Source organism: Cyrtonyx montezumae, unplaced genomic scaffold (genome assembly GCF_038088225.1).
Source record: "Cyrtonyx montezumae isolate F1298 unplaced genomic scaffold, pur_monq_1.0 scaffold_0, whole genome shotgun sequence".
In the NCBI taxonomy this organism is placed as follows: domain Eukaryota; kingdom Metazoa; phylum Chordata; class Aves; order Galliformes; family Odontophoridae; genus Cyrtonyx; species Cyrtonyx montezumae.
In genome coordinates this window covers 1,068,099-1,644,814 of record NW_027071824.1, presented here as the reverse complement: position 1 = coordinate 1,644,814, position 576,716 = coordinate 1,068,099, and the positions used below count along the sequence as shown (strand labels likewise).

At 39.6% G+C, this 576,716-nt stretch overlaps 3 protein-coding genes across 6 annotated transcripts; 1 reads left to right on the top strand and 2 right to left on the bottom strand.

Annotated features, from left to right (window-relative positions):
• Positions 1 to 71,784: 71,784 nt before the first annotated feature.
• Positions 71,785 to 97,507, bottom strand: HAO1 (hydroxyacid oxidase 1). Its single transcript, XM_065741722.1, has 8 exons — positions 97,349 to 97,507; positions 91,179 to 91,330; positions 81,281 to 81,536; positions 78,661 to 78,836; positions 77,017 to 77,108; positions 74,365 to 74,523; positions 74,036 to 74,105; positions 71,785 to 73,444 (listed from the first exon to the last, which is right to left on the bottom strand). The coding sequence occupies exons 1-8, from the start codon at positions 97,483 to 97,485 to the stop codon at positions 73,374 to 73,376; spliced, it is 1,113 nt and encodes a 370-aa protein (XP_065597794.1). The 5' UTR covers positions 97,486 to 97,507; the 3' UTR covers positions 71,785 to 73,373.
• Positions 97,508 to 104,860: 7,353 nt separating this feature from the next.
• TMX4 (thioredoxin related transmembrane protein 4) lies at positions 104,861 to 127,239 on the bottom strand. Its single transcript, XM_065743004.1, has 8 exons — positions 127,061 to 127,239; positions 118,331 to 118,446; positions 114,012 to 114,057; positions 112,924 to 113,052; positions 111,959 to 112,004; positions 110,603 to 110,704; positions 108,278 to 108,341; positions 104,861 to 106,726 (listed from the first exon to the last, which is right to left on the bottom strand). The coding sequence occupies exons 1-8, from the start codon at positions 127,231 to 127,233 to the stop codon at positions 106,431 to 106,433; spliced, it is 972 nt and encodes a 323-aa protein (XP_065599076.1). The 5' UTR covers positions 127,234 to 127,239; the 3' UTR covers positions 104,861 to 106,430.
• Positions 127,240 to 173,938: 46,699 nt separating this feature from the next.
• Positions 173,939 to 541,182, top strand: PLCB1 (phospholipase C beta 1). 4 transcript variants are annotated; one of them, XM_065740515.1, is made up of 33 exons: positions 173,943 to 174,255; positions 183,570 to 183,647; positions 272,314 to 272,382; positions 383,893 to 384,033; positions 390,536 to 390,615; positions 394,506 to 394,559; positions 395,138 to 395,213; positions 401,291 to 401,391; positions 402,849 to 403,015; positions 423,714 to 423,860; positions 432,248 to 432,405; positions 436,078 to 436,160; positions 442,773 to 442,857; positions 443,339 to 443,516; positions 449,143 to 449,213; positions 449,831 to 449,927; positions 453,994 to 454,078; positions 455,170 to 455,294; positions 456,289 to 456,443; positions 458,153 to 458,317; positions 459,841 to 459,940; positions 461,416 to 461,520; positions 461,870 to 461,979; positions 466,709 to 466,841; positions 467,398 to 467,451; positions 468,751 to 468,970; positions 472,608 to 472,788; positions 474,308 to 474,384; positions 474,476 to 474,565; positions 477,723 to 477,780; positions 478,672 to 478,758; positions 520,054 to 520,118; positions 540,905 to 540,994. In XM_065740515.1, exons 1-32 carry the CDS (start codon positions 174,157 to 174,159, stop codon positions 520,090 to 520,092), a joined length of 3,468 nt encoding a protein of 1,155 aa, XP_065596587.1. In that variant the 5' UTR covers positions 173,943 to 174,156; the 3' UTR covers positions 520,093 to 520,118; positions 540,905 to 540,994. The 4 variants fall into 4 exon arrangements, with proteins under 4 accessions (XP_065594923.1, XP_065594130.1, XP_065596587.1 ...); XM_065739696.1 differs by having other exon boundaries at positions 540,899 to 540,987; XM_065738851.1 differs by lacking the exon at positions 520,054 to 520,118 and having other exon boundaries at positions 173,939 to 174,255; positions 540,905 to 541,182.
• Positions 541,183 to 576,716: the final 35,534 nt, after the last annotated feature.

Below are 576,716 nucleotides of genomic sequence, written 5' to 3'. Positions count from 1 at the left end.
TAATCACAGAGGTCTGGCCAGAAAGTAGCCTGTGTTAACACCTAATTAAAGGGGCATCTTCCTTTCCTTACAATGTGAATTATTAGTACAGCATATACAGAAAAGACAGACTGACAGAAGTGACGTATTCCCTATTTCTGGCCTCAACGCTTCATGGTAAACTGCATCAGAGGTGGTTAATCTTTGTGTACTCACCCAGCCCACTTCTTTTCTGTGGTGTCATATCCTGAGGGCTCCCTAGACATCACCAGTGAGGAAATGTTCAAGCTATTTTTGTCTCTTTTTAGGACTTTCAGTTACAACTACCTGCCATGGTCACATTGCAGATAGATGAAAGCTATCTAACCATAGGTACAAGCACATGCTTTTGGTCCACGACCAAGCACATTCCTGATAACAAGAAGAGAATCTTCTCATATACTCTTCATTCAGATCACACAAAGAATATTACTGCACACTATGAAAATAAGGGTTCACAGATGCAGAGGGCAGGGTCTCTTAAGGGACTTCTCTTAAGTCTGAGGTCATCAAGTATTTTAGCATAGTCAAACGTCAAACCTTCTCATGTCACTTGACACAAACAGAAACAGTAGTAAAAGGAACACTTGCAACATTAAAGGAATATTTTCTAGAACAGAAACTAGAACGCAGAACCAAACATACATTTAATTATGACAGACTAAAACAAGCCTAGCTGAATTTGGTGGAAGTCTTTTCATTGCTTTGTTGGCAGGAAAATTTGGCTTGTCCTTAGAAGAACCATTTGTTTTCTCTCCAGATCCCTCATCAGCCTTGCAGTATTAGAACTGTGTGATGGAAAACTTGTGATATTATCTTTATCCTAACATCATCAATACATGCTACCATTAAGGAAATGGAGAATGATGAAAGGTGACAGAAAAAGTAAGACTTGTATTCTCAATGACACAGATCCCCTCTATAGAGTTCTGCCATCTTTATGGGTGAAAAGAGACCTTCTCCTACTCAGTCTGTGACTCCTTCCTAAGGAACAGATCAAAATAGTGACCAAAGTGGGACAGCATCATTGATTGTTTGAATTACTTTTGAAACCAAGTACTTTCAAATGCCAGAGCAATGTAAATGCTACCAGTTCACATCATCATCCCAAACCAACAAAAAAAAAATATTTAAGGTTTCTGGTTTACCCAAACAATCTCCTGTTATCCTGGCAACTTGTTTCCATCTGGAACAACTTACCTTCATATATAGAAAACACAGAATAAAGAAAGACAAGAATACGTCAAGCCATTAAGAGTTAGTGAACTAACTTTTGAAAGTTATTTGCTTCACAGTGGAAATAACTTTCATTTCCACACCTGATTACCCTTGCTATCACCATATGCTAGACTATTTCGCCTCTAATTACATTTTCTATTTGATCTCCTGGTGAGAGCCAGAAAACACCATTCAACTAATTGTGAGCACCTGCATTTCTGCAGGAAGGAGGGTAAACACCTAAACCAGTAGGTCAAGAAACTGTACTGATATACAGTGTGAAGAGCTGTTATGTCCAGACAAGTCTACATTAATTGTAACTGCAGAAGTAGGACACGTCAGAAATGCTGCTTGTGGTAGCAAAAGCAACAATAAATGCTTCATTAGTTGAAAAGGAGGTAAATTCTCATTTCATATCTCTATGGTCTGCACTTTCAACAGACTCGGTTTTCTGTTGAAAACTTCAGCTTTTCTGCTTTGATCAAGCCCAGGGCAAGTGTTTGTGTGTATGTATATATATATGCACCCTGAATACACAAATATGTTGTACTGCCTACTACACTACTGATGATGCACACAGTAGGTTTGGTATGGCACATTTTCTATGCTTTGTGTTTAATTTTTAAACTGATCTTAAGTGATGCTTGCTCTAGCAAAACTCCTCCTTAAAGCTGAAAGATTTACAATCTCCAGTTTACAGTGTCTGTACCATGGGTGGCCTTAAACTACTTATGAAACCTTGCTTTCTGCCATTTTCCAATTGTAGGCTAGGAAGAAGGATCCCTCTTGCCTCCCATATGCTGTCTTGCTGCCAAGAGTAAAGCATTAATATTTCAGAGGGGACCTGACTATTACAAAGTGATGCTCTATTTGTAATAACAATGGAACCCCAACCACAGCAGGAGCTTCAAATAAAAGTGAATTAGCACTGCTGTTGTAAAAACAAATAACACTAATAACTCCAGGATAATTCAATCAACACAGATAATAGACAGGGCTGTCATAGTACCTTATTTGCTTGGTCTCTAGAATTTTGCTTTTCCCTGTTACCTTCTAGAAAGTCATGTTACAGAAACCTCCCTGAAGGACACACTTTGTCTGAGCAAACAGCTGAGAATCCTCCAGAGAGCTGAAAGTGAGATATATGCACTGTCTGTTAGTGGTGAAGGAGTCGATGCAAACCTATGATTCAAACAACAGTACTTTAAGAGCTTATAATGTTTACATTGGCTTTGTGTCCACAATGCTATTTTGAGAATGGTTGGCCTAAGGCATTTTTCCCATTTCCAAACTGAAAGGTACTTTAATGGAGCCCTGCATGCAACAGATCCTGCACTGAACTCCTTGCTGAGGTTTCCACCAGTCTGTCTCAAGGCAGAGCTTTGCAATTGCTCTGCATGGAGCATTATCCAGACCTTAAAGAGTTCTGCAGTGATGGCAAACTGTGTGGTATTGAACACCACACCCACCTTCCATCCCAGGGCTGAGAAAAATCAGAGCTAGACAGAGCAGGAGAGGAGTAAGAAAAAGCAATATTTAGATAGCAAACTTTCCAAGCATTCATGATAGAATGGCTTGCAGATGTACACGTTTAAATGACATTTACACTCCTATTGCTTCTTTTAACTTGGTACTCATCTTATTCTCTGTTTCTGATGAATAAAACAATACGGCTGAGAGCTGTGTTATTTTAGGTGAGAAAGAACTCCCATCCATCTCAGTGAGACTTTTTTTGGTAGTATTTTGGAATCGCATGTATATAGAGTAGGTCTCTGCTACATACACAAGCTCAGCCTCATGGAACCTTTTCAGATCCAAGAGTAAGCAAAGGACTTCATACATCCTGTACAAGGGCCCAGAGCAGATGCAGTGCAACATTTATTACGTTATACACATATATATATGTCATATACTCCAAGCATCCAGATAGAAGGATAAAAAATCCATTCTTCCAGCTGGCAAAGACAGATAATTATAAAATAAATACCTGGAGGTGTGGTTCAAAGTGGGAGTCAGGCAAACATCTTTCCTTACTCAGAAATCGTGGGATACTTTGGTCAATTCACAGATGTATCTGATGCTTCTCTGGTAACTCTGCATCTCTGAACTCTTAAACCATCAAAATCATACTTCAGTATTCAAGCAATCTCAAGTACCTCTGCACTGAAAATGAGTGCAAATGGAGCAGGAGGTTTGGAATACATACACTCGTGATCTTTGGAGAAGCTCTGTGTTTGACACTCACTTCATGCAGGTGATTTTTTCCACTAGTGAAGCTGTCAATGAAACAGTGTCAATTTATACCAGAGGACCTCCTTCCTACTAAAAACCAGTGCTAAATGAAACATCCTGTTTTTGTGTTAGCACAGAAAAAAAAGTAATGAATCTTCCTCTTGAATTGTTCACTATTTTGCTTGTAAATAGTTCTCTGGATACTGCAGTAAATATATGTTACATTATCCTGTCAATAGGCCAAGCTTCAAGAACTGACAGTACAGACAGCAATAATTAACTTCTGGCAGCTAACAGTGCAGTTTAATACTTTTTTTTCCCCCCCAGTCTGCACAGCATGGAGGGTAGGGGGGAAAACATATCCACTACTTACAGCTTCCTGTGTTTTAGTGATTTCATTCTACACTACTAGGTCATATTTGAGTAACAATTATGACAAGTTAAAAACAACAGCTGAGCTAAGGGAAATAATGTTACCCTCTCTACATTCAATCAAGACACTCAAAATCCAGCCCAACAGCCATCCAAATCACAGACATTTCTGCAGTTGTGCAGCACAGTTGCCTTTGTTCCATCTCCACGGTATATTTCTCTTAAATTTGCCTTACAGTCTCATCCCAGAAGGCAAGGACATTTTGGTATCCCATTCTACAGTATCTCCATTTTTTATTTTTTCTCTTGGAAATCAGTTTTGAGGTTCAACCACACTTTCTTAACCTATGTTTTACATCTTATCTGAGCTTGCGTAGAGCAAAGTGCATTGCTGCATGACACATAATCAAGAGAAAACCTAACAAGCAAGGGGTTTATGTAGATGAGGTTTGAATGTTAAATAAGGAAATATGTCAAAATATTTAGACATAGAGGAACATCCCTATGAGATTAATGCTGAGAGACACTGAGAGACATCACATACCTAATCTAATGGGACATGCATATAATGTATTTTGTATTGTCTTAGGACTTTGCTGAACTGAGAACCTACATACCAACCGCAGCTAAAAGAGCTTGTCATTGGAATAGTTACTACCACTGACCATAGAACATAAGCAGGACTGTCTGCTTCAGCTTAAGCTTAAAGCCATGAAATACAAAGTTAAACTATCTTATCCCATTTGGCCAATGGCATCCTGGCTTGTATCAGAAACACCTTAGGCACTAGGAATTGAAAGGTTTAGTGGGCAGGGTACTGAGTTGATCGTTGGACTATATGAACTTAGTGGTCTTTTCAGACTTTAACAATTCTATGATACCCAGAACTTTGTTACACATAGTGTAATGTTGTACATTCATGCCACAGGTAAAAAAAATATACACATATATATGAAAACAACCTGTAAAGTCAGTTATGGCTGGGACACCTGATCTACCTTATCTTAATTCAAAAATCAGTATCACAGCGTGTGGACCTGACTTTTATGCAGCATCAGTGAAGGAAGAATAGTTCACTCTGAACTCAGCAAACTAACTGGAACTCCTTAGGCTTCCTTTCTTTGTGTGGTTTTGTTCTGATACCATTGCATTTACTTTCCTAAGAAAAAAATATACCTGATAACATTCAGAGAAAGCAATAATTTGCTAGGAATCAAGTATGTTAAGCCATTCTTGTAATGGATTTTAATAGTTACAGAAATAACGAGCATCTGGAGCTAAAGATCAAACTGAATTCAGCGCAGATTAAAATTTCTGAATGGAAGTGAACAGGTAAACAACAAAATTAAAGTTTATCTGGTGTCTATCTATTTTTACAAATATTGTAAAATGCTGTTCTTCACCAAATCTTTCCTCTTCTCTTTACTCTTTTTCTTTTAATAAAAAAAAAAAACTGTCATTCACTACTGGCCTGAATGGAATTGAAACTAAAGTCACTAGAAAGAGTCCTGTACATATGGGGCTGGATTCTACTGGAATAATTTGAAGCAAATGTTTATATATACTTCCATTAAGTTTATTTTCTGAGAGTGAATGAAAATAGTAATGTCTCAGAGCAAGGCATGCAGAAAAATCAGCTTCCATAGAAACCACAACTTTGAAGAATTTGATAATATAGAAAAAAGATTATTATGGTATTAGAAAGTTTGGTGAAATACTTATCTTCAGAAATTGCCCACACCTTTAGTATTTAAACCTGGTTGTCTTCATTCAAGTGTTTTAAAAATACTGATTTCAACAGAGGTATTTTGATGCTTTATCAGTATACATGGAAATCATGTCTACACTAATTTAGGAAGAAGTCTAAGTAATCTCATTTCCAATGTCTCAAGATAAAACAGAGCAGGCAATTTTTTTCCCCACTTTCCCTTTTTTGGAAGAATCACCCCATGAGTTTTCTAAAGTACATAACCACTATCTAAATATGTTAAATATGGAGCCAAGACTGCAGAAATACCAGAATAAAGGAAGTTGAAGAGAAGGATGCCACTTAGCTCAAGCATCTTGCCCAGAGCTACTTATTTCATCACCTCCATAAAGAGAATAGGCATGTATGACATGATGTTGAGTAATGAGGAGTAAAGGGTAAGTTTTGTAAGGTTTCAAGGTTTAAAAAAAATGTAGTTAAACATGTAAAAGTTTTAATGCTCTTTCCTAAACCTGGAAAAAAAAAACAGATCACTTTTCTTTTTAGGTGCATTACAGTATCATTTCTCAGTTCTCAACGTCAATCCATTCCTGACACATGTATTTCAGATCAGAAGCCAGTTGATAATTCTGAAAAGGTCCTGGTGTTTTCTTCCACAGAAGAATTTCTAGCATTTTGGGATTCCCTCACTGTGACGGAGGTGAAGAGACTGTTCTATTTAGCTACCAACTTGGGATATCTGAAGAGAGAGACATCAGGAGGACAAAGAATAGTTGGGATGATATGGATTGGTCGAAGACCAAAGATCAGCTTCAGAGAGAGGATTTGAGAAAAGAAAATGTCTTAGAAATCAGTTTATTTTCTTCCAAAGAAATTGAATTTGAGCTAAGACTGTTGGACAACTACGCAAATTCCTTTATTTCTTTCAACTCCAAAAAAAACTCTGAAGTCTGAACGTTCAAATTCCCTTCAAGAACAAAATGTAAAAGGCCTTTGTCACTCTTGAACTTGGATTTTTCATTCAGTTCTTACTGAGCGGATGTAGTATCCAGAGAAACAAATCCAAGATACAGATAGTGTGACTGCAATCCAAATAATAACAAATTAGAAGAAAACACCAATGAATTATTAGTCCCATTGAAAAATAAGCAGTAAGCCATCTCATAGTGCAGGAAAGGGGTGATTTCCATACAATTGGAAGAAAAAGAAAATCACACCCAAATATTTGTTCTGAAGTCAGCACCCATTTTGGTGAAAAACTGAATACCTAGTATAGCTGAAGGTAACAAGTTCTGGGTATCTTATGGAATCTACGTCTCTAAAATGACTGGTTTTGCTCAACTTCATTCACAAAGCGGTGCAGCGTTAGAGCAAATTCTGCAGTGTAACTCAGATGTCATTCAGGTCCTGGGGGAGATAATAAAACGACAGTCTTGGAACTAAGGGTCCCATGGGACACAACCACAAAATAGATGGAGAATTATTTCTCTTTCATCTAAATCCCTCTTTCTGATAGGAACATATTCAGTCTAAACTGAACTTGCTGACCTCATTTATTGTTCAAGTAAAAAGCTACAGGAGGAATAGCATTAATCAGTTTTACAACATCAGAAGGAAAAGCCAAAGCACTCACAGTGTGGTTTTACTCCATGTGTTCAACAATACTTTTCATATTGTTAAAAAAGTCACAAGCCTTGATTTGTGCAGAGTTCATGATAATAAAACTGCAGACTAATAACATTTTTGTCCAGTGATAAGGTGAAAGATGAAAATGACTGATGTGAAAAGACTCATCAACCAAGTCGAGACTTGAAAAGTAATGTAAGAAATCAAAAGCTCTGAAACCACAACTCTTTAGGACTTCTTTGGAGCACATGGAAGGACAGATTAGCTTTGACTAAACTGCTTCTTTTTGCTAAATAGGTATTTCTCATGAAAACTCTTCAGAGCTTTTCAACCCAAGGAAAATCTTCCACTACACTGAAACTGAAAGAAATATCAACATGACTAAGATGAAAATTCTGAGGCCAAAAAATGCTCAGCATTTTTGGCCAGTTGCCATGAAAAATAAGTCATTGTATGCCAAGGCTTCCTATGTTAGAAACATGAAAACAACCATAGGCGCCTTGGCTGAGATCAGCTTGAGGATTGTTCTCCTGGACATCAAGTACCTGTTAGACTTATGCTAGACAGCTCCAGATGGCCAAGAACAGAGATAGGCATGCTCACTGCATACCTACATATAGCCTTCTTCCTGAAGTATCCAGTTCCATTATTGCTAGTTATGACAACACAGAAGCACCTCTGGTTACAGTAGTTCACATATCAGCTATTCAGCTTCTGTTGTGTCAAACTCAATTCTGCAAACAGACTTCAAAAATTCTAAGTTACACCTATGCAAGCAGGTCAGAGCTTTTGTATTTTCTGCATTTGTTTTTTAGCTAACAATATACTTTTTTGGTAATTTGCCAATAGTCCTTCTATACAGAGTGTAGCAAAAAGGTCTAGGAAAGCACATGCATGTCTGTGGGAATACAAGAAAGACTATTCAGAGCAAAAGCTGTGGAGCAAGAAAAACAGCATGAGAAAGCAAGGCTGAGAACCAAGGACATCTCCAGAAAACAAGAAAAAAAGTCAAGTAAGCTGTGTGATGGCCATGTGACAACAACTCTGACTGGAGGAAGAGCATGAGGCTGGGAACAACTCATTACTCCAATTGGATAAGTGTCTGCTTATCCACTTTTGTTAAGGACTGTTTGTGAAATGTTTTGATGACATGTAAAGGTGGGTAGGAAAGATACAAGAGAACACATGCAAATGTATATAAAAATATTAGAGCCTGCAATGAACTATTTGGATCTTTCATATCTGAATCTATGCCTCAGACACTGCACATGTCCCAGATAGTAGGCAGAGAAAAGGATTTCTTTACTTTGCTTTAAATTGAAGCTATCCACCTTTCTTAGTAAGCTGACTGCCTTCTTCTCCTTGAGGGCCTTACTTAGACCCTTCTTTCCTCTTCCAAATGATTCTTCTTTGATGGCTGATACAAGATTGTTTTTCAGTTCTATAGCAAGCAATTCAACTTGTTTAACAGCACCCAACAAATACACACAAAAAATCCTATTTGAACAACCCATGTTCTTTCCTTCTTTGAATACTCCTTCAAAGAAACCCAAATAGAACCTTACCACTGTGTTTTTCTAGACCACAAAGGGAACAATGTGTGTGTGAGGGAAAGCTAAAAGTTCCACTTGCAAATTAGGATCTATGTATGGGAGGAACAAAGCATGGCACTACTTGGAATACTCTGGATAAAACAACCATTAGCATGATTCTTCTCCTTAGTACCACCCTCCACATTCACACATTACACAACTCTCTCAAGGGGCAGACCTTCAACATAGCTGCTGTATCTGTCCTTAGACCAAGAGTCCTACATCTAGCAGAGCAAATTTAGATGCATCTGATTTGGGTATTCCCAAAATAATGTCATTTCATCTTTGCCTCTGCTCCTGCAGATGGCCACCACCCAGGTACAAAGATGACTGTTCTGTTTGATTCACAGGAAATCCTAGCATTATTCTATCATGTGGTCATCGCTAACAGCCTTGAATTCAGGTCATTCCAGTATACAGCGTGGAATCTGAGATGCCACTAGTGACAGACCCAACTTTAGAAACAATTTCGAGTTCTTAGTATAAGTTTCAGGACTATTTTCAGAGGAATATTTCCCTTCTACTTCCATTTGCATGCTGAGAACCTAACTTCCCTACTCATCAAAAACAGGTCTGGGCTATAGCCACCCAAATAAACCATTTCAAAGCACTCATTAATCACTTATTTTTCATCTCCACTATGGAGATTATCTCTCCTTGGTAATTTGAACCTGGATGACAGAAATTTTGAGTAGACTTAATCTCATTTTCACTCAGTGAGTGTCCTGCCTATGACTGGTGAGAAGATGGGTAAGTTTTTCCAAGCTGAAGTTTTTACATATTTCAAGTGTGCATATACTTTAATTAAAAACAGTCACTTTCCTAGGCAGAAAGCTACTGAGCATTTGTGTTTCAATTACATATGTCCAACCATTTCCAGAGAGCACACATCACAGCTGGCATAACTAGTGACACTGATCACATTTCACAATTTTGTTTTTTTTCCTAAATCTTCTTGGTGACCTAAATAGCTCTAAGCCAGAGATTTCACATAAAAAAAAATGCAGAATATACCTCACATAACCCTTGGAAAACATTATATCATCCCACAGAAGAACAATGTTTCACAAGATGCCTCACCAGATTTTACCCAACCTTGGAGCAGACACTGCCAACCCATGAAAGGTCCAAATTTTTACCCCTTCTCTCCTATTCCCTTCCATTCCCTTCCTTCCTTCTCCTCTCCTTTGAAGCCTTTACTGCTCCATATTTCATGCACTGTATTTTCCCATTAGTTGTTGATGCCATCAGTTATATGTTTACAAGATTGGCATCACATATTCTGTCCTATAGGCTTGCTTGAGTAAGACAGAAGTCCAGCTCTGCAACCAGGAAAATGCCAGGACTGGCAAGGGGCTCAGGGCTGCCAGTCCTCCTGTGCTGAGGAGTGACACATTTGCTGTGAATCTCTAGAAAACATCCATAACTCCTACATCAACTTCCCAAACTCCAAGAATGATTGTTAAATTTTCTTATAGATATTCAGGTTTCAGGGTTTTATCCGGCTTTCACTAGCCAGAATATTCAGTGATACTTTGTTTTCATAATTCTGTATTGTTTTCACGAAGAAATACTCCTCAGAACTATCATGCTCTTCCATCAAGCCCTACACTATGACTCTTGATGTGTGTGCTGCACTAAGGGGTAGTGATTGCACTCAGCACAAAACTAGGAATCCTTTTGCTGGTGCTCACATTGCAGTTGGAAATGCTAATATATTGGGAAGCATCTGGTTCTGCCAACAATTGTCCCTGAATTTTTACATTATTTATGCTGTAAACTGAAGTGTCCCACTGCCTATCCCTCTAGGATATTTCTAAAAGAAAAATACTCAGCTAATCCTTATTTTAACTCCACCACTGTCATAGGCACTCAGCCAAATATCCAGAGCAGAATTCACTGTGGAGGCAACTTGCAATAGATGTCCTCCCTACACCGACATATAAAACCAGATCCCAGACTCCTGGCAGATATATTCTTCATAACCATGACATTCTTAGATCCAGATCTAGGCTGCATCTGCTCCTTACAAGTCTTCCATTCTCCACTCCAATAAGGGGCTGGCAGGGGGCAGCTGATCAAGGCTACTGCTTCTGTACTAGTGCAGAAGGCATAAGCCTGCCAGGCTCCATAGAGCCTGACAGAATCAAGCACAGTGACACTGTCTGGAAGTGAAAAATCTTCTCACTCCCTTCCCAACTTCCTCTGGCTTCTTTCAGGGCAATCCAGATGCTGTCACAGCCATTGTATAGCTCCCCATGAGCTAGTTATCATCTCAATATGGTGCTTTCATGCTAAAATCCAAACCCATGCCAAGACTGTATGAGCAGATTGTTCCACAAGCATGAGCTCTGAAACCCATACCCCACTAGGACATTTCAGCTTCAACCACAGCCAGAGGTCACAAGCCATTATACACAACCAGCTTCCCCAGGGAATTCTGTTTCCAGGAATAATTGTCAGTGCATCTCTTCCGTTAGGTCATGCCAGTTCAGTATGGCCAGCCTGAACAGGAGGGCATAATTTCTTGTAGATCAGAGTAAAGAAGAAATATATCAGGGCCTGGTTGGTCCTTCTCATGGCTACTTGCAATTGTTCCATGCAGCTACATGATCATCGCTTTGTCTGCTCCTGGCTGGGTCCCACATAAGTATCAGAAAGCTAAAGTCACCAGCTCATCAGAGGCCATTTAACTACTGTCACCATTAAATACTCCTAATAATCCTTATCTTTAAAAGACTGCTAGTACAGTTGATAACACTTGTGCTAGGCAGTTCACCATCTGTTATATCAAGGCAACGATATATAAAATAATCAGTGTTCTAAGAGCTGTGACTAACCAAATACACTCCTCTCTGAGCAGTTTTTGCAGAACTGCTTCTAATATTGTCAGAATGCAACACATAATATAAACCTATCTGGAGTACCACATCCAGATGTGGAGCCCTCAGTACAGGAGAGATGTGGACGTATTGGTACACACCCAAAGGAGGGGCACAAAAATTAACCAAGGGATGGAACACTCTCCCTGCAAGGACAGGCTGAGAGAAATAGCCCCAGATATTCAGCCTGGGGAAAAGAAGGCTCTGGGGAGACCTGATAGTGGCTTTTCAGCATCTAAAAGGTCCTATAAGAAAGAAGGGGACAGGTTCTTTAGCAGGGTCTATTGTTATAGGACAAGGTGGAATTGTTTCAGAATAAAAGAAGAGAGATATAGATTGGATATGAAGAAGTGTTTTACACTGAGGTTAGCGAAACACTGGCACAGGTTGCCCAGAGAGGCAGTGGATGCCCCACCCCTGGAGACATCCAAAATTAGACTAGACTTTGGACAACTGGACAATCTGATCTAGCTGTAGGTGTACCTATTCATTGCAGGAGAGCTGGACAGGATGACCTTTAAAGGTCTATTTAAACAAACAATTCTATGATTCTTTTGACATACCTTTTAATTCCTACCTCCTTTAGATGCTATGAATAAAAATAAGAATTTCCTCTCTTGGCCTAAATCATCCCATCTGTAGAAGTGGAACAATTATAACAATACAGTTTTTGATATTGATAGGCGATTTCAATTTAATTTTGTGTAGACTAATGAATAAAGAGGTTCTCCTTAATTTTAATTCAAAATATTCATTTTGGATACATGATATTTAAGGCTGCCTTTTGTATCTATTGTTTTAACTGGAGTCATTTAGCACTAGAAAAAAATATATTATCATAAACAATGCCCATAGCATAACATATTGTTGGTTTCATTCCAAATTGAGTGTGGAAATCAAAAACTGTCTAAAAACTGACTTCTATCTTAGAATTGGCTCTGGCTTGGAAAAAAAAAAATCACCATTTCCAAAGATAATATTTTTTCCCCTACAAAATCTGCCTGGTTCTCTTAAGAATGGAGTAGGTTTCTTTGTTCTTTTTCTTTTTGAGATTCTGTGAAGAAAAGATTAAGATTGAAAGGGATCTCTGGAGGCCCACCTGGCTTAATCCCCCTGTACAAACAGGGATATGTGGAGCAGGTTGCACAGGACCACATCTAGGGCAATTTTTCTAATTTTCCATTAGCACTAGTATTATAAAGAAAACAAACTTCAGTACTCTCCTTTATGTCAGCCTAAAGCATGCTGAACATAATGCCATTAGAAGGCAATCTGCCTGAAAGGTAATCAGCTTCACCTGAAGCAATAGGTTTTACATGCTGACAATACTTGGGATAAGAAGTCTGAATGTTAAGAGATCTTCAAAGATATTTGAACCTTATGTGATGCACAGGTTAGATGTTAAAGAACTCCATTTGAAACAATAGATACAGATCATGATCTATGCTAATGTAGATGAAAAAGGAAGTTTTTGTTGTTACTGTGCCTATTTACAATAAGTTTACTCCAAAAATCTGTGGTAAGCCCATAGAGAATACCACTTGGTATTTTCCTTAATTATGTTGCTGCCACTTGATACCATTTCAGCAGAACGTAAATATCAAAGTAATTTCCCTGACAGTGGGGCAAAAAGCCATATTCAAAAGAACCAGTATGTGATCCTCTGTGTTCTTATTTCAGCAAACATCTGAGTGAAACTTTAATGGTATTTCCACTCGAATAAACTAAAGCCTAACATTTTGTGTGGAATTTTCCTCATTTTCTGTTTGCTTTAAAACAGTTGTTACACGTGTAAAACATCTGATTGATTAAAATTTACATCCCAACAGCAAATAGTTTTTAAAATCTTGTTCTCATAACCCTGTTTAGTAGCTGAAAAGTAAAAATGAAAAAATCTTGTGAGGGCCAAGACACAAATGGAATGGGATATAAAAGTCCACTAACGCATTAAAGATGTACCAAAGAATGTGATAGAACATATCTGTGGTCACTTGAAGATTCTTTGAGGGGAGATAATTTTCATGAATTATTATGTGATAACTTTCCTGATCACAGTACACAAAATTCAAAGTTAGGACTGAGAATATTTTTTACTACACAGGCAGAGCATTACCCTGGCTTTTAACAGTTATCAGCTTGGGTTTTCAAAGGCTGAAAGTAACAACCAGTTCAACTGGCACAAGATGACTAACATTACAACCAGAAAAGAGATTCAGGCAATTAACTTGTATTTAACCTTGTCAAAGCATATCAGAATGAGTGCATAACAACACAAGAATTTGTATTTAGGACAGGTCAGACAATCTTTTTAGCTATGAACCTAGCATGACAATTCTCAGGCAGCATTCTTTCCATCTGATCCCCTGTATGCTCTACCCAGTTGCAGAGACCTGACTTGTACAGTGCTTCAAAGAAATGAAAGAGGTAAGGAAAATCATTCTATTGTTAACAATCTCAGAAGAGCATTCTTGGGAAGAAGCAATTCCAGATAATATATGTTGGTGAAGCCCAACAGTTACTGGTTGGGATATACTGCTTAAGCATCTTATATTACCTGCCACAGATGATGCTATGCCAGGAACTGTAGGAGCAGCTCACTGAGTATTATCTTAGCTCAGGGGTAGGAGATAGAAACATTGAGCCTGCTAACTTTCGGTAGAAAGGAAAGTTTTCTCTTCTAGGATAAAATTCTTAATAATACCTCTCCAATCTTAAATATTCAAACATCACAATTCCAAATTTGTGTCTTTAAAAATTCTTGCTCAGACATCATCTACTTCTGCAGTTCTGTTACCAGGTTCTCTACATGCCTAAATGTAGGTCACAAACGGTGAACGGCCACGACTGTCTCACAAATCATCTTGTTCCCAACTGCCACTGAGACATGCAGTGAGCTGTGTTATTTCATCTTGTAAAATGCAGAGGCCTCTAATAGCTACAGCTCAAACAGGATTATCAAAAAAAGGAAGTACAACTAGCAGAAGACTGGAAAGGCCAAACATATTCTCCTAACTTAGGAAAAGCTTATTATTCATATCATCAGAGCTTCCTCCCTCAATAAGACTATGAAATATTGCCCAACATCAAGCAGTTACTGCTTTAAAGTTTCTATATTGTCCTGTCCTCTAATTTCCCTTTCCCAACACAAGAATCCTCTTCCATGTCAACAAATGTACATGAATAAAGCTGGAAGGAGAAAAAACTTGCAGTTTATTCCCTTCAGCTCACTAGTTTGTGCAGCAAACTTACACCTGCAAATTACTGTCTCACAGCAGCTATAATCTGATTCACACTACTTCTCCCATTTCTATTAGCAACTGACTTGCAAGTGACAGAACAGGTATCACAAGCATTAACCAATGAATCTGTACTCATCAGAAACAGTCATGGGAGAATTTCTGCTCTAGAACAATTTTTGTCATGCTGTGGCCATACCATCACTAATGAAAAGTCGCAAGGTCAGATACTTGCTCAGATGAAATCAATGGATTAGCACGGTTGTTGCAAGAGGAAAACGTGACTCAGGATCTCCCAAAGAGATAGCTACATCTCAATGAGAATGAACATCTGCTAGCTTGGCCTTTGGTCTCAACTTTATTGCCAAGCATATAAAAAGAAATGTTCCAATATTTTATTCATTCTTTCCCACAGCAGCTGACTCAAGTAACTTCCTTCCACCACCATCTCTTTTCTGCTAGGTAGCCTATAAAGCTCTACATTATTAATAGTCCAATCTACAGAGTGGCAGAATTGCCCATTAGTTACACAAACATCTTAAGAACAGGGTATCTAATACAGTAAACCCAGATTTATTATATTACATTTTCATAGGAAGAGCTAGGTATGAAGTAGGCAATGCAAGACAACAGCTGTACTAATGAAACCTTTAGCTACAACAGATGTAGCCAATGAAATGTAAAGGAGAAACAGGCATGCATCTTATTTCTGTTCTTTTTTTCTTTGTTATCTGTACCCTGCTTTTTATTGTTTAAATGAAATTTCTGAATCATCAGGAGATTTTTGTGGTCATATAATGACTGCAGCCCATTCCTACCACCCTTGAATTTCACTGCAGGCATCTGGCACAAACAGTAGAATTCTGTAAGGAGTCTTGTGGGTTTAAGACCACCAAAGAGAAACAATTAAAGTTTGAAGAGAGTGAAAAGGAAAAATTCTTAGTGGGTATTCACCAATTGTAGGATTAATAACCCAAAAGAACAGCATTCACAGAAAATAACGAGGTGAACAATATATTTTGCTAATCTGAGTGGTAAACAGACAACCAGTAAATAAAGAAAGGCTCACCTTTTGCAGATGGTCAAGGCTCAACTGTAACTCCACAGGGGAGGGATTTCCAACAAAAGATGCTTACCCAGTGGTGGTCAGCCCTTAAATGGGGTCTGGGAGAGGTGGAGCTGGACTCCACCCCTTCCAGTCACACAGGTACATTGCCTTCACCTGTGCTCTTGCAGCTGACTCAGTGCTCACCTCAGGTGATCAATCAGTGGTTCAGGCCACGATTCAACAGTTCCCATATACCAACTTTTTTTTCTTACTCCCTATATATAAACCAATTTCAAAGCAACTTAAGTAAATAAGGTTTCAAAATTTAGTTTCATTAAAACATTTTTTTCCCTGTTTCTGTTTAGGAAAGACAGCAACACTGAGAAAAGTCCCAAGTACAGCCTGGTCAGTGTGTTGTTCAAGTGATAACAGTCTTTCCCCACAGTCAGAAAGGATAACTCTCATTAACTCTTTACAAAAATTGCACTGAGACTAGCATAAACAGCTGATAAGGCTGAAGAAGTACTGGAGTATTTTTTCTGCTAGTCTTCATAAACCTTGTCATAATTTTAACTTTTTAGGCCACAGCTTTACAGCTGATACTGTGAGACCTGGGCATCTCTGCAGCTCATCTGCGCTAACACTGATGTAATTCAGAAAGTGGACTAGACCATGGGGCTTCTTTCACTGAAGTTTTTCACCACGTGCAGTAATTTATACTTCTGTGGTTTTTAGCTGGTTTCCAAAGGAAATGAGGCGTACGTGAGCAAGTTGTGTTTGTGGGTGTTTCATCCTGACTAGGAACTTCTGAACTCACTGGCCAATTTTAATTGAATTGGACTCATGAGTACACATCTGATAGAAAGTAAGTAGCCACAGATAGAGACAATCAGGTTTCATAGTACAGACTTCTTGCTGACAACGAAGAAAGGCATAAGTGGAAGGATAGAATACGACCAATATGTCAACACAGGAATGGTTACAGTAGGATTATTTCAGAGAAATAATCAGGTAGAAGAAATTGCAAATCAGAATAAGATGGCTAGAAAATGTTTGTGAAACATTTATAGGAGTGATCAGAATATTTTTGATAATACTTCTATATAAAAGTATACAGTTCTGTTAAAATGTTCCACGGAAAGAGACTTTTACAGTCATTTTTTTAACATGCAAGAAGGCTTTCTAGTCATTTTGGGGAAAAAAAAGAGTTCTCAGAACCCTTAATTTTTCCATTTGAAATAATAGTTGTTCCTTCTTGTGAAAGTATGCCAAAAAGCCATTGATTTGGGTGGACTTCATTCCAAGGCAGAATAAGGACATTTCAGATGCCTGGAAGTTTTCATGAGATGAAAATGATGCTGCGGGGACAAAGCTCTTGAGAGCACATTTATTAAAGTACCCAGCTGTAGCCCCACACAGACGAATCCTATGGAAGCAGACTACTTCTCATTCTGCTTTACAGAACAGTGGCCACTGGGAAAGCAGTGCTTCTCACTTCATGTTTATGATGTTTATTTAAGTATTCTTAAGGTTGCTTTATGGGCTATTTGAATTCTCTTTGTATTGCATGTATGTGGCTCAGTGCATCATCAAAGTTTCTTTAATTTCTTCAGGTTTTTACAGATCTCCCACGTGATCAAAACACTCATGAAGTTACTAAGAAAATTGTGACTTTAGGAGATACCAAGAAGTTTACCAACTTCTGTCAGAAACTTATTGGGGTCAACTTGCATTTTAGCAAAATGCATAGTCATACTCACTCAGGTGAGGGAGAAGGAAGAACAGAGAAGAAGAAATGCACTTTTCGTTATGTAGTCATTTCTAAATGTAGAAGCTGAATTCCAAATGCCCTGATAAAGTACAGAAACTCCCGAAACCTTCACTCATTTCTGTTTCTTCAGATCTAGGCTGAAGGCCAAAGAACAGTACTCCAAACATACATATATAATAAGCTGCAACAAAACTGAAAAACAGTAAGTAATAACTCTTAGTTTAAAGCTTCCTCGGGGGGGGGGGAATCATTTTCAGGGGAAAAAAAAAAAGGCAAAAGCACTTACAGAGGCTGCTACAGTGTTGGGTAAGATTGGCAATGCTGCATAAGAAAGGTAACATTGCTCAGATTTTAGCTTTCTATAGGATGTTTCAAGTAACTGGAGACACTGGGCCCAGACAGGGTTACAGTTGCGACTTTCCAAGAGCAGTGAAACCCAGTAGTTCAAAATGGGGATTTTCATGGGGTCCGACCTGTCTAAGTATACAACTATACTAAAAAATAGTACTACAAATTCATCTTGTATGCTTAACAGCATATTGAAATAATTAGAGGAATGTGATGGACAAATTATTCCTCTGCAGGAAACCTGAGTGAAGATTAAAAAATTTAAGTTCAAAATCTTAAAAAAGGGAAGTAATCTCAAATAGATTTTTTAGAAGTATTCAAATGAAAACCATGTTGATAAGTAGCAAGCTGGTACAAATACTCTGCCTAACTTCTTCAGTACAATTAAAGACTGCTGAAAAGCAAATTTCTGCCTTGCAAAAGACAGATAATTTAGACCATGCTTCAGCATCCACATTTCAGAATGTTTGGCTTCTCCAGTGTGAATGTGAATAAGAAGCAGCAGCTGCAGAGGCAGTGAGGACAGTAGTTGTACTGGTGGATTACTGACCATGAGGAGGCACACTGAGTTCTTCATCTCCCTTATTACAGGCCTTTTGACCCAATGGAAGAACGCAAAGATTCCTCTTGGGCCTGGCTATGAATATGATCTGACTATTTTCAAATACTATTTTCAAACACTATTTTCAAACACTTGTTTCAAAAGCTCTTCATTTCAAAACGTACACGGGACAGTGCTGGACTTCAGATCCAGTCCTCTGGCTCACAGCGTTTTGATTAGCAGAATGTCCTGTACCAAAATGCAGTGTTCAGAAAGTACTAAGCATTTAAGTTTTATACATTCTTGCAGTTTACTTAAGGGTAATGTAAGCACTACTCCTTCTAAAGGAGTTCACACAGTTTTCTTTATTAGGTAGCTATACACTGGTAGACAGAGAAGAATCCTACAAAAACAATAGAGGTATCAAGGCCTAAAATCAAATACATGTATGAGTAAATGGGAAGCTGGCAACAACAACAACAAAACAAAACAAAAAAACAAAGTTTATTGAATACATGCAAAGAAAAGATCATCCTATGTGTGTGGCATATATTTGTGCTAAGTCTCACATTTTTTTCTGTGATATATACTTTTTACAAGGTTCTAAGCTTTTTTTATGAGGTGAATACAACACACAAGAGCAAAGTCTCCAGCAGCTAAAGGGCAGTAGTAGATGTCCCTGCTATGCATTTGCTTCTAATAGAATTCCCATTCACTTTCCTTGAACAAGTCAAGTGTTGGAAAAGGTTCTTTAGAGACCAATGACCCAAATTATTCTTTCCCAAAGGAAGGAAAGAAGCAATAAATGTTTGGAAACATGCCCCCAAATATAAATGCACAAAATGCACTGTTGAGCAAATGAAGTGCACAGTAGTTCCTTATGAAAGCCTGCATGACTTTGAGCTCTAGCTGAGAGACTTCAAAGGACCTCCTGCAAAAATGTCCTCAAAATTCCACAATCCCTTCATGTTCCCATACAAATTTGATCAATTTATCTTGGAGGTGTAATGCTCTCCCTCACTGGAATTTGGCTAAATGGTTTTATGTCTAGTTGTCCATTCTGAAATCAAATGTGCCTCCAACATTAGTGAGAGGTCTACTGCTCGCTCAGCTCTCTTTTCATATCATTTGTCATCTCTAATGTGAATCATGTTCAATTACATCCTCCAATCCAAGTGTTCTTTTTTTGTTCATTTTTTTTTTGTGTGTGTGTACTTGTATTCTCCTCTTTTATCAAGAGCAACTTTGAGTTATGCACAGTGATTACTTTCTTCTAAGGATGTGGTAAGTGCAACAGACTTTGGTTACTTCTTGAAGGACCTGGAAACCTGTCAGTGGTGAGGGAAGGATGCTGGTTTCCAATGTGTGGGAGAAAGGACTAAAATGAAGCACATGACAAAAATTAGAAGAAGAAAAAAGGAAGCTTGAACACATGGAAAGAATTTTGGTGGAACAAATAAGATTTGCTGGACCCTTCTCATGATTCAACGATTCTGTTGTTGCACTGTAAGCTCCAGTAATGGAAAACAGAACAACAGAGGGTGGGAGGTAAACTGAAAACAAAACAATATGTTACCTTATAGTGTAGAAGAGGTGAGGGTTACGTTTTTATGGTGCATTAAAATGCATCATTCAGTTGTCAAGTGAAAACACTGCTAAAATCCTTTCATTCATTTTGCTTTTTACATTTAATGTTGTCTCTATAGTAACATGTAAAGTTGATGCAACAAATTAGGAAAACACTTCAGGTTCCACCCCACATCCGCACATCTGCTCACTGACAAATGAGTATATCAGGAATATAAGGAAAAGAGGGCCAAAGTGGACCGGCTATTAACTTATCTACATCAATAATGATAAATATCAAGGTGATGGTAGAGACTCCTTGACAATGCTATCTATCCTTCTTACTCAGGGAGACTCAGGGAACAAGACATGCCCAGAAAGAAGGAAGCTTAAGTTCTTCGCCCCACTCAGTCTCATGTTTGATCTTGTACTCCTACTTCATAGCCAGGACTAACTCTCTTCCTTCCTGTAGCCATTATTCTATAAAATGAAGGGTGTTAAGCTCTCTGGCCTTCAGAACACTGAGCATAATAATCTGCACAGACTGGAAAGGAGAGCACTCAGTCCTGGTCTCCACTTTCGGAACATTTTAATCCTATCTTAATACTCAAGAAGTCACAACTGTCCACACCTAGTACTGTTCTTTTTTTTACAAGCGGGAAGCTTCTTGATTGTGTTGAACAATTTTTACTACATCTCACCTTGTGAAGTTATAGAGAAACACACATTCCAGTGAGATATCACAGGTTAACGAGACATCTAAGAGAAAGGCTGCTACAATGAGCATCATTTAGTTTTTCATCAGTGTCCTCAAATTCACCCCCTCACTCTCCTGTAATTCACTGAACTGTGATGTCTTCCATGGTTGCTTTTTTTACCTGCTTTTGTTTGTTTGTTTGGGTTTTTGTTTTTCTGATATGCTTAACAACTGACTTCCTCAACTGTGACTTCTGAAAAGCAAGGAAAGAATGACATTCTGCACAGTCATTTGAAATCTAACAACATGTCACACATGGGTGAAATAATCACCTTAATATTCTTTGTCATCCCTACTTTGATTCAGGAAAAGCCAGAACCTCCCCAAGTAAAACATCAAGGAATAAAAGGGGAGAGGCAGAATAGAAGAAATTAATCCAAGAACAATTACTTTGTCTGTCTTAGAGAGGACTATTCTGAAGCAATAAAATACAAACAAAATTTTCTCACATTTATCTCTGTGGCAGAATGCAGATGTCTGCAAAAGTAAAAATATTCAAGTAATTCAGCTCACAAAGATTCCAGGAAAATGAAAGGAGTTCGACTGATTCGAGATAACACAAGCTATCAACCTGCTGAAGTTTTAGCATTCAGAGAGAATTCCAAATGTTGCTTGATCAGCTAAAACAATTTAGGCATTAAGTTTCTCAAACTGTTGCCAGAACATTAGCAAAGAACTTCATGTCAATATTAAGTACAGATACAGCTCTAAATTGAGGACATTGTGAGTCCTCCTCCCTGGCTTTCCTAGTAAGATGATATAAGCCCTGGAGAAAAAGGCATATTTCAATTTTATTGAAATCCGGAAGCTAGAAGAACGTTAAAGATTAAAAACAGATTCAAGATTCAATTTAAATAAATTAATAAATGAGGCTTTACTTGTTTTCATATTAAAGTTACTTTTGTCACTTTCCTGTTCACAGTTTAGTTCTTCCAGAGCAGCTTGCTTACAATTTTTTTTTTCCTAAGGAATAACACTTCCAACTTATGCTTTACACAGTTTACATGCTTACAATTGAAATGTGTTTCAAAGGATTCTTAGAACATGATATTCTTAGGTCATGTCTTATTGTAATATCTGTGCCTATGCATGAAAATCCCATGTGCTTGGAATACATGTTTCAACCAGATCAGATAAGTCATCATCAGTTAAGCAAAGGACCGAATCCTACACAGTCCAGCCAAAGCCACATAAATTGACATTTCTAACAGTTTTGCATGGGGCAGTGAGAAGAGCCTTATATAAGCAATGACCTTGTGAAAATGCATCATACATTAAGAAAGTAGATCTTTGCGAGAAAAATCTTTCTGAAAAAAGTTTTTGCTAACTATGCACAAAGTCTCTTTGGGATGGATGTGGCTGACCAGCAAGCTCAGTCCAGTCTCTGACAACTGACCCTGGTAGGAATCCACAGCTATTCAATTCTTCCACTAAAAAATGACAAAAATGCTTTAAGGCTAGAAAATGGAAAAATAAAACCATGGAGGTTTCTACAGAGAAAATGTGTTTGGAGGGGATCCTTTGATATGCTTTGTTTGTTGTTGTAAGTATCTGTAAATCTCAGCCTATTTGCACTGTTCCACTGATCTAAGTTCCACATCTGTTGGTGTTATTGTCAGCTTGGTGGGAGACTTCTCCAGAGCTCTGTGCATTATAAATACCTGTTTTCTGCAGCATGGTGCACAGGTCTGGAATTTCTTTCTACCCTCGTACTGAAGGCTCTTAAGTATAGCACAGTGACTCATAAACAGTATTCAAAGTTTCCGGTGAGGCCCAAAGTACCCTAGTATGCAAAACTTCCAGAAAAATGAACATTTTGGTCTCTGTTGACCACTTTGATCGAAGCCTCATTTGTTTCCCCATGTCCAATAAAATAGTACATTCTAGTGGTCAACCTTATTGTTGTCTCCCCCACAGGTCCTGCAGAAATGCCTGAAGCATGAAGGCAATTGGATTGTCTGAAGATTAGCAAGTCTATCATGCCTTGATGGTAAACATGGAAGTAATAGAGAGTACAGCTATTAAGAGGTGACCTGCTCTGTAGCACCAAGAAATAACTTATGTCTCTGTTGTGATGCTAGAGACAAAATAAAGGAAAAACAAAAGTTTGCTTGACTGAGAACGTGTCAGAATCTGTATGCTCCTAAGAAAGTCTAAGGTTACTTCACTCCCACAGCTACTTCACTGGGTTTAAGCAGCTCTCCAAACTACTTATTCATACAATTACATTTCAGATTTCAGCAGGTTGTCCTACCCTACAAACCAAGTCTCATTCAGAATAGTACAAAGAACTTACAATTTTGAAAAATCATTTGGAATTTAAATCTGAGTCCTCAGTTGAGAAATTCAAAAACTTAAGAAACTTTTAATGAAGCTTGTAAACATGGATGTTACCTTTAAATTTCAGATTATTCAAGATTTCCTGAGCTCTCTGCAGTGCACCGTGCACACTAATTTTCTATTACGCACATCCAGGTCTGTGTGCTATGAATACAATATCACTCATGGAAACTCCCAACGTGCTGAAAACAAAGATGCTGAGTTATAAGGAGATTATTGTTGGTTTTGAAATCTGGGCTATTACAGTTATGTTTAACATGTGGATTTGGAAAATGGAATTAGACCAGAAATTTATTTTTTATGAGCTTAATTTAGTTTTGCAACTGCCTGCAAACCACGCAATCTGTAATTTTCTTTTCTGAGGAATTCTTTATACAAAATTCAGCCAGATGATCACCGAGGCAAAATCCTTCATGCATTGTATACGTAAAATGAGCTGTAAATAACCTCATTCTCTCTTATGAAGGAGAGTTGTTCCAGCGTTTGATATATCATGGAATTTTCTTCTGTAAGCAGTTTTTACTCGTAGACTTTTGAAACTAATTTAGGACAGTATTCTGAATGTAAAATTAATATTAAATTACTTATTCTTCGTGAAAAAGAAAGATTAAAATGATTTAAAAATGACTGCAATGCAAAAAAAACAAAAAACAAAAAAAAACCAACTAATCTTGAAATAAAACCATAAAGACAACAGAGGACAATGCCAGCACCAATGCCAGCATGCAGTATGTTCAAGAAAGTTTTAAATTCCATCTCAAGATCAAAGTTGAAAGCAGTACTTGGAACCCTCAGTATTTATCATTACAATACCGAGTCCACTAGATTAGACAGGATCTTAATTTTAGAATTTTGAAACATTTATGAAACAATGCTAATACAACTTATCCCCAGTACACTGTTTGATATTTACATACTTCGGGAGATTGGGAAATACAAGCTTTAGAGAAGTTGCTATACAGAAAGAAAGAATCCACAAACCCTCTTCTGTCCATTAGAGAGCAAGATCTATCAGAACCAAATGACTTTACCAAGCCTCTACAAAATAGTGTATTTGTCCACCTCTGACATTTGTACCTGTGAACAAAGTATTGTATATTTCTGTATTCTACTCCTAGTGAACTCCATTTTGAAACTCCTAAATCAGGAGAAATACAAAGAGCACTTCTATAACCATGTGGAAAGTTCAGATCTTAATAGTCTTTGTTTTCTATGCTTAAAGCAAAAGATGTTTCTTTCCTTATTGCTTGTAAAGGAAATACATTTCTTCCTTTCTCCCATTCCTCATAATATCAGTACTCCATTTCTTTAAGGTGCTTCTCTTCCCAGTTCCCATTCCTTGGTCATTTATATTATCTAAATATTACTTTTCTTCCAGACTGTCTCTTGGAGTCACCTGATGAATTCCTCCTGAAACAAAATCCAGGTACACCTCTGTCTACAGTTCACAGAATGCTCTCAAGAAACATAGTCAATGAGATTCGACCACCCTTGTTCATATCTTCTCTATCTGTGTAGGACTCCACTATCCCCAAAAGATGTCTATGCTTGGTTGCACATGTAACAGTTCTTGTCACATCATGTTTAAAAATTTTTGGTCTTAGGTGGCAGCACAGCCTCTACATATATTTTTAAGACATTTTGAGCTATAAAAACTCTTGGGAAAAAAAAAAGTCTTGGACCATAGACATACAATATGAAGCTCAGGAGCACGAGCTGTGTGACATAAACATGCAGTTAGCCCAGAGCAGTGTGCTCCAGAGATTGGACCTCAGGGAATCGCCCCCTGGGATATATTTATATGGCTACAAAGATATGGTTTATATTTGACAAATCAAGTATATCACATATTAAATAATGTGTTCAACAGGGTACATATAATCTCTGTTATTTGGAAATTCTGGCAAATGTGTTTGAACCTTGTTAAGACAGCTTTATTTTTAGATTTGATGTCGCTGTGCTGAAGGACACCTCAGTATCTAGTAATCTTGAAATCACTCATTAATTAAAGACAAGGTAAAGTGCAAATAATTGTATTATCCACAACTGATGATACACTTCCTTGTGAAAGCTGAAGAACCAGAGGAATACTACTTAATCCATTGACAACTAGATTAAATCAAAAGGGTTTACTGCCCCAACCTGCTACTGTAGGTAACAAGAGAAGAAAGTCAGACACATGAACACAAATACACCCCCTTCGATTCTCTTTGATATATTGAACATGCAGGTTGTCTTATCCCTTTATTACATCAAATGAGTTTCCCAATAAGCAGTGAATCACAGAATTGTAAGGGTTGGAAAGGATCTATGGAGATCATCTAGTCCAACCTATAAGTCCATTTTCCTTGAAGCTAACAGTGACATTTTAGCCCAGGAGTTTTACCATATAACTGGATCTTTACACAAGAGGAGACCAAGATTAGGACTGAGCGTTCCCTCTACCCTCTAAGAATTAAATGAGCTCCTGATTCCCCCAGGAAGCTCCTTGTTTGCAGGAAGAAGACTGGGGGCCTTTTTCACAATTTTTTCCCACTCCAGGACAGAAAAAGAACATAATGAATCAGAACTTTCCTCCTCGTGTCTCATGAGACATCCAAGTGAGATCCTTCTGCTCTTAAGGATTTCAATTCACTGTCACAGTCTAATACTTAGATGACAGACAAAAGGTCCAACTTCTTTTGATTTCTCAAGACAGTTACTGCACCCTTAGGAACTGACTACAGAATTAAGAGACATGGAGCATGAGTTAGATTCTGTTATTTCTTCTATATTCACATTTAGCTTAGCACATATCACACAAACAAGTAATGCCAATAATGCTTGAGAGCTAAGCAAGTTGAATTATTGCTCAATTCCAAAGCTTAACCATCAGACCGCTCCCAGAAGAGATAAGCTAAGTCTCAACAGCCTCAGGGATCTCCTTCAAATGAAAAACCCATAATCAGATGTCACTGTCCACTTACTAAAGTCTAAATTTGAACCTACAACTCATTGTCAACATTCAGCAAACCCGAAATTATGTTGCCTTCCAATGGATGTCTGCTATGAGGAGGAGCTCATTTTTCCAGTAGAACCAGGACATATTCCTGGGCCACACAGTAAGTGATTAATCGAGATGAGAAACTAAATGTTTCATGTGTTGTTACCAATGTTTTAGCAATCCAAGCAACTACATGAAATCTAAAACTAGTGTATGTTCGTTGCACTCTTCATCGTGAATTGGTATGAAGAGAGTTTCTTTAAGAAAAGTGTTATTTAAAGACAGATGGTACTTCCTGGTCCAAAATCTCTGATTTTTCTTTTTCCACTGGACTCTGGCATTTAGTGTTAGATACTAGTGATTTTTGTATGCAAAATACCAGGGGAAATAATCATAAACAGCGAAGTACTACTCTTATTGTGAAAGAAAAATGCAATAGGTAAAGGGACTTTCATATAGTCCCACTGCATAGTTCCCCAAAAGACAGAATTTTCTTCTTTTATGATTAAGTAACTGTGAATGAGTAATATTTTAAGCTCTCAAAAAAATATTCAAAAGTTAATTCATGAGAGATGAAAAGATAATTCAGCTTTTCAATTATTTGCCCATTAAAAAAGCAGAACATATTTCTACCGAATGACAACTTCAGTTTTGGATTGGCAGGCCTCTTTTTCCCCTCACAGATAGTTGTTGAAATTAAATGACTTCTGCCTAGTCTAATAGCAACGCTAAAGAATAAAAAAAAAAAATCCTTTACTTCATCACCACCTTGTCTACAAACAAGTTAGATTCTGTCAGCAGCTCTGACACAGAACTTCCATCTAAGTTCTATCATCTTTCTCTATTATACTGAAAAGATTATTTTAAAAGCACAATATCAAACGTTCAAAGCTATTGAAAGTGCATTTCTTCTACAGAAGGAACATTCGTACATGAACCATGAAATGATTGGAAAGGAGTACAGCTCTTTCAGAATTTTCAGATGCAAAAGAAACAAACAAACAAAAAAAGATAAGTCAAGCTTAGGACTTGTATTAAAAGAAAAAACAACAACAACCAAACAAACAAAAACCCCACAGAACTGCAAAATATTTGTGTGACAAGAAACAACAGTAGCAAGAGCATATTTGACAAGACAAGACAATACAAGCATACAATAGTGGTAGAACATCTTCATTTAACATCATTTAAGTGCAAAGTGATAAATTTAACTGACTTGTTATAGCCCCTTGTCCTTCATGGCTCCGTAACCTCCTGTCCAAAATCAGACTGATTGCTGCAGAGGAGTAATGCTAAGCAGAAATCACCACACTCGTTTTGGCACCAAAGCCTGGAGTCTGAGTTCACTCTAAAGAATTCATTTTGCCCAGGTAATACTCTGCTTTGCAAAAAACTTTGCAAAAACAAGCATGAGATGACAAAACGGAAGTGAAGAGAGATCCAAATAAATAATATTTCATGGAACACTGCAAATTTAAATTTTACCTATAACATCACAGCTACTTCAGCAAAACTTTAGCTAAGAGAACAGTCGTGTTAAGTGTGCAAGACAAAGTGAAATGGTACCACATGAGCCCCATCTCTTCTTCCAAAATTCTTATCCCCTTTCAGCTTTGTATTACCACCATGAAATGGTATTTTTGCAATTGAAGGATGGAATAGAATGCAAGCAAAAGTGTAACAGAGACATTGTTAAGATTAGCAAATTTCATTGAATCCTGAAGATTTTTCCAATACAGTTCAAGCTTATGCATGGTCAAGGCTTCACAAGTGTTATGAGCCATCTGCAGGCCTAAGACAATTTATGTCTTCAGTATTTTATCAGATCTTTAAGCCCTATTTTCATGAAAATAAAAAAATGCATAACATTTTTGTTTAGCATAACTTTTCTTCTTACATCCTATTCCATCAATGTGCAATACAAGCTGTTGTCTTTTCACACTTCCTAATATGTAGCGTTCTTTCATGGTTCTGCAATGCATTCAGGCATTTTTAATGTTTTCTCTTTTGCTTTTTCTTGATCTCCTTTCAACCTCAGCAGAGAAGCTGTGAATAAAGTCCTTTCAGGGTACAGTGAGAAGTGACCTCAACCTTTATTCAAACCACAAGCCAAAATGTTTGTGGTTTGACAGAGTTTGGTTAACATTTTTTTCCAGGTTTTGGCTCACGTTGGAACTAAAAGCAACAAAAACTCTACTGAGAGAAGTCCATTATTGTTAGATTTCCTTTCTGATTTTGCACAGGTGTGAGTTACAGATAGTCTGGCTATCCAATGTATTCAAGCGTTTGTGTGAAAGGGAAAATGTAACAGCACATCTTGCTTCTCTTGCATTCTTAAGTAGTCCCAATGGAGTAAAAAAATATCAATTATAAAGCATATGTTTTTTCACTTTGTATGCATCGCTCACTACACACAAAATTCTTGAATTCCTCCTCAACAGAGCAGTAGTGGTATCTGTCATATACTAAACTCCAGTCAGAATGGATGGAGTCTATGTTTTCATTATCTAAGTATGTCACCTATTTTCCCACTAAGTATCCTGCTTTGATGACTTGCCTTTGTTAAGCTCAATAACTTTGATTAAAGGAACTATGCGAGGAAAGTCCAAGGAAGCATAGTTAGGCTAAACAAGTTGGTATTTATTGGCATAAGGGTGCCACCTATTGTCATGACAATTAATGTGAGAAAATCTTCAACAGATTTCTTTAGGAAACAGCCCTGTTCATTCTTTTTTAAGATCATTTTGACAAGATTATGTTTCTGTGTAACATACACAGAATGTGCACAGAAATATTACTTCTTCCACTACGTCTCAATGCTGCAGAGCACAATAACAGCCTCTGTAATTACAGATACCTTTTCCGATATGACTCTCAGAAGTTGGTCTGCTATTCTTATTACCACGATAACAAATAAGTTCCCAGGAGTGACTTCATGCACCAGTAGAAATCCAAACACATTATATGAATTTATCTAAGCAAATAAATATATAATTATCCCTTTTTTAGGTATATAAACCCACGTGTTTGAAAAAAAAAATCTAACACTTCCCAGTTTTACGATTACTGAAGTTTTAAAATCCATGAACTGGTTGAGGAACTTCTATTAGGTATCTAATTTGCTAGAGATTGAAAGAAGAGAGAGAAAAGCAAAAGATCTACTTAAATTCCTGTAAAAAACACCACTATTTCACTGCTATATTTGGAAGTATTTTCCAATATTATTCTCCTGCTTCTCTGATCAGCTACCTGAGCAAACTTTGTAACCACACAAAGCACAGTTTTCAGATAGAGAAGCACTGAGTGTCATCCCTTAGAGCTTACCTAATAATAGCAATATACCAGCTCTTTTTTTGCCCTTTGCTTCAAACTTGAAGACCAGGTTTCAGTGATATTCCAGCATCTCAAAAAATTAAATTCTTGACAACTTCCTATTTTTACTGTGTATAATGTAGGCCAGATTTGCTTGAAACTGCCTCCTAGGATACAGAATGAAGTATTTTATTTCTAATCTTGAAAAAAACTACAACAAACCATTTAGGCTGTTGCTTTCATAATACAAGAAGTACAGAACTGGAAAACAGAACCTATGTATGTGTTCTTGAAGGAAGAAGGAATACAAAACTAATTAACAGGGAGAAAAGGTGTATATAAATAAACTGTGGCTCATTATATATGGAAACTACTAATAACTATGCAGAGAGGCTAAAAAAAGATGTACAAATGAGTATATTCTTATTTAAGGAAGTGCAACCTCCAATATTCCACTTTTGCAGACACTCACCTATATACAGTAGTCCTCAATAATGGATAACAAATGTTAAGCATTCAGACCACCCAGCTGCTGCTAAGACCAAAGAAACATCTATTTCCAGGCCTACTGTTTTTGGGGGGACTTTTATGTTGACAAAACACTGACAGAATAAACACACCGTGCTGTGACAGATTAGCATCTGTGGTATTTTTAAAACATCAGCCTTAACCTTAAGTAAATCTATGGGAACTGAACAGGGATGAAGACACCACGAAGCTGGCCGATCTTATTACAACCTATCTAGACACAACACTCACTGGTTTGCTGTATGTAAGATATTCCACACTTTTGAACATCTCTTCAGAGATATCAGGATATATATGAATACCTCTCTCAGAGCATTTAATTGGTTTGGTACTGACATGCTAGGCTTGAACTCTCACCTTTTAATTTGGTTTTGGTTTTTTTTTGCCATCTCAAAGAAAACTCACCAAATCTGATGTGATGCAGGTTTCTGTATTTTTCTGATCATATAGATCAAAAAACTAAAACTAAAACTAAAAAACTAAACTAAAACTACCCTCTTACAGTTTAAAACCATTTGCCCTTACATGAAGTCCCTCCCCAGCTTTCCTGTAGGCTCCCTTCAGGTACTGGAAGGCTGCTATAAGATCTCCTCAGAGCCTTCTCTTAATGAGGCTAAAGAGACCCAACTCTCTCAGCCTGTCCTCACAGGGGAGGTGCTCCAGGCTTGCGTTCATCTTTGTGACCCTCCTCTGGACCTGCTCCAACAGCTCGAAGTCCTTGTGTTGAGTGCCCCAGAAATGGACACAGTAGTCCAGATGGGGTCTCATGAGAGCTGAATAGAGGGTCAGAATCACCTCCTGAGATCTGCTGGTCACAAGATTTGTATATATCATGAGCAAATGGATTTTAATAAGAACAACTATTTGGAGTAACTCACACACCCCTTTAATTTGACCAACTAATGGGACTCATGAACATAATGTCAAAGCGCACCCTTCAGTGGTCAGGCTATGCAACTTCTTTGCAGTCACCTTCCCACAAATAAAAAGGGAATTAAACTAACTAGACTGAGAACTTTCTGACTTAGTTCCTGCTAATGGATTAATTCCATGCATTCTCTAAGGAGTCATAAATATATTATTTCAAATCTTGAATAGAATAAGAGTTTCTAGGTAAAAAAAGTAAGGTTATAAAATTCTGAGCCTTGTCTCTCTGCAATGTCTGTACCCACATAACAAGTTTCAAGGCATCTTTTCACAATGATGTGACTAGTTGCAATTGAATTCACCAAGTGATCTAGGATTGATTTATTTTCTACACCATTTTAAGGACACTCTCAGCTGGTGCACCAGGTAGATAAGGGGAGAAAGAAGGCAGATTTGGGTTTCTAGAGCAACTAGTGTCAGCATCAGCCTTGAGAGGAGTATAAATCATGTGAAAACAGATCAGCCGCCTGGAGCTCCATATGGCTCGAACAGCTGCTGACAACTCAGCAGCACCCCAGCTTTCTCCTTTACTCTCTCTTTTGACAAAAAAAAACTTGAGTTCCCAGAGACGCTGATAGAAAAGCAGAACCCTCCCATTTACCACATAAAGTGCTTCTAGAATGAAGCAGATGCCTCCATGAGAAGATAGGTGTAATTACAGCATAGAACAATAGGAAAATATGTTATTGAATAATCTGAGTTGGAAAGGCCCCTTAAAGATCATCTGGTCCAACTACCCTGCAGTGAATGGGGACACCTACAGGTAGAGACCAGGTTGCTCAGAGCCCCGTCCAGCCTGACCTTGAATGTCTCCAAGGATCCATCAACATTCTGGGCAACCAGTTTCAGTGCTGCACTAAACTTACCTTACTATAAAATCTTCTTTATATCCAATCTAAATTTCCCTTCTATTAGTTTTAAACCATATGCTATTGTCCTATTACAGCAGATCATACTAAAGAGTTAGTCCCCTTCCTTATAGCCCTCCATTACATTCTGAAAGGCTGTTCTCAGGTCTCCCTGGAACTTTCTCTTCCTCAAGCTCTCTCAGCTGTCCTCACAGTGAAGTTGATCCATCCCTTGGATCATTTTTGTGGTCCCCCTCTGGACACATTGCAATGTCTCCATGTTCACACCTTTCTGTACTGAGGACTCCACATCTGGATGCATTACTCCCAGTATTTTTAACAGGTATCCACACAGATCCTGTCTCCATGGCTTTTGTACCAAAGTCAGTAGTTTCATACTAGCATTATGCATTTTTATAACCAGTAAAGGTATATTAGCACAATCAGTAAAGTTGGTATAAATACATCTATTGTGGTGTAAGTGATCCCACCGTGTTGAACTAGGAGTTATATCACTTGAACTAAAAGCATATGAGCAGAGAGCAACCTAAAGTGTGTTCTGTGGTAAAGCTATACATGAAGTCCCAGCAACATTAGGCACTTACTCAGGTAGACCAGGAATGCTTTAAAATCTTTGCTTTAGGACACTCCACCTCTGTAGAATGCCCAGTTACTTTATACCCACAACCCAGAAAACCACGTATCCTTTCAACAAATCAAATATTCCTGATACGACAGCTTATAATTCACAAAAATTCTGAGGGAAGAAGAAAAAAATCAACACATATACACACAAATAAATAAATCTAGCCAGTGATGCTTGGTTAGACCTTGATATTTATTTAGCATTCCCTCTGTTGGCAGTTAAATGTATGTTATAGTCAAGAGTGGCAATGTGTTTTCCTTAATCAATTTGGGCAGCTCTTTATTTCCCTATTTTTCCCCACTCCAAATTCATTTTTTCTCTTGGAGATAGGAAAAAAAATAAAAAAAATACACATCAAGAAAGCAAACTTGGACTCTGACTTGCACGCAACTTTTCCATTTGTTGAAATTCATTGTGAATTTGTATATGATTGGGTTTCCTTTTGCACTTCTTAGCAAAAGAGAGTTTGGAGCTGGCTAGTTAAAAATCTACCCTTTGCTGTATTTTGCCCACAACATTGCCTTCAAAAGCCAAAAATCACAATCTGATGTACAAAGGGAAAACTCAGAGGCTTAGAAGCCTGCCTCCTCCACTTACTTTCACAGTATATATTCCTTTGAGTCTAAGCATGCACATCAATTCCCCTTCTTGTCTAGTCTTCATGCTCTGCTGACACTGCAGCATGATTGACACTGTCCATTGTCCACATCAGAATGAACAAACATGAAACACCAGAAAGATGTCTCTGTCCAATATTTCTAACTAGAGAAAGGAGAAGAATTATTCTTGCCCTAATTCCTGACAGAAAATATGACCACAACAAGTCTGAAAACACCAACCACAGCTTGTCTCTAATGTCAGTGTCACTCGAGAGCTGAAAGCCACCTGGCACAAGACCTTTTAAAATTAAACAGCTAGAAATCAATGTAAAAACTAAAGACTGTGATAATAATCAATTGAAGTGTTTGGTATATAAGTGGGTAAAAATTTTAATTAAAAAGAAACAAACCATCTATAGTTAGCTTCTCCATTTTTTGTATGCAATAGCCTGAGCTCCTTCCATGTTTGTATTCAGAAATCCAAGGCAAGAAAAAATGGGATCAGTTTCACTTTTGTTGGACTTGCTCCATGTCTTGTGTGAACAAGCACGTGGCCTATATATGGAAGCCTCAATATGGGCCATAGAACAAAACATACATGTCCTATGAAACTTTTGACACTAGTTCCTAGATTTAGACACTAGTTCCTAGATACTAGATCCTCCTATTGACCATCAGCACAAAGCATTTGTATACTATCATAAAACTGTTGCCCCCTGCAGTCTGACAGTAGGTTCTGCAAGAAATGATTGGAGGAAGTGCTGCATGACAGCATCTATCCTAATTTCAGTAAAGTCTCTGCTGATACTCTGCAGCTAACTTAGAGATATCCTTCAAAGCTACAGGACACAATAACAGCCTTTCTTTTGACATGTCCAGGTATTCTCTTGAGCTCTAAACTCACATAATATCAAATAAAAATATACACACTGGGTGTGATTTCTGCTGCTCTTAAAGTCAGTCATTAAAATGGATTAAACTGGAGGTGGAAAAAAACTTGGCAAAATCCCCTTTGTCCTTCATCACGTATATTGTAAACTTGCAGGATATTGTAAATTTGCTTCACATAAACAATGAATAATCTGCTTAGCAGTAGTAGCAATGATGCAAATACTTCATTAGTCAAGGGCAGACTAATACTACACTGGCAAACCCACACTCCCCACCTTAGTTTAGGAACGGTTAAAACAGTATAAAAGTGTAACACCAGTGGATAAAGCCTGTAGCATGCTGTACAGCCAAAAAGCAATATTTGAATTCATGTGGGGAAACATTTTGCGTGCTGCAGTGACCAAAACTCAGCTCTGAAGCCCCATGGGAGAGCTGATCTGGAAACGCTGTATAATTCTGCCTTAGTTGCTTCATGGAGCTGGAGTACAAACAGGTGACGTATTGTGTATTCTGGACTTCTCTTTGGAAATCTGGGCTCTAAACCACAAACATTTGTACACAGTCTCACCCTCTCACCAGGGCCATCATCTGTTTAAAATAAAAAAATAAAATAAAAAGTGCAGGAAATTCATTGCAACAAGAGGACTGTGACAGGCATAATTTTGCTTCTTATTCTTATACTGGGTGGGCTTTTTCTGAGAAGATGAAACAATAAACACAACAGAAAGCCCCATCTCCTGGAACCTTGAGAATTTCAGTGTTCTTTTCTGTCTGGTTTTAGCTGACTGAATTAAGAGAAAAAACTGAAAACATGAGCCTTAAAATATTGTTAAACAAAAGTAAATTCTTTTAAAACTGTCTTCACTTTTAAGTCTTGATCATAATATTGCAGGTATTACCTTGTGATTTAAGGACCATTAGAAGTAACAAGATAGTAGATCGGCTCTCCTGCATACTCCATAGGTTGCAATTCAAACCACTAGAATTACCCAGTTAACAAATTATTTATTATGCAATATTTTTTTCTGCCTGGAAAGAGCTTCCATTCCTTTATCTGTGAAACTTTTTATTTGTTTTGAATGAGAAAACGAGGTGCTTTTAAAGACAAACTTAATTCTCTTGTGGAATTCCCTGTTTGCTATTGTACCTCATACACTCACATCAGTCAATTGAAACTGGCTTACATACAGATAATTGCAGTAGCAAGTACTGTGGATATAATTCAAGTTAAACAAGCACTTTCAGTATTGATGGACAGACAGCCAAGTTTTCACCTAGCTTTGTTTTTTTCTTGAACATCTCCCCTATGTGAATTGCAAGCCACATGCAGTAATAACAGTAGTTCAAAGTAGAAAAATTATCCAGATTTTTAAGATCACTTGTGGCTCTGCTAACAAAATAACTCTGTGCTGGTATTCTGGTATCCTCTTGAAATTTGCAGCTTGTATGAAGCATATTATATGGTTCTCCTGAAATCACAAAACTGATGACCTCCTCTGTTCATTCCTGCCAAGGAGCAGTTGGCAAGTGTGGAATGCACTTCAGAGAGGAACACCATTTACTGATGACATCTTTAGCATTCAGCTACATTTTTGTTAATTTAATTGACCAAAACAAATCAATATTTGAACAAGAACATTAACTTGCATGTTTCAGCATATCATCATAGTTAACAGAAATCGGCACATGCAGATCCAAGCAATATTAGAAACAGAAGCTGGATCTGGAGAATCTCACCTATCTGTAAATTTTGTATGCAGCTCACAGCATTTAAAAGAACAGTTAGCGGATTATTTCCCTTTATGAGGACTTCTTTTGGTGTCCAATTGCAACCTTTTTTAAACTACAGACACAGAATCACAAACTGTGTGCAAAGGTAAATGATGTGAGCCACAGCCTAGATGAGCCTATCTCCTGGAGCACTTTTTGCAGGGCGGATGATCTATTTCACTTAGCTTCAACCCTGCAGTGCAATGTACCAACCAAGTACGAGATTGAAATACCAAGAACTGCAAGCATCTCTCCAGGTTATGAGGCACTGATAAACCTTCATGGAGCAAACAGCTTCAGAGGTTGCAAGATTTCACTGTTCCGTAAGTGCTCTTTCATCTCTCTTCACTAGGGATTGCTGACTTCACCAAGAGCTGTGAGCAAGAGCATTTCTTTACATCTCCTACTTCTTTCTCAGGTAAATGGTGTAAGCTACAGATGATCTAGCCAAGTCTTACTGCTATTTATCTCATTCAGATTGCCTGGGTTAAAAACAAACTCATGTGTAGGTCAGAGTCCCATTTTCACTGAGTCACATTAGCTTTAACAAACACTTACTGACAGACTCATGGCAACTGATTTACTTTTTTTCTCTATAAGTCCTCTGGTAATTGAGAAAAATGGGTATTTGATCACTTTGTGTTTCATTTTTTAATCTCCACTTTGAAATTCATAGCGTACTTGGATGAGATCTGACCTGTTTCCTATATGTCCTTGTCTTCAGTAGTGTACCATTGCCTGGAATGAGAGAATTGCCTGGAATGAGCAGGCTAGAGTCAATGTCTGCAAGTTGAAGCCTGCTCCAATCTGTTTGCAGGATCAGGGCTTTCTATGCCTGGAATGCATCATTGTAATGGAGCACCGTTTTCAAATATGGCATCTGTATTCAAACACTGAGGCTCTTAAACACTCCTTTTATGTAACTAAAGGTCAAATTGAACCTCCAAATGTGAAATTTCTGACATCCAATTGAATAGCCCATATTAAAAATTGGGCCAGTATTTAATTACATCTGGAGAATACATGAGCTCAGCTGAGACAATTCACACTCACCTCATGTGTTTGTCAGTGTTTTTGATGGTGAAACCAAATAAATATTCTTTTGCTCCACAGATGCAGTGGATCAAGGTTTAGCTTGTTGCGCATAAAAAATAAATCAGTTCATATTTCCTTGACTTCATTTTTCCAGCTTTGTCATTCTGTCTAAAAGCATACTGCACGGTCAAGCCAGGCATGGCTATGCATGTTAATAACTTTTGGAAAACTCTGTATACTTCCGCGCAAAATCCTTTTTATTTTTTCCAAAAAATTGTCAAAGCACACCTGGTGAAATATACTTTTTTTTTTCCTCTCTCTCTCCCCCCCCCCTTTTTTTTTTTTTAATTAAAGACTATGTTTCACAAAAAGGAGTTGAAATTTAAAAAAGAAAAAACACGACCTTAAGTGGAACCACAACTGTGGTGCTGGTTTTCAAATCAAAAAGACAGCACAGTCTTCACAGGATATGGCTTCCAGCCAGTTGTTTAATACTTGTAGGTCAATATACAACCAACCCAGCTTCTGCTGCCTAATTGACAAACCACATATCGGGCACAGGAAGGTTAACAACTGTTCTTTCTTTCACCTAAAAGTCTGTGTTGAGTCCTTGGGCCCTCAGCCCCTTTTTATTTTATCATTCACAAATATCTACTGTGAGCTCCCTCCAGGCACAACAGACTAACTGCATGCCTGAAAGAAATGAGACCCCTGGTAAGCATTGGGTGTCTGGTCAGTCAGGAGCCAGGCTAGCTGTTCATCATGCTCCTTGATTTCAGTCTGCCAAAGAGGTTTAGACCCACTGCTCCAAGCGTAAATTATATGTGGATGAATGAACCACGAAGAATTTCCTCCAAAAATATTTTTGATTAATGGAGTCATGACACCGAACATCAATGCATCACCATGCAGGTAAATATCTCTTTTCAAAAATGAATGTTAAATACACAAAACTGTTCCACAAAACACCAATAAAGAAGCAGCCTTTCTTTTATTATGTCTCTTGTTGGTACGTTTTTTGTTTCTCTTTAGTTTTATTTTTCTGGTATTTCTGACTGTTTAAAGGCAGCAAGCTCACACACATAAGTAGATTCCTGGAGAATAGCACATGAGCAAAGACTAAGCAGGGAAAACAAATATTTACAAGACCCAAATATCTCTATTACAAGAGTTTATAAAATCACTTTTCCTATGTACTAAATGCATTTCCCCTATTCTACCCTCTCTACAGCACAGCAATCGAATACAAAGGAAAGATAGACAACAACGGATCTCCATCCCATACTGAATTTGTATAAATGGGGTATGATTCATACTAGATATTCCAGTACATTAAGGGACAAGAGAAGCTACTAATATTATTCCAGTCAGTATAATCATTCAGATTGCTGGAGATACTGCCCCTTCTGTACCATACCAGTAATGCCTCATACTTCACCCTGACAAAGTGGCAACAAAGTCTAGCAATGCAAGCATGGAGGTTTCAACTCTGTGGCCATAAGACACTATATAGTGGCAAAAAACATCTATGAGTGCTTCTTCCATTAATAGTGAATTGGCAGATTTCATCTAGAAGAGAAATAACCTAAACTTTTACATTTATCAAGTATCACATTTGAAGGAGACAGTGAGTAGTTCCATTAGCACAGATGAGTCAAGAGAAACAGGATGTTGTTCTGCCACCTTTTGCTGCCAAGGGTTTTTAGGACTTCCTGACCTTTGCTGTTTGAAGGTTCAGAACTTGAAGTGTGAGGATTGTGACCATATAACAGTCTCAAACTGATAGAACTACCTTTCCAATGTAGTTCCAACAGAGGGTAGGGATAGTTTGGTAAAAGCACTGTGTTTGGGTATGGAATTTTGTTAGTGAAATAACTTTATACATGTGGACTACGGACATCAGATCCCTCTTAGCACCCCTTTCTTGCTCCTAGTGTTTGTACTACTGGAAAAAAAGATCAGAATAGCTCTGTATCATTCTTCTAACCATCTGTTACAGGCATCAATTTTATATCTTCAAAGTTTTGAAGTACAACAATTTGAAGATATTGCCATTCAGCAAGGACCTCGCATACACAGCGAAGATGGAATGAAAATCAATGGCAGCAAATCAACCTGTCTGAAACAAAGAAAGAGCAAAAGCAGTACTGAAAAAAAACATCAATCTCTAATGAAAATGTGCATTTAAACATCCTGCATTAGCTAGCAGCTTGCAGAACACAAAGACAACAGAAGCCAGGTTTTGTGTCTAAGCTTCTCATTTAGCCTTGACACACCCTACCCTGCTTGATAACCTCTCTCCTTCCCCCTCCACTTCTAGTTTCTCCACCAATACATAGAATGGTATCTTTAAGAAGGTCAGAACAGTCCAAGGGGTACAAATACAGATGGTTCTATCTTTAACTCGCACTGATTTCTGGCAGGAAAATTGCTTCAGCTTAAGCTTATATCTTCAAAGCTTTGAGGGCCAGTTACTGTTTCTGCATGTTTGTTTCTTTTCCTTATGTGACACTGAGAAATGCAATTCTTCCTGTAAAGGAGGGAAAATTCCAGTATCCATCATATTGAAGGATTGCAGTCATTGCCTTTAACCTGCAAATGCAGCTCAAGTCTAAATTACATTTTCTCTTAGGGTATTCTGAAAGTGAAACTGTGCATAAGACTTGAAATTCAACCAGATAGGGAACAAAAAGCCTGGGAACATTTCCCCCTTCCAGAAGGTAGTTGAAGTCATTTTACATTGTATAGAGCATTGAATAATATGAGCACTAGAATAGAATGAATGCTTCATGAGATTACAGAAAATTAATTCCCTACCAATACCAAAGTATCTAATCAGACAGTAAGTAAAAATAACTAAAAAATCACTTGTTTGAAGCTCTTTCATTCTGGACAGTTAGTTAGGAGCTAAGCAAGATTTCTCAGGCTTCTGGATGTTTTTCAAAAATAACGTAGCTGCTTGTGGGACTATGTAAGGTGATGGCACTATCCTCATACGTACTCTCTCTTGGATTTCAGAAGTTCACATGCTATAAACATAATTACATCAGTGTACTTCTTCTATTCAGAAAGAAAATTCTGTATTGCTAAACTGCCTTGTTCTCAGGTTTCCCAGTTGACTCTTATGCCACTCTCACTGCCTCTTACTCAGTTGACATGGTGCCACAGTGGTAGCATTAGAAATATTTCTGCTGTCTTCCTAAAAATAATTTCGCAACTCCAGTCTAGGCAGATTTACTAGCAGTTAACAGTCTGATAATTTCAGTGGATCACATATTCAGTAGGATTCTGGAAACAATTTATTTGTTTTCATTTTCATTTTTTTCCTCATTTGTTCCTCATTTTCTTCTACCATTTATTCTCGTCAAAAAGTCTGCTGAAATGTAAAGCAAGTCTGTTTTATGTAATGTTATAGCTTTTTCAAACCAGAGCAAATATTTGTGGATATTCTGTGTTTTAATTAGCTGGCTAAGGTCTCCTCAAAGTGTGTGCATAGTTTTGGTCTATTTGCAGAAGAACTCCACTAAGGAATGTGTCTGTTTGTTTTTTCTCTTTTGTGTATGTAATATTTGCCATTACCTGGTATATCAGATTAGGAGTGTTATACGAATACACTGATTCTGGCAATGAAGTTTGGAAGTAACTGTGTAGATCCTGTTCGTCATGTTTCTATGGTTATTCATAAATATTATGGCCAACCTCAGTCAATATATGTCATTTTCAAATGAAATACATGTATTATTTTTTTTTCAAATTACTAAAAGCTGTTTTCTTTCAAAACTCATTTCAGAGTACTCAGAAAACTCCATGCAACTTTTTATTAATATAATTTAAAGGAAGCCCAATGCAAACACAGTGCCAATGCCTTCATGTTTGGACCATTACACTGCTTTTATGCACTGTTTACCTCTGCTTGGTTTGGTGGAAAGGACAAGTGAGAGAAGTGGGAAAGCTGCACGAATTTAAAATAAAATAAAATAAAAAAGTCATTGGGCAATTTCGTTACTCCCTGACAAACTAGAACATTGCCTGGAAAATTAAAAGAAATCTGATCTGTAGCTCCAGTGGAAACCACTTGTCATCTATTGTCCAGATATAAGAAATGTTACTTTTCCTCTTCCACACGCCCTGAAAGAAGAAATACAGCTGAATGCTTTGCAGGGACTAGCAGGCCACTAGAGACCAAATGTAATCATCCACTCTGGCTTTCTGGATGACACAAGCCATGGAATTTCACCCAGTAACTCCTGCATCAAGCCTATAACTCCTGCTACAGCAACAAGCGCGGTCATCAGAAAGACATCCATTCTTGATTTAAAGACTTTCAGTTCATGATCCTGGACAATTTTTTCCAAAGTTGTTAAATGCCCTCATTGTTACAAATGCAGCCTTATCCCTGCTCTCACTGGATCCTCCTTTTTCTAGTGGCTGGCTCTTGTTATGCCTTCATCTGTCAAGTAGATAAAACTCCACAATACACTCTTTTGACAGTGCAGAAAACCGTATGCTGTGAGCAAGCCACTTCTCAATAAAGTGAAGAGCCTGAATTGCTTCTGTCTTTTGATGAAAAGGAATACTATTTATTTACTCTACCTTATCATGCCCTTTAAATAAGTAAATGGAAATAGTCTGTGAATTAAGAATATGTTGTGACTACAGCAAAAACAGCTGATTTCTGGTTTAATTTCTCCAGTAATTAATGTTATCATTACTGTTAACATTATTTTAAGAGTTAAAAACTTCTCCATATACTTTCACCTCCATCCCTTGCACTCGACAGTGTAATTGGATCAGACAAAATAGCGATATGAACAGTCACCATGTAGGTCATATTGGTATCAAAAGTCCTCCATAGACTTGCAAACATTTGATCATACCTCACAGAGACATCGCTCCAAGCCAGAGTATCTGCAAGCAACTCATTAGTCCATATATTTCCCTTCCCTGCTTATAAATTAAAATCACAAAAACAAGAAGTGACTGTTCACTTTCTCAATCTTTTGGACAGGAATAGAGCTGAACAAGAACATAATTTTCTCAGAAAATCTCCATTTCTTTTCTTGTGATTTTGAGTAGCTTGAGATATTCTCAATTTGTTTGAAAGGACTTGTGAACTTCCTTGATGTTACCCTCCCAGAACAACTTATGGAAAAACTTTGTTAAAATTTTACTGTTTAATTTAGTACACTACATTGTGCTAGTTGTTAACAAAAACTAGTCATTACTATTTCTATCCAATGATTAGATACTTAGACCAAATCTACAAATGTCAAATTAAGAGCATTACACAGAAACAACAAATGTTTCAGTCTGTGCTTGAGCAATCACATGTAAAGTTGTCTTCTTATGAACGTTTCAGAAAAGTACCAAATAGAAGAGATCAGAACACAGAGTGCAAGTTTTGATGTGAGACATAGTTCAGGATAAGAAGAGACATGCAATAGAGATGTGCATGTGGCTGATACACAAATGAAATCCTGTTTCTACTGACACTTCTTGTTTGCTGCATGATACATTACTAATTGCACTGTAATTATTCATGCTGCTTCACACACATTCAAAAAACACGGCTATGTATTGTGAACAGGTCTGAACTAAAAGCCAGCTTTATACCACCTGCTTAGGAGCAGAGAACAGGGTCAGGATGTGGACAGCCAGCTGGCTCATACTAGTGCAGCATTTAGATGGACATTAGGTGTATTTGGAAACACTTTGATAACTGGCATCTCTATAACCAAGGGAGCAGAACTGTGAATTACAGATACATGCTTCTCATTCTGATTAATCTGTAAACAGAAGCTATCACTCCATATTTCCTATGTAAAAGTACCCTTTAAAAGTAGCATTCTTTCTACATTTAGAGCTTATTCTGGAACAATCTTAGCTAGTGCCTGAATACGGTTCAAGCGGAGTCCCATTGCTGACATTTGTGCATCCTTCTCTTCAGTGTTTTCTCAGGCAAAACTCCATTGGCTTTGAGAACGGTTTTGCTTGAGCAAGAACATCAGATCTGACCTTTCAATTGCACAGTGACAACGAATAACAGTTCAAAACAGATTTTTTTTTTTTTTAACACAATTCAAAAACTCTCCAGCCTATTACAGTATGTTTGCTGCCACTGAAGCTCTCTTCTCCCAAAAATAACAGAAATAAGCTGTATTTTCCAAAACTACTTCAATACCCCTTGCAGAACCTCAACAGAGTTCAAAAGTTATTAAATCAGCACCTTTGAGAGCCCACGCTTGCATGAAATTCAGCAGCACAGTCAGAAGTATCTTTTTGCCGTACAAGTAAAGGCAGTCAAAAATAGTTATACACATGCAATTATTTCCCTAGAAGAGGAAGAGTGCCAACTCAGCTCCTGTCCAGTCCTGTATCTTTTAGTAAATGTTCTTTTTTCCCCTTCCAACCTCAAGACAAATAAGGGAGATCATGCGGTTTGGTGCCCAATCTAATCACTTTCCTGTGTAAATCTTGTTAATTGCTATCTAAACAATTGCTCTATAGAGCAAGATCTTTGACTGATTGGCTGCACACACCATAGGGCCAGGTCAGATAGGTATCTCTTCACTTATCCCGTGAATGTGAGAGGGAGGCCAGTAAAAATTTCATGTTAAATTTATGCTTCTTTAATTAAACTATTAACAACACAACAACAAAACCTGCCAGCAAAAGGGGAACTTACAACAAAGGAGACCATGTGAATAATTGCAAGTTTGTGAACTAGTCTGTTATTTCATTAATCCGTTCACACTTTATTTTAGGGTATTTAAGTCATAATTCCACTTTCCAAAAGAGTCTGAAGCTTCCAGTGGCTGAAGAAGAAATACTGAAGTATGCCCAGCTTACCATGCCCTCAAAGCTGAATATGAGGCACTCTCCCCTTTAGACTTACTTGTTGTTGAGACCATTGCAAGACAAGAGCAACATTCCCACTTATTTCATCAGAACCAAGGTTTCCCTTCTCATATGTCCTAGTTAAGACTAGGCAACTTGGAAAAGCAGCAGTTCTGAGTTGTTTTTTTTCCTTTCTAAAGTCAAGTAAGACAGTGTAACCATCATCCGTAGGGGAATTATAAGTCATAATTTTGGAGCCTGCTCTTTTACCAAAAATATTGCCTGGAAGGCTGGAAGCTGTATCCTAACGAGGAACAGTAAGTCATGAATTTAAATCAACTACTCCAGTCATCACTTGTGGCTTAGGGGGAAAAGAGTCGTCCAAAGGCTGCTGAAGTCTCTGCTAGAGTTGTGTTGAACTGCGAGTTAATAACGGAGAACAACACTGCATGGAAGTGCAGAGCTTTTCCAGTTCCCTTGTTTTGAGTGTTCTTTTCAGTTTGTATTCCACCAGAAATTCTCATGTTTTAACATTTCAATTAGATCTAGCACAGAGCTTGCACAAGTGTGACATATCTGTCCTGGTTTGCTTTGCCCACTCTCTCTCTGTCTTAGTATTTTCATTCAAGTATAAAGAACTCTAACCATGTCTGTATCTGCTTCTTCGAGATTCTTACTATGTTACTCAGGAAAAAATATCTGGACCTATAGACAATGTGCTGTCCCACACCTCAAGAACTGCAGATGGAAAGTAATTATTCTGTACTTTGTATTGTTTACTTGATCTTTCTATTTTATGATGCCACATTTCAGTAGCACCTGAGGACACAGATGCATGAAAATCACAGAAATTGAGAATGCTCCCAGTGCCCATAGAAAATTCTGTGTTTCTACCTGCCTTGTCTTTGGAATCAAGAATTCCGCTTTGGGATTGTTTCTTACCAAGGGCATTGATTTGTGATTTTCAGGTCAACTTATTTCACAGCTTTTTATTGTTAGTTGGTACGATGCAAGTTGAGTTTCAGAGTTGAAAAGTCTTGAGATAGAAGGACACTATCAGTACAGAAAAGCTCAAGAAAGAGGGAGATTTTATAGTGTTTCCCAGTGACAGTCAGACCCTTGTCTCTGGAAGACCTTATACTGTCAAATCCTTTCCACAGAATCACAAAGATCGAAAAGGTCCTCTGGGGTTCACCAAGTCCAGTTCCCCTGTCAAAGAAGGTTCCCTACAGCAGGTTGCAGGGGAAAGCATCCAGATCACTCTTGAATATTTCCAGAGAAGACGACTCCACAACCTCTCTGAGCAGCCTGTTTCAGCTGACAACCTCACAGTAAATAAGTTCTTCCTCATATTTGTCTGGAACTTCCTGTGTTGCAGTTTTTTGCCTGTTACTCATTTTTGAAAATAGTAGTTTAATTTTCCAGCCTCTCTTTCCACGTAGTTCCTCAGGAACACAGCTGTAACTCTCCTTACTATCTTCAAATTGATCTCTATGGGCTCATGACTAAAACCAGAGATAGCTGTTTCCTTTTTTGATTAGCATCACAGTAGCAACCAAAAAACCAGACCATTTCTTTGTGATCTGTAAGTCTATACAACACCAAGTGTGGAGGAGCTTCACACATCATATATTCCAGTTACTTCCCTAATAATATTGTCAGTATTTTTCACATCTGACAGATTTCATGTGGCAATTCCTATCTTCTCTGATAATTATTTTAGCTCATTATAGCAGGTAGCTGAAGTTAGGAAAAGAGGTTTTAAGTGCTAAGTAGTGAGAATAGGCTCGCTAGACTGACAGCTATAGAAAAAACAGCGCACCTAAATTACTGCCAAATCAACAACCAGTCTGAAATTTGCTTCTGTAGTCTTCTAATTCCCTTTCTAGATTATTTTCATCTTCATGTTTGCAGTCACACTATCTTTTAATCTTTTAGCTGTTCACTGTAAATCTTGAAATCATTATAACAGAACTGAACCATACTAAGCCATACGTTTGACAGGACTGAAAACTGTAAAACAGGAAGTCTTTAAGATAAGTCCATAGCTCAGAAAGCATCACACAGAGGCCCTAATAACTACTGAGCTGTAAAGTTACCAGTTTTGCCAAAAGCAACAGATTTCTTTCTGATCTCAGTGCAACTACTTCCACACAAATCACATATGGCAACAAGTTATAGAGGTTATGTTATATATGCCTCCTCTGTTTTCTCCTTGTGTAGATTCTTACATTTTGACACTAATTCTCCTCCCCTATAAATGACCTTTTATATTAAATTTATAGCTTTACAGTTAGGGTTAGATAAGTACTATTTGTTCTAGTTTGGAATATGAAATAGGAAGGAGTGTTCTTTAACGGTTTAGGACAGATGTTACTGTTCAGAAATGGAAACAACCTCCACCAAAGACTAGAACAACAAACTGGAAATTGGGAATCTCATATTTTGTCTTGGCTGTCTAAGTAAGCAAATCAAGAAATCCTTCTGTGGCTCCAGATCAACCATCAGTAAAGAGGAAATCCGATCATTCCCATCTCCATCAGAGGAAACTAACCTGCATTAAGCACTTACATATTAACATAGAAATGACTATAAATGCATAAATCTATGTCTCAGTGGTAAATGGTAAAAGTTAAATCAGCTCACTGTTCAGGAGAATGACTCAGAGTCCAACACCCCCATCATACTCTAAACACATTAATTGTTACCCATGCAATGAACACAAAGAATGCAGTAGATGCCATAGCACTGCTCACTGTCAGAAATAGAAAAACTGTTCTGATAAAAGATTATGGTAACCACTGTGTATGTATCAGTGTGTAAAGGCTTCAGGAGAATGGGCAGAGTATTTTTACAACCCCTCTTGAAAAGTCAATTTGCCTCGCTTTGAATTTCCAACGCTTTTCCACTTTAAGATGCACAAGATACTGAGTTTGTCTAGTTTCACAGAGTGTTATTGGGCATATATACTACTCATCACTGGAAAGTTATAAAACAATCAAAAGAAGTATTATGATTATGCAGATAGAAATAACGAAATGGAGAATTTGCAGTCAGGACTCAGTAATTACTTTGGTTGAAGAGTAAAATTCAATTAAAAAACAAACAAACAAACAAAAAAACACAGCACAGGCACTTTTGTCCCTTCCAGAGACAAATTTTGATTATAGCAGACACATAAGAAGATTAATACATTTTCTTCTTTGCCTCTTTCCCACCTATTCTCCACTCAGATGACTGTAGCATTTTGGCTTCCATTTGCTTGCTAAAGAAGGCAAAATTAAGTAAGCAGGACACATGACCAAGTGTCAACACACCTGGGCTTTTCTCTTGGCTATGCTATTGACCTACTGCTTCTCCTTTTCCATCACTCTATGGAAACAAATAACACCTTTATGTGTCTTAATTTCTGTTCCTACACTTCGAAAGCCGTGTGAGCAGAATCCCCTGTCTTGGTCAGGGTCATGATAACCTCAAATACCAAAATAAAATAAATAATGATTATAAAATGTCCAAACAGTGCTCTCTCAGAGGGCAAAACTGGTTGGCAGAGGAGCCTGGTGTCATTATTTCCATTTTCACTTCCTCTTGCTAGTTCGGCATTCAACTTTATATATTAAACCTCCTAATATTCATTAAAAACTAAGAGTCATTTATTGCTTATTTTTCAGGCCTAATTCAGGTGCAGTCCTCATCTGAGCAGTGTACCCAGTTCTTAAAAGGTGATTTTCTGAAAGCTCAGACATGGTCAATGATAATGCAGTTAATAGATCATGCAGTTTGAACTGGTAAAGGACAAAGCAGCCTGTTACCTTACAGTTGGACCCTTTATCTTCTGCATTTCTCCACTAGGCTTCTTTGAATGTTGTTTTCAATTTCTGGGAACTAAAAAAAAAATAAAATTAATAACTCAATATCACATGATTAATTGGAAAAGTAAGTGGCATGAGGATTATGCTGTAAAGCTAACATCTCTTCCAAATACAAACTCGGCAATACAAGGCAATACAATGGGACTTCCAGACTGTCTCTGCAGCATGAAAGTGTCCATCCTGCCCTCCAAACTAATGTCAATTTGGTGAAAAACCAGGAAGGATAAATGAAATCTTTGTTGCCATTATGATTTTCTTTTATTAAATGAGATAGAGATCTAGACATGTTACAAATGATCAGGAGGAAAGCAATAGGCAAAACGTACTTAAAACATCCAAAGCCTGTTTGAGATGCTGATTATCCATACCTCTCTGCAGCTTCCCCACAGACAATATACATCATACATTCATTAATGCTTATGGTTTTATAAAAGGAAGATATAGAAACTGTGATGTACATGGGAAAAGTAATTGCATGTATGTATGTATATATATATATATATATATATACACATTCACACATGCATATATTCATCGATGTAGATTGCTCCAAAAATAATGTCTCTTTTTTATTTCTGTGGAAACTACCACAGATACAGAGAGTACAGTAGAACAATTTTATAGGGCAAACTCTCAGCTACAAAACACTATTTTTCCACATAGTCACCACCATTAGCTATGCATTTTCGCTGCAATGGACAAGAGTGTGCATACCACTCATACAAATCTGCACTAGCACAGGTGAACTACTGCCACTGTTGTCACTACTGAAATGCATCACCCATCACCTCACTGTGCTCACATCCACCATCTGGTCTCCCTGAGACAAGCATCAGTGAATGTCACTGAGTGTGGTATTTTCCACATGGGAGAATTCAATTACACACCTCTGTGTCAGACACCATTTTGTCAGACTGCCCCTCTGCTGCCATCTGTTGCTCAGAAACAATATGTGACAGAATACTGGTGTGAAGATTCACCTCCTAGTGCCGTATCACCAACATCCACCTCCGATATCTTGGCCCAACATAATAAAATGAGGCCTTATTTTCGGAGCAGGTTTTGTTCATACATACAGTATCATATATATACATGTATATAGGATTACATAAATGCACACATTATCTTACCTGTGATTGAAAACAGAACTTTTTCCAAAATTACCATTTAAAAGGAATTTGTTATTTCCTTCAATATATAACAATGATACAACCCAAACTTTAACTCCAAATGAGCAGGCACGAGTCCTTCCCTAGCATAAAGTACAGCGTAGCACACTAAACTCCTGATTCTCAGACTATGCTTTAGAGTTCACTCTTGTTTAAAGCTTCATCAGAAACAAAAAGTGCTGAATGAACCTGAGAATACGCTATTCCTATGCAGCAAGGTAAAATCTTAAATTCAGTCATCTAGCCAGTAAATTGTGTAACAGGAAAATCCAAGTTGAAATATTCAACCTGCCAAAGATTATACGTTCTTTGTTTTGCTTTGGAAACAAATGCACAGCAGAGACCAGAGTCATAGTGCTAGGAAAACATAACAAAGGCTTTGTTTGTAAGGGGATGGAACCACTGCTCCCTGGTCAGAGATGAGGTTGGCTGATGTGTTTTCCATAATAGTCAATCAAACAATCTCAGCTCTCTATCCCAGCCAAATACTAATCGACTGAATTTATTACATTTGGTTTTCTAAACTAAAATTACCATCTGTAATGTATGTGTGATAAACAGCACTGAACACGTGACAAGAAAAGTAGCTTGCAAAAAGCTGGGCAAATCACACTCAGTTTGAAGAGCCCAGAGAACTGCAAAACTGCACATTAACAGCTTCGTGAGGTTATTGGTTAAAAACCTCTCAGTTCACCTCAGTAATGGTCTGTGCAGTCCAAGTCTGGAAATGTCATTGGTTTGACCAAATCGATACTATCATTTAACAAAGCCAAATCTAATAGGAAAAATTCCACGGTAGCCAGAAATAATACACATGCACACGTACAAAAGAAAATCCCAGCTTGAAATTTCTGCTGCTTGGTTTACTTGTTTTAAAGATTTCAACTCTCACAATCATAAATATGCTCAAAACAAAAGCTGATACAACATTGTAGCTACATGGGCTGAGATGGGTGAAATCCCAGACCACTGAACACAAAGCATTAGCAGTACTGCAGTCCCACCACATCACCCGACATCTTTGGTCAGTGGGGCCCGGGGCCCCATCCAACCCAGCTTAGCCATTTCTATTTTATTCTTTTCTAAGTTTCTGCGCGTGCTATGAGTAAAAATTCAAAATCTATTTTTAATGAGGGTATCATACAGAAACTGATCCTGTATTACTAATCCCAGGAAGTTTTGGAGATTTAGGAGCCAGCCGGCCAGGATCTACAAACCTTCCCATGATATCATTGCTTCCAGGTCATACTGCACAGGTTAAATAAAAGAAAAGTGGGACCTCAGACATGCTAGGTGCTGTACAGAGACAGCCCATGTCCAGAAACTGCCATGTGAAAACCAAACACTGGCTAAGAACTGGTCATGAAGATTACCTGTATTCTCAGAGGCGATAGGAGCATTCAAATGACAACTCATCCCACTCATGAGATGGGATAGGAAGCCTCTGTAGCTACCTATCTTCTTTGCTCCCTGGAAAGCAACTTAGTAAAAGAAGTTCACTGTTTAACTGGTGACTAATACTAGATAAGAAAAAAAATGTCTAGGCTAATAAACAAAATAGAAAAAAAAACTTCCTATCTTCTACTTGCCAATAAAGCCAAATGAGGCTGCAAATGGTCAGAATCAGTTGCTGAAGGTCATATAAAAGGTCTATCAGAAAGCCAGGAGTTAAAACAGACTTTCTGGTTCAGCCCTTCCTTACTCATGGTGAAGTATTCAGGAAAAAGATCTTCACTGCTTTTCAACAAACAGAAGAAATGTACAGTAGATTCATTTCACACTTTGTGCATCCTATCCACTTCCTGTGAGAAGAACACTATCCCTGTTGTTTTCCTTCTGTGTGACCTCAGTTGAAGACAGAAATGTAGCCCACTTTCCCTGCTTCTTTGGCATTTATTCTTAGAGACATGGTTTATGTTGTCAAACTCACTAGATCCTGAACCTTCAACTGAGATCAGTGCAAGACTTGGAACCAACTTAATGAATTCAGGGTAAGGACTTAGAGCTATTTTAATGCAAAAAGTAGAAACCAGATCTGAATTTTCAGGTAGCTGGTTGCTAAAGTTTTATTCAAGCATAGCACGGACATCATCTTTCACATGACTTTTGTTTCAGTGACACAAGTTTCACAAATCCCATATCTGATAGATCATCACTTTTTTCAGATGTGGGACTGACAGAATTAGGAATCTGCCTGCATTTTCTTCTATTTGACTTCTATCATTATATCATACTCTCTGTTCAGCTGAGACGTCAGCACAGAGAATGTAGGGGTAGAAATGCCTGTGCAGAAAATTCTTTGGGCAAGCGCTTGGCTCACTGTCTCCAAAAAAGTTATCTAATGTTGAATTATTACAAATAAAATGGCAGAAATACATCAATAAAAAGCAATTCTTTAAAGATTTAGAAGTATATATAAAGCAAGGCTGAAACTCATTATACAATAGCTTGTTTGTATCAGGACATTATTACTGATTACATTTAAAAACAGGAAGTTCTTCTCAATTCCCCAGAGGAGAAGACACACATGCAGGTTCCCAGAAAAGAACCATCCAGACAAAGTGTAGTTTGATCCTGGTCTACACCTATCTTTTTCTCACTCCATCCCTGGGGCTGTTTGACCGCATGTACTTCAGTGAGCTCTCTTTCACCTCCAATGACCTATTTTTCCCTCGCTTATCACATTGTTTCCAACATCACCCTTAAAACAATCACTCCCAGTCTCAAAAAACTCTTACTGGAAGTCAGAGAAATTATTTTCACAGCCTCTACCAATATTTCATTTTGAAGGTGAGCACTGCACAGAGTTCAGGGAGGGGGAACGTGGCAGCTAGGCTATTATTTGCATTTAGATGCTAGAACACTACATGAAACAGTGATTTAAAAAGGAAATATTGATATTTGCATTTTAAGTTGACATTAACATAATGGAAACTGTGCAACTCCCATCTCACCAGCCACCAAGGGCCTGTCAGCCTTAGTCAGTGTCCCAATGCCCTCTCATTCTTTCTCCTTAAAGTAAATGAGTCGTTATGAGCCTGACATTTCTTCCAGAGGCAAGCCCAGCAGGGTCCTCCTTCCCTCTAACTTGTCATCATCCAAAGTTTTATGCTTTAGTAACTTGAAACATCCTGTAAAATCTATCAGGATTAGTTTCCAGTATAGAAGCACTTGTACTTGATCCAAGCTAATCAAATGTTCTTTAGAAATGTTCTAAGCCCCAGGGTTTAAGCAAGCACACCCAGCCTATTAAGCAAAAATGACCTTCTTGGTGTGGCTACTGCATCCTTATTTTTGACTCCTTTTGACACAAATTTGGCTGAGATAAGACAGAGTTAAAGCCATTGTGAATAGGCCAAAAATAATACAATGTGTCTCTGATATCACTAGAATGTTTTAATATTAAAAAAGCTGGGTTTTTTAGATGAAACTAGCCATTTTAAAAATACTAGTCAAATAGGATTTTTAATCAGCATTTTGTTTTTAAACTTTATTCTAATCTTTCCCGGTGGAATTAGTAACTAAATTAAGAGTTTTAGAAGCTCTTCTTATAATCAAATGCATGTCTGAACATCCAAGTCACACGTGACCTGGAAGTCAAGAGGTTATGGTGAGTAAGAAGGTACACCACAGAAAACCAAAGAACAGGAAACTTTTGGTCTGGTGTTGATGGAAAAGTTTTGGGTTAGATGGATGCAGCACTGAATAACTTATTTGAAGCAAACAGCTCTCAAAGAACTTTCTGACCCTTTTATAGAGGAAACACTGAAGATGTATGATGTAAGACTTCAGAGGTGCACATGTTAAGCAGCAAAGTCTTCTTTTGAGTTATATACAGCAGGATCTGTGTTTATACAGCTATACAGAGTGAATTCCCCTCCTTCCATGCACAGACCCCACTGACTGACTGACTTCCTTGATTTCAAAAAACAATATTTATTATTCCATGAATGTTGCTATAAAACTGAGCATGACTAAATGCCTAGACAATTCTACAGAATTTCTGGAAGGCCCTGAATGTACAACATTAGACAGTCCCACTCAGTGCTCTATTAAAATCACTCTGCACAGCCACAGAAGCAGCCCTTTTCCACCACTGACAATTCTAGAGACATCCAGGAGCTGGCAATCTAAAAAAGGCAAAAGATTTCAGTCACATTATAATTAACCCAACCCAGCCCAACACTCCATATTCTTGATGGGGGAAGGGAAAAATGGGGGAAGACGTCAAAATTAGAAGCTCAATCTTATATGTGAAGTTCCATCCCTGATAGAGGCAAGAAATAAAATGGCTTTGAAATGTGTTTTCCTAAAGCCATTTCTAAGACTGTACGAGGTTGTTCTGCCTTAACTCAGTATAATCCTAAATTCTGAAGAGTAGAAATTTATTTCTAATTCTGCTGACTAAAATGCAATACAATTTGTCAATGAAGAACATAGAGAAGGAGGTTGCTAGGCTGTTAAGAGGAACTGAATTCCTTGAGTGAATTTAGGCTTGATTACATTTCTGAAAATATAACGTAACATTAAGAGCAAATTTAAACTTTGACCAACGTTAGCTCTTTCATCTCCACTGGAATAAAAGCAAACATGTCTCTGGAGTGAAATGAAATAAAAAGTATTTTTAAATTGGTCAGACAGTCCAATTCTCACAGAGGAAGCCATACGTACAGTTCCATTCATATTAATTGTAGGCATCAGCCTAAAACAACATACGTCATTAGTAGCTACAACTCAGCTGATGATGGGTAACTTGATGGTGTGCTTGAGACCAAAATCTATCTAAGGGCAGGCTCCTGTGCTGGCTCAGATCGACAGCTGATGTTTAAATGGATATTAATAAAGTTAATATTGAGGGTGTTTATATTAAAGAAAAACAATGAAAAATGAAAGCTTATAAACTCAAAATAAATAGAATCCAGAGAGGAGCATCCTCCTCATTCTATTTTGGGTAAACCTGCCCTCTTTTCTGGTATACTTTCTTCTCATGACAACAGTGTAAGCATTCCAGATATTAATGAATTTGGAGACCTGGAGAAAAGGAAAAATGCTTATACAATGGTTTGACACTGTCAGAACTATTATTTAACTTCCACAATCATAACACAACTCATCCAAAAAGACCAAACCAACAAATGGACAGATTCTCTCCTGGTGTGAATCGTTATAGCTTGAATACGTGGTATCAACAGTACACTTGTTAAAATAATAACTCTGGTACAAGGCATTTAAGAACCAATTCCTTATTTTGTTTTGATGTTAGTTTGTTTGTTTTTCTCCATAGAATAAAGCAGGAGATTATTTTCTAGGTAAATATTAGATCCATGTTGATAACAGAGTAATATTTTGTAATTCAAAAATTATCGCAAGATTTTGGCAAGGAGAGGAAAGGGGGAAAAAAAAAAAGAGAAAATAAGTTTTTGTAGAACCTCCATGTTATTTTTCTCATCATAACTTTGTGTTTTTATGACAAAAGATTTATTCCTAGAAGTCAGATGTTAAGAAATATCAGACCACATTAAGAAGCAAATTACCTTTATTTTCTTCCCCATTCTAGATAACCAGGATCTTGGCCCCAGTTATTCACACTGATATACAGTTCCATCATAAAGGTCAGTATTTGCTGATTCTGTTTAGTTTCACCATGCTCAGACTACATTACTTGCCATAACAATTCCAAGAAAACACACACTTTGTTTGGAAGCATCCAGAAATAGCATGCTTGGGTATATTTTAACTGAAGCTAATTTAGAGATTCATTTTGATACTATGGCATTTTTTTATTTTAAAAATCCTTTCCATAAGAGAAGGGAGAAACACAGGGTTACTGTTTGGAGAAGGGAGAGTTCATAGTGCTGGAAAAGGACTGGAGGGTGTCTTGGAACAAAGATCAGTGTCAAGGGGGAATACTGCTGTGAGGCATTTACTGGTCCCAGAAACTGCCTCTGTTTTTATTACTATTTATAATTATAAATGAATGAGAATAATTTCTAAAACCTTCCTTTCATAGCAAAATCCAAAGGTCATGGGAATTACCACCACCACAAACAAAAGCTGAAGTGGAAGATTCAAAAACCTGCAACTACACAGGGTCGGTCAGCTCTGGCTCCTTCCTATTCCTTCTCCCCTCTCCTCAACATACAAAGCTGAGTACCAGCAGAGAAGCCAGAATATCAGAACACAAGTCTCGTGCTTCCCTGTGGGAGCCTTTCAAATTACTCCAGGCTTGCTCCACTGATGCTAACATAGCTGTGATTGCCATGAGGCCCCTTGTCATCAGCAGGAGCTGGGATTAGAGCCTAGTTCAGATAGTGCATCATCATGAGTAACAGCTGCGCCTGGAAGAGCACTTCCATGGTGACCCTAGTTTTCAGGAGAAAAGACCCTCCTTTTCTAGAGAAAAAATAATACACAGGGAAACAAAGCCACATCTGCTTTGAGTGACAGCAAGGAAAGAACACAAGGAGTTCCTTTCTTAGTCAGATAGGCATGATTATGATAGTCTGGGTTCCCTGACAGGCTGGCTTTTTCCTTGCCTCTCAACCTCTCAGGTTTGTTTTTGTGTTTGTTTGTTTGTTTTTCCAGAACTCAATCTTTTAACATCTTCACATCTTTCAGCACTTGTACTCCAACACTTCCCAGGATAGCCAGATTGAGCTAGGAGAAAATTTTCCTGCCACATACTGCATGCTAGTATCTTGTATTACTTTCATATCCACTGGAGCTCACCTTTCTCTTTCTATCCAGAAAGGAGATTCAACTGCTGCTCAAACAACCCAGAACGTGTAAAGTTCGAAGAGCTGTCTTTATTGGTACTTAAATGTAATGAAATGATTCTGCTGCAAACTGGGGACTCATTTCAGAAAAAGTGAAAGCCTACATACTACCTTCAAAACAGAACAAGTAGAGAATGCAGGTCCCCATAACTTCACAATGAATCCATTTCATCCTTTGTGGAAAAAAAACACACAAAAACACTAGCTCTGTTTACTACAGGTCCTAGTAAACTTAGAAGTTACATCACATAGCTTGAGATAATGCCTCACATTATAGGAGTTGTCATAGATAATGGTAAATTTATTACTGAAAAGAAGGTGCTGTTGTAGTTATTCCTGTGTAAAGTGAAGAGCCTTGGAATGTAAATTACTTGTCTTATAAGTAACTTGAAGTTGGACAGTTTGCAGTGAGCACATCCACATGGCAATCCTAGTACGTTCTACTTGCAGAAAATGTACTGAAATAGGTTCATTGTCACTAGGGAAGCTTGTTCACAAACAGATCTTTCCCAGACACGTGCAGGTAGTGGAAAACTTTTATATCTAAAGTAACCTCTGTATCCATCACAACAGCTCTCACTCTCCAACGGGAGGCTTTGCTTTCCACAGAAAACCACAATTTCTCATCAGCACAGCTAAAGGTCCCCTACCAAAAAGCTTGTCGGCTTATCAGAAAGACAAAAATTAACAAGAAAAATAAAACATTTCTAAATTGGCAAGAAACTCAAAACATACTGGGCCACTGTTTCCCCCTCCAGTCACTCCCTGGATGTCTCACTGCAGCACTAATCCCCAGCTGAGGTAACACACCACTCGCCATGAGTAAGCACTAAAATTCAGTGAAAAGTTCCCCTGGCATTTTTCCTTTGTAAATGACTAATTAGGATATAAGTCCAGGTATTTTTCCTACCTTTCTGAAATGTAGGCAGTACATACAATTACATTATAGTGGAAACATTACTTCAGCAACTACCCTTAGCAGTGAGTACGTGCATTGCTCCTTACCTCCCCTCTCTCCTGTACTAGCAGGTGCCACAGATCACCTAGTGCTCACAGCTGAGTTCATCCATGAACCAAAAAACAGACAAAAGTATCTTCACAACCATAGTTCCCTACTTTTGTATTAGGAAAAATGTTTATTTTTACTGGTCTGCCTTTCAACTGTTTCTGTGTGCACTGTGAATCAGGACACTGGCTTGCGTGTCCCAATAAAAGCACCACTTCTTCATTCCCACCATCCAGGATAACAAAGAAGCAAACAACAACAGCAAATCAGTAATTTTCCTCTTCTCATTCTTAAAAGTGAACCACATGATACTCATCTTCAATGTGTCCCAAGATTACTGCTTCTGATCTGAATGTCCAAAAGTAGCAAAAAGATTTTTCTTGAATGTATAGATACTTCCAGGCTTCACAACTGCTGCATTTTATTTTGCTTAAAAAAGCACAGAGGGGAAAGTACAAGGTTTATTTCCAGTGAGCAGCAAATATTCTGTGAGGGTTTTCACAGAAGTCAAGAAAATGGCTAAGTCTATAAGAAAGGGCAGAACAGTATTATCTCAGATATTTCATTCAGTTATCACTGAATAAAACAAATGAGGTAGTGAGATATTGCAGATCAACTTCTCCAAAGAGTTTAAGCAGATTGCTGCTAAACGGGGTTTTCAAAGGTCTCTATGAAGGTTATGGATATAACTGCTATTGATCTTAATGCAGACAATTGGCAGCAGAAAGGCTATAAAACATTTGGAAATACATATACTATTTCTGATATTTTTAAATTTATTACCATGTAATCCCATGTAATAATTTGATGTAGCAAAAAAATTATGTTGACACCATTTCCACGGGAAGCCTGAACTTTCTGTGGTCTTGGAAAACAATGAAGCTCAAGCTCTTGCATTTTAAAAGTATACTGTGGTCTTTTAGAAAAGGCGAGGAGCCTAAACTAATCTGCAACTCGGGAAATGCAAGAGGTGCTACTTGTTCCTTAATTACAATGGGGAATCTGAGATTTTGTTAATGGAAAAAGGGCTTTTTTGTTACTATGGCTACAATAAAGCATTTTAAATGTGAACTGAGCTCAGAGAAATTTTTCATTTTGTCAGGACTCCAAATTTTGCTGTTTAATTTCATGTTCTAGATCCAGACATAGCTAAAGAGAAAGAACAGCACATTTTACTATCTGTGGGAATATGGTGTCACAATGAGATCCTGGTGTCAGCTATTGCAGTACAATCCTTTACAATTTTCTTTCATAAAATGAGCTGGTTTTTCATTGTAAGTGATCTTGAGGATAATTACCATTCACTGCAGGGAACAGAAGACCTTCCTGTCCAGTTCCCAAAACCTTAGTAGTGACCTTGTTGGTTTTGATGTTGTTGGTTGTTTGTTTTTTATTTTATGTCAGCCAAGAACCAACCCATCCCTGTTTCCACACAAGGGCACTTGTTTAATGTTGACAGAGAAGGAAATGTACCACCTACTGAGTCACCAATGCCACATCCTAAACACCTGGCTTTTGCCTTGCTGGGCTTCCATTTAAGTACAAATCTAGAATGAGTAGAACTGTAGAAAATGACTGTAATAAAACCTCAAACCACACAACACCTTCCTGGATGGGAGGTATATTGTGATCTAAGTTCATGGATTTCCAGAAGAAAATTGAAATCTGTTCAAAAGCAGACCTCCAGACATGAGTTATCCTTTCTGGTTTCGTCCAGTTTCAGGGATAAGAAGTCACAGCCCAGTGCAAAAAAAATAAATCAGTTTCCTTGAAGTCAAAAATAAAATCAGAGCTAAAAAACATGTTTACAGTGACTGAACAAAATTATGGCCAAGTCTACCATGGCTTTAGATGCCTCCCTCTTGCCCTACAAACTACCTCTGCAAGTGTTGGCCCAACTTCCCTCTATTCTCACAAGACTTCTGTAAAACAAAAACAAACAACAAAAAACAGATTTCTTAAAGCCAAATTAAAAACATTTCTTACATGTGGAATTTCTGTCTGTTGGACAACAAATAATTTGCCATTCACAGTACATCCCACAGTTGATAAACAAAGCAGTATTTTACCACTCTATTGCAAAACACAGTACAACATGTTTTGGGAAATGATTCTTCATTGAAAAAACAGCATCTAGAGCAATACAATGCAACAGGAATTACATGAACATGCTACATCCTGTGACTGACTCTGAAGGAAACATGGTACAGTCACAAAACATTTTGGGGCAGGAGGAAGCTCATCTTTTCTGCTGGATACCAGCTCACAGACGAGAGTCTGCTCACCTCTAGCTTGCCCTGACTCACTTGCCACTCCCTTTGTCCCTCACACTGAGAAGCTCAGTCACTTGGCAGCTCTCCCACAAGCAGGAGGACATCCTAAACACTTTGAAGACGCTTTCTGCAATGTGCTGCCACAAGGCAGGCCATGATTACCACCAGAAAAAGAATGTTTATCTACCTATAAAGCTTCACTTCCTTCCAGATGTGCTACCTTAAGATAGCTCTGTGCTCAAGCACAGAACCCAAAAACATAAACATGTGATTTGAGGAAAGAAAGAGGAAAGGGTAAGGAAGAGTTTAATGACACAGAGCAACACTTCTGTAACATTCTTAATGCATACAAATTTCCTTGCCTCTTTTAAACTAATGCTTGCAACCTATAATTTTGAAAAACCATACATGTTGCTGAAGGTGTTTGCTAGAGCTGCTCTGTTTCTATATACATACCATATATATACAGTACCATGATCCGTCATTCTGGACAAGCATATCATTGCCTACAACAGAGAGAAACCAAGTCCACATAGACTGCCCCAAGACCAAGATCACCTCAGTACACACCAACGATAAAGATGCTAATGTTGCTTCAGAGAAACTTCCTAGTACAGACTGGAACAGCAAAGCTACTTTTGAACAAGAATACAGACCTCAGACATTAATGATAGCAGCAGTGAGTTTTCTCAGTGCACATCCTCTTACAATATAAAACTGTCAGTGTTGTACTCATGCTCTAACAGGCCTCTACTTAATGGCAGTTGGATGGGAGCACTGTTATATTTAAGAAATACTCAGCAAACCAACTGGGCAATAGCCCCCCAGCAGAAACACTGGCAATAGAATACCCTAATGAAACAAGGACAGCTTAATTGATATTTTCTGTCTTATAGAACAGGAGGATAAGACTCCCCTGTAGCAAAATAATTCTCTGTATTAGGAAATACAGAGAAAGGAACATACAAAACAAAAAAAAAAGTTATATAAACTTCATAAAATTTCAACACAAAGGCAAGGACTCCAATTCCTTTTTTTTTGCCCCCTCACATTTTCTCAAAACAAACTTCAGTTTTCTGAGAGACTCACAGAATTTCTCATAACTATCCACTTTTTATGGAATAATTATTTTTATTGTCCCTCATCATCAGCCTAAAGTCATGTTCTGAAATCGGAAAGTGACAGCTGAAATAAATTACTTGTTCTCTGCTTAGAGCTCATCTCTCCATTTCCTGCATAAGCAGAGCCCCAGCAAAGGTCCATCCTTTCCCTGTCTGAGTCAAAGCCTCTCAAACCCCTTAGAGAAGGAGCGTGGACAGGCGTGATAGAGAAAGGCAGGTCACAATCCTTACCCTGCAAAAGGAGAATCAGCACGCACTTTCCACAGCAAGATAAAACACAGAAGTGCAGTATAAAACAAACACAAGAGTGACATAGGAAAGTTTGGCAAGGAGAAAAGATGAGAACAGTTCACTCCTGAGCCACAGGAGCCCCCAGTACAAACCCTGACACAGGCCTGCTTCACCTTCACAGCATCCTCCTGCATTCCTACAGGAGACATGCTTTCTACCAGCTAAATCAAAACACAAAGACTACAACAAAGACTTCTAGATCACATTTCTAATATGTTCCATCTTACCTGAGCTACAGATTAACTTCCAGCTCCAGCTTCTTTGAATGCAAAATCAAAGGAACCTGGCTTCAAGGGCATTACTTAACATCTCAACCTGACACTCTATGCTTAATTCAAGATGGAGGGAAGAGTCTTTCACATCAGCACTCTTGCCTTATGCTTTGAGTCATGTGTTGCGTTAGCCAGAACACAAAAATAATGGCTTTTCAATCACTTTTCCCCCATTACAATGAACAAATTCTCTGAGGGGACAGGTTTTCCTAGGTGCTTTGGTTGGAAACAAATGGATCACCTACTAAACAGGCCCCTGAGCAGACAAAAAAAAAAAAAAGGGCAAAAAATGGGAATCTCTACATACTTCCCATATTTCTCCATACTTTTCTCAGCTAAAAAAAAAAAAAATGAAAGGCTGCACATTGTTATCTACTTGCTGTAATCTACCTGTGGAGCGTTGTCTGGGTACAGCTGAGGGGTCAGGCATCCCCTCAGCTCCAGCTCTATCACCAGCAGGGTCCCTCAGCCTGGGCCAGATACATTCTGCTTGCTCCACTGTGTTGGTTTGACCGAGTTAACCTCCTTGTCCCAGATGACTTTTATTTTATTAAGAAAAATAACAACCTTTGGGACCTTCTCATGCGCAACCTCCATACTGAAATAAGTCAAATTAGGGAGCAGCCTGGCTTCAGCTCTGTCCTCAGCTCACTCTGGTGCAGTTCTGTGCCAGAGGCATCAGGGAAGAGGCCCCGCGCTCCAGAAGCGTTGATGCTCTTCCCTTCCACCGCTGTGATATTAAGCCATCCAAAAAAACAAGGGGAAAAAAAAAAGTTCAATTTACACAGAATGCCCCAAGTGCCTATAAGCGGGACACGCCAGTATTCCCAGCACATCTCTTGCTTTTCAAATCATTTTTCAACTTTACAGCTCAGCGGTATAACAAAAACAGCTGCGCAGCGCTGGCAGGTCCCACCCTGAGCACATCTCGCTGCCGCCCGCCAACAGCTCCTTGGTGGTACGGGCAGCCTGAGAGATGCCAGGCCCTGGGCTGGTGGGCAAGGACAGCGTCGTGTACACAAAGAAAAATGAAAACAAAAAGCAAGCATTTTGAGGATTTTCCACTGGGCAGGAAAAGCAGCACGTTGGACCCACGGTGCTACCAGCTAACGTAGCTGTGCTTTACTGGGCTCCCCCATACACGCTGCTCGCAGTGTGCAAAGGTGTTTTCATCTCACTCGGGGCTCTTCCCCTTTTTTGGGGCGTCCTCCATAGTTCTTGGTGGAGACGGGAGGTGTAGGATGCAGCGGTGCAGCCCCTGGGAGAGCAGGACCTGCACTGCGCGCCAAAAGGTTCCAAGAAGGGCAGAGGGCTGGGCACCAAATCATCACGTGTTGCTTCGTGTTTAATTATTTTTACATTCACGAGGCAAAAATTGCCTTCGCTCAGTACCCTCAGCGCTGCAGTCAGCACTCACCTGAACTCCGAGCCGCGGGCACAGACCCGCCAGGAACAGCAGCACCGGGATGGAGGCGAACTGGGGCTGCCCTCCCTGAGGGACACCCTCAGGCCGCCATGTCTCGGGGCGCCACGCCGTGCCGCTGCGACCACGACCACGGCCGCGGCTCTCGGTGTCCTGCAGCACCACCTGCTGGGGTCCCTCCGCGGGACAGGAGCAGCGGGCGGTCCTCTTGGGGGCAACGGGGTTTTGGGTTTTGTTTCGTTCGTGCAACTTTGCTGCGAAGTGTCCTCCTCCTAAAGGCAGTGAAGTAACTCTGAACGAGAAATCGTGTGTTCGTGAGCTTTAGTGATAGCGATATATGTACTGTTCCCAACTTTAACTCAGTATAGGGGAACACGTAGACGGCTTATGGTACCTCCCAGCCCTCCACCCAAGTCGTTCATTCTCTATTTCACCTTTTCAATAGCTGTGCAGCAACTTGCAGGATAGAGACCGGGTTTCACGTGGACTCCTGGTGAGGGAGATGAGCCTGCAGAGATCAGCGGACAGCTGAACATGGTCAAATGCTACAGGTCTGTCCAATGACATCTCTAACTTTACCCTTTCTGTATCTGCTACCTTAGCTGCATTTGGAGCAGCGCCTCAACTCCTCCTACCCACATTACCCTGCATCACTTCACATTCTGTCTGACTCCCTCTTATCCTGCTTGTACTTAGCCCCACCACCATTGTAGGAATGACTAAAAGGAAATTTGACTAGCTCTACAGTGCCTTTGATTTGTGGAAAAAAAGTTTCCATTTATATGGCCCAACAAACCTCTAAGGTTCAAACTAAGTACAAGGTGCTAACGAACAGAGTCTTGACAAACTTTGTTTTCCTGTGCAGGGGCTCAGCACATAATGACTTCATTCAGCATCTAGTGTTCAAGCATGGAAAGTGTTGGTAAAGAAATCCCACAGAGTTCAGACGACCATTTTCCTAACTTAAGCTTCTCCCTCTGCTCCTCCTCCCCGTTTGCCTTTAGGGCCTCTGCCAGGCATAACATAAATATTCATCAGCTGATATTTGCAGTAGCTGCGAAGTTATGAATGAGGCCAAACGCCTTTCCCTCCTGCCCCATCTGCAAAATGGCAGCTTCTGGTCTTAGCTCATGGCCAAACAACACTTTCCAAAATCCCCAAAGTGCACTTTCAGGCTTTTCAAATTCAGTCGGGTTTTTAATGCACAAAGCAGAAATACTGTCTAACTAATATTTACCCTGGGATTACAGAGAAATATATATATATTACTTCACTATACTTTAAACTTCGTGATGCCTTGACGTAATAGACCGAAGTGTTGGCAGCTCAAAATGTTGGTTGGTTTATTTCAGGGGACATGACTTCTGCAGGTTTCCTTTCTGAATCAAATACCAGACATTTGAACCATTTGTTGTGCAGAAAAAAGAAACAGCTTTTATTCTTAATGCTGGTTTCTGAACCACCTGGGTGCTGTCAGAAGGAGCCACATGCACTGGAAAACACTTTTAATAAGACTCCTATAAGCCTGTCTTGAACTCTGGATCCTGAAAAATGGAATCCCCACTGCCTGTCATGTGTGCTTTCCCCTTGCAGATTAGCAAGGGGCTGCTGCTTTACAATGTTCCCTTGTCAAAAAGCCTGGAATTATGCTCTCAGACCTACTGTGGGGTCAGTAAGACAGTGGGTATCTGACATGCTTACACTAGCATAGTCAAAAGCAGAAATGTCAGAGAAGCAAGAAAACAGTGTAGATACTTTCTGCTTCTAATTGAGCAAGGTACAAATCCAGACAAAAAAATGTCATGCCAACAGACAAGATGAGGATCCTTTCCAAACAGCACTAGATCTTGAATGCTTAAAAATCGTAAACTCCTACAGTAATAGCACCACAGTACTGATAATGAGACTTAAAATCATTTGAGATCAGGTATACTTCTTCATAGCTTAGGTCAAACCAATAAACTGAATTTATCTCTTGCCTATTTCATACTGATTTTGCCACAGATAAAACGCACTAACACACAATTCAATAAAAAAATAAGAAGGAAAGTTATAGTTTTTGCAGGTTTGTGATCATCTAATTATTTCTACCATGAAAAATCCAGAACATTTCATCCAACAACTTCCCAAAACAGAGCGTATCTCCTAGAAACACGTTTATTTTTCATTTAAATACTAGAGGGGATGGACAATTTACCACAGCCCTTGGGAACATTCCAACACTAATAACCCTTGCTGCTAAAAAATAATAAAAATAAAAATCTCATACGTTGTTTTTAATACTTCCAGCTTTGAATCTTTTTGTCTTTAGTTTGCAATGAAACAACCTCAACATTATCTCTTTGCTGCCCCCTAAGCAACAAGCAGTCCTCTCCCAGTCTCCTTAATAATCAGCCACACACACTTCTATTTGCACACAAAAATATCAGGAATGGTTACTTTTGACATTAAATGCTCCATTAAAACTACATGCTGTTTTCTTGCTGCAAATTACTGTATCTCAAAATCTGGAGTTCTAACTAGGTTGATGATTTCATTGCTACTACAATAGTGCTTAGAAGCATTTTGCTGGGACAGTGGAAGTGTCTGTGATTGCATAATTGAACAGAATTAATAGAAAACATATCAAATTGGAGATGAGCTGCTTCTGGCATTTACTATGATTCTGCATCTGAAGACAGTCTACCTATTGCCAGCACTGGAAACAAAAACTATGAAAATAAAAAAAAAATCAGAGCAACCTTTGCACAGTCAATGGGGCAGTGAGGAAGAGAGTGAAAGAAAGAATTTTCTCCTGTATACATTTTAGTCATTTTCTCAAGACAGCAGGAAGGTGAGACTGAAAAAAAAGCTAGCTACAGATAAAAGAATACAACTTAAAAGAGCTGGCACTTGAATAAAACAAACAAAAAAACATTTACCTTAATGCATGATATCATATGATATGCAGACATTCTGCTTTTGTAAAAATTTCAAACTCCTTGGAAAATATCAGTCACTGTACTTCCTAACCATGCAAGGCAACAAATATTGAGATATATTATTATGTGAGAACCCAGGGAAGTGTATGTTTCCAGATACACACTACTCTTGTTATATTTATAGCTAAAAAGCTTCTGACAGGGGCAATGAAAATTCTCCAAGGAAGATTATCCAGTACATTGCAGGGAAGATTCAGTCAGAATGAGGGCATTCTTCTTGACTCTGCAGGGAGAGCAAATGCACTGTTGGCTTAGAGGAGTTTACTTAGCAGCCAGAATTGTTGCCCATCACAGAGGATCAAGGATTTTCAGTCACACCAGTGAACAGTAAATAGAATTGTAGGCCGGATGTACTCCACAGTTCCTGTTCTTTGTAAGTACTCTACATCTTTTATAATAACTGACAACAAGTTCCATACATATTAGAGTAAAAAAAATGGAAAAAAGATTGAAAAATCATAAGGAATACTTTTCTACATTAAAGGGGCTTCTCTGTGATGGGCCAAATCACATATTTATGTTGAGGGAATGACGACACCCAAGCACAACATGCTTGAAGCTAATAAGAAGTAGAATATGCAGATGGTGAAACTGTCTAGATTTACTGCTCATTAGTACTCAAGCAAATTATTTAGGTTATGCATGGTTTTGTAGACTGTCATGCAGCTGTTAGAAATCTACACATAACTACGTATCTTGATCCAAAGATAATGCCTCCAGTTTATTTCTGTGGAAACTACTTTTCACTATTATTAGCTACACATTTTAACTAGCAAAGAAAAAGAGCCTGCATCCTGCACTCATAACGATCTACTCAAGCAGAAGAAGTGACCTACTGTTTCACAGTTGCTATGACTCATCACCAATAATGATGAAAATAGGAAATTATAATCTTCAGTCTCATATTGGTTCTATAGGTCCTATCAAAATTGTATACAGTTTCATTTCTGTTCTTGTGTGGACATTCATCAGATCCACCTGGCACAAACAGTGATATTCCAACACTGACACCATGGTTTCCAAAGCTTTGAAGCCAATACTCAGCACTGTACAAAGTTTCCTAGTCATACTCCACAGTTGGACTAGATGATCAAGATGCTCTTAACTTCATGGTGTGACAACTGCACACGGACATCTGGAACACGTCTCATCTTTCATCACCTACACTTCACTGTGCTCACAACCTCTGGTCTCCATAAATGCTCTGCAAGCATTGACAAATATCAATAGGTGTCATTTTTTCCTCATGGAGGAATTGAATAACACACCTTTGCTTCATACACACTTCCACGTAAAATGCCATTTTGTCAGACCTCCCCTTTGATTCCATCTGTCCTACAGCAACAAAGCTTAACAGAATATTGTCAGGAAGGTTCAACTTCAGTTGCCACCAATATCCACCTCTGATATTGCAGACCAGCTTAATAACATACAAGGCACTGCTTTTGGAGCAGCCCTCTTATTTATGAGTGACTGTCCACAGGCTAACAAAAGAAGATACAGTTAATGATGTATCATGAGGTCTTACAGAGTTTCTCTGGCATCACCGCATAACCAGAAAATAAGCTAGGGATGAGATTGTCAGAAATAACTTTTAAAGCTACTGCACAGCTGTGGCAATCTTCCAAGCTAACAGTCACCACATATAATTGCAAAGATCGGGAGATTTCATTCTGATAAGGTATAGTTTATGGATTGGCAGCATAAAGAATAGTCAAGAAGTGCTTGTTTATATGTTAGTGTGTACGTCACACACCAGAGCTGTTCACACAAGAGCAAGACCTGATATTCAATATAAGAGGCCAACTTCAGTTGGGAAATATCAGCAGTGTTCAGAAGGTAGTTTGGTAGAGTTTGTACAACTAAGAACATCATGGTCTCAGCACAGAACTTCCTACTTTCCTCCAACCGTCTTGGAATTCCTGATAAAAAGCAACAATCAATAACTTCAAGTGATAACTTCAAGTACCTGATTAAAATATTACAGGCCTAATGGGATACATTAAAAGCTTTCAATTACACCGATTAAAACTGATGCTGCTTTGGAGGACAGGGTGAGTGGAACCTGTAGGTTCAGGCTCTCAGCTGGCAGAGATCAGTACAACTCCACAGACTGCAACAAAGCTATACTTGTCCAAAATTTGGCCCTAAACATTTTAGACAAAGATAGAAACAGCATCTAAACGTTAAGTGGAATAAATGTTGTAATAATGGTGGGCTTCTTTATTTACCCAAATGCATGACCCTTGCAGCAAAACTTCCAAAACAGCAATCCCTATCTTCCTAGTAGAACTTCATGTAGGCAACAGTACTTCAGGGTCTTCATTGGCCTCCTGCTTAACTTCTTTAGGTAGTATGTAGTCTGAGAAAACAGTGACTGGGATCCTCTGACATGATGTGCTTTGTCTACTTGTGGGAAGTGTTGCTGAAGCACCATATGCAACCTGTAGTTCATTCCAAATTCCCGTCAATGAAGGTTCCTTTGTCCCACCTGACAACTGACTTCAACTTTAATCCTAGGCAGTGGACTCTTGAAAACCAAAAGGATCTCTTCTTACCTTCTGGCACCACACCACTCACCAACACCCACACATATCCAAGCCTCATTTAGAAGTATTTGAAAGTGGCAAAGACTCTACCTAAAGTTTCTAAGCATCTCTTTTATTACTGCTAGATAATTCTACTACTTACCTTGCAAGATCAAAACCAAAGGACGCTGCAGGGAAGGCTGAGGAAGAGGTGGCAGCACTGGGCAGGACACAACAAGATGTAAAGCCACAACAAAGCAGAACTGGAACCCCTGAACCTGCAACCACTGAAAAAGCTAAAGCCATCAGGCAGGAAGGAAATGAGGTGAGTTACTGCCATTCTTGATTTGCAGATGTCTTGTTACCAGACATACTGCGCCATTTTCTTGAAACTGACCAAGTTCTCCTTTCATAATATGCATTTCTTTGTTTGTAACTTAAAAAAAAATTTTTTTTTGCAGGATCCCAAGTGAAAATGTATGCTTTTGTAGTAAGGGTATTGACTTACTCCAAATTCAGCATTTTTTTCCTACTCTTAATCACCTGATGGCTGTAGATGTATAGCTCTGGAGTCAGCAATAACTTAGGCTAAACTTACAATAGAAACTCCACTTACACTACAGACTCCGAAGAGAGCTTGGGTACATGCTGGTCACATTCCTGTTCATTGACATCAGTCAGATCTTACCTGTTAAGAAGATTATCTCATGTCTATGGCAGAATTCTGAGTCCAGTAAAATACATGCTGAATTTGCTAGCCACACCAAATATTAAAAGTATATGTATTATTGAAGGGTTCTTGCACCTCTCTTCATAGACTAAATGGCCATTCTCAAGAACTGGACAAATCTCATGTGAAATTAGCTTAACAACCATAAATATCTAATCTAAAAAACCCTTGTAATGAGCAAAACATGTTTTATATCCATTATGATTCTTCCTAACAGGAAACTTCAATGTACAGTACAGAACTAAAGGTGTTAGCATATTGAGGGGTCTGGGGAGAATCTGAGAAAATCACATTATTCTATTGATTTATAGATAACAAGGAAGAAACATTAAGTCTACCACAAAGTCACCACAGCCAGAGTTTGTCTGGCAAGCTGGCAGACTATAAGATGTGGTCCCTGTTGCATCAGGAGTGCCACCTCTCACAAAGAAAAGTACAGATGTTAAGAGCTTTTCTGTGACCCAGATCTATCACTGTACTAAACTACATCTTTGGGCCCTTGCCATGGTCGCTGGGTATTTGCAATATATAATGTTCACCTCAGAGTCATCTGCCTTAGGGAGTCGAGCATAGTTTATATTTAGGGTGGTGAAAATAACTTTAGAAGAACCTGTGGTAAAATGTTGGTGAAAGTGGTTAGTCTCTTTATATAATAGAAATGAAAACATTCTCTTCCTGTGCTTGTTAAGTTTCACTTCAGACTCTACTGCGCAGAGACTGCTGCTGGATTAAACGCATCTTTGCAGTACACAGTGACATCTTGACCTTGACTATAACTTACAGCTGCTATTGTAATGAAATAGCAAATACTAATAATCAAACTATGTTTTCTCCTTTCCTGAACAAACCATCTGTATCTATCTACCAGCCTTACATACCGTAAAGGTGCAAGTACAATGGATTACTTAATGAAATAATAAAGACCCAACATAACTGTTACAGAGATGTATTGATGGTCTCCAAGGCCATTTTTTTATGGGGCTCCTGGGCCCAGTTCACTACGCTCATCTGAAATAATGAAATACTTTGGAGATGAAAACCACTAAGAGGAAATCAGATCTTTGAGGTTTGGATTGGACAGCCTCTTGGTGTCCCTTCAAGAACTCCAGAGCCTTGGAGAAATGTGAGGCTGACTCTCCAGGACAGTCCTACACTGACACATAAACAACATACCTATCCTTAAGAAGAAGCTGAATAACAACACAAAAGCACTCTGCATCTGGAGGACATGTTCTCAAAGCAGCAAAGCATCTTTCTTATGAACGTAACATATGCGGTGCTCTCCCTCTGTTTGGCAAGAGATAAGAAAAACAGAAGCAAGGCAAAATTAAAACAAAATGGAGCATATAAGCATCATGAAACTATTACAGTACTGAGTCTCATTAGAATCTAAATTTGGGATTGGCAGTCTTGTCTTAAAAACAGTTTTGCTCAACATTCAGTGACAGAATTTAAAAACTGATATATCTCACTATATTGTGGACCACAGTCACAGCTGGTGTAAATCAGTGCGAGTTAATGAAGTCAGTGGAGCTTCTCTGATTTACACTAGCTGAGGTTATGGCTCAATAACATTAGACTTGCTTTCTAGGAGCCTTCAAGGAAGCCAACTTGTGTGTGTCCTGTGATGAAGTGGTTATTTATAATGGTCTTCAGTGTGGTTTAGAGCCAAATTTCCACATCAAAAGTAGCTTTATAGGAGATATCCTTACAGTGAGGTTCAGTGCAAAAATCATAACTTCAGAAGCCAGCTTTCCTCGTGCTCTCAGTATTTGATTTCAAGCTGAAATCCATTCAAGAGGCCAAGAAAAGCAGAGCCATTCCTCCCTACTTCCCCAGCTCTGCTTCATCTTTGAGTTGTCTGCATATCCAACATGCCCCTACCTACGTTGCCTGTTTATCAAACCAAGTTACTCTAAGTATCTGTTTATTTATGCTCAGAAATTCTCAGTAAGACAGACAAGTTTCATTCTTAACCTGAAAAACTGGGGATGGAGGTGGAGTTCTTACCAGACCCAGAGCTATTTGTTTGACTTGGCCATGGGTAAACAGCAAAATACAATAACGCACCCCAGAGTTACAGCAAGAGGCGGAGATCACAAGAAAACAGATCATGTCTTTCACAGCTCTTCAGATCAAGCAAACTGAATTATGACTCCTGTTATTTACCTAGTGGATTCCCCACCCTCTGCACAGGCTCTGAATTTTCAAAAAGCAGCAGGTCTCTATCCACTTCAAAGAACCGACAGGCTAAGTGTGTGAAAGATCTATCCCAAAGGTACACTGATCTCCTTCTCTTTATATCTGAAAGGTGAGATGATGTCACAGCTCTCAGTTGACTTCTGCCACCTATTGCTCACCAGGACTTTGTGCCTCAGTCCCGTACCTCTATGCTTCAGCATTCTCCTCTGAAGTAAATAACTGCCCATCTCTCACAGCAAGTATTTTCCCAAAATAAAAAAAAAATCAAATACTCCCTCCAAATGCACACCTACCTGTTTGTTGCAAGATCTTCTGCAGAATTTTGTCTTAGAAAGGCCCTGCTCATAGCATGTCCAGCTTTGATATGCATTAACCACATGTTCAAACAATTGCAAGGTCAGTGAAAGAGCCTGTGACACTTTGACACAGACTGTCTTTGCTAGTGCATGTTGCTAGGAATGGGTCACTATAGTCCAGGCCAGGGCTGAAGTCTCTCTGCATCTTCACATTTGTATCTACATACACTGTGCTCTTCTTTATTCTCTTTGGTGCGTTTAATCCTTGTATTAGTGGGCTCAAAGTGGACAAGGAGATACATTTATGGAGATGTTTTCAAAAGATCTTCCAAGCTTACAGCAGAAGTACAGACAGGTTGAATACAAAAAAAAAAAAAAAACCTGCTTAACATCTCTGGCTCTTGTGAGAGATTTTTTCCCCTCCTCCTGAGAGACTTTCTCCTCAAAAAATCCAGGATCCTCCTTATTTTGTATACTCAGGTGTCACTTTCAGATCTTCTCTCACTAAGAGTTGTAATCCTCTTTTTCCACAGAATATTCCTAGTCCACTTGAACAGTACCTGAACGGGGTTCTCTAACCACTTTTCATTTACCAGCCTATCAGGTGGGTTGGTCTTTTTTTGTTTAGCATATCAATTGACTGCTGACTTTCTGGGTAGATAAATATGACTCAGTGTCCTTTCCTTTTGGTAACTATGGCTTAGAGGAAAGGTAAAGTCAGAAAACCATCTTACAGTTAAGCAAAATGCTGAGTTCATTATTTGACACAGAGATAGGTAGACATACTAGAGCATCATAAAATATACAAATTGTTCTCCTCTACTTCTATGCCTCCTATAGACTTAGTATTTTCTTTAGTTATATTACTTAAGTTATCCTCAAAAACATTCTCACAACATCCAGAAAGACCCACCAACACCATGTTATGCATGGTGTGCTTTCTTCACAGCTCTAGGTGAAGGCACTGTGAGCTAAAGTTTTACTTTGGGCATCATTCAGAATGGATGAGTCTCACTGATATTCCCCAACATCTTCTATTATGAAATAATTATAACTGTCCAGTTAACATTACAAGAAGTGATTATGTTTGGCTGTCTCCAAATCTAGTAAAAATTCTCTTGACTCTTGACTGTGAAATACATGTCTGTTTTTAAAAAAAGTGTATTAATTTCATTTTTGTCAACTTTGTCTCACAGCCTTTCAGTATTAGGCTAAGTTTTTAATGCATATATATTCATACTAGGGTTGAAAGGGAAGACAGGCAATTCTCAGACAGCAAACATGAAAGAATAAATATAAGCCCATTTGCTAAAAGGAACTAGAAATAGTTAATTACGCACAAATAAAATCAGTTTCCTCACCAGCAGAATTTATCCTGGACCACAGAGCTACAAGACTTTCCTTGAATTTGGTTGGGGCTAAGACAGGAAACTGCATCTTCTAAACTTTAGAAATGGATCTTAAACATGTAAACATAAGATATTATCCCCTATCTCTTAAGTAACATTTATATTATCTAAAATAAACAGTCTTTCTGAAGTTAGTCTGTAATTGACATCCGACACAGTCCACACTGCAACAGATATGATAAGTGCAGTAAACAGTAGAAATTACGCTTCTCTATGTTCTGAGAAACATTCATATTTCCTTACACAGATAAACTTTACTTTGTTGCTATGCAACCCTCACACAACAAACTACAATCTGCAGTAAATAAGAGTACAAATTTTACAACTGAAAGGCAAGCATGTGGCCTTTTGGGTTTTCTCCCCATTTTGAGTTCCAGCCCCTGCTTTAGTTCACATGGTAATATTCAATCATTGTGACAAAACTGCCTCTGGAACTCCATAGAGGTTGTTTCAAATAGAGCAAAAAGGGAGAATCAGAATGCACCAGTTCTCCTGACACTCATGGGAAACAAATGGTTCAGACATATCAGTGACAGTGGAACTGTGTAAAGGTGGCTATAAAAAATAAATAAATCCAGAACAAGATTTTCAAAACCTTTCTGCAATACTGATGCAGGATGCTACAGATTTATCCCATTATCTAGAAAACTGCAAACAACTGAGGCCAGTTTAAAAACATGACTTAGGGCTCCAGCTGGGTATAGTCAGCACGGTTTGGTGAAGGCAACAGAACTACCAGGATTTGCACAAGCCAAGGATCCGATGTGCGTCTGATTCACAAGCACAACACTGTTGTCTGAATGCAAAGGGCTTTGAGTCACTTCTCCAATTTCATCTTGCTGTTCAGTTCTTTACAACTAAGAATTCTGAGTCTCTACAGCCAACGTGACAAGTCCACATACTTATAAAGGAATAGCACATCATTATTAGGGAGAAGAAATTATACCTGCAAGAAAGCAAGACTGAATGTCTGATCTACAGCATAGTTTCTCTAACCAATGAGAAAAGTAGCCTTTCCATTTTAAATTTCTACATTTTGATAGCTGTTCGCCATCAGAACATTTTATTTTATTGTTTCATTTTAGCACTACATTTATTCACAGGTTTCTAAGTTAATATCAGCATTTATTGCAAAACACCTTCAAGCTTCTGTGTTGGTCTTGTATAAAGACTCATCTCTTATCACAACTAACAGCACAGCAGCTTTCCATAGGAGCATAGCAGAATAGGCTGTAAAACTTGAAGTAATTTCTTCATGAAGCAGTTGCTTACAGAAGACTCCTTTCCTTCTTGGTCAGGATTGCAGGATGTGGCTCAAAAAGCAAATAGAGTTGCTTTTTATCAGGCATACTTTCTGTACAGCAGGCAACAGTAGATGGGATCATCTTTAGACTTAAATCTTGGAAAGCAGTACTTCATGTCTTCGTATCAGTGTCCTGCTGATTTCTTTTACGTTGCGGCATCCTAGAGGACAAGTTACAGAGAGACGTAGAATTACAGAATATTTAGAGTTGGGAGGGACCTTTAAAGGTCACCTAGTACAACTGCCTTGCAACAAACAGGGACACACAGAGCTCCATCAGTTGCTCAGAGCACCACCCAGCCTGGCCTTGAATGGAGCTTCCACCACACCTCTAGGCAACTTCTTCCAGTGCCACACCACCTTAAACGTGAAAGACTTCTTCCTTATATCCAAGGCATACCAGTCAAAATTTCCACTTGTGCACTCCATATTAAGCTGCTTTGTTTTCCTTTCCATTAAAAAGGATATTTGGTCAGGTGTAATCCATCCCTTAGTGACTGAAGATTTGCCATCACTTTTCTATAGATTTATGGTTCTTCTAGCCACCAAATTTTACTTACTCCTCTTGTCTAGATATGTAGATATCCTATATATAAAGATGGGGTTAACAGCAGTTTCTTTTTTCAGCTCTCTACAGCTTAACCTGTTTACACTGCAAACATTTCTGCCTCCTTTCTATAGGTTACTAGGGCACCTTGCACAGGGTGACTGAGAGCTCTGGTTATTACTGAGAGGAAAAATTGATGTCTCACCTGTCAGTGCCATTGCCAGTCGAAACTCCTCCTTCAGCATCTGGAGAACTTCTCTTGCTCCTTCTTCACCCTAAGCAATTAGGAGGCAATGTGCATTGCTGTGTGTATTTGAATCTTGTCTATAGATACAAATACATATCAGGAAAGTTTCATGGACAACTCTGACTCTTAAGTAATTGATAGCAAATTTAAGATTATTATATGATCTAGATGCACACACGTTCAGACACTCTCACACATACACGTGAATACACAAAGCATTAAAATCTAGTATAGGTAATTAAGAATATATTTTTAAGAAGTTGTTTTATTTTATTTTTTTTACTTACTTGATAAACCAAGCCCCAGATGAGAGGTCTTCCAATGAAAACAGCTTTGGCACCCAGAGCTAGTGCTTTGAGTACATCCGTGCCTTTTCTTATGCCACCATCTAGGAACACCTCCACCTTCTCCCCCACAGCTTCAACAATTTCAGGCAATACATCAATCTAGAAGAATGAAATCAGAAAAAGAACTTCTATGACCCAATTTATTTTCTGAATTAATTATCATTTACAGGATTCAAGCTTCAAAAAAAAACTAAGTGAGCAATTACTTGCCTAATTGTATGCATAAATAAAGCTTTGCGTTCAAAAATTGAAGTGACTTGGCATGTTAGCAGACATATACACAAGTATTTATTTGGACAGCCACATAAATAAAATGAGAATCAGCAGGGTCACATAAAACATCCATCTAATCTGATGACATGCATCCAACACAAACCAGTACAAGTTATTAAGAAGAATATAAGAAATAGCAGACACAGAGGAGACCCTATCCCTGCATATTATTCCCCTAATGTTCAGTGTTCTGTAGTTTGGGAATGAAACTCTGTCACTGACAACCGTCTTCACTTGCTAGCTTAAATTCACTATTCATTAATAACAAGGACTAGCCAGCATCAAGGAGCACGAAAGTAGGCACTATATATGAAGACACTGAGTACGAGATCTGTCACGAGGAACTTAACTCTTAGAGTTGATAGAAAAATAAAAGAACATTTTTCTATTTGAAAATGCATCTCGATCCCAGGAATGGTTGTATAGGGAAATAATTTATCTTAGAAAAATTCGACATTCTGAGTTCTGAACAAGGAGGGAAGCATTATCTTCTGCACATATATACTGCACTCACTGATTTCCACTTACTCCCTGCACCAGTGTTCAAAGCGAAGATAAATGGACATTTAACATTCCCAAGGTACGAGAAAGTAACGAGGGAATTAGCTAAAATGTCTACACAGTGCAAGAGGTCCCTAGAAAAGATAAGCCTCCTGAATTCAAGGCTCAAGCATTAATTACATAACTCTTCCTATAACACACTTACAGTTTCTATTCATGAATATCAGGAAAGACTAGAAGCCAAGTAACTCAGGAGACTGGAAACAGTGTGCCATAGTGAAACAAAAGGCACACAAATCCTTGCCTTTCAAACACGGATGCAATTCATTTCCTTTCTAATGGATAAAAAGTGACTAGGAGATTGGGGAAAAAAACTTGAAAGCACAGTTTGTTTTTAGATTTGGATTAAAATTCTCTTGAAGTTTGGCACTAGCTGTGATTTTTTCCCCTCCCTTTGGTTTTGCTCTCTTGCCAAACATATTTTGGATCTATTTCCATGCACAGAGACTACTTTCTACATCCTGACAAACTGTATTAACATTAAAGTGCTATAATAACTAAAGTATGATGCAAACCATAATTAAAACATAGATTTCCTCAATGTGTAACAAGATACTAGAAATATTAACCAGCTTGAGTTCAGCTCATGTTCTGAAAAGCCATGAAATTATGTTTCAAGAACAGAAATACTTTGCACGATCCAATACAGATATTCTCATGCAAACTGCATTTTGAAATAGTTTTCTTTGTAAGATGGAATGGTGTGAACATGCTGGCTTTGACAGTGCCTTCTCTACACAGTGAAGCTTTAAAGAAATTACTCAAAGTAGTACACAAGTTCAATGTCTGCTCTACTTCAATTGGAAAAATAATTCCTATTTTTTGAGTTCTCATTTTTCAAAATGTTTTTCCTCTTAATATCCTCATACATTCCTCCTGTGGGGTTACCTCACACAGACTTGCACAAGATTTTCCAATACTCTCGAAGAAACTGAAGCACACATTCCCCGCAAAAGACAAAAAGAAGACTAAAGTTGAAAAAAACTGATTTCACTTCCAAGAAAACAGCAGGTGGATGGAATTGACTGGGGAAACCCTCAGTTGTCCCTGAGGAAAGAAACAGAGAGCAGAAGAACTCTAGAGAAAGAGGTGGCACACCAGTGGGCCTGCCAAGCTGACTGCGGACTGAACCAAGTTGCTAAATCTTTGCATGCAAGTCATCCTGCAGAGGAAAAGGGCTTACCTGCCTCCGTCCAGAAAATTCTCATGGAAAACCAGAGGTTTTTCAACAACAATGCATTAAGGATATTGAAACAGTCACAACTGGGCTTTGACTCTCCTCCCTTTCTTTTGCACAGCTTTATCATTTCAAAATGAAGAAGGCAAATGATGGACTAGAGTCTGGGGAGTTTTACTTCAGTCCTGAACACATACTTCTTCATTTCCCTTTCCTTTTTCTCCAACCCTCAACCAGTTGAGAATTTCTCAAATCCCTTTTTCCCTTTGGAAAGGCACACAGTAGCATAACAAGGAGAAGGAAAAAATTGTAATTTAATCATCCTGCACCTTTTCCAAAGGTGAAGATGTTTGAAAGGAGAAAAAGTGAGAATTTCATTCTGCCATGAATTTCATTAATTTTTTAGAAGTCTCTGGAGAATATTAAAAGTGAAAAGAACTGTAGTAAGAGAAAGATTGCTTCTCATGGATTAAGACACACAACACATACTTACAAGTTTTCCCTCTAGCTACCACATATTCAGTGGAAGGAAGCAAGAAGCCAAGGCAGAGAACTTGGTACGTATTGGCACCAGTACTTACAGTTGCAGGAACTCCATCAAGCTGTCGTGCTCCATGATTTGACACCAGTATACCATCTACCCCAAGCTTCACAGCTTCTTTAGCATCATCAGCTGAAATCATATTAAAAAAATTCCTTCCAGAACTAGGATCTCCACATCATGATGAGAGAAATTATGACATCAGTTTAAAAAAAAAAATCACTGCAAGCTGCTAGGAAGCCACTTAGGGCTTCATCCTTCCAAAGGCTCATCTCAACACAGAACTACAGTTCTATCTATCTTGAATCAATAAGACAAGGAAGGTCCCTTGAAATGTCAGAACAGAACATTTTACCACTTTGGACTTACAGCCACTTGGGTGGCTAGCCTCCCCCCTCCTCCCCCCCCCCTTTATCCTGCCACGCTTCACTAAATTCTTTTACTAATTTTTTTCTCCCCTCAATGCCAGCTAAAAATAAGATTGTAGTAATAAACCATAGTTTGTGAAATCTTGCTGTGTCAGTGCTCATTTGACAGAATGGAAATTCAGCTTTCCTTCAAGTATCACACTCAGATCAGAGTTAACGTTTACAAGCTCAATGAGTTGTCCTTCCTGACTGTATCTGATTTCAGATATAACTGATGTTACACCAAGATCTCAACCTGAACATTTAAAGCATTGGTTGGTTGTTGCTTTGGTGTTTTGTTTGGGATTTTTAAAACTTTTTTTTTTGTCAGTAGTTTTTGCTTTTCAGTCTCGCTTTTGTTCTTGTTTTTTTTTTTTTCTCATTTATGTTAAACCTAAGATCTCCTAGGGCCCAACACTCCTGCTGTTTTTTACCTTCAAACACTTGCATTTTCATAGATAGAACCACTTAACTTTGCTACTGTCTTTTTCATATATCTCCCAGATAAGATTATGGGAGAAGGAAGAACTTAGCACAGGACAAGGAAGCAGGGAAACCAACAGCTGCTTAGCTGAGCAAACACCATGGTGTGGCAGAACATACAATCCCTGCCTACTGAACTTTCAGGTAAACACATTCTACATCCCTGTCATACAAACCACCTGAAAACTCCAGGTATTTATCAAAGCAGCAACTTCACTGTCTTGGCTATTTGGCTCACATGCATTCCTGCATTCTCTGTAGTTTCATCAAAATCAGTATAAAGTACACCCAGGCCTAATAAGCCAGGAACCTTGACCTGTCCTTTCAAGTGTCAAAATGCAAAACACCCTTTATTTGATTTTTGCCCTGATAGGAAAATAATGTTCAATTTCTGCTGGAAGAAAACCTTGTCTGCTTCAAAGACTGACTTCCACAAGGAAGAGCTTGTACACAGAAGCAGCACAATAATCACCCTTACCAGTTCAAATTACACTGAACCTAACCAAAAGAAATGGACACTTGGTCATATCTGCGATCTTCCACATCCTAATCATACACAAGGTTTTTCCTTTGATTGCTTTGAATTCTATTTTGTCGAATCTCCTCTACTTAGCACAGTATACAAATACAAACATACATCCCATCATATTCTATGTCAGCAAAACAGTTGCTGGCCATTGAAATGTAGTGCAATTCTACAGAAAATTCAGCAGCATGAGCACTTTTTCTTCCCCATAGCCTCTGCAAGAAAGGGATGTCCTCCCCTCTCCATGGAAAGCAGTAGAGTTATACACCTCTTAGGATTCCCTTTGCAACAATGGGCAGTGATGTCAGCCCTCGAAGCCATTTGATGTCCTCCCAGTTGATACTTGCATCAATTGCGTCGGCTACATAGACAGCCAATCCACTGTTTTCCCCAGAGTCTTCCACTGAGGAGAATGCCAACTTGTTGCTTGAAAAATTTTTTAATCTAAAACAAAAACAACAACAAAAAATAGTCTGCGAAATAGTCATTAGAGCCATAAAATATCAGTCCTTAGCATCAGCGTTCAACACGTCTGCGTCAAACTAGCACTGTAGTGTAGGGCAGAAGTAAAAAAGCTTACCCAGTATTTTACTTCAGAACCCTTTTAAGTCAAAAGCTCTGCCTTGAGAAATATTTGATAACTTTGAAAATATTAGGAGGGTTGCTTTGGGCCAAAGAAATTTGCAACAAGGAAGATAGAAGTCCAAAAATCTAAAGGTTCAGTATCAGATCTACAACCAAAATGGAAAACCCAAAGAGAAAATAGGGTTTGGGTTCAACTATTCATCCTGCCACAGACGTCCTCTGTGACTTCGGGCACAATATCTGGTCACTCCTTCTCCTTCACAAACTCCTCCTGTTCTCCACCATAAAATAGAAGCAACAGCACTTTCAGAAGCACTGTGAGGATAAACACACCGGAGGCTGTAAGCCATTCAGACCTTGGAGTAGTAGAGGCTTTGTGTACTGAAGGAATATAAATCTTTTGTCATATAATTCAGGCTCCATTCAAGTCAGAAGATGCACCTCTATTTCCAGTATCTGTAGCAAAATTCCCCTTAGTTTTCATACAGCAAATACTTTCCTTGCTTTTGTTTTTCATCTGGGAATTCAGCTATTACAGTAAATAGAGGACTATCCACGTGGAAGAGGAAAAGAAGGAAATTTTTTAAAACTCTAATTAGATGGATCTGCATGAAGCTTTGCAAAGAAACCACAACTTTCATCTGACAGGACCAACATCCAGGCAAGAGTTCTTGTGTCCAGTTCATCTTATTTGTACTTTTGCCTACAAAACGTAGAGGAAAATGTTTGTATGACAACACTAGCTATTATTTCTTTGTTAGAACCAAATCAATCTTGCAAGTTCTAGATACTGAATGCCAAATACCAGACCCTGCACCAGAGTTCAGTCTAGGTAAACAGAGCTGGAAGGGGTGGGAAATGAAGGCATACAGAGAAACTGAGGCTGCACTGCTGTCACCATTGGTGACTCCAGTACAGCCCAGGACACCTATGTCCCACATCGTGTTTATCACTCTGTACTTTGGAAATTGTGCATCAATTCACATTGTGCTATTTTATACACATACTGCACATTTTGGGAACACACATTATTTTTGCATGGAAACTGGCTAGTTTCGCTGCTGATTTCATGCCTGTAACAAGCAACGTTTCACTTGGGTTTTCTGCTCAGCTCCAAGCAAAGAAGAAAATGAGAAAGGAGCAGGCTCTCAGCAAGATCCAGCTTTTCAGCTGTTGGTTTGTGGAGGGTGGGGTACCCGGAGAAAAACAGAACCACGGATAAGATTATATAAATAACCGTTGTTTTTCTTGGACTGTGAAACGCAGGTCAACACTTGAATGAATGTTGCCTTACATACGTTTTGGAGCACAATGGCACCTTGTTGTTGCTTTGAAACTTTGTTGAAAACGTGTAGCCAAGAAAAAGTTATCAAGTAACTGCGCAGAGCCCCACGCTACAGAGTTTCACCACTGAATCTGCAACAAAACACTGCGTGTCATTCTGAAATCTGGAGGAATTCGATCCTTTAAAGATTACTCCAACTTCTTCTTATTCCATACGGTTCACTCATACAAAACCTTGTTACTGCTAGGTCAAGTGGGGTCAAAGTGTTTCAGAAATGCACTATAGCTTTTCTTAAATATTTTTGGGTTATTTGATTCTCATCCAGAAACCGTATAACCCCAGGTCTTAAAATGACACTGCCCCTAAAAAAAGCTATTAAAAGCAATTCTCCTTGGGTAAAATGACAATGTGCATCAATAATGCTTTGTTAGTTACAAATCTATAGCAGGACTAACGCACAGAGCACATGCATAACAGTGAATTACTTTGTGTCAAGGATTTTTTCTTTCTATTCTGGTGCTTTCCTCATAAGATGGTACTTCAGACAGCAGCAGCAGAACACCCTTAACTCTGCCTATCTTCAGCAGTCCATCTATTAGCTTCAAGTTGTGGCATATGGGGCAGGATACCTGACACCCTGTGGTTGTACAGTCCCACAGCTCACCTCTGAAATTATAATTATGAAAACTTAGGATTTGACTGAACATTTCTCTTGGTTGGCAGAGGCCTTTGATGATCTCTTAATTCAGGTTCTTGATCACAGCACGGCCAGCTCTGTCGCTGCAGTTCATGCTGCTTGACACGCACCTTTTACAGTGCATGAAAACAGTCAAGAGAACATCTGCCCCTGAACCACACCAAAGTACAGGAGTTCAGTACCCAATGATATCACCCAATGTGGTGTGTGCCACGTGGAAGAAGTTCCTCATGGCAGAGAGAGATCCCCCACACCCCGACCCCCTGCAACTCAGGGTGCACTGCAACAAGCTCACCCCACATCCCCCCAGGAGGGGCCTACCTGAGGTGAGGAGGAAGCTGGAATTTGTTGCGCACATCATCAATACGCCGGCCAAGGAACGGTGTGTCCACTGTCACAAAGATCCCCTGGTAACCCGCTCTCTCTGCACGCTTCACTAGGGATTTGGTAACTTCTCGGTCCTTGTACACATAAAGCTGCAACCAGCGGAGGCCACCAGGAGCTGCTTCAGCAACTTCTTCGATGGAGGAGGTGGCCCAGGAGCTCAGCATCATTCCTGTCCTCATTGCCTGGCATGCTGGAGGAACACAAGGTCACATTTAAGACTATCCAAAACACCGAGACTCTTCTAGACAGTAGCACTTGGCTCACGAGTGTCAATGTGTGTAATTTCACACTGCCTTTCTTCAGTGTGAATGTGCTCTCAGAATCATGCTGAATGCTACGTTGATAATAGTTTTTGACAGTGGGCTGCTGCAAGTGCTCTCTGGTTTATTTTCTGTGTTCACAGACCAGTTGCTGTCTGTCTGCATGTTTGGAATGATTCCTGTTACAATACTAGAAAGAAAAAAATGACATAATTGGAATAAATGTAATCCCATTGTTAATTATTCATCTTAATAGGATCCTGTTTGTAAGACCGTAGAATTCAGCTACCACTTGTCAGAAATGTTAGAACACATACTTAAGTACATGTTCACATGCAGTCTTAAATGACCTAAAAAAATGCATTTAAGGTTTCCAGCTTTCTGACTGCTGCCATACAGCTGCAGGTTGGTACATTAGGACTGTCATTATCAACTCTGTCCTCAGTCCTCCTCACCATTGCCACATATGCTCCCTCAAGCACTTGCTATTTTGGTAAGTTTTGATCATGAGCTTTTGGCTACTTTTTTCCACCCCTAAAATGTTCACTAGCATTGAGCACATTTTTATTAAAGGCCTCTCCCAGCACTTCTGAGCTCTGAGCAAGTGTCTGTTTTCATCCCTACAGAGTATTTCATAGCATGTAGGAGAGAAAAGGGACACAGTCCAGCAGGCAATCTTATTACATAGATCCCTATTACATCTGGGATCTCTCATCTAACAAATGTTGCTTTTTAAAAGCTAAGTGATTATAAAAAGGTAGCTACTAGCTTCAAGGTAGAGGGCTTCTCATTCTCCACAGGGGAAAGCTCCATACATGTAAGCCAAAAGAAGCATACTGGCCCTCTCATTTAACACTGAGAAGAAAGGATGGTCATGCTTACAAGGGAACAATTTCATTTCTCCTATACACACATAAATGAATTTTATTTCCTCCCTCCTCGCATTTTTGGATTGTTTTCCAATATTAAATTATGTTAAAACATCATTCTGTTGTTCATTTACCATTTTATAAGATGAGTAAAAGATCTGTTCCTGAAGTATTTGCTTGTAAAATGAACAGACTTGAGTAGTTACATGGCACAAGTGGCAGTAAACTTAAGAAAGAGCATGTACTACAGCTCAGTGGAGAACAGATTAGGTAGCTAACTGCATTTTCTCCAACTGAAAAACTGAAACACGAGTCGACTTCCCCTAAACTTTGACCAATGTTTCCTTTCAGCTCTAAACCTTCCCAAGAATGATGATAAACTTAAGAACACAAAGCTGACGTTATGAGAACTGCCATCCGCAGATTGACATCTAGTGTCGATGCCTGTACAGGCTCAGTGCAGACTTGACAGGGAGCCTCCACTATTCTGTCCTCTGATATCTCTGCCTCATGACCTGAAGGAAGGGAACCCCACAACCATCATGGGATCCCATACCTAAAGCTTCACTCTCTTTGTAGTCTCCCCCCAGCAATTCCTAAAAGAGAATACAAAGATTAGTAAGCACATCAGAGAAGTAGTCTCCAAAAAGCTCCACTAAGGCCAAAGGAATGGGATTTCATATTGAATGTAAGGACTCTCCACCTCCCCCTTCCTTCAGAAGTGTTGCAGTGAAATCTGACAGAAGCAGTGGGCAACCACAAGGTTAAAAATCACCAAGCAATCCCAGATGGGGTCAAACAGCTCAAGACTCTGTGCTGACTACCTCCAAGAGGCTGATTTCCAACCTGGGCTGAACAACAAACCAGCTAACCTCATACAACTATATTTTTATGAATCTATTACTTAACATAAAGGAAAACACTGTAAAACTCAAAGATCATATAAAGCCTTATTATTCTTGGTCTACCACAGTATATGTATATTTTAATGTAAAGAGACTTCAGCTTCAAAACCTCATCTCCATCCCATGGGAGACATTCAAAAGTGGTCTTTATGACAGCATTTTATTAGATAAGAATTGCAAATCTCAGAATGGAAATTCATGAACTGAAAGTCAGTAAAGTGGAATAGGCATTTACAGGGTACAGTTCTTCCTGCTGCCTATAAAGCCTCAGGTAAACAGAGGAGTGTAAATTATTAAAGGTTAATTAACTGAATTTCAGCCATCGACTTCAATCACTGCAATTTTAAATTTGTTTTCAGTTATTCCTGCTGCTGCTTTTGCTTGACTACAATACGTAGAAACAAAAGTCTGTGCTGAAATAAACTGTAATATTTTCAGTCAGTTAATATTTACTCAGTGGAGTAAAAGAAACAACTCCATTTTTATTAAAAACCTAGACTGACCTCACACTAATAGCTAATCAAAAGATCCTTCTACATACCTTAGAGGAGCTGTGCTAGAGAGAACAAGACTCAAGTGGTGGAACAAGCACTGACCTAGCAAAGGACCAAGACCCTCTACATTTTAGTCCTTCGATCAGTCCCCTTAAAATTACTGGAAACAACTCCTTCTCAAAGAAGTACCCAGAATATTTCTTATTAAAAAGAAAAAAAGAAAAAAGCATATTGAATGGGATGTCACAACTCCAAGTCAAAGTGATTTGCTCAATCAAGACCATTAAGTGATGCTAAGAAACAAGGGATCAACATTCCTGTTGCTCTGTCAAATATGAGTTCATGAATGACAGAGAGGGTTACTAATCCAACAATTGCAAAACTCTCAGATCAGATAAGGGAAAAATGTAAATGTTATGGTTCAATCTGTTTTTAAGAATCCATTTATCTATAATCTTTTATTCTCAACCCAACATACACGGCCTTAAGGACACGAGAATTGTTGCTAAAGCAGAAAACAATCACAAAATTCTTGCCTCATCTGACCTCTGAATTTAACCACTCTCTGGTAAAGCAGCTCAACACACACATTTGGCATTTTCATGGCAAAACTCAGTCTGCTCAAAGAAAATTCTCAAGTTATAGAGATCCCAGGTCGACCTGTACGTTATGTTAGTCACTTGAAGCTCATTTTGACAGTTTTGTAGACTTCAAAAATACGATACGTAGTCTTGAAGTATTGTCTTTTTTTTCTACCTCACATCCAGGATTTGTTAAAAATATACTGCCATTTCTTACATGTCTAACAGCAGTTGAAGAAAATAGAAACAATTCAATTCCTTTACCAACTATACTTCACATTTCAAATCTGGGGGACTGCAAATGTTTCTATTTATTATTACAAGTCAGTACAGGATCCATAATTCTCATGGAAAACTCTTTCAGCAGCATGCAACATTTGCCAGAGTATGAACATAAGATTTTTTATTTATTTATTTTTACCAGCTTTTCTTCATGCCTACTGAGATAATTACTTTTCTTTAATAAAAGGCATCCTTTGATCACAAATCCTGAACCTTCTTGGAAATATATATTTACCTCTGTACACATGGCAGGCTCTCACTGAGGTCAATGACAGTGGTCAAAGCAAGGCAGCAGGCACACATGGGCACACAGGAGAGGGTGAGGGATGTTACCGGTATCAGGATGGTGAAGCTTTAAGCTCTTCATGCTACACACAGTTACAAGGCCCAATGCACCACTCATTGGGATGTTTTGAGGTACTTAGATGAGGGGAGCTCCACAGACTTAGCTGCACAACTGTCTCAGCCACGTTGCTATCTGCTTGTACTTACCTGGAGTGCAACACAGGACACGCGTGAACTGAGCCTCAAAGACATCTTTCTCAACAGGTAAGATAAACTTCAATAAAAGGAATTTTCTTCAGTATTGAGGATTTCCACTGAAGTACTTTACACAACAAATCAAGGTTGACAATACAACAGGACTGACTTAGGAAGTCCACGGGGCAACACAGCAATATTGGTGAGGCACTGGCACAGGCTGCCCAGGGAAGCTGTGGATGCCCCAGCCATGAAGGCATTCAAGGCTGGGGTGGATGTGGCCCTGGGCAGCCTGATCTAGTGGGAAGTGTCCTCACCCACAGCAGTGGGTCAGAGCCAGATGGTTTTTAAGGCTTCTTCCAACTCAAACCATCCTGTGATTCTATAACAACATATCTCAACCCAAATTTTCATCCTGAAATTGTCTCCTTCCCACCTCTTACAGGATTTCTCTCCATTAACTGGTATGTAAAGGTACAGAGTTCATTCCTGCAGGCAACTCAGAAGACATACTTCAGCAGAGGATGCTGAAGAGTCCAATTTAAGCTTTCATATTTTGTCATGGTTACCTTGTATGGGAATGGTAAATATTTCTCTATTTTTCTTGGTCAAATTCCCCTTGTTTTCCTCTCAGGGGCATCTCATGGCAGTCAAAACACCCCACTGTGGTCACTTCTCCCTTCACCCACTGTCCCTGAATTAGGGGGCAAAGGACACGCGTGGAAGCAACATGGTGTCCTTTTGTCACAGTGGTATTTCTCAGAAATAGCTATGTTCTTTAAGCTGCATCTCCTAAGAAACAGAGTTGTTTAAATCACTTAACATCAGCCTCTTGATGAAACGCATTTGGCTGAGAGATCTCCTGCCCAGCCTTACCTCACTTACCCCTTTCAAAACTTTCTGTACAAGCTGGGCTTGCAGTTTGTTGACACAACATTCTGTCAGTTGTGCAGGAAAGCTGGAGGCAGCAGGGCCAAAATTGATCTAGCCAGTCCAGAAGTTCTATCGTGCCAGAGAGCCTATATAGTTATACAGAGTATAGTTATACCAGAAGGTCCCCCCTGGCCATACCAAACTATGGGGAAAGTCAGGAACAGGTCAGCCCAGCCCATGTTGTCCCATGTAGAATACCCAAATAGTGATGCCTCATTTTTGCTGGGGGTGTGGGGAGCATGATATGAATAGCAGGTGAGAGACAGGCACAAAGTCCTACTGCAGTCACCGTGGCTGAGCACGAAGAGCAACAGACTGCAAAATCCTCCACTCGCTGTCATGGATGGGCACACCAGATGAGCACAAGGAACCTGAATTCAGATGACCATTTGCATTAAAGCAAATGAAAAACACTTCATTAGCCTGTTAAAGCCAAAGGAATAAGGTATTGCTCCCAGCCTAGGTGAAAATGATAGAGCTGACAGTAACTAAACAAAGTCTGAGAAAGCATTTCAGCCAATATTCCTATTCTCTATTTGGCAAAGTAGACTGTGCAGATGCATCTCAGGTGGTGGTGAAATCCTTCTTGAGTCAGAAGCAATTGAGAGCAATTGCAGAGAGTAAATATAGTCATCAAATCTGAATAACATTCTAAGTTTTCAGAAGATCTAGCCAAGAAAACAGTCAAGCTGTTCAGCCTGACTTTCAGCAACTCTAAGAGCAGTCAGACACTGCAGTATTGCTGCTGTGTTGAAATAACAGAATACTAGAAAATCAGTCAGTAAGAATCAAGAAAGCATTATGTAAATAGCATCAATATTTAATAGAGTAGAAGTCTTGATAAAAATAACTGTACATACCTGTCCACAATGAACTGAGATGTTGAGAAACTACTACTTGTTAAGAAGCTGGATATTGCATAAGATTTTCTTTAAGTATACTGGAAGGTGGATCCCATATACAGGACCATGAGTGCTGCTCTACTTCAAGGGAGTACTGATTGAACACTACAAGGAAATCACATTGGTTTGTGAGCACAGTGTGAAGCTGGCGTGGCAAATTAATGTTTCAGTATGAAGAAATATTGAACATTTTTTGGACAAGCAGAAAAATACCGTGTAGAATCAGAAAATTTCTGCTGAAAGGTGTTGAGAGGAAAGCCCTTTGCTCTTTCATGGTGGCTACAATTATTCATCAAATTTGGCAAATATTTTTAGTTAAAGTTGAAATTTGAGTGAGAAGGACAAGAAAAAAAATCATGCAAAGTCAAAATGTCATGTGTTGATACTTTCAAAATGGAAATGTTTTTTTTTTCCAAGCTAACACTTTTGTTTCAAAAGTAAGCTACGGTTAAAAGCATTGGCTACTAGGAAAATTAAACAAAACATTATCTTTTAGATCCAATTAAACTTTACAGTTAATCCAAAACCATTTCCACCCAATTATTCAGTTGCTCCCAAGAAAATCCATTATTTGCAACATTTCCATATACACTGATTAACTGTAACTAAAATCTAGGGGATATAATTGAAGAAAGCCCTGAAAAAAATGGAGTAACTTCTGCCAATATCCATGGAATTGTTTGAAGGACAAAAAAGCATTGTCTATAAGGAAGAACTCCAAGTCCATTTAGACACGTCAAAGAAAGCTGAGGAGGAAACCTATTGCTGCCTACATATTTATATCTATATCATCTAGTTAACAGAAGTATAACAAAATCTACCCTCAGGAATTTGAAATCATACAAGTTCTGATCATAATTACAGCCTATGCTGTTAAAGAGGGGAGATAGTTAAACTCTGGAGTGACTTACAAACATTGTGTTCAGACTTACATTCAGGAACTTTTAATATCACAATTCAATTTTTCTCTTAAAAAAAAATAACCATTACTAATGAATCAGGATTGTTGATGAAGGTGTGTTTAAGGAAGCAACCTGACTTGGACTTATTTCAGATCAGATACATGCTCTTTCCCACCAGCATGGTCACTTGTGGGGGAGTGTTGCAGCAGTTCCCAAAAACTTGATAAGCCCTGAAGCAAAGGGTCTGCAAGAAAAGGGAGTTTTACTTAATGAGAGACAGCTTGACATAAATGCCCTTCTCTGGGGACAAGGCACTAACAGAGCACAGCATTTCAATGCAAAACATGGTTGCTTAATAGAAGTAGCTGGAAGGATTAGGCATTGCTCTTGAAGCATGGAAAAAGCTTGTTATTTCTACCTGTACCACCCTGTTCTGCAGGTGATGATGATGTGAATCTGAGATCATCTCTTGAGGTTTAATCCCAACCCGGCAGCCAGGCTGTTTGTGGCACCTGCTGTCTATTGCCCAGGCACACACTCATGTACTGTAGGTGCTCCAGTGGGCAGCTGTCACGCTCCTGAGCATGAGTCAAGGTTCACTACGCCTGCTCCAGCAGCCACTTAGGCCAAGAGGGGACAAGACTCAGACCACAGCATGCCTTTCAAGGGCCATCACAACAGCAGAGGCACGACTGCATGAGTTGCTTCCTACATACCTGAGCCAAAATTCAAGCTTACAAGTACACAGTATTTTCCAAAAGCCACAAGACTACGATCAGACTTTCTTGGCTTGCGTGAAATGTGGTGCAGCTAAAGCAAAAAAAAAAAAAAAAAAAAAAAAACTGATTTAAAGCAACCAACAATCTGGCCACTTCATTTCTGAGGTATTGCTAAGTTAAAGAGAATTTGGATGTAGCAAAATCCTTGATCCCAAATGTCCCAATTCTAAGGAAAGCTTTTAAGCCAAACATGTACTTTACAGCTAACTCCTGTCATCTTATAAGGTCAGACCAAAAGCTTGGCACGGAATGCCCTGCTCCACCTTTAACAGAGCACAAAACTAAGGACTTTTCTACAAGAAATGCTAATGCAATACAGAGAGTGTGATTTTAATTGCGCTCTCCTTTGAAAGTGATGAAAATTTTACCAACTCCAAGGATATGTTTATTTGGCCACACATTTAAAGCATTGCCAGTACACCAAGCTCTCCTGGCTTGACAACCCAAAAATGTTAAATGCAATAATCATATGTTAAAGTTTGAAACTACATGCAAAAGAGTCAGGAAATTCCAAAATTAAGTTATCTACCACAACCATAGCTCAGCCCTGGTAGTTAGCCTTATTTTATCACTTTATTGTATATGCAGTTACAGATTTATAACTTCAGATGTGGCCAGGCAACAGTGTCAGCGGGAGGTTTTGCTAAGGAACATCCTGGGTTTTGAGTATTTCTAATCTCACTCTTAACATGGCATTAACGTTTTTGTGCTTAACAGCATTATGCTTCAGGGTTTTCTTTCAGCATAACCTGGGCCAGAAATAACCCACGAGTGTTGCCAAAGGGCAGGACAGCACTAACACAGCTGACAGAACGCAGCTTCTCGAAACAGTTCAAGGTATTCGAGCTCCATCTTGTGGAGAGTGCCTGCACATGCAATCTGGCTTCCTAATAAATACCTTCAAAAACAACAACAACAAAAAAGTAGTATGCTCAATTATGCTACAAAGCAAAGAAACCTTTGACAGAAAATAAGACTCAAACTGCTCCTTGCTGAAGAGCAAAGTCTAAGCCTTGAGACAGGACTGTGTTTGCTGGAGCCGTGGGAGAGCAACGTAAGGGCTGCAGCTCACCACAGCACATCCCAGCCGCGTTGGCCGTTAACAAGAGCAGCTCACTGCAAGGTTTGTAATTAGACTCACTTCACACTAGCATTTGCTGCGTTGATCATGGAACTGATCAATGTAAAACGTTGAATGAATAACTCACAGGACTGTGTTTTGTAGTCTTTTTCATTCTGCTAGTGCTGCACTCCCTAACACCCTGTGCCTGCTGCATACAAACAGGGTGACCTCTTCTGAAAGTCATTTTGCAGCTTGAGTTGAACAAGTGAGAAAGTTTCACATTTGAATTATATCTCATTTCTCACATCCTTTTAGGCTGTAGGCTCCACTTTGAAAGCATCTTTGTGTCAAATTTAGCCCAGAGGACCCTTATCTTGCTGGCTCCCCGGGATGTGCTCAAAGAGCTATATATAAAGCAAAAAAAAAGTCATTCTGAGATGGCAAAAGCCTCTGCATTTCTGGAGGCAAAGACATGGGTGGCCACTGGGATTCATAAAAGGTTTTGTGACAGGAAGCATATCTTGTCATGGAAACACATCAGCATTTATATTTACAGAATGTATATAAAATATATAGATGTTCTCATTTTTTAAATTGTAAATGACAACAAAGATTCCTACCTGCCAGTGAAATACACTTCGTTATAAGAAAGCAGAGCAGCTTTCATGGGGAGAACTTAGTGAAGCGGGCAAGGAGGACACCAAGGGGAGATATCTGATACCAGGCTTCTCTTCAGCCAAGCAAAGTGTCCAAAGCTGCCAAGAAAGAGACTCAAGCCAGAAATCGAGCAATTCATTTTTAATTGCTACTTCCGGTGACTTCTCTGCTACTTGACTCTCAAATCAAGACTAAGAGACTATCAAGGCCAAAGCAGTGCAAAAATAGCCTGTCAACAGCTGCTGGACTAACATTATGCAGTCATATTAGATAAGTATTGTAGTCCCTTCAGGCCCTATAATTAGGGAATCTATCTGCATTACAAAAGATTTCTTTGCCAGTTCTCCAGAATGACACCACCCTTTAATTGGAAGGCATTTACAAGAAACAGAAGTTGAAAAGAAGACTCCTATGGTCATCACACAGCCCCAGATCACCGACAGAGGGACACAGCACTCACTGCACTCCCCCTTACCCAGATCCCTACTTCATAGGGTGTATTGGTTGGGTGACCCGGATCAAAACTGATAGCAATTTTCCACCCTCCATTTTCACTCTTGAAAATCAAAAGCTTCTAGACTGACACGTTATCAGACTGCAAACACAACTGAAGATGTATGTGTAAAGACCACGTGGCTCAAATCTGGGATCGAAATAGGTCACCTCTCCTGATCTCCTGTTCAGACATAGGAGCAAGAGGACCGGAGGGACTCTGCGCAGTTTACCTCTAGCGGTCGCCGTCTCTCCATCAGGGTGAGCCATGCGCTGCATAGCGGTCGCTCCAACACAGACCGGCATGCTGATTGTCTGCCCTAAAACTGAGGTCGACAGGTCCATTACAGACACGTCCCTGAGCACCCGGGGGTACAGCTTCCATCTGCCACAGAGAAACAGAACAAAATATCTGCATCATTGAAGTTATAGCTTTGAATGTCCAAGAGCAGGTTTTTCTGTTATGAGGAGAAAAAAAAAAAAGAAATGGTGAGAGCTGGAGGGGAGGAAGCAGCACAAAGCACCAGGGGTGCTGGGCCTAGAGCAGAGCTTCATCATGTGAGCCAGGCATGTAGAGGGAGCTGATAAATGCACAAAGCCAAGAAGAAACAGGCAAGAAGGGACAGGAGCTGCAAAACAATGCTTACAGCGAATCTCAGCTTCTCAGAAAGCCCCGTGGCAGAACTAGATTACAGAGGATGTGCAGGACTCAGGTTAGATACTAGGAATACCACCTTCTCAGAAAAGAGTGATAATGGAGTGATAATGCAATGAAACAGGCTCCCAGGGAGATGGAGGAGTCACTGCCCCTGCAGGTTTCAAGAACCATGGAGATGTGGCACTGAGGGACATGGTCAGTGGGCATGGTGGGGGGGGGTCAACGGTTGGACATGATCTTAGAGGTTTTTTTCCAACCGCAGTGACTGTGATTCTGTAACAGAAGCAACCAGTCCCCCTCTCACCTCCCTCAGCCGTTTCTCCCCAGGGAGCCAGAAGATACAGATTTTTTAGATAAAATTAGCCTGATCAGTGTTCCCACACCTCCTTGTTCCTATACTACGGGTGCCTGCATTGAGAGCACACAAACAATTCGCCATGTCTCTTCCAGCAGAAAACAGATGGGCAGGAACGTGCCTTAGCTGTATCCAGATAAGATAGTTGAGGAAAATTTGTGCACTGCATCTCTATTGGCACTTTCCACAAGCCAGTAGGCACCGAGAGGCCCCATCCGCAGCAGTCACAAGCTGCTGTATGACAGATACTTCACTGAAAAGTAACTTCAGGCCCAGGGACAGCCCACAAGGAATTGAGACTTCCAGGAAAAGACCAAATGCATCCACTATAATTTGGTACAGAAAAAGACTACATAGCACAATTGCCTTCCCAAGAGAGTAAATTGTAATCTGCGCCCCTTGAATGACTTGGCCCACAACCCACTCAACTGTTCCTGACCTTGCTTTGCTTCCAACGTATCCACCACAAACCACACCAACCCAGAGCCACCGCCACGGTCTCCACGGGGATCTTCAGCTCAGCTACAGACAGAAGCTGACTCCAAATAAAAACCAAAACACAGCCATATCAAATTGCAATTAGGCTGAACATCACATGCTTGGACACAAATTTACCTCTGCCTTCTGCCACCAAACGGAGCACAATAGGACAACAATCCCTCTCAGAGCACCAGCTAGACAGCACTTCAATATCCAAAACTATATCAGTATGGATGCACTCATGCGGGGTAGCCATAAAATCAGACTTCTTGTCATGAGGTAATGTTGCAGCAAAGGCACTGTTTGTCTAATCTGCAAGCAAGTGCACATCAGCAGGTGCTGGCTCTCAGGAGAAGGTCCAAATGTTCTCTGCATGTAGTAATAGGCTCACTGTCTCACTAATGCATCCTTCCCTCTGAAAGGGTGAATGCAGATTATGGCTATTGAGTCTTCATTAAAGATAGTAATTAACAACTTAGTCTCTAGTACTTCTGAACCTGACTATCCATTCAGCACTAAAATGCCTGAGGGAAACCGACTACTATCATTAGCAAGGAGAGGGCAACCAGAGGCACTGTTATCCATAGACTAGCTCTGTCTGCAAGTAGCAGTCAGCTTGAGCTTGCATACTGAACAGACTGAAGAGAAGAAAAGGGGGAGGAAAGAGAATATCTCCATTTTACTGGAAGATCAAGAGGCATTTCACAAAGAAACCTGGGGCAAAGTCAGGATGAGACCGAAATTTCTTAAGCCGTGGAACATCAGGCCATGCTAGTTCTCCAGAAAGCCCACCCCAGGGAGGAGAAAGATGGTTATGATGCTTGGAAGAGATGTAGTTGTGGGATTCAGCTGTAATATTTGATGCCAAGACACACACTATAAGCATGCCTCCTTGGACTTGTTTTCATGCTATTGTGTCAGATTGTTATTTTTCAGGGGAAGATGAGCTGAGGGTGGGACAAAGAAAACATGACTTTATCCCCCTTCTTCCTAATCCTCATTCCAAACACTTTCTCCCAGCTCTGAGACATCTTTCCCCAGCAAACGCAGAGAAAACACAAATCCTTTAATAACCTTGCTTTTACAGGCTAGCTTAGAAGCATAAGGATGCAAAATGCCTTCTTCTGCAGTCTCCTAGTTCTCAGCTGTCCCCAACCCATAGGATTTTCCCGTGGTACAAACAACTGACACTTCCAAGCACACGTTTGCGTATCAGTTCTGGAGTAGAAAAATTCCTTTGGTGCTTCCACCTCAGAGAATCAGAAAAAGCAAAAATCTCCCCTCAGTAGAATATACAAGAATAACAACACTGCTAGAAGCAGCAAACACCCTTCTATCTCACTCTTAGCCATCAAATAATCATCCACAAGTTTTCTAGTGTCAGATTTATTAACCCCAGTATTTAAACAAATTTCTCTTCTGATATGCTTTAAAAAAAAAACAAAAAAAAAACCCACAACCTTTCTCCTTGCATCTCACTACGTTGTACACTCTAGCATCAAATGAATCCTCAAAACTGAGGACTAACTGGATCTCCACCTTTGCATTATACTGTTTGACAGAAGCAGCATCAGATTTTACTTAACAGATTTTTTCAGCTAAAAGTTTACCAGGCATCTGAAGTGACCTATTTTCTGGACAAGCTATGGGGATATATCCTTAACAATAGAAAGCAGAAAACAAGAAGAGTATTTCCCAGAAACCAGTGCACACGTGCATTAGACTGTCACACAAGTCCTGCTTCCTTCTATTCTTCCAGCAAGTGTTGCCAGGATATTTGTTAAGGCCACATGTACTTTTCATTCATCATCTTCTTGTCTCTTTTCTAAGCCAAGCTGACACTTGTGTGCTATAATCAGCAATCACAAGGTGCTGCATCTTTCTTCCCAGCCAGCTTCATCTAAAAGCTGCTTTGAAAGAAGGATGAAAGTGAAGGGGCACTCGTGGGTTTTCCCCATTTCCTCCTTCCCAACTTCCCATCATAACAGGCACTTGGTATTGCTGCACAGGGCCAAGTAACAAACAGCTGCTTTCGCTCAAGGAAAATATTTTCTCTTGGATGCCTCACCATCCATACAGCAACTCTTTCCAGGGCACTCTGAATCTGAGGTGGAAGACACAGCAGAAACATAACCAACTTATTATTAAAAGCATTCATTCCTTTTTTCCCTGTGACCTGACATGTCTGTTTGATCCTAGTCAGATTTCCAGCCTTTTCATTTTTTAAAGACTGTGCCCAGTCATTTTAATGCCCTTCATACCCAACTACAAGATGACAAACTTGCAGAAAGCACACGTCAGCGCTGTCACTAATAAACAAGAAACGATGTCCCTTGTACATGACAACAAAACACATCAACTCCAAATGCCACTGGGAAGTCAGCAGCAGAACCTGTCACAGCTGATTATCGGAAACGTGTTCTAAACACGCATACTTTTTTCATTAAAATGCTGAGAGATTTCAGATTGATTTCTTGAATGCCATCAAGCCAAAGGCAACTCACCCTTGTCTTAAAATGTACTCTTTAGTCAGGCCCAGTGGTTTCTTGACAACTTGAGAGTGAATTTAATCACCAGACAGAGCAGTGTTGGAAGGACACATGGTGTTTTGGAAGACAGAACAAATGCAAGGTGAATAAAGTCAGATGCCATAGGGAATAATGCATGCTCTCATGTCCTAAATAATAGTCTCTGGCTTTAATGCCTCATTTACACAACAGCCTTCTCCACTTCATTTGAATACTGAAGTGAAATAAAACTGATCTGGCCTTAGCAGGAAAATGCCAATGTGAATAACTGGCACTTGCATCTCAACATCAACATCAATTTCAGATAAACTGGAAGCTACAGGAGAGTGCCTCTGTAATTACTATTAGTTTTATCTTAAGCCTTGGTCCCTTGGGGGCACTTTACACTGCAGTATCTGATTACAGGTCCAAAGTACTTTAAGCTCCTGTGTTGTCAAGAGGACAGGACATTTGATTTTCTCAGCAAATGGATATGACCTGCACTGTTCCAAATCCAATGTTCCAAAAATTGCATGAGCCATTCCAAAGGTGCTGCATTATCTATCAACACAACCACTCATTTGGTACATCACTCCATAATGATAAGCTATTTCCATTGTAAGTGCAGCCATTCCACTGCCAAAAAATTAAGAGTTCAAACTTTACGGGTATTTTTTCTAGATATACCAGCCAACTAAATAACACCAAAAATTTCTGGGCTGCAAAATTCAAACTCAGGGTTCTACTTCATTCTTCTTTCTTTTCCATTTAAATACAGCCATTTATACATACAAATATTTAAAGACATTGTAAACACCTTTAATCAGGGCGAATCCTATGTCCTGAAACAGCACACAATTAAGCTTTTGACTGTAGAAATCAATGAGTGTTCTCTGGTCATTTGTATGAAGATCTATGTACACACTTGTTGTCTTTGGGATCTTTCTGGGTGTAAAGTCCAACTTACATAATATTTACCCATCCACTGCACTCAGCAATAGGGAGATACTGAGTAACACATTCAAAAACACAGACTGAGATTGAGGGACTGAGTCCATAAATAGCAGTCCTACATTCTTCATTGTTAGGACACGCTCCTTTCAATAGCATCATAATAAAAATAAAGGCTTTTTCAAGTTCCTTGTGCCAAAGTTAAGTCCTATAACACAGGAGAATCACAAATCCTTATACCAGGCTCACATGTCTGTATGCGCTGCCAGGAAGCTATCAGACACACAGATATTGTGCTCAGTAGTTTTAGGCCCAAGAGCTACTAAACTAAAATCCCACCACCACGGGAGGTGCCTCAGCAGCTACAAGTGGCAAGCCCTTAAGAATCATGATCTATGCCCTGGAAACCTCTGCTCAAATGATTCTGGAGTTCAATATCCCATTAGAATTGTTGGGAGGGTTCACCTGTGCAAAGAGGAAGGACCACTTGGCAGACAACATCAGTTAAGGACGTTCTTCCTTATAGGAAGATTTGTGCTAGTGCTTTAGGTGTCAGAAGCCAGGGGACAGCATGTCTCATGCCAGGGACTGAGTTTTAGACTCTGATCCCAGCCTTCCCATTGCTTCACCAAGGGACCTTCAACAGCTCCAGCTGCCTTCTTTCCTTCCAGTCACTCTTGAACTGATGCCCCAGTAGCAGAGCAGCAGCAGAAATCCAGGGAATGGGGAACCAACATAACACAGAGCATAACACAAAATATCCGTTTTGACACTCCTCCACCAACCGTTGTTTTACTCCACATTGAACCCAGCACTTCCAGAACAAAGGAGTTGAGTGAGTTTGCGTTTTGACTGCAGGACAAGGAACATAGCTACAGATCGCAAGGCAAAACCAGCTTTATAGTAATTCTCATCACTTACAATATTTCATGGTGAAGTGCTGACTAACCTGAAATCTGAACACAGCTCAGGCACACAGTACTGAGCTCCAGCCTTCTCACCTCACTCCTGAGTGCACTGCTAGGATGCACAGCTCCAATTCAGCACTACTGCACAGACAGTGCAGAAGGACACAAAAGTAATTCAATTTAGGAGGAACAGTTAGAAGTGACTCGGGCCCTAAAAGGTACAATAATACAAGAAATCTTTGCTCATACAATAGCTTAAAATATACAAATAACCATTTCATCAGCTTATTAAACATTTGTTCCACCCAGAAACTAAAAACATGCTAATGAATCTTAGGGCTCTGATGGAAAACTTCGATGGAAAATTTCAGCTGGGGGAAAGAAAAGGAGGAACTGATGTTCCAAGGAGGAATTATTTGAGTTTTTTCCCTAAAACATACAGAAGCTTCAGAAAATTCAAGTTTTGCTTGCACAAAATCTAATATTGTACCACATCTACTACTAATGCAAACACACACTCTACAACTTTAAATCATTCTCCTACCTTGAAAATGCTGCTACATTATCTGCTAATGTCTCTTGGTCATCTGCTCCAGATCGATAATAATCATACACTGACTTGGGAAGAAATTTTTTAGCATAATCTTCAAAATCAGCAACACAAACTGGCTTTCCAGACATGTTTGCAGATCTCAACAGATAAGAGTTTATTCCTACTTCCCACTCTTTTAAACTCTGTATTTCTGTCTGTAAATCATTAATACGGGATCTCCTCAAGGTTTGACTTTTTTTTTTTTATCTATGCACAAAAAATACACACCAACTTCTCATATCACACTGGACTTCAGCACCACGCCTCATCTCACGTGGTCAAAGCAAATACAGAATATACTGGAATATGTATATGACCAAAAAAAAGAAATGAATAATCAAATAAATATATGGATGTGATATGTACGACTTATATCTCAAATAACAGGGATGTACCATCTCAATTTTCCATCGAAATGAAAAAAGTGACCAAAAAGAAAAAAGGTATCACATCCAGAAAGCAAAATCCTGCTTTAGTTGCCTTATCAAAGCAGGTCCAGGCCTGGCCTGGCATTTATAACTGTTAAGACAGCTTCCAGTCACTTACATTAAAACTCCGGTAGAGTTGCAGGGACACAGCTGCCAACCAGCGAAGACAGCTACTGCATCTTCATGCACATGACTGATGCTTTTTAATGCAATTCCACATCCTCAGCCCAGAAAGCTGTAGTTATTCTTAGAACATCATGAAGTCGGATACACTTAGTGGCTCAAAATAAAGCTACCTTACCACGTGAGCTTATACTCATCCAAAAATGTAACACATTAAGATTTTTTCAACAAATACACATACATCCTTTGCAACAGGTACACAGTATTTGTTTGCCAGGGAAAATTTACAGTTGGTTGTGCACATAGATAATGCAGCTCTGCACTTTTCAGTCATTAGGAATTTTATTTATTTTTTAAATGAAAAACAGCTTTTGGAGAGAACAGAAATCAATCCCTTCAGTGGAAGCACTCTCCAATGCACAGCATAAGATGTGACAGAACTTTGCAGTGTGCAGTCACCACAGCCCAGCACACACCTCTGGCACCACGCACAGTGCAAACAAACCAGGGAGGCTGCCACTTATTAATTATTAGTTCCTCATAATGCATCAAAACAAAGAAATGCAATGTAACAGAAGTACACCTGCAGCTCACTTCCTCCAACAGCCTTTGGCTTTAAGTGACCTGATGTTAGCTAAATTCTTCAGTCTTGCTGAAGGCATCTAGTTAAACATAGATAAAGCTCTGTTAAACCACAGCCACCATCCCCACTGCTGGCTTATAAATAACAGCTAGGAACACAATATTCTGCAGAGAGTGAGAAAAGCACTTAAGATTCAAAGGAGACTGCCAAGCATCTCTTTGGAAGAGTACTTCAGGAACTGAAGCAAGAAAACAGTGCCAACTGGAAGGTAGGGTTCAAAAACTGTCTAAAGAGAATGAGGTCACTACCTAAGAGAATTGCATATTTTGAACTGGTTTTGCAGATTTCATGGCATCTTCACTTCAAACGTTAAGGTTGCGTAGGGGTTTCCTCTTCCTAGACAGAGAAAGCATTAGTGGAAGGAGTTACTGGGAATGACTAGCAATACACACAGTTACACCATCAAGCATCCATCACACATCCACAGTGAATAAAATTTAAATGCAAACTGGCTTACACTGATATTTCTCTGTACTCTCAGCATGAAAAGTGGGGATACATCCGCTTAAAGTCTGCACAATCTATACTGAAAACCAGGTATTTATTCTAGAGCATAAAACAGTAAGCACTGCGTGACAGTGAAACACTGGTACACGCAACCGGATTCAGTAACATATCATGCTGGAAGTTTGCACAAAAATTACTGAAGAGATCTACACCATCTTGCTGTTGATCTTCCTTCCCCCCCCCCACGTTTTTACATCCATATCTACTTCAAAATGAGTTATGCTCTTCTTAACACTTCCCACATCAATCTTTCTATTTATGTTGATATGCCATATTCACACACCACGAGCCTGCCATGCCTTTATTGGTCATTATTTATCAATCATGCTTAAAAGTTCCTCTTCCCTCCCTTATCACTATGTTGTTCACATAGTGTGCTTTATAGATCCCCCCAAGAAAATGCCAAGCATGCTAAAAGCACAACTTCTTGCTGCAGCCCAGCCAGCATGCCCTGGGAAGCTACAGCCCCAGCACACCTCAGCTAGAGATGGTTCTGCTCCAACAGATACTTCTTCCTGCTGTTGGCCAGTTTGAGTTGAAATGTGGAGGAAATGGATAATAGTGGCAACAAAGGAATTAAGCTAAAAGTTTAATCTGCTGCTAAGATGCAACCATAGCCTTTCTGGCAGTATGAGCATAATCCACTAAGACAGCACTGCAAATGTCTCCCTAGCACATCTGACAGCAATATACAGACCAGCTGTGACACAGCTCCCCTTTCAAGGGGACAGCTCCTTACTTAATCGATCTGGTTTACTCCCTCTTAAAATCAGGAACATCTTCTGTCTGCTTAACGAGACATCAGCTGTCTTAACTCAAACCTTTGTGCAAAAGAAGAGCATCTTTCTTTACAGCAAGGAGTTCGCTCAGGTAAACAAGGCAAATACCACTGGTAAAAGTCAATGTGCAACTGAAATGTTCAGATAGGATTGTTTTTCCCTTCTGACCTAATCACAACTGTGTGGCAGTAACAGCCTCTCCCCTACCTACTGTTTTCTCATTTGTTTCCCTTAGATGGGAACTAGAGAATTACTAAGGGAGAATAGCATCACACGCTCTGCACCAGAATCTCTTTTCACTCAAGTTATATCTATTGAACCATCACAAATCCAGAAAGAAAAACCCACAGAGGACCGCAAAAGACAGAGGCATGACTTAAAAGCCAATGAAACATCACTACACATAAGTGTTTATGTATGTTATTTGACAAACAGAGAGAAGAAAAAAAAAAACACCATGAAATTTTGTCCAGAATCACTGTGTTCCTGTTGCAGGACTGGAGAAACAACACTGGTGATCTCTTGTGAAGCAGCAAAAATTCCACTGAGAAAGAATGAGTCAACTGAGATTTTCTCTCCTAACAGAAGTTTAACTGGAAATGTTAACTGCACTATATAGCGAAGCTACTCCAAGGTACCAGTGAGTACTGATGTGTTTCTCAAGAGTGCTGTGGAAAGCTGTTTTATCGAGTAATTCTTGACATAAGTGAAAGGCTCTGCTGTGACTTTCAAACGCCCCTGAGTTCCCTCCAAATCAACGCAGAAAGCATGACTCAACAGACTTTGATGCTATAACATGAATGGTTTTCAGTATCTCCTCAATCAGAGCTGAAGGAACTGAGCTCAGCCCTTCCAAGTCAGTCCCAAGATTCAACAGAAAATATTTTTCTTCATCAATCTGTGACTTCAGCATGAGACCTGAATCAAAGACAGCAGATTTATCCTATGAAAGAGGACAGTTTCTTACCACTTGGCACAGCAGCAGGTAAGTGGTCCTAACAAGCCCCAAGGAACATGTTTTGTGAAGTCACTCGGCAAGTCTGGGACTGCTAGGGTAGAAGAAGCCTGGAGTACCAATTACACAGACAGTTCTCTTTGCAGGGGCCACAAAACAGAATACTAAGAACAACCTGGGGGATCCACAAAAAGGTGTGCAGCACCATTTTTGGCCTCCCAACAGCACTGCAAAAACCAAAGTTCTAAGAAACCCTTCCAGGGCGAGGAGGGGCTCACGCTCTGTGCAGTTTATGGAGGGACGAATCCAAACCTTGAATACACTATCAGACACCAGCTAAACAGAGACGTGGCCTTCCATCGCCTTCATTTCCACTGTGCACCTTTTGCTTTTGTAGCCCGTGCTGAGCTTTGCTGTAAAGACCTGGAAACAGCACACCAACATAACGCAGTCATTTACCACCCAGGAAAAGAATCAAGGACCTCACTCCATTCATATCTCACATTTCTAAGTTGGATAGAAGGCAGCTTACTCCTAAGAGAAGTTGCAAAAGCACCAAGAAGGGGACATGATGCTTCCTCCTTTACAGGCAAGTATGCTGGTATTCTGTGTATATGTATGCTTGGGGTGGAGGGAGAAGGTTTAATGCCCAGGAAAGGGAGGAAACCATTTCCTTCCCACCAGCATACTGCAGCCAGAAGACCATCTGCAAGGAATCAGCAGCAGCCATCCAGCTTTTCCTGTTCAGTATGTGCTCAGCTGCTCAGAAGATGTACTACACAGCGTCACTATTTCCAGACCTGGGAGCCACCCCAATTCAGTTCTGTTCACTGCCTGCAAATGAGGGGCTGACAAATCAAGTAAAAAAAAATAATCAAGAAGCTGTAGTTGCACTATTATCAGGAAGTTAGTGTCACATTTCCTCTATTAAAGTAAAGCTTAAAGTAACTTTCAGAACCTGGCTGCATTTTTGCCTGCAGTATTCCACCTGTTCATTTTCATAGCACCAATTTCAAATTCTCACATTAAGAGACAGAAGCAGCTAAGTAATTAAGTAGTAGAACATAAAACAAACTAAGGCGTAGTTTGATACCACTCCCCCCTTAGAATTTACATCAAGAAATGGATGTGGTGGCAAAACAAAAAGTGACCTGCAGAGCACCAAACCACTCCACATCGAAAGGCAGTTCAGGAAACCCAGCATTTGAGAATGAACTTGAGAGTCATTCACATCGTCCAAATGCACTCACATGATGCTTCCTGGTAGCCACAAAACAACACTTGTGCCTTCAGCACACCTGACCTCAAGGGCTATTTCTTCAGCCATGACTGCTCGCTGAGAGCTCTCAAAGAAGAGCCATTTAGATCTGTGAGCTGCTTCACCACGTTAGCATGGAGATGCTTGCTGCTGTCCTCCAGGCTCCAGAGAAAGCCAGCACACTGTCTGCATGGGTACAAGACTGCAATACTCAAGGGGGACAAAAACCTGACATAGAGGTGACCGACACCAATGGTTCAAAGTTGTACTGTTTTGCCCAGCAGCCTCCATTTCCCCAGCTGCGTTTTGTACTTCCAGAAGTCCTCTGCTCAGCCCACAGTCACCACCATGGGAAGATCAATCTGAGTGCTTTCCCAAACACTTCTTCCAGCCACGTAAAAAGGAAGTTATCTGTTAATGTAAAGGTCCGTTTTCTCAAGAGTTTGAGGAGTCTTCAATGAGCAAGCTATAAGCTTCATTAATACCGATCAACAACTAATTACTAGTCAGGACATCAAACAAATAAAGCCATCTGATATATACACTGAAAAAATATATACACTGAATTTCATATACACTGAAAAAACTGAAAACTGAAATAAGATCATAAACACAACATTTACATGGAATTTCAGTAAAAATATCCATAGAATAAATCTGCAAAGCTTCAATATAAAAAAAAAAAAAGATAATTTTGTATAACATTTCAATGAAGAAAGCCCACAGAGCAAGTGTTACTCAGAATGGGTGCAGCATACACGTTATTTCCACGACTCGTACACACATCACACAAACCTCGAGGACAGCAGTTGTGAAAGCAGCATTTCTAGCCTCTTTAAAAAGTAACCTGCTGGATTTTTGGAGTGACTTGACTTCAAGCATTCGTATTCAGATCCAGTAGGGACTGGTTTTCAAAGTGGCACATATCTCATTTGAAATTCACATTGGTTCTCAAAAATCTTCAGTCATTCTGTACACAGAGCTCCAGTATGTACAGGAGCTCCCTTGCACTGCATGCTTTAAGGGCAGTGCTGTTATGAACAGCATTCACAGCAGTTCCTCCACATTTTGTCTATACTGAGATTGCACAAACTTCCACTAAAAAAACCAGAACAACCTTAACAGAGGACAGATGACAAAACATTCAGCTGGCACAAGATATTCACAGACTTCCAGAGAAACACAATGATTAAATGCTACAGTGATATCTAATAAGTACTATATCTGCAGGATTCCATTAAAATGTGTTTTAGTGGAAAGCAACTGATTCTGGAACACACACTGACATGGCACTCTTAGTGCACAGACTACACTTTGGCTTAACAGAAAGTCTTTTACAAAGCATACTACTACTACTTTGTTTGCCAGGCAACATTACAGTTCAACTTCTGCAATACCATGCTGGCATATTCTCTTGCAAATGTTAAACCAAGTTGGATATAAGATTTTTAGAACAGCAACTGCTACACAACCATTTAAGCACAACTTGTTGAACTCTTGAATAAGATACTGCTTTACATGTCAAAATACAGTCAAACCCAAGTTAACATAATTTCTATTTTATTCATAAAAAAAAACAGAACCAATGACATCCATGTTATGTTTTTTGAGAAGCCTTAGAAGCCTATTAGTGACTTGCAAATTTGCAAGAAAGATCTACAAAGAAATGTAATGCTGTCATTTGTTGCCTCCTTACTTAATCCCGTCACATCAGAGTGATCTTTAGTTTGGTTCACTATGATGGACATTCATTTTAAATAATACAAACATAACAGAGATATGCAAAAACAAGAGCTGTAAATAAAGACTCCAACAGTCATCAAACAACAGCTCTGGTCTTTCTCACAGCATCTCAGAAGCCCTGCATCCACCAGGACAACGTACCAACTTCATGAGGTTTTAATTTCTCTTTTTAAAAGAAAAAAATTCCAGGACACCATAATGGAATACAAATCTCATGAGAACATCTTATTCATACGTACATTCAAAAAGCCCAAAAATCTAATCCTGAGCACACACAAGATGTTACATCATTTAATACTTCATATTTTCAACCGTGTAAGACAAAGCCACTGGAAAGAATAAGGATACTCCGTATATTTTCAACTTTGAAGCATCTTTAAACAGTTAGAGAGGAATTTAGATGACTGGCTCTACATTATTAAGTAGAAAGTAATTGAATAAAGTTTAATACTTACACACACTTCTTTTTGACAAATATCAGGTCCTACACATTTCAAAATCACCATACTCAGCCTAAGCTGGATTCAGTTCTTCTATATTCTTCAGCGTGCAGTAGCGTTGAACCCACAACTGAAGGGATGCATCAAAGCCTGTCTTGCACAAACCCATGTAACAGCAGTCCCCACTTGTCTCATGAAGTATGTTTAAGTCTCATTTCCACTTTACATTTTAGAATGAGCATCTGATGCATAGATAATACAAAAGGCAAATACATCCCGGGAACTACAGAACTGTATTCTGTGCTCTTACATGCACAGTTCTGCCCCCCACAGTAGCCACAGAAGCTTTAAGTTGCTGCCAATACATGCTTAGTTTGAGCTTTCTTTTTTTTAATTTTAAATATATCTCAGCTGATATGGAATCCTACTGTTTGAGAGATAATGCAGCTTCTTAATTACATGGGAGAATACAGAGATCACACAAACCAACTGCTCCCATGGTACAACTGTATGCCTCCCCATACGTAAAAGAGTGTTTACACATCTCCACTACAGTAGAATAAGATTCAACCTCAAGACTCAGCACACTCCATAAAAAAACATTTAATAGATGTGGTGTAATTTTATCTGTTACAGCTGTATAAAGAAAATAAACTTTCCACTATATGTTTCCAAGACACAATAAGCAATAGTTAAGCTCAGCTTTCTTAGTGAAGTTGAGTAAGTATGCTCTCTATGAGCATTAAAAATCAAATTTCAAGACAAACTGGCCCTATTAATATCAGTCTCAAAGGAAACTAGCATTTTACACTTGCACTTTCTCTTCTAATAAGAGAAATGATTTCATCTGATTACTCTTTATTCTAGATGAAATTCATGCACATTAGCAAGTTTTATGAAATATAAAAAAAGTTAATCTTAAGACATATCTTATGCACGAGATCACACATCAAATTAGGAACATCCACAATCTCACTGCAGATACTCCTTACCCATAGAGCCATTAACCAAGTCAACCAAAGCAGGAAAATACAGATATTATTAATGACTGCTACTCACACCCAATGCTGTCTACCCAGCAAGCCATTTTCACTTTATATAGTTCGATACATATTTACCTTGATGGAAGTAGCAAAACCAAAAGCTTCTTGCTTTTCACCCCTGCCCCTCCCTTTTCCTAATGTGCTAACTCTAGTTACTAAGTAGAAAAGTGACAAAGGTGAACTCTTAAGCACATCTGCAATTAATTGTACTACAGCAGTTTGAGTTCTGCAAAACAATTCTGGGTTGGAAATAGCAGAACTGCACTGCATGTGATAAGCCTGTAATTGGCAGGGAATACACAACCCAACGGCTGCAGAATGAGTACTTCTTGCTATAATCTCCAAAGAAGAGTCATGTTTTGGCAGAAGTTTTCCCTGACCAAAATAATTTTTTTTATAATTCTTCAGTATAAGATATTTTAAGCATCTAGCTGTCATTCTTTGTGGGCCTGAAGCTTTTGATTACTGAAACTTCTTGGGTAAAAAAAAGAAAAAAGAAAAACAAAACTGCCAACAAGCTAGAGCTGTGCAGCAGAACACAATTACCACAGCCTGAAAAATTTTGGGCTACAGTAACCAGGGGACAAAGCACACTGCGGGATACATTTTCAAAACAAGCACTGAGAGAGATACAAAGGTGCTTCAGTTGAAAGCAATAAAAATAAATCCATTGTATATAACACCTTTAAGCAGAAGACCAGTAAGGTATATTCTTTCACTGCTCTATTACTGATCTGGTGCTACTATGGCATTTGGAAAACATTAACATTCAGATAGAAGAGTCATGGGCCTACCAAGCTACTTCAGAATTCAAAGTCCATCTGTGCCTTGTTTAGGTCAGTGCTGAGACTCCATCACACCCCCTTTTCCCTTAGAAGTCTTCAAAAACATTATATAATAGCGCTCACTTTGATTGTCATGGCAGAAACTATACAATACACAGCATATATGCTTATAAAACAAACTCAGTGAATAATTACTAATTTAAAACAAAAAGAAAAGCCTGCTGAAAGAGTACAGGTTTTCCCGTAAACACGAGTGATAAATCAAGTGTAAGCTTCAGATCCAGAGTCTGATACTTCTTTGGTCCAAGTGTATACAGTACAGCCCAGAAACTACAGTCCAGGATCAGCCACTTGACTTCGACGCTGTCTGACTGTGCTTTCAGTCTCTGAATTACCTAAAGGCTGTTCATTCAACTCCTCCATTTCCTCTTCTTCACCCGATTCTTTTCCAAGTGCCAAATCCTCTTCTGAGTCAACAACACTTGAATTTGGTGCATCTTCTCCTTCTGAGAGGTCTTTTACCTCTGCAGCCTCTTCTGCATCATCTGCAGAAAGCTCCGTGGCCTCCTCTGGTTCTTCTAACACTGCATTCTCTGCATTCTCCGTATTCTCCTTTGTAATTACTTCTAAAGAAAAAAATTTCAAATTAAGTTAGACCGATATTCAGAACAATGTATTTCAAAGGTACACCATTACATACGTGAAATAGCTCGCATACATTACAATATATTACAACTCCAAAATATTCACAGACTTCACTGAAAACTTTTGTATAAGTTTTCTCCCTTATTTTTCAATTCTTTCCAATAAACCTTCAGCAGTATTTCTCTTCCACTATCGTTCACTTGCATAACAGGCAGAGAGCTTTCAAATGGTTCCACCAAGTTACAGAGTGAAGATGGGACAGGTTGCTCGGCTCCTTGAAGAGGCATCAGTTCCAAACAGATCAGTGAGAAAGGGATACTGGTAAGGTATTCTGCAGCTGAGTCAGGAGGGCAACTGGACAGCAGACTGCAGCAGTACTCTTTTTCTATCGATACAGTGATTTTGAAAAGGTTTTATGTATTTAAGGATTCTAAATTTGTCTCAAGTCTTACCGAGAAGTGTCACAGATGCATCTTTGTCTTAAACAGCAAACACAGAGGTACATAGTTACAAAATAAACTTTTAATTACAGCTCAGTTTGTGACAACATTTGATAACACAGCTGTGCCACAAGGTGTTCTAGAACTTCACAGACATCTGACTTTGACAACTGGCTCAGTTTTGGGTGCAAACTCCTGCCTCCCTCTCCCTATGAAGCAGGATGAAGCCTGCCCTCTGGGGGTCAGCAAGATGTACCTTTTCTTTTTATTTGAAGGAGACACGGCACCCCACACCACATACTATTTCTTTTATGATTTGTGAGTAACATTAGCATAAAACCAAATTTCCCTCTGAAATATGTGGTGAGGGAGGGGTTAAATAAAGACACTATCTAATCAGCAGGAGGCTAAATTTCCTCCCTTTGCCCTGTACACTAAGAAACAGCCTTGTGTACAAGATTCAGACCCAGACACAGTTGTTCCAATCTTTCCCCATGCAAAGCTCATATAGGGACTGCCAAAGACTCAATACTGCAACCAAGTTTGATCTGTGGCTAATGATAAATTACAGACCAAAAGTTGCTCAACTATTATTTCCTGCAGTATCTAGATTTACTTGATTCTCTTTCCTTCTATACCCTTCTTTCCACAATACAGATAGAGAGTTGTATAAATCTAGAACGTTCCTAAGGCAATGCAGAGTATATAGCAGAACATGGAAGTATCCTATCAAAGCAAATCATCTTTACTAGGTCTGTTGCTTAAATGTGGAAGTGCAGCTACACAAAATAAATAAAACCCAGTATATTTGTTTAAGAAATTGTCATTTTGAAAGCCTTTAGCCTCTTAACAGTTGTGGAAGAAAGAAAACTGCTGTTTTTTGGTGGTGCTAGGTTTTTTTGTTGTTTGTTTAACTTCCCTTCAAGCAGATGCTTTTACTAGTATTTCAGACATACAAATTCTTGTCACTGTGTGATTAAAGTGCATACTTGGATTTACTGGTTGAGATTTAAGTGCTCAGCAGTATATTGCCCTCCCTCCTACAAGCATACATTTACAACTGCAGTATTCCACAAACTTAAGAGCACTTACCAGAAGTTTCATTTCTGTAACTGGACTTTGATGGACAAAGGCAGTCTGAAACCACAACCAGCATCTGGGTAAAGGGTGGGGAAACAAAGCCTTGGTTAATAAATACACGTTTCATTCCAGCAGCCCCTACACTACTGCATTTGTACTTGATGCAAAAATAAAATTGGGAAGCTGATGATGAGAAGATATAGTGTGACTTAGGATACATCATTACTCATCTTCCATCACCTAAGTTCTGCACTGATTCCAGATTCATTTATTTTCTCTACTTCAGAGACTCTCAGTTTACTTTCACTTCAGACTATCTTCACTGGTAGAAGCTCTTAAGAAGGGAACCTGACAAAAAAGATTAGTGTGCCATAATTTGAATACCAAAGTACCCTTATCAGTATGTAATTTTAGGTACTTGAACAATGATGAATGCTGTTCCATAACTCAAAATGTGCCAAGACCTGCTGAACAGCAAGATGTTCTGAGGACAAGTGCTAAATAATGGTCTTATCACCATCACAGGTAGGACACTTCTCTCACTAAGTCTGGATTTTTTTTAGCAGAAAGAAAAAAAAGTCAATTCAGTTTGACAGGATCTCAACAACTTCAGAAAGAATACACAATGCATATCCATCCCTACTTGGCTCTACACTGAGTACTCACTTAGTCTATACAATAAACACTAACTGCTTTGTAGCTTTAGCTTTTAAAATGGAAAGCAACATTACTGTCTCATCCAACTTCAAGCTCAAACTGCAAGAACATCAGTAGATATTCCTCCTGAAAGTATCACAGGAAACTAAGAAATGTAGCAGACAAATACTAAATCTAAATTTTTTTCTACTTGCCTTTATAGCTATAGAAAAAAATGCCTATTTTACTACTCACTCTTTAGATAAAAAAGCATTTTAGATAACTTTTCTAGAAAGTTGTGTTCTGGCTCAAGGCAAGAGCTGTCTGCAAGAGCTTAATTAAAAAAATCTCTGGAAACAAGTGCAAGCTCTGCATGTGAACGAACATTCTGTTTTCCACTCCAGTTTCTGCCTCCTATCTCCCTAAATTTATTCAGAATTGCAATGCTTAGCGTCTTCAGAAGAGACACTGAGAAGAAGTTGAGGATTTTTATCATATTTCATACTCCAGAAACCATCTTCTATGCTTTTTCTATGCTTCGGCACCTTACACAGTCCTGACCCACTGCCTCCCCAGTATACAAAGCGTACTTTAATCTCTCACATTCAATTCTGTCTTTTGCTTTTGTCTCTTTGTTAGAGCAGCCTACTGTGGAAAACAGAATCAAAACACAAAGGAAGACCCTTCTCTCATTGCCATACATTAAGAATAGTACAAAGGAAATAAAATAGACAAATGATACAGTGTTAGAGAACTAACATCTTCTGTGATTGAAATATAGAAGAGGCTGCAATATTAAGTTCATTTTTTTTCATTTTTTCAGTTTGGGAGCGTTGTTTTTTTGTTTGCTTGGTTTATTTTACAGTACGGGGTTTTCTTTTGTGGAGTGGAAGCTTTTCTTGTGTTTTTGTTAGGATTTTAGTTAAGTGGAAAAACAAAAATCTACATAGCCATTTGCATTTATTTACCTTGAATTGCATTCATTTGTTGATAAACTAAAATCTAGAAAGATGCAGTCATTTTGACTGTACAATAAAAAACTACGTATCATTTCTGTATATATTACATAAGTGTTTTTGCCTAAATACACACACACTGCACTGAAATCACTATTTACAAACATTCATTATAAAACTTATTTCAGCATTATTTGGGCTGAAGGACAGAGATGCAAGCGCCTGAAAATAGAGTGAGTCAATTAAAACCCCCCAAATCTTCAAAGCCTTTCAGATTTCCACCCTTTTGAGTAACAGTACAGCAGCATACCTGCATCACTAACTCCCACAGAAACTCCCATTTCAGCTAATAAAGATCCCTCCATAGAAGCCTGTTTTAAGGACTTGGAATCTTTATATCATTCTCTGACCACATACACGTGATCCTTAAGTATAAAAGTCTTTAATGTTAAAGAACTTTGTAAGTCATTGTTTTGGCATAACATGAATTTCATAAAAAGCTTAAGTTATCTGAGTGAACAGCTCTATCTTTTACTAGGAGTAGGCAACAATACTAGAAGAATACTACTGCAATACTGAACACTTCAGGATTATAACTGTACATCAATTAAAAAGCAATTTAGGACCAGGTACTGCAGTATATCTTAGCAAAGTTTTTGGTCCCGTGGCCCCTTCCCACCCCCTCCCCTCAAGTAACCTAGAAATTTTAGTCTGCAGTAACTACAAAAGTAATACATCTCCTTACCAAACCCAGGAACAGACCAATCAGTAAGGTAGCCAAGACGAAGAGTGCATAAGAAATCCAAACATGAATTCCAAGAGTGTCAGTGAAGTAGCTATGAATTTGCTGGAAATGAAAGGTACTTATTAATTTCATACCAAACACCATGTGATTATTCTGAGGTCACCATTACACAAATCAGCATCAAATTAAGACCTTTCACAACAGTACTGATACTGAACTTCCCTCATTCAAGCCCCAGTCATCCTTTAACTGGGATAGTAGTGTTCTTTAGGTAACAATTAAGATTTTTTTGTCTCTCTTGAAAAACAAGAAATATCAGATTGCAACATTAAGATTCCTTTGAAATTGAACTCTTGAACTGAACTCTTTCTATTGAAACTTACATACTCATCTGCCTGAACTAAGCATCACATCAAACCAAACAGTCCAACAGGAAGTCAATTTAATTTTCACTTCTCTTCCAAGAGTACATCCATTAAAGAACAAACCACAATCAACATTAACAGAAGCTTTAACATCCCAAATTCCAAGATTCTACCTCCTCTCCTTAATACCAGAAGAGCAACATTTGCTGAAGTATATACAGGAGAGCAAAGCAAAAAGAGTGAGCAAATGAAAGCTGAAATATCAATCCAAATACAAAGCACCTTAGAGAAAGTTCCTTCTCAGAATATTTAATCTTTCAGGAAGGAAACTAGACAAGGACAAAATTACACAGAAGAAAAAAAACAGAAGGTTATAAAAAGTTGTTATTATCCAATGAAAGCAAGAATTACAATATGGCTTGCCCAGGAAACCTGATTCTAAGTTTTATCTGATCCTGAGATAAATGCTTACTGAAAGTGCTGCAAACTCTATGCAAACTCTGCTACGTTTATTTCTTCTACCAGATATTACAATAGTAAGACTTCTGCTACAGACAGTCTTTCAAACTCAGTTACATTTGATCATAAGAAAAAGCATTGGCCAAAACTGAAAATGTCTGAAAAACTTAATTACTTATGTACTACAGGGAAATACTTCAACATCTTCCACATGAAGCATCTCAAAAAGAGTTTTATAAGTTCAAAACATATTCCAGAGTACATTAAGTATTTCTCTCTCAATCATTTTCCTACTGCCCAAGCTTGTTTAATGTGAATCTTTTTGGTAGTTTGAAATACAGATGCAGAGTAAACATTTCCAGTATTGATAATAACCATTATAATCAAACTGCCATTTTTGGTACAGACACTACACATATACTATATTATATGATAAAAGATATAATCAACTAGATCTTGATTTCTAAACAGAGCATTATTTTGAGCATGAAGGTGTAGGTGGTATGGAATATACTAACACAGAGTTACTTACCCTGATACACCCAGAGAGATGAAATAATCCTGCCATACCATGCATCCTAAAACACAAAAGGAAAGAAAAGGTTCTAGGACAAATAAGAGTTAAGATATACAAAAGCTGCCCCAGAAACCAGAAAAAAGATGCTTCCTATGGGCTTCTGATACAACTTTAACTCTAATGATTGTCAGAAGAAAGCTAATGCAAATTATTGTATCTTCTCATTCATTTAAGCTGGCTCAGTGCAAAGCACTGAGACAATGATTTGGAGATCACATTTAAATTTAATCACAAAAATGTTCCCACAGTTCAACTTTGAGCATCTTTTTCCCACCTCTCAGCAGTATGCAGCTCCATAGCTCCTCTCCCCATCACCAAATATTGTCTACCTCTTCCTCAATCTCAGGTAAGAAATAAATGAGAAATACAGTGGGTATGCTTGAGTTTATACATAACAGTTTTAGTCAAAATGAAATGCAGGGCAGACACACCTTTGTGTCACCTTCTGCAGCATGCAAGCTGTCTATGCAAGTTCAAAATTAAATACCCCAAAAATTACCAATACTGTGTAAGCATTATGCTGTCCTCCCGTTCCAAAGGAAAGCACAAGACTTCCTTTCAAACAAATAAGATTACAGTTAAATGCTTCTGCCACAAGCAGACAGAAATCAAGTAATTTGTATAAACATGCATTTTATTTCACTATTTAGGAGACAGAACTGACACACCGTTCTCAGTGGCTGTACTTTTTTCCTCCTTTTAAACATTTTTCAGAGATATATAAACAAACCCCAGCAGGCAAAATCAAATGCACAAAAACTTTAAAAGGTGAGGCACTGCAAAAGGAGGCTGTTGATACAGACTGCTTCTGCAAAGCTTATGTGTCTAGGGAATAAAGGCTTTTTGTCCTTTTAGCTGTCAACATAGCACCCTTAACAAATATTATAACCCAGTAATCTTTAATGAAAACAAAGCATTACACTATAGAAGATGGAGACTTCCATCCTGCTACAGGCTCCACAGCTTCCCATTTTTTCTCTATGACATAACTTTGAAGATCTTCCAGTGTCCGTGAGCCTCGGTATCTGCGAAACACTCCATCGTTTGCACTAAAAATCATAGTTACAAATTAACATAAACATTTCTCTATTTCTGTGGTGAAAATACAATCTACTTCTACACCCCCTTCCCTCCCCCAAAAAAACCCAGCAAAATCTAAACACAGAGATTTGACTTGCCCTGGAAGCTGAATACCTACATGTTTCCAGTTTCAAAACTTATCTGACAGATAGCTGCAGTTTTTTCCACCAGAATTACTTTCTGCTGTTTATTAAAACTGCTATCATATTCACTTCACAGTGAATAAAAAACATATGGAGTAACAAACCAATTTTTACACACTTTTTGGAATTAAAAAAAATATATATATATACATACATAAATATATGCACACGTACAGCTCAATATCATGACTTAAAGGGTTCTCTACTTAAAAGATGCAATCCCTTATTAAAGAGAGACACAAAACAGCTCTTGTGATTTGTTTCCAACACTACTGGAAACAAGGGAATTTAGTAATTCCACATAAGTTAAAGAAGTCCTGAGACAAGGACTTTGTTAACATAGTTAAAGTTATAAGCAATAACTGGAACTGAAACTGAAAGAATACTCCTTCCCTGTCATCTGTATTTCAGCATTACAGTGTAGAACAAGTAGTCAGTGGGACACAATATCAGCATGCTGGTACCATGTCATCAGATTAAGAATTTAGTAGTAACAGAAGCAGTACTACATGATTAGTAAAACTTCTGTACTATCTTACATGAAGCTACATGAACTTAAAAACCACTTAAATAAGTGCAAGATTGTTTGAAGGAAAAATCTTCCATCATAAGTTAAAAACACATCCTGCATGTTCAGTAAATGCACTGAGATAATGAGAAATGTTTTAAAAGTTTATAAAAAATGATCTAAGACAATCAGTCATTACATCTTCCATACCACTGTACACAGTGGAGAGAAAAAGACTATCAATTGAAACTCAAACTGTTTTCAGTATGATACTTACTGGTAAATTGTAGGAAGTGTTGTGACAAAGAAACGACCACTCAATCCTACAAATGAAGAAAAAACACAAAGTTACACGAAACTGAAAACTTCCCAGCATTCTGACTAACTGACAAACACCTCCAGATCTGTACTTGGAGGCCACCACTTTGTAAAAACAAGTTTACAACTTAATCTTCAAAACTGCCACAAACAGACACTAAATACTGTTGCCAAAGCAAGTAAAAATATTTACCTTGAAGAAAAATCTTGTAGCAAACATTCTATGTGGAATTCCCTCATGAATATTGCTCACCAGTGCACTGCACTGACCAGGCAGACTGGCAATACAGCCTTCCAAACAAAAGGAAAAAGAGACAAAAAACCACACTTCTATTTCAGGATCTGAAGTGCCAATATCTGTGTACAGTCTCATCCAGGTGACTGCTAATCCACCCAGAAAGTTGGGCCACTAATGACCATAAGAATGACAATGGTGCCATTCAAACTCCAGCCCCTTCTTTTCATTCATCCTCTAGTTGATGTTAAATGATTTAGAGCCACACATTTAAGGCTGGTAGTGCCTTAAGTCATTAAATAAATTAATCTCATTTGCTTGTTTGCTTCTTCCAAATAATCCTCGTATGCTGCACAACCTACTTGCTCTGGTATCAGTAGGAAGACGATTTATCTCATAAACATGACAGTAGCAAGGCAGTATTATGGATGTTTCTAGGTTCTTATCCTTCTTTCCCATACATTATTCCTACCTACATAAACAGGAATGCTATGCTAACAGACTGATAATAAAGCTTGGGATATCTCAACGTTTTGTTTTGTAAAATAGTACAAATTTCAGCCATGAGAGTAATTGTTCATACCATTCAGAAGGATGGGTCACATCAGCATTTTGGGCAAACTAAGAGATGGCAGAACAGGCAAAGAAAAGTTGAAGCCAACTCATAAAGCTGACTAGAAGCAATGCCCACACTGAAAGCAGCCATTGCACTAATTTACAAGCACCACACTTAACAGTTAAAACATAACACAAAGGACAAATCCTCCAAAGTATAAAAATAATTGACCAAATCACCAAAAACTAGCTCTGAGGGGAAAAATATTTGGAGTTTTCTGAGCTTGTACTCAATACTGTACAGAGTAATAAGTGCAAGTGCAGTGTTTGGTACTCCAATGAAGACCCCCTCAGCCCACAGACTCACTGCAAGAGTCAGCTGTGGAAAAGAAAGCTCCCAACATCTGGCAAGTAGGCTGTCTGTAACAAGTTAAGATATCACACTCCCCCTGCTTACAAGACTGACAAATGTCAAGGCTACTTGACACTACCACTTCCTAACAATTAGGAAAGCCCAAAAGTGAAAGGAAGAACTTGCCTCAAAAATTGTAATATTCACTACAACCAATTTAAAGATAGCAGAGCAAGAAATGGGCTGCTCACACCATCTATTTTAGAAAAAAATAAGACTTCAGAGGTTATCAATTCCTAGGTATATAGTTAAACTCCTTTAGTAAGGGGTGAATACCTTTAACCATTCATTCAAAGTTCCAATGTAAGGGACACAAGACAAATCATATATTCAACTTTTTCTCTCGTAAAGTTCTGAACTGTATACCAAGGAACCTAGTCATTAATTAGCTTTCTGCACCAAGAAGATGGTAATGGAAAAGTATTACAGCAAGAGAGTATCTGCCTACAGAAACAAAGAGGAACTAGACTGAACTAAGTCAGGTATTTTTACATTTCAGTAAAAATCTTCTAGTGGAAACCTCTCTACAGAACAACAAAAAATTAAGATTTTTAAGTTGAACCAAGCACAAGCTTCTTTAAAGTTCCAAAACAGAAGGCATCTTCATCTCAATTTTTCAGCATTCATCTCTTATTGCTGCCGGGTACAGGATTGTGGGAAATCTTATAAAACCATTTCAAGCCATGGCAGCTGAAGGAAAGATAAAGTACACAAAAATGCAAGCACAACAGTAGAATTAATCAAGTAAAAAACAGAGAAGCACAAGAAAAACTGAAGTGGACAGCCATTTAGACCTAAACAAGCTTAAGATCAGAGAAAGTTAAGGAAATACTGAAAAACTCTGATATTCTAATGAGGACTAGTCAGGCAAGCAAAATGAAACAGCTCACTTAAATCCCTCTCATCAGTCACCTATCCTTGAGCAAGTACCAGCAGTCTTACAACAAGCAATGAAGTATGACCCCAAATCTGCTACCAAAACATACTGAAGCATCCTAAAGCTTTTCTTGGAGGCTTTTTCTTTTTTTCCAAATGTAACACTTCCTTAAATTAGCAAAATCAGATGCACGTCAGCTTCAGCAAGCTAAGAACATACTGCAAATTGTCTTGGCAAATGGCTAATACAAACTTTAACAGGCTAATAGTTTTAACTGGAAGTAAAGCATGCACTTACAAATCTAAAACTGACATACACCATTACGTTGTCAGCAGAAAACTAAGAACAGGAAAAAAAACAATAGCTTTGCTATTCACCACCCCCAAAGAAAATACAAAGAGGATACAGAAGCTATCTGAAAATACCGTTGCTTTCAACAAGACAGTATTCCAAGAAGATCAGGTATAGAAGATCCAAGAAATCTTGTTTTAAAAAGTGGTAAATGCTGAGACTGGGAACTTAAAGGCACTACAAACACAGAACTCTGAAATCCAGAAGCATCTCCACTATTTGCTCTTAAAATATTGAATGTTTCAAAAGATGTGACGATGAAGGATTAAGCACTTTAAGATCAGTATGTCAAGCAGCTGAACATGCTGTAAATCCATTAAGCACTGCTTCCTTGTGTAGCTACTGTAATTAAGCACCATGAATGACTACGTCACCCTCCAGAGTTCTGAAGTGTGCGTAGAGTTGCATAAAATAACACCTAGTGTTTTTCCCTAGCTTCACCCATTTTCAACTATTTTCACTAGGCAAACAAAGAACAGGAGATAGGGCATGTAAGTACAAGAACTGAAAGAGACTGAAGCACAAGGATATAGGAAAAATCTCAGTTATTTCAGAGGGGAACTTGCATACCTCCAAAACTACATCAACTCAAAGAAGTCAAAACTGTAATAAATGTTTGTTCTCTAATTTGAGTACCTACAGCCTTCATGCTCTGTGCTGAATGGGATACTGCAGGTATATTAGAAACACAATGGCATGAATGCATCATTTTGGCCAATTCTTTGACTTTCAGAAACACTTTCAGAGGACAAGACTCTGAGTACTATTAGAAATACAAATATTTAAGGAACTTCCAGTTACACGTCACATCTAAAACCTTAAGTACGTTGCATCACTCAAAAATCAGATAAATTCAGATTCAAAGTAAACTTCAAGTACACAATCCCCTCAACTCACAACATACGCATTCAAACTCCTTACTGGGGAGACTAATGTATTCAAATCCTAATATTTTACTGCAAAAGCCTCATTTTGGAAGTGCATTTTTAAAGCTGATCATATTGAAATGTCATAATCAAGACAGAAATACTCAAACTTGAATAACACCTAAGCAAAGAGCCTCTAACTGGGAGACAACTAGAAGACGGATGGATCCTCACTCACAGTCTTAACTCTGAAGTAAGCACTGCTTTGTTAACAAGAAGAAACAGAAGTTGGCTATAAAATTTATGTAAAATTTTTTCAAGTTCAAACTCACCTTTACTGAACTGTTACTAATTTTTATACACAATACATCAATAAGTTTTTTGCTGTTTTTCTAGAACAAAAGGTTTTTAACAAAACATTAAACAACATGATGCTTACAACTGCTGACATTTTCCTGTAAATTTAATAATTCACAAGAATTTGACACATTAAGCAATTCACCTAATTTACCTCGTAAAATTTTTAAAGCTAACTTGTTTGGCATGTTTTCAAATAAAAAGAACACAATCTGTTATGTTTTCAAAGCCATAACCAGCACGAAGCATTATGCAGAGATGCAGAGTTTTGTTGTTTTGGTTTTTTTTAAACTAAAAAATGTGTCAGTACACAGTTTACACAAACATTCAAAACTGTGAAAGGAGTCACTAAAGGAGGAAAAAGTAAGATTGTATTTATGCTCCTGTGGACTGGTAGGAAGTTGTTTTTGCAAACATTTGCATACACACATCAAAACATGAAAAAAAAGGCTGGACTTTAAAAGCATTAATACAATTAAACAAGACAATAAAACAGCATCGTAATGCAGTAGAAGCCTCTATTCTGACTTGGCTGGTAACCCAGGTACTCCAGTAAAAATAAAGCACATTCAGATCCTGATACTTAATTTCTCTTATTAAAAAAAATATTGTCTATATACTATACCTGGCTCTTGAGTGACATCCACCTTCCCCACAGTGATATCCAGTTTCTCACTTTCTTTTGCAAAACTCTCCCATATCAGTTCAATCTGTTGACAAGCTGGACACCAAGGAGCATAGCTAAAGAGGGCAGGGAAAGAAAGGTTAAATATTTTAATCTTTTCATACGTACGCATTCAAATTGACTTATACAGAGAAAATTCAAACAGATCAAGCACAGGAAAAAAAGAGCAGCTGTTCATAATCAAGTCTATTAAGTAAGATAATCAAGTAGTTTTGCAAACTACACTCCTCTTAATGTTATTAAAACAAACCATTTTTCTCAGACTTGTGGAAATTTGTATCTAAAACTGTCACCAGACATTACTTATTCCATTTACATGGAAAAATAAATCTATTCTCATGGCAGCTCTCTGAATTATTAAAACCAGGCTGTCCTCTGAAATGGTATCGTTCAATTTAGCATTTTGTATTGATTTCCTACACCTCTGCACTTCCAGAAATCACATTTGCCTCAGCCTGCTTCTCAATACATCAGAGCATGCCCTTTTCAATAGCTCACTAGAGATCTAAAGAAAGTTCATGTTAAATTCCTATTATTTGTACTGTTTTGCTGTCCCTTAGGATTAATTTCAGCAAGCTAAGAATGCACGTTTTAAGAGTCAAGTTTTCTATGCTATTTGAGCATTAAAGCCACTAAAATCATGTCTGACATTCTTACGGACATTATCAGTATGGAGATCCAACAGCTGATTTGAAAGACTAAGTCAGAAAACGTGTTTTCATAGGACCCCATTTGCCATCTTCATGTACTTTGTCTTAAAAAGACTGACAAAGCCTGTGTCAAGCTTTTGCAGCTGCAATGCTTGGTTATATATGCACATTAGGCATACATATGAACTATGCCTAGTTATTCTGAAAGTGAGCCATGGCTCTCTTTAATTGACTGGGTGGCAAAATGTACGTTCTAATATTTTAAAAGATATGAAGCAAAATTAGTTCACCTAGAGACACTACTTGACACAGTACTCAATACACATGGCCATACTTCACATTAACTCTTAGCAGAAAGTGGAAATTTCTTTGTAGGCTGAGTCCAATACCTGTAACAGCCACATATCCACTATACTCAGACTGGGAACCTCTACCCGGGGTTGCCTCGCCCCTTCAGTTTGACTGCCAGTGCTGCTGCCTGACTCAAACAGAGGTACCTCTCTGTCATGGTTTTATGATTTTTGGTACTGGTATTCCACATCATAACATCATGTAGTGCATTTAGGGTTAAAGAGTTAGTGCTCCAGCTCCGTGGATCTTCAATAGTTCCAGGTATACCTGTTTCAGAAGAGAAGAACTACATTCCCCAGAGGACTTCGCGATGCTTTGTGTTCTTACATGTTTATGCTCAGAGGGAAAGATAAAAACTGTCTGTGGTCACGGGACACTTTCTTTCCTTGGGGATCGACTCAGCAGTGGGTGCTCGCTGCCGTCCGCCTTCAGCGTTAGCGTAAGGCCTTCGGTTTATCGGACACTCTCTCTTGCTCATTTTACTTGATTTATTAGCTTTAATTCCAATTGTATTGTATTATATTGTGTTATTTTGCTTTCTGGTACCTATTTAGTAAATTAGCTTTCCTCCTCAGATCGTTGCCGCTGTTTTGTTTCTAGGCCCATCTCCCTTTTCCCTTTCCCCCTTTCCTGGGGCGTGGGTCCCCCGCACCAATCGTCACGGAACCGGGCCGAACCTGCCCGTAAACCGTTGACACTCATTGTCTGGCTGTCTTCTAACCAGGAATGCTTACCCTCTCAAGCCACAAATGTTTCACATTAAAAAAACACCCTGAAATTTCATTTCTAAAGGAAGAGATAGAATGAGTGATTAGTAGGTTTCAAAACTGCTACAAAAGAAAGTATTTTGGAAATGAAATATTGTAATTTTGATGTTAAAAGAATACTAGTTAAAATCAGAAGTTTCTATTACAATAAAACACACCATTTTTTAAGTATTACAGCTAATATTGTGGGTTTTGTGAAACAGCATTTTAATAAATCTGAAAAAAATACATAAATCTAATCATGCCAAGAAAGGGTTTGTCACTACTGTTTAAAAGGATGCTGGAAAAAATCTCTACACAGAGCTGCTGCCCTATGGAGTGCTTTTAATAGTCTGACAGATACCATACTTTTAAAACAAACTACATTTTATTACAACAGTTTGAGTGGCAGGTAAGAAACCACATGTCAGATAATGCTACTCATGTTGCTCTAAAATTAAAGACAGAATTTTAAATGTTTTCTAAATCCAGCTCCTCTGGATGAGTCAAATTCACTCCATGAGATTTTCAAGATTACATTAATCTTCAGCCTGCTTAAGGTATACAAAAGTGTACACATACACACTATATGTATACTTGAAGTGTTTATGTATAGCAGTAGGAAAGCAAATCCTCACTTGTGCTGTGTAACTTGTCTTTATTATAGTCCATCAGTTCATATGACTCAAGAACAGGTCATTAACCAAAGCTGATGCAACCTGAACTTCTTCAGTCATACTCTGCAACGCACAAGGAAACCATTAGCACTTCTACACAACTGGTGTTCAGGTTGTTGCTCCTGCAGCTCTCCCTTTTGAACTTGCAGGTACACTTAACTGTTAACATGTCAATTGCACTGTGTCCTGTGGTCACACGTGCTCCAAGAAAGCAGCACTCAGGTCTTCTCAAATTGAAGAACACTACTGGAATTAAAACCAAGGCCCGGACACTTGGTTGACAAAAGGAAGTTTCCAGTAAGTTATATTAAAAAGCGATTAAAAATCTGATTGAAAACACCCCATACCTATAAATGAGGCATTGCTGAGTTTGTTATCACAAGCATGTACACACCTGTGATACCTGATGTGGGGCCTTACTAGGCCTCTTACACAGCACAACTTTTCAGTTTAAATACCCTCACCCATCATCTCTGCACTGTAAATAAGGTGAATGCCTATCAAATGGTCTGATCCATTGCAACAGCAATAGATTTAAGCTGATCAAAAATCATAGTTGCAAAAAAAAGCCAGGTGCCTTTCCACCCCAATCCTTTACAGGACTGTAATTTTTCTAAAGAGAAAATAAGAAAATCTAGAAAGAAAATATTAAGCTCTCTAAATCGAAAACAAAGTCTAGCTCCATCTCTGATCCATAGCTGGATTAGCTCATGCTTGCAGTGACTTGTGCATTACACAGGCTCAGAACAAGCCTTGACTTTCAAACATCAGGAAATGCATTAATGGTTGCAATTTAAAAAAAAAAAACACCTCGAGGTAAAATCTGTTTGAATAAGCATACCATTGAGTTGTATCACTTGAGGTAACTGGCAAACACAGAATTATTTGACCTAGATTGTCTGATACACAGTGTCACAAGCCACACCACTAATCATTTCTACTCTTAACTACTCAGCTAGGGAATTGACCAAGTCACTCATCTTCAGATGAATGTAAGCTCCTCACTATCCACCTGTTCAGTATCATTATGAGTAACTACTGTCACTGAACAGATGCAACTCCACGAACTGTTCTGCACTTTGCTGTGACAGCAGTTCCAGGAAGTTGCAAAAATCTACAAATAGAGGTTAAAAAAACCCCAACAAACCAGCTCACAGCAATGGGCAAAGAATTTCCTCAAGTGAAAAAACAACAAAGCAGCAAAGATGGAAAATGTGTTTGATCTAGCTTTTCTCCTCTCAAGAGCCACAACTTCTGTTTCTTCTATGCAAGGCATTATTTACTGTCATAAAACCACACAGCTCACTGACAATTCAGATGTACGAAAATACTATAAAACAATAAAACAAAGTTGAAAGGGAAGGTCCAAGCTTCTCCCAAACCTTAAACAGGTGAGTAAAGCAGATGGCTAATAATTCCACAGCAACACTTCATTTCGTCTAACTTTAGCTTAAACGTCCTAGCCTAGGAGCACGTAGAATAGTACTTCTCAGACCTCCTCCACTGCAGTACTCCCCCTCAAAAGGGGGGAAGATTATTATCTTAAAAACAGATCAAAAAAGAGTACTAGGAATTAAAACCTCAACAGTTAAGATTACTTTCTCCTTTGAACTAGGTTTCCACAGCCTTCCCACATGAAAATTTTATCATGAGATGCTGCAGCATAAGACACCCTTCTTCACTAAGAGTCTAACAGGAAAAAAAAAATGACAAAGGCCAGGTACTGAACTGTGCCATAAATCAATCACTCACTGTTTCCTCAAGAGACTAAAGACAGCCTGCCACTTGCAAGTGAGCAAGAGGAAATAACTCCTGTAGATACTGCAGACTGCCAAGAACCAGAGTGAGCTGGGAAAAAAAGGGAAAACTGCAGAACTACTGTTCTTCTCAGTGACACACATTTTCCTCTTCATATTAAACACAAAAACCTACCAAAGGCTTAACGACTACAGAAACAACACACTTAGACTAGCTATTCCTCCCTAACATCTTCAGTTCCTCACCTTTATATTCTTTGCACTCTCCCTATCTCCATTATTTCTAACAGCTTCCCAGACCTGCTCCTCTGTAGCCTGTCCTCAGCCTGTAAGCGTGGCATTGTTTCAAATGGTAACAGCCCCACATCTAAGTATTATCAAGATGTACACACTGGCATCTTGTATCTGTTAGAGAAATCTTTAACACAGTATAACTGAGGCATTTGCATAAAAATCTCACAATAAACTGTGTTAATATAGGGTAGTCTGCTTTTATTATTGACAACTCTAATTGAAATCATTGCACTGTTCCTGTTTCCATCTGCAGCAAACGCTACAAAGCAGCATGAAGTGATCTTCTTATCTTCACAGAGACTGGAAGGTGTGGTGCTCCAGGCTGATGGGATGGGAGGAGGCACACGGTGCCTGCTAACTACATAATGACATTCACAGTGAAATAAAGTATCCCCCCCACAAGTAGTCTCAAGGCAAAGAGTGCCTGATGCCTTCCAGCGTTACTTTAGGACTACCATTTGTTTCATTCTTGTTCTTATATACAGACAAGTCTTGAAGCAGGATGGGCAGCAACCTAACTTCAGCAAAAAACAAGTCTCAGAAAGTCAGCTCTTCGGTCTTAATCTGCTTTCCAGGTGGGAAGGCAGCAGCCAAAGATTGAGATGTTGCTTCCTATAACATGCAATGCCTATACCACAACAGTACAGATTCTGGAAGCAGACAAGAAGTTTCTTCCAGTATGCCAAAACCTCTCCAAAGCAGACAGGCAGTAACTCCCAGTCCCAAACAGCTGCTCCACAACAGTTAAGTTTCTGCAAATTGCTAAAGCCCTACAAACATGCTTGCAGCATTCGTGATAGCATTTGAGAGGAATGAAATACCTCAGATTCTTTCTATAAACCAATTTCTGTGGACCAACATTTTTTATATATAGCGTTGTGTTACATTTGAACTTGAATAAGAGCTCACAAAAGCTTGAGAGATGACTTTAGAGCCACAAGCTGGGTAACTGCACTACTTCATGCAGCCCAAACCAAGGGCTAAGCTGGAGCCAGGCAGTGCTGCCAACTGACCATGCTGGCAATGCATTAAGATGCCATTCTAGGAACTTCGTTTCAGAGCGAGAGCTCAACCTTACAAGGTCCCATTTTGCTGTATTTCCCTCAGCAATCTGACATGCTTATCTTTTCGAGAAAGATCCAACTCAAGGTGAAAAGCAACTGCTGACCACCGTAGGGTAATATACTCTAAGCCAATGAAATTTTGCTCTTTAGGATAACGCTTGGGAGTGCCACCCACCACTTACTCTGCAGCTATCTAATGAAGTGCATCTTAACCTTTCAAGAAGATGGGAAGCCAAGGCCAGGTATACTGCAATTACTCAGCTTCCCAGCTTCAAGAACAAGAAAACTGTAGGAGTGCCACTTGCAATCCAAAAACATTAAAAAAAAGTTCGATTCACAAGCTTTTATTTATTTTTTCAAAGGATAGAGCATTCATCTTTAAAACAGAACACCAATCAACCCCTGAAAAAAAAGCATGCAAACTCTTCAAGAATTTCAGCAAATTAAGTTCCATCATCTGGTACAGCTTTGCCCTTCTGACAGTAGTACAGCATCTGCTACCACGGATATTTCAGTTTCACAATTCACCAGTTCAGGCACTGTTTGGCAAAGGGCAAGCCGACGGTCAGTTTTTAAACAAGAACTGACAGATAATTTGGTTGCCTCCTCTCAAGCAGAAGCTTCTCAACCAGACAGAAGATCTAGTATTTCGTGGTCTTTCATTGGTTTTTAGTTATTAGGACAAAGAGAAATCTAGAAAGACAAAATATGAGGCTACACTCTTACAAGCAAAAGAATCAGAACTCAGACTGGGCAACTTAAAGTTACTTGTTAAAATTATTTACTGAATTCTAAAGTTTTTACAGTCTTTTGAGATGTTTAAAAGCATTAAAACATGTAAACAGCAACACATTCAGCTGGCCTTACAGCATACCCTCTTGGAAGTGTAGCTCACAGTAGGAGTACTAGACACTGACCCCTTGCAACAACTTCACCCACTAAGCAGTAGGACAATATTTTATTTAGGATATTATTTAGGATATTATTTAGGACAAACAATAATAAGTAATGGGCCTATACTGTAGGCTATATGATAAGCTAGATTTTTGAAAACACGATTTTTGCTTACTTATTACTACTACGGTTACTACTATCTTTTTTTTTCTTTTAAAGCCTTGCCTAGAATTAAAACTGAAAATTCTGACACCCATTTTCAGGATCACGTAGCACTAATATTTCACTGAAACAGAAGGGAACCAAAACGTTTTACATCCTGTGTGGGATCTGAAGTAGACATTTTCCCAATGGACGAACACCTGAAGTGACATAGCAACAACAGAAGTTAATTTACAATCAGAAGCATAAAGACTACTAACATTTATCTACTTCCAGAAAAAGAGGAAGTAGAATTGAAATCAATCAAGTGTGGAATAAGCTATGTTTACAAATGCAAAATACACCAGCCTATAACACACTCAAGGATGGAGACCAGGAATTAGTATTCTACATTCCATATTCCCAATAGACATAACTTTAAAAAATAAAGACAAAAAGCTCCTCATGCTAGCAAAACATCATCACGCAGCTGCAAACTAGAAAAAAGGAAGTTTTTTTTACAAGTTTACTCCAGCATCAACCTTTCAGCACTTCAGCAAAGGTCTGCATGCTGTGATAGTAACAGCAAGCAAGAAGTGTTGTGTCTTTTACAGACACAAAGTTATCCAGAATATTATCATCAAAATGCAGCAGTACTTCCAGGGCCTACAGTTTTGTCATCTACAAATAACTGATTATAAGTAGTCAGCCAAGTACACACACTTCAGCTAGGAGGGATGAAGAAAGAAAAATCCTATTACTCCTACAAATCCTGCATACAAGTTATTTCTGGCTTAAGTCTCTCCATTTGTACATCCAGGAACAAATAACAAAAATAGTGGCAGCACATGATAGTTCGCCCACACTACTTCCACAATTGGAAAAAAAAACCAAAAACTTTCCTTCCCTGACAGATTTTCCATTAAATACAAAGAAACAGCAGGTTCTATGATTGAACCAAGTTCTGATGATCAGCACTGCAGCCTTGCCAATAGACCTACACACAGTGCAGAAACGAATCAGTGAAGTGCAGGACTCCTGTCCACACCAGCAGCTCTAAGCCGCCTAAAAATCAGTAGAAGGCAAATCTGCAGATATGAGAACAGCCATAAGAATCATTAGACACAACCAAGAATCTCAAACTTCACTCAGAAATAGCAGCATTAAGTCAGCACCCTCATGAGGGGCAAAGACTCCTTCTCAGAAGTAGTTTGAGAAGCGTGCCACAGAAAGTAGCATGGAGAACCAAGTTTCTTAATTACGTGAAGCACAGTATGCAAAGCAACAACAACAAAAGATAATCTCACCAATGGAGCAGCATTTCAAGTGGAGCGAAGACACACAAAGCAAACCGAATGCCTCACCACTTCTGATTTCACTCAGTTCCTGTCTTCCTCCTTCCCCAAGGGCACACACCACTAGTTAAAACACTTTCTCAGAAATACAAGAAAGTGCTGAGTCACGTTAAGCAGCCTATCTCCTCCCTAAGATTCATTGAGTCGTGTATGAATGGGCAAGTTCATAGAACTTCCACCTAGGGCCAGAACATCGGGACAAGATAAATGAAGATGGAACAAAAAAATATGCATATCTATAAAAGGACTCAAAATTAAAACAGCAAACCCCTGTTCCCACCCACTACAAGGGGTATCCCTGAGCCTCTGATCAGCCATTTCAGGATCACCTCCATCCATTCACTGCTAACATGAGGTCTCCAGTGAGATCTAGAGCACCAAAGCCCATGCAGAAGCGACGGCCTCTCTCCCTAAAAGGATCAGGGTAACTCAAATCCAATATTAAAGTAGAATAAAACTTTGAGCAGCTGTACAGGTATTTATGAAGGAGCACAAGTTCAGGTATTGGTGGGCCACAGTGTCTTTCAGAGGCTACTGTTCAAAACTGTTATATCACCTCCACGGAGAAATGAGCAGCCATAGTAAAGCCCTATTTCATAACAACACAGCACACAACTACTGTGTAAGTACACAGTAGGGCTGCAGTCAGGCCCGAGGCGCGGCCGGACCCTGCGGGCCGTCTCTAAGAGCGAACCCCCTCGCACCACCCCACCCCCGGGCGTGCGAGCGGCCGTTACTCACAACTCCACCATCCACTGGCCCTGCAGCACCAAGCTCCAGTTGGAGCCGCTCAGCACCTGCACGCGGCTCCGCGGCTCGCCGGGACTGCCCGCGGGCGACGAGAAGAAGAGCGAAGCGACAGGAGAGCCGAGCGCGGCCACCAAAAGCAGGGCCACACCACCGCTCGCCGCCATCTTGCCCCCGCCCGGCCCCGGAAGTGAAGGCGGCGGCGGCGGCCGCAGCCCAACTGCCGCCGCGTGGGCGGGGCTGCCATGGGCGCGCGGGACGACCGTTGGCGGCTGTCCCGCTGAGGCGATGCGCGGCGCGGCTCTCTCCGTTCGGCTGCTGTGCTGCACACACTATGCAGAAATGAAGCAGCAAAACTGTCCTCATTTGCTGTTGCACAAGTATAGGCCGCACCTGGCAATGACCCACTGCTGACTTACATTCTCTTTTTGCAAGGTTTTCAAAGATTTTTTTTTGTCGATAGCTTCCCAGCCTTGTTGAGATCGTTGCCTCTGTGAGGTGTGAGCTCCTGGCACTGTGATTAATGGCAGCTGACAGAGTTGAAGAGTGATGACAACAAATCCGACAAAGTAACTTGACACACCAATGAGTTATGTCAAGCAGGTATTCCCTTTATTACAGCGCTGGGTGCATGGGGGATCTCTCCACCAAACATGCACACTGAAGAGAGAAACGACTCTTCATATCTAAAAGATATATTTAGTTTATATCTAAAGGCATAACACATTAATGTTCCTCACATTCCAAAGATACGGACAAATTCCAAAGTGAGTGACATCTCCGGTGGTCATAGGATTAAAGCTAAAAGTAAATTTCCAAATGTTAAAGGGATTACATTACGTCGACAGCAAATCTGCCTCCTTATCTTCAGACTCCCCCACTGAGCTGCAAACAGCAACTCCACTTAACTTCTCTGGACCCTCCATTGTGTTGTAAACAACCACCCTACCCACCATTGTGTAGTCCTGATCTTTACGGGACCACCCTTGTATTGAGTTGCAAACAGAAGCTCTCTTCAGCAGTACCTGCATTTCTATGGTCCATGTGTTTCTTCCTAAAGTTACCAGTTTGCTCAAGCTATGATGCCTAGTTTCGATTCAACCCAATTCAATTCCTTGATTCAAGTCTCATGAAACACATACCCGTACCTTCTACTCTTTCCTATGCAAGACACAGAGTGAACTCTGTATTATATTCTTTTTCTAATTATTTAGCTAATGGTTTGTAAAAAAAAAAAAAAAAAAAAAAAAAAAACAGCAAAAAACCCCCAAAAAAAACATTTCTTGTAATTTATCAGTACCCTTCTTTCTACTTGAATAAATAGAATGAATATTGAATGTGTCATTTTAGGATTATTTAGAACTAGAAATATTTAGACCTGAATTATGTGGTGAAGAGAAAATAATACAACAGAGAAAACTATTTGAGAAGACACATACTCAGTTAAAGTTCCGTTGTGCGGAGATTCTAAGAAGGGTCTTTACATTGCTGCTCAGAAAGAACTAGGGAAGTGTGAGGGAAATACACTAGTTTTTCTATAGTTTTTCTGAGAAAAAAAAAAGAAAAAGGAAGGAAAGGGAAGAGGGAAACAGAATGAGGGAGGTTAGGGGAAACGAGGAAAGGGAAGGAGGGAGGGAAGAAAAGGGAAGAAGGAAAAAAGGACAGAGGAGAAAAGAAAGAAAAGGAAGAAATGATTGGCCAGAACCAAAACAAGCTTTTTTTACATGGTGGAATGATTCACCTGCTGGAACCAAATTTAGGTAAATTTGTGTGACAAAGAGGTGATGTGTGAAAGAAAGGGCTAAGGAACATTTTATCGTATTGTACCAGGTCTTGAATGTCTGTCCGCAAAGAGGACTGTTATTCTGACTGTGGGGCTTTCCTCTAGAAGAAGTGAATTAAAAACCCTTCAGTCTTAGGTGTGTGATATAAAGGACTGTTCCTGTAGAAGACTTTTCCCTGTAAGTTTGTTTCTGTTAGGTTTGTTTTCTACTTTATTGAATGTTGTCCAATTATTAATTCAGGTGGGTGTCTTTTCAAAGGAATGTATTCTAGAATTGTTGATGTGTTTTCTTTTATTCTGTGCAACAATGGATTCATGACATTGCCTAGAGCACAATAATATTACATTAATCTTTCCCCAAATATGCCCCATTTTAATATCCACATAATTCTTTTCTGTTCCATATTGAAGTTCCAGAAGTACATTTCTAAACTCTTAGAATTTCCTTTGTTAAACAATAAAACATGAAGTTATTATCATACAAGCAACAGCAATTGATACTTCTAATTTTACATAATCAGTCTCTGTGCATAATGAAATAAGAATTGTAGTAAACTTTTCACTATCTGAGCAGTAAAGGAGTTTGAAACTTTTTTTTCCAATTTAAGGTAAGTAATTTAATAGAAAATAAAGGATATATGGCCAGAAATTAACATTCCATGCACGTTTTAAGGTACATTTGTTAACCCTAAGGCATATAATGTTGATGAAGAAAGTTTTAGTTTGAAATAAATGATCAGCAAGTACAGCACAGCACCGTAATTAAGTAACTCTTGGAAACTCACAGTGGCTTTGCTTTTGACATCTATTTAAAGTGATTCAAGATTTTTATATTCATAAATCACACTACAAAATTCCCTGATTTCTTTGACTGAAACTGCACCAGCGTACTGTAGGGTTCAGTATACTTCCTCCTGGCTAGGGACGTCCATAACCTCCAGTAAGCAAAAATGCCAGAGAGGAACTGGTTTAACAAGTACATGATGCCTACGTGGGAACTAGAGAAACTGCTTGGTAGCTGGCTTTGAAAAGACAGCTGCCCAGAAGGAGAACTGAATGAGATCCAGAACTGAAGGGCAGCCTGTTTCTGGTGAAATGTCCTTTTGGTATCTTCACATATCTACCAGCTACAAAATGGGCAGAAAGGAAGTCATTTACAGGTCTTATGTAATTATCTAGTCCTACAGAGAGTTACATACTGGGGGACTGCTCTACCCACATAGCACTCCACCATGCAGTCATGCCTCCACATCCTTATCTTTGCATAACTCAAGTTCAGACCTCCTACAGGATCATCTCCCACCTCTAATACGCATCTGTTCTTTATCTGCCTGTCAAAGATTTTCAGAATTTAAAAGAAGTTGCAAGTTGCAAGAGATAGGAGAGCAAGCTTTCGACTTTATGTGCATCAGATCAAGGCAGATCTGATAAGAAATGTGATTTTTTTATTGCCTGGTTTCTTCTTACTTTTTTATTTTTCTAAAACTGAATTCTCCTGCTGAATAAGGAACTGTTTCTTGCAATATATTGTTCAACAATCAAAAATCTCCAAGGCAGAAGAATATTTCTCCTTCTAGATCTGACACCTCCGAAGCCTGATATATGTGGCTGAGTGAGAAAGATGAAAAGATGTTATTAGGTTTCTATTAGATTATGGTGCAAGCTCAAGCTAGTGAAACTCATCAGACAGTACAGCTGGTGCAAACATCTGCGGCCATGATTAGATCTCATTCATGTTGCTGTTTGACTATAGTCAGTATTCCTCTCTACTGTAACATGGATTCCCTTCTAACAATTGTCAGAATGGCACAGGTATGCATAGGACAAGATTCAAAACATATTTAAAATGTACATCGGTTGCTCTGAAAGTAATGCCTCCTATTTATTTCAGTGGAAAATATGAAGAGCACAATAACACTATTTGATAGATAACTTCTCAGCTACATAGCTATTTTTCAATACAGTCACCACCATTAGCTATTCGTTCTCATTGGTGTTGAAGAAAAGCCTGCATGCTGTGCCCATAGAGATCTGTAGGGCCATTGGGAGCGTGTCTCGTCTTTCATGTCACTGTCACCACTGCTGAAACACACCACCCACCATCTCACTGTGCTCACATCCACTGCTGGATCTCTACAAATGCCCAGCAAGTGTCAGTGAATGTCAATGGGTGCAATTTTTTCTTCACGTCATTCAGTGACACACCTTTACTCACTACGCACTTCCATGTCAGAACCCATTGCGTCAGACTGTCCCTCTGCTGCCATCTGTCACTCAACAACACAGTTTAATGGAATATTGGCAGGAAGGTTCAACCTCTACTGCCATGCCACCAGCATCTGCCTCTGATATCATGGGCCAGTATAATAAAATAGGAGCCAGTGGTTTCAGAGCAGCCCTCATAGGTGGTCACTGATATTCTGATTTTACTCCTGAATTAAATCAGAAACAATTTTTTAAAGGCAAAGAAGCTATTCTTCTTTACATAATACAGGAATCCAACATTCAGGCCTTCGTCTGGTAAGATTTGTTGGATATCGCAGGAACATTTATTTATACATGACTTTTTACCATCAATGACTTCTTATTCCAAATATAGTCTTTCTTCTGCTCCTTTATGGCAGCTAAGTGCTGTGTTTAAAACATGAATCAACCCATGCTGAAGTCAGATAGATATGGAGATTGTTTATTGACTTTAGCAGAGACCCCTCAACAATTGCATATCTGAAAGCCACACTGAGTACTGCAAACTCTGGGAGTACTTTTTCTGTTCTAGTGATGGTCTCGCTAATAGTAGGCAGCCCTCTTTGCAGTACATCATACTCATTTTAAACCTGCTCTGAATGCTGCAGAAGTGAAGCAGTGAAGCAGGCTGCCAAAGGCACAGGTGTAAACTTGGGCTAAGCTTACAGAAGCTCCACAGTGGCATATCTTTCTTTTTCTATAAAAATTGATGGCACTTTTTTTTGAAGGCCACAATACCTTCAAAAACCCTGAGCAAAAAGAAGAAAACTCGCCCGATAAGGTGATGTGTTTGGGAAATGAAAAGCTAATTTCTTGCTGCAGTCAGTTTTTGGATGAGTATTTCAGAGACATTGCAGCAAATCCACAAATCCAGATGTTACTGCACATAATTCTCAGGCCAAATGTCCACAAATTTCAACTTCTGTGGCAATCTTTATGTATTAATCTGAATTCAGTGCTAGAGATAAGTAATTTCTAATGTAAGTAACAGGTTAAACAGGAAAAAACTGATAAATATTTGCCAACGTATTGCTAAATCCACACTACCTTTACAGAGAATGTAATCAATCTCTCTCACGGTAAGAAAATATGTCTTCATTTAAATGCAATGAAAAATAATCTACCTTCCAACTGAATGGTTATTAGGTATGTTGGCTTGATACATATGCCTTTTTTTTTTTCCCAGAAACTCTGTAATAATTTCCAAATTTTGAGAAAGTAATATTGATCTCTTCTTCAGTGTGATAGAACAAGTATAAAACACTTATCCCAGACCTTTTATTTAACTGGTGAATGCCTGCATCTCTGGGAACATTCCCCTCCTCTCTTTCCTGCTGACTTGTACATTATGTATACGAAGGATAACGGACAAGAAATGGTGTCACTTCACCACTGCACTCCCCAGTAAACCTTTAAAGAAGGTAAATGACAACAAAGACTATGTGAGACAATGGAAAAATTACCTATGCAGAGAAAATTACTGAGATGCGGAAAGAATATAAGAAATGTATTTGTGTAATCTTCAGTATTGTGCCATGGCTTTGCCAGTGTTATTCTCCTGGTAATTCTACTTCCTTGCTGAGTTAAAATAAGTTACTTGGAAAAAGAATTACATTGCAATATTATCTGAGTTTATCTCAACATTCATCTTGTACCACTAGTGTCCAATAGGCACTTCAAGCCATTTATCTTTTAGACAACGATCTCAAATTGTTCCTGGAGTATTAGGAACAAGATCAGACACTTTCAGTCATAGTCATAAAATCACTTCACTTATTTTGGAGAGGTTACTTGTACAAAAATTGGATTTGATGAAAAAAGTTTTCTGTATTGAAATGTAAAGCATGCTGAGTTAAAAATTACTGGTCCCAACCACATCTTTCTTATAAACAAAAACCAGATGAATGAAGAGCCTACAAAAGCAGAGGGATTTTATTGAGTTAGACGGGATGGATCACCTCTGCAGAATTGCTGCAAAGTGGAATGAGAAGGTTGCTTGCATTTCATTATAATTTATGTGGCCATAAGAATATTTCTCTCTGCTGCTGAGAGGTAATTATAGACCAATAGGCCTCTGCAAGTATGTATTTATGAATGTGACTCTTTTGGTGGTGACTAAACGCTCCTATAGGTGCCAGAAAGTGGGCCACCCATATAGCTGCTTCTAGCATAGTTTCCCTCCAGCACAGAGTAAGTCTGTAGCTCACACTGCAGCTGCTTGAATGTGACACTTGCCAGAGGCCCAAATGCTGCCGCTGGTGAAAGTCTCTTCTAGACAGTTTGTCATCTGGAGGTTACAAGACCTCTCATTTACCTGGGACAGTGATCACGGGTCTGCTGTAGTAGTCCCTATTTAGACTAAGGACTGTTAGTAGTTGTTCTGCTTGAAGAGTTACTGTTGGATTAGACTACAAATTGTCAGACTGAGAAATCGTATTTTCTTGCTTGGACCTATGAAAGCAGGAGTCTGTTTAAATGCTGATTTTCTGAGAGAGAAAGACTATGCTCAAACTTCCAGGAAGCCGAAGTTCTAGTCTTCTATTTGCCAAGGACACAAAAATCTTCAAATGTATGATCAGTGACTAATTATCATCCCATGATTAAATGCAACATCCAAAGTGTTCATAAATATTTAAGCCTATTGCAACTTCCAGACATGTCATTTGAAGTGACATGTGAAGGTGACCAATATAAAAGAAATTGATTTTTCTCTAGGGTTTTTCTGAGCAGAACATCTGTGAGATCCAATCCTAGAATACAAGATTGTCAAGAAGACAAAGTAAGGATAATATTTTGCTTTTGACAGAAAGAAGTTTAAGTACAGGAGGGGCACACTTGTCTGAAGTGTGGGCTAATGACAGGGCTTATTTTAATCCTTCTTGCAGAGCTGCTCTTGCCAAAGGCTGCATTAGCAGATATCTAGAAATAGCATGCTTTGTAAGGAATATGAATGTTAAAGTTGGTAAGTGCTCAGAGCCTCATTTGCCAATTAAGAGCTGCTCAGCTCCACAAGTAGACAATAAGTGAATTACAAAAGTAACAGTCCAAAGGACGCTTAAAGGATACAGGTACAGTCTTAAATGACTCATCCCAAAAGAGACCTCTACTTGAAGTTCACTGTTAATTTCTGAAGTATTCCTAGCCAAGGTGCAGCTTTCTGTGTGGCATCAGCTTCCTGGAAAGCATTTTGTTCTTTCAGCTTCATCCATATGCTTTTAAACCAGACTTCCCAAATGCTTTTTGTGCACTTGCAAAGATTTACATACCCCCAAACATCTTTTCTTTTCCATCCACACCATCTTGCTTTGCAAATGGCACATAGTATATTACATCAATGTAAGACTAATTTTCAGGGATCCTGACCTGACCCTATAATGAACTGCTTTTGGCAAACACTTAAGAACAGATAAATGAGGCAGTTTGCTAAGTAAAGTGCTGCAAAGCAGTGGCTGCCAAAGCAAGCCCTCTTTGGCTTCAGACCCTCCCTCACCAAGAAGGCTGTATAGCCAAGTACTGCATTCCAGTCCTGTAACTCTGGTCATTCCTACAGAGCCTTGTCCCTGAAACAAGTATACATTTTGGCATACTTGACCCTAAGTAGCTCATGTCACAGCTCTCTTACCCACTGAGGATGCAACTGTCCCACTGCTCAAAACACAGTGAAAGGGTAGAATTTGTATTTCTGTGCTTCACCCAGCAGAACAGCTTTTGATCCAAGTGCTCCTGTAGGACAAATGTTGGAAATTTTGTAAGCTGATGTTTTACATATTGTTCTATTATTTTCTGTGAACTTTTCCATGAAGAAATAATAATTTGAAGAGGGGAAGTGTAAGATAATGGTAGCTTCCTAATACAACTTCTTGATTTATATCTAAAATCTGATAGGCAGGCATTTGCTGCAGTCTCAGTCAGAGATGTACTGATGTACGAAAATAATGAGGACTATAAACCTGAGAACAACTGAAGCCAAAGCCAAAGGTATCTTGAAACTTCTATATTAAACAGCTAAGAAGACATTTAGATCAGTAACCCTGATCAAGCCTTGATCATAATAATGAGAAAATTAATTTCTTATTTGGCTTTATCCTTCTCAACACGGCTGCTCTCAGTGAGCAATTATAATTGAACAACTGTGTTTTAGTGGCCCTGATCAGCTGCACCTGGGACCTCCACCTCATACTCACACATGTGTACAGACTAGGACAAGAACTCACTGAGAGCAGCCCTCTTGAGAAGCACTTGGACATTCTGGTGAGAAAAGAGCTGGACATGAGCCAGCAAAACGTGCTTGCATCCTGAACTGCATCAAAAGGAGAGCAAACAATAGGGAAAATGGAAGGGATAATTCTCTTCTACTGTGCCCTTGTGAAACCCTATTTGAGTACTGTGCCCAGGTCTGGGGCCTCCAGCACATGAAAGATGTGGAGCTGTTAGAACAGGGTCAGTGGAGGACAGGATCAGAGGATCATTGGGTGAGAGCACCTACCCTACAAAGAAAGGCTGAAGGAGCTGAGCTTTTTCAGCCTGGAGAAGTCTCTGGAGAGACCTCATTGTAGCCTTCTAGTACTTGAAGGAGCTTACAATCAGGAAGGAGACCAGTTTTTTACATGGGTAGATAGTGAACAATTTTAAACTAAAAGAGGTTTACATTAGACATTAGTTGGAAATTTTCTACTCAGCGGATGGCAAGGCACTGGGACAAGTTGCCCAGAATGGTTGTGGATGCCCCATCCTGGAGGCATTCAAGGCCAGGTTGGATGGGAAGCTGGGCAGCCTTATTCAGTGGATGGCAACCCTGGCCATGGTAGGAGTGTTGGAACTGGATGGCTTTTAAAGTCCCTCCCAGTCTGAGGCAATCTGTGATACAATATGATGGTATTTCTTCCCACTGGCAAGTGGGCCCCATTTAAGCAACGGGCAGGGCAGTGAGCTCTGGTTTGACCTTTACTGTAGGATTGTTGCTTTTCAGCTGTCTTACAGATGTATTTGATGTACATATTACAGCATTATTTTCTGGCTGGATGGCTATGGTACCTGGTTCATTACCTTGCTGTGCCTGGGGCTGTTGATGGATCTTGTTACCTGCACCTTGCACTACCTTCCCTGTTCAGATTCTGCAGACAAATGTCTGCATTAGTGGAAGTGGTCTGCACTGGAGTCACCCTCCAATCCTGGCTTGGCTCTCTACTCATGGGCCAGCCTTGCTTTTGCTGCTCCCTGATACGTGAAGTGGGAAAACATATAGACTAGGGCTAGAATGAAAGTGCTGAGGGCAAACATCAGTACTATTCTTAAAAGTTAAAATTAGATTCTTCTGGGATTTTATTAGCAGTGAGAAATGTGCAGTCTTTCTCTGTAAATTTCTAGAAATGGGCAATCCAATATTTTCCTCATTAAAATATTTTGATCTTTAATTGGCCTAAGTGAGGAAAGAAAATAGTATTTCTCAGGTGGTACATGCTGCATGATGTTTTGTTAGAACAGGATATATGCTTGTCACAATCTCCTGTCTGCCAATGAAACCAACAGGATTACAGAATTAGGATTTGCATCTGTACTTCAGAACAGGCTGTTTAGAAAAACAGCTTACTGCCTGCTAAGCTTATCTTCTGGAAGAACCTACTTACTTTCAGCCTGGAGAGGAATGGAAACCACTGTCGGTTTGTTGAGAGAGCAATCTATAGCTAGAGCTCTTCGCATGTCTTGCATGCTTGACCAAAGTATAAGTACAATGTTCAGATTTAGTACCCTTTTACAAAGTATCCAGTTTCCATAACTGGCAAGCAGTACCTTGGAGAAATCAGATAAGGAATGTATATGTACTGTTACACTTAGGCCAGATTAACTTAAAGCTTTTGAGAGTTTCAGTTTCAGCACTCACTGAATTGGATTCACCCAGCTCCTTATGGATGGATTCTAATTAGCATCACTGTATTTTTCTGCAGGGTACCATAGCAAATTTGGCATGCTTAATAACATTGCCATGCTGATTTCACAGCTTTAACTGTCAACCTACTTTCATTCTGAAGAAATGGAATGGCTGTTTGTTAAAATACAATCTGGGAAGGAGAAAAAGTTGGAGGAGATGTTGGACTTCTGAGCTTTCCTGGGGTACAAGAAAACAGTGAAGTATGTATCATGCTTCATAAGGATGACTGTCCAGAAAAATGTCTTTTTGGATCAAAATTTCCCTCCTCTCTGACTTAGAAGAAACATGTGTACCTTTGCCAGCACATTTTACGGCATGTCTTGAGCTGTTTTGTAGCAGTTTGCAGTAATTCTTGCTATTTTTGAGCTGTTTTGTCATCTCTGTTCAGTCATCTGTTTCTTAGAACATCAAGGTGAAAGTACACTGTAAGGGGCTGAGTATTAATGGATATAAAGGTATCAAATCAGTCTCTTTGGCAGCTTCTTGTTAGGAGGCTTGTGAAGAGGTCTGTGTAAGCACTCTTATCCATAATACTTTGTGTATATCCTACATATGTTTGTTTTTTTTAAAATCCTTAGTATCTCAATAATGTTAGTGAAGCTGATGCAGACAGAGAATATCTTACATTGCCCAAGGCCAGCATGCTCAGCTGAGCCAAGTGAAATTTGCTTCCTTCATTGGATTCCTTTAACAACTCAGTCACCATTTCTGTATGTCTCCTCAGGACACAGCCTTTATCTCCCAAATACCCATTTCACACATGAGCACAATTGTTTTTATTGTTATTTGATAATAGGATTTTTGCAGATGTTTTGGTTTGTTTTCATGAAAGATTTTTCTGACATGTACAGGAATCAGGTTTTAAGCACACTGGCATTCTGGACAAGCTATTCCACTTCTGTGTTTGGATTTATTTGACAGACTTTAATTATAATTATCTAATTAATAATATAATTATATTAAAAGTAAACTAAGGTTTTCGTGGTTTTTTTTTTTTTTTTTTTTTGTTTTTTTTCCAGTGTCTCCCCTTCACTCCTACTGGTAACGCATCACTAAAAATTTGCACAGGTAGAGTACCTTTAAAATATTCATAATACCCCAGAGAGAAATGCTCTACTTACCTAAAAATTCTAAGTCATAGAAAATAGTGTGCAAAATCATCCTGAATTGAAAGGAAAAAGAAAGCTAAGATGAAGTGACTTTGTGGAATTTCCCTTAGCTTCTTGTTTGTTGTTTCTGAAACCTGGCTCCTCTTTGTCATCTAACTCAGCCTCCAGGACTAAAATCATCCTAAATATAAAAATTGCAGGGCTTGATTAGACAAATTTCTGCCAAACCAAGGCTTCTGTGCAACACTGAATAGCAACAAATTCTTAGAGAAAGAGTACAAGTTCAGACTGTACATACAATCTTCTCAATCTCAGAAATATCTAGTACAAATACTTCAAAATGTTTCTGGAAGAGAAGCTTTTTTTTTTTTTATTTAATCATCAAGAATGGATGTCTGCACATTTGTTTATCTCCTCTTTGAACCTGTTCATAGCTCTCAGATCCTTTAGCAGTAGGTTCCAAAATTTGATTATGTTTCATATTGCAAAAATTGTTTGTTTGTTTAAGTCCTGTGGCTTCATAACCAGTGGGCTGCCTCTTAGATTAGTACTATAAGAAGCAGAGAACAATAGTTTGCTTCCCCATCCTTTTTACAATTTCATAGCCCGTTACTCCACTGGCAGCGGTGGAATGTGGGCTGTTGATTTATGAAGGGAAAGCAAATGCCTACTGTTGATGCAAATTCTGCTCACATCTACCTCTCTCCTAGTTACTTGGCACTGTAATATGCTAATGACAGCTTGGGGCAGGTGTGATTTCCATTTCTGTGATAAACCAGTTGTGTACTTATCTTATGAAAATGTGATGACAGATCAGGAATTATTCCAGTTAGACAACCCATGTCCTCTTCAGCACTTGTTGCGTTGGTGGTTGCTGTGCTCAGTCAATTAACAGTTTGTCAACAGCGGATTATAGGATATCAAAATTAAGATAGCACCTCCTGCTAAGTAGATTTTGCTTCTCTTAGGGTATTGGCACCTTGGTAATAATATTCAGTTTCCAGGCTGAGCTTAGTTTCCTTGCCAGTTCTGCTGCACTAAGCTGCAGTATGAAGAGGAGCCTTGTTGTACTTTCTGACTTTTTTTTTCTTTCTCATGATGACAAAGTAACTGCCCCTGATGTTTCTGAGCAACAATTCAGCTCTTCTCTTGCTGTAAGACAAGGTAGAAAATATTCTATTTCACAAAAGGTGAAATAGCTATTTTTTTTTGTTGACTAAACTCGACTAAACTTTCTTGTGTGGTGTGGGTGTACATGCTTTCTCTTTAGCAAAACTGGAGGTTTTAGTACTTCTACTTCCCCTGGATTTCATTTACACCATGTTCAGATACCTCTGAAGATGCACTTGAGACATGTCTATATCAGCATGTAGAATGACTGGCTCTTTCTTGCTCCGTTGTGAATGTCTGTTCACGAATCTGTTTCAAGACCCTTTAATTTTCCATTAGTTTCTGTTTTGCTGATGTTTGTATTTTTTTCCATTTTACATTCTGATGTGGCCAAACTGTTCCAGCAACTTCAATTTATTTGTAGCACTTTCGAGTGCATTACTTGTGCATTTCCCGAGCTTATAATAAGAGACATACAAAGGAATAAAGCACTTTGAGAATAAACAGTCACATATTCCTGAAAGTTCAACTTTTGAACTTTGAACCTGGAAGGCTGCCTGTAAGGACCACCCCCCCTACCCCAGTATATCTCAGTGCGATGTTAAATGTCATAGGGTGGAAGCAGCATGCTGAACTGTGTCAGTTCTGAGCAGTACTGCAACCCATAGCGTGGTTTTGGAGTTCAGCAGGCTCCCAAGGGTAAGTTGCCCAGAATGCCTTTTCGTGCCCATTGCTGAACCTCTGCACATACACAAAGCTCTGCAAGGCTGAAAGCTGTGAGGGACAGTTCCATGTCAGGCTTACATTGCAGTTGGACTTTATTAACTTCAACTCTAAAAAATGGATGTAAGAAATCCTGGATAAAATTAAATAGTTTATAAATAACTTGCTATTTTCTTGGGACATGTGATCACATTACTGGACACTTAATGGCTGCTACTCCACTGTATATTTAGAAAAGTCTTTGTCTGCCTCTACAGAAGATGTGAAGTTGCTTCACCTTGTGACTTTGTACACATTAGAAATGACTCTCCCAATTAAATTAAAGCTAATAACACACTAATCAAATTATCTGCTTGCATCTTTAGCAACATTTTCTCTCATTTTAAAAATAAGGAAGATGAACTGAATGTGGCAAAATGTGCTGTGTCTAGATTTTGCAACTCTCAGCTTCTGACAACTTGTCTATTTTCTCTGCCCTGGAGAAAATACAGCTGCACACAAAGATAGGAAATAGAATTAATTCTTGGAGGCCTTGGTATTAAAGAGTCCAGGTTGGCTGAGATCTAGCGGAACACTCACGAGCTTTCTCAACTTTATATGGGAAACAATATGTGTCATTATGCCACACGAAAAATGAGTCTTCTTTCTGGAATCATCTCAGTTAATTACCAGGCTAAAGCTGATGTTTCCTTGTAAAATGAATTTAGATTCTGCTGATAACTTTAAAAGAACGATTTTATAGTTGTTATCTTTGATTTTCTTGTCAAAACATTGCTTCTTTGTGCATTACTTCATTGCAATAAATTGAGGGAAAAGAATAAAAAAGCAAATAAAAGCAACATTAAAACTATGCAAGCCATTGTGAAAGATTGAGACCTGGATTATCATACATTCTTATAAGGACTGAAAATGCCCCTTCACTCTCAGCCACCAGCTTCTTGCACAAGTGCATGGAAGAACTGTATGAAGCAAATCTATTTCCTTTCCCTTGAGGTAACTACCAGAAGCTGAGAGGTAGCAGTAATAGACAGATCTTCAAATTCCACTCCCGTTCCCTGTCGTAAGAGTAGGTGAACAACAGGAAGCTCTTATGGGTGAACAGTTTTTGAAAAGCTCACTGAATATTGAGCACTTTACATCCTGCATCTTATTAAAAGGCAACAGAAATTAGGCTCTTGCCAGGTCTAAAAAGGTTTAGGGTTAGAAATGGTTTCATGTGAGAACTTGGATTCTTCTTTTTGCCACATCTTTGAAAATCACATTTGACTTTTTAATGTTCCTCAAGGACAAAAAGGGCAAAAAGAGCCAAAAAAAAAACCCAGTAGGGAATGCAGAAGAGCAGGCATGCCCAACCCATGGCCCACAGGACACATGCACCCTGGCACAGCTTGCACTGTGGCAGCCCCCTGCCCAGTGTCATCATGACAGTAGCTCTGACTCACAAAGCAGCTCAGCCTGGCAACCAAGCAGCACTGTGCTATTAACCCTATCTGAGCTGAAAGCAGGACACTGAGAGGGCACTTTCCAGTGCTAACTCAAATTATGGCAAATAATTTTATGCACTTTAATGTATTGTCTGGACACAACCTTGTGAACAGCAGAATATATGCAGCTGTGCTTTCCATTCTGATAAAGGAATTTGAGAACTGATTTCAAGATTGCAAAAAAACCCCATCCATTTTTTGGTTTATTTGTGACTCCATTTTCAGTCAACAAAAATACATTACTTGTGAATTCTCAAATGGAATGTATAGATTTGCAACCAAAAATTTGACCATGTCTCCTATCAGATCCTTATAAGCCCTGTCTAACAAGAGAGAAATATCTCTCACTTTGCAGTCACACCTTCTTCATGTCATCACTTTCTGGCAGTACATACATTTGTGAACAACTGTTTCCAAGAAGAAAGCACACGGAGAGCAACATTTCATCAAAAATCTCTGCAGAACACCTGAGACCTCATCACTTTTTTTTTTTTTAATAAAAAGCATTAAAAATTAGAATAAGTTTGGTTACTGAAATACATTAACTATATTATGTATTTTATGAGGGCTTCTCCAAAAGTAACACCTCCTATTTATTTTGTTGTCCCACAATGTTAGAGACAGATGTTTGAGGGATGGCAGTAGAGGGTGAACCTTCCCACCAATATCCCACTCTGTTTTGTTGCAGTGTGACAGATGGCAGCAGAGGGGCAGTCTGATAAAATGGCATCTGGCATGGAAGTGTGTATGGAGCAGAGGGTTGGAACTGAATTCCTCCATGTGGAAAAAATGGCACATGCTGACACTCACCAAAGCTTTCCAAATGTTTATGAACACCAGACAGGGGATTTTTAGCACAGTGAGGCAGTGGGTGATGTGTTTCAACAGTGGCAACAGTGATAGCGACAGCAGTCACCTCTGCTAGTGCAGTTTAAGAGTGCAGCATGCAGGTTCTTGTTCATTGCTGCTGAAAATGCATAGCCAATGGTGGAGACTCTGTTGGAAAAGAGTGTTTTGTAGCTGAGAATTTTCTCTATTAAATGTGTCACTGTGCTCTTTGTATCAATTGTAGTTTCCATGGAAATAATTAGGAGGCATTACTTCCAGAGCAACCTTTGTAGCTGCAGCCCTATACAGCTCCAGTTGCACAGGCAAGCAAAAAGCTTGGATGCTCACGCAGTAGGATCTAAGCTGAAAAATGCAGAGGATTAGAAGACTATGTAGGACTATAATAGAAGATGTGACCATTGGGGTCGGATGAAGGTCAGGAGACATTCAGGGAGGCAGCAGGTGGGACTGCAGAGTGTGGAGATGAGTGGTGTAGGACCAATGAGAAGGAACAACAAAGAGTGAAGCAACAAATCAGAAGTAGACACTTGGCTGATGTGGCCCAATCTGAAGTTGTTTGTCGTGGGATTTGTGTATACATACTGTTGGTGTTCAGAATAAAGTGTCTTTGTATTGTGATTCTTGTGGAGTCTGTTGATTTCCTCCCACAAAAGCATCAGCAGACTACTTGTGAAGCATGTTCCAGGTGTAAAATAGATGTTACTAAAAAAATCTGAATGTCACTATATAATTTAGTCAGCTTTGAGTGACAGATCATAAAATCGAACATATTTTAAAGCAACAGTACATATTTAAAAAAAAAAGAGAGAACTGATACATTTACTCCATTTCCACTGTGAGATGTGCTGAACAGACTCTTGCTTTGAGCCTACATTGGCTCAAATGTGGAGCAGGGAATCAAGCCCCTGTTGGTGTGAGAAGAATGGATTCAGGACCCTTTTCTGCCACTCAGTGCAGTTTGTCCCACCTCTGGGTGTATTTGTTTCCCCAGCTGCAAATGTTCTCAGTAACACAGATTAAAAGTTCTTTGTAAAAATGCGTGGTAGAAAAATGATGCACTCCAGGAGGTTTCACTGTCATTGTATTTAAATACTATATTCATTTAGGAATTTAGTTAAGTAGCAACAATCAAGTCACTAAGCATTTTTAAGGTAGGTGGACAATATATACTTTAAGCAAGTAGTGTGATCCCCTGTGGCCAGCATCCTAATTTAACTCTGAAATCTCAAAATTAATCTCAAAATACCATAATGAGAAATTCACTTAAAAAGCCTCAGTACAGAGTAACTACATTTAAATCCCAAGAAACCTTCATATTATGTTTTTCATTAAAACACAAATACCTGAAGCAACTTTCAGAAATTCATGACTTCTTAATCAATTTCCTATAAAAACTGTGCAGGACTTTTTTTGTATTGATGTAAAAATATATTTGCTGAATAACAACATGCTTAGCCCCTCATTTTCTAAAAAATATTAAAGAACTCCTTGTAAAAAGTAAGGAGCTCCCACTGCTTCTCTCCTGGAAATGGATGGCACAATTCATCCCCTTTCATCCCACGCTATCTGATTTCCATTGTTGTTAAATAAAGAAAAATAGTCACAAGTTTCCTCAGTTTATGTTCTTACATGAGCAGTGTGGGACTGATAGTCAAAACAGAATGACTGAAAGAAAAGTATTTGCTCCACTGAAATGCTGTATGCAGATGTTGAAATGAGAAGCATACTGAAAATGCTGATCTTTCCGTTTTAATGTTTCCTTGCAGATTTGCTGTTATCAGTTCTACTTGTTTTGCTGATGTACACGAGTTCCTGTATGACACATTCGAGAGGTACTTAGAGATGAATAAGGGGAGGAAAGGGGAGGGGTATTGCCTTCGAACATTTGAAGAGAAATGAAAGTCAGCAATGAAAATCTGTACTGTCATAGGCCTTCCTGTAGAAACAATGATGTTCTTTGGAGATACTGTTCTAACTTAATTTATGTGCACCAAGCATTATTTATCACATACAAGTGGGAATATCACGGTACTGACCACTGTCAAACTGAAGTGAATAAATACTTATTTTTTTATTGGAAAGATTTGATCTCATTCTCCCTCTGGCAAGACTCAACAGTATGGGCTGGCTGCTCTGTAGGAAAAAAAGCCAGGAGTGGAATATGAGAATAATGCAGGCAGGAGAGGTGACCATGAGGAGTTAGGATCAGAGACCAGTGATCATCAGCAGGGATGAGACAAGTCTGAGGCCAAGCAGAGAAGTCCAGCCCGAGTCACAGAGATGGTTGCAGATGTGCAACTGTGCTAGCTCAGAGACAGAAGCTGGCAGTAAAGCTTCAGCTTAAAATCAATTACCAAGGAAAGGAGGGGCTTTCTTTACAGGAACTCTTACCACTTAAAGAACTGACCTTGGATTCAGCAAGCTAAACTATTCAGTTCCCTCAAATAACAGCCATAGATGGGAAATGCAACTCTGGGCTCTTGCAGCTGCATCTTCTATGTCTATATCAAGTATATGAACAGAGAAACTACTTTATTTACTTTGCCACAAACTCCAAATACAGATAATAAAAGTAGAACCAGATTAACACACTGAGCATTTTGCTTACTGCCTTTTGCCTATATTTTCTTTGCATAGAAGTGTACTCAAGATTCAGTTCACAGCTGACTGAAACCAGTGGAAATGATGAATTTCTGTCAGACTCCTGAACTTTGGATGAATACTGTAGGCAAGATGATATTCAAAGTTCAAAACAGTATTTTTTTAAGAACAGAAAGATATTCCATCTTCTTTTATTCTTGCTTTTGTTTCTATGACTGGAAAAAAAAAAGATTCAGGTTAATATGAAAATGTGGAGCTTGTATGAGGAGTTTCTTAATGTTTTTTGTTGCTGTAGAGATTATGAATTTTTGAAAGTTTACAAAACAACTTCATAGAAAATGTGAAAGAGAGTATAGTGATTTAAATCAGTGCTTGGATGGTAAGCAAACTAGGCCTATTTTCACAAGCGGGGCTGAGGTTTGGTAGAAGCATTTAATCCCTACATGGTATACTTCAACTGTGAATTGTCATCAGAGTGCTTTAAAATCATCTCTCCCTGGTCTTTCATGTATTTGAATCTGAGTGGTGTTATTTCCTCTTTTGTATTCATTTTGGTCTACTATTTAACATGTTTGAGGCATCCACTGTTTATTCAGAAACTGACATTTCTGTCAAAAAAGTCTATGAAAGATTTTAAAGGTCTGGCTTTCCCTTGAAAAATTAACCTTCTGATAAATCTTCCACCAGCTCATGAGTCATAGCAGATCTATTCCTTCTGAACAGCAAGACTATTTAATCTTGTATGTTTTTATTATATAAAGTGTATTTTTTAACTCCTTAAGTCACAGCAGCTGCAGTTCTAGTTGCAGGAATGCCGTACCTAGGAATAGGAGAGGTTTGAATCAATGTATGTGATGAACAGCTAGGAAGTACTCCTTCCAATGTCTCTATGCCTCACATAGGTTATTTTTTCAAATACACAAGGAAAAATGCAATACAGAATTGGAACTAAATGCATAGAACGCTCATGTTGAAGGTTCAGGGGACAAGGCTGTTAAGTGCATATTAAAAGCAGAAGATGGGCTACTGCACAATGTCTTCTAGCAGGGGCAACCCCACAGGTAAAACCTATTGCCACTGTTATGGATGTAGCAATTTCAAAAGTCAAGGAGTGGTTCATTCAGGCCAAGGAAAAGACAAAGGGCATTAGAACTGGAAGCAGGCCGGCAGAATGATGGATAGTGGATTAGTCCTTCCATAAAAACTTTATTTGGCATTAATGCAGTCTTCAGTTTCAAAGAAGAATTGCACTGCTCCTCTGCAAGATTATTTTCAGATCCCAAGCAATGTATGCACTGTTCTTTAGAACTGAGGAATTTCATCATGTGCCCATCCAGCCTGTTGTTTTTTTTTTTTTTTTGGTGCTGTTGTCATTTAAAATTCAGTAATACCAAGTGCAGGGTAACTAATGCATTATAATAACTGCTCTTCTCCAGGGAAAGAGGAAAACAGAAAAGGTGTTCTTGTTTTCTGCTCCTCAATAGCTTCCCAGATTCCTTCTGCAGTGCACAAAAGCCCTTGGTTCTCTCACATTAGTCAGGAATTATCTGCCACTACAAAGGCAATAAAAATGAAATTGTCTGTAATATCACTTATGGCAAATTATTTTAGCTGCTAAATGCAAACTAATTTGAATTAGTTATAAAATTATGTTCAGGGGTAGTTTTCAGCCAGAGGTCTTGAGACTTACTTTAAAAAATTTTTACTGTTTATGTTGTCTTAGAATTAAATTGAGTAGTCCAACCAAAGTGGGTTTGAAGTGCAGCTGTGAATAGTGTTGGTAATAGAACATGAATATCCAAATACTTGTGATACCTAAAAAGTCCCTTTCCTGTAAAAGGGATTTCTACCAGCAATATTACAGCTGAATTAGATTGCTGTTAGAATATCTAAACTGTATTTAGGTTATTGCTGAACTAACACACAAAAACAAATCTTGAACGTTCACTGACAAGCATCAAACCTAAAGTCTCAGCATTATATCTGAACAGAGCTTAAAATGAACGCTGTTGATGATCAAAAACTGAGTGACAAATATGTATTGATTCAAGCAGAGGAAAAGAGAAAGGGGCTTTTTCCACAGTGGGAACATGAGACAGGCTTAACCTTAGCATATCCATCTGCCAGCACTTGAACTCTGTAATCACATTGCCTGTAAAGTCACAGTCATCAGGACGAAACTGTATACTTTTGTAACATTACTTGTTCTGCTTATATTCAGCTTTACTCAAAGTTTTTATGAGTTTGGAAAACAACTCAGAACCTGTTGTAAAGAATTTTGGCAAGTACTGACTTGTAAAAATAAGATACTATATCAAATTTTTAATAAATAATTTCAGTTCACTTGCCAGTTAATCTTGACTGTCGTCATGGCTGAGAGGTAAGAACAGGCAAGATAAAGATTCAATATACCTTTAATTCTACTAGAGAAGCTTAAGATCCAAAATGTAATAAAGTATATTTGACTGAAAATTAACTGCTTAATGTAAGATAGTGGATGCAACCTTGACGTTAGTGGCATCATAAGAGAACACCCTTTCTTCTCCTTTACTCTACCCTCATCACATAGATATGCATAAGAGCCCAGATATGGAAGAAACAATTGTCTGGGTATAAGGCTGTGGCTTTCTGCAGTGGACTGGAATAACTGAAGTTGTGCTCAGAGGAAGCTTCAACAATTGTTGTTCAAGTTTTGTATATGATATAATAGGCAATATGGCAGTGAAGCTGGGTAATGAACAAGGATATCTGTAGTTTCTTAAGAAATGAGGTTCATGTAAGCTACCTGTGATATTGTGGGATGAAACTGTACAGTAAGATGGATCAAGGTTTAGCACTTACAAATATGCAGCATCAATTAAGTAAACAGTTGTACTTGTCTTGCTACTTGAACACTGACTGAGAATAGTTTCACTGTTTGAGTAGAGTAACCGAATTATTAGCAAGAGACAGTAACTAGTTAAATATCATAAGAAGAGTAAGTACTAAAGAAAGTCACTGACTGTATACATACAGGACTGAACTTGGTTTGGGGTTAGTTTTGGATTTGGCTTTCAACACCACTGGGAGAGGCAAGGAAGAATGAAACAGCAGTGATGAATTCCAATCCCTGGGCTGTTGAAGGTACCTAATGGGACAGACCAGAAAATAAATGAGTCGTGCCCAGGGGCAGCCATCATGCAGTGGCCAGCTCTACAGACAGTAGACCATTCTTAGTCTGTTGCAGCCCAGGAAAGGGCACTTTCCCTTCTTTGGTCATTGCAATGATGGACAAAGCCATTCTGCCCTGCAGAAGAAGATGCTGGAAGAGCTTAACATTCCTTTATTTCCCTTACCTTCAAATGCTCTACTAGACTGTTGGAAAAGCAAGGTATGTGGCAGAAATGAGAAGAGCGTACGGTGAATTTTTCTGTGAGAGGTAAGGGGAGGATGCTTTAACTAGGTGAGCCTGGCAGTAGAGAACATGCTGGAGAGAGCAGTGTGAAGAGACTGAATGGTTTCTTCCAGAACCTATGCATGACTTCTGGAACTGATTAAAAAGGTGAGTGAGCAAACTTTACTAGATGAATACTGGGGCCATGACTGACATTCTACTTCAAAGCGCATGCTAGCTTTGGAAGCAATGCACTTGGTTTGCACAGCATTGTACCTGCACTGATGCTGAACCCAAGCAAGCCCTACAGAGCCAACTCCTATGTCTGCAGCAGAGTGGATGTGCAATAGGTGGCACTGTTAGTTTACAACTCAAGTGGGAGGTGATGGTAGCTGCAGTCCAAAAACAAATTTGTGTGTTGGGCTGAAGAGCAAGAGAAAACTGCCTTTGCTGTTCAGTGGACTGACTGACAAGTATGTTTAGCTTTCTGTGAAAGTTAGATGACACATGTAGAAGCAGGCATCAAGTGCTTATCTGAACCATGGATTCTGTGAACTTAGTTCTATCTTCAAACACCCCTATGATTCTCAAAACTGCGTGTGGTGTAGTGCAGAATTTCAGGTTTGCTTTTTTGCCTTTAAAGATCAGATATAGCAAATGTTCACGGTTTGTTCTTTCTCCTTGCTGTTTTCTTCTGTGGCTTTAATAGCTTCTTATACTCCCTGTCCTTATCCCTCCCTCCAGAAAGAGGTTTTTGAAGGGTGTTATGATCCTGTTTCTGTGTGATCGTATTGTAAATTTTCCACTGCCTTGATTTTCATAGATGACTTCAGCAAAGGAATTGTGTTGCTCCAAGTATCCAGTATACTTAACAAACACCGTGCTGGATTGAAACAAGTAGATAGTATGATTTCAGAACAGCTTTCCTAAGTTCTAGGAGCTGAACAAACTTCACATTCCATGTTTCAGTAGGTGAACTCTCTATGCAGGACAGATACCCAGTGGAGACACTGTTCTAATTTTTAAAATCATGAAAGGCTTTTGACACTTGCTCTATTAATTTTCCACTAAGAACAGTGAGTCCTTAAAATAACTGTTTAGCTAACCTCTGTATGAACGGGCTCTGCTTGTTACTACTAAAATTGGAAGTACTCATTGTACTAATGGATTTTGGCTCTTCTCTACTGTTTCACCTTTATCTCTAAAGCATATTTGAGCATTGGTTTTCAGAGTAAAAAGATAAAAAGTGCATTTCAAATTAATCCTCCTTATCCTCTTTGCTGCCCTTTCCCCTTAGAACTTCCTCTTCGAAGCTCAGAGCAGCTAAGCAGCACTACAGTGGTTAATGTGCAGGCCTGTCAGCTAAACCCACACCCCTATGAGACTTTGCCTAGCTTTTCTAGCATACTTGGTTGTAGATACCAGCATTTTTAGCTTGATTTCTGTAAGTCTTCACTTTCAGGACTTGACTTTACTAACCCAGTTAATAAATCTGGACACATCTGTCCTGAATTATGGGGAGATGACTCAATTTTGTGCTATCAGTATGTTACATTAATTTCTGCACGGTAAGTATTTCATCCTATTTTCATTCTTCATTCCACAAATTTGAAAGCTCGGTGTGGAAGCTTAGGGCAGCTTTGATAGACACACTTAATCACTTCAGTGACTTGAGCCCCCCGTGTAACGTATCAAGCCTCAAACACATTCACTTGCTAATTTCAAATCCTGAAATGTGAGCTGGGGTAGTAGCAGCAGGCTTCCAACTAATTTCCTAACTACCTGGAAGGGGACAAAAATCAACTGCAGCTCTAGATGTAAGGAGGTGAGCTGAATCTTGGACCTGCATTGCACATTTGCATGCAATTCGTTTTCATCCAATTTAAGATTTGAAATTCTTTGAAAAGCAAAAAGCTTGCTCTTCAGGGACTTTCTATATTATTGCTCTTCCTCAATGTCTTTTATGGGAGGGAGGAAAAGAATATATTCTAGAACAACTTGAAGTATATTCTGTGAAAAATGTGTATTGCTATCCAAACATAAGACTATACACTGACCTTATTTAAGAAAACTAGACAAAAATACAGAATATTTGAATTCGAGGTTATCTAAATTTTGTTTGAACATCATCCATTTGGAATCAAAAGAGTTTTCATGATTTAACACAATTGGCAGCTAATATAACTGAAATTAACATACTTTAATAGCCTATAGTACATATTTTGAGGACTCTTAAATTTTTTTGTAATTTTTTTTTCTCAAGAATATTCAATCTGAGGATGCTCCCAGAAAGCCAACATTTTTCTCCCATTTTGATCAGCCTTTAGTGCCTGATGTATTTCAAAGTGTTGTCCTTAATCAATTTGGTCTTGCAGCACTGTTTGGCCCTTACCCAGTGCTTCGGTACTGCACCCTTGACATCCCCAGGCTGGTGTAAATGGTGTGGTAAAGGCCTCAACATGGAGGAATATGTCCTGTTATCCACAATTTTCACAACACAGCTGTCACACATATAAGTTTTTCACATCTGTGTCTAACAGACAGAGTAGATTTAGTACTTATTCAAACTCATGAAGATCTTATCAAGAACTTCAATGGATGTTACATTTTAATCAAACTTCATCGTGTCACTGAAATTCAGGCTACCTATTTGGATGCCTGTATATGATTTAGTGATAAATCCCTTGAGATTTATAGGAGATTGGTGCTATATAACTGGGCTTGCTAAATTAAATTTGACAGGGTCACCACCAATAAAAATGCCCAAAATACTCTTCAGCAATTGCTGCAGCAATTTCCACTTTTATCAGCACTCTCCTGCACGCATAAATGCTGCTTTCTTATCAGTGTGCCTCCCAAACTGCAACCATTTGCTGATGAACAAAAAAGCAGTTGTGGATGTTGCATTTTGACACTTGCAGATGCCAGTAATCCCTCCCTGCTTCTGGGTGGGTGCTAGCCAGAGCTGTGGGGTGAGTCTGAAACAGGCGAAGGCCAATGACTGACAACTACTTGTGTGCAGGCACTACTCACATTGACTCAGGAAATGCCTGCGTAGCGGCAGTAGGGAAGAGTTTCAGTACAGTCTGACTGAAGGCTGATATAGCAGCCTCTGTCACCAGTTGTATAAATGTTAAAAGGAAGCTTAAAAATTGAAAAAGCAGGGCTCTTCTGAGCAACTGCCACGCTGACTCTCAAAAGGTAGTTATCATCTAGCCATGCACTGTGTGTGGAACAGAGCAAATGAATAGTAATTTACTTGGTATTCTCTGAAGGTCTATGAGGATATTGGCTATTTCAGATGTGGAATAAGCACTTTGATTTCCTAAGTAAATTAAACTATGTTCCAGCAGTGATAGGTAGTTCTTTAGTCAGACACTATTTACAAAGCCTGCAGCTTCTGTGATGCTTTCTGCCATTGACTCTTCCTTTTTTTAATTTTTTTTTTTTTTGTCATTTCCCAGCTAGTCCATGATAGGAGAGATCTGATGTCTGCTATTCTTTCCAGATATAAAAATCATCTGAGAATGTTGAAGGCTAACTGCCTCAATCTGCAAGAGGGGAAAAAATACTACTGGCATTAGATTAGAACTGCTTGTTTTTTATCACCTTGAGTAACTATTTTTCTGTTAGGAGGGAAAGCAGAAATGACAATATATGTCTTGTCCATTCTGACACCTCTGCTGTGATCTCCTGCACCAAAAAAAGCGTGCTATTTTAGGATATCTTTGTCACTCACAACCAAAGATGGTGTGACTATCTTCTAGAATAGATCTGCTTCTGCTAGTGGTTGGGATGGATGACAGAAAAGATGTTTCATTCTGCCTGCAAATCAAAATAGGTTTGGATTAGAAACAATAAACCTGCATCATAGAGCTATTCAGGTAGCTCCTCTTCCTCTAGGGAAGGTGGAGAGATGTGCTCTAGGTCCTGCCACCAAAAGCTTGTTTAAATAGGCAGAAAATAAAAGAAGAAAATCCCTCAGAATTCACTGTGCTTTTAATTTACCACATGCTTGCTCCTTGCACACTGTGCAGAGCAGTAATCAATGAAGTATTATATGCACTAGGTCTGCAGAACTTTGTATTGCTGGTAATGTACACAAATCACTGCATTACTTGCACTAATGAAAGCTTAGGATGGTCTAATAAAGCTTTTGAATAGAATTTTGCATTACAGTACTACACAAGATGTTTGTTAGAGGAAAAAGACATTTTATAGAGGTAAATGGAGGTTTTCTGTGGTGTGAGTAGATCTGATCTTTTTTACAATTCTTTTAGTGTCTGTTTGCACTCCTGTCAGACCATGCACACAGCACTTCAAAAAAGATCTATCTCGTAGCTGACAAATTTTAACTGAAATTTTAACTAGGTCCTTCATCACTACTGAGAGATCTAAATGGGTCTCAGACAATGCTGGCAGCTCACACAGCCTGGGAAACATGTTGGCTTCCAAGATAACAAACCCATTTCCTTAAGGGGTTGTCATAATTAAGGAAGTCAGAGTGGAGTTTAGAATGGCAGCGACTCACAACAAATACAAGTAGGTGTGACCATGGCAAGTGGATTAAGGTGGCTTATGCTGTGATATGGGAATTAGCACATCTAACGAGCAGCTGGTGAAACCCTTACTCTGTGCAAAATGGCTGATTTCAGTGAGACTGTGGTGGAGTATGGCACAACAGTCTGTATACATTTTATTCATGCTTCCCAGCACTATAAAACGCAATTGTCTGACAAGCATGTTCCCAGGCAGTACCACTGAAAGTACACTATTTTGTAAATAAATGTATTATATGCTTTGTCAGATCTTTGCTTCACAGTTGTTTAGGAAAAAGTATGTTACATGCAGCCCTGTACTGCACAAACACAGAGCACAGAGTCCCAACTTCAAGAGCTTAAAAGTCTCAAACATGCTGGATTTGAAACTGTCATACTAATAATGTTTTGTGTGTAAACAGCTTGTATTTAAGCAAGAGCTCCGTAAGTTATGGTGCTGAGATCAGCTTGAGTGCTCTAAAACGCTCAAGTATTCTGACCTGCTGCAAACCTGGCAAAACTCAGTTGAAATCAGTTATCCTGGCAAATTTGATATCACAGTAAAATAAATACTTCATTCTACTATAGAAGTTTGGACCAACATCCTCTGCAGTTAGACCATCTACAAAAAAATCATTTTAATAACCAGACTTCTCACTAGGTTTCAAGATAGCAGCTCAGTTGTTTTAAAAGTTATTTATTAAATGTTTTAATTAAAATGAATTAACTCATTTGGTATTTGAATCAATCCTATTAATATCATTGAATTTTCTATCAACTATATTAGCAACTAGATCTATCTCTGAAGCCTTTTGGAAACCACCAAGAAGTATATATTCAGTAAGAGTAACTGAGCTGTCGTTTGTTCAGCTACCTGGGGGTTGCAAACGTTCCAGTGTGTCCTGGTTTCAGTTGAAAAAGTATTAATAGAGCACAGCTGGTTGGTTTGATTGTGGCTGTAAGCAAATGAAAGTTCTTCATACTCTTTCCTGAAAACAGTGGGCACTAAGTCCACTTTCTTTGCTGGCAACTGGCATATCTCGGAAGAGACATGCAGCTGGCATTACCCAACACAATGAGGAATCTTCAGAGAGGCCAAGGACCAAATATTCATGAAGGATTAATTGCCTTCCTGGCAAGCAGCAGTGTCCTCATCAGGATGTAACTGATTGCCAGAGGAAGGTGGGAAAGGTTGTGTTCCTGTCTGCAGAAGTTGTTCTGTGCAATTGGCAGTTTGTGTGACACTGACAGAATGAATGTTCTTTGTATTTTCTGAACATGGGGTCCAGGCTGAAGTGACACTCTGCCAAATGCTTTGACAGCTCAGGCAAAGATTTAAGGACTGCACAGAGGATATTTTGCAAGTTAAAACAGCCCAGCTGTAATTTAGAGATGGACTGCAATAGATATGCCTACATAGATTACTTTTTGCTCTTACACTGTAACACGTTCAGTCTCAGGCAGCAGCTACTGTTACCTATAGTAACAATCTTAAGTGTGGAGACTAGTGGGCAGAGGAGTGTGAAGAGGTTGAGTTTAATTTCCAACCCATTCCTAAAACAAAGCTACCGTGCATGATTAGTGCACCAGATTTTCTCATGTTATGCAAAAAAGTGAAATAAAATTTGAGTTTCTAAGATAATAATTCCTTTCTTCCAGGAATGTTTTTTTCAGTTGATCCTGACAGTCCATGGAGCACAGTCCCACAATATTTCTGCTCTGTTTCAAATTCAACCTGGACTATTTGTCCCTTTTACCTCTTCTCCATTGCACCGTCTGCTTTATTTAATCCTAATTGCTATTTCTTCTGAGTCATTTATCTGTGTGGCCACTAGAGATCCTCATTCTTGAAAAATAAGGTGAAACAATAGATATGGCAGAAAGGAAGTTCTTCATTAAGACTGGAAGTCTCACTGAAGGCTGGAAGTGTGACTCTACCAAACAACTCTGGAGTCTGACCAAGCTTTCTTCCTGTACGGCTCTCAAGCTAAGCCACTTTGCTATCTCATATCTAAATACAACTTAGATGTATATTCAGAATGACATTAATTGTTTGTTAACTATATATTTTTTATTTTGTCCGAACCAAATAAGTGTCATTTTAACTTGTGCTGCACATGACCCTTCTGTAATTAAAGAAACAACTTTTATTACAGAAATAACTGCAAGCAAAGATAGTGGAGAATAAAGATATGTATTTTACAGTCTATTAATTCTGTACCATTTTAGAGAGAGCAAGATACTTAGTGGATTACTTAGGCTAATAACCTTTCTGTGGGCTGTTCAAGGTCATATATAATGGATGATGTACCTTTTTGTGTACATATGCATTATGCATGATTTTTGGACAGTTGTAATCAGGTCTAGGAATTACGCCAATTTACTATTAAAAAAAAAAGTATTTATCATTTGCATGATTTTTCAGGGGAATTTCAACTAATTAATCCTTTTGCATCTAACGAGTACAAGTGTTATCACAGATGTGAAATACAGTTACAGGAAGTTGTGTTGCATTTATATGACAAGGAATGGCAGGTGACTAAGCAGGAAGTTGAAGGCCACGCTGAGTGTTACAGAAAGGAGGCACTGAAAATTAAAGAGTTTTCTTGGCTAAAAAAATTGTGACTTGTCATTGGCTGGGTTTTGGAATATCTTCTGAAAGTTCTGTTTGCTAATTACCTTTGAGTGTAGGAATGCTCTTCTCTATAAAGTCAGTTATGGAAAAAAAAAAGAAAAGTGAGAAAGAAAGTTATAGTTTTAATGGACAAATTATTACATTATATTATACATTACACAAGTGGGAGAGAACAAGAACAGCTTCAGACAAAGATCCTCGATGGCTCTGTTTTCAACCTGGTACTCTGACTTCAGGATAACTTAGGTTCAATTTTTAGTTTAGGAAATGTCTCATGGCTAAGAGTTCTTGTTTTTTGTGGATTCTTCTGATCCTCATTGCTTTTTTAAAGATTACAGACACTGTCACTTTCTGTTTCTCCCATGGTTTCTACTTATTTGTAAGTACTGCTAAGTGCTAGGTGTGCTTACTCTTTTGCAGTTTCCTCATTAAAACTATTCCAAAGAGCCATTGACTTGCAACTGAAAAAAATGGGATGCTCTAACCTATTCCAAGGTGGCACAAACTTCAGAGAAAGATGGGGAAAAAAAATTTCCCAACCTACCAGAACAACAGATCTTGTCTTCAACTTCTGGCAGCTATTAAAAAAGATGCAGTAGCAGTAGCCCATGTAGACAAACTGTTTCATTCAGCTTGCCAAATTTTGCCTGGTATAGTCATAGATGAGTTGAAATCATTGTCTTTGCTTACCTGTTGACTTGCACTCGCTCAGAGTTTTAGAATAACTTTGAAATCCTGGTTAGAATCCATGACCTTGCAGGAGTAGTTTAGACCCATCTTTAACTACATGCTGCTTTGTGCATCAAGGGAATCCTACAAAGGGGTATGTCTTCTCTTAAAGTGTGGACAGTATATGCCAACTATATGGGAATCTTTCTCATCATTTTATTGAGACAATCTCTTATTCACCCTTAGAGGATTTTGGTCGTCCTCAATTATGAATATCTTCTCTTCATAAATGCCTTTTATTCTAGTTGATGGTAGTGTGTATTCGTATACACATTAAAATCCAATTCTTGTTTCCTTACATTTTATATTTTAGAATAACTCATATCTGCAGAATAAACCAAGTTGTAATGAAAGCAAAAAAGATCTCAAAATGGCATAGGATGTGCACTTCAGGTCACTCTAATCCTAAGTACTATTCTAAAGTTGTAAAAATGAGAGAATGACAGTATAATGTTACTATGAAAGCACAATTCATCTGGATGTCTTTCAGTTTCCCACACTATTAGGCCTATTAAGCTTCTGAAACACTCTGAAGAGGCTTAAAAAAAATTGTTGATGAGAGAAGTTCCCATCAAAGTCCATTAGCATAAGTGAGTGGTCACAGTAGCTGCGGCTGACATATTCCATATCTTTTTCCTATAAGAGTAAATCTGAACTTCTGAAGAGCTTTCAGGCTCAATGTTATTCGAAGATGATCTCAGAATGCCATTTAGAATTCCCATTGCTTTGTGAGAGGAGCTAGCCTTCTGATAATGAGGCGTACATTCATCTTAGATGCAACAAAAAAATGATGGGAGGAGGGGAAGGAACAGGAGCTTGGCTGCAGAGAATTGTTTCCTGCATTCTCAGCTTTGCACGCCCATAGAACCAAAGGCCTGCCAAACCTCAAAATGGTCTCCAGGTCTTCTATAGAAAAGTAGAACTCTAGTTCTCTTGTAAGAAGTAAAATCATTGATGCAGGAGGCATCATAAATTTATGGTGTAATAAACCTGATGTTAATCATGATGATACTTTGCATTTTGAAATAGGATTGACCTACATAGAAGGGGCTCTGACCAAAGTCTCTACCTTAATGTAAAAAATCTAAAAATAAATAGAAAAATAACATAAAAGGCCTACTAAATCTTTATGATTTCCTCCACTCTTGTCCATAGTACAAGTCACCTCAGTAATTCCAGTTTGTTTGTAACTGTCCCTGCTTGCAAAACTTAAAGGAACAGTGTGCTGGCTCAGCACACCCATGGTGCACAGCTGGGACAGCACCATCTGCCAAGACAGGAGCAGCACCACAAGCAGGGTGTGTGTGTGGGTTTCATAAAAGGGATGTGAGCACATTTGTCAGAAACAGCTCATATGAAAGCAAAAGTCAACCATAAGCCAGAATTACCTAAACCTTCTGAAATAAAGAAGGAATAATTTTGACAAAATACTAGAAAAAAAAATAGCATGAAAACTTGGAACAGTGGGGGAGAGACCCTGAAGCAGAAACAGCAGCTGACACGAACAGGTCTGACACTGCCAGAAGTTGTCCTTCAACACCAAGGCCTCCAGCTGAGCCTGGCCACACATCGTCTGTAGTGGATGTCAGGAGTAGTGTGCATCCAAGCTGGGGACTGTCAGGACAGGGTGCTGCGAGTAGGGATTGCCTTGGGGCTGTGTGGATGTGTTGTGTGAGTCCTGTGGTTTTCTGTGTATCATTAACAAGAGTCGCAGCCACTGGGATGTGAAAAATATCCAAGAACCTGGCAAGCTTTAAGGAAAATTGAATTATAGCTACTTGCCTCAATCTGTGAGGTGGGTAGGATGCTGAACAGATCCTGATTAGTTTATTGGGATGCATTTTCAGAAAAGAGCTCAGCATCAAAATCGGAGCCAGACTTTTCCATGTAGTCTAGGAGGTTATATATTTGGCTGTATTTTCAGAGGGACATTTTTTCACTGACTGTTCCCAAAAATACAGACCTCTTATTGCTTAGGGAATCTCTAACTGGGTACCAGATTTCTTCTGCAAGCCTCATTCCAAAAACAAATACAAAGCGTATGAAGATCTGATCCTGCAATTCATACTCACTTAATCTCATTTAGCCACAGACAAGTCAATCATTTTTTTTACTTGTCTCAGAGTAATTACTTATTTAACCCGTGCAATTTGAACACACTTTAGAGAAAAAATTTCAGTGTCTCCTAAAATAATGTGGATGCAGTGTAAATTTTTCTGTCACGATTTCAGAATTATTTTTTTTTTAATAAAGAAAAACGAAGCATTTAATGTTTTTTTGGAGTTGAAAAGTATAGATACACCATTATTTTTTATAGGTGACTAATGGCTTGATATTCCACACAAGCCTGGTTCTTGCAATTTTATCTAGTATCTTGTTGAAAATACAGTATCAGTTACCATATTTTGTTCCAAGACTCCTTTCTCTCTGTTCACATAAGCAAAAATTTACAGCTTCAGGACATCCTACAAATTATCAATCATTAGACACACATTAAGAGTGTGTTGTTATTCCAAATCTAATAAACTAAGAAAAGATGGGTTAGAGCTTGTCATGATAGCATTGAGGACCTTCTACTGTTCTTGTCCAATAACAGATGGCATTGCTATTCATGATTCCTATGTTGATCACAATTACGTTTGCTCTCTTTTGCATATTATTGCTAGAAAAATAAAGTCTCAGATTCTGCCCTTACTTAAACTTAGTCATGTTTTGTCTCAGAAGCTGCTTTTGTCTACCCATTGGGACTAGTCTGATTATAAGAATATTAGCTTTTGCTGACTAAGAAGAGCTTAGGGGTTGTGAATCAATGTAGTTCTGTTGTTTTGTACCAGTTCACCTGGACAGTCCTGCTCTATTTTCCAAGAATAGTGGAAAAAAGAAGAGGTCTGAAATATTACTGGAAAGAAACTTGTGGGAAATGCTGATACTCTTACCTCTTGTTTCCTCTGTATGAAATTCTGAAGCCCATATGTGCTTTACTTAAAGTACTAAAGTAGTATGTTACTATACGTGCAATTTTTTTTTGCCTGTTCTTTCAGTATTTCTTGTATTTTGCTCTTGCTGTCTTCTCATAATTTTATAAATTGATAAAGAAGCTACTGTTCTGAAGTTGGTCCTTTCCCACAAGTTGACTCTACAAACCTTATTTTTGCAGTTTTCCCCTGTTTCTAAGAATAACGCATTTGTGGCTATCAATCTTTTCTTTCACATTTAACATTTCTCCTTTGTAAAAGAGTAAACACCTGCTGACTGACGAGTTATCTGCAGTAAATATGTATTAACCTCTGATTTTACTGTGATTAAGTAAACTTCCAGCTGACCAATTGATGAAAATCAAGATTAAGCCATGAATAAAACAAGTCTTTTGAATATGTGCAACCTAAAAATATATGCCTAAATTACTGTACAATGAAAATTTGAGAAAAAAAAAAATGATTTAGATCCAACACCAGTGCTAGAAACATTATTTTTGAAACATAAAAAGAATTGTTGGTGTATTGTAAAAGAATACCATTATGAGTAAGTATCTTTCTTTTAAACTTGTACTGTTTGTATTTATAATACAGTGCTTGAATATTCACATTCATAAATTTCACCTAAAATCCATACGTAAAGGCTATAATTGAGATCTGGAAATTATGGACTGGAAGACTATCATTCCCTACTGAACACTCAAAGCAAGAAAGTCAATGCCAAAATATTGCTGTTAGCAAGAAAGTGTATTAAGCAGTGAGTATAAATCACAAAGCTATTACATTGCTTTTATGTAGAATAGTTGAGTAACAGGTCACAACCATGGCAGTTACAAGTATGCCTCTGAATTCAGACATATTTAAGGTCTTTTACTGCGTGAGGATTTTATTTGCTGATCACTGTTCCTTAGTCACTGGGCTACTTAATCCTTTGATGCTGTTAAGTCTGTGAACTGTCTTCATTGAGTGGCTACTCATTTGCTTCGGTGTTTGACCACATTACTAAATTAGTTAAAACTTTTGGACCTAACTCCCAACATTTGATGTGACACAGTCAGCAGGGTATATGGAAGTGTGCACCAGAGCTGTGTCAGCAGTCAGCTAACACAGGCAGGATGATTTAGGCGGCCTTCTGGGAAGTTTAAGCTTAGCTAGTAGAAGGGTAAAAGCTTTAAAATGCAACCTCTCCTTTATCTCTGAATATCTATGATCTCAACCTGTTTCACTGTGCTCTTTATTACACTGGTTGCTGCAGACAATGTGAAGTTCTTTCTTACTTGCTGACGTGGAGACAAAGGATGGAGACATAAGGATACAATACAGTTTCCTTCAGATGTTCTGGGAGCACTCCATATGCACTTTGATTGGTAGCCTCATTATGGGCTATAAAGGTGCCCAAATGGTTGGCTTTTAAATAACCAATGCAGAGAGAGGTGTGACTATATTTTGCAGGCACTTCTCTATTGATCTATCCCAAAAGTTGCTTATCTGAAATATGAAACAAACCTGAAAGATGTTGGGCTCAAATGTGTGATACAGGTAAAGCAAACCGTTCTAATCAAGAATGAATAGTAATGCCTTGGGAAATGATCCTGAATGCAATGTAACAATTTTTTAGTGTATCTGGGGAAACTAATTCATATGCCATGGCACAGCAAAGCACTTCTGTTCGCCACTGTCTCAAATATAGTTAGCCCTACAGAGTCTTTGCAGATTAAATAATGCAGTGTAACAAATGCACTGGAGTGCATAACCATCTTGAGGCACATAGCGTGCCCATTTCTGAAAGCCTAACTTCAGGAAAGAGAAGCATGAGTATTTATTGCATACAACTGAACACTCAAGATCAGGAACTTAGAATGAAAATACCTTCAAAGATGTAAATGCAGCAGCTTTGTTACAGTTAAACAGTATCTTCAGTAGATAAAGAATACTTCTATAATGCCACTATTTTTCACGCACGGTTGACCTTGCATCATTTGGTATCAAGGGACCCATATAACCCCTTTAAATATTTAGTAGTATGTTCATATACTGAAATCTGTCAGTAGCATTATATATCATGCGTAAAACAATCATTCTTTTTCTACCTACAAAAATATTGTACGTATTTCCTTCTCTCAAATTTACAACACAGATGACAGGTTTCTTTTTGAGTAGCTGTATACATAAAGTACCTAGCAGCAAAATGGCTTTTAAGTCATGTTTACAGCACTGTAAGGCAGTATCTTTTTAACAGCCTTTTCTCAGACCATAGAAATTCTGCCATTAGAGGGGGGCTGTGGTTGTCTGTATCTTCTAGAAAGAAGGAAGGCTTCCACAGAGGTTAAGACTCTTCATTAGAGATCACAGCTTTATATATCCAACCAAAAAATCTAGTGGTTTTTGAAGCTTTCAGAGACACTTGAAAAGAATAAAGCAGGAAAGCCTTTTTTTTCATTTGTGGTAAGTAGCATGGGCCAAATTCACACAGGTATCAAATTCATTGTACACCTACCTCTCTACATTTCCCCAAAACGTCAAGGACCTCCACATACATTTCCCAGTTACTTTAACAGGTGTTCTCTGTCATTCAAACTTTGATTTGTGAAACAAGGCAAACTTTATTAAGGAATACAGCATCAAAATTGGAATTTAAATCCACATTTGGAAATTAAGCACCTGTGCATTGGTATGATTGAATAAAACACTACATCCTGGTAACTGAGAGTAGCCTTGTCTTCCATCTGTCACTCTGAAGTACCAGAAGGCAATGCCTGATCAAGTTCCTGTCAGCACACCTTGTTTGTGCTTTGGGGTCAGACTCATAGCTGAGCAGGAGCAGCTTCCAGAATCCTGGAGATGAGGCATCTCCTGTCCCTTGCAGATCTGCACGGGGCTTCAGGCAGACACGCCTTCTGATCATCTCAGGATGATATCTGACATATATGAAAAGTCTTAGCCTTCTGCACACATGGTTTTGGTCTAATGGCTTTTTTAGCCACAAGTACAGGTGAACTGGAACAGAACTGAGCTGAGTGCGGCAGACTTGCATTATCAGATGACAGGTAATCTTACCACTGCCCCCACCATGCCTACAGCAGGGCTACTTGCCAATTTGTGTTTTCCCACTAGGTCCTGAGAGGTGATAAATGGAGGCTGCAAGCAAGAGTTGTCTAGGCAGCAACTAATCCCTGCCATAATGGCAGGAGTGATGAGAAGAACTGATGGATATTGTTTTGTTTGGGAAGCAGTGGCTAGTGGTTTCATAAACTAACAGCTTCGTAAACTGCTCTCAGTTGTGATTTATCTAATGATCCATGCTGCAGGCTGATTTCTTAATGGCAGCAATGAGCTGCAAGAGGCAGGCAAAGTAAGCTGAAACTGGGCTTGGAGATATAAGCATTGCAGAAGGGAAAATCAGTGTTTCTTCTGCAGAGAATTGATATTTCAAATATTTTGATTCAGAAAGTAAAGAAAATAATGCTTGCAGAAAAAGATCTAGTTCTCTAGCATCTGGTGTGTCACGTTTCAACTGTAACACGTATTAGGGGTAGAAGTAGGAATCTGTGCAAGCACGGACAATATAGTTGTACCATTTTTTCACAGAAAGGCAGAAAGGTTTAACAATTCCCATTGTCATACCTCAGAAAATACCTGAAAATAATCTAATACGTAATGTTCACTTAAAATAAATAAATAAATAAATAAATAAATGGTGTGCTGAGAAAACACTGTACCATAATGCTAATTCTGTGAAAAGATGTGTGCATGAGAACAGTGCAGGAAAAAAAGTAAGAATCTGGCAAGCTAAAATGGAATACAGTCTAGTCTTCGAAACACTCCTTCTGTATGGAGGAATAAACTTTATTTCCCAGATAATTACATTTTTATTAGCTTTGAAGGAAACTGCTTTGAAACACAAACATATTTTAAAGCACACAATACTCTGTCTTATCAAATGAGCAAGAGACTGCTGCCCAGCACTCCCAGAGCACCATACATAGCACCCACAAAGCAGTGTTTTCTAAAACAAGTCAAAGGCAGTGCCACCTTGGGGAGACAAAATCCTATCTGCAGGAAAAGAGAGCAACAGGCAAGCTGCTCAGGCTGCTGCAGCACTGAGGAATCATGACTTGTTTTCAAATAAAGACTGAAATGAATAATTTGAAGCCCATCAGTTCTTCCAACCTTGTTTAAATTTGGAAATCCACCATCTTCCTAAAGGTTCAAGAGGGAAAATGAGAAGACTATAGCACCTCTGTAGCATATCAGAAGCCATTTGTTTGTTACCAGTGAGTTGGCAGTATGTCAGGACGCTTTTGGATAATCCTGCCAGGGCCTATACAAAAATAAGTTGAAATAAGTTGTTCTTCTATCTATGTAGCTTGAACTTGTTATCCTCAGTGGTCTTAAGTGTTCCAGGGAGCTCTGTGAAACTGCTTCTAGAGATCTCTGTTCTTGTTCCGCGTTGTTCTGTTCGTTTTTCTTTTTCCAGATTTTGAGCATAAGCCACTAATATTATTTACTGCCTTCAGTTAATGAAACCACTCCCCTTCTCTATGTGCGTTGCTATGGCATTAAAATTGATCACATTTTGTATTGCCTGTTAGCATAACTCTAACTTTTCTATGCAGCAATCTGAGATGCAGAGAAAGATGCACTACACAAAAGAAATACTGATTCTATCTATGAATTCTCCTCCACAGTCACTGCAATAATGTTTTGAGATTCAGCTTGTTGTCTTTGTAGGTTGTGTGGCATTTCCTGTTGACTGTGAAGCTTCTTTTTGTCTTCACACATGTAATATCTAGGTTTCTTCACCTGTACAAACAGCCTGGTATTAAAACGTCTCTAGAACACAATGAAATTTGCTAAATATGGGACAGAGCATGAACAGATTTGTTGCATGCTATAAAGCTCCTAACCAAGGCTCAGTTCATTCTGTGGCAGAATCTATCCATCCATAGACATGTTTTTCAGCACTCCTTCCCACAGTGGAATAAGGTTCTGATCGGTTGCTGATGTACCAGTACTCCTTCAACTTCTACCATGCCGATTGTTTGTGTATCTAATGACTTCTCAAGGGAGAGGCTAGTGAGGGAGGCAATGAGAAGTTATGTGGAAATATACAGATCATGGCCTGAACTTGCGACTAAGACATGATAAGAGGGAGTATGTGAGCTTGGGAGCATTGACAGACTGCCCTGACCTGTGTTCCTACACGCAGCTGTAACTTGTTCATGGGCAGTTGTTCTGTAGCTGTACCTTGCTTATGTGAATGATCCTGTGCTAAGGGGTGGTGCAGACACTCTGCGGACTGACTGCCAGTGGTGATGAGGTCTTGGTAGACACTTACTGGTTGGCTGACACCAGTAAGGAGGACTCGGTACACTGCTGGGGGAAGTCCCAGGGAGGACACTTCACCAGCCAGCCACTACTAGTGACGTGAGTACCACTCCTTTAAATCAATACATATTAACTCACCACTGAGTACTTTGTTGGGACTGGTGAACCTTACTAAGAAACATCAGTGCTTCTGCACAACAGAAGTCGAGGGGACAGGCAGAACCACATGCTCTTGTGTACAAAGGTGCTGAAAAACTTGAAAGGTCTTAAGTGCAGATAATTCTCCCCACAGAAGAGACAAAAATGCAGACCAGATACTGAAAGCATAAAATGTGGGCACCATGTTCCTCACTTTCCTACTCTGCTTTGATATGTAAGCAAAAGGCCTGAATACTTGCATAAAAATGTATGAGAGAAATGGTTTCCTATTAGGAAAACAAACTGGTTCCAAACCAATCCCTCTGTTGATCACATTTTCTATTTTCATACAGTGTTTTTACTAATATTCTGTAGCACAATTAGGTATTAATTACAGATTGCAGAATTTGTATCATATAATATCCATGTCCTTTTCTTAGATCAGTAATTAGAGGCATGAGGAAGTTCTTAGAGATGAATGGCAAGGTGGAAAGAGAGGAAGAAGGAGATCTGACTCTGAAATGACCATTTTACAGAATACAGGTCCTAGTTTTGTGCAAATAGTGATATGTTATTATCCTGGATCTCCTATCACAAATAGAGGCACTCTATTTGCTTGTAGGATTCTGAATTTCTAAATGAATACAGCCTCCATGGTAAGGGCTCCTTCAGTTCCCATATCCCACTTTTGCCTGTGAAAGCCACTTCTTCTAACTAATCCCAGGGAAAAATCAGCTTCTACAACCCAATGGAAATCAGTGAAATAACACAGTTGATCAGTACTATATATGATCAGCCACTTGGATCTGAAATTCTTCTGAAGCAGGGCTGAAACTGCTCTGGCTTTGTTGTTGATGAGCTCACACTATTGAATTTTCAGTGACTTCATTTAAAATGCCAAGCTAAAGTCAGATTGCTGTGCTTTTCCTCTGCTTTGTATGATGCACCTGTCCTGAACCCTTTTGCAAGGCAGCTACGAGGTAATTAAAACTCTTCTTCAGGATTAAGTCCTGTTATCTTATTTTGACTTATGTTTGAGATAGTATCAATGGTTAGAATTTCAACAAACAGCTTGGTACCAAATCATATTAAACACTAATAATCAATTAATGTTTATATAATGTTAATCACAAGATCCTTTCCCCCACCCTACGCTGCTCTGTTCATTTTTGATATCGCGTCATATCTAAAACATCTGTGTGTGGTTTTTTTGTTTGTTCGGTTTTTAAGCAGTGCTGTGAGATGTGTAGGAGCGGAGAGAAAAAGTACTTGGCAATCTGGACTCAGTTCTCAGTCTGCCTAAGACTTTTTGTGAAATTGCAGTCTCTTAGGGGAGTGATAACACTCACTCTGAGCATGCTTCCTTTCATGTTGCTGATTTAGATAGTAATAAACAGCCCTTGTCCAAACAGCTTACAGTACGTATCTGGAAAATGTGACTGTAGTCATAGTTGAATTCTGGGTGTATTACAAGATTATAAATTAGTTAATATTTTCTTGGCACTGTAAAGCAAATAATGTCTATTCTTGTTTTTGTTTCCTACTAAATAAATAAGAAAAAGTAGTTTGCTTAGTTGGCATTTAGATTGAGATTAATTTTGGAAGCATAGCCTGCTTGCTGATGATCTATGGAATACTGGAAACACTAACAGTGGGATTATTAATTCACATCAGTACACGTGCCAGATAGTCCCTTTGACTACTGCAAATCTCTCTTTGTTTAGAGAAGTCAAGAGGTATTCTTTATTATAGCCTGTGATGTTCTCTTTGAGTTTGGTTTCGTTCATAGTTCTGTATCTGCTGGCTGCTTTGAAACCTGAGATTCTGCAATAAGTGCTCTTTCTTATTTGAAATTATATGTCATGACCTTTATATATTTACAAGACTACTGGGAAAATGGATGTTGAATTCTAAATTAATCATCAGCTGTTTCATCAAAACTGTTGCATAATCTCATAGAAAGATAATTGTAAGATAAGTTACTTGCTTTCAGAAGTCTTGTTTAAACTGATGGAATGACTTGGACCAAAATTTGATTGGGCCCTTTCGGTTTGACCTACTAGTCCTCTTCATTTCTATCTTCCTGGAACAAGAAAACTTTGGGTATTTTTGAGCTTTGCGTCTAATATCAAATTTGAGGAGAAAATGGGAGTAAAAAAGGTTGGCACAGTTTGTTGGTCATCTCATATTGATGTGGAAAATGCACACATTGTCTGTTTCTCTTCTCCTCCTCCTGTTAGCTATGTTATGATCAGGAATATCATGATCTAGCCTGTGGTCTTTCTCAAAAAGGCATTTTTCCTCCTCCATTTAACCTCCTACCTTTCTCTGACAATGGCTTTGTGTTTCTAACAATGTCTTCTGGTTGGGAGATTGGTAAATGTTTGATTGCTCAGCAGGCATCCTGTTAGAGCAGATTGCCTCCCAGACTGCTTTACCTGTTAGTGCTTTTCCTTGCCACAGACTCACTCTATGATAAAACAACCAAACCATTCACTGAACCTGTATTTCTAGCTTCAGAGCTTTACTGAAATTCTAGGCTTACAGCATCAGCTATGGTTAGCAACTGGTGAACACATCTATTTGTTCAAAAGAATTTACTAAACTTTACTTAAATACTTAGTGATTAAGTCGCATAAGAGTTTGGATAGGCTGTAATAGCTTTTGGCTTACTAAGCTTAGCTGCAGTTTTTTGGTCATGAGAGGAAACACTGTCCTCAGACTTTGGAAGTTACGTTTATTCTGCTAGTAGACTGTAGATTAACTAGTCCTTTCTTTTGTTGGATACCTCATTACTGACCACAGTGGTTTTTTAGATAAGTAATGGTAAGAACTGAATTAAATTTAAACCAGTTCATCAGCTTCTCTGACTTTATTATTATTATTATTATTTTGCCATGAAGAGTTACAATTAATTTCAAGAGATATTGTTGTACGAGGTTTACATCACAACAGAACTGCTCCAAGCCTTAGAGATACAGTTTAGAACAATTGCTTTCAACTACTTAAGTGGTGTTCTACTGCTCTGTGACTAATGTTCTGTCACTCATAGAGGTTCACCCTTTGCAAACACAAGATCTGTAAAGTAACCAGAATGCGAATGAGAAGTCTGTGATGATTCAGAATAGTGTGTTTAAAGAATAGTTCTAAAAAGGGAAGAGAGAAATGAAATGCTGTTCGATTACAGCAAGATATAAAATTTTAAATGAGCTGCTGAACTTCAAGATAAGGCATATCATCAAAATCTTTCTGGCAACATCTGTGAGAAGTATCAAAATATAAAAGTACTTGTGAAATCTAAAAATAAATAAATAAACAAACAAATAAATAAATAACCAACCTACCTTGGAAATGCATCAAATTGCCCATCTAATAAACTCAACAAAAAATTTCTCTTTAACTTCATATTGCCTGAAATAATTAGGAACACCTTTCTATTGTGCTTCCTTTTTAAGCTACGTAAACCTGTGCTATGGGTAGTACCTAGTAGGACCTTCTTAAGAGTCTAAATGGGAAACATAGTCATCTGTTTATGGAAAGAAGATTAGGACAGATCTGAGAATATAATTCTGCTTTGCAGGCTCATAATCTTGTATCCCATCAAAAGACAGTCCAACATGACCCGAGCTTGTGGGAATTAGAGAAGGGAACCCAGGCAAAGTGCACACTGACTTGTTACGCTTCCAGAAGACACCATGGGAGGATTCCTGTGGTTCTAAGGCACGCCAAGAAAAGAATAAACCAGGGAGTCTTCTCTCCTATTTGCATGAAGAACAGAGCATTGTCCCACTCGTTTGGCAACTACGAAGTGTGAAGCACAGAAGTTTTGTTTTCCAGAAGGGTCAGGGTTGAGGACTGCTTTCCCTGCAACATCTGCTTTGCAACACATCTTATTTTTGCCTTTTAGTTTAACTCACAGCTAAATTGGATGTAAATAAAATCAGGTGAGATGGACTGCTTTTCATCTAACTCTTATTTACCACACTATTATTAAACAGGGAAAAAAAAGGTGCAGTAATGACAGTGGTGTAAGCAAATGCCAAGCTTTAAAGAAATCAAACCTCTGACAGTTTAGACCAACTGTGATTTAACAAATCTGGTAAGCAGTGTAGTCCTTCACAAATAACTTTCACAAGTAACTGCAAAAAATGCTATTAAAGAAATGCTATAAACTAAACAGAGTAGCAAGAGCAGGCTATGTTATATAGCAAAGGGTGAATTAACACCTTCTTTCCAGGGAACCTAGCTACTGGCTTTTTGACTTGCAATCCTAACTGTTTCAGTAATTTAGTGTTTCTCTGGTAATAGTTCTGTGTAAAGTAGAGGTTAGGCAAGGAATGGCAACACGGGGGCCAGTGGATCGTTGGGGACAGCAATGCTGGGCATCATGGAAGGTTCCACTGGCAGGGAACAACAGGACAGGATCTTGCCAGTCAGTGCTCATCTCTGCTGTCTCTAAAGAAGCTGGGAAGGCCAAGGGGGCAGCTCCCATTTCAAAGCACCTGGCACCTTGGTGGGACTGGGGACATGCTCAGGCGCAGTGAGATACAGCTCTGGGATGGCTCACCCATGGGGCTGGGCCAAGGTCAGGCTACAACAGCCATGTACAGGGCTGTGGCAGAGCTGGAGACTGTAGAATCTCTGGGGCACCAAATGACAATCCCAGGCTGAAAAGTAATGGGGTCCTGTACCATGGGCAGGGCTTGAAGCAGAACCCAGGATCGAGGCCTTTACAGCTTGTTAGTGCCCTCAAGGCCCTGACAGGGTTAGAGGGAAAATAAGGAAAGTTTCAGAGCAAAAGGTACATATTTCCACCCAGATAAATTTCAGCTTCTGACTATGCACATGAAATGCACCTGTGAAAAGTACATGCACGGAGCTCTGCTAATTGCTACAGTAATGAATTAGTCTTACCATGACATGAAATGTCATGCTGGGGGTCTCAGGTTTCAGTGGGTTTCTGCTCTGCAGAATTCTCTACCCAAGCCAACAGGGGGTCGCTGATCCTCAGGCAGTGCACTGTATGGAGGAGCCAGGTTCCTGCAGCACAGAGATCTATGGGTGCCAGATGTGTAACAGGACAATTTATCCACTGTGAAATGTGGTCCCAGGAAGTATAACAGTGTAACAGTCATTTCATATACACAAAGCTACCGTCTGTGTCATGAATAATTCCCAACACCGCGCATCCATCTTTATGCTCTCATTATTTTAAAGACATTTTATGATGCTGATGGGATGGAAAAAAAAAATTAAAATGGTTTTGACAAGAAATAGACTTTTATACAAGATCATTCCCTCCCTTTCCAATTTTCTTTTTGTGCAGCAGCTGCTGTTGCCAGGCTGTCTTTGTTGCTATGGTCGTGTTCTGTGTGCCAGAATTTTATATTCATTCTTGAAGAGTCACCTGATTGAGTGGCTGTGCCACATAAGTTATCAGCTTCACTCATAAAGATAAAAGATACATCTGTCTGCTGATGTTATTTACCTATGACATCAATAAATTGATCAAATTAAATACAAACATATCTGTGGCCACCGGCCACAAGTTTATGGAAGTATTAATTTAACAGGTGAATTCTTATGGCAAATGAGTGACTTAAAAACATCTCAGCTATTACCTTTAGTAGGTTTCATTTTTTGACATGACAGTCATCTTCAAGGCAGATTCACTATATCTTGCCTTACATTTGTCTCTCAGTGGAAAGATTTGAGTTTTATTGTCTAAATAGATTGAAAGGTGCCTTTCTCAGAACGACTGTGTTTTTATCAGAGATACATTTAGGGTCGCATTTTATTTCTTTCTTTTCTGGAAAGTTGCTGTGTAGAAGTTAACGAACCTTCTCCCGCTGATAATTAAAGCATAATTTGGTCCAAATCAAATACAATAAGGATAATATACTTCTGTTGAAGATGAGTTTACCTTTAATCCCAAATCCTGCAAACACTGTCACTTACGTTTAACTCTCTGTACACCAGGTGCACCAGCATACTTAAGTGTCTTAAAGTCAGGGGCTACTGCTTCTTTTCAAAATGTAGATTTACACCAAGAAATTCAGGATAGCAAGTGGCATTGAGATATTCCAATTCCATTTATCTGATATCATGTTAAAAATATTTTAATGCACATCTCATATCACCTCATGATATAGTCTTTCAGGGTAGCTTTCTCTGTATCTTCATTTGACCTGACTTGGATCATCTGTTATGGTGCCTTTCTCTTACCTGCCAACATTCATTTGCACATCTGAACCTAAACATACTGTGTATTCAGCTTATTTCTCTGGAAGTTAGATTGTGATACACAAGGATTTTTTACACAAATGATGATTTTCAAGTATGCTTCATTCTAGTAACTTATTTACACAAGACAATCATTTTTCAGTCCAGGCTGTAAAACCAAAGGCTACATTTATAGTCCAGGCTACGAAACCAAACACATGCAGAAGTTAGCTCCTACAGCAATGCAAGACCAGAGTGTATCCCATCTGATAAGTACAGTTTTGAATAACTACCCGAATAATTTCACAGCCAAGTTTATTATGATTAGCAATATTAAACCATTTTAATTTCATAAAACTAGAAGGGGCTGAGGCAAGAAGAAACAGGATACAGGCATAACAAGCTTGGTATTTTGTGAGCCTTACTGTACATTTGGTGCCTGCTTCTTCCTTTGCCTGATGTAGAGCAATCACTTAATGATGATTGTAATCTTTATGGATCTAATGATCCTGCTGAGCATAGCCTGTTTCCATGTCACTGATGCCAAGCTTTGTGGAAAAGAAAGTTTCAATTTAGATGCACATAGAATTTAAGTGTTTGAAATACGTACTATGTACTAAAAAATGTATTCTTAGCTGGAGGAGAGGCTGATTAAGCAGCACTAATACCACAGAAGTTAGCTATCTGTGTTGAAACTGAATTCCCACTGATTTCACTGAGCCCAGGATTTCAGCAAACACTGAATATTAAGCACTTTCCAGCACTGTTGATTAGTAGGCAGTCACAGTGCCATTTCCTTTTGTGTTTCTTCCTCTTCTGAATGCAAAATCCATTAGATATCTGCCATATAGAAGGCATATTTTCCTTTGTCCAGATACAATGTTCTCTATCAGATTAGGACTGAAAAAAACACAAAATTACTCAAGTTTTTTTGTTTTTGAAATATCACATCCGAGTAAAACACCTTATACTCATTTATAGGGTGACCACCTACAAGGTCCTGCTAATGGCTCTGCGGTATCATCAGAAATCAAGTGGTATCATCATGAATTGTAACTGTTTTCTTCCTAACAGTTTAAAGAAGGGTATGTCAAGCAATGGTGTATTAAAGCGTTGTTGAGAAAACTGCCAGAGATGCCTCCACATCTTTCTAACAGCTGGTTTTACCAGACTGCTGTGAATACAAGCATTTAGGTGAGCACGGTCTTAGGTGATCATAATACTGTAGTATTTGTGCTCTTTGCTCTTATTTAAATATTTCATTTTAATTCATTTGTATAATATATTCCAGGATGAAAAGGCAGTTGTGAAAGCAGCACTGAAAAACTCTCTTCCTTACCCCCATCAAAATAGTGCAACCCTGTACCTATGCCAGTGCAGTCAAACCCTGGATTTGTTATTGTCTAAGTCATAGCAAATGAACGGGAAATATCACAGCAATGAATGAGCAGAGTTTTATCCTGACCCATACATGCACAGAAAGCTGATAAAACAACTGAGCAAATGGAGTAATTGGGCACGGAACATGTCTGTTGCCAGCAGAGACCATCATAAAGGTGTGGACTCAGATCACACTAAAGGCAATGAGAAGTTTCTTATTGAAGGGAAAAAAGTTGAAAGAGGCCCAGTATACATCAACAACTCAGTAACTAAGAACAAATCTGGAGTCCAACATGCCGCTGTTGTAGATTTCCAATTAAAACAAAAACAAACAAAAAAACAAACAGAAAGCAACAAACAAAACCAAAAAGCTTTCTCCCCATTTACAGAATATATACACTTCTACCTAGAAATTTTTTACATCATCATTCCTCTGAAACAAAACCAATTTTTCTCTGTACACATTCTTCGTACACTGTTTGCTTTGCCCATGGTAGAAGTTTAAACTTCTGCGCCAAAATCATAAGGGTCAACTGAAAACCTCTATAAAGAAATTTGAAATCTCTTATGCCATGTCATTTGATGCCTCCCATCTACTGTTGGGTGCACAAGGACCTGAAAAGACACAGGGTCATTTCTGGAGCATGTATGACTTTGTTCTTCAAAAATCTTCCCTTGAAGACACTGGACTTAGGATTTTGGTGGGTTAAAGGAGATGTTGCCATGGTTGTGTTTTTGTGTGCAGCATAACTGAACTGAATTAAGAAATTATGAGGAAGGCGCCTCGGTTTGTGAGAGCAAAAAGCTTCGGGAAAGCAATTTCACAAAAGACACGATGGGAATTGTATGCACCATTTTAGGAGTCTTTCCTCTTTTGCTGCCCCATTCACCACTTTGCAGCATAAGCACTGCCCTGCCATTACGCTTTTCATTCTGGAAAATCGTGCCACGACTGTTCCTTAAAATAGTGCCCAGCTTCCCTTGTGCTCACACCTTCTGGAGCCCGGTGTCGGCAGGAGGTACCACTCATCGTCCATTTCTCCTGCTGTCAGGATACACTCACCTCTGGTCCCTTGTCAGGTACGCTGGGACGTTAGTAGGAACCCACAGCCGCCTCTCCCGGAGCGGCTTTCTTCCCTGCGCTGCCACGCGTCTCCCTGTCGCCCTTCTGCGAGGCCAGCGTCCCTGTGTCAGCTCCGTCGGTCTCGGGGCCAAGGGTTGACGGCGTGCCACTCCCGCAGCGCACTTGAAGGCACGCAGCTGCCGGGCGCTAGAGGCCACAGAACGTCCCGCCCCGGGACCGCAGCCAGCCTAGGCCTCCGCCCGGGGCGCAGGCCCGGGCACTGCCAGGCGGAGGGCAGCGGCCGCCCGCTGCAGCCCTCAGGCCGGCCAGGCCGCGCTCCGCGGGCCGGCTCTGCCGGGTGACCCCCGCCGAGAGCGGCCCGAGGCGGCCTCAGACACCCCGCTGCGCCCCCGGCCCGGCCCAGCGGCGGCGCCGCTCCGTCCCGCTGTCGGCCGGCAGGTGGCGCCGCTGTGCCGCCGGCGCGGCACACTGACCTCGCGCAGGGGAACCTCGGGGGCCGAGCCAGGCGGAGGAGGGGCGGGCGGGGAGCGGGCAGCGCCGCTCGCGCCGTGCCCTGCCTGCGCGTGTGAGAGCGGGCGGGCGTGTGCGTGGCGGCGAGCGGCGGTATATAGGGGATGTGCCGCCGCATGGCTCGCCCTGGTCGCCGCCGCGCCGGGTCCCTCCTCGGGTGCCAGTGAAGCCTCTCGCTCTGCGGCTCGGCTGCCGCTCCTCTGCCCGCTCCAGACGCGCCGAGCGCGGCTCCCGGCCTCTCTCCCTCCCTCCCGGGGCGGCTTCCGGAGCCCCGCCGTCCCTCCCGAGGCGGCCGCCGTCTCCCGCGGCTTTTCCGCTCCGGGGCGGGCGTGTAAATGCGGTGCAGATGGCCGGGGCACAGCCAGGGGTGCACGCTTTGCAGCTCAAGCCCGTCTGCGTCTCCGACACGCTGAAGAAAGGCATCAAATTCGTCAAGTGGGACGATGTGAGTAGCTTCGTCGCTCTGGCCGAGCGGTCGGCCGCGGCGGCGGGTCCGCAGCGAGCACCGGGCGGGCGGGAGGCTCCGGTTCCTAGGGTCGGCGGCCGGGCCGGGCAGGTGGAGGTGGCCTGGTCCGGGCAGGCCGTCGCCCCGCGGGTCCGTGCCGCGCCGGGGGGCGCTGCTGGAGCGGCAGCCTCGTGCGCCCAAACTTTCTCCGAGCGCTGAAGTCTCGAGCGGTGCTCGCGCCGGCTCTTTTCGGGAGCGTCCTCCTCTCCCGCCTTGTGTTATTCTGAATGCTTTCCTTCTCTGTGGACGTAGTTGTTTCAGCCTGTTCTCTTTTTTTTCCACCATCTGGCCTGGTGGTGTTGCCCGGCTCTGGGCACGCTGTTTCTCAGGTCGATTGCTCCTGCCCCTCTCCTTTCTTGGTTAGTTGGGACGCAAGATCTGCCTCAAAATCGCCATCTGCTTTCTCCTTGCCACTTGCTTCTTCCCATCTCTTTTTTATTGCTTCACATAGAGCAACGTGGTTGTTGCTTTACCTTCAGTGGGGCAGCTGTTCTGCTTTCCTTTGTTGGCTGTGCCCGGGATGCTGACCCTTCCCTGGTCAGCTTTCTTTTTGCCAGGTCATGAAAGTAAGGGCCCTCTGAAGTGGAAAACAGACAGGATGGGTTCTTTGCTGGCTTTGCACTTGCAGTGTTGTGCCTCCAATATGAGGTTGGGTGTCTGTGTCCCAGCTGTGCACGGAGTGCGTGCCCAAAAGTCTGCCTCTGGGTATATAGAGACAGCAGCATTGGGAGGAAGAGGAGCAGATGGGAAGGTAGGCAGGCACACTGGACAGTTTGAATGTTGTGAGAACTGTAGAGGCTAATTTGAGGGATGTAGTACAGCTCTTGTGTTTTTTCCGTGTATTGGCTGCACTAAAGACATGTACAGCAGCAACTGGAGGGGCAACAGCACGAGAGAGAAGGAGCAGTGCATGTGTTTGACAGTTGTTCTTGTTCTGCTTTGTATTGAGGTTTTGCCATTGCTCTTGGTCAGTCCGGCAGCCAAATGTGTAAGCCTGACTTCTATAAACATGTGACAAACACTTTCAAGGAAGGAAAGAACATCAAAGAAGTGAACAAATTGTAGAGTGGAACTTTATTTTCAAGGGAAGGCTGATACCTTTCTAATAAACTCAGCCATCTGACCTTGTCCACGGTAATAAACAGTGCTTTGAAACAGGTTACAATTGTTGGGTATATAGATGGAAGTAAGCTTGAATGACTTGTCTGATAGTCAGGAAGATAGCCAGTTTTCCTTTGATTTTTTTTTTGTTAGTGTATAGACAAAATAACCTTAGCCTTTGCCGTTGTAGTTTTATTTTTGGTAAGCTACCAAGATGTTTACACAGATAAATGCAGAGGTCAAGTGAATGGTAATTTATGTCTCCAGACTGGGACTCTGACCAATTAGGCAACAGTTGAAATTATTTGTATGCGATTTCTAGAGCATCGTGCTGCGTATGTAGAATTGGCACAGAATGTCTGCTGTGCATGAAGAGCACCTCCTTCAAATTCTGTATGCTATAGGTTTAATGGAAGATGGTCTTCAGTTTTAAATGTCAGTGTTAGAGTAATAAATCAGGGCTAAAAGTCTGCCAACAAGTGTACCATTCAGGTTAAAGGTGATAGTGAACGACAGACGGATATCACCTGGAATGTGTTACTGAGGGAGTTCTGTTGTGTTGAGGGTGTGCTTTTATCAGCTAATTCAGGGAGCTTGTGGAAATCGATGTGTTTTAAGCCACACCTGTGTGATGCAGAACACTTGCATTAACTCGTTGTTGACCATGCAGTGTGTATGTATTCATGCTGCCCTCCCAGTCCTGTGTTTTTTTGCTGATTGTGTTTTTTTTCCTCTAGCAAAAGCATCACAAAATCAGACTTCAAGGGAAATTAATATCTTTCTGGTGTTCTGGCTATAAGAAGGCCTTTAGACCAATGCACATTTAGAGACTTTGGAAGTGTTTGTCACTGAGTAGCCAGTAACTACTTCAGAGTATTTGTTTTCTATCAAATGAATCCGCCTGTAGAATTTTCAAGAAGGATGATTGCTAATCTGAACCTCTGTGGTCTGTTTTGCAAGTACACATGCATAAGCTCTGAGTGAAACAATAGGCTGTAATGAGAAATAGTAAACTACAAAATGTAACAGTGAAATGAAATTGACCATAATGAATACTTCGGATCTGCTGTGCTGGGCTTATAAAATGGTGTCTAATAAACATCAGTGCATGTTTGCAGCTTCCAAGTAAAAATGGGAGTCCAATCCTTCTGCATTCCTGTTTTAGGCATACCCTTTTAGTACACCTTCTTGTTGTCTTGTATTGCAGATAGTTCTACGGGTTTTTCTTCACTTTTCATAAAGCAGAGATGTTTTTTTTGTCCATTCATGTGACTTGTACCAAGTTTCAGCCAGGAGCAAAATTTTTTCAGCTGATATAAATTAAAACAGTGCAAAATAGTGCTTTTGAAAAATGAGAATGCAGAAAGCATTTTAACCAGGGCATGAGAGGCGTGTAAGGAATTTCTTGGTGTATAGAGTAATAGTTGTTTTGTAACATCAGAACCACTCAGCTGTGGTTCTGATGTTATGAGTGTGTCCTCTCTAAAGAAGAGCAGGGAAGTGTGCTACAAACTCCATGGGAACCTCATCCAGTGCCTGCATCTCCTCCTGCCCTGCCCTCTCCCCCTTAGGCATGAAGATAGCTTCTCAAGGTTAAATACAGACAAGTGGAAGGCAGGCAGTTGAGGAACCTTGATACTCCGTTTCCTCTTCAGACCATTTTCATTTTCTGAATTATAAAAACATCAGAGAATTGAAGTTTTGGCTTTGTGATTCAAGTCACATTTTTGTGTGTTAGCACTGGCTATAATATCACTTGCATTCAGCCGTGTAATACCTGCTAGATTCTTCACAAATTCAATTCTGGGTCAGAATGCAAAGCACTAAGATCCGGCTGATGACTGTTAGCCTGTTACTTTGCTTTTCCTCACAGTGTTTCTCTTCTGATCTGTAACGGTCTTACAGTCAAGAAAGCAAATTTTAGAGCTACTGTTCTTGATATCTGGATTGGATTCACAAGGTACTGTAAAGAAACAGATGAAGTTTGAAATGGTGAAAGACAAAAGTGACTGGCTACGTAGGGCTTTTTGGGGATGCATGTGAGCGTGTGTCTGGCTTCTGGTACCAGTTTGCTGAGCTTCTTCAAATTGTGCTTCTTCATGCTGCCTTCATTTGAGATTTCGTAACCACTTCACCTTTACTACCATAAGGAGACAGTGAATTTCCTAAGTACTGGTCTGGTCCTTAAATAGATGTGCTCTGCTGTTCTTAGCAAGAAGGAGTTATGAGAGGGAGGGCTTGAAGAAGTGTGACTTGATACATTCAGCTATAGTGAAACCAGGGGTTATAATAGCTATTCCTGATGAGTTTTAATACGCTTTAAAATTAATAAATAAAAAAGCTGCCATTAAGTTTGTGGGTGAAGCTTTTCTGTAGGTGGCTGTATTTAATGTAGTTATGTTTCTAGCTGAGGAGATCAATGAAACCTGAGTATAAAGGACTTCTCAGAGCTGATCTGAATGAAGCCTGAAGGGGCTCAAACCTGCCTTGGCTGTGTCATCTTTTTGTCGTGGGAACAGGATGGGTATAACTGAGTTGACAAAGAGCTCAACAGCGCAGTTGAAGTGCGGTTTTCTAAATGCAGTAATTGGCATACTGAAGTAAGTGGATATGAAGGTGTATATTCAAAAATAGGTTTGTTTTTAGCTCTTGCTTAAAGGCTTTCTTATCTTCCCTGGTGATAATATGTACTTGACATAAAGAATTTGACTGGTTTATCTGTGACTTATGCTATTTAGTTCTAATTGCAAGTTAACTCTTATAGTAAGGTAATGTAACAATGCCTAAATTGAGAGGTGTGATTGACTTTGTTTCAAAGGAAATCTTTAGTTCCTGAAACAAAATTACTGATAGGTAGTATTGGTTAGTGGCTGCAACATCAGCTGTTGCAGTAAGAAGCAAAAAAAAAAACCCAAACTTGAAAGTTTAAAGGAGGTGTAATATCAAGTGTCATTGTTATGGAAAAGCTGAGAACAAACAGCAAGAGGAAAACTAGAAATTGTCAGGACTTGCAGATGTCATATAACTTCCCCCCCCCCCCCCCCCCTGTATTTCTTAACCCCAAGACAAGTCTCTCACTGCAGTATATTACGGAGAATGTGAAAAATAACAGCCATGTTCTCTGTATTTAAAACTAAAACAATAAACTGAAAAAGGTTTATTTTTTCTGAATGTTTTCAGCCTGGAGGGGAGAAGTAAGTAAACACTGCAGATTTTTCATTGGTTTTCTGTTCTTTGTTGCTCATCTTTGTGTAGTAAGCAAGTACTGGGTCTGTGCTATCTAAAATGTTTTACCTAAACGAATGGAAGTTGTGGTTTGGGTTGTTTATGACATGGGCAATTATCAGATTGTTTTAAAACTTCTTAATATTGAATGTTTCATGAAGAGGAAAGCATCTATCCTGCACAGTGAATACATGTGTACAAGTAGAAGATCTGGAGAAGCTTTCATGTGGTTTAAGCTGCAGATACAGTCTGTTATAGTAGAGTCAGAGCATTTGGAGTGTTGCTAAATGGTAAAGAAAGTGAAAACTGGAACACAGCTCTTATACATAAATGAGAATTCCATGTGAAAGAAGTTTTTAGTGGATTAAAATTGTCTTCTGCATGCATGCTGTATGTGTTCTTGGCTTTAATGTTTGAGTGCTTTAAACTTTTTTTTACTAAAAAAAGCTGTGGTGAAATAATCATTATGGAGTTTTTATGTATTATAAAGTAAATGCTTCATAAGCACCTCTTAATCTATTTTTGTAAGAACTATTAGATGACAAAATGTGTTCCCAATTGTACTGTTTTAGGTGAAAAAAATAGACCGACATTAAAAACTACTGATTTCTAATTTGTGATTAGATACCTTGGACCTAATTTTCAGACTGCATTGCATCATGCAGTCAGATGTTCAGAATGACTCCCCAGTGAGTTCAGATGAAATTGGGCTCAGCATCTCTAAAACTCAGATAATGAAACATGGAAACACAGTTCTTGTTTTCCCTCAAATCGGAGTACAGCATTTATGCCTATGGACTGTTTGGCTTAAATTGTTTACTCATCATCACATAAGAGCTGTCTGGCAGAGATAATATCGTCCCAGTTGGCACTTGGCTACCTACCTTTCTTTATTCCCTTCTTCTTGACTGCACAATTTGTAACGCCTACAATAAATAAGGACATATGGAAGTGACATGAAATAAGGCTGTAATTAGCCCAAGACTGCGGACACCTTGAGAATAGAGGTGGGGTTGTCTGCTTCTGTGAAAACAATCCTGCTTGAGGTAGCTCTTTTGAAACTGCAGGAAGTTAGTCTTAATTACCGGAGTGCTGGCTCCTGTCGTGCAGTGCCATCATCACAGTTGCTCCAGGGTTTAACTCTAATGGTGAAGAATATTTACTTATGTGTCCCTATTAGACAAGTGGTATTTCAATTTACAAGTCCTAACTTTCATTTTCTAGTTCTATATCCAGTCCTGCTTAATAACCAATTTTTATTTCCTGCCCTGCTTCCAACCTCCAGCTCTTATTTCACCTGCTTCAGCCTTCTGTTTTAGCAAGTTGTTGCTTTAGAAGGTAACCAGGGAGTGGGCAGTTTCTCCCTCTGTTGGTAGTTCAGCTGTCAGACTGAAGAAGGAAATTGTTGGGGTTAATAAGGCAGTGCTATCAACTCCACCTGTAGTATCATAAAGGTTGTCTGCTTTTTTTTAAAGATTTGGACTAAGTGTTTATAGGGAATGTTATCAGTATCTGCATGGTTTATTGAAACAGACCCATCTGACTTGTGATTGTGCAGTTGAGAAAGGTACATGCTGCATTTCATTTCCTTGTAAACTGCTTGTAGGATCCATTAGTAACTTATTTATAATGGGACTGATTAAATATTTGCATCACAGGTATGCTATTGACAGTCTCTGATCATTTTAACACTGCTTTGTGCTTGGCATAAAACATGGTGGCAATATTATGTACATCTGCCTTAGTACGTAGTGAATGATGTATAGGGAGTTGGTGGTCAGTAATATTAAAGTGGAGGTGGTGCAGTGAGACTATTGAGGTAGACTTCCAGTGGTTCTATCCATTTAAGGAATTTGCAGTGCCAGTCAGCATGAAATCAAGCCCTTGCTTGGCAGAAGCACCTGTGGGTGACATCTAAAAAACCTGAGATTTTGCAGTCATTTTCAGTGACTGTGGTGCTCTGCTTTTTCTCTTCTTATCGTATTTGATTCTTGCGTTGCTTACCTTTTTCTGCTTCTTATGTACTTGCACATGTCTCAAGAATCTGGGGATGTACAACACTTTATTTTTCTCTTTCTATTTTATTTTCATGTTCAGATCTGAATGGGTTAGGGAAGAAATTGACCTGTCCTCCATATCTGTTTGTCCTTCAAGGTGTTCCTCCTCAACCCTCTTTCTCTGTCTTTCTCAGCTTGAGAGGATGGAAGGCTGAGAGGTAGTGCAGATCACTTGTCTGTTAACCTCATCTGAAGAGCTGTATGTTTGGTAACTCATCAGGAGGGTGATGAGAGGTCAGCTTTTTGGGTGGGGTAATAAAATGAATGCACTTCAGGATGCAGGTGGATAAGCAGTGACATTTCTCTCCAGATAGTAGAATATTTTTTGTAAATAAATGTGCTGAACAATTGTCATTAGAAAGAAGTTTCTAATTTGAGACCCCGAAGCGCTCTTTTTCTTGAGTGTAAAGTATGTAAAGTTTACTTTCAATGTACTTTTTTGGTTGTTGCCTGGATTTGCCATCTCTGATTGCAAAGCAGCATAAAAACCACAGACATTTTCCATCTGACTAAGGGTGCTGTGTTCATGTGGTATGGGCAGCACAACTTGCAGGCCTGTCTCAAGGAGCTTATTTCCATTCTGTTTCCAGAACTGAGCAGTCTGGCTCCTAGTGGCAGGTACTTCAGAAGACTTAGCAGTTATCTTTTAGAATATATAAAGTATTCTGCGCATGTCTTTTATTGCTGCTGTTAACTGTGTGGAAGGCTTTCTAAGACTTATGTACACAGAGTCACATGTACAAAGTTATTCTTTGATCCTGTGTTTGTGTAGTGTGACAGAGTGAGGTTCTTGTGTTCATCAGTGTGTTAATTATGTTCTGCTTAATGTCAGAGTAGTGTGGGTAATTTAGAAAACAGATGTAATGTATGGCTGCTTTTTAAAATTTGCTTTTAATATTCAATCTTTCTGGAGCATGGTGGATCTTAAATTTAACTCAGCATTATCCTTATCTCGATGGGACTTCCTTTATGTCACCTCAAAGATGCTAAGGCTCCTTCCCCAACCCCCACTTTGAGTCTGATTATAGTTAAAACCTTACAGCCCACATCTAGGAAAGTATTACTTTGACAGCTATATCTCATCAGCTCAGACAAATCCAAACAGCTTTGGGGCTGAAGCAACTGATTTGAAATGATAAACCACCACAACTGATCAATCTTAGACATAATCTCTTCATGCCTGTCTGTTTCCCTTTGCTTCCTTCTACTTTTGTCTGTCCACTCTGGGTGTGAATGTCTTATGACATTGTGGAAGGACACTTAAGTCTTACTCTTTCCTTATTTTACATAGTTATGCATAGGCTGTGTGGAGTGTGAAACAGGGTATATGAACTAGGTTGGAAAAGGAGAGTTATCTCAGAACAGCGTCAGTGGTGCTGTGTGCACAGCCTTGATCCCAGCTGGGATGCAGCCCACAGCACTGACTGGGACAGCTGCACTTGTTCCCAGTCTCTGGAAGCTCATGTGGAGCCATGTGGGGTATTGCTGTACTGGGGCACAGTTAATCCCCAGTGCAGATCTCCCAGTGACAAAGAGGATTTGCACACTCACTTAGAAGTTTTCTTGCTGGTGTTAGAATTTGCTTTTTGTTTGTATTTTTCTTATGCTGAGAAAACAACTTCTCTGTTTCATAAATGCCCATTATTGAGAGTTCTACTCCATCACAAAGGACTGTACTGATAGCATGATATAGAAAAGTGTTATCTTTTTGCCTCAGAAATCACATCCGAAAAAACCAAACCAACCAAACAACAATAAAACCAAAATAAAAACAAAACTAAGCAAAACACGATTAAATGCATTTGATTTTTGTTTTGAATGTGTTAGAGCCTGTTTTTTGTGTTTTCTCAAAGGAATTTAGGCTGACTTCATCCACCTACTTCCAAAGCAGCATTATATGCTAAAGCTGTACAGTTCTGTCAACAGAAACATGTGTCCTGTTTAAGGAGGTATTTAGACAGGTTTCTGATGAACATATAGCTTAAGCTGTTCTACTGTCTCTTTTCTGTGTGTTCTCTGTAACTTTCTAGTTCAATGTAGCAGAAAGATAGGGGTCTCAAGACAGCAGTGTTTTTACATACGTCATGAAAATTGGTTAGGAGGGATCCTGCTAGGGTCAGGCTACATGGATTACAGTTACTAGGCGTTGGGGAATCCCAGTGGGTGAGAGATGTAATGAACACCCACTTGTGGGAATGGTTTCAGTTTGAGCCTGCACCCCCTGGGCCAGGTGCCAGTCAGAAGACATGTATGTAGGAAACCAGGCCTCCTTAATGTTAGCATTTACAAAGGTGCTTGTTAGCAAATGACTAAACTATGTATCTTACCATAGCAAACAGGTTTTAAGTTGCTCTGGGGGAAGCATATATATATACTTCCACTACTAAAACCATCAGTGTAGGATTGTATTTTTAAATAGTTATTGATGGAAGTCTTAACGTAGAGAAGTAGGTAATATTTTGGACTTTCTAGGCAAATTCAGACTTTAGATGTTAAATAAAGCTTGTAGACATTTAGCTTGGTCTATATATAAGTTAATTTGGATTCAGATAGGACTTCTGATAACTACAGTACTTCATTATATGAACTGTAGTTTGACAGTATGTTATGCCTGTTTAACTCTACTTCTAGCTTTTCTGGAATAACTCCATGTGTTGATAGGTTTGTAGTTACTTAATGCTGTCTGCTAATTAATGGAAATATGTTATGTCAGGAAAATGGTAATTAGGCAGGTGATGCTAAATCTTCTAGTGGCATCTTTCAAGGGATACCTTCAGGGTACTATTGTAATTCATTGACATGAGTGGCAAAGTAGCTAGTGCATGATTACGTGTTCTGTGTGCTGACGTGTTATTTATTTATTTTGTCCAGGACTCAACTGTTGTGACTCCAATTATACTCAGAACAGATCCACAGGGATTTTTCTTCTACTGGACAGATCAAAACAAGGTAAGAGGGAAATATTCCTGTTCCAAAATGGTTGTTTCTTGTTTCCAGTGGTGTGATGGGCAGGAGTTAGGAGGCTTTGCATGCGAGTTCTGACATAGTAGGTAGGCATTGCACCAGCCTATGTTTCTTTGCTCTTCTGGGGAGAAAATATGAACAGGCCTGTGACCCATCCTTAATGTGCATAACATGGAGAGAAGGGTGACATTCTGGAATTCTGCTGTGCACTGGTCATATGCAGCCATGTTAATGGTCTGGACAAATAGATGTGAAATATTTTTAGTTTACAGGCAAGGATCCATTAAGCATGCTGTTTTGTTTCATAGCTGTGATTTCTGTTTTGCTTTCCATACTCTGAGGATGTTGGCTGTGGTGCATAACAGGTCTTATACCCAAAGGCCGGAGCTCCCTCTGAGTTCTTCCTTGTGCCGTGCTGCTCCCTGGCCATGCCTGCTAAGACATGTCACTAAATTCTTACTAATCCTCACTGGACGCTTTCTTTTAAAAACATTCCAGCTTGCTTAGGCCACTATTGTGGCTGGGAAAGTTTTAGGAAGATTATGACTTGATTCATCTCTGCTTTACTCCACTTTCACATCTGTGTCACCCCTTGAAATCAGCAAAATCAGCACTGTTGTATTTCCAACTGTTGGAGACTATGAAGCAGCAGTGGCAGGGCTAAAGCATTGGTACCCCCAGGAACTGGGCGCAATTTCTTTCATAAAGATTGACTTACAATTGCAACAGTAATTTGGTATTGTTAGAGTGAAATACTGTATCACAACTTGAAACAAAGTAATTTTTCTGGAGGTGAATTTGAGTACTTAGGAAGTGCTTGTACTTGTTGCCTGTTGAAAACCTTGTGTGTTCGAGCTTTGGCCTTGTTTTGAAGCGTATGCCAAGATAACCAAATACATTGTTTTGCTATTCTTTCTGTGGGAACTCATTTTTTTCCACTGTGTATCTGTTTTTTACAAGTTCATGCTGGTTTTATGTATAGATACCAATGCATCAATTACTGGAGGAGGTAGAAACCATTGAATGTGCAGACTGTACAGTCAATACGCTGTTGTATTAGATGATGTTTATCTCATGCTTGCTTTTTAGAGGAGATGCAGTACAGTTTTGAGTCAGTGTATTTGGAAGTCATATTGTGGAGTTGCAATAAAAATCTTGCCTCAGTTTGTTTGTGCTTGTGCAAGGTAGTGCTGGTTAATAGCATGATCGTGCATTGACAGTCCAGTGTTGTTAAAATACTGCCCAAGGTGGGGAGTGAATTCCCAAAGAAGTTGAAGGATATGACTGATATATACCAACCCAGTAGCTCTACCAAAACACAGCACAATCTACTGACTTGTTCCTTCTCTTACATAAACTAATTTAAGTTGAAAAATAATGGCAAACTTTGTAGTAATAAATGGAAAACCGGAGTTGATTGGTGAGTTTATTTAACTTTTAATATGCTTGGCACTGAGACCTAGTTCAGTTTCCTACTGTTGTCTGTAAAAACAATGTCTTGAAGCCATTCTATGAAGAATAGCTATTTATAGAATTGTTTTTCTCATATTCATGAAAAAAATATTTAAAGTGCCCCAAGCATTTTTGTTTTAAAAGGTTGGGTATTTGTACAAGAGATGTTAAGTGTCAGTTTGATTTTTAAACTTGCAAATCAAGCCCCTGTGAAGGACGACAAAAGAATTTTTTTTTCTGGTTAATAATTCATGGCAAGCAGGTGAAGCTTGTTCCTACACCCCTTTATAACAGCAGCTAGTGAAAGAGGTTGATTATTTCTAGTGGGGTGCTGACACTGCAAGGACTGGGAAGGAAATGCTGCATTCTGCTGTTGCAGAAAATGGTTAGATTTACTGTGGAATTGCTAATATATTAAAAAAGGAGATTATATAGGAAGTTCTCTTCATTTCCTTCTTTGTGTAAGTGGTGATCCTATGATGACAGTGGAACCACTTAAGAAATAGTATCAGATAGTATCAGAAGAATAGAGCCTCTTTGTGATTGCATTTTTTTTACCTAGCTATTATTTTTGAAGCAGCTGGCTTTTGTCATAGCCAGGCCTGTTGCTTTCTGGATATGGATGGATTGGTTTATAGTGATAAACTGTAAGAAGAGTGCTTGTGAGCATAGATCTGACACATTTTCCTGGGCAATCTCCCCATACGGATGCGGAGATGAGGCAAGAGTGGCAGCTGTCTTTCCAGCCATTTTGTTGTCCATTTACCAGGCACTCAGCAAAGCAGTAAATTACTGCCTGAACAATGATGTGGCTTTTAAGTTGGAGATCTAGCTCCATTGGTTCTTGTTGCTTTGTCAGCAAAGTTATCTCAAAACAAATAAGCAAAAAAAAAAAACAAAACCCTCAAAATAGATATCAAGTATATAAAAGTTATTCTTCTTGTTACATTTTTATTTAGGGCACTTATGGTTGTACCTGTGCAACTTTCTCTAACTTCTTACTTGCTGTCTTTATGGTTTTCTTGTTTTCTCTCTGCAAAGAGCAAAATAATATGTGGTGTCTGATGTATAGCAGTGTATCTGGATAATCCTTTAGGTTGGGGAGGAGGAACCAAGCTCCTGATAAGGATTCACATTACTTTTTGTGCATAGGATGAATGCTAGCATTTCCCTTTCCACATCTGGCAACTTCAGGCAAAGCAAACAGTAAACTACCCAAGATTACTTCAGTGGAAGATATGCGTCCATCTGCTTTGCTTCTTTCCTTCATAGCTGTATGTGTTTTGACCATTTGAATATGTTTGGACTGGCGAAGATGTGTCCTGCCAAATACCCAGGCTCAGCTCAGCACTGCTACTTTGGGATATTAACATTTTTTGTAATAAAAAGTGACTGGTCCTATTTAAGTCATTTAAACAGAGAAATCAGTAAACAGTAGCTGACAATGCAAATGTATTTGTCTGATCACGTGCCACTTATCTTTGATATTTACGTGCTAGGCTCACCTTCACTACCTATCATAGTATGAACTCAGCTGCAGTGAAGATCTGCTAAGCAAGTTAATTGAAGCTCTGATATTATGATTTGGCAGGAGTGATGTGGTATCCTGCAGTTTGATGTGCTTAATGTGTTTACATACCTAAGTATATTTTGCTATTATCAGTAAAGATAATACTGAAGTGTCAATACCTAGCATTTTGCTGTATTTTACCTGATAATGAAGGAATTAAAAACTGTTCATTTTAAACAGATGGTAGGATAACTTCCTGGTTTCAATTCTGGTTTTCTTTAAGGTTTTTTTATGAATGTTCTGGAATATTTGCTTCGTCTGTATACAGAGTGCTGGCTGATTTTATAGTAGTTATTCTTTAAAACTGAAAAATTAATGTGACAAGCTAGTATCTTTTACGTACCTTATTGTTTCAGTAATGTTTCTTTTGACTGTAGGAAAACCAGACAATATTCATTGTGTTGTATTTTTATGACCCAAGTAAAATGCATTTCAATTCCTTGCTGCTACTTTAGAAAAAGAATGACACTTCTTTCATTGGTTCTTATTCACGAGTGTTGAAGGAAGATAAATTGGAACTCAACCAGGTGAAGAGAAAGTCTGCTGGAGTAAAAAAGGAGTAACAACAGAAAATGTTTCTCAGTAATTGAGAAGATGCTGGAGGTGTCTGGTGTGGTTAGGTTGTTAGCACAACTAGAGAAGGACAGTGATTCCTGTCTATATATCAGTGGATGAACAGGCAGAACAGGACCAGAAATACGTATTGTTGGCCACTTTGTGCATTTATTTTTTTGCATCCCGTAGCTGAAAGTTGTACAACGCAGTCAGATGGTTGCTAGAAGTTACCTATTGACTCTGCAGCTCTAATATTGCCTTAAAAAAGTGAGTAAATTGAGCAAAACAACTAATTGTTTTTGAGTTGGAACTCTTCAAGTTTTTAAAAGTCGTGGGCTCAGTGTACAATCCTCCCCTATCTTCATCTCACTAGCAAGTGTTGCCTTTTCCTGAAGTGTGAAGATGGTAACCCTTGCTGGCATGGTGGCACTTGTGAATTGTGGAGGCTGGAGGCCTCGTTGCATCCACATGAAATGAGAAGCTGCCTAACGGTGTCATGAAACCTGTCACAGGTACCCACTTTTGGGTAGTTGAGAACGATATCTAATCTGCCTTCCACAGTAGGTGGACAATGTCCTCATTTGCCCAACAGTATTTCTGTTGAGAAGCTGCCTTAAGTGCTGATGCAGTGCTTGGTAGGAAGGGATGTGTGGCTCAAGTTTTCCTCCTTCAGTGGTTGCAGTTAGTGATATCACCACCAAGCCAAATGGCTTAGCAGGAGGGAGTTCCTGCTGCAGAGAAGAATTAATGGTTCATGCTTTTACATCTCTTTGAGAGGTGGGATGATGAGTCCACAGTGGTGCAAAAGCACCTGCAGCTGTGTGTTTTTCCTGGCTCTGTCTTGCCAAGACTATCAGGTACAGAATATCTGAAGGCAGAGAGACTCAATCTTTGCATCTTCTTAGTCATGACACTGTTACAGTTTCAAGGGAGGGAGCAGGGTCTCTTTATTTTTTGCTGTCAGTGATGGAGCTGTTCATGTGTGTAAACATCACTGACAAAACTGGTACCAGTATGCTGTAGCTCAGCCACAGAATACGAGCTTGCTGCAAAAGCTTGTAGCAAAACTATCGTACCTTGAACCAGATCTTTCTCATTTCATGAGATTTCACAGTGTGATTCTATATATAATGGGAGAATAATTTTTTGGCCTCACAGGTCCTTTTTCCTCATGCATCCTGAAGTGTTTGTATCTTAGGGTCTGAAAACCTCATGTGGATGGCTGAGTGAACGTGTGAAGTAGAGACCTGGAGCTGTGCTCATGTGAGTAGGATTCTGTAGGCAAACACTCGGGCCTCTGCCTGTGTTTTGTGGTCATCTTGCTTGATAAGTTGAGCTGTGATGTTAGGAGCTGCTGTAATGGTGTGAAGGACTTGAGACCGGGGTGTCATGGCTTGAACATGCTACAGATGGTTTAGAAAATGACAGGCGAAGGTTAGCATCTGAATGTGAAATGGAAGATTATCTCTCCAAGGATGCTACTGCATGCTGAGGCAATGTTGAAGCCACTAGGCTGAGTGGTGTTGATGCTGGAAGGTGAAAGCTTACAGGTGAGCTTTTCCTCTATGGAAGATGCAGATGTGAAAGAAACAGAACAAAAATCAAATTGTCAATAGACAATCTAAGTAATCTGTGAGTTGTGGGCTCTAGCACTGGCTTGAAGTAGCTGAAGGCAAAGCATTCAAAGGTTGAGCTGCTAGTTCTGACTGCAACCAGAGTGGCAACCAGAAGAACGTGAGGAAATTGTTAGGGGATTGCCGTAGGAAAGTGAAATGGAAGGAAATATTTTATGGAGGTCAACTTCCCATCAGACTGATTTTATTTTTGAAAGGAAACATCTCTGCTTTCAAAACATGGAAATTGTTCAAGGCCCATTAGGGAAATGGTACTACATCAAACACAGAAGATCTCTAATCAGCATTTCCCACTACTAAATATCTCCTTCATTATTACAAAGAAGGCAGGAATAGAAAACAAGGCCTGGGTTTAATCCTCAAAGTAGCTCCAGTTTACAGTTTGTGAAATGAGGAGACTAAAGAATGTGAATAAGGGATGGTGACTGCAGGCAGTACACAACCTTCTGAAACTCAAATTTAGGCACTTTTAAATTCTTGGCACTGAGAACAATCCTAAGGCATTTTGTGGTATGCAAGGATATTAGCTTTGCTGTCCTACTAGGAGTGAATTGTGACTTTCCTTTTTGCAGTTAGATTCCATATTGTCTTCTGTTCAAATAGGTTGAGAGTAATGCAGTTGTACTTCTACTAAACATAAATGTTAAACATTTAAAAATGCACTTACTGGAAACTTGAGTATTTATGCAAGCAGCAGTTGTGATCTGGCTGGTGAAAACTGTGATTTCAATTTTCATTTCAAACACTTTGAAGGAATGTGGTGGCTAGTAGGTCCGTCAGTGAACGTATCCTAAAGTGGCATCTTTATTGGGTATCCATGTCTGGCTTTCAAATGCTTTGTGCCTGAAGTAGAAATTTTTGTACTACTCACACCTCTTGTAGTCGTAATACCATCTAATGTAGCAGTAGATACTTGGCCTTAACAAACAGCAGTGTATGTTACCAGATTCTGGCTGGGAGTCAGGAGGCCTGGTTACCTGTCATGGTTTGCTATAATTTGCAATGGAACTGCTTTGCCTCCTGTTCTGCAATGTGCTGATTTTGTCTATTAGAAAAAACCTTTGTAGTAGGTGAGAGTAACCTGTTACTGCTCATTTAGCCCATGATGTGGAGTGGTTCCAACCTACAACACTGCACCTTGCTCTTAGTTATGTTAATGTATGTGGGTTTTGTGGTAAGTGGAAAAAGTGGTTGGTAGAAAGTTCGTCTTCAGTCTTACTACTTCTCAATTGAAGTCTTTTGTGTTCATGTCTGCAGCTTGCATGTATATTTGGCTGGATTTCCACAGCATTTGCTTTGTTGACTGACCTATTATTAGCACAGTTCAAAAAATTGGCTTCTAGGACATGAGCTTGCCTGATTGTTGGGTGGACAGCTGATTTCCCAGAGTGCCTGTTTGCTTCTGTGCTGTAATGGAGCAAGCTCAGTCACTTCTGCTTCTTATCCTTTCTGTTTCGTACCTCAACTATGCTTTCCTTATTTTAATTATTATTCTCAGGCACTGCAGGAGTTAGTGCACTGAAAATAATGATCTTTAAAATATGTTCTGTCTCGGTAAACATGATCTTCCTCTGATAGTGTGTACTCTACTAGTAGTTCTGTGTGATAAATATGAAAGAGTTGATTCCTTACTTTTTTTTTTAGAAGATGATTGATAAAAGTTCTTGAAATACAAGTAATAACTGTCCATATAGCTTTCAGTTTTCTATTAATTACCTGCCTTACTTGCTTTATGGATTTTTTTGCCATTAAAAACGTATACTTGACCTTGCTTTCCTTTTCTACCCTTGCTTGCACTCAGTCTTGGTATATTGTACAGCAGCTCTGCACACTCGCAGTTTGCATCACACAGAACAGAAATGACAAAGCCCTTGGCCTTGTATTCTGTTGTACAGTGTGCTTTCCTTTTTGTTGTGGAGCTGGTGTGTATGGACAGAAGTCTCTCTCTAGACTCCTTTCTAGAGATCCACCCTTCAGTCCTATTTTCTTTGCTTTAATGATATCTTTTATTATGTATCCCAGTGCTGGGATGATGCACAGACAACCTCATGCTATAAATTCTAAGAGGTTTAGGTTCACTGTGCATGTGTGGCTGTAACTTCTGAGCATTGTTAACTACACAGATGCTGTTAATATATCACCAGTCTCCTCCAAATATTCTGCTGGGTTAGAAGGTCCACAAAATCAGTAGGCATCCTCTGCCAGTGGCATGCGTATTGTATTGTCTCCTATCTGTGGCTTGGCTTTACATTTTTCTTGTCTTTTGTGCAGTTGTCTCCTTGACAGAGTTTGCCACTAAAATCCAGAGTTAACTCTGGAGGATGTCAAATCCCACCTAAACAGAGGAGGCATGTCTGTTAAGACACCATTCCTTCCTGGCTCTGTTTTGTGTGTGTGTTCACATGTATGTGCTATTGGCAGGCAAGCTTCCTAATACATTTTCTCAGAGTTAGGGCTCTTCACCAGGGAGGAAATAAGCATTCATTCTTTTTTATCTACATGGGAAGATTCATTAGGAGATTTCCAATGTATTCTGATTTCTTGACGTCATTATCCATTTTTCTCTTACCAAGAAAAAACAGTAATAGATGTATGTCCTCATCTCAATTTGTAATATGACATTTTATGTCTACTTGTGTTGAATCATACCCCTTACTCTAGAACTAGAAAAGAGTGCAGAGGATTTAGGTGTTTGTCTTCATTGATTTCCAAGGAAAAGTAACTTCAAGTGCCTGGATTCCTACTGTGGAGACCTTTCTGACTCTGGCACACATCTTTATTCAAGGTGTGCTTTGCATGTGCTGCTTTCACAGAAAACTCATTTAAATCCTGAATCTCTGGACCATGTTAAACACACTACTGTCCCATTAGCTGAACAACAACTATGTCTTTGAGGTCCTATATAATAGCGCTATTTTAAGGCTGCTGTTATCTATGAAAAGCGGAATTTTCCCTCTGTGTTTTATACTCTGAGATCTCATACTGTATGGGGGCTAGGGATGATCAGAGCTTCCTCCTCGTTTCAGGGTAAGCCACAGTGTGCTTGCTGAGCCTTCTGTGGCTGCAGCCAATGCAGGCACTGTGCAACTGGCTGTGTGCTAGCTCACTGCTAGCAGTGCATCCCTGGCAGCTCAGCACTGTAAAGTCTGCCTTAAAATTGGAGAAGACTGTGAGTTGTTAGCTGATACAGCACAGCTGTGCTGCCAGCTATTTCGAGTACTGCTTATTGAAAGCTAGCTTGCAGCTGACCCAGGTGAATGTTGTCTTGCTGATAAGTGTGTGGAATAAACTGTGCAAATGCTAACGTGTTTACCTGTACAATATGTCTCACTTAAGAGAACTATGAATAATTTGGACAGGTGATTTACTACCCAGAGAGCTGGTTATTTCTGGTTGATAAACAGCAGTAAGTGCTGTTTAACAACAGTAATAATAACTACATTGATTAGTAGAGTAGCTGTGTGGTACTAAGTGATGCTCATCGAAGCCACTGTTAGAACAGTAGCAAAATCCTGCAGGAAGTTTATCTATTATCCTAGCTGCCGTGTGCTTAGTCAGGGCAGTTGGATGGAAGGCTTTATTTAATAAGTGCCATAAAGCAGAACACAACTGTGTGTAAGTTAGGAACGTGGCAAAAAAAATTGCAGGGAGTACCATTTGAAAAATTTTATCTTTGGCAGTATCTGGAACTTTGCCTTTCAGTTCCCCTGGCTCAGGGCTTTTCTATTGAAGGTTAATTGTCTTTAGATGTGGATCCACAACGGTGTTGTACTAGTGTAGCCCGAAGAGCAGTGTGATAGATTATTATTATAAAATGGCCCATAATTCAATGAGGTGGCTGATAAGTAACTGGTACTTGACAGGAAAGTAACATGCTTTAGCAATTGCATTTTAAGTACTGTGCACATACCAGTGCTTTGTGAAAGTTGTTCTCTGAGGAACTTAATTTGCTTTCTGTAAGTAAAAAAGCACATCCCCTCTGCAGTATGTGGTTTTGAGGTAGTTGTAAATTACTTGTATACAAAATAAGTCAGTTTATTCAAGTGGTATGTTTTCTGCAAATATCATAGTCTTAAGATTATCTCAGATCACTTTGTATTGTACCCTTCTGCAGACATAGGAAGACAAACTTAAAGCCATTCCTGCCAGCAGAAGTTGCTGGGAAGAGCCTGTTAGAGATGCTGCTATAATACTCTGAGTAAGTGATGTTATATACTCAATGGATGATGTGAAGAGTTAGACTCATTAGATATGCATGCTGTGTATTTTAAAATGGGAGAAAATCATGTGAGAAATGGTACTGTGTTGCAGCTGCCAGGGTGGGCTGTCAGCAAACTGGCTGCAGTTGTAGCTCTCTTGCCACTGACAACTCACACCAGTATCCTTTGCTTATCAGTGTGTTGTGTATTCACGTTTAGGTTCCTGTCTTGCAGACATGCATGTTGAACTGAGAATTGATATATATTTTTAAGTCAAGGAGTATAGAAAGATAAGGAAGGGGAGAAGTATAGGTTACAATGCAGAAAGCTAGACATTGAGTTAGTTGTTCTGACTTGTGATTGAAATATGTCTGTATTTACACTCATCTCCATAGTATTCCTACACTTCACTGACTGGATTTCCTCTGGATTCATAGCCAGAAGGAGAGTGGAGAATTATCTACCCTTTTGTAGTTACAAGGAGAAAAAAAGTTTGTTTTACCCTCCTCAGAGATTCTGTTCCAAAGCAGTTAGTGGAAAAAAGATCTCTTAGTTCCTTGACAGGGCCTTTGCTCTTGGCTGGGAAGTAACATGAGACATTTCTCATAAGTTGGAGTGGAGCCTTTTTTTTTTATTTTCCTGCTTTTAAATGTCTGACATTTCATATAGAACTTACTGGGACTGAGGCTAAAATTGTGTTTCTTCCTCACTGCATTTCCAGGTGCAAATTCTGCTTTGTGGAGATGATAATCTGTGTACACAGTACTGTCTTGATTTGTATTTTAGTTTCTTGGGCATGTTTCATTTTCTCATGTAAAAATTTTGCCTGTGCAGAAGGATGGCTTTTGCCATTTCTTTTTCTCTTGCACTCTAAGTACAAGGTGTTCCCTGTAGGTCAGGGCAGTCCCAGATATGAGTACAGACTGGGTGAGGAACTCAGTGAGAGCAGCCCTGTGGAGAAGGATGTGTCAATTCTGGTGAATCTTCACAGCCAGTGAAGTCCAGAAGGCCAGCAGTATCCTGGACTGCATCAAAAATTGGTGACCATCAGAGAGAGGGAGGGGACTGTCCTTGTCTACTCTGCCCTTGTAAGGCCAAATCTGGAGTACTGCATTCAGACCTGGAGCTCCCCATACAGGAAGGTTGATGCACTGTTGGAGTGGGTCCAGAGGAGGCCATGAAGATGATCATAGGGCTGGATCACCTTTCCCATGAAGAAAGGTTGAGGGAGTTGGGCTTGTTTCTCTTGGAGAAGAGAAGGCTCTGGGGAGACCTTATTGTGACCTTCAGCTACTTGAAGGGAGCTTACAATCAGGAGGGGGACTGACTTTTTACAAAGTCTGATAGTGACAGGACAAGGGCAGGTGGCTTTAAACTAAAAGAAGGGAGATTTATGTGAGATGTTAGGAAAACTTTTTTACTTAGAGTGGCAAGGCACTGGAACAACCTTCCCAGAGAGATTGTGGATGTCCCATCCTTGTAGATGTTCTAGACCAGGCTGGATGGGATCGTGGGCAGCCTGATTTAGTAGCTGGCAACTGTGCCCACAGCAAGGAGTTGGAACTAGATGATCTTTAAGGTCCCCTCCAACGTAAGCCATTCAATTATATTGTAGCTAATAATGTGAACTTGGAAATAACGTAAGGCTTCTAATATGGACAAATGTGGGTGTTCAGTCACAGCCGTCCATCCAAATCCTGAACATTTACACTGATGCTCAGTCATGACCACTCAGCAACTTCCTTGGGTTTATGCCAGGAAGATGGCTAATGGAACAGTCTTTTTGTGATCTGTTTAGCTAAATGACTGTAATAATGTGGGATATTAGAGTAACAGATGCGGTTGACCATCCTGCTGTAGATCAAAGTTTGTACATGCAGGAACTATGCACTTCCTTTCCGAGTCACGCTTATAATTTGGACCTTCTCATTTGTTGCTATGGTGTTATATCAGAACAATGAGAGACAGAAAAGCTAATTCTAATCAATTAAGTCAGAAGTCTTAGTCTGTAATGATCTCAGCTCAGAGGCAAAGTAATATTCCTTTGGTATCTGGTGAGACAGTGGGGTGTTCTGTAGATCTTTCAGATTTTGCTGGCATCTGAAGATTTCTAAGACTTAAGAACTACTGATCTAAACTCATTAGTACAGTACAGTGTCATAAGACTTGGAGAAGTTTGGCTCACAGTTCAATTACACTTTTCAATGGGGTAAGGCTAGCCCCATAAGCAGAAGTGAACAACATCTGGAACTGAATTTGCTCCCCTGACCTCTTAGATTGGAACCTAGCAATCAGCTTCCTCTGCAGTGTGTTTTTGATGGATTGTGCCTTCTGCTGCTGGGTGCAGAAGTGGTGAGAGAAACTGAGATGTGGAGGCTGAGCACCTAGCTAGTGGCCCTCTTCTTGTTATTTCCTCCTGTGAACCTTTTCTTAGAGGAGGGAGTGAAGCTTGTTTCATTTTTCCTGTTGTATAAAATGAGTGACTGGCCAACAGAAGATCCCTCAGAGTCTGGGAAGATCTGTCTAGAAGATTCTCCAGTCAAGCTCATTGTTGTAAAGGGGTATTAAGCATGGAGCTCTATCATCTATGTATCAGAGACTGGTAAAACTGAGTTTTGTAGCTGTGTATTAATTTTGCATGTTTGAGTTTAATCAACATGATGATGGCACCAACATCAGGATAATCTCTGAATCATGAGAGCATTACAGGTTGACAGTAAATTCCTCAGAGACTAAAAACATCTCAATTATATGGGTACAACTGAGAGAAACATTTGCTGGGGGAATTGAAAGCATTTCACACATAATCTTAATGGACTGTTTCAGAAACTGTAAAATCTGCTCCACTAGTATAATATCCTGACATCATTAGATATTGTTTAATTGGTTTGACTTGGTTTGGAATATAGATTGTTGCGTGGTGTGAATGCTCACATTGATATAGTTAATTACGTTGTTAATGATTTGCAGAATTAGCAGGAGAACATGAGCTTTAGAGCTGTATTCCAAACAACCGTATTGTTTCAGTTGAATGAGAGGCTATGTTTACCCTCTGTGCAAGTCTAGTTATGTAGATTACTACAAAAGTAATACCTTCTATTTATTTGTTTGGAAACTAGAACAGATACAAAGAGCACACTAACACCATTTGACAGAGTGAATTCTTAGCTACAAACCACTATTTTTGACCATAGTCACTGTCTTCAGCTATACTTCTTCAGCAGCGATGAACAAGAGCCTGCATGCTACACATAAAATCTACGTTGCTGTTGGGAGTGTGGTTTGTCTTTCGTGTCACAGAAACATTCCACCTAACTGTGCTCACATCTACTGTTTGGTCTCCAGAAATGTTGGGCAAGCGTCAATGGGTGCATTTTTTCCACATGGAGGAATTCAGTGACTCTCCTTTGTTCCATTTGCATTTCCATGTCAGATGTCACTTGGTCAGAGTGTCCTTATACCACTGTCTGTTATGCAGTAACAAAATGGAATGGAATATTGGTGGGAAGGTTCAACCTCTATTGCCATATCACCATCATCTGCCTCTGATGGGGGCCAGCATAATAAAATAGGAGACAGTACTTTTGGAGCAGCCCTTGTCAATACAAACTGTGCTTCCTTGGCTTTGAGAGAATAATTCTTATGATTTGCTGCAAAGAGCAGTGTTCAGTTCCCACCATAGGTCCCATCTTTGAGCCTTGTTTTCTGCAATCTGTGGTTCTTACCTGCAAAGGTGAAGACTTCACATTTCTCTGGCTAGGTAGTCTAGAGCTCTCAGTAAATACTGCTATTGAATACTGGTCACATGCATGGAGTTTACTTCAATATCCATTACTGTGTAAGGAGTGCTGTGTGAAGGAGAATGTACTGGGCTGTGAAACTCAGTAACATCTGGGAAATTACAGAATTCAATTTAATCTGGATATTTCAACAAAACAAAGTTTGCACTGAATAGAATCACCTGTGGGCATCAAGGGCACTCCACGGAGGATGTGCTTACTGGTCAGTTGTTACTGTCTACTTCAGCATTTTGTTTTCTATTTTTTCCATTTTGCTGGTGTGCAGGAATTACAACAGTGATAACTTTGTGTGGGAGTATAGCTCTCATGGGTAGTGACAGTTGATCACTTGCTATTGCCTGTCACTGCCCCCTGCCATTTATTCAGCTGGGAGGAGCTCTCAGAGGGCATCTTGCCAGCTGATGTGCAGATGCATCCTGCTAACACTGAGAGCTCATTGCTGTCTAAAGGTGTGCCTTGCCACAGTTGTGGCTTGATATTTGTTATGGAAGGAGATTCTCTGATCCCTCATCTGTGAGGGTGGCTGTAAGGAGTGTAAGGAGCAGGCTGTGCTCAGCTGAGGAAAGGCTGTGGGCTTTTGGAGCAGGGCTGCTAGTTGCCTCGATGGTTGTGGTAGGGAGACTGAAGTTACTGCTCCTATTACCAGGCATTGCTATGATGTGTACTTGGGCACCAGAAAAGGTACGACTGCTACTTAGATCTGCTCTGTGAGGGCTGTGGGGAAGTTCTGCCTCCTTCAGAGTGGTTTTTCTATTGGTGTTATTTGCAGAACAGATGTACTTCTTAGATTTGATCAGACCCCATCTGGGTCTTTGATGCTTGGTTCTGTAGCTGTAGGTAAAATAAAAGAACTGCTACGAGCTTATTACTTTCAGTATTGGGAGGCTTTCTAAGGTTGAATGGAATACTTCAGAAACTTTCGTATTTTATATGATCTACAGTCATGGGAAATAGATGTTAATATCAGTTTACTGCAATGTACAGCAGAATAAACAATTCTGGTTTAAATCTAAACTTAAAGCTGATTTTTTTTACTAGAAGACAAATATTCTAGTGCAACTTCCCTGCACTCAGTAGTTGATTAGTCTGTATAAGTGCTTTTCTTTTTGTTGCCCTCCTCAACTCTCAGGAAGTTAATCCATCTTTGAGATGAATGATCTCACAGAATAGGCTTGAATATTTTCGGCTAATATCCTTATGATAGAAATGGCACTGTTTGTTCCAGGGACTCAATTCCAATCAGACAACTACTAATTAATAAGCTACTGCATAAATCAACAGGATCAAAAAATTCAATATATTGCAGGATGATCTATAAATCTTTTAGTAACTCTACATTCGATCAAACTGATGTCTGCTGACCCTGAAGTAAACTGTGTGTTATTTAATACTCCTGCAGAATGTAGAAAAGCCTTTTTCTATTACATTAAGTGTTGTTTTGACCTGTTCTCTCCTTGAATGTCTTCTGCATCCTCTGATCTTTTTTTTCCTGTTTTATGTGAAGAATAAGTGGCTTAGTAATGATGTGAGATACTTCGATAAACTGGAATTGCATCAGAGTTGTCCAGTCACACGTGGCGTGATGCCAGGCTGCTGATCCTAGTCAGAGAGCTGGTGTGTGGGCCTGATGGCAAGGGTAAGGAAAGGAATTAGGAATGGAGGAGTCCTGTCTATATCAGAGCTATAAGGAGACTTGTTTTGCATCAACTTCCATGTGTTGTGCTGCTGATAAATAGCATTTGGCAACAAAAACATTAGTTCAGAAGGCAAATAAAGAATTATACAATTAAGGTAATACAGAAAATAAAGATAAGTAATATAAAAAGCCCACCAAACCTCTCATTGAGATCTATGGTAAAACTTTGAGCTATTCCCTTTTAAGTCTGGGATCTTTTCATTTATATAATTGTCCAAGTATCACCCCTTTTTTGATCCAGCCCAGGATACTGTTGGTCTTGCTCCCTGGAAGGCTGGCTCATGTCCAGTTTTTCATCCACCATGATCTCAAGTCCTTCTTTGCCAATTGCTTGCATGGAATTCTGCTATTGTGTATTTGTGTATTCACGTCTGGGAGTGCTCCAGTTCCTCCTGTTCTGGGTGTAGATGAGTGTCTAGTTTCCCTTGTCCTGCATGCTATAGCAGCCTGTCACTTCAGGGTTGCAAGCTAGTTTACCTTTACTATGCAGGGATTTAAGACAGGGCTTTCTGAGACCGAGGGTGGGGGGGGAGAAGCCACTGAATACCATCGTCCAGAAGACACAAATGGCACCAAGGCCCTCAGCCTCCTTACAGGCTCACATGGGGTGGCAGAGATAGAATAGAAAGGGTGATGCTGGCTCTCAGAGGAAGCCTGTGTCCTGTGGGGGAAAAATTGAATACTGGCAGGACTGTGTGTTTTGCAGCACCTAGGTAATCTGAGGTTCTCAAATTGGAAGTGAATGCAGTTCTGTGGCTGACTGGATATCTTGGATGTGCAAATTGCAGTCCATGAAGGGTGCCTAACAGACATGATACTCTGCCAATAATTTAATTCTTTAAATAGAAAAACTTTTCACAATTAATGTAAGAGTTTTCTTTCTAATCAGACAGGTGCTGGTCTGTATGAGGCGGTGTAACTGTGATGTGCCTCTCAGCACAGGCACATGGAAAGCTGCTCTGCCTGCATGTAGCATAGGGGTACTTCTGTTTTAAATGCTAGCACTGCAATGTGATGTGAACCAGAGGTGGCAAGCTCTGTTGAGCACTTTTATTGCTGATGAAAAGAAGTAATTCACTGAGCATGCAGCTACAGTATTAAAGCTGAATTCACTGCATGTTATGCATTCAGGAAGGGGAGAGAGAAAAGTAGTGTTTGATTTTCTTGGCATAGTCTCTGCCTCTTGATTACCATTTGTGTCAGTAGGGCTTCTTGTTGACTGATGCTGTACCTGTTGTCTTAACTCCTACCTTTCCCAACTGGCTGCCGTTAGACAGGTTCTTCTCTGCTATTTATCCTTCTGGCAGTAACTCTTAATTTCTTGACAGTTTAAAAGTCAATTAGAATGGCTTATTGCTGCCAATTTCTGCATCACCTATAGCTGTGTCATGGCACAGAAGATCAGGTGGCCTGAGTAATTTGTGTTCCAGCAAAACTGTTAAATGTACTGACCTTCTTTAGTTCCATGTAACACTGCAAAGATTGAAGAAAGGGAAGGTCTTGTGAGTCAGTGCCATATGCAGCATATTAAATTGTGGTAGATTCTTTCAGCAGATCCTTCTGCTAGGATTTTTTGCGCTTCCTGTAGTATGATGAAATGTAGCTTCACTTGGTGATTGCTTGTCTGTAGAAAGGATTGCTGGGCCATCAGGCAACCTCTGACAGAGGCATGATGTTCTCCAGCAGAAGCGAAATGGTGTTGGTTACCTGGTGCCATCTTCTGGGAGACAGCAGGTTTCCTCCTGCCGAGGACTAATTTTTTGCAGAGCAGAGGCTTTGTTTCATTGTCTCCTGGTGGTGCAAGGAGCATGATAGGCTCCGGGGACTGTGAGATCAGATTTTCCTATCAGAGCTTCTAAAGCAAAGTAACTCCTCAGTGATAGTAAAGATACAGCTGCACCACTGCTGTGGAAGTAGGTGGTGTTGAACAGTCTGGAGTTAAGCACGGTTACTTCATGCCCTTAAAGAGTGGGTATAAAAACACTTAAAGTGGGGAAAAAGTGTCTGCTTGGGCAAGGTTAGTCTGAAAGCATTTGAACCTTTGTTGTCTCTGTGAGGGCTGGTTGTGTTTTCAGGCCTATCGGGCTTTTATGGATAAACATTAGCTTTGTCTCAACCTTCTCCGGAGGGCATTTGGCTTCCGCTTTCTGCAAGTGAATAGTAACAATGCATAATTTAGCAAAGGAAAGGTTTTCTGCCTGCATGTATAATCCACACCTGTTACTACTAGTGTAATCATTAACTTGGCCTTTTAAGCAACTGGAAATCATTATCAGTGCAGAGGATATTAGGTACTAACAAACTTCCAGATGTGTCAGCTTCTCTCAGAGTGTTTTTGTTGCTGATTGTGTATAATGCCTGTGACATGTTGAAAAGACATGTTGAAAAGTTTTCTACCTACAGGACACTGAACTTCTGTAGAGATGCAAAAGCGAAACAAGAAAAGCAGTAAACAAAAGAGTGCCTTAGCTTGGTGCTTTCTTTGGTGTTACTGCTCTTAAGATTTCCTCAGCAGAAGAGATTACATAGTGTGGTTCTTTGCGCTTCCTAGCAGCAAACACTAAGAAACCTTTTGGTGGTTCAGTCAATAGATAGATCTACAGGATCTGCTTATACTGTACCTTTTCACTCAGTGATTTGGACAGAAAAGCAGCGTGATCTACTTTCACAAAGCATTAGGAGAGGACCTGTCTTCTGCCTTCCATCCGGCACTGTTCAGCTTGGTTGGATTTGGTCATGTGCAGTTAGGTGTGAAAGCAAAGTAGCACAGCTGGGGAAAATGCAAAGCAGGCTACTATCTCATAAGCCTGTTTTGCAGCAAGTTACAAAGTTTTACAGAGGGTAGGTAGAGTCCCTTCAACATGGACACAGACTTAGATTTAAATGGTAAATCATGTGCTGGGATTCAATCTTTTGAGTTGACAGAATAGCACATGTATTTCATCCAGTTACGTAATATGATAAAAGAAAAAACTGAAAACAAAAAGAAACTAAAATAACAAAAAAAAAAAAGGAAAACCAAAAAGCTGCTCGAGCTTTTACAAGTGTATGTATAGCTATAGTGGGAATACAGTAATGGTTAGCTTTTCTGGTATTGTCCTTGTCTTAGAAGGAATGACAATAAAAAGAAGTTAGACATCAGAAATACGAATGGATTTTTTTGTGTAGGTTGACATGGAATTATTTCAGCTTTCTTGAAAAGGGGATAACAACCTTGAGTTTAAATCACTTCCATGATTCATTCTCTTAGCATGAAAGGGAAATGCTTTCATCGTGTGATTATAGAGGTGATCGTGTTTGCAGCAATGCTTCTTGAGACAAGCCTTCAGAAGTCTGTGGCAGAGAAGGTGAGGTGGGAATCTAACTCCTGCTTCCAGCTACATTGTGGGTGGTGGTAGGGAATGTGGAATCAGTGCCTTAAAGGTGCACAGCAGCAGGACAGGAGGCAATGAGCACATGTGATAGCCAAAGAAATTCTAACTGGGTGCCAAAAAATTCCTCACACAGGAACATGTGCGTGTGTGAAATAAATTGCTCAGAGAGATTGAGGGGTATTCAGATCCTGAGTGGATGGGACACTAAGCAACCTGATCTGATGCTCGTGCTGGCTCTGTTTGAGCAGAGCCTGAACTAGATGAGCTGTGTCAGTCCTTTCCTATGTGAATCATGCTTAATCTCAGGAAGCTAGTACAATTCCAAAGCTCAACATGCAGCTGACTGTACTAACCTAATAAGATGCAGTGCGTGGTAAATTAATGAGCATACTGCTTATGTTTAGGATGAATGATCTGCTAGTTCAAATGTGAGATTAAAGCTGAAGTTGGGACTCAGGGGAAGAAAGAAAACTTAATTGAACTATGGAGGGATGTTAAGGAGTTGTGTTGAACAAGGTCCATTTTAGTTGATTGATTCTTTTCACTTCAGTTTGAGACGAACTTTCTGATGGTCAAATCCTAGTTCAGCACAATGTCCTAGAATGTAGGTTGTAGATCATAGTGGGGGATCTTGTTTGTATTAGCTTCTGTGTACTCAGGGGCACTCATTTCATTTTGTAAGAATTTTAGCAAATTTGAGCCATTGCCACGGTCTATGCTTTCTGCTAAGAAAAGTAGAAATATTGGATATTAGAGTTGACTTCAAGACTGCCTTTAGTAATTTAGTGAAAACAAATGTATTTGCCAATCTGTCATGTTCATCTGGGTGTCTCATCAAGTTCATTGTCATTACTATGGAAGAGACTGAGTTATACAAAATGTCCAGCGTTTGTCTTTAACTTGTGAAATGATGGCTATTGAAAGCTTATGAAGATGGTTTCTACTAGCCTTATATTGTAAAAATTTTATATTGTTAAGACTGAAGGTCCGTTTAAAAGAATTGCTTAGCCTGGAGACACACAAAAGAAGAAAAAATCATGGATGTAGCTGAGCAAATGAAACTTAATTTTTTCATGGCATTTTCTGAATGCAGTGATTGTGGCAGATGCTGCTGACTCCTTCTGAAAGATTAAACCATATCTAGATTGATCTATGAGAGCAACAGAGTTTGTAGAGGTTTTTTTTTAAACTTATTTTGATGTTAGCAGATGCTTCAGTAAGTAGAAAACTTTTCTAATATCCCAACTTTTAATTCAGTGCAAGCCAATTGAGATACTCCATTATCTTATGATTACTGATACCTGGGATTTAGGAAATATTGAGCTGGACTATTTGCTCATGCAGTTGAGGTGGGGTCAAGAAAACTTGTCTAACAGTATGATGCTAAAGAGTTTAATATAGACACTTCTAATAGAAATTAGAATAACTTTTGTAAGGATCACTTTGTATTTGTTCTCAAAGTTGATGCTCTGGTGTGGTTTCAAGTACTGTAAAATTCCAGGATTTTTCATGTAGTCCTTGAAAAATCATAGCAAACCTTTACTCAGCAGAAATATGGCGGAGCCAATCCCTAATAGGGATTCTGTCCTTCAGATGAAATATGAAACCAAGGTCCCTTTTGTTATGAAGAAACAGCTCTTTCAAAAAGGGCAGGTTGTGGCCTTGGCAAATGTGTTGAGATTACCCCTCTGTCAGGTTGTGGTGCTCCAGGCTGCACACCACAAACACGTGCACAGCACTGTGCTCCTGCTCTCCTGCACTATCATGTGAAAAGTGCTTGTATACTTGGCTGAATGGGATCTCAACCTGTGGCTCACCATCCTATAGTACCACAGGACATAAGAGTTATTTAGCAGTCAGTGTTTAGCTTTTAAAGCCTCAATGTGAATGTAAAAAGGGTATTTAATAATTGCCAGCTAAATACTTCTTGTCTTATTTTGCAGCTTTTTACTAGACATTTAGAAGCCAGTAGATGCTTAAGATAAAATTATTTGTTTAATAATTTAGCTTGGCATTTAATAGTTCTGGAAATAATTTTTTGGAAGGTGTTGTAGTGTGTGATGTTGAGGAGAAACCTTGAATATTCATCCAGCATTTCCCAATCATTACCCATATTACATAGTGTCAAGAATGAGAACTTGTTTCATTTCATGCAACACTTTTGCTTTAATCCTTAATGTCAACTTTTACATTGGGTTCCATATATATTTGATTATAAAGCATGCAGTTGTGTTTTGCATAGAGAATAATAGTAAACAAATTACTATTGACTTCTGTTATGCATTAGTTTAGACATTTCAGCCATTCGAGCTCTCAGCTTGTTTTACTATGTATATTTGCTTGTGTTGAATGCGTTCCAGCTTTTCATTTCCCAAGACATATAATATTGGTGAAATTCCATGGGAAAGGCCTGTTTTGAGTATGTAAACGTACTAAGTTTTTAGAGTTCAGGAGGAGCAGCACTTAAAAGTTGTGGAGGTCAAACACATCGGGACAGTATGCTCGTGGACCTTTCTCCAGTCAGTGCTTTGTGTTAGGGTATCACATGAGCCTTGTGTTCAGAGATGGTTTTCCCCAATAGTTTATTCATGTTTTCTCATTTCATCAACAATTCTGCTGTTATTTCCTGGATGATGTGTATTTACCTCCTAGAAAAGTTTTGCAATAAAGCAAGCTAGACTTGGCCTGGCCAGGGTTGATGGAAAGTTCCAAAGTAAAAATGTCTGTGGACAGTCAGTGTTTTTCTTGAAGCTTTTGTTACGCTTTCTAAAAAGAGAAGTAGACATGTAAACAAACAAGACAAGAGTAACTCAAGTTAAATATGGAGATTTATTTTCCAAATAACTGGATATTTATTATGAAATGTGCAATTTGCAAGTACTTCTTGTAAGATAAACAATAGCTGCCAGGAAAAACAGCAAATTGAAGTGTATTCGCTACTGTCCCAAACATTTTGTTTTCCAACTGGTGATTTGTCCTTAAGCAAGTGACTGAACCTTAGCATGATGTGTTAATTTAATGTGTGCTTTGTTGTCTCTGTATCTTGCAGTTCCTCAGTTTGGCTGAACCAGCATGAGTTCATTCCTCTGTACCTTCTGCATGAGATCATCCAGTGAACCTGTTTTCAACCGGCTTTGATAAGCTTGCTTGGGCTGGTTGGACATAGTGGGCATGCTGTGCTGGCAGCATCTGCTGGGAGGAGGGGCAGGTGACCCCAGCTTCATTCTACGTTGAGGCCATAAACTCTGGTACCATGGGAAGACTGTTCAGAATGGTTTGAATGTGCCTCTCTGAGCACCCTTCTAGGCATGCTTACAGAGAGAGCCTTCAATGTGGATGAGTCTGTCTCTTGGACAAGATGCTTTCTAGGGCTGTAAATAAAAATCTGTAAATAAAAATCTGCACTCACAAATACTAAAAGATTGGAAGTGGAAGGACCTGCATACCTCTGTGACCAGGGCTGACTTTTGCAAGAAGGAGTAAAAAAAACTCATAGAGAAAGCTCATAGAGTGTTGAGGGCGCTGCCAAATCACTGCTAGAAGTGAGGTGTTCTTTGATTTGTTTTATTTTTAGGAATTATGTGAACATTGTAAATGTATGTTGGATTTGCTTCTTTAACATCTGAAAGGGAGGCTTGCAGAAGGGCAGTTACTTCTGTGTGAAGCTGCTTTTGATGAGAACCCTGTAAGATATTACCATAAAAGTGAGTATGGTGGTAAGCCTTCCTCCTTTCCATCATCCTGCTTTTTATTCTTTGAGACTTTCCCAAGAGTAGTCGCGTAACCCCACCTATGTAAGTCTTGTATAAAGGCTGCTCTGAAAGTAATGCCTCCTCTTATTTCTGTGGAAACTACAACAGATGCCAAGAGCATATTGACACCATTTGGTAGATCAGATTCTCAGCTACAGAACACTGTTTGTCAATGTAGTCATCGCTGTTTGCTATGCATTTTCACCAGCGTTGAACAAGAGCCTGCTGGGTTTTTAAAAATCTGCATTACCATTGGGAACATGATTTGACTTTCATGTCATTGTCTCCGCTGCTGAAATGTACCAGCCATCACTTCACTATCCCAACATCAACTGTTTGGCCTCCAGAAACTTTCAGCAATAGTTAATGAACATCAGTGGGTGCAATTCCTCCCACATTGAGGAATTCAGTTCTACACCTATGCTTCATATGCAATTCCATGTGTCATTGTGTCAGACTGTCCTTCTGCTGCCATCTGTCACATGGCAACAAAGTGGGAAAGTTCAGCCTCTTGCCATACCACCAACATCTGCCTCTGATGTTGTGGGCCAAAAAATAAAGCAGGAGGCATTACTTTTGGAGAAGCCCTTGTATATGTGGAAGCAGCGCATACTGTCCTCGGGACAGTTTTTAGCTTCTAGTTTTCACCATACTAGGCAAGATATGTTATCTTTTATGTGTCTTTTGATGAACTTTGGAAAAGTTCTGTACACTGGTGTCTTCATTCCTTTTGGACAAGGGCTTTAGAATTATACCTTGAAAATTCATTGATTGTCTTTCAGATAACACATCTGAAATGTGTCTGCTTTCTGTGTCTCAGATGCTTAACATTTTAAAATGTCGTTATAAACAAACTGTCCTTGGCAGTATTTGCTGGAGATGCCTCTGCCAAATTAAGGTAGAAATCACGTAACAAACTGCCTGATCTGTGTGGCAGAGAGAATGTCGAGTTCTGCCTTTCTGCAGCTTTTTGGAGACCTGGAAGATTGCATCAGTTTTCAAGCAGTGGAAAGATTTGGGTCCCTACAGCCAAATATTCACCTAATGGCAATCTTACAGAGCCCTATGCAGGGGTAGGAAAAAAGCATGTCAGAGATGCTTCTCTCTTTTTGCAGTACATGGAATAAGCACTTCAACAGGAACTCCTCAGGTACTGTGAATGGAGAACTACCTCTGAAATACTGTAGAGTGTTCAGTAGACTGCCTAGGGATTTTATGGAGCCATTTTTTTTCCTTTAAGAGGAAAAAAAAAAAGAAATCAATAGGTGGAAAGATATAGGAAACACTAACAGGGATAATCACTTTAAAGGCAGCCACTTCTAGTGTTGTTCTCCCTAGTGGTGAACATGGGTAACGTTGGGGTACTGTCTTGATATTCACAAGAATTTTTAAGACTTTTTGACCAGCAAGAGAATACTGTCTCTCTTCAAGAGTTAGATTTCAGAAGTGTAAATAACTTCAGCAGGTCTTATTAGAAATAGTCAGGGCAACTGGCAGAAAGAAAACCCAGAAAGTCAAAATGGTAGAAACAACTGTTGGTTAATATAAAACTGTTCTTGTCCATGGCAAGGCTGCCAACAGAATATTTTCAGTCATCTGATAGTTCAGACTAGAAATAGTCAAGGCTGCAAAACTCCTACTCCTTTGAGCAGTGTATTGTTCTATAGAATCATAGAATAGTTTGGGTTGGAAGGGGACTTCTAAGATCATCTAGTTCCAGCCCCCTGCTATAGGCAGGGACAACTCCCTCTAGACCAAGTTGCTTGCAGCCTCATCAAACCTGGACTTGAGCCCTTCGAGGGTGGGCACTCACAACCTCACTGGGCAACCTATTCCTCAGTGAATAGTGTCTCACCACCCTCACAGTGGGAGTGTCTCACCACCCTCACAGTAAAGAATTTAATCCTAATATCTAGTCTAAATCTGCCCTCTTCCTGTTTGTATCATTTGTGTCAGTAATACTGAACAGTGCCAGAATCAAGTTTATAGTATGCACCCTCAAGTAGTTTGAACAGTGTTTGAGTTCTTGTTTACTGGAAGATAAGTGCTTCTTGAGTATCTACAAACTTGGAATGGATGTGGAGTACCAGATTTAATATGCCCTTGTACTGACACTAATAATCTTGTTCAACTGTTGGGAGTCAGTGCAGCTCAAATGCTTGCTGCTTTTTTGTGTTCTCCCTACAGCACAGTAAATGTCAGTAATTATTCCCACATTATTTTAAATGCCATTGTAAGGCCAACAGTTTTAAAATGCCAGTTCTATTTAATGTAGCTGCAGTATCTTTAACTCTGGAAAGAATTTTAAGGAAATAAATAACCTGTGTTTCCATAGAAGTGTAAGTGAACTATTTCCTTTATCCACAGCTCAAGTCTTGCTCATCCTTCTTTGCTTTCAAAGAAATACCAATACTTGAAATATGTTTTACCTTCATCAAGATGTTTTTTAGTTATTTACATAAAAATAACTTACAGTGGGGAGATTGAATCCTTAAGGCTTTGTGTAATTTATTTTGAAGACTTTAATTCTGATGTTTTAGTGATAAAACTGTTTGAGGAAAATAAAGCAGGCAGTAACAATCCTGAGCTGCCTTATTTGGGCTGGCTCTGAGCAGTTTCCATTGTCACTTCAGTAAGGCTTTGTTCTTCTAAAAACTGATTTCCATATTGAGATCTATGTAGAGGCTTATAATTCAGAGAAGGGAGAGCCACAAGTTCCTCCCTTGCACCACATTATTCACTTACACTGTGCTTCTAGTCATTCTATGTTCAGTCCAGTTGCTTCAGTTGTACAGTATGTCCTTACCGAATTATGTTGTCTGTTATCTTCTAAGTACTAGTTCTGAAGGGAAGGTGCCCACCGGCATGGCTACTAGATTTGTCTTCCATTAATATCCTTCCTAGTAGTGTCTGTTCATATTCATTCTGTGCTTGCATCTAAGAAGTGGTAGTCTTCTGAGCCATGCTGAGCTCCATCTGTGAACTAGAATAAAGTGTTGTTTCCTGAATGTCTGCTCTAATTGCAAGGTTTTACATCATCGAAAGAAGTTTCCATCCTCAGGCTTTGAATAAAATTAATACTGGGTTTTGCATCAATTATGTGACATATGTGATATGCAGTATATAAGTGGCTTTATACGTTGAAATCTGTTCCTCCTCTTCTACTTCTTTACTTCTTGATGCTGACAGCTTAAAAGATCACATCATGGCAGTATGTGAGTCACTTCTTCATTATCTATAGAAGGCATGTTCTGTTCAAGTGGCATGTATAAAGGTCTTAAGGAGAGCTATATAGGAGTTAAATTTGACAGTGCAGACTCTAACTTTCTTGTATATCTGTTTGGTATTGGCTAAAGTTGTAGAACACTGAACCAAAGCCAAATAACAGATATTACACAAATTCTGAGGAAAGAAATTGTATAATAAATACAAAGGGAAGCTGAACTATTAAATCGAAGTTTGAATTTCACATATTATAGACAACAGGTTTCATGCTGGTAAGTTTGGGTATGCCACAGAATGCAAGAAGATATTAACAGGAAATTATCATCAGAGATGAATTTGAAGAATACTTCTGAAATGTGACCAAATAAGCTGCTGCCACAAGCACTTTTATTAGTTTGTGGCATTTCTGATTAGAAATACTGAACTTGTTTGTTTACTCTTTACATTTTTCCCTGATATCAATGTTCCATTGAAAATAAACAGCACCTAAAACAAGGAAAAAGATGTGAAAAGTAAATACTTAAGGAAAAGTACTTATACTACTTTAATATGTAAGAACTAATTCTTGTGGGTCTTTATTTTCATTTCTAAAAATAAAGCTCTATGAAGAGTGGCTTAACACAGTGCTGATTCTTAGAAACTGCTACAACAAATGGTCTTGGCTGCAAAATGGGCGTTTAGGGGTAGAGTTTCTTAGTGGCTGTCCTGCAGTGACCATGCTAGCAGACTCACATTCTGCCCAGTGCTGCCTCATGACTTAATGAAATACAGGATTTTCCATGCTCTCAACTGGATTTAGCCTGTAGCTGCAAATGTCCTGCAGTGTATGAGTAATGGCTTTTAGAAATGCGACTGCCAGTCAGATCTCATCTCTGCTATGACTTGTGGAGACATCGTTAGGAGGCTCTGTGGGTTTGGTGCCACAGCCTTGGTTTTGATTTGGTCGGTGAATGAAGAGAGGAGGGCAGCAATGTTGTCTTAACCCTGTGGTTTCAACTGCCTGCTGCATTTTGATGGTGATTGTATCCCTCACCTGATTCCACTAACTGGTCCAAGCCCTGGGATCTCCTTTTGTCTGACTCTGCTTCTGCTAGGGGCCTGTTCCTGCTGGGCTGTGCAGCTTTTCTTTGGAGTAGTGGAGCTTTAATTCCTTGCTGCTAACTCTGTAGAGACTACCTTTTAACTGATTGATTTATACAGATATGGATAAGAGGGCTGGAAGAATCTGGATGTGTATACTCCTCACAACAGTAGCTATTCTAACTTCAAATTATGAGTTTTAAGACTTATAAATTCCAAACAAGTTCCTTTCCTCTGTGAAATATGGTTGATTGAACCATGCTGAATTAACACATTTATGTGTGAAGTTGTAAGAGGAAAACCTTTGTCCCATGTATTTCAGAGAAGATTATTGCAATTAGATAGCATTTTAAATGCTTTCTTTCACATGAGGAAGCCAACATTAACTTATTTAATTTTTCATAATTTTTAATAAGTTATTTTTTCAATATCAAAGCTGGTGACTACATTTTCTAATAGCTATCTCTCCTTCTAAAGCACTGTATGGTGAAGCTGCTGGTTTTTCATCCTTGCTTTCTTTTACTTTCCATCACCATCAGAAAACTGAGGCTACTCTGGGGTCCTAGCATTCCACTTGGTGACCAGTAGGCATACTGAAAAATGGTGTGTGCATATTGTGGTGCAGGAAGTATCATTGGTAACTGGGATATGCACAGCTGGATCAGGCTTGCTGGCAGGGAGGACTGCAAAGCAGGTGCAAGCACTGGCCAGCTGGAGTGGTCTGGTGTCTTGTATTCTGGTGATGTCTCTTTCAAAAGCTGCATAGAAAAGAATTTAAGTTAACAGGTGTAGCTTCCAACTTGTAACTCCATTGCTTTACAGTGCAGGGCTGGAACAGATATGAATGCCATAAAAAGTAAAATGTGTGTAGAGTTTTCAAGTTTAGGGCAAAATTTACTCAGCGTGCTTATTTTTTGAAGAAAATTCTTTGAGGTTTAAACTAATGGCACTTGGTAGAATTGAGACCAGGTTCTGGTTTTAAAAAGTATCCTCAATGCAATTGAGAATGACATCTTGATGGCACTCTGCACACCTGCAGAAATAGAACATTTCTTCCCTGCTCAGATTTGCAGCTCTTGATGTGGATTAAGACAGAACAGCTGTCTTTCATGTGCTCCAATTAATGCATAAACTTAACCTATGGTGGGTTAGGTTTTTTTCTCCTGATTATAGGAAAACTATTGGAGTAAATTTTTAACAACTGAATGCAGTGACTGTCATTGGGATAGCTGGAGACTGACAAAAACTGCCGTAGTGCTCCTGCTACTGTTGCCGAGTCACGAAGAAATCATTCTGGAACTTGGCAGCTTGAGCCATTCAGCTGCCAAGTGCATTTTACATGCAGCTCTGGGTATTAGCCTCAGTGTGAAGGAGGATAAAGGAAAGAAGGTGTGAATGGATCAAATGCATTTGTAGTTTGTTCTTGTCTTCCACCAGGGGTGATGTTAAGTAACTCACGGTCAGTCAGTATCAGAGTGGTGTTTGCTATGGCATTACTAACAAGAATAAAAAAGACAGTGTTCCTCTAGAAACCAGTCTGCTCTCTAGCATCTCAGGATTTGCAATGAGATACAGTAAGAGCTATGGAGATATGAAGGTTAGAGGAAAATAAATTGCAAAAAAAACCTCTACCTGTTCTGGTGTTAATGCAACGTATTAGTAAAACGAACACTCAGAAACATACAGGATTCTTATACTGGGGTTTCTCCTTTAGTACTGGTGAAAAAAATATTAACTTTGTGTTATTGCTTTTCATGTATACTATAGACATAGAACAGCATGTGTTGAAGAAAAAAATTATGGAACCTGAGACTATGTGGATATAAGACTGAAGTTTAACACTTAAAATATATCTTCAGAGAAATCTCATCTGCTCGGAAGCAAATGCTCAGCACACAGAACTTACTTAGCTTTATTATTCTTCTAATTTCATAGTTTACTGTCTAACTTCAGCTCCGCTGTCAGGTTTTCATGCATGCCTTTTGGACAGCTAGTAGGGCTTCTTTCACTGGCAATACTGGCAACATTGGGTGGCCACAGGCTTGACGTGAGCCTGCTCTCTTTAGGTATGATGTGAAATGGCCTTAAGTTTCATTATATGTTGTCTCTGCAAATTGGCTTTGAGCTGCTTTTACACTGCTAGGTTCTGGTGAGCATGTGGTGAAGCCCTTTGTACAGAGCTTCTGGAAGACAACATGACTTCTCATGGTGAACTTCATAAATTGAATAGGAATTATCTTCTTTTGCCAGTGAGATATTGTGCTTCCCTAGACAACAGACTCTCTACTTTCTTGAATGAGCATCATTGATTATCCTCAGAAGCCATGTACCCTTTAAGCCTGGAAATACATAGCTGTTTGCACCTGTGGGCTGTGTGACCCACTGCTTGGTAGCTGTTAGTGATTTTGTGCATCTGCATGCTTCCTGTGTGTGCTCATGACAAAGTCACTTCAGCTTTTTAGTGAATTTGGGTTTCTTTCCTTTTTAAGAACTGAACATCTGCTATTTCTAAGAAATCAAATGTCAGTACACTTTCAAATTATTGAATAGATAATTTCTTCAAATTAGTGTTAATGAACAAAGCGTACTTAACATCTGAACTTCAGGCTGCATTGGCTGTATGTTGTGTAGCTGTTCTTGCTGTTGATGATTGTAGCTTTCAGTACATTGTGGGTGGTTCAGTTCAGAGATTAGCACTTGCTAGTTTGTATCTCATTTCTAAGAATATTGAGTAACATTGCTTAAACAACTTACTTTCCAACTACATAAATACTACATAAATTGTTCTCCTAAATTGCTCATGAAAAAGGCAGTGAAGGAGGAAGCCCAGCCTGCTCCTCTGTGCTCAAGAGTGCTGCATTCCCATCACCTGTGCAGATGTGCACCTGAAATGAGTTAGGCTGAAACTCGGGGAGATGTAGTTTAATTCTGTTTCTTAGAAATTGCTGCTGTTTTAAGAACTGAAATCCAGAGTCTGGGCTTTATGCTGGCTGGTGGAGTGTTTGCTCAGTAGTAGGTGAGTTGATAAGAGAATATTTAAGGTCATGGTTAGCTGGTGCTGAGCCTTAGCTACCTGGTGTGTCTGAGAAATCAAGTTGTTTTCCTGGTTTTGTGTATGGTGCTGACATAAGCATAGGGGGACAGATGGCCCCTTGGAAGTTAAGGGGAACTCTTGAGACTGTAGATATCCCTTTAATACTGACCTTTCAGGTGGGAAGAAGGGTCATAAAGGAACGTTAAGCTCCTTTATGCTTCCTATGTCTCACCTTTTCAGGGCTGAAAAAAGCTGCTGGTGAGTGTATGGGAGCTGCTGGTTGCAGTCATGCTGCCTTGCCCTCTTGGGAGGGAGAAAGAAGCCTGAGAGCCTCTGCCCTGATACTTGCCCCAGCAGATGTCACGCAACAGGACAGCCCATATGAGCAAGAGAGCCCGTGGGAAAGCAGCTTGCTCTTCATGGCCTAGAAACTGGAGGAAAACATGCAGTATTTTAAAGGACTTTCAGGCACCAACTTTAGCAGATCTGTTTATTGGAAATTATTGTCATATTCTTGAAGACCTTACGTGACTCACCTAAGAGATTTCTGATAATGGCATTACGTAAGGATGGTAGGAAACCTGATAGGCTTTGCACATAGCTTCAGTTGATCATGGCTCAAGTATATGTGAATTTACAAGTTATTTTAAGTATTTTTTTCTCTTTGGCTGTTCTTTTACAGTTTTTATGGTTACACTAGTTTCCTTTGTGTACTTTGTGACTGATCCCTGTGATGCTGGAACACTAAAACACTGTAGTTTCCGTGGTTTTGAGGAGGATGACTTGCCATGTGTGTTATATATCTGCATGGTGATTGGAATTATCTGCATAGTTTTCTTTTCATCTGCAGCTCCCAAGAAATCCTAGTTAATCTCCAACAAAAACATTTGTCTGTACTCATACTATAAGAGGCTTTACTGCTGTGACTTTAAAATGTTCTTACAGTATGAGTGGCTGATTTATGTTTATTTTCAAGGATTCCGCATTTATTTTGCATCTTATTTCCATCTTAGCTTCAAACATTTTGCAAGATTGCAAAGCAGGTTATAAACACACACATTGACCCTCTGGATTTTATTGTGTATAGGGCTGTCATATAATTGCTGCTCACTGTAACAGTAGTATTATTTCCATAGAGTTTGAAAGTTTTGCAGATGAATGCAACTTTCCCAAGTAGAACGTTTCTCTCTTATGGTCAGGATATAGTGAAACCAATTCAAATGTATGTGAGATAAGTCCACCTCTGGAAAGCTCTCAGTGGCTGAAGTGAAGCTTCCATTGTGCAGAAGCTGACTGTTTGTTAAGCCTTCTCCCATCTGTGCTTTGTTTAAATAACAATAATTAAAATATCTGAACACGTATAATATTCTTCGAGGAGGAAAAAAAAAAAGCTTGACACAAGATGTAGGCAGTTTGAATCCTATGGAGAGATGTATGAGCTGACACTGGCCATGAGGCACTTCTTGAGTACAAGAAATTCAGAGTGAGAAACATGATGTAAATAAATGACAAGTGCTAGTGTACCTAATGGCTTTTGGCAGGCTGGATCATTTTCCTCTCATCTCTTGATGCCTAGAAAGGGAAAGAAAATGAAGGCAGTATCAAAAATGGGCTGTAGTGTATGAAGAGCAGTGGAGTGATTGGGTGGCATCTGCAATAGTGATACATTGCTAGCATGTTTATTTATAGCTTATGTCTCATATATTTGGAAATAGAAGAACTATTTGGTCACAGTTCTGCAGAAGCACATTCTTGGTGAGGTCTTTCAAATTTTTATTTTAGTCTCTGTTACTAGTAGGAATTTATAACAGTTTATTAATTTGTTTCTTTTAAGGTGTGTTTATCTTGAGAGTGACAGGCATATTCTGTTTCTTAATCGTCATTACTGAACAGAGCTGTCATCTTAGTTTTCTGGCCTAAACTTGTCATGTGCTTTCATTTTGGCAAAGGGGAAATTTTTGGACTGTGTTCAAGGTCTCAAGATTTTCCCTTATCTGGATGTCCACTTGCCTGTTTGTTCCCCCTTGGCTTTCATTTTTCAACAATGCTGCAGACAGAGCTTACTGGCAGCAGTGCTGAAGGAAGCAGCAATTTCTGAGTGACGGACATCGAGTATTCTCAGTAAGCACTTTGATAGAGTATAACTATTCATATCTCAAGTTTAATTCCCAGAATTTGTCTCCTTCATTTGGTGAATAAGGACAGTTTAACAGCTGTGATTAAACCTAACCAGGCCTACACAAATTCAGAGATGCAGTCAGTCATGAGTTGCCAGCTGAGTTAAAACGGATTGCTAGCCAGCACTCTGTTGATTTGATTAGTGACCCGAATCAGTTGTTTTTTAAGCATATTGCTGCTTAAGTGTGCTAAGCAATAAAAACAGAAAACTGTGTATCTCAATTTTTTGCTTCCAGATGTAATGGGATGGAAGTTTTGCTGTGCCTGGGCTGAACAGTATGGAGGAGAAAAGGATATTTATGGACTGATTACTCCTCTGTCCCACCCCGGCCATGGGCCTCTCTAAGATGTGGGAGTTGGCAGTGATCTGTGAGGAACCACCTGCTTCCTTAAGATTGCTGAGATGTCTTAGCTTTGCTCTCTGTCCTAACATCTGTTTCCTGCTCTTGGATTTGAAACTGTGAAGAGCGTGGCTGTAGGAAAAGGAATTTCAGAGTTGCTTCGGAAGCTTTGTGGTGCTATGTACCAAATCTTCAGGGCAGCAGGGCTTCCTCTTCCTTCTGTTGTGCCAGTGGGGAGGTGAAAGAAGAGTAGGACAAAACAGAGAATGTCTTCTAGCTATGGCAGGTACTGGGAACAAGTGGTGGAATGCAGGAGAAAGCCAAGAGTGTAGAGTGGAAAACCTCTGTCTAATTTTGTGATTGAATTATGATGTTTGCACCAGTTTTTTCAGGTTGAAGCCTCCCAGTGTTTCCATGGAAGCTGAAGGAGTCTGAGTGCTTGCCCCTTTTTGAAATTGTTTGTCAACAGTATGTGTTTAGTGTTTACCAAACACTTGCCCTGCTTTAAGGGCAAAGATCAAAGTTACTGATGTCCATAGACATTCTCAGATCTCGTTTCCAAGGGTGATAGCACAGAAGTGAGATAATCAATATGATCCCATTGGCTGAACTCTGTATTAATGACTAGTAGTATTTATTTCCAGTGTAAGTTGATGGTGCCAAGGCTGGGAGGCAATGGATGTAGTGGCTGCTATTTTATCTCCTTTAACATCTTTCATTTCTTCTGTGTTGAATATCATCACAAGCTTTTAGAAAATACTTTGTAAAGTACAGCACTATCTACAACAATAATAAATCTTTTCTAAGGCTATTATGAATCTGAATTTGAAGAAGTTTAAAATGCTTTTGATGTCTCTATCAAACATACTAAATTGATATAAGAATAAATTATGAAATATTTGAAGGTAAAACAAATCCAAGTATGCATGCTTATAAGCTTAAAGTTCGTTAATTAACTTGTTAGCCTGTAAGTAGAAGGACTTATTTCTCCTTTCCTTTCATTTTTAGATTTTAATATTTTCTTCCTTTAAGCTTTAAGAACATTATTGGTACACATTTGTGCCCTGTGTGGTGTTCATATAATTTTGCAGTTTAGATTTCTTCTGTAACCTACTCTAGGGAACCTGCATTAGCAGTGGGTTGGACTGATGTCTCCAGAGCTCCTTTCCAACGCCCAGGATTCTGATAGTCTACTCATCTCAGATTCACATAGCCTAAATTGATGAACCTTTCCCGGTGCTCTTGTAGGAGCTGAGAGCAACCAGGCAATAAAATAAATTGTTGAGCAGGATCAGGTGGAGATTTTCCCTGCCACGTCTCCCAACACATGTACTTGTAATTCTCTTGGTAGATGTTTTACAGCTGTGTAAATACTCAATTATGTGCTGCTTCTTATCTAGCATGCTTTCTTTGTTTCAACAACTATAATGCTGATCTTAATTCTGTGTATAATGTTTCCCCTACCAACTCAAATAACTCTTTCCCTTGAGTTTGAGTTCTTAATTGCAGCTTTAGAACAACTTTTCTTTTTAATATAATTTCTTTCCTTTTTGATCTTGAGACTTACTTCAAACATGTTGTAATTTAGCATGCATCTGCTGCATCTTAAACATTTTGTCTTAAAAATTGCTTTTAACCTGAATTTTCCCCCCGATGCTTAATTTGTTGATCCAGGAAGGTCTTAGATAATTAAAAAATAAAAATAAAATGAAACTCTAGCTATAAAAAATTAGTGTATAAGAATCTTTTGAAGTCAGCTAGTTCTACTTCAGTTGGTGTAAGTGCTGCTAACATCTGTCAGACTCCAGAGGGCACTTGTCAGAGCACTTTAAATAGTCCAGTGATCCATCCAATAGCTTATTTTTGAATGTAGCCGTTATGGGAAAATTTAGAGATAATGTAGGCTTCTGTGATGTGCCTAATGATGTGCTGCTGGGTCCCATTTCTTAGTGATGCATGAGCTTGCAGCTGCCAGATTGTATTTGTCAGAGTACTGGTGGGTCTGGTTCTGTTCTGCTGAGAGCTCTTCTTTATCACGGTGTAAGCTGTGTCTGGCTTATGTAGGAATGTGAGGGCTAGCTCAGTGCCTTGGTACCACCAGGTCATCTCCAAGAAGCCTGAGATAGTCCCTAAAACACATCAAGTTCTGGAAACCGACAGAAGTGTGTGTTGTGACCTGGTACTACAGAAATGCATGTATACATGCTGCAAATAAAGTCAGTTCTAATGGATGTTACTTTTACTGAGAGTGAAACATTGCCATCTCTAGTGTAACAGTGTTTGTAGACCACCTGTGTGAACAGGGTGGAGGAGGAAGTATTTGAGTGACATGTGGAATAGTCTGTAGAATAGTCTGGGAAAAATGCAAGTGGTACTTCTGAGGTCTTAGTGTTTTGTTCTGGATTTGTCCTCCCCCACTCTCTTGGTTAGCAAGAATTACAAAATAAAGTATTGACTGACCCAGTGCTCTTAAGGTAGTGCTTGTCAAATCATCCTTTCAGCCTCACTTAGGTGCCTTGTCCTTTCCTCTGGGCAGTTAGCTAATGATTTAACCACTATTAATTGACTGTCCTGAATTAGTTTGTTTGGAAGGCTGTGTAAGATGCTGGAGATCTTATTGGAGCTGGAAATGTGCCTCCTGTTAGTAGATACAGAGCATGCAGACTGAACAAGTCATCATTTTTGCCTTAAAGCAAAGCCATAACGGAACTCAAACCTGCCCCCTGGGCTACTGCACTGGATGTCATTAATCACTTTTTGAAGAAAGGAGTGAGGGGTTTTATAGTCCTTTCAGAAAACTTCTGAAGTTTTGCAGCAGAAATACTCACTTAGCTTCAGAAGCAGCACAGTTTTTCCACAGAGAAACTTACTTTAATATTTAACAGTTTCTTCCCAATAACGAGTAGGACTGTGCCATTTGATAAGGTAGATTTACATTTAATCAGATTGCTTTTTAACTATAGCCTTCTTAAAGTTTTTTTTTTTTTGAATAAATTAATGGACATGTGGGAAAACCACCATGAGTTAATTCTCAAAGCAGTTTGTTGTACTGCATCAAAACTGTGTGGATGCTTTTCTTCAGCATTACAGCAGCCTAATTTGATTTAGTTTATTTCACTTCCAAACTTAAGTAACAAAATTATATTAAAGTCATTTTAATTTTGAAGGAAAGCATCCAAATAGAGTTTAACTAATCTTTTTTAGGTCATATGTTAAGCTAATGCCAGTTGACTTCTCTGAGCATCCCTGTAAAGTTGTGCCCTGAGAGCTGTAGACCTAAGTGCTTCCACAGTCTTTAGTGAGTTGTTCTAGATAAAGGTGGCAATCTGTGGCCCAACTGTGTAATATTGTGCCACTAAAATGCAAACATGTTATTAATTTTATGCAGTAGATTTGCTTAGTGTCCTAATTTACTTTAATAATGAGTTAATAAAGCTCTAAGGAAATGTTTTCAAGTAGTTTGTTATAGTAGTTTGTTGTTTTGCATGTTGACTAGTATAAAAACATACCCAAAGTATTTGAAGTGCATTTACGCTTGTGTTGCAGGTGAGCCGGAGTACCTGGTGGCATGTATTGCTGGTTTGAGTGTGTGTTTGGGGGACTGACTGTCCTCATGCTATTTTGTGTCCTTTGCCAAGAAAGCATGTGGAAGTGAAATAGACTACAAGGTATGCCAGGCTCCTTGTAGGGCCAATGGCCTTGTTAGTATAGACACACTGCATCTGCTGAGGAGCTTAAACTCTGATCAGTTCAGACTTCAGTTACTTGATGTCATTTTTCCCATGTCTGGAGATCACTTCTGAAAAGAGTGCCTTTTGGAGTAGGATTGCAGCTGTGGAGGATGTGCAGGAAGGATGCTTTTACCTCTTGTCTGCAGTATATTTCATAAAGTATCAGCTGCTGTCTTGGCATCTGGAAGACACAGAAGTTGAAAATTTGAGATTCATAGATGAGCGCGTTCATAGATGTCTTCTATATTGGTAGGTAATTCTGTGATTCAGTGTGAGAAGATTTCTAATGTGTTGTGGTGAAGTCTCAGGAAGGTGTTGCAGAGGACAGGCACGGGTTTGTTTGAGAAGCTGTATGTGAATGTTACGTTTTGTCTTTTCCTGTTCTTATCGAAGGCTGAAGCTAGTGCTTAACAAAGTTAAAAGATGCACATTGACCTCAGTGGTATTTTTGAAGTAGACCTCAAACCTTGAGTAAAATCCTTGTATTTTGATGTTCCCTTCAGGGCACTCAAGAAGAAAATAGCTTGAGAATATCTTGGCAGATAAAACTGTTACAAGTACGTGAAAAAAGCCTCCAAGGCATCCTTCTCTAGCAGAGCTGGCATGAAAGGAGATACGTGCCATTCAGTGTATGTCCCGATCCCGACCTGTTCTGACAGCTGGTTTAGTCTGTCTGGTATGGGTTTTCATTTTTGTTTGGTTGGTTTTGGTTGTGGATCCTTCTATTCTACAGTATACCACTTCAAGGCAAGTAGTGTTGCAAACAATTGTTAGGGGAAGAGGAGAAAGCTGAACTCCCAGATTCAAACGTTTACAAGAATGCTGGCTTTGACTTTTACATCCTACAACTGTGGAAGCCAGCATTTTCAAGACATCAGTGATACTGGGCATAAACTGTGTCAAAAGCTGAATGTACTTCTGTTAACTCTGTGAGCGTGTGAGGGAAACGCTGATAAAAATCGATGTACTCAGGCTCTAATTTAGAATTTTATCAGTCTGAAGACCTCTATGGCAGTGAGGGCTTGTGCTCTACTTTATTAATGTGATATGGATGCATCTATATCATGCAGATTTATATAAATTTTATGTAAATACTGTATATAAAGTATATACAGTATAAGTAATAGATATATATTTGGTAGATAAATCTTCAGATACATTATATACAGTATATTACATAAGGTTGTCCTGTGGTTCATAAACTCTATGCATCATACTTCAGTATCACATCATCTGACTTGCATTGATTTTATTTATCTGTAGCATGTTTGTCTGGTTTTATCAGGCTCTGCTTTTAACTTCCAAACCGAGTAATCTTGCTGCTGGACAGAACCTGGAGGCATGCTTTTCTCTTTGCCAAGGTATCACCTAGGTCTCTTCCATCTTTCAGGTCTCTACAAGCCACATTTTCACTGACAGCTCTTTGACAGTGTTCAAATATCTTCCCCTACAGAAGGATTTAGGCTGATTTGACTGGAAGGAAAACTACAGTTTGGATGAATGTGAGGAGTTACTTAGACTGAGATACCATCCCAGAGGTCAACCTGCAGCTAGTGTCTGCATTTACATTTTCCCATTGTAGAGGCAATTACAGCAACTGGCCTCTCACCTGAGAGGAGAATTTACAGCTAATTAATATTTACTAGTTGAAACCACCAGCAATCTCAGCTCCATCCATAGGTAACATGGTGGCTTTGAATTCCTGAAATGGATCAAAAGCTGCGTCATGTATGATTGCCACTGAAATTGTTGAGCTATCAAGGGGATTTACCAGGCAAGTGGGACAGGGTGTGCAGTGTTAGCATGTCCACCTGACTTGTGTCACACTTGCAGTTGGTTATGAGTTGTAAAAGACTTCTGTCTCTCAATAGCCTGGGTCACCTATCACTCTGACGTGTTCTGATGGCCAGACCCAACCAGATCCTGCACTACCGTGTCTGGCTGCTACTCCAGCTGACAGATGTCATCTCTTTGAAGAAAATCATCTTCTACTGGTCAAGGTGGGGCTGCTCCTCCCTTCAGCACCCCAGCTGTTCATCCCACTCCTAGCCACTGATAGCATACAAAATACAGAATCTCATTCTTGTTTAAAAATGTTCTAGAACTTTTGATGGAGAATCGAAATGTTTGTGTTTCTTGGAGGTGGCATGTTGGTTCATGGTGTGGGTGATCTGACAACAGGGTTTCTTCTAGGCTGACACAAGCTCTTGCATCTCTCTTTATTCTTTTGGCAGTGTGCTTGTGTTTGAAATCCACGTGGTATTTTTGCCCCAGGTTGTTGGCAGTGCTGTTGGCGAGATTAGATTCCCATGTACAACAATTGCCATTAGAACAAATATGCACGATACTGTTGTTTTGACTTATAGGTAAGTGTATCACCCAATAAAATTATTAAAGGGGAAAAGTGTTTTACAAATACTCATCATTTGCTGAGATAATTTTTTCCTCCTCAGAGTCTTCCTGTACTATCTGTGTGTATGTCAGGCATTCCTCTTCATTAAAGAGGAATCCTGCTAAAATAAAAGGTATAGAGCTAAGAATGTATACCCTTAAAGTTGTACTCCAGTGGTACAGAGAAGTTAGATCTCGTGGATTAATCCCTGCACATGCTGAACAGTCTTTTTTTTAATTTCAGCTAAAGATCTTGTGTCATTTGGACTAACTCACTTCATCTGTGTCCTTTTTCTCAAAAATGTTTTCTTTTTGTTTCTGTGATTTTGATGTAATCTGTAAATTTTCTGGGTTAGGAATTTCCCCTCACCATGACCAGGTCTGCACTCCTTGCTTGTCACGTGGCAAGAACAGGTAGGAGATAAACACTGGGTGCCCTGTACTAATGAAAGCCTTGATAAAAGCATTGCTATACCAGCATAAATGTCTTGTTTGTTTTGTCTTGTTATAGCTCTCTGTGTTCTGTTGAGTCTGTTGAAGCTAAACCTTAAGTAGTTATGATGTCTGTCTACAATGAGTGATTTCCTGACTGAAGTGTAATGGCAAAGTTTATTAAATATAGCTCTCATCCTAGTGTGTACACAAAACCGAATGAATGCAATTAAGTTTTGTAATGGGTGAAGCTTAATTATAGCACCAGGTGAAATCCTGCAGCCAGTTCTGCCTTGAAAATGGCACAGCCATGCTGAGCGACAAATAATCCAGCACTCTGCTCCAGCTGAGGTATTTACCAATTGCCTTCTTTTCTCCACAAGAAACTTAAAGGTAGATGGTCTGTGCAATGTGACCAGAAGCAGGAGACATCCAGTGACACGGACTGCAGAGCTACAGGTTCCTCCTTGAGCATCCTGCTGGCAGCATGCTCTACCCTCCCTGCTGTAGTGCAGCCCAACTTCTGACCTTTGGTTTTGCACAGGCAGGAGTTTAATTGCTTATGGATGAATCCCAGCTGGTTGCATCTTTAAATAGTTGCTAGTGCTTGACTGGAAATAGTGCTGTTCAGAAAGGAAAAGTTCCTTGGCCATCTAGCATGCTTGGCTTGCTGCAATTGCAGTGGGACTGTGTGCCAGGGCTGCCAGGAATGAATCCCTTGGGTCTCAGCCAGGCTGCAGCACTGAGTGCATTTCCCAGACAGTGTCCCAGTGGCAGTCTTGAAACTGCTGTATGCACCTGAAATGCAGGCACTTCGTAAAAACCTTGCATACCTTGGGAGTGGACCAAGACACAGCAACCTCCATGGGAGGAGTATGCAGAGGGTGTATGTTGTACCAGTAGCAAGCACAAATGTGGCTGGTTGTTGGGCATTCTTTGACAGAAGACAGTTGTCAAGAGGCAAACAGTATGCTGTTTAATTTTGAGCCTACAGGTATTTTATTTATCAGTGGCAAAGTGCCATAGTCTGTTACTCACTGCTGCAAAGTAGAGGTGGAAGGGTTCTGTGGGCTGCCTCAGAGTTGGTCCTTTGTGCGGGGATGCAGAGCAAAGCTGGTTTTGAGGTGTTTGAAATGCTTTGCTTTTCTTTGGTTTCAATGTATCCACACCAGACAGACAAGTATTGGTTAACTCAGTGGGAAGCTGTTAGTTCTGCTGAATCCGGGCGAGCAGTTTTTCATAGGGTTTTAGACCTTTCTGGGCTGTAACTTTTCAGCACTGAACCTGCTTGCAGCATCCTGCAGAAGTGTGAGATGATACACAGAGGTAGTTTCTGCTATTTTTATTAGGTAATGTTATCATTCTTTTCCTTACCTTACCAAAGCCTTTGGTTTTAGCAGTGAATTTTATGCTGTACTTATCTGCTGCATTCAGCTCACCAGAGTGATCCTGTGCTCTCATTTCTAAAATTGGACTTCACTGACATGCCACAGAGTTCCTCTGTGTGCCACAGTTAGTTGAACAAATACACAAAGCCAGGCTCTTACTGGGAGCATTTTCTTTGAAAGACACGACGAGATCTAGAAATTGTTTTCATCAAGCCACAAAACACTGTCTGTTTATTCATTACAAAATGAGCAGATAGCGGATGAAGCCTTGGCTGTGTGACAGAACATCCCTTAGAAGGAAGGTAGTGCCCATGGCATCAGCCAATACATTATGCAGAGCTGGAATACTGACTGCCCTTGTGTTGTTTGGCTGTCTCTAGCCTGTGGTGTTCATAGGGGCCAGATGAACCTGTCCTGCAGGAAGCCAGCCCCTGACCTGATGATAAATGCTGTGAGCTGCCTCTCGGATCCTCCCCCTCCTTGCTGCAGTGATCTTTCTAACTGTGTATCTGCCTGTGGTGGTGTTGCCTGCTTTCACCCTGTTGATCTAACAAATGTGCCTGAGCTGTTATTTTCTTTTAAAACACTTACAATTTAGTGTTTCAAGCAGCTAAAAAACTTCCTCAAATACAGATCATTTATTGTGGAAACTGCTGGTTGGAAATACTGACAGTGATGATTAGAGGGATGAGCAGACAAGCAGTACATAACACTGGCATTAAGACTGCCTACATTGCACTAGGAAGGAGAGACATTTATTCTGTGCATTTTATCTTGTTCTGCGTGAACAAACTTCCTGTGGGACTTCTCCTTGAATGGGAATCTTAAAATGAGAGTTGTAATATTTAATAATCTTCAAAAATATTTGCTTGCACTTAAACTGAGTTAAAATAATACTTCCATGAGCTCAGTATGTGTGTTAGTTTTGATGTATCGCAAGTTTGATTAATGCTGATTTGTTGATGTAAAAGGATTTATTAGTGAATGTAACTGTAATAACTGAGAAGAATAAATGTCCTCTTTTAATATTTCTGTAGGTGTCCTAGTAATAGACATCCTATGTCCTAATTATATAAGAAATCAGTGTCTGTACTGATACTAGATCATATATACTTGTAGGATAAGAAGCAGAGATAAGTAATCAGATATCGTTCTTGATGAACAGCTCCAATTTTACCTACTTGTGTTAATACCTCACAAATGACCCTTTCATTTATAGGTAGTTGATGGTAATATATAAATTCATGTTTTTGGATAAGGTTCTACTGCTTTTCTGCTCAGGATTTCTCAGGTTATTGATGTCTCATCTTACTGATATCACTTTCTTTTTTTGCTTCCCTAAAGTTGTTAAAGGGGGTAATCAGAAGACATATTGATTTTAATGAGTTTGTATCTTTGGTCTTAACAGTTAAGGTATTGGAGTTACTAAATCATTTTGTTTAAGTTTACTGTGTGTAGTTTCAAAATCTGGAAAGTAAATTAATCTCATATTTGTTTGGTAAAACAGGAAGTAATTAGCTGGCTTCTCATATAGTTTTATGTAATAATTCTGAAATATACTGGGCCTGTTAATTTATGGGGGGAGTTTACTTGTGAGAAGGGAACGCTACTGACTTCAGTATACTTTAGCACGCTGGAGGGAGTGAGCATCTTCAGGTTTAGAGCGCTAGCTATAACTGCCTGTGAATTGCTGTACAGAAACCTTCCTGACTTCGTTCATTCATTCTGGCCATTTCCTTTAGGAAGACAATTTTGAAGGCACAGTTACTTTTTTTTACCGAATGTAGGGCTGTTTAAATGTCTTTTTGTGCCTTTGAAATCTGAGCTATAGCTTATGGAAGAGGAACTACAGTTGATTCATGCAACATCTTAGTGGCAAAGATAAATTATTAAATGCTTTAAAAGCACCATATTGTAATAGAAAATTACTATTATTTGATATCAAAGTAAACTGGGAACTACAAGGTGTAACTGGAAGGATGAAAAACAGTTGCATTTTACAAAGGCTTTATGGTACAAATTTACATGCAAAGGTAAGAGGATGGAACAACTAAATGAGGTAGAATCTCATGTGCTGTTTATTTACTTATTTTTGATTGGGAGTTGATACTACTTTGACTGAAGTAATTCCTTTTGAGTATTCAGTTCTTTAATCTTTTTGCCTATCTCAAGCAGAACTCTCTGCTTTGCAAATTAAAATAGTCCAATACTGTAGTGGAGCAGCTCGGTAGTTGTTGCTTTTAATGAAGATAAATTATAATTGGAGAAGGGTTTTTGCTTGAATAAGGGTTGGTGGTTTGGTTCAGTTTGGCTCTCATGATTTTAGTGTCTGTGTTGTCCTGATTCAGGAAAGCTTCCTAACTTCAGCTTGTTGTATCAGGATAGAGGTTAGGTTAAGCTCTGCCTATACCTGGGGACGGAGGGATGGGGATCTTAGTGGCTTCCTACGTGCTTCACTGAGTAGAGCTGGGAAGGAGTGGAAACCAGGTATGGACAGCAAGATGACTGCAGGTTATAACAAAAGATCTGAATAAGTCTAGCCACTGTTGTTCATGGCCAGATTAAAGCTTAGAAGGGACCGGTTAATTTCACATAGTGGTCTTTAGTGGGAACGGTAGCGTTCTGGTCACTTTGCAAACCATCTCAATTGGTTTGTTGTGGAAACAGCTTTGAGTGTGGTAAGAGGTGATGAAATATTGCTGTGTGGTCTGCTGCAGGCTGAGTCCTTGTTGATGCCAAGAAGTTCCTGAACATGCAGTGAATGTACTCAGCTTCTGTGTATGCATTTTAGGGCATCTTAGTTGTGAGATTAACACCAGGTAGAAGGGGAATCTGAATGACAGAAAAAACAAACTGGATGGCAAGGATGCAAATGGGAGAAGTGCAGGTTGTATTGTTCAGTCCCAAAATGCCTGTGAGCTCAGACATGGCAGGCTTTTCTTCACAATACTTCAGGTGTACCTTGAGTTACACCTGAAAACACATGGAAGCAGAACTTTAAGCTGGGACCAGAATAGGTTCATAGGTACATTAGGTTGGAAAGGACCTACAAGATCATCTAGTCCAACCATCCTCCTATCACCATCCCTACCCACTGAACTACTAAATCAAATCCCTTAGCACCTCATCTAAACTCTTCTTGAACAGCGCTAGGGATGGTGCTTCAACCACCTCCCTAGGCAGGCCATTCCAGTGCCTGACCACTCTTTCAGAGAAAAAATGTTTCCTCAAATCTAAAATGTTCATTCTTATCTGAATGTTCATATCTTAACTAGTTTGTTACCAAATTGAGCTTCTCAGATTTAATGAATATTGAAAAAATAAAAAGGAGAAACAAGAGAAACAAAGAAAAAGAAACAACCAGCATCTGAGCTTGGTTGGTGTAGCCTTGCTTATCAGTGCAGCTTGGTGGAGTTGGTGGGGCCGTGCTTCCAGTGCAGAGGAACTGGAAAAGAATGTTTAAAATATTTTGTTTCAAGTCACTTGTTTTAAACAGCTTTGCTTTGACATACTGTGAAATGGTGGTGTGTATATATATGTTCCTGTATGTGTATTTGTGTGCACACACTGACAAATATATGCACACATTGTGTAATAGTGTAAATACTGCTGTGTTAGCATATACCCTGTCACAAGACTGTAGCGGCAACTGCATGTCTTAGTTGCAATTCCTGACTAATTTGTGTGAAATACAGCATTCATGAATGGCATTGTTTGTGCAGTTAGAGATTTACTGTAAGGTTTCTTGTGTCTTAAGTAGAGCTGGTTAGAGCATCGTGTCACCAAATATTGGGGATGGTAGTTTTGCTTTTGTATTTTAACAGAGATTGCTTAGATCATCAGAAGGACAGCTTTTATAAAGCACTTATTGTTCCAGATGAAATATTGTGAGGTTACACTGGAAATTATGCAACTACTCCTTTTTTGTGCCACCAAACTGAAAATGCTTCCTTTTGCAGCAAGAAAGTATTTTCTTATAGAAGTCTGACAATGTGTTGTTTTTCATCAGAATTTCTTGTTTGGGAAATTCTTCCTGACTTATCAGCTCTTCCTGCAACTCAGGCTTGTAGCTTCTGCTCTGTTACATGCAACTTGATCAGAAATGTCAGTGCCTTGTGGTCCACTGAGCAGATGGCTGTGTCCTTTGGTGAAGAGATTTGCTTTGGCAGTGCAACTGCTAGAGAAGGCCGGGCCATTGGGTGCGCAGACCCCTCGTCTGGCCTGCCCTGGCTGTACTCACTAGTTTGGTTGACATACAAATTCTTCTCCTAATTCTTCTCCTGCATCCTTCAATCACCACTGGTACTGTCGCTATTCATACAGCAGTCAGGATGTGCATCATTTTGCCTTAATAAGCAGGCAAGGGCAGTGCTTAATTACCTACTATCAGTTCTTGTCTATCTTAAAGTAGCAACAAGTCCCTGTGAGGTTTTTATAAGGTACTGTGTGCTACCTACCAATGGCAAAAAGGTACCTTCCTTGGCAGAGAAGACAGAGCGTGTAGGTGTAAAGCTGCCAGCACTCAGGCACGAAATGACTTGGGAAGTGACATACTGATTATGTGGGTGGTGGAGATACGTCTGCAGTGTGATTTGGCTGTGTGAAGAATGGGTACATTTAAAAGCGCCAGTAAAAGTTGTGGGTTGGTTTGGTGTTCTTTTTCTTTAATTCTTTTGATCTTTAGTTCTTTCTGATCTGAAATGTCCTTTCCTTCTGTCCCCTTAAAAAAAAAAAAAAAAGCAAGGGAGGAGACAGTATGAAGTCACTATAAAGTAACTTTTAATCCAGGAAAATCTGTTCTGGCCTTGTGCTGACTTTTATTTATTTAAAAGCAAATATGGAAAATCAGTTTGGAAAGTGCAAATGAAAATCCTGAAATGAAAGTGCAAATGAAAATAACTCATCTGAAAATGCTTTTCAGATGAGTTATTGTTGGGTGTTGTTAAAAATAAATATTTAAAACTTAAAGAGATCTTGCTTGCAATGCACCTTCATGCTCTAGTTTTTATTTTATTTTAGAATGTATTTTGTCAAGGATTTGTTCTTAACATATGTGTAGTCTAGGGCACCTGAAAATGGGTAGGGTTTCACTAGGCTCCTGTGGAAAAGATGTTGAGACCCTGGAGCACATCCAAGGAGGAGTAATAAAGCTGTTGTGGGACTGGAGGACAAGTCTGATGTGAAGAGGCTGAGGGAACTGGTATGATTCAGTCTGGGGAAAAGGGGGCTCAGGGGAGACCTTATCACTGTCTACAGTGACCTGAAAGGAGGGCACAGTGCTGTGGGAATTGGCTTTTGCTCACAAGCAAGTGCAATACGATGAGGCATAATGACCTCAAGTTGTACTGGAGAGGTTCGGGTTGGATGTTTAGAGAGAATTTCATCTCAGGAAGAGTACTGAGGCGCTGCTACAGACCACTCAGGGGAGTGGTTGAGTCATTGTCCCTGGAGATGTTCAAGAAATGTGGGCATGTGATACTGAGGGACGTGGTTAGTATACATGTGGGGATGTGTTGATGGTTGGACATCACGATCTTAGTGGTCTTTTCCAACCTTAATGACTCCATGGTTCTATGACTGGGAGGTAAAGTCTGGTGGTGTCCTCCTGAAGAAGTTTGGGTTGCGCAAAATCTTCTTCCTGACAAGATAGTTGCTAGCTATTGGTGTTGAGCTTGTTTCCTGTTGATGTCTTCTGGATATATGCTATGAAAAGCAGTTGGAGCTCACTCTTCTATGCTCTGCCTATAAATTTTTAAAGAATTAATATTTAAAAAGCTAGGCATTTGAATTGTGTAAGGCAGGCATGTCCAACTCATGGCACACATGCAACCCAGTACAGCTCACAGTTTGGCTCACCCCACAGCTGCTGGGCTGTTATGGTGGTGGCTTTGTGGAGGTGGCTCTGCCCTGCCAGGCATGCACCAATTGCTTAGCAAGAACCAAACATTGGTGTCCTATCAGTGCTGTGTGGGCTGAAACCAGGGTGTGGTGCAGTTATGGCAAGTAATTAGCCAATGTATTAAAATGCATTTAAACAAATGTAGTCCTGCGAACAGCAAAAAAAAAGTGTATGTAGCTTTCCATTTTCATAAGTGTAGTTGAGAACTGTTTTCAAGATTGCCAGAAAAAATTAGCAGTTTTTTTGGTTTACGTTTGTGACTTCGTTTTTAGTCAACATAAGTACATTACCTGCAGGTTTTCAGATGGGATGTATAGAGTTGCAATAAGGCATTCAACTCAAAAATTTGATCATGTCTTTTTTCTGGACTTTTTAAGCTCTATCTTACCAGAGAAGAGTATCTGTTTCTTCACAGCCACATTTGCTCTATCAAATGGTGTTAGCGTGTTCTTTTTATTTGTCGTAGTTTCCATAGAAAGAAACAGGAGACATTACTTTTGGAGCAACCTAGCGGCCCAAGCTGTTTCATCTTTGCTCAGTATGGCCCAGGGAAGATAAAAGGTTGGACACCTATAGTCAGTAAGGAAAGGGTTTTTCTCAGCCCACTGCTAGACTTTCCAGTGACCTGGAGACAGGGAAGGTGAGGAATACTCGCAGGTCTGTGGGTCTGCAGATTAATTTTTTTCCTTTATTGTCTCATAGGAAGGGTATTGCTACTCTTCATTTTGTATCACATCAATTAGCATAAACTCATTTTATTGTGCTATTCAATTAAGGGTTTTTTTTGTTGTGATTGCACATGAAGAGCTGCTGCAGGTAGGTTATGGGAGATGACAAAGCAGGAGAACTTTCTCATCTCTTTAGGTAGAGTCACAGTTTTCTACATGGTCAATAAATAATAGAATTTGTTTAAAGAAGCTAAATGTTATGGAAAGTACAGGTCAGAATGCAGTTTTGGGATTGGTTGGTTTGTTGGCAAAGTAGTCCTGAAAGGATGGGGAAGAGATGGAGAGGGAGGGAAACAGTGATGACTGTGATGATGCTGTGAAACTCCCAATGAAGTTAATTAACATAGTGATAGTTTGCTAGTTCATCTTGTTCTCCATATATGCATTTTTATACCAATCTTCTTTCAAAAGGAAAGACTGGGACTGAGATGATTGGGCAGTTGTGATTTTCCTTGCAGACACTGACCATCAGTCAATCCATTTTAAGGTAACTGTTTAAAATGAAAGGGGTTCAAAGGTGGCAGTAGCTCTATGTATTCCCTTTCTGTTTTCTTCAGTGTACAGTAGAACTTATAGGTGTTTACTGCCTTTCTGGTTTACATTTTCCTCATGAACGCACTTAACATTTTTTCTTAAAAAAAAAAAAAGCAAGGAAAAAAAAGCAAGGGAGTATATGCGGTAAAACTGTCTTAAGTGATTGGAGCTGTTATTAACATACTCCATCCCATGGATGAGAACACATCTTTAAGATCTTCAGTTCAGGTTTTGTCTGGGCATGAGACCAAGGACTTCAAATTTACATCCAAATCTTATATCTGATCCTATGTTAAACACATCCAGATGGTAGGTGATATTCTAATGTTAACAATCTGCTTCTCCTCCCTCTGCTGCCTTCTAAGAAGTTGCTGACAAGTCTTTCTGACATCCTTTTTTAAGTAAATGAGATCGAGTATATTGAAGGTCTTTTATAGCAACAACCCCTGAGAAAGGTTAGACTTTGCAGTATTTCTGAAGAACACTTTTTTTTGTTGTTCATCCTGGGTATACAGTCTTTCATCTGAATTATGCAGATTAATTGATGTTATTCTAGCTCATCTCAAGGATGCGGAAATTAAGCATTATTCCTTTATGATCTGAATATAAAAGAAATGGAGTCTGTCTTTTGACAAAGATAATTTTGTTTTCATCTAATGATTGCCCCAATCTTAATGCATTTCAGCTCTTTAACTCCTTATGTCTCCAGAGCTGATATAGCAGTGTGCTAGTGTTTGTGCTTATACAGAGTCCATTTTTTATGTAGATGTTGAGATGTGTTTAAATTACTTTGTGTTGTTGACATTCAGCAACTCCCAAACTGATGCTGTCTTTGGTAACAGACTTCTTCACTTGGATCTATTCAGTGGGTGGGTCAGGTCAGCCTCCCATCTCAGGCCTCTTGTGTCATGCAGTTGCACAGCATCAGCTGTCCTTAACTTCCACATAAGCCCTCTGTGCCTGTTGTAGCCTTCCTGCTGTGCTGACCTAAGGAGCGTTGGGCCAGCAGGAGAGCAGTAGGTGCCTAGTGGAGGTCAGTCTGGATTACTCTTTGCCTTTGATTGCTCTCTGACCAACTTGCTGATAAAATGGGTTCAAATATATCACTTAGGATTCTGTACGTCCTCTGCCTTCACACAACACTGCCTGATGCTGAGTGCTGTGTGTTTAAAACTGCACCGCTTACCTACTTATTCAGGTTTCACAAAAGCCCCTTCTGTGCGCTGGTGGGAAAGCAGTTCCCTTTTCTCAGCTAGGTAGCCCTGGTATGAGTCTTCTTTCTTATGGAAGAAATGTGTGGTAAAATTGGGGATTGGTTGAGGGATCGCAGAATTGTAGGGTTTGGAAGGGGCCTCTAGAGATAGAGTCCAACCCCCCGCCAAGGCAGGCTCCCAAGACCAAGTTGTACAGATAGGTGTCCAGGTGGGTCTTGAATGCCTCCAGAGAAGGAGATTTCACAACCTCTGTGCAGGCTGTGCCAGTGCTCCGTCACTGCACTGGGAAGAAGTTCCTATGCACGTTTGTGCAGAATTTCCTGTGCTTCAGTTTGTGGCCATTTCCCCTCATCCTATCACCAAACACTGCTGAGAAGAGTTCAGCCTCATCCCTTTGCTTCCTACTACTTATTTATAGATATGGATCCCCTCTGAGTTTTCTTTTTAAAGGAAAGCATCAAGTATTTCCTGATGTGTAATGTTTGTTTTATTTCATTGGAATAGAATTGAGTGTTATCTGTCTCTTAGAAATGTGTCCAGTGATTCAAAATCATTCGTTTTAAAATGGTGCTTGCTTATCCTGAGCTCTTCCTTGAACTTTGCAAGTAACGATTCCCACAAGTCTGCAGATGCTGTTCAGTGCTGTTAGACTAGATTCATATGTGTCTCCCACTCAGGCAAGGTTTCTATCCGCTTGGAGAAGCTAAATGCTGGTAGGCCGAGCTCAGAACCCTTCTGGATTTACTGTGAGTTGGCAGGGCTCCTTGGCTGCCTCCAGGTACACAGCAGCTCCTGAGCAGTCACTGTACCATGTAATTTCGCAGTCGGGAAGCAGAATGTGCTCTTTTAATCTCAGCGTAGGGATTTTCACAACTCAAAACTTCCTTTACTTGATTGTGTATTCTTTCTATATGAATCGATGTGGCCCTGGAGGGACATATTCTCAGTATGTGTGGGATGGTGTCTCCCACCAGCAGTAATTAGAGAGATGTCGTGCCAGCTCTGGGTTTCAACACTGCCATTTGTCACCTTGGCAGCCTGAAGACAGTCTGTACCAAGACCAACTTGTGGTAGACTGTGAGGGTTTGCAGGAGACCATGATGTCAGGTCCACACAGAGTTAAAACTATTTTCTGGAGAAGGGCTACATGCAACTCTTTCTGTCAAACTGAAGCTATAATGCACTGACACTGATGTGTTATCTCTATGACAGTGGGATTTGTACCAAAGGAATATGGGTTTATTCATTCCTGTCCTTTTGGGCCAACCCAGCTCAGCCTGTCAATTAGTAGTGACTTTTTAGTTTAAAACTAATTCATACTGATTTAATTCAAACCTGGGCCTACAGTTAACTCATAAAGCTCAAAACCCTGCTAAAGCTCTAGAAAGTTAGGTGTTCGTTATGGGAATTAGAGACATTGTGTTTATAATACCTGAAAACTTTTAGAATAATTCAGGAGGGAACTCACCACTTGCAGTCTGCAGTGATCTGCTATATCTTTTCAACTGCTGAAAAGGCAGCTGCATTTCAGCTGTATCCTGTAAGCTTTTCAAACTAATCCATATTACTGCTCTAATTTTAGTTCTTTAAGTCTAAGCAAGTCATTTAGCAGTTTCTTCGTCACTCAGTGTGTCTCTCTGAACAAAGATGAAGCAAAGTTCAGTGATGTTGTAACAGTCCGAGCAGTGAAGAAAGCTGTGAAGCAAGCTGCGTGCACAGACTGTGGAGAGAGAGCTGTGATTTATTTCCTGGTATGGTGGCAGGAGAGGAGGGGTCAGAGATGGCCAGAAAGGCTCTTAAAAGGGGGATCTAAAGTAGCATTATCTGCTCCTTTTTACTGTCTCCTGTTATGAAAGATTTACTGTTTTGCCTGTGTGCAAATGTCAAAGTAAAATTCCTGTAAACCTTTATTAGCTGGAAGGAAGTCTGTTTTGTTGCCAAAAGGCTGGACTGGAAATTAGAGGATGGGGACTTGTCTTCCAGATAGTCTTCCAGATAGATACAGACTTCCTGGGTAATCGAGAAAGGTTTACTTAACCTTTCTATGCTTCAGTCTTGATTTCTTATGTGGTATTAATATCGTCTCCCTTCTCTCTTCCTTAATGTCTTGCCTCAGTCGATACCTTTTTGAGACAGCACTGTAACTGATGTAACCTTGGTCTTGTGGAGACCTTGTAGTCATAACTTCTAATAAAAATGGGAGTTGTATCAAAAAAGCAGAGAAGCTGATGTCTTTCTTGGAGAACAGGCTCTATTAAAAAGTTTATAGTTATTTGACTGCCAATGAAAAAAACAACTTTTCATCTTTTTGTGAGGTGTGGGAGTACCATATGCCAAACTAAAGCTCATCATTTGAAAATGTCAGAAAGTTTCTTCTAGGTTGCTTTTAGCTTGTGGTTTTGTGTTCTTGTGTTTCCCACTGAATCCACTGGTGGCCAGTTGGCATGGATGCTTGTCTGCAGGCAGATTTCTCAGTGTTTCATTTGTTTGCTTGATGCTCTTATACAATTGGTTAGAGAAGGTGGCAATTTAAGCAGAATGAATTTTCTGGCAGTTCCTCCACTGTTTTTGCTACTTTTGATGTAGTTAAAAATGCAATGTTTATTTTTGTATTCTGTTGTCATAGGGAGTAATTGTTCTGAAATTGTTGCTGAGAAGCAGAAAGTTGCTGCAGGAGCAGCATCCAAACATCCTGCCAGGCCTCCTGGGCTCTGAGCAGAGCAAGGCAGAAGTGTGTGGGCTGGAGTGAGGTGGCAGTGTACTGCACACACTTTGATGCAGCTTTCATTGGGCACTGTGTCCTTCGTTGTTTTAATGCAACGACGGTGTTATTTGTAGTCTGACACCCTGAGCAACCAGCAAACTATGCAGAGCTTAGTTGCATACTCCCCAGATTATACTACCTGAATTGCTGCCTTCCTAGTAACCTTTAGGAATTAGGTTCTTTACCATTGAATAAGTAAAGACAAGGGAATTTCACATATCATCATAGTGTGATCAGTAAAAGGGGATTTGGAGCAGTTATTTTTGATCTGCAAAAACGTTTGAAAAAAGGTTTTGAAGTTGTTGCATCACTCATGCAAGGCTGATGTCAGGCATTAATAGGTCATTAACAGCTGTGATAAGGAAGAGCAGAAGGCTTTGACTGGTACTGGTTCAAGGACCGATTCAAATACTGGCAGTTTGCAGAGCAGTTTACCTGGGAGTACACAGAGCAGAGGAACTATGTATTTTGCTGTCCTGCGGGGAGAGGCAGTGTGGTGCCAAGTGGGGCCCATGCACCATGCTGAATTCAGAGTAGTGTGAAGTTTTCTCAGCAAGATGCATGCCTGGGGTCTACGTGATGCTGTAAATGACTGAGTCATTCCTTATTAAATTAACTCACTGCTGGTTAAGAGGGAAGTTCTAGCCTGCCTGTATGTTCTGATGCCACGCTTTGAGATTCATCATGCTGCACTTCTGTCAGTGTGGAGCGTTTCTGCCTTCGGAGTAAGATGCATGGAGCTCACGTTAGACAAACCTGCACCAAAGACTATTGTTCTTCTGTGGTATGTTAAAAGCAGTCCTGACTCATTTAAACTGGTGCAAAAGGAAAAAAAAATTCTCCCTCTTATGAGATGGGACATCCAGAGGAGGCTGAGCAATCACCTCATACAAACCACCAGCAGATAACAACAGGGTTTGTTGACAGCTATCTAAGCTGGATTAGCAGTGATTGCTTGCAAGTAAAGACCTCTGATGTGCTGTTCATTGTCTGAGCCTTCTGATTTCCTCAGAATGTTCCTTGGAGTTAGGCTTAAATTAACTGTTCAGTACTATTTCAGGATCTTTTCTCCTTCTCAAAGCCTTCCTACGTTTGCAAACACCAACAGCCCTGAGACTCCAGAATATTTTTCGTTTTACTTAGTGGGCATGAGAAGGGGAATTAAAAGCTGAATTCTTTCATTGATACTATTCAAGGCATTATTTCTGTCTCTGCAATGTGTGTGTTTTGTGATTTTTTTTCTGAAACATGGTAAGTTCTTCCCAGCACTTACTTTCCTATTTTGGCTCTGGGCTCAAATACAAATCATTTTGGCTCAGGAGAGTGGTAAGGGTGAAAGGGAAAAAATGATTAACCAGAATCTACTGGTGCTCCTGGCTGTCTGACTTATGAACCATTCCATCCTATATCCTCTGTGAATTATTCCTTAGTCCTTTTCATCTGGGATAACACTTCAAGATCACTATTATTGGATACTTTAAATAGCGCTGTAAGTGAGTCTACCTCAGAAAGGGGGATTATATGCGACTAATAAGCATCATAATGCAAGAGAAAGCCAAAGATAGATCTGGTTGAGTCAAGGACGAAGAACCACTGCCGGAAATACTTGAGTTTCTCACAGTATGCAGACAGCCCCAATTAACCAGGACATAGATCATTTGAAGTGATCCACCTGACCCTGACTTTGCACACTTACCTCCTTCTTTGGACTCCAGCAAAGTGCTTCAAAAATACTTTACACTGTGATCAGCAAGATTGAGAAAGAGATGTCTGCCCCTAGCATTTCTTGTCCTCTTGTGTCCTTTTTCACCTGTCACAAGCAATCAGACTGTTACATCAATGAAGTCAGGAGCAAAGATGCTTCAAGGCTCACTGTGCTGATTGTCCAGAAATAGACTTCATAACGTGCATCTGCTAGCTCACTGTTCCTGTAAGTTTCTGGCTGATCTTGAGTCTTTGTCCAGACCTGTTGCGTTGTGTCAGAAGTATCTTAATGGATTAGGAACTGAAATATAACATCTTTATATTTTTTTTTTCCCTTTTCCTTTACATACCTTGTTCTAATTCTGCCTTCAAGCAGTACTTGAATTTCTGCCAAAGCATTTCTTATTAATTTCTTAGTGTACGGAGTCTTGAGATGGTACTTCATTACATATTTGTAAGATGAGACTTTTTTCCATTGGACTGATTTAAGTCTTGTGGTTTATTACAGATTAGGGGCAGTTGCTGCATTTTGATGCACTTTTTTTCCTAAAGTTTTTCTCATAGCTACGGCCACATTCCTTCTATTCAGAAAAACAATATGTTGCTCTTCAGCTTGCAAAGATTGCATAATGTATGTATTGATGATTAAACAGGAAATAGCTGAGAGGGAATATGGCTTGGAGAGAGTTTGTGGTGCCAAGTAAGCCTTTTATATTTCCAGAGTTCGACTTTCCAAAATATTTAGGCCTTGCACGTGTTTAACTGATGCATTCATCTGACAATATATTTGCCTGTGTATGAGTTCAGTTGATGTATAATGGTATTGAGTCAATACAGTGTTTGCATCCACCGGCTTCACCTGTTTGCAGCAGGATGGAGTCAGATTTTGAGCAGATGGTGATGGAGACTGACTGGTAAAGCCAAGAACAGTGACACCTAAGCAGCTCCCTCTGAAACTGGTGGCAGAGATATGGAGCTACATGTTGCTACCAAAAAGACTCAGGCAGCCTGGTCACCACATAGAACAGTGGAGTAGTACTGTGATAGAGAGCAGAGCAGGCAGCCAGCAGCAGATACTCTTCTGCGCTTGTTTCCCTTGGGGGGGGGGGAATCATCTTGTTCCCAAAAATCTGGGAAAAGCAAATATGGTAGCAACATAGGGGCCCTTAGGCTCTTTTTGGCATTCTTTGAACATCCCATTCTATTTTAATCTAGGTGTTTTTCTTTTTTTTTTTTTTGAGATTCTAAATTTTAGAAAAGCAACTATTCGCCCTTCAGGGAGTTAGTCAACACCACACCCTGGGAAACTGTTCTCATAGGAAGGGTGCACAGAGCTGGCAGGTCTTTAAGGAAGCTTTCCTCAGGGCACAAGAGCTCTCCATTCTCACCTATAGCAAGTTGGGAAAGGAAGACAAGAGGACCAGCATGACTGAACCAGAAACTGCTGGTCAAACTGAAGAGCAAGAATGCGAAGGTTGTGAAAGCAGGGACAAGAGACCATGGGAAGAGTATAATATAGCTGCTAAATCCAAATGCAAGGTCTTCCACCTGTGTCAAGGCAACATCCAGTACCAATACACGCTGGGTGGGATGAAAGGATTCAGCACCAGGTTTCTGGTGGTCCTTCTCTGCTCCTTGGCCTCCACATGGCCGCAGACACCATTCTTTGTTTTGCAAAGTGCTTGAAGGCTGCTTGTCTAAGTTGACTTTTTCTTTTACAGCTGCTTGGGGCAACGTAGAGTAGCGTCATGGTTTTATTTTCCCCTAACAGTCAAATGTTCTGCTTTAAAAGTATAGCCTACAGTTTTTAAAGAGGAGGAGGGTCAGGGGGCTGGAACCCACCTCTGCCTTACCAAGCAGCTTCTGCCTTACCACCTCTGCCTTACCAAGCTGCTTGTCTAAGTTGACTTTTTCTTTTACAGCTGCTTGGGGCAACGTAGAGTAGCGTCATGGTTTTATTTTTCCCCTAACAGTCAAATGTTCTGCTTTAACAGTATAGCCTACAGTTTTTAAAGAGGAGGAGGGTCAGGGGGCTGGAACCCACCTCTGCCTTCCCAAGCAGCTTCTTTTAGTTGGTGTGGTATACTGAGGCAAAATAGCAAACTGCCAGCAATGTGAAAAATGAGTCAGAACTCTGCAATCTAGTGATTTATGGGAGAAGGTATCTTGTAACAATAATTGGCTGGCTGTCAATGCAGTCACCTCTGTTTTTGACTTGTGTTCATCTGTCAATAACCCTAACTCAGACAAGTAGCTTCTCCAGTAGTTGTGCAGAGGTGAGATGAAAGGCTCTGGCTTGGCTGTGGTGCGTGGTGAGCCCCTGTGTTCTTAATGGAAGCTGACAGTCTAACATCCCACTCCATCTGCTCCCAATTTATACCTTGAGATTTATTGTCTCTTGAAAGGATGAAATAAAGACTTGTGAAACAGAATTACTGATTCTGAAGGCTGCAGGGAAAATGTAGTGTATCGGCCCTTGCATACTTTCAAAGCTTGAAAGCTGAAGAAAAAGGTATTTTTCAGTGAAAGTAATACCTTTCTCCTGTCCCACACTTTAGGTTTGTGACAGTCTTTTGGCTGATGCTGCCATCAGGAATAGGGAATGAAAGATATCTCATGTTTCTACAGCCTAAACATGAAAGTTATATTCATTGCACTAAGAGATGTGCAATGTATCCTGGCCAGGCACAGAAGCTCAGATATCTAGAGGAAGACCATAAAGCCTTATGTTTTGCATTTCTTCCTTAAGGGCTGAAGCCTTCAGGTGCAGAGACAACACAACATCCTCATGGTTCCTCACAGCAGTGAGAGCCATAGCTTGTGTTCCAGGCAGACAGGAAGCCTTGCTGAGGCTTCTCTGAATCCAGCTCCTGCAAGTCAAGAAGTAGGTCCTAGATCCAGCTGGGGACATGGCTGCAGGAAAAGCTGAAGGGTCTGCAGCAGCATGCTGGGTTCTTGAATAAGCAAAGCAACTGTGGCCAGTATGGATTGAAGTGGCACAGGCTGATACTGGCTATTTCTGGAGTTATTTGTGGAACTTGAGGAAAGTGTTTCAGGGGTGGAAGTTTGCCAGAAGGCTCTATATGCTCTTGTGAAATTTACACAGCTGCAGGTGGCCTAATGCTGGTTCAGCTGCAGACTTAGGTCCCCAGCCTGCAGCTGTGGTAAGTGTTGGCATTCCCAAGGTAAGTGAAGCTCTCCTGTGAGGGGTTTGGAGTTCTACTGGGCTACTCCATGTTTTGCCCCCTCAGTGATGTAGAGGGAGGTAAGGGCTGCACTGGTAACAGAGGATAATGTAAGTAGTAAATAAATGAAGCAGTAGTTAGGGAGTGAAGAGTGAGGGTTGCTTATTTGCTAGAATGACACGAGAAATTTGATTACCAACACTCTTATACATATATAACTTTTGCTTTAACTCTTTATCCATGTGGTTGTGTTGGAAAACTTGATTAGATAAGTCTTTATAACCAAGGGAAGTGGCCTGAAATATCAAAACCAGAAATAGGAAAAAGAAAATGGAAAGATAAAAAATTGTTTTCTTTTTCCTCTCTTAAAATCTGAAAGACATAGCATCTGGATAGATATTTGAGAATATCTGCTGTATGTTTTGCAACCTTGTGGGATAGATCCTAGGCAGACAGTGAAGGACATGGGTATAAAAAAACGTGAGTTGTCCAGAATGATGCTGAGGAATTTTGAGTTTACTATCAGTATGTAGATTAGTTAATCATATCCACCACTTGTTCTGGGTAAGCTCTGCTGCAGGTCACATAGCTTCAGGGTTGGTGTTGCACAAACCTGTGTAGAGTGCAGTCATGGTTCAGGTAGGCATTGGTGTCCCTGCAGGTTGCACAAGTATGCTGGTTTCTTTTGAAAAGGGTGGCTTGGCCTCAAGATCTTAAGCAAATTTCCTTACTACTGTTCTCAAAGTGTTCAGGATGAGATGCTGACAACAAAAAAATCCTTTGTTTTCTTTGTCTCTCATTTTAGTAGCCCAAAATATTATATAACCCTTTTGGAACTCAATGATGGCAAATAACCTCTGTGCAACTCTAAGTACTTGTATAACACCTAATTTTGAAGGTAGTTCTGAAGACATAGAAAGCTAAATCCTATGGAAATTCATACCACCTTAAAATTGGACTGGTACAAATTAAATGAAAATTGTTATGAGAGGTGTTATATGGCAAACCTTGTCATGTGCTCATTAGCAGTTGACTAGTAGCAAGATTATCAGATATTGCCAAAGAAATAGAAAGAGACAAGCTTGACAGATGCAGCATCTGTTAAAGCCCTTTGAGCTCAAAGGGAGTTCATTCTGGTTTCTTCTGTAGTACAAGTCTACTGTGTGATGAGGCTCTAACAGAAGTCCTTCAGGAAGCTTTGTGGTGGTGGTTTACGCCCTCGCTGCCTGCAGGAAGGCTGCTGCAGATCAGACTGACAGAACTCTTTGCTTCTGACTTTAGGACCTTGGTTGCCCTGTTGGCATCTTGCTGTCCTGCAGCTGGGCAGACATCTGTGGGAGACAGCATCTTGTACGTCCACAGCAACTTTTACTGGGGAACATCTGTTGGAGCCCTTGCTGGCCTCTTTAGCATATGTTGCCTCTTCTGATTTGCTTCCTCAGGGTTGTATTCACCTCCCTCTGCTCTGGGCTGGTAGCATTTAACACTTGCTTTGCAGTGCTGTAAGTGATCAGAAGTGATGCTGAGCAGTGAAGGAGCAGCCTTCCCTAAAGTCTTCAGTTAACTGCCTTGAGGACCTGAGGGAGAGAGAAGCAGATGTTTGCAGCTGTGTGCAGTTGGAGAGGGAGGCTCCCTGGCGTGCTGCTAGGCCTGGTGGGGAAGTGGAGCGGGTTGCAAATTCATTTCAGAGGATGCTAATATTCCTACCAGCTCATCTGTTGAAACAAGAGGTGTGTCTGCTGCTAAAATATTTCCTTGTTTTTAAGTTCCCCAAGTTAGGAAGTGCATGCAGTAAAACAGCACACATGGGCTGCTCAGTTCTCTTTCTGTGGGAAGGAAAAGTGTGTTCCTGCTCCGGCATGGGGGATTGGATTAGATGGTCTTACAAGGTCCTTTCCAATCACTGACACTTTGTGATCCTGTGAAAACAGCATTTTAAGTTACATGATATGGAAAAGTATAAATTGACAAGCTATAGAAAAGAAGTAGAAATGGGCATTAAATCTTACAGTGAGAGGTCAAGCTGAATATTTTGTACTTACGAGTCACACTGCTTGACCTTTGGTTATCTGGCCAGCCAAATGATAACTTGATAGCCAATGATGAAGCAACTAATTTCTGTCCCTATTTTTTCTCTTTTAAATTACTGTAGTGCAGTATTAATGCAAGCTGCACTCTGAAATGCAATCTATCTTAACCAGCCTGCTGACAGCTGTTTTCTTCAGCCCTTGATTCATGGCTCATCTGGTGGCTGCCGATTGCCCTCACTGCTGCCCTGGCATTTCTGTTTCCATAGCACTGGTTTGCATATGGAAGTAGTGCTGTGGTGTGTGCCCAGCCTGTTTATACTGGGCTCATTGTTCACCCCTGAGAAAGAGGTGTCAGGTCAATTGGTTAAATGGAGCTTGCTGGGAATTATGGATGAATTGCTCACTTCATCTGCCAGTGACAGAGGATTTGCTGTGGTATCTCTTTAAATAAATCCTACAGCAACAACAAACAATCCAAACCCCAGCAAAACAAAATAAATTGTAAAGGTAGCTTTATTCTTATGTAAGTTTTGCTTTTTTTTTTAGCATTTTTATAGTATGGGATTAAACTGGAAGTTTAGAGTAATATTTCCAAGTATCTTGATGATTTACTCAATTTAACTCCTACTTTAAATCCTACTTGAAATTCCGAGTCCTAAGTTTGTTTCAGCAGTCTGGTTTAGGGTACAATGCTATGAATGCTTATTCTATTGCTTCGTTGAGAACAGCTGCTATGCTACTGGGCACATGAGGCAGACAGGGAATTCAGTCTTCTCAAATGGAGAGAGGTATTTGTCAGCAGTGCTTTACATCCTCTAAGCGCATCCCAGATCTTTCCTTTAAAGAAGGATGCTTGCTTCACTATTTGTGAATCTGCACACAGAAAGCTTATATTCTAAAGTTAAAAACAAACAAAAGCAAAAGACAATTTCTGAAATGATGTTCAGTCAATAATTTAAAGAGTTGAAAATGCCGGAAATGGTTACCTTGAAAACCTACCCATTGACTGCTTATGCACATGCGTTGTATCTTTAGTTTTGTCATTTTGTATCAGCTTTCTTTTGGCTTCTGCCTCATTCTGTGCAACAGATAGGTGATGTTTATTGAAGGGACAAAGTGTATCAGACTTTGTTTTTATCTCCATTGCTCAGTGTCCAACTTGTATCTATATCCATTGTATGGGATGCTGCATTCAAGTTTTGCAAGGCAGACGCTGATAGCAGTTGCCTTGTAGGACACTGTATGAGACATCTCACTGTGGAGTTGAAGTGAGCCACATGAAATCACTGCTGTCTGTGCACTGCTATCCCACTGTCAGGTGGAAGATGTTGTTAGCTTGATTGCATATTAAGAAAGGGGAGCACAGGGAAAGAAGGCAGACCATATCCTCTGACTTGGAGATGTGTAGGTAGATGGGTGGTTGCTCTTTTTCTCCTTGAAATTAGGCAGCATTTTTATGTTACAAGCACAGTTCCATTGATCTTGGTTTTTCTACATGTATTGGCTTTGTAGCAAGTCCAACTCTTCTCTCTTCATCACCCTAAGAATGAGGAATGCATCAATGCCTTTTATGCAAGCTGGAAAACATGCCCTACTGCAGGGACATCCAACTTGTGGGCTGACACAGCTGGCAATACAGACACCCCCTGCCCTGTGCTGTAAAGGCAGCAGCTTTTCCTGGCCCCAGGCACACGCTTATTGCTCACACTTACTGCTCAGCAACAACCAAACTGTCTGTGCACTAGTAACTCTGTGTCAACTGAAACCAGAGCACAGGGAAGGCAGTGCTGACTGGAATGATGGCAAATAAATGTATGCATTTTGATACACTGGCTAAGCACAGTGCTCTGAGCAGTGAATAATATGCGGCTGTGCTGCTTTGATAAGAGTTCGACAGTAGGTTTCAGGACTGCAAAAAAAAGAATCATCAATTTGTTTCCAGCATCATTTTCAGTTAATATATTACCTGCAAATCTTTAAATGGAATGTATAGTACTGCAGTCAGATATTCAGCTCAAAAATCTGATCATGACTCTTTACTGGACTTTCATAAGATCTGTCCCACTAGAGAGAAATATCCCTTGCTTTGCAGTCACACCTTATTCTGGTCATCACTTTTTGGCTGTACATTTGTGATCAACTGTTTTCAAGGTTGATGCACAGGAAGAGTAAAATTAAATCATGAATCTCTAATGAACAACTGACAGCTCACTGAGAACTGCAACCATTGCCATCAAACACAACTGATGCATTGGTGTCACAAAAAGGTCATATGTTCCACTAGTTTTATGGTTTTGTTCCTCTTTTTTAATGTGTTAAGAACAATATTAATAAAAATGTTTCTTTACTTATGCACTAACAATATTCTGTATTTTGAGAACTGCTATAGAAAGTAATGCCTTCTGTTTTATTTACTTATTTTTTGGTCCATGATGCCATGTCTGAAGTGGTTTGCTTGACATCTCCTAGCAGCTTTGGAGAAAGTGAGGGCTAACAACAAAATATGACCAGTTTTGTGAAAAATGGAGTTTCCCTTCCTGTTTTTCCCAGCTTCATTTACTTGTTTTCTTTCAATTCCCCTACCAAATTGGGCAGCAGCCTCTCTCTGCAATCCCTGCTGCTGTTTTCCTCCCTGTTGATGAGCACCTGGGTACTGAGGCTTTTCTGGGGCTGGCTCTGGATGGCCAAGTCTCCAGTGCAACCTGTGCCTCTCAGGGCAGGCAGATGTCTCAGAAATCTGCTGCCAGAGAATGTGGACTGGGGGGGAGTCTCTAGTGTTGAAATATGAGCTTGCAGTTGGGGAAAAAAAGATTATTTAAAAAAAAAGTCAGTAGAATTTTCTTCTCTAATTTTGAATTCAGAAAAAATTAAAAGCCATTTGAAATGCTTTGTTCTCATTGTGAGATCACCCTTATAGATATCATCCTCCTAATTGCAACGTGCTTAATTAAGACAGCCACTTTTACTGGGACATCTCCCAGGGAACTATCTTTGCCTAATGATTACCAATGCCAATGGTTGTTGCCTAAACAGATCAGTGCCATAAATTCTGCTTAACAAGAATGCTTTCAGTGAGTGTCGAGTGATTCAACAGTGTTTAAACATGTATTCAAGAAGTATGAGATGGCCGTGCTCAAACATAGGGAAAACCAAAATAAAATGGAAATCAGTGGGTCAGAATCTCAAAAACAGTAAGAGCTATCTTTGTTCTTTTCATGTAGCCAAGGGCTTTCTCTGATAAGTCTTAAAGCTCACTTGGAATCTTTCATCCTTCTTCAAAGGGAGAGTGTTCCTGTGAATGGAAGCTGGGCTGGTGCTTGGGAAGTCTTTACTGGTTCCTAACTGCCCTGATTAGGTTTGCTGCTCATACAGGATTTTCCAGAGACCCTTAAATTATCTACAAATTTATATGTATATTCAGGGTTGTTATTTTTGTTGTTGTTATTTAGTGATAGTTATATAGCATAGCTGTAAAACAGAGCAGTACACCCTGGAGCCGCTGCTGGGAATAGCAGGATCCTTCTGCTTCTGTGGTTTTAAGAGTCTTGTGATAATGCTAATGCAGAAAGCCAATAGTGTGTAGTGCTGGTGTGGCCCCTCATTTTCCAGGAACTATGAGAATACTTGTAGTCCCTGCATCCTGCTGCTGCCTCCTTGTCCTGAATACAAATCTGTTGTCTGTTTTTTTTACCTTCTACAAATGCAAGCTGGACAGAAACACACCTCCATTTCCCGTGGCACAACTAATATCTGAATGGGAAGGCTTACTGTGTCAGGATTCTACTGTGCAAGCTGTACTCTTCATTTTTCATCTGATTATATGCCCTGTAATCCCCATTGATTTATAACAAAATACAATTGATATATTTTGTGAGTATGCAGTATTAAATGAAATCTGGGGGTGAAGCTTAATCAGCTCTCTGCAAAGATTAAGAACAAGAAGCACGTACTTTCTAGTGAAAACTATTTAGCATCTGATATAAATCCTATGGTGATCAGAAGGAAAAAAAAATTCATCTTTTACAATTCATCTTTTACCCCAGAAAGATATTTATGCATCAGATGTGCCTGCTGTAGCAGAATAACTGTTTTGAAACATACTAAAATATCACTTGAATTTTCAGTTCTCCCAATACTTTTCTTCCTTGTTCCATGCACTAATTAAATGGATCATTAAGAGTTTTAAATAGAAAGTGGCTCTATATTCTGTTATACAGCATGCCTGGTGTCAGAAGGTATTTTGGAAGTCACAGGAAGCAAGGTCAGCATTATAGTAGCTACTTTATTTTTGCTGTGCTTCTCTAGCTTCAGTACACGGCCACCAGATGCAGAGGGACAGGTTGTGATAAATCTTTAATGGGAGCATTATTTAATATTGCAGAACTGGAGAAAAAAAAAAAAGCATAGGAATGGAAGAGATGCTATTGGCACATACAGCATTCTAAACTGAGTGAATTTCCATTCCGGCACAAAAGTGAAATCTCCGTTGCTTAATACTTCATAAGGACAAAACTTTGAGTTATTCAGCTTTGGTAGATTTTTAAAATTTCACTTTACATTTAATCCATTCATGGATTAAAAGGAATAATTCTAAATAATGTAATAATAATAAATTATAGTCCTTATTCTGGAGAACTTAAAAATGACAAAGCAAAGCCTGTAGTTATCCCACCCATGAGGGCTAGCTGCTGTGGCTTACCAGCCTGACAACCTCCTTGCCAGGCTTCTGAGTGGCACCCAGTGTTTCCAGCCTTTGGTTGCTGAGGAAGGCTAAAGATGCAAATCTGTCTGTATCTAAGCCAGTCTTTCTTAGGCTCCCAAGAGGATAGGAAGGTTGCTTACAGAACCTGGCGTGATGTATGGGCAGTCTCCTTTTTTTCCCCTTCCTTTCATGTTATTACCTAGTGCAGTTGTTTCTCTGTTCCTTCTTTATGCTAGATCTATTCTAGTGGAAAGTAATTCATGGACTTCTCTAATGTAATGTGTCAAAGTACTTTCCCTGTTTATATTTCTGCAGCATTTATTAAGTTAGGACTAGGCTGCGGATGACCTGTTGCCTCTGTTGATTATGATATGACCAGTGAGGAACTCTATTCTGGGAGAGGTGAAGATGTGGGAAAGACAATACCGTTCTCCACAAACTCTGCTGTGTTATTTGCACAACCCACAAAATAACCTCTTAAAATATGCAGAAAGGTCAGTGAGATAATGGAAGGATTTAGCTATTTGGGCACCAGCGGCTGTGTTCCATTAACAAGGAAATAAAATGGGAGGTAAGTGTGTGCTGCTAGCCTTGATCACTTCCTAATTCAAAATGTGTGAACTGGAAAAAGAGAGAGCATTACTAGTAATTCAAAGAATAATGAGTACGGATGTGAGACTAGAAGAGATGTGAGACTTCACAGCTGTGAAGAAGCTAGCAGAAAATAAGTTTAACCAAGTGATTGTTAAACATACCTGAAAGATGAAATGTAGAGGAATGAGGAAGAGATGTGGATTAAAACAAGATTTTTCTATGTAAATGTTTGAGAAGCTCACTACCAGATGTGGAGTTCTTTCAGTAACTGGCTATTTCATTTTTTGCCTAAATGGGAACTAGATCCCTTTTGAAATTTTGGTCCCAAAGGTGAGTGTTGAATGCTTTGGAATGTGCTGGCCATGGGTGGGATAAAAATCCTCTAATTTATCGCAGGTTTGACTTGTTCTGTTCCAGCAACCATCCTGTGGGGGTGTAACTGGCTTGCTTTAATCCCTCCTATCATGCTGATACAGCTGCCTTTTTGTGTTAATGGCTGTCTCACTTTGTAACTTATTTAAAGGGGTTTGTTGAGCAGTTGCTTGGTTCCCATCCTAGGAGACTGTTGAAGTTTAATTAAGCCGAAGATCAAAAACTGTTCTTGACTTCTTTTCCTTTATTTTTATTGATCTTGTCTGATCCAGCAAGAAATGTACTCTCTTCAACAGGGAAGTGATCACACAGGTCCCACAGCAGTGTTGTTTTCTGGAGCAGGAGAGACCTGATTAAAGACAAAAACTGAATAACCTGAAGAGATGCAGAACAAATCCTCTGCCTCTAACCTTCCTTCTTTTCAAAACTGCTTTTGGATTGTATAAATCAGTGGGGAAGTGCAGTGTGATTAAAGGAAGGAAATCATCTGTTCAGCTGGCCTAAATAATGCCAAAGAAAACAGATGAAAAGGTCAGCAGAAGAAAGAATAGGTGCAATTAACCTGTAGAAACAACAAATAATGGGAATGGGATGTTACAGGTTGCTGGCTGGAAGCAAACTGAATGAGAGGAAAAGATAATTCCTCCTTCCCTCCAGCTTGATGTGCCTTCCAGTATTAGTTTCCTTTCAGATAAATCTGAGTGAATTTTGGCATTCAAAAAAAGGTGTGGGTTTTCAGCTTTACTCACCCTTGAGTATCACAGGTTTCACTCATTAATAGGTAACACAAGCAACAAAATCCATGTCACCATTTTCAGAAAACCTCAGTTGGTGCAGTGAGGAAGAGCTCTTGAAAATCAAGTGAATCCTGAGGTGTTTTGAAAAGGTAACCACCCATATCTACTTGCTGGGATACTGGTATTTGTTTGAGCAGGCTTATGGGTGTCTGTCACAGTGAAGGCATGCTGTGATGTTCTTGGAAAACATCAGTATTCTTAATATAGATGATGTTCTGAGACATACTTTTTATCACTGAGCTTTTGTTTGGAGCTTCCTGAAGTGCTTATGTGTCACTGATAATGCAGAGACCCAGTTTCGTTGTGTTCTCTGGTGCTTTGTGGTCAAAAGAAACAAAGAGGTGGTTGTCCTAACAGCTGTTGGTGTAACTTTGAGTTGGTAAGCAGCCATCAAACTGGGCTGTTATTCTTGCTTGAAAGATGCACTGAATCAAATTCTGGCTCTAGTCTTTTGGATTTGATCCCTTTTGTTCTTTATCAGGAGATATAATTATTGACTTGCTTTGGTGAATTTAGTTGTCCCTGATAGAATGGTTGAAGCTCTGTTTTCTTGCCAAGATGCGTTTTTGTGTGTACTTTATAAACTGAAAGCTAAGTAAATCAACTGGGGATATACTGAATAGCAGGCAGTAGTAAAAGGGCTGCTGGAGTCAATGGTCAAAATGTGTTGTCGTAAGATGTGGACTCATCTTCAGTACATTTGAATGCCAAGTAGGGAACACTTGAGCACCTTATTAGGTACAGCTCTGAAGATGCACTGGAAGCAAGTCTCTTTAATGGAGGTAAAATGTAATTGGAAGTTAGTTGTCTCTTTGGTAGACAATCAATATTCTGCCTTCCAAATAGCCATTTCATAATTGTTATAGTGTGCATAGCTTATTTTTAGCCATGGAAACCCAGGAACTGGGAGTCTGACGTTGCTATCTCTGCAGTTTGATTTTCTGTACTAGGTTTCCTACTTTATAAAAAATCTAATTTCATTCTGTTTCTCTCCCGATACTCCTTATTAAAATAATTCCTTGTGAAGTGACAGGCACATGAAAACCTGATAAAAGAAACAAAGTAGAGGGTGACTGAGGGTGCTGATAAAAGGCAATCAGTTGGAGGGAGTGAAGCATGAGGCATCCAATGTGATCTGTCTGGCACGTGCCTAATTAGCACGTGCCTTCAGGCTTGCAGCCTGGCAAGAGATGGGAAGTTGACTGAGCCAGTTCACTTGCCTTCTCTGCACTGATTTTTCACATACAGGAAGAAAAAAAGTGAAAAAATCATCCCTATGATGAGCAATAGGACCTTGAAAGAAAAAGTGTAGAAAACAAAAAGGTTTTACTGGAGCACTGAAGCAGCTAATAAGGTAATTAGAACTGTGTAAAGTTGACACAGCACTTGACCAAGACAAATTGCATCCCCAAATGTGACAGGAAATGGGCAAGGAACTAGAATAGCTTCTCTGAATGAACTTCTGACATGAATCCTCATTAACTGCAATGGAAGATGCAGGTATGCATGAAAAGTTTCTCTCCTTTTGAAATGCGGAGCTTCCATAGACTGGGAAGGTGATTAACATAGTGCACACTGAGGAAGGAATAAAATAATACAGAATTGTGGCCTGCCTAGGGAGGTGGTTGAGGCACCATCCCTAGTGCTGTTCAAGAGGCGTTTAGATGAGGTGCTAAAGGATTTGATTTAGTAGTTCAGTGGGTAGGATGGTGATAGGAGGATGGTTGGACTAGATGATCTTGTAGGTCCTTTCTAACCTAATGTATCTATGAGAAGAAATAAAAACAATACAGATGTCTTTAAGAGTGAGGAAAAACTGGGGAGGGAGGAAGCTGCTAAAAGTTGGTGGAAAGATTTATTTATCAGGAGTGGTTGAACTACCATTGGAATAGCGAAAAGTCAAAAGTTAAGTGGTTGTGTTTTAATTCTCAGCTTATATGCAATTGGCTGTGATTAAGTAAGCATCACCGTAATTTGTGTTCTAAAGTGTAGGGGCTGTCTTGCAGCATGTTTTTGTTGGACCTAGCCAGAAACAGCACTGAGTGCTGCATGGATTTCCAGGCACTGCTGTGATGCAAATAAGAATCACGTCCATCCTTGCAACTTTTCCTGACAAGCGTTTTGGTCTGAGCCATTTCTCTTTCCTGCCTGTTATTGGGCAGTTAGTATGTAAACCTACTTGCAGTTATGCAGTATAAAAACAAAAGAAAAGAAATTCAGAAATGTTTATCTTTAGAGGTACTACCACTTGCTGCCCTGGAAGGGTGGCTTTGAACACAGGAGTTCTTTGTTGGAGTCAGAATCCACACTCCATTTTTGTCTTAAATGAAAACAGTTCATGTATGTGTTAAGATTCCTTGTTTCAAGCATTTGTGTGTTTTTCTAAATTTATACTTGAAACCAACCATGTTGATTCTGCTCAGAAAAAAGAGGGCCTCTACTTTAAAAAATAAAATACTGTATTTTATTTATATTTGTGATGTGAACATTGATTTATGAAAGTGCAAGAATGTGCTATGCTTAAATTCCTTCAAGTATCCTACGTAAGCACGTTACTTTGTCAATACATTAAGTTTTTCAGATCATGTTTAAAAATACTTCATACAGTTAATATAATGCTGAAAAAGGCAGAATAAGGATAACTACTGACATAAGGCATTCCCATACTGAATTGCCCTCATGGATGTACATTCTTTTGCCTTGACTTGATTTTGCTCTTTTTTGATGTGGCAAGATAGTCCTTAAATTCTTCAGAAAATGATGGATGTCTTTGGTGAGGCAGAGTGAATGAAGGCTTTTGCATTCTAGTGTTATAAAAGTAGATTCAGCCTCATTAAGATGAATGGGAAGACTCCCATTGATTTCAGTGGAGTTGATTCAGGCTCATATCCTCAATTTAATGAAAAACATTATCCACATGACTCTCATTAACTCTGTTTGCAAAACAGACAGCAAGATATGACTCCAGATTTCTTCCGAGACATACTATGATGATGATGATTATCTTGTAGAGCAGACAAATGCATGTTGTGTTTAGAAGAGGATCATTTACTGCCTGAATTTTGTCATGTGCTTTTTTCACATTACACCTGTTCTCCTCTTAAAGAATAATTTACTCACTGAATGCACTGGGGGGAGGGAGGGGGGGGTAATTTCATTCCTTTTTGTTGTTTCTTGAGTTTAAGCTATTGATTTGGTCACAGGTTCAGGTGGGAATATGTTAGTGTGACCACAAGTTTGTGGCTTGCAGTGTCACCCTGGCAGGTGGCTGTGCTGCCTGTGCTGAGGTAAAAGGCAAGTGGATCACCTCTTGAATTTTATGTTTAACATTTTCTTATGAGAATGCTGACCAGTGTGTGCTTTTGGGAAAGCTACTGTAGTACTTCATTGTGATTTTTGTTTAGCAGTAGGAAATGTCATTTCCTTGCACTTTTTTTTTAACCTTGTAAATTCATTAAAATAATTGTGAATCATAATAGGGAGGCAAGATGCCAAGGCACAACCATCTAACAGAAAGGAAACTAAATTTGGATGGGCAATGTGAAAAACCTACTCCCATTGAAATCAGCGGTGAAATTCCCATTGATGTGTCAGAGGCACTGTTATTTTACTGCAGATGTTGGTAAGTTCTGTGAAGTTGCATTTGCAGCCTTAAGCCTCTTTGTGTTTGGTTTTTCATTACAAGGCCCAATTTCTGCAGCAGGCAGATTTGTATTTGTGAGAAGGAAACTTCTAAGAAGTTAAAAAACAAACAAAGGAAATAACAGAGAAGCTGAAATGTGTTGTTTTAAAATCATGTAATGCATAAGCATGTTTGAAAACCGCCTTAATATCAGTGGACACAAATATAAAGTGTCATGCAGAAAGAGCCCTGGTTGTGCATTTATTGATGGTGGTAGGAGAGAATACCCTGAAATGCTATTTTCTTCCAGCTAATTAAAATGACAGTTTAATTGAGAATTTAAACTAAATAATACATAAAGGTATATACTAACTTTACGTTACTGAGGTCTAATTAGAAATAGATTAAAAACAAATTCAGTATCTTTGAAGACAGCAGGTTCAACCAACACTGTAGGTCTGCTGACTTCAGGCTCTGCAGATGTGTGCAGTCCCACTGTATTTTTGCTAATGAATCTTTCAATTGTCACAATTTATTTCTGCAAAGGGAGGAAATATGATATATGTTGTGTCCCTGCTTCTTAGTTTGAAGTGATTGCCAAACAGTCTTTTCAAAGGTAATATATTTTAAGAAACTTCATGTTTGTTTATTTTTAAGTTGATTTCTTCTTTTCTTTTTTTGTTTTGAGTCTTGTGTGTGCATGAGGAGGATCAAGCTTGATGGGCTAAAAGGAGGCAGCTTATTTATTTATTTATTTTTTACCATGAAAAGAAACATTTTCTTCTTCTGCCATGTAGCTAAAGGATAAGCTGTTAAATGCTAGGGTAAGTTGAAGCTGGCAGTCTGTAACATGCACCACTGGCTCAAAGTAACCAAATGAATTTGTTCATGTATTGTTTTATACTTATGTGAAATTTAAAATTAGCCCCTGAATTATTTTGGTTTGCCTGGTCAGAAGAAGGCAAATGTGAATCCCTTCCCCCTCAGAATTCACGTACAGCTGCATGTACTCATTTGCTTTATGTACTACGAACAAAGTCAGATGCTGACAGCAGGAGATATGTGAGGAAATAAGCGCTAATTCTGCAAAAAATAGGAAGTAAATGATCTTGTTTAGAGAAGCAGAAAGGAGAACATAGGGTTATTTATCTTCTCATAGGAAATATTCAATCAGTGTTAAAAAAAGGATGTCTCTCTAAGACTTAATTAAAAAAAATCTGCTCTCTATCTTCTGTCTCATTTCTAAGTCAGTATTCTGAAATAAAGTTCTTTGGCTTTGGAGCAAGAAGAGCGAGCCCCTGACACTGTGTAGAACCTGTAGGAGCAATGCTTTTCTTCCCAGGGAGGTGTTTGCACCTTTCCTGACACCAGTTGGTGTGGTAGAATCTTGATGTATCCTCCCTCCTGAAATCAAGATGATGTGGGGCTGAAATCCTGAAAGCCCATTCACTCACATCCCCCTGCCATGGGCAGTGCTGCCACCCACCAGATCAGGCTGCTCAAGACCCCATCCAGTCTAGCTTCAAACACCTCCAAGGATGTGGCATCCGCAGCTTCTCTGAGCAACCTGATGAACCTGAGCACTTCATTTTGGTCAGAGTGAGTTTCCCGAGCCTGTTTTAGCAGTACAGTGAGTTTGTTTGAGGGAAGGAGACTGTTTCCATAAAGGGTCATTTGTGAAACCCTAGCCTTGCACACACAAACCCAGCACCAGGTCTGTGCACTTAAAATTGCTGGCAGACATTATTGTGGCGTATCCAGTGTCACAAGTGCTTGCCAGCAAATCTGTTTTGCTGTTCTAACTGCTTTAAAATGAAACCGAATCTCAAAGCATCCCATACAAATGGAGACTCTACAGCTGCTTAAGGGTCTTCTCTGAAGATAACAAAACCATCACCCAACAACAGTGCCGCTGCTCCAAGCCTCTGAAGTCAACAGAGGCAAAGCAGATGCTGCAAGATCTGTTTGTGGAGGTCTGGCACTTGAATTCAGGCACCTGTCACTGGGAACGTAGCCACTGTAGGTCTGGCCACTTACCCTGTACATCCCAGGAATGGGAACATAAAAAGAGGGAGATGAAACCACAGGAAGGGAATGGCAGATGAATGTAAGCAGGAGCTCCAGATTGCACAATGTGATGCTGTGAGTGCCCACACGTAGTCAGCACAGTTATTGTGCTTCAAGGAGTGCCAGTCTGTAACTTTCAACAAATGTCTGGTTTTTAAATTTCTGTATAATCTTTTGAGGATTTCAGTAGCTTGCCCACGTACAGAATGGTGGAGTGGTAAGTTTTAAAGTCTGGAAATAGATGAAATACATGCTTAGCATTGAACTTATTTTTAACATTACCTTACTATAGCTTCTATTGCTTAAAAGGAGAGTGGGCCCCTTAATCCTGCTGCTGATTTTAGAGCAGTTTTTAAGAAACACCTGAAGTAGTAGATAAATTAAACATTCTTCTTTCTGATGGTGCACACTCAGCATCTTATAATGTATGGGTAGTGTGCTTGGGAAAGGAACCTGTGGCAAACAGTTAATAGCAACTTCTGGCTCTCTGTTTAATGAATATGTGGTCCAATGTGTTGGCTGCATAGCTCTGTAAGTTCAAAAATATGGGACTCTATCTGGGACTTGATACTTTTCTCGCTGCTGTTCTTGCAGATTGAGGAAACTTCTGCTTGGCTGCTGCCTAGGACTGATGCCTTTCACCTAGCATCAGGAAGGTTGGACAGAGGCTGATGCCTTCATCTGTGCTCAGATAGAGTCATACAATCATTAGGGTTGGGAAAGACCACTAAGATAATCTAGTCTAAGTGCTAATCCATCACCGCCCACTAACCCACCCAGTGCTGGCTCAGGGTGCAGGCCCAGTTCTTAGTGCTTCCCATGCCATCAGCTCACGAGTGTTCATGGAGGAGAAAAGTGTGGGTTTCCTCTGGCTATCAGACATATTGTGAGGAAAAAGTGACACTTACTTCACTGCAACAACCATTTTGTAAATATGGGACTAGCCTGGAACAGACAAGCAGTGGCTTTGCTGGGAGCTGGCAAGTCTGGGGAGGCAATGCTAACAAAGATAACTGTTGGAAGGGTGGGAGGGAGGTAAATCAGATGGGTGCTCTGCTGGTGGAGGGGCAGCTCCTGTCTTCAGTGAGTGCTGGGTGGGAATGGAGCCTTCTTGGCTGTTAATGCTCCTTCAGCATTTCCTATCTGCAACAAACTGCAAGTATTTTACTACTATTTTTCTTTCTAAACCATATCCAGAGCTGTCTTAATTACAAAGTGCAAAAATTAAACTGAGGGATTAGCAATCCATGTGGGACAGTGACCCTGCCCACAGCAAGTGGATACGAAACAGGGAGTGGATGTGGTGACTGGATTCCTTAGAAACAGGATCTATTTTTATCTTCAGCAAACCCTCTGCTTTATGAGCAAAAACCCTGCAGTTTTATAAGAATGAACTGCAGTGTTCAGTGGGTGTGAGGCAGATAGCCCTTGGCTTGAGCATCTGTGGGTAAGGGGTATGCAGGGATGGCCAGCACTGGGTGCCAGCCCAACCCCTCTGCAGATCTGCGGGAGCTGAGTGTGCCACCCAGGAACCTGGCTTGGAGGGGTACATGGTAAGGCTGCCATTGGTTTCAGCCCCCTTAAAGTCATCACCAAAAGCACTGAATCACAGATGGGGTCTGATGGCTCAGCAGCCCAACGAGGCCCGGATCAAATGCTCCTCTCCAGATAGTGTGAATTTTTATTCCCTGCTAGAGTAGGATGGAGACCAGCAGGCTACCTCACCTGCAGAAGTAGGACAGTGACTGCTGGGTGCTCCTGTCCTGGCTTTGCAGTGTAACTGGCAGCCTGGAGCATGTGGCAGCTTCTTCCCGAGGTGACTATGAGCTGTCCTGGCTGCCTGGAGCAGTCACACAGCTTGACTGAGCAGCACAGTGGCCTGCTTCTACTGGGGCTGGAGCAGCTTCTTAGCTGTGTTGTCAGTGGCATGCTGAGATGAGGTCACGTACATTTTTTGTCTCCTGTTGAAGTTAGGCAGCAAGGAACACACTGGCTTTACCTGTCAATCTCTGTATAGCACTCTGCTAGTTAGCCTGTTCCCGCACCTGCCACAGTTTTCCCCAGTTTTGATTCTTGTAATTCCTGCAGAAACACTGTACTGAATTCCTCAGCCGCTCTTGGTTGCCTATCAGCCCTAAAATTGTTCTTGTGATGGTGTGCATCTCTACAGTTTTTTATTCAAGGGGTGTGAAAACCAGACAGTATCTGACCTTTCAGAAAGGATGTGCAAAGAATAAGAAAAAAAAGGTATTATAATAGGGTTAAAAACTTGTCCTTTGGTTTTGGTTAGAGGTACAGTTCAGAACAGAATGCGCGTGGTTGTACTGCAGTTAGTGAAAAGTGAAATGATGGTTCTGAAGCCAACCAAAAAAGGTCTGCCGCCATTCATTTACAGTACTTTCATTGCTGTGCTGGCTTGGAGATGGATGTTCAGAGTGCAGCTTTGCCGAAGTTCCTCTGTCCTTCAAGAGTTATAGAAGGATACGTAAGTCATACCAGCTCATTTCACAAAGGAATTATTTTTGGCTGTCTTCCTCCATTAGCACTACCAGTGCTTATACAATTTATTCCAGTGGGAGCTGTGCAACTCCCACACTCAGTGCATTTGCAAATTCCAGCCTAAAGCTTGCTGTTATCATGGCTAGAAGATGCTTGCAAAAAGGAGTATGGCATGAGTGAAAGCAAGGAAGATGTGTTGAGACGTGATTACTTGCAGAGAGCCCTGAAAGCATGAGCAGTTGGATTTTGTGTTGTGTCATGTGTTGGACAGGGAAACTGTTTTGGCTTTTTTCCTTCTCTTCTTCTTTACCTTTCTGTACAGAATTCTTTGTCTGTCCCAGGAGCGAAAGAGAGAAGCAGAGGTGTAGCTGGTCAGTAAACCACAACTTGTCCAACATGTCCTCAGCTAACATAAGGGGAAGTTCAGGGCCTGGGGTGGTGATACAGCTTTCTCACATGCATGATTATGGCAGCTTATTACAGGCTGAGATGATGAGGAGGATGGACTCCCCCAAGCCCCCTCCCCACACATATGCATAGAGAAGAGGGTTTCCTTGCTCCTGAGGTCTGAGAGGTTATTTGCAACATCTCTACTTAGACCATAGGCATACAGGTCTCTGATGTGTTTTTTTTCTGAGCAGGAAGTGTGGTGTCAGTTCTGTGCTGCACAGTGATAGAAGAAGGATTTCTCAAGTGCAGGTCCAGGTAACTATCTGTCGCTGTTGATTAGCTTCATTGTAAAAGTAGTAAACATTGGATGCTGAGTTACTGAGGGAAACATGAAAAAAGAATTACGAGCTACAGAGGAGTTTTTCAGTGCTAACTTGCTGTGCACTTTTTTGTTTATAGAGATAGGCTGCAGCAGTGCTGCTAGAAATGGAAATTCATACTAGCTAGTATTATTTTTCTCCTGTATCTTGCATTTCCATCACTTAGTAAATGAGCTTTTAATAATTATGTGCTGAAGACCTATCTGGGCTTGACGATTAGACTGAGGCACTGCTGTAGAAGCAAACAAACAAGAAAACAACAACAACAAAAAAAGCATAATCATTAATAACAGACAGGATCTGCCATAACCTGCAATAAAGAAATCTTGCCTCAAGTCTTATTCCTGGCATATAGATTAAAAAAAAATAAAAATCCAGCAGTGTTCAGTATAAATTGAGCTGCCACGAGTCGTTGTTTATCAGCTAGACCTTTTATTCGTGTTTCTCTTGCTGGAGCTCATCCTGCTCCCAAAGGTAGAGACAAATTTCTGTAAGCATGCAACCACCACGTGCCTCAGCCAGCACTTCTGCGTGCAGTAGAAGTCCTGGCTGCCTAACACAGAAATGCTAAGAGTGCAGTGTAGAGATCCAAGCTATTACTTGCTATTAATCCTTTGGCTGAAAACCACTGCTCTGGTTTTACTGACCGTTGAACTGGGCTTGTAGGTTACCCAGAAGATTGCCACCCACATAAGCAGTAAGGACAGGATCTCTGCAGAGATCCAGAGCTTGTCTCTGGCAAATTCTGCCATACCTCATATGGGGAATGCTTCCCACTTTGTGCCTGTGTAGACCAACAGCCAGCCCTCTTTGGCGACAAATAGAGCCCCAAGCTCTGAGTGTGGCTGCTGGGGCTGAGCTGAGAGTGGTGATCTGGCAGCTCTCTTGGGAAGCAATCTCATTATTCCTCAGAGAGGAGCCTGCCTCCAGCCTCTGCTCAGACTCATGCTGGAGTTGCAGGAGAACGAAGCGTGGAGGAGTCTCACTGACAGTGCAGGTGATGCTGTGAATTAAGGTGATAATCTGCAGAGGAAGAGTTCAATTGTTTGTGTCAGTCCTTGGAGAATAAGTGTGAAATTACAAATGAAGATTGCGGTCTGATTTATATATGTAATTTCTGTAATGTATTTCTGTGGTGCTGTAGAGCTAATTATACATGACTCTATGCTGTTGCAAACTTTTAAAACATGTATTTTAGTGCTCTTGAGGAAGCCAGTGCCAAGTTTAGTAGGCTATACTGAATTATTGACCTAACAAATTATAACTGTGGCCTGCTGTATGGTATTGACATTGCAGATTGTAATGTCATCTTTAGAAGTCATTACAGAATTTAATTTGGGGCATGTTGAACTTTGAGATTTACATTGGGTGGGATACTGGTTCTGTAATGCATGAGACACGTGTTAAGCTGTGTGTATAGCAGGCAACTGTTTAAATGTTTTTTGTCAAAGCCCTAGTAACTACCTAGTAAAGTCAAGTCAACCTTTTTTTATCTCCTGCTAAGGGAGTAGTACATGGAGATGTCTAAAGGCTTACTGGGAGTGGCACTTAATGCCCTGTGCAGTGCAGCATCTGTTGTGAGGTGGACTTCCCTTGCCAGCTCTGCTGCTGGTGTGCAGAGTATGCACTGCTGTGTTATGGGTCACTCAGGAGGAACTGCTACCTCAGTTACTGAGGTCAGAGCATCATCTTGGGCGGCTGCTCGATGCGACAATGTGTTGAGACCGTCGTGAGGAAGAGCTCCATGTTCTGGGGGAATGATAGGAGAATTTCTGTAACCAGAATAAATGGTAATTCTCTGGCTCTTTTTCCAAAGTTTCTCTTTTAAATCCATTCAGGAAGTCTAAGTCTTTCCTGTCGCTTCATACTTAGTGGCATTTTGTTAGCCTCAGTCTGATGGAACAGGAAAACCCTTTTGGACTAAAATGAATCTGACAGTAGAGGATGTTAAGTAATGCACTCTACATTGTTTTGTCCTTTATTGAGAGTTATTGTTAGGGAGAAGACGTGCAGATTCCTGTCCCTGTAGAGTGAATAGAGACCAAACCAAAACAAAGAAATGCCTCTCGTATTTCTGAGAGGAACAGAGTTGATGTAGCCAGCCTACAGTTTTATTTAACTCTGACTTTTAGAATGGGGAAAGTTTTCTGTCCATATACTGTCAGCAGAGCTAGAACGGTGTTACATTATTTAGGCTTTTGCTGGATAGTAGATCATTCATAATCTTCTCAGAATGAGAGGTGAGGAATTATTTATGAAATGATCAAATGTAGATACTATATCCAGGGAGGTAAAAAAAAAAAAAAAAAAAAAAAAAAAAACACCTAGATTGCTTGATTAATTTGGTGATGGTTAGCTGCTCTGCTCAAATATTTATAGGATTTTTCCGAAGCGCAAACAAATTAGTTTAAGCTAACACAAATATTTAAAATAATGAAAAATAAAAAAATACCACTCCTGTTGGTTTTAAAACAGTTCTGTGGTTTTGAACATTGAATTTCCCAAGCACCTTAGGGCCTGTGTGCCTACTTTGGTGCCATAATGCACAGGGATATACTTATTTGTATAAAATCATCTGCTGAGTTCTGCCATCTTGGGAATGTACTTGTTCAAGAAATTAATCTTGTGTTTAATCTGGGTTGATAGTGTAACTTAATGTGTTTTGCTGCTGCAGTAATTGGCTAAGGTTTGATTATTCATAAGGATGGCTGCAATTGTAGCTTCAAGGCTTATTTCATAGAAAACCCCAGCTCCTTCAGCTTTTTAATTGACCACGTTATTCTGTTCTTACTTAATTGAGGTGGTAAATAATCCCCTTGAAGAAACTGAGACCACTGAGAGAGATTAAACCTCTACCAACATGAATAAAAACTTGAAGGGAAAGATAAGCACTATTAAAAATTAAAAAGCCCTTTAGTATTGAAATAGGTAAATTCTGATGTGTACTGGCATGCAAAGCCGGATTTTCAAATTAATTAATTTGTTTCTGCACATTTTTGTGAATGGAAAATCATATTTGCTTTAGGAAAAGAAGCAGACATGCCATTTCATCTTTGTTCATCTGCAGCACAAGAGCTGTTGGAATGCAGATCAGTGCCTTGAGTCAATTTTGGAAGATCTTTAGAATTTATAATCCAGAATGAAAAAGTAGTAGTTCTTGAATGTCATATATCTGCATGGTGGATTTTTTTTATTTTTGTTATAAAAGAGACAGGTTTCATAGCAGGAATACGAAATGTCCTGGAGTCTATTTTACGTGATTTGCTCTATTACTGTCTGAAAACAACAAGAAACAATCCTAGAATTGTGCTGGAAGCACTGAAATCTATATCATGTTTTGATTGCTTTTTATTCAGCACATTGGATGGTTTCTTGAAGCTTCATCCCAGAAGTGAGCAGCTTCCTACATTACTCCAAAATCAACAGCATTGTTCTGACAGGATTGTACCCGAGCTATATACCACACTTGGTGCTATGTAAAACAATGCAGCCCACTTTCACATTGCGTGGCTGCAGTTCAGTGTGTCAGCTGGTGCCAGCAGAGGGTCGTGGCCAAAATGGCTTTTCTTAGGTTTGGCTTTATGCTATGAATTGCTCTGTAAGAGCCCTACAATGAAAATGAGATGCACGAACTTCTGTAATGCCAGCTATCAGCTTCATTATTAATAAATTAATAGTTAATTAAATAACTTCATCCATAATGGAAAAAAACTCTCCTATGGCAGCATGGATTTGGATTTCCTTAGTCCCTTCATTATTACCATAAAGCATGGTTCAGTGGGTCCAAAAACAGTGGTACTGAAAAGCAACTGTTTCATGTACCCAATGATTGTCATTGTTTCTGCACGTTTTGAAGTAAAATACATTCATTTCAGTCACCTGTGACGAGTCTGTGAGAACCCTTGTTGGTTTGTCTCAAGTGATTCATTTGAAAGACCCTGCAAGAAGTAAGGGAGAGTAGCAAAAAGTGGCCTGAATTTAGTATAGCGTGCACAGTGGTACCTTGGGAAAGATCATGAGAACCATGAGAGTCCGTCTGTTTTAATTGGGTATTCTTCACTGAATAGATGCAAAGTTCAGGAAAGGAGTGTCTAAAATCTGTTGTCCTTCAACATTAACATGCTTCGTGTTTAAATCTTGTCATTTCTGTACATAAATTAGGTCTTCTGAGTAACATTTTATAAATAAATAATTGTCACCAAACAGAACTCTGAACATCCCAGTTGTCACTGTAAAGCTGCAGGAGCTGGCTGCAGCATCAGTCTGACCTTCTAGCAAGTTCCTGTTTATTTGCTCTCTCCCTGGCCACGAGTCTTCTAGCTGGCACAGCTGTCAGATGGTTTCTTATTCTGAGTGTCTTCTGTGATCGTCCCTCCTGTCCCAATTTGTGGCCAGCCTCATTGGCTTTTATGGGAGGGATTTTCAAGGGTGACCAAGCTCCAGTTAAAAGCTTATCACTAAAATGCCTGATGTAAGGGGTATGTGGATCAGAATCACAGTAGGTGACCAGTAACGTAAGCTTCTACCACACAGTGATCTCATTGTTTTTCAAAATACTATTTTTATTGTTATTATTATTTGGAAAAGAATATGCTTGCTGATTTTCCTTATGTTTACTTTCCATAACTTTGAAAGTTTCTTTGAAAATGTCAACAGAAATAGCTGTTTCTCAATCCACGTAATTACTGAAAGAAGCATCAATTTTCTAAGTCTGCCAGGCTTTTTTTTCCCCTCTAACTAGCATGCTTTTACCCATTAATAGAGCTTTTTAGAGTTATTCCAGAGTCAGCCCTGCCTGCTTTGAAAGACACACTGCTTCCTACACACAATTTTTAAAACTAATTTTATTACACATGAAATTTCATTTAAAAAGAACTGACTAAAAAGACATCAGATATGTTGAGAGATTACTTAGGCTGCAAAGTCAACCACTTAGAGGTTAGGAAATGCTAGAAAAAACTGTTTCCTTATGCATTTTGAGAATAAGAATATGAACAAGTATTCTCCACTTTTTTTTTATTTACATGCAGATTGAAAACTTCTGGTGGGTGATTTTGTCCAGACAAGGCTGTATTTTCACAGGTCTAGTAGAAACAGATATAATTTGTTTGGCTGTGTTAAAATCCACAGGTATTGCTGCAAGCAGGAAGGCATTAGATCATCCCATGCGTAAGAAGAAGTTGATATTTTTGAGTGAGTGTAGAATGTATTTTGGAAGCAGTTTTGTCTCACATTTATCTTCTTTGCAGAGATATGTCTTAGTTCAGAAATTGCAACTTCATTAGAGGAAATTGGTGAAATTACCTTTTCTGCTACTTGAAGAATCAAAACAAGTAGCAATCCCCAACCCAGGCAATCATCCAGCATGGTTAATTTAATTTTGAATGTTTAAAGTTGGGCAAAGAAAGAAAGAGCTGACATCTACGTCTCTTAATGGAGAGGGCTGGCCAACTGTGCACAGTGCTGCAGACTGTGAGAGAGGAGCAGATTTAAGCCAGTCTGCGTGGTGTGAAATGTGTAGGTTGTGCCCATAGGAGTTGCCCTTGTGATGCTTCTAAATGCAGTGATCAGGAATTGTATTGCATGTTTTAGTGGCTTGGGTGTCTCAGAGGCATTGTTGCACAGATCCATAAATGGTTGGGGTCCTAATTTGCTGAAATTGTCTATTGGCCCTTCGGTACTTTTTCCAGGATGTGTTCTGGTCACCTTCAAGAAGACAGACTGCCTCTTGAAAAGCCACCAAATATTAGCATGCTGCTGCAGGAGGAGAAGTACTTATGGTAATTATGCTCTAGAGAATGAAACTTGGAATGCTTGTAGAGGAGAGAACAGAAGATTGCACTAAAACTACCTGCTAAATAAGGAAACAGCATTAGAAGCAGAGCGAGCTTGCTGCTTTGCAGTTAACTCTACATACTGAAAGAAAGTATAAACAGGAAAGAGCAGACAGTGCCCTTGGAGGAGATAAAAATGGCTTTTTTGTGTGCGTGCTGTCAACAAGTGGAGACGACTCCTGGATCCCTAAACCTTGTAACAGCCGCTGGATTGCTAAATTGAGGCTCTGAGATACGTACAGAATTAGGGGTGCTCTGCAGCACAGCAGCAGAACACTGAGCACAGCCAGCTGTTGGCACTGGGGAGACTGGAGTCAGTCCCTTTTGAGAAAAGGGCATTCTTAAGTTTAAATCAAAGAAAGACCTGATCATGCATGTGTCTTATGTGTCACCAGGTCTATGGCTGAACTATGCTCATTCTGTGTGTCTGTTCATGCTTCAAGCAGCTGGCTCTCACAGGACAGAGCAGTTGATAATTAAGGCTTGAGCGTGGTGTAGGGCAGAATATTTTGGGAAACGTGGCTTGGCAAGAGCTCAAGGTCTTCAGACAAGTTGCTGTTCACTTCATCTTTTTTGTTTGTGGAATGAACCGCATTTCCTCATTCAGTGTAAGTTCTGGTTTTAAGTTCATCTGCCAAGACTAGAAGAATTTTAGACATACGCATGCAAATACGTTAATAGAAACAATTCCCAGGTGTATCTAGAGATTTATTAAAAAATAAAAATTAGGCTTTCAGATAAGTAGGAGATGAATGTAAATTAAATCTTTAGAGGTGCACCCACCAATTCTAATCTGGGGGCATGCAAGAATAATAACGATTACCATTTGTATAAAATAAACTAGGAAGAAATTTTTTACTCCAGTCTAATTAATTGACTCACTAATAAATATTGAACAAATAAGTATGTCCTGAACTACTTATATTCACAAGGTAAGGAGCAAGCCGAGGGAGCAAGGAAAATGAAAATGAGACAACAGCAGGTGAAGTGCTGTAGGCTACAGGAGAATGGAGTGAGCGTTCTCTGACAAGGAGAATTGTTTGTGTGCTCTTGCAGTGTGGGGAGGACATCCTGCCTTCCTACTGTTAATGTACTTCACCCTCCTCTAGAGGAACAAAGTATCAAGGATTCAGCCTAGAAATCTTTTCTGTGTGTGTTCAACTTTCCTTGTTTATTTATGATGTTGACAGAGCCTGAAACTATTGGTCTCCTTTGGGATGAACCTCCTCTGAAACTGCTGGTGTGTCAAGACATACTGAGTAGCCCACTTTTGAACTAGTATGTAACAAATTATTCCCTTATCTGTCTCTTGGGACTTTATAAACAAAACTGTTCATGGGTTGGTATGGTGAGAAGTTAAGGACTTAGCTGTAAATGAATCTTGTTTTAGATGTATAGATTAGGATTTTCTGGATCCTGTTTAGTGCATGTGTTTTCACATTCTGAAAAATGTCAGGCTCCATTTTAAAAAGTGATTTTTGCTTTCAATAGCTACAGGAAAATAGTCATAAATATTGCCTGTAATTATTATTAATAGGGAGCGTATATAGCTCCATTATTTTCTTTTAGACTGAGTAACTCCTTTTTGTCTCTACTGGTGCTAGAATACACATATTAACAGGTGAAAATGGTACTGCTTTTAGCTTTCGTTCCTGCACGGAAGCCAAGCTCTTATACTTTCCTGGATTCAGAGCATACTCCCAGCTCTCTGCTCCCATGTGAAGCCCTCTCCTTACCTCCTGCACATTACCTCTGAGGATTGGAGGATGCTGTGTCAATTCTGACTTACGTAATTCATCAAAATTCGGGCAAGCTTCAAAGTTTTGTGTGCCAAGAAAGAAATTATCAGCTTAGTTAGATATGATCTGGCTGGCAAGCTCATACGTCTTTCATTTTTGTGTTTTACCTCCATGTCATTATGCTCCTTTGGTCATACAATCTAAAGCTTTGCCTATAAGGCTATAGTGTCTACAGCTGCATAGGTCATAGCTCCTCCTTTCCATTTTCTGAGATGTTTTAGTTTTTTTCCAGACTTAAGGTATATGCAAAACCAGGATTTTTTGTTTAAAAATGCAATGAGGTTTTCATCCTGTAATAGAAAATATGTTGACAAAACCAGTGGGGAGAGAACTTGGCAATGTCCTCTTTCAGCTCTAAGTCTCCAAAACCAAACCTTCTCCACAAATACATTAAGTGCCTTTATTTACAAAGGTTAATTCATGACTTCTCAGCTGTTATTGTTAGTGTCTGAAGCATCGTGTTCTAGCTGTAGTCTCCTGTTGGAAGCTAGCCTAAATTACAGGTTTTTCAGTTAAGTAATGCGTTGCCAGTGCCCAAGCTGGACGAACTGGCAGGAGATGCACATTGTACTGCTGAACAGATCTCAGTTGCTGACCCCTTTGCCTTTTCAGTTGGTAATCCTTCTGCCTCATTCCCCCATAGAAGTTGCAGGTATGTGCATAGGGCAAGTATTGATACCTTGAAACTGTGTACTGTGCAGGAAGCAGAGCAATTCTGAGTTCCTAATCTCTCACTTTTGTTAAATTTAAATGTATCAGAAATATTTATTACTTTAATATAAGGAAGCCAAAAGCTTTGGGCTATTAACACTAATTAAAAGTGCAGTCTGTAAACTCCTCCACAAAGAAAAAGCTAGCCAGAAAGAAAACCATTCCAGAACAGTGCAGCTCTGCCAAAACCGCCCTCATCTGATGAAGTCTCTTCTAAAAACGTATATCCAAACCCATAAATATGTTGGCATTATTTTAGATGCATCAATCTAATGCGGCATAAATAGAACGTTACTTCCATAGCAGAAGTTCAGTGGATTTGCTCTTGCTTTGTCTTGGGGAAATCTCACCACTCTGCAAGCAGTTTCCCTGAGCAGCAGTTGGGGCTCTGCCCATGGGTGTGAGCAGGGAGGGAACCCCCTGCTGCAGATCTGTGCTCTATGGGGAGCTCAGCTGAAAATAACATGCTTTGCTTGCTTCAAAAGCAGAGCCGTAGTGCTAGTCCTTAGAATCATTTATCCCTTGTCAGCATGTAGTCAGGACGCAAGAACATCGCTCCCAAAATGTGATATGGTCCGTTCTAGGATGGCGTTTAATCATTATAATCACACATGATTGTGACTTTTCATTTGAAACTAGAAGCTTTTTAATAGAAATGCTGCTTTTTTATCTGCTGCTTAAAACTTCAATTCAGTGTACTTTTCATTGTGACTCTAAAGCTAAAAATTGCCAGGTTATTCTCAGTTATGTGAATAAAAATCAGTCAAGTATCATTATGAAGGCTGCCTACAATATGCTTTTGTATTTTCTTTGCAAGCAGATCCTCCCCCGGCTCTTTCCTTTCTTGAATGCTGGCCGCACCTCGTCAGTTTCCTCTCTCCTCCTGTGGTTATTCATTTGTGTGAATGCTGAGAGCAGCTCTCTGAGAACAAGTTCAGCTGAAGCAAACTGATCCCAGTCCTCAGAGGTGCTGGTGTACATGCAACACTGCTTTCAGCTGCCCAAAAAGGAAGGATTTGGGTGAGAAACACCCAGTTGCAAGCACCAAGGGCACTTGCGTTGCGCTGAGTGTGGGAGAACCGCTCTTGTGGGTGCTGGGCAGTTTGCTGTGATGAAGGGAGGTGGGGAATCTTTACTGCTGTGCTCTCTTCTGCTTCCTGACAATTTCTTCAGCCGTAAGAGTTTTAAAAACTGTGCCAGTTTCTAGACTGGTTAGGCACTGTCTTCAGATCCAAGTAAAAGAAGTTTTCATTAATGAAACAGTGAAAAGCTGTGTGAATAGGTATAGAAGACTTGTTTTGCTCTCATTATTGAAAGGGTACTTAGCATGAAAATTCCTTCTCATTTTTTTTCCCTAATAGTCCAGTGCTTCAAATAAATGGTAGACTGTTTTTCCTGCACTAGAAAATGTTGCTGTTTCTAAGTCTGCAGGGATACACTGAGAGACTGAGCATTATTAAGACAGCAAGAACTTTTCAATTGGTCTCACTCTTCTGCAGGAGGACCGCAAGGGACTTGCAGTAGGGATGTTGTGTAACTTGGCATGTGAGGTAGGACCTGCAAGCGCAGAGACCTTGCAAGGCATTTGAAGCGATCGAAATACTAGTTCTGGCCTTGCAGAGGCTGAGGACATTCAGCCATTTTTGAGTTAGGAGCAGGTGATGGGCACCAAGATAAAGCCTACCTCAGGTTGAAGCATGCAGATGGAATGACTGCTTTCCACCCCCAAAGAAAACTTTTTTTCAATAAAATAAAATAAAAATTCCAGTCCCTGTACAACCCCTTGAAACTGGTTCCCTGAGGGAGATCATCCACCATGTGGTTGCAGCTGACTGTAGTTGTACGTTGCTTTCCTCTTTGTCTGTGGAAGAAAATAGATTGCAGTAGCTGCTTTGTATCTCTGTGGAGAGCATCACGTATGAGGAGCTGGAAGAGGTCTGGTGGCTCTGGGCCAGGTGGGTGAGTTAGAGCATTAATATAATGCTTTCCAGTGGCTCATAAAAAAAGCTAAGTAGGAAGGGAATTAAGTACTTTGAAGTTGTGAAGGGCAACTTTATGCAGACAAGGAGAGATTGTCAGGCAGTGATTTACTGTTTACTGTTGATGCCTGATAGCTGAGTTGTGTATTGGCAGGCAGAAGCATGGAGGTAGGTTTCTGAGGGCCTGTCTCTCTTGAGGAAGAAACAGCTTACAAACTGTGCAACAGCACTTCCAGGAAAAGACAGCACTACCTTAGCTCAGCTCCAATTAATGTCACGGACAGACTTGCTATTTGATCTTGTAGCTATCAATGCTAGCTTCTTTTTGGTCTTTAAAAGATGAAAGATTCCCTTTGGTATAAGGAAACAGGTTGCTGTGTTTCACTTAATTCTTAATGATAATTGGGAAAATATATATATATTTAACAGGAGGACTATATACACCTCTGAAATCAGCTTTTCTAATTAGTGCAAAATATTCTTTCCAATGTGGAGAATTTCAGTCCTGAAGTAATATGAGTGTGGCTGATTTATAAGCACATTGTCAAGCGTCTGAAACTTGAATGAGGTTTATTCTATAAATAGTTGTAAATTACTGAGTTTGTCTACATATGTAGTTCAAATGTGGAGGGCCAGATATTTATTTTGCATAGCTTGTAACTGTTCCAAATCTCATTCAAACCTTGACCTCAATATTTTCTTTCTACCACGTTGTAAGAAAATTATAGTCGCTCGTGTTTTTATTTTAAATAGCACTTCAAAAATGTAGAAAAAAAATAAAGCTAAGGTAGAATAGAATTTTTTTCTCATTCAAAAAATCTTTACTGTTTCCATGTGCATACAATGTTTAATATAGCGAGATGGAACCCCTCTATATTAAAGAAACATTTCATTGTGATTAACTGTTCCCAACAGAAAATGCTGTTTAAGTGTCCTTGGCAAGTCTCTTGCAACAAAGCGCTGATTTCTCTTGAAAACTTTTGCCGGATGTTGCCATGGAGAAGTATTAAGTGGTGCTTGTTTATGAAGTGGTCTTAGTTTTTCAAAGTTTATTTTGCCAGGACTGTGTAATTCCAACTTTGAATGCAGAGCGTCATTGTGTCATTTATTAGATAGACTGGTAATATTCAGTAGAGTTGTTTAAGCTTTCAGGCGCATGTCATCTTCAGATTTCAACCTGGAAGCAGCATATTTCAATACTGTACAGAAATTACATTTTCAGATGTGAATTAACTGAACATCAATTAGATTGTACCCCTGCCCTGCAATGCCTGTGGCAGCAGAGCAGCGTAAAGTGAACCAGTGGTGTCGCAGCGGAGGAAACATGAAAATGGAGATTGGGCAAGTGCAATGCACGTTCAACCAAAGGGAGCACTCTGAGCAAAGTGGAATTATTTTTGTTCAGGGTATAAGTGAAGTAATTAGATATCTACTCTACCCCGTGCAGCTGTTGCAATGCACACCCACTTTTGCTATGTCTCCTTGACATAGTTTTTGTGTAATTCTGTAGGGCACTTGATCGCGCTCTCAGGCTTCCGTGCCGTCAAGGGCCATTTAGCAGAGCTCTCCAGCAAGGTCAGTGAGGAATCCTGCTTGGTAGCTGGCTCTACGTCACCAGCAAGTTCCCAAGATACGGTGATTCACTCGACATCATTCTGGGCAGTTTAAAATAGGAGTGGGCCAGATCCTCTGCTGCTACAAATTGGTGTGTTACTATATTAAATTCGGACGGGCCTAATTATAAGTGCTTAAGCAGTCACTGAGGGTTGCACAATCTATTGCTTTTGTTGTGTGTGTGCTCACCCATAAAAGTGAGGTTGCACAACCAAGCCCTATATGAATACGTCTGTCTCAGCTGCTAATTGAAAACAAACGGAGTAGGATTAATAATTCACTTCTCAGGAATTTCTGTATCATAAATTATGAGGGAGATCTACCATTTGCATTAGGAAACATTATTCTGTTGCAAGATGAATAAGTCCCAATGGCAGTGACTGGAGGTAGCTAAACAGGGAGAAATTGGACTTGTGCAGGATTTTGTTTTTCTCAGTTGCTATGGCTTTCATGCCTCCTGCAGCACAGAAAGCACTTTCCAAGCCAGCACAGAGGAATTTGGTAGCAAAACTACTGTTGACAATGAGCAGAGGAGGGCACGGACTGTTCTGCTGCACAGGAAATGGGGTACTTTTCTGTCTGATACCTGTGTGTATTTTCTCTTTAAAGTCTGTCCATGTTTTGTAATGGGCATAGGAAATTGTCCTTTTTGTCTTTAGGGAGGAAGTTACATTCTGTCTTCTTAATTAGTTGGTTGGAAGATGAAAGCAAGTGCTCAGGGGGCGGAGGATTCCTGAAGGTTTGGAATTTTTGAACCAAGGAACTTCTAAGAAAAGGCACATTATGAATTCTGATTTATCCAGGCCTTGCTGAATGCTGCCATCAGAGACAATTACATTGATCCATATCCTGCTCCCATCTACTTAGATGCTGTGCTCTATGCTCTAAAGTACCATGCTGCTAATTTTACATTTTTTTTTAAATACACTTACTGTATTACTATATACAAGACCATTCCTTTTGGATATCTGATGGTGACTGAGACCTTGGACTTTGTTTTCTTGTGGCTTGTGTTCACTGCTTAGGAAATAGTCCTCAAAATTCAATGCTCTTGTCAAAGTAGAATATAAAGGAAGACGTGGGGCATTTTAAAATCTGCTCTGAGAGATAACAACAGAAGTAAATGCTCAGAGAGGCCAGAAGATGGATACTTGATCTGGCCTTCCTTGCAGCTATGCCAGCTAATGCTGTTTAAGCAGCCCCACAAAGCTTCCCTCTCTTTCTATAGCTGTCCATCACAGGTCTCAGGTCCAAGAACTGTTGTACCTTCCATAAGCAGGTGGGTGGGGTGCAACTGACTTGCAGGTAGGAGTCAAAACTGGAGCAACCTCTGCTGGAGCATCAGGTTGGGACCTTGCAGGCGTGCACAGCCCAAATGCTGCAGCCTAGAGTGGGTGATCAACTGCTGTAGTTCATCCTGCATTGTGTCATTCCCTTGCCTTGGGACAAACTTGAATGCAGCTCTTCCATAAGTCATGATTTTCAGTTCTGCCAATTTCTGAACGTCCTTCTGTATCTATCTATCTATGTATCTATAGTTTGTAGGCATTCCTGATGTGATTGTCTCCTTAACAGTGGGAGGTTATCTGTACTTCTGTGCTTGAAGGGCCTTTCTGCACTCAGGAGTATTGAGCTCTACCCTAAGCAGCTTGTGGCCATTGTGTGGAAGAAAGATAGTATAGAAGAGGAGTGTAGTTATGGAGTAAGACTAGGTTCAAAATGGGCATGAAATTTGGGTTCATGAAACACGAAGTGCTTCAACTGCATCAGGAATGCTGCAGTGCTGCAAATGTGAGAGGCTGCAGTGGTCAGAAGAGTGTTTGCATGCACACGCTGTGTGTACTGGTGTATTTGGGTGATTTCCTAAGGGAACCTATAAAATACTTCCATAAAGGAAAAAAACTGGTCATGGAACTTCACCTGGTACTATACAGGAGAGAACTGGGATGGAGGGGGGGAATGTTACGGATGTATAGTCACGTGGTAGAGCTCATGTCTTGTTAGACTGCAGAAGTCTTTGAGAGCTTTGCAGCAGTAGATCCTGTAAAATGAAAAAGAAATAAGGATACAAAGTAGTCCACAGCAAAATAATATGTCAGTGAGAAAATCTTTTTTCTTCCCTTTGGAATTAAAAAATGAAATGGTTCTGTTGGGCACAGAGATATCACATTCTCTGCACAGCATTTGCAATTACTGCTGGAAGACCGAAGCGCACTGAACTGGTATAGCTCTAATTGTAGCATGTTCCCAATCCCACTGATGTACATTTAAACTATATTTAGTATGTAATTGAGCTGTTCTAACATGGGCTATTAGTCCAAATACTAGTGTAAATGAGGCAGACAGTATTAAGATGTTCTTGAAGATTGTCAAGCAATGCCAAATAGATCAGATGGTCTTGCTGTGTCTTGCAAAATGGTTTGTAATACTGGGGAGAAACCAAACCTGTGTAACGTTGCATGGATGTACGTACCAGTGGGGAAATCACGTTCCTGTCTCCTTCATGCTTCCTGAATGCTCTGTGCCTACAAAAGTGGGGGCACTGAAATGAGAACTAGCATGGAACCATCAGAAACGGTTCTGCCATAAAGTGAGGCTGGGGGAGAAGCGGTGTTGGTGGAAGGGTCTAAGCTTTGTGTCCATCCTGAGGTGAGCACCCTGCTAAGCTGGTGTTGCTGTAGAGCAGGCCTGTCCTTCCTGTCCTTGGCCCTGTCCTTCCTGTGCTGCCAGGGTGATGCAGAGCTGATAAACCACTGGTAACAGGAGATGGCTCACAGTACACATGGGTAGGGAAGGACAGGAAAGTGCCAAACAGAAGCTGTTATTATGTGCCAGTTTTGTTCCAGATAAAGCATGTTTTGTATAACCTAGAACTGGAGAGCAGCAGACAGATGATGAAATGCTTGTCAGAAGTACGTGGTTTTTGTTAAGCACTGTAGAGTTCCTGGAACATGCTAGCATCTTGTCTGTAATGCTTACAGAGCTTAATATGGAGTTTTCAAAATATTCTTACGATAATACAGTAAGTTTTCTATTGCAGAGACAGGATTTTCTGTTTTATGGCATTTTTCACACTGTGACTAGCATCAAAAAACTGAAATTGTATGAAAATAAATATTCAGTTGCTGTACTTTTTATTATTCAGTGATCCAAGAAATAAGCTTGACTAATGTGGCTAATGTGTATTATGTGTATCGTAAAACATGCACGTATTTGAGGGAACTCAGTTATGTATATGAAGCATTGTGGTACTTATAGACTTAAGTCCAACACATATGCCTCAAAACTGTCTTCAGTTCGGGCAGTAGTCAGCATAGATGGGTGAACCCCTGATACAGAACATAGGGCATTGGGTTTTTTTTACTGATGTAATAATCATGTGTTGCAATTTTTTCTTCTAGGAGACAGAGCTGCTTGATATCAGTCTTGTCAAAGATGCCAGATGTGGAAAACATGCCAGAGCTCCCAAGGTAGGCATTTCTGCTGTGTGCTTACTTGTTGCACTGATTACTTAAGGAAAACAGAATGTGAATTATATGCTTGAATTTTTTTTATAAAACATTCCTTTAGATAATAAGAAATATTTTTGTCTTTGCTTCATTCGTCGTAGTTGCTGATGAGAAGTATTGTGGTGGTTGTGCTATTGTCACTGATGCTGTATTTAGAATGCTGATGGAAGCTGTGCTGGCAGTGAGCGAATAAAAATACTGGTTTGTTTGGCACTGTGGTTAAACTTACTCAAGTTCCTGACTTCCTGATGGCCAGGAGCTGGTTGTGGAGCTCTGCGTTGCATTTGATACTGCTTATTTTCTTTTTTTGTGTCTCTTGAGGACAGAAAAAGGGATTTTTTAATTTTTAAAGTGTTGTCAGAGAGGTCAGGATATCAGTTCCCTTAGGCCTTGTCTGATACACTGCATGGTCCTTTGCTGTCTTTAAAGACAGTAAGCTGTAGACATGTGTTCTCCGTGGTGTTTTCATTTGGACAGAAGCGGCACATGGAAAAAAAAAAAGAAAAACAACAGAGTGCATAGCTCTGGAAGCAAGAGTGTGCCTTGGGGCATCACAGGAATAAGGAGAAAAGCATATCTATGGAGTCCTGAAAGTATGGTCAACTTAGCTGCTGCTAAGCCTGTGAGATTGATGCAGTCCAAAGCAATGCTTCTCCTGCCTGCATCCCTGGGAGGAACATGGACAGCTCTGTGGGCTGCAGCTACACCTGAGCTTGCCACCGTGCTCCTTGCACCCAGCCCTGTGGGCTTCTCAGCATGTGAAGGACACCATTGCAGTGGGAGAGGTTGCTGCTTTGTGCCAGAATGTAACTGCAGTTCTCTCTGAACAGACTATGCACATTTGGTTTGTAGAGTAGTATTCCATGTAATGTTGGCAGCATTCTAAAGGCTGAGTTATAATTGAAATGCAGCAAAAGTACTTTATGACATCCACATTAATACCGAGTGAGTTCACCATGATTAATGGTTCTTTGATGAATAGCAATAAAGTATTAACAATGGCTAGAACATTATTTTAAAATGCTACCCGCTTTACAGAGGACATTCATGTTCTTCTAGCAAAATGTTTCTAGCTAAAATATATGCATAGCTATTGCCTCGGTGACTTTTATTTATTAGGTTATATAAAGGCTGTTTTTGTTGCCAATTTTATGGATTGACAGCGGTGGCATTAAATGAAAGGTATGAAAAAATCCTGACTTTTAAGGTGGTGAAATGTAGCACCTGTGTGAATGAGTTTGCTATTTGTCATGGATTTGTGTGTGGGCTGAATGGAAACAGCACCTGGGCTGTCCGTTGATAGGATTTTACAAGTGATGTGAAGCAAAACGCTCACTTGTGGGCCAGTTGTGCCTGTTTTGCTTTGAGCCATGTCGTGGGGCTCAGCAGAAGAGGGAGCATTCCAGCAGCCCTGTTTATGTCACATACACAGAGGACACAACTCATGCAGCAGTAGGAAGGCTTGGCCTTAAGTCAGGCACTAGCAGGTTGTGACTGCATGGAGGTTTCTAGTAATAACTCTGGTACAGTGGCTTACGTGAGCAGCCCTACATATGTGTGCCACTTGCCAAATTCCAGGTTTTAGGGTCTCATCCACATCTGTACTTTCAGATGGAGCAGCCCTGGCACTCAGGTGAGCATTAGTACTGAATGATGTTTCTGGATGATATCTGTATGGGAAAGCTACACTGTCTCCATGTAGCATACGAAGAGGCCGTTTACAATCTGCTCATTTAAAGTACCACGTATATGACAATTGTGTTGTGACTGTGAATCTGAGCTGTATCCAGCAGAGTGGGTCTGCTGGGAGCTACTGGTACCTGCTGAGCACCTTGCCCTACATGATGTGTGGTATCCAGTATAAGTGCAGACAAGGCACAGAGTTTAGCTGCCAGAAACAAATACTCCTTGCTGCTGTGGTACCACTTCACGCATTTCTTAGTCATCCCTGAAGTTATCTTTCATAGTCTGGTGGGATCATCAGTGATTGGGGAACTGGCTTCCTTTATTTGTCTTGCCAGACAGAGTGGACAGTGAGCTGTTTTGCATTGGCACAGCTTTCAATGTACAAGAGATCTAGTCAATTTCCTATCAACTCCCCTGCCAGCCCCCCTCTTATACTGTTGTGCAGTTTTTATACTATGTTAGGGGAGTTCTGCTAGTTTGTGCCAATTTTTTCATTTATTTTCAGAGTTCTAAGAGGGAGTAGATTTCATATTTAGGTTGCCATTAAAAACTTGAGAAGTTCATGGGAATCTTTCCTGATTTAGTGTATTTCTGACACAGCTACCTTCTGATAGAAGTGTCATCTTTAATAAGCTTTAACTTTTCTATTAAAATTTAAGTTGCAATTCTTTTTTATTTTTCTAGCTAACTAAATTTGAATGTGATTAACAACACTCATAGTGAACTACTTAGGTACACTGCATCAGACGACCATCAGCAAGTAGTGATTTTAAAGGAATATAAGTAGCCCTTGTTACCAAAAATGCTTTCTTCCTCTTTACCATCTAGAATATACACTTCTTTGCCATAAGTCACCATATCTACCAGTGGGAACGTTTCTTTGGTTAGCTTAGTGAATGTGCCAAACCCTTGATGTTTTTGATGGCTAGAAACAGTCTGTTCTTGTGTTGTATTCTGTGTGCCTACTGTACAACTGTTGGCATTGTTGATTTCTGAAAATCAGAGAAATACAAAAGGTTCTTCAAGTAGCTTCTCTTTTAGCCTTGTTAATTGGCATTTGAGTTCGCAATATTTTTCTGTAAATAAAGATATAAACTTGGTGATCATTGCATCTTCCACCCAGTACTGTAAGCAATACTAAATCCTTTTTAATTCCGGAGGAATTTTCCTTAATTAAACAGCCTTTATTCTTGTTTAGGAGGCATTGTACACTCTGTTTGATCCTATTTCACATTGTTGCTAAATAGAAACAGCTACCCCAGACAGTGAGAATGAAGCCTGTTACAATAGCACAACTCTAGATGATGTCCCTGGAGCCAAGGTCATAATCTTAGGAGTGGAGAGTAACGATTATGTGCATCTGGGGATCCTGCCATGCGTTTGTGGCTGTCCCACTTCAGCTTCTTTGTCTGGAAAGGAGCTTTGTATTCATTTTTCTAGAACGCTCTAGAATCCTTATGGAAAGCTAGGGAAGGTAAGACAAATCCAAGAAGCTTGAGGAAGTGCCATCCTACGTACTTTGGATGCCCAGCTGAAGGAAGTGAAAGTCACAGTGGTTTTACAGGAAAGAAAGTGGTGCATGGAGAGTAAAGGTTGTATATGGAAATAAGCCTCTTTCCTAGAAATGTAGTTATCTGATGATGAATGGAGATCTTTACTAGGTAAATGAGCAGCTGGGGGGTTAGAAAGTTGTCCTCCAACCCCTATATTAATAGTGTACCCAAATGACCTGTGTTACTGAGAAACTTCAACATTACCTTCTTATTCCACATTTTGTCAGGGACAAGTTCCTCTGTCTTCAGCTGCTGTTTTCAGGAGTAATTACAGTTCTCCATCTCATTGCAGTATACATGCAAAGGCATATTCTTTGGAAGAAGGGCAAATCTTAGGCAGTACAGAACACTGCTGTAGATCTAAATGTGAAGATAAATGGAAGTTATGTTTTTAAGAGAACAAGAAAAGACTTACTGTGCATGTTAGAAAAAAAATGCCTGAATTCAAAATACAGAGAGATGTCTAAAGAAGTGAAGGAACTCTAAGATGATTACCAGAACTTAGCCTTTCTGGTAAGTGTTAGAGTCATTTAGGGAGGGAACAAGATAAATTTTGAAAACAGGAGGTTAATTTGCAGTTCATTTCTTCTTTTGGAAGACATGACCACACATACATTTAGCAGAGCCTTTTGGAAATATGGCGTGCCTTTTGTTGTGGCTTTTGGGCAGGCAGCAGCTGGCATCAGCAAGGGTAGAGCTCCTCATTGTTTGTACATATAAATGCAGAAGGCCATGTGGAAGCCATTAGTTGTGATGAAGCAATTATTTATTTCCTTTTATTCATACATTACCTGGTAGCACTCTCTCCAGCTTTCTTTCTTTTGGTGTGCAGACTTAAAAAGAGCAGCAATTCTCATTGTAAAGTTTAGTTGAAGTGGTCTACGAAATAGAATAACACAAACTCTGTAGAGGAACTTGTTTTTATTGTACAACAAGACATAGGTAGATCTGATTATTCACACAGCAATGTGAGGTGTGGAAAGGCAGCCACACAAGTGCCTGTGATCTTAAAATCGAGACGTAGCATTAACCTTTGGTGAAAGGTTAGGTGGGGAGAGCAGGACTGCAGCAGCGCACTCACAGGACTGTGAAATTCACACTTCTTACTGTCTTGTATTTACCCTATAACAGTTTCTATGGAAACTAAAATCGTAATGCAACTGTGCAAGTGTTTTTGGTAGCAAGAAGAAATATCGGGATGAGTTGGCAGGAGTAAGGAAATAACCCCATGGCAAATGTTCACTTTTGAAATTTCTGATGCATTTGATCAATATGTTTTCCCTCAAAAATATCATAAATCATTCATCAGGAGATAAATTTATTTAAATGACATATGCTCAGAAACCTGCAGGAGAGAAAATTGTGAATGATGGGATTGCACTCATGCCAAAATGTTTACAGTGCACCGTCCCCAGTTTGAAAACCACTCTCTGCTCCTCTGCCCCAAATATTCTCTCTTAATAGAGGATAATCTACAGAAAAAAATGAAGAAACTTTCCTAACATTGGAAATTTACCAAGGCCTCAATGACTGTGCTATTGTTGCCAGCCTCTAGACTTGATGGGTTTGCCCAAAATTCTTAGCTAGAGAGCAATGACTTCAGGATTAATCTCACCGTCAATTTAAAACATACATGTATCTTTCTCACTGCAAAGAGCTGGCTGATGGGTGATGCATTTGCAGAGGAAAATCTCACCTCCCTGAACTAGTCTCCAAAGCTGACAACATAATCTAAATTATGCAGCAGAAAATCTGTTGATTTTCAGGGAAATTAGGTCTTTATTTGAATTTTTAGAGCAATCAAGACTGCTGCCTTACTGTGCCTACTTCTGTGATCATTACATTGACTGAATCAGGAGGATTTTGCTGGCTTTTGGGTAGAATTTGTGCAAGTAAGCAGGAAGTAAGGTGGCTGCCTGATGTGTTATCTATTTATTTATCTTTCAAACTTACTGCATGAATTTACAAATGTGAGTGGAGAATTTTTGAACCCACTTAAAGCATACATACACAAATACATTATAGATGCAAATGAAGTAAATTGCAGATTGATTTACATTGGATTAAGGCTCTAACTTGTTACTTACAAGTACAATGACAAGAACCTGTCAAAAGGAACCTAATTCAGTTAATTGATTTGTTTACGGTATCTAACAGATTTTAGCTAGCAGTCATTTTATGGTCAGGTTTTTTTTTTTTTTGTCTTCTTTTGCTATCAGAACAAAAGAGGCTTCCATCTTGAGTGCACTTGAAAGGTATACAGATATTCATTACTTTGTGATAAGGTCTGAACTGAGGCAAGTATGCTGTGCTTAATAACCTTCACGATTAGAGTGCCTGTGGGAAATAGCAGATAGTTGGAGGCTTTTTTTTTCCCTTTTCTTTTTTTGTTGTGGTCTGCTCAGTAAATTCCCCAGAAAAGTCTCCTTGCTGCCTGCATGGATTGCAGGACCTCTCAGAGAGGTACAGCCCTGGCCTTCGCAGCACATACTCTGCCTGTCTCAAACGCTGCTATTGCTGTTATTTTTATCTACTGAAAAATGCATGTCACTTTTCCTTCAATAACCTTGGTTTTAAATTAGGAACGCTAATGTAAATCACGCCTAAGCAACATTCTATTTCTGCCAAAATTAAATACAAATGGAATACAAAACTCAACAAAAATGAAGCATGCATGCTGCTCGCCTGCTTCCCAGTCACTTTAGGTGCAGCAGTGAGATCCTCAAACACCCCTTCCCACTTTGTTCTTCATCACTTCTTTTTACATAATGGAGAGTAAGTTATATGTCAACCTTATCTCAAAGTTGAGCTTAGTTAAGGGAAGTTAAGGTAGATTTCTGTGGATGATATTTGTATAGCATTAGTGTGGGTACAGCTCTAAAGCAGGGAAGCAGAAGCAGCAGAAATGCTGCAAACACCACGGGAGCCATGACCACGTGAGGGCTCCTGGCCTGGCTTGCTGTACATCACTGCTCCACCGCAGCCAGCAGGCTCCCATGGCAGCTGGCATTTCTCCTGCCATGGCCTTTGCAGAAAGCATCTCATGCCCATGGGAGAGTCCTGCTGCTTACTTAGGAGAACATGACAACTTCCTGAATGGCTGGGATGCTCTAGAATTCTTTTTTGAAGCTAACCTCTTTGGGGAAGAGTTGCATCTCCAGAAATAAAGTCGTCAGTGCTGCTGTCCTGTGAGCATGGACGGGAGATTCTCACTTCTTCATCCCCTAGAAAAACCACATCATTAGGAACAACATTCATGCAATTGTGGAAGCAAGGTGAAGCTTCCTGAAATCTCAGGTGAAGCTCAGATCCAAGCATTGTGCAAGAACTTCTTTATGATGAGGGTGATGGAGCACTGGCACAGCTGCCCAGGGGGTTGGTGGGGTGTCCTTCTCTGGAGATATTCAAGACCCGCCTGGACGCCTACCTGTGTGACCTGGTGTAGGGAGCCTGCTTTGGCAGGGGGGTTGGACTCGATCTCTTGAGGTCCCTTCCAACCCCTATGATTCTATTCCCCTATAAAATCCCTATTCAGTAGCAGCACAGTAGCTGTTCTCTTTATGCTTCATCAGGTTGAAGTGTGTGTCTTGAGCTCAGAGGCTGCTTAGTGGTGTGGATGAACAACAGCGAGTTGCACCTGTGCTCTGAAGCCCACAGAGATTCCTACTCCTCCTCCAGGTGCAGCTCACTTGGCTGCTCGTGCCTGAGGCCAGGGCCAATTCCAAGATGATCCATGTCCCCTTGTACCACCGGCGTGGCTCAGAACTGTCAGTGGGCTTTATTTCCAGCTTTCTGCTCCCTGACTAACTGGGACCTTTCCAGAAGCCTGGCCTGAACTGTAAATCATTGGATTCACTATTTCCTGGAATCCATGTGTAGCAGAAAGCACAGGTTTTTGTGCAAGAGTTTCACTATGAATCACTGCCAGGAAATATTTTTTTTCCTGCTCATTGACTGTTTCAGTTAACTTTGTGCACTGCTTGGTTTTATGTTTTCATTTGTTATGTTTGTATCAGATGTATCTCATTTATTGCCTGTATTCTTCCATGCCGGAGTTATGTAGCAGAAACCAGATTACAAGAAATTCTGTAGTTCAGAAAGTGCAGAAGTATTTTATACATGTGATATTTAAACTGGACTTGTAAGTTTTAAAAGCTAGAACAGGACACTGCTCAGTAAATAGGTGATATCGGACTTGCTGAGAATACCAGTGTCAGTAAACCTGAGCTTTAAATGCTACTGCTGTAGCTGTGGAATAATCCTGCATGCTGAGTACAGTTATTTCTTTCTTCTTTAGTATGAAATTTTATGTGATTGTTAAAAGAATTGTCAGACACGGATTTGTGTGCTTGCAAACACCTGTAATACTCTAAAACTAATTAAAATCCACACGCAAACCACTTGTGTGAGCTTTGTGACTGCAGTGGGTGGGATTGAAATAGCACACTGGAGGGCACAAATTCATTGCTTACCAAAGCATGTACCCCATGCAGAGCAAAACTTAGGTAATATTTTCTGTCTTCTGGCTCTGCAACAGCATTGTTCATGGTAATCACCTCTGCCCTGTGTCAGGTGGGACGTTGAAGTTGGGCTTCTTGCCTTCTCCTTTTCTGGGCTGGTGCTGGTGGGAGCTGAACTGGTTGCAGTGTGGGTACCTGTGGGTGGATGGTGACAGCAGACTGGAATCCAAATTGATGTGAACGCTGCTGGCACAGCCTGGTGTGCCATGTAAGTCACAGTAAAGCTTGGTCAGATCTGATTAATGGCATCTTTTTGGTGGCTAGCAGGTAATTTATAAAGCTAGGATAATACCAAGTTATTTGGGAGGTGCTTTTAGCAATCCTGAAATTATAATATTGTATACCAATGTCATCTGTTATGTCTGTTATCTTGCACTCCTGTGGGTTCATATCCATGCAGCATCTTTTGACTTGCACTGAGATCATAAAGGCTTGGGGAACAGAGCAAAGTCCTGTTAGGGTTTCTAAGCACAGTATTAATTAAACAAAAATGATTTTAATAAAGACAAGAAGTGCTTCATTTAGCCTCTGCCATGAAAACTAATACTGGAAAGAGTTCCAGAACTTTTCACTGTAAAATATGAAGGTACTCAATGACTGAATCATACAGGCCTTTCCTTTGGACCTATATCTACATGTATAAATATTCATAAATATTAAGGAATGCATTCTAGCAGACTTTAGATCCAGGGAGAAATCTGGCAGCAATACAACACCCTCAAGCTTCAGAGGTGGAATAAACAGACTCTGAAAAATGCCAAAGCAGTAACATTTTTCTGCAGTTGTTTAGAACAAATGATGAAAATTCACCCATTCTATTGGAATATGTTGCTCAGTGAATTTCCATGATATCTACATCTTTTAAGTTACTGGTTAGTGAAAACTGCTGGGTTCTAATTGGTTGGGAAGGTTTGATCTGTTTATGATCATCTGTGTATAAATGGCTCGCTTGGTACTTCTTTGTGGAACCAGGCAAAGCAATCTAGACTTAAAAAGCAAACACAAAAGCTGAGCAGCATGTCATTGATTTTAAGCAAGTGTGAAATGTCTTTGGAGCTTGGAACTCTGGAGAAGAGTTACTGAGGATGTTTAGGAGTCATCAGAGTTTTCTTTGCTGCCAAAGCTGTATTTGTTACCATTGTACAAAGGGTGAGAAAGGAACAAAATCTTTCTTCTTCCTTAGTCTGCTGTGGATACAGAAGAATATAGTGATAAGCACATCTGAATATTGATCATTTGCTTCAGTACTGTAGTATTCTTAAAAATAAATAAAGCACACCTTTCTATAATGCAAGTAGGATTTATACCACCTACTAAAACTTACGAATAATCCAATCTTAAATAAATCCTAATTGTATTTTTGTAGTATTAACAAAATACTTAATAGTTTTATTGAACGCAAATTCCCTCTCTGTGGTTTTTCAGCTTCATTGCTTCTCAGCCTAATCCTGGGTTAACAAATGAAATTATCAGCTGTTACCTCTGGGGAGCTCAGGCTCTGGGTTCTGCTCCTGGAGTGTTAATGTGCCAGCCACAGGGATCTTCCCACAGAATGGATGGGCTGGTGGCACTTGCTGTTATGCAAGCAGGAACATGCAGAAGCAAAGTGGTTACCTGTGTATCAATGCTAAAGGAATGCTTGCTGATAGCAAAAGTTTGCTTACTGCCTTTTTCAGCTATTGGTGATGAGCTGGGATAAAGTGCAGTGTGTTCTTAATACGCAGCATTTTCTTACCATGATTGATGTGCACCTCAGTACCTTATTTTAGCAGGGCTTTTCTGGCTATCAGATGCACTGTGGACGCATCCTTCCCAACGAGAAGCATTTTGGTCCATACAGGGTGGAATTGGTAGAAGTGCTGTAGCCCTTTCAGAATAGCTGATCTGCACTAGTAGTGAATAGAGAGAGAACCAGGAGCCATTTTCTACATGTGGGTCTTCTCCTGTGTGTGTTTATTAGCACCCTTTATGTCCAGTGTCCTTTGTTTGTTGTGTTGTGGACTTGAGTGGTGGTTGTAAATGAGAAAAATCAGGTCTTGGTTCCTCTTGAGAAAGCTAATCTGCTGAGAAATTCTCTGCATGAACCTGTGTGGTACTTCTGTTCAGTAGAAATCATCCTAAGGAAAGTAGTTTAATTCCTTGTTCCCTGCTCAGACTGGACAAGAGAAGGCTCTAGGGAGACCTGATAGTGGCCTTTAAGTATCTAAAGGGCAGCTGTAAGGTGGTCTGTTGTAATAGGACAAGAGGGAGGATTCAGATTAGATATAAGGAAGAAGTTTCTCTTTTTATAGTAACTGTAACTGGTTGTCCATCACTGGTGGTGGATACACCATCCCTGGAGAGATTCAAGGTTAGGCTGGATGAGACTCTGAGCAACCTGATCAAGCTGTAGGTGTCCCTGTTTGTTGCAGGAGTGTTGGACTGGATGGCCTTTAAAGGTCCCTTCCAACTCAAATGATTCTATATGGTTCTGTGAACTTTCTTTCCTACCCTAAAGTTGTAGATTCATTTATTGATCAGCCTCGAATTTCAGGGATCTTGCTGCAACAGTGAAAATGTGTTAGAGAGCTTGAGGGCCATAGTGTGTCCTAGTGAAGGCAGAGAAATAGCAGATTCAATGCTGATCTTAACTAAAGTTCAGTTGAGCTCTATTTTTAGGTAGTAGAAGGGTCTTGATTGAATTACAAAACTAAGCAAAGAATAAACCTGTGTGCAATTGGAAATGTCAGCAATCAATTGAAGTGAAAGTTCATTCTTTTAAAGACTGACTCCACGTGCTTTACATTTGTGAGCTTCCAAGTTGCACTGTTTAACTTAGAGAATTTGGGTTAAAAAAAATAAATCAGTTACCTTAGTTTGGAGAAGATATACCTTTGGCTAGGAGTTTGTAGGGAGTTCTTGGCTACAGTACTTTGCAGTATCCAGTTCTGTGTTGATTTTTGGAATTAGAATGAACTTGCAAATGTGGCATTCAGGAGCAGACTAAGCTCTAATGGCTGGTATTTTCTCATCCTGTTGTGCCCTATCTCCGTGTCAGGGTTCAGCTTCCCTCAAAGGAGAGACCGTTTTGCACATAATGGTTTTCTCATAATGCTAACACCTGTTAAAAGAACATATTTTTCCTCATTATTTCTGGGAGAAAGCCTAAGCCAAGTATCAGTATACCTTAAATACACTAACATTGTAATCTGAGTTAATTGGTTTCTGCCATATCCACAGCAGCAAGTGCTTGGGCTGCAGAGCTGCTACAGTTGAGCAAATGGAGGTGCTGTGGGGCTTAGTTTCCCCCCACAGCAGGCTGTTGGTCTGCTATCTCAAAGGGCATCAGTGCTTAATTTCTTCTTTACTTACAGGTAAGTTATTTCTAGTCCTGCTCCTAGCACAGAGCTGAAGTTCATCACAACTAGTAAATGATTGGATTGAAAATGCATATACGTACAATTTCTGTATGAATTATTTATGAGGAAATGAGACCTCCTGTTGTGTCCAGTGCACCTATATGCTTGTTCTGTTTCTAAACTAGTCCTATATCTATAATATCATAAGTGAAATTCCACAGATTTTGTTGTTGTTCTGCATTAACCTCCCTCCTCCAAGATTAATGAAATACAGGAGAAAAATGGATATGAGAAATGGCCTTCTGTGTCTGGGATGTGTTTTATGAACAGCTTCATGATAATATTTGCTAATGAAGTGGCAGAAGCAGAACAGTAACGTCAGGCAGGGTTATAATATAAAAGGAGAAGGCCATCAAATTCAGCTCAGTAATAATGGTAGCAATTTTCATGTTGTTAAAACATCTCAGGAAAACCAAATTCAGGTAAGCTGGACCAGAATACTTGGATAGTTACCTTTGAGTTGTGGCCAAAGTGAGAAACTTGTCTATGCCAGGTTAGCTGATAGAGCAATTTCAAAACACAAAGCATCCTGTCCTGCAGAGAGAGGACCAATGGCAGAGGTGCTTCAGGGGAGCACTCCTCAGCAATGTGTTCCTTGACTGTGTTAAAATCTGTGATTGTGTCTTCAGATGAGGAATGCTTGTGAGGGTGGGGCAGCACCAGGAGGTTAGTGCTGTCTTTTGGTAGAACCCATGCTCCCTTTTGATGCAGAATAACAGCAAAAAAGGCACTAAATAAGCCAACACAAACAAACTTTGCCAAATGAGCTTTTTGTGTTTTTATGAAGACAGCTGATTTCTGCCAGCCTGATTGATCCACTTTGGTCTTATTCTCCCCAGTAAGAACAAGAATTTTTTTCTGTGCTTCTTCTCCAAGCTGCTCCAGATACACGGGCAGTAGGGAGTCCAGAGCTGCAGCCCTGCAGGCTTTCCTCCGTTATTCCTTTCTGTTTACATGCAGCTAAGACAACACTCCGGTTTTGTAGGGATAAGAGTCATCTTTTTCCATAGACAAAAGCAAATAGATATGAATTTAGTGCTGTTATAGCCTGTTCTTCAGAGCCATGGACTGTTTCTACCTGGGTAAGCATGCGAATTGTTAGCATGAGAGCAATGGGAGGAGGGGAGCAGAAGAGCTTGTCTGTGTCTGAGAGGTGTTAGTGTTCCTGCACTGTTTTGTCTATTTCCTGAACTGCTGCTGAGATTTGATTTTTACTTGGTGTTAACTGAAAGAACAGGAGAGTTTTGGTTTTGGAATTACTGACACGTTGTTCTGAATGGTCAGTTGGGCACCATGTGCTCTGGAGTTGAGCTTGCTGATCATGTAGGCATCATTCGCTCCTGGTTTGGTCAATGCCTACGCATCACATTTCGATCTCATGGTTCTGCACTATTTCTACTCTTCAGCCACCTTTGCTTTGGACATGGCAATGCTTATGTTGTCCTACTATGCAGTAGTTTAAATTAAAATCAATTTTTTCCTCCTCCTGGGTTCCAGTGTTCTCATTGGGCCCTTGCAGATGGTGCCCATTAAGTTTGTTAGCACTGCAGGACGTCCTTGGTCGCAAATCATAATATCTGACAGATTGAACTTTGCATTGTGTTTCCCATTGCAGCCAAAGTGGAAATGGTTCTGCATATTTCAAAGGAGCTATTTTTTGCTATAAATTGTAGTAGGAAACACTGAATATGTTCTAGCTCTGTTTTAAGACATTGATATGTTTGTGGCAATATTTCAGTTGGGGAAACTAATTTTTTTTTTTTACACTCGTTTTTCTACATTCTGCTAGAGTTGGGAAAGCTGCAAAAAGTAGAGGGACAAGTGGAATTAAACTGTTACTTATAATAAAAAAAAAAAGAAAACTCAATGGCTGTGCTCAGCTCTGGGCATACTTTGATGCTTGCCCTCTCCGTTTTGGATTGTATAAAAATTGATTTGTTCTCTGGAATCATATTCACTTGATATTGGTAATTTAATGTCTTGTATATGACACTTGCAGATTATGTAATTAAAGAATGCCTTTAGTGCTGTTGGTTTTTTTTTAGCTATCAGTTAGCTTGATTAAGAGCATTTAAATGCCCATGCATCAGAATGGAAAAGTACTCCATTTTCTACTTTAATTGAAAACTTCTTTGATTTGCGAATTAGAAATGCCAAGGTAAAGCTCATCAAGCTGTAAACAAATGTTACACAATCTCTATTAGCTTTCTGGCAGATGACAACGCCCAATTTCTTTCAGGCAGTTTTATGCTCTTTACAGTGATGATATTCTTGGAAATATGGAAAATGAGTGTTTAATGAGAGCCCTGCAGTGAGTGGCGCTGCTGAGGAATGGAAAGGAGTGCTGGAGGCGATGGTACCCACGTTGTGGGCCATCCTACTATTGAAGGTGCAGGGGGTCTTTTTAGCCAACACCTTTGTGTTGACTAAAAAGAGACCTTCTGCTGATGCTCGTGGTTCCATTGTATTTGCTCCAGTGCTCAGGAAAGAAACTGAAGTTGCGTAACTTCACAAAATCAGGGAATGTGAACCTGACTGTCTTTCTAACACACCCATGCTGGTTCTCTCACCCTTATTACGATTCCCTTATGCACATTACCCACTGAGACCCCATTTTGTTAAGAGACTCAGTAAGCAGTGATAGAAAATCGTCTACGCTGGGATTAGCTGGCTGAGCCACACACGTGCCATCTAAAGGCGATACCTTGCTATCCTGTCTGCTCCCAGAGCCTGGCTCATCAGGCTGCTCAGCGTGTGCTTGTGAAGAGTTGTTGGAAGAAAACCTGTAATGACCAAGTATTTGTTTGGCACATACAGGGAAGGTGCGACACCACATCTAGAAGGCTGAGAGGCAGTGTTGTTTAAGGTGATTTCTATACAAAGCAATCCAGAATTAGGATGAGCGATGAGAATGTAAAAGCACTGTCAGAAGCTTTCCCCTGAGTAGTAACTGTGCCTGTTAGTCATGCAGTTTATCCTGATGATAAATTCACAACTATTTGGAGGATTATTTAGAGTACAGTGAAAATTGGATTTTCCTTTACTCTTGGAGCTAACTTCAGACATGTTATAAAACTGTTTGATATGAAGTTATTTCAATTACACTTAAATATGAGAGATACAATTCTAACCTTACACAGCAAGGGAAAAGATGACGAGAGAATAGTCAGAATAGTGGAGCCTGGTATAGATGCAGATGGATATTTTTCTTTCTCCCTAGGGGTGCATGTTGTGGGTTGCTTCTGGGCATACAGAAATGAATGGCACGAAGAAGTGCATGCTGGTGAGGTGAACATCATTCAGTTTCTCTTGCTGCTGAAAACCAGGGGGCTGACAAGAAGATACCTGCAAACTGCATGTTTTTCTGAGCCTTTGTATATGCTGTTGTGCTGGGGAACTGCAACACCACGGGACAGGAAGCACTGTGTACATGTGAATATGGACTCTCTGGTTTCTACAGTACTTGGAAGAAAAGCAAAGTATGCATAGCCAAAACACTCATTTTAAAGCTCTGCTCTCAGTTTTCTACTGAGGGAGTAGAGGAGCACATTTCAGGCTCACTTGTGCCAGGAAGACGATTGTTTATGCAACCCAATAGGTTCATAGAAGTGTGCTTGTCATGTGCTTTAAAGCTGGAGCTCATTTGTATCAGTCGCTGTAAACTACAGAATATGCTGTGAAGTCAACATTTATTTATAGGACTGCTGTCGGTACTGGCCATGCTTCCCACCTTCCTTGATGGCACAGCAAGCCCACCCCTGAAGTAAATAAACTCATAAATAAACTTTTTTTTTTTTACTTTCGTTTCTTGCTCTCACATTGGTATATGATCACAATTTGGTGGGGGGATTGATTTTTATTTGGTTTTAGGAAGTAGGGGATGTAGAAATGTCTTCAGGAAATGAGCAGGTGATCAACAATCACCAAAGTAAAGTAAAAAATCTCAATATCAGTTATTGGTGAGGTATGTTAGAGTGTTCTTCAAACTTCCAGCACCAGAGTGAGTCCATTGGCTTGCTTTAATTTCACAGAACATAATAAGTTTTGAGCTTGAAAAGTCAGCAGGAGTGGTCTCTGCATGGCCACGCTTGCTCTTTTTGGAGGTGCCCTTGCCACTGATTAGTTCTGTGGTATAACCCAAAGAAATGTCAAGTTGCAAAAACTGGGCTGACTTCTCACTTTGTACATATCTGAGACAGAATAGTGCTCCAACTACAGTAAAAGCAGTAATATTTGAAACTGTTTCTGGGGAAAAGTACAATTGCTTATTGTGTTTGAAAAGCTTTCAGTTCCTGAAATGAGATGAGTGATGTGGGCAGTGACAGGTGCTGCAATGGTTTTGAAAACACCGGAGTGGGAGAGCAGCGTGATGACTGGGCACACACAGCACAACGTTCAATATTTGTTTGTTTTCAGTCTAATTTGCTGTATCATTTCTGATTTCTTTGCATACACGCCTTATGAGCTTAATTAAAATCTCCAGAGACTTTGTTTGTTAACAAATGTGGAATGCATTTTATTTCTTGAGCATAAGACTGAAGTGAATGAAGTTAACAACAAAATTCTAATGAGCATTTTTAGCAAACAACATCACAAGGGAACTTGGAGGAAAAAAGATCTGCATTTTAGAATAGAGCTATTTAAACTCATTTGTTTAAATGTATTGCAAATATTTCTGCTTATGTCTCATTTGAAATAGTTGATATTGGTGAAATTATTTTGCTAGACTAGAGATAGTGGTAGATTAGAATAATTAGGCTGTTTCAGTTTTTTCAGCTTTTTCTGTTCTTATATGTAATATATCCAGGAGTCCTGTTGTAGCACTTCAACTGTGCTAAAACATTCTCCTTTAGAAATGTGGGAAATGCTGCTCGCTTGTTGCATCGGAACCATTTGTATCCCAGAAGGATACCTTGCCCTTGGGAACTCACAGGCCTGCAAACCATGTATGCTTATGCCACTTAGGGTTGCCTTCAGTTCAGTTTGGTTCCCCAGCTCCTTCTGCATTGGCAGTGGGCAGCATGGGTGGAACACAGAGCCAGCTTCCCCAGGCAGTGTCTGCAGCAACCAAAGGAGTTGCGCAGTGCAGCTTCAGCAGCGTTGTCTGGTTTTTGGTGGGAAGCAGCTAAGCTGGCTAAACTCCACTGCCCAACAATTCATAAAACGAGTGCAGCTTTATTACATCTACATATTTGTTTATTTACTCTCTACAACTATTCTACTTCTATCTTGAATCAGAACAGGTACTGCTCTGGAGTAGTTTCAAGTGCCACTTGATGATCCTTCAGTTGTGGATTTCAATGCATCTATCTCTGTTTGCTTACACTCAACCCTCTAGGTAGTCTGTATGCAGCGTAGTTGAATTTTACTGAATGCTTCTTTATTTTGTTTGAAAAGTTCTTCACAGTTAGCCTTCCTTCCCATGAAATCACTCCAAATAAATAGCTTCATTCAATGCCGTGCAGCCCACACCACTGGTGAAGGTCCTGAATAAACCATGTGTGAACTATGGGTTAATACTTTGTTTACAGTTCCATTCCTTTATCTGTAATATGATTTTTGGAAGCAGAAAGTATGTCTGACAGTGCACCTGGTGTTTGAGAGCTAAGATACAATTTGTCTAATGGTACAAAGCTGCCTCTGTACCCATGTCATCCACACTTGGGCTGCACAGTGTTGTGTCCCATTAGCATCCCACAGCACATCTCACACTGCTGAAGCACGAGCTGGGGCGACAGTGGATGTGGACAAAGCACACTACCTCCTGCTACTCTGATCTTTTCCTGCTAGGTATCTTAATTAATTACAAATATTTTCATATATTTTCATGTTTTTCTTGGTGTGTTCAAAGCCTGAGCTGTTTTTAGTTCTGTAGCAGCATGATTATTTATTGACATTGTTCCAGTGATGAAAGAGATGGCTTACAGAAAGTGAAAGATCAAGATACGTTATCTACAGTACTATAAATGTGGACTTTCAGTTGTGCTTTATAAACTGCAGACCAGCAGGAATGGAACAGAGAATGTTTGCAAATGTGTGTTTTGTATAAAAGCCAAGGAGCAGAGTAGATATTGAGATCTGTGTCTAATGCAATTTTACGGTAGTAACTAAATTAGACAGTGCCCTATATATATATATTTTAGCAGCTAGACAGGGATAGTGTGGATATTGTAAAAATGGGGAAGAAGGATTGAAAAGTACAGACAGTATTTGAAACGGGATGCATGATTTGTTTTATTGAGGTGTTTCTTCCCTATTGCAATCTGCTGATGACTTTGAGTCTTTTCTGTGTTTGCATTTCAATGTCATGAACCTGTAGAGCTTCTTTAAAAAATAAAAATAGATTACTCTCTTTTTCTACAGTTGTAAATATAAGAGAGACTGCTTGTAGGTATAAGGTCTGAATAGTAAAACATTCTCAATTGATGACCTGTAACAGAGCTTAATCTCAATTATCAGTGAGGAATGTGCGTAATATCTATTTCCATAAATCTAGGAGGAAAATCCTGATAAGCTCATCACATTTGATACACGTGCTATTTTATTTTAACACTTTAACCTGGAGTAAACAGATTTTTACTCTTGAAATGAGAGAGATCGTTGTTAACTGTCAGGGCCCAGGAAATACGAATCAAGAAAGCCAGAAGTTTCTAAACTACAGTAGAAGGCAGAGTTGGAACTCTGAATAATCTATCTTGCTCTGTGCAATCTGAAAACTGAAGCTAGCCATACTGTGCCTGTGACTGCATTGCTGGTGGTGGTGAACATGGCTCCCTGATGTTCCTTTCATAATTATTTACCATCAAATAAAGACATCTCAGAAAGAGGAGCTGTGGAAAAGCAGCTTCCTAAGATGATGCCTAGCCAGAGAAGTGCTAGAGTTAATGCTACTCTAGTGCTGTCATCTGGCTTCAATGATGTACAGCAGCTGTGGACAAGTAAATGATGCAGTGGTTCATGTTTATGGCACTAATGAACTGAACTTTATGCAAAGCTTATGTGTCACTTTATGTAGAACGTAAAATGTTCTGATAGCAATTTTTCTCCCTAATTACACTGTTTTTGCTAGTTAATTCCTTATTGAGAACTGTTACGAACATCAGAATGCTGGGTTTCCTTGCTCACAGATATCTAAAAGGAGGCAGAGCTTGAATTTTCTTTAAAGGAAGCTGAGAGTGGAGTTCATTTTGTGAATACTTACCTCTTACTTATCTCTTTAAATGCCTAAGGAGGCATTTCTCTTTTCTATAACTGGGTAATCTGCGGCTTGGGATGCTATTATTTAGACAGGGAATGAAAGATGTGCAACCGAGTGCTAATTGTGCAGGAAGCAACAGCAATAGTGTAGGCTGTGCAGAGGGCATGGCATGGGCTTGTATTCCTTGGCAAGAATAGAAAATGCCTAGTGAAGAAATTTGAAAAACTGGTTATGTTGTCAGGAGGTAGGTGTGGTTTGAAGGAATACATATGAAGATTTGATTTGCAGAGAACAAAATGAGGAGGATGAAACAGTAGCTTCTGGAAATTATGTCAGCCCTGTGCTGTTGAGGAGCAGTTAGAGAACACAGAAAATGCAGCTGCCAATTCCCCTTTCACATACATGTTGTTGAATCACAAGCTGCATAGTTTCTCACAGTGAAGTTAATGTTTGTGTATTTTAAAAACAAAAGAAAAACAGAACATACTTCTTTTTCATATGCCCCATTCTGCTGGCTTTGGAGCACCATCCTGGGTCTTTGGCTGTTAATTACTTCTCATTGTATCTAGTATTCCAGTTCTTAAAATAGTTATACACTGAAGAACGGCTGTATTTTATTATTTCACTTCAAAATTCTTTTGGCCTCATTGAAGTTTTATTTTAATGGTTGGTGTTTTAATGAGAAGATCTTTCCTAAGATTTAAATAAAAGCAGACAAAGTTTATAATGGAAGATTGGCTAAGCAGCTGAGCTGCAGACTTCTGGTAGTATTACTGCTTACAAATCAGCTTCATTTTGTTTCTGAGCCACTATGCCAGCTAGAAGAATGCAGCTCATCAAATACACTTCACAGAAATCAGAGCATGACTAATACTTTGTGGGAAAGATTTGTGCAAACAGAAATGGCCAGAGGAGCTCAGGTCTATAACAAAATATTTAAAAGAACAAAATCTGTGGCTATTCATATATCAAATAACCTTTTCCCCTCAGGAGCAGCATTAGGGCTTCAGCGTAGTGAGAGGAACATAGCCTTTGTGAAAAACATTTTCGTGAACAAAATATTCTGCATATTGGAGACATCTACAGGGAATGCACTTTGTGAATCAAATTATCTTACTCATGCAAGCTGCTTTGTTCCAGATAAACAAAAACAGACAGACTGTAAGCAGATTATTAAAATACAGTCCAATTAAAGAAAACTCTTGGAAATACAAACAATTACTTCCATTTTAAATGTTCTCAGTTTAGCTTTAAGACTGCTAGCACAACTGTATGTGAAGAAGGTTCTGTAAACCATAGTGGCACAAAATCTACTACCTTGCTTTAGTGAAGATTTAACTTAGCAGGATAAATTTTCCATCTAAACTAAATGAAGAAGCCGTAGTCATTCTGCACCTTGACAGAAGCACCCGGCATCATGCAAAATCCATCACTTACTAGTCACTAAAATGACCATTAAGCAATGATTCTGTGAGAAAGTTCTTTTTTGTCCCAGTGATGTTGACTGTATTTCATGTGTTGTTGTAAGGAAGCGAGTCATAAGGAGAGGAAGTAATGGTTCTATACATTCAGCACTCTGATTTCTTTTGAATTGGAGACAACAGATAATAACATAGAAATAATCAGCAGTACTACATAAAAATAATTATTTAAGAATTCTAGCAACAGAAATTAAACAGAAGATGCTGTCAGCAGTGAATAATCTTCATAAATCTCTAAGAAGCCTTTTGCTCCTGGAGATTACAAGTTTTTCCAATGAAAAATTGTACAGTCTAATTTTAAACTAGTGATGGCAAGTCAGATGCAGGTGAATCCTCAAATATAAAGTCCAGAACTCAGAGAATAAAAAGAAAAACCTCTATTTCTAGAAGTAGGTTTTTAACACTAGAGGTAATAGTTAGGCACAACTAGAAAATAGTTGTTTTAGATATATACCAAAGGAGTTGGTATATATACATATATATATAACCCTAATGCAGGCAGACAAATTAGTCTTATGTGAAGAAACAACACAAACACTTGAGCTTTTCAAGTTAGCACCATGTATATGGCACTTGTGTTTTGTTTGTGTTTATGTTGAGGTATGGGTCTAAGAGTTTAGACTTAGTCCTCTAGAATCTGCTGCTGAAGTAGCATGCTGGTAAACTGGGCAGCTGATAACACCAGCACCCTGGTGATAAAGCTCTGAGGTGCGGTGCTGCAGTGGGAGTGGAACCTCAACTCTACAGAGCAAGTACTGAGTATTTGGTAGAGGAGAAGGAAGTTCTGGTTGTGATCTCAGCTCCACAGCTTGTTATTTATGATCTTAATAGTTATTAAATGTGATATATTTATTTAAGAATAGTAGGTCTTGTGTCCCTTTGAGCATACAGAGCTCCTATGAGGAACCACAAAATTGCGAACATTGGGTTCTTGTTGAAACAAGAATTTAGTCTGTGAAGCTGTGTAGCTGAAGGAGGTGGGGGAGTTTAGGCTAATGTCTGCAGAACAGAATGGTGTTGTAAAACAGTGCATATGTCATTGGTTTTATTGTTTAATTTTAGTTTTAATATACTTGAAAAATATGTGCTTTGCTTTTGTTGTTGTTTTGGCTGAATATGTATGCATACATTGATGTGTCCTCCAAAAGAATTGGTTTAATTGGTGCTTGCCATGCTCTCAGGACTTTATTTTAGCTTCAATATTGCTTCTTGCCATGCTGTTACTCAGCCCTGCAGGGAATTTCAGGATGTATGACTCTGTGATGAGCCTCCACAAATAGCTGTGCTTCATATAAACTGGGAAGCGTACGTGTGCCGTTTCCACCCAACGCTCTCTGAAAGGAGTTAATATGTCCCTCTGGGCATGGGAAAGGAGCCGAGGAGTTATGTTTGCCAAGAGCTCACAAAAATCCACTCCTTGGACCTTCAGTTCTCAGCTCAATAACTCACCTAGAAGTACAGCTTGACAGAGGCCATGCAGGAGCTCCAAGACAAATGCAATTTTTGAGTTTTTGCTAGAAAAACTTGAGTAGCAACAGCTCTATTACAGATCCAGTTGAAGAAGTGCAGCAGTTCTTTTACTGGCTAAAGTTTAGTTCTTCCAGTTGTGAGGTCTACTGACAAAATAAGTTATTGCTTTTAGGAAGCAAAGTCTGTACCGGGCTGGTTTGCTGTTCTTTGCAGCAAGACTGGAAGATAGGTAAAGGCTTGAGTTTCCTGTATGGCAGAGTCACCTGCAACTGCAGAGTGACAGCAATTGAGAATTAGGATCTCAGATATACCAAATATGAGCTTGTGATTTATTGTTGCTGTCAGTTAAATGAGGAGAAAGATTCTGCAATCTGCAGTAATGGAGTTGAGATACTGAAATTGAATTTATGAGTGAAAAATGCCCTGGCCATAGTTAAATTTAGTGGCTCATCCACTCAGTGGTAATTGTACACTTGCAATTCCTTCATCTGGACTGGACTTAAAATATGTACTATAGTGATCAGATTAAATGAAATTTTAACGATCAGTCAGGGTTAGGCAAAATACTAATTAAACCCAGGAAAGTCTATTAATATAATTAGCCTTAGGGCAAGACCATTCAAGAACTGGAAACAAATTATTTGTAATGTCCTGTCATGTCGTAAGTAAAACGTACCAGTCTGCAGAGAAGAGATGAAAAATAGAAGCCTCTGATTAGAAATGAGAAGGGCTAGGTGTATTATGTTTTCTGTATGCAGCATAATCTCTGGATTGCTTCTGATCTCTGGCATCAGTGAGAGGTCAGCTGCTGGTGACATGTGAAAGGCCACCAAAGAACTTGGTTCTATCATAAATTGTGTGTTGAGGACTTGTTTTGAGGTACTGCTCTCCTAACTAGTGCCATTAAGTAAGGAGGAAGTCTACAATTGGAATGGGCCCTGAAAAATATAACAAAAAATCATTGAAAGCTTTTATTTTTGTTTAACCTTTATCCTTTCTAGTTGTGTGTTCAGAAGTGAGTTGTGCAAACCACAGGATGCTTGTAAACAAGTCTGGGCCTATGTTTTTTTGTGGAAGTTGGATTTACTTTCTTTGTGGGAGCCTTCAAAAACAAGGTTCTAGGAAGCTTTCTCAGGTTTTGTAGCTAGGCACATTTGCAATGTCACACTGAGTGTGGAAAAGGTGGAAAGGAAGGTCGAAGCTGCCATTCTTTTCTGACAATTTTGGCTAAGATCCGTAGTTTCACATTGTAGGGGTTGGAAGGGACCTCTAGAGATCATCAAGTCCAGCCCCCTGCCAAAGCAGCTCCCTAGCCCAGGTTGCACAGGTAGGCATCCAGGTGGGTCTTGAACATCTCCAGAGAAGGAGACTCCACCACCTCTCTGTGCAGCTGTGCCAGTGCTCCGTCACTGTGAAGAAGTTCCCACACACATTTGTGCAGAACTTCCTATGCCTCAATTTGTCAGCAAGCATACTCGTTTTCTTACTGAGCAGTAGCTATACTGACATATGCCAGAAATTGCACTGTGAGATGGTTCCAGTGAACGTAAACATCGTGAATGCTGCAAGAAGCTTACTGCTTTAAAAAAAAAAAAAAAATATATATATATATATGTATGTATATATATTTATGTAGTTGGCAGATTTAAGGTCACATCTCATGACTTGACAGGAGTTTTTCAGTAGATCAGTCAGTAACACCATGAAAGTGCTCATGTTCCACCTTTAACCCTTTCTGATCCCCTAGATATCCAACAGCAATCCTTTGAAAATCCTTATGTGCCCATGGGCAGTTTCTTTCTTTATCTCACTCTAATTCATAACATGTAGTTTTTACAAAACATCTGCAGTGTGTGAGGATGATGTAGCCAAAATCTGATTCTGCTTTTCAGGTTGGATTATCAATTTTTTTTTCTGTCTCATTGATGCAAAAGGCAAATGTGTGATGCCTCTTATTTTTACCTATAGCAGATAAGTATGGAATATTTTATTTTAGGGTTATGGAATGTTAGGTTGTTAAACAAGTGTGTGAATTATATGATTGATCAGACAGTTACTGGCTCAGAATTCAAACACAGATGCTTCAGATTAGGAAGTAACATTTCAGGAACTTAAGGTCCAGTTTAAAAAGCATCACAACTACTTTTCTGGAATCCCTGTTTTTGAAACTGAGTACTGTATAATGTTTATAAGCTTCTAAAGTCTAGAATATATCATGTAATGACTAATATTAAGAATTTGGAGCGAAGAGTGAGAACTGCTTTTTCTTTTTTTTCTTTTTTTTTTCCCCCCAGCATTTTGCATTCTTAGCTATTTAGCTAAGTGGCCCCAGTTTGGCTTCAGATGAATTGAAAAACTTCATTTCTGCAAAACAGCTCAAAACGCATCCTTTTTTAAGAAGGGCATGCAACAGACAACGTGTAAAGCTCATTTCAGTTTAACATAAAAATGAATATGAACAGTCTTTTACACTGTTGGGACTGTCTCCTGCCTGCAGCTCCTCTGCTGGCTTTGCTTTGAAAAACAAGTTTACATTGTGTGCTCTGATAATGCCCGTGGACGAGTGAGGAAGTTACAGAGCTGCCTCAAGCCCTCTTGCTATTGAAGTCTTTTCTTTGTCATTATTGATGTAGGAGTAAGCCTCAGCAGAAGAGTGGCTTCATGGTCCTCTGGGAAGAATGTTGGATAGGCAACACAGATCTTTTCCTTGTGCTTTGTAAACAAAGTCAGTACTCAATTGAGATGTTTGATCTGTGGCTGGATGTCAATGAGTCATTTCAAAGTAAAGCTGAACCCCATTGTTAAGCAATCTGTTTAGAAGGACACCTTAACCAGTCACAGAGTCAAATATTCATCAGAAATTTCACCAGCAACGTGTAAAACTGCAAAAAATAGGTTTGTGATGCAAAAGTTTAATTTACTGCTCAGCCCCACCAGGAAATACTTGATGTTTCTTTAGCTGTATTAAAGTGAGGAAACCATAAAACCAAACTGAAAAGTAATGTGGATCAGATGTATCTATGTATACTGCAGTTGCTTGATGAAGGATCATAACTTGATTATAGGTTCGTCTCTTTATCTAGCAATTTTTTCTGTATTGTTTGTTTTGTGATAAACGTTTGTGGAGATGGGAGGGGAGGGAAAAGAAGTCTCATGCTCATCCTCTTTGAATACGAACAAAAGCTTTGGTTTCAGCTGTCAGGATATCTGTCTGAGATGTTTTGATGACCCACCAGATATATTTTAATGTAGTTTTACTTTGTAGGAACAAGAAATCACTGGCATGAAAGACTGAAGCATTAATTCCAAAGGGACTGTGCCATGCATCGTGATGCTTTGGGGTTATTGTATTAAGCGTGAAGCTTGAGCAGGCTTTGTTATTTTTCTGCCGGTCTCCCTAAGGTTTGGAACTGCTACTGTTGTCAAGCCAAGCAATAATAAGAAGGGTGAAGTGGGTACCAAGCTGCAGGATTTTCACTGCTTTATCTTCAAAGCAAGGACTGGCATTTGCAAACACTGTTACATAAAACTTTCATATGTTTGTTCTGCAGAAGCTGAACATAGAGCAAGAAGAAATGCCAGCTTCTCATGTAGGTATAGATTTAGGTACTACTAATTATGAGCTGTTGTTAAAATTTGTTGCTTTAAAGGAGAGTGAGAGCAGTCATTCTGAGAAAAACCAAGAGGCTACGTGCAGCGCATTGCAAAATACATAAATATGTAAATGATATACACAATGTATAATTATATGTATAGCGTGTATGTACTCACAGTACATAGTGCAAATTAAAGGGAAATTCAGAGACGAATACAAATTATTAAGGCATTGCATTCACTGTCTTATGCAGAAAGCAGGAAACACGTATTTGTTTTTTTGCTTGGCTGAATAGTGACCAGGCAGTGTAACAAAGCTGAAGTCTATGAGGCAAGCAAAGGGAAAACAATATCCTACCCAGCGAAAAGAATCCAAACACACCTTATCTTCACCTCCTGTTTGCTGGGGTAGAACAACTGGCAGCAGCAGCAGCCGTCAAAATAAGCCACGCTCACTGTGGACAGGATACGGTTGACGAAGCGATAATTAAATCCTTTTCTCTGGCTGCCTAAGCCTGCTTCCACCTCCATAACACAGATAAAAATGTCTTTCCTTTTCAGAAGCTTCCAGCCTGGTCTCTTCTTATGCAAAAAGAGAACTTGTAAAAGCTTTTCATGAACGTGTTCACAAAATGCCTCCCAAGTTGTGGGCTTCCTTACCTTCAGATTTAGAAAGCAAACTCCATTTTTTACAAAGCTGATTTGATGACAAGTACTTGCAGACCTCAGGACGAGTCACCAGCACCTGCTCTTTTCTGAGGGTGAGAGCCCAATGACCCAGAAGTCCTTTCCACAAATTTGCTGCTTGCCTTGCAGTGCCCCAGCAGCCTTCATTTGCTGCTCAGCTGTGGAAGCTCTCTCCTGAGCACAGGGACCCTGGAAGAAAAAATGAGTTACTTTGAGGGTTAGACTGTTCCTCTGGACTGAGCGATACATAAGCTGACATTTGGTTAGGTAGAAATGTGATAAAGAGCATCATTTTTGTATGTCATGATTGTATTTAATTAACTGGCACTATTGTAATCATCAATTAGTTGCCAGAATTTTGGATTGCACTTCACCATCTTAGGCCGGGATAATGCTGGTTTTTGTGCTGCAAGCATCATTCCGATTTGTCTTCTGCTTCATTCTGCTGGGCCTGGTGTTTCTGCAGGAGCAGGAACTTGCTCTTGCTGCCCCTGCCTGGCTCCAGCCCCTGCTGTGTGCCCCCTCTTCTGCCAGCCCCTCCTCCAGGAGAGCTTGTGGGCACAGGTGAAGCTCGACGGTCATGGCTTCAGTTGCTCGGTGACATCAGCGGGGATGCTGACGTAAGGAAAATTAAACACATGATTAAGCACTTGGCTGAGCAAAGGCCTGAGCTAATTCCCTTTTGTAAGCACATTTGGACACAAATTGACACTAGATTTCTGTTTTCTTTTGATTATTATAGGGTTTTGGGTGAAGGTAATTTAATCTCCCATCAAAGACTCCAGCAAACACAGGCCTTAGAACAAAACATTGAAATATAATTATAATAGAGCTTGTCAAAAACACTTAGCAACATATAACTAGGACATTACTGGGCCTCACCTCTGCTAGTTTGAGGTATTCAAGGTACCTAGGGCAGAGCTGGAAGGCAGATGATTAATTAAAATAGCAGCAGAAGGAATGTTTCATTCACTGGAGTTAATAAACCTAGGCAGTGATTCACCTGTGTGAAGAAGCAAACAGCAAACTCCAGCTATGTTTGTCAGTGTGAACAGCTCATTGGTACTGGGTTGCTTTTATGTTGCTGTTCCCTTTGTTACTGTAGTGTAGAAAATTATTGTTTCTGTTCTTTCAAATCTGCTGTACCCAGTTTCCTATGAAGGTGAAACAGGTATTAATAGAGCGTGGCTTGTAATGGCTGTGTAACTGTGCAGGTTGGTGGTGCTCTCTGCTGATTTTCTGGTCTCTCTGAGCAGGAAATACTTTGATAATAGTCTCCAAAATATTAAGAAAGGAATTCAGCAACAACTTCATCTTTATATGCATCCAATGCCAGTCATTATTGTATCTTCATATGAAAAAAGGAATCAGTGCTCAAATATCTGAGCATATTTCTATGTATTTTAACATGGTTGATATGACTGGCTAGGTTCAAGTCCCAGCCTCTGTGCATTGTGAGAAGTATCCCTGTTACCTTCAAGTTCAAGTATCAAGATCAGTATTAAACTAACAGTGCTCTTAAGGGACTCGCATGGTTTAAGCTAGCTGGGGATCAAGTGTGTATTCTTCACCTCTGTCTGTAGAACTGCCATGCTGTATGGAGTCTGAGTGAGATGCTGGTGCTGATGCTGGAGCTGACTGCATTTTGCTCCATCCCTGTCTGAGCAGTGTCAGAGGGCTGCCTGCAGCGAGTGCTGGTCGTGGGAGAAGGGAGGAGGAATGGGACTCTCGTGCATTTAATTCCAGTTCCCCTGAATGAGCACGTTACTGTGCGTGACTGCTCCCTGCAAAGTTACGATTATCACTGAGATGATGCTTCTGTTTGTTACACAGGTGTGGATTCTTTTTTTTTTTAAAGCTCAGTCTGACAGGCACAATTTTCAAGATGTATGGGCAGTCATTCTGTACTAAACAAAAGACTGGCATAACTGACGTGGGCAAATGCCTATTACTAGAAAATACTAAATGAATTGGTTGGCTGTCTTTCAAAACTTAAAAGCAGTATTGCTTTCTGTTGGAGCTGAACACTATCTCGATGATATTTTTCTAGATTCATTTCTCCTGATTCGCTGATGGCAAGAGAAACAAGAGCTATATTTATCTACGTTATTTCATGAAGCAGATGATACTATTTCAGTAACATGTTTTCTGAAAACAAATCAAGACTTTATTTCTAAACTAAGGACATATTTAAGTTGTCTTTATTCATTGTATCGTTCTTTATTTGTCATACTTCAAAGTGGTAAGTTGTCTCCATCATCAGCACAAAGTCATCTGTATGAGCTGCAGCTGCTGCATGATGTAGCTGGTGCTGGTGACATTACTGACACTGAGAGTGTGCCTCTTTTTTTTGTAGCTGCTAGCAACAGTGCTGAGATTTTTATTGTATTTATTTATTTTAATTTTGTACACTACATGTTGCTGGAAGGGATGTTTGAGAAATAGTACAGCTTTATGGTTCGATGCTATTCATGATTCTGTGTTACTTCATGGTTCTTCTAATGGCTTAGTGGCATCACTTCTTCACACACTGTGGATTTTGTGAGAAGAAGGCATAACAACATCTGTTCCTCAGATATTTTTGTAAAGATGTACAGAAAAAAGAAAGATATTGTCAGTTTCTACCTCTACCATACATTGTTGAGCTTTATACCCCAGAGTTTTGTGTCATCGGGTTTCAGTGTCTGCCTTACTGCCCCAGGACAGCTCTTTCTCCAGAGTGCTGCTGACCAGCTCAGCTCATATATGCTAAGCCAGCTCCAGTGTGGTGGCGTCCCAAGGTGCTATGTTTTCATAAGTGCATCAGGTGTATGAAGCAGGAACCAGGTCCCTCTGCTCTGCTGCCAAAGAGCAGCAGTAGGAAAATCCATCCAGTGATTCCAGTGCCAAACGCTGCAGAATGCAATTAAGGTGGGTAAGGTATTTGAAAATGAATGTCAAGCTACATTTAGTCAGTAGGAAATTTCCCTGTCAGGATTAAACTGAGAAAGTTGCTCAGTCTCTCTGCTTGAAGGATGGATCAAATCCCTGCATGAGTCACTCTAATGGTCAGTTGCCTGCAGAAATGGGACAAGACCTGTTCCAGTTCTGGGTTTAGCTTCCCTTTCCAGGCAGTAGCTGTTGTGTCAGCCTTCTCTTTCAACAGCTCTTGCATTTTTTCCTAGTTAATTTCCATCTTGATGGCTGTAACTAATAAATCAATGTTTTGTAAAAAGAAACAGGGAGGATGAAATGAAGTGTGTTGGTTATCAGTGGTGCAGCTTTACAGTCCAGTTGACTGTCTAATTGCCCATTCTCTGTCAGGTGTAACAACGAAGAGTGAAAAGCACTTTTCCTAATGTAGTTGTATAAGACACAACTATCCTAAATATACGAGCTTTGTGGTCAAAGAAGTTATGGAAAAGCTGTGAGCTCTCTTTCAGTCTAGCGGTACCTATTTGTTGAAGTAAAAACAGGTCCAGATCTCAAAACTGCAGCTGGTTTTCTGTTTTGTTTTGTGTAGCAAAGGCAGAGTTCAAATTCACTTAACTTTTTTTTCTAATAGAAAGTAAATATTATCTGCATAGTACTGTGCAGTCATTAATGCTTCTTTTACTTACTGGAAAAACAGAAATAGTCTTGTTCATTCCATGAAACCATTTTGTTTCTTACTGCTTCTGCTTCAACAGTTTTATTGTTGTGTCATATTCTAAAGTTTGAGGAATGCAGTTCACATTGACAGCTATCAGGACATGGCCTTAGTGTTACCTGGGTGATGTTGAACATGAGATTATTTTATTAGACCAAAACACTTGAACTGAAGTCAGCACCAGATACAGATCTTACTTGCCACTGTAATGCAGAAACAGCTGCTGTGTTTGCCAAAGGAAAAGAAACTGCCTCAGAGATGACACTTGCTGATTGTAGGTGAGAAGGACATGTTTTGTGTTTGCTTGGTTTTTATTGGGGAACTTTTTTTTTTTTTTTTTTACTGTTGGAAATATGTCAGTGAGGACGAAGACAGTTTTTGTGAGAGAAGGAATATTCAGCAGTAGGTTGACTCCCCTCGGGGTCTGTTACAGTGTTTTGCAGGAGAGAGGTGCCAACCCCATCATGTAAGTCTCACGCTGTGCACACTTCTACTCACACTGCTCAGCAGTAATGCCCAGAGGTCAGTATCAAATTCTTACTTAGTTCTTGAGGAGCAATATTAAATCTGTCTTGAAGTACCTCAGGGTCAGCTCTGTAGCTTTTAATGTACAAATATTCCCAAATAGATGTAAAGAGATGGTAGGTTGTAAGCTTCTTTTTCCTTTTTTTTTTCTTTTTTTTTTTTAAAGGCTTTCACAGTCTGCCTAAGTTTTGAGGCTTCTGAGTTCCTAAAATCTTTCTGTAAGTAGTGAGCCTGTGAAGGTCTGTGCTTTGCAGGAATGCGTGGCTGGATTCCATAGCTGTGGATAACCTTCATGCAGACATTTCAGTTTCCTTCCTGGTGTCATCTTGTATGGGTTACCTTTGCCTAACCTGAAGTGTGCTTGTTACATTGACATTGACAGCTTGAAAGCTAATGTATTGCATTGCTCAAAATTCAACTCAAGTAGTCCCAATCATGCCATTTGAGACAAGACCATAGGAATTAATTTTTGCAGCTCTTTTGGAGTGAGTATCTCCCAAGAACTTCCAAAAATCTTCTAGAAGAACTGGAATGTCTTAGGTATAAATCTTGATTACCGTTCCCAGTCAGTGTGTATGCATGTCAGAAGAACTGCATTGTCCTGCAAGATACAGTATCCCAGTACAATTTACACAACCAAACAAAAAACACCTTGTCCATGTCTCTCCTCCTTTTCTTTAATGTGGCTATAAAACCATACTGTTCTGTGGCAAATTATGGAAGGTTTTACTGCGTTACCTAGGGCAAGTAGCAGCTTCTTGTTGCCATGCTCCTGGGCCTGTGGTGGAAGCAGTTGTGGACCCATCTCACTTTGCACACTGCAGTGCTGTGAGTCCATCCATCCTAGCTGGAGATGTGGACGCAGTGTCCTGTTTGGGTAGGGTACAACATTGACAAATTCTGTACAAATAGGCCTAATAAATGGAAGTCACCTGGAATTTTGGAATTCGTTTTTACACTGCAAATTGACATAATTATGTGACTAAATTTAAAGAAGCTATAAACAAAATAGCACAGACAACTAAGTTCAGAAGGAAGTCGTCAACTAGAGCCTTCCCATCAACAGCTTGTGGGAGAAGTGAGTGATACCAGAATGAGAGTCATAAAAAATGGATGACAAAATGTCAGCTTGGGCTGCATATGCAAGAACAGTGAGTAGGAGTCAGGGTAACAGCATCTGCAATAGTCCTGGGGCTGCAAATCAGGTAGTACGTGGTGAACCACCTGCAAGGTCAGTGCCATCCTGTACATGCGCTTTCTCTTGCCTTTCCATAGCACATCATGCCCTGAGGCTCCACTACTGGTGTGATGCTGCTTGCGGCATTGTGGGGGCTTAGTGGCTGCTTTGCTGTAGATGGGAGACCTTCTTAGCAGCTAAAACAAATGCTATTTATTGATTCTCTTGCTTTATTTTAAATGAATAACCTGAGGAGGTTTCTTTTTTTTCCCCTCAACTTTATTCTCAGTACAGAGGAATTGAGTTTACACAGTTTTGCTTCATGTTGCTTTTCCTCGATTCCTGTACAGTGTGAGCTCAGGTTCTGTGAGGTAGCAGTCTTCTGGGCACCATCACTGTTGCTGAGCATGTCTTGCAAAGGCAGCTAAACCCACGCAGTAAGTGCAGGAGGGCTTGAAAGCAGGCAGGTGGGACAGAAGGCAGAAAAGCAGGGAGAGATGAAATACAACTTAAAATTCAGGAGATTTTCTCCTGCGCAAAAATGTGGATGCTTAAGTGACATTCTGTTTTGTACTCAAGCACTGTGAGAAAAAGGAGGTTTGTTACATTATAGTGCACCCAAGCCCAGGTAGGCCTCTAACCTGAGAGAGCAGAGCTGCTGAAGTAGGCTGTCCTGCTCACCAGCATGTTCCTGCAGTTCATGACAATCAGAAGACTTCCTCTCCTGGGTCTCTTCAGTAGCTAAAAGAAGGAGCAGGAGCATGGCATGGTTCCATGCATTTATATTAGTGTGGCTTCTTTCTTCATTCCCTCAAATCAACATATTGGCAGCAGTCGTGAGTCATGTTTCCCTGAACTCTAGCTGGCAGCAGTAGGAGGGCAAAGAAGTGATTGTGTTCCCTCCTTCACACCAGTTACACTGCCAATAAGGCATTCAGAGAAATACAATGGGATATTGTGCCGCAAGGGTTGCATGCTACTGTTTTGATGGGGTGGGGAAGAGGTCATTATTTTTGTACAGTGGGAGCTAGCAATCTGGAACAAACTGCTTTAGAAAGTGCCCAACTTTTATTATTACCAAAGTAAGAAATGTATTATGCAGCAAAAGGACTGCATGCTGCTTATGTTGTGGAGTGGTTTTTGTTCTTTTTTCCATCCTTGTTAGATGTTAAGCAAAAAAGATCAGGAAACCCTTTAAGGTACGTTAGTTTTCAACCTTTCTGGGGGTATATGTGCCACTACTAGTTGGTAATTATACTTTTTTCCCCAAAATCCACAAATCTGACTTCAGCTCTTTTGGGAAGAAAGAAATGCCTTTGTGTGGCTGATAGGCTGGTGTGCCGCAAGAGTAACTCTGCAGGTGCATTGTACAAACCCAGGTGGAAGTGAAAGGTAGCAGCCACCTTCCTGAGCCCAGGTGCCTTTAGAGGTGAACAAGGTGCCCACATCCACATACAGATTCTTTGGGAAAACAGCCAGCTCAACTGCAGGAGCTCGTAGGAACCCGTATAAAAGCAGAGAGACCAAGGAGTTAGAAATCTGAGCGAATGGTAAATCAGTGTTGGCCTGCAAGGTCACTGTTCATTGCTAGCGGTGAATAGATGCATCAGGGCCCTTGTCAGCCAGACTTTGTCGAGACACCAGCGTGTCTGCAGGGATCTTTCAGCAGAGAACTCTGTCATGCTTCATTCCAGACATGTATATCAAGTACCTGTTCTACTCCTCCATAAATTTGGGATATATTTATGAATTCAGTGTACCTTTGAATAGTCTCCCTAAAATTTTCCTTTGCAGTTGTCACTCATGGTATCTCTGGCTAGTTACTGCTGTGTCTACAACTTGAGAGGTTCTTAGAAGTATGCATAGAATCAGAGAAAGGCTTGGATTGGAAGGGACCTTAAAACTCACACCATGCTGGGGGCAGGGCTGCCCCTCACCAGCTCAGGCTGCCTAGGGCCCATCCAATCTGGTCTGGAGTGACTCCAGCTTCTCTGGACAGCAGTGTCAGCATCTCACCATCCTCTAATTAAAGAATTTCCTCCTCACATCCAATCTAAGCACCGCTTGTTTGTGCTGTGTCATTTTGAGGATGCTTTAATACCATTTCACTGATCTTTTATATGCATGCATAAAAATGGAAGCCTGCTAAATATCTGAAGGTGTGCTTGTTAGTGGTTTTTTGTTTGTCAAGATGAGAGGAAGGCGTCCAAAACCCTTGAGGTTCTGAAGAATGAGATCATATTGTGTAGCCATGAAGGCAATGAGGGCTGGGGTGCAGCTCCACGGTGAGGGAAGTGGTCTTGTAAAGTAAAGAAAACAGAAATAGACAGTTCTGTTGTGTCTTTAGCGTATTCTATAAAGTAATATATTCTCCCTCCTGAGCTGCCAGATTACAGTTTGTATTTGTTCTGTTTTCAGCATAGTTTGAATGTTAAATTGCGATTAAAAAGTAGCTGAGTGCGCAGACATTGCTGTCTCTTGTTGGAGGTGTTCTCTGGCTGTACATTCACGCAGCTGTTCATCCATGTAAAACTGTGTGGCTGCATCAGGCCACACACTAAGGTTCACACTACTACAGTCAACCTTAAACCTGCTTGCAGCAGGCTGTTTTTCTTAGCAGGCACGTTTCTTTTGTGCCTAGGTAAGGGAACTTCTTGTAACTCCAGGAGTCTCTGATTCTTGGCTGTGGCAGCTGCTTGGTTTTAGTGTTGTTTTGCTGTTTATCAGTAGCTTGATTTGCTGCTCGTTGTGCAGCTCTGCGGTGTGAGCCCATTGTACGCCTGCCTGTGGGACTTGTGCAGCCAGCAGCCTGTGCTGCACAGGTACGCTTCACTGCCTCCTTTTGTCCCAGCAGAAGGATTGTGCACACTGATGCTTTAGGAGTGTGCTTTGAGGCAAATCTCTCCTGATTTGTTTCACATTGCAGAGCAGACTCTTATTGCCAGCGGTACGGGATGTGCTTACCTTACAGACTTTCTCTTTGGCTGCCTTAGGAGTCATTCTGATGGATCCTGTGGTTTGCATAGGAAAGTAGAGCAGGGAGAAGTCCTGCGTGCCCTGTTTTTATGAACTGTACCCTAAAGTCCTGTACAAAGACTTGTTATATTCTTTGTGGGAGTACCATAGTTTGGGCCAGCTACTTCTGCACCCCATCCTCGGCTACACTGAGGTCCCTGAAATGCACTTTGTCCAAGCACATCTGAACTCTGCACGCTGTACAGAGAAACAGCATAGAACTGTCAAATGGTTCCCGTGGAAAAGAAGTGCAACTTCAAGTGGCCCTTCATTTTTCTTTGGGGAAGATACATTAGTATCTTCTGGTTTTTTTTTCCTTAAAATGTTTTTCTTCCACTATGTAAGCATTGCCTGTTTTGAGATGTGGCAGTTGAAATAGATGAAGCACTGAGTTGGAAATCTGTATTGTGTCACTGGACTGGTAAGCTCTCCTGAGTGCTAGAGCATAGCCGGCTCCCTTTCCCGATCAGATGTTTTCATTTTCCTCTGAGGATGTGGGTCAGCTTGCATACAGAAGGCACTAAACCTCTTGCATCTTAATCTGCAGTCTTTGCCAAATTAAGAAATTGGTGTCTGAAAAACATGCAAATTCTGCCTGAGGCAGCAGGCTGAAGCTAAGCTTACTCTTTGCTCAGTTTTCTTTTCTCTTTCAGTTTGGGCAAGCCACATCTGATTGCCATTTTCATGTTTGATGTATGCCCTGTCTCTTGTGGTACTTCTAAATAACACTAACGCCATATCCCAATTTATAGAGAGAAGCTGCTGCGAAGCATATGGCTGATAAACAGTCATAAAAGAACAAAAATTACTAACATTTAGCAAGGAATACAAAAAAGAATCCATGTAGTTTTCCCTGTAAGGAAGGGAGAATGTTGTCTCAAGTGATGGCTCTATGGAAGTGATGCCTTGTTATTTATTGCCTGGTGCCATTTTAAGCTTTCTTATCAAAGTGCTCATACCTATGTAATCTTACACTGCTTATTTATTTATTTCTGGAATAGTATGAAAATAATTTCTTTTGCTCACTCCCGTTTTCTTGTCATGGTATTGAAAAGGGGTCATAAATAGGGGCATAAAATGTTTTTCATCTCATGGAGAGGATTACATTCTGGTGCCAATTGAAGTCATTGAGATTGCAGTGTCTTATCATGGGTTTATATTGACATGGATTCAACCCTTTGATAATCCAGTAATTGTTTCTCTGTCAAATATCTCTTACCATTGAGATTTTGTTCCAAAAGAAGTCCACCTTTACCAGCCACTTCAGTCTTCGTACAAATTGGCAGTTTTTCCATGGCTTTAAAAGCACATTTCTCCCCCACATTTGCCGGTATGAAATAATAGGATTGTTTCAGTGAGAAGGGAAATGTGTTTTGACACCATTGTGTCAGAATGCCACTTTGAAGGTGATTTGTTGAACTCATGCTAAGTTCCTGTTGGCGTTTCTTTGAGGTTATTATCATTTTGTAAACATTAGGTTACAGAGTGCCAGCTGCTTCACTATTTTTTGCTAAGTAAAACGTACAGTACAGCCCATTCATGTGAACTTATCTCCAGTGCCTGCATTGTTTTGCAATTCTGGGACCAGCATCTGCAAAAAACAAACAAACAAAAACCACAAAAAAACCCCAAAACAATATAGAGTAAGGAGCTGGAAGGCTGCAACCATGCACTGCCTGAGCAGGGCGAATTGCAACATTTCAGGTGTTTCTTCAGAAAATGAAAATCAGTAATTTATACATGTTTATATTCTCTGCCTTCATTTAATTTCTTTATTCCAATAAGCACAACCTATTTACATCCGAGCCCTAGTGAGCCCTTCCTGCAGCTGTGGCAGGGCTGGGCAGGTGCTCAGGTCTGAGCCAGGAGCTGGCGGTGCATGGTCAGGACTGTGCTGAGACATGTGAGCAGGTGTGGATGAGTCCTTTTGGTACACGCTGCTCAGGGAGCACATGATGCTAGCACTCTGAGCATGTCAAATGCCTGTCAGGAGAGCAGAAACGGTAAATGAACCATATGTAAGTTACTGAGCATCAAACAATTTATGAGTTGCCACAGTTCCATTTGGAAGCTGATGTACTGTAAGGGCTGATGACAAACAGGAGTGAGTTATCTTAAGTACTGGCTGTTTAACAGCTGTCTTTGTCTGTAGGGCTGTAGGCTCGTGGTGTTCAGCTGTGCTCACCAAGTGGGCTATTGGACCCTTGCTAGAAACAGGCACCTGCTGTGGTGTCTCTCTTCCTCATAACTGGTCACAGAATCATAGAATCATTAGATTAGGAAAAGATCTCTAAGATCAACCGACCCATCCCCACCATACCCACTAGCCATGTCCCTCAGTGCCACATCTCTATGGTTCTGGAACAACTCCAGGGATGGTGACTATGCCACCTCCCTGGTCAGCCTGTTCCAGTGCCTTAGTGCTCCTTCTGAGAAGGAATTTTTCCAAATACCCAACATGAAACTCCCCTGGCACAACTTTATAGTATTGCCCCTCGTCACATGGGGCTCACAGCTTTGTGCCAGCACATTGAGTCTGGTGCTTCTGGAAAGCTTTGGACTGATAGATATTGCAGGCTGGATGAATTTGTTCTGCCTCCATTTGCTTTTTGTCACATAATGGTGACAGAAAAAAATGGCAGAAGGAAAAGGCTGCTATTGTTAAAATAATTAATCTGGCGGATAGCCTCTCCCTAAAGGGCCCTTGGGAAAGAGGACTGCCAAACACGGGCTGCAGGCTGGGGTGAATTTGCATAGTGTGAAGGGTGGGTCATTGAATAGTAAATCTATATTTTTTATCTTGGCCTGTTACAGTGTAATGGAAGTACAGCCAGCACCCTGAATTCTCAGGGTATATAGTCTATAGTATTTTCCGTAGTAAGCTAAAATGATCTTTATGGGAGAACTAAAAGCAAAAAATTAGGAAAGGACATTAAAGCAGGGTGTTTGAGAACAAATTTTGACGTGCTAAAAATAGTAAGTTAGTCTGGTTTTGATTTCTGCTTGTCCTGAGGATGTTAGAATAGATCTGTTTGTATAAAGGATAAAGCCCATGAAGTGATAGCGGTGGATCTAGTATGGGATAAATTCAGCAGTCTGCTCCTCCGGAGATTTTAAGCCTGTCATTGATTTTTGAGCATTAGTGGCCATATAGGAAGGCACCCAGCCTTAGAATGAATACCTTTGATGCTTTATCTTTTGAGGAAAAGTAAGTACTGATTATGATATGTAATTAGAATTCTTTTCCATCCATTGGGCCGTTTATTTTAATGGCTTTTGAATCTAAACACAACATATTCTGAGCAATGAAAATTTCTGATTGTCTAAAACTGTGTTTGGCTCATGTCTGCCACAATTGTGCCACAGTTGTGCCACAATGCCAGTCAGTTGTTACCTGCAAGTGAAGCAACAGGACAGGTATTAGCAGTGTCTGCCATCAGCATAGGAAAAGTTGGGCTTTCAGATGTGGAAGGATACTTGCTGCTTATACAGTACTACAGAAATTGCTTCTTCTAACACCAGAAATGAAGTGCATTGGAAAAGGAAGCATCTCTAGAGCTTCTTTTTTTCTTCTCTTGTTTAATTAATTCAAACTTTGTGTGAAGTGATGGAGAAAGTATTCTGCTTAAACTGTAGCTGGCTGATTTCTCAAGTACTCTTCTACCCATGATGATTTTGAAGCTGCTATTACAGCCAGTTAGCACCAGAGTGCTCTTTGTGGGTTCATTGGTGCGTGTCTGTCCTGGGTTACATCAACCAAGTGATAGGGAAGGCAAGCAGACCTAATGAGGGCTCAGGGCAGCTGCCACTGGGAAGCCATCCAGAGCTGCAGGAAGGTACACCAGCTGTGAATGGGGGTGCCACATTGCCAGCCCTCAGCCAGACTGCACAGATTGCACAGCGGATTTTACCACGCACGCAGAAGCCGATCAAGCATGACACAGAGCAGGAGGATGCTTTACCCAAATGTCAAGGAAGCAGTTTAAGACTCACTGGTTGAGCTTCTTCAGCCAAGACATGCATGAAAATTATCTTAAAATCTCCATGTGTAATCCAGCACTTAAGAATAACTGTTGTCTTGATATCACCACAGTTGGTGGTGCACTCACCAGCTATTGTTGACTGTCACAGGCAGGAACCAGAGGTGCTGACTAAGCCCAGATGCTAAAGCACAATTAATGCACAGGTGACACCGGGGTTAGAGGGTTGTAGCAGATTTCAGAAGGGCAGAAACCATGTCTTGACTGGTCTCAGTAGGGCAGTTTTGAAAAAAGAAATGAACAAAAAAAAAACAAACATCACAATATTGACCATTTTCCTCTCTGCCTCTACCTGCCACAAAGGCTGCCTCCAGACACGTGCTCCCATTACTCCTTACTGGGCACTCTCAGGCCCTGAGTTGCCCCATCTCTTCTATGCTGCAAGCCAGTGCAGTGTGAACAAATGCATAGCAGCTCTGCCCACTCTTGTCCCATTTAAGAGAAAGGTTAGGCAGGAAGTGTTGATGCTCTTAAAGTGAATGATGGTTTTATTGTTGGTTTGATGAGAACCAGGTGTCACCTAACATCTGACTTTTCTGGAGTTAAAATACTGCCTGCTCAGCATGCATTGCCATACTCAGTGAGCTAGCAGAACAGATCTTCTGCTTCCCAGCCTCTTTCTTCACTTAACGTGCCATTTGACATCCTTCATGCTTTGCAAATCCTTTCCCTCTATAATTGTCTAATGTGTTGCAAGTCTTTTGTCATTATTTAGAATAAATTCCTTTCTGTATACATGTCTTTGATTCCCTGGCCCACTCCACTGACAGATGCTTAGGGGCAAATCTTTAGCTAGTAAAAATAGAGCTCCCTGCAAAAGTGATAATTTACGCCAGCTGAGGATCGGCCACTTGTTCTCTATCTTAAAATATCCTTCTCTAAGAATCAGTTTGCTTCTTACTGCAGAAAATGCTCTTATCATGCATTTCTTATTTTGAAACAGCATGAACATTTTTTTAGACTAAGCTTTGTTTTTAATAGAAGCAGCGTTGTGTAATCTGGACTCTAGTGCATGTTCATGAAAGGCATTTGAATAGATATTGTATTACTTTTAAAAATATTTTAAGGAAAATGTTCTGCAGTTGGTAGGTATTTTGCTATGAAGTAAGTAAATGCTTCATACCTGCCAAAGCTTTCTGTTTGCCATGTTCTAGCAGAATATGTATAGTTTTCCCAAGCCATTTTTTAGACTGCTCTGGAACCAGTGTAATTCAGCTGACATCAAACTGTATGCTCCATTTTAAAATGGTGGTAGGTGTGATCATTTTTCTAGTACAGCTAGAATTTCTCATCATAAAATGTAATGGATAAAAAGAGAATTTGTATCGTTGTCTTTATGAGGCTGCGGTTCCCAGGACCCAGCACGTACTGCCTGAAGCATCACCTCCCACACTGCACGGTGGTGCCTGTGGACAGCTGGGAAGTAGCAAACAAATCTGTCTCATCCAGATTTTTAATTCTGTGTAGAATCCAAAGTTGGACATACACACTGGAAGCCACTGTTCAGTGACTTCAGTTGGGTGTTGTCTGAGATGTTCTCGGTACTGCGTGCCCTAGACACACTTATGCTAATGCACTTGTGCTGCATCTCCTGCTTGTTCATCAGAAGTCTGTGTAGCCCGTGCCAAATACACCAAGCTGTAGCACTTACTTCTGTAGAGTAAAAAGACCTATCTTTACCCTCTTCTTTAAAGGATTAAATATTTGCTTAGTGCTGCTGCTTTCCTTTCTTAAACTATGTTCAAGGAAGCCTTAAGAAGTGAGAGATCAGTTTTAACATGGTCAAAGTAATGCAATCTCCTGAAGCTGACTTTCATTTAGCCTTTTAGATCTGTGTCCTCGAAGTTTTATGCTCTACAGGCTTTGTAGTGGAGTTCCCAGAAAGGCCCTAGCTCTGTGTCAACATGCAATCTATATAAATTTGAAACAATCATGGGTTTCTTTTACTACATAGCTCGCAAATTCATATAAAATTTCTTAATAAATAAATAAATAGATAAAGGAAAAACTGTTTTAAGTGGAAAAGCAAAAGACTGAGATGGTAAAGAGGTGCAGACTGGGAGTTCAATACCATTTAGGATGCTGTTAGTACATTAGCTGTAGTCTGCCTTCTTGCATAAAGTATTATAGTTGACAGGCTCACTGTTCATTCTGAAGCACCTAAATTTTATTTCAATTGCCCCACGGAGATAGCTGAGTTTCTATAAGTGAACAATGGTACGTTGGCTTCACTACAGTTTAATTTTGGAGTTGACTGGACAAGTTTTCTTCAGATTTTTTAGTTAGGTTTTTATTTTTTCCTCTCTTCTTTTTTTCTTTTCCCCACAGCAGTGAATTGTTTCCTTTCACCAAAAGAAAAAGGGTGGGGGAGGCATCTTAATGCTGGAGTTCTCAAATGGGTGAGATGCTTTCTCAGCACTGTATGTCTGTGCACATTGTATCAGGAATTTGCTGGTGGCATACAAAAGGAGAGGAAGTTATTGCTACTCCTGACAACCATCAGTGATAACTCAGCCTGAGTCTTGTGTTACTAGCTGATGGTGCTTGTTCCAACTCATTTGGACCTACCTAATAATCATGCTTCATCCTAATAGATAACCATTCCAGGGTATTAAAGTTTTCAGTGGTTGGTGAACTCAGCATAAAGGTTATCTTGAAGCCTTCCTGTATTAGTTCAGTTAATTTTCATATCTAGGATGCAGTTAGGAATCTGATCATTGTTTAAAAGCTCCCAGACAATGTGTTTCAAATGGTACTTAATGCAAATCACTCATACTGTGAGCTACAGAGCATATGACTTTTGCTTGTGTGGGCTCCATACTGAATACAGAGAAGGAAGAAAAGATACAGTGAGCAGAACAGCAAGACTGTATATGTTGTTACTTTTGTACAAAGGTATAGATAGGCAAGGTATACATAGCTGCAGGATCACTATCTCCTTCCACTCTGAAGTAGGGAGAGACTCCTTACTCCGTTGGAGGGGAAGTCTGTCTCTTCTCTCCTTAGAGCCTGCATTGGACAGTTTGCTTCTTACCATCTAATATGCTGTAATGTTCATTTTTGTCCAGTGTTCATGCAATTTTGTTTTTCAGTGGAAAATTACTTCAAGTCTTTGCTCTGTTGAAGCTTAGAAGTCTTCTGGTCTGATGATCTGACTGTGGTTGGACTGCAAAGGAAGCAGAGAGAATTCTCCACGATGTCTGGATCCTGTCCTCAAGTGCAGTGCTAGCTTGCACTGATAGCCTGAATATTATTGTGGTCAGGCAAGTGGATTAAAAATGAGGCCATTATGGAGCCAGAATGAGTATAAAGCTATATCTGATAATCCCATTTTGTTTGTCTTGTTTACTGGTATTGTTTTGATAGGTGCAATTATAACATGCCAGCTGAGAACCTTGAAGCAGATGGGTAACATGAATGGGTAACATACAGTTGTCCAGCAATGCTGCAATAACTTATGAAAGGAAAATGACAACATATAATCCATTGTGTCTGAAATACCCAGCATATGAGTGTCTGATCAAGACCAGTCAAGATGTGATGTCATTTTCCCTGGAAAAGATGTTTGTAAATTGCACTGCATCTCTTACATTTGGTATCTCTTCTGCTAGTCTGTGAAACATTCTTATTACAGTGTCCTGTTAAAATCAGTTATTTGGCAATGTAATTCTGAGAACAGGATACATTTTAAGTACTTATTTGAAATCTTTCTGTTGTCTCACAGAGAATGCATGCAGTTTCCAAAACTGGTGCTGAGCAGATCAACCTTGAGGCATTTAGGCATTAGTACGTCAATCAATCTACTAGTGCATATCAAAAATGCATGTATGTCAAAGCCTGGGTGTGTTTGCAGTCACAGATGCTCAAGATGCAAATCATTTGCCCAGTACATGTGACACAGTCAATTTTAATTAGTATTTTTTTAGCAAATTAATAAATGTAAATGAACATTAATAAATGTAAATGACCAGGACGAGTTGTCAAGGCAAGACTGAAAATGGATTTCTTTGAAGATGAGCAGTGTTTGAAATATTAGAATAATAAAAAACAAAAATACAGGTAATGCTGTTCTTCTAATTCATTTGTTGGTATCTACTTTTCCCAACCTTTTGCATAAGCATTTGTCCCCAAGCCAGCACCAACAGCAAGCACTAAAAATAACTACTAACACTCGTGGCCCATCATTTTTGTATCAAATTCAAATAGGAACATCCAGTGTCAGTATCAAGGATACTTCAGGGCTCCAGTGTTAATTCATTTTAAGCTGTATTTAATGAAAAACTGAATTTAAAACTTTGGTTTTGCATCTTGTACAGTGTTGCCCAGGCAGGACTTGCCTGCGGCTGAAATTGTGTAACAGGACAACTGCACTTCTGGAGAGCATGCCCATTTAAATACTCTGCCCCATATGGCCTGCTACAGTGGGTGTAGAAATGCTCTTGAAATGCAGCTGACTGCTGTCACAGGGGAAGATTTCGCCTATGGCTTCCTTCAACCCAGGGAGGAAGACATGGATCTAGAATAAAGATTCTGCATGTGGTTGTTAATAGTGCAGAATGCAGCTGCAAACCTCCGTTTGAGACATTGCATTGAGTCAGCCCAGCTCGCTGAAACAGCGTGCCTTAAAAGCTGAGCACTGGGTCGTGTAGGATTGTTTGTTTTTCTGTGTATCTTATGTTATGGGAATAATTGTCACCTACTTGGTTTTGAAGCCTTTCTTTTAACCTTTCTTTGGTGCACTTTTACCGAACAGCTACAACTTCTGCAGTACCCAAAGTCTGGCTGCTGTATAGGCTGTTATCATAACAAAATGATTTTAATTACATTTATAAACCATTAGCTTGCCTCTTGTATTCTTGGACATATGTCAAAGCACGTAGAAGCGTACAGATCTTTAATTGCCTACCGTCTTCTGTTTGTATTCAATCTCAGGCTTTTCCATGTAGTGAGGAGTATTAATTTTTGTCTGTAATTGTCTCTTAATTTTAAAATGCATCATGATCTTTTAGTTGACAGTGCTTTGAGTTCCCCATTTTCTTTTAGAAAGGAAAACCATCCGTTTACCTTGTGAATATCAAAAATATGACTGTGTGAAAACAAGAAGGGATGAGTTGCCAGGAGAAACATTGCAACTTTCTTTAAATATTCCTTCATTTGTATTGTAGTATTGATATTAAATGGTATCATAGATTATACTGCAACCTTTTTTCTTTTCTTGCCCACACAGAGTATTAAGTAAAATAAAAGAATATGTCACAGAACCTATAAAGCTGTCTATATATATTTGTCAGAAAAATACAGTAGGGTGACATTATGTTCAGGACCCAGTCAGAGTGGTAATTACTCTTTCAGCACTTCAAAGCTGTACCTGTTCCCTGTGTGTTAAGTGGCTTCCAGAGTACAAGGCAGCACAAGTTAATTAAATATTAATTGCGACATGGAAAATTTGTCTTATATTAATTGTTTGGCTGCATTGATCCATAACCTGCATTTAAACAGCACGGTACCACTGGTTAAATCCGATGATGGTACACGAGGCAGCATTTTATGTAAAGCCCATCAACAACTGTATGGAAAAACACATTTTTACCCTTAAGTGTGTCTTGAGAGGTTGTTGCAGGTTAGTCATGCTCACAGTGGTCGTGCTGCTATCAGGCAAAAAATTCCTTGCTAAAGTGTTCACCCAGCAGCTGTGTGAACCTTTCTTGGGTAAAGTTCTGAGAGCTGTAACAAATGTGTTGTGTGGTAAAGAACATGGGTCTGAGCGAGTCTTTGCAATGAGGAATGTGCCAGCGGCGTGGCCACCTTAGCAGCTGCTGTGCATCCTGAGAGGGCTGTTCTGTTGAAGCCTTTCTCTCCTGCCTGAGACAGATGAATCAACAGAGAATATTAACAGTGTCTGTGCTTTTTTTGCAAAGCTCCAGAGTTTTGTATCTCTGCTACGTAGCATCCAGCGCCCTGGCTAAAGCATCCTGCTTAGCTCTCAGAAGGCGTTTCAGACTAAGTGCATATTCAAGCTATAGTAATTATTGGTAATCAGTTTACTATAGATTTTAATGGAAGGTAATATGGTTTATCCTTCAAGTGCGACAAAAAATTACTCCTAATGTAATCTTACCACTAAAAGAGCTTTCCTATGGTTTGGTTTAATTTGGTATGTTTTTAATCACTTCCCATTTCAAAGTGTGTAATTTTGCACAAATGTATTACTGGGTAATTCGTTCCTCCCTATAAACATCAGCAGGTTTAATACTGAAGTGTTTCACCATGTGTATTTCCACCACTAGAGAAGTGCCAGTTCTGGCACAATTCATACATTTAAAATGTTTACCTCGAGCTGCATGTTTCTGTGGCTTTTTCCTGTTGTTTCACAGGACAGACTCTGCATTTTCTGCACATTACACTGTTTAGTGAAAGTTTAGTTTTGAAGCTGTGTGGCATTGTCTAACCATAGGATGAGTCATGCATGTGTGTAAGCATTGGTCTGCGTATTTAGATCTCTTGAACACATCAGTTGTTTTGATTTCACGCTCAGTAATTACATGAGTGAGGGCACAGCGTGGCTGGAAGAAGTCAGCACAGCAGGTCCCTGTCACTTGGTGCTTTCCACTGCTATCTGAGCAGCAGTGATGCAGCACCCAACCTGCTGCTTGGCCTAGCTGCCATCCATGCTGCAGCCACCACTCCCTCATTCGCATCATCTCACACAGTCTCTGAACTACTCTGCTTGTTTAGCTTCATCTTTTTTCCTCTTTGTTAAGCTACTCCTTTTAATTTCAGAGTTGGAGACTTAAAAGCCTGCCCTGTTACCTTGTTTGTCATCAACGTTGCTGGAGTCTCACATTTATCCTCCCACTTTCTCCCTAGCAATTATTTTGTTCCGAGGCATTGACTTTGCAGTCAGCTCACTATGCTAAAACCAGCAGCAAAATCCTTATGTATGTATTTTTCTCCCAACCTAGTCGTTTTTGAATTCACTTTTCAAGAGACTAAAGCCAAATATCGAGGTCTTTTTAGGGGATTAGGCACATCAGCACAGATGTGAGGATACTTTTCACAACACTAAACACTCCCATTTGGTGGTACTATTGTGGTCTGGTCTGGCTTGTTGGAAAATCAGACTCCTTAAGCAGAATTTCTTAGTTCTTGGCTAATATGGAGATGTCTTACATAGCTTGTATGGTGGTTTCTAGTAACTGAATGTGGCAGGGAGGAGCACTGTGCTGACGGAGAGCAGCAGAGGTGGCTACATTCCTGTTCAGTTCACTATCCTAAGGCAGAAAGTGAGGAGAGCCCCGCTGAGATGTTGCTGGTCAAGGGAGGGACAGGGCAGCCTTGAAGGTGATGTGGAAATTTTCTGAGCCTTCTGTGAATAGGAGTGTGGCTTAAACAGGGGCTGGCCTTGGTGAGCTTTTCACTGCAGCTATGCAAGAAAGGAATACAGCAGTCACGCCTGGCCTTCAGAAAGTAGATGCCAATTATTATGTATATGTCTAGTATTTACCCTGAGTATCCTGTATTTTCTTGCAGCATCACATTTTCCATTAGAAAGGAAGCTATCATTTATCTTCATAAGCAATTTTATCCTTGTTTGTGCCTATTAACTTTTTTCCCTGTATTAATCTTCTGTTCATCATTGAAACTTATTCGTGCAGTCTTCTGTAATCACCTATTCACGGCCCATCAATTTAGCAATGATTATTCTTTAATATCATTAATATAAAGATGATGTTATACCAATTCATCAACAGCTGGTTAAAAGTGATTCACTTCCACTGTTTAAACACAGCATTTTCCAAACTCACTGTGTTTTAGCTGTGGGCTAATTCTGTGTGTGCATTTCTCTGCTTAAAACTGCTCAGTCCCAGCAGCCTGCTTCTCAGAAGGATCTCTTGTTGCCATTAACTAATTACAAAGAACTGTAACTACTCTGAGCGCTCAGCAGAGGTACATGGGGCTTGGCCAGTGGGCCCACACATGGGTACTCTGTTAGATGTGGCAGGGGAAGACACTGCTAGCAGGAGATACAACTCTTCTCTGAATTATATGGGGTAGGTATTTAAGCACAGTCTGGGAGCTGGTTTGTCACAGGAAGCCTGACATCTGCGCCGCTTCTGTATCTTCCTCCTGAAGGCTTCATGCCTCTGCACCATCACAGCTGCAGGCTTCATGGTGCTGTTGTTTTCTCTGCTGGACTTTACTGTTCTCTGTGATGTTCCCTCCTGCCCTACAGCCACCATTAGCACTGCCCAAAACCTGGACCTGTTCCTGACAAGAGTGGAGTAAAGGGGAAATAACAAACCAGCAACTGAGCTCCTGGGAGAAGGAGAGGAACTATTTATACAAAGGGCTGTGGTGGATTCCACACTCAGGGCATGCAGAACTTGCCTTTTTTGCAGTTGAGTTTGTATTTTCTGTAAATAAAGCTCAGCTCAGCTGGTTGGCCAGCTCCACTTGTTTCTTTTTGTAGCTGGCCTCCAGTTCCAATCGGATGGAGCTGACTTTGGCACATGTTAGCGGGTGGTTATTTTGTCATCACTCATGGCCAATATTTTTCTGTTGATCGCTGAGAAACACTAGGATTTCTTCTAAATGACCATTTTGTTAGGCTTCTCAGCTGCCTAGCTGCAATCTGTGAAAGTTAATAATCCATTTAATAACTGAAATCCTATTTTGCTAGGATGTGATTTTCACAGGTCGGTGGTGATACTCAGGCTTTGTTGTGATCTCAGCTGGTATAGATGAAACACAGCTTCTGATAGAACAGGAATAAACAAGCTTGTTCCTCTGCCTTTTTTTTTTTTGTCATCTTTATTTAAATGAAACTGGCCATTGTCATTCCACATTTTCACCTCTGTGAATAATTGGTTTGTAGTTGCCATATAAAACTGCAAGCTTCCTGTGACAAGCCTGCTTGTTCCTTTCTTTCTTTTTAATTTCAAACTCCATCTGCCATTCTTTCTATTCTCTTTGAGAGGAGAAGGATAAGGTAAAGAAATTTAGACAGGAAAATTCATCAGGAAATTCCCTGTCTAGCTCTTGTCCTGCCTGCAATGGAGGTGTTGTCTCAGATCTACACCAGTGCTTGTGCACAGGTTTTGTGTACCCACCTGCTGGGTTTTGCATGGTGCTGCTCAAGCCCAGCCCCTCAGGCAGCTCTGGGAGCTGAAATGGGTGCCTGAGCCACAGGGACAGCACAAACATGCAGGTCTTCTTTTACACACTTTGCTTTGCTCAGCTCTACCAATGCCCTCATCAAATAAGCTACATTCTGATGAAAGCTCTGTCTTGCCAAAACAGGATGGAGCTTTTATTGAATATGGACCTGAGAGATTAATTTAGTGTTCCTGGGAGCTAAGAGCATGAGAGTATCAGCAAATAAAATTGTGGTTTGGGATCCAAATTGGATAATGAAGTCGCTCCCATACTGGCTTGTCTTAATTGAACCAAATGGCTTACTTAGTTTGCTTCCCTTATTACAGAATGTGTAGTATACTTTCTGTTCAGCTCTTATTTTCTGAGCCTGGTCATTTTCCTTTGTTCTTGAGGTAGTGAGAGTAGAAAAGGCCCTCATCATCTGTGAGCCCAGGAGTGTGCTGGTTTTATTCCACCTTCTGGGCTCATGGTGAGATCTTGACAGGCAGTGTGAAGTATCCAGCTCAGCTCTGCAATCTTTAAACCAAGTCCTTCTCCTCATCAGGGACAAGCCTGTTTGGATACCATCAGAGTACCTACTTCTGTGTGAGATACTTTTTCACTGTGCTGAGCATAGAACTACGGAGGTTTCACAGAAACGTCACTGCAGAGTTAATCAAACTCTTCCTTCTTTTGTTTTTAGTCTGTTTCTCTTTTTCTAAGGCTTTTTTTCCCCCCAACCTTTTGAAGAAAATACAGGCAGGAGTAATTTAGCACCCTCCTCCCCTCCCTCCCACGGTGCCCACTTTTGCCTCTGTTGACATATTTTGTAGCACTCTGAAAATGAGAAGTTATAATAATTTCTGGAGTCTTTTCTTTGACTCTAAAACAAGAAGAAAATTCTATCACCCTTTAAATTAAGTGTGTCAAACCTTGGCTATCTTATCTGTAGGCTACATTAACGCTGAGCTGAAAATGGCCCTTCGCCTCTTCAGCCCAATCCACTTACTTAGCTGCAGGGTCACCCCTTTTCACTGCTCTTTGAAGAAGCAGCTTCTTGTACCGATTATGCACTTATGACCTAACATGCTGCCCTGCTGGAAGGTAGGAGGAAGACTGGGAGGAGATGAGGAGGAGGAAGGTCAGTGCCTTTGTCTGCAGTTCAGAAGGATGCTGTGAAATGCTTCCAGCAAATGTCCTGACACTTTTTTGTTCATATATGCAGTAGCTGAGAAATGGCAGCACGTCACTGTCTGTGCTCTACGTGGAGTTGGGAGTGGGTAAATGCCATTCTGCTGGAGCTTGCTAAACTCAAATCCCGAGCCCTGCATGGCGCCCTGTGGATGCAATGGATTCCTCCCCTGCAGAACCTGGGGCTTTATTTCAGCACAGGAATAGGGAAGTGGCAACCTACAGGGAAAACAAATTCAAATTCAAACTTCCCACATGGCAATACAGGGACTTACCACTGAGTCACTGAAACTGCTTATGAATATTGCTATAATATTTACTGAAAAGAACTTTTGCCTCAAAGCTGAAGTGTTCAAGCTATGTAAAATTCCCTTTTCCTGTTTAACATGTCTGTTTTCAGCCTTCTATTCTCACAGAATTTGAGACATTTCTTCAGTAAGAGGTGTTCAGCCAGGAGATGTCACACATTTGTGCAAGCTCCTTTTTGCATTCTATTCTTCAGATGCTTGAGAAGAGTGAGCTACAGAGGGGAGTAAAAGTCTCTCTTTAAGCAGAAGACCCCTGATGTGTGTGGGCCTTTGAGAAATGAGAAATACTTGTGTGGGTTTTTTGTTCACGTCAAAGTGGTCACAATACATATTCTACCTCAGCCCAGTATTATTGAATGTATTTCATTTCAATCCTACAGAAACAGTTAAATGCCTAATTTAATTGTCTCAGAGGTTCTTTTCTTACGTTTTGATTTATTTAGAGTGTTGATTTAATATTTTGCTTTAAAAGACAAAGGAAATACAAAATTTGGAAATATCAGGAGTTAAAGATTTTTAAGTAGCTGAACTGTGCTCTGAAATAAAGTATTATCTGACAATGACTGAAAATAGGAGATATGTACTTCTAAGCATTACTTGAGGGGTACTAGAATGAGCCAGCAGAGTAGGTTGCTCTGGCCCTGGCATGGGACATCCCAAATCAGAAGCAACTCTTGGAGGCTTTGCCCTTCTAAGAGACAGAACTTCAGTAAGCAGGCTTGTGCCTTCAACCTCCAGCATGTGTATACAGGAGTTGGATACAACTGTGAAACTGCTTGGTGCTAGATAAAGCATAGCCTTCAAGGGGAGAGATGATGTGGAAGTGCATGGCTTGATGCAAAATAAAAGCATTAGTTCCAACGCAGACACAGGACCAAGTTTTTTTGGAGAGGTTTGGACCAGATGTTGAGTACTCAACAGCCATTGCTGACTGGACTAGTACTTAAGATTTTAGGAAAAGCTCATTAACATACATATTTATTTTTCAGTCTTTTGTCTATGGATATTAGAATATGCAGCACAGGAATTCAGAATTCTTGGTCTTAAGCCCTAACGCAGAAAATTTTGTTTTACCTTTATAGATGTGTTGTTGGTACCAGTCTGTGCCACCACACAAATAACATCAAGCAAGAAAAAATGTCAATGAATGTTTTCCCTGAAAACATTAAGTATCAGTGTTTCAAGACTTGTATGCCTTTTTTCTGTTTTGTTTTTGAAATATAGTTGCAATCAGTGTCAACTTTACTTGCTATAGACCTTCTGTGGTAGTAGGGGGTTTTATCCTGTTAATTGGTGGGTGAAGTTAATTCTAACTTACATGCGTGACCTTTATATCTGAGGACAAAGACATCCAGAATTTGTATGCCATTTAGGACCAGATTCATTGAATCAGACTTAGACCTAATTGCACTCTGTATTGCAGAATACTGTGCTGCCCATGAGATGAGATGCTTTCATATTGCAGCCTCTTTATAATAGTGTTAATGGCATGGTGCATTGAATTGATCTGGGTAATTGTATTTCTGCAACTCCACAGAGTCTTGCTGAGTTTTCAAGCGAAGAAAGAAAAATTGAAATTGGAAAAAATTAACCTCTGTAGTAATAGTTGCATTGTTCTTGTATGGACCTGATTTTGTACTTTCTATTCAGAAAATCAAAGATGTAAAGTATTTGTTCCGGACTTTTACCCCAGGTTTTCATATTCTCATCCATTGTAATAATGCTGGCAGTGATATAACTCTGGAACAATGATCCCAAACTTTGTTACTGTCTTCTCTAAATGATTTATAAAAATTGAAAGAGCATGTGTTATTGAAGTTAGACTTCAACTAACTGAATGTATTTTAAAAAACAAATTAGGTAAATATATCCTTTGTTGCTGAGATTACAGGAATCATTCTCAGTTTGACAGAAGGAAGGGCATGTGTAAAAACAACTCCTCTTACTGGGGCTGAGTTTGTGTTACTCCCAATTGCAGGGCCAATTTTCTGCTCTTGTAGTGCTGCGATAGCTGACCTATGGAGGACACCCGTGGAGATTATCTATTAGGGAGCTGAGTGGTTTGGGGAGTAACGCCTATGGTTTAGAAAAGACCTGAAGAGTTTACGTGATGAATTCCACCAAGACTGTAATAGTTGTTGTATGACCGAGTAAAAAATGTTAGCGGTTATGTGGGTCACAAAATGAGTGTGAAATGTAAGAAGTGTCAGTATTATGTTATTCCTATAGTCACAACACTATGATTTTCCTGAGAAGTAAGATTGAGATTATGTTTAACATTTCACAAATCTCATTAAAAGTCTATAGGGAAAAATATATTTTTTAGCATAAGGGCTGTCTCCTCCCTTTCTATAAGAAAACTTTTGCAAGCACTGAAGAGAAGACTTAGTGCATCAAGTAGATTTTTATAATACGCTCAATAGGCTTCTGGTCAAATTGGTGGGGATTTGGCATGATCCCTCCTGATTTGGCAGTATCCCTAATTCTGCCAGAGCCAGCAAAGCTATTGCAGCAGCTAAATCTGAGTGAAGCTGTTAGCATTTTATGTGATTTAAGTTGTATGTTATGCTGAAAACTTGCATTAAAAAAATAAAGGCTACAGTCCTTGAAGGTAGAATGCGAATTGCAATGCCAGTACCAACAAAGAGAAAGTTCATCTTCAGAGGAAAGTGCCACCTCCTAACACAGGCTGCCAGTAATAAAGGTGTTTTGCTGAAAAGTATCAAGAATCCACTAGGGCTTGGGAGATTTGCTGCTTGGCTGCCCTGTGAAGACCATAAGACACTTGCTGGCTGCCATTTTACCTGCTTCCTTTGTTTTCTTTTGCTACAAGTTTTGCTACAAAGAAGAATTACAGGTTTAGCTAGTGCTTAGACTCTTGATTTTCCTTTGTTCAGAGCAAATAGGTTTGTAGAAGAGGATTAGACAATATAGTCATCTGAACAGTTATATAATAGCATAGGTTTCTTCTGCTTTTGTTCTGGAATTCAAATATTAACCTTGGACTTCTGGCTCCACCAGAACACCAGTGCAGTTGCAAGTACATGACATTTCACGTTTTTGCCAGAAGACAGAGCTAAAGCAGAGGAGCAAATATGTTCGACAACTCAAATGAAAGTTCATTAGGTGAGAAATAAAAGTGACCGTAGAAAGAATTCTAAATATTTTACAAAATCACAAAAATTACTGTCACACTCAAGGTACAAAATTGCTTGCAGTTTTGAAATACTAGAATTGGAAGGAGGCAGCAAGTTTTTTTAAAAGAATAATCCAGAGGAGGTAAATGGAAATGAAAATCTCAGGTAACTGGATAGGGGATATGTGGTGTTCTTTGCTCATTTTAAATCCCCATTTGAAAGCTATGCTGTTTCAGATGTTTGAGGGGTCTGGCTGTGCAGGTTTACTTTGGTAATTGCTGTTTTTTTGCATCTTATCTCTTGCTATCATACACATCTCCTTTTCAGATACTGATTCATTTGTCCTTTGAACTTAGAACTGTTTTCAATGGTTCTTCTGCAGATTTATTACCAGTAAACAAAATTAGAGTTGTTGGTTGTTTCAGAAGACAGTAATAACAGTTGTCCTGTGCATGCAGAGTAGGAACATCATGGTTTAACCTCCCTGTCACAGTAAACATTGTGTTATGCTCTTTGTGTTAATATCATCATACCTTCTTATTAAAAATTACCTGGTTCACTTCTCTGTTCGCTATAGTAAATCCATAAATGATCCTTTTCAAAATGACTGTGTCCCTTCAAAATGACTCCTTCAAGCTGTTTCTGTAGCTATTATGATATATGATTGAAACTACATCCCTGAAAGAATTAACTGAGTCTTGGTTAGGCAGTTCTGAATTGAAGAGTATGGCTTACTCGTAATGAAGAAGAGAATAATTATCCTGAATTACTGAAGCCTAAAACCTAAAGTTCTCCCTAGAGTTTGAAAATGTCTCCTAATTTCCTATGCATATGAAATATATTTCTGGACTCTCTCAGCCCAGTGACGTTTAATTTTGAAGGTTGGAAAGGTGTTCATGTTGATGAGGGGTTTTGGCAAGTTGATGTTCTTACAGCAACAGGAACTTACTTTCCTGAAACCTGGAGCAACTGATACCTGAAAATAAATGAAATACCTTATATTTATACCTTATATATGAATTCTTTTTGTGTATGCTTTCTTACTGAAGATGCCATCAGTGTCCCAGACACTTATTGTTACTGGAAATATTGCACACCTCTAAGCAAGATAGTTTTTCATTTATTATCAGTATGGGAAAGTAACCTACGTGAGAATTATTTTAGTTTTTTTATTTTCCTTTTGTATGGAAACATTAAAAATCAGAAGTGTGTGTAAAACAGAATGCTCCAGTGTTTATAGGAAAGCAGACATAAGAGGTCTCCAGCATCCTCTTTCTGTTTGTTTGCCAAGACAGATGAGCAGCTGTGTAATCAATGGAGGGATGTTGAGTTATTCTGGATGAAACTCTGGCCCCCATGAACTTGAACTTAATATGAACTGGTTTCAATAGTTTCAATGTTGACAAAAATCTGATGTATGGAGCTCTCAGTAAATACTGTCAGTCTAAAAATAAATCTGAAGAATTGCTTAGAAGATAATGTTGTAAATATACACATGCCAACAATATTTAAATAGTCTTTGTGGAGAAACTGAACTCCAGATTACACAGCTCAGTTCAGCTTTACCAGAATTTGGGAAAATATTTGTAGTTATTACGAGGCTGCTAAACAACAATTAAAAGCTAATTGATTGAATGGTTCAAAGGTTCAGTTTTGCATGTAATCAAGAAATGAATGACATTCTGGTGCCTGAGCATATTTGGAGAGCTTGAAACAATCTTTTGCTGCTAGAAAAACTTGTGGCAGATACTTAGGTAATTAAGAGAGAATCTTTGCACTTGGAGTGCAGAAGGAAATTAAGCCCATTTCTTATGGAGCTGGGAGGTCAGCGGAAAGAATAAATAACGCTTGGGACTTGGGAAGTAGCCTTTGGGGCATTATTAAAGTGAATGTGTCTGGAACTGCACTGTATTTTAGAGCCAAATAAGCAAAGCTGAGCTGGATTTTTATCTTCCTTATTTTTAATTCATCTGTAGAGAAGGATTCTGCTTGGGGCCATGGCCACAAGTTTCTTAGGAATTACAGCAGTCACTATGCTGCAGACTGTGAGGTCAGGCTGCTCTGCCCCTGAAGGGTCACCAGGCTTTCCTACAGCTGAGAAGCAGAACCCTATGAACTGGAGCCTCTCATGGGCTTGCCCCCAGCCCTACTTCAGGCTGCCAGCTGAGCAGAGGTGTGACTCACAATGCTTTAGGAATTCTTCAGACTCCGACACTTAGCAAGGAATCCACTTTTTTTAATTCCTGGAAATGTTAAGTAGCCCTGAAAATGTGTGACATAATGATGGAGCATTAAGCATCAGCCTCGCACCTGCATGAGGTTGTAAGTAGTGTTGCTTCAGCTATTATATTTGGATGAATTGCAGAAATATTTTTTTTCACAAGCAGTATTTATCATTTCTTTCAAGAGGTTAGCAGAATCTCTCGTAGGAATACTCAGCACATTTGAAACTCAACCATCAGAACTGTTTCTTCCTTGTGCGAGGATTTTGGTTTGTTTCATTTTATGGATTCTATAAGGATTTCAGTAAATATGACATTAAAAGAAGCAATGTGAGTTGAAGTAGTGTTGTATGCACATTGAGGCAGCTTTAAGTGTCATTTATCTGGACCTTAAACTGAAGCATCATAAAGAGTATTTTAAAGAGCAGTGCTAATAGGCACAGCATAAAAACGGTTTGGGGTACTGCATACAGCCTGCTTAAAATTCTACCCATGGTTTCAATCCTACCATGTTATTTTCTTCCTATCTAAACTGCATCACTGCACGTTATGTGCAGCATTATCAATGTTGCTTTCTGAAGTACTGTGCTTCCTTGATCTGAGGTTCACTTACAATTTTTCAAGAGAGAAATAGCCTACTTTGGAAGTGTCTTAGCCACAGGTTGTTATTCTGTACATGCTGCTTTTTGGTCCTCTGCAGACGTTTTGAAATCTGCTTTTTTAAAAGTTAGCTGAGTCACATACGCACAAGAAAACAAATCTTTGAGAGGTTAGGTCTTTCAGTTTGCTGTTCTCATTCCATTAGAAGGGTAATAACATCTAGAGCTTTTATGCTTCAAATACAAAATTTCATAAGTTAAATAAAGTAGGGTTTGGCTTATTTTTTGGTTGTCTCTTTTCTGGAGTGAGTCATTAAAAAACTCTTCTCTGCTTTGAAGAAGTTACTACATTGATATGAAGAAATACTGGTTTCTTTTTTTTTAGTTTGATAACCCAGCTTCAGATTGTGAAGTATTACTTTTTCGTTAAGTTCTGTAAAGGCTTTTTTTTTTTTTTTTAATCTGCACAGATTTTTTTTTCCTCTACTTCTCTTGTATTTCTGGAATTTATTTGATGTGACCAACTAGAAGTTGTTTCTATTTGGCTAGGATCAGTTCATTGTGGTCTTACGAGCGTTATGAACTGTTGCATGAATTGTAGAATCGTAGGATGGTTTAGGTTGGAAGGGACCTTAACACTCAACCAGCCCTAACCCCCAGCCATGGGCAGGGCTGCCCCCCCCAGCTCAGGCTGCCCAGGGCTGCATCCAACCTGGCCCAGAGCGCCTCCAGGGATGGGGCACCACAGCTTCTCTGGGCAGCAGTGCCAGGACCTCCCTGCCCTAATTTGAAGCCCATTATATTCAGTAGGTGTGAGATGAGTAGAAGGATTTCAGTGACCTTAATCTTAAAACTCCTGATTTCTCATTAATTTATCTGATCTCTTTCTACTATCTTGGTTTTAAAAGCACTTTTTGGAGAGCAGTGGTTTGGTACTCAGGAATCAAGTGTATAATGTAATTTGTGGGGTAGCTTTTGATGTTTGCAGACCTCAAAGACAAACCAAACTACTCTGTGCAAACTGAAAAGATAAAAACAACAAAAACAAGAGAAGGGCAACAAAACTGTGAGGGGTTTGTAGCACGAGTTTGATGAGGAGCAGCTGGGGGAACTGGGATTGTTCAGTCTGGATTGCTCTCTACAACTGCCTGAAAGGAGGTGGGGTGAGGTGGGGTCAGCCTCTTCTCCCAGGTAACTAGGAATTGGGCGAGAGGGGATGGCCTCAAGTTGTGCCAGAGGAGGTTCAGGTTGGATGTCAGGAAAGGTGTCTTCTCCAAAACAGTGGTCAGGTGCTGGAATGGGCTGCCCAGGGAGGTGGTTGAGTCACTGTCTCTGGAGGTGTTCAAGAAACATTTAGATGTTGTAGTGAGGGACGTGGTTTAACGGGGAAGTATTGGTGGTAGGTGGGTGGTTGGAGCCTCTTGGAGGTCTTATCCAACCTTGGTGATTCTATGAAAACAAAAACATCTCAAAACACTGAAATGCAAAGAGAGGTCTTCATATTAGAGTATACTCATTAGAGAGCAGCAAGAAAAAGCTAACAAAAAGATGGTTTGCATGTTTAGTCTTTAATGGGAATGTACTTTCCAGGCAGGTAATATTAATTAAATGTAATATTCCAGCTCCGTGGCCTTTTATTTTTTAGAAATACCACAAATCATTTTGATTTACCCTGTTTTATTAGCAGTGAAAATAATATGCTGATAATACCCTGACAAGGAATTTGTCTGGAAGGACAATGTTTAAGTTACAGTGATGTTGCTGAGACCTCTGGGCTTCTCTCAGTGTCCTCTATAAAAATACAGTGGGCATGCTATGCAAATTTGAATAGAACAGTGAAATTGGTATGAAAATAAACTGATTTTAGGGTTTGAAGATTTACAGCTAGTACAAAAACGTGTGTGGTTTTTTGTTTTTTGTTTTTTCCCCCCAAGGTGCTTACAAGCTGCTAGGAATTGGGGCGTGTTAAAGACCCCAATCCTTGGGGCAGGATTTACCCTCACGTACCTTTCAGAATTCACTGTGGAAGGAGAAGGTGGCTCTAAGAGACTTACATCCCATTAATTAAGGTGTCACATCCTGACACCACTGTATGATTATTCTCTTCTTACTGCCATCCTCGTCTAATTAGGCAGTCAAAGGAGGCTGCGAGTTGTTGCCCACTCTCTGGTTGCTGGTGATGTGGAACAATGATCAGGCAGCTCAATGGACCGGGAAACTGAACATCTCCAGAATATCCTTCAACACTGCTGCTTGTAGGAGGCAGATATTTTCCTGTCTTTCTGAGACTAAATGCCATGTTCTCATATTGCCTTGTGAATGTTCAGATCTAGTTGTCGCCTGTTTTCCGGTTGTGAGACAGTTGACTAGAGTAAGCTCTGACTACGTTAGCAAAACCTGTGTTTTCACTTCCATTTGTATTTTTGAGGTTGTGTAAACAGACCACAAGTATCGTACTAGGCAAAGGAAAATAAACAAGTTGCAGGTATGAGGTTGATCCAAGTATGAGAGGGAGGCCAGCATTGCTGTGCGTCTGATGCTGGTGACTGGGCCAGACTCCTGACCAGCCGACCCCGTCTACAATCCTGACAGTTAAGGAAGAAACAGTCTCTCAGTGTTGCTCTGATGTCTTCTTGCAGAGTCTCCCGAGCTCTCCCAGGACACAAAACTACCTGCTAGTTCCCTGGCCAAGCATTTCCCTCCAGTACCATCCTGCCTATAGTAGTAACAGTACCTTGTAGCATGAGCAGCTTTTTCTTTGCTAAACATCTGTTTTCTGTTTATCTACATCTAAATGAAAGAATTAAACCTATCCAAGGGAGAGAGACAGTTTTACTGTTAAAATAATTAAGGCAGGTTTGGAACAACTATCACAAAGGAAGACTGGGTGCATAAGGATCAAGCATGTTTTGTTTTGTTTTGAGAGGGAGCATTTGTAACAGAAGGTGAGCTTATATTTAAACAGACACGTCAGGTGTTCCCATGCTGTACTTACATAAAGTGATGTGTAGCCAGCATGATCCAGAGGACCTCATTCAGAATGGGTAAGTTCACCACATTTCAAAGCATACTGAGCTCCTCCATAGGCACACTGGTTGAGTACCTCCAACAAAGACACCATAGGTTGTCCCAGCACAGGAGCTAGAACATGTTTTCACTGCCCTTTTGATGTTTATTTGCTTAGGGAGTTAATAGAACTTGCTATACATAGAATTGAAAAAATATTTCCAAAGAGTTCGGTTTTTTAAAGCTATTTCTTACTGGTTGTGTTGTGTTTGTGGACTTCTTGCTTTTTACAACTTAATTCTTAGACCTTCCCCTCCTCATTCTTTTTTCTTCTATTTCTTCTCTCATTGAGAAGACAAAAAAGGAAGGATGCAAAAGAAGGAAAGGAGTGAACACATCAATTTTCAAGGTTCTATTTAGAAAGAGAAGCAGAAGTTACAAAAACTTCCAAAATTGCTAATCAGAAACATGACTTCCAAACTTTATAAATAACGTTGTTCAGAGAAGCAGTATTTCTCAACAGTGAATCTTCTCTGCTCTTGAAGAGGTAAATAGAAAAAGCAAGAAGTAATAGGTTCCAGCAGAGAGGAAATAGAGTGAAATTAAAAAAAGACATTATAGGAATAGACAGGACCACAGATGTGAACTTGGGCATTAGTTTGGAAATCCTGGGGCAAAACCATTTATTACTGAGTTGAAATGACATAGGGCAATGGAGAGGAATTTCTTGGGAGTGCTTTGAGTGAAGGAAGGAAGAGGGAAGCAGGAGGCTTGCAGGGCTGCTTGGCACCCAGGCATGAGCTTGTAATTGCTTTTACTGATTGCTCTGATAGGATTTTGGAAAAAAAAAATATTAGAGAAGAGGCAAAGACATTGGTTTATGATGTGAGAGTAACCATGTGAAGGACTCACCTGGTTAGCTGCTGGGGCTCAATTCTGGGCTGGAGCTGCCCAAAGAGCATTGCTGCAGTGCCCAATGAGAGAAAAACAATGTGAGTAACAGCAAGCAGGACAAGTTTTTTCATTTGTAACAGTGAGGCAAAAAGCTGAGTTCACCTTTTCTATGTCAAGAGCTAGCACCTGAAGCTACCTCTGCAGTATGGTGGCATTATTTCAGAGCATAACATGTATGAGACATATGCCTATGGAAACCTAATTTTTCACGCTAAACTTAATGTTCTTATGTCTTCATCCATTATGTGTCTATCTCCAGTATAATTAAAATTGTGAAGAATGTTCCCATTACTGCTTTATTTATTTATTACTGCAGAGATGGAAAGCCCCAAAAAGGAGGCAGCAGGCAAAGCTCAGTATACCACATTGATTGTGACCTTGTCTCATCTCCACTGCTTCTGCATTGCGCAGTCCAGGAGAAGGAGAGGAAGAGCTTGTGCTGTGCTGACAGATGTAAGGAGGCTGCTTCCTTCTGCCATAAATGCTTTTAATGGCCTTCCAGAATAAGGTCATTAGCTGGAGGGAAGAAAGCTGCACTGATGGCTGAATTCTTGGGGAGCATTTCAGTGGCACATATGGCAGTAAGAATTTTGGAGAAGCACAAGGGTGTTATTAGCATGAGCTTCACAGCTGCCGTCAGCAGTGCACAGCTCTGCAGGGCATTTTGGTGAGGCTGTGCACAGCAAAGCACTCCTCTCCTGCCTGTCACCAGGCTGACAGTGACAGGAAGGAGGCAGAGCAAGCATGGCCCCGGCAGCAGCACGGCTCAGCAGTAGGCAGATGTGCCGTGGGCTCCTGGCTTCTGCAGAAGTATCCTGTAGAATGAAGCTGGGCAGCATTTGCTTTGTGTTTTTATTTGTGAGATCAAGAATGTCTGCCTCCTAAAGGTCTCTGCATTATCAGTTTGGTTTTTTTTTTTGTTTCAGCAGCACCACATCTTGCAGCTGTACCACTACCACTTGTGGCATTTCCTCCCCTGTATGCACCCTTCTAACTGCTGGCAACCAAAAGGCTTTCAGTCTGTAATAACTAAGCAAGGTACTTTTCTAAAAGAAAATAAGCAGATGTCAAGGTTCAAGTTGATCTTGGGGTGGCAAGTCTCTGGTAATGAGCACTTTGATCTGAAAGACACGCTCAGGCGTTCTGCAGGAAATTCTAGCAGTAAGGAGTCTGTCGTGAGTCACAAAAGCTATTGTTTTATCTGAGGCAGTCGATCTCAAAGCTGCACTATTTCCAGGGCAAGGTACCACTGCATTGAGGTTTATTCAAGAGTTTGAGGCATGGGGCACTGAGGGGCTGACGGCTCTATGTCTCATTTGTCATTTCCAACTCCCGTGTCGTCTGCACTTTCCACTTGCTGCATCCCTTCCTCTCTTGCACTGAGATCAGCATTCATGTACGTTGCATGATTTTTGTAGATTTTTTTAAATTTCTTATTTTTTTTTAAATCTTGAGCAGGTAATTACTTTGCTTGCATTGTCATTGCACTCAGAAGTGTCCAGGCTTGCATCTGGGGGAATGTTCTGTATGCACGCCCAGGGCTGTGACAGCTTTTGCCTTCTCTGAAATTCAGTAATAGGATGGGGGCTCTCAGCTGCTCACTTCCAGACCCTCCTCCTCCACAAGATCACTGAGCTGCCTCCTCTCCACATCTCCTTTCCACTCACAGCCCACAGTGCCTGTAGCTGTAAGACTACAGCCCCCCTGCCTTCCAACCAGGTTCATATTCAAGGTTTTCTCATTTTAATAACTTTTGGAACAAAAATCAGCCAGTGACAGTTTTATGTATTTTCCAAGATTCAGATATGGAGCTATGACAGAACAACTGAGTGTCATAGGAAAGATAATTTTAGGAAAATAGACAATTAATTATAAAGAGGCGGGGCACTCACTGCTATCTACCACGTGATTTGGCAGTCAAGAAGGTGGCTTTTAGCAATATTCTGTGGGTTGGAGCAGCATCTTTTATAGTCTAAGTACCCTGAAAACAAGAGCCCATCTTTAACTTCACCTTCAGATTCTCACCTGTCCCTTAACAGCTTAAATCCCATGAATGCAGTTGGATTTGGTATTGATACAATCATAGTGATGGGAAGCTGGTCTGTTAGACTGCCAGTTCAATCTGACAATCTGCCTTTATTTCTCTTGTTCTTGATATCCCTACAATGAACTTTCAGGGAGGATCCCCCATACTGGAGATTCCATGTTTCTCCAGGGACTTTACCAATGCTTTGCTGTGCTTTTCTCCCAGCACTTCATCACAACTTTCCCAGCTGCTCTGAAAGCTCAGCCCTCTCCATCTGCCTGCAGTGAACCTGGCAGACATGTCTTTCTGTCTCTCTGCCTCAGTCTTTGCTGAGGCTGAAGGCTGTAGTGCTATTACAGCTCCATTGCGGCTCCTTAGGCTGGAGACTCCCAGTTAAAGCAGATTTAGTTTGCATACTGCTTTATCTTAGGTTGTAAATAGGAAAGATACCTTTTTGAGGTAAGGAGTAAGTAGGGTCTCTGGCTGAAAATGTTGAGATGATTTTTGAAGTACAAGTTTATTTCTCCGTGCGTGTTTACGATGTGAAAAAGTTGGTTCCACAACTGCTTTTTATGCGTTTTTGTACATATAATACAAGTTTCAGAATAAAAATGATGAAAGACAAAGAAGGTGAGCAACTGGCCTAGAGCAGAGCTTTGTAACTCCAATTAACATATGGCTGTTTCCTCATCTCTCTAAGATACTGTGAGCAACAGAGCTATTAAAATGCTAAGAGGCTAGTGAAAAGTAATTATTTTGGCAGTGCTAGGATTGGGGAGGTTAGTTCTGCACAGAAAAAAACCTCCAGTATGCAAAACTAGGAGTAACTGCCATTTTTTAGCTGGATTCACAGTATGCTGTGTTAGCTCATTCAAAGGGTTGCCCGCAACTGGGAAGGTATCTCCATCTGCTTTGTTTCCTGCAGACCCACACACACATCGCTTTCATTTCTCTGGTACAATATGCATTATGGAATAGTTAATGACCAGTTTGTCATTATTGCAACCCAGTGCTTATTGCAACTGGTGAGCAAAGACAGGCTTGCACTCAATGACATGCTGTGCAGGGAGATGCAGTACACTGGAGCACCTGCTGCCCTCAAACCGATCAAGGGCAATGCTTCCCTCATTTGGCACTTGTCCCCCTGCAGACTGTTTTCCCACTTGCAGAGGGACTTGAGTGTTTCACGCATTCCTGTAAGTAGATTGTTTATTTTGCTGATTTGACAGCATAAGAGCAGGCAGTGGGGATGCTTTCTATTATAAATAATTTTAATTATCTTGGCACAACTTTTCCTTGTTTAGAAACAGATTGCATAACGTGGTTTGCCAGGTTATGTCATGACGTTTTTACTTCTGAGGTATGCTGTAAATTCCCCTGCTTCTAAGCAGCTAGTAAATCTGTAACATCACTTCTGGCCCACGTAGAAATTAATGTTTGTTTACATCAAAGATCTACTAAAATGGGTGCCTCACCTCTCTCGTGCCACTTCTTTTGGTGTTGCCTAACCGTGGTTTTGGCTAAAGTTATGGTTAGTGTATTAGAGCTTTCTAGTTGTAATTTCAAAGTGTGTCAATCAAGCTAACTTTCATCCACTAGATTTTGGTACAAAAAATGTAAATATTCTTGCCAGTTTTATTGACTACTCAGCATATCTGGTTGAAAAGTGACAAATTAATTTTTCAAAGCTATCAGTTGCCTGCTTACACATAGGGAAATCTGTGGGCACTGGAAACATGAAGCTCTGCCTCAAGAGTAGTATACTGTAGGTAATCTTCATCTCAGCTATCCTGGAAGAAACGTGTCCCTGAATTTTCACCATCAGTTCATAGCAGAGAGATGTGTGATGCATTACCACTGTTAGGAAGCCAGACATAAAGATGATTTTGATTTTAAATCTTGTTGCAATGTGCTTGCAGTTTTGAAATAAAATTATCGATTCATGTATACACTGAGACTGGACACTTAAACATTGTGAAGCTAAAAAATAGTGTTACCACTTCAGATGAAAAAGTTGAGATCATAAAATATCACAAAATAATCTTTGTAAAGATTTGATTGCATCAGTTTTTATGTTCTCAACCTCCTGAACAGTGCCTGAGACTTCTTAGTGGGGCCACAGGTTTTCAGACAACAGGTTTTGGAGCTCAATCTCTCGGTGATGCACAGAGAGACTGACACAGAAAGGTTCCACTGAGGAGAATTGCCCAACTCTGTTAAATTCAGGCTTTCCACTCCTGGGTGTTTGAAGTTCTGCCATTAAATTGAGGAGAGGTTCTTGCAGAGCGTACTCAGGAGTTACGCAGTAGCAACAGATTGCAAATCCCATTTGCAGTCTGAAAAATACCCTTAGTATTTCCCATTGCTTTCCAGTGGGAAATAACTCTTCCATTTCTACTTCAGTTTGCAAGTGTATCTTTATAATATTGTTGTATGTTTAACTGTAATTCAGCAGCTGAATTTTTGTAAAATATTAAGTCATCTGCAATAGTGTTCCTACCTCAATTTCTTTATTCCATATTAAGTAAATTCTTGGAGAAATTCATAGGATTCAGGAAAGCAGAAAGCAGAGATTTTGTGTAGTTGGTTGAGTAACTTCCTTATATATCATCTTATGAATAATACTTAATGTGATGAATTTTCCAAAGAATTTGCATTTGAAGGGCAGAAACCCAATTTCTGTGACTGATACAACTTTAATGGAGAAGTTTAGGTCCACCTTCTTCATCTTGCCTTCTAAACTCCAATGCATTTCATCAGTCTGTCCTCAACGGTATAAGAAGCGATTAACCTGTTAATACACATCAAAAACCATCCAGTTTTAAGCAGGAACTTCTTCCTGGCTTCCTCTGACTTCCCTGCTTTGCTTCACAGGGAGAACATCTGCACTGAAGCAGCAGAAACAGTCTTGCATGGCATGGTCAAAAAATATTTGAATAGACTTGGAAGGAGATAAGCCAGGCTTGCTGCATCTTCAGATGTGGGGGAGACTGTCGAACACGGTGGGCTGTTGGTGCTGATTTGCAGCAGCATGACTGCCTGCAGTGGGGCTGCCATGCTGATGCTGTCTGTCTGTGACTCCCTCCCTGATTCCCAGGGCTCATTTGTTCTAAAAGAAGCAGCAGAGCCATAATGTAACTTAAAGTAACTTCAAAAAGTAGCTGTAGAACTTAATGCTCCAGTTACAGAGGAGTTACTATAATAAGAATTCTTGTGATAAGTGATGTTGTTCTGTCAAGTATCATCTCTCTCAAATAGGTGGTGTTATTATGGAAAAGGCTTGTTCGTGCACACATAGCATTACTGAGAATTGCTTTTAGAATTTAAGTTCTAAATAAACCTATTAGTATTGAAGAAAATTATTACAAATTTCCTGGTCATAAACACCATAGGGGAGTAGGATTTAGTTTTTAATGGCAAAAGTGTATTCATCTTACCTGACCAATTCTATAAATGCCCACGGAGTCGCACAGGTAGGTAATCAGACAAGGGGTTGATAACAGCTCTTTAATTCTCTTACAAGAAGACCAACTTGGACACCTGTGCCATGTGGCCCTAAGCAGCTGTCAATGTTTTTGACAGATTAAGTAAGGGAAGAAGAAAGCAAGCTCCAGTATGCATTTAGTTCGCAAGTTTTAGAAATCATAGTTACCATGGAGCAGCCAAGTGTGTATGCCTGCTGATCCGTGGGCTTTATAGCTCCTGCTGCTACTGGTGATGGTCAGGCAAAGCCAGCACTACCTGCACCGTGCTCCTGTGTGCACACTGCACATCCACTGCTTTTCACAATCTCAAGCCATTATGGTCTTCCTCAGCATTTTCAACATTGTTACCTCTGTTTTAGACAGAGGTAAGCTTTCCCCATATCCATTCTGTGCTGCTTTACCCTCCAGACAAATAGGATCTGCATGCTGTGGTTCTCTCCTGTCTTGCAGTGTACCATGCCATTGGGAGAGCATTTGAAACTATTTTACTCATCCACCTCTTCTCTTTTCCCTGTTGTTCTATTACTTATTTCTCAGTTTGAATCTCTTAAGAGATAGTAAGTTTTGTTTTATTCAGTAAACTGAGAGGTCTGAAACTGTGACATCCCTGACTGTGGATGACAGTGCTGTTGAGCATGCCGTGGCAGGCTGCTTTTGTGCCAGTGGCCAGTAGCCTGTGGTAGTAACTGTTCAGAGGGACACAAAGCTTCTCAAGTCACCCTGAGCTGCTGTCAGCCAGAGCCCCAGGACACATTGGCTGAGCTTCCTGGGATATCTTTATTAGATGCCTTCCCTGTTCCACTTCCAGCCATTTGATTAGACAGGCCAGAATGGTTTGAGTCCAATGTTTTGTTTTGGCTGCCCTTCAGTTGTTTGTGATGCACTGGGCTGTGATTTCCTGTGACTTCTGAGGTTAAACTTAAGCATCCATTTTCGTCGGAAGCTTGCCAGGAGAGTATGCTGTGATCTGTGCTTAGTGCCACGATCTGTTGCTCTGATTTATCTGAAAATGATAAGGATGGATGTCATCCATCTTCAAAATTCACATTGATCAGTGTTACTCTTTATCTGGAATTCATGAATAAATAAATGTATTTTGGGATGTTTTGAAGAGTATACAGTGTTGGAGCAGTGAGCTTAACTCAGTGGACATTGTCATTTGTCAGTGATATATGTTGCATGGGGCCTGATTCTTGACTGGAATCAAGATTGTCCCTTCAGTGTGTGATGCATATGCAGCACTCAGCCTTGCCCAAGTGAAGTGCTCTGTGTTCACGAGGCCATGCAGCAATCTCACTTAGCAAAGCCAAAGCAATTCACCACAGCATTTAAAATGTGATTTTTCACACTTTAGTAACTGTAATGACAAAACTTGACGGAAAATCATCACCACATTGCAAAGAGAATCCAGGGTGTTCTGTTTGAGAAATATCTTCCCCTAAAGAAAAAATTCTTAGAAGTGGCACTTTCTCAATGGAATTGTGATTTGCCATTTAGTTTACAGAAGCTATGAAAAGTGAAAGGTGTGATCATGTTTTTACAATGGTAATTGTAGGTGATGTCACTTAGCAGAGAGGTGAGTATTCTTTGTATACATCGCTGAACATTTGTATTTGTGTTTACAGACTTGGCACAGTGGTAAATGCTGGAAAAAACAGCTGTCATTGATAAGCTGAGTTGCCAGGTTGCCAGAGTACATAGCAATCACCGTGTTAACGCAGTTGTAGAAGACAAGATAAACTTTTTACTAGCAGAGTGAAGGATCACTTGTTATTTTCTATCAGCTCCGTTGGTGGGACCTTTTTCACTTCCCAAAACATATTTAAGCTGTTTACTGCAGTGATGAAATGTGTCTTGTATCTCTGATAGCTCTCAAGGTCGAAATAACCTTTTGTATCATTCCTAATGCCTTATTCATAGCCATGCAGTCAGGGACTCAATTATAAATGCATTAAACTCATTGAGTGAACACAAAACTGAACAAGTGACTGTATTGACAAGAAATGCTTTGGTTATCACCGTACAGCGGAGCTCTTCATCTGTGCTGTGATGAGGCTTTGTGTTCTTGTTTGCATACTCATTACGAAGTTACTGGTCACTCTTAGCTTTAAACGTTAGAACCAATGCAGCACTGAATGGGTGGATAAAGCTGAAGGCCATGGGCAGAGTGGGGAGCCCTGGAGAGCAGTAACCTGTTAGTTAGGGAAAGAGGAGGAGATGGACTGTTTTTTTCTTTCTTGGGTGCTATGAAGGCTTTTCTGGTTTGTGTAGGACATGAACAAGTGGCTCAGTGTCTCACCAGCTCTACCAGGGGTGCTGTATCTGATAAAGCCTGAGTGGTAGTTTGCTTGCTGTAAGAGGTTTCCATAGCCTCCAGGGTTTTATTGCCTCAAGAGTAAAAGAGAGAAAAGAAACTAAGGAGAAGAAAAGGTCTACTGGGAAGTCTCTGAAAAGAGAAAACTCTTTTTCTCTTGTTTGTGTGGGGTTCAGGAGGTAATCCACCTAGCTGGCACAAGGTGGGGTAGCACAAGGCTGGCGTCACATGGGCTAAGTGCAGCATGCTGAGCCTGTGACAATACAATCCCAGATATGGGAGAAGAACTCACTGAGAACAGCCTCGCAGAAAAGGACTTAAGGCTTCTGGTGAATGAAAAGCTGGACATCAGCCAGCAGCGCACGCTTGCAGCTTGGTAGTCCAACTGTATCCTGGGCTACATCAACAGAGGTGATGTACAGCAGGGAGAAAAGCCAGCAATCTTAACAGATATACTGTGCACAGTATTCTCCAAAGCATATGAGAAATTGAAATAGAACATGCTTTTGTATCATGAGAGTGGAAAAGAAGGGCTTTGCAGGTGGCATTTAATACTGCTTTAATCTTACAGCATCATCATGTAGTTTTGGACCCTTAGCTGACTTTGTGGATTGGTGATTTTTTTTCCATGTTTTTAGAAAACAAACAAACAAGCAGTTTCAAAACTTGTTTTCATCTTATACGTGTTAAGCTGCGCCAATTTATATGTTAACTATATGTGATATCTTAATACTACCTTGTACATCAGAGAAATTTCTACAATTAGGATTTCATGGCACAGTGTTAACTTGTGGAAAGTTCACACTTTTTTTTTTTTTTTTGTAAGTGGAAAATCTATATTTAAATTGATACCAACTACTTAACAAGTACACAAGAGTCTTTGCCATGGAATATTTCCAGTGTTCATTTTTTTTATTTGATTTCCATCACTGTATGCATTTCAATGGCTGTACATCACTTAATGTTAGATAATATCTCCTAATTCTAGGACACTAGAACTATCTGTATGCTGACTAACATACAGTTTCATGTATATTACATATACATGATTACATATACATGAAACTGTGTTAGTCAGCATGCAGATAGTTTCATGCCTACTCAATTTGCAGCACTACAGAGTGTCCGTAATTACAGCAATTAACTGCAGGTTCGGTCGTGCATCCTTCTTTAGCACCTCAAGCCAAAATGCAAGGAAAGGGCTGCCTAAGCTTCTGTGCTTGCCCAAGCTGCACGCACCAACATGATGTTATCCCAGGGACGCAAGTAGCTGTGGAGACACTCTTGGCTTCGGCGTCAAGGGATGTTTTCCAGGCTGCATTGAAATGCAGTGAGCATATTGATTGCCGTCTCTGTCTGTGAGTGGTACATGGAGAGTTTGAAGTGTGGTAGCCACTTGAGCATCACAAATTTATGACATGAGTTCCTTTAAATATTTACCTGCTGTTAGGAGCGGAACAGGTGAGGAAGAGGAAAACGTATCTCTGGGGATATGGATAAGGTGCAGCTGCTCTAAATACATAGCAGGGAGCTGCAATGTTAGAAATTCCCTTTGATGTCACAAGAGCATCTCTTTGCTGTCTGGAACTTGATAGACCAGGAGCAGGATAATGTTTGAGGCAGGAATTCTCGTTTTGTTGAGCAGCACAACTCCTGGAGTTTCTCTGCTATTGCAAAACACATCATGTGTGGCATTTTGTTGCTAGGCACCTGCTTGGCCGAGTGCTGGTTTCTAAGCTTCCTTTTATATTTAACTCACCCCTTCACAGCTTGCCAATGATTTGGCCCCCACAGATTCTCATTTTCCCTTTCTTGTGTAAGGAAATTTCCTTCTTTTGCTCCATAAATTTAATCAAGATGAAGTCCTTCATCTAAGTGTAGGAGATTTTCATTTTCTGTCTCTAGAGAAATGGTGTGCAAAAGCGCTGCTTGATTGGTGCAGCTGTCAGAAAGGGTGGGAAAAAAAGTTCCAATGAAGTGTTGGCTTATTTTTAGCATTGTAATTTTTATTTCTGATTCACAAATAGCATTTAAAAAAAATCATGCAATTATCCCTATTTCTTCACGACTGAGGCAAAAAAAGTCCCACAGGGATTCAAGGAGAAACTGTAATAAGACTGCAATAAGAGAGGACAGAACTTGATTTTCCAAGAGGAAATGCCATGCCCCTTTCCATTTATTGAGAAGAAGTAGGAGGTAACTTAGAATTGCCTTTACACTGCTTAGATAGCCTTCTGAAGGGGTGTCCAATCAAAGATGTTGTTAATTGGGGTTGTTTTTGTGGACTTGTTCTAAGGTAGCAGCTATTGCAAACAATAAAACCATTGTTCTCACCTGTCAGTTTTTCTTACTGAGGTTGATGAAAACGCAAAAGAAAAGGAAAAATAATCAAGCATTCTACTTGTACTGTTGTCAGAGGTTCTCAGGCTGTTCTGGCAGCTCGGACATGTGTTGGATAAAACAAAACCTCTTGGATAGCTCTGGGCTCTTGGGGCTGCCCAATGAGCTGTGTGCCTTACCGTGCTGAGCAGCCAGGATTCCCAGGGCACCATGGGTGACCGGAGCACTATGCTAAAAACAAGGGCAGGTCATTGTTCTCCACGAGAACAATACACTAGAATACTTTAATAAGGGAGAAAAAAAATAAAATACGAGACTGAGCTTGTTTGTTCTTTTCTATTTGGAATTACCATGAGATGTTGATTTCATTTCCCCCTAACAGCACTAATAAAATGGAGATGAAAAGTCAATTGCTATTACTGTAGCAGCAGCAGCCCGAGTAAATTGTTTTGATAAAATTCCACTGAAATATTTTTAAATAAAACCAGATATTTACTCTCTGGAGCTTATTGTCGCAAGGTTCTCATTTGGGTATAAAAGTCCACACTAGTTACACGCTGGGGGATACAACTGCCTGACCAACAGAATGTAAAATGTTCCCTGAAAATACTCACCTTGAGTGAGCTATGTGCCTTGAGCTATGAATGCTGCAGGCAGCTCATTCTTAGGAATTGCAGTGAGGAATGTGATGACAAGAGCAGCCACCCTTTCCTGAGTCCTGTGTAGATCTTGTGGTTGGCAGCCCTGTTCACAGCAGCAAGTTGGAACCAGATGATCTTTGTGGTCTCTTCCAACCCAAGCCACTCCATGATGATTTTATGATTCTACAAGCAAACTTTCAGCACCTCCACGATTTTAAGGTGAACACACATTTAAACTGAATTTGCATTTCCTTCTGTCTCACTTTTTTTGTACAGTGTAAAAACTGCGCTTGACTTTCTGGTCTAATTATGAAGGTTTCCATGACTTTTATGGAGTTAGGCTGATTTAAAATTGCTGAAAATTATATTTCAAGATCAGTTGCTTGCATTTGTCCTTGACAGTTTACATTCATTCTCCCTTATTTTTATCAGTATTACTTTTCTAAACTTTGACTATTCTATATGTTCTGAAATGATGTGATATACTGTGTGGTTGCTAAAGGATCATTGACACCTTCAGTACTGCTCTGGAGGAGAAATCTGCTGTTTTGGGACATGTATTACAATATTTCTCACGTTTTCTGTCAAGTTGCACCTACACTTTAAGATGTGTTTGTGTCTCTGTTGCATTTTTCACTCGATTGTAATTAGAATGGTATATGCAGGGAATCAACAGAGTAGTCTGGGCCCCAGAGGCACACTCCTCTCATACATCCCTGCAAAGCACATGGCATCACACTGGGCTCTGGTTTGAGACCAGGCAAAGGCTGTGTTAGAGAAAGAATTTATTTTAGAATCTGGAACGCATTAGGAAATGTGAAGGCATCCAAATCTGTAGCCCTTACTCATGGAATAGTCCTGTTCTTTCTGAGGTTAAAATAACTGTTTTGGAAAGAGAAAGAAAGCTTTTCACAGGCCTGTATGCCAGTTAGAAAACCAGAGCCAAGTCCCTCAGTAATAAAAACATGAAGCTGAAATCAGCTGAGTTGCCTTTGTCCAGGAGAGCTTTTGGCTGCTTTCTCCACTTCCCAGGGCTATCGCTGCAGGGATTAACACACGTTATGATTTTGAGCTTTGGCTGCAACTCAGGTGAACTTCTGTGCACTTCCTCATGCACAGAAGAAGTGATCAGGGAGGTACAGCCCAAGATAACCTGCACAGAGTGGATTGCCTGACTCATTGCAGTGGTTTATGGCGTGCGCAGAAACATCCCAGTTGATGAGAAGCCCCTATGAGCAGCAGGCAGCATGCATGTAGGCACCATTGCTGGATCTATCTTAATTCTGGGAACGGCCACCTGAGCATAGGATGTTAACAAGGACAAGTGGATGTCTAGAAAGGATCATGCTGTCGGGGAATTGTGCTTCTTTATGTGGCCCTGACTATACCCTCCAAATACATGCAGCTGGCCTCAGGAAAAGGCTTCCATTTTCTGAAAGAGAAGACAGCTGGGGATTTTCTTCCTTTTTTTACAACTGTCTGTGTATTACAGATACTTTCTTGGTTTCCCTTGGGGAATTTCATAGGACTGGTTTTTTTTTTTTTTTTTTTTTTTGTTTGTTTGTTTGTTTGTTTGTTTTTGGTGAAGTAATACAGTACTATCATCTAGGCCAGCTTTGCAATAAGGGCTGTATAACAGCTGAGTGTGTATGGGTTGTTTTGGTAGAAGTGCCTCTAAATCTTTACCTCTCAGTTGCAGTTTCTGCATTACTGCTTGTGTGAGATCTTTCCAAATTGTGTCAGTCTTCCTTAGTGAAGCTGGGAAGAGTTTGGGGTTGAGAGTAGTAGTCATGTGAGCCAGTGATAGAAGACCACAGCAGAATGGCTCAGTGCTGTGAGGCAGGGATATTTATTTGGTTTAAGTTGACCATGTCTGGTCTGTGGGTTCACCCTCAATCTGCAATCCAGAGTATAAATCTTTCTGCTGTATGAAATACTCATGAGATGTATGTGTCAATCTGCAAATACAGAAAGGTTAAGAGTATGATGCAGTGTTACAAGGTAGGTAGGTGTCCTTCCGGAGGCGACAAAAAAGATGTTGCCACTGTTTTCACTGAGCCAGCTGTAGGCAGTCAAACAGATTGCAGGGGTTATCAGACATGACGTTCAGACCTGATTCGCATGCATAGTTCCTTCTTTTTATTTTTTACTATTTCAATTCTGTTGCTTCACAAATGATTTCTGTAATCCTTTTGGTGATAAAACCAAAATAGAGATCTGTCATGATTGTTATTTACTATGTAGTTGCGTATTTTCTGATGCTTTCTCAAGTATGGTTTAGGTAGGAGCAAAAGCCACACAAACAGATTTTTTTAGTTGTACTAATAATTTGTGAGGTGATACAGACTTTGAAGAATAACCCGTTTTTAATGTGATTTCATTTGGCTAAGTCCACAGAAAACAAAAATGCCATCTACAGCAGAAACAGCACAAGGCTGAGGTTTCAGCTATCTTTAGAAGACAGGTGCTGTTGAATCTATTCTACAGCTGCTTGCAGTTTTCAATCCAATAAATAAGATGCAACCATTTTATTAAAAAGAAATAATTAAATGTCCATATCCCAAAGTATAGCTCAGCTACATGGTTGCAGAGCTCAGCTTACAAAATCAGCCAGATTTAAATATGTTTAATTCTTTTACGTTAGATAATAGCAATAGTTGCTACAAGCAGCTTCATCAAAAGTAATAAACCATGCATTGTAGTTTTAAACCAAAACACTGCTGTGTTCACAGCATGTTTCCTTCTTTCCCTGGAGATTTTAAACCATTGACAGTCTAAGATCTATTCCCTTTCATTTCTTTAGACTTTTTATGCTCTCCTATGTATGCCATCCCATCTTTGGCAGTCAGACTGTTCATCATAATTGCAAAATTACACCTTAAAACTATAATGATATTTATTAATTTGCTTGTCCAGAATGATTACTGGGGCTGTCCCTGCATGCTTTGAAAGTATGCTGGTATCCACTGTATTTCAAAGAGGAAGTGGAGAATCAGAGAGAGGTCACTGGTCCTGGAAGGCTGTTGAGATGCAAAACCAGAGCAAGGCCATACAGTGTGTGCACACCTTCAGAATTAAAACTATCGTCATAATAAAGCACGGATCCAGTTTAGCCTCATGTTACCTTCATGTGTGAATGCATTCCTGAATGCATATGTAAAAATATATTGCAGTAAGAGGGGCCGGATCCAGACCTTTGTGCATGCAGCCCTTGCTAGGAATGCTACTTTTAAAAATATTAAGTGCATGTAACAGTTTACTTACCATCAGTCTGAATTGTCTGTCTTTCCTGAAAAGTTTTGCAGTCCCTTTACCCTCTGGGCCTTGTAACTATAAAAATGAATTCATTAAGTCTTACCTACTTGAAATTACTCTTACACAGCATTAATATTTTTCTGTATTTCTACATAGGCAACACTTGGGTGAAGACTAGTCTAGATGCTCCTTAAAACCTTGTCTCTACTAAATGCTTTTTGAACTTGAAGTGAAATCTCAGTGGAGAGCTGGCGGTCTGTAGACTTGCTGGCTATAAAAAGAAACAGCAAGCCTGTGCCTCACAATGGAAGAGACTAAATGTGAGTGAAGGAAACTTTCTCACCTTCATTAGAATTTGATCTCAAATCAATTCTCATATATTAGCTAGCTGTGTGAAGTACTTTTGGCACAGATGTTTATTCCATGTTGCTGCTGTTTGTGATTATTCTGGGAGCTAGTAGGCTAAGTAGTTTGTAGTTAAGTATTTAACCTTCCTTAGGTAAGTTAAACACCTGAAACAGTCTTAGAAGAGAACTGTTGTGTTCCAAAGTTCATTCCTAAAAAGTTAAAAGCTGCCTGTGGCATCCCAGCACAGAGGTAGGTGTATGAGCTGGAGTGCACTCTGGCCCTTCCCCTTCCCAGATAATTTTGCTCAATGGGGAAAAGCTGCTCAGGGAAACCAGTTCCTAACATTACTTGCAGCTGGTTAGCAGTGCAAACTGCAACCTTTGGAAGCTGACAAAGTTGGTTGGAAAAAATATTTAAAAAGCTCGAATGTAAACCTCAAAAAGGTAAAAAACCAACAAACTAGTAAAACCAAACAAAACAAATGAAACAATCTAAATTCCCAAGTGCAATAATTTAGCAAAATTAACTGGAAGTGGGCTCAAAATGATGGCATCGATCAAGTATTCTCTGGAGGGCCCCAAATGTGGCATAATTGAGTTCAAGTTCCCCAGGGAAGGAGAAAATCTCTGTGCTCAGGAGCGTTCAGGCAGTTTGACTGCCTGATGCCTTCCTCCTACCTTCATTTCTGTTACACCTCCTCACTCTGACAGACAAAACCTTTGTTGAAGTTCAGGCTCACAAAGTCTCCCACACTTTCTAAAATGAGGAGAACTCTCAATAGAAGACAGACAGGCTTGTTGTTAAAGCACCAGCAGCCCCTTCTGTCAACGTCAAGATACTTGCGAAGGCCTGGTTTCATGCTCCAGTACAATTTCCTCATACATCCTGCTGCTGCACAGAAATTCAGTGCAGGTTTATCAGCTTGGACTGTAGTGAGATTAACCCTCTGAGGGTTTTATCCTTTTTAAAAAAGTGTAAATAGGTTGGTGAATTTACAGCACATTCCCCAGTTCATTATTATGCTTTTAGAATGACAGCTGATCCAGCTCCCTTAAAAACATGCCTTCAGAGACACCTGTCTTTTGTTTTCTAAGCCATGTATTTGCTTTATTATATGCATGTGTATATATATGTACATGTGCATTTTTAATCCACTGTGACATTCAATATATGCTGTAAAGAAATCATATAAGCTTCTCCTTCTCCATCTTTCAGACTTGTTCTTTCATTATGTGAGTTTTTAATTCCAGTTCTGTATCTTTCCACTGACACTCAGTGCAGGACTGACAGTAGATTGCAGTCTGTCTGGGTTTGGGAAATCCTCTTTCTGCAGTAAGGTGTAACATGCTTGTGATCTCATGTGTCATTGCAGTAATACAGCTGACCGTATTGTGGTGTTGATTGTGGACTTAATATTGAATGAAAGATTGCAGGACATTTTTATTTAAGTTGGCAAGCAGCAAGTACATCTTACTGTAGAATATATTTTAGAACTCTTCTCACTGACAGTGTCTGCACTGGGTTATTGCTTGAGTTTGCAGTGTGAATGCAGCCAAGTCAGAACATGTGGAATTTATCATTTATTAATTGAAAATGGAAAAGTGAATTTTCTTCCAGAAGCAAAATGGATCACTGTATAATGGGTTTCACGCATTTGTGCTGGTCAAGAACTACCCAGTTCTTAAAAGGCAAGTGGACACACACTTGTCATAATTTTCCCTACTGGATGTGTTTATGTGGGAACAGTGGAAAGAATGAATGCGTGTAGCACAAATTGTCAGGGAGCTGCAAAGATGTCTATTTTGTTTCTTTAAGGTACTTTTTTATTTTTGGCTCAGTTATGCCAATGAACATTGCAGATCAAAATGCTGTTTGTTCAGGAAGGAAGCTAAAGGTCTCAGATTTACAGCATGAATAACTGCAGGGTCAGTGTCCTTATGCTGATCCACTGCTTTCAAATTCCTGTGAATTTATCTGGATTTTTTCTTACGTAGTTGGCTTCAAAAATCTTTTTGAACATATCTATTCATCGGCATTGAATCAAAAGCTTGGCAGCTATTTCTTGATTAAATAATTATTCCCAAACTAATAAACATCACAGCAGGGTTTAATTAATATATGCCAGTCATACCACTTATTTTTTCTTCTAAAAATACAGTGCTCTGAAATTAGTACCTGCAGAATAAAGGTGCAGGCTTTTTTCTGCAGTCTGCCATGAGAAGGGAAGGTAAAGAGTAAGCTGCTGATTGCATCCCCTTACCCCTCTCTTTAGGCAGGAATGACTCATTTTTACAAGTTTCCTGCAAGAAAAACTGCAAAAGAGAAAGCAGTAGCATCCCTTTACTTTCCTTACTCCCATAGGGCTTCTGTTACTGTAACAAATAAGCTAGGCTTTCCAATTGTATTTTACTTTGTTTTTGCACATACTTTTTAGCAATGTTGTTAACCTTACTTGGCACAAGCACTTAATTCTACTACTTGATAAGCCTTTGAAGATACCATATGCTTTAAACATGTAGCACTAGCTATATGTTGTTACTAAGGCACTCTGACATTTTTGGATTAGGGAATAGTGGTTATGAAAAATACTTGATTATTTTTGCATGTAACTTTCCTATTTGGCATCTTTAAAAATGAATTTCCTTGCATAGATGAGCTTCGAACTAATTTTAGCTGCTTACTGAAAAGCATATAAAAACAAACAAACAAACAAAAAACCTCAAATGATGTTTAATGGGATCACATGTAGCTTTCTAACAACTAAGGAATTCTACCACATTCTCCATGTTCACAGTAAGTAAAGACTTACAGAGTAATATAGAAAAATCTTTAAATGATTTTTCCAAGCATATCTCATTTCATGACCTTGATAAAATGCATATGTTTAATGCACAGGAGGGATGGATAACCATTACCATATTTTGCATGAAGTATGGTCTGCTTTGAAGTTTGCAAAATCTTTTCCTGGAGACTTTATAGGATTAGGATTTTTACATGAACAAAATTGCTTCCTCTAAGGAATGTATTTGCAGATGGAGTGATATTCAGCTTATGCAAACTGAGGTGTAGCGTGACTTCAAACAACACTGAAATATAGTGAGAACTGAGATTATTCATAAACTGATCAAGAGTGACAGTCATGAGGATCACGGAATGATCTTGTCTTTTATTCGGACAGTATCATCACTTCTGTCTTCACTGGTGCCATGTGTAACATTGTCTGGCTGAACTGATCAATTCATTTTCAGCTTTCATTTTCCATTCCTGGAAATATTTAATGCTTAACTTTGCACTGAATTAGTCCCTTTGAAGGGAGTGGCACAAATCAGTAGTTTATTTTGACCAGAAAATATTCATAAATGATTTGAATTTTATTTTGCAGCTTCCTTGGACACCAAGTCCTTCCTTCACCGTAATTTTTCTTCCAGTGTGTATTACATGTCTGATGTTTCCAGGAGGGGAAGATTATTTGGCATTCTGTGTATTTTCAGTTTATATAAATGATCAGTTTTGGTATTAACTGCTTTTATGCTTAGTTGGTTATTTAATCCACAGAAGATGTTCTTTCCTTAAAGGAGGAAAGACATCAGGTAGTTGAGGCCCTTCAAACACCTAACCTTCTCAACACTAAACAACTTTAAAAAGTCGTTGCCTTTATAGCACAGATCCGTACCGGAGATTTGTGGCTTCAAAACTATTTACAAATTCAGATTTGCCTTTTAAGAAGTCCAGACTTCTCATCTCCTGTTGAATATGCATTTCCAAGCATGCTGAATGGTTGTCTGAATGATCTGTTTCTGAATGAACGCACATGGTTTATGACAATCAGACAAAATGTTCCCAGCATTTGTCAAACAAAGAGGGCAGCGACAAAACCCTGGTGCTCACACCACGGGCTCGTTGCCAGGCTCTGCAAGGGCCTGCTGGGCCTGAGGGCTGAGCACAGCCTCAGCAGAACCACCAAGGGACAGGACGAAACGGGATGATCCAAGGTAGTTTGAAGTGTGTATATATATATATACACGCATGCTTTCATGCTTAAAATTGACCCATGTGCCTTGGCTAGGAGCCCTTGGCACTGAGGTGTCCTGTGTGGGACCTTTATGCCCTTGTACTGTGGGGGATTTCAGAGTTGGGCCACCGTGGGCCCAGTGGCAGCGAAGGTATGAGCCAGCCCATACCTGGGGTGCGGTGTCCTTGGGAGGGTTTCTGAACCCTGCATTATTCCTTACACACAGCAGGGAGTTTCAGACAGGTTTTTTCCACTCCCTGTTTGTTTCATTTCTCCACATGCTGCCCTTTTCCTGTGTTTTGAATGGTGCTAGCAAAGTGGTTCATTTTATTGGATAGAGGGAAACTTTTACGCCTCCTTATCATGCCAGAACACATGCCTACCAGCACCATTTGCTGTCCTTGCCAGGGCTGAGGAAATAGCATTAACAGCTGCTGCTGCTGCTGCAGAATAAGTGGCTTTAGCATGAGCTGTAGTGTGCAAACCGAAAAGATGACTGCTAAGTAGAAAGGTTCAGGACTTGTTTACTTTGCATGTATTGCTGTTACAATGTCTTCTCCACATCCAGTCTGCAAGGAGTCTTTCCTGAGTGCACACAAGTTGTCTTACAAGGCTAAATCATAGGTCAGAGTTGGACTGTGCTGAAGGTCCCACCGTAGAGACTGCAAAACCCTGAGTCTGTCTGCCAGGTGCGATGGCCGAGGGACCAAGTGAAGGAGTGGCTGTCTCTGCTTTTTGTCTAAATCAATGACATAAAGTCTTACTGTAGCTGTAACTCACAACAGAGAAACGCAGTGAGCCTTCATGATGTTTGAGACCAGCACTAAGTACAGATGCAAGGCAGCAAGGCTCAGGCTCTCAAATCACAGAAGGTGAGTGCTACCAGGTTCTTGCTTAGGCCCCAACCTTTGCCCCTTGAGAGAAATTAAACTACATCTTGTTGAATGCAGCAGTGTTCTCCTCATGGCCAAGTTTGTAGCAAACCCCATTGGAAAGCTAACACTGGGCTAAGGATTCAGGAGATCTGGCTTTCCTGATCTAAATTCCTTGATAAAACGTTTCTTGAATTTTCCCTGAATTATACTCTGCACCATTTTATTGCCAGATAAATTAATTGGCCTGAATTCCCCAGGCCCTACGGCTCTTTGCAATCTGGCTCTGGGTGATGGTTCATGCAAGCAGATGGAAGTGTTCCTATGGACAGCAGGGATGCAGTATCTCATCACATCACATCTCCCAGGAGTGTAGCTTTTGACTTCATGAGCACCTTCATTGTTCTGCAAAAGAATTGCACCCGGCTATAATACTTGGTTGTTGCTTTTTTTTCTCCTACATCTTCAGTAAAGTAATGTGGGTGTTTCCAACTGGGTTCAGCATGAGCCATTGTTGCTTGATCCCAGGGAGGCATGTAGTTCTGGTTGTAAGTACTATACTGCATAATATTAGACACAATCCTTCAGATTATACTGTGTTAAAGCAGTGAAACTGCATTGAATCCCCTTCCTCACAAAGTGTGAAAGCTGATGGTTAGGCAAACAAAGCACATTTTCATAGCGTAGATACAGGCGAAATGAGAGGGACCAGTGCTGCAAAATGTTTTGTATAGCACTTAATGATCAGCATTCTTGTGCTAATCTCCTTTCTAGGAGTATTTCCAGTTGCTCCTGAATGATGCACATTCATTTTATTTCGTTTCCTCTGCTGTCAGGCTGTGGCTTAATGTCAGCTGGCAGGTGAAAGTGTTCTGGGCTCCGAGGTAGCAGAAATGGATATTCCCCTGGGAAGAGAAGCAGATGTGTGATCACCATGTCAAGCTAAGGAGAGCTGGGGAAGAAGGTGTCATTTATCAAATTCCATTAACTTTAAAAGTATATTCTGCTCTACAGATGAAAGTGGATGTTTTCATTATGTACAAGACAATGGATGGGATAGTGTGCATAGCACAAAACATTTCAGAATACTTTAAAACATTACCTGACAAAAATTCTTTCCAAAAAAACAGATCCAAAGAGCATTTCTGTAAGGCATTTGTCATTAAAACAAATAATATTCATGTCCACTGAGAGCCAGAGGAGAGAGCATTTTATTTTCTCTTTGCTGGTGGGGATTGATGACTTCTCCCTGCTTGCAGCTGTTCTGAAAATTTAAGTATTTTCTTTCAAAATCAGCAATGTTACAATAGGTTACACTGAAAATAAATTGGCAAGCTTTCTCTGCTCAAAGCCAAACTGTGAAGAAAAAATGCTGCTTTTTAAATGTAATTTGCAGTTACTGTTTTATCAAGCATTTCCATTTTATTTTGAAGCTTTTTTTAAATTATATTTTCTTACGAAAAAGTCCACAGATGGACATCTGTGAATAAAAGAACGGATAAGAAGAATTGAAGTTGGAGAAATAGTATGGGGATGTAGGCTGAGTCTTAGTAGTAGCCTACATTACACACTGTGGAGTTAATGCATTAAAATATTAATGCCTTTCTGCGATTTTTATTTAAAACAAAATGATTTGTGCTTACATAGGAAAAAAATCAGGTACTTGTTCTTAAAACTATAATTAAAAGAGAAGTGGGAGCTAAAACTTTTAACTGGCTCCCACCTTATCACTGAAACAGATTGATAGGTAATATCAAAAGCACCAGCTGAAGTTGGTGCAAAAAAGAGGGCACTAGCAGGGTGGATGCAGATCACGTTCATGTTCACTGTATGAAGGTGCCCAGATCAAATCTGTGCTCGTGTCTGCCATCATCAGTATCTGGATGAAGGAAAACTGTCAAAGCAAACATGGGAACACAAGTTTGCTATGTGATATTTACACCTGTGCCTGAGGGATGTAACTGGATAGAGTGAAATGTTCCTGCTTTGTTCCAAGGTTAGAATATGTTGGGAGCATGAACGTCAAGAAGTTACTTGATACTCATTTTGAAATGTGGCTTATCTTCCTTTTGCTGTTTGATGGTACAGACTGAAATAGATGCATTATGTAATGCAAAAATCAGAAAGAAAGCTGAGCTAGAACTGAGAATCCAGCCACCCCCACAATGTGGGTGTCTACAAGTCTGGGGTTGCATCTGAATCACATGATCAGAGCCTTGAAGTTCTCCAAAATGCCAGAAGTCCCAGCAGCAAAATGAAATACAGCCGCAAAAGGGCACCCAGCCAAAGGATGGATGAGAAACTGCTCTACAGCTTCTGCCTGCCCCCGAGGGGTGCGTGCTCTGTGTGCATCCAAAAACACTTCGTTTGGGCCAGGGCAGGCTGCTTCCAGCTGTGGTCTGTGCACATCAGGGAGTTGAGATTTAAGTTTAAACTTGCAAACGTATTTTCATGGCAAAAGGAGCAGAAACTTGTAGGAATTGCAGTGGGCACTCTGCGGGCAGATACCGAATTTTGAAAAGTGACTGGAAGTCACCTTAAAGGATGTTTATTATATATTTCTCAAGTTAAGGAGAGACACGTGTATATGAAGTCTGCTGCTAAACTGTTGTCTGAATTTTACTGTGTGAAAACTCCTGAATTTAAAACAAGCAAACAAACAGACAAACAAAAAAAGGTAAATGACATTATTTTATATAAATGTAAGGAAAAAAGCTAGAATTTATACTTCTGTTTGCTTTTTTTGTTTTATTTTCCCAGTGTTGCTCTTTCTCTGTCTATTCATTGATATTCCGTCTTGCTCTGTGACATGAAATCCAACTTTACATTGCCTGATGAAAATTGGAATGCGTGTTAAGCAGGATGAAAGTGTTTTACAAAGATTAATTAATTATTGAGGCAGCCAATTAGTGAAACTGGTGTTCTTAAAGGAAGTCAGGTGCGCAGTGCAGAAAATACTTGGTGTGGAGGATTATACAATATGCCATATCTCAAGCGAAATACACATGTAAAACATGTACCAAGCAGAGGCTGATGTGATGCTGCTGGGAGGAGATGCATAACAGCAAGCTCATTAAGACAGATCCATCTTGAAAAAAAGCTGTAGCTTTTGTGTTGCATTTACTCATGTGTCTGTTTCATTAATTAAAACAGTTGAGAGAGAAGGCACAGTTAAAAACACAGTGAATAGAATTCATTTTCTCCACGAGTAGAGGGAGTTGTGTATGTGCTTGTTGTAGGGACTGACCTTCTTCAGCAGGGTTCTGTCTCCATTTCACTCTGTGATGGGCTCAAAGTCTTTGCAATGGTGATTACCTTCAGTGGTGGCAAAGGGCTTTGCCCTTTGGTACTGCCATTCTCTTCGCTTAGGTACTTGGGATGTGATTTGGAACAGTCCAAAACCAGTTAATAGAGAAGCTGTCAGAAAAAGCTGAATCTCCAGAGAGCTGAAATTTTCTTCAGAAAAATATATACTCTGTCAGATGTTTGTACGGCTGCACAACTGATGAAATTATGAGCAATTTTTCCTGCCTTTGAGCAATTTCAGCTCTTTTCATCTGGAGACAGTAATCACCTCCTCCTCTTCCCCTAGGGTCTAATCCTGAATCCCAATTTAGACAAAACATTCAGGTCCCTCTATGGTCACTGAGGCTAGAGCACCATCTGAGAGCGCACTGCCTCTCTGGGAACTCACCCTAGCAAAGCTGGAAACAAACCCAGGTTAGGATCTGTTGCAAATTAGCCTCACGTTTTAGTGCTGCTACCAGTTAAGGAGGCCTTGAGTCCATCCTTAGTTTGTTTTAAATTCAACTGTTTCTTTGTGCATCCTGCAGTGTTAAACTTGCACACCCTGTGGCTGAACTTCCCTTCCTCTGTGATCTGTAAGGCACCACTATGAGCCTGAAAGTGGTTCTCCAGGAGTGTGATATCCAGTCAGTAATGGGGTTCTGTTTGTCTGTAGACTTCAGGATTGATCGCTGTTTTTGGCTTTATTAAGTCTAAATATTGTACTGATAGGCTGTGTATCACTACAAGTTTCTATGCATCAGAGTGAGACTTCACGAATATAACCTCCACTATGTACCACAATAGTGGGTAGAGTAGATTGTTTAAATAATTTGAAAATGATGAAAGTTTGTTAAGAGTTCATTTTAAAGGTTACAAATATCTGTGCCATTACTGTATTGTCTATACATTCATGTGAACTTTGAGCAAGCATTCATATTGGTCTAACGTAGGGCTGAAATTTAGAAGTCTTCAGTGATATACAGTGAGGAAACAAGGTATCATGTATTTTGGATAAATCTAGTTTAGTTGCAGGATAACTCGCTTGTCTAATTTGATATGACTTTTCACTGAAGTGGATGCTCTAGGTGGCAGTTTGGCTGCAAGCCTCCCAGGAAAAGCAAGAATTGTGCTGCTGCTAGGCACATCAGTACCCATCCCTATCCTGTGCTTGTAGTTACTGTGCTGTAGTTACTGTGAGAAGCTCTCCCTCTGAAGACACACCCAGATGTATTTCAGAGGATGAAAGAAAAGCATTTTCTTTAGAATGCCAACTGGTAGATTTATAACACCCTCCAGAGGGTATCTACCAGCTTTGGAGTGATGGCAGGTTTTAAGGAAGGACACCTTATGCTTTTAAATAGCTGTATGTAGTCAAGTTATAAATAATGCTTAGTTCTGAGAAAGATGAAATGGAAAGAGAGTCATCAGATTGACTGTTTTCTCCTTCAGCTGTAGTCCTGGCCTCAAAAACCCAAAGACTTTCTGTACTAAACATGGCTAGTGTGAAGCAGGAGTACGGTGCTGCTCCCTGGAGGTGACTGGAGATGTCCCATCTTCATGCCCAGAGGCTGAAGCATACACGCAGGGACAGAGCCACTCACTGCAGTCATAACTGGGTTGTGTCCTGCACTTAATGGACAACTTGGCTGGCTACCTAGCTCCCCTTGGTGTCCTGCTTTCCTGGCCACTGCTGCTCAGGCACCCAACATGTGAAGGGCTGTAGGCCATGGGTGCCAGAGCAGGGTGCCTGGTGCCCTCAGGAAGGCTCACTCTAAACTCATTGCCCCTTGGAAGGGTCCATCAGCAACCACTGCTATATAAGGGGCTGGAGCTGCAGCCTTAAGGCATAGTCCTGACTTTAGAGAAATTCAGCAGTTTGTTTTTGTGCCTGTTAGTTAGGAAATGCATCTCTCTAGTTTATCAGTTCCCTCGGGGAGACCTGCCACTTACTATTCCTGCTCCCATTTCTCCTCCAATATTAATTAATCTTTGTCAAGTGAAGCCACAGATTACTTGTCAGATCAATGACTGGGTTTCACCTGCTTTCCCCTGGGCTTTCAGTAAGACAGGGGTATCGTTTACCCCAGGTGGATTACCATGGGATCACACTGTTGTGGGTGTGTGCTCTGTTTTTTCTGCCACTGCAAATAAGAACAATCAGTACTGACAGCTGCGGGTCAGCACACGTTTTGTATTAAGCTATAGGTAATGAAATGGGTTGTCAAAAGAGATGATTGAGAATGGGAGCTAAACAGGAACCTGGGTATCTCAGATTTGAAGTGCTTTCCTGTAGGAAAGTAGGATTACAAGAATGGGGAAGGTATTGAATGGGCTGTAAATACTGCTCTGTTGTACGTGGAGGTTAGGGGCACGCTTTTCAGTAGATTAGTTGACATACTGCTGGAAGTAGCTTACAGCTTCATCTTAGGGGCTGATTTGGGGCATCCTAGAGGGGGATACTGCAACAGCAGAATTGCTGTTGTACGCAAATTTGTTATTTTTTTTTTCTTTTTCCATTGTTTCTCTTATCTTGCATGTTGTTTTCTCTTCCTTTATTATATAGTAATCCATCTTAACTAGAGTCTGGTGAAATTTGAGTGGAGAAAATACAAGCACAAAGTACTGATGAGTTCTCAGGTGCTCAGCAGTGGCATGACAGCTGTCAGTGCCCAGCAGCACCGCAGTTGAGTGCATACAGATGTGTCACTGATGCAGTTCTGGTGGGCTGGGGCAGGGGCATGAGAAACAGAACGTTTGCTTCTTTTGGGGCTGGAGAAAATGAATAAGATTAGGGTCATAATTTAAACATCACAGAATAAACATTTTACTGCTGTGTAGTTTTTAGGCATTTATAATCAACAGCATATATTAAGGCCTTGTCAAGCTTGGGAAGTAGATGCTCAGGATATTGAATTTATTAAATTGGAGTTTATTGAATTTCCTTTGAATTCTTTCAGTGATGTAACGTCACCAGCATGCTTATCATGCAGCTGGCTGCTGCACAGGAGGCTTCGTTCTGTGTAGCAGGGAATAGATCCATGTGCTGTGGGCGTGATGTCAATAACAGCAGATGCTCTGAGCAAGTTAAAAAGGACAAGATAGTGATACCAAACTTACTTCTTGAATTCCCCAACTTAGACCTGAAAGTGTGGATTAATTTAGACCTGAAAACATAGCTATCTTCAATTTCTTTTACTTAACATTGCCAGTGTCTGTGGTGTGTCTTTTCCAAGCCCTGTCATTTAATCATAGAATCACAGAACAGTTTGGGTTGGAAGAGACATTTAAGATCATATAGTTCCAACCCCCTGCTATAGACAGGGGGACAGATCCTGCTGGACCAGGTTTCTCGAAGTCCCATCCAGCCTGGCCTTGAAAGCCTCCAGGGTGAGGGCATCCACAGCCTCTCTGGGCAACCTGTTCCCGTGTCTTACCACCACGTGGAACTTGTTGTCTGCTTCTCACCCCACAGCTGTTGGCACTTTTTAGCTAACAGCATTTTCTTTGCAGTGTGCTTCAGGTACAGCCTTTTGCTGACCGACACTGTACAGACATAAATTCTCATCCTGCAATCTTATTTCTGATCTGCTGTGACTGATGCTTTTGCCTGATCTTTCAGATTTTGCAGCTTGTGCAACCTGAATCTCTGTGGCTTCCCCTACTGTGCTGAGAGGGCCCCAGGACAAGAGCTCATATGGTACACAAGGTTGCAGAGGATAATACGATGAAGTCTTGGTTACTGAGATTCACTGCCACTTTGATGACATTTGTAAGCCAAAATAATTATCTTTGAGCCACTCTTGCTAGTCTGAAGATGTTTAGACAGGAGATAATTCAGCCTGGCTGCAGCTCTGTATTGATCTGTTATGAAACTCTGTCAATGAAAAATTCAGTCCTGAGCAAGCAGCTTGGCAGATAGTAGATTTCCTTTTGTGTTGCTGATTCCATCTAGTTATCCATTATACCTCATTGAAAGAATGAAATTACTCAGCACTAAAAAAAGTATCAGATTGGAATCTAGCCTGAAGCTTGTGCTAGGTCCCTTGTCCAGTCTGGAATGTGATTGCTGCATAAATGTTCATCTTCATGAGGAACTGAGGCAAAATAAATTAGAGCAATTGAGAAGAAGGAAAGAAATGGAGATCTGCATATTACATCCAAGGACCCAGGTGAAGAAGCTTTGGGTTTGTCAGTATTATTTGTAACAATCCAGTTCTGCATTGCCCCATAGGACAATAACTTGGTTTCCTTTTTTTTTTTTTTTTTTCTTTGATGGCTTTGCTTGAAAGAATCAACAAGATTTTGGAAAGCTGTGAAATCTTCGTTGCTGTTGTTGACTTTAATCATTGCAGTATAAATCTGTAATCCCCAGGGGAGAATTTCCGTGCAATACCTTTCTGTATTTATTACTTTAAAAAAAAATTATTCTTAAGCTACAGGTTATTATTTCTGCATTAGTCACTAACTGCAGGATGGAACTGGAGGTAAATTTAGCAAAGACTTGTCTTTGAAGTGTAATAAATGTATTTCTGCTGGATTTTATTAACCTTTCTCTGTAATTAAAAAGATAACTGCAATGAAATCTGAAAGTGAGGTTGGTTCGTGTAATTCAGCTTTCTGACATACAGTTTTAGGTATCTGATTCTGGTTGGTTTCAAATTTCTTTGCAGGTATTTGTGGGATTCATCCTGTACCCTTCTGGGTTTAATGAGGTGTTTGGTTGTAAGGGCTCAAGGACTCATCATGGATATTTGCTTAGTCTTCTTTGTACGTCTTTGCTGTGCCACTGCTTGGATTTCTCAAAGGCTCTCTCTGAGAAAATGAATACATTGTGCTTCTCCGTGCTGCCAGTTCCCCTGGATTTCTTATGAGTCTTGAAGTTCTTGATACTTGCTAGGCTACTTTGTTTACTCTTCTGCTTTTGTTTGGCATTATCAATTGCTGCAAACTGTCCCAGGAGCAGTTCTGTTCCGTGTAGCACATGAGTTGTATGAGTTGCCCTAGAGTCCCATAGATGTTCAGCCCTCTAGTTTTATGTTTTGTTGCACCCTTCCCCTCTTTTTTTAATAAAAACACAAAAGAAAAAAAAAAGAAAAGGAGCTTTGTTGCTTATATATATGTACATTAACTATATTATCTATTTTATATGCTGCCCAAGTCAATTCCTTTTCACTCAGCATGGTCCAGGCAGGCCAGAATGTTGGGTACCTAGGATTGCCTTTATTGACATCAAATAGTATTGTAGAATTATATCAGTTGGAAGGGACCCTCAAAACTCATCTCATCCAACTACCCCAGTAAACAGAGACACTCACAGCTCAATCAAGTTGCTCAGACCCCAGTCTAGCCTGATCTTGAATGACTGCAGGGATAGGGCGCCCACCATCTCTCTGGGCAAACTATTCCAGTGCTTCACCAGCACTTCTTCCTTATATCCAGGCTAAATCTCCCCCTCTTTTAGTTTGAAACCATTTCCTTTGTCCTGCTGAAAAATACTGGTTTCAGTGCTTGTTATTATTGCAACAATTTTATCTGACAATATCTCCTTAAGGTGTCTGAGTACCAACCTAAGGAAGTTTCTGTTCCTTAATGGGTTTCAGTGATCAGTTTGACATTCAAGTCTATTTTTCCTGAATAAAAATACAGCGTGCATTTTAGAAGGACTTTAGAGATTTAAAGATCTGCGGATGTTCGCAGTCACTACATTTTGAAATTGTGGAAGTGCTGGTGTCTCTCAGTGAGAAGCTTCCAAAGCACTAACTCTGACTAGCAGCTCATTCCTGTGCAAAGCATCCCTTCTGTTCTGCACATGGAGCCCTTCCACAATCGGCCCTTGGTTTGTTGGGGCTCTGTGAATTAGGATGTGCCACAACACTGAAAAAATTGCTATTACATATCAGTGCCCATAGAATATTTGAGAGAAGCTTCTTTTTTTAGCAGAAAGCAGTAATTTTATATCCGTTCTAGATATTTTCTTTCGTTAAAACTTTTTATTCTTTACTTTCCCTCATCATTCCTAGAGGAACTGACTGTCTGTTTTGTAACCATGGGTGCAACGGCGCCTGAATCGCAATTTATTCACTGAGAGAGAAGGGAAGCAGAACAGAGCATTAACCTCTGCGAAGACAAATAAACCTTTTTCTCTGTGTGGGAAATAAGTCTCTCTGAAAAATGTCCTTATTGAGCACGGCTTCCAGATGGCTGTGCTCATGGCTTCGTTGGCTCTGCCTAATGCCAAGTTGCACAGCGGTTGCTTTGAGAGCCTGGTGAATTGTTGGGGTGTCAACATCCCAGGGAGGGTTTAGACAGTGGGATCAGGCCCACTACACGCAAAAGTCTAGTCTGTGTTGAAAATCGTGCTTTACAAACTGAAGCTTTTATTTGTAGGAACAAATGGTGTCTTGCTTTGGACTTTCCTTTAAGCACTATGATTAAAGCTACTGAGAAACTGCCTGCTTTCTGCTCAGATGCAGAGCTCTGATCTCTGCAGCCCAGTGACACAGATCTGTTTGTATGCTGGGAATTTTTTAATTCTGTTTTGCATTGGCTCACAGGCTGTTGTACTGCATGAAGCAGCTGGTGGTCCCAGTGTTGAACACTGTTATCTGTGGGAGCACCGTGGTTGCAGGGAGGTGATGCCTACATTGAAGCTGCCAGGCACATCGTGCCCCACCGGTCCTACCTGCCTGCTTCGTCCCATTCATCTGCAGGAAGGAACACTTAGAAATAAATACATAACTCTACTTGGTCTGTGTGCTAAGGCAAAGCTACCGTACTGGTTTGGCTATGAAGTTTTTAGAAATAACATTCAAACACTTTTATTGCTGTCTGTATTGCTTTAAAATTCCTGATTTGTGACCAGTGGACAGTTTTATTGTCTTCTGTGAGCTTTGTTTCTGAGGCAGTGTTTTTTATTGTTTAATGGATACTGTTGATTTGGGGGAAGAATCTCCCTTGGATATTGTCCTACTAAAAGAAAACAATCCTTTAAAAACCCACAAAACTCTTATCTCCTGACCTTTCAAGTTTTTATGGCTGTGGGCATGGCTGTCCTGCACCCAGGGGCACGGGATGCCCAGGGACTTGAGCTGCCAGTCATTGCCATACTAGGAAAATTTCAGCTCAGATTGGAAAGCATTAAAGGTTTTCAGGCACTCTGAAATTTTTTTCCTGTTTTTTCCCTTCTGCACTATTGCTTTTGAAGAGTTCCTTCTCATGCTAGACCTTCCCTCTGGCAACCTATGCAGGAGGCCCAGATATTTACAGTAACAGAAGAAGTGTCCTTTTCTGTGTGGCAACTACAAAAAGTTAGCTTATGCTTAACACTAGATGCTGGGAAAACTAAATCTGTAAAGTTTCTCACAATGCATTTAAGCCTCTGTCATTTGCAAGCATGTCTTGATAGAAGTAACCTTTCATCTGCTCATTGTCGTGGTGCAACAATTCTGAGAGCAAGTTAAAGTTAATGTGCATTTATTGGCTGTGTTATCTGGCATAAACAAGTATGTTTGCATTTAATCCACGTGTCATTTTCCCTGGGCAATTGCTTACTGTTGAGTGCTGGAAATAGTCCACCATAGAAGCATAAGAACAAAATGTTGATGGCACAGTTGTTGGCCCCCAGCCTTCTCCACTTTCCATTATTTTTTTTTTCTGAAATACCTTGATTATCAAGGTTTTTTCTGTCTGCCGGGAAGTGCCTTCAGTAAGGGTCATTTTCTGTGAATCTTTTCTATTTACAGTACACCTCGTCAGACCATGTTTAGAATTTAAATGAATTACTATAGAGCAGTCACCTTCTGTAATTGCACAGGGAGCAGCCCCAGTACTACTGCTCCTCATACCTGAGGATCAAGACACTGAGAAATTATTTCGCCACATCTTTTCTCTGGTAGCTTTAATTAGCTTAGGTTTTATATCGTGGGCTGAGCTTGCTGGGCTCCAAATTGGTAAAGTGCTCAGAATAAAACAAACCAGCATGGACATCTGGTGAGGTAGTAAATGTGGAGCCCTGAGCTTCGTGTATCACGGGAACATCATGCTGATGCTAAATCCAGAGACAAAGCCTTGGATATAAAAATCCCCATGAGGAAATTTCTACAGTTATTTAAGATCCAGTATGATTTATTGCATTTTAGAGCATGTGCCATTTAAGTGAAATGAGCATGAGATTAGTGAAATGTGAATTGAGTTACAGAGCTGAAATAGGAGTGGATTTCTGATCTTGGAGACAGCAGAAATGAAATAAACTCCAGTTAGAAGCAGAAGCTTCTCACCCTTCTGCATGGCCTTGATCGCCGTGTAGATTTTAAAAACAGGATTATTAGGAAGATTCTTGGACGAGCTGAAATGGAAGTCTGAGCTTTTCATTTAGCATGAAGGTGAGAAATGATCCTCTAGGACAAAGTCAGAATACTGGGAGCCACAGGTTACCTGAGGGATTCTTGGACGGATTGAACTTGCCATTGATTCCCCTCCAGTTATGGTTGATATTTTAGAGTAGGAGTACTGAAATCTTCAGAACTAAAGGAAGCTATCTCATTATTTTAGAGGCTAAATCAAAACACAGCAGAAGATCTCTCAGGAGATGCTGAGAAAAGATGAGTTTCTTTGGTAGTAGCTGTCCTTCTCATTTAAAATGTGATTAATATAATCATGGATTAGAATGCAGTCATGCAGTAGGAATATCATGCTACTTTGCAAAATAAACAGAAATATTAAAGACATTCTGACTTAATGAAGACTTCCAAAACAGATATTCCAAGTTTACATTCATTTTCATACAGATGAAAACTTTTTGGATACCATTCTTCCTTTTTTTTCCTGTCTCCAGAAAACTGCTGACACACCCTAAGTCCCGTGATACCTCTCAGTGGAGGCACACCCCTGCAGGGACAAGCAGGGGTTTATTCAAAACCCTGCTTTGAATGCAGCATTTTATCCAAAAAGGGAACAGCTTGCAAACTGCAGGCTGCAGTGCTATGTTAGTGGTAGAAAGTTGTATAATGATCAGCACGCTCTTGAAAGTACAATTTAATAGGCAGACACTGGTCTTCCATGCTAGTAATCTCATTATTGCTTCTGATGGGTTATGTTTTTCATTATGTATCATTTGCACTACCCATCATTTACAAACATATATCACGTCCCTGCAGGCAGAAACATCACTGTCCTTGGGCTCTGTGTGTTAGTGAGAGAATTTCTAAGATGTTAAGAAAAGTCATCTCCCTACTCATCAAATTCTGAGACATTTATTTAAATAAAAGATATATTATATATTATTATATATTTTCTATATTATATGTTTAATAGTATATAAAATAATATGTATTTTTAAAGGACAAGATGATGTCTCTCAAGAAGTATTTCAGAGCTGAAATCTTTGTTTTGCTGATCGTTTTACTTTGCTTCAGGGTTGATAATGGAGAATTTCTTTGGTGTGGGACAAAAAGTCATCTGTTCTGCCAATCTGTTTGCCCTCTCTTGTTTAAGCATTGGAATTGAAATCGGAAGATAAGGGAGAACAAAGTCATTGCTTCAGCTCGTTTTTTTTGTGTGTGAGCAGGACTCAAACAAGCAGTAGAAGCATCAATCTGTTAAAACGAGCTTTTGTTTATCGGGATTTCTTTCCTTTGTTTGATCCTGGTCTTGCTTTTTGTGGCAGGAAGATAGTTTCTGCTGATACCAGGGGTATTGTAAGCTGCAAACTGAGGAGCAGTTTTAGCTGGGGCATTTGTGACTCCTCAGGCAGAACGTGTATAATTTCTGTGGAAATTCTGCAGGTGTGGTAGGCCAGACACTGCTTAGCAGACAGCTTTGTCGCGATGTAAAGCCAGGAGAGGCCCTGCAGAAGGAGAGGTGGCTGTACATCCTTCTGAGCCAGCGAGCAGGCAGGTGAGGTGCTGGCAAGAGGCTTTGCTCACGTGGAGCCAGCACGACTGCCAACCGGTGGAATTATCTCCTGGCTAACAGTTGCCCTGAAATGTGAAAACCAGCTCTATCAATGCAGCAACAGCCACGCTTGTCATAGATACCCTTGGGCACTTTCAGGAATAATAACGCTAACCTACTTGCCAAGTTTTGTTTTCCTTTGATCCTTTTAATACTGTTCCTTGTAACTGGTTAGATTTAATACCAGAAGATACGGGATTTTGGTTTTGGCAAAGCATGTGCAATGACAGAAGTGTCAGTGTAGGCATGAACTCAGATGTAAATAGCTTTATATTGAGATGATGGTGTAGACACCACCCTATTTAGTTAACAGCTCCCTGATTTATCTCATCTGCTGTCAGTGAAAACTGTTGAATTACAGACAGCAATACAGAAGGCCTGACCTTCACAAGCCTGAGGAGCTGCAGGAAAATTAAATCATAGGAGCAATAAAGAAACCATGTCAAAAGTGTGATGGCTTGAATTAGATGTTTCTATGGATGATGAAGTTGAACAATTCTTAACAGAGTGGTGAACTATTTTAATTACTGACTTTGAGCCTGAATTAACCAGGAAGCCTTACACTTGCACTCTTTGTTCTGCGCCTCAACTGCAGAAGCTTATGAAAACAGTCAAAAACAGTTACACCTCTGCCCTGGGATGACATGTGAGAACTACAGACAGCCTCAGCTATAGGCTAGTGAAAAAATACAATGGGATAGAAGTGCCTTGAAAATAAGAGTCAAAACATTTCAAAGGGAACCTAAGAGATCCAAAAATGGTCAACTAAATAAAACAGAGATGAAGCAATCAACTGAAGTGCACAGGTTAATTTGTAAATACTGCCGGGTATCTAAATGCATTGTTGTCCAAAGCATGTGTTCTTGCTAGAGCTGGAAAATGTATTACAGAGGCATGGCAATCAAAGTCTGACTTAGTTTCCTTAATTAAGAGAGTTCGTTAGGTTGTTCTGTTTTTAACCCTAGCTACAAATCTGCCATGCTTTATTTCTTTACTATATTAGTTTCTTCTGTGATTTGTTTAAAGATCTAAAATGTGAACCTTTGGGAGTGTGATCAGAGAGCTGCAAAGACCAGGAGCATGCAAACAGCAGAGATTTAAACACTGATCGGGATCTTCAGTGAGGAAGCAATGGAGTTATAAAAAAAAAACAACAACAACTGTGAAGTGGTGGCATACACCAAAATTGGAAATTGTCAGATGGGAATTAAAGAGTGCAGCAGCAGCGTTGTGCCATTCCTGGGTCCTTAGCATGCTGGCTTGCTTTTCTGTATCTGCAGGGATTCAGGAAAGGGAGCACAAGCATTCAGAGCAGCAGCTCCAAGACTTGTCACCATCTCTGCATTTGCATTTGAATTGGCATGACCAGCACTTTATGCAAATCCTTCATAGAGTAGGCTGCAACTCTTTCACTGATACGAGAAATACTGTCATCTTTCTCATTTAGTAAGGAAAAAACTGTGATTTGTTAGATGTTATACAGGCCTTGTGTGGAAAATGCTTACGAGGTCTGCATGATAAGACTTTCAAAAGAGGAAGAAACAAGGAAATAATACAGCAATTTCCACAGGCTTTCAGAGCATTATGGTTTTACATTTGCCTGACAAGGGTGAGCTTTCAGTGCTTGGTTTCCGACCTGGGATGTTGTGTTGAGTTGCTCCATTACTCTGATGGAAGTGGGCTCTTCAGGTGGAGAAAACTGTCCCAACATAGCTGTGGGCACACACAGGAACTTTGCCTCAGCAGTGAGGTGTATGTGGTTAGAAACAGTAGGATGGACTTCTTACTATTTAAAAACAGTTAAATGCAGAGGCACTGTGCTAAAGGGAAGAGAGACAGTGTGCAGGCCCTACAGATAACCCTGTCAGCATTCAGTAGTTGGAATCCGTTCATACAGTTTGATCTCAAGATAGAGCATGTCAGCATGAGAGCAATTTCGTGTCTGGGATAAATATTCCTGTACAGCTCTACTGAAGCATTATTGCTGGCAGAAAAATTCTGAAGTCAGCTTTTGACTGCTTGTGAAAGAATAGCGTGTTCTGTGCCAGAATCTGGTGAGAATGTAATTGACTTTTTGTATGGATGCATTCATTGCTAAGAATATGAACTTACAGTACAATAGAGCTATAATTGGAATACTGTGAAAGAAAACTTAAGAGTTCTACCTTTAATAGCTTGGTGGCAGACTAGTTACTGTTATGGACATACCATTTACTGAAGAAAAATTTTTATGGTCATAACCTTACGTTTGACTTGTGTCATGATATTGTGAACATGCTATTTCCTACACATGAGAGATCTCTGAAATTCCTTTGCAAGACTAAATTGTATGCTTTTATAATTCAGTGTGTATGTGCTGTTACCAAACCAGTGTTACTAGCATTTCTATAGCGTTTCAGAACCAACCACAGTCCTCAAAAAATTTTGGGATAGATCTGCAAATGAGACATTTTCAAAATTTTAAGAGCAACTTGCTGCAAAAGTGATTTCCATATTCTCTTTGAAGTATTTATTACCTAAGTTTTTCAGTATTTGGTGTTCATATTGAGAGTTCCTGCTGAGCACTTCCAGCGCACAGGGGCAGAACTGTACTGGGATGTGCAAATTTCTCAGAGGTGGCCATCTCGTCCAAGGACAGAGTCTGAATTTTGCTCCCCATTTCAGTCAGCTGCAGGTTAGAGGATTCTTAATTTCACTATACATTTCCCTTGGGTATGAAAAACAGATTGAAAATATGAGTTACAGAAGGTACAGGAATCATTTTAGAAAAACAGAGAACTTAGAAGACTTTGTTGTTAATAATAACAAGGATAGTGATAATAATGTATAGCCTGGGTTTTTAATTTTTCTCTTTGAAAGGGAAGTGATTCGTGGCTTTTTGAATGCTTGGGGTTAACAGTGTTGTGAATATGAAGCTAAAATGTATTAAACAAAGACTGAGGTACAAAAAAGTGGATGCATAATAGTAAATGACATTCTAATAACTCGGTATAATTTGCTGAAGTACTTCAAAAATTCATATTTTCCATTTAGAAATTAAATAAATATATTAATTTAATCCAATAGCAACTAGAAATACTCAGCTACTAAACTCATCTTGATTCCACTTAATAGCTGTCAGCATAGCTAACTTGCCTTGCATTTTTATGTATTTCTATTTTGAGAGCTGAACAAACACTGCATTATTTTATCAAAAATAATTCTGAGCCTATTAACAGCAAATAAAGGCTAAGCTATTGCACCCTAACAATTAGTGGAAGAGAAAACTGTAACACAGGCTGATTATATGGTGTGTATTTAATTTTCCTTTCAACTAAACAAAGTCAAGGATGGCAGCTGCTGGAATTCACAGAAGAGAGAGAGCCACATAGGCTGAAGCAGTGACCCAGGAAAATGAACGATTTGGTGTCTTGTAAGAGAAATTTGAATAAAGAACTGAAATTGTTGGAGGAAAAAAGTAGCAATATCAACTCTTTATTCTCAGTATCGACTGATCTGTTGCTGCTGGGTTTCCAGTAGCTCATGTCTTCGTTGCATGGGTGCGTGTTGAAGTCCTACAGTCAGATCTCATCTTAAAAATTAAAAGAAACTCAAACCCACAGAACTATGAACTTCGAATTCAATAAATGATTTCATTTTTATTTATTTCCAATAGAAAATGGCTACAAATCTTCGTATTACCATATTATACATTGAAGTAGAGCTTGATAAAAACCTTCATCATTGTCAGTTTTCACCTGAATTTGGAAAGCTTTTGTTAATTCTTATTGACATAATGATTGCAGTTGTAAGTGTTGTAGAGTAGACCTTTTCTGCCCTTCTCCCACCATTTTCACTTAGTCTTTATTGTGGACATTACTGTTGGACCTAGACTGGTCAGGCAATTTTGAAAAATGTCACTTCCCAGATCAACTAAACTATTTTCTAATTTTTCTCTAGCCATATAGAAAAACAGTGTTGAAGGACATTTCAGGATTTTCCCCACGGTAATTGGCTGCTAGTACTTTCTGTATTTTGAGAGTGCACAGGTAAAGGTATTAGCATAGTTGACCCAAACAAAAATTAGTTCTTCTCTAAGAATTCATCTTTCTTAAGCATTATTTCTCTCATTCCAGAAAATGCATTGTACTAATTTCAATTGCAGGTCCATGGGGATGGTAGTTCTGGGTCTCTGGTTTATGAGAATCAGGTTGAAAGCAGATTTAAAATTACACTTGCAAAACATTTGAAAAACTGTTCTAGGCTTGTGAGCCCTCCTTTCCAATTGCTTTTGCTCTGTTTTGTTCCCAAAGCATATGAGTCAACAAAAAGTCTTTCTGTTTCTCCTCAGAAATACTTCTTTCTTTGTGTCTTATATCATGGAGAATCTTCTTGCTATCTTCAAGTATAAATATTTAAAATAAGACTCACAAAGGAAAAAGCAAATGTCATTGTTGCGGGCGGCATTGTTTTGCAAATATCAAAGCCACTTACTCATTTCTTCTACTACCAGAAAAACAATCTGTTTTCTCAGTGTTTTCTATCTGGGCAATGTAATTCTTCAAAGATTTTAAGGACTTATTTTCAACTCCTTTTAAATAAGACTTTTTACAGAAGTGTATATACTTCCCTGAAAAGCAATTCTTATTTCATATGCCTATGTTAAACTGTCACACCTTTGGAAACAAGCGTGTCAGAAGGTGGTACACCAAAACAAGAAAAAAACTATTGTTCTTTGTGGGAAAGCCCGTTCCAGCCATACTGAAAATGTCAAAGGTTCTTACAATACATATAAAAAGAAATTAATTCTTTTTTTTTAATTAAAAATAAAAAAGTTGAAATTTCTGCATATCTTATTTGAGAATCTTCAGTATGTTGACTTTAATGGGACCACTTGGGTGCTTCAATTAAGTATCTCCTGCATTGTTTTGCTGGCCAGTCCAGTAACACCTTGGCTGTGTACGTATCATCCCATCAGCGTGAGTTACACCGGAAATTGAGGGATTGAGTGCGACTGACGTACCAACTCTGGTTTTGTTCTGTGCTTTATCTCCTCTTAAGCACAGCTCTCGTCAAAAGTCATGAGAGAGATCAGCGTCACTAAGAGAAGGAAGGGACAGACTTCATCGCTTGACTCAGTCTTGTCTAATTACTCTTCCATCAGTGGGAAACCATCACCCCATTACTATTATATCCCATCTGGGAGCATTACATGAAAGCAGCCCACAACTACCAAACTTTCCCTGTATTCTGTGGGTATCTTCTGTTCTGTTGTTAGCTGAATGTGGGACTTAACTCGTTCTGGCTTTCATGTTAAAATCAATGGGATTATTCACAAAGGCAAGTCTTAATACACTTTGTTACACATGGTACAGCTTCACTTCTGGGAGTTAGCAGCATTAGCCCATCACAAATCTTTTTATTATCAGAGTGCAACAGTTGGTGCAATGAAGTCACAAGAATTGGTGTCCTAAAGCTGTGCTTATTTTATAGGACAGCTGGGTTCTCTGTAGCTGCAAGATGAGAGCAGCATCCTTCATTTGAAAGCAAACTGAACCTGTAGGCAAGGGGAAAGCTGTGGTAGGCTGCAGCAGCTCCTCTGACCTGATCAACCGGGGTATCTGGAGGCCAAGGTGAATCCAGTGGCTGTCTTTAGTGCACGACGAATGTTTCTTGATATTTGAGCCCCACAATCTACAGATAGTTAAGCTTTTTGAGCAAAGCTTTGCATTCACCTTTTGTTCTGTAATCTTGATGCATTATCTTGTAAATATTTTGTACTTGCTTCAGCTCTTCTTCTAAGGCACAGCAAAATGATCCAGAAGGTGCATGAATGTGGCTCACAGCGTGGGTTGCTCACACTGCAGGTAGTCCATAGGCTCTGCCTGTATGTTATATTCAGCATCTTTGAAGTCTACTTACACCATGTTTCCATAATGGCATTAATTTAGTATTTGGAAGCTCTTTTAAACAATCTTCAGATAAATCCACTTAGGGAAGTCCTTCTTCTGCTTTTCTTTTCTTCCCCCCCCCCTTCCTTTTTTTTTTTTGTTTGTGTCTGTGCATTTTTGTAGGCGAAAGAGAATTTATTTGACAGTTGATCTAATAAAATATGCTGCGGTCAGGTATTTTCTCAACTGCTGCTGACACTTGATCTGTGGGGAAAAAACATGTTGAGTTGCTCTGAGCTTTTAAAAAATACGATCTTGTTTATTTGGTAGACATTTGCTTTGTAACAGTAAGCATACTTCACTGTCTGGAAAGGATCTTAGAAAAGGTCTCTAGAGGCTGGCTTATTTTCATTTTGATATGTGTAATACAGAGTGTCTTTTCTCCTTCTGCACAGGTGTGAGTTTTCAGTTTTCTCCTTATCACCAAATTAATTGAGATCTGTTCCATTCACTAATTCCTCTTCCTATTTCATGAAGTCAGTGGGCATCCTTCCAGAGCAGCTTGCTTATTCCAGTGCATGCTGGTAAACATCGTGTTGAGTTTGGTATAAAGCAAATAAGTTTGTTATGCTCTATGCTTTCATTTGCTATCCATTTCATTCCTGTCAGTGGAGCAGGAATTTGCCATTACATTTATGGGCTGCTGAAAGCATGCAAAGCCTCCATGAGAAGCACCACAATAACCTGAGCCAATCATCCTGACTCCAGTGGGGTGTGCAGGGAATTGAGGGCCTTCAGCTATCATTCTATAACACTGAATAACTGGCTGGAGCTCCTGCTCTGGGACAGTCACCTCTCTGATAGTCTCTCCAGTGTTATGTGCCTAGAGTTGGCTGTATGAATATTCTCACAGTCTTAGAGCAAGTGTGCCCAACAGCTAAGAATTGCAACTGTGATTTTCCTTGACTTTTAAGAAGAATTTTATGCATTTATTTTTTATCACAAACTTTATACATGCTGACTAAATAGAATGAAACATAGGCAAAAAACAAACAAGCAGAAAACCCCAACAGTTTGTGGGGAAACACTATCAGGAAGATGAAGGAAGAAGTTGTTAAATCCATCACGAAGAGTGGAGCTTTTTGTTGGAACATGCATATAAATGATGAGCATGGGTAGCACTTTCCAGCTTTACCAATCATGAGATGCCTGACAAAAGATGTGGATATAATTAGACCTGATTTACAGATGGGACAAGCAAGCAGAAAATCAAGAAACTTGCAAAATGACAGCAGAGAAGAGTCAGACACTGAGGCAAAAAGTGTCTCAATATTCTTCTCAAAAATTTCATCTTGGATTGCTGTCAATTTGGCTTTTGCAAGTGCTTTTATTTTTAGGAAATGCATATGTTAAAAACAATTTCAATCAGTTTTTCTTATTGATTTTAATATATTATGAATTTCAATCTGTTTTGTTTGTCTATCACGCTTAATTCTTTGAAACCATCCAGTAAGTTAGTAGATTGGTTTTCCTGATTTTTCAGAGAGATTATCCTGCAGCTCCTGTGAAGAGGGTCATCAATGTTGCATCCAATTGCTCTTTAGACATCTGAATCAAACTCTATGTACTACACTAGTTTCAAGAGAAAGAAAAGCCAGATGTGGTAACAAAATAAGAAAGATCAAGTTTCCAGTGTCTGATGTTTGATAAAGATAAATGGAGAACATATAAATTCCCTTTTATTTAGGGCTGCATGCTACAAGCTCTATCAGATTAAACTGTAACCTTCCTAAAGGTGCTGACTGATGAAAAATGGCAAGAAACTAAATGTGACCTTAAAATGTGTTCAGTAAAGATTCCATCAAAATAGTAGGCTATAACCAGCTGGATTGAGGACAGGAGTAAGTCTGTGTGTGTGTTGATTGTCCTAGTGTTCTATAATTTCAATTTGCTCCTCTACTTAGTAGGTCAGATATTGGGGTGGATCACAGCAACTGTAATTTACAAGATCCTGTCTATCCAGTGAGTTTCATGCTTTTCAGGAAATTTATACCCACTCAGTAGCCTGGTTTAAAAATAGATTAGAATCATGATAATAAAAAATAAATTTATTTGGGGAATTCTGCCGAGAACTTTCCTTTATAATGTCTCAGTTCATGGTTTATTTTATCATTCACAGTATTTTTCCAAGGGGAGATATAAGGCTTCACTTTTTTTTCTTGCCCAAATAGGATGCATCCCCATGTTACTTCTTTCAAAACCTACTGTTGTTCCCATCCTCCAGAAACTTAGTTGTGAAACAGGGTTAAAAATAAAATCACTTTCTTGATGAAAAAAGGACATTTCCAAACTTCCTGAAAATTTAATCCCTGCCCCTGGAAAGGGGCAGCTGCCACAAGCATCATTACAGCATTCTGACTCAAAACAGGTCACAATGTCAACACAAATTGGCAACTGTACACAATATTCTCAAAGGATTCCAGATTGCCACAAGAGATGAATTCAGGTCTTTTTTTTTACCTCATACAAAAGCAAAACCAAAACAAATCCTAATCTATTGATATATCTAAATTGAATGGAAAATATGTAAAAGGGAAGAGGGAAAAGTCACCAGACCTTAGACCTGACATTCGTACTTAGCAGTCTCAGGTAGAGTTCCAGTTTGTGCCACGTGGCCTTGCGTTACTGCTGACTTGGGGAGTCATTAATGTCTGTTCAGGCTTACACCAGGCACTACTGCATCTTTCTGTTTGTAATATCAATCCATTATATGCAAGAGCCTTATCTGCAGGGAGGCTGTTTTGTTTTTGTGTTGAAAGTCACCTGCATTGCTGGTGCTAGTGGTTCAGTCATTGGCATGCTAGGTAACTTGTTTCCAAAGCTATGCTGGAAAAACATTAATTTAGAGATACAGAATCCCACTGCTAGGATTCAGTATTCTATAATGAGTCTCTGTCAAAAATATAAATGTAACAGAAAATTACAGGAAGCTTCCATAGACTTTATGGAGTTGTAAAAAAAAAAATTTAAATTAAAAATTAAAAAAACAAACAAACAACAAATTACAAAGTATTTTCTTATGTGCCTTAAAACGGAGAGGTACTATTGTATGTTGCACACACATTGCAAAGGATGGAAGCACAGTGCACTACATCTGCCATTAGGACTGCTTATAAACAGTGCGTGTCTGGATAACCAATTGTAGCAGCATCAGGAGTTAAACTGTGCATCTCACTCACTGATGGCCTGATCCAAACTCAATAAATCCTTTCAGCTTTAAACTAAGCCTTGGCCTTCGTAAGTCTTCTTACAATCGCTGCTTTCTCGGACAATCTTCCTGCCTGCTGCTCCTTGCTGCCAGCTGATCACTGTTGAAATTGGCTTTGCACTGCAAATAGAACAGTTCCTTACCTTAGCTGGAAAGCCAAAACAGTGCTTCAGAAGCACACATATCTTTGAGAGCAAAGGCTTATCTTAAATTATTTAGTTTATTTAAATACTGTGATAAACTATTTACAGAACAGCCTTCACCACAGGCTAATATTAAAGCTCACTGGTTCGTTGTGTCAAAAGGTCTGTGTGTCATTCACAAATGCTTTCTGTGGGAAATGCTTTGCACTGTTTGATTTATCTGACAAATCTAAATGAAGAAATTACAAACTACTGGATAAGGGCCAGGCCACTTTTAAAAAAGCTTAAATTGACAAAAACCATCGCAATGGAAATGTTTTATAGAAGCTTTTAAATTCTGTATTTGGTTGGTACACACTGGTGAGTTCTGTCTTTGTACAAACTGTATATGAAAACACATAGTGTCAGATGTTGTTGTTTTGGGGAAGAGACATAGAAGATATTCTCATATTTGCAGAATATTCTTCCAGTTTTCTACATGGTAATTATTTATGTGTTGGAAAGGATCCAAGTGGATAAAGCATATCCTACGTGCCGTAATTTTATGTGCATGGAATAGCTGTAACTTGCTTTTCCAAAAGCATGAGACTTTATGACCTCTCAGAAATATTTTCATCAAACCCTGGAGTGCATGATTTTGCTCAGTCAAATGCCCCGCTGGGGATCCTCAGGATATTTGACAAAACAAGGACTACAGCACTGCCCGGGACTTTGCTCAGCTCCGCTCAGCTCTTGGTGCACTCTTTGGCAGCAGCCTGGCTGTTAGGTCCATTTGCTCCAGTTTTTGCAACTGAAAGCTGATTTACTGAATTAACTAACTGCTTGGGTAGTTTATACACACAGGAATATGTTTTATTTTCCACTGCTTTGAAGGCTGTTTTATCCTTCAGTTTCAAAATCCTCTTATCTAAATGAAACAGCCTTAAGTTGTTGGATGTAGTTCATTAAATTCTTGGATAACTAAGAGTCTTTCTATCATTTAGCAAGTGATATTAGGAAAAAAAAAGTGTCGATTCTATTTCTGGGTGTAAGAAATTGAATTCTTTGCAAACTGGCATGTTTAAATGTTTAAACAAGGCATGTTTAAAAAATAATAACTTTAAATATTTTTTGCCATTTTTTCACTCTTACTCAACTACTGTAACTCCATATCGGTATCTGATGTGAGGAAAGTTGTTAAGGATGTAAATTAATGCAGAGTTCCAGTTTTCTCTTCATTTCACTGCATCATGTAGTTTTTGTATTTAGGGATTATCAAAGTTCTCATGGTTGTTTTCGAGGTATTAAACATCCTTTGGTTGGTGATAAACATCTTTATCACATGGTGATAAAATGATGCTTAATTATGTCCACCTTGGGAAAGAGTAACCAGTGAATATCAGGGATGCAGCTGTACTTCTAGCTGTTCACCGAGTATTGTCTGCTTTTGTTAAGAATATCCACTGCTGACTGTATTGGTTTTCCTCTGAACCATAGGAGAAACTAGTAAGGCAGGAGAAACTTGAAGGACCAAGTCGTGCATGATAGCTGACATTACTTTAAATAGTTGTTTTTCCTAATGCTTCTTATCAGTATGGGCAGATATGTCTATTTATGAGCAAATGTTGGTCGTTTCTGTAACATATACACAAAAGTTGTTTGCTGTGCCAAAAGATCTCCAGTTGGATTTTTCTTCTTGAGATGTTGCAGCCAATTTTTCTTGGGGACCATTTCCCAAATGTTCATCTCAGAATTCTGATATTGTTTGGCTGCTCTCAAGCAGGTAGTATTCAGGATTTCCACTAGGACTGTTCTCCAAGTTGGTGTGTTACGTGCTTCTTAGTCTGATATCAGATTAATCCATCCACAGTGTTTAATATTCCTTTTGTTGATTACTTCTCAGTACCACAGAATACAAAACAAACAGTTTAAAATAAACCTCATGACTTTCCTGCAGAATTGCATCTCTCTGCAGCTGCTCATCAAAGACAGTTCTTTTGGGCTGTTCTTTTCTCAGCAGTGATTGAACACATTTCCTATACTTTCACAGGTAGTAAAATTGATTTGTCATGCAACCACCCAAAGCCAAATTCTGAACTTTTTCCTTGTTTATTTTGTCTATTTTGAGACACAACCAGAAAACACATCTGTAGTTCTTTACTCGTGCTCCTAGAAGATTGTACTTTTTTTTGTTTTTTTTAAGTCATATTGTGTTCTAAAATAAAAATCTGTTTCTGCTCTAAGAAGTTAAAGTCTTCTTAGAAAAATCATCCTCAGGAGTAAATGAAGCTGACCAGCTTCTAAGAAACCATCTTAAATAATTTATGTTTCTGTTATAGATTACTATGTATAGTTCACCATCTTAAGCAGTGACCTCACCTGGTTGAATTACTTATCCATGTGGCTTCTCAGCTGATACTGTGATGGGAATTGGGATTTCAGAGTCCAGACATCACTGAGGTAACAAATGCTCCCTTGCCATTGTGGCACCTGACTCAGTTGCCTGCTGAGCTGGATGGTGACCATGAGCTGGGGGCAATCCTACCTCAGGAGATTTGCAGGAAATAGGCTCATCAGTGCTGGCTAATTGTGCAACAAATTGCAAGAGTCTGTAAATGTATCTTTGCTTCTGAATTATTTCACTGATATGTAATAAAATGAAGTTAAGGTTTTGTGACAACTGACAGCACATTAGAACAGTAGTGAAATGAGTGTTCCAGTGTGAGAAGGATCGCTGTCTGATTTTCAAGGGCTGAGCAGCCAGTGCTGTCCAGGAGGGCAAAAAGCATACTTGGAGCTCAAGCAGCTTATCCTTTTATTCCTGCAAGTCTCGATGCCATTCCCTATGATGTCACTAGGGCAGAATCTGTTGCTGCATCATTGAATTTGTTTGCTATACTGCTAATGAGTTTCTCTAGAATTAAATATTTGCATGTAATGGGAATAGTGGTTGTTCACAGCAATTAAAATCAGGTAAATTGAAACCTTTACCGATATGCATCCCATATGACTTTGTAATTGAAAAAACAACAAAAAAAAAGTTATAGCAACTACTATAACCTAGAGTTCTCTCAGTGACAACAGCAAAATATGTCTTACAAGCAGGTAAAAAGTAATGCTAGTGTGACCAAGCGGGACGTCTCATTCTTTTATATCTGCGTAGCTGAAATGATGCAGTAATAAGCAGCTCATTAATAAGATATTTTCAATTACAGCTTTCTGTGTTTCATCTGTTATTTTTATACCTGCTGGATAGTTGATGCATTCAGCACTACAGACCGTCTGGATGCACATACTTCCACCAGCTGAAAAAATACATTAAAATGAAAGCTCTAGCCATTATAGAGCACTCATAAAAGCATAGTAGGCATTCATGCAGTTCCTATCATTCAACTGGTTCCAAGCATTTAGATTTTTACAAAGACTGTATAAATAGCTGAATAGCTGAATAGTACCTCTGTCTCTGAAGTAACCCTATTAAAATAACTCTCTGCAGCGTTTCAGAATTGGAAGAACAATACCTCAGGAGATTTATAGTCATGTGGAAATTCAGCTGTTCTTCCAGCTATTCCTGCTTGTATGTGGTATGTGAGCGACTGTACAAATCATCTGATTCTAAGACTTGGTAGTTCCAGTAGTCTAATATAAACTCAAGAAAATGAATTAACAGAAGGAACATGAAAATGAGAGATGTTTCTTTTCTCCGCTTTCTTTTCCTCTCTTTCTTTAAAATCACGTTGGAGAAACACTCAAAGTACTCTGAGAAGGGGAAAAGTGAAAGAAAGTGTGTTAAAGGTCATTTTTAAAATAATGAACCATTTGCAGCTAATAGAAAGGGATAATAATGTCAGTGATCTAGAAAACATCTAAAGGAGTATTGTTCGTGGTAGTAACTTTCTTCTAGATATTTTGCTTTTTCTAAGTTGTCATTTAAATTAATGTACACTGAGGCATAAAGTACTTTCATGTTAATCACAACCACATCAAAAAGGACTGAAAAATACCACATGTGGTCCACTTTTACATAGGAAGTTCGTATTCACCCTTGAGCTTGGTTAGAATGAGGAGTCTTTAAATTGTGCCCAGTTTAAAGCTGGCAAACTGAAACTGTGAAAAATGGACATTAGAAAGCAGAATCAAGCCCATCTGCAGGATGAGTGTTGGCATCCTGTTCTGTCTTGAGAGCATGAGAGCATCGGGAAGCTGGGCAATGCTCTAGGAATATTCCATTTAATTAGCTGGGCAGATGGTCAACTTAAGTTTAGTCTGATTTGCTTAGAGTCTTCTTTTAAGAAACACCCTTTGGTTTTGTACACACTGAGATAATTTACACAAGAATGAAGGTTTCAGTTTTTAAACAAGACACTGACATTATTTCTGTGCATAACTAGTATTATGTATTGTGTATACTATGCCAAACTGGGACACATTTTGGAGCCTCAGAAATGAGAAGCAGTTTCAAAGAGATATTTGCAGATATTTTGGTCATTTATTGATCTGATACACTTTTGCAAGATGTATGAAGACGTATTTATTAACAGAAAAAACATAGAGCACTTTTTTATTTTTACCGGACTACACATATTTCAGGTTTAATGATAACGAATTTGGTAAAAATGACTTGATCATGTAAATGAATGTATTTATATATCAAACTTCCTGTGAATTCTGTGTAATAGTACGGAAGAGACTTTGGAGAACACTGTTTTGAGTATCTTTGATGTACTAATTGGAGTATATTCATTTCACATGATTGTTATTAAGAAAGACAGACAAAATCCTTTCATCAAGTTCCGTAGGTGTGATTCCCGTGTATGGACATTCTGTCTAGTCTGTGAAAGGCGTTGCTGCAAGATAAACTATTGATAGCTTTTACTTTGGTCTCAACAAAGGAAGGATTGAGAAAAAATGTGTTACTTTGAAAGATGAATCTGTCAATCCACTTGCTTGGAAGTTTTCAGGCCTGCGGTGCTGCTGAGGGATGTGTGACAGGAACAGTATCTGAACCAGCTCTGAAATCTGAATGAGGATTGGTAGTGGTAAATTTTATTCAATTAGCAAGAGCATTTGGCTAGTGAAGGTCAGACTGCTGCAGCTCACCCACTTCCTAAGAAGCAGTGTCAGATTTGGTCTTTGCATGGAGGGGCTTGGTTTGTGGGACCCCTAAAAAGTAAGTGTCTCCTGTAACCCATTCACACCCATGTTTCATGTGCTCTGTAGGAAGAGAGGAGGCTGTCAGGTGGGTATTTCATTCATGGCTGAGATAGCTGGGAAATTCCTCCCTGGGGAGATGCTTTGTGGGCCAGCAAGTCAGTGCTTGGCTCATCTGCTGACGTCCTGAGTTAGCCATGTTGTAAGTGGTTTGGTTTTAGGAGAAGCTCAGTATTTCTTTACTCATTCTGCCCCTACTGTAGCTACTTGTGCTTCAAGTGTTAAGGTCTAGCATTTGGGAATCTGGGTCAAACATTCAAAATGTACATGCTCTCTATATGTATATATATACATTTTTGTTGATGAGCACGCTGTGATAAGGCATTCTTGAAGATAAGACTGTTCTATTTCAAGAAAATCTGTGGGAGTTTTTTCTTGGCCAGTGTTACAATATAAAGTCTCATTTTAACAAGGTTCTTTGTTTAATTTTAGCATAATGATTGAATGATTCATGGAAAACTCTTTGCACACAAAGTTGTCGAATTAAGCTTCTTTTTTCTCTCATCTCCCTCTTTCCTGGGATACCTAAAGTGCTAGGAAAAAAAAAACAAAAACCAAAAAACAGTTTTCAATGTTGGAAAATCTTATTCCAAGTATTGGAACTAAAGTCTACTTTAAGCTTTGTTTCAATTTTTTCTAGTGTTGAAGTTGTCAGGACACAAATAAAACAATATGGGATTGTTAGACACTTTAGAGTCTGAGGAATATAGAAATAAAAAACATGTAAAGCATTTAAAAAGTACAACTAAATGTGCAATTCTAGCTATTCCTGTATATCTGAAATTTTTACTTCATTAAATACAGTGTTATGAACTAAGAATTTTCTCATATTTTTAATGCCAGAAACAGAGAACGTTTGGAAGTCACAAGTCAGACTGACAGAAATGATGGAAATAGTTGATTTACACTGAGGCTGTAGGCAGGGTCTGGTGGGTTGCTTTTTTTTTTAGCCATCTTTTTTTGAGAAGCTTTGGGATCCATCATATACCTATTGCTTCAGTAGGACTCCAGTATTTAATTGACAACTTAAAGGTGGTGTTTTCCTGCATGTGATGGAGAAGAGAATTGTTTTGATTGCCAGCTCTTTGGGAGTAGGGCAGGGATGGCATGTTATGTGCACTGGACTGTAGTACACAATGCATGTTCTCAGCTTGTGTAATTTCATCTGTATGCAGCACAAACAAAGGAGTCCTGATCTATGCCTGCCACGCAAAATGTAGAGTATCATGACAGCAGTTGCAAGTGAGAAATAGGACAGCAAACGCTACTGTTACTGCTTGTCTCAGGCTGTGCTATTTTCTATAATCATTTAAATTGTTTGCATTTTAAATCAGTGTCTTCAAACACCAAAAAAAGATTATCTTGCAGCACCATTGTCAGGCACCTAAAAATTCTGGCTCAGTCTTTTGATACTCTTCCAGTTGGCCATCGTGTTGTCCATAACTCTTAGGCCCTGAGGGAAGTCTTTAGAGTCTGACAGGCTCTGCTCATGCTTAACATCCTCCTGAGGACAGGCAGCTGCTCCCAGGAACGCTGCCATTGCTCAGTGAAGCATTAGGAACACGAAGGGTTGCACTGCATCCGAGGTGAGACCTTGGATGAGTCCAATTCAGTGTTTGAGTGCTGTGCAAAGTGAATCCTAAATGCTTTTGGCTTGGAGGAGATAAGGGAGAGCTGGATAGCAGACAGGTTGTTGGGAGGAAGCTGGGTCACAGCTGCCTTCTGTAAGAAGTGACAGTGCCTCATTATTTATCTGATATCCAAATGCTTCATGCAGCACGAGGTGACTGCAGCCGCAGCAGAGCTCCTGGGCTGCTGCTTGTGTGGTGACTCTCTGCATCAAATTAAATGTTGTGAAATGTATCATAAATTGGTTATAAGGGCTAATCTGTAAACCTTCCCGGCAGCAGCATTTTACATATATGTATGGCAGCGTGCTTTGAAAAAAGGAGCACATCCTCTCTCAGACAGATGGTGTGCAGCAAGTTCTCAGAAACAAGTTGAAAGAGACAGTGATCGTATTAAAAGATGTGCAGCACTTGCTGTACGTGCAGAGGAGAGCACACAGTAATTGCAATTCCAGCACTGAGCTACATCCTCATAACACCAGCCACGGCTGAAAGCGGTCTTTGCAGAGACTGCGATTAAAGTGTCATTGTCATTAAACTCCTTGGGTTTACATTATTTTTATGATTTCCAGTGAAAGAAAATACAGCAGGAGAAAATGTGGGAGTCTGATTGAAATCTATTTTTATCCCCCTGTACACAGGATCCTGGTTTTTAACAAACCATCTTTATTTAGTGGTAGAAATTCCACAATCCTTTTCTTTGTATTTCCGGCTGCCTTTTTCTTCTACTTTCTATTTTTGTTTTAGATTGATTTATGGTATATTTTCATTGGGTAGTTTTGTAAAGAGACGACTACGAAACTAATAGGGAAGGTTTATTTTATTTTATTTTATTTTTCCAAAGAAGCAGAGACTCCTGCACACCTCTTGCCTAATTTTGATTTTTAATGGGTTCTAATGCTGTTTGTGCCATCCTTGTCATCTCCTCTGTACTCTCCTGCTTACACTTCTCATCTTCCCCTGGGAATCTGTCAGCCTTTTAACTGCAGAGAGGTCATAGGATAAACACTGGCTTTCCTGGCCTGGCTTCAGGGGCAGTCTTCAGGCAGCTCTACTCATTGAGCTGGAGTTCCTGCTGGACCTCAGTGGGAGAGAAGATGCAAGCTAACACCCAGACCTTTTGAATAAGAGAGATGTAAGATGTTTCTTTGTCCAAAATAATTAAATCATTGTGTTGCAAAAGGAAGTGGTGTGACTTAAAAGGGGTTTGTCAGTAGCCTGCTGCTTACTGAGCATCCCATGGACACGTTTTCTAAAATGACAGAGCTTCAACAACTCAGATGTTTAAAAAATGACTATAATCAATACTGAATAGATGTCCCTCTTCTGAATGTCCCCCTAACAGATTGATATGTTCATAATGTGGCCCCAGTCTAGCAAAGACCTTACTGTCAAAGCCAGTCTGCCTGTTCATGAGCCAGTATATTAAATGCAGCTGCAAACAGCAGCAGACTTTCAGTCTCATTCCTCAAAATGGAATTATCAAAATAATCCACTTTACATAAAAGAAGCTGAATTTGGTTATGCTGCTTAGGGTTTTTTGTTTGTTCGTTTGGTTGGTTTTTGTTGTTGTTGTTGTTGTTGTTCTGTTTTGTTGTTTTCCCATATGTTTTTCTATCGGCATAATCTTCATCTCCACAGGAAAGCCTGCTGACATTTTTAAAGATCTTTCTTACATAGAGTTTTGATAGTCTTCAAGATGTTGATAAAGGATATTTTGCTGATCTGCTCAGAAGCATTTGCAGTTATGTGTGGTAATAAAGGAGAAGAGCTCCACTGCCATGGCAAATACATCCATGGCAGTGGTGAGAAAGGGCCTGAATTCTGTTAGTATCAAGGTTATTCCCTTTTCACTGAACCCATAGATATAGATAGGTAATAATCTTTTTTAAGTCTGTGCAATGGAGTAAATTGCAGATTATGCTTAAGTGGCTCAGAATTCACAGTGAATGCCCTTTATTAATAGGTGCTACATGGCAGGCAGGTAATGTGTTGCTAGAATGGATTGTGTGTTTTAAATTTTGTTAGAGAAGTCTTAAACAGGATAGAAAAATACCCAGCCTAACAAGCCAGCTCAAAGAGAATAATCTTTCTTATTTCTTGTCTTTAAAACCTGGAGAAAAGTTTTGTGATTTGGAAGACCAGCTTCATACTGATGGTTGGCCTGGTTGGCCACTTATTGTGCACTTCTAAAGCCCTTACTGAGCCAGCTCCAAATTGTCTTTTTTTAGGGTGATTTTGCTGTGAAAAATTAATCATTTCAAATACGGTTCTTCTTTTGTTCTGTGATTCATGACTAGAGTGGATTTTAGACAAACTAGAGGGTGATCCATCAGAGATGCAACTTATATTTTATTACAAATGTAAAGTGAAAGGATTACCTTCTTTCTTAGTTTATTGATGTGATTACAGTTCATCACCAGCAGTGATACTGTGAGCAACAGCTTCAGCCAGGGAAAGGAGGAAAGGAGTGACAAGTATGTGAAAGAGAATGAAAACTGACACAGTCCTATCTGAGATTATGAAGAATGATGTTCTTCCCAGCCAACTGCTTTTGCAGAAGCATTTATCAGTTTGATTTTGGGCTAGAAAAAGTAGGAATTAAAAAGGAGATGAGTTCTCATCTCTCAGAGAAATTAAACAGTGCTTTATAACATTCAGCCTGTAAATAAAATAGAAAGTAACCCATCTAATAGTACTCCATCACTAACGTAGTATCTTCAGGGCTTTTTTTCTATATCCTAATTAACACAATTTCTTTGTCTTTCTTCAAATCCGTATCGCTGGAACAAAGCTACTGCTTTTGTATCCCTCTTCTGCCTTTCTGTTATATAAAAACACATCATTAATTTGTTTACTCATGAAATCTTCTTTGTCTCGAAGTGCAAACATATTCCTCCTTTAAAGTCTCAGATACGATTATTCCGTTTTTCTGCAACATTGGCCATTGTACCTAGTATTTAATGAGGCTTAGTGTTCTGTGACAGACAGCCTTGTAGTTTCTTTCCTGTTAAAGAACACCATACTTGAAAATGTTCTCGCAAACCTTGCGAAATACTTGGTGAATGTATGCATAACTTTTTGTATGCATAACTAATTGTCTTTTCGACTGAGGTCTTGTGGATGTACAGTTTCATGTGAGGTCCACAAGAAATGGCTCTTCTTACCATTTTTTTAATATAAAATTTAATCTGCATTAGTTGAAATTTTGATTGCTTTTCAGAAGTTACTGAATATTAAGAAGTACTGTAAATAGCAAAGGTATATCAGACAGTGGTGGGAAAAGGTTCATAAGAGGATGAAGTGCAGCCTGCATTACGTATTTGTGCAAGTTTTGAAATCTCTACACAGAGTCATTTTCTGGATTAGTGAAGAAATTGACTGTAATCCTGTGATAATCTAATTTGCTGGCCTTTTAAAATATTTATACCAGACTGAAAAATCTTGCTTGATAGGAAACCTGAGCTTTCAAACCATACTGACCCTATTAAAGGATTTGATTCAGTCATGCAAGGCTTCTTTTCATCTACCTTTTTCTTTATAAACTTTATCTTGAGGTCGTCAAGCACCATGCAGTTTTCGTGCTTGGTGAGTGCATTTCTTGGAAATGCTGCACCCTAATCTGATAGAAACTTGTAAACTACAAAATAACCTGAAATTGTTATTCTTAAGGTTCTGGTGAAGTTGAAGTTCAGGCTATTGTTAGATAATAAAATAGTGAATATATATCTTTCCTTCATGTAAATGTTATGTAGTGAAATAGATATCATAATGTAAATAATGCATAGTCTTTTGGACTTGAAGGAGAGCATCACTGAGCTTGTATTAATCATTTTTTAATAGTTAATGTAGTCAATTCCAGACAGTCTTTTTAATTTGTTATGAAAATCCAAGTTCTCGTTTCTTGAGCTTTATCTATAATCTAGTAAAATCAAGAGTGAATCCTTCTGCTGAGGCCAGTACCCTTTGAACAGATGGTGTACATTTAACAAGTGAAATAGTTCACATCTGCCTAAGAGCCAAAGTAGCTGAGAATAGGAGTTTGCAGCCATTAACTGGACTGTTTCTCATCTCTACTGTACTAAGACAGACTTCAGAGGCTTTGAAAGGTTTACAGCGTGATTTCTTTATTATTAGTATGAGGTTTTTTATTATATTTTTTATTATTATGAGTTAATAACATTCAAAATTTTAATGAAGAATTAATAGACCATAATGTAGTATGATCTCATTTCAAATATTTGAAATAACACAGATTTTCAAACCCTTAGTATTTGCAGAAGATCTTAAATATTTTGTGATACGGTTACTTGCAGGATCCCAAACTGCGTGAGCTGCTGGATGCTGGGAACGTGGGAGGTCGACTGGAAAATCGAATGATAACTGTTGTCTATGGACCAGACCTGGTCAATATATCATACTTGAACTTGGTGGCATTTCAAGAGGATATAGCAAAGGTAATACGCTTTTATCTGTGTCATATGAAATTAATGTTTTTTAAAGTATTGCTTTGAGATATGGATAAATGAGATTAAAGTGGAGATTGCTATGAAATGAGCTTCAATTCTGTTATACAGTTACGTTGTTCCATATGAAAGAAGAAATGTGCAATCATAATTTTCTGGGAATATATTCAGCAAATTTCATGTTGCAGATGTATGTGCTCATCTTCAGAACATTGCTTGTTACTCCAGCTAAAGCCCAAGAAAGAACTGTGAAAATAATCATATATGCAAATGATTACTCTGCTGTAAGGAGTATAAGACATATTGCTGTCTTTCAGTGGTTATCACTCTTTTATGCTTGCTTTATGTGTTTTATTAGAGACAATCTGTTGACTTTTTATGGCTGACCTGTGTCAGACCAGTGTGAGGCTACTTGTATCCTCAAGTATGTCAGCAAGCAGACACCTAATATAACTTGCTGTCATGACATTTTCTACTGATCTCAAAATTCAGTTTTACTCAAGCATTTTTCCTGCCTATATCTCTTGAAAAAAATTGTACTTTAGCAAAGTAATTTTTTTCCACGCAGGCAGGCAATACTTTTATTTCTGTTCAACAAACCACATCAAACGCAGTTGTGTTTGGCAAACAAGTTACAGTTGTTACTTGTACATGTTCACTTTTTTCCTTTTTTCACTCTCTGTACAACTTAGTTGTATTTAATGAAGTGGAAACTCTTGGATTTATCTATTGGAAAATGGCATCCAAAAGCACCTTCTCTTTCCACTTCCATTCATGTAGATAAATTCAGGTGGTAGCCTTCAGATAACCATGCACTGAACACACTTTCAAACAGCTTTCATCCTAGAATCCAGTAGGTTGCTCTGAAAAGATAATTTCTCTATAACCAACTGCTGTTTAACAACGGGGAAGAGTTACTCTGTTGTTATTCAGGCACCAGAAGATGTCAGACCAGTTGAAAAATTGACCAAGTGTTAAACCTAGATGGATTAATTTTTGCTTGCCAGCTTTCTGCTTTCTTCATTTGCCAATTGGTGAGTCTGGTGGGAACACTATTCTCTCTGTTTCTTTCATATGAAAGCATAGAAGCAGAGTTCATGGTGATCCCACTGACTGCTGTGTGGGTAGTGGTGTTCTCAAACTTGAGAACATGTGACTATAATCTACAGGCATGGCTAAGAAAGCCAGCACTGCAAAAATGAAGGCAACTGATAGAACTCAAGAAAAAAAAAAACAACTAAGCATATGACTGAAAATGAAAAGGTGTGTTAAAGCTTTAATAGCACAAATTGTTAGCCCTTACTAAGGGCAAAGAAAAATCACCTACATGAGAAGCATATGTCTTTTCTTGTCTAGCCAGCAATCACTGAACCATAATCTGAAATAGGTATTTTAGAGCCATTTCCTGCTTGGTACTGGAACCTTGAAATACTATCAGCAAAATCATGTTTTGCTGTTCTAAATCCTGAGTAACTTCTGTGATCTGAGTAAGAAAGAATCTGAGTTTTCCTCATTATTAATAAATGTGGCAGACCAAATAAATGCAGTCAGGCATTATTGCCTGAAGGTAGGTTTCTCAAACGATTGCAGCTTAGCTTCACTTTCTTTGAAATCTCACTGAATATCCTGATTGTTTCAGGAGTTTGATTGCTATTGAAAACATCTAAGAATGCTTCCTTGTTTAACATGTTTTCTTACTTTATATTAACTAGACCCCAGAATTTGGTCTTCAATAACTCCAGGACCTGTGGAGTGACTCAGATGTCATTATAAATAAATATGTTACGGAAAAAGAATCTCTCTGGGGAGCTCTGAAGAAAGTGTTTAAATGCAAGAAGTTTTCAATGTCATACATGCAGATTTTGACCCTACCTCTTGCTGATGCTCAGGGAAAGCAAGTACCAGTGAAAAACTCCCCCACTTTTCCCTTTTCAGTTCATGAATACTTTCCTTTTAACTCTGTTCTTGTGTTGCCTAACTTTTCAAGCTGTGTGACATGTATCTCAGCCGTCCCTTGTAGGAGAGAGGCTAAGTAAACTGTACAGATCTTAACAAAGAGGTTAAAATAATTCAGTTATGAAATTTCCTTCCTTTGCAGAAAACTTACTGTCCATCACTTCCACTGTTTAAGTTGTGGGAAAATTATGAAGACCTGAGCTGTGGCCTTTTGAAATTGCTTTCAGTGAGCTAAATCAAGAGCTAAAAATTACAATGTTTTTATTTCATTTGCATTCCTCTAGGAGAAGGCAACTAATATTTAAAGTATGATGAGTTGAAGGGAGCTGACCAGCTGGTTTGCTCAAAGAAAGCAGCTGGAAATCCTTTAGGTAATGATCTGAAAAGTACATTGCTAGACACATCTGGATGATGAACAGAAGTAGCTCTGCTGCAATTCTTGCTTATTTTCAGCATGATATGTCTGTGCTTGTCTCAGGACAGGGTTTGTGAGCATCTCCAAGTGTGCAGTACTATAGAAACCAGGAGAAGGAAATGATTTTACTCTCAGACTTTTTCTGAGCAGCTGTTCTTTTTCTATGTATCTTTTCCAACATGAAGTCCAACCTGTGAACCTCTGTGTCTCCTCTGTGATATTTCATTCTCCTGCCAAATCCTGTAACTTCAAAACTGAACTTCCCTTCTCTCCTTCCTGTTGCTCTCCTTTTTGACTCTCACGTCAACTCTCTTCACACCACTCTAGTACGTCCTGGCCATAGATCCCTATTCAGAGCTCAAGGAATTTTATTTCTCGAGTTTGATGAGCATTGGATCAGTTCCATTGATAAGAACTGTGAATTCTTCTGTAAGTAAAATGATATCATCAAAGATGGTTCACAGGTTTGTTAGTATGCTTCCCAGAATACTTTTTTTTTTCAGCTTATTTTTTTTCTTTGCGTATTTGAGAGCTTTGTAAGTACAGTAAAATATTAAAATAAGATAAATTCATGTATATATATATATTTTTTTTTTAAGATAAAATTCATCATGATATTGGAAATGTAGGATTTCAGTAACTTTCTGTGTTAACCTTCCACCCAAACCAGGCGTGTAAGGATATTGTCCCTCATGTAGTCAGTTCTGTTTTGAAGGAAATGTTCCCAAGAATCTCTTCTGACTTCTCTTACAACAAAAAAATCTTACCTCTCTCATTGTGATAAATGTCTTAGGGTATGTATCATGGTGCATGTAATGGACGAGAGAAATGAGTTCACTGAGCAACAGATCTCAAAATGAACTGCTGCTTACATGCTACCTACGGAAGCACAGAGCAGTTGCACGATTTATTAGTTAAGTTTGCGAGAACTATATAAATATGAATGAGTGTAACAGAATGTAGCCAAAAGGAGAGCAGGTTCATGAAGCTCTTACTGTGACGGATGTGACTCGCTCAGAATTGAATGTGTTGGAAGGCCAGCTTCTTCCCATACCGAATGGGATCGGTCTGCAAACAGTTTGTTGGCACTGCTGCAGTCCTATTTCAAAATACCCAGATTTATATTTTCCTTTTGTGTTGCAACTGTACAGGAGTCTGCTGCTACTGTGGTGATTCAGAGCTGTTATAACCTTTCCACAGTAGGCTGTTTTCTTTCCACACAGAACAGCCTTCTACCCCGCGGAGCGCTCTCACTAAGCTCTGCCTTCTGGAATCGCTGCTGCTGGTAAAGGAAGCTGCACTGTGCATGGATTTGGGGGGCAGGCTTTACTCTACACCATGTAGCAAAACCAAGGAAACAGAACCATTTGGTTGTGAAAGCAGTGAGACACATCTTGGCTCACAGCTTGGTGCAGCCCATCAAAGTCAGTCAAAAGCATCTCCTTTATTTCTTCGGGTCTTTGCTCAGGGCTGTTGTTTCCCCTCCTGCTGAGGGTTCAGACCAATGCCTGGGAAGATAACGTGATCCTTGTCATGTTTTCTGATCTTGGTTTTTCAGTTGCAGCCTGGAATTAACACTCTAAAAATGTGAGAAGCAATTAGCAAGTATTACTTGTGATGAGGTACCTGTATCATTAGAAATGGCCCAGCCTGCAGGTAGCCCTTAGAATGTTTCACAAGGGCAATGCAGTCACTTGAAGAGCCAGGAAAAGCAAGCAAAGGAAGATGGCGAGGCTGTGGTTATAAATAACATTCGTGACAGGCATGTAATAACTGAGTTCCCCTTAAATTCCTGTGAACAAGCTCCTGGACAAAGAGAAGGAAGAGCTGGGGTGTGGGTTATTCCTGGGGTTACTCCTGAACAACCATCAATCTATTTTTCAGAAATAAGTTTTAAGCCCAGCAGAGACAGTGAGATCCAAACAAAGTCGATCAAGATTTGCTAAAAGATCTGTTTTGGATTTCTCAACAATATTTTGTGTTGCCATTAATCTTTGCAACTGTTAGTGTCACAAGGAGAAGTTTTAACTGTTATTATTAGTGCCCAAACAAAACAGTGTTTACAAGATGAGCCTATTTTAAGCCTGGAAAAATGAGATGCCAAGTAGAAAAAAGGATTCTGCACTTAATACATGTTCTATTCCAGGAGTCACAGAAGAGCAGTCACGCTGCTAAGGAAGCTGACTTTTTTTCTTATTCTTTTGCACACCCCTGTGTTGTTTTTTAAATTAGACCTAAGAAGGAATAACAAGTAAAACAAAAATGGAAGCAGTCGTGAGAGGTGGAGGGGAAGAATCTCTCAGCAGCAATTGTTTAACTCCTGAACAATGTGGCTGTTTGGAAGGGAGGCAGGAATATCAGTATTTCTCTGCCAGGAATATCCCTCCTGAGCAGTGGCTGAGGTGTGAATTTGTGAACTGTGCAGATTTATGGCTCTTGTAGTTTAAGGATATCAAAAGCCTATATGTAGGTAAGATGATAGGTGTCTCTATCTCATCCTCATTGGGAACTGATTGTGTGAGACTGATTTCACACATCAGACCTGATAACTTCAGGGAATAAATCTGAACACCTTAAAAAATGTATGTATATAAAATACTAACTTCGTAACCTGTCTGGAATTGATCACCTCATCATTTGGAAACATGGGGCTTTTTAGGTAAAGCGAGCTGGTAAGTATCAAAGTAATGTAGCAGTGTTTGTTTCACTGAAAGCCAATTGTACTTTTCATCTTCATTAATTTTTGTCAGAATGAAGTTCCCCTCTTTCATATTTTTTGCTTAAAAATAGACAAATAACAACCAAAAAAAAGAGGACTTTGAAAACTCCTGAAGAGTGTACATCTGGGAGGGCGTGTGGTCATGACATTTTTGCATCTGCACTGATATGAATGAAAACCCGATTTCAAGAAAACTCAGAAAATTTCATCAAGTCAGGAAAAAAAATCACATTGTTCAAAAAGACATTGTTTATTTTTGTTCCTTTCCTTGATGGAGTGAAGCATAGACAATCCAAAACTGTATTTGTGATTAAAAAGAACTGCTATTCAAATCTGTAAACAAGCACTGAGTTAACAAGGGAAAAAAAACATGCTGAAGTTGTTAAGGAAATGCTACAAGGGAAACGAGCAACAGGACAAGTTGACAGAGTCTGAACTTAAGGCATGGATTAGTCTGCTGGAAGCCTGGGAAGGGACTGGGACCTCATGGAAGGACATCAGGAACATGCTTAGGAATGGGGAAAAGACAATGAAGGGAAAAAGTGAGGGAGATCTAGAAGAAGCACTGTGCTTGCATGCAAAGGGAAACATCAAACAACAAAGGGGCACAAATTTTCCCTTTGGCAGTGGCCAGAGACAAAATTGTCATAGTGAAGAATATGATCACAGCATGAGGGGGAGGAGGAATTTTTCTAATTGGAGTTGCACCTTCCTCCAGATATGTCAGAATTTATTTTTTCCTATGTGTTTCTTCTGGTTTAAGAGTGTTTCTCATGTTGGCTGATGAGATCTCAGATGATCTGACTCTGTAATTACAGTTCTTAATCCAGTTTCTGCCATAAAAGATGAGATGTGATATTTGTTGTCTGAATTGTTTCAAGTCTGTAAAGGGAGTGACGCAGAGACCCTTATAACAAACTTAACAGGAGAGACTTTGCAGAAAGAGACATGTTAGGATAATGTCTGTACCCTGCACTGTTGGATTTGCCTAGCTTTAGATAGGTGTAAACCCCTTCAGCTCCACTTTAAAGGATGGTTGTATAGAATATCTTTTTTTAATCCTCAGTATGTCAACTGGAATAGTGCCAAACACACAGGAGAGTATATTTTTCTGGGGTATGTGTGTTATATCTCCCAGGCTCTGGAACATGCTTTATATAGGGCATTTATTCATATGATTTTTTTCTGATACTGTGGAATGAAATATCTTTAAATACATATATTTGTAATTCATTGTTGGCAGAATGAGAACTTCTAATCCCACAGGCAAAGAGGGAAACTGTGGCTGGAAAAATCAAGTTCAGGCTTTAATTAGGCACTTGCTAACTATCACTTTTAAAAATATGCAAAAGCAAAGTAAACACCTAAACTAAGCCTCATTTAGTCAACTTTTATTTCTATAGGAATGGTCGGATGAAGTGTTCAGTTTGGCAACAAATTTGTTGGCACAGAACATGTCAAGGGACGCGTTTCTGGAAAAAGCGTAAGTGGCCATAGTGTTTAATGCTGTGGGTGTTGCTCTTCTGTCTGCGTCATTTTCCGTTTCTCTTGTTAGTCACATTGTCATCTATTGTTTCTGCTTTGATGAGTTGTCAGTTTTGTAAACATAGGCTGTCCGTTCTCATTGTTTTTAAAAGCTTGTTATCTAAACGTCGTTAAAAAAAATATCTTGGTATGGTTCTTCTCACTAAGACATAGAAAAAAAGGAGTATTAAATACCATCTTCCCGTTGCATGCAAAAGTAGCAAGTTAGCCGTAGTCCAAAGATCTCCATTTAATATTGAATAATATTCTGCTTCTGGATTATTTATCTTTCTAATCTCTCTGATCTTAGCGTGCTTTAGAAAGATGTTGTAAATCTGCTCATTGAGGTTTGTTGGCATGGTGCACAGATTCAGATTTGTTTTCAACAAAGTACAAAAGCACATTTGGGGTGTAGAAACACATCTCAGGAAGGAAAGAGAACTAAATCTGGGGGTACCAAGTTTCAAATGGATGATAGATGCACATGTTGAGATGACTTCTCTTAAGTCATAGGATTGAGAGCAGCATGAAAAAGCCTGCCAGATAATGCTGACAATTAACTAGGGTATTTGCTGGTCTTATTTCGTTTTCTTGAAGAACTATAAGTTCACTGGTTAAATGCAGCTCATTGTTTTCCAATTCTTACTCATAGAGAGAACCTCTTTCCAGCAAAATACCAAGTAGAGGCTTAGTTTACTAAGATTTGTCTCTGTTCAAGAAATGAATTAGCCTACCTGTATTGCGGACCATGTAAGATTGAGCATGCCTAGTTTTGCTATGTGCACCACTTTTAGTCAGAAGGTTCCTGATTGCTTAACCTTATTTCTAGGAACATATTTTTAAGTTCCTGATTTGGGAGGAGTGTATGTGTTTCCTTCTCAAAGTTTGGGTGGTGCAGATGGAAGTCAACAATAGTTCTTGAAGAAAGTCTGAAATTTGTTTGACATTAAAGGAATTCTAGTTTTGTATCTGATTCTGCTGTCAGGACAGCAATGAAATCCTAGCAAACCAAATCCCAAATGAATGGAAATATTAAACATTTCCTTTTGGTTCTGCATGCTGACACAGTGTGCTAACCTAAGTAGGTTGAGTTATCTTCTGGAAGGTCTCTAAGTTCCTTCTTGGATCAGTGGAGAAATGAATTCATCTGAAGTATGGAAAATGTTTGGCTTGTATTGTGCTTATATATTTGCTCCTGAGCTGCTGAGCCTAAATTAGATTTCACTTTATCAACACAGCTCTTGTGAGAGGAAGAACAGAAATTGCTTCCTTCAGCTCCATAGATTGTAGATGAGTTACAGGGCTGATTTGATATTGCCATTTCCATGTCCTTATCACTCAAAAGCCCAGATGGCCAACAGACTTGGCTGACAGGTGTGTGATGGGGAGGATTGGGGCTGTACTTAGTGTGTGCTTTCCTGTGACATTCAAAGGAGTATGTTGTCACACAGTACAGTAGAGCCATTCTTATTTGGAGCCATTTTCTATGATTATTCAAGCAATATTAATTAAAGATAAAGTCACTGAACACATTTTGCCAATTCAATAGCAAGCAAGCATGTTATTCCTGTGTCTTTTTTCCACTAATTAATAAATCACTTGGGAACTGTTGGGTTTTCAGGGTTCTTTGCACAGATGCCAAATCAGCGTCACTTAAGGAATCTTTGACTTTGAAGATTAAAACTATTTTCCCATAATGATTACTATTTTGAGCAAAGGATTGGTTGCAGTAACTTTCAGATGAAATAGAAAAGCAAGTTTCATTAGAGAAGAATCAGAAAGGAATGTTTTCTTTGTGGCATTCAGTCCCTTGTAGTGTTTGAAGTGCGTTACTAAACAGATTGAGCAGCTTCCCCGTGCTTTGGTCAGATGAGAAAAATAGGGTTAATTTGGGAGGATGTAGCTAATAAAACATGCCATTTTGGTTATGAAGTACACATTCCTCTCTTGTAATGCTGCAGTATATTTTTGTGTTGGGATGCAAACATTACTGCTTCAGTATCCTAGAACTGAAGTACTGCCCAGTGCAGTAGTAAGCGTCAGATGGCTTTATTGTGGAAACTTTGGGTCAGTCCAAAGTTTGTCGCTCTTGGAGTCACATTAACTGTGGTGTTTCAAAAAATTTCAAAAAATAGAAGACAACAGAACTCCTTTACCCAGCCTCTGTAACTTTTTTTTTTTTTTTTTAATCTAGCTCAGTGCTGGAAGACTGGGGTGGGTAGTGTTTTTCTTTGATGACACAGTAGCTCAGGATATTTTAGTTTGCAGGAGATGTGCAGGAGGATTTGCGAAAATGTTCCTATGTTACTTAGGGATATTAGCACGAATTGTGCCTTTGAAGTGGTTACTAGTGGCATTTTCAGCTGGGAAGAACAGGAAAAGTTATTAGAACCATGCAGTTTCTTTTTCTTTTGGTAGGCCAGTGGGTAAAGTGAAAAACATATATTAAAAAAAAAAGCGAAATACTTCAACATGGCCACATTTCTCAACAGATCATGTTACAGAGAAACTCGTTTATAGTTTTAATTAGATTCAAATGGAAGAGATGAAGCACTCAAAGAAAAAACTGTATGCTTTGCAGGCTGCTGCTGGTAAGCATTATGCTGGTTACCAGTGGTCCTTGTGTGCTAGGAGGAGCATCAGATGATTGGTGTAGGCCCAACTTCTTTCCATTAGCTACCCAGAGCTACTAGCTGCCTACTGTTTCAGTAGGCATTGAATCAGTTATTTAAAGGATGTGAACAAAGGAAGATACCTCCTTATCCTGCTGCTTCAATCAGCATGTGAGAGAAATCACGGATGCTGAGATACTCAGATGCTTTTATTCAGAAAGCTCTATTCAAAAACTGTGTAATTGCCAGCCTGTAGATGGTTTCAACATGTAATTTTTATATTGCCACAGACTGGAAGTATTATGGGCTTGTCCAGGACTGCTAAATATATGCTACACTCTTGCTGGTGCAGACATTTCATTTACCAGCGATTTGTCTTCTTCCCAGCTGAGGAGTGGCCATGTTAAGGGTCAAAGAGAGAAAGCTTTAGAGCTGTGTAATAGTAGGGCTCAGGGAGGTAGGCATACTTGTGTGCAACATCCAGGGGCAAGTTTATCTTCTGGAAGGGAAGTAGTGCAGCCACCATTCCGGTCAAGTTTTGTAGCTTGCATGCCTTGCCAGAGAGATGATAGGGCAGGCAGGCAAGTGGAAAGATGTTCACCTCTGTGCCTCAGCTTTATGTCCAGGTGGAGGCCACTGGTTAATGGTGTCCCACAGGAGTTGGTCTGGGACCACTGCTCTTCAACATGTATCAGTAAGATAGTGGGATTGAGTATACCCTCAACAAGTATGCTGATGACACCAGGGTGAGTGTCATCAAAGATAGAATGAATATTTGGGAGCAATAGCAATACAAAATGCAAAATTGAAACTGCCATTCGGCCCAGAGAGAATTTCTTAGTGTAATCCATCAGGTGGATTTGAATGTGGTGAAGCTGTAACTGTATTTATGCCTGCACTGGGCCTAGCTGAAAGAAGCCTCCTTCAGCAAAAGGATACAGTGAGTGAGCTTGAGTGATAAGGAGTTTAGGGGGATGATAGCTTTGTGCATTAATGGTATTTGCAATGCCCTGTTGCAAGTCTGACATTACTTGGCACTATAGGGGCATTATTGTTCATGGGGAAGGTTTTCACTTATCAGTGGTATCCCAGAAGATTTTCATGTTGGCAAAAGACTTGATTGGAACTTAACACATAATCACAGTGAAGGTGTTGAGCTGTAGCATTGGTTCAGAGGTACTTTAAAAAATAAATAGCAAAATTGTAATAATAAAACAGGATGCTTTTATCCCCACAGCTACACAAAACTTAAACTACAGGTGACTCCAGAAGGGCGCATTCCTCTGAAGAAGTAAGTGTTGCTGTTCTTTCTTACCATGTAGCCTTAGTATGAATAGAGATTGGGCGTGAACATGTGATCCTTCTGTATAGAGTAATCATTTTATGATCTGTCTATAACATATGTTGTGACATACTCCTAGGAAAGAGTGGCCACTGAATCTCAGGATGTCTCTGTTAAACTACATTTTGGACATAGATTGCCCTTATGATTTTGAGCAAGATGCTTAGCCTCTCGGCTCTTGTTCTATTTGCGAATAATTTTTTAAAAAGCCTAACATCATTTCTTCAGCTCATAGATGTTGTAAGGATAAATATATTCAAATTGTGTATCACTGAGGCAATGTTTTGAAGAGAGCTGTGGTGGATCTTACAAATAACTATCCTCTGTAATAGGGGCTTGTGTGGGGTAGAATTAAACTCATTATGGGCACCATTAATCTCACTTGTGTTACTGAGCAGACTGCTAATGGAAGTAAATGGCTAAAGACATGATAAACTGGGAAGCAATATCCAGCCTTTAAGCCACGTGGGCCATCAAGGCATGTTTTGAAGCCAATTAATTCCCTCTGGTTTGTTTTCATTTTGCAGCATATACCGCTTGTTTTCTGCTGACAGAAAACGTGTAGAGACAGCGTTAGAAGCTTGTAATCTTCCATCTTCCAGGGTAAGCATCTGAATTTATTCTTGCCTTGACAAAGTGTTACATTTGTATTCAGTGGTGTTTACTCTCTGTTGAGTATGGTTTGACCGAGGCTGATTGAGCTTTGCTGGATTAGCTCCCACATGGGTCCTCAGCAGTGGAATTGTTTTTCCCATAGAGTTTACTGTTATCCATTTGTGTGTTGAAGTATCTCTGATTTGAAATAGTGTATGGACCAAGAGGGCCTGAAGTAAGTGCAAACTGATTAAAGGAAAAGCCAGAAGGTTGTGTGATCTGCACTCGAGGAATCCTACGAGAGTATTTTAAGCATCAATAACCAGTGCATAGTTTTCCAGGTGCAATTTCAGAGCAGTGTTGACTTGCCATGAAGGTAATGGTATAATCTGTTTCCTTCTCACAAAAGAGACGATTTAAGCTCATCTATTTAAACTTACATAAAAGGCATATGGAATAAATGTTGAACTGCTGTAGTGTCAAAGCTGTTAATGTTGTGGGGATGTCCCATTGTATGCTGCTCAGCTAGGAGCAGGCTGGTACTTCACCCTCAAGAAGACTTCTTCAAGCAGAGTGAAATCAAGTGAGTGATTGTAGTTAATGCTAGCTTCTAGTTAATTCTGGTTAATGACATCCTTAGCCTTTCTTTCCAGGTGAAAACTCTCCTTCAAGAAGCTTTTTGCAGGATAATTCCTACTTACTAAGTCTAAGATATGGGACAGAACCAGTGTGCAGCAGAGGAGTGCCTTCATCTCCTAAACTCTCCCTCTTGTAGAAAGCAATGTGTCATGATGATCACTCAACCTTTATTCCCCCAATGGTGTCTTGATAGAGCTAATTTCTGCTGCTCCAGAAGTGCTGTTATGCAAAATCTTCACAGGCCAAACCTCATATACCACTTGCCACTGAGACCTTCCTTCATAGATTTCAGAGTTTTCACGTAAAAGATTATAGCAACCTTAGCTGAAGGAAAGTGCTTTGAATATTACAGTATAAAATGGGTGTTTGACTAGTTAAAAATGTTAGAAACATGAAAGATTTATTTTTCAAGATAGATTTTCATTTAATTGTCAGCAAACAAATTTTTAGTAAGGATTTCAAGAGATCAGTGAAGCTCTGCTTTCAAAATCAGTTGATTTACTGCTTCTGTATACCCAGTGCCAGGAAAGATGAAAAATAATTTCTTATTTCTCACTGCAAAAAAATCTAAACATCTCTGGAGTCCTTGAAAAAACTGCTGTCTTTTTCTGCTGTTTGTTTAAGTAGAGTCAATTTTACATAGACATTGCTGGATACTTGTTGCTGGGATACCATCGTGAAAATTTATTCATAGTATAAGGTAGATCCTTTCTTTGGGACAAAAGAAAAACACATTTCATGCAACAAAGAAAACAATGTTGATCACCTTGGGAAAAAAAATATTTTAGAAGCTAAGCATTCGAAAAGAAGGAATCTTTGAATCTCATAGAGGTAATGAAGTAGAAGAAAACCAGTGTTTCATCTATAGCTCTTTTATTTCCTGTTCCTGTTTGTATATACATTCCTTAGCTTCATCTTCTAGCTTTTCTGCCCTGTTACACTGTGGGATAATTGCCATTCCTGAAAAGCCTTGAAAACATGGGACTCAGCAGCATACAAGATGTGAATATAAGGGTGTTTTCCTCAAAGAAATTGCAGCAAATTTTTCAGAGGAGTATTCATGAAAATGTCTCAAAAGCATTGAACAGTTATGATTTTTGCTCTGTCTTTGTGGGTTGTTTCTTTTTTTGTATTTGTACTTGGTGAAGAACCCTCTAAAGCTTTTCTCTTCAGTTTTCCTACAAAAACATGCCTCTCATTCCTTAGAAAGTTAACCATGAATTGTATCTTGTTGCAACTCCCAGAACGTGTGGATGATGCTTTAACACAAAATTAAATTCATAGTCATAAATAAGAGGATGCCAAATCATCACCTGATAGTCCTGCATCTTCCTGATTTGTAGCTTTAGGGTTGGGACAGTTCTTCTGGTATCTCATGGGATGACCTGAGCATAGAGCAGCCTGAGCTATGCTGCTGATGAAGTGTCACAAACTTCATTGCATGCTAGCCCCTCCCTAGCAAATTCCCTGAGTATTGGCTTGCTAGGAGACCTTGTGGGACTATTGTGTAGGCACTATATTTAGTGGAGGAGGAGGAAGAATTCTCATTGCTTAGAAGATACTCCCTTCTGCTGTAGGTAAATAACACAAGACAAGCTCACCAGAAGAGCCTAAAATGAACTCTTTGTTTCGTATGTAGGGACCTTAGTACAGGAGCTGGTTCTCTGCAGCACTGTGCACTCTGTCCCTGGTTCAGAAAAAGTTGGACTTGAAGCCATAGGATGACTTACAGACTAAAAGTCAAGAACGTTTTCAAACTATGGATATTTATGTTTCTTGGTCAGACTTGGTATGTGTAGAGTCTTGCTGGACCAAGCCCTGCGTGATCTGATTTTCCAACGTATTTTTATTATTATCCAGCAGATTTGAAAACTGGATTGTTAAATAAAAACAAAACAAACAAAACAAAATAAAAAAAAAAAAAACAAAAACATGCCAGTGGATTTTTTAGGTTGGCATCTGATTTCGCTTTTAAAACTCTTGGCAAGGTTTTTTTGGTTTTGTTTTTCCTTTTGAGTGGGGTGGGGCTGGTCTTTGTTGCTGTTTTGGATTGATTTTTACTAGTCATAGGTGCCTTATAGCTTTAGAAGAATTTTATTTCAGTTGTCTCTTCGGTTGTGAAGGCTGGTTTCTACACTGCAGTTAATATAGAGGTTCTCAGTGAAGCACCAGCGAACTTGAATGTTTACACAAAATAAAACAAACGACTATTGAGTCCTATCTGTGCAAATAATCTGAATTAGCTGTTGTGCTGCCAAATATAAAGTAGAAAGGATATAGATGTTATAAAAACAGAAAGGTTACCGGGCAAATTGTAAGTCAACAGTGCTTGAAATTAGTAGAGAGTCTTAATCACAAAATAAAATTGAATACCAATATTTCCCAAAGCCAGAATTGAGAGATGCTCTAATGTGTAACAGAAAGTTTGTGATTCGGTCTCAAAAAAGAGATTAGCACATAAGGTGTGTGGGTGGTTCCAGTGAGATGTGAATGGCTCAGACCAGAATGATGAACAGGGCAATGTATGTTAATCGCTTTTGGCAGGCAGGATTTTAGAACCCAAGCAGAGTTGTCCGAAGTTGTGCCTGGGGTGGTAAATGCTTACAACAAGGCTTTTCTCTCCCCTCTGTATCTTTGTATCCTACTAATTATGTTATTGGTAGGAAATAATCATTAGAAGAGTCTATATTTTTGACTGAAGACTTGCATTGGCTTTCTTCTTTGTAGACAGGCATTTGTAGATACATATTTGGAAACTTAGGTATATTTTCTTAATTAAAACTAAATGAGAAATAAAAGCCTACATCTCAGGTTATAAAAAGAAAAGACCCACATTTTTTTTCAGTGTTGAGTACCTTCAAATCCTCTGAAAGGGAAAGAGAAAAAATATCTTAAGTCAGTGAGAGACTAATTCTGTGGTAATTACATTATTAACATCAAAAATGCCCTTAGGAGAAGTATGGGCTTGGAAGCAGTAATTATAGGTGTTGTGGATATTGGGGTGCCATCTTGAAAATGTGCAAGCTTTATGCATCCCCAGCCTTTAGGAAAACAAATGTAAGTGGTCCTCTCACCCAAAAGCGCAGGAGATTGAACTGATCATAGTGCAGCAGATGCAGTTTCACAGGTTGAACTGTGCCACCAGCAGCCATCTCCAAAAGCAACTCTAGCTTCAAGCTTCAGACTTCTTCATCCACCACTGCAGTGGATTTAGCATTTATGCCACTGGAGAGTTACCTGGCTCATCTAGCTTTTCCCATGGCAAAGCGTATGGGTTTATTTGGGATGAGTGAACTCTGAAGCAGCTCATCTGGCTGCAGGTAGGTTCTGAGCAAGGGATGTGTGAGGGGAGCAGAACAAGATATTGCCTGGACTGTCCCAGCTGAGCGAAGGGAAACAGTGGTTTTTCACTGATCCTGAATGAGTGCTTTTGAGCAACAGAGAAAACCACCACTGTCATGACATAATGCTGGGAAAAATCTTTGGTTTTACAATGTAATCTGGGAATCACTGGTTTTCCCTTTTTTGAAGACCCACTGAACAACACGTGGGTAAGCTCTTAAAGCTGACCATGGCACATTCTGTATAGATGCTGAGGACATAGATGCTAGCTCCTGTTGCCCCTTCTCCTCATTCAGAATCCTGCACCAGTGAAACTGGTTTGTGCTTGCACGAACAAATCAGTCCCAGAACTGGTGTTCATTCAGGATTCTTTGCATTGCCCATCACCATGCTGCCTGTGCTGTCACGTACATCACACTGAACTCCAGGCCGGCAACTGGGTAGATGTTCACTCTGAGTCCTCCTGAGTCAGGGAGAAGATCCCACAGGCTTTGCTAGGTTAAGCAGGTGTAGCAGCCCCTTGTGTAGTCTGCCAATCTAAGGAAGGAGTGGCAGTGTGAGTCCTGCTGCCCTTCTCTTGCCATGAGCTGAATGTGGAGCCTGGGGATGGCTGACAACGGAGAGCAGGGAACTGCCCAGTCTGCATGTGTGAACACAATAACTGAATGATGGTCATGGTACCAGACCTACCTTCCTAGTAGTTGAAAGGAGAGATAAAATGATGCCCGCAGCTATTTTTTTTTTCCTTTCCTTTTAACTTAAAGCAGGAAAAACATTGCAAAATTTCCTTCCTTCTACCAAAGGCTTGAATTGACACTTCCGGTTCCCTTGGCAACTGCATTAAACAGGCAGAATAAATATAAGCAGTGATTGCCTCCATCGGCTGCTTGCTCCCAACACAAGTCAGCTCAACAGCATTTAAAAGCAAACAGCTTTGTGTTCAACTTAAAATTTTCTTCCTCTGGTCCATCAGATTCAGGCATTATTTTGGAGCCATGGAGAGGTTCATATGCTTCCTGAGATGACGTTTCATGGCTTTTGATAAAGTTCACTTGCATGGAGCAAATTCAGAATCAGATTTTCTGTATGCGCATTCCACAGTTTTTGTGGCTCTGTTCTTGTTTCCTTGCGAGATTTTCTCTGCATAAAATGCAAAGTGCTGTGCCATTTTCCTCTCAGTGCACTGATACAGAGGCAGAAGCCGGTGGGCACATCGTTACTGTTCTACATCAGCAAAACTGCTCAGATTGCACCTTCCTTGGGGTCTTTTCATTTTCCAGCCTCTTCAAAAAAGCAGTCCATGCAAAAAGTGTGGGGCTTTAAGACAGCACATGCAAGATGGAGGAGAACTTTCGAGTTTCATGTACAGGACTGTTTTCCTTATCCATTTCAAAAATCCTCTCCATTAAAAACAGTTGTTCTATCTTTTCAGAGAAAAGGCATCAGGTATAACAGGGATGATGAAAATGTCACCTAGAAGCAAGACTGAATGTAAATTGTCCTTAACTTTAGAAAAGGTGAGAGAAAGTGCTGGTATCTAGTTTAAAGCATTGCCTAATCAGCAATGGTTAGTACCAGTGGTTAGTACAAATGGGTATGGAAAAGCTACAGTGCATGAGGACGGTTCAGTAGTATCTTAAATGTGTACCTTCAGGAAGGAAAAGGAAACATTTCTGCTACTATTGGAGAGTTCAAGAGTGTCAGTTATGACTCAGTGGCCCAGTTTGCTCCCTGGTTCTGTGAAAGCCATTTTCCTCACCAGAGTACATTGGCCAGCTCTCTGGCTTCATTGGGATTTCGTTATCTGTAGATAACGTGCTTACAGTGGGAGATTTCCTTTCTTTCCTCTTCATAGGTGCTCCAAGAAAGAGAAAACTTTGCATTATGGAAAGAAGATGGATAATTTATCTTTTTTTTTTTCTTTTTTTAAATACACTTCTTAGGGTGCTCTGTTTTTCACTGGAATTTCCTATTCTGCAAAACTCGGATTCCTCTAAGTGGCAGGAACAATATCAAAAGAAGGGCAATAGCAAGCTATCTGTTTACAACAAATACCATATAAAAATGTCATTTCATTCTTTCACTATTTTTTTTCCATTTCACAGAATGATTCAATCCCTCAAGATGACTTCACGCCCGATGTGTACAGAGTGTTCTTAAACAACCTCTGCCCTCGACCTGAAATCGACCACATCTTTTCCGAGTTGTAAGAAAAGACACTCAGTTATTCATTTCTTCCCCTTTGCTGATTTTCTGGGGTAGGGATGGTAGTGATGTAGATTATTTAGTCTACAGCACCAGGCAGTGACTACCAAGAACAGATTTCAGTGTCAAGCAAAACTACTATTTTAATCTAGGATCAAGGTTTCCTCTTGTCCCAAGCTTTTGCCTCCATTTCTAATTGCCAGAATTGCCTCCTCAAATCCTAGACAAGCTTAACTGCCAGGTCTCATTTTGCAGTATGGACAAGGACATTTAAAGCTTCTGTGAAAATAAAGGAAGACTAATAAGCAGTAAAAGGATGTAATAGGCATGAGAATATGTTTAACCACTCCCAAAAGATTAATTAGGAGTAGGAAAAAAGGCAGTAACTTTTAGAATTTGTGCAACTGGAACTGCCACCATGAAATTAAATTATCAGCTGAGTGCATGCATTCAGTTACAAGCTATAAAGCTCATGTTGAATTAGTCCGAGATGTTGGCCCTTAGAGCAAGTCACTGTACTTCCCAGTTTTTGCAGAGCCTGATCAATGGAATCAGAACGTGAAGCAATATGAAAGCAATTTCTGAAATACACTGCAAGACCACCAAAACAATTACTGACTATATCTTTTCAACAAGTGTTGACTTACACAATTAATGACTGTATCTTTGCAACATGTGTTCTCTTACACCTCCCTGCTTATTTTCTCTTAGGCTGAGGTATCAGAAGAACTCAGCCATGACCTAATTTGCTTCCATTGACTTCCCATTGCTTTCTTGCAGAGCAGAGCTAGTCCAATCCTGAGTGCTGTAGAAAATCCTAAGCACCTGGTAATGGGCCTTCATAGATTTCCATCCGGGTACAAATTATACCAAAACTCTACTCTTTTTACTAACTCTAAATAGACATCTTTTGAATTACTTTGAAGAGTGCTTAGCTTGCTTGCTTATTTATTTATTTACTTATTTAATTGTTTGTTTGTTTATTTGTTTATTTATTTATTTTCAGGTTTATAGGCCAAGCACATACTGGAATAATTAAGCCAGGGCCACTGTTTTTCAGCAATAAAACCAAATAGTTAGGCCAGAAGTTGCAGTGGAGTGTTTGCGGAAAGCTCAGGACTGAATTCCAAATCATCTCTTTTACTTTCTCAGATTGCTTTGTTCCAGGAATTCAGAGGAATGAAAAGCTTTTAGCATTGCTCTAATTCTTGCCATTGATGTCAATAATGCTGAATGCTTTTAAAAATCTTGCTCCTAGATGTTTAATGAAGAATATTTTCATTAAATGCTGGCAAGGTATATTAGTCTGGAGATCCATTGGAACGACGCTTTTTAATTGTATTTTTGTATATAATTGTTTGAATTTTGTTTCAGTTTCCCTTGGAAATTATAACACATTGAACAAGATTTCAAGGAATCGTATTTTAATTGCTTTGCTTTTGCTTTAATTTTCTCTAGTGGTGCCAAGAGTAAACCATACCTTACTGTTGATCAGATGATGGAATTTATAAATCTTAAGCAACGTGATCCACGATTAAACGAAATCCTTTATCCACCATTAAAACAGGAACAAGTTCAACAACTGATTGAGAAATATGAACCCAACAGTAATCTAGCAAAGAAAGGTCAGTAGTTTTTCTTTTCTCAACATGCTCAGTTTTTGATTTGAAACAATGAATCAGTTATCGTGAAGTACATGCTAGAGCAAAATTTGGTTCAGAATCCGATTGCATTTCTGACTATCTTCTTTTGAATCATACAAGCCTGTGAGATATCATGTGGTTAATTTTTAAATGCATTCAGTTGGAGTCAGTTTAGAGATGATCTGAATTTGGTATTTATTTTTCTGTACATGTAATTGATAGTTCAGAGCAGTTGCTTTGGTATGCAGACTTCAGCAAAAACCATACTGTCAGAATGACCTGAATGTGAATTTTACCGAAACAATTGATAGCATCAAAACTAAGATGATGATAATTCCATCTAGTTCTCTGTTTTCTTGTAAAGTGTGCCATAATCACATAAAATGCCCTTTTGAAAATCTCAGGTGCTGTCCAGGGTGTAACTGGGAGTTTTGCCAAATAGAGTGAAAGAACTTCTGCTCAAATCATGGCAGATTTCTGTTACAAGTGTAAAAATAGCATTGAATTTGTGTCTGCTTCCTACTTTATTCTAATCCACATGTCCTGATGATTACACCAGCTTCCAATGTATTAATAACTTAGAAATTCTAGGGATGTGGGAATATCCTGAAAAGCAGATCTGTATAAAAATATTGTTTTAGTTCAAAGATTTCAGATCCATCCTTACAAGTTGCAAAGCATTCTCCTTTGAAGAATAAGGGTCAAAATAGCATCAAAGGGATGAAGTCTTTGAAAGCTCAGTTAAATAAGACTGTCAAGGCAGGATCATGTCAGTAGCTTTTTATAAATAGATTTTTTTTTCTTCTTCTGTGAGAAGCAAATTTTGACAGGATTGGCTGCAGCTTCTGGCCCGAAGTAATTACGTGAAGGCTGTTAGGTCTGTAGTAGAGTCCATTGTTACAATTACAGAGTTAGACCAAGTATCTAGCCTTTTTATAGTCCAAGCTTCTTCAAGTGCTGCATCTGATCCTACATGTTTTATTCTTTTACTCCCAGGCTGGGATCCCTTTACTGCCTATTCTATGCTTCTCTGGAGTACAAATTTAGACAGCTGGGAGAGGCCATTGCTTATCTGGTACCTTGAATGGTTTCCTAGCCCTCTCAATCCCTTGAGCAGTTAGCAGGCTGATCGTTAGGCTAGCATGGAAACATCTGTGCACACAGAAATAGGATGGTGTTTAGTATAGAGAGCAGGAGGCAATTCAGCTGATGTCTGTAAATACGTGTGAGTCTTTTGTACACTGCAGGTTATTTCACCTCTCAAATCCTGACCTGGAGGAGGGCCCTGACAGCATCTGTCATGCAGCAGAGCAGATTTCAGCTGTCCCTGCTGCAAGTCCTAGGTGGCTCCTGAAGTCAACCTGAGGGTCTTGTTATAGTCATCAACATTGTCTCAAAGCAAAACACTTGTAATTCTTCTCATAAGGCTTCTTGTTACTGTAGTCCATGCAAGTCTGGTGTTTCGATGGAGAGCTAACTCCCATTTCTTTGTCATGCTTACACAACTCTGTCTTCTGATGTCAGTGAGAATACACTGACACAGATAAAAACACACTGTGACTTCCTCTGTCATCTGTGCAAATATTAGAAGATTGCTCTGTGCTTATCTTATTTCACATCAGCTACAAGGAAATCTGTATATAAAAAAATCATTCTTATTGCCCAAATATTGGCACATCATATAAACCAAATTAAAGATTTATTAGAAGAAACTGCTAGCAGAATACCTAAATCACAATGAAATCACCTTCTGTCTAGCAATTGGGAGGGAGCATGAAGCAATCCTCATAAAGTGTGGTATTTGCCATCACCCTCCAAGTAGGATTCGTGGAATCCTTACAGTTTACACTAATTTACATCAGTGTGCAAATTTCGTGTATGCTCTTACTCTTCAACAGGTGCCTCCCTTTCTTTGATTTATGTTGCTCTTTCACCATCAGTTCTCAGACAAGCCTGAGTTTGTAAGGGGAAAGTCAAGTCAGAGAGTTCATTTATTTTGTATTTGTTTTGTCTTCAAACTCATACAGCAGTGACCAGCAAACTCTCACAAAATGGCACAACCTGTCCTCCACCTCTGCATTGCAGACACCACCTCTTTCTATACATCTATACAGCTGAGCTGTGGCAACTGGCATGTTCTGCTACTAATGCCCCAATGCAAATCTTGAGCATACGGTGTTAAAATTAAAGGAAATGACTAAACTGGAGCAGCATGGGAACACACACAATATTTTCAGTATTTCGGTCTGAGTTGGGAATGCAGTTCACTGTATATTAAATTAATTGTAGGTGCATACTCAATCCTACACTTCAGAGATATATTCCTGACCATTAAAACTATACTCACTTGGGCCATTGAGGAGAGATGTTATTTTCTGCTAACTTGAAGATACTCAAACTGCAGTTGGGTGTGCCTCAGTACTACACACCCATGAACTTGTTGGCCTCAACTTCCCACCTCTGCTGCTCAGATATTGTACTGTATTTTGGGGGTGATATTACATAAGTGCCCTTATTTGCTGGGGCCAAAGTAAATGGAGAGGTAGAGGTGGAAGCAAGATGTTTGGGATGGCCCCAGTCAGTTAAAATAACTAGAGTGGGTAGAAACTTTAAGGGACTCGAAGCCAAAATTAGCATGAAGACAGCGGAAAACTTTGTCCAGCTTAGTTCTCTCATAACCTGAAACCCAGTAGCTTTGTGAAGAGAAAGGAACTTAGTATAATTTCCTTATAATCCACTGCTTTACCAAGGACAGAAAGTGTTCCTGACAAATCTGGTGGCCTTCTATGATAGAGCGACGGCACTGGTGGACAAAGGACAGGTAGCTGATGTAATCTATTTGGTCTTCTGCAGGACCTTTGCTTTGTACCACTTTCCTATCTTGAAATTGGAAAGATACAGATTTTGTAAATTAGTGGCTACAAACTAAAAGAGGTAAGGTTTATGTTGGATGTTAGGAGGAAACTTTTTATGCAGAGGCTGGTGAGGCACTGGCACTGCTGCCCATAGAAGCTTTGGATGCCCCATCCCTGGAGGCATTCAGGGCCAGGTTGGAGGGACCCTGAGCTGGTGGGTGGCACCCCTTCCCACTGCAGTGCAGTTGGAACTGGATGGTCTTTTAGTTCCTTTCCTACCCATGCCATTCTGTGATTTTAAGAGGTCCCAGCTGACTAGCCCCTCAGGACAAATGTGGTATACCAAGAAGCAAAGACCAGCATGGGATAGATGCAGCAATTAAATAATAGGACTTCTGGAGCAGGAAATTGCAAGTTTTGCAGAGTTTGGGTTCAAGAAGCAGAGCAGAATATCTGACATTGCAGTATATGTATTTGTTCTTTCCTGGCAATGAAAAACAACTCCATAAAAATAAATCACAGATACAGGTCCAGAACAGAGGAAAATAGCATAAAGGAATTTGAAAGCTGTAATTTAAACTGTTTATTGTGAGTAATGAATGATTTAAAATACTTCGTGGTGGTAGGGACCATAAAGGCATGTTTACAAACATTAGGTATTATAAATTGCCAGCCTTCACTCCAGTTAAAGCCTTTTTCATCAGTTTGTTCTAGAGTTTGGACCTTCACACTTGCTCAGTGTTTGTGTTTGTGTGTATATGCCTGCAGACAGGTATATTGTTTTGCTTGCATAAGCTGCCAACTCTGTTCCTTATCCCATTTCAGATTAACTCATTATTAGAACATCAGGTGCTTAGATAGTAATATATACATTAGTGGTGAAGGTCTGACCACTTTCACATTAATTTCTGTGGTATTTCTACATTCATGTATTTAAACAACCAATCCTGCATTCAGATCTCTCACTGAAATAAAGGAATGGATGTTCAGCATCTTCATATAATAAGCCAAGATCATTTGTTGAGCTTTCACTTTGTGTCATTTTTGTTTCATCTGCAAGAAAAAGTACCTTTTACAAAATACTTAAACAACTGTAGTCACAAATATCCTTACTTTTCAGGTATTTAGGGCCACAGGACCTAGATTTCTAATCATGTCTTACAAAGATGTACAAAGTGTATATTTTCTCTTCTTTTTTCTTTTTTTTTTCCTGTGTGCAGTATCATACACATCAGGTTGCAGCTATGAAGTGAACACTTTCAGTTCTCCAGGGTTTAACATATTTGCTGAAAGCATTTGTGCTATGGGAGTAAGATTTCATGTTTGCAATACACAAAACATCCTGACCTCAGTGAAATAAATCCCTTAAGCATACGCTTAAGTTTATGGGTGGTATGGGAAAAGGGGATAGTTATACAAAATCTCTTATGCTTCATTTCCTTGAACATAATTTTAACTCTTTATTGAATCTTAATTCCTGTAATTACTCATGTGCCAGAGTGAAATTTCTGAGCAGAACCATCAACACTGGGTGACTTCTAAGAGTGTGATGCACAGGCCTTAGTTTTCAAAGTCTTTGTTACTTGATCTCATTATTGCAATCTCACATCAGAAGCAGTCCTTCAGAGAGGTGCAGAAATCCTGGTGCCATCTGCCATTTTGTGCAAGAAAAACATTCTTGTCTTCCTCTCAATGAAGTGATTGCTGAAACCCTGAACATGAGAGCAAAGCATGGGGGCAGGAGCCTTTGAAGGCTGTGGCTCCACTCCCTGTCCAGGTTGTTGCTGATTTCCAGAGCTTTGAGGCAAAGGAGAAAGCCAATCAGAAGGTATTTTTATCTCCTTGCATCTTCCCCATGGAAGTGTCAAATGACTGGTGTCAAGCTACTGAAGAATCCTGTTGATTTCTTACTCAAGAGCCACCTGAGGAGGCTTTTCCACATGTGGACTAAGCACCTTCTTGCAACAGTCCACCTCGTGGTTTCTCCTGCTCTGTTTGGACAGTAGTACTAGGCCTACACTCATCCAATAATTATATCTTCTGCTAATTTCCCATCTAATGGTATTCATGATCTAAGCACATCAACCGTACACCTCTCTTCTCTTTTGACTTGATGCTTCTTCTTTCATAGCAAATTAAATGAATTTCTAATGAGTGATCATACTGAATCTCAACTTTCACATCAAATGAGTGTGGAACAATTGACATCTAGTAAGTCTCCACTTTGGAATCACTGTTATAGCTCTTTTTCTCTACATGTTGCAGCTACATTATGAAGTATTTTGAACATGGTAAGCAAGCGGACATTTTATATTTTATGTTTTAAACTTCTTAGGTATCTGGTAAAATCCAGGGTCTATGAGCTTACTGGATAAAGGCCTTAGATTGCAGTTTCAATTAAAAAGGCTGCTTGTGTTTCTGCATGCCCCTAATGTATTTTTAATATTGTATATTGGATGTGATTGAGCTTTTGAAACATCAGCAGATACACAGGCTTCACATCTACATAAGTTAAGCCTAAGAAGTGGTATTTTACTGTGGTTGCAGTAAGCTGTCGTGATTAATGTTTTGTGCTGTATAGTGAAGGAGATTATTGTACTATATATAGCATGCTTCCTTATCAAGTGGAGGCAGAAAGAAGTTCCTGGTACTCCTGAGCAGTCTCCTACTGTCAGCAAAAACATGCTGTGTTGCTGTCAGGTGTGGTTAAATAGCATTTTGTAATTAGGCATTTTCAGGTTATGAAGCATTTTCATTGGATACATGGCATAACTGCTAAAATGGTTTCCTTTTCAAGTTACTGTGATGATTAAGGGATGGGTATTAATAGATCACCTGTCAAGTTCTGATTGGGAATTTCCTTACTTGCTTTTACTTTTAAGAAGGCTTGTATAAAGGTAAAATTTTTCAGGATCTTTCTACATTATGGGTAGAAGAAGCCACTTGATATTGAATTTCAGGTATTTCTGCTTGTAGTGTCCAGGCTCTTGTGAGCAATGGCCCTTGATTGTAACCTCTTAAGCATACACAACCAAGAGCTATATCCCCAGTGAAAAACACAAATGAAATACTTGCTCTTGAAAGGAACCATGAAAAAGGTGCAATCATTCCATAGCAATAAGGTATGCTACCAAGCATCCTACTTGGTGGGAGCAAGGAAAAAAATAGGTTGTTAATAGCTATTATTTTAGAGTGTTTTTATTGGGAGAGGCTGTCGTGACTGTAATATAAGCTTTAAAAATAGTGTGAAGGGGCTTTGAAGATTTTCCAGACCAATGGATCTGTACACCAGCTTGTATTTATTGGAGCATTTTTGAGGTAAGTAGTGGCATAAAGACATTTTGTCTCAAATATGCATTTGTTTAAAATCTATCTTTGCCTGTTTTATTTTAAAGTGCCAGAACTTCAGTTCTGCAGAAGAAAAGACCTTTAGAAGTGGATCTCCAGATTTTCCATACTGCACTTATTCATAAATCTTGCATGTTAATTTTATTTAGGCATGTATTTAGAAGGATTCTAGGGCAGCTGTTTTTGTGACTCCCTTTGAATTTCACTATTATTTCTGTTTTTCGAGTGCATATTTATTGACAGTGGTGCTGTTTTGTTGTTTGTTTTTTCATTAGATAATGAAGTAAATTAAGCAATTAACATTAGATTAAGATGCATTTAATTTGATGCAGCATTTACTACATGTGTTTTTCTGCCTTAACACCAGGCAATATTCGCTTCAGGACAAATGTGTTTTTCCTTCCTTAAACATCAATACATTCTAAGCATTTTGGTCCCACTACATTAAATTCACCTTATAGCAACTGCTTTAACTGCTTACGAATAATTACACATTGGAGTTCTTTCAATGGCAGAAGGGGGTCATTCCCTAGGCAACAGATTGTAATGTCAAAAACAAGTACTGTGCAATTGCGGCTGCACTTCTAAGGCATCCTTCATAATATTTAAAGCATAAATTCTGATGTTTAAACCATTCTGTCAAATGATGGAGCTTTCTGGCACTGAAACATTTGTACAAAAGTGTTCCAAACCCTTCAGCCTTCTCACTGCAACATTGGATATTAAGAATATTTATCAAAAAGCTCATTAACTTTGGGATTTATAGTGCTTTCCAGCATTCCAATATTCAAGAGGATTGCACTCGGCATTGTTTCTCATTTTTTAAGTGGCAGCAAAACAATAGATCCCAATCACAAATTATTACTGTTTCAAAAGCGTAAGCCACACAAAAGTCATAGCTGATTTCATGTCACCACACAGAAGTCATAGCCCATCCCATGTTATCTGCCACAAGTGCCATCACTTACCTTGCTAGAAAGCCTTTTAAAATTATTTTTAAATAAATCTATATACATATGTGCAGCAAATGTTGGTGTGAATGATGTAGCAACTTTATAACATGAAATTAAGCAGTGTTTCAAACTAGTAATAATGGCTTTCGCAACAGCAAACAATAACACAGCAGAATTTGGTTTAGTAAAAAGTGCTAAAGTTTTTACCTTTTCTTCTGTGGTTGCATTTTAAAAGTGTGGGAACTGCTGTGGATCTGCGATGTAGCTGCTTATGCACTGAGTTATTTCTTGCTGTTGCCCTCGAATTAATGATAGCATTCATAAAAAATATGTTTAGGATTCCAGGGAGAGAAAGTCTCCTAATCTTCTGTATGTGCTATGGATACTTTGAAAGAAAAATAAGCTTTGCAGAAATGCATTTTGGGACTGATATCTGGTACCAGGAATAGCTTCACTGATGTCAGTGAAACTGTGACAGACATATTGTGGAATTCATATCTTCAGAGCTGCAGAGCATAAATTAGTCTTGATAATGTATGTTCAGCAGTTAGAGCAGACCTGTGCCAGTATCTGAGCTGACCATAGCAACTTCTGGTTCACATCCAGGAAATGGGCCCCAGGATGATGCCCTACAGGTAGTCCCCTACATGCTAAGACTGAAAATGATTGAAAGAGCCTGGTGTGGCAAGACCATGAAGCCAACATAAGAGTAGGTTTCATAGTATACCTGGGGCTGCATCATTCCCTTCATCTGAAGCTTTTGCTCAGGGTTCGATAAAGAGAATCTTACATCAATACTGCTTTTCAGGGGGGTCTGGAGAAACATTTTTTTGCTGCTGCTGCCTGTCTGCATTGTGTTTGACTGAGCCTCAGACTATCAGAGGCCATAAATAGAAATTCTACTCTGAAAGTTAAACAGCTTCTTTTTGCTTGTTACTGTGCCATTGCCTCTTTTATGGAACACAGGGAGGTATTCAGTCTTAGGATTAGGATTTATTATTTAAAGATGACTATCAGATAAAGTTTACTTCTGAAAATATGAAACAGCATAGACTTGAGTGCTGAAGGAAACAAGAGTAGATAAACTTCGAATAAACATTTTGGGTCTTGCCTCTTCATTGTGACAGCTACTAAAGCAGTGCTTTGCAGCTGCAAAGGGCCCATAAGGACAAATGGAATACAAACTGCTGTGATCCAGTTGGTGCAATGTAGAACTGGTGACAGAAAAGAAGTTTTCTTGGCTCTGCCACAGATGAGCTCAATGACATTTGCCCGTTCCCTTTCATGTGCCATTTTTGTTTTTTTGCCTCATCCATTTGTTGAGTCGGGTAAAATGACAGTTTTTTCCTTGAGAAGCTAACAACGATCCACAAGTCTTTCTGTATGGTTGGTAGCTGTCATAGCAGGGCTGTTAACATAGTTGGAGTGTGCTACTATAATTCAGCAACCATATGAGGAAGTTTCCCTTGGAACCTTAGATGTAATCATCTCCTATAACAATATTCTTTACCTGGAATGTGACAGTTGCCCATAAATACATCAGGATAACATTGGAGAGGCAGAAAGAAGTGGTATGCTAAGACAATGTTGGCATAAGAACAGAGAGGTATCAAGCAGCCTTGAATAAATTTAAGCTGGAAATTAGGAGAAATTTCCTAACATTACGGTTCTGGCACAGACTACCAGAGGTAGTAAAGAGAACAGACAAACAAAAACAACAACAATAAAAACCCAAACACAAGAGCTTGGTTTGTTTATGAAAGGAATTGTATAAAGCAATTATTGCAGTGCCTGCATATGTCTGCAAGACTAAGTTTAAGGAACAGACAAGGAAGTCCTTTGTAAGGAGCTAAAGTCTCCTTTTTTGTTTACATGAACTGCCTTTGTACAACCATGCCTTTATTCTTTCCTATTTCTTTTTAATATTAGATCTCTTCTACAACTAGAGGAGTTTCTGAACTAAAAATAGTAACTGTTATGCAGGCTTTTCTGAGTATATTTTCACACCTATAGAATGCTCACACTCTTCTTTCTTCCCATTATGCTGCAGAACAGCATTTTTGGCAAGCGCAGCGGTAGCTTATTTAGAGAGGTATCACTTAAGAGAAAAAAGATCTGTAGATTCAGATGTCTTTTAATGCAACTTAGCAATTGGAAGTCAGCCACCATTTAAAGTTATTACATCTCACCGGATCACTACGAGGCATTCTGCAGATCATATTTTCCAGAGGTCTGGGAAGGCAGTGATATGTTCCAGTAGTTGCCTCCATTCAGATTGTTAGGAATAACTGTAATATTTCTGGATTCATTGTATTTTTATCTGATTTAAATTTTGTAATTCATCTAGTTGCCTGCCTATCAAAGAAATCTGCCATGTTGTAATGGGCTTATTGCTCCGCTAGAACTACTATATGAAAGTGTTTTTGTTGTGTTTTTAGAGTTTTGATTGGATCTAAACTATCTACTTTCTCATATCTTGTAAAAGATATCCTGTCAAAAATTATTTCTTACTATGTCTGCGCTGAAATGTCAAGAGCAGCTAAAGAATGGACTTTTGTCCATAAAACCCTGTAGACTTTCTGTCCATAGTCATTATTTTAGATGACTGTAGTATGAGGCTCAAACCATTCAGAAATAGCCAAGCTGAAGATTTCTGCTGGGATTCTGAGATGTATCTCACGGTGTGCTGACTTGACTCAATTTGCTCTGTTGTAACCATTTGAGCAGCCCACATGCTGGGGCCCTTAGCACCTCCTTCTCCTGGATTGTTCTGGAGACCTCAAGAGAGGTCCCAAGTAGCAGGTGTATTCATACATAAGTAACAGTCATGGTGAAGGAGTAGATCTTGAGGAGAGAGTTCCCTGACATTGTGGGAACATCTTTTGCATTGCTCTGCGTATAGTCCTGCAATGAAAGATGAAATCTAGATATAGATTCACTCTGATTGATAATAGCCAAGGTTCCCCTCTTGGAAGAACCTAGAAGACTGTAGCTGATGTAAAGACTGCTGAAATGAGGCCAGGGCTTTGAAGCAAATTTGAATTTGTACAAGGAACAAAAAAGAAAAAAAAAGCAGAAAAGAAAATGCTGGCCAAGGAGGTGTAGAATTTCCAATTTAGAGATGAAGTTGATCATCATTTCAGTCTTGAGAGTTAAGAGAGCATATTTGCTTATCTGTACCACAGTGGAGATAAGGAGACTCCACAACCCCCCTGGGCAGCCTGTTCCAGTGCTCCGTCACCTGCACTGTGACATATATATGTAGGGATCTCCATAAGTGTGTATAATGAAAGATCTGTAACACAGAGGTGCTAGAATCAGGTTGCTGGACATTTGAGAGCTAACAGCTATCAAATTTTATATACGTATATACAGTTTTCTAGTAATAAAACACTGCTTTACAGTGTAGCAAGTTCCAATAGCTGTACTTCTCCCCATCACCTCTGCTTACCAATGTGTCTGAACAGTGGCCATGCTTTTATACAGCAGAGGTTTTTAAAGCTGCTGTGAAAGTTTAGAGAATCAATATCCATTAAAAATAAATGTGTTTCCTACATTTAAATTTTGATGAAGAAAAAATGTTATTAAGATCTTGAAATAGTGGTAAAAATCTCCTCTGCTTATATGCATGTTAGGGCTTTCTAGCATTACTAGAGAAAAATACGTGTATTTCACAGACTGTAGTTCCTGTGCCTTAGAATTTGTCTTCTGTGAGTATTTGAAGTGAGCTAAAAACAACCTGTGACTTCCAATAAAATAAAATAGAAGTAGCATGCTTAATATTCCAAGATCACATTAAGATTTTGTAAAATTGGTGGATCATACCAGGAGACACAAGTAAGATTTGGAAACTTCTCTTTTGTCTCATGTAAAACTCCATCTTCCTTTCCCTTTGCTTCCAAAGTTTTGACTCTGGCTGAAAAACACTCTTTTATTATAAAAATTTGGGGGTTTGCCTGAATAGGAAATATTTCCTTTCTAAAGCGAACTAAGTGTCTTGAGCTCCTCTAAAACCCATTCCAAACATCTGATTTCCATTCACTAAGGTTTTATTGAAAAAAAAAAAAGCATATATATATATATATATATCCAGCGTTAGTTTTCTTTGTGCATTTGTACGGATGATTAAATTGATGTGATAACTTCATTTGAATGACAAACATCTCTGATTCAAACATCTAATTCTGCTTTACTTGCTTGTTGGTCCTTACTCTGCAAAATATTCTAGATCTCACTGTCCTTAGGCATGTGATATTTCCGCATGGATTAACTGATACTGACCAAACTTTTTTATGTATACTACTTAACACAGCATGTTTACCAGCCAGCATTTTCTCTCTCTCACTGCTTTTCATTCAGTAAACTTTTATTTTGGATATTGTATAGGAGATGCCATTTTCTATTTATATTCTGCTTTCCCCGTGTCCTACCACAATATCCCCATTGAAAGTCAGAGCAGTGAATCTTGCTCTGTTCTTTTCTTACTGGGTTTTCTGTTGCTGGGTGTTTGGTTCTTTTTTTCCCCAATATGTTGCCAAAGTAAGCTTGTTTTGGTTTGTGGCTAAGAATTAGGTTATGTCCATAGAATCTGTAGGAATGCTTACATCTGTAGGCTAAGCATCTTTATGGATGTATATGTTGATATATTTGATGCCATGCATGTTTATCTCTTTCATCAGTGACCTAATTGTAAAACATCCTGACAAGCACTTATTTTTTTCTTCCCAACAAATAAATGTATTGTTGTACTCTACATCCTCTCTGCTTTTTGGGATGATGGATTTCTAGGCATATTCTTCCCAATTCAGCTCTGCATTTTCAGTAGTTGCCTTTAGAATTATTAGCTACCACTCTGCATGTTCTGGTTTGATTTCATTCCCATTTACCTGGTTTGTTACAGCTTTGTCATCTTCTTTGGATATCAGCTCCCAGAGAACTCTCTGTTCTTTAAGCATTTTGTTTTTGATTCTACTTTTTCAGGTTAGAAAAGACTATGAAGCTAGACCTACTGCTGATCAGTGTGGCAGACTCTGAACTTCTTTTAAGCAGTTGAGCTTTCAGATTCAAAGAAACTGTGATCTTCTAATCTGACCTCGGTTTACTTCTGTCTGTTCTTTTCTGTTCTTTTTGCAGATTGTTTTTTGCCAATTAGGAATAATTTGAATTTAGAAACTCTATTAAATGCTTCACTAATATTCACGTACAGCAATTAGAATGTATTGCCCTTACTCCACTTACTTATTATTTGATAAAACTGTTCGGCTAGTACTATGAATATTTTACCTTGCTGGTCACTGTGAAAATTACTAACCCGGAGGAGATACTGTCTTCCTCTGCTTGTTGTGTGTAAGTGATGGTTGGTATGCAGATGTTTGGGACTGTCTGCAAATCTGAATCATAGAACTGAAAGTCTTTTCTGTTCCAAGTGATATTTGTGAAGTAGAGCAGCATCGATGTTCCTGGGGTCCAGTAATACAATTGCAGGGTTCATGCATTTTCAGCCTGAACTGACCTTGCACCATATTCCCTTCTTGTGATGACTTTGCAATTAAGAGGGTGTTACCTGGACAATGCGCTCTTGTCCAGCCCTAGTTTACAAAACTCTGTACAGCCAGAAATTCCAGTTACACCGTAGCAATACTATAATACAGTGTATGATTCTAAAGCTGAATGGATATCAGCACTGCTTCCAAAAGCATTTTGATGCAAATACTACAAGTGTCATCAGAGTGACTATGGCACATTGTGTCCCATGTTGTGAATTTTAGGTGAGTTCATTCTTGTGAACTTCTCTGCTTGCACACAAAACTAGGTGGCATAGAGTAACTGAAGTGTGGCCAGTGGCAGGAGATGCATTAAGGGCATACATCCTACTTTATCCTGTATGTGTGAATTTTAATATGTAATGAGCTGTATGTTGAGCTGGTTTTTGTAGTATAATTCCCAATGGAACATATTGTGCAGGTCTCTCACAGGATTATAAATACCTTTTGTACTTGGTGGAATTTCATCTTTGAGTTGAGAGGACTTGCTCAGATGTATGGGTTTACCATGAATGTGATTAATGTTACAGATTGCATTGAAATAGACCTGATTTTGCTGTTAGACAAAACGCCACGGTAATTCTGTGTTGCTGAGTAGGAGATATGAGGTGTCAGTTAATTGCTTTTTTTCCTTTTCTGTTTGTATTTTATTTTTTACTTAAAGAAAACCTTTTGGCACAGTTGAACCATTCAATTTTGTTATAACTGAGTGGAGAACAGCATAGGCATAGACAAATGGAAGGCTCTAATAATTTGCAATTATATGAAAGAAAATGTTGAAGATCCATACAGCCAAGCCTGCTGACTCCTTACAAGGAAATATGCATTTTACTTGTCATATGAAAACATCTGCAATTGTGAAGGGACAATGAAAGGCTGATTTTAAAGTTGCGTGACTGAAGTGCAAACAAGAAGTAAGCAAATACGTTGTCTTTGCTCCTCTCTGTCATGTCTCTCTTGCTGTCTACTCGTCACAAAACTTTACCTAAAGGACTGGAAGGATCCTGGGGACAGACGTGAGCATGCTGCAGGTCAGAGGAAAGTCAAGTAGCAGTCAGGTAGCTGTGAATACAGCTTACCTGCTGAAATGCGGGGGACAAGACAAAGTTTAGATCAAGCAGTTGAGTTGAGAAGTTGCAGGATTAGCTTTACTTTTACATTTCCTCCAGACAGACTGCTACACTACTGAGGTTTTATCCTGTGCTTCTGCAGAGGGCACTAACCCAGTGACAAAGCTTCTTCTAGAATCTGAACCCTGCTTTGAACCTCACATCCCTTTATCTTATGCTTGGGAGAGTGCTGCAGGTGTCGAGTGATTTGTTTACATGTTCCGGTTGCTGAGCTGGCAAGCTCCCAAGGATCTATGGGCATTTCCACATCCAGAGCAATATGCTGGTCATGCTGGTGCACTGCAAAGGTTGGGAAAGCAGGAATTTTTCAAATTACCTGTCTCATTAAAACAGAGATTGTTGTGTCAAAAGCAGTAGGTGTTTTTGGCCGTCCAGGAGACCATGAGAACAGTTTTACATGCAAATGTTATCAATGTCTTGGGTGGCATGGGAAACTGAAAAATGTCTTACCCCTGCACAAGAACTGCCACAGGCCCCTGACGTGAGCTTCTCTAGTTATAGTCAAAGAGGATCATAAAGAACCTTGCAATAACACAGTTAGTCTTCAGATAGATAATTTTTTGAGAAGTATGTTCACAAAGTACGCATATCCTATCAATCAGTTTATTTGGCAGGCCAGGTCTCTTGTTTCTTGACAAATTTACAAGCACCATCTCCCAGGAGTGGGATGATTTCAGGTCTCATAAGCTGCAGAAGAAAGTAGATTGATTAGTTCTTCACTATTTTTAACATTAACCATAGAACAGAAGAAATTAATTGATGGATAGACTTTATTACCTCTGTAGATTCTGTGCATTTTCAGTATGTCTGTCAAGAGAAGTATGCCCCCTCCCTGAAGGCAGCTTCCAAAAAAAAGTATTCAAAAAAAAAAGGCAGAAGTGAACTCTTGTCTTTTACTGCTGACGAATGTTGACCCCAGAGGAGCTCTGTATCTTACAAGCAAAATAACAGCTACATTTTTAAGTGTTTTTTCTTTAAACTGCCATCCATGAGCATTTATGTCTTTGATCCAGTGTAAAAGATCTAGGGAATATGTGATCATGTAGTTGTAGCTGTTAATAAAGTCTTGTGGAATACTCAGAGCTTGCTACTACATTTTACAGTCTATTTTTTTTTTTTCCTTTTCCCTTGTCATCGTTTTGGAGCCAGAGATGCAGAAAAAGATCAAGCTGCTGCACAAACACTTCACATGTTTCACTTAATGAAGCTGATCACATCCTGGGAAATTCAATACTGTCTGTCAGCAGCCCTATTAAACATATTATCCTTCACTATGAAATCATTTCTCTTTCCTACCAAATTTTCCCGAAAAAAATCAAGTTTAGTTGACTTCACTTGACTGTGAATCTGGTGACTTTTCTCTGCATTGATTTCACAGTCCAGCATGTTCTCTGGAGCTATTCAAGATACGATGTGGAACATCTTACAGACGGGCTGCTTCACACTTAGTTGCGGGTGAAACGCTGGGCATTCCTAAGTCCCCTGTGTGGACTTCCTCTCCTTTTCTGTGATGGAGAAAGACATTTGAAGACAGCTGGCAGGTCAATCACTGACAAACTTCATGCCAAGTGAATGGCAGATGAGTTTCAGCTTCTAAACATTAAAAGTGAAGGGGAGAAGGGGACTGTAGCTGAAGGGTGTTGTGGCATGTGCAACTGAAGCACAAGCAGCATTTAAATCTGCAATGCAGAAAAGCAGAGCAGGAATAAACCCAGGACCCATATAAAGTAGGAGTGAAGTCCTTTCAGCAGCTTCTGTTTCATTTGGAGAAGAGATTTTGAAAGGCATTAAAACTCATAAATGTGAAGAAAGGAATGGGAAAACAATTCCAGAGCTTTCAGCACCTCTTGCTCTTTTAAGTTATTGTTCAGATACATTTTTATAGTTATGTAAAAGTTGATATAATTATAGACAAGTCTTGAGATTCTCACAATTTTGAGGTTCTAAAAATGGCTATGATTAAGAATGCATTAGCACCTTTACATTTCTCCTCAGTAGATGTTATTTTATTATACAATTTAAAAAAAAGAGGGTCTGTTATTTTATTGGCATGCACAAAAGTAGTCTATTACACATGATCTGACAATCACGTACCCTACAATTTACGTTTGTCATTAGTTTCTCCAATATAGTATGTTCAGAGACAGAAAAATACCCATGTTAATCATCAAACTCATCACAAGCATCTTTGTTTCTGTGTCAGAATTGAGTAGCTGAGTCAGGTCACAGTATCCAGGTGCTGGCTGTGGAGTCCCCTGTGAGGGGGGCCGGGGCTACATGAGATATAAGAAAGGGCAACATGCTGCGCAGCTGCAAAGAATGTGGTGAGAAAAATGTGAAAAGGAGCCCCCTGAGCCCTGAGGGGTGACCAGGGAAGATGGGTATCTCCTCCATGCTGCAGGGAGTGAAAGAGCCAGGCTGGAGCCATCCCCATCCCCATTCCCAATTCCCTGTGCCACTCGAGGGAGTGAGAGACGATTTGGGAACAAAGCCGAGCCTGGTAAAACAGGGCGGGGGGAAGGAGTTTTAGTTTTTGTCTTTGCTTCAAACTATCCTACTCTAGCTTTAATTGCCAGAAATACTGCTAAGTCCCCCACAAGGTGAAACAGTTTTATCCATGGCAGTATTTGGTGAGTTATCCCCTTATTTTCTTCCCGCTTCATTGTCCTTTTGAGAAGGGGAGTGAGGGAGAGGCCTGGTGGGCAGCTGGCAGCCATCCAAGACAAATGAATCTGGCATTAAGCATGTGGTGATGAAGGAAAACGTTGTGATGTGTACGGCACTGGGGTTATATACATGACAAATAGATGGATGTTTGCGTGCAGGTTTTTTTTTTTTCCTTAGAACAATAATATATTTAGCAGAAGGAGATCCAGTGGCACTGGGAGAAAAAGTGTTGAATGTATAAATAAGCCAGACACCACAGGAGAAAGGAATAACTTCTAAGTTTGCGCTTTCTGAATGTTTTAATGAAGCATTACTGAATGACCCTACAGCTAAACTATTTAATCAGATAAATTACATAATTAGGGAATTATAGAATGTCTTGATTTGAAAGGAACCTTAAAGCCCATCCGATTTCAGCTGTCTCATCTAACTTGGCCTTTAACACCTCCAGTGATGGGACTCACAACCATGCTGGGCAACCAAAGCCAGCAACTAAATTCTGAATAAAGAATTTCCTCCTAACATCTAACCTAAATCTCTCTTTTTAGTTTAAAGCCATTCCCCCTTTTCCTGTCACTATCTACCTGTGTAAAAAGTTAGTCCTTCTCTTGCATATGACCTTCCTTTAGAAATTGGAAGGCTGCAATGAAGTCTCCCTGGAGCCTTTTCCTCTTCATAGGAGAGGTGCTTCACCCCTCTTATCATCTCTGTGGTCTTCCTCTGAACCCTCTTCAAAAGATCCACATCTTTCTGGAGTTGGGGGGCCCCAGACCTGGACACCATACTTCAGGTGGGGCCTTGGAAGGAGTGAGGGGGACAATCCCTTCCTTCTCCCCACAGGCCACCCCTCTGTTGATGCAGCCCAGGATACTGTTGGCCTTCCAGGCTGCAGCCGGCACACACTGCTCACTCATGTAACTTTTCATCAACCAAGACTTCCAAATCCTTCTCTGCAGGGCTATTCTCAAAGATATCTTCTCCCTGTCTATACTTGTATCTGGGATTGCCCCAACCCAACTGCAGCACCTTGCACTTGGTCTTGTTGAACATCATTAAGGACTCAGGGGGCCTACTTCCCCGAACTGTCCAGGTTCCTTGGGATGGCATCCTTTCCTTTTGTCATAGCAACTGCTCCTCTCAGTTCAGTGTCGTCAGCAAACTTGAGGGTGCACTCAATTCCACTGTCTACTGAAATTGACAGTGGCTCATCAGCAAACACTAGTGATCTGCCCCTGTTCTAGTAGGTGGCAGCCGACCAAATTTTAAAAGGCAGCATTGAATGAAAAAAGCAAGCCATCTAACTCCACTATTTTAAATATATAGAGCACACCAAATATTTTAAAGTTGCTTTGAAGGCCTAGAGTTTAGATGATTGTAAGGCAATATTTATGTGAGGTGAAAAAAAGAAAAGTAGAGAAATGAGTCTGTCTTTTCCCTGCATCTTTTCCTATTGTGTGTCTTTACTTACTTTTTATATTTAATCATACCACAAAATCTTTTTAATATATATCTGTAGATAAGAGGTGACAGGTGTAATTGGAAGAAATGATCACAAATTATTTTTTCTTGGTAATGTCTGAGGTAAATTTGTAATATGCTTACAAAAACAAAGAACAAATCATACCAATAAATTGAGGCTATTTCATTTCAGATGACTTTCCACTGAGGATCATCCTCACTGCAGTTGGCCTCAGAATATCACAAACAATCTACTCTTTAATATCCAGGATACAAAGTCTCTTTGACATCTGCCATCTCTGTTTCACAGTCAAACTCTCACTGGTGCAATATCGGCTTTGATTGAACTTGCAAATTGGTTCACTTTATGAAATACATACTGCTTAATTACGATGTGGAAAATAACATTCTACCACCATAAGCTCAGATAACTGTGCAGCTCAAAAAATATGTAATTATACTTGTGAACGATATTTGCTGTGTTTTATGTTAATACCAGCGGGAATTGGGGCCCTCAGCATTGCTTCTTTTTATTCCAGGGGCACCCAAACAGGCTTGAAGAGATTTTGCAGTCCTCACTTAATCTACAAGTTTACCTTGCTATATTGTCCAGTAACTTACCTTTAGCTTCAGTTCTCAATTTGTAAAACAGGGGCTTCAAGAACACAAGTTATTCAGGTGTACCGTTGAGTATTAAAAACAGATCACTTTGAGATGCTTGAATGCCATCTATGGGAGCTAACATAAGGTTCTGTAAATGAAATATATATGAAAAGAAGCTTTTCTTTCTTGACAGTCTGTGATTATGATGCCCCTGGGTTGGGATTTTTTTGGGTTTTTTTTGAATAATATGTATAAAAACCACTGCATTTCATTTTAGCCTTTAGAAGGAATGACAGAGCAGCTTTAAGCATCCTGCTTTGACAGAAAGGAGTATGTTCAAAACAACGTAGAGGTACTGAAGATGATCCGCACTGAGCTGTTTAAAACACCATAAGTTGCAAATCACTGTAATGCAGCAGCTATCCCATTTAGATTTCACCCATTGTTTCCTGTAGGATGTTGCTTGCCTTGCTTGGTGTGAAAATACACTACACAATATTTAAATCCCTGTGAACTTGGTGCAGTGTTTGTGTTAAATGGATTTTAATTCAGGCTGACTCTGTGATGGCAGTTGATTCTGTTTACATTCATAATGTCTCTCTGGTAGACTCATGCAGCAGATTGGTTCTTTGTACCATGTATCTTTGTACCATTAAAAACCTCAGTTGTGGATTTTTTTTTTTCTGATTTTCTCCATCATATATTTTTTCTTGTAAAAATTAATGTATATAGACCTCTGCCTGTGGGTGATTAATTAGTCTATAACAAAGCAGCTGTGGAACCTGGCAAGACTGCACTCAGATTAGTCTTAAAATAGTGGGTAGACTTGACTTTTTCTTTCCAACTGTCTTACAATTGTTGTCGTAAAAATGAATGGTAATTGCATTGCTCTGTATTATCACTACATTTCTTGCCACATGAATAGGTTCATTTAATGCTATCATCTTGGGTTGTTATGAAAATGAACTTAATTTGAACTTAAGACCGATGCGTATTTTCCTCTCTGATCAAGAGCCAAATCCTTGGGTACAAGTACAGATGCTAAGTAAAATCTGTACATACTATATTTGCATCATGTGATTACAAGCCTTACAAAAAAGACTCCAGATTACCCATTGCTTTTCATATGTTAAAAAAAAAAAGTTTGTAAGTTTATCTGTTCTGCAAATAAAAGAGAGTTGACACTGATGGAGTGTGTCTAGTATGAGTGTCTCTCATAACTGTGCTAGGAGTAGAACTGAGGTGTTCTATTTTCAATGCCAAAATCAATTGACTAAAGATTATTTGAGTAGAGATACTGTGCTATTCTATATTGGGGTAGAGGCAAGAAGTAAGAAATTGTCACTGTTGGAAGTTACCAGTCATGTAGCTGCCTCAGGATTCTCCAAAGGTACAGAAGTTCCGTTTTACTATATGAAGTAACTGAATTAGCTAAAAATTAAGTAAATCTGCTTATAAAACCCAAAGAAAACTACAAAAATATCAGGTAAATATCTCCAATTCGTTTAGTTTAATTTTAGTAATTAATTATAGGCTACTGGATTTTTATTTTTATTTTTTTCTGAATGTACAAATCAGCACTAACCCTGCAGTAGTAGATTTAAGGAACAAAGATTAGTTCCCACTTCAGAAGTAGTTCATTTTCTAAGTAGTTAGTTTGCTTTGCAGTTTAGTTGCCTTCGTATAACACACTGAGTCATATTCAAGTGATTGAAGTTAACCTGTTTCTTTAAGAGGTTCTGTTTGCTTATTTCTTGGTTTCTTCCATCAAAGATGCTTTATTTGGTTCCCCAAATACCTTTTTCCCTTATACACTCTAAGTTATTCTCTCTATTCACGTAGCAATATGTAACTCTTAATTTCCCTGTGCTTCCCTGTGATTGTCTGTAGACACTAATTATGAAAGGATCTTCCTTTCGTACAGGTAAAGAGATGTGTATTGTATATAACATATATGGATGAAAAATACTTGACTCTAAAAATATATATTTAAATTAATTACTAGATAAAGACCAGTGTGTTATATACATCATGGTATAAGTGTATTTTGGCCATAGTGTCTGTGTGTCATAAAATCTGTACTCGGAAGTAATGGGTGATTTGCCTTTATTTGTTTCTCTCAGGGCAGATATCAGTGGATGGATTTATGCGATATCTGAGTGGAGAAGAAAATGGTGTTGTTCCACCTGAGAAACTGGATCTAAATGAAGATATGTCTCAACCACTGTCACACTATTTCATCAATTCCTCACACAACACCTACCTCACAGGTACATTGTTTGAGAGATCTGATTTCTTCTCTTAGAAGAATTTGTAGTATATTTGTCTTTTGTAGTATATTTGTCTACCATAAAATGTACTAAAAGCAGCAGCAGTGCTTAGTCTTCAAGGAAGCAAGGGTTGCACTATTTTTTCTAGCTGCTCCAACTCATCCATCAAATATATCTTCATTAACAGGTGAGTAGCAATTGTGTTGTTTAGATGATGTCTGATGAAGCTTAATGAAGTTCCTGGAAAGTTTCCATCTGCTTAGGTAGGGTTCTGAGAACAGGTTTTTATTTAAGGAGAAGCAGTGTGTGCTTTCTGTGGCAACCAAGGATAGCTGAACAGGTATGCAAAATCAATGGGAAGCATCTCTGTGGCTAATAAATTTGACCCTAAACATTAAATCTCACAATCTTATGAGTTCAATAAAATTTGTTTTGATTCTTTGATTAGAGATGTCCGACTATGGCATCTAGCTTTCTCACAGCCCATTCATATCAGTAAGAAATGGAAATATGGTCTTTGATTACATATCTAATGTCTGAGCTGATATTCTTAGGTGCTATCTTTTTTTTTTTTTTTTTGAGAAGAATTGAGCACCCAGAATGTCCTGTTAGCATTAGTTGATGAGTCTGAACTGAATTAATTGTACACCACATTCAGCAGTTGTCTAAGATTCCTTAAAAAAGTTGTTTTTGACAAGCATATGTGTACAGGGATTTGATTTTGCTTTGTCTTGTCATGTTAACTAATGTCTCAGCATCAAGTGAAAAAAAGAAGTAACGCTACAAAGCGTGTTAAAAACATGGCTCATTTATAATGTTGGTTTTTTAATGTTACTAGAGTAACAGTCTTGCCTTTACTGACTAAGTTCTACAGGATACCAGTATGAAGTAACATAAACAAAACTGTGTTCAGTTTAACAGGCCATGGGATAGTCACTTTCATCTAGGTAGTGTTTGTTGCAGTACTTTCTGCATCACCTTGTAGTGCTTTTGTATGAATGAGCTCTCATTGTTTCCATTAGTCACCTATGTTTTAGGGGTTTATATCTTGACTGTGAAGTGTGTTTTATGATAAAACTTAGGCGTATAAATATTGGGCTTGACAGCTTTTCTGTTTGTCCAAATTAAAAGAAATGAAAATCAGCGCAGCCACTTTTAAATTATGATTCCAATGTGCAAAAATGTTTGCTCTTAGGGAAACTGCAGACATTTCTAAAATAAGAGTGATTTTTAATTGTGATACTTTGCAGGCCTTCTATGTCCAGTAGGACATTGTTGTATCAGAGAGGATTAGGACCCACTTAGGCCAAATGCTGCAGTGGGCGGCCAGCAGGGTGAGGGAGGTGATTGTCACCTTCAACTCTGCTCTTCCATGGCTCTAACTGCAGTACTGCATCCAGGCCTGGGGCCCCCAGCACAAGAAAGGTATAGAGGAGGACCACAAAGATGATCACAGAGCTGGAGTACCTCTCTTAAAAAGACAAGCAGAGGGAGCTGGACTTGTTCAAATCTGGGAAAAGCTCCAGGGGGACCTCATTGCAGCATTCCAGAACCTAAAAGGAGCTTATAAACAAGAGGGAAATTGACTTTTTGCATGAGTAAAAAGGAGGGACAAGGGGGAACGGTTTTAAATTAAAAGAGAGGAATTTTAGTTTATGTATTAGGAGGAATTTTTTTACTCAGAGGGTAATGGGGCAATAGTATGGATTGCCCAGAGAAGCTGTGAGTGCCCCATCCCTGGAGGCACTCGAGGCCAAGTTAGGTGGGCCCTGGACAGCCTGAGCTGGTGGGTGGCAGCACTGCCCATGGCAGGACGTTGGAACTGAATGGGCTTTGAGGTCCCTTTGACCTAAGCCATTCTATGATTCCTATACAGATTTTCTGGAAGAAAACTGTAAAGCTGTACACATGTGTAAGGCACATGTCTGCAGACCACTTAAACATCGGTCCAAAGAGATAAAATAGTGCCCTTCTTACTATCAGTTTTGAATATGTAGCCAGTACCATACTGCAGAGTAGTCATGTTCTAAAGGACTGTAGGTGCAGAAGCCAAAGAACAAAGAATTAAGGATGGAAATTCATTATTAGTCCAATCCATTCTAAATTTTTAATTACAATGTGGACAACCTAACATACTTTGTTCTATTTTAGCAGAAAGAATATTCACCCTAGAACCATAAAATTCTATGAATTAGAACCCTGAAACTGTCCAAATTCAATTTGATTTTTATGTGAAAGTCTTCAAGTTGTCTCAAAATTGCATCTGCAGATTACTTCACCTGCATGTCCAATGAAATACAGAAACTCCTTTTGGAAATATGATCCTCAGGCTTATTAGCATAGAATTTCTGACTTAGTAAACTGTGGGGAGTAAATCAGAATAAACCCAGGGTATAGAGCAAACTTAGTTTGAATCTCCTTCAAATTCCAGTTAAGAGTGTCTATTTTCACATTTAGAAGCACAAAACAAATGCCCTCTCCTTTTAGTGGGTTCATTATGTCCAGTAAGTGTGTGGCAGCTGGCTGAGAGTGAGATTTATGATGTGATTTTTATCCACATATTACAAAAACTGACAGACTTAGATTTTGCACTGAGGCCAGACCAGATACAACGATCACATTACCATTTTCAGTCTTCCAAAAAGGACTCAATTCAGCTGAAGTCTGTGAAATTAATGATCACAAACTAGTCTTTTTCCAAATAAGATTTCAAAGGACCAGATGAAGTGTTTATGGCTTTGGAAGCAAAGTTCCAGTAACACCTCCGCCCTTGCTGGAGCTGTGAAATAGCAACTAGTCATGTGATAATTATTAGAAAAATAAGAAAACCATTCCATCCAGCCTTACTTTGTTATTACTGTGCTTAATGCTCTACCAAGGATTTTCCCTTTGTTGGTTTTTTGAAACCAGAAAAAGAATACACAAAGAAACAATATTATAACATAAAAAGAAACATGTGCACACTCTGAATTTATTTTTAATTACCAAGATCATTTTCCTAGCCTTTAGTAGAAACCCTTGGCAGTACATCAAGTCCTGATTATTTATTTAGAAGTGTTAGTGCTTTCTTTTTCTTATGGAAATGTAATTTTTAAGGTAAAAACTCATCGATAAAGAAGTGATTTAAAATGAACCTAGGCTAGATTAAAGGAATATATTTTGGAAACTGTTTTTTCCTGTCTCTCACTGGTGTCATACTTACTTTTCTATTTACTCCTTTGAACCCTTAAAGTGCAACCATACTTCCTTTTCTGTTTTCTTACCAACTTTGCCTCAGGTTACTGCTGTTGTCATAGTGGGGAGTGACTTTGCAACATTTCTCTCAGCAATCCCCAAAGTCAAAAAGAAATGATGATTATATAACATTGCTAATGTTGCACACTTTGGCTATGCAACTTGCTGTATATGTGACAGGCTAAATATCAAAATCACAAACCTATATGTTTTGTCTTTGAAGAAAAAGAATAGCAGCAGTAGGTTGCAGAGCTATCACTTCAGAGCATGTAGCCAGCGTGGGACTATCCCACTCACCCTCAGCATCTGCTTCCCTGCTTACAGTCCAGTACATTCAGATGTTTCTATAAAAGGTCTCATGAGAAACGTTCTCTTCTCCTTTATTGATTCTGTGGTCTCTCCTATAGCATCCTCCAGCTTTTCTGTTCTTAGTGATTCCTAAGTCAAAATGGTGCCTATTATCTGCAGTCAACCCTTCCCTGAAGCCTTCTTCATTTTCAGAGTCTCCAAAGCAGTTTCCAAGATGATGGCAGCATATGGAAAGGAAAGAATGATGGGCAGTGCTCAGTCTGAGCATGAGCTTGTTCTAAGAGCAAGAGCAGTTTTTGACTGCCTGCCCCTCAAGCTGTGCTGAGCTCAGGTGATCAGCTCTGAAGACCAAGGGCTCTGGTGTCTGCCAGCCTCAGCAAATCCTTCCTGTGAACAAGAAGGTAGTAGAACTTAAGGGGTTATTTCGTTATTCCCTTCCAGAATGTCATGAAAGCTTGTGCAACACTTAGGAAAAGGGCTGAGTTTTAGAGGTGAAGTTGATTTGAACATGACGACTTTGCCTCAAAGGAAGGAAGCTGCAGACCACTGCTTGCTGTGGCCTATTCTGTGGTAGCAGCTTCCACAGATACGGTGTCTACTTCAGCCATTCAATTGACTTTAGCAACTAAAAAAGAAATCTGTGGAAAGTAAGCTGTTGTTCCCTCTCACAGGAAAGATGATGTTTGTGGAAGGTCTTAGGAATTTTCAGAGGCCCCAGTTTGGTGCCCTGCTCTGAAAATAAATTCCTAAACACTTGTACAAAGGGCTTCACCTCTCCTGGGAAGTAGGGTGGGCTGCAAAGGAGTCCAGGTCAGGAGGGATAGACCCTGGTGATCCCTTCCTAGTTCAAAGATGGGGCAGGAAAAGCTACTTAAGTATTGAATAATTAGACATTATCATAATGAAGATTGGTTTAATACCTTAAATGAACAAACTGATGCTTTTGCATATGATATGTCACCATCTGGAGTCAGATTAGCTAGGACTGAGATTAAATGAACTGTCAGTGTACAGATTACAACTTTCAGCAAACACTGCAGATGTTGGGCAGCTTCCATTTGTTGGTGATTCCTATCTGTGTGAGAATCTCTTGCATCTTCCTCTGCGGCAATTGGCTTTTGGGTGTCCTGCTATGTAAAATTTTTATGTTTGTTCCTGCTTTGACAACTGAATGCTCATACTTGTGCTGTTAAATCTCGGTTTACCTCTTATTGACCTTTGTCATATGTGTCTTCCTTTACCATTTTCACCCATGCCAATTTGAACCCTCATTCTGAAGCCATATTCCAAGTGAGAAGGTTTCTAGCTTTTATATTAAGTATTTATATAAGCCGTGGAAAAAGACAACAACAAAAATGAATAGATTGTATCCTTAAGGCAGAACTAATTATTACAGTCCAGATCAGCAGTTAGCACCAAAATTTATAGAGGATGTTTGTTTCCAGTAGCAACAGAGGTCAACTTAAAGCGTAAAAAAAACAAAAATAATTGTTTGATGAGATCTGACATCGGATTCTCAAGAAGAAAAATCAAGATCATTAAAGTGTTTTGTCACCTGTCAGTGGTATTTCATTCACTACTATTGCTCTGTGAGTTTTCAAGATCTCCTGTGCCTTCTATCGTTTCTTTTTTGTCTCTTTTTGTGTGTGTGTGTGTGTGTGTGTGTGTGTGTGTGTGTGTGTGTTTTAAGGCCAACCAGTGGCAGGATATTGAATTAAGAGAGCTGTTGCTTTTCCCTTCTTTAAGGAGATAAAATTGTTGAGAAGAGCAGAGGAAAGTCTCCTTTAGTAGGACCCTGTGTGTCTCATGCCTTCATTGCAGTTGGAGAGACTCAGCTGGGCATGCAGGAGGGTTGCAAGGATTCAGGGTCTAGTATGTCCCACTGCTGGGGCCCTATGCACCCCGTGCCAGTTCGGTCATGTAGCCTGGCTACAGCAGTGCAGCTGCCCATGCCCTACTGACAGCTAAGCACAAATGCAGACTCAGAGGCTAACTAGCCCCAGCCCTCCTGGTGTATGCAAGAGTTACCTCTTCCACTTAGCTGAATTGGTACTGACAGCATGTGTATTCCTACTGCTGGCTGGACCAATCCAGTCACATGTCCTTCCTTGGTCCACTGTAAAGCATGAAAATTAACAGCTGTAGGGAAAGAGTATTGTTTAGACTAACAGTAGTAGAATTGGTATGCATGGGATCTAATTCAACAGTTCTGCGCACGGTGAAATAGCTGAAAAGGAGAATAAATTCAGATAAATGTACTGTGTCTGGAAAACCTGAAAAACAGCATGTTCTGTTACTGCTAGAGTCAAAAGCCAGACTCTCAGTAGCACAGGGGTCTGAGTTTGCGTGTTGCAAGTTACATATGATCAAGAGCAGGGATTGTTTTTCCAGGACTTCCCTGAAGAGATGAGGTCTAGCATCACATTTATTTAGGGCAAAGGGAGTATGCAGCTGCTTTTTCATGCTGGGAGAAAATGGTGTGGTAGGTGTGTAAGGTGCCCAACAAAGATGCATTTGCAAAGAAACAACTCACTTCAAGCTATAGAAGGGTGGAACTAGTGTGTATGGGAAAACATTAGTCGTATTCTTGGCTTGCACACATGTGCACAGGTTTGTTAGCTTTAGTGTCTTTTTCTGTGTCGGATATGATTTGACTCCATGTTATCAGAAAAGCTGTTTTTTGTCAAAATCTGTTTCTACTTGAGAAATGAGGTGGTAAAAATATTGTGGCACTATTGTAGATACTATATGCATTGTGGAGGGGGGTACATAATGTTTTTAATTTCCAGTATTACAAATTTGGTCTGTACTCAGGATATTAAAGGTATCAATCCGCAGCTGTTCCCCTTAAGGTCTGTGTTAGCAAATTTTGAATAGATGCAAATTACAGGACAGAAGTTAATAAATAATATAGGTTAAAAAAAATGAGCAAGCATCTCTAATAACCTAAATTTAGAAAAATAAGCTACTGAGATTATTGAAACCCTTGCTATAATTTTGTGCTCAGACTGAGTGTCTTTCTTAAGATTGAATTTTTGGAGGTTAAACAACCCTTTACCCTTAGCAGGAATCTTTCCAAAAGGGCTGAGCCTTATTAATGTGGTAGTGTGGAAAAGTGTTAGATGGCAAATGATGCATGTCATGATTTACTTAAGCACTTTTGAAGGTTATGGATCTTGTAGTCCAAAATGCTTAGCAAGAATGACCAGTCATCTCTCAGCAGATAGAGTAGCTTGTTAATCATAAAATAATTTGTTAATCAAAATTCAAATCAAAATGCTTTGAGAGGCAAAGGAAGAGAACATGAAAAAAAAATTCTAAGTGAATGCTCTTCTTCAGGCAGCAGAGCTCAGAGGACACATGTAATGTCAGTTGCTTAGATATGAATACATATAAATGTGTGCTGTTGTACCCTGATCTGTGCTCCTGCTTGTTTGTAACGTGTAAAGACAAAGAGCCACTGATTACCCCAGATACTGGGATAGCACCAGGCAGTACTGTGTGAGCAAAGATGACCTGCCATAATCAAAGGGATAACACACAAAAGAAGTGAAGAAAAAAAGGGACACAGCATCACTTTGCTGGCTCCATTTAGATTTTCAGAGCCTTCCAGCACTAGCTGAATTATGTTATTAACATGTATTTCCTGTTGGTTCCAGCAGATGCTGAGAGATCTTATGGATTTCAATGGGAGTAATGTTAATACATTTTGAGTATTTATGATCCAGTTCAATCAGATATACACAGTAAACAGGAATTTTCCAATAAGAAGAGATTTTCTGTTACTGTTTATGGTGGAACATAAAAACACGGAGAAAAGAGACAATGCTATTTGGCGAAACAAACTGAAACATACAGTTTCCAGAAAAAAAACCTAAACATAGAGCCAAAGAGACAGTAAAACAAAGATCAGTCTGTACTGTATTACATGCCTGCCTGGATAAAATATTTTGTGTCACTCTCATTAGTGAAGAATCTTTAGCATAAATGAACTCACTGCCCGCTTAGAATGCAAGTGAATTCCCTCCAAAGAGTCCATGAAAACCTTGACACATCTGCTAGAAAGCTGGAATCTGCATCTATTTTCTTAACTTAGAAAGTAAGCACTAGCCCAGTCTTCCATTACCTTTCTGTCTGTGCCTGAAGAAATTTGTATCCATCCAAGTGGAACCCAGCCTGTTGAAATGGGAGAGCACTGTGGCTGTATATCTTTCCCTGAACACAATGGCTGGATTTTTTTTGTTTAATATTAAATACTTCCTGAGTTTGGGAAGAACTAAGTTTTCCTTGTTTACTTTTAGACTTATATTAGGTCACTGTTGGAAATTGGTTGTCTAATTAAACTTTTTCCTACGTACACCAAGACACTTTGCTGACCAACTCAATGCAGCCATTAGCATGTTAAAATATAGATTTGAGACCTAGTAATGGTACCATTAGTGACTGTGCAGGAGGTAGATTTTATCTTGCAGCAAACATATTATTTGAAAACTCTTGCTGCCTCTGAGTTTCACGTTTGTTACAGGGTAACAAAGTCTTTAGAACAGAGCCAAGTTATTTTTTTACATGTCAGTTCTGTCTAACAGGATTTTATGAATTGGCTTCAATAAAGTTATTTCTCCTCACTCACAATGGTTTTACTTATGGCAGAATGCAAACCATGGTATTGATTCTGCCTAAGTCATTTCCGTTAAGTCATTATGCATTTTGTATGCCTTTGAGTGTTATTCCTGTCAGCTGAGGGTAAAAGATGCTGTTAACTCTAATAATCATTAGATTATTCGTATTTATTCCTGAGGCCTACAATGACTCCCTTTTTTCATGTCCTTGTTGTGTTGTCTCAGCTGGACAGCTGGCCGGGAACTCATCGGTGGAGATGTATCGGCAAGTGCTTCTGTCAGGCTGCCGCTGTGTGGAGCTGGACTGCTGGAAAGGACGGACAGCTGAGGAAGAGCCGGTCATTACGCACGGGTTCACTATGACAACTGAAATATCCTTCAAGGTACTACAGTACGGCGTGCTGGGGGGGCTGGCTTCAGATAGGGCAGCTTATTTCACGTGAAACGCGTGACAAGTTGGTTGCTGGAATATCGCCGCCAAGGTAGAAGGGAGGAAAAATTTAAGTAAGGTGTTTTAAGAGGAGATTTCAGAGCGTATGGGGAATCACTGGAAGATCTGAACCTTGCAGAGGAAGAGATTCTTGGTGGTTACCCGCATCCCCAGTACTGGGGTTCAGTTCTGAAGCACCAGAGGAGAAAAATTAGCAATTTCAGAGAATGTGAGGAGATAATAATGCTGTTCAAACCTTAGGTTCATCATCTGTATTTCTTAATTTCATCTTCCCTTTTCTGTAATAAAAGGTAGAAGCACTACCCTAGCAATAACATTAAATTGTTACCTTGTTGCTATTGTCAGAGATGATTTTGATCTGAAGTGTTAGAGGAATGGGATAGAGGTATTTTGCTACAGTATTAATATTGTTTGACAGCACAGGTTGTAATGATACCTCAAGATATCATTCTTGAAGAGCAAAGAAATAATTCTTGTTCATCTGAGACACTAACTCGCTATGGAAATATATTTCTAGACTTACCTGTGTGCAAGATGACGTGGAAAAATATCCATTTCTGAACTTGATTGTATTGAAGGTGATAGATGTGGTTTTCCTACAAGTTAAAAATTTGAAGTATGTCTCCCACATCTGAAGCATGATCTGCTGATTTGTTTTTTCTTTGTCTCATATGCCTTCCTTGAGGAAAAAATATAACAGTACTACCACACAGACAAAACACCAAATTTCACTCAGCAACAGAATATTCCTTACTTTTTGTCAATTTATTTTCTCTAACTCTCCACCAATTGAATTAAGCACAGGAAAATGTAAAACACAACCTTCTTGCACTTTCAGTATTAACTTTCTCACGTAACTGATGAAAACCATTTATGTTTATATGCATAGAGCTTGATTGCTGAAAGTCCTTTAATTAGGGTAGGTAGCTCTCAACCTCTTTGGCCATGAGTAATCATCCTGGTAGCAACCATCCTGGTAGTTTAGAAGTTCAACTCTAAGCATTGTTTTTGCAGGAGAGGTGTGGAATATGTTTTAAACTGCATCAAGTATATTTTGTCTGTCAGTTCAGGGCAAATATTTTTTTTTTTCCACACAGAAATTGTAAAAGTGTATTGACTGCTGTTTTTCTTTTCAACGCTCCAAGTATGCTGTTTGAATTAAGAGGAGCAAAATGATAGTGAAATAATGTGTCAGAAGCGCACGGATCAATTCAGAGTGATTACTGGGTCTTGAATACTGAATCATTTGTCAGTTCATGCTTCTGGTGTGACCGCAGCACACAGTGTTCAGTCTGTCAGTTTTCACTCCCTCAGATAAACTTTCTAAAGTGTGGAGAAAGTAGCAATATATATTCCAATATATAGCAATATATATTCCAATATATAGCAATATATTCCTATATGTTTCTGGAGTTTTTGTTTTGGGGTTTTAATGGATTTTTTTTCTGTTTGTGAGCTTTTTGCCTTGCTTTATGACATTTAGAAGGTTTTTCTCAGCGGCAGACTGCAAGCTGCTGCAAGGATGTGATCTTATAGGGAATCAGTATTTTTCATGCCATAACCAGGAATCTGTGTACTTGTAAATACCTTGGAGGCCTGTTTCAGGTGAGTCATTCTACAGCAGAAGTAAAATGTGGCACTTATCCTGTGGTTCTTTTCTGACTATGGAGAATTAACATTTACATTTGAAGGCACTGTGGGACTGAATCACCATTATGCCTGTTTCTCCACAGAACCAGTATCTGAGGTTTTTGTCCTCATTTCATCAATGTCATCCTGGTTTTTACTCTTTTAGGCTATTCTTCTCCATACATGCTGAATGTTATCCCTTTTTGCAGCTGAAAAAGCTGAGAATGCAGTTGAAAATGTCTTCATGGATTTATTCACAGCTAAAGCTGTATGTAAGAGCATGAAAGGCCTCAAGACTGCTCTCAGCAGTGCTTTCATACCCTGTCTCGAGTCCTCTTAAGCCCTGGGTCATGCTCTGTAAGCAAAGGGGGTAGGATGCCAGTGGATGGAGACCAAGCCAATAGCAGTGGTGTGAGTAGAAAGCATTTAGGCGAGAAGACTTAATATTTGTGATCCTATTCTCAGCCTTGCTGTTCCCTTGCAATGGCAAAACAGGCAGAGATCCTCTTGAGAATCCCACTTTATAACCAATATAAGGTGGCATCAGCACTCATGATTTGCTGGTGCTGGAAAGAAAGTGTGCAGCAGGAATCTCTCCATTGTGTGCTTGCCCATGGGAGAATCACTACTGTGAAACTGCAGCTTCCTACCTGCATTCGTGCAGCCTTCTGCACCATTTACTGTTCTCCCAATAAATACTTTGCCTTTCTTCTTTTTTTTTAAGACTTAGTTGAAGCATGTCAATGGTTAGTGATATGTGAGGCATTCGCATATTGGATCATTGCAGTTTATTAAATGGAGTCATTCATCACCCTTTAGGTTGTGCTGAAAAAGCTACTTTCTCATCTTATAAGGGAAAGCCATGATAGTTCATGCCTGAGCCGTGTATTTTTCTGCTTTTGTAAAGACTGTAAATTGTGGATGTACCGTAGCTTAGATCAGCAGATCTTGAGATGGCATATGCATTACTTTCAGCCCACAGTCAGAAGGGTTTGTACCACAAAGTCTGCCTTCATGTTAAGAAGTACATTTCTTATTTTTACACTTTTTAATCTAGCTTTTTCAAGTACAGAAAGTGAATAAAAGGAACCCCCATGGAGTGCTTGTTTATGATTAATAAATCTTATAGTTTTAAGAAGTCATTATTATGATTTGGGATGGAACAAGCTTATGAGGTCTCTTAAGTTGCAGAAGTTGACAGCAAGAACAGTGAAATCTTCTGTACTCACTAAGCTCTCATGAAAAAAGATCAATATTCCAATTGGAAATTGTAAACCATTTTTAACACTGAGCACATCGTTGTATCACGTACCTCACTAAAATTAGTGTCACCAAATGATTAAGCTACTGTATTTACAGTTGCCATTTTCTATCAAAGTTTTTGAGCCCTATTTGATTAGTGCTATGCTATTGTAATTGAATAACTTTCTCCTTCCTTTTGATTCTTTTCTTTGGAGGGGTTATTCTCTTAAAAAAAAAAAAAAAAAAAAAAAAAAAAAAAAAAAACAGAAAACTAAAATTTGTGAGTCAGTCACTAAGGACTTTACAGGTATCTGCTTGTGTAGATTATATGAGTACGATGTAAGATATCTCTGTAGAAGATACGAGTTTGTTAGAGTGTGTTTATTATTGTGCAGAAAAAATCATGAAAAGTATAGCTTCAGGCATGGAACAACACTGTGTAAAGACTTTACATTTGAACTTCTGGTTTAGGCAGATGTAGGTCATTTCTGGAGAAACATGATGCAGGATGCTCATCAAACATTTTTGAGATTTGATTTCAGTTCAGGCTGAAAGAGGTGGTTGATACAAAAAGCTCATGCATATCTTTCAAGGATGTTCAGGATAGATCTGAGTATGATTTCCGGTAGTTTGGATACAATTTCTGTGGGGTCCTACCTGTTTTTAAATGCGAAAATACTGTTTCTTTAGAGACGTGAGTTTGTAACTAACTGTGTATATTTTGATTCTTTAGGAAGTAATAGAAGCTATTGCTGAGTGTGCATTTAAGACATCGCCCTTTCCAATCCTCCTTTCCTTTGAAAATCATGTGGATTCGTAAGTAATTACCATGTTTCCCTGTATGGTGTTATATTTTTATAACTAAACACAGGATTACAAATGAAGTTATGGCAGGTTTAGTATCTGACATGAACAGCTCTTATCCAAACTAAAACCTTGCATCAGCTTGAATACATAAAATTATCAGAATGAACTGGGTGTGTTCTTAAAAACCTTTTTGAATCAGAATCTTTAGATTCTTTAGATAGACAGAGAAAGCTTAAGTAATTATGAGACAAATTTTGTTAGTTTTATAGTCTCAGTATGTCCTACTGAAATTGTGCTACTTCATAAAAAAAAAAAAAACAACATTTCACTTGCCTTGTGACCCTCTTCTGCACTACAAACATATTCTATGCACAGTAGTCTGTTTTTCATGTTAGAAGTAAAAGCCAGAACTATCCTTTACCAGAACTAGTTATTTTCCAGAACTAGGCCTGGGCTAGGTAGGATTGTGTAATAAGTGGCATGTAAGGCTAGGAACTAATCACTTTCTGGGGAAAAAAAAATCCATTTGCCTAAGCTGTTTTCTCTTTTGTTTAATTGCAAATGATGCACATTTTACTGCATAAGAAAAAAAGCAAATAATAAAAAATAAATAAAAAAAAAGCAAAAAAGAAGTGAGAACACTTTTAACTTCATCCCAGTTGCCTATGTTATTTAGATCTGAATCTGATTTCCATTTTTATGTTTGACATGAGCTTTTGTTTGGTTTTGTGTATAGACACCACATAGTTCAAAATAAGATGACATTGGCACATAGAATGTGTCTTAACTTCAGTTGCCTTGTTCCCTTTGTTTTCTACTGTGAAAACATTTTCAATGCTTCTGGGGCCAATTTGTTTTGACAAATATTTCTTTCATTTAAAATAAAAGGTAATCTTTGGGGATGCACTGAATGATTTAATACAAATTAGAAAAGATTTTGGTCCTTTTCTCTTCAAAAAGGAAAAAGGTCAGGGTTAGCTGCTTTTCCATTATTTATGAAGAAAATTCTTGTTGTAAGAGAAGAAACTGGTGGAAACTCTGTAAGAATTTGTGTAAGAAAAGAGTGACAATACTGAGCAAAAATGGTTCAGGTTGAAAGATTTTAAATCTGTAAGCTGACAGACAGTGTCTTTACCTTTACAATGCCTTTACCATATAGTACCATACAATCCGGTTTTTACACGGGTAATTAGTGATAGGATAAGGGGGAAAGGTTTTTAACTAATGGAGGAAAGATTTAGATTACACGTCAAGGAAATTTTTCTCTGAGAGGGTGGTGAGGTGCTGTGGCAGGTGGTTGGAACTTGGTGATTCTTGATGTCCCTTACAACCCAAGCTGTTCTGCGATTCAGTGATCCTATAACCTTTCAGAATAAACGTACACTATGTTTTGCCTACAAATACATGCTTGCACCTTGCACTTCGAAAAACAGTGTGACTATGTTTAAAAAATATACTGAACTGTTAAATCCTGATTAGTTGGTTCTGTCTTTCTGCAAAAGACCACACAGATGCTGTGTTTAATTTCTTTCTCTAATCAGTCCCCACATTCTCTTCTTTTTGGGTTGATTGTGTCACTTCCAGCTCTCTTACACTCACCACTGCAGTAGGTTTTAATTCACAGTGCTTTTCACTGCACTTCTGAGTGCAACTTCCTGTCTTCAGAAAAGTTCTCAACCACCATACGTAGATCCATTTCATTTTGTATTCGTTCTTCTATTTCTATTTAAATATGTTTGGAGAAGGTACTTCTAATTTATCTTAAACAGAGCAGTTATGTTTTTCTTCCTATGAAGTCATTAAGACTTAAATCTTCCAGAGTGGTTTGTTGTGTTTACCAAAATATGATAAATAGCTGAATAAGACAAACTTCAGTCAGATGTATATTACGTACACAAATCTATAAGATGAAACTTCATCGGAGTCAGAGGTGTGGTGAGACTCCATGAGCGTGTCAAACAGGGACCAGAATTACTGCTGTATTATTCCTATCTTTAAAAACTTCTCCACAGAAACCATTGTATCTTCCTCTTCAGAAAACTCCAGTCATGAAATAATGAATTATCTCAACGTTGTTGTTTTTTTCTCTTGTATTTTTATTACATACATTTTTAGCAAAGCAAGTCTGGGAAATCAATATCAAATACTTTCTCTTTGTGAGCTTCTATTGCTGTTTATGATGTTTTGCTGCAGTAAATCATCAGACTTAGTATGAGTGAGTTCTAATTTTGCTTTGGCTGAAAATTAATTCTAGTTATTTTACTGACTGCTACAATTATCCCTTCATTTCTTCACTAGTTTCTACAGAAATCTGCAATTAGTTATTCCACTCAAAGAAACCTTCACCTAATCCCATGGAGTGCTCCATTTGTCCTTTCCTGTACTCGGAATGTTGTTTTTCTCCTAGATCTTAAAATTGAGTTTGTGAGTATTAACAAACAATGCTAAGTGCTTTTGGTGAACTGCTGTCAAAACAAATCTTAATGGCACCCATTTCTACTTCAGGGTGACCAGATTTTTTCTTCTGATTCATCACTGAACTTAAAATGCAGTTTCTCTTCCTCTGATTTCTGTTCATGAGAGTATTTTTAACACTTTTTGTTCACCTAAGAAGTAAATCGTTCGTTAGCACATAGTGTTAGTCATCTCCTTTTACTTTCTTTCTTTTTTTTTCTTTCTTTTTTTTTTTAGGATTCCTCTCAAATATATAGCATGTAGATAACTTTCATTTCTTTTACTGTAGCTCTTCTATGTAGTATATTCATTCTTGCCTATTTTTGTGCAATGAAAAGCTTAGGAAAATAAGTGAGCTATAGAATCCAGAATATTGTACATATTATGCTTACCATCATTGCTGATGAAGTCTAAATATGAATACTGAAAAAAGACCATGATAAGAAAAGACATGCTTCACTCAAAAAACAGAAAACTGACCTGAAAATTCTTAGAAGACCTCAAGAAGACCTTGATGTTTAAAACTGAGCTCACAAGAAGATAAGGTATCTGCAAATCTGAAAGCAGACAGTCTATATTTAGGAATGCACTGATGACTTAGCAAAAAGGTTAAGTGATCCTTGAGCAGTATCCATAGATTTCTTCCAAGATTAAATTTAATTACAGTTATTCGTACCACTGATTTCTTGCTGGAATTGTTTCTTTAAATATTAATGGAATTCTTATCAATTTTTCTTCCAATGCTTTAAATTATTTTAGACTCTTTTGGGAAGGATCTGTGTCTTTATTTGCCTTATGCAGAATAAGGATCTCTGCAGAAGCAATAGTAATACCATGTTAGGAGCTGTTGTGTGGTAGTACAAGAGCCTCTAGGAGTGACCTTCATAATAGGTGTTGCACCAACACAGTAAAATAAAATACAAGCAATGCAATAATGTTAATAAAAACATTTCTTCAGATGCCCTGTACTTCCATATCTCCAGGTGTCATGTTACCACTTTATCTTCCCTTGCCTTGGCACATTCTAGGGGCATATGTATTCATTCCATGTGGTAACCATCCATATCCACACAAATAAAAATCATCCAGCAGATAAAGTCAGGCAATCCATTTTCATTACGTTAAATGAAGGCTAGGAGAATTTCCAGTACCAATAGATGTGGACATTTTTTCTTCAGGAATTAGCTGACTTATTGTTTCTTAACAACACAAATGAGAAACCACATTGATGTAGAAATGTCAGTTGCTCTGTTCGTTTATTTGAAAAGAAGGTAAAATAAAAGGAAACGAATAATCCAACTTTTAAAGTACTTTAATAGTAATACTGTTGCTAATGATCTCTCTCTTGAAACAAAGTATGTATTTGTGAGGAACACGAAGAATACCACTTGTTTAAATACTGAACTTCTATATAATTCTTATCTCCTAAATTTCTCAGTTTCCTTCTTAGAAGCTTCTAAAAATAACAGTTTATGTTGTGCAGTTGACAAAGAAAAGTCATTCTGTTAGGATGAGGTTTTTATTTTTGACTGTTTAGTATTGCAAGATCTTTTTAATATTATTAAGAACCGTTACTTCTTTAACTTTTCTTTTCCTCCTTTTTCCCTCTGCAAAATGATTCCATTGGAATTTATGTGCTAAACCAAAATGTGCTGCATTGAATTTTTCTCTTGTGCAAAAATGAAAGTCCTCACTATATGCTCTATGAGGTAAACATGTAGTTAAACATGGAATATCAGAAAAATTTGTTCTAGTTGTTTAGTATGAAATTTATTAGATGAAAGTTTTGCATGCTTTTTTTCTATTTCTTATCAAGAGTTCTTTTTGGAGGTTGATGTGCCCCTTCAAAAATGCTGGTGTCACATCTCACATCTAACTTGTAGGACTTCAATTGTTTTGCTCTTGTGATTCAAGGAAATGTCCCTTGAACTTTATGGATCCTAAGAACATGGGTGTATTCAGAAAACACACTAGTGGAAGTAATGGAAATAATCCCTGTAGATCTCTTGTAGGCAGTATCTGTAGCAAATACCCAGTTTTCTTTCTTACTGGGGCAGAATGTGGTGCCTTAATTTCCTTGGTAGCTGGTAGTTAGAAATAGCTAGAGCACTGTCATTGCCTGATCTATTCCTCCCGTCACCATCTCCCTTGTGGGTTCTTAGTTTCACTGCCTTGCCTGTCTTCATCTTAATTTTCCATCCTCAGCTAAAAGTGGCTCTTAGCGTTTTTGTAGAATTGGCTGCATGTAAAAGAAATTAATGAAATACTGTAGTGATTTCAATTGTGTGCAGCACTTCTGTATTTTGCTGGAATAATTTAAAACCCACACTCAGTATGTTTTGTAAATGACTGAGCTAATGGCCAGTTCACCCTGTAACTGCTTCAAGGGACAGCCAGCATGCTGATCTTGGGAAAATTACATTTTCTGATTCAAATGCCACCCAGCCTTTATCTCAGCTCTGGTTTGGCCCTGCTGAACCCATAAAGAGCTCCATTGCCAACTGCTCAGTTGGTGGCTAATGGCAAAATAGTCACTGCACTCCTAGTTTGCAAGAGAAAAATGAACACTACTTTTTTCATATATATCCAGTTCTACTTTGTCATGAAAAATAGCTCCATGGTGACGTAACTGCTTATATCATTCATCTATCACTGCTTATATCATTCATAGTATGTGGTTCATAATTGATAGTAGATGAGGAGGTTGTATTAAATAAGATAAACCTGTTCTTTAATCAAAATTTCTCCAGAGTATCAAAAATGAAAAATTTCAAAGAAACCTAAGCTCAGATGTTACAGGCTTTATCAGACACATATACAAACATGCACGCTTGTCTAAAATTAGAGAGTGATCGTAGTACCGGGCTGCATGTTAAGATGATTTGAGTAATATTTCTAAGCGATGTAACCTGTCCTCAGTCCTGAAACTCCCATTCCTGTGATATGCAGCAGTTTCATTGTTGGTTGTTCTTTGGGAAAATTGATTATGAGTAAAACTTGCTGAGATTCAGTTTATTTCTAGAAGATATTAAGACAACCACTGAAATAATTTATTATGGTAAAATTCAACACCATACCTGATTTGAAAACAGGAAAATAAAGAATCTGACTGTTGACCCAAACAACAAGCTAAAATAATCATTGAGCAGTTTCACCTGCTGTATTTACACTGGTCCCAGCTATGTGTTTATTACAGGCATGCAGCATTTAATTTAAAATGCAGTTACACCAGCACTTATTACAGCAATTCTCCAAATTGATATAATGCCTCTTAACATTAGTACTAATTACATCTATGCGATGACTTCTATCAGTGAGGTGAGAGCAGCATAAGCTGCTGATTGCCATCCTCACCCATGAGGTCTGCAAGTGGGCCAGCACTATTTGGGGGAAAGCATTGTGAAACTGGAGCAGGGCTTGAACTGGAAGGGCTGTCATGTTACAGGCACAGCATCTAAAGAAATTATCACATGTAGGCTGACACAAATTGGGTGGGAAGGTGGGCTGCTAAAATGAAATCTGTGATAAAACTAGCTGCTCCTCTATCAGTACCTTTGGCTGATGCATTTTTGCTGCTTTTGAAACCCAAGTAATGTCTTCTCCCTGTTCTTCTTACAGTTGTGCCCTGGAGAAACAAGGGCACAACCTTGTGAGGTGTCACGTTTGAGGCACTGGTAGAAGAGACTACTGTGTGTGTAATGGTTTGGGTTTTGATGCTTTACGTCAAGTATGACAAAAAAGAAATCCAAACGCAAGGAGGGGGTGTGAGAAGAATACCTGCCATTTGTGTAAGGTAACACAAGGAGGAAAATATTTTAACTTTAAATAAAATGTTGCCTGAAAGAGGCAAGTTCGTGCAACAGTTATTTCCCTAAAGGTAACAACTGACATCCTCATTTTTTTTCTACTAAGTGTGGGAAAATACAACTCTGAAGTTCAGTTTCATCGTTATTCAAGTGCTTAGTGACTTCATGTGTCATCCTTTTGATAAGCTTTATCAAAGGAATCAGAATAATTGCATGATGTATCTATGTCTCTGTGAACAATTCTCAGTGATTGAATGAGGAAATTATATCTTGTTTAGGAATATTAGGTATTCCATTACTGCTGCTTTCAGTCTGTTGCATTAGCAGGACTCATTTCTTTCTATCTTTTCTTCCCCTTTAGCCCTAAACAACAGGCAAAAATGGCAGAGTACTGCAGATTGATATTTGGAGATGCGTTGCTTATGGATCCATTGGAGAAATACCCGGTAACACGGTTTGCTATTTATAAGATCACAAAATGTCTTGTGAATTTTTACTTCATTCAGTCCTGTGTCATTCTTTATATGCAGCTTTCCAAGATAAAATCTAAAGGAGGAGTTTAAACAATGTGTGCTGTTGGTGACTTAGTCATATCATTTCTGATGTAAAGGTTGTTTTGATATACCAAATTGTAATCCTCTAATTGCAATTGATTCTTACAGCCACTGATTTATAATGTTTACTTTCATATTTGAGCTATTTCTTATTGATGTTATTGCTGTAGACATTTCACAAGGTATTTTTCTTCCCTTATGTGTCCTCCATAGCCCTGTTTCTTTTAATGAAGGTTACTTGTTGTTCGAGAGGTGCATTTTAAGAAGGATCATAGAGGTTGCAAAATTCTCTCTCACCCTGTAGACCTTAAGAAGTTGCCTATAAACTTGTTTCTTCTTTTGTTGTCACAAATTTGTCTTCTTTTTCTGAAAGCTTGAACCTGGGGTTCCTCTTCCAAGCCCTATGGATTTAATGTACAAAATTCTGGTGAAGAATAAAAAGAAGTCCCATAAGTCTGCAGATGGAAGTGCCAAGAAGAAGCTCTCAGAGCAAGCTTCCAACACGTGCAGTGATACATCTAGTATGTTTGAGCCTTCCTCCCCAGGAGCAGGTATGAACAGAATCTGCAAATATACTTCTCACTAAAACACAAATACTTAATTACAGCCGTGTTTTTCAAGTCACTAACATTGCTCAAGCAAGATAAAACTATGCTAGTATGGGCTTTCCTCAGCAGAAAACAACACCCAAGTGTCATTGCTTCAGGAGTCCTGAGAACTCTCAGGGCTGAGGAATCACTTATGGAGTGACCTAAAAATCAGTGAAGTGTACTAACGTTTACCTGGACTGTTTAGGAAATAGAACAAGCTACCAACTCCATATGCCTAGTATAATTTAATGCATATATACTAACAATGCTTACAGAATCTGCAGGGGACCACTGTGCGTATTAGTATAAAAAAATACGGTAAGATTTGCTCTGAATAGCTTCAAGTCTAAATAGAAGACAAAAATAAAAGTGCAGGAAATAAAGATTTGCACTACATAATAGGAGCAGATCATCAGCAGGACAAGCAACAAAATGTATATTCCCAATTCCCAACCTAGTGTCTGTTCTCAGGACCATAATTTCTACTTCCTCTTAAGACTGAAATTGTGAATTGCTAAAAGCATAGATGTTTATGCCCTAATAAAGTGTAGATAGAAAGCTCTTCTAGAATATATGCTTCTTGTCATTTACCATTGATTTTTTTTTACCCTCTTGTTTATAATTTTTTCCAAGTTCTGATTAATCGAGCTGAAAATTTTCATGCTGGCAGTTTGCCTCAAGCTGAAATAAAAAACAACAATTCTGCTGTATTTGTGGATAACATTGTTTATCCTATTAAAAACAAACTAAAAATGAGTTTTCAGCCATTGTGTTAAGAAACTTTAAAAAGGTCACACTTTGGAGTAGAGCTTAGATTTCAGAAGAAGATTCATCCTGGTGTCAGGAGTGATTTAATTCTGTTTTCATGATTTGCTTTAGGCAAATCACAAACAGCGTAAAAATAAGTGAGCATATGCCAACCTTCTTCTTTCCAAAACCTGAAGAGAACTGCTTTGCTCTATAGTTTTTTCTGTGTTTCATCATCTTGGTACTTAAGGAGCCTTCCAATGAGCTTTTGTAGGAAAAGCCATGAGCTGTGAATCTTGGGTACTGATTATTAGGAAAGACAGGGGCATAAGTCCCCTAACAGAGTTTGTCATTTTAAAAATGAGTTGTGAATATTATGCCTGTATTGCTTGTGTAACAAATTCTGTTAGCTATAGGTTTTGAAAATGAACACATAGAAAATCCTAGAACTGAGATGGCAAAATTAATGTGGTCGTTTGATTCATCTGTGCGTGCAAAAATGTATTACTTGCAATTCTTGACAGCCATTGCTTCTCCTTTAGTGCCTCTTTTGGAAAATTAGTATAAGTCAATATGTTTTCACTCTGTCATTCAATACTTGAGCCCAGATCTAGCATCTCCACCTTCCAATGAATTTCTGTGCAGATATCCATGCTGCATACAACCACTTGACAAACAACTGTGAATTTGTATTAACAATACCTGTGGGGAGTGAGATAGTATTAATCTAATTTTATCTGCTGTTCTACAGCAGAGTCTGAGTGAGCTTAAGAACAGTTCAGAGGCAACTGACAAGGAACATCCAGGATTTGCTTTTTAAGACTGCTGAATTTTGAGGTATTCAGAGCACAGAGATTTCTTGAGATCTCAGCTACAACTATGAGCACTGAGCAGTTCTGTGGATTATAGAATCATAATATCTTTTGAGTTGGAAGGGACCTTTAGAGGTCATCTTGTCTAACTCCCTTGCAGTGAATGGGGATCTGCAGCTAGATCAGGTTGCTCACAGCCCCATCCAGCCTAACCTTGGATATCTCCAGGGACAGAGCAATGGAGCATCCACCACCTCTCTGGGTAACCTGTTCAAGTGCTTCCTCACCCTTACTGTAAAAATCTTCCTCCATATATCCAATCTAAATCTCTCCTATTTTAGTTTGAAACCATTTCCGTTTGTCCTATCCCAACAGACTCTACATAAGAGTCTGTCCCTTTCCTTCTTGTAGCCTCCCTGTAGATACTGAAAGGCCGCTATCAGGTCTCCTTGGAATCTTCTCTATCCAGGCTGAACAGCCATGGCTCTCTCAGCCTGTCTCCTATACTGAGGACTCCACATCTGGATGCAGTACTCCAGGTGAGGTCTCATTAGGACAGACTAGAGGAGTGGGATCACTTCTCCCAGTCTACTGTCCACACTTCTTTTGATGCAGCCCTGGGTAATTTTGGCTTTCTGGGCTGTTAGAGCACATTGCTGGCTCATGTTCACCTTGCCATCCACCACTACCCCCAGCCTTTTTCAGCAGGACTGTGCTCTAGTTTTCAGTCCCCTGTACTGATAGCAGGGTTTGCTGCAACCCATGTGCGAGACCTTGCACTTGGATTTGTTGAACCTCATGAGGTTCACCTGGACCTACTGCTCCAGCTTGTCTAAGTCTCTCTGGATGACATCCTGTCCCTCAGGTGTGTCAATCACACCACACAGCTTGGTGTCATCCATAAACTTGGATGAGGATGTACTCAATTGCACTCTCGGTGTCACTTAGGAACGTACTTAAGAGCGTTGGTTGCACTACTGACCTCTGAGGGACACCACTGTTCAATGATTTCTATTCAGAAGGTTGGTCAGGCAGGAGCTCCTCTTGGTGAAGCCATGGTAGTTCTCCCATCTCACCTCTCACTCTTTCGTGTGCATTAGCATAGTTTCACTGCTCTGTGATTTTTCCCAGCACAGAGATGAGGCTGATATGTTGGTAGTTCCCTGGGTCATTACTTCAACCCTTCCTAAAAATGTATGTGACATTTCCTCTTACTCCAGTCACCAGGGACTTCATCTGACACCATGATTCAAATGTTATAAAGGCTTGGTGACTACATCAGCCAATTCCCTCAGGACTCTGGAATGTAGTGCATCAGGACCCAGATGCCAGATTTCTCTCTGTAAACTTTTTTTTTTTTAAATTCATTCACTGTTTTGTAAGACTGCTGTGGAAAGATCTGGTATAGAGCCTGGTTCCACAAGGCAGTGCTCTGTAATCATCACAACACCCTTCTTCTCACTGCCTCATACCTTATATGCATCTCAATATTGGCAGCATGTAATACTGGAGTACTGCAGATATTATGCTCCTCTATACTGAGTACCAGTTTCTTTCTGAGGCATGAGAAGAACAGTGCAATTAAAGACTCACTAAAAGAAGTCTAATTCTTCACATATCTTAACAGAAATGTTTCAGTTCTCCTACCTTGATATAATCTTTACATTTATCAAGTTGGGCATATATTTCAAACAACTCTATTTAATTGTATAGCACCTCAGAATCACGGCTGATTTGCAGGGAAAAGTTGTACTCATCTGTCCTTCATGAGATTTTAAAAGCATTTTTTCATAGCAGTGTAAAAAATACAGAGATTCATATGTCTTAATAGCAAGCTTCTCTGTGCCTTACACTGTTTGAGCTCAGATTTAAATTAAACCCAAATAAATTACTTCTGTGATAAATTTATAAAACATTCTTTATGAGAGCCCTCTGATGATGATAGGGTAGCAATGATTTAAAAACTGTTCTGAAACAAGAATGTTTCAGAATGGCTCACAAATTGTGATGTAAAAACTAACTTCAGTAGGCTGTAATATTACTAAGTGGAAAAAGCTTACATCCTTAAATGGCATATGCCAGCCCACATGCTTTTATGACTAGAAGTGGTAGCATGGAAGTAATGCCACCAGCTGTGTGGGAGGGTGAGCATGGAGGCATCCATAGCACAGACATCTTCGCTGTCTGACCAAGGCTTGCACTGAGTTTGTGTCCCAGCAGTGTAACAGCAAACAGAAGTTCCAGTCTGAGCACAGAACCATGCATGTGAGGGAATGTCAATGTGGACATAGCCATAGATTCAAAAGCTCCTAGTAATTTTTATTCTGTGCTTGCACTCCTGTGTATGATTTTGTGCTTGGTTGTGCTGGGATGAATAACTTGAAAATGAGATCTGATCTCCTTGGGAGTTTTCCTGTTAAGTATTTTTAAATAAATGAGTACCGTGTTGCATACTTCCCTCTCTGGTCACTTCCAGCTAGAGCAAGCTGGTATCTCAGCAGCACAAGTGGGCTGAAATCTGCCCATGCCCCCCCTTTTCATAGGCTATGACAAGTGTTATTTTGCCAGTCCAAATAAATCGAGAGCTTCCCACCCAAAGGTTGCCACTGTAAATCCTATGAGAACATGGCTGGCTCCTTGCAGTACATTGAGGCTCCCTGAGCTGTCCCTTGAGCCTGTTGAGCAATCGTGTTTTTTTTCTTTAATGAAATGTTCAGGAAGAAATGTTCATGAATAAAAGCATGACATTTCAACATCTGCATCTGCAGCCTGGGTAGTCATCATTTCGTTGTGAAAGACACACTCATTATTTAAATCATATGTGCTATACATGGCCAGAAAGGGCCCCCTAGGCATGATTCAAGGCCTCTTGGAATGGAGAGGAATTTCTAGATTCAGTGGGCTTTGGATTAGACCCTAAGGTGACAGTAGAAACTGTCTGAAATACCCTTCTCTGGAGAGTTTGGGAATGCTGCGCAGTGGTTAGATTTTTGTGCTGCTGAAATAATTGCCACTGCTGAAGAAATCTGACAAGTTTGTGGAATGAAACCTTTAAAGAAGTGTTGTCAGTCTTAAAGGTGTGGACAGTTGTCTGCATTAGAAGTTAAACCTGCTTTTCCAGAGTCTTCTAAAGGTACATGGTGTGTATCTTGTGACTGCCAAATGCGCAGAAGGAGTTACCTAAGAGAAAGATGGGTTGATTTCCAGTGCAACCAAATCAAAACACAAGAGAGAATATTCATTAATTAACAATAATGAATCTGTATCTCGCCAATAGGAATCTGTCAGTACACTGCAATTGGGAGCAAGTCTTAAAATGTGTTTTCTTTGCTCCTATTTACTCTGTCAGTATGCTTTCAGGGGAAGGATGAGCTTTGTGCAACTTCATCACATTACTCGATTTGCACTGCCCTCAGCCGGCACAGCTGAGCTATGAGCCAAAGCCGTGTCAGTGAGGGGAAGTGTGAGCCGGCTCCTGCCAGCTGTGCTACCTGGGTGCACGCACTGCGATATCTTCAGAACAGATGCTCTAAAGCAGATTTCTCTGAGCAGCCCTTGTTACCCAGCACGTGAGGATCTCGGTGTTCATGCATGGTTTCCTCACCCTGTGGGTGCTGATGTGTGTGCTTCTCCAGGGGGGCAAAAGCATTCACTGAAGGTCATGCAGGGGTCCTGCAGCAGAGAAATCGTAAACCCAAGAGCTGTGACCCAAGCATGGGAACATTTCATCAGAGTAGCTTGTAATACTATACCGACACCATGATGCTCTTTTCTTGGTGATGATACCTGTCCTATGATTTCCAAATAGTAAGTGTCCAGCAGCTGAGGAGCAAGAGATTTTGTTTGTTTAGAAAGTAAGAACTTACCAATGATAAGGATTGATAAATCCCTCTAAACATCTTATTTGATTTGTGCTGTGACAAAAAGCACATGTATAATGTCTTCTCTGTACGTCTTTCACAGATTTATCCCTGATATTTATAGCTATTGCTTCAACCAGTAATTGTCTTCTGCTAAAAACATTTCAGGAGAAGCAGAGATTGAGAGCGATGATGATGATGACTACGATGATGATTGTAAAAAGTCGTCGATGGATGAAGTAAGGGCATAGATTTGTTTTATGGTGATGGATCGATTCCAACAGTTCTGGGTTGGCTGTGTTACCAGGAGTGGGACTGCCATCTAGTGGAAAAAGGAAGGCAGGGCACTGGGAATCACTTTCTGAAGTTGGTTGTTGATGGGTTTGGAAGCATATCTTTAATTTGTTTATTAATATTTAAATTTAGTGAAAAATGAGACTTGATAACAGTACAGATGATCTGATTTAGACAACTGCTTGTGGTGTATTTGGCACCACTAGAAATAAAACTGGATGTTGAAAACTTAGAGCTATGTTTTTTATTTATCTAATAGTACAGACAAGTGTGCTTAACACTGTGTGTGCATATCACCATGCATATGTAAAGGTAATGTGGTCCTTATCCTGGGAGCCCATGTAGAAAGAAATATTACAGCAGCATTTTAATTAAACATTTATTGTGTAACATCCTTCATTTCTTAGTACGTGGAGCTTCCAGAGTGAGACATTGAAAGGATCTGTGAAAGATGATTCTTTTATGGTTGATAGAAAACTGGGCTTTGGTGATTGTGACCCCCTGATGGCCATCGTGGATTATGACCAGCCAAAATGTCAACATTTCCCCTTCTTTCCTCCAGGGTACTGCTGGAAGTGAGGCCATGGCCACGGAAGAGATGTCTAACCTGGTGAACTACATTCAGCCTGTGAAGTTTGAGTCATTTGAAGTGTCAAAAAGTAAGTAAGCTAAGCATGAGTTTTGCATTTAACAGAGAACTATTTAGCAAGTGTTCAGAAGAAAGTTCTGTAGAAATGCTTGCTTGGATTCCTCTCATTAGATACATGGACCCTTGGTGTCCGGCCAGATAATCTGTGTTTATTTTGAAACATGCATTAGTCTAAGTATCAAGCTTTATCTACAGTAAATATGCCATCACTTCAAAAACATTTTAGAAAAAGTTTTAATCAGCTTGTCTTTGTTATCCATAGCTGAGGAGTAGCTTAAGGAGTGTGAGAAAATTGATCATAAATGTTCCTTCAGATTGAGCAAATGCTTCATGATTTTCCTGTGCTACTTTTATAGAGGATTAACAGAGAGTGTGCCCTTTCCCATACAAAATTCACTCTTCCCTGCCTTTGTGTATTGTATAGAAAAAGCCATAACTTCATCCCCTTCTGGCATTAATGGAAAATGCCTTACTAGGAATGCACTGTGTTATCCTCAGTAAACAGTGCAGCATCTTTTCCTTTCTTGGTGCAGAACCCCCTACTGTTTGCCTGCCCTTTTTCACTTTGTTTTGACAGATTGCAATACGCCTTTTGAGCTTTTTAAAAAGTGTATAGCATTTAAATTTGTTGTGGAGGCCTTAGCAGAGGACAGGTAATGGATGCCAAAGTCCGTATCTGCACATACAGTTTTTCATTTACTCATCTTGAATAATAAGCATAGTTATCAACCAGTTCACATGTATTTGTGTGTGTATAAAAACATACACATAAGCATTCACAGAATCAATACAATAGTGTCCCTTGGATATTTATAATCTTCATTAGCTCTAATGGGAGTTACAAGTACACAGTGAGAAGGAGATACTCTTACTGGAAAGGAAGCTGTGTGAGCCCTAACAGGACAAGTTCATACAGCTGTTAGAAAATTCTCTTCAGAGAATGTAATTTCTTTTGTTCCCATGCCTGTGCCTTCCAAGTTTTGTCTTTTCTGAAGAACTGCATGTCCAGATTACTTATATTAAGTCTTCCTTTGATCAGTCATACTTTTTTTATGAACTCAGTATGTTAAGTGATTGATATTTCTGATGTTTATGCCAAAAAAAGAAATCATAATGTGCAAATACTGTCACTTGAATATGACCTACTGGTTCTGGCCTGGAATCACTGCTGAACCTTCATTACATTTAATGAAGATAAGCTAAATAAGGAAAAATTAAAATTATTTTTTATTTTGCAGCCTATTGCATTTTTCCCAGATAGTATTTTTGTTCACCTGCTGCTTTCCTTTTATAAAGTTTCATCTTTTCAGTGATAAGAAATTTTCCTAATTTTGAATTTTCTAATTCAGAATTTGTTTTGATCTGCAGTCCTCACCTCTGTTGTGGTAACAGCATCTCACTGTTGCTGTCATTCATACATTGTAGGAGTGCATTTTTTGGTCTTGCATCCAGCAACAATCCACCCATAACAAGAATACAACTAGGTCTACAACAGTCCCTTGATGGCCTTCACTAGATATATTCCCTCACTCTGACTAATAATTCTAACTGATTCAGGGTATAATTCAAATTGTTAAGTTGTTCAATGAGTTTATCCACTCTATAGTGAATTCCTCGTGATAGGTAAGCAGGATGATGTATCACAAGGGAGAAATGCCTCTCCTTCACAGTTTTTCTTCAGAGGACAGGTTTCTCAGTCCTTTCCAGATAATACAAGGAAATAAGTTTTTGTATTTTATTTAGGAATTTGCTTAAGCTCTGAACATTTGGTGACATTTACCAGCTACCTGTTCTGGTTTCCTGTGGATTCTTTTCTTTAAGATAAATACTGAGCAATACTGCATGCTACTACTACTACTACAAAAAGTACTACTTGTATTCTAAGCAGAATAAAAGATATGCTCTTCATCTTTTCTTGAAGATTTTTTTTTCATGCTTTATGTAACAGTCCTACATTGGTTGAATAACTATGGAGATAGAACACATCTAGTCACTGTTTCCTGGTAGGACCATATTTAAGTAAATAGCTGCTAAAGAAACGTGATGCTGGCAAACAGAAAATCACCAGTCTATTTCAGTGTCACTTTATGAGATTTCATTTGAAAATTTTTTGTCTAGTTGCCATCAGCTGAATTGTTTTTCTCATGTGATACAAGCAAAGCGTTTATTAGGAGTGGCAGGAAAGCTTCCTTTCATGGTATGCTCACAGGAATCAGTGATGTTTCCTAAATGATTCATAAGAAACTCATAGTTCAGTTTTAAGAAACTGAGCCTTCAGATGAATGAAAACTTAGTCATCAGCAGCACAGTGATCTGTTCTTACACAGGTGTTTGTCTGCATTAGCACTGTATGTGCACTTTGCTCACAATATCCCCCTAGTGAGGAGGGGTGGAAGAAGAATCTCAGTACTATAAGGTGCTTTGATGGTAGTGAGCTGGCTGGAACTGAATTTAGGAGAAAGAAAGGATGCTGATTGATGGAAAGGAAGGTGAGTGGTAAGAAAGTAGCCTCTGAGGAATGGCAGGAATCTTCTACCATTTGGAGATACAGCTATGAATAATGGAAGTAGCATGATGGTTGCTAATTAGAAATAGGGACCAATTCAAAGTGTGAGTTCCAGCTCCCCTAGAGATAGAGAATAAATTTGAAACACACAATCATGGTCATCCTCTGGATCTTCAACATACAATGTGAATAGCTACAGCCATCTAGCTTGCAGGTCAGTCTCTGGTAGCGCATTTTCTTCTCACCTTGACCCAGACAATCTATCTCCTTATTTCTTTGGAGCCACTGCTTCTATTTTGGCTTTCTGTAACAGAGATGCCCACCTGTTTCTCATTTCCTTCTCTCTGTAAGACAAGTGTGTTTTTCTCTGTTTTATCAGTCTCCTGCAGCTTTGCAGTTTGTCTTCAAGGAGCTGGCCATGCTGCCCTTCCAGCCATCCCTGGATTACTGTAACACAATTACTTCAATAACTGTATGAGGGCAAGCACTTTCTCCAAGTTACTGTTTGTTTCAATAAAGTGGTTAGGGTAGAGAGTTTGTGCTCCACTACATAGACTGTTTACCTCATTTTTAAGGAGAGCAGTGCTGAGATATTTAATGGATGTTATCTTTCAGTGCTATTGCCCATTCTGTACAAACTGCAGAACTGATTGTGATGAAATGAGAAGCTGTTATGTTACAGGAATTCTTGCCTTCTGTATAAAATTTAAAAGAAAAAGTACTGAAGATTGAAGGGTCTTGACTTAGGCCCTGATACATGTCACATGGTACTTCAAAAGGCTGTGCAAACATCAGGTAAAGTGAGTAACACGATACACAAATAAATGTTTAGTCCCACTGAGTTACTTGCTTAGCAGGGGCTATACATCACTTCATATCAGAAAGTTTGACCAAAATAAAGAGGTTATTGATGCTCCAGACAAGTCCAGCATTAGGTCTAAAGACCTTCTGAGACACAGGAGTGCGTCTTCAGTCATGATCAGATAGCAGTGTTTCCATGATTGTTTGAGACAGATGTGAGTTTCTCCTGACACTGTGAAGCTAACAAGATGCCCTGTAGGCACAAGCAGTGTACTCCTTAGCTTAATCTGATATGGACATTAGTTATTAGAGCTTGAAATTGGCTCAGAGACATTGTATCTGCCTGCAAAGAGTGTAGACATCTGTCAGGGCCCTTTGTTCCCACGAAAGTTGCCATAATACCTCTGTGTCTCACATGTGAGCTTTGGGCAATACCTGTCTAATACGTGAACATGGTATTGTGCAAGCAAATGTGAAGGATCTCTAACATGCGCTGACTTTCTTTTACCAGCAACTGGTACAGTAGGTACATCAGGCAGAACAAATGCTCTTAGTCTGGGCAATGCTAGCGTGAGTTTGGATGGAACCTTTGAGTAAGAGAGAGCTTATTGCTGCCCACAAATGATTGCATACATAAATTCTTTGAGATTAAGGTGAAGTGAGCCAGTGAACAGATTAGAAGAAGACTGAAGCTAAACAAGTTCATATATTGCATATGATTTCCTTCTCTAATATGTCACTTGTTTTTCTCCTCCCTTTGCAATTGCAGAACGCAACAAAAGTTTTGAAATGTCTTCCTTTGTGGAAACCAAAGGGCTTGAGCAACTGACCAAGTCTCCTGTGGAATTTGTGGAGTATCCTTAACTTTCAGAAAACTGCTTTCCTAGCTTTTCTAAGATCTGAAGTCTGTTACAGGGCTTTACCGAAATTTGAAGACATGAGCTGGAAAAATATGAATCCCAAATGAAATTTGTGGACTTAACTGTCTTCATAGGTGATTTAATTAGGCTGGACTGATGAGTTAATTTAAAAGCTGGCGTGAGTCCTTGTACTATGGGTTAGGACCGCAGGGAGTGGGCTCAAACTATGTATTGAAGATGTGTTATTTTGTATTCTTTTTGATAAATTTATCATCTTATGAAGCAGTCTGAGTTACAGTAACCAGATTGGACAAATGTGGCTGACTTGATTTTTGCGAAGTCATACAAAGGAGCTTTCTTTCCCATTTATTTCCAAGAGCACTGATTTCTATCACCACCCAATTTTTTTTTCTTTTTTCTTTACTTTTTCTCTTGTAATTTTTAAAGAAAAGCTAAGGAGGAATCTATTTAAACCTTATGATGCTTCTTGATGTCTCGTCTTGGCTGCAGTAACAAAAAAAATGATCAAGATAAAATAGTGCCTTAAAGAAGATTAATGGAAAGCAATTTCCACAGATGACCTGCAGCATGTTCTCATCTCTGAGATTTGCAGACTGAACTATAAGGAACGCAAAGTCATCATTTCTGTCTTTATGTAGAGGCCAGTTTTAATGCTCATTCCAAAAGGGTATACACTTGTACTTTTTAACTGAGTACCTCTTTCCCTCCCAGAGGAAGATTCACTGTGTACAACTGATTGGCCTCTAAAAATGTGTTCTTAGGAAAATTCCATATTGGGAACCATAATTATAAATTGAATTTTATGAATGATATATTTTTAAGCATATACCTATGCTATTTCTTTATTTATTCTGGGTACTCTGTACAGCAATGTCACCATTAATTACCCCTTAATTTATCTCATCTACGAAATTGTGAATTTCTGGTATTACGGTTGCAGAAATCCAATTAGGAACCCACTCTCATTCTGTAAAGATCATTTGCATTTAAAAATTGCAGTTGTGCAACCTCTCTGAAAAGTCATTTTTGATACATGTACAAAATCTTAACTACCCACCATTTAGATACAACAAAATGCAGCTAAGCCGAATTTACCCAAAGGGAACACGTGTAGATTCTTCAAACTACATGCCACAAGTCTTTTGGAATGCTGGCTGCCAAATGGTTGCACTCAACTTCCAAACTGTAGGTAAGTTGTGCTGGTCTCTTGATTTTGTAATCTCTGCTTTTCCATTTCTCTGATAGAGGTCCTTACTGGTAGGTAAGAAAGTCTTTGTGCACCAGAAGAGTCCAGTGGTTGGCCTACAGGGCTGTTAATGTATGCTTTTAATGTAGTTTATCTTTTAACTGAGAATATTTGTAATTAATGTTCTGTAGCTAGAATAGAATACATACATAGTGGCCTCCACATTGTCATCATTTATAAGTGTTACCATTAAGTGACATTTGAGAGTTAACTGTGATTTTTATGCAGTCTTGAAAAAAATCTCAGTATATCAAAACATAAGGGACTTTAGTAAAAAAAAAAATGGAAAGAAAATTCCACTTTAGAAGTAAGAGTTTAAGAAGCAAAGACATTTAGGCTCCTGTATGCACAAATAACTTTTTGAAAAGGTTGTGGTGTCTTCAAAGATTACATCTGTTCTTAGAAATATATTTCCAGTTACTGGATCCCAGGGCATATACCCTGTCCATGGTATGGTGTTATCATTCCCTTTTTGCTTTCCAGTAGAGCCCATGTGCATACAACCTCTCCATACAATTCCACACAGTCTAGAAGTCTACAAAGAAAACTTCTCTGAGCAGATTTCAACTAAGTATCAGGCTCCTGCAGTCTGTTGTTAAAAGGGGTTTGACACATTAATTATTCTGCTGGCCTGGGTACAACAGTGCAACCAATACAACACTAAAGTACTCAATACCTAATCATTAACACTTTTGAAACTTGAAAGTTATCTTTTGAGTAGTCTCTGAAAGGTGCTTTGTGTATGTGATTTCCCTATGGAAAGAATCCAAGAGGGTGGATGCAGTCACATCTGAGAGTTAACAGGCAGCCGTGTGCTGTAAAATAGCTGTTTACATTGTAGTTCACTTGAAGCTAGAATAAATAGTACTATTTTATTGCTTTTTCTAAACGGTTTTCAATCCAGAAAATAATTCTCATCAATACTTTCATTACCTAGATTTGTCTATGCAAATAAACATGGGAATGTATGAGTACAACGGCAAAAGCGGATACAGGTTAAAGCCAGAATTCATGAGAAGACCTGACAAACACTTTGATCCATTTACTGAAAGTATTGTGGATGGAATTGTAGCTAACACCTTGTCTGTGAAGGTATGTATACACCCTGGGGAAAATGCTCTCACAACAATGACAGAGCATGAATAAATTTCTACTGGGGAGAGGCCTAGTAAATAGCCACATTAATTTAGGACTGTACCATTCATTTCATTTGATGGAGTGACATTTAAATTTTAAATGGCAGAGAATGCTCTGCTTCGTATTTCATTGTAGGTTAAATAAGTGTGTTTTTATTGTATATATTATTTTTTTGTATGAATATTTGCGTAGCTAATGAATTTAAGAATAGTTTGTGGTTTTAGTAATAAAGGTTGGAATTTAAAATGCAATGTTACGAAGTGGTCACTTGCAGTGGAACAGTTAGAACAGTACACTGTTTGGTATAAATCTTCTGGTTCCCTCTAAGCTCTCCAGCAAAACTGTGGAACTATAAATGTCAGCTGCAAGTCATTGCAAACTTGCTTTTACTGGTTCCTGTTTTAAGGACCTCTAGTGAAGTTTAAGAACTGCCAGGAATCTGCAAATTGAAAACTACTCTGAATGTTTGTAGGGATAGATTGCATTGGCTATGACACAAATTTATACTCAGTATAACTCTAGTTATGAAAACATAAACTTTCTGAAATCCTGTTCTGCTTTTAATGGACTTCCCATTAGAACAGTGTCTGTATTATAGAATCCACCTGCAAAATATCCTGTTTTCACTGAGGAAAAACAAGTATTTCCTCTTGAGCTGCAGACATAAGTGAAACAGGTCAGTGCTCAGAGGGCTATGAATAAAGTACTAACCTGCCCACATGCATGGTAAAAGAAGAAAAAAAGACAATAGTGTGGAAATGATGTTCCATGATGACATGCAGTCCTGGAAGCTTTCAGTTCCCCCTGTGTGTTTAGAGGCTCATTCTCCTGCCGTTTTACATTTCAAATAGAAGAGGAAGTCATTTGACAGTTATTGGGATCCAGAAATCATGAGAGTTGTCAGATGGCGGCCACTTCTGCCTGCTCAGAGTAGACTCTACCACGTATAAAGGCAATGTCAACACTGATCCACCTGAGAACAGAATTAGGCTTGCTTTAGGTAAAGCCAAATTTCTCATGTTACAGGGGCACTGCTGTATATGCCTCTTTAATTTTCTGCATCAATTGCAGAGCTTTCTTGCACTTTTGAAAGACGAGAATTGTGTTTTCTGTTAAATTAAGGGCTAGAAAATTTTATAGATGTCTTGTGTTCACAGTTCTTACTCTCTCTGAGAAGCCTTTATTGCAATACCAACTTTTAGCTTTTTTTTTCATCACAGTAAGAATCACATATAGTTACTCTACTATTTCTACCTCTTTCAGCACTCTCTTTTTTTACCTGTTCTTGAAACTAGTTAAAAATCAATGGTCTCAAAGATACTGTGTTGTGAATAGAGACAATCAGATTGGGGAATGAGATCCAAATGGTCAGCAGCATGATCCCAACCACATCGTTGCTCATAGGGGAATTCAGGGTCACAGGTCCACAGGAAATCAGACCTCATAAGCTGTTTTTCTGTGCCTGCAGTATTAAACAGTGTTTTTTTTAATTATTATTATTAATTGCTCTTGATGTTTTTTGGTTTTGGTTTTTGCTTGTTTTTATTTTTATTTTGAAAAGACGTATTATCTGATAAATAATGAGAATTATCCACCTGCATCTCAGCCACTTTCCTAGTCCACCAAAGCTGTCTCTAGTGACATCCCCTTTGTTTTGATCTTAGATTATTTCAGGTCAGTTTCTTTCCGATAAAAAAGTTGGTACCTACGTAGAAGTTGACATGTTTGGCCTGCCGGTGGATACAAGAAGAAAAGCTTTAAAGACCAAGACCTCGCAAGGCAATGCTGTTAATCCTATCTGGGAAGAAGAAACTATAGTGTTTAAGAAGGTTGGTGTAAAACTTGCTTCTCAAACCTTCATTACTGTCCAGTTGGCTAATTCTGTGTTCTACAAATTTCATTTGTTAAAAAAGATAGATTTTGAGCAGTTACTTTTCCAATTGTTCGTTATTAACTATTAGTGGTATAATTTTGCTACTCTAGTCATGCCATGCCCGTTCTGAAATAAATCAGTTTCAAGTAACCTCTGTTGTTTCACTAGAATACAGCCAGAAATAGTAGATATGTCAGTGGACTCATCTGCATGGGATGATGCAGTGCTGTGCTATAAATGAGCAAGTGCATGTTCTAGAAGTGGTTTAGCTGAATTTCCATGGCATTTTGCCTCAGCTGAACAGCCCTGAGTAGCAGATCCTGTTAACCTGCAAGTGAGGTGATGTGAGTACAGCTGTAACAATCTGGCTGTCCAGACTAGGTCATTCAAAACAGTCTTGTCTCTGCTTGTGTCTAGTGTATGCCACCTAAATATAGCCTAGGTTATAAAGCTGCATAAATTATAATCTACCTGAAATGAGATGTAGGACCTGAAAATACTGAGTATGTTTCAGGACTGTACAACATGAATGTCATGTGGTGCTTCACAGTTTACTTAGAGTGAATTTTCTAGATGGAGCTGTACTGTTATCTGGATTGTATTTCTTGGTTAGTTGGGTCCTGACTCCAGGTATTAATAAATAAATAAATAAATAAAAGAATTACTTTCTCTTGGCAAATGTACAGTTCACAGAGATGTTTTTACAATTGGTCCTTGCAGCCCTGCTTTCTAGGGAGTAAAGCCCTTTTCCCAGAATATTTTGCCTTCTGAATAACTTTCCTTTGGCAGCCTGCCAGAGCTTAAGTTTGGAAACATCACTAGGATTTTTCTTCTATAATGAACTCCTAATTAGTGTATTTCATTTCTCTATTTAGTTTCAATTATGCCATGGCTGCCTCTCTGCTCTGAGAAGCATAGATTACTACTTTTAGTAATGTTGAAAATTGTAGAGATTTTTAGTTGTGGATTGTTGCTTTTGTTTTTCTTCCAATGTCTATGTCAATTTTAGCAGGAGGTGTGAAAAAAAACCAACAACTTATCTGCACCCAGCTCCAAATTATGTGTAATTTTATGTATATTTATATACAGTAAGGAAGTGAGATTTTTTTAATTCTACACTCTTTTTTAAAATGTAATGTTAAAGATTCCAATCTGAGTAGAGTAGTTCAGTAGCCAATTTGTTTTCTTTTTTCACTGTTTAGAGCCCAACAGTTCAACTGTTTTACCTGGGTTTTAGTTACTATGCTAACGTCCCACCTCAAGTTTCTTGAAAGAAAAATGATTCTATGAGAATTATTTTAAAACACAGATGTATACACTCTGATCTCTTGTATGGTTGGACCTCCTGTGGATGTGTAGATATTGCTATCTGGCTGGCCTTAACTTTTCCTTTCTGTCTGGTATATCAGTATGTTTTGTCTGGATGGAGCTGTTTCATTCAGAGCAGAAAGTTAATAATGCAGCAATATTTTCTTTTAGGTTGTTTTACCTTCCCTGGCTTGTTTGAGGCTAGCAGTGTATGAGGAAGGAGGGAAATTTATTGGCCATCGGATATTACCAGTCTCAGCAATTCGACCAGGTAAACCCTTCTCTCCTTTGAAACAGACGTTATGCAGTGAGAAGAAAAAGCAAATCCAAATCTCAACTACTGTAGGCCAGTACAGCAGAAAATTCCATTTTTATGTTAGGTATATTTTCTGCTGGGTTAATGGATAAAATTGCTTCATGGAGGATCTGTCTAGCTCCAGAGGAAGATGTGCAGTGGGAGAGAGAAAAGGGAGTTGTAGAGGATTTCCATCATCTGGTGGAAGTGAGCTCTTACCAGGGCTGATCCCTTACTGGGGCACTCACCCTCCATGTGGCACACAGTCCTTTCAGCAGAGCATTAAATCACATTCATGCTTTTAAATTTGTGCTTTTGAGAACAGAAGCTGCTGTGTTAAATCATACAAGCACTTTTGAGAGCTTTTATCCTCAGGCATTTTCTTCTCTTTTTGTCTACTGTATTTGTTTTTAGCATGTGATGGAGAACAGCATGTTGATTTTTGTCTTGTGTACGTGCTGAAAGTTTGCTGGAGGAACTAGTGGGGAATAAGAAACTTTCGTAATATAAAATTCAGCTTCTTTCTTAGACATTGTTGAAAACTATCATACTGTCACACAGTATTGCCATTATTCCCAAAGCAAGGATTTAGCTGTTGGAAAACAAGTAGAAGACAAGGTGACAATTTGCTGGGACTGAAAGTCCACTTCTCCCATTCCTACTTGCTATCCCATTGATGTCTTTAAGCTAAGCAGTATGGTGAGGCATTTGAAGGGAGATAAACTGGACTCAGGAAGTTTCTGATGTTTGCTTTTTCCAAAGTTTAGACTGCTAGACTGTCTATACACAAAGTTGGGCAAGTCAGGCAGTGGGTGGCTGGGAGAAGAGACCTGGGGCTGCCAAATCTGTGATTCCTTGCCATTAACTTGGATAATCTGTGCTGCAGTGCTGTACCCATGCTGTTACAGGACAATCACCTTTTAAAACTGTCTGCAAATGTTCTTTGTTCAGATATATTCCTACAAACACATGACAGGATTCACCCCTTGCACACTTTGTAGATACAGTGTCACATTGTCTATACCTTTAATTAGGTATTTCATCACTGATCTCAATTTTACTTGTCAGTTTGGATTCCTGAGAAGTATAATGGTCACTTTTGAAAACAAAATAAAGAGGTATGAAAGAAACAACCAAACAAAAATCCAGTAAAAATTAATACAGTAGAAAACATACAAAAATTATTAATGACAATGTTTAGCATTGTTCAGAGATGAAAAAAGAAGTGTAAATACTACTTTAAGCTGCAATGTCCTGGGTCTTTCAAACAGTCCTTTGTCTACATACTTACTTATCTCTGAAACCCTTTGGGTAAATCTTGCCCTGCTAGAAGTCCCTGAGGTTATTGGCTCAGATGGAGCCAGACTATAAATAATAAATGTTAACACAGTTGCATTGGACATACCCATAGAAGAGTTTATGCTCACAACTGGTTCGTTCTCATTTTACAGGCTACCACTACATCTGTTTGAGGAATGAGAGGAACCAACCTTTGACACTGCCAGCTCTCTTTGTGTACATAGAGGTCAAAGACTACGTGCCTGATACTTATGCAGGTAATGCTGTGAAAAAGATAGTTTTGTTGTTTTTATTTCTAAAATGAGAGAGTTCTTTGTACTGTCCCTCTCTGTGTCTCATGTGAAGTAGAATCCAAGTTAGATGCAAGCTGTGAAAAGCCACTGTAGAACTATGTTCAGAAAAATGCACATCCGCATGACCCAAGCAGAAGGCCTAAGAGGGTTTACATTAGAGTACTTGCATGTGATATATGCTATCATTCACTGTTGTTTCTAGGACTTTGGAGTATCTCTCTGTGGCAGATCTGTAGGAGAAATAGAGCATCTTAAAGCCTGAGGAGCATATAACAGAAGAGGTTTGGAATTGATGTATTTGCATTATTTCTAGATGTGATCGAGGCCTTATCCAATCCAATCAGATATGTAAACTTGATGGAGCAGAGAGCTAAGCAGCTGGCAGCACTGACTCTAGAAGATGAAGAGGAGGTAAAGAAAGAGGTAAGGGGGGTTTTAGAGTCTCTGCAAATTACATGTCAGTGTTTACAAGTATCTCCTTTGCTTAGAAAGTCCTGGGAATTGTGTGTGTTGGTTGCTTAAATACTTGCAAACATCTCATCCAGAACGAGACAAGAGTACATGACTGGATAGCAGCATTGTGCTCTGTGCGTGCTTCCTCTGAAAGCAGAATGCTGTGCACGGTGCTGCTGGTCAGAGGTGAAGAGAAACTAAGAGCTGACTGGAAAACTGAGTTATTTTGCTGATGTGCAACTTTCTGTGTAGTAGATTAAATCATTGTAAGTCACTGTCTGTTGTCTTCCAGGGTGGTGCTGAAATTGCCCTTACAAAAATAACAGTGCCGTGTCAGCAGCTTTGTCTGGAAGTATTATTGTACAGTATTTTAGGCTCTGTCTGTAGTTAGGTTCTGTTTATAGCTCTTAGTTGTACATAGAATTGCACGGACATAATTTTGAGCATACTTCATCATGCCAACAGTTTAGGTCTCACTTCCAATACAAATCTATGTTCTTCCAGATGTTATCACTGTGACACCTTCAGCACTGTTTGAGAATATCAACTTTGAATTTTGAATATTGGTTGCATCACACATTAGGCATGTTACGTGAATCAAAAGGCACTCTGTAGTGTAAAGATCTCCAGCAGAGATGCAGAGACCTTCATAATCCTAAACTGCCCTCAGCTATGGTAACTGCCTTCTTCAATTCTCAAATGTGCAAAGCATCATTGAACTAGATTTTGTAACCAAGAATACATTCCCAAAGCAGACCAGAAGAGTGAAAGTCATTACGATTCACTGGCCAACAATTTACTCTTTCTGCAGTGTCACAAGTTTCTCTGAATGAGGACACTGTGAAATGCTCAGTAGTATCTTAGATAGTTATCTAGGACGCTCTACACATGAGATTCTATTTTAATAGCAAAGTCTTTTTTTAACATAATCCTTTAAATATCTTAGAGGTCATATTTACTTCTGAAAAAAGTCTGGATTTCTTTGGTCTGTATAGGCTGGTTTGTTAGAAAAATTCTATCACAGGGTATCTTCTTAAGCAAGTGCAAAGATGGAAAGCCGAGTTATAGTGCTTAGGTAGTGTTACCATGTGTCAAGGAGTTTCAAAGCCTTTGGGATAAAGGAGCTTGTTGCAGAATAGCAGAGAAATATTTTTTAGAAGAAAACTGTAGTGATTGCAGTGGTGCACTTACTAAAAATGTATAACCATTCAATCAGATGTGGTAGAAATGGACAGGTAAAAAATTGCCACTCAAAATGGCAATTTAAGCATACCATTGTTACTATCTATTTATAAACTGTGATTCTAGATAAGATATTTGACAGCTGGGCCATGCTTGGAAATCCTGAGTAGCCTGAACATATCTGATGAAACATTTTCTTCAGCAGTCAGCTGCAGGCCTGTCTGCTTAGTTTACTTGCACTTGCCCACAAGAACCACATTGATTAATAATGATAAGCACACCCACTGGCAACATAGCTAAATAATTCCAAGTATGTTCGCCAGATATGTATGTGTAAGTACACCTGGATTCAATTTCCCTAAGTGCAGTTTCTAGTCTACACACTATCGGTGTTTGTGTCTAAAGCTGTGCTGCCTCCAGGCACATATTCCCCTCCCCACATTCCTTCCCCTCTTCTCATTCACATTTATGTATCTGAGCTGCATTCTTCTGAAAGTCAGAAGAAAGTGGAAAGGTTTTTATTTGCTACCTAGAAGTTTCAGCAGCATCTTGCTAGGTAGGAAGTTCCCCTGACTTCTTACAGAACAGTAGTCAGAAAAGATATCTAAAAGTGAATTGTTCTGAATGAATAAGTTCACTTTTCTCTAAGTTTCAGACTATACTGCCTGTTAATTATCATTTGCAGCATCTGTTCTATGTTTGTTTTGTAGTGTTCCCATTATGAGTGTAACACACATTCATACCTTGACCTTTCTGGTCAGTTCATGACTTCTAAGCTTTGCTTTTCAGTTCTTTCTTAGACAGGACTTGGCAGAACAGAGGCACTGCAATACCTGCAGTGTGGATTTTGCACATTTATCTATACTTCTTATACATGACAAATTTTTATGAGCATATAAGATAGTGAAGATAATTTCCTCTTCCCCTTCCTGCTGACCTTTACAGACATGGAGAATGCAGAAATTTGCAGCTAGTAGATTTTTTTGGATTAACGAATCACAGCTTTTTAACAAATTGATGTAACTGGTTAATGTATTTTCATCCCCACAGTCCTGGGAGTTGAAGTGTTTAGGGGTCTGGGAGAAGCTGGCCAGAGTAAAAGTCTGAGTAAAAGTCTGTCCCTGCTGCATAATTTCTGAGGGGCTGTGTGCAATTCCTGCTGTGATATCAGGGAGTTAAGAGGCCTCGTGGGCTTGTTAGTAGGCCTGACAATGGGAGCAATACTGGACTCGTCATTTCTACCCATAAAACAGAGTTGAAATAAAAGCTTTTGGTTTTTTACCTGGATCTAAATCAAATGTGTGTAATCAGTCCAATTGGCTTCTCTGGTTAAAGTAAAGGTTTTGATGGGGAAAGTAAAGAGGAACATCTCTATGGAATGGCTGCACGTAGCATACTGATGTCACTATTTAAAGTTCAGGCATCGTTTTGGAAATTACAATGGTCAGATCTAGGTACAGTAGTAGAAATTAAATTACTCTGACACTTCTCATGGAGAGACTTGCTTATATTTTGCCAAGAAAGAGGCACACTGACTTCAGTACTGTCCTCCTAATTCACCAATGCAGCACAGATGTACTCAGTACCAGAAGAGAATCTCCCAAACCCAATACATTGCAACCCTTTTTCTCTGGAGAAATAAGAATACAGCCCATATAAATAAGTACTTGTATGAGTATGTATCTTTCTACTTGGTAAACATACTGTCTTGCAAAAAACATAGTAACATGTGGAACACAAACCATTTTCTGTGAATATTAAAGCTATAAATTCTTAGGCTGGACTGCATCATATTTTAGAAAGAGCCTGTAATGTTCTCCACTAGGGGAAAATCATGTTTACTTTACCAATCTGTGTGATGAATTATGAGAAGAGAAAGTGCTTTTTAATGAGATTAGATTGCTTGATGCAGTGAAAATCACTCTTTATTCACTTCCTGATCCTGTCTCACATTTCTGCTTTAGTTTCTGAAACCAGCTGTTTTATGTCCCAAACTGACAGGCTGTATTAACAGTTTCTCAACAAGCTGCAGTGCAGCATTTCACATACAAATCTAGAAGATGACAATACCCATTTTCCATGCAGTGACTTTTAGGATGCTAACTTGCCAGAAGATAGAAATCCTAGCTTTATGTGTGTTAAATATTAATGATCCTTATAGCAATAGTTCTGCTTTGTTTGGTTGTTTTTTTGTCAGACTAATGGATCGCATTCTGTGAGAAATGTATTTTAAGGGGAATTGAGGGGATAACCATGTCTCTGTGTGTTGGTCACAGCTGCAGCTTTTGCCAGTCACATTGCTCTAATGTCAGTAATGTTGGCTAGGTCATGTTTGTCCTTGCTGCTTTGAGGAAGTAAAGTTTTTGGCATTGGTTTTCAATGGCATCATGTTTCTGGCTACAGAATCTCTCTGCTATGACTTAGGTAGAAATAAGCTGGTGAGACAGAATTTTTCGTGCAATATAGACTGTGTTGTGCTGACCAAGATGAAGGAAATCTTCAGCAGGAGCAGCACAAAGGAGATCAAAATATGTTTTGCCTCAGTTGGTGCAGTGCAGGCTGATATTTTGCAAATGTGGAGTAATCAAGAGGGGAAAAAAACCCCACCAACTGTGGTATCCTGCATTTGCATGTAATGTGATTACCATCAATGACTGAAATGGAAGCAGCTGAAAGAACAAATCCAAGACTACTCTGAGACACCATGGCAACTGGCCCCTTGCAGGGACAGCAAAAAGCAGGGCTTGGCCATTTCAAAAGAAAAAATGCTTTCAGTGACCTTCTATTTGCTGGGTGCTGGGTGCTCACCTTATCATTTACTAACCCGAGGGCCACAAAGAGAATTGTAAGATATTCAGTGCTTAATAAAATGCATGCTGTAAGCCTAGGCTTTTAGGAAACTAGAAAGATTGTAGAAAATGCTTAAATATTTGGATACCACAGGTGAATTTATGCAGCGGGTTGGAGGTACTGTTTACATATTATCCTTGGAGTGTAATTACAAGAATGTAAGATCTTGGGAGTCGCAAGTATGTCTCTGTGCTGTAAAAGCAGTGAATAATGATTGTGCTGTGGATATATGAAATTTTGGTGTAATTTTGTATGCACATTTTGTTCACAGCAAGAATCTAAGTAGCATTTTTGTGCCACCTTCTCCATTATGTCTAGAAAAGCTTTGTAGCGGAGAACAGTGCTTTTCAATAAAAAACAGATTTCACATCTGGTGCAGTTAATATATACTGTACTGAAAAATGTCCCTGATGAGTTATACCCACTTAAAATACTTCTAAAGAATAATACATGCTCTATTTCTTCTTGAAATTTACCCTGCAAAAATGAACTGCCTGGGCTACTGCAGCTCTTAAAGTTACCCTTTTCTTTTCCTTTTTTTCCTGTTAAAAGTAATTTGTACTTAACATTTATAGTCTCTTACAATCGTAAAGTAGGCTAAACAAGATCTGGAAATTTTTAAGTCTGTTAGTTGGAACGAGTAATGTAAATACTCATATATTTTCAGGTGGACCACGGAGATGCACCATCTGAAGCTAACAGTGAACCTAGGCCAACGCCAGCAGAAAATGGAGTAAATCACACTGCCTCTCTTACACCGAAACCAGCAACTCAGGTTGTCCATAGCCAACCAACACCAGGTAAAAAAAGAATCAAGAAACAAAACAAGTAAAGCAAACTAAAAGTAATCTTTTCAAAATAAATCTGGATATTAATTTTTATGTGCTTTACATTTCAAGAACAAAGTTTTATTTGGTGTTTTCTTACTTTGTTTTTTGAGGGGAGACTGTGGTGATCCTTGTTTGATGTGCTTTTTTGTTGATGTTTGCTTTATTTTTATGAAGTTGGTGGACAATTTTCCAGTCTGTTAGGGGCAATCTTCTTCAAATACAGAAATATCTTCTGTTTGAGAGTTGCTTTTGTGGTATACATTCTGTGTTTGTTTATTTCCTATAATAAATGGATGTTAAATCACAGTTTTCATAGTTTAATGACTGCAAATTTCATAGCCTTGTTCCTCCTCATAAATGAAACAAGTCTGATGTTTTTCTCTGTGTTTCTTTTCTCAAATAATTAATACATAGTTGTGTAAGTGTATGTCCTGTGTCACATACCATAGTTTAATATGCAATCAAGTGACACAATAATAGCTGTTGTTTTAAAAGAATTGGTATCAGTCATCTCTTTTACTTCTAGGTTTGGTGAAAGCACCTGCAAAGACAGAAGATCTTATTCAGAGTGTCCTCACAGGTATTAAATATATTGTTTACACTGTCCAAATGATACACTTTTTGCCACGAGATGCATATTTTCCGTGAAATTGGCCATCCAGTTCACACATTCCTTTGGATGGTTGTGACTGCAGAAACTCATAGAAAATGTACATACCATGGCTTCTTCCTCAGCTACCGTGATATTAAATGTTTGAGCACATGCTTCATGAGATCGCTGTTGATTGCCTAGATTGAATTCTTAAGAATTATTCCATTGTTGCATTCTCCTAGGTCCCCTCCCCCCCCAAAAAAAAAAAACCAACCTGAAACAAAGCTATTATCTAAACAGAAGCTAACTTTGCTCTGAAAATTGTAAATAGTAGTGAACCCATTTTATCTCCACTAGCATTGCAGTGGTCTCATCACTCTTACATCACTGAAATTACCCTGTTAGTTTAAGCAAACTGTGAAACTGGGAATCATGTCCTTCAGCTTTGAAATAGATTTTAGATTACAAATCTCCTAACTCTTTTTTTGTTTGTTTGTGTTTTAATATTCATTTTCCTGTATTTCTGTACACTTGATCTTTTGTGAGATCTGGAAAGGATTCTTTATTCTTACTTCTTCCCCTTCTTCACTATTTTTGTTGCTGATATGGAGTGAACGTGCGCAGGTTGTGCCAGCAGATATTGAACTTGAACCATGATCTGGGTTCACAGAGCAGGGCATCCAAGATAGCTGTTATTCTGGGTGACAGCCCTGGATTGCATTTGCCTACTGATCTTTGTTGGTCTGGCAGACAACTAGCCATGAGTCTCCATCATGACAGAAGTTTTGAAGTTACTCCCAGAATTGCATGACGATACCAGGACAGCTACCCAAAAACAGTGCCCAGGTTGAGGCAGAAGGACAGGCAACTGAAGTCTGTTTATGAAGGGAGTTCATCATGTTGTGTGACCCATCCAGAGAGAAGGCAGGCGTGAAGTGTTGGTACAGTTCCTACAAAAAGGGACAGTAATGGTGTTTGTGTGAGGTGGTATAATTACATGTTAGACTGATGGGAATCTTTCGCCTCTGAAGGGGCTGAGAAAGTAAGTGGTTTTTATTTTGCTGGTCCATGTTGGTCATTAACTCACCACTCTTAATTGAGTTTCTCAAAGTATTTTCAGACTGGTTAACTTCTTTTCAGAAGTTAGTTTAAGCTAGCACAATTCACTTGCCAGCAGTAAAACAAGCATTCTTTTTTTTCATTCTGACTGATGGTGATTTCTGCGTTCTCTGATTAAAATCATATGTTATTAGGAAATTGAAGTTGCTTTTGTTATTGTCGTTGTAGAAGTGGAAGCACAGACTATTGAAGAGCTAAAACAACAGAAGTCATTTGTTAAGCTTCAGAAGAAGCACTACAAAGAAATGAAGGACCTTGTTAAAAGGCACCACAAGAAAACCACTGATCTTATCAAAGAACACACTGCAAAGTATAATGAAATCCAAAATGACTATCTGCGACGAAGAGCAGTTTTAGAAAAAACAGCAAAAAGAGACAGTAAGAAAAGGTAAATGCAGTTTTCCTTTTTTTCTGATAGGCTATTAATACAGAGGTGACTCTTAAGAGCACAGAAGAAGTCAAGTCAGAAGCTTTGTAGATAAAATCAAGCCAGAAGATTTGCGGATAAAATGGTGTCAGGTTCTTTGATGCAAAAATTATCAGATAAAAAGCCCTCTCTGATACCCTGCTTCTCTGCCAAAAGTCACTTATCTGTTGTTCACAATTTTAAACCTCTTTTCTCATAAACAAGATCATATGATATTTATCTTAGAATTTTTCTTAGACCTCTGCTATGGATCAGTCATTCAGCTGTACTGGCAACAGCAGCCAGTAGCTCGGTGGGGAATTTAATCACAAATGGTGAGATTGGGCTTCCCCTGCACACTGGGGCAGTTTAGGAACCAGACCACAGTGTGAAAGAACTGAAACCTAACTGGAGAATGTATTTTACATTCCTAATCAAATGAAGTGTAGCACATTTAATCAGAGCACCCCATCATCCTCAATTCTGACCTGTTTTAGGAGGAATATCTGTTCAATACTGATTGAAATCAGGTTCATGTCTGAAACTTTTGCCCCACATCTTATAATGCAGCTTCATAATGTAGCTCTTTTTTCAAGCAAGAAAGTTTTGCAGCCAGCACGCAGTCATCTTACTGATACCGAGCAACTGATTTCCTCTAGGCAGCCATAGCGTGCTGCCAGGTGTGATGGAGCAAGACCCAAGAGTTATTTGTGATTAGAGCAAATATTCTGAATTTTTAAATGAGGAAAATTATCTCCATGTTAGAACCTTGGGAAAAAATGATGCTGCAATAAAAAGGATCAGAGCTATAGTTAGGTGAAAGAAATATTTGACAGTAGCATTTGTCCATGGTTTACATGGTGATTGATGGGAATATCTTACTGATTGCTTGGCTTTGCTTCTGCATGCACACTCCTGTTCTGTCTCTCATTCTCAGTCTCTCATTGCCATATATCTTTGGGTGTGCCTATATCAATTTATATTACTTCCTTAGGTAATAAAAGGAGAGTTGTATTTGTGATCATCAGTTTGAAATGCAAAGACTGGTGGGACTCATTAATCTTTCCACAGTTTTTCTCTTATTCACATCATAAGGAACTATGTGTTGCTAAAGTGCATTCTTAACTATTGGCAAAACAAATGCACGTGCTGGTACCACCAGTGTCTAATACTGTTAAAACTGAATGACAGTCAGATAAGGATACCATCCTAAATTTGTCTTCCTCGCATGAGTGCATCATTCTCAGTCTAGCACAATCTATTTTTTAAAGTAATTAAAGGAAAAGAAGCCCTTTAACTTTTGCATAGAATTGAAATAGCTGCAGTTCTTAAACATGAAGACATTGAACAAGTGTTAATGAAATTACTTGTTGCTTTTGGTAGGAGACCATTAAAGAAAAATGTGCAAGCATGCTCTGGTTACTAGGGTTGTACTCTAATTGTAAGCAACTGTGATTCAGGCCATAACTTGTCCCTAGAAAGGAGCTTACTCATTTAATACCTTAAAGACTGGCTGCCAACTGCATACACAGTGATATTTATTTGCTGTATTTTCCATCATCAATTTGTGTGACAGGTAGTGGAAGACAAAATGATATCATGTTCCTTTTTTCCTCTGGCATATTCTATTCAATTTTAAGCAGAGAAACAAACTGAATAAATAGAATGACTCATCTGTCTTTGACTAGAAAGGATTTTGTTTTTTTATTTTGTTATGATGTGACCATAAATCATTCATGGTATCGGGCAGTAAAGTACTGCAGTCTGTTATGGGGAGCTGTCACAGTGATTTCAAAGATGTGTAGTTTTATGTGCAGATACTGAGATATCAGAAGCTTAAAAAAATCTGATGTTGAATTTTTAAAGAGCAGGAGAATGTATTTAGGGCGTTTCAGACTTGCAGTGTTTATTATCTCAAGCAGAAGACTTTTTAGTCTCACAAGGAAAAAGGCAGTTTTTACTATTTTAAATAACTATAGCTGTTTACCTCTAACTGTGAAGTGCAAATAGTTACTTCATAAGGAATTCCTGTGCCAGATTTCCATGCATGTATGTTGTCTCTGATCAGAAGTAATCAATGCTTTGTGCCCATGCCTAAAATTGGGCCAAGATTTAGTCAAGCCTTTATAGGACAGCTGAACTATTTATAGAACACAAACACAAGTATTATACTGGTGCAGCTCTGAAGTTTCTATTTAATACTCCTGTCCCTTAAAAGACAGTCTTAGTATTTTAGCCAGCTTTTAGAGACTAGCCAGGTTTTTTTTTTACCCAAAAATACAAGAGAAACATCAACTTGAAAATATACAGTGTAACAGCATAATTGATGATTAATATATATCAGTGCCGTCTTGTGGCCTGTGTGTAAATTATCCCCTACCTACCAAACTGGTATCACTTAACCTCTTAGCAGAAGATTCAAACACAATAACAATATAAGAAATACAGATAGGCTACCTTGGTCTGTGTCCTCAGATCGGTGGAAACAGCTTCACATTGTTTCAGCTGAAGTTATGCTAATTGACAGCCACTGCAAACTTGAACCTAGAAGAGGAGACAAGCAGCATGTACAGCAAGTTCACTGAGCAGTAGTGTTTGCAAATGTCTGAGCAGCAAACTCATTTTTATCAGTCAGTGCCTCCTGTTCAAAGTTCAGCTGTTTTGTCCATCTCGTGCACTGTTCCTCAGGTTTCCCAGGCAACTCATTTAACACCTGAGTACAGCAGTAAACTCAGCAGCCAAGCAGAGACACAACATCATCATATTTTTTAAGAATGTTTTTCTTGGGTTTAGTTTACTGCTGGCCTGAGAGTGATACTGCTTCTGCTGTTTATTTTTGCCTTGAGCAATTCAGTGTCATCTTGTCTCCTTTCACCATTACATCTATCTTTCCTTCTGGCTTAAGAAAAAAAAAAAACAAAAAGCAACCAGCAACCTAGTTCTTAGTGTTGGCTTTTTATTTTTTTCCATACATTTTTTCTTTGCTCTTATCTGTTGCCTTTCTGAGGTTTATTCCCCACTGGGATGTTAATTTCCCTCCTGAAGTCAGAAGTCCATAGAGCACTTTTTCTCTGCGTGTGCTATGCATGGCATTTCCTGAAGGGGGGAGAAAATACTAAATAAAGGAATGCTCCTAACCATTTTAAGCTTTTTTGTAAATGCAGATGCGAAGTTATGCTCTTAAATTTATTGCTAAGCATATGCAAGGATGACTGTTTTCAAAATACTTAACGTTCACCATTTTTACTGACGACTGTGGAGCTTTGAAATTCAAGTTAGGTGCCTGGAAGTGGATAAACAAGTCTGTTGTCAAATGTTTATGTGGGAAATCTTGGCAGTTGTATTTATAGCTCATTTATACTAAGCCCGGTTCGCCCCACCATGGCAGGTTTGTAGTGTGAGGCTTAAAAGCAGTACACGTGCCATTAGCGGACAACACTGTTTTTCCCTAAAAGGTTAAATTAGAGGATTCACCACAGCTAAAACCATTGTCTATCCTGCATGTGATGCCCAGAAACTTAACAGATGAACTGCATGTTGCCAGATGAAAGACAAGTTTTAAATATGGGGCAGAACAGGCATAGTGACTTAAAGAAAGTGTGTATGTGTGTCTTCACAGATCTGAGACAGGCAGCCCAGACCATGGTTCATCAACTATCGAACAAGAATTGGCTGCCCTTGACTCTGAAATGACCCAGAAGCTAGTTGAGCTGAAGGAAAAGCAACAGCAGCAGCTGCTAAACCTCCGACAGGAGCAGTATTACAGTGAGAAGTACCAGAAGCGAGAGCACATTAAGCTGGTACGTTTGTTACAGCCTCTGCTTTTCTTTAGCAGTCTCTGGGTTAGTAATGAAACCAGCGTGATGTTAGAACATAGTGGGGCTTACTGTTGCTTAGATTCCATTTCAGAACTTGATTTCCTTGTGATCCACTGCAACTCCAAGGAGTTGTTGTGTCACTTTGTCACCAAGACTTCTAATATATTTGGATGGTCTTGGATAACAGGTGGGAAGGTAACATGTTTGTTAGTACTACTGTGGAACTGAGTGCCTACCTTGAGTTATGCAAGTCTCAATTTATTGCAGCTTTTGGATGGTGTTCCCATTTTATTCTGCCACTTTTTTTTTTCAATGTACAACACTAAAAAAGGCAGGGTTAGCTGGAAAATAAGTGGGAACACCATGAAATAAATAAATGAAAATAGTTTCAAACACTCCCCAGGGCATAAAGTTATGCCAAAGAGCATTCCTGCTGCAGATGAATGCTTCAAGGGGATGCAGAACATAATCTGTATATGGTGAAGAAATAGTTTTCATGCATTAGTTTAAGCGAGCTTGTGTTTTTACAGCTGGAATTTGGCTGACAACTACAGCAAGATCATAGTCATCTCAGTTGCAGTAGAGGAGCCTGGACAGATGGCAGCTATTGCTGATGGATATTCTCAGGCAGAAGAGAACATTTTAAAAGATTGTTGTGAGAGCATAAACTGTTCTTCAGCTCCAGACAATTCTATCTCACACTTTTCTTCTATTATGCAATGTTTTACCTCATTGCTGTTGTGTGAAGCAATTTGTCTGCTCTGTCCTGCCATCCAAAAAGCAGGTCAGAGGAGTGATATGCCTGGCAATAGCTCAGCAAGGCCGTCTCACAGATCCATTCCCAGGGATCATAGCTTGAAGCTGACACTCCCAAGTGGTGCTCTGTTTATCATCAGTTATATGTGAGCCATTTCAGTATTACCCAGCAGGAGCAGCTCCGGTGTAGGTGCACAGACATGGTTACCTGTGCTGCAGGGAGAGAGTCCCCATTCAAGTAACATTCAACATTCCAGTAACTGTTGGCCGAATCACAGGGTTTTCAGTTTTTATTTAAAAAAAAAAAAACAAAAACCAAAAAACAACTACACTATGAGCCCACATAGTTAGTTAATTTCTCCTTCCAAAATGGGAAATGGTAGTTACCAAAGCCAAGTCCCATTTTCTACATTATCCAGTTAGGTAGTATTGTGATGAATTCAATTTTTAACACAAAATATTCAGATGGTTTTATCTCTGAGCTCTGCTGGAATTAATGTTTGTTCCATATAAAATCTGCCTTGCAGATGAGAGATTCTGATTTATTTTAAAGCAGAGCCTGTTCTCAGTGTTTTTCTTCTTTTATCTAAGGAGAGAAGAGCTGAATGAGACTAGGTAGACATTACTATGCATTTTCTGATCCATCTGGCTCACATGACTAGAACAGTCTTCTGAGGAAACATAGATGCATGTATAATGTTTAGCTGAAAATGCATATTTCTCTTTCTTGGAATTCTTTTTTTAGCTTATTCAGAAGTTGACAGATGTAGCAGAGGAATGTCAGAACAGCCAGCTAAAGAAACTGAAAGAAACATGTGAAAAGTAAGGTGCTATTCCCCTTATAATTGATTACATCTCTTTGTGCTTTTCGTTTAGGTTAGTTTTGAAACTAATTTTATTGTTTATGCTTTAGGGAAAAGAAAGAACTGAAGAAAAAAATGGACAAGAAGAGGCAGGAGAAGATCACAGAAGCAAAATCCAAGGATAAAAATCAAATGGAAGAGTAAGTGTATTCCAACATCCATATCCTTACATTGTGGGAAAATGCAAGATTTTTCACAACTGTAAATATCAGTGAAAAGTCTCAACTCTAAATCCAAGCCAGCTTTTAGTCAGACTGCAATACCTCACCAGAGCATTGGAGTCTGCCTTACTTCTGCTGATGCTAGTTTGATTTCATGGGGCCAATCTAATCTCCTGTTATACCAGCATTGAAAGCCTGGGTAATCCGCAAAGGTGCTGAGGTATGGCGTGGGAACATGCCTCTGAGTGGCTTGATGGAGTGATGCACCAAGATGCTGTTAATCCAAATACTTTTCCCCTGTGTATGACTCTAAATAGACTTAGGAATTCAGTTTCTGAAGGGATTGATCTTACCTTAACTAAGTTTTTATTTCTTATTTATCTTCTTAGCCATCTTAAAGCTACTATCTGTGAGAAATAGTAGTAATACACTGGAAGGTTTGCTAACTTTGTGGTAAATTCCCCTCAGATGCAGTGTTGGCTCTCCCCTAGTGACAGTTTTTGCTGTGTGCAGTTTATTCTGTTGAACTGAGCTCTAAGGGTGTCGTTTCTGTGAACAGCGACAGTAACACTAATTTTAATTTATGCACCACCAGGCAATACAGATTACACAAGTTGGTCATATCCTTCCCAAGGGCATGGTATCTAGGTTTGTTTGTCCTAATTCATTTGTTTTGACAAGCTGCTCAGAAAGAAAATGGGACATTTGCCTGTTTGCTGGGATATTCTTTGTTATCAATCTTTATTTTAGTAACACTTAAGAACTTGAGTTAAAATTTCAAAGAATCTTTAAGTTTGGAAAAGACCTCCAAGATCCTCCAGTCCAACCATCCACCCACCACCAATGTTTCCCCACTAAACCATGTCCCTAAGTACCATATCTAAATGTTTCTTGAACACCTCCAGAGTTCAACCACCTTCCTGAGCAGCCCATTGCAGAACCTGACCATTCTTTTCAGAGAATAAGTTTTTCCTAATAACCAACCTGATCCTCCCCTGGCACAATTTGAGGCCATTCCCTCTAGTTCTATAGCTAGTTCTGTGGGAGAAGAGGCCGACCCCCCCTCACCAAACCTTCCTTTCAGGCAGTTGTAGAGAGTCTCCTCTGAGCCTCCTCTTCTCCAGACTGAGCAATCCCAGTTCCCTCAGCCGTGTTCCCCATCAGACCTGTGCTCCAGACCCTTCACAGCTTCATTGCTCTTCTCTGGACATGTTCCAGGGCCTCAGTGACTTTCTGGTAGTAAGGGGCCCAAAACTGAACACAGTACTTGAGATACAGCCTGATCAGAGCTTGGTACAAAGAGGTAATTACCTCTCTGCTCCTGCTGGCAACACTATTTCTTACAGAAGAAAGGATGCCATTGGCTTTCTTTGCCTCCTGGGTACACTGCTGGCTCCTGTTTAGCTGAGCGTCAACCAATACCACCCCAGGTCCATTTCTCCTACACAGTCTTACAGCCACCAATCCTCTGGGACCTCTCTGGTTGACCCAGGACTGTTGACAGATGGTGGGAAGTGGCTTGGCAATCACCTCTGCCAACTGCCTCAGCGCCCATGGCCCTATGAACTTGTGATAGTCCAAGTGGAGTAGCAGATCTCTGTGTTTCCACCTGAATTGTGGGGGTTTATTCTGCTTTCCATCCCAAGATTAGGGAGCAGTATCTTTTAAAGAGAGATGCAAAGAAGACATTAAGAACCTCAGCCTTTTCCTTATCCTCAGTGGTTACGTTCCCCACCACATCCAGTAAAGGATGGAGATTCTCCCTAGCCTTCCTCTTACTGTTAATGTATTTGTAAAAAAATCTTTTTCTTTATTTATATGGATTTTTGAGCGTCTTCATAGACTCTATGTATTTGGTAACAGTAGAAGAAGGTCACACAAGTTCATACAATAAACTGCATCAGATAATTTAAGAATCATTGAATTTTGAAATACCTTATAAAAATGACAATAAAATGAGAATAATTGATTTTGAAAAAAAGGAGAAATAATATAGTTAGAGCTGATAAAATAGCATGAAATCATACAAGAAAAATGTAGTCATTACAAAAATATTTTAGCAGTAAAATCAGTTGCAGTAGAAAATTATTTGCTAGCTGAGAGGTTAATGAGACTAGTGAGAAAGGCTCAGAAACAGACAAGTGAAAATTCATTTTTGTTTCCATTTCTATTTTTTCCTCCTCTTTCCCAAGCTCTTTCTTCTTCCAGACTTTTCAGAGAGCCCTTGGGAAAGGTAAGATGGGAGTGACATGGGAAACTTAGCTTTCCTCTGCTATGTGATGCAATTTGTCCTCACTTTTGCAGTTGGGCAGGGAGTAGGGAGATTCTGGTGAATCCCATCTGAGTCACCCATGCTGGACTGTTGCTTAATTAAAGCTTTTCTTATGATAATTTGAAGGAAAAGAAAATACAGAGAGAGAAAACATTATGTTAATTGTTCTTAATTATTTTTTCTAATTCCACACATGACCAGGGGTTGTGTCACTAGTTTGAACCATCAGATTTTAATGCCACTGGAATAAATTGCAATTCAGTATGAGGTAATTAGATTTTAGAGCACTGTCCTGAATCTGATCAAGTATCCCCAAATTGTACTTTATGTGCATGTATCCTTTTGTGGGATTTTGTCTTTGACCAAAATTTACCTAATAGCTGTCTCACTGAGTCAGTTTTAAGTAGTTCTTTCAAGTTCAGCTTTTTGTAGTTTACATGGCAAAGCTGGTGACCAAGGTTGAGTCCTTCAACAGCAGTAGCATCTACACACTGACAGTTTATTTCACTGCTATACTAAGTGCCACAATGTGGCAGTATGCATCTACTGAGAGTCGTGCACTTCCCTGGACTGACAATTGGGGCTTAACAAATGCTGCCATCACCTTGAAGATATGGCACTACCCTATAGGAAAAAAACTAACATGAAAGAGCAGAGGTGTTGCTGCAGTACGTCGTGGGGAAGTTGAAGCCCTTCATACAACAGTGATGAAGCCTGCTGTAAGAGCACAGCTAGGAAATTGCAAAATGTCAAGACTCATACGTTCAAAACATTGCCTAACTCATATTGAAGGAAGCTGGGGGGATTCAAATATATTGACGTGATCTTATGGACTAAAGTAACTTGTTGATTGCTTCTTCCTAGAGAGAAGACTGAAATGATTCGATCATATATCCAGGAGGTGGTGCAATACATAAAAAGGGTATGTTAAGCTCTATGTTTATTTTTCATTATGGCTGCATCATGTTTTAGGTTCTATTTTACACTACAAATTCCAAGCTTCTGTGTAAACACTCCACTGGTGCAGGTTTTTAATAGATGCACTATAGACTTCTATTGACATTCCAGTCAAAGAAAAACCATAATTACAGATATATCTTTGTAAGTGTTAGTGTTTAGGGTCAGGAGGAAGTAATGAGGACATATTTTAATAAAGTTGTAATTTGATCTTTGGATATCCAGTGTTTATGCATGGAAAATATATTCCATGGTTTCTTTCAGATACTGAGAAATGTTTTTATTTTCTGGAATTTTTGTTCTGTTTCATGAATGTAAAGATTGCATACAGAACTTTCAAAGTCAATAACCAGTTAATTGTAGAGTATATTTTAAGCTCAGGTATGCTTGTACATTTACTGAAATACACAAAGTATTCTGAGAGCACTGTAAATAGAAGTTGTGGAATTTCGTTACAGGTGGTAGCTGTACATGTTTTACACTGGGCTGACAGTATGAACAGCAGTGTATTGATGTGGGAAGTTATAATGAAACTTATGCCACTATTAAATATTCTCTTAATTTTATTACAGAGAGAGTTAAATTCAAAAGCTGGCCCATTTTTCTTACAGAGGCTTTGATTCAGGGAACAACATAAAGAATTAGCAAGTGAAGTATGCTTAATGCTTATTGCAATTAGGCATATACTTGAGCACTGTATTAAATGAGGCCCAAAATTTGTCAGTGTGTTCATTTAGGGCTGTAGGATTTTTCTTCTTTAAGAGCTGAAGCGAAGTAATACAAACTACTGCTAGAGAAGGGGTGAGAAGGAGAGGGTATGCAGTGTCTGAAATGATTCTCTGATGTTTTCTTGTAGCTAGAAGATGCTCAGAGTAAAAGACAGGAGAAACTGATAGAAAAACATAAGGAGATCCGTCAGCAAATACTGGATGAAAAGCCCAAGGTAAAGAGTTTTAAACAATGTCATAAAAGTATTCTTCAGGAAATGAAGTATTCTATATAGCATTTAAGTTGATATTTAAACAATCCGTACATAACACTGTGGCTATTTTCTTTTAATACTCAGGATTAAAGAAAGGTAAATCAAATAGCAGCCTAGTGAGGAGCACCACTACAAGCCAGATGTTGTAAAATGGGGTTTATTTTTCAGTACTTATGAAAAGCTTTGGGTGTAAATGGTGCTTCTGACCAGCAGAGTGTGCCCTTCCCCCAATGTACTTTAGCAGTACAAAAACAAAACACAGTTTACATTGAAAAGAAAAAGAGATATCTTTTTAGCATACTTGCCTCAGATATTTGTAATAATTGATGTATCTTTGTGGAAAACAGAGTTTTCATAAATTAGTTCCTAATATTCTATATTGCTTGCTGGATTTCCCTTATTTCAGTTTGTACAGATGCATTATCTGCATGCACTGTTCTGAAATACGGGCTGTGATCCAAAGCACTGTGGGCTGACTCCTGCTCCTAGTGAAGTTGGTGGTAGTTTTGCTGTTGTCTTCAGTGGAGAGAGTTTAAAGCCTTCTCTTGTACATGATATTTCTGCAGTGAGAGTAGGTAACTGTATAATCAGGCTGTCACACAGAGACCTGTTTTCAGCAGAGCTCATATCCAAGTATGATTCTTCACAGACCATTGTGTAATCTCTGTTTTCATTATCTCTGCACTTGCTTAAGTGTGTGTTCTAGGCTTCACTATAATTTCTTGTCTGTGTCCACAGTCCTAATGTTTACGTGTTTGTATTACAACTTGGATATTAGTATTGGGTGTCATCTAATCAGTGTTGGCATGTCATTTCTGTGAATTATCAAGAGAATAAACTAGGCAAAGGTCTGCATAGCTAGAAGTTTAACAACAACTTAGAAAAATTAAAATGTTTGCGTTTCTGATTTCCCGCTCTCATTTTAAAAACCATCCATAAGTTGCCTGGAGCTTATCAATGTTATGGGCATCTGGGTCTAAGAAACAAGCAGAATATTATGGTTTGTATTTGATGTTACAGGGTTGTGAGCTTTTCAGGAATGTGAACTAAGAAAAACAGAATTTAAATGCTGAATGTATTTATTTCCAAGAATAACCTCTTAGTACTTCACAAATACTTGAACACAGTTACTTCTATGTGCATCCTCTTTTTTTTTTAATTTGATTTTTTTTTTAACTTATTGATTCACTCATGAATAGCAAATCTGCACTGAAAATGAGTTGCTCAGGACTTGGGTTGCAATTTGAAAGGTTATGGTGGACTAGTAGCATTAAACTCCTCAGCTGTCTGTGTGCCAAGCATTAGATCATGGCACAGAGCGGATCCAGATCCCTTGTCTTCCCCTGCATCTGGCCATCAGTTACAGCACTGCAGCAACCAGCACTCCTCATAGTGCTCTCAGTTTCTCCAGAGTAAATCCTGTCCTGTATTGTGCCTAACAGGGCCTGGCTGCTTTTTTTTTTCTTCCCTTTCCCACCTACTGAAGTGAGCAGACTTCACTGAATTTATGATGGTTTGTGCTGTTCGTTGGCACAAGAGGATTTAGGCCAAACATAATTACTCATTTTATTAAGTTTTTATTTTTCTTCTTCCTCTTCATATTTCATATCCATATCTGCCTCATAAGCTTCCCTAGTGACAGGGCATGCAATATAGAATAGATCAAATGCATTCCCAGCTGAGAACCACCAGTGTATTTTGTGCATACAACAACCTGTCCAGGGACAGCTTTTTTAATAGGCTGGACTTGCATGCTTCAGTGTTGAAACACCCACTACAATTTATGCTAGCTGTGTCAAAAGGGTTTTCTGGCAGTATCAACAACCCCTAAACAAAACGTTAAATATGAGGGAAAGAATTTTTAGTATTGTTACAATAATTCCATTGGAGACAGGCTTGCCATCATCAATCACTGTCTTGTGGTTATTTATTACTGACTCAGAGTTTGTTGTGCTATGACTTTGTGCACAGGGCTCTGTCAAAGCTGGGAAGAACATAGTTTCATTTCAGAAAGTGTTGGCAACAGACTGCCATACTAGCGAGATAATTTATTTCTTTTTCTTTTTTAAGTATGAATTTGCAGCCTCTTTTGTCACGGTGTGTGTAGGTCACCAGAGGAAAACTTGCTTTAGAGTGCTGACTTTTAACACCACAGCTTAAAGATACTGCCCAAACTTGATGCAAATCAGTCCCCCACACTGGAGGCAGGCAGCTCACTTTCTGTTTAATTTTAAAATACCATGTTGTTAGATGAAAGTACTGAACTCAGAACTGATTCAAATTCTGAAACTCTGCCTCTCCATCACACATATATAATTTCTTTCTAATCTTTAGATGTGAGACTGTTTTTTAACCTTCATCTGCTGGGTTGTTATATAAAAGATAGCTTTTTTTTTCTCTTGGAAGAATTGGAGAGCAGCTTATATTAGGCAAAAGTATGGAAATAATTCTTCAAGTTGTGGTCCTGCTGACATCAGTGTGGTACTGACTTTAATGATCCCTAAATGTCTTACTGTGTCTTTGTGAGTAATTGGAGTATCTTTATAAGTATTGTCACCATTTTATTGTTGTCACTATTGAATAATGTCATCAAATCTTCTTGTGTGTGTGTAGAAACAAGGCAGCCATTCACACAACCATGTTTAGAAAAGGAGAAACATTACGAAGAAGTCAAATAGGCTAAAAAAAAATAAACCTGAGTGCCATTCTGGTGAACACACAGTGGAAATGAAGTTCAAATGCTGTCATACTACTGTCTTTTTCCTAACAGCAAAATTGCCAAGCAAAGCCATATGCTTTTTCTTTTCTCCTTTTTTTTTATATGTGCATTATCTACCTGGTACATTATTATCAGCAACAGCTTGTTGTTTTTTTTTCTCCTCTATTTTAATTCTTTGTTTTCTTTTCTTAGTCATTAATTCACGTTAAGCTTGTGCTCTCTGTATCTTCTTCCCCTTAAGTATCTCTTCTACATACTATGGAGGTGCCATAGAAACAGTTCTTTATGCCACAGTACTGAACTCTGCACATTAGTGTGCAATTTTAGATTCTTCTTTATAGTGTGACTGCCACTCCCTACCTAAGCACAACAGAGTTTGTTGAGGATGGCTATGCATCTCAATTTTTGTCCTTGACAGCCTGTGCATCACATTAAACATAAATCAGGTGTGTTTCCTTCCTCCCCCCCTTGCCTCCAATCTCATTGTAATTACAAAAATCAATACACATGAGGCATGACAAGGAATTAATTATTTTTCCAAGAATTGACTGAGTTACAGTAAATAGACCCAAGCCTCCTTTAATTGAAATCAGTGAGACTTTTGCTATTGAGACTCATGTGCTAGAGTTACACTTGAATACCAACATGGTAGCTCAGACTCCTCTGCTCTTCAAGTCAGTCCCAGCTCCCATTGCATTAAGTAAACTCTGTGAGCATCGGTGAACCATGTTCTTAGTGCCAGAGCTGTCAAGGGCAGTGCAGCTCATGCACTTCCTGGTTTTGTAGCTCATGTTCGTGTTTCTGCTCGCACTCCTGCTGCTCTCAACACCAGTGTAGCCAAGGCCTGCCACGTGGTGCGTGTTGCACCATGGCCACATGGTGTTATGTCTCTGTGGTCTTTCATCTGAATGAGGACAGTGTAGCCTTAAGGTAGAAAATTCCTTTTTCCTCTCAAAAAATACAGTGAGAACAATTCTTTAAAATTCTAAATCAGTTATTGATAATGGAAAATAAAGCCCTCTGCTGCATACTAACTCACTTAAAAGAATGTATATTTATTAATTCACAGTCTGACCTGTATAATTATGCCCATTGAGAGCTGACACTTCTAGCTCCAATCAATAATTAATATTAGCACTGTACCTAAAAAATATATGGGTCCTAAAAATGACACACAATCATGTTATAGATAAAGTGAAATGAGGTTCATTCTTTACAGCAGTAAGCCTCTTCAACTGTAGGATCTTCTTTTAATTCCATCAGGCTGGGAAGGACCTTCACGGTCTTTAATCTCAGGGCTGACTGCTTTTACAGTCACATATCCTCTAAGCCTGTTATTGAAACACTGCTGGATGATGACTCCTTCCTAATGATGATATTTGAAAACTCAGTGAATGATTTTGTAGATTTCAGATCAGCGCCTCTTGATTTCTTAAAGTATGTTTGCAAAGGTTAACCCTTGTCGTATGTGTTTTAGGTAAAGCTTTGTGTCCATCTTCATGGAGATAGTGGTGTGAAACAGAGCTGTTGCCACCAGTTGGGTCAGCAAAATCATCTCTAACTTCTGAAAGTCAAATACAGCAAATGTATTTCACAGCACTGTTAGATTTTATTTCAGTTAACCTCAGAGCACAGAGCTGCTCTGTTAGCTCATCTGGAAGAGAGCAGTTCTTAGGAACTTTGATGACTATTCCAGTGTCATTTCAGCTCACTGCATAATTCACAGTAACAATGCATTGTCCACCAAAATCCCTTTTTGATCCTTTACTCCTCTGTAGGAAGCTAAGCTGTCTTTTGGATTAGCTGTGTTTCAGTTCAAACCTTTCCAGATTTGTTCCAGTTCATCCATAGGCGATCATTCAAGAATTTCAGAGAAGGCATTTGGAGGAAAAGTTTATTTCAGTTTACCAAGTTTCATGGGACCTTACACTGCATGGATTTGGCTTAGGTAAAAGTGATTTCTTCTGTTAATCCTTTCAGTTTAAACGTCTACAAAGTTTAAAAGGAAGTTTCTCTTGAATCTGTTGCTGCAAAACTAAAAAGATTGATGGCAGTAACTGCTAGAAAAAAAATTAAAAAAACAAAAAAAAAACACAGAAAGAGGAGGTTTGAAAATAATTTACTGTTTGTTTCACTGTTCAGCTTTGGGTTTTGGTGCTTGTATATTCATCAGATGGGAGTAATAAAATGCTTTTCTGCCTCATTAAATGGGCAACAACATGGAGAAATGAATGGAATTTACTTACCCTCATTGAACAACAAATATTTTAAAGGAATGTTTTTAAATGAGAATGTTTAGACTGAGATTTCCAAATCTTCCTATGACTTGATCTTTTAAGGATCTGGCATCTCCCAACTTCTAGAGCAGAGGCTGCATTTATGTGGGAGGATGCAACTTTCTTGCAGCATTCACTTGAGGATCTTTGCACTTTGCTCAGCATCTCTCATCATCAAGTCCTACGTGACAATCGGTCGAATTATCTGATAAGCTCTGAGTGGCTGATGTTTCTTTAAATGTTTTATTAGTGTGATTGTGAGAAAGTCCCCAGTGGCAGTCTTGGTTTTTTTCCAGGAAACAAGGGTTGTGTCTTCTTATTTTTTCTGTTTCTCCCGGTGGATGAAGTGCAGAACGCACTTACTGCAGGTCTATAACTGAGTGGTAAATAATCTCGCTTCACTCGTTAAAATGGAATAGGTTGACCTTTATCTTACACGAATTTTATACCAATAAAACTTCCTTAAATTCTCTGAAGTGACTAGCTCATAAGTTGGCCTGAGATCAAAACGCTTCACTCCAAATAATAGGATGCTCTGAGGAATACTTTTGAGTAAGACCTTTCCTGCTTGCTTGTTTGTTTATATTTTTATTCACAAATTCACATTTTTAATGATTGGTTATTTTTCCAGCAGAATAAATACTGCAGTGTGAGCAATGTCAGGTCACAAAAGATGTATCTAACAATTTGAGGTGATATTTATTGTTTTAATTAAATGTCTTCCCATATTAATCTTGCAAATACACATGTGTCATGGTAACACACATGAATACTAACTTCCAAATCAACAGCATCACATTTGCAATGCAAATATGCAAAATGCTCTTAAAATTTAAACAGATTTTAAATAATAGTAAGAAAATACAAACCTGTTGTAGTAAGAATGTAAATATGAAAAAGCATTTTAATGAAAAGAGACAAAACGTAAGGAATTTAGATTGCTGTTTGTTGGTAGGGAACAACAGATGTCATCCATACATTCTTTCTGCTGGAAACCAGAGAAGGTCTCAAGTGTCATACAGAGCAGAAACAAAAGGAAAATAAATGATTTGAGAAAGCACACTATTTTTCACTTTACCCTACCGTAAATAGAAAGAAACGTTATAAAGCTAGCAGAGTCAGTGGTGATTTAAACTGGTATGAATGGAGGCACAGTACGGTGTATAATGGCACTGATGTGGGAGGCAGATTTGTGGCTTAGTGAGATTTTAGTGTGATTTATTTGTTTGTTTGTTTTATACAAATTGATTCAGAGTCCAGCTACCATCTGTGGGCTGGATATATAATTTTTTTTTATTTATTTAGATGTCTTAAATGTCACAAATTTGAGACATCTTCCTGAATGCAAGAAAGCCTCACTGATTTCCTGGGCTGAGCACATGGCTCATGTCTCAGACCGCTCTGGTTATCTACTCCATTTGCCTTCCTCACAGAGCTCAGAAAGCCAAAAACCAAAGCAGAGCTCAGACTGTCTTCTGTTCCCTGGCATTTCCCCCTGGTGTCCAGCTTTGCATGGTACAGCCCCAGACGGGGAGAGGCCCCGCCTCTCAGAGGAGCCTCCCCTTTGGCAGTATAGAAGGCAAATAATCTGAGTTCAGAGGCAGTGCCCCCTAGGTTCTGTCCTTTCATCAGCAAAAAGTACAGCAACACCCAAACAAGTCCGGTTTTGGGACCACACAGAGGTGTGTATGCTACAGACCTCTTTTAGCTTGCAGAGAGACATCCAGCTTTGCATCTGCTGATGGCCACAGCACAGGGCAGCATATAGCAGCTGTGCTGTTTCAACAGGGAAAGCTGCAAGACATTACCATCCTTGTGGCTTGTGTAACATCATGGAATTGATAGATGGGAAGACAGATCAGCCCAACGGGGGAGGAATAATAAGCAATGAATGTGCTATTATTTACCATTAAGCTGATAAAAAGATGTCCTGTCCTCCCGTCTCCCTCTTCATAACGGACTGCTGCAGTAGGCATCCATCAAAGTGACAGAACAGACTGTGTTTTCTCGCCATTAGGGATGTGCTTTCCGCATACCATCACCATTTGCAAACAAAACCACTTGTTAAAGAAAATGACTTGTATTTCTACAGTAGCTGATTTTACTATAATACATTGTTACTCTGATCATCCTAGATGCTTAATTTGCGTTAGAAAGCAGTTCAATTAAGGGAAGGGGGAGGAATTCACAAATTGCCATATACATGATCAGCTGAGCTTTATAATACAAATTGAAAAGTAGAAATGATCTTTTTTCCCTTGGTAGGATTAACTGCTGAAGTAGACCTTACTTCTGATGTTAAGATTAGTGAATGTCAAGTGCATTTTCTATGCAGTGATGAGCACAGTGTGTTTTACCGTAGGATGAAGAAAAAAATGTGAATGAGTTGTGAAAAATGAATGTGTGTCTTCTTCCTGCAAGGTCAAGTTCAGGGTGATAATACCCTAAACAGAGCACCTTGTCTCTGCAGAAGATGCTCTTCATTGTACTGCAGGTAACCCAGGTTGGAGTGAGCAGTATAGCATTAAAAGGCCCCAGATCTGTTCTCTGTAGTCTTTCAAACCACTTTCATCTGCAGTATCCTTTCCCATTCTCTGCTCTACAGTAGAATGCATGGGTGCCAGCTGCTAGTCAGTAACCTGTGCCCATGACCCACTCCTGTGCTCGTTTCTGTTCAGTGTTGCTATCCACAGCTGAAATATCCCAGAGAATGGATGGGTGGCTTCAAAGTAGTGTCTGACAGTGGGAAAAACTAGCCTGTGTGTTAACAGTGTTATCTCTGAAGGAGAAACAGAGGCCAGGGTCTGCAAACATTTTGTCTCAGAATGTGTAGCTTAAGCTGTACAGAACTTAAATCTGCCAAGAGAAGTCGTGGCTAGAAATTCAGTTGTGATTCTGCAAAGGCAAGTGTTTTCCATGGTAAACCTTAGTGAACCATGTAACCCCAACATGCTGTTGACTCCATCTTCTCCTTAGTTATTCCAATATGTTATGCAACATGTCTTCTAAATATGTGCATAGTATGTCTGTGTGTATATATTATATTTGAATGTATGGTGGCACACACAATTCCAAATTAGTGAGTGCTTCATATGGCATCTTATACTTCTCTGTGTCGGAGTGAGAGTGAACAGCAAATACTATGAAGGCAGAGAGCTGTGCTTTTGTACAACTGCATTCATCACTGAGCAACAACAGCAACATATTTGTTAATTATCAGATTTTCTGTGCAACATGACAAATGATAAGAGATTGAGTCTGACAGAGCTAATGGAAAAATGTTAGAAGAAATATTAATGCTTACTGCGTAAACTCATTAGGAAGATGTTTTAAAATGCATGAAGTGAGGCAAAAATATGTTCCTTAATGAACAGAGAGATGAAATCACTGGTCCTGCAAAGATTGTTTTATATGCATAGCTTTGCATATGTAAATGGGTTTTTAAAGCATTGATTATATCCCTGTGCAGAATCAGTCTGCAAAACAGAGCCAGTAATGATAGAGCTGCTGTGTATCTGCCCATGAGGTAGCAGTGCGCATTGCAGTGCACATTAAAGATACAGGTCGCTGTTATTAGTACAGTCAGGACAAAATGGGTGCTGAATTTATCTGACCGTGTGTTTTCAGGATGATTAATGTGTTAGTGAAAATAGTAACAAAAATTTCAAAAGCCAAGTGAGAGTTTGAATGAAATACATTGTCTAAAAAATATATTGAAAATTATGAAGAAAATCATAGGAGTTTTGTTGTTGTTTTTAGAAACAGTAATAAATTCTGCACCAAGGACAGGTTGTTGCTTTGAGATGCATTTATTTCTCCAGCAGTCTGAGAGTACTGAGTCTAGTGGGGGAAGAAAACTCCCTGTACATCATCCAGAAGGGAGAGAAAGTGCACTCCCAGCATCTCAGATGCATCAGCATGTACTTTCCTTGCAACGTGGGTGCAGCTCTCCAGGGTCTAGCAGCCTTACTTAGTCAGCAGCAGAATAGTGGGGAAGGGATGCAAGCAAGCTGCTCCTGGCTTGCTTGTTCTCTTGGAAGATTACTTTTCATTAAATTTCTCCTATGACTCACTTCTAACAAATCAGCATTTTCTGGCAGAAATACATTGTGTTAGTTGTGGATCCTAGCATATAGGTTTAACTATAGTGACTCAGTACATTTCCTTTTATTCAGCCATTTGATGGCAGAAAGTTCTCGCCAAGCGATTGTAGAGTGTGACTAAGCACATAAACTACAGCTAAGAACTGTAAATGATCTCTTTTATGGAGTCCTTGTGATTTGTAAGCTTTGTGTGGAATAAGTGGATGTGTCCAAGAAGGCAAAACCTAATCCTGAGTTGGTAAGATATGGAGCCTGGCTTAAGGATGCTCAAGGCTTTTAAGCTCTTGTAACGCTGACCTTTTTGAGGATCCAGAAATTGTTTATAGGAAAATTGTCATGAGAATGGTGAAAGTTGATAGTTTTTAGTTCTTCCATCACCAGCATCCCACCTCCCTGCCCCCACAAAATTGTTTCCAAGTTTTGATATCATCTAATGGAAAAAAATTCCTTTTTAAACCTACCAAATATGGGTCAGTAAGTTGCAGTCCTGGTTCATTTCTTCCAGTTTGCAGCCCTCCAGGTTTGGCCTCTAGTTTAAAGAAATGAATGTAGTCATTCACTAGGGAGAAAATGATTATCAGTCATACTGTACTGTCCTGGCAATAGCAGGCATTGTTTTCTAGTCTTTTTTTTTTTCCTCTTTTTCTTTTATTCTTCTACTTTCCACCTTCATCAGTTTTATAAGCTCTCCCACTTCTCTGTCTCGCACTGACCTTCCTTTCACAGTATATTGTTTCCATTTATACTCTCTACTTAAATATCCTTTACGTATACTTGATTTCTTGAACTTTTTTTCTCCCTCTTCTTTGCCATCACTTGCTGCTATTAAATTTCGAGGAGTGTCTACAGGAACTCATAGGAATAGTGTTTATTTCAGATTACAAGACTAATTAGAAGAAGAAACCTGAGGGGAAAAGGTGCTAAAGAGCTGACATGCTCTGCATGTCTGTGAGCTTGACTGCGTACCAGGGATACATTCCAAAGTCATCCATCAGGTGGAAAATGAGATGCAGAAGCTCCAAATGTATATGAAAAAGTAATTCATAATTACTCATAACCACCCAAAAACTGAGTGATACAATAGGGAGAGTGATATTTAGAGTGAAGTAAATGGTAAAAAATGAAAGTGCAATCCGAAGGCAATAAAAAAGTGAAAGTGGGTCTAGAGAATTTAGATTCAAAATTGAGAATAGTTGAAGACATCAGAGAGAGAAAATGGGAAATATAAATGAAAGAATCTGTACTGGGGAATGGAGTATAGGTTCCTGGCTCCTTTTCCATTATTACGATTTTTGTTTTTTATCCAGTCCAACACAGCAAAAATGTAATGAAATTGAATCTAGCAAAGTGGCAGTCTTGACTTCTGTGCTCAGAAGTCTGTGAGCAGTAATCACAGCAGGTTTTATTCTGATGAATTCTGAGTTCAATAATGTCAAGTTTATGCAACCCATAGTCTGCTGCAAGGTACAGCTCCTGCTTCAGTTCTGACTGAAAGTGCTCCATGGGATAATTATAGTCATGTGAGGAGGAGGAAATGGGCACTTACAGTTTTGCTCTGGAGACCAAGGCCAAGAGCAGATGGTAGATTAGAAGTGGATTGCTTAGACCTTGTGATTGCTGTCCTAGGTGCAGAGATTAATGGCAGGTTTCATATAAAGAGAAGGGCCACTAGAGCCTGTAGCAATTACACAAGGCTGATGGGCATGAGCAGCACAGGACTGATGTTAGCAGGGAGCTGGATAGTGCTGCACTCAATGCTCTAGGGGTGTCATGCCAATTGCCCATAAATTTAGGGGTGTCATGCCAATTCCCAGTAATTTGTTGGATTCTTATTCTGGATTCTTCGTTGTGTTGAGTCCACTTTGTTACGTTCTGCATTCATTGTTAGACATTTGAACTGCTGGACCAGATGCAAAGGCTACTGTTAGTTATCTACAGGTGTATTTCTGGAAGGAGGGCCTAAAGGGCAGATACCTTCTGTCCATCTGTTCAGCACAGCATTGTAATCACTGAGACTTGGAAGTGGATTGTTTGGTAGTGTATTCCCCCTCCAGAATGTAAATCCAGTGCATTCCAAGTTGGAATTTGCAAACCAGTGTCATGTGTGGTGGAGGGAAGTAATCTGCTTACATCAGTGCCTATGTTATTTCCTTTACTGCCTGCCTTTGGCTCCATTTGTAGAGGAATGGCATTAGCTTCTCAGTTGCCCTGTAGCAGAGCGATTGGGCCTTTTTCCAGGCACGCAGAAGGAGCCTGTGCCTTTTTAAGCAGAACACAAACTGGGTATCATAAACTTTGGGGTACTAGGTCATAGCATGGATATCTCTCCTTTCCTTGTGGTAGCCCACATCCTTTGCTGTGCCTTTGTTTGAAAGGGCCAGACAGATAAAAAGTTTTCAGTTTGAAGACTGAATTTCACTGAATTGAAAATGAAAAATCTTTAGTTTATTATATTAGTTATGCCCCACTTCTGATTAAACAAATACACTTGCTTTATAAGTGAAGGAAGCCTACTAAACCTTGCTTGGCAACAGAAACGGACTTCAATTAAGATGAGATAAAAACTGGACAGCTAATTTCTGTTATACAGTACTGTTGCTCCCACTCTTTTTTTTTATATATAAATATAAAATATGCAAATAAATATCACAGAACAAACAAAATGCACGTATTAATTTACAGAGATCTTAAACAATTGTATTTTACAATGATCTGATATCCAATTGCAATTAAAATCGGATCTTCAACAGCCTGAGAACAAAGAGGCATTATGACAACTGGAGTTGTCATCCCACGTGTAATTGAAGTCTTTAAATTCCTACTTAGTGTTGCTTTAGTCAGAGCAGACTGAAGTCCTGAGTGGGCCCTTGGTTTGTGATTGGAGCATGTGACTTCTGCTCTGCTACATGAAGGAGCAGATTGTCTGCACTCAGAATCATCTGAGCATTAATAAATGAAGCATTGCTCGTTGGTCAGGCTGTTATCTATAAACTCACTCACCCCTTCTTCCACTGTTATGAATTCTAGTCAAAGGGGAATATAATGAAATTTCATGTGCAGTTGATATAGTCCAGTTTTTAATATATTCTTGAATATGTGTTTGAGTCTGTGTATGACGGTAAATATTTTTGTGTGCATATATTTGTATGTGTACTAGATATATTAAGACCGTATATATGTTATGTCCACAGAGATTGGTTTGATAAGTATATTTTGGATGCATCTGTCAAATCAGTTACAGCCTTGTAGGTTATAAAATACATTATTAAAAACAATATTAATGATTGTAAGACTGGCCCAATCAGCTTTCAGTTAATTACGGTCTTATTCAACCCTCAAGGTGTTCTTTTTTTTTCTGTAATATCACCTGCTTAGTATGCTGGTGGCCTTCTGGAGAGATAATAAATGAAAACTATGGAGAAAGAATTTTCTTCACCCAGCAGGAGCCTTCACTGGCAGCAAACGCAGTCAAATGATGTGAGGAAAGGGACCTTGGGAATGTGTTGATGGGGGTTAAAAGTGTAAAGCTACTTTGATCTGGCTTGATCCACCCAGGAGAAGACAAACCACAGCACTAAACATTAGTGAATGCTTTTCACAGCTTAGGAAGGAGACTCTGCTTGAACATGTCCAGGATAGCAAGTGACTAGCAGTTCTGTAGAAAACTCAAGACTAACCTTGTAGCTCCAATGCCTAAATTAGAAACATAAATAACCTTCATCCCCCTTTATCCACTTCTCTGCCACTCCTGAATTGTTAGGGATTTGTTAGGTTAAGCTCATCTGAGAATAGATAATAAGGAGCAGGTAAATGCAAATTAGATAAGAAATATAGGAAAATGTCATGAGAAGAGGATTTCATTGTAAGTGAGCTTCTAGCTAAATTCTGTTTTTGCAGTCTTTGTGTAAATTGCAGTGACTGTTGGAGAGAGTCATTGCAGTGCTTGAGCAAGTACTTGTTTCTGAATACTCTCACAGGGAAAGAGCTGAAACATTTATTTTCTCACCCTAAAGGTCGACATATTGTGAATAATGGCACATTGCAAATTGGAGAGATGGACTGGCAGGGGAAGTGAGAAGCGAAGCATCAAAATGTCATCATGCATTTGTCATGTACATGGCTTCCCAATTAATGCACAGACTAGTCCATTATTGGATAAAACTCTATCTCTAGAGCTCCATAAATCCAACCGCTTCACACCAGTTTCTCAGTCAATTTTTCACTCTTATTTTGGTAAATGCCTATTTGGAAAGATTGAAAACATTTTTTTTTCCTATCCCTTTCCTTTTCTATTTTTCTAATTGAAAATTGAATATTGTCATTTGCTTTTGCGTGTATTCATCCAGCATAGCTGCCTCCTGTGGTGATCAAGGTGCCCTGACCTCTCTACCTCATGCTTCTGATGAGGAGCATTGTGATCTACTTCTACTCCATTGTGAACTACTTCTAATAAAATTCAGATTAATGGTGATAGATTCACAGTTTGAAATACTTGGAAGTGTTGATATTTAGGGTAGTTCCTACCTTGGGCATTTGTTCCATTATATTCTGATAGGTTTTTGCTCCTGTGGACTAGATACTAGTCTGATAGTGGACTAGATATAGTAGACTTCTTTTACATTTAGTGTTGATAATATATAGAAGCAAAATTCTCCACCTCCCTGAGTTGGTTTGTTAAGATCATAGTCTGCCTTGCTTGCACAGTTACTGACGATGCAGAGGGCACGTGTGACTGTCCTTTCTGTGGTGATTTACTGACAGTTTTCCCGATGATAAAGGGTACTGTTGCACAGCTTCCACTAAAAGTAGTAGTCACCATTAAGTTTTATGGCGGGTTTTCAGGTCAAGATTTCTGTTTCTCCTTCAGATATCTGTGCAGAGTTATTGTTTGATACATAAACCCATGAGAACATGCAATATTAATAGTAGTGTCAAATTATGTCTATAAGTGTATTATGTTATGTGAGTAGTAACAACTTGGGCTTCTGTTCTATATGAAAAACTGCCTTTAGAGCATTATTTGATCCCACTTCTATTTCCTTTCTAGATGTATGTTTCCCTGAGGAAGTGTCTTGGTTAGGATCATCTGTACTGTTCTGTACAATATACTGTTATCGTGCAATGTAAACCACAAATTATGTTTTTAATACTCTGATTTCCCTTCTTGGGAGTTTCCTATCAATAGTCATAGAAGTCTCCTGCTTTTTCCTCAGTATCCCTCAATTAGCCCTCTCAGTGCTATTTGCAGCTATTGATGCTCTTCCTGTTTTAGTCTGTCACTCACACTTGAGTCCTCCATACATAAAGCTTAATGTAATTACTGTAAGAGCACACATAGAGGCTGCAGTCCTGGTGTTGGTTACTGCAGTGTGGCTGCTGAGGCTCTGGCTGCCAGGGGAGCTCTCCCACTGCACAGACTGCCTCGCTCCTGTCAGCTTCATTCACAGCTCAGGAGAAATGGAAGCAATATCCAGCAGCACTTACATAGTGTATGTTTCTTGCTCATTTCACATAACAGCTTTTGAAAACGTTTTAATTACTTAGCATCTACCATTTTAGTTATGAGCAATTTTAATATGCAGTTAGATAGGGGCTTTTGAGGCTTTCTTTATGTCATGAACACGGTGATTTGTAAAGAAGCAGAACTAACTCATTTTTAACTCTATTAAATAATGTTTAACCCCCATCTTAATCATGCCCGCTTCCCTTTCTTTCTGTAGACGTGTTGCATTTCCCTCTGGTGCAGAACACAAAACTGGCAGGTACACCACATGTTATCATAGAATCACAGAATATCGCAAGTTGGAAGGGACCCACGAGGAACACAGAGCCCAACTCCCATCTCTGCACAGCTCCACCCAAACCCAGACCTGATGTCTGACAGCAGCATCCCAATGCTCCCTGAGCTCCGGCACTGGGGCTGTGCTCTGTTTAGTGCCCACTGCCCTCTGGGGCAGACCGTGTCCCTGCCCTGATGCTGCCCCTGCCCTGACACAACTCCATGCCGTCCCCACAGAGCAGAGCTCAGCGCTGCCCTCCGCTCCCTGTGAGGAGGAGCTGCAGCCGCCATGAGGCCTCCCTCAGCTCCTCTGCTCTGCGCTGAGCAGACACAGCGGCCTCAGTGCTCCTCACACACCTTGTTCTCCAGACACCTCTCCATCTTTGCAGCCCTCCTTTGTACACTCTTTAGTAGCTTTACATCCTTTTTGTGCTGTGGCACCCAGACTGCACCCAGTGCCAGAGGTGCACAGTGCAGTGCAAAGGGGACAGCCCCTCCCCTCACCCAGTGGCAGGTGGGCCGCTGCTGGTGCCCCCCAGGGTGCAGTTGGCCCTCCTGGTACCAGGGCACACTGTTAATTCAATTGAAATTGCTTAATTTTTTATTTGGATTTTTTTTCATTATTCTCATCAGTCAGTGAAAAATTAGGTTTCAGTTCCTCAGGGCTTACATTTGGGGTTTACTTCTGTAGAGGTATGAGCAACTGTAGCATTAATCATAGAAACATCATAGAATCACAGAACAACTCAGATTAGAAGAGATCCACCCAGTTCCAACCCCCCAGCCACGGGCAGGGCTGCCCCCACCAGCTCAGGCTGCCCAGGGCCCATCCAGCCTGCCCTTGAACACCTCCAGGGGTGGGGCACCACAGCTGTGAGCAGCCTTAATCCATAGAATTGTTGCATATTAGCACTGTGAGTCAGGTTTGGGTGTGAATGCCAAGTAACACTTTTGGGAGGCTATCCAATGAACACACTGAGCAAGATGAAGAGGTTTCCTTTGTCCTTGTTCTACCCCTCTGTAGACATTTATTTTCCTGTCCATTTTCTTCAATAATTTCCTTTCCCTGTCTTGCACTTTCTCAGGACGTTGTTAGAGGCATTAGACACTCATGGTGCAACAGTTGCTGTTTGTATCCTCTGACTTATTCACAGGGCTCAGATCAGCTTGAGCTTCTCCTGGCAATCAGCCCATCAGATAAAGCAGCTTCTCTGCTGCCAGAAGTCAGGCTTTCCCCATTTCTACTTTTTTTTGTTCTTCCCCAATTTGTACTCTTCCATTGCCAGAGAGTTCTCTTGGCAGCTTAAGATGATTTTTGAATAGTCTTTCTCTGTTGTTGCAATAGAAAGGTGATTTGTTTTCACCTCTGCCACCATGTAACAACATACAAATTTTTTTTCAGGATGTTCTGGGCTATTGCAGACAGTCTTTCTTGCCATCTGGGAGACAGCTGTACAGGCAATATTAGTCTCTCAGATAATGATAATAAGAACCACACATTTTCTCCTGGTTTTGCTAATTTTTACATAGAATAATGGTTTGTTTGTTTGTTTTTATTTGGAGGTGGATGTTATGGATATTTTACTATAAATTCCTAATTCAAAACAATAACTTTCAAGCTGCTATCGTATCTTAATTTGTAGAATGTGAGATATTATTGAATTTTCATGTTTATTGTTTTAGGGTACAGTACTTTAAAACATCCAACACATCAAATAAAGGCTGTTGGGTTTTTTAGGATCTTCAGGCTTAATTAGAACGATAATTTGATTCCTTAACACGTGTATCTTATAGCATATAACTCACCACATACATCACTATAGGATCAGAGGATTAAAATAGGTCTTCATTTTCCTAATGAACTGATCATTGCATACCTTTAGAATTATAAAATAAATGAGGGTAAAATTATACAAAGAAATGACATTTTTAAGCACTTCAGTGAGTTATGCCCTTTTGAAAATGTTACCTGTGATGACATCCAGATGCCTATTTGCAGTATTATCACACGTATCTTACTAGATGTTGGAAGTTCAACCTTTGTATTGCTAGTTCATATGGTGCTATAAGTAGCAGACAGCCGTGGGCTGTAATGATTCCATTCTGTGTTTCCAAGATATTTAATTTTATTTAGTGGCTGAAATTGTTGCATCCTATCTTTAATTTTTTTGGCAATCCTAATTACCATGTCATTGATAGACAGTGTCAGTGTTTTTGAGGAAAACTATGGTTGTTTAGCTTGGTATTATGTACTAGTGATTCTTTTAGCATGTTTTCTTGGAAATAATTGCCGTTGTATCATTAGGGCTGGATTAAATTTCAGCATAGAGGAAGTATTTCACTTCCTTGTGGCTTTGTGGATCTTAGTCATTATAGATACACAAATGTGTAGTGTATTCTGTAGGTCATTTTTTAAAGTGTAATGCTGCTGCGAACTAGCAGTACAAAAAGGTACTGTTACTCAGGGAGTATTTTGTTTCTTTCACCTCTTGCTATTGTCATGGATTTGTGTAAATAAGTTGAAACTATTTGAGAATGGGCCAAATGGGATGCTTTATTTTTTTTCTGCTTGTTGTACACTTTTAGCTTTCCACAGTCCTGCATTGTCTTAGATGAGGTAAGATAGATCTTGTCTTTTCATTTGGTGTGTGAATTAAGGGGGACATGATGTAACTTAAAGAGAGTTGCAAAGCTGGAAGTGGCAGGTGCTCCTCTCTTCTCAGTATAGGTAGGGACCTACAAGAAAACCATCTGCATGTTCAAGTCCTTTGAGAACCAAGTTGTTCTAGGAAGCAATTCACCTAACCCACTTTGTATGCTGCACTCCTAGCAGATTAACGCAGAACTCCTAGAGATTCTGGTAGAACTTATGATAAATAATTTGATTGAAAATTGTATTGAATGTGTGGGTTTTAAACACTGTCAACAGATCCAGCTCAAACCTCTCTAATTAAGGAGATAGTCATTGCATTTATTAAGGATAGGATAAATGGAGATTAACTTCTCTGACAGATGTGAAACTGCCCTGATGTGTGAGAACACTTATGGGATGTCCTCAATATTTCTGTTCCTGATTTTTGTCTGCAAAAAACAAATCTTTTTAGAGCAGTTTTGGGGTTTAGAGTATCTGTTCAAGAAGGTGCTTTTATCACCACTGTATTGCTGCACTTTTGAACTTTTCTATAAACCCTATTAAGCCTTGTACAGAGATTCTCTGGTCCCAGCTGTCCTCTTTCTAAATGGCTGCCTACACCCACTCCCAGACTGTGAATGAGACACATTGTGTGTCCTCAGGAAATTTCCTTTCTTTCCAAATGGATGGATAGCAAGCAAATGAAACAGCATCTTTGCTCAAGCAGCCTAACGTTTTAGTCCTGTATAAGAAATGAGAGAAGGCAAACATCTCAAAAAATGTATTAGCATTATTAAATAATACTCTTCAGCTTCCAGAAAAACTGAATCGAGAATAGAAGGAAGACGAGTGTATCAGAGGACAAGAATACAGACAGCCTGTTAGTGATGTTATGGAAAGGAATCTTAGAGATGCAGGAAGAAGATGTAATTTGGGAGACATAATCAGCTGTTTTGTTGCCTGGCAATACAAAGCAGTGCCAATATGCTCTGAGTGTTTTATGCTGCTCCAGAGGAGCTTCAATTACCCCAAGCATACTGGTGAATGTGAAGATGGAGTTGAAAGATTTACAATTTACATTGCATGCCTTCAAATCAAAAGGAATAACAATTTACCACTCTGTTTGAATTTCTCACTTAATTTTTATACGCAACAATTTCAATAATGAAGAAAACTACAAGGAAAATAGTGATAAAGGACAACATTAAATGTTTTACACTTGCATCTCATTAATTTATGATTGTGGTTCTGAAAGGAAAATTTAAAAACATAAATTCAAAAGACTTTAATCATGAGCTTAAATTAAAGCCAGCCTTGTTAAAGAGTGAATATTGACATCCTAGTAACCACACATCAAGAGACAAGAAGTGAATTTTACATGGCTTATCATCAGCTCAGATTAATTTATTTTTTAAGATTACTATGGGAAGACTTATTCCACTTGAAAAAACACCCTTCCATATATTGATGTGTTCCCTGACAGCCAGACAGAGCCATTACAGACGGATTTTTTATCTGTTCACATCTGAGCTTTTCTCTTAGCCATTCCTATACCTTTAGCAGGGTGCAGCTAAATGTTTTGAAAATTTGAGATATCTCATTATCTTGTAATGATTACTGAGTTTGAACCTAAGAAATTTGAAGAATGGCTAAGTAAGAAAGAGGATGTTTTATGGAGAAGGAGATACATCACATTTCATCTGTTGTTTTGCTTGTGTGCACAACTCAAAACTAAAGGTATACATCTCAATTTTGCTTCCTGTTTTGCTGTTCAATGCAGTTGAGAATAAAAGCTGTGATCCTGTTGCTCGGTACATCCTTAGCTTCCAAAAATGTCTGAAGCAGCTTGTACTCCCCCAAGAAACTCAGAAAAATTTCAATTGCAGTTGCTGTTTGTCCATTAGGCAGCAGTGCTTTACTGACAAAGGAAAGAGAAGGGCTGAGGCTTTGAAGTACAAAATGGCACGTTCTGTGGAAATTTAATCTCTGTTTCAGAGGACTGTGAGAGTTTCAGTTCCCAAAGAGCTCATAGCGAGGGGCACGGCGCACAGCCAGGTGGCAGTTGGACAGCAGTGCTAGGGCCCTGCTTGCTGGCCCTGCCAGGGCACAAATTAAGGTCATTCCCTATTGTTCACAAAGGTGAGTGTTACTGCTTCTCCAAGCAGAGTTTCACAGCAGTGATGCATCACCACGGAACACAGCTGATGGTAAATGATGAGGTAGGAGAGGGGAGAGAAGCGTGGGTGACCAAGGTTGAACCTGTCTGCAATTGTGCTTCCAGGGAAACAGTTGCGGTGCTTTCAGGTCCCCAGGAACACACAGACAGTGGAGAAACAAAACGAAAGGAATTTTGAAGCAGTGCTTTTCACTTAAACATCTTGTATAGCTGAAAATACATGGTAGACTGTGACTTTTAACTCTGGAATTCATTCTGCAACTGTTTCAGAGGAGGCAAAAACTCTGCTTTCCAGTCTGTGCTGATTTTCCCCATTTGCCTTTATCCATTACTACCCTTTAGTTTTGGGTTTTTTTGTAGACTCGCTGACCTATACTTTGCTCCAAGTACATTCTTCCAGAGTCTGGTTTTGATTGCATTCTTATTCTGCTCTCAGACAGTTCCAAATTGGGAGCTGTTTGCAATTACTGCTTCTTGGCTATAGGATTTCAGGCATCTATTTTCTTCTGGCTTACTCCTCATTATAACCCTAAAAGCTCATCTAGACTTGTGGTCAAGAGTGCAGCTATGAAAAGAGCTGGCATCAAGCTTGACAGCTTCATAGCCATTGATCATTTGAGTTAAAATTTGGTGAACAGCTCTGTTTAGCTGCAGTATGATTAACAGAGATGCCATGAAGTATATGTCTGAACTTAGGTTTTGGGTATCATAGATCTTTGTGCTCTTATGACTTAATTTAGCTATTCCATGTGGTACTTTAAAATAAAAAATTCTCCAGTGCACCATAATGGCAAGAGTTTCTCTTGGTCTTTGGCCAATGTTATATTAAGTGATCACTTTTAAGGTCATTACTGTAGTCACCGCCTATAAAAAGGAGTTCAGCATCAATTGATTGATTGTTTACTTTCAACAACACTTAAAATATTCATACTTCTAATATCTGAATTGTCCTCTGTTCCTTAACTAAAGAGCTGTCCTGAATTTGATCCATCCTGCTCTTTCAAAACAAAACAAAACAAAACAAAAACAAAAACAACCCAGCACCTAAACAGGGCAGCAATGCAAGTAGAATTGTCAATTGTATAACTATTCCCAGTTCCATACTATTTAAGACATTTTTCCCTTTTGCAATTGCTTAGTGATGATCTCAAACCACAGCTGACTGATAGAGCAAATGATATTTCCTAACATACTCTGTGCCTCTGAGGATGTGATTAAAATATGATATCTAATGCTCATCAAGTAACCTCAACCTGTCATTGCTGTCTTCATTCTGAACTCAATTGTAGCACAACCGAATAATGAAAGACAGTCAGAACTAAACCTAAATACAGGTGGGATTTCATGGGTATAAGGTTTTGTCTGTGCCAGCTCTGCAGCTTGCATGATCTTGTTAAAGACCGTATTAAAGATCATCAGAAAGCATTCAAGTCTGCTACATTAATTTTGCTATTATTTACCTTTACAAATTGTGAGGACAACATTCAAAATTTCAATTAATGATTTCATTGCTTTAAATTTAATGCAGTTTTAGTCCAATCCACTTCCTTTGTTTTCTCCATGATTAAAATGTTAATGTTCCATCATTACAAAATTTGGAAAGAATATAAAAAATGTGTATCTGCTGGGGAACTGTGACAGTTTTCTTTTTCCTTTGTGTTCTCTAAAGCAAGACACCACACCAGCAGATGTTTTGTGCACTCGTGATAATTGGAATGAGGGAATATTTAAGCTTTTCTCATACTTTCTTCATACATTGCAGGCTTTCTTTTTTGAGGGTGGTGGACACCCTGCAACAAATACAAATGAGCTCATGAATCCCTTAAAACCATGTCACGCTTGCTGGTGCTGCTGGAACAGGCTGCCCTGGGAGTGGTGGAGTCACCATCCCTGGAGGAGTTCAAGGAATGTAGAGACGTGGCACTGAGGGACGTGGTTAGTGGGCATGGAGGGGAAGGGTTGGTGATCCTCGAGTCATTACCAACAGCGATTGTATGATTCTGTGTCAGTGGGTAGTAGATCCCCTCAAGAGGTGTTCTACTGCACTTGGCAGTTGCAGATGTCATTTATTGTCATGAATCTGTTAGTACATCCCATATTTAAACATTAAGCTACAGCGTGCATGGAGCAGTTGCAAATTGCTGTTTAAAGGCTCTAACGAGCAAACAGTGTGATTTTATACTAAATTTATCTCTTTTCCTAGGGACAAGATTGCAAAAAGAAAACCATTTGCTTCAAAGTATTCTTAACTTGCGTTTTCTATGAAAGATAAATAATTTGTAAATTGAGCCAAAAGAAAATCAGCGGACTTGATAGTGAAAGCAAGTCTGGGAATGTAACTTCTAATGAAGCATCTGTTTACTTTGTTCTCAGCTAAGAAGCCACTCTTCAGTTATGTTTGTTTTTAAGCATCTTGCTTAAAACTGCAGGCTTTTCCAAGCACAGCATAGTGTCACAGACACCTTTGCCTCTTTCCCACACAGCAGCAAATTAAACAGACGCTTTTGCCCCTCCACAGGCTTTTAAGTTGAAAAGTAATCAGACTCAGCAAAGGAGAATGATGCTCTCTGCTAAACAGACCCAAGAGAGAGCTATTTAGATTCACTTAATCTGTGCTTTCAGGACCGGGTCATGTTTGTTATTACACTGTACAGTCCTAATAGGCACAAGACACTGGAATTTTTAATCAGATGTAGTCAAGTGTTATCCTTGCTATGTTATCGTGTTTGACGTCTAGCAACTAGGAAAATAATAATGTGTCCTCATAAAGAGTGTTCTTATGCTTGACAGTAAGGTCATCTCCTTGTTCCTTGAGCAGATCTCTGACTCTGCAAAGCTGTGAGAACTTTGCTGTGGTTTATGGGGTATATACAACCTTAAATTTCAAAGTGGGTCACAGTGGCCACAGCTAAAACAGGCTTTCTGCTATGCATTTACTGCCTATAATTGAAGACACGCTGTATAAAAAGATTGACACAAAACCAGCTCCAGAAGCAGGTCCACCAGATGGACATAGAGACAGGATCCAGACTTGTGCCACGAAAGCGAGCTTCTACTGAAGTCTGACACTGATGCGCTCAGGACAAAAACAACCCCTTTACTTTGTAGGATAGAGTAATCATAGTCATAAGTATTTTTAAAATGTTATTCTTCTATGGGTAGTAGGAGTTCCAATTTACACCAAATTTGATAATTTGGCCTTGAAATTCGGGGTTGGGCTTTCTTTGATTTAAAAAGGAAAGGGATTTCCCTTGAGCTTTAATTATAGGATAGTGGGGCTGCCTGGTATTTTTTCCAGGAACTGTGATTCTACCACTGAAGGAGAGCACTGAGCAGAGCTCTGGAGAGAGGGGAAGTGCTTGTGATGCTAGACAAAATCAGGCTCACAAGAGCTGTAAGTTGGAGCAAAACTTCTCAGGGGATGGCCCTTCCTGTGTTTAGTACACCTTAGCCTGAGTTAGTAACTACTTTTAGATTGTATTCATCAGGAGAGCCTGAGAATGCCAAATAACATAACGATGTGTCTGGGACTAGCTCTTCGCTTCTTTATTCAGCAATAAAGTATTCAGCTCACCAATCAAGTTTTATTGTAATCATTGTCCAACCATTTATTTTTATTTATGCTGTCTTAATAATCACCCTATTAGCACTGACTGCATTGGGATGATAACGTTGCTACTCCCTGTGTTTGGCTTTCCCTTCTCATTTTTTCCAGGTGTGATGATATCAGTGTGTGGTGGGACATTTTCCAAATAGCTTCTTTAATTTCCTCCTCAGTGTATAGTACTTAGGTTGCTCCAAAAGTAATGCCTCCTACTAATTTCCAGGGAAACTACAGCAATTACAAAGACCACACTAACAGTACTTCATAGAGCAAATGCTCAGGTACAAAATGGTGTTGTTCAGTATAGTCACCACCGTTATCTATGCATTTGCACCAGCAATGAACAAGAGCCTGCATGCCATGCTTGTAAAAATCTGCACTCACAGAGGTAACTACGGTCGCCACTGCTGAAATGCACCTCCCACTACTTCACTGTGCTCACATCCACTGTTTGGTCTCCGTAAATGTTCAGCAAGTGTCATTGCATGTCAGTGGGTGCTGTTTCTTTCAGCATGGAGAAATTCAGGTCTACAGCTTTTCTCCATACAGACTTCCATATCAGATGCCATTTTGTCAGATCACCTCTCTGCTGCCATACCAGCACCGTCTGTTTCTGACATTGTAGGCCAACGTAATAAAATAGTAGGCATTACTTTCAGAGCATATAGCATTAGATTTGTTTTTCTGCAGGCTTTTTGGTTTCTGCTTTCCTTTCTTTTCTCATGGTCTGGAGAAAAGGATTTATATTTGAAAATAATTGAGTTTTCTTTTAGATGAGTTCTTGAGATATGTGCACCTAGATTCATACACCGTGCTAAACTCTCCTAAGGTTCTGGCTGTGAACTTTTACAACAAATGCTGCTGAATGCTCAGGACTTTTAGCAGTTCGGCTTCACTTAGAGGTGCCAAGTGCTTGAAAACGTCAAAGCTAAGTAGATTCAGAACTGGTGTGGAGATCACTTTGGAAATGAAAAATGTTCAGGATTGAAATTCATGTTGATAAGTACTTCACAAGGAACTTGAAACTTTGAAAAACTTTAGCAAAACATGGGCCGATCTTTAAATATCAGAGATCAGAATCAGTCAGGGCTACTTGAAAGTGGGAATTATTTAATGAGTCCAGCTAGCTCCTGTGCTAGGATTCGTTTCCCTCTTGCACCTGTCTCAAAGGGGGAAATGAATCCTAGCACAGGAGCTAGCTGGACTCATCGAGAGAGCTTTAAACTAGCTGTGATGGGGGAAGGGGATTAAACAAGGCTCACCAGTAAAGAGCCTAAGGAGGCTGTGCTGGAGAAAGGGATGAGGCAGATATCTCAGCTGAAGTGCATCTACACCAATGCACACAGCATGGGCAATAAACAAGAAGAGCTTGAAGCCATTGTGAGGCAGGCTAACTATGACCTTGTGGCTATTACAGAAACATGGTGGAATCTTTCCCACGACTGGAGTACTAGGATTGATGGCTACAAGCTCTTCAGAAGGGATAGATAGGGAAAAAAGGGTGGTGGCATAGCTCTCTATATCAAATAGTGTTTTGATGTTGAAGAGCTTGAGGTTGGAAATGATAAAGTAGAGTGTCAGTGGATAAGGATCAGGGGGATGGTCTTTAGGGGTGACATCGTGGTGGGGGTCTGTTATAGACCGCCTAGTCAGGATGAAGAAATAGACGAGGTGTTCTATAAACAACTCGTAGATGTTGCACGATGGCCAGCACTTGTTCTCATGGGGGACTTCAGCTTCCCTGATATATGCTGGAAATATAATACTGCGCAGAGGAAGCAGTCCTTGAGATTTCTAGAGTGTGTGGAAGATTGCTTCCTGACACAGCTGGTGCAAGAACCTACCAGGGGAGATGCCTTGCTAGACCTGCTCTTCACTAACAGGGAAGGACTAGTAGGAGATGTGAAGGTTGGGGATTTTCTTGGCCAGAGTGAGCATGAAATGGTGGAGTTTGCTATTCTGGGTGATGTCAAGAGGGTAACTAGCAAAACTGCTACCTTGGACTTCCGGAGGGCAGACTTTGACCTGTTCAGGACGCTTGTTGCAAGGGTCCCTTGGGACTCGCTCCTGAGGGGTAAAGGGGTCCAGGAAGCCTGGATGCTCCTCAAGATGGAAATCTTAAAGGCACAGGAGCAGGCAGTCCCGGAGTCCCGTAAGTCGAGCCGGAGGGGGAGAAGACCAGTGTGGATGAACCGGGAACTTTTGTTGAGACTCTGAGAGAAAAGAAGAGTCTATGTCCTCTGGAAGATGGGACAGGCTACTTGGGGTGACTACAGAGAACTGGCCAAGATTTGCAGGCAGAAAGTTAGAAATGCAAAAGCCCAGCTTGAACTTAGACAGGCTACTGCTGTAAAGGAGAACAGGAAATCCTTTTACAAATATATTAACAGCAAGAGAAGAACTAAGGAGAATTTCTTTCCTTTACTTGATGAGGCAGGGAATGTAACCACAGATGATAAGGAAAAGGCTGAGGTTCTCAATGCCTTCTTCACATCTGTCTTTAATAGACAGAGCAGTTGTCCACAGGGTACTTGCCCTGACCTGGAAGTCCGGGACGGGGCGCATAATGCACCCCCTGTGATCCAAGCAGAGACGGTCAGAGATCTACTCCTCCATCTGAACTGCCACAAGTCCATGGGGCCAGATGGGATCCACCCAAGGGTGCTGAGGGAGCTGGCAGAGGTGATTGCCAAGCTGCTTTCTGCCATCTATCAGCATTCCTGGTTATCTGGAGAGGTCCCACAAGATTGGAGGCTTGCCGATGTGACTCCCATCTACAAGAAAGGCCATAAGGAAGACCCGGGGAACTACAGGCCTGTCAGCCTGACCTCGGTATCAGGGAAAGTTATGGAGCAGATAATCTTGAGGGAGATCACACAGCACGTCCACGGCAACCAGGGGATCAGACCCAGCCAGCACGGGTTCACAAAGGGCAGGTCGTGCTTGTCCAACCTCATCTCCTTCTATGACTGGGTGACCAGACTGGTAGATGAGGGAAAGGCTGTTGATGTAGTCTACCTGGACTTCAGCAAGGCCTTTGACACGGTCTCCCACAGTATTCTCCTGGGGCAACTGGCAGCCCGTGGTGTGGACAGGTTCACTCTTCTCTGGGTGCAGAACTGGCTGGAGGGCCGTGCCCAGAGGGTAGTGGTTAATGGAGTTAAGTACAGCTGGCGTCCTGTTACGAGTGGTGTCCCCCAAGGGTCAGTTTTGGGGCCCATCTTGTTTAATATCTTTATTGATAACCTAGATGAGGGGATTGAGTGTACCCTCAGTAAGTTTGCAGATGACACCAGGTTGTGTGGATGTGTCAAACTGCCTGAGGGTAGGGAGGCCCTTCAGAGGGATTTGGATAGGCTGAACAGCTGGGCTGAGCTCAATCGGATGAGGTTCAATAAGACCAAGTGCCGGGTCCTGCACTTTGGCCACAATAACCCCATGCAATGCTATAGGCTTGGGGCAGAATGGCTTGAAGAATGTAGAGAGGAAAAGGACCTGGGGGTGTTGGTTGATGCTCGGCTCAACATGAGCCGGCAGTGTGCCCAGGTGGCCAAGAAGGCCAACGGCATCCTGGCCTATATTAGAAATAGTGTAGCCAGCAGGAGCAGGGAGGTGATCATCCCCCTGTACTCAGCTCTGGTGCGGCCACACCTCGAGTACTGTGTTCAGTTTTGGGCCCCTCACTACAAGAAGGACATTGAGGCCCTGGAGCGTGTTCAGAGAAGGGCAACAAAACTGGTGAGGGGTCTGGAGCACAAGTCTTATGAGGAGCGGCTGAAGGAGCTGGGATTGTTCAGTCTGGAGAAGAGGAGGCTCAGAGGAGACCTTATTGCACTCTACCACTTCCTGAAGGGGGGTTGTGGTGAGGAGGGGGTGGGCCTCTTCTCCCTGATAAATAACGACAGGACGAGAGGGAATGGCCACAAGTTGCACCGGGGAAGATTTAGGTTAGATTTGAGGAAACATTTTTTCTCTGAAAGAGTGGTCAGGCACTGGAATGGCCTGCCTAGGGAGGTGGTTGAGGCACCATCCCTAGTGCTGTTCAAGAAGCGTTTAGATGAGGTGCTAAGGGATTTGATTTAGTAGTTTAGTGGGTAGGGATGGTGATAGGAGGATGGTTGGACTAGGTGATCATGTAGGTTTTTCCCAACCTAACGTACCTATGAACCTATGAACGTATTTTACCTGTGGCTGCTTTAAGGCTCTTTTCCTTTGTACAGCGTCTGGTAGTAGCTGTAAGCAGAGGCAGCTGCAGGTCTTAGGCGACCTTGGGTCTGATTTATTCTGGTAGCTACCACATACCTAAAGCCCTGAGCACTGTGGGGAATCTAGTCTACAATGACCAACATAATTTCTACTATTCTTGCGTATCTTCTCATGGTAGATGAAATGAAAATTAGTTTGTCCCACTTAACTCATAAACATATGTGAGAGTTTGAGCATGAACAAAGAATGTCCCCATGAATTTCCATATATCTTTTTAGAAACCCTACGTGAACTTTGTGTCATGTTTTCATTCTTCTCTATAGCTGATACTTTACCATTGTCGTTATTTGTTTAAGGGGAGACAGCATAAGAGTGTTCACTAGATGAGCCAGTACCAATATGTAAAACAACAACTTGTGAGTGGCTTTAGGAAATAAGGAAATTACACTTACTTGTTCATATGTGCTGTTTTAGAAAGAAGTCAGAGGTATCATACTGTTTCTCTGGTGGAACAGATGTATGTGGTATGCAAAAATATACATGCCACATGTGGGCTAACTACGAAACAAAATTAAAATTTTAATCAAAGTCTCCATGCTTTTATGAAGTATTAAACAGCAGATTGTTAGGAGTGTAAGTAGGTCACACATTGTGTTGAGCGATTGTGCTTTGTCCTTAGCCATCTGGCAACATGAATCAACGTCAGCTGGATGCAAATATAACTCTGCAAAGGTGACCTTGGTAACAGGATTGGTCCACTGAGCAGAGACTATAGGAGGGTTACCTGCAATCACAGGTGTACATTAGGGGAAAATCCAAACACAGAGTTTCCTGATTCTGGAAGTGTGTACAAGCACTGCTGCTGGTTAGGCGGCCTGCTGTTGGGCAGTGGTAGCTACATTTAGCTTCAAAACAAGGAGTACCTTAATCACTACGTATAAACCTAGATTTCAGCAGATGACTGAGAATCCACTGAAACTGTGGTTGGTATAAATGAGGCAGAAGACACCAAATACAAATGCAAATGATTCTTTCTGGTCAGTTGCTGTTAAAAAGAGGGAATCCAGATACAGTCCAGTGATGTGTTTTTGAGGAAACCGTTTTTGAAGTGCTCCATTTTAAAAGTCTCTGAAGCATAACCCAGCAAACAGATAATACTTGTCACTCAGTTGAAATGGTGTTATCAAGACAAATCTATTTGTGGGTCTGAAATCCAAAAGGAATAAAAAATACCAAGAGGAAAACGTAGTAAAACTTGCCTATGCTGTTTCCAACTCAAGCAGTGCAGCATTTTCCATGCATTAAAGGTTTGCTGGGTGCACAGTTTACTCCGTATTTCACTGCCTTACTTTTAGGTGTAGGTGTTTGAAATCTTTGGCTTAAATATCTTTCCGGGTAGCATGTCTGCATGGCAAAACTAGAATCTGGTTCTGATGGTTCCCAGTCCTGTTCTGAAACCAGTAATCCCACAAAAGAAGTCTGTGGTCTTCTCAAGTGTTTCTAGTTGATCGCATTTACAATGAAGTCAGAGTTTCCCTTGTACAGAAAATAAAAAAGTAGGAAAAGCTGATTTTTGTATTCCTAGTTTCCATGCTATTGACAAAATGGATTAGCATATGTCAAACCTACAGCAAAGAGGTTCACACTGAACAAAGGAAATATTTTCCTTCTCAAACAAAAGAAACACTCTGAAGTGTGGAAGCCATCAGGTTTCCTCAGCCTGCCTTCCCTGCATTGTAACTCATGTGGCTCATGTGGTTAAAAGCACCACTACAAAATGAGAATACAATGCTGTTGTCTGGACACAAAAATGCTAATTGAAAATGTGTGTTCACATATTGTCAACCAATTGTGTTTAAGACTTGGAGTGACTCTCTGGTTACAGCTAAGCTCTGTTGGAGATTACAGCTTCATTTTTATTCTTTCTGAAAGTGTTTTATGGGAGCATAGAAATTATTCTTTTTGCACAATAAATGAATCAAGACACATTTATTTCTCTTTCTCTTATACCAGAACAAAAAAAAAACAAAAACCCTGCTGTTTAACTGTTGTGTGGTGCTGTTGTAAGACAGTTATGATGCGAGCAGGATTTAGCTGTGTGTTTATACCTTACCACCATAAAGAATGTCAGGCAAACATCCAGGTAAGGCTATAGGAAATGTTACTTCTGGCCAACTCACCTGAATGCTCTGAGGATTAGAATTAGTCCAGCTATAAGCTGGCTGGCATTACAAAAGGAAAAGCAGCAAATGTTGAAATATTATTGATGATCGGAGGGCAGGAGCACCTGCCCTATGAGGACAGACTGAGAAAGTTGGGGCTCTTCAGCCTGGCGAAGAGAAGGTTCTGGAAAGACCTTATGGCAGCCTTCCAGCACCTGAAGGGGCCTACAGAAAACCTGGGGATAGACTTTGGATAAAGACATGTGGCAACAGGACAAGGGAAAATGGTTTTAAACTCTAAGAGAGTAGATTTAGACTAGATATTAGGAAGAAATTCTTTACTGTGAGGGTGGTGAGACACTGGAACAGGTTGCTCAGCAGGTTGTGGATGCCCATTCACTGGAAGGGTTCAAGGCTAGACTGGATGGGGAAGTGAGCAACCTGGTCTAGAGGGAGATGTCTCTGTCTACAGGGGGTTTACAACTAGATGATCTTAAATCCCCAACCATTCTATGGCTGATATTCGTGTTGTTTGAGAGTACTCTTATCTGCTGAAGATCACTTTTTCTACATACAGAAACGATCAGGTTTAGTACTAAAGCTGTAAAGAAGTACATTCATCTAAATTACTGTGTCTCTAAGAAGGTTTGCAATAACCCATAGCATATGACCATTGTGGATTCATGAAAAGCATAACATCACATTTTGCTTTAAGCTTTTTCTTTAAATGTAAGGATTGACCTACAAACACAGGCTGCCTTGGGTATATCTTGATTTGTGATCAGTGTACAGCATAAGTTATTTTTAGATATGAAATATCTGTGCATCCACAGTGTGGTTATTCACTTGGTATAAATGCACTAGAGAAATAAGTAATTTTACTGTTCTAAAGTGACTTATAATCATCTTTCTGCTCTTTATTAGATTTAAATCTTTCTCCAGCAGTTATGTACTGTTCAGTTGGATGAGTGTTTCTGATTGATCACCAAGTCAGACACAGCAATGCATCTTCGGGTTCCCCTAAATGAGGCTGTTCTAATTTCAAAGAAATAACTTGAAAAACTAATCCTGAAATGAAGTCTTTGAATCATAGAACATCCAGAGTTGGAAGGGACCCACAAAGATCATGGAGTCCCAGTTCCTGACTCCACAGAGGACCAGCCAGAATTCAAACCCCATAACTGAGAGTATTGTCCGGACAGCGGCGGGCTTGGGGCTGTGACAGTGCAGATTTGTACACTTATTTCTAGAGATGTCTAAATGACAGATATTTCATAGGATATTGCTGGATTCTAGCACAAAGTCATAAAGTTGGAACTCCACGGAGACTTTTGTCGTATTCAGAGCAGAACTTGAAGATAAACATAAAACTCATTGAAGCCATTACTTCTAAGCACCTGTGTATAGCACTGCTTAACAGAAACCAACAGGAACAAAAACTCCTTATGAACGTTAGAGAACTTCGGAGGAAATGAAATTGGTTACAGATCAGGTAAAAATGAGCAGGCATTCAGAATGCCAGAAAACACGCTGTAACACTTGGAGATTGAAGATTTGGATCATTTCCATTAATACTTGCATAGCTGCATTTTTACCAGTTTCCCAGAATCCTAAAACTTTGTGGCTCTAAATAAGATTATTTACAAACCAACTGACTCTAACTTTTAATTAATAACGTTAATTGGAAAATGTCCTTACAAATTAGGTTTCTCCCCTGACATACTTGAAATAAATGAGTTATGATGGAAAACAAGATAGAGATAAATTGAAGCACTGTTTCAAGCTTTCAAAGAGCAGGAACTGGCTGATCTTCTAAATAAGGAAAATACATTTCATCGTCTAAATATCAGCGTATGCATTGATATTTACACTCAATTTATTGTTATTAATTTAATTACATTCTTTAAATAAGAAATGTAGATAAAGTAAGTGCTATTGTAAATCTTTTCTTGCACTTGTATCACTTGCCATTACTTCTGTATTCCAGCAGTTGTCAATGCTGTTCAGCATCCCCAGAACTGACCCCACCTGAGGCAGTTCCTCAGAGCTCTGCTAATGCTGTCAATTTAAGCAGCTGCAGAGCTGCAGCCCCTCTCCTGCCAGAGCTCAGATATGCCCTGAAGGGAAGTATATACTGACTGTCACTTCAGAATTCCCTTCTGTAAGGGTTTCAGCTGCTGGTTTTATTGGCTTTCCAGGGGTGTTGAAGTGCCTGCATAAATGGGGCTGAAGAGAATAAAAAACTTTACTGTTTGATTAGAGTTCACATGTGCACTGCGTGTAAGGCCTCACTTGGTGTTTTGACCACCTTGAGAACCATGTGTAGGGGCAGCTGCATCCAGCACAAACCTCAGCCTTTTGCCCTACCCTTCCCTGCAGTTGGCAGAGGAAGATGTGCGACCCCCAGCTTGCTTCTGAGTTTATGGTCCTCCCTGCTAATGTAAGCTCCAGTAGGCAGCAGATGATATTAATGTGCTTAATTAATTTAAGCCACAGCAGCTAGCAAGCAGAGAATTTGCTCAGCCATGCCTGCAAGAATGGCATAATCTTCAGCAGAGAAAAGGAATATTGCTAGGGATACTGTCTGCTTCAGCTGCACCAATTTAATTTATCTGTAAATTTGAGCTGAAGTCCTCCTTCTGCTAGAGCTTGAGTAAATTTGGAATATGGTAAACATGCTTTAGCCTCCTTGTACTTTGCTCAAGTAGTAGGGCTCCATCTCTACAAGAAATGATAGTGTTTGTGAATTTGCATAGCTCAGTGCAGAAACAGAGGCCTTAAAGTACTTGGTTCTGCACGGACCCATCACAAAAAGACAAGCCTGCCCCATTTGCTACACAGTTTTCAACCAGATGAATGATACAAATATTTGTAAAAGATTAAAGCACTTGCATAATGAAAGACAACTGGAAGTACTTCTTTCTCATTAAACCTGCTGAGTATACATTCAGCATGATTGTTACCTTAATAATGCACCTTTTTTTTTTCAGGCCTGGTTTTATACAGCATGAAGATATTTTTGTTTGCCTTTTTAATCTTATAGGCTTCAATGCAATATCTTAAAGTACAGAAGTAGCCTAGCACAGCCTGTTCAACCTGGTGAATAAAGAGATCTCCAGTTACTTTTGGGATGAGAATTTTACCTGCTGGCTTGCTACTGCAATAGTCTTGGTCCAGGTCTCCTTGTAAGTGCATCAGAGTATGCTGCTGAGATGAGCATCTCTATAGCCTTTGAGAATTAGGAATCTTCCAGTCTGATGTTTGTTAATGTCATTTTTTGTAACATTTACCACTTGGAGTTTAAACTCTTAAATTATTCAAACGACAGGGCTCAGACAACTAGCTTATTTGTTTTCAGAAAAAAGGCTTTAGAAGAGGCTTTGAATGAGATATATGCTCTGTCTGTTGACTTCTATATTCTGACAGAGTGCCTAAGAAACAACAAGGCTTTCAAGATTAAATGCAAGTGGAGAGCACTTGATTGCCAGCACTTGATTTGCCAAAGCTCTGAAGATAACGTCTGTTCAGAAATCTGCAGGGCTGCTTCCTAGAGTTCTTTTTACATCTGTATATCCTTCTTGCCATAGCATCTTAAACTTTCGTGAAAATGCAGTTCAGAATGCCAGGACTGATTAGATCTCCCTAATAAGATCTAAGCAGACTTTACTTTTTTGCTGTGGGAGTCAGGCAAAGATCTTTGGAGAAGAGAAAAGACATTGATTCACAAGCAAGCAAAAGCTTCCTGTAATTGTATCTTCTTTCAGTTTATGGCCATAAGTGAAAAGAGACAGGGATTGCACAGCTCTTAGTCTCTGGAAATTTAGTATTGTGATGGAGCCTCTTTTCTGGCCTGGTGGATGCTGGTTTCCTGATAAGTCCTGACATTTGAATTAAGACTTAACTCTCAGGAACATTAATGCTTAGAAGCAACATACTTGAAAGCCTTGGGTGGACTCTTCCTTAATCAGTACCACTCCTCTATACCCATTTTTCTGAACAGTTCCCATGCTTGTGTACTCTCCTGACAACTGTGTTCCAGAACTGAAATAATTGGCCTATATCTACCCAGCACAATCAGTAGAAAAAATGTTTGTATAATTCTGAAATCAGAAGTGTGGGTGGATTAGGACAAATCCAGATGCCACCTGCAGATATCCCTTTGGCACACAGCTAGAGTATTATTCTCTTCAAGGACGGAAAGGGCTGGAATTGAGACAGCAAGGCAGGGTGGTCCCCAGATCTGTTATGCCAAGGAAGAGTTGCAGCCTACTGTGCTCTCAGTTCCTCAGACTGGATATAAAAATCACAGTTAAGCCATTTTGCATTCCGTAACTTTGAGAGGATAAATCTCAGAGAGTGTCTCCTACTTTTCCCTCATCACCTGGCCTCACTTTTACCACTGTGTCATTGCTTAGTGCAGCTGTTCTTGTGAAACTCAGAATAAGTCAGTAAGTCTAGAATTAGTCCACCAGCTGAGTCAATAACACACTGGTTTTGTGGCTAATTCTTCAGAATTATATGTTGTTGTAACAGGAAATCCATGATTTTAATTAACAATAAGTAGGAAACAGTCTGCTGTGAATTGATCTTGAACAGGTACTGCTGTACTAAATTAGTTCCAAATAAGCAGAATGTTCCAATGAGCAAATTGATATTAAGGCATCTTGAGTTTATCAGCTGTAGTTACATTATCTGTTAATGCTGACTTTGGTTTCAGCAAAGAGTGAAGCTGAAAATCTCTTCTTAGACACAAATTAATGATCTTAATATACAGTACTGGGCATAGGGATAGAAGAGATTTCTCCACACACCCATGTGAAGTCTAATTGGTATATGTATTACATCTTACCAAACAAATAGAACTAATAGCAATTTGTCAAAAAAATAACATTTGTTTATTTCACAGTCGTTTAATGAAATTTGGGTAAATGACGTTTTCTTTGGTGTTTGAGGAAAAGATCCTTTTATCTGACACGTCATTAGGAAAAGGACTTGGATTTTAAGCGTTCTTAGGAAGTAAATCTCCTTTCACTGCGGGGAAAGCTGTGCAATCTGCTGTATTTAACACAGAGGATTTAAAATTGCCTAAGCTATCATGCTAGCTCTTCAAGACAATATTACACTACTGCTTTCAGTTTCTAAAAGTATTAAAATTTGAACTGCAAGTTTTTATTTCACAATTTTGCAGATGGGAGCAGTGAAACAACTTATTGGGAGTTGGAAAGGAAAGCAATTGGACAGATAAGAATGGTAAACTATTTAATTAATGAGAGGCATTAAATCATATTGGGGCATCCTTTCACTTGATGCTGATCTCAGTTTCACCGGCATTTGCTTCTAACCATTGCAGAGACTGGAATTAGTTTGGATGTGTACTGATGTGATTCAGAATGCTGTTTCAGTACAGGAGAATTTTCTTTAGTTCAGAATCTTCCAAATTTGATAATCCTTTATGAAATAGGAATGTCTGCTTCACCATCAAGAGCAGAGGGCTTGGTCTTTTACATCTCAGTGATTATTTACATATAAAATCCAACGTATTAATACATTACATTTAAGAACAGACAAATACGGAGTTACATTTGCTAAACGGGGCCAATGAGTCTATTTCTCTAAAAGCTTTTGGGCTTTACTCTCTTTGACCTGTTTGCTACAAGGACATAGGGAAGACCATTACAGAACACTGTGTCAGTCTCTGTTCTTACAGAAATAACTAGGTTAGCTGTTGCTTAACCAGCAACATGCTTAACCATCGGTCATGTAGTTCCAGATTAGGGTGCTATGTAGCTCTACTCTTCCTAGTAAAAATAAAATGTATTCTTTCTTCCTTTTCTTTGTTTAGCCCATTCCTAATGGGAATCTCAGTCTTTTTTGCTACTCTCATGCCCTGTAATTGACCAGATTGGAATGCATTTTTTCATAACTGCTGATAAACACTAAAATAATCCTTTGCCAACCTGCTCTTCTGGATTAGCAATAGTAACACCAGCTCCCTTGAGGTAATTTGTGAAGAGTAGTTGATTTACGGTGTTGTCTGACTACCTCTCAAACTAAGGCAAATGGCCAATTACATCGGTAGAGTGAGGAGTGACATTCAGTGTGCTCTGACTGCTATCCATAGCAAAATTCACATTGACTTCATGTCCTAATTGAGTGTGTATTTGAGACTTTCAATTAAAATCATCCACTGAGACATTCACAGAATCTTGTTGGCCTCGTTAGCATGCCATGTTGACTGCTCATGCTTGACCAGAGAAACATGAACTCTGGAGGAAAGAGCCCTGAGTTGGATTTTTGTATCTTACTGTCATTTCTTATATGAATGGAAATATGTCTCTGAGACATAAATCTTAATCTCTTGATCTTTGTCCAGTCTGCACACTAATGAATGTTGTTCTATGTCTGGTAAAGGTGATAGACATAATGATTTTTACATACTGAATTTCAGTTGTGCTCTACCTGGATCTTGTATTGAGGTTAGGGATTTTTATTTTTTTTTCAGCTGAAAAATATATATTCTGACAATATTTTGGCATTTATGGAGCTGTTTTATAGAAGCAGTTGTATGGGGTTTTTTTTGTTTGTTTGTTTATTGTTGTTTTTGGGTTTTTTTTACTATCATTAATATAACTAAAGTAATCGATCATAAGCATGAATGGAAAGGTACTTTTGCCCAGGAAGAGAAATAGTGCATGTGAAGACTGTTCTTGCTGCAGTTGCATTACGTGTGTGTAACTTGGGTGTGAAATTGCATAGTGATTGGTTTCACTCACACTGCTGTTAAATAGTGGTTTTTCACAGCCACACGGAATAATTAATCTGAAATTTCTTTACCCCTTCTCTGAGATCAAACCCAGAGCCATTCTCTTCCCCCTGCATTTCTTCCTCTGTCTAATTCACAGTCTCAGATCAATTAATGAGAACTCTACGTGTGCACTGTGTTTGTGGTAGAAGGTGCAGAGGATCTTTTCTGATCCAAAGAAGATGGGAATACAGTCAGACTTCAGAACTTAGTAAATATGACAACAGGTTGATACCTTGAATGTTTTTTGTACTGTTTCCATGTTGCCATGAGATAGATTTTGTCCTAAATGTCTGTTTGTGCAACCCTGCTGTAGATTACATCCATGGGAAAGCATGCCCTCTATCCTTTCCTTTCCTTTTTTGTTTTGTTTTTGCAATTCAGTCTAATGTTTGTAGATACCTATATAAAGAACACTTACTGAAAAACATCTGGCATATTATTTTGAAGGTGAACTCTGCAGTAGACAACACAGCTGCAAACAAGTTTTGAAAGGGAGTCGTGGCTTAATAATAACTTAAGCCAGAGCCTCCATGAAATCCAGGACGTTTTGCTTGCTCCATTGATTAAATACTGGACAGTGTGTACTGTCATCCATATGGCTCCTTTTTTCCTCAGTTTAGTGGCCAGTGCTTTCTTAGCTGCCCAGAGTTTCAGCAGGAAGATGTTCCCCCAGTTACCACCAGTGAAGTGGAATCCTTTAGCCAGCTGAGCCCTTGGTAGGAGTGTTACAGTGCAGAAAAAGAAGGAGCCAGGCATGGAGGGTCTATATCTGAAAATCTCAAGTCCCTTGGATTGCACCATGACTTTAAAACTTTTCCATTTGCCTTGCAACTTTTCAAAATCTTTTCTTCTCCCTTTAATGTGGTGAATTTTGCTGCTGTGGTATCTGAAAACAACTTAAGTGTATGCCAAAGGCTGAGCCAGCAGGAACCCATGTAAGTTGCAGAACAACTGAGAGGGGTGTGAATTATTTATAGAATTAAATTATGTGCTCTGAAGCAGCCCCTGTGGATAAGCAGTGTTCCCTTTTCATTATTCCTGTCATAATATACTTTTCTTGATCATAATTTTTAGTGTTTGCAAAAGATAATTGCAAAAAATACAGTCACGTTGCCAACATTCCATTTAAGGTATTATGTCAGAACAATTTATTGCAGTGAATAATCAGATTCTGAGCCACCTTTCTGTGTATAAGCAAGAATGGACTAATTGTGGCATTCATTCTTTATAATAATGTGACAATAAATGAGAACACACCACAGCTCTTCATGGAACCTTAGAAACCAGAAAGTAAAAAGTGCACCCTTTCCTGTGGCCATTTGCACAAGTGAGGACACATTCAGAACTATCAGAGAAATCACATATTCAACATCAGTGTATTAAAAGCTTAAATCTGTACTGAATGGTACCTTGACTTTCTGCTTTAGAAGGTGTCCCCAGAAAACTACTTGGAAACCAGCCGTCGGTAGACACTGAATAGCAGATAATGTTTCAACACTTTCCCGTCATTAGTGGTGTTCCCATGTGTGTCTGTTGTCTCGCTTCTAATAAAAGCTACAGATGTTTGGCTGCCTATAGTTATGATTTGGAAAAGTATATATATTTTCCTACATTTTATTATCCATACATTAGAGATTTCACACAAGGCTGCTTAGCACAGTGTGCATTCCGAACAATATTACGTGCTCGAGAATCAAGAAGTTGCTGGGGATTTTAAAGATCATGTGATTGTAACAACTACAGTTGTGACCTTCAGAATAGAAAACAGTGTTCATTTTAATCCCTGTGTTTCTTTCTGATTTTCTTTTTCTTATGCTGCAAGACAATGCCTGGATCTCCAAAACTAGTGAGCACCCTGTGGTAAATATGTGTGTGTAATATATAATATACGTCTGCTACACTAACGTCATTTGGATTGGGAAAATCCTAATGGTGCAAGTGCACAGACTATATTGTTAGTACAGTACTGGATTTGAGTGGTTTGTACCCTGCTTACAGCTGAAGAGTTGTATCTTGTAACCTTGTAATTTCCCATCACTGTGGAATTCATGCTATCCAGATATCTCTGTTAAATTCAGTGGACTGTGTTTTGAGTACTTGCTGAAGAATGAAGGGGAAAATTCTCAGTTTGCTTTTGTAGAATTGTTATCTTTTCTGGATTATTATTATTATTATTATTTTTGTTAATGTTTACTTGTTTTGAGCCTGATGTTCATCCTCCAGGTAGGTAACATCTGTACCATTACAAATGTGTGCCTCCTTTGCACACCCGAGTCCTCGTGTGTGAGCACTAACCAGTACAGAGCAGTACCCACCTGCATGCAGAGTGGACACATTTTCACACAGACGTTTCCTTTGCAGGCAGGCTGGCTAAGACTGGTGCCAAAAGTAAGAAAAAGCAGTAATACTGCACAAAGGAATTCAGTGAGAGGGTTCTCACTAGCGTTTTCCAAGATCGGTTTGAAGGGAATTTCTAGTCCAATCTTAATGAGGCTTGAGCAGTTATGAGCTTCACTGAAAGAACCACACCAACATCCGCAGTAACACAGTGTTTGTGTGCTGCAAACATGGGTGTCATTTTGAAAAAGTGCCAGTTTAAAGTAGCACGCTTCCTCTGATCTGTGTGTCAGTGGGAGCACAAAGCCAACGGAGTGCAGAGATGACGGGAACATAAAGTGCATCAGGAGAACTGATCAGAAGCTGTAGGAAACAAGCTTTCTTTTTCCACTTTACATTTCACCTTCTTGCTGCTACATTGTTTTCTGCTACAAATGGTCACTTTCTGCTTCCTCAGCCAATACTTCAGATTCATTTTGCATGTCAGAACGGTGCAAGCTACCACAGCCACTGGCACCCATTGCCTGAACATCTTATACCCAACACATATCTTTTAACACCATTTGTGTCAGTGCTAATGCAGTTTTACAGCCCACTGGTACCAAGGTGAGAAAGAGTTCAAGGAGAAAATAAATGAGTTTATTTCATTCGTTGCAACAGAGTATAAAATGGTGGCATAAGTTCCTTTACTAAGAATTTCAACCAAATCCAGCCACACTGTTAACTAACTCCTTTTCTTTTGCCTGCCATTGTGACTCAGTGATAAGGCATTTAAAAATTTGCATGAATGTAGAAAGAGGACATGGTGCTCAAATGTATTTTGTGCTTCCTTACCCATTCCCAAGGAGGTGGCTCCACAATTGTATTCAGCTTTTAAAGAGTTGCTTTGAGAGGAAATGTTTTGTGGCAAATGGAAAACGTATTATTTTGGTTATTAAGCTATTTTAATGTTAACTATTGAAGCAGATAATTTTGTTTTGTGCTATTGTTTGTTTCTGTTTCTTTTTAAAGGTTTCAATTTGCAATTTCATTTGTAGCAAGCGTGACAGCCAACAGCTAAGGCAAAATAAAGTTGACCTCAGTGAACTTGCATGCGATTGTTCCAGGTCCTGGAACTTCAGTGCTGATTCTCACCTAGTATCACCATATCACATTTGATACCATTACAGCTCTGGCTCTTGAATATACAATAGGTATTTGTGGTATTACTTTGAATACATATTAGGGTATAAAGTACACGAGGTGCAAAATGTCAAGATTGTAGTGGCACTAACTATATCGTAAGAGCCATGATTTAACTTCTACGAACAGAACCGAGTTCAGCAATAGACACATTCATTGCTATGGCTATGAAGCAGTAAGTCACTGAACACTGAAATCACTCTTATTATAGAGTAAAACGAGACAGTGACCACATTATTTAACACAACAGAGAATAAAGCATACTGCAGCCACATGAAAATGGCACAGTAACTTTGTGTGAAGGCTACACTTAGCAAGAACCAAAATGTCACCCTTAGTCTAAGCTCTGGGCTATATTTTTGTAGCCCTCTTCTAGTAACTACAAGCTAAAAATGATGGGTCTTTTTGTGTGATGTTGGAATACCTTCAGGGCTTTCCTAATCCACACCTTAGAGCTCTTCAAGGGTGCACAGAGTGGTAGGTGATGAGGCGCACTCATCCCAGTGAGTCAGCTCTGAGTAGCATGCAGCTGCCTGCAGCATTTTGGGATATTCCAGGCTGATGGGACAGCCTGAAAATCCTGCCTCTCTTTGAAACTGTCCAACAGAAGTTTCAGAGAGAAATGCCGAGTCAGAACAAAGGCACAGTAGTGTCATCACCAGCAGCAACACATCCACACCTCGTCATGCAGGGGCACTGCAGCAGGACTGGGTCAGAGGGAATCAGCTGGCTGCTGTAAGTCTGCACCGCTCTCATAGGCACTTGTGGTTGCCATTAAAGGTTTACCACGCAGACTTCACGGAGTCCATGGCATTAGTCATGATTGCAATCTGAAGCCCTCCTGCAGCAGTGTATGGAGGTATGTCTTCAAGCACAGACTTCAGGGAGCATAGGAGACGCCTGTTTTTGTTTTTTTTTAACTGCAGAGATTCTTATCCCCTCACAGAAAAAAAGAAAAAAAAAGAAGTCATTTCCTGTGATGTGCCTGAGCTGCAACTTAGCAGATCTCCCACGTAACACTGCTGAAATATTATCATCTGCCAGTATGGAGTGACAGGTTGTGATAAACAGTGATTTCTCTGACTAACACATTCCTACTACCTAGTCAAATATTAATGAGCCCGCACACGGAAGCATGAAGTAATCTTTTGTTTTTCATTAAATACATAGATTCAAGAGTTGTTATTTTACTGTAATGAACAAAATTATGTAATTTCAGCTTAGAGCAATTGTTAATCACATCAAATTGAAATGATCCTTGGTTTTGTTTTAAAGAGCATAGAAGAACAAGAAGTAGAGGAAAAACAGAAGTAGAAATGGAATATGAGACTATAGTGAAAGTGAGTGAAACATTCCCCTTTTTATCTAGTAATGCTAATGTTGTTTTCATTTTACATGTCAAAACTTTGAGTCAGGAGCGTCCACAATTTACTGCCTGTTGGTTCCTCTGAAGTCTTTGAGCAATTACAGTCCTGATTATTATCTGCTAGCTGCATAACATATGCTGCCACTGGCCATTACATTCTTTTTATATCGGGAAAGCAATTTGTGGCTTCTTCAAACCATACCCCCCACCCCATTGTCTGCCTGCCTGCTTTATTTATTGCCGCTTTTGCCCCACCTCAGTGCAGTGGTCAGGGGCTGTGTGTAGCAGCATGATTATACAAGCTCTCTTTCTACAGCCCTTTGGATCATCAGAATATCCTCTGTTCTCTGCTCACAGTAGCTGCAGTACTCACATATCAGAGAAACAGGCACTATTAAATGTCTCTGAAGAGGTAAAGAAGATTGATGTTAGGGGATATTACAGGAGTGGGAATTGAGAGCATCTACATGTAGAGGGTGAGAAAGAGGAAGGATGTCCAGGAATTCTGGACACCTCTCAAGATTAAGCTTACCAAACAGATAAATTTAGTACTTGTCACCTGGGACACCACAGTATGGGATAGTGAAAGACAAGATTAACCGGGGCATCGGGGCAGGAAGGAAAATTTGGGGGAAAAAGAACGAAATCAGTAAAGCAGGATTAGCGGAGCCTAAGGTAAAAATTTAGAGGTAGGAGAGTGAGCCTTTAAGGTAGGAGGAAGGGAACAGAAGACAACAGGGGAAAGGCAATCAAAGCTAGGGGAAAAGATGAAAGTCCCTTACAGAAGGACAAATGATTAGAACATGCTAATAGAATGAAGTAGTATTTCAGGGATATCTGCTGTCAGGGGACATGATTATGAAGCCTCTGTGTTCATGGCAGGAGGTCTTGAGTTTTCCCTGACTAGGGAACAGCAATGAACCACATGCCTTTGTTACTGAATCAGTGAATCCTTCTTGTCTTTTATTTATATTTAATAATTCTCCTTCTACTGCAGCTTTCTGGGATGCTTTGATACACTCTCCTTCCCTGTGAGGAGAAAGCCACCACAGATTCTCAGTGAAGACTGTGCTTGGTAATAGAACCTACTGTTCTGCTGCAGTTAGCTGGATAAGAAAGGTTTTGATTACATGCCAAGCAGGAATTGTTTGCTTTTCAGTGTCCCCTTTCTCAACTCAGACATGTGCAGGAGTAAAAGGAGCCTTCTCAAGAGCACTGCGGCTCATCCCTGCCAGGGAACGTCCTTGTGTGCCTTTTAACTGTCCCATACAATGTTTTAGTAGTTGTTTTGTAATTCATAGTCCTTCTCAGTGACAAACAAGGCTCAGGTTTTGGGACTACTCCTCCAGTCAGTGTGGTACCGATACCATAACTTGATTTCTCAGGCTTTTTTTTCCCCATGGATTACCTGTTTCTGCCCAGATGGACACTAATATACTCTTCACGTACCTATATAGATCATTATATATTTATGATTTATTTTGATGTTTCTGCTATGAAGAAAAAGATAATTTCAAACAGTTTAAAAAGAGTGCAGTTGATTGTACATATTGCTTAGTTCTCATGCTGTGGTAAGGTCAAAGATTAGAGCTGATAGGTGGGGCCCTGATTGGATGAATGTTGTTTTCCTCTTGGATACAGACAAGGCAACTAAAAGTGTATGTTTCCTGAACAAAGTAACTGTGACAATAGAAAGTAGAGGCCATAATGAATGTGTCTGCACCTTGCCAATATTCAAAAGAGTTACTTTTTTGAGATGGCAAAATTGGCAATTGTTCACCAAAGAACTAGAATTTTTTTTGTTGTTTGTGTTTAGGTGACATGAGAATACCGATTTCTCTTCCTCAGGGATGCTCTGACTTCCTTTCCTGAGAAGCAGGAGGATAGGAATAGATCTCATCTGCACTGAAACAACTCAGTGCACACTGAAAAGTACGGAAGTGTTTACCTCTATTCTTGTCATACATCACTTATATTGTAAACAGTATGCTGCCAACTTCATATCCCCTGCTTGGGTCAAATCAGGATATCTTGAGAGGATGGCAGGGAATGGGCAATTCAATTGCTCCTGCACAGTTAGAAGCAAATCAGACCTAAGATAAGAACATTTGGTGGCATCAAATAACCACCTAGGACTCCTCATCTGATCCATCCATCACCCCACAGTTCCACTTGCTCCAAAGGAAATATGAGGATGGAAAAATGTTGTTGGCTTTTTTTTTTCTTCCACTCCTTTCTGCCCCAGTGAGAACTGGAGTAATCACAGAGCAAGGTATTTTGAATACTCTGAAGCAGCTGAATAGGAGGAGGTTGGGCCGCGCAGAAGGGAAAAGTCAAGCTTTTGTGCAGGCCATCAAGGTCTCTCTCCCATATGAGACACAACTGGCTTCAGGCCGAACAGAAGGAATCACCTCAGAACATATGCAGGAGAGGTATCCAATCCTTTTAAGTCATTATTGTAGTTGTGCTGAAGTCTAGAGAGCTTACCTACATTCAGAGCTTCATTCAGGACCTGTCAGAATCCACTAGTAAATACTGGTTATCTATTGCAGTAACTTTCATTTAGTTAATAGTGATTTATCTGTGCCAACAGCTGAAACTTAAAAAAAATAAAGAAGTTGAGACAGAATAAGAGAATGTGGACTTAAAAGTCTGGTCTGAAGATGCATCTCTTTTTATTCCATGCAAAATAGCTGGTCCAGCTGGACATTTTGACCAGGAAGGAATGGCCCACGAGTTCTGAGAAGTAAGGTCTAACATTTACTGCTACACTTTTCTCATCCTTTGAGCTCTTTCAGACAAAGCCTTAAGTGCATAGTAGAGCTTTTCAGTAGGCTTCAGCCCTGTGTGTAGGTGCTGTCCAGAATCAAGCTGACATCTTTTGCAGATCTGGATTTTTGTAAGTCTTACAATAGCTGTTACATACAACTAGAATTCTGCATGGTGCAATGTCAGTCTCCATGTTTAATTACTGTATGTCCTATGGTAATGATGTTGCATGTGACAGCTCACATTCTGACATCTTTACATTCAGGAAGGGGGTGTTCATGCCTAAATAAAATGTAGAGCTTGGAGCACGTAAGGCAAATTGTTCCATCAACTGCTGATACTGCAGGTTAGTATTTCTAGAAACTATTAGTATATATACAGATTGTCTTCTGAGTTTCTTCTTGAGATTATTTAATATTAGGATATTTAGTAGTACCTGTTTGGCTCAGAGCTTTATTCTTCAGGGTGTTATGTAGGTCATTGGGATCTCCATGTCATATTACTGATCATAGAATGGTCCTTTCTGCTGAAAATTCTGAAGTTTCAGCTTTCAGAGCTCTTAACTGGTTTCAGACGTTAGTATTCCTGATAGGACTGATGGCCTTGGCAGCAATTAAATCTTTCCCTGTTCTTTCAGTAATACACCTTACACTGATGCTGTAACGCTGCTGAGTTTGAGGCATGATAGACGTACAAGTCTGTGCAATGCTAAGTTACTTGTGAATTACAGAAGCTCCTGGGAATGATAATACACTGTCAGTTTCTCTCAAAGAATCATTGTAATTCCGAGCAGGGACTTACTCTGTCCGTGGCAGAATGGAATAAATTCTGCAGTAACTACTCTCTAATTCCATGGCAGTGTTTATGTCTCCTCTTGACCTGGAATACCCTTCATTCCAGTCTGTATTCAGACAGACACTGCTGGGGGGTCACACTTGAAAATACTAATTGGTTGAAAATTAATTCAAGTTTTTAAATTAGTATTTAGATTTTATACTCTATAAGTGATTTTTTTTTAAGTCTGGAGTTAATTTCATGTAATATCAGTGGCCCCTTAATGGCTGCTACTTCCTCAGAAGTAGATTCAGTTCAGTGATATAAGCCATGTTTGAGGATTTGTTTCAGGCCAAGATCATCTCTATTGTCAGATGCAGAAATTGCTCTAATACGGAAAAGCAATAAGCTTGCTCGGAGGTCTTTTATGTGAACTAGATGTCTGTATTCTCATACAAACACGAGTAAAGTAGAGAATACAAATGTAAATATGAATGCTCCCTGCATTTTGAGCATCCTGTGCCCTGCTGTATTTCACTTCCAAAAGTTTTCTGCATTAGTAAACTTCACCACCCACTCTCCCTGGTTTGATCGTCTGTTTTAGGCCCCCACCATGTCCATGTTCATGTTCAGTTCTGTCAGCACCCAGAGGCTTTCTGCAGGTCTCTCTCTTAGAGTACTCTGGAGATCAGAAAAAAAAGGTAGTATCTTTGATAAGTATCACTCCAAGACCTTTTATTTACCTGTCCTACCTGAGCAAACTGTGTCTAGTGTGAATACATCAGTAAATTGTTACAGAAAATCCCTGTTTATGCCAACAAAGACATTATTTTGATTTACTTAAAAATTACCAGATGCTGTTGCTTCTCACTCATGCTTAGTAAGGATATGCAAACAGACAAGCATACACACATGCCATAAGAGCATGCGGTATTCACCTTTGTTTCCCTCCTATAGCCATTTAGTGTGGATCTAGGAACAGTTTTTTAATGAGCATGCATACAGTAGGGAAGATCTTAGAGTGTCTTTTAACAGTTACATACTAAGTGCAGGTTACTGACAGTAGGAAATCTCACAGTGCATGGGCTGATCAATCAAAGGGATTGTCTTCTTTTCATGCACAGAAGTGTAAATCACTACTTTCCAAACATAATGAGTTTATATTACACACAGAAAGCTCAGTGCTCTGCCTTTTCTTATTAAGTAAAATTAAGTATAGGATACAGGGGGCAGTGAGGTGAAAGCTCGGTAGCTGCCGGTGTAGCATGCAGAGACAGCAACCTGTTTCAGTTTGTCTGACTTTAAAGAAGTGTCAATCTGAGATACACTTCCTGAGTACCTCCATCAGACATACCTTTCAACACAGAACATTACAGCTCCTTGCTTCTAATTTCTGTGGTGGGAGACATAGTTCCCATTAGCTGTTTTAGTCACTTGAATGTTCTCCTTGACTCCTCATTGGTACTGAAGGCATAGAGGATTCAGAGAAGAACACCTGTCAATTACTAGCTATGTTTTCAAAAGAATTCCTCTTCCCATCATTGCTGCGTTCAGCAGCTGTGACTGATGCAGCAGTCCATGCTGTGTGCCTCTGACAGGTGCCAGCATAAACCAGCCCTAACGACACAAATGCCAAACTGGAGTTTCGGCATATCAGTGAAGTAAAATGAAAGCAGACAAGGGAACTTCTGATCTCCTGAGATCAATTCTGCAAAGATAGCAAGACTTAAAAGAGTACTTCGAAACTTTTCTTAAGAGCCTGGAGCCATAGCAGCAGGTAGAAACCAAAAATGGTGATGTATAGGCTAGATGCTCCTCTGCAATCAGCTTCCCTGTCTTCTAAGAAAATAACTAAACCACTTCAATCTCCCATCCACATTTACCTTGCACTCGTTAATGATCCTGTGGCAGAATCTTCTTAATCAGCTGTTCTTCAGGTTATATGTGTTGCTGTCCTTCCTTTGCATTAATCACTGAAGTTCTTTTCTCTTTTGTCTGAAAACAGTCACGCCGTATGATCAGAAAATGAGTACTCTGAAAATGCAACACTGCAAATTAAACACGTGGATAGCAGCTTGTGGCTTTGGTATTCTGTGTTAACATGTGACAAGCAGAGAATAGTAAACTGAGAAAGTGTTCTCCTGTGAATTCAGTGCCCCCATTATCTCTCCTTCTTTATCCGAAGGGCTGAGGAAAACGTTTTTGTTAGCCAAGGCTGCTTGGTGCTTTGGCTTAATTTCCACTGCATAATTTTAAATACAGATTGTGTCTACAGTACTGCAATTAGTGGATAGCCTAAAGACTTATTATTTCAAACTAATTGATATGTAAGAAAGTTTAAATAACGTAAGTGATAAGAATTTTTTAGGAATTTTTCTGCAGCTAACTCAGAATAATCTTATTACTGTTACGTATTTGCAGTTGAATTAATTTTCCAATCACTGTTACTAAATCTAATACTTGTCTTATTTCTGTGGTTCTAAATACGTTCATATTAAATGGTGAAAAGCTGGTATTAAAAAAGTCATCGCTCTAAAAGGGGTTTTTTGCAAGTTAATAATCTCATGCAACTCTGATCCTTGCCTACCACCATTTGGAAAACTCCCAACATTCAAGATAAGTCTCTGCTATCCTCAGTAAAAATGTGTACTCCACACATATTTTAAGGAAAGCTTTAACCCGAGCAGTCATTGTTTTCAGAGTATACTGTTGCTGCCTCAAATAGCTCGGCCACTTATCATGAGGGGCCTGTATTTTTCCAGTGTTCATTAAACTTATCTTCAACAAGACTGTGATCTGAGTTGGCATCGCAGAACACATGGTAAAATTATAAGACCTCTTGAGAACTTTGTAATGCCTTTGGAAGATATCAAGTTTTGTAGCAGTAATAAAGCACAGAGAGAGCATTAAAAAGATAAGTACTTCTAATGGAAAAAGGGATGCCTCTTCTGCCAATTTTTCTTCTTAAATTAGGTTTTGCACAGTACGAAACTTGTACAAGATAGAAGCTACCAATAGTGATACACACAAATGAAATTAGATTAAAAACAAACCAGAGCTCTGAGGAGGTCATGTTATACATTTTGATGGAATCTCAGTGGAAAAAAAAGCAAAGGGCTTAGTGAAGTTACATAGATTCATCTCAGTTCAGGCTTGACCCTCTGGTGAACTACACTTGGATGAACTGTGTTAACTTCAGAAAGAGAGCCCAGGGACCAAATCCACTGATGTCAATAGAAAAACCCACTCTTGCTTGTAGGAGTGTGCAGCCTCCACACGCTGAGATCTGTGGGGAGGAGAGATACCAAAGGAACTGATTCCTGTCTTTGCTGATACTTCATCCACCTTTGTGAGGCTGCTCTCTCTTCTTGGGGGATATCATGCTGTCCTTGACTGCCTGGGCCTTAATCTTTCTATACAGGATAGGACATCATGAACAGAAAGCACTCTGTGTCCTTCTCACACCTGTAGCTTCACTTTGTGTTCTAAAGAAATATTTTTTCTAATTAAGCATAGTCTGTCCCTCTTCAGCCCCATTCTTTTAATAAAGCAAGCTGTTATCAGTGTGAAGATAACACTGTTTGGTGTTAGTGAATCGTAGTATTGCTTATTTTGCCTGTCTCTGCTAGCTGTACCTTTCAGGGAATTTGTCTATTCATTTTTCTGGCAGTAGGTCTGACCAACAAAACCAAAACAAAACAAATTGTGCTACTGGCAAGTATTACTGATAGATCTGTTCAAGGTGACTTTAAGATGCCCAATTTCACTTCAAGGTGTAAAATATACCATAGAGCAAACATGCAAATGCTTGTTTAAGTTTATGATTTGCTTGTTTTCTATTAGCATAGCTCCATGAACATACTCCATCATGCTTGGGAAGAGCTGACCTCAGGAGCTCTGCTGGTTGCATAAGCATAATTCTGGGGCTGGTAGTCTTCCAGCCATACTAAGCTTAAAGAGGGGCAAAACACCCTCAGGTTTCCCTACTTCATGGAGCTCAGGTCTCAACAGAAACCCGTAACAGGTTGTACGCAGAGTAAAAACTGGGCAGGTCTGGATGTGACAATAGCACCTGACCTTCTCCGTGGAAGAATTTGTAAGTTTGTTGTCTCTACTTTGACTGCTGAAGTGTCCTAGTCCTGTTTCCCAGACACATTCATGCTCTGTGGTTTCCTTCAGTTGCTAAGACAAGGTAGTTGAAAATCCCAAACCTCTGAACCCCTTCAGTAAGGAAGCCGGGCTTAACTCATCATCTGCAACGCTTCTTTGTGAGTCATATTCACTTCAGATCTCTGTTTGGGAAGGAGTTTGCACTTCATGCATTTAGTGCGGGTGTTTCTTTCATTTGACCAGGTTAGATTTTGCCTGTGCTTTAATGTTTACTAGTAGTGTAGATCTAAAGCCCATCAAAGTCAATCTCTGCCTCCTCCTAAACATAAGTAAACTTTGTCTTTGCCCTTTAACAGTTGTGAGTTCAAGCTACTCTGCACAGCAGTAGGACAAGCTTTTTGTTGTTTTTCTGGCGTTATGTGTTACCTTATATGTCATATTTTGCATTGAAGGATGCTTGCTAAACATCACTGAACTGAAGTTTCCCGCATGGTTCATTTGAATTTGATGGGTAATTAGAGAGTTGCTTCACTTTGCAATAGTCAGTATTAATATGACCTTTGAAAAAAAAACTTTCAATAAAAAACAACTGAACTGAAACATTAATCCCTTGAACTTAATCATGAGGATGGTTCCATTAACCTCCCTTTGCACAGCATTCTGTAAGCCAGTAATAGCAGTGCAGACAAGAAGAGGGGTTTTTTTTTCCTTTTAATTTCACTGTATTGTCAGGAAGTAAAAACCTTCAGGCTATTTTTAATGAGGTTGAACCTTTGGGCAGTGCTGTTCTTATGTTAAGCTGTAAGAGTGGTAGTTAAAATTCCATACCAAGTTTGCATCTCAAGTGAAAAAACAAGTGTTTTGTAATACAGCACAAAACAAAGAAAGTGGTGGATATCTGAATGAAAATGTGATAGAAGTAGAAGGTAATGTGAAGGTAAAAGGAAAACAGGGACACAGAGTAGCCATCACAACATCAGACTTTGTATTCTTAGTTGCAGTGGTACATCCAGGTTTAATGTTCATTATATAACAAATGTGGGTCAAGTCACAACTTCTTGTCATTGTTAAACTCAGTCTCAAAACTTTCCCTACATTTCTCTCTTGGAAGCACAAAGGCCAAAATACTGAACCATTATTTTCTGGAAGATGAAAAGTGAAGGACAGTAGCTCTGGCTTCAGTGTTAAACTCCTGCTAGGCACACACTTGAGCCAAGGTTCACTAACAAAAAACCTGACAGTATTACAGCAATTCATTCTGAGATGATTAAAAACATGGACTGCAGTTAAAAAAAAGTTCAGTTAACTGTGGATTATCTGATCCAAACTGATCATTTTGACAACCTATGAAAAAAATGAATAAAAATAAAAAGTCACCTGACCCTATCTGTGAAGCAGAGTTGCAGAAGTCAATAGAAAACTCAGAGGTGGGATAAAAATATGCTCTTGTACTTCAGTGTTGTTGCCTTTCCAAAGTCGCCTTCATCCCAGACATGAACAGCTGAGCTCTCTGTCTTGGTTAGGCTGCTGCTTGAGCACTTAAGAAAGGTGATGAAGACTGTGTTTTCATCAAACTAGAAATACTGAGATTTATTATTTGCTTGATCAACACTTGCCTCAAGCTCTGGGTAGCAGAGAGCATTTTTAAACTTCAATTCTAGCACAGTAGTTTAAGAGTTTTAAAAAATTAGAGCACCTGAATAATCTAAATTTTCAAAATCAGCTAATGCTAATTTGTTTTCTGAAAATATGTTCCATATGGATTAAGACATAGCTAAGTAGGGAAGCATACACTTATCATTCAGTCATTTGTCCACTTAACCCCTGCTTGTCTTCTGGTAATTTTCTATTAAAAAGTGTTTTCCATGTCAAAGGAAGTTTTCCTTTCATTGGTACACATATAGGTATGTGGGTGGTAGAGCAGAAGAACAGGCTGCTTTGCTAAAACGACAGTTAAACACTATTCCCTCCAAAGAAAATCTTAGCTTGTAATGCTACAGTTCTTTCTTGCCTTGATGCAGCCCTATTTGAAGATGAAAGACAGTGATCAGTAGTAGCTCACGATCAGAAATGATACCAAGACTTGTTTGACAGTCGCCTTACTGTCTAATTTTAAAGCAAGTGGGAGGACATTAGTGGAACTGAAGACATTGTGATAAATTGTAGGAATATGTCTCAGCGTTTGCCTAATATAACTATCACATGCACCTTTAACTGCATATATTTTTGTGTGTTTGATACCTCAGTTTTAGATTCTAAATATATATTTTTTTCTTCATTAGGGTACATTAGAAAATAACGAGTCAGTTGCTAAATTGGCTCATCGTTTGGGGAGATGTAGGTCTCTAATAGTAAAGAGGAAGCCAGATTCATGTTGTGAGTGAGTGAGTGAGTTAGGAAACATTCTGGAATAGCTTTTGTTGTTACAAAGGATTACAGAGCTGCAACTACTTGAAAAGATTTTCAAAGAAACTTCTAAGGCTTTGATCTTTTTTCAGATAGTTCTTGCTTTCTAGTCTAAAAACATTCATTTTAACAGGATATTAACAGAAGGACTGACTGCTTAGTCATTTTCTAAGCAGACTTTTCAGTAAGGTTCCATCCTGCAGAGACCTTCTAATGCAATCGGGTATAGTCAGCGCAAGATAAACTTCAAAGTGTGGTATAAAGCTTTATCAGTAAGATTATTTTTTAAGCTAATGATGGCTTGCTTCTAAAAACCCATGCAATTCCCTGGCAATAATCAATAACTTGGGAATTATACCAAGTATATACCTTAAGAAACACACCTTATATGTGTTCAGAACTCAAAACAGGCTTGAGAATTTGGACTGAGCAGGAGGGCTGAGCAGGCTATCTCAGTAAAAAGAGGTGCCAGACTTAATCATGGGATAACTCTTTTCCTTTTCCATTGAATAGCACAAGGATGCCACTAGAGAGAGACAGAGAAATAGGTTATTTATTTTCTTGTCATTTCATTGTTGTGTTTGAGAAGAAATCACTCTGCTCAGAGGGAATTCTTTGCAATACTGGTAGAACTGTTATAGATGTCCTGCCAATAGTCAGACACAGGCTTTGCTATAATTATTAGCAAGGTGGATGTGAGAGATTGAGAACTACCTTGTTGAACTGTATTCAAAACTATTTGCAATTCAGTTTAGGCAAAGATCCTAAAACTGTGGGGTGGGTTTCACCGCAGTTTTTTCAGAACCATACTTCATCAGCTCCAGAGCCCTTACACAAGAGGCCTCAAGCACCTTTCTTGTCTCTCTTCTCTTTCAAAAATAGCCACAACCTCACACTGTGTGGGACAGCACCACTTTTAGGCAGAACACATTATGTAAGTGGCCCTGTGGATTCCAGGGCCCCCTGGAGACACTCAGCTCAGCTGCTCTGGTGCTGCACAGCTCTGAGAGCCTCATGTCCTCTGGTCCACTCGGGATTTGAAGTATTTCTGGACTATACTGTTGCTGTTATAACCTCCAGATGTCATTTAAAAGGAGTTTCCAAGAGACTGTTACGGCCTCTTGAGCTGAGAGTTGCAATACTGCTACTCTTCTGCTGTTGGGCAGTCTGCTGCCTGCTTATACCTTCAGGGCATCGTGGAAATGAAAGTATCATGATTGGTAGAAGGCAATGGATGGACTTACTTGTTTGTTTTGAAGACAGTATCCAAAATGGGAGTAGCACTTTTTATAAAAGAACTGGTGAAGAAGCTCCATTTGAGCTGTGTCACTGGAGTTATTTATCCTGGATCCACCCCAATAAATGCAGGGCAGTGTCTGTTGATAGAAGAGACTTCAGTGGAATTTTTCTGGATTTATTGCATTGAATCAGAGCAGATTCTCTTATCACACTGAAGCTAACTTTTCTCTTGTGATAATGAAAGAGCAGAATCTAGCCCTAAAGTATTATACATATTCGCTCAAATTACCTTTACTCAATACATCATTGTATGTATAGGTCTTAGAATTATACAGTCATCATAAGAACACTTGACAGCTTAAGAAAGCATTTTATCCACCAAAGGAAACAATTACACTAAATACTCATCAGAAGGAATAATGATTGCAACTATACAACTTAGAAGGCACAGAGCGGGTGTTATATAGAGTAGAATAAACTGCTCTACTGCTGAAGAAACAGGAAACAAGGTTACTGTGAAGAAAGGGCTCCCACAGACATCAGAACAAGATCTCTCCTCAAACAATATCCAAGAGATCTGAAATTACCAACAACAATACAACTGTCAGTAGGAAACATCACCAGTTTCAGCGTTTGCTGTGAGGAACTTCTCCAGCTCAAAAATCTTCAGCAGAGGTACACATGTGAACTGGGCACCACTGATACACATCTCATCACTCAAACATTTATTTTTTAATTAGCTCTTAGAATAGATGTTGCTTTATTATGCAGAAAGAAGATAAGAGTTTCATTACGGGAGTGTTAAAATCTAGAAGCCCGGGTCCCAAGTTTCTTCCCAGTCCCACTGGTTTAATTGAAGTTGCAGTTAATAAAGGTGGAGACACAGATTGATGAAGGCCCTGAGGTTACAATCCAATGCCTTGAGACAGCAGATGTTAAAGGACTCATTTATATGGGGACTGGTACATTGGGGAAAGCATAGCAAATCACCTGTGCTTTGATAGGAAAAGACATAATTCTGAAACATGGAAGCAGCAGCTAGGGGATGTCAAACAGGGAACATATGGATAAGGGAAAATAACACAGTATGCTGTTTCTAGGATCCTTAGCTTGCAAAGTGCTTCTGGTGGTATCCTGATTTTTTCATTCCTTTCATGGGTCAATTTCTGGAGTATCTGGATCACGTGACCTGCTGACATGGGAAACCAGGGGTAGCAGTAATGCATCAGTCAAAAATAAAACTTCTGAGCAACTGCCCATGATCTCAGGAATAGCACTGAGAATTTAAAAGGATGAAACGATTATCTTGGTGTGTTAGACCTTGTGCGAGGGACTAGGGGAACTTCATCTGGGAGAGAGAGTTTGGGGTAGGGCTAGTAGACAGGAAGTCCTCGAGTTGGTGTCACTCATATCTACAGTGATCTGAAAAGTAACCATTATTTGTAAAGGTAGTGATGAGCACACATCGAAACAGAGATGTCCTTGCTTGAGGACAGGAATCATTAATAGAATTCCACTCGGTGTAAAAACCACACAGGCTATCATTTACCCAGTGCAATGCATGTTTCCTGTGCTGTCTCTGTTACTGTGTGCCCTTAGGTTTTCTTTAATGATACCGTGCATCAGCGTCTTTTGAGATAAGACCTCAGCTACCGGTACAGCTTTGTTTCACATTTATCCATACTGTCCTTCAATTAAGCCCAAACATTAATCCGGTGGCATGTTTCTTTATAGCCCCTGGTAGAAAAAGAAAATCCTTCAACTCTTCAGCACTCTCTAATGAGCTCTGCACATGCATGGATGCTATGTCTGCTTTCCCAGACCTGGATTTAGTTGCTTACGGCCTCCCAAGAAACTGCATCTCCCAACTACTTCTTTATGCCATTCTTTTTACATGCCAGAGGTAGATATACCACTCTTAGAAATTGTCCCAGGGCTCCTCAAACCTATCAGCTTTACTTCGAGTCACCATCTCCTGCAGCCCCTCTGGCATGCTGAGCACCATGGAGAGACCAAGTCTGTGGGTGGCACCAGGACAACTGAGCAGTGCTTACTCCTTTGCCTTCCCAGCAGAAATCTGCTTAGTGGAAGAGATAACACTGTCCTTAATAAGAAACTCCTCCTGTTTCCAATTAAACAAAAATTGCTGCCTATAAATCACTTGATTCCTGAGCTCTGTTCCTCAATTTTACTCTCCCCGTTACTGAGCTTCCATCTGCTTTTAACAATTCTTGCTCCTCATATGTCTTTTAATGCTGTATCCCTACAGAATGGCTTTCTAATTAAGTAAGCTCTGAAAATGAAAAGCAGCAGAACAGCAGCTTGCTTGTTCTCTGTACCCTTAATCCGGGAGTCCTGTATGTGCTATTTTGGAAGCTAAATTGAGGTCGCTGACATTATGCATATTTGTTGTCTGATGCAGTCTTAAAAGCCCCAAATCCTCTATTCAAAATTATCTTTAGGCATATGGGTCAAACATTTGCAGGAATCAAAACAGCATTTGGAGCTTTAGCAGATTTAGAGAAGCGGGGGAGGAGTGAGAAAGGGGTGCAATCTCAGGACAGCGTTTCTGTTGCAATATGCTTTCACTGACCAGTGAAGACATCACTGTCACTGGAGTTAGCAAAATAAACAGTCCCAGCGATACGTGAAGAGGAAAACGGGAGCTTTGCTAAGCAGAAATGTCCTGTAGAGGTTGCAGTCACCCTTTTGTTCTGAGTTGCACAGTGACTGGTTATTGCATCTTGTCAAAATGCGTTCTACTGAAATGGTGTGGAAGAAATTAATGCAGTTGAGCTTATCTCATCAATAAAACAAAAGAACAAGTGGTATTAATGTGGAATTAAATATAATACTTTGTTGGTAGTGCCACACTAATGGATACAAAGTAGTATCAAAGTGCAAGTAGAAAATAAATATAATAATAGTGTATCAAAGTAGTCATTATTTTGACATTTTAATATCCTCTACCTTAGGGGTAATAAGACAATTTACAAAATTTACAAAATTTTCTTATTTGGAATGATTCAAAGCTGAAAATCTTTTCAATTCAATGTGAAAATCTTTTCAAAAACCTGAGAATAAAGGGTTTCCTTTGGAAATGTCAAAGACTGTTGGAAATACCAAACTGTTTCGTTTTACCTGGAGTGCATTTTGCCTGAAGAATTGAGGCAGGGCATTCGGATTACTTTTCATTCCTAATTCACTGCATTACTCACAGCCAGAAAGAGTATGATCAAGGAAACAAAATGTTTATGAATAATGCAAAATAAGATTAAAAAGAAGGGAATAAAGAAAAACAAAACTTAAAAAACTGCCCTTACAGAGAAATTACAAGTAGTATGGAAAATGGGAGACTAAGAAAAGTTTATTTTGGTTATACTACATATTTGTAGTTGGAAGAGCTTCATCAAAACAAATACAGAGTTAGTGAATGTTTTTGATCCAACAAAATTTCACTTTGGTGGATCTTTTTCCCACTGAAATGTTTAACAAGTTGTATTTTAAACATATATTTCTCAAATAATTGCTTAGAGATTTATTCTTCGGGTGCTTCTCAAATAGTGGTGCTTCCTTCATTTTGAATAGGAAATATATATTTTTTTTAAGTGCTATCTGAAATTAAACCCATTCCCTCTGTGGAGGTGGCTTGGTTTCGTACCAGAAATCTGCCTCAGGGATGAGATCTCATATCAGGGGATGGTACTGTCTGGTCACCTGGCTGTGTAGACCAAGCATGCAGTCTTCCAAGATGTAGAAGCTTCTCTTCCTTGGGAAGAAAGAGAAGGAAAAATAGTCTGGAAAACACTCTCATTACTAACTTCTGAAATACCACTTTTAAGGTGCAGTGGGATGGAGCAGCCATGTTCACATTAACAGCTTCAAAGGTGTTGCTTTGGCAGGAGGGGAGAGGGGTTGGTCATGCTATCCCCTACAACTTCCCTTGGGTGGCCAAGGTGGAGGAGAGGAGGTCAGATGGCAGCAGTGTTGTGTATCAACCTGTCTGTTGTCTCAAGCAATTGAAGTAGGCAGGGAGGAAAATGTAGCGCATTTTCACAAGGCCTTAGCAACTGCACCAACCCACAGGTGCATGCCCAAATTTGCTATGTGTGGTTTTTGCACAGCTGCTCCAATTACAACAGGATTGGGAACTCTTTTGGTCTCTGTGACCACAGACATTGGAGGCAGCTAGGGTCATGTCCTAATCCACTGGCTATACTTACTGCACACAGAAAGTAAGGTCTTTGCTCCTGATACCTGCAATTCTAGATCCAGTTGCCCGAAACCAAAAATATTTGTGTTTGTGTACGTACCTACTTCCCATGGGTTGGGCTACTACAAAGCTTTTCTTAACTTTCCTCCATATCTGAAACTTCTTCATGGCTCATTGTTAGATTCTTATACCTAAATATCCCAGCATGTTTGGTTTTGAAATAAAAACAATTTTTCAGTGGTAGAGCAGAGAAATAAGATGTATTTCAGGTAGCAAAAAAGGAAGAGTTCAGTATTGTAAGCTTAAAGACAAGATAATATGAAACACTCTAAATGTGGAATAATTTCAGATAAAAGGGTTTACTGTATCTATTTTATTTTCTAATTTTCTAAGCTTTTTTTTTTTTTTTAAGCAAAGCACTCAATGTGAACTTCATCCCTCCTACTAACTTGTGTTGGCAGCACATTCTATTTTTCATGTGGTCATTTTTTTCTTGGTGGTGGTAGAAATTGGTAGGAAAAGTTCATTGGATCACATTGCAAGTATTCAGAAGGCTGGAGGGGGCTGTTGAGGGTAGTCTGAAACCAGAGTTTCTGCTCCTGTAGTCCTTTATTGATCAAAGTTACTGTTTCTAATGCTATGGTAATCATTTTAATGGTGTTATTTTGGTAGGCTTAGTAATAATAGCTAGGTCTAAGTGCTTTTTAATAGTTTTAATAATACTATCATTTTCCTTTCCTGCATTTTCTATTGCTTTAAGCTAAACAAACGTATTCATTTTTACCTCTGCCTTCCAAGGAAGCATTGCTGAGGCCTTTCTCTGAATGATGACTCTTTTTGGAAAGCAGTTGTAGCCAAGGATGCTGAAGAGCCCTTTGAAATGAAAGGGAATGTGAGCCGGTCAGCTGGGCAGCTGGCTGGCCTCCAGGAGCTCTGCTCACTGAAGCACAGGCTTAGTCATGTAAAGCCACACACATTTCCCAACCTTTTGCCTAGCTGCTGTGTCGCTGTAGTTGAGGTTCAAAGGCTACGGATACTATATAGTAACTGTACTGTTACTCACTTGTGATGCCCAATGCCTGGCTGAATTCAAAGGGGGCCGTCAGGCACAGGTAGCCTGAAGAAACCCTTGTGTGGTATAGATAAAAGGGGCAGGACAGTCTTAGAGCCTCAACATAGCTGCTGTGAGCAATAGTTTGTAGAACCATAAACCATACAGGTTACATGAAAGACAACTTGGTGTCCCAGTGGTTCACAGCCTGTTTCAGGCCTGTCGTGTATATATATTGTTTGATAGATGGCCACAGAAACAGTGGAGGAGAGCCCCTTTCTAACCAGATGCAGTTGAGGATGATGTACCTTATGAGCTTTGATCCCAACCTAAGCTTAATCTCTCTGCTTTCATCTGTAATCTGGGGGTAATGGTTTATACACCTGCAGCTTCATCAGGTTGCTCAGAGCCCTGTCCAGCCCGACCTTGAGTGTCTCCAGGGATGGGGCATCTCTAAGCAACTTGCTCCAGTACTTCACTACTCTTACTGTAAATAACTTCTTATATCCAGTCTAAATCTCCCCTCTTTTAGTATGAAGCCATTTCCCTTTGTCCTATCACAACAACAGTGCCAAATAGTCTGTCCCTTTCTTTCTTATGCCCCCCGTTTTAGATCTTGAAAGGATCACTGATCCCTTTTTTTCAGCTAGCCCTGTTGAGGAAGAAATACAGGATAGGTAGATAGAAATGTACACTTAAGAGTTAAAGCTTATGGCCACAGCCTTTAAGAATGACTAATGTATTCATCTTGGGTCCTGCTACTAATGGAAGGGCAACCCTCTGTTAGTGAATGAACCCTATGAGACTCCATAATATTGTTATTGTTGATTGGTAGAAGGACACTGAGACTTTTAAAAGAAAAACAGCTGAGTTTTTTCAACTTGTTTCTTTCACTGTGACCCCCAGCTGTTTGCCAGCATAGTGTCAGGTGTTGGTATTTTGAGGCAAAGCACAACTGAAGCATTGTGACCATTGTGAGACTGCTGCAAGTTTGCCAGCCGGGGGCTCACTGACAGGGACTCAGTGAGCTGTTGAGCCTAGCAGTGGGATGGCTGTGTTGTGCCATCTCTGCAACTGAAATCCTGGGTGATTGCTCAGAAGTCAGAGAAAGGGCTCTGAGCTGAGCAGGGGGAAGGACGGTGCTTTGAAATCAAAAAGAAAACTAATTTTTCCACTATTGCAGTTTTAATCAACCCTCCTTGTCTACTGTCTGCTCCTTCTCTACTTGCTTCAACCTTTTCATGATTAGATATCTATATAGACTGTCTCTGGAGACATTGAAGAGAGAGAGGTAGCTCCAGATTTGTGTCATTTCTATTAAACACTTGACTTAGGGGGGATTATTCACTGGTGACACTTTAGAATGTGAATATTAGGCAGATCTGCTATCTTAACATGCTTATCATTGAACAGGGATCAGAAAAGGTTCAGTTTCTGAGGGATTTTAGCATTTCTATTGCTCTTGTACCTAATTAAGCAAGTCAAGATTCTGAAGGAATTTGGGAGCCAAGTGATTTTCTCTGACCTTTAATTTTACATGCCTCTTTCTCTATCACAGGTCGCCAAATTGTACAAATTCAGTACTTCCATATACTGGGAGAGATGCTGGGGAGGTGGAGCAGCCCTTCATCTCTGGCTCAGATGCTGCAGTAGAAAGAATGCCATGTCCTCATATGAAGCTTTGTCTTCCAGTCCTCTAAATCCTTTCCCACGACTCCTAGATTAAAAAAAAATAATTGTGTGCCTGTCACTGCAGGAACACCTTTTTTAGGGACAGTGCTTGGACACTGCTGCAGATTTGCACTGGCAGCCCAGAGCTCACAGCAAATGTCCCTGAGAAGGGACAGACAATGGCATTTCACATGCATGGTACACAGCATGCTCAGAGCCCTCCAGCAGGCCTGCACCCTTTGTCTCTGCCATCACTGCTGCTTAAGATGAAACTGAGTGGTTTGCCCCACCTTGGGTTCACTGTGACTGTGGCCCTTGGGTAGTTGTCAGAACTAAACAGGAGGACTCATTTTCCTTCCCCATGCCACCTTAGTTTAGATATCTAATTGAGAACTGTAACCCAAAGCACGATTCCACCACGATGGCAGGCCTGTGCCCTAGGACATAATCTGTGCTCTGTACACTGCAGGGTGGATGTGCAGTGTGGCCACACGAGTGCCGTGCTGCAGTCACTGTGAGTAGAGGTCAGCACAGATGTAGCCTCTTATGGTTGAGACGATGCCTGCCACTGGGCAGCAGGCATGTGTCACTGGTGCTCTGCAGCAAGAGCCAGACACCACGAAGGCCTCGTGGCATCCAAAAGGCCCATGCTGATAGGGCTGCAAGTGTTTGTGTTTTATTTTGGGCAGCATAGCTCCCAGATGTTCCCATGGATTCCAGCACCCACTGGGCTGCAGGGGCCAGGCAGTGAGCTGGGCAGTGAGGGATGATCAGCATCAGTTGTGCTTTTTTCCTGCCAACCATGCTATACCATGTTTCCTGTCTCTCCGGTAATATATTATCACAACGGAGACAAAAGGAGTATCCCTTCAAAACGTCTAGACATACACTCAGAACACAAATGAGAATTCAATAAAAGACAAATGTCACATGAAAGCAGGGTGCTATCCTAGTGATTGTGTATCAGTGTATACAAATGTGTATTTTAGCAACATGATGGATTTAATGCAACCGTTTATGCCTCGGGCTTGTTGGTGTTTGTCTGCAGTGTGGCACCAAGGTGGGAATGGAGGCAGGAACAGCAGGGAGATATCCAGACACTAGGCAGGGTATGAGCTTTAGAAGAACTGACAGGAAAGGGAAAAGAAAGGGAAACTGACAAAAAGTCATTTATTGCACAACAGGAGAAAGGAGAAGAGGACTTACAGTAAAATAAGTCAGAAATTCAGCATGAAATCCAGGACTGAAGCACAGGGAGTGGGAATGGAATGGCTTAAGGGGAGATGTAGTGGTAAAGTCACGTGCTGTGGTCAGGACAAGGATGGTAAGAGTAGAGTAGGTCCTAAAGTTTGAGTGAAAACGTCTACTACCTGGTGAGAGCTGTCACAGGGGGGTGAAAGAAACTTGAAGCTAGATTGCCTAGATTTAAGCACAGAACTGAAGGATCAGAACTCATAGTATATTTATATTTTCCTGAAAAAATACGGCTCAGAATACAATTGATTAAGAAACTATTGCAAAACTGCTGCAGCTACAGTTAGCAGAATCTGACACCCTCTTTTTAAGAAGGTAGGTGTATGGATGGATGGATGACAGACAAATGGATGGATGGACGGATAGATGGACAGAGCGCTCCCAGGACGTGGCTTTGGAACTCACCCTGTTTGCTTTCTGCCATGCTCAGATTGGTCATGATGAAAAAATTGGCTTTGTCTTCAGTTGAAACTTCCATACATATTAATGTTTTCTAAAGAATGGATCACACAGATCCTTATATGGGCACTAAAAACAAAGGCTATTTGAGTAAATACTGGGAAAGGGCCCACAGCTTCCTGAAGACTGATAGCCAGATTTCTTTCTGCATGCCTGTTGCATCCTGTTGATGATATGACACTTTTTCCCCAGTTATGTCCAAAACACATACTGCGTTAATCAGATAATGTAACTTTCCATGATCTAGCCCTAAAATATGTAATTTAATGATTCCCCCCCCCCTTACTCTTTCTGACAACCGAGTTTTTCCTTATGTTTTCTCCAACCATTTTCAAACTCAGACTAAGAATCTTGGCACAAGTTATTGTATTGTTCTCTGAGCAATATTTGTGGTGTGATTAGTGTGTGATTTGCTACCTGAAGCTTAATTAAGGCCTTAATTTTCCAAAGGCTTATCCATGATCCTTACTGCTCCTGAATGTGGAATCCTGTGAAAGCCAGTGGGACTGTGGACACCAATTCAGACAAACCACGAGTATCTTAAAGATTTGGGTGACCCAACACGGTTCCCAAAAACAGCCTTATGCACAGGGGCCCACGTTTTCCTTCAGCTTTGCAATGACTGCATGATAATTCGTGGGCATATTTTATGTGTGGTGCTAATATGAAAAGGAGATAAGTATATTTATGAATCAGGCAAAAATGAGTTATCAACTTCCCTCCTCGCCCCTCGTGTGGTACTTTCCCCACACTGTGTTTGTTAGTCATATTAGACATAAATGAAGACAGCTTCTTTGTTTTGTTGTAGTTGCAGGTGGAACTTGATCAGGAATATCAAGACAAATTCAAAAGACTGCCTTTGGAAATTCTGGAGTTTGTACAGGAAGCCATGAAAGGGAAAATCAGTGAAGATGGAGACCACAGTTCTGCCCCCTCTTCCCTGGCATCTGACAGTGGAAAATCAAATCATAAACCTCTGCAAAGTGAAGAGGAATTGGAAGAAGATAATTCAGAAAAAGTGTTTGATACTACTTTTTAACTGCCCAAGCACTAATTGGTGCGCCAGGGCACAGCACTCCCAGCTGCTCAGCTCTGCTTTTCCTAACGTGAGCTGCAACTGAAGCACTTTGGAAGGCAGGAGGAATCTGTATTCAAGTGCACATTTCCCAAAAGGAACGTTTTATATAAGTATTGTGCAAAGGTCTTCATTCCCATTCTTCACCTTATTATTATGCTAAAGCGTAGTGCAGTTGTAATGGGAAAATTAATATGTTCCCCATCCTCTCTCTCTCTTTTTTTTTTGGCCAGTTTTCAATGGGTAATTTTCTGGCCTTGTTCACTGTTAAGAATGTTTAATGAAGACCAGTATATTGAAAAGAGACAAATGTGTGCAGATTTCCTTTTGAAGTGCCAGTGCAAAGTGCTCCAAACTAATACAGATCCTAAAGAATATTATAACAGTACTTAATTATATTTGTTTCCTACTTTATAACTGCACCTTGACAACTGTACCATCATTTTACATTTGCACTGAAACATTTAATCCTTTTTAGCTTTGCAAGCACCGGTGGCTTGCTGTCTTAATATTATGTTTATCGTGGGGACAGAAATATAATTGCTGCTGAAAACTCTTGGAACTGTGGAGAAGAGAGAGAAAGAGAAGAAATTTGCCTGGAGATTGTTGGTGTTTGTGTACGTCCGTGTTTGCTACACCGTGTGAGTGCATATATGTTGGTGTATATATATATATGTGCACACACATCTGTCTATATACACACATGGCATGTTTATATTTGAACTCGATGTGGTCTCTTGGTGAAATGCAAAGTTTCAGGGATACGTGTATAGAGAATCTTTATGAAAGCTAACATCTGGGTTGTACTGATATAAAATAGTCATTAAATCATAAAGTTCTTTTTGTGGTGTTAGTGTTGTAAATCAAAGTAGTTTTAGAATATAAATTTGATATATATTTTGCAGACTTAAAAGTATTGATTTTAAGTATCATATTTTAAGCTTACTGAATTTGATAGGATTATAAAATGTTTAGGACTACAGTATTTGAAATTGAACAGAATCTTCCATTATTTTTAAGACTGAGGTTCAGTTTTACTAAGGTCTGGAATTTAAAAAGCAAAATATAAAAACTTGATCATTGATATTTAAAAATATATGTGAATCCATTAAACTGACCAAAATAAGAACAATCAAAGTTTATGTACTGTATGATATGCACGAGAGAAGTAACAGCACATTTTCAGAAACGTATATCGAACGACAGAGACTTCATGAAAGTCGGGATATGTGAGAAGGTAAAGAAATGCCATTCTCTGGCATCCCATATTAACAGAAATAGGAGTTATGAAACATTACAGGTGGATTCTTGTTTGTGTCCGAGCCGCTTCATGATGCTGAAGGCTTTTCCCTCGGCTGTGCAGTGAAAAGGCATCACAGCAAAAAACATAGCTGTGCATAGGGAGGCTTGATCCTGCAAACTCACCTCCACAACTGACACTGCATACTGCTGGGCTCAGTGGAGCTTCTTTGGGTTAATGATGTTCACGTACACGTTGGCAAGATCGGGGCCTTACTTCGTATTCAGCAGTGAAGAAAGAAGTCAATGGCATAGGGAGGCATTTTATTACATCTTAACAAGTAAGTTACTTTTCTTCCTTTCCCTCAGGATTTTAGTACTTTAAAGTAACGTATTTTATTTGAATTTAAGCAATAAAATTCAAATTGAGATTAAGATTTCAGTTAAGGAATTGTATATATATTTAAGTTGCAATCATGGAAGGCAAACAGTATTTTGATGTTTCTTTTTTAAACTTAAAGCGGAAAAATTGCACAGTTTGGAGATTGTACTTTGGATGAAAGTAGTGAGCGTAAGACTCAAAAATCTGACTTCCATCTTCATACTAGGAAAGGGGAATCCTCTGTAAATCTTTATTTTGCACTTTGAAATCGATATTAATCATTTATGGAAAATGAAGAGTCAAGATGTAATGCTGCATTTTATAAAGCGAAAATGACATATTGTTTAAATTATTAAGAGAATTAACTGAGAGCAGTGTTGACAATAAAACTGAAGACTATTGCATTACAGAACTCATTGTACAGTGCAGGCTTTCAGGTGAAATCTTAGCTCCTTCGAATTTCAGTGGTACATTCCCATGGACTTGAGCAGAGCCAGGGTCTCACCACAATCTTTGAAGAAACTTGGGCAAATACCAATTAATCTTTTATTTATATTAAAAAGAAAACCAACAGAACCGTCCGGGTTGGATTCAGTATACTATCAGCTGTAGTCATTTTACAGTACGTTTGTATTTGACCATTTACTGTACTCACATTTTTTTATATCTGTACAGTGCCACTTTCTGCAGGTGTAAGGTAGTGTGTAATACTGTACATCTTGCATTGTTCAAACTATTTCAGTGAAACAGATATCATTTAATATTGATATTACTTGAATTAGAGTAAGATAATGAAAAAGGGTCTTTATGATGTGCAAGTCTTGTGCCTTTTATGTATTTGCCTTGTTCCGTGTTGAATGTGTGGAAATGCTGTATTGTGGATTTTCTGCTGTATAGAATAGAGCTGTCTATATTAAACTAGGTCGTGCACTTCAGATATCTTTACACTACTGAAAATAGCTTGGTTTTGGCAGTATAAACAGAATTTTAAAAATTCTAATGACAGCCAGACATTTTAGATTTAACATGTTCATAATTATGTTAATTAATGCTCATGTATTGGCTAAACATTCACTGAAAGATAACTAAAGGGACATCATTGCTTGCCTTTCTTTGAAATCAGTGTTGCTCTTGTACATTGTATTAATAGTGTCTGTAATTGATTAGTCCTTGATGATTTGCTTTCAAAGTAGGATGAAATATTTCAGTTAACATGTACATATTTTTTTGTTTCTTCAATCTATGATTGTTTCAGAGGCATAACTCACATTTTTGTAAAAATTCTATGCAATTTTGTGGCATGATGTTTCTTCCACTTGTAATTTTATGTGCTTACATTACAGATCCAAAGGACAAATAAAAATTTCTTAACACAAGATGGTTGTTTTCTCTGTTCATTGACTCTCAAGTGGCAGTTGACTCCGGAAACCTTCCTGACCTTGAAGACCTTATGCTGAGCCCTTTGCTCCCAGGAAGGCCAGTGGCACAAGGCGCTAATGAATTCCCCCTACAGGATCTTATGCTCACAGAAATAAGAACAAGAAACTGCACGTGAGTGCCTCCTCTGCCCCTCCTGAGGAAAATGTGTGTTTGCTGCTGTTCTGATAAAAAACAAAGAGAAGAGGGGACAGGAAAAGCACGTGGCAGCTCACGAACAGGTAATATCTAACAGTTTACACAGCAGGATGTTATAGAATGGCAACTGCACGATTTTCAGCCATACCTCTAAAATACCTCAGCATATTAGAGCTGCTTTACTTCTTTTCACTTCCCCAGCTGTTCTGCTAATCATCTATGCAATTATATATGTGCTGTGAAATGTACCTGTGCAGAGGCCTTCCACTGAGAGCACTGGAAAATGAATCTGTTCCTTTGGCTTTTGACTTTCCCCATTTAATTTACAATGTAAAAGATTATCTCTGGGAGAAGAGATAAGCAGGTATATTAATCCAGTGTACTTAGGGATATACCTATTAAAATAAACAGTCCCCGAGGCAATGAGATTCAAATTGCTTACTAGGAAAGATTTGGGGAAATGGGGCTTGAAGTGAGGAATGGACATGGCACAGTGTAAAAGCAGAAAGGAAAAGAGGAATAGAGATCAATTTTGAGACCAGGAATTCGACAAAGAGAGCAAGAACGGGAGGGAAATGGAAGGGGAAGACAGCAAAAGAAAAGATAAATGGATCTATTTCCTTCTCAAAGATGGAATAGTGGAGTGTGAAACCATCAAAAGCAGTGTTTGCCAAGGCTCCATCTTGAGAGGAGGCAAGAGAGAGGTAAAAGTGGAGGTAGATGGGAACTCAGCGCAGAATAACAGGGCTGAGAAGCAGCATGGTGGAGAGACTTTCCTAAGGATGTGAGAGAGACCCCAAGAGGAGGGCAGACAGTGGCAGTGAGCAAAGATGGAAGACTACGGGAAGGACTGGGAAATAACCCCTAGCTCCTGGGGGAGCTTCGCAAGGCAGGATTCTCACAGTAAGCTGAGCAGACATCCCCATCGTTTGTTGTACTTGGGCAGCAGGAGACTTACTTGGCTGCTGAGGAAAGAGGGCAACAGTCTCAAACATGTGGAAGAACTATTTGGAGGCCACCCAAGGAGACAGCAGTGTCACAGAGGACAGGCAGCAGGGGCAGAGCTGTGTGCTCTTGAGCAGCTGCAAACTCCAGGCAAGACAAGACTGGTGGGTTGCTGAAGCTTCAAGCAGGTTCTGCAAATGCTCCTGGCAATGCCAGAAGAAATCCAGGCCCACCACCATTAGCTAGGAAAGGCGATTCAAGACCTGGCTTTGCCTTCAAAGTGGATGCTTTAATGACTAACTCCAGTGCCTGGTTCCAGGCTGAGTATTTGATCCTCAGCTTCAAGAGCCTTACATTGCTGCTTCCACAGTTACGTTGCTTCCAGGCATAGGCTGGAGGATGCCCAAAACCAACTGAGACACTGGGGTGAGGGGACATTAGGAGTTGTTGCTGGGCAGGGTGAAGGAATGTACAACAATGCCTCCTAAAACCTGGGCAAGCTCTCACACCCCTGGGAAGTCATTTCAGCATAAGCAACTATACCTTGGAAAGAAATGAATGGGTATTTAAAGACACAAAGGCTATTATACCCTCAGACTTCAGGAAGAGTTCTGAGCATGAGAGCTGCACAAATGAAATCCTTGCTGGAAACATCCAAGCTGCAGAAGCCACTGAGATTCATCTGTGATCCTCAGGTCAGCGTTTCTTATTGACTGATTAGCTTCAGTGACTGCATGTGGCTAATTTGGGTTTCCATTCAAACACCTTTCTAAGAAGTATGTCTCTCAAGATCCTAACTCTAAACCTGATCTTCATACGTGACATCAGCCATGAAAGAACCAGACAGTGTTAATTCAAAAACAGACAAATCCTCTCCCAGATTTAGTACTAATCATTCATAGACAGCACCTGAATGCCAGACCACCTCTTTTCTGCGACCCTACAATTTCCCACAGAATTGAAATGAGAACCTCCCTGCCCAGTTCTTCCCAGAAGCAGAGCATCCCTAAATAAGCACAGCAGGATTTAGTTGGGCATCATTAGAGCTAGTTTTGCCTCAGGCAGGGTCCTGGCCTTGCTTTTCTCCAAAGGCTCAGTAAAAGAATGATGCTGTCCTATGCAAAGAAGGAATAACTACCCAGCAAAGGGGTCAGTGCAGGACATTAAAGCCATGTGCAAGAAGCAGCTGGTGATAATCACTTACAAAGTTAAGGAAGTTGACTGCAGAAATGTATTCTAGGATTAAGAAAAGTCTCTAAAAAGAGAGGCTATCCACAGATGTGCACTAATAGTACAGTCACCAGGAGAAAAGACTTGTGGACTGTATTGCTTCTAATGATCTAATTGCGTAGCAGAAATGCTAAGTCACAGCTTGAAGCAGTAATTGAGCACCTGGTGGGAAGGCAGGGCCAAGCCAGGGGAGCAGAGCTGCATGCAATGTACCTGAGTGACCAGAAGGGGTGGAGACAGGATCCACCCCTTCCCAGAGCTCATTTAAGGGTTGGTAGTGCAGACAAAGGGATCTTGCTGGAGATCTGTGTATACCTGGGGCCTTCTGAAGGTAAGCATCTTCTTTATTTTATTTCTGTGTTTATGGCTGTTGTATCTGAGCAAGTTCTCACTCACTGTGGTCTGGGATCTTTGCTGGTCTGCTGTCGTTGCTGTGCTTTCCATTGCATTATAGTTTTCTGTTTCTAAATGTGTGACTTTTGAGGTGCGTTTCCTGAATTCCTCAGCATTATCCTTAGTGTCACTACCTTGGGAGTAGTGTGTATGTGCTATGAAAAGTGGCTCTCAAAAAGAACTAACATCAAAGCGTTCAGCTCACAAACAGTAAAGAGAAAATGACTAGAGATTACACATCACCTATTATGTAACTGAAACAATTTTAAAGACCTGAGGTTTTGTGGGACAGAAGGCTGAAAGTGCTTTGGGGAGCATACCCTCTCTCGTGGAGTGGGCTGTTCAGACTGCCTTGCCTTCGTAGAAGTGAACCAGAACTGGTAGAAGAAACTTATGTAGCACTGGAGGAGCTAAGCTCTAATTAGGATCAAACTGAAGTTGACCTGACAAATAAGATTTAAAGCTTACTATTGTGTCACTGGTGTAAGCCTGGCTACTGAGCAGCGAGCTTTCATTGATGAAAGCTAGATATATTAGTGTTTCCTAACTGCAGTGAGTTTGACTGATGTGTTCAAGTGCATAGAGGTGGTTTCTGTAACAAGGATTGAGTCACTTAAAAAGAAAGGAAAAAGTAAAGTTGCTCTATATTGAGGAAACACTGCTAATTTGGTTAGTGTGGCTGCACTCGTCTGCTCTCCTAAAGGTAGCAGAGAGCAGCAAGCAGAGCCAGTGACTCTTTCAGCTGGGTGAGCGTTAGAAGGTGTGAAATACTGTCCATGTCTTGTATGTGGATTTTTGGGAGGGTGTCAGTATACTGTGATCTGGAAGTTGGGCTTTCACAAGGAAACTACCGGAAACTGATGATCTCTCAAGTCCCTTGGACAAACAAAATGAGAGCTGACAGATGGAAGTTGTAAGCAAGCAAGTTAGGGATGAGGCACTATACTTTTTTTTCCCCTTCTGTATAAACTCACCGGAGGTCATTAATCATAAGTACTAAAAGTAGAGGTAGATGATGAGCTGCAGAGGACATGTTGTGTAACTCACATCGTGGAGTTCAAGCAGATGCAGTGGAGAGGGGGGCAGTGGCTGCTGCGTGTGATCTGAGCCAACTGCCTCTCTTGGCCTTAAGGTCTATAAATCCTATCACAACATTTTCCTTCTCTTGAAAGGCTTTTCCCCCACAGTAGGGTACTTCAGTGTCATAATGGTAAAGGCTCTGCAATGTCCTCTTAATTGACAACATTTATAGCATAATTATGAGGGTGATCTCTATGGTTAAGCAATATGGGATGTCCCTCAGTGACCCAGCTCTTTCCAAGTATGCCAATCAGTGAAACTGTGGCAGCCCAGGTGCTCTGACCAGTAAATGGGGAAATCAACCCAGGTGAAATCAGTGCTCATCCTCCAAGAGGAGCAGATGAACTCTGGCTGGAGGCAGAACCATGATGTCTGAGTCCCTGAGTGCACCGTGGTGGCCTTGGGGAGAAAGCTGGAGACAGCCCAAGTGAGGAGGTGGCAGTGCCTGACGCATGCTGTGATTTCTATGTAAGGGTACAGCAGTCTCAGCAAAGAGCTTGTTTCCACCAACTTTTTTCCATCTAGGTAAAAAGCCTGTACTGATGCAAGGGGACTTCTAGAAGAAGGGAGACACCTCTTTCCCTTTAATTAAAAAGCACATCTGCTGCCTTTAGTGCCTGCAGGGATGTGAGATGCTGTCAATTAGTGACTGGAGGAGAGAGACCCTGGAGACCTTCACACAGTAGCTTGTTTCTGTAGTGTGCAGAGCAGCAAATGCCCGAACAGCTGCTGGACGCTGTGGAGAGGGGAAAGCCCTTCCCCAGGCCACAGGAGTATTTTCCCTGCATGTGCTCTCTGTTGTCGGCACTGACAGAAGAGGGGGGTTATGGTCAGTGCAATTCTGCATATGGCAGTAGGCCCAGCTCTGTGATCGTTTTTGGTGTGTTGGATCTATTCTAGATAAACACCACTTAAGAAGCATTCACTCATTCAGCATGATGACTTCTGCCATGCAGCTGGGTGGGTGAGGGGAGTGTATATGGCTTATCCTTGTGGAAATACAGTTCTGGGATATGCTCAAAGGTTTTAGGGGAGGTGAAAATGGATGTTCATGATTCTTTGTTACATGAAATCTTCCTGCTTGCTTTTTCTTGCTTAAAGAATGATGACCATGTCCTATCAGCATCCTGCATCTTCTTGATAGCAACAAAATTTCTTAGTTTTCCCTGAGGAAATTCACCTTGAGGTATGTGCATGTAGTTCCTTTGCACTGGAGTTATTTCATAAAAAGCAGTGGTCTTCTATTTCCATAATTTAAAACCCATATCAGGCTTAACAAATCCCTGTTCTGTCATTCTGGTGACAGATCAGGCAGTGATGATAACTTTCTTGTGTCAAAGTAACTAATGAGAATGAAATTATCTGTCTCTCTGTGGAAATGTTGCTACTCTCAGCTCCTGCTGGGATGCCACCATTTCCCACTGCAGCAGTGCTATAGCTCCTCAGATGGAGGAGCCAAGCAGTGTCTGTTGGGTGAGAGAGGTTGGGGTACAGGGATGGGTGTTGGTGAAAGTTACAGATACTGGTAGAAATCTCAGGCTTTAACTGCACCCAATTCACTGAAGTAATCTATGTGTTGAGGTGATAGTGTCTTGTCTTGTGAAGTTAACAGAGCCAAGTTTATTTTTCCTGTGCTCCAATCACTTACAAGCACTAGGATAATCACGGTGATATGATTTGACTATACATAGCACTAACTTAAAAATAGTTTTATTAAAAACAGCATGGGAGGTACCAATCACGCGGAAAGGAGGTCTTTCACACAACCTGATTCCTCCTGCAGGTTCCTGCCCTTCTCTTCAGCCCTGTTTCAGTTTGCCAAAATGTTTCTCTCTATTTGGCACTAGCTAATGCTCTGTAGCAGCTTCAGCAGTAACTCGTGATGGTCATGGCAAGGGAACTCCTCCCCATCTCCAACTGTTCTGTCGATGCATACATTTTCTGCCTGCCTGTCTGCTTTGCATCCCGGTCCTAAACTCATGAAGTCCATCTGGTGTTTGCTGCAATGTATTTGTTTTGCTGGTGGAGAGTATAGGTCTCACTGCTCATTTACTCAAGTTCTGAGCACTTCAGAGTATCACTAGAAGAACTGTCTTCATAAGATGATGCTTTTAACTTCTCACAGGCAAGGATTTCTTTGCTGTGTCTGGTAAGTATAATTTTTAGGGGGTGACCTAGGCATATAATCAAATTACAGGTGGAGGAGATTGCCCACTGCTGCCTCCTCCTTTCTCACACCTGCCCTCTTGCCATAGGGGTTTCTGTGCCAATGGCTTTTTTGTTTGGGACTGGGGAAAAGTCTGTTTGCAGTGCTGCCTCTACCACCAATGCTCTGTCTGCCAACACATTGTGCAGATTTCTGTACCAACTAGGTGCTAATATTGAGTTTTACCATGTTTGTGATTTAAAGTGTGTAGTGGAAATGCTCAGTTGCAGCCTGAACCAGTGATTGAGCACCTGGTGGGAAGGCAGGGCCACCCCAGGGGAGCACAGGTGCATTCAATGTACCTGAGTGACCAGAAGGTGTGGAGCTAGATCCACCTCTTCCCAGATCTCATTTAAGGGTTGGCAGTGCAGACAAAGGGATCTTGCTGGAGATCTGTGTATACCTGGGGCCTTCTGAAGGTAAGCAGCTTCTTCATTTCTGTGCCCTTGGCTGTTAAGTGAATCTGCACTCACTGCAGCCTGACATCTTGCTGCTGAACTTTCTTTGTTGTGCTTTTTATCAGGTTACAGAGTGAAAATACAAAGGTTTTGTGTGTGTGTGTGAAAAGTTGTTTTATACTTCAGTAAGAGATATCAGAGAAGTTCTACTAGTTACAGGGGTTTCTTCAAGTATTGTGCTAGACATATACCTATTCTGGAAACTTGCTTTTCTCCAGATGCTGCCAAGAGTCCTTTGGAGGTCAAAGACCTACCTGGGGGTCCCCTACTTCATATAAATAGACACACACACATATATATATAAACATATGTGTACTTCTTACTGTACTTTCTAGGAAGGAGTTGGGCTGCAAACCCCATGTTCACAACAACTCGAAGTGATATTGTTTCCTTTTGGGGAGGAGGGAAGTTTTTTTTTTTTAAATTCCATTTTAAAAATACCCAGATCATCTTAGATTTGCCTTTGGTCAATTGTTTCACTGTGACTGCCCACTGCAGTGCTCTCAGGGAACTGGAGGCTTCTCTAATGTCCTAGCTGGAGCAATTAACAGGCTGCCTTTGGGGTTTTGGTTTTTTTTTGACAGTGGGAGGTATCTTAGCATTAGGCAGAAGTTGGGAGCCAACAGATGCAATGCTGTCCTAGTTACTACTTAAATGAATTTCAGCAAGATCCTAGGAAGCATCAGGGTATTTTTTTTTATCTTGTTTATCAGCTCAGCAAATGCTCAGGCTGAGATCTCCATCCCAGTACAAGATCTTTTTAGATGTCTGTGATCATCTCACTGTGTCACAGAACTTTTCCCTCTCCTCAGAGCTACAGACATCAAGGTATGCGGGTTACAGTAAGGCTTCAGGGGTGTGTTAGGGCCGAAGGAGGGGAGAGGGGTAGAGGTTCCACTTCACCTTTGTTTATATTATGCAGATACTTTTTGTGTTGAAAACTTGGCCTCCAAACCTGTATGGGTTAAGACTCAGCATGCTGCCTGAAAATCACCTGAAACTCAGGTGGAAATGTTGCATGTGAGTAATTATTCCCATCCTGAGCTGCTGTAGAGGAGGGCATCAAGGCTTGCACAAGCCTCAATTTCCAGTAAATATAACACCAAGAAAGGGCTACAAAATCACTGTTTATGCTGGAGTCCTCCCCATTATGCAGAAAATGTGTTGAAGGATCTTTTTCCATATCTTTAGGAAGTAAGAAGAGTGGTGCAAAACTGGTGGCAGGGAAGGCATCCCGTAGCCCTGTGCAAGAGTCTGAGGTGATGTTACTGCCTGCAGGAAGACAAAACAAAGCTGTGTGACAAATGTATTCCAGTCTCTCCTCTTCTGCCCTTCCAGATGGCTGTTATGAAACACAGAGGCATGGTATATGCTTGAATCTGAAACAGATGACAAAACTTTGCTGGTGGATCATCCAACCCCTTTGTGTCTGGACCCTATGTCCTTTGGGGTGCATTACTAATCCTTGTGGCTCTCCAAACTAGAATTTGCTTTAATGTCGTATTTTGCTGAAAGATCTGAGAATGGCTGAAGGGCCTAAATTATTCTTTCCATACCCTATTATAGCATGTGATCATTAAATTGCCACCAGATCTGTCTCCTTCAGATAGTGAAAGATATTATCCTCATTGCTGAGTGAAGGAACAGGTCCAAGCCACACTAGCTTTCAGCAACTCAGCATCATGAATGCAGATGGCACAAGAGTTGTAGCATATTGCTCTTGAATTAGTTTCTTAGAATGGTCCTCAGAACTGGGGTCACATTTATAATGCTGTAAGTCTGATAGTAGAAATCAGTGTAATGCATCTGCTGCAGGGTGATGGCCCAGAGATCTCCTGTCGTTCAGGACTTGGGCATGTAAGGCACTCATCTGAGAGTCAAGCTGGGACATCCATGAGACTTATATGATTAACTTATTTGTAGTGATAAGAATTCTCTTACTGCCTTCATTCTTGTACTTCCTTTTTAAACAGCAGAGGTGGGACTGTTTCCAATTTGGGAACTGGAAGATGGTTTCACAAAAAGCAGGAGATGATGCTTCCAAAAACTCAGTAAACATAGAACATGTACAGTAAATCTAAGTCAGCAACACTAAATTAGAGCAGACCATAAAATCACTAACCCTAGGAGGTATAGAAAGCAGGTAATTGATTAATAGTGAGCAATATTTTCACAAAAGGGAGGGGGGAAGGGGGTGGAATGTTTCTCTATGACATTTTAGAATATCACGGCAGGGAAGCAGGCAACAGTGCCTGATCCTGGTTTCCCTGAGAAAACTGTAAGCTGTAACTGGTTGCAGCAGGAACAGGACTAGTTTTACTTATAATAAATTACACTAGTTTACCAGGCAACATTCCATTTGAGCCACAAAGGGGATCTGATTGCAAATGGAGCCTATTCAGATGTACAAACAACAGGTATTCACAATCACTGCTGCTGGGTTTGGCTAAATCTGTGCTCTGTCAAGAAGAGACTCAAGGCAAAAAGTGAAGACAGTAACACCCCATTCAGACACAGGTCTGCTAAGAAATCCCTGTTGCTTCAAAGACATTTCTGCCGTGTTTGCTTAAATTAATACCTTTTATTTTTTATTATGAAGAATCTTTTCTTGGGTGTTAAACATGAAGTCCAAGTTGAAGTGATTGGAAGGTGTATTGCACCATTACTTGTGCAGCAGCAGAACAGCAGACTGTACATACTATTTCCTGAGTGTTTTTCTCAGAAGCAATCAAAGTGACTGGGTGGAGATGGAGATATTGTTTCTGTCCTAGACAGATCATATCACTGATCTGATGCATCATGTGGGCCTAAAATACTTGCACTAGCACAAGTTCAGGACCAGCTATTGCATGTGTCTAGGGTGGCACTTTGCCTTTTATTTGCCTTTCTTTAGTTGTGCTAAATGTAACCTGACCTTTATCACTTCATGGATCTTTATAGTGCCTTCATAGACCCAACGGATGGGGACTAAGGAAAGCTCTATTTTACAGTGGCAAACCACAATACTACAGGAAAGTGTGCATGTGATAAACTTTCTGAAGTGTGTATTTGAGATAGGCTTTGTGGATCAAAAATATTTTGCGTTGTCGTTCACAATGACTAATGCTTAGCCAGTGTCATAGACAGAAACAAAATCAAAGTTTCTGTTTTTCCCACATTCACTTATAAAAGTGTGAGATATGCCCTACAGGTCTCAAGAGTTGTTGCTTGTGGCCAAGTAGGATTTTTCCAAAACAAGAGAAGCTACAGCTGGAAATGTAAAGCTCCCAGTTCAATGTAAAGTGATAATGATAACTTGGGTTGCTTTGAAACTGCTCTCTTGAATCAGTGTTAATGAACCAACAGCCATGTGCCTGTACCCTGAGATAGTGATTAACATGAAAAATGTTATTTCTTTGTTATCCTGGGATCAGATGTGTTGGCACTGTATTTTGAACCACTTGTGAGAGCTGAACCATAGCAGCTCTAGTAACTATTGATAGTATATTACCATTTCAAAAGGAAAAGACTTTAAGTCTCCTGAATGTTCATTAGTATTAATTCCTCTGGAAAATTTCAGAATGCATATTTGCCATGAGTTCCCCATGACAGAACATCTCCCATGAGAAAGAATGAGAGGGGAGAGTGTAACTCGTTAAGCTTGACAGTTTAAACATCCCCAGAGAAAAATATACTAAAATGTCATTGGTTATATGTGCTGGATTTAGGGGAGGGGGATGTGTTTATTTTGTGAAGCAAATGACCAAAAGCATGTCTGTAGAGCGGAAGATGGATTTTAACAGGTAGTAAAACCATACATCTAACTTGGGATCAGTGGCCTAATTCAAACAGTAGGAAACTGAAATTTTTAGAAGATATCTCAGTCTTGCCTTGGACCGGGCTATCAACACTGCACTTTTACTGTGCATGCATGTAACTTGTGAGGAAGAAAAGAGCATGGACTTATCTACACAGACATGGAACATTTGCCCCAAATGTTCCAAATTAAGAATGAAAACATTCCAGTATTTACGTCAAAACTATAAAAATAAGCAGTTTGCAGAGCTCATGCCCTGACTGGAGTCGGAATCCCTCATCCAAAGCATGCAGAAATGACTTTTAATTACTCTAGCTCATGACAAGTGAAACTCTTATTCGTGTTCCACATTTATAATATCTGCCCTATCTTGTTTTTTTTTCCTGTAACTGTTCCCAGATGTAAGAGGTACTTTAGAGACATCCAGAGCAACACAGTGATACCTGTAGCAGGGGAAAGAAAGCAAAAGGCTTTATTTGTAGCTTTTATAATGCTAATATGGTATGATGAACCTCCCATGAAGCCCTCAGTAAACCTAAGACTTGCCTTAAAAGTATGTGCACATAAAAGGCAGGTAAGAAAAAGGCTTATTTTCTGTAGAACCAGGAGCATCTCTGTCCAACCATTGCTGAACTACACCCAGGCAGTAGGCAGAGTAGAGAATAAAAATGGACTTGACTTACGGTGATTCTCAAAGTGACTGAGCTCTGAGTAGAGCTGCTGTGCTTAAACAATCATTTTCTTTTCCTATTCTCCAGTCAGGTGTACAAGGATAGCTACGCTAATTTAACAGATACTAGCTGTACACTCCTCTACAAGCAAGACTGTATCACCTTCTTGATGGACAGAAAGTATTTAGTCCAAAATCATCATCATTCTGTTTCAATGTCTATTGTGAAGTGTGAGTGAAGTTCTCTCCTTCTACATACTCTAAAAATGACCACTAGAACAGTTTTCCTGTTGGGATTATGCTCTGAGCTACCCTATGAGGAGGGCAGAAGTTGTGTGTGCTCATTGAGAAAACAAGGTTGTTGGACAGCATCAAGGAAAGGAAGTTTGGGTAGCAAGAAATTAAAGTTTATTAGCAGGTATGCATGAGGTTTGAAGAATTGAACTTTGAGAGCATAACTGATACTTTTTGGCACCATGAAATACTGAAAGCTCTTTGAGCTGACTGTGCCATCATCTGAGAATGGCATCTAAACTTTGAAGTGATTCATTAGACATGAATGGTAACATTTTTTGGAAAGGCAGCAGAAAGCATCATAATGACCTCCCCAGCAATGCTGTGTCAGCTTGGAAGGTGGAAGTTATCCACAAAGCTGATTTCTTCATCAAATCTGTTCTAACAGCAAAATCACAACCTTCTGCCTAAGAGATGCATGCCCACCTCCTTGACATGCTGTTTGAAGATCTGACTGAGCTAACAGCAACAGCATGAGGTGACATAAGTGGGAGGTCTCCATCAAAGCACAGCTCAGCACGGGACAAAGGGGCCAGCAGTGCTGCAGACCTGCTGCCCATCAGTGGAGCTGTCGGGACTGATGCTAGTATGAAGGCCTGTATGTGAAAGTACTGGAGGGGGTGAGTAGCAGTAGAAAGGCATTGAGAAGGTGCATGCTCTTGGCATTAGACAGCAATGAAATGTCCAACACATCTATAGGCAGCTTCTCAGACCACTTAATGCAGGAGATACAGAGGAATGATCCAATCTGTGGAGGCTGCTTGGACACAATTTCAGCTGCTTGTGAGCAATTAAGTGAGAGTGTGGATGAATTAATTCTTACTTTCATTTTTAAATGAGTTCATTTTCCCCTGAAATATTGATATGCTACAGCAGGTTGCAATGTTACTTCCCACAGCTCAGTCCTTGCAACCTGATCTCCTGCAGAAGTTTTTGATAGCGTCACTGGTTTGTAAGTAGAGAGAAAATAACTACATCAGTCTGTAGAGTACTTAAAGGTTGTCTAAGCTGCCAGTGAGGGTGCCTCCTGCCAGCAGCCCTCAGGTGTTACTTCTTAGGTTGGAAAGTTTCCCTTTTGCTATGAGAGCCCCTTCACAAGAAGTGTCAGGTGCAGAATGAAGACATTCCTTTCTCAGAAGAGAGATGCTGATTGAGCCTACCTTGACTATCAGGTTGCAGCACCAATTTGTGGTACACTGCCTAAGACAAAAGGCACTTCAGCTGGGAAAATAATTTGCAATAATAAGGAATAAAATTTAAACTTTCCAGGATAAATCTTGTCAAGGAAAAATGTACCAAAACCACTATGGATTTCTGGAGAATTTGACAGAAGTTTCCTGTGGGTAGGGCTCTGCGGCACCTGACTAGCAAGTCACTTGTGTTTCCTTACAAACTATCACTGTTGAACAAATGCTTTCACCAGAACCTGGAATAGAGTGCAGCTGGAGCTCTTCTCTCAGTGCTTCTTCTGCTTTTCTTTCCGAAGCTGGAAGGGAATGGTAAATAAGAGAAAACTGCATATGTGTATCTGTGGAAATTGCTAATATAAATAAGCAGGATCAGTATAAAAAGTTGAAAAGATGATGTTGCTACTAAGTGCTATGTGCAGCTTAGGTAGGTTGAGGGGGGAGGCATGTTCCAATCCATTTTTGGCATGTTGCTGGATTATTAAGAGAGATCTCTAGCACTCATGCATGCAGGGCAAAAAGTTCTTCAGGACAAGAAATAAGTGTTTTCCCAGCTGGATTGTAACTGGCTACGGCCAAAGGCTGTACAAAAAACTCATGTGTATCTTCTCACTGGCACTTCCTCAGTGAAAGTTGGCATATTGCAGGACAGATGATTTTCCAGGATTTTTTTTTCAGTGCTTTACACTTCCCAGGAGTTGTTTCTGTATGACTGTAATAGAGCTGTCAAAATAGCAGCTTGTAGTAGGGGCTGTGATCACACCTCTCCATGCCATGCTGCCCCCAACCTCCTGCAGCACCTGCTCCTAATGAAAGGCTTGAGGATGGGGCCAGATCAAGGTGACACTGCCTGTAAGCACAGGATGTAGCTCTGTGTTCATTTGGCTGACCTTCCCAGCAGAGATGTTTCTCAGATTCCTGTACGCTTCTCTCTGCTGAAGTTTTAAGAACCTGGTGTCAAACTGCAGTCTTGCATTCCAGTGCTGTCAGTGACTGCCTCAGCATACCCACCGTGCACCAGTCCCTTGCACCTTCCTTCTGTTTTGGTGATTTTTTTTCTCTCTTGCTCCACAACTTACAGAAGAGTTTTTTGCAACCAACAGTTTTGCCCCTTTTATAACCTGCCTTCTCAGGCTAGTATTTTTGCTCTTGCTGAACTGCCTGTGTCATGCATGAAACACAGAGGGCACTGTCCCAGCAGCAGCTGGCTGATAGCACTGGGCTTTAAAAAGCAAGGGTTGCTTTAACTTGTCAGGGCAAGAAGGGCAGAGCTGGGATGAAGACTGGTTCAAGTTTACTCTGAAATAGCTCTTGAGTAGGCTACTGAGTGCAACTCTGGGAAGTACTGCCTTAAGCCTACCTGGCAAGGGAGAAGGCAATACCTCTATGCTGGTGCAGTGCTGGTTCTGCCATTCCTTTACCCCACTGATGGTTGGGATTAGTCACACCCAAGTCACCTGCCAGCCCTTGTGAGTTTGGAAATAATAGCGTAAAGTTGAATGGGTTGAAACAACATGGCAAAATATTTATGAAAGGACTACAGTCACCATCCATCAATTTCTGTTAGTGTTTGCTTGGAGACACCAGCCTTTTTCTCTTCATTGAATATCTTAAGTAACCTGAAGTTTCCTGCTGCAAGTTCAGTGTTTTATGCATGAGAGCAACAACCCTTGAAAACCAAAGTTGTATACTGCGCAGGTCCAATATATTGGCTCAATCAGATGTTTAAGTATCTCTGCAGGAATGATTGCTGTCATTTAATTTGCTGATTAGTGTTGTCATATCTATTTGTAGAATACAGTATAATTTATGGTGAGATCCCTGGAGGATCTTCAGCAAATGCTACAGGTAATTGAATCTGCTGATTTCTTGAAGGTCAGATGAAAACTGAGCATTATTATAACACAGATTATGTGGTGATGTCACTGGATAGCTTTACATTTCAAACTCACATCTATTGATTGTTGCTGTAGGCTAGCCCTGCAAAAGGTGAATGAATAAAAATATGAAGAAGCTAAACTTCTGTTTAGCAAAACCGGAGATAAATTTTCAACCCATTCAGAAAAAGCTGTGCGTTTCTTGAAGAGATGAAAAGTGAAGGAGAATTGTACCACAGAGACAAAGGGGCAGGAGAAGTTTCAGAGAGGTAATTTAGGGAAACATCAGGAAACAGTTTGGGTTATCTTACTGAAGCAGTGGCTCACTGAGGAACTATGAGGCTGAGTACTGCAACTTCCACTCAAAGCTATGATGCCCCAAGCTGGCACTGCTGCATTCTGCTTCTGTTCCAGCAGCCAAGCAGACTTCCCTTAGCAGTAAGACTAATTTTGTCTGAGTAGGAAACTGCTAAAAAAAAAAAAGAGGTATTCTAATTTGGCTTGAACAGACATCAGAATTTTTCTGTGGAAGCCAGATGGAAACAGAATGAAGTTCATCTGGCAAGGGGCAGGTATGGGTGACTTCTTAAGGCACTGAGTGCCTTCAGCACCTTGCTGAAGGGATGGTTTGTCAAAGGTACAAGACTAGTGGAGGACAGTAGTAACAAAGCTCTAATTATGATGTTGAATTATCTGCACAAAACACTAATCAATGATAAGAAGTAGATATTTCATCAGAAGAAAAACAACAACCTTTTCCATTCTCCTAGAAACCCTTTCACCTTTCTGGTTTACCACAGTTTCATCTGCTTCTTCAAAGGGACTTTTTGTAACAAAGTCAAATAGAGATGTGTATAAAACAAACAAAAAAAGCTTGGTGTGGTATGAATAGGCAAGACAAAGGAGTGGCTGGGAGCTATTGGGAGAGAATATCACTAGAAAGCCACTGCTAGCCACTGTACCCTGTACAGTGCATAACAGCAATTCCTGGGGCTCGTGTCGCTGACTTCTTGAAGCAGCTCCCATCCACTGATGCTTTGCAGAGGGAAAGTAGTCCTGAGTTGATAAATTCTGCAACCAAAGTGCCTATTAAGAAGGATAAATGAAAGTTCACTGGGAAAGCCCCACCACAGAATGAATCAATTAGGTTATTCTGTGCTTTTTCACTGCAGGAGTACTTGTGTGCTGCAACTTTTCAGCTGCTCTGTAAATCATCAGCCTGGAGCACTACAAGCTACACAATGACTCAATGACCTGCCAGAACAATAAACTAGGGCTTTAAGGCCATCCAGCCCACAGAGACTTGATCATACACCTAACTTTGTGTAGCCTAGTGACAGAAGTGTGCATGTGCCCAGTACTGAGTGCTTGCTGCTGTGCTGTGATGGAGCAGGGCCTAAATACATGCAAACACTTCAAACAGAGGCAGCTGTCAATGAGGCTTCCTCTCCTTGGGAGGATGCTTTATTTGCAGCTACTGTGCAGGAACCACTGCCTATAAATCCCACAGATTTTGTTGTTTTGTCAGCAACCAGGAAGGGAGCAGTAAAAACCTGCCAGGTTGGTTTGAAATCAGCTGAGTGACAAGGCTGAAGAAAAGCCTTGAAATAAACAGGCAAATAATAAAATGCATGAACAGCCTCCCAGGGTGAAGTTAGAGAGAGCCTTTGTCTCTAGTGGTGTGTAATGGCCCTTTCCTGCTTCCTTGTGCTGGGTATGGCTATTTGGGGGGGAAAAAAACCAACAAAAAACAGGCTATTAGCAGAGAGGGTAATAACGTGCCTGTGCACTACTCCCCTGCCTGCATTTGGCATGCAACAGGCAGTCCATCTCTGACTCCAGGATGTGAGGTCCAGCCCTCCATGCTGCTTCTGGAGAGAAGAGCATTTATCTGTATTGTGTTTATTTTGTAAATGTCATAAGCTCTGAGCTACTCTGTGGCTCAGGGCAGGGGATGCATGAACACCCTGGGTGCCTGTTGTGTCTCAGCGCTTCTGTGACTAGCAGAACAGGGAACCCCGGGTGCAAACAGCACAAATGGGTTTTGTTTCCCAAGTATCATCCCCTTTAGGGCGATTGTGGGTTCAATCTGACAAAAGGAAGCTGTCTGCCACAACGGTCCTCATGTACCAAGTGTGGATCTGTTACATTATTTTAGTGCTCTCTGGGGAGAAAGTGAGGGCATGTGAAAACTGATAAATAACTGCTCCCAGTTCTGGGTCTCTTATATAAGATGCTGATTATAGAAACTGAGGTGCACAGGAGTGGGACAGAATGCAAAGATCAGACTTTTTAAAGGAAAGTAGGTCTGGGTTTTTAGGGGGGAAATGGAAATTACCAGCCTTCATTGAGGCTCAATAAAATCAAATAAAAGGGTTTTCAGTTGTAACAGCCAGTCCATCTTGGGCATAGAATGAAGTGCAAGAATCCTTTGCTGTGAAAGTACCACTCAAGGAGGAATTTTACGTAGAATTTCTCTTTAGTGATGAGATAATGCATGGGAAATTTAGCTGAGAACAGAATTGACAATAAATTACTTAATAGCACAAATGATTTCTAAAGGGAGCTAAACAAATATTTTCCCAAAGTATCCAACTATTTGTGTTCCTTCCCAAGCAGTTTTGTTGTCAATTTGGCATTAATGTTGGTTAGTGAAGATTTTTTGCTATATTTTCCTTTCCTTCTTTTTTAACTCCAAAATTAATACTCGGGACAATTTATAAACCTAAGCAGGAAAAGAAAAATCTTACACCCTAGGCTTAGACGACTTCAAATTGTGCATCAGAAAAGAGCAGGGTTTGGACAGTGTTAAGGCAGACTATTATTTTAATTCTACACACAATTGCTCACAGAAAAATAGAGAAAGGTTTCGTAATGTAATGTAATCTTGGTGCAAAGAACAAAACATTACAGTTATTTGCCATCTCCTCTTACAAACACAGACTATAAGTTGCTAGTTCCCTGCAACTGTTTTGTTATAGCCAAGCTATGAAAGCTCTGGGAATGGAAGTGGGCTGTTCTAGTTCATAATCCTAGTGCCCAAGCCCCCTATATTTCCAGCATAATTGAATTAGTAATGTGTGCATTTATGGATTGTGGTGAATGTCTCGAGGATGCTCTTCAATATATCCTATTAATGAACTGATCAGATTCATGCACTAAAAAGCAGGCATGTAATAGTAACATAATTGAGTTGCATTTCCTCTGTTGGTTAACCTTATTGGATTTCTGACCACTATATCGGAAGCAGCGTCATAACTTTCTTCCTAAGAATATTTTTGATGCATAAGTGATGGAAAGTCTCGTTTGGAAAAATCATTGTCTTAACGTAAGATGTTAGGTTTGAAGGAGAGGGCTAGATATTGGAAAATAAGTAGGTGGCCAGGGTGCTGGCTGATAGGCATGTTTGGACACCAATGGTATTTATTTCTGGGTATTTTTCTATCACTCATTTCTACTGAACATCTCTGTATCTAAATTTGGAGTGTACTTCCCATGTAAATTCAGTCAAGAACACAATTCCTGACCTGAGAATCCACTCGTGATTTTGGTGAATCCCTCCATTGATAACTATCATTGATAACTATCCTCCCTCTCATTGTAACTAGCAACAGTTTTAAGTTGCAGTTCTTGTGTGCAAAGCTTGTTCAATGAGCAGTTTCCGCCCCAGTGGGACTCATTGCATGCCTATTTTAGTGCTAGCATTTGTCAGAGGGTCAGCAGCCACTGGGATGCTGAAAAAGATCTATTCAGTCTAGACACAAGTTATTTTAGATCACCCCAAGGACAGCTGTGAAGCGCATTGCCAGCTAGTAGGCCTCTGGCCCATGTACTCCTGGAGAAGGTCCGCTGGGTTCCCTCATCGGTGTGATGCACCTCAAACCATGGGCATTTCATGGGTGTCAGTGGGAGTTTGTGTTTCTTGTGGAAACGCATAGAGAATGAGGAAGACAAATATGTGCCTGTATTACAGATTGGTTGTGGATTGATAAATGAGAAGCAGAAGTGTATTAGGGGAAGGAGTAAAGCTCTACTAGGATGGCTTTTACAGACTACAGGTTGTGAGTACTCTGTTCTGTGATTTTCCATGCGATCATCCAAACAGTGCATTTTCAGGACAACAACCTCATTGGCTGGGAGATCTAATCCCAAAGCTGCTTATGGCTGTGCAGGAACAGGACAGCCCTGACACATCCACATGGAGAAATAAAAGAGAATCTGGTGCCAAATTACTGTGGTCTCTTATAAATGGGGCAGTCATGTCTTGCAGTGGTGATGAACTGACATCTTGCCAGGTGACCTACAATTTCTCCTTTCTCTCCTGCAAGCCTGCAAAAGGAGGAGCAAAAGAAGCAAATAGTGCTTCCTTCATATGACAGTCCTGTGGTGGGAGGAGGAGAGGGGGTAGAAGTGGAGTGTCTGTGGGCGTTTTATAGGTTTGTGTGTTTAGCGATGTCTTGTCCTTGTTTTTTTTTTTGTTGTTTTTTTTTTCTTTTCTTACAAGTCATGAAAGGAGAGTATTGTCCTGTACGTAATGAAATATAGTATCTACCAGGTAATCCCTGGGTATAAAGAAATCTTTGTGCACTGGCAGTTGAACCACAATGATTGCAGAAATAAGTGCCCTATCTAGTTTTTTGGTGGAAAAAAAAGGACTATATTTATCGAATAAAGTAAGGTTTTGTTAGCTAGGCCACCTTATTCCTGCAGGGAATCCTAAGGAAGGATTTATGTTAAATGTTCTTTGGAGATAATGATACTTTTTTAATAGAGCACAGAATACTGTGCTATCTAAATCTGAGCCCATTCTTTCAGCTCAGAAGCACTAACAGAAGAAGGCATTTTCTACTCTACTGCAGCCTCTATTTTTTTCTGTTTTCTACTGTATCTTAATACTGATTTACAGACTTTACCTACACTGCTATCCACTTCCTCTCACCAGTATCTCTAGACATACAACTAACCAGAACAAACTTGCTGTATTCATCAGCTCCATACAGTGCAACTAGGACAATGAACACTGAGATGTTATAAAGACTTTTGGCATGATTTTCATAGTAGGTGAGGGCAACTAGCACAGGGTATTGATTTTATAAAGAAGCTCAGGATCCTCGGTGCGCATTTAAAAAAGTGCCATGGATTGGCCAAGGTAGCATTTTTCTCAATATCTGCTTCAAAAAGATCAGCGTAGTGGTTTTTTTTTTAATTAAAAACATACAATGCTTTCCAAACAGGTGTTGGTTTTTTTTGTCAAAACAAAAGTATGCCTAGGTAATCTAGGACACCAGCAGGATCTAACACTTGTGAAAAGTCTAACCCGATGCTTTAATTCACCCTTCAGAAAGTGTGTCATAATCTCAGTACCACAGAAGAACCACTTCACTGAAAGTGTCACAAAAAGCTTTGCAAGATTTCAACAATTTGGAAATTTGGAACAAAATTTGGAACAAAACCAACTTTTTAAATTCATTATTATTTTTTTAATCACCTTGAAATGTAACATCTATAGAAACTCAGGAAAACAAACATGATTTGCTTCAAATCAAATCCGTAGATGATTTGGGCTGTATCTTTTTCAAATGTATGATTAAATGAAGTCTTGTCATTTTAACTATTCCAAATAGAAATGTAACCATTTAGCGATACCTTTTTTGATCTAGATTACAGTGCTTCTTGGCATTAGTCTTTTTTACTAATGGTGGTGAGCTGCTCTGATCCCATCACTGGGATGCCAAGTCTGAAGACTAATTATGCCATTTTCATATTTCCTAGTAATTCACTGCTTTGCTTCTGATAAATTCAGCAAAAATTTCCAGCTGTGCTGAGACTACGGAGGCTTGGGGTTAGAGCTTGAAATAAGTGTAGCCTCTTATTTTCTGCTATCTGGGTCTGAATACAGTTAATAATGCTATACCCACACATTTTCTACAATGAGTTTTTATGGGAGTTTTCACTTAAAGTAGATTAATTTTAAACGAGTAACTTTAATCAATATAATTATTTCATTTTTTACTAAAACCATCTTCGTTGTTATTTCAAAGAACGCTTTACTTACGAACTTACAAACTGAGTAGGTTTCCTGGGAAAGATCTGTGTTTGCTACAGTCATTAAGGCAAAGACAAAGGTAAACACAATGGGATCTTGTCTATCAAAAGTGGGATCATGTGCAGGAATGACTTGTAGTCAAGCTTAAAGTACAATTTCTTGTTAGTCCTTTGAATTATTTGAAGAAAGATTTCATTATGAAATCCCATACAAAAAAAATCCATTTTGAAACCAGCTGTACTGAAAGTTGACCACATTTGTATACTGTCTCTGCACCTTCAAAAGTTAAAACCCCAGTTCCTATTATAATTATTTTTTTATGAAATAGCAATAGCATGCTTCCCTTGCCAGAGAAGAACTTCTTCCTAAACCCACACTTTTCGTGCAGAACATAGTAACTACTGCTGGCTACTGGACTAGCAGGACAGCACAAGGAAGTGTGCTAAGGAGAGTGCTGTTTCTTTTTGATGAGAGTTCAGCACTGGCATGAGCAAATATGCATTAAACTGAATTTTAATCTGCTGGTAATGAATATCTTGTTACCTAACTCTGCCTTGAGGACTAAGAAAGTCCCCAAACAACTGCATATGTAGTATGCTCAGATAAGACCTGATCTTTTAGGTGAGGACTTATGAGAAAGCAGATAATTGGAACAGCATGCTTTCTGCTGACAGAAATACTTACATAGCACATCTATATGGACTGAAGCACCTCTTCTCCACTACCTGCAAGCATATGTACTACCTTCTTGCTGCAATCAGCACTAGCTGGAGGATATTTCTGTTTGTTTCTTTTCTAACATGGGAAACAATCTCTAAAGTACCACTCCTACATCTGGGTCCTTTTTCCTAGGAAAAGTGAGGGGTGGAAGAAAGATAAGAAATATTGTCCCTAAGATGCGCTTTATAAAAGCTTGCGTATGTCAAACATGCTCATGTTTGTACCACAAACTGATGGCCTTTCTGTCAGCTCTCACTGGCCAACACAAGGTGATCAATTTGTAATTAATCTATAAGGAGTAAAGATTTTATCCTGCTTATTTTATTTTGCTTGCCCAAACAGTTGCCATTAGAGCTGGTAGAGCAATGCCAATTTATATGAGCAGGGCTTTTGGTCTTTCTGTCTTTTATTTGGATAAAGACGTATTAGCATGAGATACATTGGATTTATTACTTATACTTTGCAGTTCTCCCAGTCTTCCCCCTTTGCCAAGGCTCCTTGACTCTATTAGCAATCTAGTCAGTGACTCTTGTCTCTCCCCTTGTTCTGCAATTTCACACACTCCTGCTACCGTCTGCTACGTTTCTGTTTCATGAAGCTTCTCTCTTCGTCTTTATATCTTCTGTAGAGTAACTCCTATCATGATGCTGGTAAGAAAATATTATCTATTTAATATTACTATTACCAGTGCAAGTGTGAGGCAGTTGATGTATATGGGGAAAGGAATAATGGATGAAATGATCAGAAAAAAATAATGTTCCAACAAAGCTGCTTGATAAGCAATCACTAAAGATGTTGTACAAGTGAAAATTTGAATACTTCTGTATATTCTGATTTTTCATCAATATTTAAATTAAATCTTTATTACTGTTTCATTTGAGAGGTCTACCAATATTTCAGCATCACTATAGAATTGTTTGGCTCCAAAAGGGTCATTCTGAGAGAAATAAAAAGTAAAGTGTTACATCAGTCATGCAAAGGCATTATATGAAGCACAGTTTGTCTTCATAAATTTTGTTCGCTTAGAAAATCTAATTTCTGGTCACAGCAATTTTAATGTATTGATTTCTAGCTTTGTACTTGCCTGGCAAACAAGATCTCATCGTAATTCCTGTCTTGTGTCAGTAAGTCCTTTCCTCTCAAGCAAATCAAATATTTTAATCTCCATCTCTTAGCAGCTTTCATACACAGCTGTATGCAGCTCACTACATTTGCTCAGAGATGTAGATCTGGGTGTGTTGAAGGGAGAAGCACACATGTGCTCCTGTCCCCATTAACTCTTGTTAACTGATGTCTTGTTGTCCCAGGCCATACCAGATGTTTGCAACTGCACAGTTTCTCCATTTCCAAGGGGACCATGTCAGCCTTGACTTATGCCTGCATTGCAGTCACAGAAGTGGCTGGACTGCAACACAGGGAGGCATGAGTAAATTTGTGACTAGGAGGTGTTCAGCCACAGCAGGGAGCTCAGTACAAACTGATGTGATTTTTGGTATCCAGACTACTTGAAGCATTTCTAGCTTACTCTGCACTCCTTCGTAGACTCTTGTGCTGATATAGTTTTAGCCTCTATTTCTTTGCAATACCCTCTCTGTCAGAAAACACTATACATTATCCTCAGGTGTAGCAATTAAGTTAGTGAGAAATTAAAAATTTCACTGTGAATCTAGAGAGTCAATAAAATTCTGAATATTCTGTATTCACAGTATTCTGTATTTCTATAGAAAACTGACTGCCATCACTCACCTGATTCAGGATTTTGATCACAGTCTTTTCATACTTACCTTTGTAGATTACTTACAAAGAAATAAATATAAGTTAGTAAAAATCCTCCATGTAACTTCAGAAATAGGAATAAATTCAGATCTTCCCAGGTTTAGCCCATTAATCCATTGCTCTTGCATTCCCACAGCAGATATCCTGATTACTGTACTAAGCATGCTAAAGAAATGTAGCTATTTCAGCTATAAGTAATACCTAGTAAGGGAGCGGTGTATATATTTAAAGTGAGTAAAAGGCCAGCAGATGTTGTGCTACGATTAGGATATAACATTTTTGTGTCTATCTGAGATCTTCTCCTTGAAGGATTTGCTCTTGAGAGTTGTGTAACACCTTTCCTTCTGCACTGACCTCTGCGATAATGTGCATCAGGAATGTAATAATATCAAGAGAACCAGACAGCAGCCTGGGAGTTAGTACAAGGGCACATGAATAATAGCATTATTTCCAATCAGAAAATTGCTAAATTTAAATCTATTACTGAAACCCACAGCATACTGTACAGCTCTGTGCCTTACGTACCTACACAAAACTGTGGATAACAAGAAACAATAAGGCTTGAAGAAAAGGAAAAAAATCTCCATGAGCATGCAGAAGGGAAAATTAAATGTTTAGTGATATTTTGTCTTTATTTCAAGGTGCTTTTAAATATAAATATCCTTCCCTGAATAAAGTGAAAGGGTAGGTCACAACATGAAAAAAAAAACCAGGGATAGGAAAAATTCCTACTCCCTTGGGGCTGTTCTTTGTCTTTGCCCTTCATACAAGGCAAAGAGAGATGCTTGAACCTGTTAACTGCGTAAACTATAACAAAGTGAAGGGCTAGACTTTTTGCTTAAGTTAAAATTATTCCCAGCAAAGCTATTGTTGTGAATCCCAGAATGCAGGGCAGTGGTGTGCAGCTAAACATGGGAGTGCTTAAGACAACCCTTACTTACACATACATGTAACTGGCACTGAAAATATTCAGCAAAGTTAAATGCTTTGGACAGGGTAGGATTCCTGCTTTGGGGATTTTTTTGTGAGTAAACATGGCATAACTGGAGTTGTTGTATGCAGATTTGTTATTATCTTTGAAGATGTCATCTGCACCTAAGAAAACCAAAGTAATAACCTGCAAAATTAAGGTAGTGCAAATGTGATTCTAACATTTCCCAGGAGTGTCTGGCTTTGCAACTTTAGCAGTGTCTGCACAATGCAGGGCTTTTTGTCTCTTACGGTAATAAATTAATTCAGCATTTACAGTCAGAGTTCTAAAAGTAACAATGCTAATTTACTGCCAGTAAAAAATGAGGCTTTCCCACCCCCCCAAACAGCAGGAAGATAATCCAAAATTAATAATGTTAGTGGCGATTCCTGTTCTGTGTTTATATGGTCAAAAACAGGAAGCTGTTTGACACTGATAAAAACCTCTGCTGAAAAGTTGTCATCTATATTCTAAATTATTCAGTCAAATGCATTGTCATTAAATGCATACTAAACAGGGATCAGGTTCTTAAAAGATGAGCTAACAGAACAGTGGGTTTGCAGTGCTGTCTTTTTCATTGTTTTTTTTTTTGTTTCTTCTTTTTGTGTGCGTGTGTGTGTAGAAAAGTCTTATGTACTCTTTTTTTCACAGTGCACTAACTAATTATAAACATTAAAGATGAAAAACACCTATTTCTTCATTTATATCTTCCCTTAACTATTTTCATAGCTGGCAAACCCACTTCTTTTTAAACACAGCTTGCAAGCTCCTCTTTCATTGTACAGAGTATATTTTACAACAAAAAAAAAACAACAAAACCCCACAGAATTATAGATCATCACTGTAACTCCCTTACCTGTCCAGAAGGTGTGTATTTCCAAATTCCAAGGTCACTGCTAGGACACCTGTGAATGATGCTTTTATTTACTGCAAATGTAGTTTCCTCTCGTACTCTTGTCCACAAATCCATTTCCATAGGGCTTCTGTTGCAGTATCTGCCAAGCACAAAGCTAACAGTGAGTACATGCTGTGTAAGAAAAGTAGAATCACCTGGATTTTATTAAAAGAGAAGACAAAGTAGCTTCACAGTGAAACACAGCACCACATGAGTGAGCTTTTTCTTATTGCTTCAATACTTTATAAACTGCAACATTACTGACAATAGGGAAATGGTAATGTATTTCTCACCATTGTGATGGGGGTTTTAGTTCTAAAGGGAAATCATGCAAAAAGTAGGCTAGCAGAAATCACTCTTTGCATGTGTATGGAATAAACTACTCCTCATACTTAACTGCATCGTTAAGAATAGTCGTTTTTATGCACTGAAAACAAAACAGACTTTGACTTCAGTCTTAGGGTGATGATTGGACATCAGCACAGGCTTTACTGAACAATCAAAACTATCAACACGTACCTGGTTATGTATGGTCGCCTGTACTTGGGGCACCTATGCTGTGCACCTGCTTATATTATGCAGCTTCCTTTAAGCCAGGGGAAGCTTGCTGTGAGTGATAAGATGTCAAGGACAGTGAAATAACTATCTCAGATAATAGATCCTTGAAGAACTGAGGATTTTAACCCATAGTCAAAGTAGGATGTTGTTGAGTCTTCCCCAGTTTTGCCTTTCTTATCCAGACACACGAGTTTCTTTGTAAGGGGAGCAAAGTCCTAAGACCAGTTCAGCCAAAAGACCCAAGCTACACAGCTCCCTTAGATGGAAGAACAACTTCTGCTTTTTTTGCAAGGCCAAGATGACCACTTACATCCATTTTCTCAAATAAGAGAATCGCAGGGTAACTGAGACACCTGACTGCCAGCAGTCTTCAGGAAGACAATGTAGGGAGCATGGAAAAAAGTTCAGATAAACTCAAACAGGCTGGTCCGTTGCAATGTAGATAACAAATCTCCAAGGTACTGCTATTGCATCTGAGGTTCCAAAAAGTGTTTCTTCAAAACTGTTGACTTGGGAAAGCATGTGATTTCTTAAGTCAATATGGCCCATGAAGCTTCATTTTGACAGTTCTTTACTTTTAAAATTATTAAGAACTGACGATGAATTTCTACTTCAGTAGAATAATAAAACTTCTGGAATTTCTCCTCTGTTTCATTATGCTAGCATAACAGTAAAAAGAATTATTGTTTGGTTTTCATTTTAGATGTGTTTCCCTGTTCTCATGCAAATGTCAGGCAAAGCTGCACCATTTAATGGTTAAGAAAAAAAGAAAACACCAGGAAAGCTAGTTTCTCACCTATGTCTTATTGCCTAGAGTTCTAAATTAATTATCCATCTTAAGGGAAAACTGATGTTCAATAGGGAATAGGGCACAGCTGTTGAAGCAGGGTATAAATAGTAAAGGATTTGAGAGCAAAAGAAAAATGTGCACTTTGAGCTAGAATTATGTGTAAAGCAGAAAAATATTCTTGGCTTGAGACTTTCAGGATGAATTTGACACTAATACACTGAATATATCGTGCCCTAGGTTTTTCTCATTTTTGTTTGTTTGTTTTTTAAAGCAATTCTTTACTTCGGTAATAAAGCCTGGGGGAGGAACAAAGGTGCACTCTCACTAGGAAGGTCCCCACATAAGGAGGGGCGTGACCTATGATCTTGGGGCATTCCTTGTGAACACCCTGCTTTATAATCTGTCTGTGTGGGTGTGACACAGTGCATGTGACTTATGAGTACAAGTGAGAGAATTGCATTCTGTACTGCAGTTACCTCAAGGTGAAATAAATATTCATCCGACCACTGCTGCAATGCCAATATCTACCTGTGTACACAGTGATTCTGTATGTATAGTAAGTGTGAATTTGCATACACACTTGATCTAGAAATGGCAACCATAAAGACAAGAATAAAAGCATACAAGATTTGCAGTAGTGATTAGACTATTGCTCTACCACACACAGAATGCAGCAGTGTTCCAGATTATATGCTTAGAAGTAGGAAGTCATGCAAAAGTGTCTTTTGGGGCATCTTTACTTGCATCAGTATGAGGGTTAAGTCCTGAAGCATATTATAAGTGCATATCATATCCCATTTAAACATACCTGTGTGTTTAGACAGACTGAGACTATTACCTCAGTATTCTTGTATAGTCTGCCTTGTACTGTATTGCTCTTGTTTAAGCTCAATCAGCACCAACAACTTAAAAGCCTATATCAGTTTAACTGAACAGAATTTAAAAATCCACAGACAAGCCCTGAGAATTTAGAATAGTCTAAGCTAAGCTGATATTTCTTCAGGCCTGATGGAAAAGCACATGGAATATTATTGCCCATTTATTCATTCTATGAGAACAATTTTTGCTTCTCCTTCCATGTCTTGATAATCATAACATCTGAATCACTGTACAAAAACAGAATCAAAATGTAGGCCAATTGTTTAGAGAAAAAGAGATGAGAAATACTAGTTTCTTCAAATTATGGTTACCTAGATACAATAAAAGTAGAGGGCAAGATCATAAAGGGAACTTGATTACTGCTATTACATCTTTTTAAGCAAGTAAATTTGGGAAAATAAAAGTTTCTTTCAAGGCTCAAATTAGACTATGAAAACTGTACCATGGAGTTTCACATTAACTTCTGGGGAAAAAAACAGTCAAACTTTCTAAAGTGGAAAAATACAGTTGTGGGGTTTTTTTTGTTTTGTTTTGTTTTGTTTTTTAAGAAAATCGTGAGTTCTGGTTGAAAGTTTTTTTCCCCAGCTGTTAACTGTTGTCACATCCTTTTTCTGCCAATATTTACCTGGGAATTCTATACACAAGAAAGATAACTATCCGTTCTTTCCTTTCTTCAAACTCTAATGACTGGAGTTCCCTCTTTTATGTCTTTCCAGATAAGTACAATTTTAGATTAGAGTGTTTGGAATGTGCCAGCTTTAATTAGGAGTTGCTAAAACAAGATTTCATGCCAGCTCTGCCAGTGCTTATTGATCGTTATGATTCATTTTTGTTTTAGTTAAACTCTTTTTTGTGGTTTCTTTATCTATATTGACATATGGAACTTACACTATAGTAATGGCTGTTGTGCAATATGGGAAAGAAAAATCCTTAATTGTAGAATAAGGTTTACTTAGTGAATAAGTGAGATTTTCGAAAGTAACTTTGAGAGCTAGACCTAAATGTACAAAAGATGCGTAACACAGCGTGCTGCAGTTAGCTCTAGATGACCTGCTACTACAAACCACACACAGCCAACTAGGTGCCTTGTACTAATGCCTAGAGACAAACAAGTGAGAAAATGGTTCAGACAAGTCAGTACGTTGAGCCATCGAAGTTGAATGATTTGAAGGAGGATGAGGTTTCTCACATTTCACATCAGGAGTATTTTAGGGTGTTAAATCTGGTGCAATTCAAAGTCATGAGCCTTCTCTTGGGAACAGATACTTCTTGAGGAGAAGCAGCCCACAGCTGTGTTCTGCACTCAGGCTAATGCTGTGTACCTCAATACCTAAGGGATTTGATTTAGTAGTTGGGTAGGGATAGTGATAGAAGGATGGTTGGGCTAGATGATCTTGTAGGTCCTTTCCAACCTTATGAACCTATGAATACAGTCCTGGAGCTGCTCTGTTTACTTCAGGCTCTCATTGATCAGCTCTGGTTGAATAAGGTTCCTGGCTCAGGAGTTGTAAAGGTTTACACTGCTTGCATTTGTGCCTATCACCTCTATATTAAATTGTCATTAAAATATAATATTCAGATGACTTCAGCTATCTATCCCAATATATAAACTTCAGTCTGCCTAGTATAAATTCTCAGTACTTTTTGTCTCTGGCAGTCTTCTTTGCTGATGGCATAGTGTGGTGCTAGCAGATCTATCCCAGTTGATTATTAAAGGCACATGAGCAGGTTCATGAGAAAAGAAACAAGAAAGAATCAAGAGTATTTCTGTTTTAGGTAAGGTCCTGCTCTCCCCAACTCTGTGTATGAAGCCAGATCTTTGAATGAAATGCTACTGGAATTACAGGAAGAGATGTCAGTGTACACATGTTGCATTTTGTTTTGTTTTTTTAAAGGTCCTTGAGATTGAATGTGTGGGGGAGGATAATGTGTGTGAATCACGATTGTTTTTGGGGGAAAGGAAGAAAATGAGTTATACAGAGAAGCTTGGGGTAAAAATTACAGAAAGAAGAGCAACAGAAGGGCATACTTCTCAGTAAAGCAAGTTTACTGACCACAGAGTGAATTCTGGAATGGAAAAATGTGGATAGGTCTAATTTGGAGCAGAGAACAAGGGACTCTCAACTCCCTGTAAGACTTGCATGAAGCAAAAAGAGGAGCAGGAAGAGAGAGGAAATGCAGGTAGCAGAATGTGTGTTGGTACCTGGGGTTTTCTGGGTGTTTCCTTGTCAGCTAAAGTAGGATTGCTCTGAGAGCTACCCCAGATGCCCATCTGTCTAAATACCCCTGTTATTGCTCCCGAAGATGTGAACTGAAAGCTCATGGTATGCTAATGTCTTAATGATGCAAAAAGGATGGTTATAGGACTGAAAAACTGATGTAAACTGTACTGCTTTGGTTTTGTTTTGGGCAGAGGAGTTATTCAAGTCTGTAATGTACTGTCAGTGTATGAGAGTGGAGAGTGCAGGGGAAAATGCATTACGCCTACAGAAACTGAAGGAGGTTCAAGTCTGACAGAGCAAGATCACAGGGCACTGAGCTAGGGAGACCTCAACTTGAGCAGTAATAACACGCTCACCCATTTTTACAGAACAAATAAAAACAAGTGTTGTGCATGAATATGTGCACTTCTGTTTGTTTCCCATGGTAGGGGCTCTTAGTGTAACTCTTTAATTTAAACCAGTGAAAGTGGAGCAACATAAAATTAATTTCTCTGGGTTTGTTCAGTAAGCATCAATTATAATGTCTAATCAATATGAGGTGCTGCTAAGATTAGTAACCAGCTCTTTATTATGCTGCACCCAAAAGCATTCATACGTGTTCACATTAAGATGTAAGATCATACAAATATTAATTCTAGAATCATCCAAATGTTAACAGTTGTTTTTTTTTCCCTCCTAAGGGTATATACAGCTTTTTGATTAGGTATTCATGTTCCACTAAAATACATTTTTCATAGAAATTTCTCAGTAAGAGTTTTGCTTGACATTGGGTAAAAAAACAACATACTATCAGAAGGCACAGATGAAATAAAGGACTAGCCATTATTTACAGCAGTGATGTTGAAAATTAAGACTTTGATACTTGCTGAAAGAATTCAACTGATGGTAGAGGAAGGAGGAATGCGCTGCTGTGAGCATGTAAATCATTTATGCTCTCTATTAAAAATTTACTCAGTGCCTACAGTTTTTGCCTAAGATATGGCTGGAGGGGTGGGGAAGGGAGGATGGGAAGATAACTCTGCTGCCATCTCCTCCAAGGACATATCTTTCCTTTTAAAGAACATTCAGTTTTGTTCTATATTTGCCATTTTATCAGCCTATTAATTCTCTTTGAAATAAATCCCTGTCTTTTTTGTCTTCCTTTTTGTTTTGTTCCTTCTCTGTTTCCCTTATAGGAGATTGTTACTTTTGCTTATTTTAAATCTATCTTATCTTCTATCATATTCTCTTTCTTGACATTATTCTTTCTTGTATGTTCTCAGTCATCTGCGTGCGCTGCTTTCCTTTTCCACAGAAGTTGTCTTTGCTGTGTTAGTCTCTATCCCTCCACTTCTGTATTTGTGTTCAATTCTCATGGCTCTGTTTTCTCATTTAGGTAGGCAGCTCAACCAAACAAAAAGAACACAACAAAAAAAATCAAAAAAATATACAAAAAAACCCACCACCAACAACAAAACACTACCACCATGTCTGCATTGGCCAGAAACCTTGGCATGTGACAGGCCATTAGGATAAGAGATCATCATAGATATGGAGAGCACTCACAGGAAATACGAAGTCTGGTATTCAAACTTTCTCAGGGCTAGGAAAAAGAAAAGCAGATGTTTATGGTTGAGCTGGTATTCAGGAACTGTAGCTTCACTCTAGGTGAATTTCACCTCCTTTGACTGTGAAGTTTTAGACTAATTTGTTACTTATCTAGCTGCTGAAAAGAAGAGGTTCTAATTTTTTTCCATTCTCCTTTGTTTTCTTGGAAAACCTATTTGGACAGAAAGGTGAAGGATGTAAGTCTTAACTCTGCACAAGGAGCCTCAGTACACGGAGCTTTCCCCTGCCCCTGGTAGCAGCAATTATATGGTGATGATACAGTTGTACTGAATCTGGAGCTGATCTTCAGTTCATTCTGCTCTTTTCCTTTAAATGATGAGGACAATCATACTTGAAGCATCAGATACAAAAAATAATATTGGCTTATCTTTCTTGTTAAGGTAATACTAAGATATTAGGAACATCCAAGTTGTCTTTTAAAAATGCTATTGCTGTTCCTTGGATATCCATACGATACATTTTGTGATTCTGTTTAACAAATGGTGGTCCTAAGAAGCAATCTAACTTACAGCTTTCAACTCTGTTCTCTCACTTTGGACCTTGTCCAGCATCCTTGATGTTGGCAGGACTGACATTGAAGACAGTGAAAGATGAAGGTGTTTTGTGTTGTTGTTTTAAGTCAAAGCACATGCTTCAAATCCATTTTTCATTCTGTTTTTTCTTTAAACAGAATTATGCAACATCTATAAGCATGTGTTAAGAAATGAATAACGTGACACATAAACGAATGTCAGCAAGGATAAATTAAGGGGAAAAAAAAAAGTGTAAACATGGAAGGAATATCCCAATCACTTATTTAAAGCTGTTTTGATTTTGTACAAAGGCAGAGCTGGCACATACTGTAATATTAAACTTACCGTGCACCCAGGCTTGAGATCATGATACAAGATGTATTCTAAAGGATATCTTTTAGAAGGCATTTTGTATCTTTAATTTCAAATAATGCAGGTTTGCTTAGCCCGAGCCTAGATTTACACATTGTATTCAGAAACAATGACCTTAGGAGAAGAATATTAAAAAGAGGAATTTTCTGACCATTAATTGAAACATCCTATAAATTATTTTTTTTTTACATCTGTATCATTTGCATGTGGAATAACTTCAGCTAACTGGCTCTAGGGACCCTACTTTATCTATGGGTTTGGACTGGGTGATCTGCAGAGGTTGTTTTCAACCCTTTCAATTCTGTAATTACGGGGGATTGCTGTTGTATTATGAAATGTGACTGTACAATGCTATTCTGGACCTCAGTGGGAGTGGTGTCAGTATTTTAGACTAAGGACAAACTTTGTAGATGTATAGAGTAGAAAACACTAATTGATATTTAGGAAATCAAGGATTTGTTGGTATTTGAAAATTTTCTTTGCCTGTACAAAAAGGGCTTTGAAATCCCATTAGTTAAAACGATTGTAATCCTCTTTGCTTTGTGGGGTGCCTGGTGACAGTTGACCATGCAAGCTTCATCTTCCAGCTTGCTTTTTCAGCTCCCATCTGTGCCTCATCTCCTGTAGCTCAATAAGTGCTTATAACTGTAAGCAACAAAACAACATGGGCCAAGTGCATATAGAATCACACCCCTTTAGTGGGACCCACATCTTCTGGAATCCATAATGATGCCTCTTAAATTTAACAGTCTTACCCTCATATATATATATATATATATATATGTACATATATGTATCTATAGTGATTAATATTTCTTTTTGAATAGTTGACTGGTGAGGCTTCTATTTCTCCCTTTCTACCCTAATTTCA

Coding starts and splice junctions, on each gene's coding strand:
- HAO1 (XM_065741722.1), bottom strand. CDS start 97,485: ATGTCTGGAAAGCCAGTTTGTGTTGCTGATTTTGAAGATTATGCTAAA. Junction 91,331..97,348: donor AATGTAGCAGCATTTTCAAG/GTAGGAGAATGA, acceptor TCTCTGTGGCAG/ATGGAAGCTGTACCCCCGGG. Junction 74,524..77,016: donor TTGATGGAGTTCCTGCAACT/GTAAGTACTGGT, acceptor TCATTCTTCTAG/ATTGATGTATTGCCTGAAAT.
- PLCB1 (XM_065738058.1), top strand. CDS start 174,157: ATGGCCGGGGCACAGCCAGGGGTGCACGCTTTGCAGCTCAAGCCCGTC. Junction 449,214..449,830: donor AAAAGTCGTCGATGGATGAA/GTAAGGGCATAG, acceptor TCTTTCCTCCAG/GGTACTGCTGGAAGTGAGGC. Junction 474,566..477,722: donor GATAAAAATCAAATGGAAGA/GTAAGTGTATTC, acceptor GCTTCTTCCTAG/AGAGAAGACTGAAATGATTC.
- TMX4 (XM_065743004.1), bottom strand. CDS start 127,233: ATGGCGGCGAGCGGTGGTGTGGCCCTGCTTTTGGTGGCCGCGCTCGGC. Junction 118,447..127,060: donor GGCCAGTGGATGGTGGAGTT/GTGAGTAACGGC, acceptor TGCCCTCTTTAG/CTATGCTCCTTGGTGTCCAG. Junction 113,053..114,011: donor ACACTTCCTACAATTTACCA/GTAAGTATCATA, acceptor TATGATTTTTAG/TGCAAACGATGGAGTGTTTC.